At 32.9% G+C, this 576,716-nt stretch overlaps 23 protein-coding genes and 2 pseudogenes across 26 annotated transcripts; 13 read left to right on the top strand and 12 right to left on the bottom strand.

Moving 5' to 3' along the window:
• Nucleotides 1-40,015: 40,015 nt before the first annotated feature.
• Nucleotides 40,016-43,334, bottom strand: LOC133195002 (UDP-glucuronosyltransferase 2C1-like). The gene is made up of 3 exons (XM_061330890.1): nt 43,326-43,334; nt 41,785-41,887; nt 40,016-41,532 (listed from the first exon to the last, which is right to left on the bottom strand). Exons 1-3 carry the CDS (start codon nt 43,332-43,334, stop codon nt 40,016-40,018), a joined length of 1,629 nt encoding a protein of 542 aa, XP_061186874.1.
• Nucleotides 43,335-51,647: 8,313 nt separating this feature from the next.
• On the bottom strand, nt 51,648-53,299 carry LOC133194525 (UDP-glucuronosyltransferase 1-6-like). Its single transcript, XM_061330464.1, has one exon. It carries the CDS (start codon nt 53,224-53,226, stop codon nt 51,781-51,783), a length of 1,446 nt encoding a protein of 481 aa, XP_061186448.1. The 5' UTR covers nt 53,227-53,299; the 3' UTR covers nt 51,648-51,780.
• A 4,959-nt stretch (nt 53,300-58,258) lies between these two features.
• Nucleotides 58,259-70,848, top strand: LOC133194524 (ubiquitin-like modifier-activating enzyme ATG7). Its single transcript, XM_061330463.1, has 19 exons — nt 58,259-58,430; nt 59,965-60,019; nt 60,172-60,289; nt 60,559-60,636; nt 61,002-61,118; nt 62,197-62,337; nt 63,394-63,482; nt 64,374-64,495; nt 64,667-64,757; nt 64,887-65,031; nt 65,570-65,728; nt 66,079-66,130; nt 66,494-66,630; nt 66,937-67,101; nt 67,506-67,621; nt 67,709-67,793; nt 68,073-68,153; nt 69,190-69,309; nt 70,685-70,848. The coding sequence occupies exons 1-19, from the start codon at nt 58,268-58,270 to the stop codon at nt 70,733-70,735; spliced, it is 2,085 nt and encodes a 694-aa protein (XP_061186447.1). The 5' UTR covers nt 58,259-58,267; the 3' UTR covers nt 70,736-70,848.
• Nucleotides 70,849-83,464: 12,616 nt separating this feature from the next.
• LOC133194522 (uncharacterized) lies at nt 83,465-86,381 on the bottom strand. The gene has a single exon (XM_061330462.1). It carries the CDS (start codon nt 86,308-86,310, stop codon nt 83,536-83,538), a length of 2,775 nt encoding a protein of 924 aa, XP_061186446.1. The 5' UTR covers nt 86,311-86,381; the 3' UTR covers nt 83,465-83,535.
• Nucleotides 86,382-92,943: 6,562 nt separating this feature from the next.
• LOC133195623 (tetratricopeptide repeat protein 38-like) lies at nt 92,944-104,241 on the top strand. The gene is made up of 13 exons (XM_061331514.1): nt 92,944-93,189; nt 95,588-95,665; nt 95,940-96,021; nt 96,256-96,418; nt 96,778-96,951; nt 97,239-97,314; nt 101,451-101,570; nt 101,708-101,764; nt 102,150-102,188; nt 102,376-102,448; nt 102,785-102,950; nt 103,227-103,383; nt 103,832-104,241. Exons 1-13 carry the CDS (start codon nt 93,163-93,165, stop codon nt 103,994-103,996), a joined length of 1,377 nt encoding a protein of 458 aa, XP_061187498.1. The 5' UTR covers nt 92,944-93,162; the 3' UTR covers nt 103,997-104,241.
• An 11,419-nt stretch (nt 104,242-115,660) lies between these two features.
• On the top strand, nt 115,661-126,241 carry LOC133195622 (tetratricopeptide repeat protein 38-like). Its single transcript, XM_061331513.1, has 13 exons — nt 115,661-115,755; nt 119,933-120,010; nt 120,263-120,344; nt 120,598-120,760; nt 121,009-121,182; nt 122,261-122,336; nt 123,307-123,426; nt 123,558-123,614; nt 124,151-124,189; nt 124,442-124,514; nt 124,864-125,029; nt 125,449-125,605; nt 126,004-126,241. The coding sequence occupies exons 1-13, from the start codon at nt 115,729-115,731 to the stop codon at nt 126,172-126,174; spliced, it is 1,383 nt and encodes a 460-aa protein (XP_061187497.1). The 5' UTR covers nt 115,661-115,728; the 3' UTR covers nt 126,175-126,241.
• Nucleotides 126,242-128,450: 2,209 nt separating this feature from the next.
• On the bottom strand, nt 128,451-135,302 carry LOC133195000 (uncharacterized). Its single transcript, XM_061330889.1, has 3 exons — nt 135,278-135,302; nt 130,537-130,593; nt 128,451-129,919 (listed from the first exon to the last, which is right to left on the bottom strand). Exons 1-3 carry the CDS (start codon nt 135,300-135,302, stop codon nt 128,451-128,453), a joined length of 1,551 nt encoding a protein of 516 aa, XP_061186873.1.
• Nucleotides 135,303-136,645: 1,343 nt separating this feature from the next.
• Nucleotides 136,646-140,471, bottom strand: LOC133194999 (uncharacterized). The gene is made up of 4 exons (XM_061330888.1): nt 140,432-140,471; nt 139,614-139,722; nt 138,929-139,083; nt 136,646-136,795 (listed from the first exon to the last, which is right to left on the bottom strand). Exons 1-4 carry the CDS (start codon nt 140,469-140,471, stop codon nt 136,668-136,670), a joined length of 432 nt encoding a protein of 143 aa, XP_061186872.1. The 3' UTR covers nt 136,646-136,667.
• A 6,112-nt stretch (nt 140,472-146,583) lies between these two features.
• LOC133195620 (multiple epidermal growth factor-like domains protein 10) lies at nt 146,584-247,456 on the bottom strand. Of its 3 annotated transcripts, XM_061331508.1 has the most exons (28): nt 247,366-247,456; nt 245,220-245,441; nt 232,848-233,084; nt 212,422-212,565; nt 204,850-204,975; nt 202,287-202,424; nt 189,296-189,433; nt 188,127-188,264; nt 186,982-187,119; nt 186,367-186,504; nt 181,472-181,609; nt 176,822-176,959; nt 174,316-174,453; nt 172,746-172,883; nt 169,497-169,634; nt 168,515-168,652; nt 167,378-167,515; nt 166,141-166,278; nt 155,188-155,325; nt 154,637-154,774; nt 153,668-153,805; nt 152,749-152,910; nt 151,898-152,059; nt 150,894-151,200; nt 150,587-150,686; nt 148,646-148,739; nt 147,693-147,860; nt 146,584-146,843 (listed from the first exon to the last, which is right to left on the bottom strand). In XM_061331508.1, exons 1-28 carry the CDS (start codon nt 247,442-247,444, stop codon nt 146,830-146,832), a joined length of 4,023 nt encoding a protein of 1,340 aa, XP_061187492.1. In that variant the 5' UTR covers nt 247,445-247,456; the 3' UTR covers nt 146,584-146,829. The 3 variants fall into 3 exon arrangements, with proteins under 3 accessions (XP_061187492.1, XP_061187493.1, XP_061187495.1); XM_061331509.1 differs by lacking the exon at nt 167,378-167,515; XM_061331511.1 differs by lacking the exons at nt 166,141-166,278; nt 167,378-167,515.
• On the bottom strand, nt 225,142-463,772 carry LOC133195621 (uncharacterized). Its single transcript, XM_061331512.1, has 5 exons — nt 463,483-463,772; nt 462,212-462,325; nt 458,474-458,551; nt 456,974-457,744; nt 225,142-225,162 (listed from the first exon to the last, which is right to left on the bottom strand). Exons 1-4 carry the CDS (start codon nt 463,528-463,530, stop codon nt 457,112-457,114), a joined length of 873 nt encoding a protein of 290 aa, XP_061187496.1. The 5' UTR covers nt 463,531-463,772; the 3' UTR covers nt 225,142-225,162; nt 456,974-457,111.
• On the top strand, nt 227,143-230,355 carry LOC133194230 (uncharacterized; annotated as a pseudogene).
• LOC133194521 (uncharacterized) lies at nt 230,359-231,773 on the top strand. The gene is made up of 2 exons (XM_061330461.1): nt 230,359-230,400; nt 230,501-231,773. The coding sequence occupies exons 1-2, from the start codon at nt 230,370-230,372 to the stop codon at nt 231,268-231,270; spliced, it is 801 nt and encodes a 266-aa protein (XP_061186445.1). The 5' UTR covers nt 230,359-230,369; the 3' UTR covers nt 231,271-231,773.
• Nucleotides 240,154-241,500, bottom strand: LOC133194520 (uncharacterized; annotated as a pseudogene).
• On the top strand, nt 250,819-263,494 carry LOC133194998 (acetylcholine receptor subunit beta-type unc-29-like). Its single transcript, XM_061330887.1, has 6 exons — nt 250,819-250,861; nt 256,324-256,460; nt 257,076-257,120; nt 257,232-257,338; nt 262,364-262,896; nt 263,072-263,494. Exons 1-6 carry the CDS (start codon nt 250,819-250,821, stop codon nt 263,404-263,406), a joined length of 1,200 nt encoding a protein of 399 aa, XP_061186871.1. The 3' UTR covers nt 263,407-263,494.
• On the top strand, nt 371,425-381,474 carry LOC133194997 (heat shock 70 kDa protein 12A-like). The gene is made up of 4 exons (XM_061330886.1): nt 371,425-371,750; nt 377,383-377,601; nt 379,299-379,458; nt 380,429-381,474. Exons 1-4 carry the CDS (start codon nt 371,436-371,438, stop codon nt 381,472-381,474), a joined length of 1,740 nt encoding a protein of 579 aa, XP_061186870.1. The 5' UTR covers nt 371,425-371,435.
• LOC133194519 (heat shock 70 kDa protein 12A-like) lies at nt 391,799-394,171 on the top strand. Its single transcript, XM_061330460.1, has 4 exons — nt 391,799-392,113; nt 392,220-392,443; nt 392,662-392,814; nt 393,451-394,171. Exons 1-4 carry the CDS (start codon nt 391,799-391,801, stop codon nt 394,130-394,132), a joined length of 1,374 nt encoding a protein of 457 aa, XP_061186444.1. The 3' UTR covers nt 394,133-394,171.
• On the bottom strand, nt 431,602-452,518 carry LOC133195619 (microphthalmia-associated transcription factor-like). Of its 2 annotated transcripts, none has more exons than XM_061331507.1 (8): nt 451,988-452,518; nt 443,430-443,646; nt 439,617-439,862; nt 437,837-437,944; nt 435,643-435,823; nt 434,196-434,271; nt 432,680-432,827; nt 431,602-432,322 (listed from the first exon to the last, which is right to left on the bottom strand). In XM_061331507.1, exons 1-8 carry the CDS (start codon nt 452,473-452,475, stop codon nt 432,080-432,082), a joined length of 1,707 nt encoding a protein of 568 aa, XP_061187491.1. In that variant the 5' UTR covers nt 452,476-452,518; the 3' UTR covers nt 431,602-432,079. The 2 variants fall into 2 exon arrangements, with proteins under 2 accessions (XP_061187491.1, XP_061187490.1); XM_061331506.1 differs by lacking the exon at nt 451,988-452,518 and adding an exon at nt 447,238-447,447 and having other exon boundaries at nt 431,608-432,322.
• Nucleotides 463,773-464,278: 506 nt separating the features above from the next.
• On the top strand, nt 464,279-472,870 carry LOC133195616 (uncharacterized). The gene is made up of 11 exons (XM_061331504.1): nt 464,279-464,351; nt 464,724-464,823; nt 465,093-465,268; nt 465,686-465,734; nt 466,700-466,787; nt 468,880-468,974; nt 469,553-469,830; nt 470,085-471,279; nt 471,517-471,628; nt 471,775-471,857; nt 472,139-472,870. The coding sequence occupies exons 1-11, from the start codon at nt 464,284-464,286 to the stop codon at nt 472,244-472,246; spliced, it is 2,352 nt and encodes a 783-aa protein (XP_061187488.1). The 5' UTR covers nt 464,279-464,283; the 3' UTR covers nt 472,247-472,870.
• A 1,254-nt stretch (nt 472,871-474,124) lies between these two features.
• On the bottom strand, nt 474,125-492,868 carry LOC133195615 (G-patch domain and KOW motifs-containing protein-like). Its single transcript, XM_061331503.1, has 11 exons — nt 492,707-492,868; nt 481,351-481,481; nt 480,634-480,776; nt 480,175-480,278; nt 479,504-479,693; nt 478,427-478,559; nt 475,614-475,932; nt 475,219-475,333; nt 474,963-475,032; nt 474,626-474,711; nt 474,125-474,326 (listed from the first exon to the last, which is right to left on the bottom strand). The coding sequence occupies exons 1-11, from the start codon at nt 492,850-492,852 to the stop codon at nt 474,186-474,188; spliced, it is 1,578 nt and encodes a 525-aa protein (XP_061187487.1). The 5' UTR covers nt 492,853-492,868; the 3' UTR covers nt 474,125-474,185.
• LOC133194229 (uncharacterized) lies at nt 484,040-491,833 on the bottom strand. Its single transcript, XM_061330230.1, has 8 exons — nt 491,338-491,833; nt 490,154-490,405; nt 489,706-489,843; nt 488,048-488,450; nt 487,383-487,553; nt 487,046-487,130; nt 485,762-485,893; nt 484,040-484,957 (listed from the first exon to the last, which is right to left on the bottom strand). Exons 1-8 carry the CDS (start codon nt 491,831-491,833, stop codon nt 484,040-484,042), a joined length of 2,595 nt encoding a protein of 864 aa, XP_061186214.1.
• A 12,950-nt stretch (nt 492,869-505,818) lies between the features above and the next one.
• LOC133195617 (forkhead box protein I1c-like) lies at nt 505,819-506,793 on the top strand. The gene has a single exon (XM_061331505.1). It carries the CDS (start codon nt 505,819-505,821, stop codon nt 506,791-506,793), a length of 975 nt encoding a protein of 324 aa, XP_061187489.1.
• A 5,114-nt stretch (nt 506,794-511,907) lies between these two features.
• Nucleotides 511,908-546,576, top strand: LOC133195613 (deoxyribonuclease-1-like). The gene is made up of 9 exons (XM_061331501.1): nt 511,908-511,967; nt 513,651-513,825; nt 520,731-520,819; nt 521,048-521,125; nt 521,306-521,424; nt 544,804-544,913; nt 545,098-545,252; nt 546,142-546,238; nt 546,488-546,576. Exons 2-9 carry the CDS (start codon nt 513,652-513,654, stop codon nt 546,536-546,538), a joined length of 873 nt encoding a protein of 290 aa, XP_061187485.1. The 5' UTR covers nt 511,908-511,967; nt 513,651; the 3' UTR covers nt 546,539-546,576.
• LOC133195614 (uncharacterized) lies at nt 522,260-538,867 on the top strand. The gene is made up of 2 exons (XM_061331502.1): nt 522,260-522,408; nt 537,611-538,867. Exons 1-2 carry the CDS (start codon nt 522,260-522,262, stop codon nt 538,050-538,052), a joined length of 591 nt encoding a protein of 196 aa, XP_061187486.1. The 3' UTR covers nt 538,053-538,867.
• On the top strand, nt 539,036-543,929 carry LOC133195612 (uncharacterized). Its single transcript, XM_061331500.1, has one exon. It carries the CDS (start codon nt 539,486-539,488, stop codon nt 540,587-540,589), a length of 1,104 nt encoding a protein of 367 aa, XP_061187484.1. The 5' UTR covers nt 539,036-539,485; the 3' UTR covers nt 540,590-543,929.
• A 1,264-nt stretch (nt 546,577-547,840) lies between the features above and the next one.
• Nucleotides 547,841-571,855, bottom strand: LOC133194996 (ankyrin-1-like). The gene is made up of 2 exons (XM_061330885.1): nt 571,786-571,855; nt 547,841-549,699 (listed from the first exon to the last, which is right to left on the bottom strand). Exons 1-2 carry the CDS (start codon nt 571,853-571,855, stop codon nt 547,841-547,843), a joined length of 1,929 nt encoding a protein of 642 aa, XP_061186869.1.
• Between the last annotated feature and the right edge of the window lie 4,861 nt (nt 571,856-576,716).

Raw genomic sequence — 576,716 nt, 5'->3', positions numbered from 1 at the left:
CATTAAAATTTGAAAAGAACAAAAATTAATTATGCTGCACGATGATGTATAAAACAAAGGTTGCATGTATTTAGTTTTATCATATCAATTATTTATTAAAGAAGCGAAATTTCTCCATTTGATAACATCTAGAAACAAAACTTTTGTCATATATGATGTCATTCGTCCTTGACGAGACGCAGTAAAAGTAATCCAGGAGAGTGGATCTATTGGTTTAATAATTACAAAAATGCTTAATTAAATACAAAATCGTCATCAATTTTTAAAACTAATTAGTAAATCTTAATAGAATTTTTTTTTTATTCAAAACCATTGTGTACATAATTAATTTATCAAGACCTTACAAAGCTGTACAGCAATAGAGAAGGTGAAGGAAATCACTAATACGATAAGCGTATTCCAGGTAAAACCTCAAAAGTTCAAGGGGAAGTACGTTTAAGCTGAAATGTGGAATATCAATTACTTATATCATATTTAATAGAAAAAGTGTTGGGTGCTTTTCATGTCTGAAGAATATTTTTTTGAATTCATAACTGACATTGAGGCGAAGTGGAAATCATTTGGTATTACACTCGTTCTCGGCAAAATCACAAGTACTTCCCAAACAGCACTAACTAGATCCATCAGTTTTCAGATAAGGGATGTAAAATATTCTTTTAATATGTGGACAAAAACAACTGCATGGATGTTTTGGCACTAACCTCAATTTCTACAATCGGCCTAACAATTCTAGATTTATATCAGTCAAGTGACAAACAGCTGATACATGCGATGTACACGTAATTGTTACGAAGTAGGATACAAACCTATTCATTATTGGTAACTATATCACTTTTCCTACAATATATAGTTAATATTTTTACACTGATTATTAAATGTAATATATATATTTAGAGGGTATATTTAGATCACATTCTCCACTACCTTTCTTAACATAGATAAGTAGAAATCAATTTTCTCCATGATTTACATTACAAAAAGTGTAATTTGAAATAGAGAGTTATGAAGTAATATAAGCAATCCATGCTGTCCCTCAATTTGGTGACAAACGGGAAATTATTCTCGCTTAATTCACATATATTGAAAACCATTTATACTTCTAATCAGTATTTGTGAATCACTTTGAAAAAAGAACTTTGTTTCATCATTTAGTGAAATACTCCTCCCTGTAACATATGTAACATGTTTTTAAATTCTGGAAGCAAAATTTAAATGTATTGCAAGACAATTCAATTTTGTTGCTAGCCTTGTACATCGAGATTTGTGAATCTGCTGTCAATAAATAATTTATCTACAAAGTAGGAATCCTAGCCCACCAAAATAGGAACTTGTTGATATAAAAGTGAACAAAATCTGAAATACACAAGTAGCAAGTATTTCTACAGTTTTCTGCCTATTTTCTATCTCCATATATTTCATATATGAACTGCTCTGTTAAACTTAATTTTTTAATACAGAAGTCAACATTAATGATAACAAGATTCCTTTTAAATTTATCAGTTTGTAATTAAAGTATCGTATTAAGATTTTCCTTTTCTAGGTAGTAAATAGAGTGGCATGGTATAAAGTATTCATACGGATGACTAATGATAAGATCGGTCAAATACAATTTAACTAGATATCCACATTTTCAATTCATGGATTTCTCATAAAAGATAAACCTATTTCACATGGATTGAAAGATCTATTGATGTAGTCATATTCCTCAAGAAACCCATGGCCAGCATATTTGCCTTTTAGTACTTTATACCTTGTTTTATTATATACCCAACTGTTTGTCACTCAGTTTTACTGTTGAATTGATGCAATTTATGACGGTGTGATCCGACGTTCCGGATCACCACACTGTGGTTTTCTGAATCCATATCACCCCTCTCTGAAACTGATGACGTAGTACACAGATAAATGACGTTTTTATTCTCGCGCTTCAAAAAGTTCCTTGAAAAAATGGTTTGTTTAATGTATAAAAGTTATGTAATTTATCCAAAAAGTTACCTTTTATTACATTTTGCTAGTTGTAAAGGGGTATATAATAAATTTATCATTATAACAGTAACTTGATCCGAAGAGCCGTATCACGTCTCGTTGACAGGCGCGGATCATCAGATCAAACTCGACGCTTCGCGTCTCGTTTGATCTGATGATCCGCGCCTGTCAATTTGACGTGATACGGCTCTTCGGATCAAGTTACTGTTATAATAATATATATTTATATACTCATATAATTTATATAGTAATAAATATGACTGTCCAAGTGTAAGTAACATGTTTACATAATGTGGCTTATACTACACATTCTACAGAACCACACAAAACATTGCTGAATTTATTCAAATCCCTTCGAAGGAATTTCTAACAGGGATATTCCCATACACATAATGCGCTTGCTCATGTACTTTGCATTCGTTGTACATGTATATAAAAAATAAGATGCAATATAAACTGAAGGACAATGGTGAGTGCATTTTTCTTTATTTCCAAAAATAACCATTCTGGTTGTTTATGATCAATATATACCCAAATAAAATTTATACATAAAATGTGGTTTTATCTGCTAAATAAATCTTGGTATTCTAAATTGAGATAGGTCACTATACATGTTCCATGTACGTCTATATTCTACATACTGGCATCCCTTCATGTTTAGTATGGTGAAATGTTTCATTATAAATGTAAAAACACCTTAAGAAATGTAAAATAATGTTGTTTGGTGTTTGCCGATCCATCCCCCCCCTTGTTTGTAAAACCTATATTTTGAACATTTACTCTATGAAATAAATGACAAATTTCATTGAGTTCTCAGTTGAATTTGTCCTGTTGTATTCAAAGCAAAAATCAAGCTGCAGTAAGGTGCTTTTTAAGGAAAGAATGGGTAGAGCATAAAATGTTATATAATGAACGATAGAGTTTCAGTATTTTCCAGTTTTAAATAATTTTATAATATAAACATTATCCCAAGGAAAGTATGAATGTAGACGAAAGATTGATTCCTGTGAAAGAACTGGGGAAGCTATGGGTTCAGACACCTATACTGCCTAGTAAATGTTTTGTGGATTAATATTGACTATTTGACATTGAATCAAATATATTTAGATCAATACAGTAGCAGCTATAGGTCACAACTGTGTAACACAGTAACAACACAGACCCATTTTCCATTGAAACTTTTGTTTCCCAATTTAATCTCAAGTGGTTTTAATTTGAACAAACTTTACTCTTTAATGTATGAGGGTTTTCATCTATAACTACATGTATGTCTAAAATGCTGTTCTTGATTTTTTTTCTCGAAAATATCACCATCCAAAACTTTGAAGTTAATTTAATTATTCACCTACAAATCAAAAACTACAAAATTGCGGATAGTTGGATACCAAATTGAGTAATGGATCAATTGTTCATGACAAGAAGATTTTTAAAGATCTTTTGCTTACATCTGTTTTCGCAATTATTCCATTGTAAGCCTTTTCACATACAGTAGATGCATCCAACAGGAATAAATGGAAAGAACGAATATGCAGTACAAATGGATACAGAAATTTTATTTTGACATTTTAAACCTGCTGTTCCAGAGAACAAAATTTATTTAGATATTTCCCCCATATTCATTTATACAGTAAAACACGGTTGCAGAATATAAAATCATCTAAAGAAAGGAGAGATAGTTTTGTTTGCTTCTTTGCTCTGGAATTGAAACTATTTTTTATAACTCAGCTTCAATCAATCTAATTTATGTTCCCTTCTGATACAGCAATAAAAAATTACCCTGAAAATACGTACAATCAAATATGAAACTAATACACACAAAATAATTAACAAAAGAAAAATGTCTAGTCCGAAAAATTTATAGTCAGGTAACGTATGAGATTGTATCAGGAGGAGGTCAGGGGGCCTGCCACCTTTTCCCAAACATAACATTTTACTGTTGAAAATGTCCAATTAAAGGTTGGTTTCTCTACGTTTTGTTGGTGTACATGTATACCTAAATTCAGGTAATGTGCTAATGTATTAATAAACTAAAGTTTGAATGATATACATTGTAAATTAAGGTCGATTTCAGACATAAATTATGCATAAGAGCGTTTACTGATATGGGAGGTAAATTCGTTTGTTCACAATTTTTAAGCAGGCTGAGAGCTATTCTGAGGACATGACATCAGAAGCTTATTAATAACCAGGGGCTCCATCTTTCAACACCTAATTTTGAATATGAATGTTTATCTGACATATAACTCTATTATGCGCCTTTTAAGAAAATTTAAAAGGCAAGTGAAATACGTGTTTTTCATATTTAAGTCTATTTTTATAAACAGGAGTCTGTTAATTAATTAAGGAAAGCCATACACATGTTTATTCTTTTGTAAGCTCCAGGTACATAGTGTCAGACCCCCTCCCCCCTTTCCAAACAATGTTTCACTGTTAATTTAAATGTAGTATAGAAATGTTCTTTGAAATTCGGTTGTTCTCCTTTCGAAGTATAGCCAGTTTCCATGTTAATGTATCAAAAAAAGAAGATTTTCTGGTCAAAAAAGTTGGAACCAACGAACAAAAGAATGTTAAAGAAAAGGGTTTTTATCCCTATAAAAAAGAAAACTCTCCACTTCTCGCGAAGAAATGCATGGATCTTCTTTCATATGAAATCATAGCATGTCGCTAAAAATCAATTAACTTAGGTAAGGATTTTGCTTTAATTTGCACCAGAGAAAGAAGATTTCGCAAAGAACTTAAACTTACCCGAAAGTGACCATGAAACCTAATATCATCGATTCTACTTGCGAGTCCGATACTTAAGACCATTATATTTTCGACATAACAAAATGAATTAGACAAAAAACAGTTGTCTCTCTAAAAAATTAACATCCGTAACGGTAATTCAGGAATGTGTTTGCACTAAAGCTATAAAGGTTATATATATATATATATATATATATATATATATATATATATATATATATATATATATATATATATATATATATATATATATATATATATATATAAACTTCCGTAACGATTACCTTCCGTAACGATATTTTTCCAGAAATTTTAAATTAATATGGGATTCATGCGAGACTTTAAAAATCATGTGTATTACTTTACCGTTCTATATTGTACATCAAAAAACAAAACAATTGTCAAATTCGGGTCTATTTAAAGAATAATAAGGCCCGTTCAAGCATTATATTCCGTAGCATTACCTTAAAACCAATGGTGTATTGAAATTGTTGTAAAAAAAATTAACGATATCAGATTTGTGGATAATTATTCTTTTTTACTGCACTGTTATGTCTCTTAGTGAGCTATGTTGTTCAATTGGATAATTGAAACAATTTTTTTTTCATATTTTGTTCCCTGAATTGGTCCTTTTATTGTAGAATGACTGATTACTTCTAATCTGAAGATTTAAACGTAGGGTATACTGTATACTGTAAATCTAAAACATAATTTAAAATCTAAATTTACAAAATCAGTAGGATGCTGAAGATGTACAAAATTGGCTCAAGGCCTTGTTTAGGAGGACGGTGTTGGAGACCGACAAATACTTGAATGTCTCTCGTATATGGCGAGTGATAAGTGTCAAATTTCTTTACAAATGAATTTGAACCCCTTGCCTTGATATATACCCCCACGCCTTCATCTCTCGATAAAATGTCACTAATACTTAATAAAAATCAATGTAAAATGCATTTTTATGCTATAATAAAAGCAGATATAATATCAGAGCAACATAATGATTACAACAGAATCACAAAACATTTAAAAGAACCAGGACTTTTAATTTCAAAAGGACAACATATGATTTCAAAACCACGGCAAATTATAAAAAATTGATCCCTTATATCAAAAAAATAAATAAACCTCTGCTGCACGTTTAAAGAAAAAACACCAGGTTGTTCTGCAAAAGTACAATTATAAAAACTGGGGAACGTTCACTTAGAGACTACCATACATAACACAAACTTCAAAAATAAGTTTATTTTGGCATTTGGCTCAGGTGTGTTAAGAGCAATGTAAACAGCATGAACTCAAACTCTATTTTAATAGAGATTTTAGAATAAGAAAAAATATTACAAAGTTTGAAGGTATTGCTGAACATATGTTGGCAGTTCAATGGACGAATTACTTTTTTCTTGAATTTTTAGGTGAAACACGGTAAATCCGCCATAAGTTTCTCTAAATTCTGATCAAATGAGATAATGCATCAAATCTGTGCAGCAATTTCATCAATCTTTGAAATATATCTTCGTTTATTATACCATTGTTTGGTAAGATAAAATTGCATAAGAAATGCCCTTGCACCGAAGATGTTTGCTGATATTGTTTATTTTCTTATATTCCAACGTATTAGAAGTAAATAAGCTTCAACTTCTGAAAGTAAAACTATATAATGTTTTCAGACACCTCTTATCACCCTTTCTAGACTGTTGTTAGTTTATTTTGCAGTTTATCTTCTAAAAGTAAGAAATTGAAATTTTAGCCTTTAATTACATTTTACATTGGTAATATTTTTCATATCCATCTGTAAAAAGCACAAAAAATGTTTTATCTTAGGTACATGTAAAATTTCCTTAAAAATGTTTAAATATTTATGTGTTTCTGATTAGGGTATGTCTTACTTTCATTATGTTACCTACCTTTTCTTCTTCTTATTACTATTTAGTTTTTGAGCTATGATAGGACTCTGTGTCGTCTTCAACGAATAATTTAAAGTAAATTTATTAGTTACGTATTAATTGCCACTTAGACAAGCTGAAAAAAGATTATTTCTGTTAAATTTGTTAAACTTGTCATTTTCCTCTAATACTTTAAGTCTCTGTTGTAATCTAGAACGAGAACATTATCAAGTCACCTTTAACTATAATTAATAGGATAAAATGTCCATTTCCCATAGCAAATTTACAGGAATTTGCAGTGAAATATAAAAGTAATATATGAAATATAAAAGTAACTCATATATACAGGGTGTCCCAGAATATATGATACCATTTCAAGATTCTGTAAAACCTAATACAATGAATATTGAATTACAACAAATGCATTATAAACATTGCATATACTGTCCAATTTTATTAACCTAATTTGACAGTCATTGAAAAGAAAACAACAAAATGAGTTCACTTTCAAAAATGCTATGGTTTTTAAATGATGCCCTCTAAATGACGTTCTATCTGTGTAATGATAATGTCAAGTCATTGCACAAAATTCCTTAACTTGAGACAACAGTGCCTGTCTCGGTAGTAACTTTTAGATTTTCATCAGAGGTAAACCTTTTATAAATGTTAAGGACTCTGGTTTGGGTTTAGCAGCAGTAACCTAAGATTAGGATTGAAAATTACAGTTTCAAAATGAGGGTAGCTAGCTGTTTTTATAATCCATTTTGATTGAAATTGCAGTTTTTTGCAAAAGTTTGATGTAAATTTGCTACATTGCAATTTCATAGAGTTGAGATTTTTTTTTTGGGAATATTTTGTTCTATAAAATTGTACTTATTCAAATATTTTTTCGAGACATACAGGTGACTCTCGATCTCTCGAAGTTCAAGGGACCGCAAGAAAAGTTCGAGAGATCGAGGGGTTCGAGAGATAGAAAGTGAATAAAATCCGGAATTTTCAGTTCCGATCATCATTGTTCTATTATTATAAATACCAGAAGTATATGCTGATAATGACATTGCACGTTTTCATTCGTATCTTGCAGGTAATTCACTTGATTTCAACAACAATGATCGTATTTTGAAAAAATAAAACGATCTTTCTAAGTTTTAGTATTTATTTGTTCCCATTTCATGATTACATGAAACCTGAATAGCGATCGTCGGTGTGGCTACCCCCCAGGCTTGATCGGGTCCTTCACCAGATTTCTCGTATTAAATAGGTATTCAGTTCTTGAGATAGGATTTCTTGTGCAATGTTTGTCATACTGGGATTATGTAGACTCAAATAAAATTTCATAATCTATGGTAAATTATTGACACTCTCTTAAATTATTTTCTAAAAATTATTGTCTCGCTGTCAAGTCGAAATAAGTTGTGAAGCAATCCGTTTATAATTTACCAATTATAACCAATTAATTATATCAACACTCGGATCCTCACAGGTATAGTGTCATCTATGTAAACACCCAATTAACACCTCCATGCCAGCCCCAGGCGTTCACTGTTATCCAGGTAAGCCCAATTTTACGCTTGATTGGCTTGTACACACGCGCAATCAAAACTTCGAGAGATAGAGAGTAAAAACCAATGAAATGTGTGTAACGGGACTCAGGTCTTGGTTCGAGAGATAGAGAACTTCGAGAGATCTGAAGTTCGAGAGATCAGAAGTAAATTTGCTTAGTTATATAGAAGAAAAAAACGGGACCGGAGGTTCACTTCGAGAGATCGAGAACTTCGAGAGATCGGAGTTCGAGCCATCGAGAGTCACCTGTATATCAACGAAATTGGCCAAGGGATGTGTTTGTGGCAGGTATTTCAAATGGTATCATGTATTTTGGGATACTCTGTACAAGCTGGGTCAGTTTAGCCTAGAAAAATACAATTTATGACGATTTTAATTTGAGCAAAAGGAACCAGACATTTTCTTTACATTCTCAAGTAACATAAGAACATTCCTAAGTATGTTCATGCCCAAAAATAAATTAAATTATATGAAAATGTAGAAGTGAGCATCATTACATTACAATCATTACTCTCTTGAGAGAGAGAGAGAGAGAGAGAGAGAGAGAGAGAGAGAGAGAGAGAGAGAGAGAGAGAGAGAGAGAGAGAGAGAGATTAATTTTTTGTTTTTCTAATTTTTTTTTTATCTTCTTTCTATTGAAATATCAGCAACCCATTTGAACAATGAGTTCATCGTTTTGAATCTAAAGTTACTGTGAATTTTATTTATTTCCATAAGTTTTAAAAATGAAATGTAATTTTCCGACCAGTAGAAAAGATGGAAATAAATGATGAAAGAGTATAGATTTTAGAAAGATAAAATTAACAGCAATACCAAATTCATTTAAAATTTATTTTGCATGTTGTTCACACCCAGTTTACATAAAACAATTTCTTTATCAGAAATGTTTTAGTTTGATAAAGATTAATGTTGAAAAGTTCGATCACACAGATATTTTCCCTTTACTACTTAAACATTGGCATGAGTATAAATTCAAAAGATAATTTGTCTAAATGAAATAACCGAGTCCTAAAGCTATCGGGTAACAGTAGATATTTTGTCAATAGAATATCTATACTTTTTCTGAATTTGAATAAAGGAATTTAAAGAACATAATACCTAACCTTTTCTGCATATATCATTTCTTTATAAACGCTTTAAAGTCTCCAGTTACTTTATAACTATTATTAAAGCTGCAGTTTACATTAATGCAACTTTTTAGTCTTTTTCTCGGGCAGATTGTCCAGGATAAGCTGTTCCTTGGGGACCCTGATTGTTGGGAGGGTAGACAGGATCATACACTGCTGGCCCTGAAGGCGCCGATGTGGGAGGTCCTTGGTAAGGAGGGGGTAGGGTAGGGTTAGGCGCTGGGTGATAACCACCGGGTCCTCCGTAAGCGTTATGAGCTGAAATAAAGGATTGTAAAACATCGCAAAATTAATAAATTGTCATTTATTTAGTATTACATAACATCATGAACATTTTCAGATTGAATAAAATAAAATAACTAACGGTAAATTCTGAAAATCTTTGACTAAAATCTCTAGGAAATGAAAAAAGAATAAAAGAAAAAGTTAGGATTGGAATACTGGAATGGACGTGGGAAACCGTTGGTTGTGAGGGTTGGACAATCACTCGTCCGTGGTTAGTGGTCTTGCAGGCTTTAACACATACAATAACCACAATGGTTACAAGTATAATAAATCCCACAATTCCGCCGATTACGGCTCCGACGATTGTTCCTACTGATGAATAGCTGCTGTAGCTGATAAAAGTATAAGATATATGTATAGAGAATTACTCAGTACTACTATTAGCTATTATACTCTTCTTTACAAGTAGGATTATGTTGTTATCTATAGAATAACAATATTCTCATATGCTGCAGATAAAAAGAACCCTAAAATATAGTAGATAATGCAAGTTGACCCAAATCTTTTAAATTTGAAAGAGAAGTTTAACTTAATTACCTGTAGGAGTAGTAGTAATAATAGTAGTTGTAATAACAGTAATAGTATGTAAGTCCATAGGAGGCCCTGTACTGGTAATAACAGTAGCTTGCACACTGAATGGCTTTAAACACTGAAAAATATGCAGGGATTCGATGATAATTTATATAAAATGTGCATTTAAAGTTAAAACACAAATAATAACACATAAGAATATTACTTACAAAAACATGGGGGGGGGGTGAAAATTTATTTATAAAAGGAAATTTCTGATAGCATACAGTAATCACGCGACGGAAACTTTTCTTAAATCATTTGTTTTTTCCATGTCTATAGCGACAAACTATGAAAATTTAAAATATTGACTGCACGGCTAGGTGTGTTGATTTTTATTTCTGTAAAGCTTCATAAAGATTTTGTAAGCCATCTACGAAAACACTCGCAGACAAAACTAAGGTGAAACAAAAACAAGAAGTCGCCCCGACTTCGTTCCGGTGACCATCTCTTCCTTTTTTTTTTTTTCTTTTTTTTTTATTAGAAACCACTTTAATACAGGGGAAGAAATAAACCTTTAAAATTTCCAAAAGTTTGTTTGGGTAGTTACTGAGAAAAATAGAAATTAGATTGATTGATTGATTGTATGTTGTTTAACGTTCCTCTCGAGAATTTTTCACTCATATGGAGACGCCACCACTTGCCGGTGGAGAGCTGTAAATTTTGTCCTATGCTCGGCACTTACGGCCATTGAGCAGTGAGGGATCTTTTTCGTGCCAACACCTACTGCGACACGGGACCTCGATTTATACGGTCTCATACGAAGGACCGGTCTCCACGTCCCACAGTGTATAAAAATTACAGAATTATTACTTTTCATCCGTTTGCATGGCAAAGGTATGCATATAGAAAATTTTGAATGCTGGCTGCACAATTAAAGTTTCCTATCATAATTTCTTTAAAGTTAAATCAAGATTGCCAAAAACCCCTCTGAGAACATATGAACTCATATTTCCTTTTTTTCTGTTTCGTTTCTATGGCAACTAAGTGCGACCGATTCCATGTCTTTTTTTATAGAAATCACTTTGACACGTGCAAAGAAAGAATTCTTTAAAGTTTCAAAATGATTGCCTGAGCAGATACTGAGAAAAACCGTAGTTAAAGTATTCTCTCATTTTCCCCTGTTTCCAAGCCAAGGCAACGATGGTCAGTTTAAAAATTTTAAATGTTGACTGCACATCAAGAATTACTATTTATCATTTCTTTGAAGATTCGTGACGATTATTCTAGGGATCAGCGAGAACACTCATAAACAAAGTTCTTCACTTTTCGCACATTTTCCTGGCAACGGTAGCCATTTTGATACTAAACGTTCTTACTCCACAACTACATATTGTGATCATCTTTTGTGGAAAGTTTCAGCAAGAGTGTCCGAGCCATTTGCGAGAGCATCCGCAGACAAGTTATTGGGCGTACAATGTCGCCCCCACTATGTTCAGAATGACATGATTATTTGTTGAATTACATACATTTTAAAAAAAATATCAATGGAGATGAATATCTTTACAATGAAATACTTACAAAATGACAAAACAAACAGCCAAAATATTGTTATCTTGCTGTCCATGCTTGTTGACAAGTTTTAAGCTGTTTCTAACCGACTTGCAATTTGCAACTGAACACTCCTTGTTCGAAGCTTTAAATTATATTTTTGTTTATGAGTGACACCTTCTTTATACGAAAGTATTCCTGTCCTTTAATTTTCCAATCTCGTTTACTAATAAGTGTAATTTTAAAGGGAAATACAAGTCAACCACAAATGTCTTTTCATTGGAGAAGTTCTTGGAAACCATTACTACCTGGATATATTGCTTGGGGTTTCTTACCAACATTAGAATACACAATGTTCCGTTTTAATTAAGCATACATATTGAAAAGTCTAAGAATTCGTATACTCACCTTCGAGGATTGTTTTGTTTTAAAAGGCAAACAGACTCTGTCAAACAATATCCTTTTTTGCGGATTTTACTCATGAATATTTCTCGCAGCGATAAGTGAATTACTGCTCTCTTCAACTGAATAATTGCTATCATTCATTAGATAAATTGACACAATGATTCTTTTGGAGAGAGCATTTTTTATTCAATAAGTGATATCTTCAATTCAACATATCCATAATTCATATTATGATCTCTTTAATTGAAGTGATGCACTCATTATAATCCTTATATATCAAACCTGCTGCGAAATAAAGATTTATCCTAAGTTTTATTAATGAGATCAACATATTATTTCTACAAAACTTGAATTCAAGAATAAATAAGAAACATGAATCAAATCAATTATTCAACTGATGCGATCATTCAATGATCGAGCTGAATAATGTGATCGAATTATTCCTCGCCAAACTTAAGAACCCTCTCTACACTGCACACTAGAGTTCTGATTCTATGGTATTTTTCTGCAGTTAGAGTGATCTGCCCTTTGATCTAAATTCTAATAAATTGAAATTTATAGTATATTACTCTATCTTCAATCAATTCAAGTATTCTTAACATTTTAAAAGGCCAAAATAAATTAACTGAACACTTTATTTACATGTATTTTCTCCACGGAAGTAAACAACAGTGATTTCATTTTATTGATATTGGTTGTGTTTGAACATTTTTCCTGGGGGTAGATGCCACGTACCATATATTGAAATTTAAATAGATAAGCTCAAAATTTACACCTTTATTTAACATAATTTTCTCAATGTCCCAAAAATTAAACATTTTGCACTGGTGTATAGAGGGTCCTTAAGGAAGAACTTCGTATAAATGATTTGTCGATCTCTTTAAACTAATTGACAATATTTTCAATTTCACAACAATTTTGAAAGAATAATTAATGGATGCCCGCATCCGTTCATTAAAAGGAGCAAAAATTCATTTAAAGAGATATTCTAAATAATGGATGAAATTCAAGATATATCATGAAAGTTTTCAATTGGGAAAATTAAGTCAAAGATAAATGATCAAAGTTCTTGACTTTAATCTTCTGGAAATGATGTAAGGGGAAAAAACCCGACTTTGAAAACTTGTTTAGATGTAGGATAATGTTGATTGTGAGGGTTTGAATTTCTTAAGTCGTTTGCTGTTAGTTGCCTTGTAGGCTATAACACTTACAATGACCCCCCCCCCCCCCCGTTTCCCGCTACAATACCGCCAATTTTAGCTTCAACGAGCAGTCCTACTGATGAATAATGAAGATCATACTTCTTGGATAATAAGCGTTAAATAGTTGTTTTTCCTAAGATGTTCTCTCTGAGTTATCCCCGTTGGCCTTGTTTGATGTCCACCTGTGGGATTTCCGTCTTTGATTAATCATTTTTCAATTGCATGGCAGGAAATCTATGGGGGAAAACCTTACAATCTAAAAATTATAAATTAAAGGATGCTATAACAAGCTCACCGTGAAATCACTAATTTTTGTGGGGGTATAATTTTCGTTGTTTTCGAGGTATGAAGAGGCCCACAAATTCATGTCCACCATGAAATGTAATTATAAGTTTTATCTTATTTAAAATTTGTTTTAATTTTTGAATTTAAAAAACGCAACCTAAAGTAAACACATATAGTATTTCTCCCCGAATATGTTTATTTACCAATTATGTTGATAACTTAACCATACGTGCATTAGATTGACTTTTTTTAAAAAAAGTCATTTAAATGCAACCAAGAAGAAATACTTAAGTTTCCTTCATTTGTAATTTTATTGCCTTTTTAACTCTCCCCCTTTCCTCTTCTTTTTTTCACATAAAACAACGTTTTCTGTTAGACAAAATAACGATTGGAGAGAAAATTCTTTCATTATGTAAAGAGCATTAATTTTGAGAAACATATACAATATAAAGATCATTTCTTGATATTATCTAAACCTACTTCGACTTATAAAGTATCTTCGATATAATTAAAATTTCTATTTTTTGTGTTTTGATATGCCCCCTTCTCACTACAATAAAGGCTACTCCCACTTTTTTTTCATTTTCTAAATAAGAAATGGATATTGCATAATATATGTGAAAAGCAAAACATTTCAAAATTTTGGGGTTTTTTATTTATCAATTCCATTGTTTTTTATGTAGTTTTAGCATATAATTGTTTGTAAAACCACGAAAAATTGTCCATATTTTGAAATAGTCCCCATTCCACTACAATCAAGGCAAGGTAACAAAATCTCAATCTAGGTTTTCTAAGCATAGTACATACAAATATATATCAAAAATTTAAAAAATATTTGCCGCTATGTCTTCGTAATTTGCAACTAGATTTGGCCTCGTTAAATCGTAATAAAGGTTCCTTTTGTAATTAGAAAGGGAATGATTTTTTTTTTCAAATCTATTCTCTTGGAAGAAATCCAATGTTAAAATAGGGTAGGATTCTTCATAAAAACCAGTTGAACAAACTAGGCAGCGAAGAAGAATCCACTATAGTGGCTTAAAGATTTACATATGAATGAATATAGGAGACATATCTTAAAACGAATTTTCTTATAATGAACAGCAGAATTATAATTACTCATATCAATATGCATGCATCCCATACTAAAACTTTGTTCTTTCCAATTATTCCTGCCGTAATATGGATCCACAACGTGGGAAAAAGACCTTCGTAGGAGTAAACAAAAGATCATTAAAATCTCTTTTCATGAACAACGGACCCATTACGATTTAATTTAATTTTAATTTACATCTAATTTTCAACCATCTGTATTTATGAAAATTCAGATTTGTGGGATCAATAATCAAAGGTGGGTCAAGGATTTAGACAGGAATTTAATTGTGAGACCTCTCACATAATTATAGACTGAAGGTTGTTCAAATCAAAACCCAGTGAGGTTTAATTGGGGGCAAAGACAGGAATACAGAAATTGAAACAGAGGCAGAACTGGATTTGTGATGTCATGTGTGACCTAGCTGCTATGTTTTCATTTCTTAGTCAATATTACTCTACAGACAACGACAACATGTACCAAGAGGTAGGCGCTTGAACATTGATGTTCCCCAATCTTCCATAAAAAAAACTTTTTCCCTATCCTTTCATAGTTGTATTGGGCTACTTTATCTATTATGTATTTGACAAATGCCAACCATGGTTAAATATACAAACCGGCCTTGTTTGTATAACCCTTTTAAAACACGGTGCAAATGTTACAAATTTAGAAGTTTGGCGATAATAAGAAACTACACATGCAGAGTAAAAAATGGATTTTATTCTCAATCTGTTCAATGAACAAAAAGTGAACTGTGCACTCATATATCTTTTTCTAATAAAAAAATGTTTCAAAACTTGCGAAATCAGTTTTAAACATTTAAATACATGTCACTGTGAAATCTACACGGAAGTCAATGAAAAAATAAGCAATTACGCAGCAAGCAAAATAAAAACGTTGATAAGTGTTCGATACAATATCTGCACGTCTCCTTCAGAATGGATTTAATTACCTAGGTAAACCGATCCAACATATAATTTTGTTAATCTTTAACCTAACTGTCATACCTTGTCAAGTATTGATTTTTATCAATGGTTTTCTAGAGACCCTAACCAGAAAAAAAATATAATCCAAGGGGTTTTTTGCCCACTTCCATCATATTATGATAATGTAAGGGGGTCATAAATATAAAAAAAAATGTTGTATCAAACTGGGATGTTAATACTGTGGATTCGAGTCATACAAAATAACTCGTTAGACTACGTCTGTCTTTATTACAGTGTTTCTATTTAATTACTAATATTGTTTTATGAATGATTATAAGGTATACAGACAGCATATAGAATTTTTAAGTTTAAAATCTTAATGATACCGATTTGTCGATAAGATTTTTGCAGCATACAAATTATTTAAACGGTATAAACACTACTGTAGATTCCTTAAACACTACTGTAGATTCCTTATTTTATGCGAGTACTTAATATCGCGAAATGACTTATAGGCGTCATATCGCGAGAACAAAGTTAGCGGGTTGACTGTTGATCTGGAGTTTACATATGTATTTCAGCAATACAAACAAAAGCGAGTGAATTTATTTTGCGAGTAGTGCTTCTCTCGAAATTTCGCGTATATTCAGGAATCTACCGTATTTTAGACAAGAAACGAATTTTTACGTTGGTTACCAGTATCCTGCATTGAGATATCATGTAATCTTTAATGATTATCACACATGATAAATCAAAGTTACCATATGTTTCTAAGATTTTCAAAGAAGATCATGATAAGGACTTTAAGATTATGATCTAACTATGATGATACATAGGTTTAAGATCTATAGGTTTGCTTGATCTTTTCCTGTGCTTTTAATAATAACTTTTTGACAATTTATCCTCGAAGTCAGTTGTGAAAGTTGTAAAAGTAAAACTATAGAAATTTAAATGTTTTGCTGTTACATTTTACTTTGGTTTTATTATTAATGGCCATATGAAAAGCACTCAAAAATATATTGATATATTATTTTTTTTAAACATTTTTAAATAACTTTCATATCAATATGAATACAAATTTATCTTTATAGCATTCTGTGTCATCTTCAACGAATAAGGTATATTCATTAGTTACTGTAACAGTGCGACTTGGACAAGCTGAGAAAAGATTATTTCAATAAATCTTAAAAACATTGTAATTTTCATAATCTTAGAATTAAACCCATATGTATAAATCAATTTAATAGTTAAAGTTACAGTCACGGTGGTAATCTAGATGGAGAACATGCTCAAATTACTTTTTCACTATGATTAACAGGGTATAAGAATTGGGTTTCCGTATCATATTCAGAGTTAAATGCAGTGAAATATCACAGTGACTCATAAAATACACTTTGGATTGATCAGCATAACCGAGAAAATACAATATGTGACAAATATCATCAATTTTATCAGACATTCGGAGCAGAGTTTTCTTGTCATTCTCATTCAATACGATAAGAAAAAAAATATGTCCAGAACGTTTGGCCCTATTTCGGATTACTTACAGAACAATGCAGAACTTCAAAATCAAATACCATTAAACACATATGTTTTAAAATGAGTATTGATCTAAATGAATCATACTTAAAGTTTACATGAAGGTAATTTTTTTTTTTTACTTCTGATTTTTAAAAAAAAAAAATATATTGTTCTCATAGTAAATTGCAAGGTGAATTTTGCATGACATGCACAAAAAGAATTGTGTTTTTCTACGAAAATTATTCAATACATTAATTCAGAGGCATTTTGTGTACGAAGATCAAAGATATGCGCCCATTCGCAAAAAAATATCAAATTGTAGGAAAATGTATAAGTGAGAAACATCACTTACAGTATTGGATATTGAGAGAGAGAGAGAGAGAGAGAGAGAGAGAGAGAGATTAATGTTTTCTTTTCCAAACATATTTGTTGGTCTTCTTTCTGTTGAAATATCCGCAGTCCATTTCAACAAAGAGAACATCGCTTTAAATCCAGAATTACTGTGAAATTATTTATTTTCGCTAAGTTTTGAAATGAAATGTGAAATGCCATCTGATCTTCAAGGATCGACAACTAAAAAAGAAAGAAATCGTGAAGGAATTTTCGTTTTAGAAATATCAAATTCATTGCCATTCAAATTCATTTTTAATATTTTGTATGCAGTTCACAGGCAGATAACGAAAATCCATCTCTTCATCAGAAATATTTTGGATATAATAGACATATAAATGTTGAAGTTGAGAACTTAATCGCATTTTCCCTTTACAACTGAAGTACTTGAATGTAAATCCAAAAGATATTTTGTCTAATTCTCGGCAATTAAGTTAAATTAAATAACCGCGATTCAAAACTACAGTAGAGGTAACAGTAGAGCTATTGTAAATAAAATTTCTAAACTTGTTTTCAAATTAGGATAAAGAGATTTAAAGTACATTAGACCTAGTCTCTTTTTGCATATATTATCACTTTATCAACGCTATAAAGTTTCCAATTTTTTTTTTAATTCTTAAAGCAGCTTTCTTTTATAGTCTTTATTTTCTACACGCAGGCGGATTGTTCAGTATATGCTGTTTCTTGGGAACCCTGGTTGTTTGTCGGGTAGACAGGATCATACACTGCTGGCCCTGGAGGCGCCGATGTGGGCGGTTCTTTGTAAGGAGGGGGTAGGGTAGGGTTATATGGTGGGTAATAACCACCGGGTCCTCCATAAGCGCTTTGAGCTAAAATAGAGTATTGTAAAATATTGCAAATTGGTTTTCATTTCGGATTTAGTGTAACATAGATCATTAACTTTTTCTGACTATGTAAAGGAAAAAAAGACAACCCAATATGATTAAAATTTTGAAATTAAAACTGTAGGAAATGAAGAAAGAATTAAGAAAAAATACTTGAATGGACTTTGGAAACAGTTGGTTGTGAGGGTTGTGCAATCATTCGTCCGTGGTTAGTCGTGTTGCAGGCTTTAACACATACAAGGACCACAATGGTTAAAAGTATGTATAACAAATCCCACAATTCCGCCGATTACAGCTCCGACTATTGTTCCTACCGGTACAGAACTGCTGTAAATGAAAAAGAAGTACATATGTATAGAAAATTGTACAGTACCACCATTAGCTGCCTGTTCTATCACGTGATTACACAAAACCCTTCAACACATTTTCAATTTATTTGTAAAAGAAGTTTAACTTACCTGTTGTAGTAATTACAGTAGTACATGTAGTATGTATATGCAGTGGACCGATTGTCGTAGAAAGAACAGTAGCTTACACACTGAATGACTTTATACACTGAAAAACATTAGGGTGAGTTTGATGATAATTCATTTGAAATGTGCATTTGACGTTAAAACCAAAATTATTAATCGTTGAATTATTCGTAAAGAGAATTAAAAGAAATGTCAATAGCAATATCAAATTTACAATGAAATACTAGCGAAACGACTAAATAAAACACCAAAATATTGTTATCTTGTTATCCGTGTTTCTTAACAAGTTTCAAACTGCAAAAAAACACTTGTTTTCAACATTTCCTATTCAAAGTTTTGCTATATATCTAAATGAGTGACATCTACAGAAATGATACCTTAATTATATGTACATATTCCTGTCCTTTAATTTTTTCAGACCTTGTTGACATAATGGTGACTTTATTTAGGAAAACAGTTCTATCTGGAGTGTCTTTTAAATGGAAAATTTTTAGTAACCGTTATTACTTGGTTACAAAGTTTGGGGTTTCTGACCCACATTTAGAATACATAATGCCCTACATAATGTAAAGCAGAAACATTGAAAAGACTAAGAATTTGTAAACTTGTCTTCAGTCGTGTACTATTATCAAGCATTTTCATTTTCATGTTTCATTTCAAATGACAAACAGAGAATTAAAAAAATCGTCTACGGAAAATGTCAGCGATCTTTTACTTAATATGTACATTTTTCGCCAAATTCTCATCAATTGAATAAATAATATTGTTAATTCAATAAATCAATTTAGAGACCGTTATTTATTTGAATGCAATTTTTAAATACTTCAGTTGACATTCATGCAGTTTTTAAGTCTTTATTTCCTATATTTAAAATTTCTTCAAGCAGATTGTTCCAGATATGCATCTGAAGAATGGAAAGACTATGTTAAAGACTAGTCGCTCGTCGATGTGGATGCGTGTGTTCTTGGTAAGGAAGGGGAAGAAGGGGTTGTTGGGTGATAACCATCGAGTTCCTCTAAGCATTTCGAGTTACAACAAAGTGTTATAAAATATCAAAAATTAAGTTTTATTTCAAAATACACTTGTGTGTAAAAACAAGGTTCAGACCCAGAGGGATCCAAACAAGTCACACACTAATGGGAGATCAACAAAAAAGTTCATAAAAAAATATTACGAAATAGATATTCTTAAAACTATCTCCAAGTCTCCCTTACATGTTACGTACGTGGGTGTGGATTGTGAAAACTGCCTAAACGATCATGTGGTGGAACCCCCTCTTCCCTTTCACAGATACCTGGGTCCGCATCTATATATGAGAAACGTCATGAAAATTTCTCGATTGAGAAAAATGAGCCAACGATGAATGATCGAAATTATTGACATAAATTTTCAAAAGTTAAGAAATAAAAAAAAAGAAAAGCTGAGGTTAAAATACTTGTTCAGGAAACCATTGGTTTTGAGTGTTGAACAATCATTCAACCGTGTCTTGCAGTGTTTAACACATACAATGACCACACTGGTTGAAAGTTTATCAAATTCTAGAATATCACCAATTTAAGCTCCTACGATAACTTCTTCTGATTTATTATGAAGATCATGAATCTTGCATAATGAGCGTTATAAAGATACTTATCGTATGAATTATTTTCTCTTTGAATTATTCCACTTGACTCATGTTGGAGGTCAACCTTAGAAATTCATACTTTGAATAACCAAATTCTAAACATGCGTGGCTGGAATATATGGGGGAAAGTTTTACAATAGAAAGGTTATCAATAAAGGAGGCTTGAATAGAGGTATACACTTGTCAGATTTGGGTAACAGTTTATTTTTAAACACGTTACAGGGAGCTTTGGAAAAGTTTAGTCAGGGAGGGGGGCCTGTTTACCCGGATAGTTAGATAGGAGGTGGGCACAGGCTAATATAAGGTGCCACTTCCCCACTTAGGTGGCGGTGGACATCAAATAGTTTAGGTTTGATGTCCATGTGGCGGATTGCGTGGCACCTTTATTATTATCAAGAAAAGAAAATGAACATTTGCAAAAAACTCTATGACATTTATCAAACTTTGACCGCCGTTTCCCGGGGTCAAGGTAACTTAGAGTAATTTACGTGAAATTGTTAATCAGCGTCCGCCGTTTCCCGGGGTTACGCTGATTAAGGTTGCTTAGTTGTTGAATAATGTTGATGTTGACTGAACAGTTGAAGTTCAGATATGTGTTGAACAGTTGAAATACAAACGTGTTGAAGTTTGTAATTTGTATTGAACAGTTGAATTTGAACATTGAGTTGATGTTGTGATGTTGATATGTTGTGGCTTGCCCAAGTTGAAATGGCAGCCAAATTTAAATTTATAATACAATGCCGTGCCCACTTATACGCCACAGTTAGGGTATATATAATAAATTCAGTAAGTATACAATGTTTTGTGTTGTTGTCTTTTCTTCGATAATGGTTATTAATAAAGGAGGCTTGAATAGAGGTATATTCTCTAGAAAAAAAATTGCTTTCTGCACCACAATGGCCAGTTTTACAAGTTTAAATTGGTTAAATAATGAAAAAATATGCGCAATTTATTTTGACCTGCAATTCGGCGACCAACGGGAAATAATTCTTGCTAAATTCACCTCTATCGAATACAATCTATACTTATGATCAGTTTTGTGAACTGCATCGAACAAGAATTATCTTTTTAATTAAATTGTCCTCCCTTTTACATGTATAAGGTCATGCATTTCAATTCTGGAGACAAAATTCAAATATATTACAATGTAATGAAATTTAATTGCTAGCCACGTTTGTTTGTATGTTGTTTAACGTCCCTCTCGATAATTTTTCACTCATATGGAGACGCCATCACTTGCCGGTGGAGAGCTGCAAATTTTGTCCTATACTCGGCACTTAAGGCCATTGAGCAGTGAGGGATCTTTTTCGTGCCAGCACCTACTGCGACACCGGACCTCGGTTTATACGGTCTCATCCGAAGGACCGGTCTCCACGTCCGACGGTGGGATTCGAACCCGCGACGTAAGGATCAACTCCTTACTCCGCAACTCTAGAGCAGACGCTCTTACCACTGCGCCATGCGGTTTCGCCACGTACAATAAATCGAAATACATTATAGTCTAATGTCAAAAAAGTATGACTACTACATGTAAATAAGGTTTTATTCTATTATGAATAAGAATTTGCTCTACAGAAAGTAAAAATTTTAGATAAAGCTAGTGTTTTTAGAATAAGCTGGTGTTCCTAGAATTTCCTCTGATTAATTTCGACTATATATGAATTGCTTCTTTTAAGTTAATTCTTTTGATACAGAGGTCGACATTGATGATTACAGGATTCTTTTATGTCTTTAAAGTGTGAGGTTATAATTAAAGTATCTTATTTAGATTTCCTTCTCTAGCTAGTAAATAGATGGGTAAGTATCCATACGAATGACTACTGATAAGATCTGCCAATACAATTTTACTAGATATCCACAATTTAATTTAATTCATGGATTTCTCATAAAAGATAAACCTAATTCACAAGGATTGAAAGATCTACTGATGTAGTCGTATTCCTCAAGAAACCCATGGCCAGCATATTTGTCTTATAGTACTGTATACCTTGTTATACTCATATGATTTATATAGTAATAAATAGGACTGTCCACGTGTAAGTAACACGTTTACATAATGTGGCTTATACTACACGCTCTAGAGAAACACACAAAACATTGCTGAATTTATTCAAATCCCTTCAAAGGAATTTCTAACAGGGATATTCCCATACACATAATGCGCTTGTTCATGTATTTTAATTTCGTTGTACATGTATATCAAAAGTTAGATGTAATATAAATTAAATGACAATGGTGAGTGCATTTTTCTTTACTTCCAAAGAGTCCATTCGGGTTGTTTATGATCAATGGATACCCAAGTAAAATTTATGCATAAAATGTGGTTTTATCTGCTAACTAAATCTTGGTATTCAAAATTGAGGTAGGTCTGATAGTTGACTTGAGACACTACATTGTCGTTCCATGTATGTCTATATTCATGGTGACTTCATACTGGCATCCCTTTATTTTTTAGTATGTTGAAATGTTTTATGATTAATGTAAAAAAAAACCACCTTAAGAAATGTAAATGTCGTTTGGTGTTCGCCGATCTCCCTCCTCCCCTCCCCCCCCCCACCCCCCGTTTGTAAAACCTATTTTTTTTTTTTTTCGAAATTTACTCTATGAAATAAATGACAAATTTCATTCTCATTGAGATTTGTCCTGTCGTATTCAAAGCAAATATCAAGCTGCATTAAGGTGCTTTTTGTGTCGTTTGCAGAGCAGGCGGTACTTAGGGATCACTTTATCCGGCTATCTGTCTGCCCGTTTGTCCGTCTGTCCACAGTATCTAACCCACATGCTAAAAAAAACCGGAAGTTGTTGCGTTCCTTGGTTGACAACATAATGCAGTCATGGGGTTATGAAAATAAGACGGCAATTATTCGAAGACATGTTAAGTATATAAATGTGTTGTGCATTAAAACGCATGGATATATGATGAAACGTTCAGTAGGAAACACAATTTTTGTCAAAGTGCAGCTTTGTTTTTTAACACAATGCAAACCGCAGTGCAGTGTAGTTGCACAAAAACTTAAAAAAGATGTATTATGGCATTGACGTTCATCCCATATTCGGTAATAATTGTATCAAATAATAAGAAATATAAGTATTGGGGTATTGAAACGTAATTTATTCCTAATTATGATTAGATTATCCTTAATTTTACTGCTTTAATCAAAATGCGACTGTATCCGTCGTTCAATATTTACTGTATGTGTCGTTGTGCTGGACAGTATTTTCATCGTACGAACCGTTGGGAAATTAGGTGCGTTCTCAATTGAAAAGTTCTAGGATAAATTCTATTTTTTCTTCCAGTACTCGATAAATGATATAGTGCTTCCATACCTTCTTTTATGTGTTACTACTGCCACTTTGAAACAAGAAATTTCAACGAAATCATTGTCACAAAGTCATTCTCATTTGCATGACTCCATATTAAATATCATTGTCTCTTGTGTTTAGTTTGTTTTCTCTTGTGGAAATGGATAAAAATTAGACGTTTTGCGATTAGACCATTTTTTTTCATTATAGAAACTCTTAAAAGAAAAGTGAATACAAAAATCATTAGCATAATTCAACCCCATATTTACAGAGGCAAAAGGAAATATCAATTTTCAATTTCTTTCTTTTAAAAGATTGATCAAATCTTGTTGCTAAGATATCGATACATGTAGCATTACAAGAACTTATCCTTTGATAAGAATTTAGGTAGAAACGATAATTCATTAATTATAGTTTTCAATTTAACATTACTATATTAAAGTTATTATTCATTCTTTAACTGTATGGCTGTTTATTGTCCAAAAGGTGGTTTTCAATCTGACTCTTTTCACTGTCATAAGATTTATAATTAACAAGCGTTACCTTTTTTTCTATGTGCAAACAACATTTTAACTGAACCTTCCTATATGTCAGGCTGGATAGCTGTATGGCTCTGTGTGTAACTGATTTTCAAACTGAATAAATCCAAAATGTAGGGAAAAATAGGAAACAATCTGATATTTTGTTAACAAGCGTTACTTTTAACAAAAGTTATAATTAAACATCCCTTTCGTATATGCAATATTTGCTTCAATATAATATTATACTTACATATAATGCGTTGAACGTTATAAATCAAAAAAAAAAAAAATTGTCATAATTTGAACACTTTATAACGTCTATAATAAATTTATAACTAATGAACTTAGTACAGGGTTTATCTTACAATTATAAAGTTAAGTAAAATGACTTCGTCGGCAAATAGGTAGAGCGCTCGCTCCGTGATCTGGAGTTCGTTAAGTTCGAATCTCGGCCGCGACTGACCTAAGTCGATAAAAAAAAAAGGGCTCGGTGACTGTCCAGGGATCAGTTATTATCTGGAAAAATATTACCCACCAAAAAAAAAATATCACCCGTAACTCAATATATCTGGAATGGAATCTTTTTGAATTATATATTCCAAAAATATGTTTATTATTTTATATCCAAATCTCCGCTCTCTCTCTCTCTCTCGTAAACGTTCGCGCGCGTGTCCGGTACTAAAAAAAAACCTTTTTATTCCCTTGCGACGCTTATGCATGTATTTGTATATAGCCATGCACAAGTACTGATTTTTGATACCGACTGCAATGCATGGTTCTTTTGCACATGTCAATAAATTGTCCGAACATCATTTTATGATGCACACAATTTTTTCTCTCACTGCAATAATCCTTCTACTAAGCTTTTAAGTTGTGTGTCTCTGCTTTATTCGATTACGCTATGTAAACGAGCATCTTATACATGTGAATAGGGGTGAGAACTAAGAGAGAGAGAGAGAGAGAGAGAGAGAGAGAGAGAGAGAGAGAGAGAACGCTTGTACGTATTTCTTATGTCCCTCAAGCACATGTTTTCTTCGTTGTCATCAAATATGTGTCACGATAATCTTTCCACTGAACTGGCTTCGAAGGTCCTTGACAACATTTTCAAAAGGGAGGAGTCTATAAAAAGTGACAAGCTAAAAAAATCTAAACTCGAAAATCCTATTTCGAAGGGGGAGGAGTAGAAAGAGATCTTCCTCTTTACTTTTCGGTATTTTTTATTAATGCAAGAATTTGCAAGACCATACTGAAAAAATGAAGGAAACACCTAGGCTTGTACTACGATTATGCATTGTTTTCCTTCTACCTTCTAGTATATAGTAGTATATATTCAAACAGGGACGTACTATCGTTTTTGAAAGTGGGTGGGGAGGGCAGCCCAGAGAAAAAATAATTCAACATATCTGGAAAAAACTTGACAAGCAAAAAAAAAAAAAAAAAAAAAAAAAAAAAAAAAAAAAATGGACCATTACCTTTACTTGTTTACTGCCACAAGAAATGGACATTTTCTATAGTAAAAAGGTATGCCTGCAAAAGAAGTGGGGGAGGGGGACTTGATGCCTGCCAAATATTCAGGTATGCCTGCAAAAGAAGGGGGGGGGGCTTGATGCCTGCCAAATATTCATGTATATACATGTAAGAAAGTATGTACATGAAATATATGAAGATAACGAACAGTATTCAAGCTCAAAATCCATTAAACAATACAAAATAGGAGCAGAGCAAACACGGACCTCTAAACATCAGAGGTGGGATCAGGTGCCATGGAGGAGTGAGCATCCCCTGCCGACCGTTCACACCCGCGCGGGTATGTTAAGGCTACACCCAGAGATATCCTACTTGCCTTCACAATATGACGTCATAGTAAGCTGTATGACGTGAACTATAGAAATAATGATTTCTTAATATCTATCTTTAAAGTTTAATTTCAGGTCCAAGAAAAGAATGGAATCATTCAAAACATAACATAAACTAAATCTTGTCGTTTTTGGGTGGTATAAATAGCTAATTATTTAGCACGGGGGTTAAATACCAAACCCATGACGTCATAACTATTGATCAAATATTTGCCGAGTGAAATGAGAATTCATGTAAACAAATATATGAAATGGGAGTTTTAAGGCATATACCATGAATGTTATGTGTGATTCATAAGGAATTAAAGATTAAGAATCAGGTACGCTGATATATTCTTATCATGTTTTCTTATAATGAACATAGTCAGTGCTTTGAAATCCCGATCAGCCGTTCCTCTGTCGTTCTATAACAACAAAGATGCAAAAGTTCAACACTACGCCGCATAGTTTGAAATATAATTTTTGTTTGTATCGAAAGCTTGTATTCTATAGTACTTGGAAAGTGCTGCTAGAATCGTGTGGTTAACATGAATTGATAAAAATTCCTTGATCGTATGTATAAAATGTAAAAATTTTGGTAAGGTTTCATGCGAAACTTTGGAATATTTTTTTCTGTGTCAGGAGAGTAGGATTCTAGCAGCACTTTCCATGGCCCAGTGATGGTTTTACATAATTATTTTCACTAAAAGAAATGAATTATCTCCGGGGTAGTGTTGAACTTTTCACTTTTTCATTAAGGCAATTTTTCTATTTATAGACGTCACGTGATGACGTCGTAGTGGAGTGCTTCTTTTAGCCTAAGACTCAATGACGTCTATACAATGGATAATAATAGTAAATGTTTTATCTATGGTTTTTCCGATATATCAATGTTACATTTTACGAAAAAAGTCTAAATTCGCCGAAATATGATCTGGGTACTGCCTTAACATACCTGCGCGCCGTGTGCTCCTTGTCATGATAGGGAAATAACGGGAAAATCCGTCGACAATTCAGTGTGTAAATAAAAATAATGGCCTAACAATTAGTATAAAAAAAGTCAGTATTTGACTCAATGATAAATTGTATTTGCTGACAAGGTCATTGTATCGACCATAGAACTTACGAAATGATGACTTTAAACGAGACAGCTGATATTCTTGTTTCATCAACTTGTTTGTCAATAATTTACCTCGTTTTAGAAATTGTACATAAGTAGAGCATGCTCTTGCGCATCGAATCAACTGAGAGATATATACCCCGTATGCAGGTGATGAAGGTATATTGCTGCATAAGTAAAGGAAGTTGACGATTGAAAAGTTAAAGTCATCACGTTTATCATAAAGCTTGGTTGTTAGATTACCATTAACGTCTTTTTCAAGTAAAATATCCAAATATGAAACAGATGTGTCAGACTCTGTGGTATCTTTTATCTCAAGCTCACCAGGATATATCATATCGACATTAGAATGGAAATAGCTATTGTTAATTGACAATACATCGTCGATAGATCTAAATGTCGAGTGGAAGGCCACAGCAAGTGTTTTCTTCTTTTCACGTACAAGATTATGGACAAATTCTGCTTCATATGAATACAAAAAAAGGTCTGCTAATAACGGGGCGCAATTGGTACCCATGAGAATTCCAATAGATTATTGGAAGACCGGTCTCCAAAAACCACACAGATATTGTCAATCAGAAACTCAAACATCTTTTTAATGTCAACTTCAGAGAACTTGTGTGTACAATCAGAATGTTTTTTAACAAAATAATTTTGCAAATGACCAATGACAAGGTAAGTTTATTTACGAGTTCCATTTTTATTGAAAACGCAGCTGTCAATTATATCAAAAAGCCTGGACTTTAATTTATCGTGGGGAATGGTTGTGTATAAAGTAGAAAAGTCGTAAGTTTTTAAGCTGTTGATTCAAATTTTCCAAAAGGTCCTTGGAATTTTTAAATATCCACATCTGATATACACCACTTCTCGAATATATTGTTGTACTCTTGAAGTTTTTCCTTCACCACTGTTAATATCTTAGTGAGGATTAAAGAAAGAGGCTTGGTTGAACATTTACTGGAACCCGCTATGTATTTTTGTTTGTAAGGATTTTTATGAAGTTTCGAAGTTACATGTGTTTTTACGGTAAATCTCCACCTCCTCTTCCTGATAAAGAATTTATTTTACTGTATAGATAGATTAGGCAAATAATTGATTTGCTGTTTTAAATTATAGAATAAACAGAACATTATATTATATGCAGGTTCATTTTTTCTTGAGCTTTTGATGTGTTTTTTTCTTCTTTTTGTGTTTCATTTTTGTGTCTATAGTGTGTACATTCATGCTGTAAACGATCATCAGTTTACAATGAATTTTTGTAGATACACTGTATAACACTCAGATACGTAGAATAAAATAACAAGTTAAATTGATGCAAAGCATCAAATCAGCCACAAAAATATATCATTTTAGCAGATTAAAAATTTTTCTCAAAAACGAATCCAAAATAAAAATTCATAATAAAAAATTCAACTACCATGCATGGTACAATTTTTACAATCTAATTTTCGGTGTGATCAAACAGAGTAAACAAATTCAAGGATATAAAAATAGGATAGTATCATCACAAAACTGACACAAATATAAATGCAACACATATCTAAAATGACTAATTATGAATGCCTGAATGCTACAAAAAAGGATGTGCAAACTTCACGTGCTGATATCATTGGATCTCTGTCATATGATACATCCGATATTCTGTATCAAAATATACATGAAGTGCAGAAAAAAATCGTTGTATCATTTGCAACTGTAATTTATGTATTCAAAACACAATTCACTTCTTAAAAACTTTTCCAATTTATTAATTATCTTAGGCACTGCAATTCATATCCGGAAACTCAATACGTTTTGATTCTATATCTTATGCACGCCCATCTTTGGGAGCAGTTCATGCAACAACATTTTATAAAATCGTAAATTAATGAATATCTGAAATAAAAACAAATTCAAACCTAATAACAGCCATTAAGACAAAGTATAAATCAAATTTTTAAAACTTTTATTCATGACTTTTATGTTTCTTATAAACAAAGAATTATTTCATCGAGGCAGTGAAAAAATAACGCCTGAATTCACCATGTGCACATTCTAACACAACTACAAATTGATCGGCCGTTCCTGCGGCCGATAATAAAAGGTCTCGGGATGACACCGAAGTGTGAATAGATCCTATTTATAGAAAACTGGACAGTCGGGTTTGACAGCTCAGTTTTGTCTTCATTGTCGGGGTGTGTGCAGTAATGGAGAACGCCAAAGACAAATCTTTGGATAAATATTGCTATACTTTTATAACTTTTGTTTTACTTATCGTATGATCCATTCAACTGATCAAGCTTGTACTGTCAGCATCTGGTAAGCAATGTAAAAAAGCTTTTGCATAGGTTTTAGCTGAAATCTTACACTTTCATGCAATTTGAGTAATATCTTACTTTTTCCTAATTTATTTTATGTACTTACTTTGTGAAATATAATTTATTTTCATTATTTTGTTTCCATCATATTGTATTTAGTTTCTAAAATTTAGCGGAAGACAATACAAGTTTGAATTATATTTCGGGTTTAGTGTGCACACTCAGCCTTCTGGAAACGTGTGCAATGGCCCGTGACCGCGATTGATCACATATATTTGGAATTGTACCTATCGCAAAGTAAAGAAATATGGCGGACATCGCTTTGCTTGTTGCGTATAATAGGTTTATGACTTTGCACGATAGCTTTAATTATTCATTTGAGGGATGGGAAACCATTATATTTTCTTTGTCAGATTCTATCACAGTCTTATACTATCCATGGATGCCATTTTATCTTTGCAGTCAAATGCTGGCATGAACTATCATGCTTAGAGTAAATAATAATTTGACCACTCTTAGATTTATTTACGTCTTTAATGAAGCTACAAAGCAGGCGACACATGCGTTCCTTGGATTACTCCATTTTTAGGATGAAAGGGTAGGGCATAAAAATGTTATACATGCTACATGTTCCAATTTTATAAGTATGCAACAGATATTAACAATGAACGATAGACTATCAATTTTTTCCAGCTTTAAATAATTTTATAAGCTGTACATTATCCCAATGAAACTATGAATGGTGAAAGATGAAAGAGTGAATCCTGTGAAAGAACTGGGGAACCTATGGGTTCAGACACCAGTATTGCCTAGTATATGTTATGTGGATTAATATCGACTAGTTGCCATGAAATCAAATAAATTTAGATGAATTCAGTAGCAGCTATAGGTCACACCTGTAACACAGTAACACCACAGACCCCATTTTCCTTTGAAACTTTGCTTCCCCAATCTAATCTCAAGTGGTTTTTATTTGAACAAACTTTAATCTTTAATATATGAGGATTTTCATCTGTAACTACACGTATGTCTAATATGCTATTCTTGATATTTTTTTTCAAAAATATCACCATCTAAAACTTTGACGCTCTTTAATTATTCACATACAAATCAAAAGCTACAAAATTGCGGATAATTACATATTAAATTGAGTAATGGATCACTTGGTCATAATAAGAAGATTTTTTAAATATGTTTTCTTTACATTTATACGCATGTATTCCTTTAGTTGCATATTAAATTGAGTAATGGATCAATTGTTCATGACAGGAAGATTTTTAGATGTTTTCTTTACGTTTATACGCATGTATTCCTTTATTAGCCTTTTCCCATACTGTAGACGCATCCAACGGGAATAACTAGAAAGAATGGATATGAAGTACAAAGGGATAAAGAAATTTTAATTCGACATTTTAAACCTGCTGTTCCAGAGAACAAAATGTATTTAGATATTTCCCTCCCCCTCCCCCCCCCCCCCCCATATTCATTTATACAGTAAAACATGGTTACAGAATATAAAATCAGCTAAATAAAGGAGAGATAATTTTGTTTGCGCCATTGCTCTGGAATTAAAACAATTTTTTTTATAACTCATCTTCAATCAATCTAATTTATGTTTCCTTCTGATACAGCAGTAAAAGATCACCCTGAAAACAATCAAATATGAAACTAATACACACAAAATAAGAAACGAAAGAAAAATGTCTAATCCGAAATATTAATAGTCAGGTAAAGTATGGGATGATGACCGCAGATGGGTACTTCCATAGTGGTCATATGGTGCACCCAGTATGCAGCTCTCTGCGATGCATTCAGAGGTTTTGATCTATACATTTCTGAGGCGATCTTTATTTTTCTTGAGTATGTATCTTTATAAACAACTTCCCTTATAATCCTCCCTGACGCCTCGGGAGTTAACGTGCTGTGATCCAGTTTAACACCGAAAGACTTAGTTACTATTCTATCAGCATTATAACCTTGATCCCCGCATATCGGTATTGCAATCATTGGAACTCCATGATACAGTGCTTCAAACTGTCCACTGTTCCTTAGTGTGGTATGAATGCCTTGACTCTTTTGTTGGCAAGGAGATCGATCATTCTTGGGTAACCAAGGAACAGTTAGAATATTATTTTCCTTAAAATGGGTCTTATCTTTTTTTGCAATAAAATGTATTTCCGGAATCTTTTGAAATGCTTTAAATAGAGTATTTTGGAATTCTTGTGGCATTATTGAAAGACTCCCAAACGTTGCAACGACTATTCCGTCCTTTGCAGAATCAATATGGCGTTGAATCTGGTTAGGGACAGGGTTCATTGTATTTGATAATGACAATCCTCCTACAACAGCTATGTTTGGAAGTGAAGGTCTTGGATAATCTAGTATTTCGTCTTGATCTAGCAGATAAAAACTAAAAGAGTTTGTTTTCTTGTAAAATTCATTCAAACTCGTTGCTGAAAGATATTTACGAACAACATCGTCGGGAAAAAACAACGATTTGCCAAATATTCCCATCAAAATCATTCCCATGCGCACAAAAGTATTTTGTAAACGTGCCAATAATGAAACCGGATCGGGAATTGGTAACACAGGTAATTCAGGGATACTAAGATAATCCGATGGAATTCTGTAAATCGTTTTAAGTAGAAATCCTGCAGCACAATAAACAATCTCTGGAATAGATAATTTTTGTGCAATATTGAGAAATGGCAAAGATAGCATTGCATCAAAAATGACCGTCTTAAATTGTTGACCCTCCAATTTCTTGAAAATATCAGAATCTGTCATATTCAGGTGCGTTACATTGACAATTATGCTTTGCATTTTTCGACCAAGGTATAAAAATCCCTTGTTTTGGAAGCTTCGACCCCTCTACAGCAAGACTCACAAGTTTATGAACCTCTTTTGAAATTATTTCCTCTTTGTCGTGGTTAATTATTTGGCACGAGAGATCTCTTAAACCTTGGTGTCCTTGGAGCCTTTCTGTGACTAGAATCGTCACATTGCGATTATACTCATTGATAAGAAGGTCCATCATACTCTTCATTGGCCTCAAATGACCGGACCTGGTAGAACTAATGACTGTACCCCGGACCTGGTAGAACTTATGACTGTACCCCGGACCTGGTAGAACTAATGACTGTACCCCGGACCTGGTAGAACTAGGATGTTCTCCGATGACACATTCATTATGGTCACTGATAGGTAGAGGAAAAATGATACGTGTAAAACACAGGTCTTTCTCGCCATCTCTGAAAAATGAAATTTCTTCACGCATAATATCGAGAGATAAGCCAAAAATAATCAACGTATTTCAGAAGAAAATATCATGAAAAGTATCTGTTTTTGTATCAAAATGCATGAATATCTCAGAAAGGATGGGTCTGAATTTTCAATTTTCTCTCCCTAATTTTTTCATGATTAGTTTAAAGTACTCTTACTTATTGCAGGCACATTGTATCAGGAGGAGGTCGGGGGGGGGGGGTCCCTTTTTTCCAAGCATAACTTTTTACTGTTGAAAATGTCCAATTAAAGGCTGGTTCCTCTACGTTTTGTTTATGTATATATAGCTAAATCAAGTAAATGTTCTAATGTATTCTTAAACTAAAGTTTTCATGATAAACATCGTACATCAAGGTGGATTTCAGACATCAATTATGCATAGAAATGTGAACTGAAATGCTAGGTATATTTGTTAAGCAGGCTCATTGCTATTCTGAGGACATGACATCAGAAGCTTACATGTATAAGTAACCAGAAACTCTTTTGAACAACTTTTTTTGAATATGAATATTTATCTGACATCATATAACTCTATTTTGTGCTTTTTAGAAAAGTTAGAAGCCAAGTGAAACACATGGTTTTTTTTAATTTGTCTGTATTTTATAAACATTTGTCTGTTAATTAACTATGGAAAGCCACATGCATGTTTATGTATGATTTGATTTTCTTTTGTAGGCTTCAGTACATAGTATTAGAGCACCCCCTCCCCCTTTTCCAAACAATCTTTCATTGTTAATTTAAATGTAGTAAAATGAGGTTCATAGAAATCCGGTTGTCCCCCTCCTTCGTAGCATAGCCAGTTCCTCCCACGTTAATGTATCAAAAATATTTTCTGGTCAAAAACGTTTGAACCAACCATCCCCCTTTTCGAATTGGGGTCCAAATTTTTTGTCAAAAACTTTTTAAGATAGTATAGTCATTTTTTTCCGGCTCCCCATCCCTTTTCAAAGCGACACAACGTGCCGGGTGGCTATTTAGATATTTTTATGAATGCATTGCGTATGAATTAGTAGAATTTTATACGTGTACAAACTCTATATAGTTTTAAATTAAAAATATATGTGATTTAATTGATCTTCCTCTTTTATCTTCAAACATTCTTAACTGAAAAGATCGACCATTGCCTCATTTCTGAAATAAACGTTGTAAGATTCAAGATTTACAAACAACCCAAAAGAAGCTATGTCATCTTCACAGCGCTGAAAATTTTGTATCATTAGTGGAGGAAAAGGCAAATGCAATTCTGAAGCTAAGACAAACCTGATGTTACGGGGACACCTCAGTTTAATAGCAGTAACAAAAGCAGAGGATATTTGTAGGAATAAGTCAGTTCAGATTTCTATTTATTTGGATTCCATAAATACATATGTACTATTTTTTAATGGAAACTTTAGAGTGTTTCGATCCTGAACACCCCCCCCCCCTCCCCCGTATCATCTTATATTTGCCAACAGCCCTCGAGACTGTTAGAATTAATTGGTTCTTGTTAGGATGAGGCACAGGTGTTTGTGGAAAGGAACAACAATGTCTATTTTGTAACGACATGCTTTTTACCGTATGCATAGAGTTTAATTTGAATTGACCCTTACAAAAATTTACTATAGTTTACTGTAGTTAACTATAGTTTACTATATTGTTTTTTTGTTAGGGAATCTTTGATTAACAGATAATTATGCATAGCGATCATTATATTCCATTATATAATAAATTATTTCGTGCAATGATTTCAAGACCATTTTTGCTGTAAACAGCTGGAGTCATTATTGATTTTTAAACCCTCCTAACAAGCCAATCAAAGAATATTCACAATAGAAGTAAAATATTCCAAACATTAGTTGTGTCTAATATTGTTGACAAAAAAATGTACGGGAAAGGTTGAGCATTTTTTTTAATTTACTGTGCTATTAAATAGTCCAAAATATGCATAAATGCCATCTATGATATGCATGAAAACCGAAGTTGATAAAAAGTTGAATTACCAAGGCATTAATTAATTTTCTCTTTTGTTAATCTAATAAAACTACGAATTCCAAAAATTACTTAATTATTGATATGTCCATCCAATCCTAAAATTCTACAACAGAACGCCCACACACTTCTGAATACCAAGTTCCTTCCCTTTTAATTATTTAAAAATATTTGATTTCGAGAATAATTTTAATAGTCTTTCTAAAACACAGTTCTCAAAGCTAATTAAATTGTCTAATATACACCATATATCTTTATTTAAAAATAAATACAGCGAGGAAATGAGGCGATAAAAATTAGCTCTTGGTACATAAGACAGGAATAATTCCGGCATAATTCCAGTAAAAGCCATAATAGTTATAATATCTTCTATGTGTATTTTTTTCTTTTTTGAAAAAATCAATTGATCGAGTCATAGATTTACATTCGAATATAAACTCATCGAATGAACTTTCGATTATTCGTTGACATCCCCATAAAATATTTGAAACGAAAAAGGAATTTTGTTATACAATCTCTTTCTACCCGCCTTTGATTATTAACTGGTCATGTCGTCTGTAGCACTCATACATACAAACTGACGATAATGGTAGATATACATGTTCCTTTGTTCATAACCACATACCGTAAATCTGGAAATTTTTACTGTAGTTAAATTTTTAGCAAATTTGTGCATGCATTGCATTCGTAAAAATATTTTTCTTAAAAATAAATCTACAACAAAAAATGTAAACAAAATTTTTGCTGACAGCTGTTGTAAATTTTTAACCCGGTGAACAGGTGTTCGTAAGCAGTGGTCATTTTAAGAAACCTGTTTATATTTTATGTACATGCATGATTTAATAAAATGATACGAAAACTTTAAGCAGTTTGGATCTCTTCTAATATTTTATCTGATTATTGAACGTTGGCATCGATAAATATTGTATGTACATGCGTTATTTATTGTACATGTATTTATATGCGTAACTTATAAGCTATTATGAATATTTTAAGCGCTTTTTAATTTTAGCGCCAATGATAAATCGCAAAATTTTGAAACGTAAAAATTCATCAACAGCTTTTTGACCCATATTCGCAAAAATAAATCGACGTAAAAATTTCCATATTTACGGTAAGTCACATAAAACAACTGTTTTATTTTTACAAAATTTATCACCGTGTGTCTTCATGATCATCAGAAAATAAATACAACCAGAACGTCGATACTTCCTTGGATAAACGTGTTAAAAAATATATGAAATCAATAAGGTATTTCCATTCTCCTGTGATGTCATAGGTTTTTGCAAAAACTGTTATTAATTTAAATTCATACCCACTAGAAATATATCTTTTGAAAAAATACTTTCATATTGGTGTAATAAAAAATATCAGTTAGGAAAAATGTTTTTAAAATGTGTATTTTATTTATTTGATCAATTATTCAATCTTTAAAACTTTTTGCTAGGGGCAATAACTCCTTCTCAGGTATCTTCATTCTGGCATTTTCTTTATTGTACTTCTGATGTAAAATGGTTTCCCTGATATTCAAAATCCATGCATATTTATGAAGTAATAATTATTTCGGAACTTTCAATATCAGAATTATGTATTTGAATTAGTTATACTGTTTACTAAAACTCTTTATGTTGATAAATATTCCTGTTTATTTATGTCTCCTATCTTTAAAAATATGGCAACCTTTACAATTATTAGGTAAGTTAACTATATTTAGTGAAAATAGATGCAGTTTTTTCTACTTTGAACCATTGAAATTGTGACGGTGGAAATATCTTACATGATTTATCATTTATTTGCAATCCCTTTGCACGTTTTGAAAACAGGAAATTATAAATCTATAACAAGAAATTATTTAAAAAGATAATTGATAAAAGATCCAGTTAAAGAAAAGATAACTCTTTGATTAGATTTTCCTTTCATATATTTTTCTTATATTTTCAATTGCTTTCATTTTTTTTTCTCCTCATTTTTTGCCCTTCAATTTTACATCTATTTTTCAGTTTTCTTTTCACGGAATTAATCCAACCTTTTTTATGAAAATATAATCCTAAACTGTCCCTATTGTTCCTTTTGAAACAAAGGAAAATAAAGTGTACAGTTCATTTAATGGTGTCTTTCATTTTTAATTTAAGGTTTTTATTATATTATATAATCCACTAAAAATTTAAAGTATAAAGCGACGAAATATCAAAAAATGGTTATACAACATGAATTAAATATTTATAGAAAATTAAAAGTAAAATTTGTTACTTTGAAGCTTTATTGTATTGGATATCAAGTGATTGATACAAATGGATACATGAAAACTCAATCCCCCTTTATTGGTGTACAATTGTACCTTAATTTTTTTTTCGGATGTGGTGTTTCTATTAGTTTATTATTCACAAATACCTTAGGGAATAGATCTGAATGACTGGTTGTCTTTAGTAGGGAGATGTTTTATTCATAGGAAACTATCCAGGAACGAGTAGTAAAAGATCTGGACAAATGCACTGGATATTCCGCTACTGTATTATTCCAACTGAATTGAAAATTATACGTTTGTTCCAAAACAGAAATATCAAGTTCTTTAAAAAATCATCTATTTAACATTAAAAACATTGGCACGTACCTTTTTAATTTCTTTTCATCCAATTTTAAATGATATAAACAGAAAAACCAAAGTTGATTTGCTAAATCTGGGTTTTTATCTGTGGCCTGAATTTTGAAGCGTGTTTAAAGTTATTTTCTCAACATAATAGAAGGTCAAAATCTGTAACGTTGCCCTCTCCGTCTTCTATAATCGCCATAGAATGTATTAAGATTTACCTTTGGCTTGTAACGGTTGTTGGGTTCAAGTTCAAAATCGGTAGCGAAAACATTTTGTGTATGCAGTACCTAAATATCATAATATCACTTTATAAACATCTTGTACATGTAAATGTCGGTAATCTTGTGCATGTAAATAACGGTTATCTTTACTAGCTCTATTCTTTACAAGTAAGATTGCATTTTACTTATGCAAGAGTAGATCTACTTTTTATATTAAAAAAAAGTTGACATTAAAATACTTTTGGTTTGCCTTTCAATTGATGGCCCATGGGATAAAGTCTAAAAGAAGTGTGGGATGAAATTTGTATGAATGCAAAAAAGTAAAATTTATACTTTGCAAGGAACACGAGTCATTTGCGATACCTAAGGATTTAGCAATAACTTTAATAAAAGTAGGCACCTCAGACATTTTGACGAAGTTTTCCGTGAAGAATGGTTCACTAAATTTGATATATTATATCTCTAGCTTTCGTATTACATACTGTAAATCTAAAACATAAATTTACAATCTAAATTTGTGGATATCTCTATAAAATCATTAGGATGCTGAAGATATACAAAACTGGTTCAAGGCCCTGTTTAAAGGAGGATGGTGTTGGAGACCGACATATGTCTTTCCTGTAAGGGATTCTTAGAGAAATTCAAGTTTTTTTTTCATTACAAATCAAAGGTTTTTTTCCTGATTTTGAACCACTTGCATTGATATATAGCACCTCTCCCCCGCGCCTTCATCTCTCGAAATAATGACACTAATACTTAATAAAAATCAATGTAAAATGCATTTTCACGTTTCAATAAAAGCTAATTTTATACATATTTATTACAACAGAATCGCAACATATTAAAAAGAACCAGGACTTCTAATTATAAAAGGACAGCATATGATTTTAAAACCACGACAAATTTAGTACTTAAAAATATTTTTTTACAGCATTAATGCTGATTTTTTTTATGCCTTATTCCTATAAACAGCAAATGAGATTCAGCTTTCTCTGTACAATAGACAAACCTCTTATGTGTTTTTAATAGCCCATTTGATATAAACGCCCATACAAAACCTAGACGAGGCCAAATTTACTTGATATGCACATACGTTTTCACGCAGCATTGTTTCAGACGCGTCTCAGTACCCTTGATTGTCGTCACAATTGAATATAATAACGTCACTGTTGAAATGACGTCATATTGCGCTAAATATTTCGCTATTCTTGCATACCTGATACTAGTATAGGTCTGGCGTATATGTGTTGAAAACTCACACATTCCATTTCTATTATTTTGTAATAATTTAATTTTGTTTGTATTCTAGCCTCTGATTGGTTAATATCCAAAAAGGAACACAAATTATTTCTGTACAACCTGGTTTGGTTTGGGGACACCCCCCCCCCTCCCCCGACAACCATCTGAATCATCTGTATCCATACAATCCTCTCATTTCCAGTCCTCGGGATTCATGGAAAATTCCAGATTTAATAAATGTACCTTTAACTTAACAATAATTCGATCTTACCACATGTAAACAAACAACAAGACTGCCGCTAGGCCTATGCATCAGTTTTTACCTCCCCTCGCTTCCCATCACTTCCGTTACTTGCGTTACTACGGTTGTATTATTGAGCGGCAAATTTGAACTAATAAAAAGCAACGAAATTTTACTTCCTTAGTTATTTGACCCAAACCAGGTTATACTCGAATAATTTGGACAAGAATTAGAGTCATTCCTAAATTAATATATAAATATTTTAATTAATAAGCAATATTGTAACATAGTTCATTTTGTAGGTATTGCCAATTTCTAAGTAGAGTTTTATCAGTATTATCCTGTTTTATGTCAATAATTGAGTTTGAAAAGCCACGGCAACCAAAAGTAAATGAGCTTAGTCTTTCTCCCTGAAATGTGTATTAATCTTTTTTGTTGATAACTCAAATATGCATGCATTAAATTAATTTAAATGAAACCAAAAAGAAATATTTTAGTTTTCTATATATTACATGTTTTACTAAATTTCGTTCTTTTGTACCCCCTTTCACCCCCACCCTCTATTTTACGTAAACAACATTGTCAAACAAAGATAAAGAATATGAAAAAAGAATTTTTCTTAGCATAATACACACAAATAAATCAACAACAAAAAATTCCCGTAAAATCCAATTAGACTGGGCCTCGTTAATTCAGTTGCAGTGTTTTGCATTACTGACAATTAATTCAATAGATGATAAATAGATATGAAGTATTTATTACACGAAAAGAATAACTTCTTCATAGAGGTACAAGTTAGAATTATTTTCGATCTCTAAAAAACACAGGTCAGGTCTGTCTCAATGCATATCCAGTATAACTTTCATGTAAAAATATGGGAAAGAAAATGGATGATAAAATACGAACCTGGCAGGTATATGTATATACTTATTTTAGTAAAATTTGGATCAAATTTACAAATAGAGAGTCGTCTAATGGAGATATACAATATCAATCTGATTTAAGTTTCTTTTTCATACAGCAGTTACAAATCAACCTGAAAACATACACAATCAAACACACAACTGATAGAAATATAATAAACAACAAAAGAAAAATGTCTAGTCCGAAATATTTGTAGTCAGGTAAAATATGAGACGAAGACCGCAAATGGGAACTTCCATAGCTGGTCACGTGGTGTACCCAGTATGCAGCTCTCTGAGATGAATTCAGTGGTTTTGATCTGTACATTTCTGAGGCTATCTTTATTTTTCTTGAGTATTTTTCATTATAAACAACTTCCCTTATACTCCTCTCTAACCCCTCGGGAGTTAACGTGTTATGATCTAGTTTTACACCGAAGGACTTAATAACTATTCTATCAGCATTATAGTGTTGGTCCCCGAAGATTGGTATAGCAATCATTGGTACTCCATGATACAGTGCCTCATATTGTCCACTGTTTCCACAGTGTGTTATGAATGCCTTAATTCTTTTATTGGCGAGGAGGTCATTCTGAGGTAACCAAGGAACAGTTAGGATATTTTTTTCCTTAAAATGGGACTTATCTATTTTCGCAATAAAATGAATTTCTGGAATGTTTTGAAAAGCTTCGTATAAACTAGCTTTGAATTCTCCTGGCATGTTTGAATGACTTCCAAAGCTTGCAACAATGATTCCGTCTTTTGCAGATTCAATATGGCGTTGAATCTGGTTAGGAAGAGGATTTAGTGAATTTGATAATGACAATCCTCCTACATATGCTATGTTTGGAAGTGAAGGCCTTGGATAATCTAGTATTTCTTCTTGATCTAGCAGGTAAAAACTAAAGGTGTTTGTTTTCTTGTAAAATTCATCTAAACTCGATGTTGAAACATATTTGCTAACAACATCGTCGGGAAAAAACAGCGATTTTCCAAATGTTCCCAACAAAATTATTCCAATGCGCCCGCACAGGCTTTGAAAACGTGATATCAATGACGTCGGGTCAGGAATCAACAAACCAGGAAATTCAGGGATGCTAAGGTAATCCGAAGGAGTTCTGTAGATCATCTTAGGTAGCAATGATACAGCACAATAAACAACTTCTGGAATTGATAGTTTGTGTGCAAGAATGAGAAAGGGCAAAGATAGCAATCCATCGATGATAACCGTCTTAAAATGTTGACCTTCCAGTTTTTTAAAAATTTCAGAATCCGTCATGTACAAGTGTGTTATGTTTATAATTGTGCTTCGCATATTTCGTCCAAGAAACAAAATGCCTTTGTTTTGTAAGTTTCCTTCTACAACAAGATTTACAAGTTTGTCAGTTTCTTTTGAGATTTTTTCGTCCTTGTCATGAGTAATAATTTGAGCCGAAAGATCTCTTAAACCCTCGTGTCCTGAGAGTTCTTCTGTGACCAAAATCGTCACATTGTGGTCGTTTTGTTTAATTAAAAGATCCACCATACCCATTAGTGGTCTCACATGACTATACATTGGACCTGGTATGACTAAAATGTTTTCCGATGATGCACACATCATGTTTCCTGATAGATAGAGGATGAAAGATACGTATGAAAGGCAGATTTCCTTTTTTTTCATCTTCAAAAAAAAAAAAAAAAAAACTTTATTAAATTCTAATGATCACTCCTTCACATACTGCAAATTGATATTTAATTGTTTTCATGCATACTATACGTAAGTAAAATGATGAGAGTTTAAAGCCAATCTAGTACGAGTATTTCAAAGCAGCCTAAAGATACCTAATCACCTCAAAATATTCTGCTCTTAACATGCACTCAAAATGATTTCCGTCAAAATGTCAGATGACACCACCAGATGGAGACGAAAGACGTATGAAGATTGTTTAAAAGTTTTTGTTTTTAAGGTTATGTGTAATTCCTTTTATGTCTGTATCTTATCCTACCATTATCAAAAAGAATTTTTTTCAAAAATATTATGGGAAGTAATGTTCAAAATGATCAGGTTTCATGGATGAAATCTGCAGGGGTGGATCTAGCCTTCTATGCCCTCTTCCTTGGTTTCAATTTTTTGGATGCCTGGTTAAAAATTCGCTAAATGGGAAAGAAGATAATCCAATGAAAAATCAAGATTTTCTGCATCTGTTATTTTTTTCCCGCCATGTAAGTTGAATGCCTCTTTTTCTAATTAAAACTGTTAAATAATCACCCTCTAGATATTTCTTCACTTTCCCCCACCCCTCTTCTATTCTGATTTGACCGGTCAAGGTAGCCTAGTTGTAGGACGTTCGCTTCGTGATCGGGAGGCCCGGGTTTGATTCTCGTTCGCCAAGCCGCGTCAAACCTGCGACGTAAACATAGGCAGTGACTGTCCTTCGCCAAGCGGCCGGCATTAGAGGTGAAAGTCACGGGTCTTTCGGACATGACCTTAAAAACGTAGGTCTCGTGTCACGGTAGGCGGTGGCACGATAAAGAACCCTCACTGCGCAATGGCCCTGAGTGCCGAGTATAGGTCTAAATGTGAAGCCCTTCACCGGCATACGGTGACGTCTCTATATGAGTGAAAAATTCTCGAATGGGACGTTGAACAACATAAATCAATCCATCAATGTTCTGAATTGTTAAACAGAAACCGCCACTTTTCTTTAATTCTCGCTCTCACGACCCCGCGAATCCCATTTTATGCGTGTCTTACTGTGCTTGGTAAATGTTAACAAGACATTGTAAGATTCATAATCAATCGCTGATAATATTTGCAAAATTGCACGTACTGTTGTCAATTCCAAGCATCAATTCCATCACTTTTGCCTGTCGATGGCTGAAAATATGTAATGGTGAGGTCACTATGCTTTTTTGCGCAATATATAATGCACATCTACAATTTACATGTACATATCTGTGATATGCATGGACAGTTGAACAATTATAAAAGAATTACCACTGTCTCAATTTATTATCCACATAAAATCTGGTGCTTGTTTAAATCCCCCCCCCCCCCCCAGTGTGGAATTTACAAATCTGTACATTAATATACAAAAATCTTCAATAAGAACAAGGTAGAATTTCAATATAATAAGTTGTAGAAGACATCAATTTTCAGTGGAATTTCTTTCCAGATAATATAGACCACATGCATCACTCATTTTAAGATTTTAAGAAATGTGGATTTTACAAAGACCTTTACACAACACGTACGAAAATTGAAGTGGGCGACGGCTGTGAACACTATTATCTAAAGGGAAATTTCCCCTGAAATGAGACATTTTGAGTTTTTTCTCTTAAAACCTAGCAATTTTCCTAATTAATGACGTCATAATTCCAGATTGGCTTCCTTCATGCCATATTCTTTCACGATTTACCTTATTCATTTACTCAATTTATACTAAAGCCAATTTGAAAACTTTTGGAAAAAATAAAATTGTTAGGGCACAGTAGAGACAAAGCCATACCTACTTCTTTGTCACTTGCAAGCACGATTTGTTAAAAAGAACCAAATACACATTTTACACAATTTCTGTATGATTTCGTTTGCAATGATTATCAAACATTTGTTCTTTAACAGAAATTTCAAGCTCTTTCAAAATCATTTATTTTGTATTGAAGAAATGCCACTTACCTTTTAAATTTCTAAAAATTCAGTTTACGTGTGGTTTCAACGCTAAACAGAATTTGGCTGGTTAAAGTGTCGTGACCTCTGTCTTAAATCCTTTGAGGCGTGTTAAAATATTTTTCTCAAGGTGAAATGGGGTCAAATCTTTAGGCTGATTTTTTATAATAGTAAATAGCAAGTTCAAAATCTGTAACGAAATTTTTGACGGGTGCAGTACATAAAGAAACCATAATATTACTTTGTAAGGCATCTTGTGCATGTGTCGATAATCTTTACCTTAATTCTTCACAAGTACGACTGAATAAAACAAACATTGAGTGTACCTATTTTTATTGAAGACAAAAAGAGTTTGGAAATTTTTATTGTCTTGCCTGTTAACTGAGGAAATATGGGCACTCAAATGGATGTGAAGGGAGGAAACAACAAAAGTATACAGAGGAACTCTAGTTACTTGTGGTATTTAAGAAATATCAATAACTTCACACACCTTAGAGATTTCAGAGTTTTCGGGGAATAATGATTCATTATATGTGGTATATTGTATCTCTAGCTTTCACATTTACTTAATATCTACTTGGTATCTTGTAAGTCTAAATTAGATATGTCATCTGAAGGTTTTGTAGTTGGTATTATTATGGTAAATATATGATCTATGGGATTGGTCAATGTTCATTAACTTAACCTTTTCATATTCCTCATCTTATACACTGAACCAAACTTCTAAGTGTTCACCTAATATTTTTAAGTTATAAAGAACAAATGCATACAATAAATAATTTCTTTAATTCATGGTTGATGATGCATATTTCAGTTCGATGTTGCGTCAATTTCATGTAAGTATCTCGTCAGACTTTAAAGCAAAGTGTCAAGGACATGATGTACCCTCAAAATGAAAATTCACATAAAATAATCTCTATGGAGTAAGACCACCACTAGTTCAAATTATTGCAAGACATCCTTTTCTCGTGGATACCATGTACCCCTGAATAGGAGGTTGACCTATCTGCTGCCACACCTACTACATGGATCTTTCTAAACCGTTGAAATTGTGTGGAGTGGGGGGGGGGGGGGGGGGGGGGCTTGGACATTCCTTTTGAAAGTCCCAAATGTGTTCAATGGGATTCAGATCCGGGTATTTGGCAGGCTTGTGCAGCACACAGATGCCTTTTTGTCAACACTCAGACCCTCCTTGGGCGTTACGCACGTAAGTGTACCTCTTTAAGGATGATTCAGACTGCTTGAGATGATATTGGACTGCCACGGGCACCAATTTGTTGCCATTCTGTTACCATTGAAGTTGCTGATTTAAATGGTTCAGGAGCATGTAACAATTTTTTAACCTGGTTGTGACGCGAAACCTTGGCCTCAGACGAAGATCCAGATCACTTCCGGTTTCGTTAAATTTTGTCGAAAGCTTTCAAATTTGGATAAGTTGGCGATAAAAATGAGACATAACCTATAGAAAAATGTGTTTAAATGTATTTTATACTGGTTGTTAACTTTCAAAAATAAAATCAAGGACAAATAAACAGTAAAATAAAAGTTAGTAAAACGTATCCTAAGGATGATCCAGATATCAAAATTCCAACGGCTCTCCCTAATTCCTCAATGGTCATTTTGCTCATGTTTTGTGTTTTTTAGTTAAACCAGTTGTTAAAAATTGATAATGATCACAAAAAGAAGATAATTACGCAAAACCCGTGTCGAAAAGTACAGATTTATTGTTTTTAAGCTTCGTCACTGGACATTGGTTTTCAACGGTGATAAGTGATTTTCTTTCAACAATTGTTGAGAAGACTCATTGGTTATAATAAGTTGAAAATATCATACCATTCCATCATGTAGTTTTTAAATAAATACATTTATCAGAGTGAACACTTAGAAGTTTTGTTAAGTGTACAGTACAGTAGTTCAAATTGTTCTTTTTTGCTCAGTGGCGAAAGGAAGCACATATACCTGTATGTGACAAACGGAGGGCGTAAACATTCAGTTTTTTTTCCTGATTTACGTACATGTAGGTGCATATATAGGTAGAGGTAAATGTTTTAATTTTTTTTATCTCTTATATATATTGGAAAAGATAGATTTGAAATAAATGTGAATGGGAAAAATAAAATGAAATAATTAATTAACTAAAGATTGAAAGAATATTTGTTTCATAAGAAACGGGGTAAAAAATACAGAAAAAAGTTTAATTGGAAACCTTTCAGTTAATCTCGGGTTTTTGTTGTTGTTGTTGTTGTTGTTGTTTTTTTATTTAAAAAAAAATTGTTTATTCTTAAAACAGCCTGTCTGAAAAAATACGCAATGTATGATTAAAAATCGATACATGTTTAAATCGATTTTTATGATATAATTTATGAAAGTAAAGAAATAATTATGTAATTATCTGACAATTTCTCTTTTCTAGAGAAGTATAATTCATGAATATTAAGTACATGAATAAAAATAAATGTAAATTGTACATAAACATGCATTGCTCATATAATTGTACGTGTACAGTGCTTTTATACCGAAATGCCAACCGGCATGCTGACTGGTCGACGCGCTGATTGGTCAACGCTTTATCCTGATTGACAGCTCTGTTACGTGATAGGGAACGCCGCGCTGTAGCTTCTGAGCTGTAGAGACCCTCGGGGAGTAACCAGCAGAGGCCTCGACCCAGGGGTCATAATGTAAATCATATACGATTATTTCGACATAAGTGAGTGCAATTCTAAAATAGTGCAATTCCAAAAATAACACCAGTTTTCCTCCCTTAATTATGAATGTATGTGACTCTTGTAACACTTAGAAGTTTGGTTCAGTGTATATTTGGAATATACAAGGGGTGGGGCTTACAGGAGGTAGGATAAAACGGGGTCCTCTTCACGCTTGAGTGAAAGCGAAATCCGGGTTCGCTCCAGCGGACACAGAGCTGACCCCGAGCGAACGCGCAGCAAGCCCAGAGCGCACCCAAATTTTTAAGTAGCGGACCCCAAGCGAACCCGGGGTTCACATTTGGGGTTCGCTCTGGTGTTAAGTTGTGTCCGGTCGGTACTGTAAGTACTTCGGTACTAGCTTGAAAATACGGATATATATTTAATTGCTGTGGTAAAATACAGAATTTTTTTCAAACTTCAGGATTATCTTCCTCATGCATAGCTCTGATCCTTCGAGGTATTTGGCTCCAGTGTTTGGCACTCCATTTTATCAGCTCTCTAATTTTTTTTTTATAGAATATTTCGGATTTCCAACGTTTCGGCGTGAGCATCACTGAAGAGACATAATTTGTCGAAATGCACATCTGATGCATCAAAATTGGTACAGTATCAGATTTACGTTATGACCCCTGGGTCGTGGCCTCTTAATGGCTTCATCTAAGAACATCAGAACTTTGTAGCATCCCTGCAAGCTGGACTTGCTAATCTCAGGCTTTCTGTGTTATAAGCAGTTTAAGCTGTTCATGAAAACTGCACATAACATGAAAATAAGAAGTAGATGTCCTTTGATAAAAAATTGGTATCAAACTTTAAATATTTTTATTTGACAATATTAAAAGAAAAAATCTTTTTAAAAAACTAAATAATTATTTATAGATAACATGCTTTTAATATTATATGCTACGGATATATATATATATATATATATATATATATATATATATATATATATATATATATATATATATATATATATATATATATATATATATATATATATATATATATATATATATATATATATATATATATATATATATATATTGATTCTGTTACCGGGTATTATAAGCATTTTTAGGTCACCTGAGTCACTCAGATGACCTATTGCTATCCGTTTTTGTCCGTCGTCGTGCGTCGTGCGACGTGCGTCGTGCGATGTGCGTTAACATTTGAACATTTTCAGCTTCTTCTCTGAAACCGCTCAACCAATTTCAACCAAATTTGGCATATAGCATCTATGGTATTCTTTACTCCTGGACATCAACCAGTCAAACTGTTTGCATGATTGTAATAAGCATTGAGCCCTCTACCAAAATTGTGAAATTCATGGCCCCAGGGTTAGGGGTTCTGGTGTTAGGGCGGGACTCTATTGATTATATAGTGAAAATGCATTATTTCTTTGAAAGTATTCTTCTCTGCTCCTGGGCATTAACTAAACTAATTTAGTACATAGTTATGATGAGCAAGAATGCCTTTTCTAAAATTGTGAATTTCATGACCCCAGGGTCAGGGGTTCCTTGTAAGGGCGGGGCTATATAGATCATATAGTGAAAGTGCATTACTTCTTTGAAAATCTTCTTCTCTGCTCCTAGGTATTAAATAAACTAACTAAGTACATAGTTATGATGAGCAAGAATGCCTTTTCCAAAATTGTGAATTTCATGGCCCCAGGGTTAGGGGTTCTGGTTTAAGGTCTGGGCTATATAGATCATATAGTGAAAGTGCATTATTTCTTTGAAAATCTTCTTCTCTACTCCAGCTGGGTATTATTTAAACAAACTAAATACATAGTTATGATAAGCAATGATGCCTCTTCCAAAATTGTGAATTTCATGGCCCCTGGATTAGGGGTTCTGGTGTTAGGGTGGAGCTCTATTTATTATATAGTGAAAATGCATTATTTCTTTGCAAATCTTCTTTCTGCTCATGGGTTTTATTTAAACAAACTAAGTACATTGTTATGATAAGCAAGGATGCCTCTTCCAAAATTGTGAAATTCAGGGGTTCTGGTGCTAGGGCAGGGCTATATAGATCCTATATTGAAGGTGATTTATTTCTTTGAAAATCTTCTTCTCTGCCCCTGGGTATTATTTAAACAAACTAAGTACATTGTTATCATATGCAAGGATGCTTCTTCCAAAATTGTGAATTTCATGGCCCCTGGGTCAAGGGCTGGGGGGGGGGGGTCTCTATTGATTATATAGTGAAAAAGCAAAATTTCTTTGAAAATATTCCTTTCTGCTTCTTGTTAAAAAGCAAAGAAGCTATGTGTACAGTTACGATGAGCAAGAGTGCTTCTTCCAGAGTAGTGAATTGCATGAGCCCTGGGTCAGATGTGGTGGCGTAAGGGTGGGGCTCTTGATAATATAGTGAAAATGCATTAGCAGATAAACAAAGTGATTACTTATAATGAGCAAACTTCTGGTCCCAGGGTCAAAGACTCTGGTGTTTCTCGTTGGGGAGGGGGGCTCTATTGATAATATAAGTGAATCTGTATAGTAAATATGCATTATTTCTTTAAAAATCTTCTCTGCACCCGGGCATATCAGAGGCAAAAGGAGTAAATGTTTTAATAAGAAAGGGTATTTGTACCAGATTTTTGAACATCTGGACCATTTGGTCAAGTGTTCTGGTCCTGGCAAGGGCTCTATTAATTTGTATTCTTCTGAGAGGAGTTATTCCCCTTTGCCAATTACTTTTGATACATGTAATTAATCACTGTAAATAATGTACTTGAAAGGTTAATAGAATAAGAGAATTATGCAAGAATTGTTATTGTATAATACAAAAAGTACTTTCATAGTTTTAATGATCAGTTAGACTTTTAAGTAATAGATAAATAAAAATGAAACAAAAATAACTTGTCTTATTGAATGTTCATCGAAGACCAAGAGAGGCCAATGTAAGAGTTTTCAACAAAGAATTAAAATAGTATAGAAGCACTGATCGTTTGTTAATATACTGTATGGTGATGGTGATAAATGGGGAACAGTTTAGGACCTAATTTATGAACTGTTACTGAGTGCTAGACTAATTATTTTGTTGATCCTGATCATCCTATATTTCTTGCTTTTGGGCAACAAAGCTTCACCTTTCAGTTCATTTTATACTCTATGGATCCTCTAAATTGTTGTATTATACTCAGGTGACCGTTAAGGCCCTTGGGCCTCTTGTTATATATTATATGCAGTAGCTTTATATTTATATGCTGTGCTGTTGTTGGCACAAAATAAAAAGGCGTTGCGATCATCAATTGAAACTATTGAAACTATTTAGTTGATTTGAATTTACTTAAGTTTCTAAGGAATAGAAAGCTGGGGGGAAAACAACAGATATGGAATATAAATTATATTTTGTTTCATCTTTAAAAGTCCTTTTTTTCTTGATAAAGCAATTTTTATTGATAGGGAAGCGCTTGAGACCCCCTGCCTTCATCTCTTGAAACAATGACACAAAAAAGTATATAAAAAAATTGATATAAAATTGATATAAAAAGCATATTTAATGCACTTTTCAAAGCATATACATGTAAGTGTTAAACAACATAATGTCAGAACTGCAAAACCACGGCATTTTCTAACAGTAATCACATCATATAGCTACGAAAACACAGCGTATAATTAAGAAATAAAGCATATAGAGTGTAGAAAACTAATTTTATTACAGCATCGATGATTTTTTTTACCCTTTGCTTGCTGATTTGAATGGTTAATTTGCGTGCTGATTTGATTGGTTCCTTCGCTTGCTGATTCGAGGCTAGTAGTGCTACCAATGCTACCGTAAGAGCATGCTGTATCAAGCTAACGGAAGTATATAATTAAATTTCAGCATTTCAGTGTTAAACATTCAAAATACTCTATATATTTAGTTTATTATTATTACTACATTTTATTATGTTAATATTTTCAATGCTAGCTATGCCAATTTGGTTTTTTTGCCGGCTGACAATACTGGTGCTAATTTTAGTTGGATGCTGATGTTTATCTGGGAGAGTTGAAAGGATGGTAAATATTAATTAAGTCTTAAGGTAATAAATCAATTAGCTATTTCTTAGCTAACTTGAGAGCCATGCCAAAAAAGAAATGTACGTCCAATCAGACAAACAGATGTCTCTAGTAAAATATCCTGAGCTAGTGTTTCACCTGATTAAGCATTACACACATACAAGCTAAATTGAAAATTGATTTATGTTGATGTCCCTCACGTGTTTGAAAAACTTTTATATACGAGGTCTATTGCATGTAGTAAAGCATTTTACACAAATACACAAGACTTGCTGAATATATTCATATCCCTTCGAAAGATCTCCTACATACATGTAGCAATATATATTTACTAACCTTCAATAACATCTATAATGCATATATATCTTCATTTCATTGCCATTCTGCCTCCAAAGTTTAATGTAAAATCTTAGTAGAATGATTATGGGAAGTGCAGATTTAATATATAACTATATATTATGTAGATTGTTTATGATCAACGTTTACCCAAGTAATATTATGTTTCTTCAAATAAACGACTCCTGATTCCAAACATGAAGGACAGAATGATACACTAGTTATTTGACACACCAGACTTAATTGTTGTTTCATGTACATATATAAATTGTACCTTCGTAATGGCATTCTCCCGTCTTTCGACATGTTGAAAGTTTATAAATGTAAAAAAAAAACCGCTTTTTATGAAATATCAATGATTCCAAGAAAAACTTATGCATTCAATTTCAATTTTTACCCTTTAATTCAAGAAAATACTCAAAAGATATGAACTTTTATATTTTAAAAAATAAAGCAATTAGTAAATATTTCTTTCTAGTGGTGCAAAATTTAAGTTTTTGATAAAACTACATTATTAATTAATAAACAAATCATGTTGTTGAAAATAGTTATTCCATCGACTCTTATTGAACATTAAAATGAAAATGTTTTACATACTTCAAATTTCAAACGCATCCAACATTAACATACTAACCACAATGAACAACTGAATAGAGTTGTAATGCTTTCCAATTTTCATTTGGCATGTTATCATTCTTGGTTGACATTAGCAATAAACATACATAGTTATTAGAGCAGTGGAATAATGAAAAGACTGGGGGATGTCCCAAGCGACTATGCTCCACGGGGGGGGGGGGGGGGGGGTCTGAAGCATCGCCACGTTTTAGTGAAACAACTTAACTCTTCATATATATTTACAAATCTATAGTTTTAATTTGAACGTGGAAAACAATTTATTAATATACATGTACGTTGTAATTTACATTTAAGATCTCTATGTTACATAACTATGCTACATGAAATAACATTCATATAAAAACATTTCAGGAAAATAACTAAATGTATAATTCATTTATAATATTACAGCAAGTATATTTTTGTCACAATTTTGGATTTACTTTGAGTATTTTAGCAGAACACAAAATAATCCCTTATAAGGAGGGAGGCTAGCTTGCAGCTCTGCCTGAGGTATTAAAAAAGACATTAGACAACACTAGTTAAATCAATCTGATTTAAGTTTCTTTTTAATACAGCAGTTACGAATTATCCTGGAAATATATACCACCAAACACAGAACTGATAAAAATGAAATGAATAACAAAAGAAAACTGTCTAGTCCGAAGAATTTGAAGTCATGTAAAGTATGAGATGCAGACCGCAGATGGGAACTTCCATAGGTTGTCACGTGGTGTACCCAGTATGCTGCTCTCTGAGATGCGTTCAGAGGCTTTGATCTGTACATTTCTGAGGCTATCTTTATTTTTCTTGAGTAAGAATCATTATAAACAACTTCCCTTATACTCCTCTCTAACCCCTCGGGAGTTAACGTGTTGTGATTCAGTTTTACACCGAAGGACTTAATAACTATTCTATCAGCATTATAAATTTGATCCCCAGAGATTGGTATAGCAATCATTGGAACTCCGTGATACAGTGCCTCATATTGTCCACTGTTTCCGCAATGGGTTATGAATGCCTTGATTCTTTTGTTGGCAAGTAAATCATTCTGAGGTAACCAAGGAATGGTGAGGATATTTTTTCCCATAAAATAGGATTCATCTATGTTTGCAATAAAATGTATTTCTGGAATGTTCTGAAATGCTTCATAGAAAATAGTTTTGAATTTTACTGGCATGTTGGATTTGCTTCCAAAGGTTGCAACGACTATTCCGTCCTTTGCAGAATCGATATGGAGTTGAATCTGGTTGGGAAGAGGGTGCAGTGAATTTGATAGCGACAATCCTCCTACAAATGCTATGTTTGGAAGTGAAGGTCTTGGATAATCAAGTATTTCGTCTTGATCCATCAGGTAAAAACTAAAAGTGTTTGCTTTCTTGTAAAATTCATCCAAACTAGATGTTGACACATACTTACGAACAACATCGTCAGGAAAAATCAGTGATTTTCCAAAAATCCCCATTAAAATCATTCCTATTCGCTGGGACAGACTTTGAAAACGTGATGTTACTAAATTCGGGTCCGGAATTGGGAACAAAGGAAATTCGGGAATGCTAAGGTAATCCGAAGGAACTCTGTAAATCACGTGAGGTAAAAATGATGCAAAGCAATAAACAACTTCTGGAATTGATAGTTTATGTGCGAGAATGAGGGATGGTACATACATCAATCCATCAAAAATGACCGTTTGAAAATGTTGTCCCTCCAGTTTGTTGAAAATATCAGAATCCGTCAAGTATGTATGTGTTATGTTTAGCATTATGCTCTGCACCTTTGGTCCTAAGGATAAAAAGCTCTTATTTTGAAATCCTCTTTCTGCTGAAATAGTATGAAGTTTATCAGTTTCTTTTGTGATTTCCCCTTCCTTATCATGGGTAACTATATGGCCCGAAAGATCTCTCAAACCCTGGTGTCCTGCGAGTCTTTCTGGGACTAAAAACGTCACATTATGATTGTATTGGTTGATAAGCAGGTCCACTATACCTTTCATTGGTCTCAGATGACTATACCCAGGACCTGGTATAACTAGGATGTTTTCCGATGATACGCTTACAAAGTAAGGTAGGTAGAGGATAAATAAGATGGGCAAAAGATGGGCTCTTGTTGTCTCCATCTTCAAAATAAATAAATAAATAAATAAATAAATAAAATAAATAAATGAATAAATAAATAAATAAATGGTAATCTGATTTTAATAATCATGCAGTCCTTCAGATTTGCCTTTTATTTATGAAAAATTATTTAATATGCATTTGTTTGCGAAATTGTTTTCAACTCAAAAATAATTTTTTTTTAGCATTGATTATAGAAAACATAAATTTTCTTAAATGTTGGGACAATATAAAACTAAAACCTCATTACGATGCCTGCAAACTGGTGCATTTACTTAGATAACAAAAATGTAGCTTAGTACTAGTTACTATACTTTATGAAAAGAGGGGAGACTGTTTAGCAGTTTAGTTTTGTCATTCAAAGTTGCACGCTGCAATGCAAAGGACTTTAGTTATTTCATTTGGAGAAATCGTGTCTAGGAAATGTTTCCTTTTTATATGGAGATGGAGACTGATTCAAAATCAGTTTCCAATTTTAACAAAGAAAAAAATGACTGAACAAAACAGAGACATTTTTTTTGTTTAAAAAATGCGTACAAGTATATGGAAATTCAGGTAAAATACATGGTTCGTATCATATTAAGGAAAAAATCTTGGCAAAAAAATACATAATCGTTCTTTTTTCTACTATAGCAAATGTATATTTTATAATGCTGACATTACATTAAATTTTAAATCTCGGAGATCTCCAGAGAAGTGTGGGTAAATTTATTTCAATCCATACGCAAGACGTAGGTTATATTAGTGACACCATTAGCTATACCCTGTATATATAGAATTGAAACAAGGTGAAACCATGTTCAGATCAGTTCAATGTTTACATTTGAAAATCGATGTTTATGGTTAATAAAGTAAACAAACACCATGCAGAGACCCGTGGGTCTACTGTTTACTTCAGAGGAATGAGTTGTTTTGCTCGACTGCTCATATACTAAAAATACTATGAAAGGCTACGCCGTTGTTGTGTTATTCAATGCATTTAAAAATGATATTTAATTTGATCTTTGCCAGATGTATCAAACTCTCAAAAATAATACGTGCCACGTACCTTTTCAATTTCCTAAACATCCAGCTTACATAACCATGATGATAACAGAAGATGGCTTGTTAGATGTGCCATTCTCTTTGTGCTATACTTTTTCAAGCGTGTTAAAGTACTTTTCTCAATATGAAATAAGGTCAAAATCTGTGACGTTGCCCTATATGTCTTTAATAATCGCGATTTAAATTATGCATTAAGCTACTTACACCATTTGGACTAGCTTGTAAAGGTCGTTGGCATTAAGTTCAAGGTCTGTAACGAAATGGTTTAGAGTACCTCTTGTGCATGTGTCGATAATCTATGAAGCGCCGTTTAAGTATTTTTGAAATATTTTCTGATATAAAAAAAAAAGACGAATTCTTGATATCAATAATTTGAATTCTTCGTTTCAAAAAATAATTCTTGATATCAAAAAATAATTCCTGATTTCAAAAATTTGAACTGTGATATCAAAAAATAATTATTGATATCAAAAATATTTCTTGATTTCAAGAATTTCAATTATAATATCTAAAAATCATATTCTGATATCAAAATTTCAAATTTTTGATATCAAAAAATCATTTCTGATATAAAAATTTCGAATTCTTTATATCAGAAAGTAATGTAGATTTTTCTTATATCAAAAAATCGAACTTGATATATATATATATATATATATATATATATATATATATATATATATATATATATATATATATATATATATATATATATATATATATATATATATATATATAACATATATATATATATATATAAACATTTTCTGAGATCAGAAAATTGATATTTTATAACAGAAAATATTTCTTTGATTTCAAAAAATATATCGTTTGGTATCTGCAAAATCATTTTCTGTATCAGAAAATACATGTACCTTTTAATTTTTAAAACGGCGCCTCATGATAATCTAAGAAGGCTGTGTGGTCGATAGCCATGGCCAGCTATAGGCTAAATCTGGAAAAAGGGAGCTTTATGTGAAAATATGGTACATGTAATTTCATATAATATCAAAGAGCGGGTCCTGGCACTTTTTGTGTAATTATTCCCACGAATTTCGATAATATGTAATAACTGGTCAATTTTGAACATAAATAAATTTAATTTATAAGATGCAGATAAAAGTTATTATCATTATAAAAGATGCAGATAAAAGTGTGAAGTGTCAGTGTAGTAAAATGTGCTAGGACATCCTCTTTAAAGTTGGAGTATGATTTTTTTCTCTACTAAATAACAGTTTATGGCTAGGAAAATCAAATTTCATATTTTAAATGGATCTGTTGCATGGCTAGTATTGGGTAACAGCCTCTTTACAGTAGGCCTAGTTTTTAATTTTAAAAGAAAAAAAATGTCCTGAAATTATTATCGATCTTGCTCATTAATTGAGAGGCCATATGACAGGCATCCTAAAAAGAGAGATATGTAGGGTTGGGAGGGCACGACGGGAGAAAAAGTATTTATTCTCAATACCAAGAAGTATAAGTCCGTGTTGCATTCAGGATATAAATAACTACAGAGTGGGCACTTCGGATATCTTGATGAATTTTTCAGGGAATAATATAGAGTTCATTGAATTTGATTGTTTTATTGTATCTCTGACTTTCATATTTTTACTTCTTATCTAAAGATTTATATGCTGGGTACATTTTATTTACCGTAATTTTGAAATAGATATTTATTCTGAAGGTTTTGTAATAAGGAATTATCAAGCTAAATATACGATTTATGGGATTAATTACTATTATCTTAACCTTCTATAATCCCTATCTAATATGACTGAACAAAAATTGTACAGAATGTTTTATCGTTTAATCAATGATATTGACCTACGGAACCGTTTTGATGAGGGTCTGTCCCGAGATATTAGATCATTCTAATTTTTTTTTCTCCTGAAAGCTATTTTATTTATTTATTCATTGAAAATATATTATATACATATTTTAACCTTCAAGGAAAATGTATTCAATATTAAACCGCTTATAGATGATAAAAATATGAAGAAAGGAGTATTGATTATGGGCCACAACGTTGTCATGAGTTACCATGATTGTGTTGTTCTGACGATTATTTTCAGTATAGAATTTTTCCTCAACGTACATTAATTAATTAAAAATTTTGAACCCAATTTTCTGGTTCCATCGGCCCCTGTGCACGATTAAAGAAATAGAGGATATTCAATGTTTTGTTGATGAATATGGAATTTATTTCACAAGTGGGACAGGAATTTTTTTATATTTTCACGAGTGCGAAGCACGATCGAGTGAAAATATCAAAAAATCCTGTCTCACGAGTGAAATAAATTCCGCATTCATCTACAAAACATTGAATTTTCTGTTTATTACATTTTCTTTGATTTTCCCTTTGCCTCTGTCTTTTCTGAACACAGTGTCATAAGCTTGACGTCATAGTTGAGCGGTTGAGACGTCATAGCTTTAAGTTAGCAGTTGTGTGATTGAAAACATTACATAGCATGGATTTTAGCAACGTATTTGGGAAGAAATTTGCAGTTTTGGCTCTATCAAGATGCTTAGTTACTATCTCTATCTTATGACAGTCCAGATATTATTTTTTACTTACTTTGATATCCTTTCACACTGTGAGAGAATATCATTTTGGTATCCTTTCACACTGTGAGAGAATATCACTTTTATTCAATAAATAAATCACAGTATTTCACTGTTGAAAATATAATAAACTTTTATATTCACTATTAGAGGATGCTTGAATACTGATATGATTAATCATAGCCCTGAAGTTCTTCAAAAGACTTAATTTTTTCCCTTTATGTACATGTACCTTTATTTGTAAAACTTACATCCCTTAATTATTGTAGCCCCTTCCCTACCCCGAGGGCCATCGTTAATCTATTTAACTTGAATATACACAATACCTAATTAGCTACCTAGGTTGTTTGTATATAAAAATGTCTAATGATGCCCTTAGCGTTCTTGAGAAGAAAATACTTTTAAAAATAATTCTTCCTATACATGTACATTTCTATGAAAGCCTTGATCCTCTTTTGTATCCCCATCCTACCCTTTGGGATCATGCTGAACAAATTGAATCTGCATGCACGTTATAAGAAAAGGAGGTTCATTAATCTGTATTTGTAAGTCATCTAGCTGTGACGGCTTCTGTCGGATATTGTTCTGAGGAGCTCTAAACACTAAGAAATGAACAAGTTTTTTTTTTTTTTTTTTTTTCGACTTTGAGAGAATTATAACGTATAAATTAAGGTGTATATACTGAATTATCTATGTTATTTTCAACATAATATACAAGTCAATTTTCTTCAGGAAAAATGTTAAAAGTCAATTAAGTATTAGAGAATGGAAATCACTGTTGTTCATTTACATTGGGGAAATACATGCAAATAATATTTTCAATCACTTTATCCTGTAATACTATTTCAAGTCGTATCATTTACTAGTATAACGTTAGATTTCCATTCGTTAGAATTAAACTGCATGACTACCATATAATCGAATTTAAATCAATATTAGTTCAAATTGCAATTAATGCTTAACATTTTATGTCTGACATTACATATTTTGGGGGATACTGTTCAGTTCAGTGTAATGGATGTCCCTCCTCTTGTATAAGGAGCACCCGAGAAGGTGGTATACTAAAAAGAGGATTTTAAAAAAATACAAGGTTAGAGTAAAGTGTTAAAAAAGCAAGTAAAACCTAATATAACTGAGCAATAAAAAATAAAATTAAGCGTGATAAACAAACATGGACTAAAAAAGTTTATACAGTTTTTACATGAACTTATTTATATAAAAAATATATACATGTACATGTTTTAATTTCGCCGAAACTGCAGATGAATGAGTTGTCAAACGTGTACTGTGATTTTCAATCACGTGATATACAAAATGTCGGCGCCCACAGCTGACGTGAAAGATCAAAGGCAACTTCAATTTGTGTCATTTAATAGTTTCCTAGACTCGGGATTTTGGCACAAGCTCTCGGAAAACAAACTTAATGTTTATGGCTTGGACGAGAGCGAGAGGGCGATCAACGGATTTTACTTTAATGGTATATAGGGAACTTATTGCGTTGTTGTTATTCAAAATGTTTTTGAAGATTTGAATAGATTGCTTTCTTAGCTCGGTGTATAAGACCTTTCCTTTCTTAAATATTGGACTTGAATTGCTGTAAAATATAGCGGATGGGGATCAGGACACTGGATTTTTGTTTTTTATTTATTTTTCTTGGGAGGGAGCACTGGTTGTAACACCCCTTTTTATGATTTCCTTGAATTTCTTTGGGGAGAGAATTGCATGTATTTCATATTTTCATTTAGATATAATGCATTTGGCATTTATATCAAAGGTTGTCTTACAATGCAACATCAAAGAAAACATTCCATGGCCTTGTATATATAATTTTTGTTCTGCAGTCTGAGTCAACAAAATTTTAGTCTGACATCGTGGACTAAAAAATTCACATCACCTTTTACAAATGAATACTGTATGTGTACTTAAAAAAGCGGGCTTTATATTTTAGCGGCTTTGGCGCCGACAGCGATGCACTGATTCATGATTACCATTAATAAGTGAATACGATATGCTTGCTTCGATCTGCCATTTTATCAGGCCTCGAACATTGAGCCCGATTTAAATCGTTATCTATTTCACCAGGCAATAGGCCTATATAAATGTATGTAAATATATATTCATGTTTAATGTGATTTATTTTCAAATTCACTTTTAATTCAAATTCAATTTTAATATAAAATGTGTTATCGACATTTGTCACTTGGACCATTCAGTTCAACCGCATCGACCCGCATACTATATGTGTGAATCTCGACAATGTATAAACATGTACGTACAGTATTAGTCAGTTAGTTACACAATGCTATTTTAACATAATTAAACATTATTGATCCTCCTGGATTAAAACATCTTAAGTTAATTGTTTTTAATTACTAGTAATCGGTAATTAAATGCTCAACAACCAATCTACGACCACACAATAAATACCTTAAGGCTATTTTCAGCCAGGTGGACACAATAATCTAATACAATGTTTAAAAAAAATTTAGAGTAAGAAATTAAAATTTTACTTAAACCCCTAGACAATCAGTACAACTTTTTAATTTTTATTTTTTTGTGCTATATGTGTAGCGCTAATTTATGACTACGCCAACCACTCCATACCCGGTGATTTTGCTAAATTTTGAATACGTTAATTTATGTACACATACAGTAGTTTGGGGCTGTAAAAATCATTGATTAATATCTACATCTAGTTATACAAAATGTATAAAATGAAATAATTAATTTTCAAAAGGGCACAATTGTTATTTACATGCATTGCAGTATGTTGTCTGTTATTATCTGTTTACTATAATTTTACAGTTTTCAGTGTCAACTGTGAAATATGGAATTTTTGCAAAATTATTTTGGATATTCTTTTTCCTCATATGTTGTTTGCACCATTTTTTCTTAAAATGTTACTCAGTCAAGTGGGTTAGATCAGATCAAGTTTAATGTTGTGGGTAGCAATTTATCATTTGTCTTTGGGGATGGAAGATGCTCAGGGTATGATGTTTTATATTTTTCAGGGGACCCACCTGGAATGCCATGTCGAATGAATGTAGAGTTTACTGCATTTGATATGTAAGAATTTATACCCTGTCAAAATATTTCTAGCTCAAAAGTTGAATGAAATATTTCCTTTCAAACTTCAAACACTTTTTTTGAATCTGTGATCACTTTGTTATTTGATAATTTTCATTTGTCGATTCATATTCGTTTCTGCTACCTTTCAGAGATGCTAAGACACCCAATAGATGTTTTCCAATGCATGGAGTGTTACATAATACAAACACCATTGATAAATTTAAAGAATGTGATAAAAAACAGATAATAAGTGAAGCAGGCAAAAAGGTTTGTTACGTCTTATTTTTATTCATAATGTTGGGAGTCAAAAAAGGGGGTACATGCACTCATTATTAAAAAATCTTATCTTGCAGTGGTTGGTTAACATTTATCCCTAGGGTCATCTGTTAGTGTTTCCATTAAGATTTTTTTGAAAGTTACTTAAGTAACTTTTTCTTCAAGTGACTGGAAGATTTATCAAAAAGATATCAGTGTTTAAATTTCTTTTCTAATATTTATCTCTTAAGTTTCTTTTTCATACATGTTTTTCTCTGCAGATTTGGGAAGCAGTTGTGAATGGTGAAGCTTTAGAAAAGCCAGAACTTCTGTCCAGGTTTATTCTTCTCACATTCGCTGTATGCTCTGCTAATTCTTATTTATCTGTAACTTATTTGTCACTAAGTTTTATTTCACATAAAAAAGAAAGCTCTATATTAAAACATCTTTAAAAACTAAAAAAAAAAAACCCAAATTTTGAGAATATTTTTATAAATACATTCAATGATGAGACAATACAATTTAAAACCTTATTCTATACAAAGGGAAAAAGCAGATATTTTAATATTTATAGTGAGAAGTTGCAAAACATTGCCATACTATTGAATGTATCAAAAATGCACTATTCATGTACTGACACTGAGATCATTAGATTATAGATGTTTGTTTTAACCTTATTAAGTGAGGCATGTTACTAATCATTTCTTGATGAATTTTCCCCCAGGATTTAAAGAAGTACCATTATTACTACTGGTTCTGTTTTCCCTGCCTGAGTCCCCCCACAGAGGTCACCCTAAATCAGGAACCGGGCAAAATCAGGGAGAAATTTACCCAGGAACAAGTATGATTATTTTTACATTTATTAATAAGGTAAAAAAAAATCCTTTTTTCATGTCAAAAATTTCAAATATAATATATAAGTCTACTTATAAATTATTGTTAACTTATAACAAGAAATACATTGTGTATCTAAAAGAACAGCATAAGTGAAAAGGGAAATAACTCAATTTTCTTTCAACCTTTAAAAATAGAAAATTCAGAGAATTTCTCTTTTCAGAATAGTAATAAAATTGATCAATGCGGCATTGTTTGAGTTGATGCGGTGATGCCCAAGAAACTATAGACTATTTTTTTTTGTGTTAATTGTACATAACACTGGAATAATGATGATGTGAAGACTGATTCTTTTTTTTTTTTTAAATAGTGATGTATCACACTACATGTAGTACTGCATTTTAATCAACATTAGTTTGGCTTTTTACTGTGTTTAAAACATTAAATGATGCACAACATGAACTTTATGAAAGAAAACAAACAAATGAAGTGTTTTAGTATCTCAGAAGTAGATTTGATCAGATAAAGAGTGAGAATGTGAGAACACACATGTACTAATAATGTTGTGTTTGTAATGGTTTGGACTTCCTGGTCTCTGGATACATGTATCAATCTGGATAGCTAAGTAGTAAGAACACCCAACTGTCGATGCAAGGGTCCTAGGATAGATTCATTTTACATTTTGTGCTTTTGACCTGCACCCCTGAAATTCTTGCCAGTGGCTAAAGAATCTGGGTCGTGTGCCTTTGAGGGCAAAGACAGTTTGAGGAGGGACTATATGGACTGTGGATATTCGCTTTGATAGCTTAGTGGTCAGGGCTTCTGACAAATATAAATGCAGGTGTCCTAGGTTCCATTCCTGGTCCAGCCATAAGAAATCTCTCCTCGTGTCATGTTATGTCTAAGGAAATGGAAATTATTACGTTTAAAACTATAACTTTTTTTTGAAGTCCATGTTTGAAGCATGGACCTTTTACATGTATATGTACAATGTATATACATGTATTATTAATTTTTACTATATAACAGAATGGTATCAGCAAAGGTTTTCATTGATTTATAATTGAATTTACACTTTTGAACAGGTCGTTAATTTCTTACATTCCTATGATGAGTACCAAAGTAGACAACAAACTTATCAGGGATACTTCATTGTAGTACATTCCAAGGGAGAATTCATTGTAGATGACATGAAAAATTTGAACAAATATGGAAACACACAAGAGGTATTTGCATGCAAGGAAATTTTACTTTTTTATACAATTTTTTTGTGTGTGATAGCACAAGTATTCATTAATGTTAAGTTTTTATTTATGTTCTTGACAAATAGTTTGAGCAATACAGTATGAAAGCTTTCAGTAAATAAGCGAGTTTCAAGATTATAACTCTCCTACGATAGGGGCACAAAAAGTATCTGTATCTGCATGGAAGTGGGACAGGTTGTAAATGTATACAAACTTGCATAAATAAAAGAACGATGACTATAAGGAAATGAGTCATTCAGAATGCCGGCGTATAATGATCAGGTGATTGTGTAATTATTAGAGAGCTATTCCCTTGCTTGATGTTTTATCCAAGTGCTGATATTTTCTTTTGTTCCAATTTTTATTTTCCTTTGTTCCTTTTTTTTTTTTTTTTTTTTTTTTTTTTTTTTAAGAAAAAATTGATGCCTTTGCTTAAATTCTATAAGTACATCCTGTTGATCAGTTATGATAGACCGGTATATCGATGATGTAAGGTATCCAATATAAATAACTGTCCCACCTGCCTGCTTAAGCAGAAACAAAACTCCCCTCTGTAACGGAAGAGCGCACCAGGGGAGATAATCTCGAAAGTTGCCTATTAAGTTTCATCTTTTAAATGCATATTATATTCTTTAGAGTATCTTTGTTTTGTGTTGAATTATTATTGTTAACATTTCTAGTGAGCAGTACAAGCATTTTAAAAAATAAAGTACAGCATATCGTAAATGTGAACTGCTTTAATATTTTATACACATTTATATCAACAGTTTTGATTCATCATTATTTTTCATCCATTTTTTAAATTCATATTTTAAGAATCATAAATTTTGTTTAAATTTTGTTTTTTTATAAGACTTTTTTTTTTCATGTAATTTACTTTTACTTTGAATTCTACAAGTTTACTTTTTTGTTTGTGTATTTTATGCCTTCTATATATTCTTTAGGTATACTTATTTTGTTTTTGTACTTTATTTCTCCTTCATATTCCACAGGTATAATTTTAGTACGTTTACTTTAATTTGTCTTTATATTGTACAGGCATACTTTGGGGTATGTGATCCGAGCACCATTGAGAATTATCCTGGTTGGCCTCTCAGGAACCTCTTACTCCTAATATCATATCACTGGTAAGTCAAGGCCTAGTGTATAATATCACTGGTAAGCCAAGGCTTAGTGTATAGTCTAAGTATCATATCACTGGTAAGTCAAGGCCTACTGTATAATATCACTGGGGAGTCAAGGCCTAGTGGATACAATTAGTCCTAATATCATATCACTGGTAAGTCAACACTTGGTCCTAATATCATATCACTGGTAAGTCAACACTTAGTCCTGATATCATATCACTGGTAAGTCAACACTTAGTCCTAATATCATATCACTGGTAAGTCAACACTTAGTCCTGATATCATATCACTGGTAAGTCAACACTTAGTCCTAACATCATATCACTGGTAAGTCAACACTTAGTCCTAATATCATATCACTGGTAAGTCAACACTTAGTCCTGATATCATATCACTGGTAAGTCAAGGCCTAGTGTATACATTCAGAACACAAGAAATAGCTCAGATATGTACAGTAAGGCCTCTTTTTACATTTGTATAGAGAAATGGTGGGACAAAAAAAGAGATGTTCAAGTGTTTAAGATATTGAGGTAAAACTTCAAACTCACTTTGAAGTATCCATGATGATTATGCAGATAGTTGAGATATGGAAGTTCAACTGCATACATGTAACACTGTCAGAGAAAATATGATCACAATAGCATTGAAATGTTTATAAACATTTTAACTTACTCTCAGATTATAATTTCGTAATTCTTTTTGATGGAACAAAACTCAATGTAGAACTGTCTTGTTTGAAACATTAAAATTTTTTCTTCAAAGAATTATAACAACAATTTAAATACATATGTATGAAAACATGGCATGTATATATATATACCATATTTTTGTTGAAGTAATTATGTCTTTAACAATTTTTCATCCTTGTATATATATTATTTCAATTTGCAGGAAAGGTGATTTGAAGAATGTGAATATACTATGTCTTAGAGATAGAAGTCGAGATGGATCTCGAGATATCTCACATAGTCTCATACTGTCTGTTAGCCTTCCAGAGATGAAGGGCATCACAGGTAAAAAAAAAAAAAAAAATAATGTCAAAGATGAATGAAACATTTCACACAAGAACATCTGAATGCCTTGTATTTTTTTTCAGTAATGAAAGAAATCAAAAACCAGTTTTGTTTTATTTTGGACATTTTCATTCTAGTTTTTGTTGCATAATGTGTATCTGATTTTCACAGAATGTCCAAAATGTGTTGGATGGGAGAAAAATGAAAAACAGAAACTTGCTCCAAGATTTGTAAACCTCAGTGCCAGCATGGATCCCACTAGGTAAAATGAGTACCATGATTAAAAGCATTACATGTAATACTAATCTAAGCCATTTTTTAGCAAATCTATACATGTACATGTAAATGGAGATGAAAAGGGGAGTAACTCTTCCTTATCATTTTCTAACAGACTGGCCGCATCAGCAGTTGATCTCAATTTGAAGTTGATGAGATGGAGATTACTGCCAGAACTTGACCTAGACCTTGTATCAGGGACCAAATGTCTGCTGCTGGGTGCTGGGACTCTAGGATGCAATGTGGCAAGGTGTTTACTGGTAAGTATCAATTGAATTACATTGTAGCATTATATTTCAATGGAAAGCTTTACAAACACTTGTCTTTAAAACAGTAACTCTGTTGATTTTACAAAGTTTAACTTTTATTGCTCTGATCTTATATTTGGTGCATATTGCCCAAAATTTGTCTGTACAATGATCCAAGGTGATTTTGACAAGGTCTAAGTCTTTGTGATGACAGATATGAAAATTTTTTATCATGGTGTAGCAATGAGAGGATCACTGGTAAAAAACAAAATTTATAATTTTGTATGGGTTTTTGAGATGTTGCAAAATGACTCAAGTAACATCTATATGACATCAATGTTTTTATGTCAAAGAAAATAAATGAAAAGAAGTATAATAAATGTAACTCATATAACAATTAAGGCATACGAGTCTCTTGATTCAATATGTAAGGATCTTAAGAAGATCTGAAGGTGTAAAAATTCGTCCCCATTTACATGTAACATTGCTTTGTATGCTTAAATGTCAACAATTTCAATATAGTAATGAAGACATTTTCTTTAATGTGCAGGGTTGGGGAGTAAGAACCATAACTCTGGTAGACAATGGTAGGATCTCATACTCCAACCCAGTACGTCAGTCCTTGTTTGTATTTGACGATTGTTTAAAGGGAGGTAAGCCAAAGGCTGAGGCAGCAGCCGAGGCATTGAAGAGAATATTCCCGGGGGTGGTGAGTATGAAGATCATAAAGTTCTATAGAGTCATTAGTATAAAGATCAAAGAAATTAACAATTAAATATTTTTCCAGAAATGCTGTACTTTTAATTTTTAAAAAAAAATGCTGCAGCATAGCTATGAAATTGAAGAAATAAATTTTTTTGTTAAAGCTCTTTAAAAACTTGATGTTCAAGTACAGAAGAAATAAAGAGAGTGAAATTTTTCATAAAGAATTATACTTGCATTTTTAATGCTATCATTTAGCTATCATATGCTGTCCAAAATAAACTGTGCTAGGGCACTTTATATGAAAATGTTTCAAATTAATTTTCTTTTGAAGTATGTGAGTACCTGTAATTGCAGGATGCTAAGGGATTAAGTCTCTCCATACCAATGCCAGGGCATGCAGTACCAGGTAATTGATTGATCAATTAAAATACTAAGTAATATGATCAGTGATACAACTCTCTCCTATGGTGTACTGTCGAATTTCCATATCTTGAACACCAATATCTCGAATACCAAGGATAATTGAAGTGATTTGAAGTCCCAACCATGTATTCTTTAAGTATATCTATGACATAAATCCTCTGATATCTCAAAGTTTTTTCTCTGTCCCATCAATTTCGAGATACAAGTAACAAGTTTGACTGTATCGTTGTCATGCAAACATTTTGTGATTAAGAATTTTGGAATTAGAACATTTAAATACAGAAAAAGGAAAAGAGAAATCTAAATTAAGTATAATTATGGATCTAGTATGTTTTTGTTTGAACAGATAGTGCAATAGATGGTGTGCAGAAAGATGTACAAACATTACAGGATTTGGTGAATACCCATGATGCAATATTTTTATTGCTAGACACAAGAGAAAGCCGATGGCTTCCAACTTTAATGGCAGCTGAAAAGCAAAAGGCTTGTTCATTTAGTTCATTATATATGATATATAAATACAATAAAAAATGATATGAAACAGATAAAGACACAAAAAAACCAAAAGAAAATAAATAAATAAACCCTAGAAACTTCTCAACAAGCATAAATTATGCATGGAAAACAAATGTTAAGTTGTAAGTTGTAAAACTTATATGTGAAGTTTATGTCAGACAACAAATTACACTCGGATACTACATGCATCTCCTCTGTGAGGGTTATAAAAATGAATCTGTGTTATCATGAAGAATTATGTTCAGCTAAGAGTCTTCTAACTTTTCATTTCAGATTGTGATTTGTTCTGCACTGGGGTTTGACACATACCTAGTTATGAGGCACGGTGTGAAGTCAGACTTTGAGGGTGGGGAACCAGCCTCTCTGTCATCTTACAGCTCCATACCAGGGGACCAGCTAGGCTGCTATTTCTGTAATGATGTAGTAGCTCCAGGAAATGTGAGATTCTTTCTTGAAAATTTCATTTAAAATACTGAATGGTTGTTATTGATACCGGTACATTAAAATATTTATTCTTGTCTTGATCTTGTGAAAACAAATTTTTTAACTAAAAAATGATACTGACTGTTGTCTTTGTGATGTGCTTCAAAGCCAAAGTACATGTACCTTGTTTTAATCTTAGTAACATGAAACATTTTTAAAATTCATGGGAAATTTTTTTGAAATGAATGTGAAAAAATTATGTGTGACATTCTTGTAGAATTGAAACCTTGAAGAATTTTGTTGATAGATGTACTTTGTGTTCTTTTCATTTGAATTACAGGGGAACAGTTTTATGTCAAATTCATTTTAGGCACATTTGCTGGTGGGTTTGCAGTTTTTTGACAATTTTTTTTTGGCAGTCATTAAAGGATCGCACACTCGACCAGCAATGTACTGTTTCTAGACCAGGAATTTCTTACATGGCTTCCGCTCTAGCCGTAGAACTTCTGGTGTCTGTTCTTCAACATCCACAAAAGTATGTATGATGTCTGAAGATTTTCTAATAAAGTTTTGTTCCTGTTAAAAAATGAATGTTCTATATTTGATGTTTATTATTCTACAGGGGACACGCCTCTGCAGACACCAGTGCTAACGATGATCACCTGAGTAAGGATTTTGTGAGCGCCCTTGGGCTGGTCCCACATCAGGTAACAGTAAAATACACTCAGGTATCATGTTAAGAACACTTCTGTAAGTAGGGATTCATGGTACACGTATACACAATGACATTTAGTGATTCAAGTTCATCCTTCTTTCTATTTTTACTTTTATCTTTTGAAAGGAATTACATGTAGTATACAAGGATCTTTTAAGCATTGTTTAAAAATGTGATGGATGGCCATCCACCAGATTTTTTTCAGACCATTGAGCTTCAGATCAACAGCTTGTCAAGTACAAAAAAATTAAAAAGATGTGCTTTGTTTCAGATTCGCTGCTTTGTGTCCAGGTTTCAGCAAGTTCTTCCCGCCTGTAGAGCTTTTGATAAATGTACAGCATGTTCTAAAACTGTGAGTACTGCAGCAGGATTTGGTTTCTTCAATGGATTACATAATAATCTGTACTAACTTAAATGTACATTAATTAGCACACTCAAAATTTAGAACAATCCTCCATATCAATGGCTTAATGTAATGATTAATTAGTGTAATGATCAATTAGTGTAAGGATTAATATTGAATTCATTAATTAGTGCATGTTGAGCTATCTGAGCTGCTATATGTATTTGTTTCAATCGTATATTTGTGTGTACTTGAATAAGCATACAAGAAACAGAGTGACATATGCAAAAATATATTACCATTAAGTACATTTAGAGTATTTGAATGTTGTTTGTTTGTTTACCGTCCCTTTTGAGAATTTTTCACTCATATTGAGATGCCACCACTTGCCAGTGAAGGGCTGCAAATTTTAGAACAGTCCTACTCTCAGGGCCATTGAGCAGTGAGGGATCTTTTTCGTGCCAGCACCTACTGCAACACAGGACCTCGGTTTACATGGCCTCATCCGAAGGACCGTTCTCCACATCCCACAATAGGATTCGAACCCAGGATGTAAGGATCAACTCCTTACTCCACAACTCTAAAGCAAATGCTCTATCACTGTGCCACGTGGGCAACTAGTAGTTGAATAACTTTTAGTTCTAAAAATTCTCTTCTCTATTTAACCAGAGAAATTTTTGAGTACAATGTAATTTGAAGTGAAATTAAAAGTTGTCGAGAGAAAAAGAAATCATTTAGATATGTATTTGATATGCTCAATCCTTACATTTTTACCTGCTTCATCATTGTGCAGCCTCTCCAAACTTATGTATATATATATATGCAGTTGAGCTTCAGTATCACAAACTGCACATTTTGAACACCATGGATATATTAAAGGGATTGGGAAGTCCAAACCACTTATTCTTTAAGCATTTGACACAAAATATTTCTAATCCTTAGATAACGCGAAGTTTTTTCTTGGTCCAATAGAGTTTGAGAGAAAGAGGTTTGAATGTATGTGTATCAAATTTGTATGTCTGTAAAAACTGTAATATATCTGTAGGTGATACAACAATACAGAAAGGATGGATTTGACTTCTTGAGGAGGGCATTTAATGATCCGTCTTATTTAGAGGATTTAACAGGACTCACACAGATGCATCAGGAGACTCTTGATGCTGAGGTATATTAGAAGAATTAAGGAAAAACTATAAAAGATGGAAAGTACTACATTGTATTAGATTAATATTTTATATGTAAAATCATGGAAGAAAGAATTAAAATCCATTCTGTTATTGAACTCCTGATCTGTAGTTAACTAAAGCAAGACTTTAACCCTTTGGCTGTAACAGCCCTAAAAAAAATTGTGTCACTGCCAAAATTACTTCATAATGATTGTCTTGCATAATGTGCATTTAAGGAATGTTTTTTGTATTTTTGTTTGAGTTATTGGCATTTAAACCACTTAGACTTTTCATGTACATGTAGGCATATTTCATGAAACTCACTCAAAATATAAAAATTCCTTAAATTTTACATAATACATGTTTTAAAAGCAGCAAAAAAAAAACACTCAAGGTTTATTGCTGCCCTATATCATTACATTTTCAATAATGTCTCTTTTGTCTTATTGTGACATTACTTCAGTGCAAGTTTCTGTAACTGTATTTCCACACTTGAATGTGCATGAATTTGAAAATGCCATTCAAATAAATTGAGCCCTCCTATGGCCCTTAAGGTCATTAAAAATTTTTAAAAATTTATTATTGAAAATTTAAAAATTATCCAAATTTACTTTTCAATGGATTATGATAGACTATAGTGTAAAATAACCAAGTATAAAGTTTGATTCAAATACTCAGACTAATTACTGAGTTGCCGAAAATTTTTAAATGAGGTTTAAAATGACGTTCTAAATAATGCTTAATCATTGAAACAGGTTCCCGGATTGAAAGGCCTTACATTTTCACCAGAAAACACACAAAAAATTTAATGCATAAATCCCTTTCTTTTGTTTTATATGCAATATTTGATATAATTGTTTTTGTAAAATAATAAGTAAATCATACACTAGTAGCAAACCGTTTCAATGTTATACTGTAAATAAAAAAGTGGATATCTGCAGACAAGACTAGCAAGTACATTTAAAAAATGTCGACATTTTTGCATGTCACAGAAATATTGTCTTTTTGGTCATTTAAAACTCACATGATTTTAAAAATCTGAATAAAAAATATATGTCTTCATATAAGTTTTTAATGAAATAAACATAGATAATGGTACCGTATATGTTTTTTTTTTCTCAATAATATGCTCATTTGAACAATTGATAACAAGCAACCAAAATAAATTTAAGACAAGATAGGAAGCTTTCAAATGATATATACATTTATTATGTTATCTTTGATAAAAAAGGAGTTACATGCTATATAAATACTGACAATTCTGAAACCTTTGGTGTATTCTTAGATGATCTTATTTTAAGGAAAGTGTATGCCAAATATGTAAGGTTTTTTAATATTTTTGTAATGGTATATATCTTTCTTTTTTTTTTGAAGGTGTGGGGATTCAGTGAAGATGAAGAATGTAGCAGCATGGAGCTCTCTTAATATTAGTCCATTAAATAGAGTCTTTTTATTTATTTATTATTATATTGTTGTGATATTGTATTATACACTGTATATAGATAGAATAGACATCAGACATCAGCTATACTTATAATTATGGTCTTAAATAACATGTATGTTACTTTATGTTACTTTAAAGTTTGAAAAACACAGATATTTATGTAATATATCTGCATTTTACTGAGTGTTAAGAAAATGTATCATAATTATTATTATGCCGCCACAAAAGAAGTCGGGTGACAAATTCATATTGCTTGACCTGGGAAATGTACTATCTTAATGATTTTTTTTTTCAAAAATGATGATCAGCAACTCTAGTTATGCATAATTTTTTTTTCCAAATGGTCACCGTTGCCATGGAAACAAATAAAAAGTGTCAAATTTTGCCTGCGAATGTTCAAATAGATGGCTGGAGGATTCTTAATGAAACTTCACAGAAATGATAACCACCAACTCTAGATGTGCCATTTTATATGAAATTTTCAATGTTTCCATTGTGTCCATGGAAACGGACAAATATGCATTTTTATGAAGTTTTATTATATCCCCATTCCGAAGGAGAGGGATGTATACTGTTTTACCCTTGTGTGTCTGTCTGTGTGTCCGTCTGTCTAGCTGTCTGTCTGTGTGTCTGTCCATCACAAATTTTGGTTCCAGTTTTCTCAGCAACTTCTCATCGCAGATGCTTGAAATTTTTGGGCACGTCATATGGTGGGATTCATTTTTTCATTCATCTCTCAAAAACCGCATAGGCATTTTTTATCAGATTTGTCAGAGTATCGATAGACCAAGGGCTTTCATTGTTATGTATAATGAAGATGTGACTTTTAAACAACGAGATATAATCATACGTATAAACATAATGTTGATAAATTTGAAGAAGAAAAAACATCCCCTCAGAAACCATTGAGCAGCTTTATCGCCAACCTTATTCATAAATATGAAAACAGGATGTAAAGAATATTCAGGCAAATCATTCTAGGGCAAATTCGTTGTCTCACGATTAATTAAAAATTGACCATAAGTGATAGTTAAATCCTTCATATTTTGCCAGATATGGAAAAGGGATCATCATAAATTTTATTTGTTCTATCCTAGCTAGGACCTTCGGATAGGTTGACCCAAAAGTAGGTTACAGTGACCTACTTTATTTCAAAATTTTTGCTGCTTTGAATTTTCAAATTGGTTCAATTGCATATCGTTGACACTGTGAAGCCAAAGATTTTCAACTTTGTCAGTTAATGCATTTTAAAGTGTGTCGACTAAAATTTATGTCAACCAGTGATATACTTTGAAGGTTTTTTCGCTATGCATTTCAAAAAGATTTTTGCGAAATATTTTGGATACTTAGAGGCTCAGAATCATGTTACATTGTCCGTAGATGCTTCTAAAACTTATGTTGTGGCACAGGAATGTAGGACACAGTGACCATCATTTTATACACTTTATCATTATTTAAAATGAAATATTTTTAGCTTGGATACTTAAAGGCCTATTAGCTAGGATTATCAATCCCAGTTGATATGAATTTGTCTTTTGATATGTTGGTCCAAGCGTATAGTCTGGTCCGATTTATAGAAAAAAATACTTCTAACGGCAAATAATTATTATTTGGTCCAGCATAGTTTTTTAACCTATTTCAAGTATGCTGAATCCGGAAAAATATGCTGGCCTTCATGAAAATGGCGTTAAAAAGGTCAAAATGGCGGACATCCAATTTTTCTAATTTCTCTTAGTGTCGTCAAATAGGAGAAAGAATGTGTGAATATCTCACTGAGTGTAATGCAACTATAAAAATAAAAGAATGCCAACATTATTACTTTAATTCAGAAAAATTAGTCGTTTCTACACTTAATTCGAATTTTCTCTGATTTATTTGTCTATTGTTTCTATATACTGCTTTGTTCAGGGCTGTACATTTGCAAATATCCATACACTGCAGATTGTTTTTTTCCTCTGCATCTCACTATTCTACCACTGAATGATGGTACAGCTGTAAGTTATAATGTGAATTTCGGAAAAATCTCTGCAATGGCCATTCATATGTTTGCAGTAAACAACCAAGAACATCCATTCTATCTCATTGGACTTGGTAATGTGAGGTTACCACTACATCTGCCTATCTTTATATCACGTACTGCCTGGCATTGTGCTCGCTTTACATGCATATTAAAAGAATGGGAAGCGTAATTCCTAAATTATTTTCGATGCACGTTAGTGGACACTGTGTATTTGTTACGCAACTTAAAGACGATTTTTTGGAGTTTTTTTTTTATCAGTTAATTTTCCTTCTCCTCAACCTTCTATTGATATGTACTACAATGAGAGAATTGTATTAAATATATTTTTCTGAAGCTCTGGAAAAGACAGATTTATCGCCGAAACAATTTAAATGGAATAATTGCAGGCTTTCGAAAGGTTCCACTCGCATTTTACAGGTGTCTATTTCTGGAAAGAATGAGCAATGACACGTCCATATATGATATGCTAGTATGAGAACAGCTAAAGGTGCAAGAGGGCACTCAAGAACAGTACTAGAGCACTGCTTGAAGAACTACAAACTGCTTCTTCATTAGCGCAGAATGCTTTAACCAATATCATTCTCGCATTTCACTCAATATTCAACCATCCACTCACCTCTTCCCCCTCCCTCCCTCCCACATAGATAGCGAGCATTCACAATGTTTTTTTCATAATGAGTGATAGGAGGAGACAGGGTAATATGGTTTTTTCCCAAGGTATAGCAAAGTTAATAGGAAGAGGAATTTTTCTTGCTGTCCCTTTGTTCTGAGTGTTGCCGATTATATTGATCAGTCCATTTAATGATCAAACAAAAAATAATACTAGAAAAGTTTCATTTTTTAATTAAAACAAACTCGACTTGTTTTCCTCATATTTGACAGTGTTCCAAAGTTCTGAACCCCTTTCCCCCTTAAATCACTGCTGAATCGCTGTCATTATCAACTCGCACTTCCACTTCAACATCCCTCAGCACACCTTCAAATATAACTGAAGAAATTCTTGCCCGACTTCATTGAACCCTTTGCACTATCTTTTGAAATTAGCACTTGTAAGAGCTTAGTATTTTCCTCCAACATCCTCTATTCCAGCTTTAAATGCTATATGTTCAGTCAGTCTTCGGAATTTCGGTCTTCTCAACAGCTCAAGGACCAACACATTTATGTTCAAATGTTAAAAGACTACATGTATTTTGTTTTCCAAAACCTTATGCAAAATGGAAAAAAAATCTCTGATAAGACATGTAGCTTTCTCTTTTGTGAGCATATAGATTTGTTGTCTTTTTGGGTAGAAAAGTCATTCCATTAGCAAGAAAATTCTCAAACTTTATCATCTGATATCACATTGTGTGCATTTTTGGTGAGAAAAGTTGTATAATTGTGCGATCTAAGAGCACCTGCAGATTCCTTGTGATTTCTATCACGTACAAGCTTTCATACCAATAGGCCGAAGCCATTCTTGACTTTGATCTAGTCAACACTTTTCTTGACAACAAAATTTTCTTGAACACTCCAAGAACTTCACAAGGCAACTTGATCCACACTACTTTGTTAGGACAGTGTATGGTGTATCAAGAATCGAGGGGGAATTAAACACAAACATTTTCCTCTTTCCGATTTTGTAAATTTCCAGACAAGGCACCGAATTCCATCCGAGTATGACAAAAAAGTATGTTTGGATTATCGATTTTGATTTTGAACATATACAATATTCCTTAGAAAAAAGAGGATTGTAGTCGCTTAAATTTAAATCTAACAATACAAGATTATCCGTTCACAACATTAAATATTTGTGAACACAGTTGAATTTTGTTGGCTATGAATAACAAAATGCAAATGCAGGGACGCAGAATCAGAGCTAGACAATCAAGAATATTTATGGTTTACGTATATATTATACTGGTTTTGATAATTCTTTATAAATATGTTGATATATAGTATATTACATTCAAATTAATATGATTTAATAATTCCTAGCCTTCTGATTGGTTGTGGTCCATCATTTTAAAAAATCATACACTAAGTTATGTTGCACTAGACCTTCCACAGGAATAAAAACATTTATTTTTTTCTTCACTGCATGGACTAAAAGTAGATCAAAAATTTCCAACAACTGAGATTATTTAGCAACCCTCGAACTACAATGTTCACTCGCCTTTGGGCTCGGGGAATACTGTTCTTGGGGTAGCTTAATTGTCATATTGTCCTCCAAACAGCAATTATTGTGTGATATTAATAACTTTTTATATTAAGAAGCATGGTTAGATAGGTAATAGGTAAAAGTTCTTCGGAGATGTAGTGAAAATCTTATCTTAATAATAGAAGTAATAAAACAAAGATGAGTATTATAAAAATTATAATTCATTAACAACAATATCCTCAAAGTTTTATTGAATATTTAAACATTATTTTTTTACTCTAAAAATGCAAACTGTAATTATTTCCTTTTATTTTCTGCAAAACGACTCAGAATTAAGCAGTTTGGGTATTTTATGTAATTCTAGCGTTCGCCATTTTGAATCGCCATTTTGAGCTTATTAATACAACTTTCAAATTTAAACGACTAAATTTTCCGAATTAAAGTGATTAATATTAGTGTTCTATTATCATTTTCATAATTGCATTACGCTCAATAAGATATTAACACATCCATTCTCCTATTTGAACGACATTAAGAAATAATTAGATAAAATGGATATCCACCATTTTGAATCGCCATTTTGACTTATAAATTACAGCTTCACCATCATTCAGTGGTAGAATAGTGAGATGCGGAGGAAAAATTTCAATCTGCAGTGTATGGATATTTGCAAATGTAAAATTCTGAACAAAGCAGAATATAGAAACAATAGACAAATAAATCAGAGGAAATTCGAATTAAGTGTAGAAACGACTAAATTTTCTGTATTAAAGTAATTATAATGTTAGCATTCTTTTATCATTTTTATAGTTGCATTACACTCAGTGAGATATTCACACATTCTTTCTTCTATTTGAAAGACATTAAATTAGAGATATTGGATGTTCGCTATTTTGACCTTTCTAACGCCATTTTCAGAAAGACCAGCATATTTTTCGGATTCAGCATACTCGAAATGGGTAAAAAAAAAAAAAAAACTATGCTGGACCAAATAATAATTATTTGCCTTTAAAACGTATTTCTAGCCTTCTTTTCAAAAATCAGGACGAGACTAGTAGATCACAGTGACAGTGTTGTGCAAATTATAAAAAGCGATTCTAGACCCTTGAGCCTATTGTATTTTTTATTGCTTCATGAATAATTAAATAATTATTAGCTAATAAGATCAAGTAAGCATTTTCTGATCAACCGGTACAGTATACGGCGTCAATCCGTCTGTCTTTCTGTCCACTTGTAAACTTTACTGAATTTGACTTCTTCTCTATAACAACTAGGCTAATTACATGTACAACCAATTCCTAAAAACGCATTAATATGCAATAATTTTCATACTGTATTTTTGTATGGATTATGACCTTTTAAAATTTCTGGATGGATCCTGTGTTAGAATCTGAATTAGACTTCATTTGTGGATCATATTTTACGTAATGGATTAATGAAGAAAAAACACCTTTCTCTCTAGAACATCGAGGTCATGTAAAATTAGTTGTTGTTGAAGCATTCCAAGTCACATGACCACTTGGCGCTAAGTTGAGCCACGATTTGGACATTTTAATAAAGAAGGAAATAATATTCAAAAATTTAATTAAGAGCATGGCCAAAGCTACTAAGATGAGTGCTGTGGCCCATTGACCTCTTGTTTGTATTGTAGTATGGCTTTTGTTGTGAAAGGTAATCTAGAGTTTCTGTCATGTGAATACCCGTTAGCTTGTTTTTATGCTTTGTTATTTCTCGCAAAGATTTTTTTTTTCCTATATTAACAGGGAACCACGATTGAGTGACGGAGAAGGCTGACTTTGTTCCTTTTAAAGAGACATAAATCTACAAACTGGAATGAAACGTTTGTAATTCAGAACTAGGTAATGATATTGCATGAAAAGAAAGTGTTTTGAAAGATTGAATAATGCCTTAGCGGCTTAAGGAATCCCGATCTTGATGTAATGTCCAGAAACTTCCGTTCACGATTTGTGTGATGAAAATACGCTTTCTATGCTTTTGTCATGTTTGATTCGTATGCTTTGTATTATACATTTAGTTGTATTTTTAATTTAAAAAATATGATTGTTGTGATTGCATTGGTAAATCTCTGAAAATGCATGTAATTCCAAATTTACTCATCTGGATAATTTTTTTTATAAGAAAACACGAGCATTTGATCAAGGTACCGCAAACCAAAATTGTGCTTTGGTACATGTACTTGTATTTATGCATTTCCTCGATTATGGGACACAAAGGAGATGAGTGAACATGACAAGCTATAAGCCTATAGTGTGACAAACATGAAGATGAAAAATTAAATTTCAATTATATCAAAATTTTCCTTGATATTTCGTCTAACATTAAAATATATGTAAAATCTCTACAATTTGCAAAAATCCCTCAAAGATTGAAATTACATGTATTTGCCCGTGAAATATTAGACACACACTAAAGCGGGCAAAAGGAGTCATTTTCGCATACTATAACACTATTTTTCGATATGAGTGGGTCTTTGCTCCACCTTTTTGAGAGTTAATCCTCACAGTTTGCATAAAAATATACATTGTTTGGTTACCAAAAATATGGAGCAATGACCCACTATACCTTAAAAATATACTTTCATGACATAATATTCGCATCTTTTCGAGATACTTGAAGTCCATTAAATCAAGGGTCATATCACAAACATGATTTAAATTCCACCGTTCGTTAGGGCTTATGTAGTCTAGTGGTTAGAGTGCTAGTCTCGAAAGAAAATGATACTCAGGATTTTTATTGCTAGGGTTCGAACCCCACGAATACCACATTATTTTTTTTTTTTAATAAAAGAATAAATTTTGCCGAGAAAATTTTCCTTAGAAAAGTTTTGTTTATCAAAATTTCATAAATTTCAATATGAGAACTTTACTCCAAATATTAAATTCACAAACTGAACATGATTTTTATATTTCTGAAGCTGTAGGCTTTCTGCACGCTATGTTCGCCCATCTCCTTGAAAGAAAAAGTAAATTTAAAAACCTAGAGAAAATCCAGATCACTACTGACATTCTTTCATTTTTCATTATAATTTCAAAACTTTTGAATAATAGGATAGATTAATTGTTCTGTTAATCGATGAAGATGATTACGAGGGTCGTTCAATAAGTAATGCAAAAGGTCATCTAAAAACATGAAAAGCACGTAAAGCAAATTCTTAATACGTGTACTTTCAATCTCTCAAAAGTGTTTACGTTTACACATGTATAAAGTTTTTGTACCCATGACCAGAAAACTGCAGCATACTCATCTTTAGGGATGCCCTAAAACACTGATGAATAGCACTTTCTATGATATACCTGAAATTGTAAAGTTTCTTTGATTGCTTTCATATGTTTTTGGAAGAAAAAGATCTCACTATGGCTTAAAACTAGCGAATATGGGGGATGGCTAAGCTCTGTCAACTTTCCTTTCTTCAAAAATTTATTTTTTTTTCTCTATGCTTATTTGCAGCAGGGTTGTCAGGTACAGAAAAAATACTCTAGGGACCGGTATTTGGACTTGCTTTGCAGGAAATCTGCTTGATTTTCCTGTGTGAAATTTTAACATAAAAGTTACCACTGATAGTCTTTCCTTTGTAATTGGCTGTATGTACATGTTTTACTGGACCTATTGAATAAAAAGAAAATCAATAAAACATATTTGGAGCCCTTACTTCTCTTTGCAATAATAGGACGACGGCTTTCTTTTTGATTCCACATTCATTCTTAATCTTCCTTTTCGGCTATAAAAGGTACACCCATGTTTCGTCATCTAACACTCAAGTTTATCGAATATTCTTTTTTGTAAAAATGTTTATTTTGAAATACACCATTGGCACATTTAACGTGTGTGTCCCTGAGGCATTTGTAAGGAAATAAAGCACCCATCTGAGAGAATTATAGTTAGATTCAATTCATTTGTCAGAACTTTATAAACTATTGAAATGATGAAATGTTTAGTGTCTTAACAATGTGTATCAATGTAAATTAATCTGGCATTTTTAAGATATCATGTTGCTCACAGCATCGATATTTTTGGTGCCCCTACAGATTTCGATCGACCAGTTTGACTGCGATTTTTTCAATTTTAAAGTAGACTACACTAGGAAGCATAATTCTCTATACCAGTTTTGGATTTCAAGGAACAGTGTTGCCATGGTTATTAAAAATAGAAATTTTCTTGAAATACTTTCAAAACGCTACTCCTCCTACACTTTTTGTCTGATTTCAGTTAACTTGGCATACATGTAGACTACATTGAGCTACATAATTGTCGTTATTGTTTTTTGATTTTGCTGAATGATGTTGCCATGGTTACATAAATCGAAATTTCTGTAAATATGTTTTAAAAGGCTACTCCTCCTACAGTTTTAGTCTGATCGCAATAAATCTTGCCACAAAGAGACTAAACCAAGAATCATTATTCTATTTATTGCTGTTGCAAAGTTTCAAGTCCAAGTGCTACTTTTATCTTCCTTTATAAGTACAACCAGTAGAGCTACAGTCTCGTCAGAGACTTCTGGTTTATAAACTGACATGTAAATAGTATTGCCTGTTATAAGGTAAAAAAATGAGATTATCCTAAATGCTTTGTGGTACTTTCTTTGCAATTAGCTGCGTAGTTTTTTTTTTCTTAAATTGAAATGAAAATATGGGTTTTATGTTGTCCATTATTTTAAAACACGTGCATACTATTCTCGTATTATTTCAAATGTCAATGTCAAATGATGCATTTGTTGTACTTTGGAGAGTGATTTTCGCCTATAAATAAGTATTTCCATATAAAACTTTTCAGTTTTGACCCCATTGCCTACGTCTATAATTTAAACGAATTTGAATTTTTGCACTTCTTGAGAATGCTTGCATTTAATTTAAGGATTAATGACCCTCTGCTCTAAATTTCACGAATATTTTTTAAACTTCCCAACATTGATGTTCATCAAGAGCTATAGCATCAGATTCAAACGAAAAATAGTATGAGGTATGAAGCGTTGCTTATTTTTTCAGAAATTATTTTTATGTCATATCATAATATGAAGAAATTTTAATACAGAGAATAGAAAAGTAATAATTTATTATCACAACATAAAATTTAAAATATGAGGTGTATACTTAGTGTCATACCTATTAAATTCATATTAGAAAACATAATAAAGCACTGCTTCCTAAGCCAGAATATCGTAATGTTATATGTGGTTGTAAGAAAAGAATACATCTGTTATCAAGAGTTATCTTTCTAATAAATATTTTTTCATGGGAAAATATGTAATACTAATAAAAATTTAACATTTGGTGCTTGATACATTAAACCATTTTAAAAATTGTACTTAAAAAGGTAGAGCTTGTTTAATTTTGTAGGGGTTTTAAAACTGGATTTAAATGTTTTTTTGTCAAATATAATAAAACAATTTGAAAAAGTATAGGCAATGGAAATAAAAGGCAATGTTTCCATCATATGTAAGGATTGATCAAATTTACTGTAGTACTCAGATGTCTCATTTAGTGAACTCTGATAAAATAAACTATAAGTAATTTTTTGTATTTTTTACTTAGAAAGTTGTCTCTCTGATCAGAGGGTCGGTCCACCTTAAGCATGACAAATCACGGCATAGCTGTTGTTGAATATATTTTTAGAAAGAATTCAAAACTATTATCAACAAATGTTTTTTTTATAATAATTTTTAGTACCCAATTCTTGATTAATGACAATTTTCACTATACTAACATGTAACAAGTTTACAGCTATCAGTGACTGGGCCTTGACTAAACTCCATTAAATGTTGAACATTCATATTTCATATACTTACTAGTATGGTCTAGTAGAGAAGAATTCCATCACTCTCACAGTTTCATTAAAATCCCTATGTACCAATACAATACCCCAAAACGGAAACTTCTAACTTACGAAAATTAAAAAAAAAATATGCGAGCAATGCATTTTTCGAAAATATTTTTATTTTCTAAAACTAAACAAGAAATATAAAAAATATCATTGTTTGAGAGTTTTTTTTCTCCTGAAATGGAGAATGAGATTTATACATGTATATAACGCTCTTTTTTTAATTATAATGAATGTGCAATAAGCTGTTGATCACTATCTATAGTTTTTTTTTTTTAAATGCAATAGTATTTTAAGTTATGTTTGGTTATAAAACTGTATTTTTTTTAGTTAAGAAACTGCAATTTAACAAAAACATGCACTTCTTTCAAATTCAAATCAACCGGCATACTTTTTTTTTTATTCCAAGACACTTTTATCTGAAAATTTATTTACATTGTTGTATCGTTGTGCGTAATTTATATTTACTTAATCATTAAAATGGTTGTTCTATTTCTTGGACATTTTGACCGAAATTGGGAAACAATATCCTCGTATCTATGTTTTAGCTCACCCGAGCCGAAGGCTTAAGTGAGCTTTTCTGATCAAAATTTGTCCGTTGTCTGTCGTTGTCGTAGTTGTCTTAAACCTTTCACATGTTCATCATCTTCACCAGAACCAATGGACCAATTTCAATCTTACCCTGAGCCGAGTATCCTTGGGTAAAGGGGATTCAAGTTTGTTCAAATGAAGGGCAACATCCTTTTCTAAGGGGAGATATCTAAGAAATAGTGAAAATTGGGTAGGGGTATTAAAAAAAATTAAAAATCTTCTTCTCAAGAACAGTAAAGCCATGATTGGTGATATTTCTATTGAAGCATTCTTGGGTAGTGTAGATTCAAGTTTGTTCAAATCATGACCCCCTGGGCTAGGGTGGGGTCACAACGAGTAAACAAATTTTTACATAGAAATATTTAGGAAAAATCTTTAAAACTTTCCTTCCCAAGAAAAACAAAGCCGTGATTGGTAATATTTACATCATTGTCAGGTAGTGTTAATTCAAGTTTGTTGAAATCATGACCACTAGGGATTGGGAGGGGCCACAATGGACGATCAAATTTTTACGTATGTATACATATGAAAAACTTTATAAATCTTCTCAGGAACAGTAAAGCAGTGATTAAACATATTTATATGGAAGCATCCAAGATAGTTTACATCAAGATTGTTCAAATCATGACCACCAGGGGTAGGGATGGACTATAATTGGTGATCAAAGTTTAACACTAGAATACATAGGAGAAATCGTTAAAAATCTCCTTCCCAAGAATAGCAAATCCATGATAAGTCGTATTAATTCAGAAGCATCCTCAAGTAAGGTATAATCATATTTGTTCAAATCATGTCCCCTTTGGGTAGGGGGGGGGGGGGGGTCAGTAGAGGATCACACATAGAGAAAAAGGCTTCTAATGCCATAATTAGTCAAAGAAATATGAAAGCATCCTCAGTTAAGATTCAAGTGTGAATAAATCATGCCCCTTTTTATCTTGATTACCATGCCTCATCGTGTTAGTGACAAGATTGTTGGCCTGAATGGTTACTGTGTATATTGCCTATTGCACTTTCAGCAGGTTATGGTGTATTGCTTTCGATAGGATGCCGAAGTCTGCATTTGCTGCTTCTTATATACACATATCTGTAAGACGCACATTATATTAGTTTCATCTTGTTTCTTACTACCTAAACTTTCTCCTCTTTTTATTATGAAAGCTGATATTCAAAAGGCCAGACTATATGTACGTGACCATAAACTGAGAACAGAATTGAGTCTAAATTATCGATACATTTTTTTTTAAATAATGTTGATAATGAAACAAACTTGTATATGCATTTTCGTATTTTACAAAGTTGCAAATTTTTATGTACATTGTTTGTTTGTATATTGTTTATGTACATATGTAAATTATAACTCAAAGTCTTCAAAATCATAATTTTGATTTAAATCTGTTCCCAGTTTTTGGTCTTGAGGCCGGTTTATTTTCCAGTCTAGCAGATAGACGAGTTAAATCCGTTATTTGGATACTTTCAGAGACACCCTCCCTTAAAACTGAAATGAGACTTTCTGTCTTTTGCACAAAGTCTTTATAAGCCACTTATTGTGAAATCGTGATTTTTGAACGGATATGTATCTTGTGACCATTTAAATTATCACGTATTGGATGATGGCTTTGTTTCTCCAGATTGTTCAAACGATTTTTATTGAATAAATAGAGTTCACATTTTCGTCTGTGTGTTTAGTTTCCTTAACAATATCAATGACAATTTCTAAGCAAAGCCCGCATTTTGTTGTTAACGTTTTAAATGAGTTCAGATTTAAGTTCTTCAAGCTTTTCAAGTAAAACTCTGACTACTTTTTGTCAACCAACTCAATAAATAACTTTCATAGTTTGTCTCTAATTGAAAAGTGAATGCCTACAACAGAAACGTTCGTTCGTTGATTACTTCTGATGTTTGTAGCCATTATTGTATCTTTGAATTGAAATTCTGGATCAATATTTTCAGGCTGAGAAAAAACTCCCATGCAGTCGGCACTACTGACACTATTGCTTTTATCATTGTCCCTGACAGTTTGATTTATTTTTCTTTATTTTCCTTTATTTTTTCGAGCAATTTTGTACCAAAAGCATCATACAAAAGCATCATGAAATAGGTATTTCAGTAGCATAATTGATAATAATTAAAAAAAAAACTATATTGTCCTTTACCAAAGATTGCAGGTATGTTCTTTTTTTCTCTCATTACACTCAAACTTACATTCGGTGCAGAGGATTAGATAAACATTCGTACGGGAATTCGTAATTTAAAACACCTAAAATAGTCTTTATGCTTAACTCTCTTTTTAAACGGAGCAAGAGCTCCTTGTATGATGATAAGGTTTCATCTTTTTCGAACTCGAACACGTCCGAATAAGGAAGGAAAAACGGATTTAAATGACGAATGTTTGTGAATTTTATCAAGTATTGAAAGAGTCGACCAGCAATGTCCGTGCTGGTTAAATTCTCCTCCACGAATGTTGTGTGCAGTTCAAGCCAAAGATAAAATGTACAGTTCTTAAGCATGTAACTTTTGATGGCATGCGACGGGTTAATAGGAGGTGGCTTATGCAATTTATAGGCACTTTGATGCGTGTAAAGCGTTGATGGAAGCTCATCGACTTCAATTTTTGGACAAATTTCTTTACTTTTCATGATCTTAGCTAGAATATAAGCCAATCGAAATACTCTTGGTAGAGTTTTCATCAGTTCTATCTCTGCCGGTGCAGCAGATATGCAAAGCATCCTTCGGGTTTTTTCATCGCGATTGTTGTTACATGTCTCGAAAATATCATCTCCAGCTATAAGGTTGTTTCTATTAAAGTCATTTTTTCTCGTCTGAAGAATGAGAAAACATCCTGCCCTTCGAACATCTCCGTGCATTTCTGGAACCTCCGGAAAATAAACATTCTTTGGCCACCAACCTGGAGTGTTCACAACAGGAACCAGATCAATGCTGATTTTAAGCTGTTTGTAGACGCATCCTATCCAGTAAACCTCAAAGTTGAAAACAGGCTTTCCACTTATAACTTCCATCTTGTCCTCGTAATTGAAAAATAGGTGTCCATTGGTCCATGTTGATGTTTCATTCAGAGCTCTCTTTAGATAGGTTTTATAAAGGCTAAGATATGGAAATGCAAGGAAATATCCTTCGGAGTCTGAAAATTGCAAATAGTTTTCAGGTATTGGATTCTTTGAAAACTTAAGGCATGCAAACCCCTTTTCTTTGCATTCTTTTGTTATTACAATACATGTTATTTCTTTCAGTTCATTAATGCACAGAGCAAAATCAAATTCGTCTGGAGGGCCAACCTTGGTATTTTCCTCTGAAGATCCAGTGCGAAAAATAGACATGCTAAATCGTTTATCATATGATGCAACACTACTGCAGAGAGTTTTTACAAGCCCTACAACTTCTTGATGGATTTTGGAAATTTCGTTTGCATTTTCCGGTGTTCTCTCATGGTATGTTTTCATAAGAAATTCAAAGAGTTCGGATCGGTTTGTTGGAAGACCCATCGCATGTTCAATACTTTCCTTCGACTTGATCACTGAACTTTGAATGCATTTTGGCATTTCAAGCAGCATTTCTTCAAAAGATTTGACCCGAGAATAAAGAAGTTCAGTATTTTCCGTGTGAGAGAGAAGCTTGTGGCATCGGTAGCTGCAGTGACGTTTAACAATATCCAGAGGTCTTTCCTTTAAGTTATCTACAGCAAAGGCATTAGCGCCATGGTTAAGTAAAAGTTCTACTTGTTCTTCGAAGTTGTGAAATGATGCTATGTGAAGTGGCGTGGAACCCCATTTATCAGAAACATTGACATCTGCATTTCTTTCTAAAATCATCCTCCTGAGCAACTCAGGCCTTGGTCTATGCTTAAGTACTGACATCAGAGGAGTCCTACCCCACCGATCTTTTGCATTGAAATCCAAATCCGTATTCACTAAAACACTGAACACTTCTTCAAGAAAGATGACAAATGCAGGTGACTCTCCAAAGACATTTTTTGAATTCACATCAATTTTTCCATTTATAAGTATTTCCAATACCTCAAGGAAAGGAATTGCCCAACCCACTCCAGCTAACCTGTGCAAAGCTGTGTTTTTCATACTGTCTGTAGCCAGAACATCAGTGCCTAGTTCTAGAAACCTTATGATTGTATCCGCATCAACATTTCCAGTATCGATCATGTGTGCCCAAGGCGCTCTTCCATATATATCTTTGTCGTTGAGCAAAGTCTTAACAATCTCTTTGGGAAAATGTCTTGCGATAAATTCAATGTTTTCATGAACTTTTTCAAACACCTCACTTGTAACGTATACATGCAAGAAATTCTCTCCCATATTATTTTTTATATAAAGATTGAATCCTGGGTACTTTTCCAGGATAAATTTCAAAAGTGGTGTATTATCTTCTCTTCTGACAATAAGATGTAATATACTGTTTCCACATTTTGTAATAGCATTTAAATCTGCACCAGCAGATATAAGTTTCTCGGCAATGCCTAGAAAACTATCTTCTTCATTTATGAGGATTTTCTCTCTATCTTCCTCCTCTTCACCACCTAATTTATACCGAAAACAACAATGTAAGGGGGTGTAACCATTTACATCAGCAACATTCACATCAATATCTGTCTGTGCAAGTAGACAATTAACATTGGTCAAGGATTCCACAAAAACGGCATAATGCAGCGGGGTTTGGCCCCATTTGTTTCGGACATTAATGTCTGCTCCAGAAGAAATCAATGTCCTCATCAAATCTTCTCCTCTCTGCGTTATCCAGCGCACTGCTAAATGAAGAGCTGAATCACCTCTTACATCTCTTTTATTAACAAGCTCAACGTCTTGTACTTCTCTACGACATGCATCTACATCACCATTTAATATTGCAAGGTGAAGTGCCGTGCATAAATTTGGAGAGGGTCTTTCAATATCTTCTTCGTCTAAGTCATTCTTTATGGCAAGTTGATGCAGGTATATTGTTTCCATAGTTGGAGATGATTCAGAACACAATTACTTCAACAACATGAAACACGGTCGGATGAAGATTTTTTTCAAAACTGAAAAAATGAATTGTTGAGTATTAAATGATTTAAGGTTGTGGATCCCAATTAGGACACAATTTTTTCCCTGAAATATAAAGGATTATCCGAGAGAAATTTTCAAAAATATAATTACCTAAACAGTAATTAATCAACGACGATTGTATTGATGTCTATGGGGACATTGATTGATTGTATGTTGTACTTTTACGTCCCATTCTATAATTAATTACTCATAATGAGACGTCACGTGTACCGGTGAAGGGCTTTAATTTAGACCTATACTCAGCACTCAAGATCTTCGAGGAGTGACGGCTCTTTATCGTTTCAATATCTATTGACTCGGGTTTAAGGCTTTCACTTTTAGTGCTGGGAACCTGGCGAGGAAACAGTCACTACATGTACCTATGTTTACTCTTAGCTTTGACGCGGAAAATCAAACCCGGCCTCCAGATCACGAAGCGAACGACCTACCACTAGCTACTGTACAGGCTACCGTAATCGGTATGGGACAAGCGATTTTTTAAAACAACAATTCAAATGATTCAATACATGCTGTGGTGGGAATATGCATTAAATTATTAGAATTAGAATAACAATTGTTAAAAGATATAGCAACGCTATAGCTACATATAAGTCATGATATTATACAGAAAATTTGAGAAAATATAAACTTCAAATCTGTGCCTAGGCCCCTTTTACATGATTAAATAAACGATTTGCTTTGCATGGATTATATTGATTTTTTTTTTTTTTTTAAAAAAGCTATGCAATTCCTACAACTTTTACAGGTAATTCTAGATAAATTTTAAATCATACCTTAGGCCTTAGACATTTTTCCCTTCTATTCTTGTTTCACTTTCTGAAGCACGTGTACATGTAAGCATAAATAAAATGTCGAACCCGATTTAAAGAAACGAGTTGTACCGTCTGCATATGGTGGAGTAACCTTTGAGTAACTATGTAGTCGATTCAATCTTGACAAGTCATATATCAATGTATGTATAGTATAAACCATATAAACCTAGCTCTTCTCACTATAAAAAAAAATATTCAGGGTGTGGTTAAGCACCTAAAATAAAATCAAAATTTGGATCGCTCACTTGTGTCGCACAAGCTAATAATCAACAAACTTTTTTTTTTATATCTAAAACCTCTTCTATAGAGGGAACACTTGTGCATCAAATCATCGGATTTTTTAATTATTAAATTCACTATAATATGTACTTTCTATCGAAGCATGAGAAGTTGAAACTACCAAAAATCCCTGCACTATAATTCATGTTACAATAACACGGAAATTCCTTTGTTTTTGAAAATATACGAAAAAGAAGACTTTTCTCTATGCCTTATACATTATAAATACAGCCCTGTACTATAAGATCCGATCATTTTGCCAAAATATACTAGAAATAGAAAATAAAATAGAAATACTAGAAATAGAAAATTAAACAAAGCTAAATTACGGATGTGTCTCTAGATAAAAAATAATGTTTGGTGACTTTTTATGCTTCCCTAGGAATTTCTATTCGTTTAGTTTTAACCCCCCCCCCCCTCCCCCTTTGCCGTAATTGATTCCTACGCGCGGGCCTGTATTACATGTACATTTACTACCCCTTCTTTAATTTCTCTCTCAAAACTTATTTTACTCTTTTTTTCAGCTGTGATTTGAAAAAAAAACTACAATCTCAGAGTGACTCGGATTGATACGTAGAAATCCAGTAATCAATGAATCTACTTTTTATATGGCAGATTGAAAAAAAGTTCAAGTTTGCTATGGAATAAAATAATAACCTTTAAATACTTTATTTCTTTATTAAAGACACTGATTATGCAGGAACTATTCGTTAAAGGACTGCTGGACCGTCTGTCCCTTTTATGAACCCATTAGACACAGTTAGACGCAGGCAATATATACACTCTAAATGTTAAAAAATTACTACCGTAATACATGTACTCAAATGAAAACTCAAGTCTACAGCAGATTGCGTCCTACAATTAAATTGTTATTTAAGTTCGTTGGAAGAATATTTAACGGTAAATGACATGAATAAAGATTTTCCAAATGTTGATACATATACAATATCCTTTCATAATATTTCTACCTACTCCAGTAAAGAAAAATATTTTTTAAATTCTTTTTTAGAATATATATTTACTTACCTACATTGTACCTAGGACTGGTGTGAGGAATTGTTCACGTCAGTCATACGAAGAACGAGATCATTGTATGAATGTTGACTTTGTAGTCATAAATGTTTCTATACTGATATTTATTGTGCATTACGCTGCCCATTTCTTCCATTACTGGCTACGTTTATGATAAGTTTTATTTGAACAACCAACAAAAATAAAAGATGGTCGTAGTCTGCTCAAATATTTGGCAGTGATCTAACGCTATTGATCAAACGCAAAGATAAAAAAAAATATCTGGGAGTTTTACTAGGCAGTCTTAAGGTTAACATATCTACAATGTGTTTTTTGAGGGTAAGGACTAGCCTTCCATTCGCTTATGTAAAAGATATATGTCTAGTAGCTATGTTGCTTTAATGGATATATAAAATTAGGTTTGTTGGAGTCACAACATCCGTATCTTCTTGGGAAACATTGAGTGTACATCCCTATGCCTCATCCGTGCAAGTTTGGTCTAGGTAGGGCTTAAAGTTACTTAGGAATGGACATGCTCCTAGAGCTGATGTCTGCTCAATCATTAAGAAAATAAGACCAGGAAATTCAGCCCCAACTTCGATCGCTTGTCACGATTAAATACTTGTGTTTCACCTGTCCAGCTTCATTTTGTTTCCTCTAACATCCTTTTAATTTTTCTTTGCCATTCAATGTACATTTCTCGCCATTACATAAGGTTATTCCAACAATTTATCTAGTTGCTGTGTTATCTTCGATTCAAACCGCTTTTTTTTGGTACATTTTTTATATAAAAGAGTTCCAACAGAGTCATTTTGGAGTCATTACATCAACGCACATTTCTGCACTTATCTTCAAGCTTCCTGAAGATGATGAGCGAAAATGGCAACGGATTCAAAACAGATGCACTAGCTGTAAAAATTGTGGGAGAATATACTAAGTCAACTGGGCTGAATTTTCTGAATTATGAAGGACTCCCCCGAGCGTCAGTCAAAATATCTAGCCGAGCCGCCGAGATTATAAATATATTAAAAATTTACAAGGCAATTTTTAACACCTATCGCACTTAAAAATTCCGGAACATTTCCCTCGAACAGACTGCTGAGTATCTATTACATGGAAATGGGCGGAGATATTTTGATTAGATATCATAATAAGAAAATGCTTGAAAGTACAGTGCAGACACAAATAAAGTAATTTTACAATCAAAATAAGACAACTTTGTTTATAATTTTGAGGTTTTTAAAAATTTCAAAGATTTTCATTTCTTCATTGTATTTTTTTAATATCATATATGATTTACTTAGGTTAATTTTTTTTGTTAGAGGGGTTGTTGCACTGTTATTTATAAGTGATTTCGTACATGTTGATATTACATGTATATATGTACAATGTATGTTCTAGTGTTTTGGCATGATGAAATTAACAGTTATGAAATTAACACTATTCACTGGAACGGAAAATGCAAGGACTAATAAATTACTCGTGCGGCAAAAACAAACAAAGGACTTTTAATTAAGTCTGATGAAAAAAAGGGCTCATAGAAGAGGCATTTATGACATGTCAAACTTTGCAATATTCGATCTTTTCCATTTCTATTGTATAATTTTCCATTTACTGTAGATTCCTTATTTTACGGTATATTCTATAATTTTCTATTTGCATTGTATAATTTTCCATTTGTATTGTATAATGTTTATTTGTATTCTATAGTTTTCCATTTGTATTCTATAATTTCTCATTTGTATTGTATAACTTTTCATTTGTATTGTAAAATTTTCATTTGCATTCTATAATTTTGTATTGTATAATTTTCTATTTATATTGTGTAATGTTCATTTATATTCTGTAATTTTCCATTTGTATTCTATAATTTCTCATTTGGATTGTATAAATTTTCATTTGTATTGTAAAATTTTTATTTGTATAATTTTTCATTAATTTTTGTATTGTATAATTTTTCATTTGTATCGTATAATTTGTAATTGTATTCTATAAGTTTCCATTTGCATTCTATATTTTTTCATTTGTATTCTATATTTTTTCATTTGTATTGTATAATTTTCCATTTGTTTTGTATAATTTTCTATTTGGATTCTATAAATTTCCAATCGTTATGTATAATTTTATAATACTAATGGAATAGCATTCAATACAAAATTGAAATTATACAATACAAATGGAAAATTATACAATGCAAATGGAAAATTATTTATACAATACAAATGGAAAAATTATAGAATACAAATAAAAATATACAATACAAATGAAAAAAATATAGAAAATAAATAAAAATTTTACAATGCAAATGAAAAATTATAAAATACAAATGGAAAATTATAGAATACAAATGGAAAAGATCGAATATTGCAACGTCTGACATGCCATAGGCGTTAACAGAAATACATGTATTTTTGTATATATGGATGTTCAAGAATCACAATCAACTACAAATACAATTTTCCATTTACAAACTTTGTAAAATAAAAGCTAAAAGAAGAGTTTCAAAACACAATGTTTTAGTTAGAACACATAGAGCACAAGGTTGTTCAAGAAAAATATTTTCACAGTGACTCAACTTTTATACATATAATATACACATTACTAGTATATTTCACGCTCGACTCTGAACAAACCTGTGCTCGGTGTTTACATAAGCTTTGATGTGTACACCTGTCAGTGGTTTCTTTTCATTTTCATGAAAATCAGAGGATCCCACAACAGGCACTTGTTCCGTATACTGGGCACCCCCTACTTATGAATGATAAAACCAGAGACATATCGGAATGGAATGCTCTGAAGTTTCTGGTTTTATCCTACTTTCATAACCCCAACCGGAAGCTTTAATTTGTATCCCATCTATAGTCTTTTTATGTATTGAGGTAATTTTCGAGGAATAAATGAGTGGTTTACAATAAATAGGCTCCACCAGAGACGTCTGAAACAATCGATTTATTTGACAGGAAGAAAGTCTCTTGAAGCGAATGATGTCATTTTAAAGTAGGTTTATGATTGATATATTTAATAACAAAATACGAGCTTGAAGCGGGGGTGCCTAAAATTGAGTTAGGTACCTTGTGGTAAAAATAAGTAGAGGTGCCGCGTATACGAAACAAGTGCCTGTGGATCCCACCTTCAAAACGCAGCTTCGTATGTTGTCTTTATCTATACATGCACAGAAAACGCATCTCAGACTCAACCAATATCTTGAAAAGATTGAATTTACGAAATTATTCTACATGGAGAATTCTAGACTAACTTGATTCGAATCAACCTCTACGACACAAACGACATTCTGAACACAAATAATCCCTCGTTGACTGTTAGTTTTCACAGCATACATGTACATGTAAACTTAATATGCATGTAGTGTGATTTGAAATTTAATCTCAACTTTGTTATAAAATATCAAAGATTCATTGTTAGACCCTGCTCTGATTTATTTTGTTAGAGATAACACTATTTATAGCCCTAATACATAACCTTATTTTTTCATACCAGAATTGGAAGGCAAAATACATTGCACTTCGATCGCACACCCACTTGACCTTTACAGATTTTTTTTTCTTTTTAAAAGCTGCGTAGGTATTATATGCACTACGCATTTTAAAACCGAAAACCTTTAAACATGTATATTTAATTAATCGGTGAATATGTGGTAATTTATTTGTAAGAATGCGGAAAATGGTTTAGATAAATCACACAAAAATTTAAAAAAAAAAATGAAATTAGAAATCTTTGCTATCCAAGTGTTTTTGATTCGCTACTCTCCTCACAAACCTATAAGTAGCGGATCAGAAACACTTGGTAAAACAAGATGAATAAAGTGTATTAGGAGAAGTAAACAATGTTAGAATTCTACCCTTATAGATGAAATATTCAAGGCTGGTTAAAAATCATTAAAGTATGGAAAGTTATCAGGGATATGCATGTAATATAGTGTTCGTGTGTGTGTGTGCTGTGTGATTGTGTTTTGGAGGGGGGGGGGGGAGGGGGGCATTCATGACATTGATATATTGCTAATTATATTAACCTTGAGAAATGTCATTTCCTTATCCAAAAAAAAAAAAAAAACCAATATAAATAAATAAATATAAAAAGAACATGCATCTGAACAAATGAAATACTAAGGTCAGCGACTCAATAACATGTTTTCATTTATGATATCACGGTTCTTCTGATTTTACATACTTTTATTTGTTTTCAATAACGGAGAACTGTATCTAGTAAATATTATAATTACATGTTAAAGTCTATTGTCTACGTGTATACAAGTCGTATATAATGGGGAATTTCAACTCATTACTAAAGAAATCTTGGACCAAAGTCTACTATCGCTAGTAATACTTCATCCAATGTCACTCAAGCTGTTCCGATTTATTTTTTGTCCCAAGGTGTAACCCTATTTTTTTTTTACATACCTAAATCGATAGGCAGCGTACTGTAGGCCTATGTACTTCGATTAGAGTACATATGTTTATAGATGCGTAGTTGTCCACGTGATCGGTGTTTATATTTTTTTCGGCATAATTATCTTATATACACATTATATGGTTGTAAGTATTTAATTCCGCCATTCCGGTCGATTTATAATTAGGACGTGCATGTGACCATTATCAACACAGTAAACGGGTTGTAGAATACCACAAACAGAATGAAGAGATCGTGGAGGGATAGTCAGGTAAGAAACACAGAAATTAAAGAAAAATCATTAACTTAACGTGGGGAGAAAAAATGAAATGATTGTTTATACAAATATATGTATGGGGAGTCATCGGGGATATAATGAAATTTTAGTGATGGCTGATGGTTAGTTGATAATGCGTATGTTTATATTTACTCAGATTTCAGCCATTTGAGATACGGAAATTAAACGATGCGTAAGGATTGAAAGATTTTATGTGTTTATAGCGACAACCGTTGAACTTTACTTCTAAATGATAAGGAATACGACCTTGAACTATCGAATTTCTGAGCGTTGGATTTTTGAAGAATTGTGCAGGCGGTCTGACTCTTTCACGCTAGACCTGTTTAGATGTATCTCTCTTTACAATACTCCTTATTTCTTCCGAAAAGAAATCTGAATAGTTCATGTAATGGATTGTTTCATCGGAAGATAAAAGTTTTGTGTTTGAAATCAGAAATTGTTATAAAGTTTTGAAGGATTTCATACAACATAACTAATATTCACTGGCACTTGTTTCAGATCCCTCCATCCCCCCCCCCCCCCCCCCAGCATCGCAATCATTTACCTTTTCAGAGAAAATGCTCTGGCAAACTGTTTATTACCATTGTCTTCTATGATAATTTATCTATACAACCATATATGGCATGCTTGTCTTCATTTTCTTTTATCTCCGTGAACAGTGTCGAACTCTGCTCGACAACTGGAAAACTTGTCTCACACCATAAGTGGTTTGTACTAATCTCGGGCAGTAACCAAAATTTAAAAATTATTGGGTTTAAAAATTCAGTTTCAGTGTTTAAATATTGCAGTAAATAAATCAATTTTGTTTACGTTTTATTTTCCAAGAAAACATTATTATATTTTTCCGATGTAATTTTAGAAACAGATTTTTAGCCAATCAAAATCCAATATTCCGCCAATTTAAGGATTAGTGCATACCATTTTCATTGAATTTTCCAGTCGGCGAGCAGAGTTTTAACGGTGTTTACGGAGATAAAAGAAAATAAAGACAAGCATGCATACCATACATATATATGGTTGTGTAGATAAATTATCGTAGAAGAAAATGGTAATAAATGCATTTTCTCTGAAAGGGTAAGTATGATTGCGGTTCTGGGGAGGGGATACCCCTTGTTATTCGGAGTTATATACCTTGTGTTATTATACTATGGGTTAAAAATGTTGGAGAAACAAATGGCTATGTTATGACTCTATAATTATGCATTCATCAAAGAGATTGTAAGTCACCAAAAAGGAGATGGGTGAACATGACGAGCGATAAGCCTATAGTGTGACAAACATGAAGATGAAAAATTAAATTTCAATCATATCAAAATTTTCCTTGATATTTCGTCTAACATTAAAATATACTTTATGTAAAATCTCTACAATTTGCAAAAATCCCTCAAAGATTGAAATTATTTGCCTGTGAAATATTAGATACACACTAAAGCGGGCAAAACGAGTCGTTTTCTAATACTATAACACTATTTTTCGATATGAGTGGGTCTTCGCTCCATCTTTTTGAAAGTTAATCCTCAAAGTTTGCATAAAAATATACATTTTTGGGTTACCAAAAATATGGAGCAATGACCCACTATACCTTAAAAATATACTTTTATGACATAAAATTCGCATCTTTTCGAGAAATAGTTGAAGTCCATTAAGTCAAGGGTCATATCACAAACATGATTTAAATGCCATCGTTCGTTAGGACTTGTGTATTCTAGTGGTTAGCGTGCTAGTCTCGAAAGAAAATGATACTCAGGATTTTTATTGCTAGGGTTCGAACCCCACGAATACCACATTAATTTTTCATAATAAAAGAATAAATTTTGCCGAGAAAGTTTTCCTCAGAAAAGTTTTGTTTATCATAATTTCATAAATTTCAATAATGAGAACTTTACTCTAAATACTAAATGCACAAATTGAACATGAGTTTTATATATCTGAAGCTATAGGCTTTCTGCACGCTATGTTCGCCCATCTCCTTTTGAGGAAAAAAAAAAAACTATTCTACGATGTACAACATACATATACTTACATCTGGCGGCAAATATTCATTAGTAATACAACTAATATTCTGTATAAACGATGTTGAATTTTCATAGTAAATTTCATAGTAAATTTCTGGTAAACTTGAGAATATGTTTTAGTAGGGATTGGGGGGATTTGCCTGCAACCCAGAAAATAAGCGATGTACATTTTTGTGGCTGGTTAAAATATCCAACGTCCTGTTATTTTCATGTTGAAATACTGGATCCACCCATGAAAAGAGGTTTATACATGTAAATACTAGCATATAAAAGAAAAAAAGTCAAAAAAATGTGTTTCAGGAAAGAATTTCACGATTAACATGATTAATATATTAACTACACATGTTTATGGACAGGGATGGAGGGACTTCAATCTACCTCTCACATCCTCCAACGACGAAGCCTGCAGAATGTTCGATGCCGCCATTACTCAGGTACTCGTTCACCTTTTGACATATACTCAGCTATAAAATGCCATACAAAGGCTATTTATATTAACCATGATGGTTTGACCTTTATAAACGTTTCAAAATGACCTTATACTTTGAAAATAATATACATCTACATGTACTGTATAACAGTATTTCTCTACAAACCTTTATTCATTTTACACGTACACGAAGATTATTTATTAATTTTTTTGATCGTATGATTACATGACTTTACTACAATATGTATAATTATGTATTACGCGTATTTATTATATAGATAACGTCCATGTATGCAGACACCGAGATGGGAGGCATTGGTAACACTTTTAAAAAGATGATGGAAGCCGATCCTAATTTCGGTACGACCCTGATTAAATCATATTTGTTACAATATAATGATTGCAAATATTAGCACCAATTTCTTTTTTAGAAAAATGTCTAGATAGGATAGTTTATCTAACATTCTTTTAATCAACCCCATTGGTTGTTTATAAGGGTTTGAGTATTGTGAATGAACTGCTTTAAATGGGAGCTTCCCGATATTTCATTTCAACTTAATCATTTTTATACAAAAATGTTTTATTCTCAACCAGTTATGGGTCAGGTGTTGGTAAATACTATGAAATGTGGTGGATCCAAAAGCGATACAGAGGATGTAAGGAAAGTCGTAGTCGACATTTCAAATCAGGCTATAAAACAGAAAGTAACGGAAAGAGAAAGTAAACACGTGACAGCATTGAAACAAGTGGCGGAAGGGTACGAGATTAATATTTTATTTGTCTTTAATTTGCATGACATATTGTATTATATAATAAGGAGAGGAACTAGTAACTTATTTTAGAACTTGTTTCCAATCCTTTTGATTTAATCGGTAAAATATGTTTAAAACAAAACAATATTTTATTGCGCATTTCAGATTTACTTCTTTTATAATAGAATTTGCAATATGTTGATAAAAAAAAAAATAAATGAGGCGCATGCTTTGTGATATTACTACGAAGTCTGTCTTAATTTTTTTTTACTCATACGTACAGTATTGACATGATTTTTTACGGCGTAGAAATAATTTTGGGAAAAGATAAAAGAGATGCCAATCAAACTTTTTTCTATTGTAGGGACACTCTACAGGCTGCTGCTACATACAGGAGCATTTTAAATGATTCACCAACCGACTTACTAGCATGTCTACTAGCTTTCTTCAAATATTATGAACTAGGAATGTCTCAGGAGCTACTAGAAATGATGTCATTTGTGGCGGAGGCGTACCAGCCCGAGACTCCGGGATACAGGTAAGTTTAAAGTTCAACTTGGCTCAGTGAATTCTATAATGGTTTCTTTAAAATTTTCTGTATTCTGAATTCAAAAAGTTACAGTGTATGAAGTCCTTGCAAGTGTATTAGAAATCTATAGGAAGTCCCCTCTTTCTTTAAAGAAAAACAATTTCTGTAAAAGAAAAGCTGCAAGGTCAACAAGGAGAGAGTTTAAAAAGCTGAGAGGAAGAGTTCTAAAACTCTTTTAATATCTCTGTTTAGATCGAGCATTGTAATCAGTCGTCCTTTATATATTTTTTGCTTAGTACTATTCTTGGATGGAAAGCCTTTGCACACGAAGAAAACCTGCAGCTAGTAGAAGCTGAGCAGGACGTATACAAGGTGAATGATTTGCTATTTTACTTATGATTGGCAATGTTTAAAGCAAACACCTGAAATATTTTTAGCATTACATATATATGAAATCACAAGGTAATTTCAATTATCATTTATCCAATCTAACAAATCATGCATTGTCCAGGGAAGAGATAATCCCCCCTTTCAAAAAATATATGTTGCAATTTTTAATTTCTTCCTCTATTTCTGTCTCTTGCAACTACTTGTATTATTTAGCTATAGAGATCCACATTAAATATAATGGTTCTTCCAAATAGCATCTCTCATGCACTTTCAAGATATCCCTCATAATGCCTTTACACACTTTAATAAACCGTAGGTTCTTTCTCCAATATCTGTATTGATAACATTTCACTCATGACTCTTGCATTTCATTATGAAGATTTTCAGTCATAGACTAATCAGAATTCTGGAATCTTTCCTCACCACTCATGTTGTCATGTATGTCACATCCTGTAGATAGGCGAATCTGTAATTTTTCCTGTATATTCTTCTCTGCAAAATGAATTTAGTAGAACTGTGACGGTACATATTGTCGTTTTGTACATATTGTCGTCGTCGACAATATGTACCTACCCTCACTGCACATATTGTCGTTCATCGGTACATATTGTCGACGGCGACAATATGTACCGAGAGGAGCCTAATTTTCCTCCTGCATAATGGACGACAAAATGTACAGTCAAGCACCAGCACATACTGTCGTCGGCGACAATATGTACAGTCAAGGTCGGCATATATTGTCGTCGATATATTGTTTTGACGAATATTTACTTCAGAAAGGAAAGAGAGATTGAAAACACACACACACACACACACACACACACACAGGGAGAAGACAGACAGCATTTCTCGCAATACTGTAGGGAGAAAACTTTTTGGTCAGAAAAATGTGTCCAGGATTGATGTATATAACTATGATATGTCAAGATACCATTATTCTTGAGATATCTGATAAATCAGCCTATCTTTTTTTTCTTGTAATATATACTTGGTTGGAGATTAAATACGTGTTAGTTTTTTTTTTGTTTTTTGTTTTGTTTTCTGGGGTTTTTTTTTTTGTTGTGATTATTTGGAAATAATTATTTGCGTTATTCTTATATACAATCATATGCCGATATAATTGGTGTTGGGGTTGACATTTTTAAATCACCAGAACTGGAAGTTCAGGTGAGCTTTTCTGATCACATGTTGTCTGACCGTCCCTCTGTCTGTAAACCTTTCACAATATTGCTTCTTCTCAAGAACTACTTAGTCAATTTCAAGCAAACTTGACACAAAGCATCTGTGGATAAAGGGGATTCAAAATTATTCAAAATAAGGACCATGCCCTCTTTCGAGGGAAGTAGTTGAGAATTAGTGAAAATTTAGTGACATTCTTCAAAAATCTTCTCAAGAACCACTATGTCAGAAAAGTTGAAACTTATGTGAAAGCTTCACTATGAAGTGTAGATTATTCAGTTTTATTCAAATCATATCCCTCGGGGTAAGGGTGTGGCTACAGTAGGTGATATAAGTTTTTCATAGAATATTTAGAAAACATTCTTTCAATTTTTTTTTCAAGAAGTTCTGGGTCAGAAGAGATGATACTTATGTGAAAGCTTTGTTACATAGCGTACGTTCAATTTTGAGATGCTTGCACGAAAAAGATCCATCATGCTCAATTACCCTGACTGCCAAATATAGGTCTAAATTTGCAGCCCCCCACCGGCAAGTGGTGACGTCTACATACGAATGAAGAAATCTCGAGATGAACATAACAAACAAAAACGAAATCAATTTTGTTCAAATCATGACCCCAGGGGTAGGGCTGGGCCACAATGGGTGATCAAAGTTTTACATAGGAATATATACAGAAAATCTTTAAAAGTCTTCTCAAAAATCAGACAGATGCAGCACCAGCGCATACTCCCCCCCCAGGAATATATGGGAAAATTCTTTAAAATTATCTTCTCAAAAACAGAAAAGCAATGATTAGTCATATTTATATGGATTGATTGATTGATTATTATTGTTTAACGCCGAGTCGGCAATATTTCAGCCATATTTCGGCGATCAAATTAAGTGTATATGACAATTGTTTAAGTTTTTGGTTTCTCTGGCCATATTTATATGGAGCATTGCCTTGCATTGTCATCCGACATGTTCTGATGGACGACAATATTCGCAGTGAGGGTAGGTACACATTGTCGCCGGCGACAATATGAACAGGACGACAAAATGTACCGTCACAATCACTCTGCGTGAAATAGCATACGAGACAGGTCAGTGTGATTCACACACCAATTACATTCACAAAACTACCAAAAAACAAACAAAAGAAATCTTTAAGCAACAATATCTGTGGGGCGACAATATGTACAGTGAGGGTGAGGCACATAATGTCGCCAGCGACAATATGTACATGTGTAACTTTTCAGCCGGCGACAATATGTACCGATGGACGACAATATGTGCTGTGAGGGTAATTACATATTGTCGCCGACGACAATATGTACAAAACGACAATATGTACCGTCACAAGAACATATTAATATTTATTAATTTAGATCTGCCATGCCCTAAAGTATTCTTAATTGTACAAATATGTTACAATATGTTCAGTATGTTAAGCAGATAATCTAATTTAAAAAAGCAGTTTCAGTGCTTAAGAAAAGTAATTTGTTTTATCAAGAATGTTTTGAAATTTGAGTCACAGACTATGTATTGTTGTTTTCGTCCGTTTTCAGGCGTCGTCTATCGTCATTCATCCGCCACCAATTAACATTTGAACATCTTCAGCGTCTTTTCTGATAGCATATATGAGTGAAGGGGAACTAAAATTGTGAACTTCGTTGTCTCTGTCTCCATAGGACCCGAGGGATGGGGCCAAAACCATCAAAATTACTGCACTTCAATTTTTTTTTACTAATAGAATGAAGCAGTCAAACTGTTGGCATAATTATAATAAGCATTGAGCGCTATACCAAATTTGTCAAATTCATGGTCCCAAGTCAAGGGTCTGATGTTGAGGGGGTGTTCTTATAGTCGTATAGTGAATATGCATAAATTCTTTAAAAATCTTCTTTTCTTCCCCTGTATATTTAGCAGACAAAGGACGTCCCCAGATATTATGAGTAAGGGTGCTTTTTTTCCAAAATTGTGAAATTCATAGCCCAAGGGTCAGAGGTTCTGGTGTCAGGGGATCTATTTGGAATATGCGGGGATCTATTGATCATATAATGAAAATGAATTAATTCTTGGAAAATCTTCTCTGCTCCTGGGTATTAAGCAGAGAATATTGTCAAACTAAATGCACTGTTGTGACGAATAAGGGTCCCTCTTCCACAATTGTAAAAATTTATGGCCCATGGGACAGAGCATCTGGTGTTGGGCGGGGATCTATTGATCATATATTGAAAATGCATCCTTTTTCTTGACATATAGGGGGCAAACCGAGTACAGAATATAATGAGCAAGGGTGATTTTTCTTATTTTAGACTTATGAAATTTATGACCACTTAGTAAGGCATATTGGTGCTTGACAAGGCTCTATTGAACATGTAGAGGAATTTTGTACTCTACTTTGAGAAAAGTTATTCCTCTTTGTTATTCATTTGAAAGAATTGATCACTGAAATGATAGGAAATGAATGCGTCAATTGAATGAAAGAATCACATAAATTTTTTATAGATAATACAAAACTACTCTTATAGATTTTATAGTAAGGTAGACTTGTTAATAAAAGATAAATAAAAACGAGACAAAAATTCTTTATACACTGTATTTGTACATTTATTGTTATTCAAAGACCAAGAGAGGCTAGTGATATAGGGATTGTGCTGTTATATGTTATGCGCCCTATATGTTTAAAGTTTACAGTAAGCACTGGCACATATGTGCAAATCAGTAGAGAAAGCGAGGTACTTTCTGAGATGTTGTCGATTGCCAGATTACCGGTAACTAATTTATTAAGCCCTACTTGTCCTATTTCTTGAGCCCTACTTGTCCTATTTCTGTTTATTTTATTATTATTATTATTATTATTATTATTATTATTATTTGGTTTGTTTTTTGGCATTTGTTTCATCTATCAGTTTATTTATTATTTTGTTAAATGTTTTGTTGTATAATTATTCCAGAGTCTAGCTGTTTCTCCTGGCGAAGTTTTTGCGATCCACACGATGGCTCACATCCATCTAGAAAAAGGCATGCTAGATGCTGGTCTGGCCTTCCTTCAGAGTAAAGCCAAATACTGGGAGGTCAGGAAGTGATTGAGAAATAAACACATGTGACAAAATGGCTTAAAATTTATAAGAAGTAAATATTTTATAATTTTTCAAAATTGCTTTGAATGATACATGTAACTATATTAAATTTCATTCGTCATTGTTTTTAGTCAGCAAGCTTGGCCTGTCACATAGCTTGGCATGAAGCTCTGTTTTATGTAGAAAAGGTATGAGATTTAACGCTTTGATTCATTCGGCTAAAGTGGACATAGATTTGCATTACACTTTATGCACGAAAAATTATAATTGAAAAAAAAAAAGCTTCACAACCAGTATTTGCCTAATGATTTACATTGACGAGTATTGTATATTAAACCATAATATGCCCTTGTTATTGGTCAATTATTAATAATGATACAATCTTAATATTATTTCATCTTTTTTTTTTTTACCAATGCTTTGATTAATTTGTGCAATTGTTCAGCTACCTAAATTTTATGTTTAGATTTGCATTCAAAAATCTTATAATAATAAGATTGTATCATTATTAATAATTGACCAATAACAAGGGTATAAAATCAAAGTATTTTCACCAGAATTTATATATTCCAGGGACAGTTTGATGATGCAGTAAAGATTTTTGATGAAAAGGTAATAATCAAAAACATAACAGTGTTTTAAGAAAAATTCAATTTAATTTATAAGAACTATATACCGTATATTCTCCCTTTGCACAATGTACTACTGACGTTGAAAGCTGATGCCTTCAGCATAAGAATTCAGTATTCAGGCAATATAAAACTTTGTATTATTTTAATACTTTTCTTGATTTTTACAGATTATAACACGACTTGGAAGTCCAGGGAATTTTAATGATGCTTCTTCTTTATTGTACCGTTTGTCTTTTGAAGGTAGGGAATAAGGATTTAAAACAAAGATCAAAGATTTGTTTGTCTTGGAGAAAATGCTGTTGATATGGAAAAAAGCGAAATCCAAAGTCTCATTTTTAACGTAGTATAATGTTTGAAATGTTTTAGTAAAAAATAGATTTAAACAAATGATTTATTTCCTAATTCATTAAAATTGAATTAAGATGCCAAGAATAATGGGGATGAAATGCGAGTATTAGTGGAAAAAAAATATAGAAACAGAAATAAAGACCATGCTCTTACTTAATAAGATGTACAAAATGTTAAATGAATGAACGTAGTGAGATATATGATTGTAATCTTTGCACTGTTTTATAGACATCAATGCTCCACAAAGGTGGAAAAGCGTTCTTCAACATGTGGATAAGTTAGCTGGGCAGCACCTCTGGATGTATCTGGATGCTCACATTTTACTGTGTTTACATAGAAATGGAGAAAAAGAACGGGCACATGCAATGCTGGAGGAGTTAAAGGAGTATGTCAAGTAAGTTATGCAAAGTTTATGATGAATTTTATGGTACATGTATGTGGGGCTATTTTTTCACCAGCTTATGTGAACCTACTTGTTGCATATATATTTACCCAGATATTGTTGAAGATGAGGAATTGATTTACATGCCAAATTTTCCATTTCCATTTAAATGTGCCCCTACATTTTCTTCCAAAAACTTGCCCAGATAATAAAGCAGGAAAATGTATAAGTTTATACAAGGTTTGAAGTTAATAGCTAGTAATCCAAAAACATTTTGCTGCAATGTAGAGAAAACTCTGCCACAAACGCTCAGGTAACACATGACGTTGGAATACCACTCTGTGCTGGGATAACAGCATATGAAGAGGGGCACCTAGAAACAGCTGCAAATTGTCTCAACTCTGTACGTGGTTCACTTCATAGAATTGGAGGAAGCATTGCACAGGTATGCAAAAGACACAGATCAAGGTCGAATTTTAATGGGGCTAAATTTCGATAAACGAAGAGGATTCATTGTCTTATACATATATATTGTGTACTATGTTATAACGATGTTATGTAATCCTACTCTTTCTCTGAACAAATAACTTATTTTAAAACAACAAAGACTTGCAACCTATAAATATATATTGTGTTATATTGACATCTTCAGATTAACCGTGTTTTAGCATGTATTGACCCTTTTTATGAGTTCTATTACTCTCATTTACCATAAATATCTAGAGGATGTTAAAATTTTTGTTCAATATTGATTTATATTTTCTGATCAGTATATTATAAGCACTACCCGTAACATTTAAGAATACTTAGTTATGAAAGGTTAGCATAATACTAGTAAAACACAATATGAACATACATGGCACGAATCATACGGTAGTATTTATCTTTTTCAGAGGGACACATTCATACAACTTTTGCTGCATTCAGCGATAAAATCCCCTAACCCTGAGCACAACGCCCTAGCTAGAACACTTCTAATGGAGAGGAAAGCTAGACGTGCTGAGGATCCACTAGGGGATCGCCTAATGCTTCTCCTGGAGAATAAATCTTCTAAATAAATCACAGGCAATTAGCCAAGTGAAATTTGTATTTATCTTAGATGAGAAAGGGACAATACCTGAAAACAGTATACCTGGAGACTCTATATATTCAGATAACACAGCGTCTTTCTGTTGTTTCATACTTGAGAAGCAGCAGTTATATCTTACGCAACAGGGAGGTGAAAGATTCAATTTTCCTAGATCTTCAATGTATTCATACTTCAAGTATTAAAGGATGTCAAACATCTAAACGATGCAGCATAGTCACTTTGTTGAATTTCTTCATTTAATGTATATGTAACCTTGCAAAGTATTTTTTGACGAATGCATTCCATCCCATAAGATGAATTGAAAATGTAATATAATATTTTATTTTCAAGCCAGAGGAAGTCAGGCTTAGCATCGTTTTTATACACTGAAGGGGTGGGACCCAGAAAAAAATTTACAAATTACCATAAAAATATTTGTCACGTAAAAAAAAGTAGTACATGAACATTGGAGGATTTGGATTTACTTCAACAAAAAGTTAATCGGGAAGACGGCTTTTTCATTGAACATACTCATACTAAATTATTATAATAACTAAATTAAAGTAAAGGATTATATTCGAAAAAAACACTCACCCTGATACTACGTGCACGTGGTTTTTAAGCCTCATTCCTGTATGATAGAACTTGAATGAGAGCTAAGAAAGATAGATCTTAAAACGGCTTTCTTAGCGACAACCTTGCTCAAGGGAAAAAATCCAGTTAAAATGTCTAACTCATCACCGAAGTACTATATACTATTTACATTAAATCTGAGTAATTACTGTAATAAGGAAGTGACTGGGATCTAGGACCCGTTTTACAAAAGAACTTACGACTTTGACCAAAATTTAATTCTGCTAATAACTTTCTAATTCACATAAAATAGAAAATGGTTTTAATATTTTAAAAGGTATGTAGAAAGATACTTTTATGTTAGCAATTTAAAACAGAATAATTAATTTTGCAAAATTTTAGAATCAACTGACGTTTTTAGTCTTTCTCGTAAGTTCTTTTGTAAAACAGGCCCCTGGAATTTTGCTTCCTTAAAACCGTGATTATGTCCATCCATATAAGTAATATAATGAAGTCTTCAAGGGGTTCAGGAAAAAATAATTTCTCTATAACCGAGGTTTCTTTATAAGTGTGTTTTTATAACTGCGTTTTACTGTAAATGATTCTTTTTACTCAGACTGTTTCTTGTTTGATACTTTGTTTAAACGTGAATCTCTGCAGGGCTTTCGTTACCTCATTTGAAAAAAGTTAATTATGAATTTTTAAAAAATCTTAAAATTTTCTGTGAAATATATTTGAGATAATTCAGCTTACCTTACAAAAGACTGTGTACTGTCATTTTCCTCTGAGAAATTTCTTGTTTCTAGTGATATGCAATACCGCGATTCCATGGCTCTATTTATACTGAATAGTCGACGGGATATAGTTTTGTGGCCAATTTTAATGAATGCAATTAATACATTTTTAATAATTGTGGTTTTGCATATCACAAAAAAATGTTTTGTTTGTTTGGTTGGTTGTTGTTTAAATTACTTTCGAGATTTTTTCACTCATATTGAAATGCCACCACTTTCCGGTGGAGGGCTGCGAATTTAGACCTTTACTCGTCACTTACGGCCTTTGAGCAGTGAGGGATTTTTTCTCGAGCCAGAATCTAATGCGACATGGGACCTCGGTTTATGCGGCCTCCTCCGAAGGACCGGTCTCCATGTCGCACAGTGTATTCGAACCCGCGACGAAAGGATCAATTTCTTACTCTGGGACTCTAGAGCACACGCGGGCGACCATAATATACGCAATAAGATATACATGCATTTTAATGTGCGGTTGAGCAGGTAAACTAAATAAACTCTTTAACAAATTTTTTCTTTTGACATTGTATAAGCACAATATTAGCAAAGTAGAGAACGTTTAATGATAACAAAAGGAAACCTCTTGAGAGAAAATTAAAACGAACCATAATTAAAGTTACAGAAGATATGAAAAACGAAATAATGAACAATAAAAAAAAAACAAAAAAAACTAATAATTAAAATTTCAACAACAAAATAAATCGAACAAAATTATACAGTGCTTAATAGTAGAAACACATGTGCAATACTTTTAAATCTATCATCGTGTAAAGGTCACACAAAAAGCAGGGCATTCTTACTTATTTCAACATATTTACAATAAATTTAAAACGAAACACAATTTTCTTTTATTTTCAAATGAACAATATGCGTCATTTCATAAAAATGTCATAAGGACTTGTGTTTCTTTTGAGACCTTTTTTAATCCTCCTTTGCAAAAGGTAACCATAAATTCAGAATATCCATGATGAATGGAATAGATAAAAAAAATGGTCAAAGGTAAAATAATCTTCAATATCACATTCCACGACGGTCCAGTGTAATATTTCTGCTGTAAGTAGGAGAAGATCGGTTCGCGAATTTCTGCAATACTTCCATATGTCAACAATCCAAAGTTCATGACTGCAAGAGCGAGGCAGCTATGTTCAAGACAGGTACATCCACTGTCGCTGTTAGGACCTCTTTGGGTCTCATTTGTTACATCATATCTGTGGATCGATAATAGAAACCAAGTTTGTAGAAAAGCAAAGAATAGTCCTAGGATATTTTGCCCTAAGGCAAGAATAGAAAAGAAAAGAATGCCGTTTTCCGGCAAACGGGATATTTTATGCTCAGAGGATGTTCATGGTCCCGGATATAAAAGTACTTTTCATAAGTTGTCTTACCATCGCCTTGCCACCTACGCTTGGTCCGTAGGTCTGTCCGTTGACCTATGAACCCCAACATAGCACCACCCTCCAATCACGGTATACCTAGATTAGAATTTATGTGCTCAGTCCCCATCTCTGCACCACAGGAGTTCTAGCCCTAACATCCTTTACTTATCTACTTCAAGTTTCCAATTTTATTGCTCTAGGTCAAAAATCTTAAAAGTAACTTTGCATTTCCGTCCAAATTTTATTGCTTAGTATAGATGGGCTTGATTGGTCTATTCTGATCAATTCCATTGCAAAATGATTTACAAAACTATATATAGTTCATTGTACTAACATCAAAATCCAATTTGTTCTAACAAGATAATTTTAGTTTATGGAATTAAAGACCCTTTACCAATTATAAAGTCACTGCATGTAGTACACTATCAATGTCCATCCTTGTTTAATCAACTTTTATTTTATTATACTGTCACTAATAAGATCACTAGTAATAACTAAAATGATTATGTTACGAAAATATTCCAATTTTAAAATGTTCAAATAAAATGCCCGTTCTAAACCCTATAGGTTTACACCCCTCGTGATAAGAGAGAGGACCCTATCCCAACAAAATATGTTTTTCGAGTTTTGGAAGTTTTACTTTTTATGCCCTCGAAATCGAAGATTAGGGGGCATGTCCGTCCGTCTGTCTGTCTGTTCGTCTGTTTGTCCACAAAAACTTTAACCTTGCCAATAATTTCTGATTCGTTGGAGCTATATATAAGGCCTCCATATTTCACATGCGTATGCATTCCTTGTGTGAAGATCTTTCTTTGGGTACAAACATATTTGATTTTTTGACCTTGACCTTGGAGGCTGACTCACTTTAGCAATTTCTAAGGAGATTTCTAGTTTAGTAGCATGGTTCCTTTTTACACCTTTAGTTTACCAGTTAAATATTAGAATGCGATATTTTGTTTGTTTTCATTGTGTATAAAGAAGTATTTCTAAGCAAATCATTGTGTATTTAGCTAATCTTGGCAGAGATTCGGCTCAGCTTGATATTTGGACTGACGCCTTCACCGAATCTCGGGACAGTCATTCACAATACACGTTTGGAAATTCAGCCCCAACTTCGATCGCTTGTTGCGATTAAAATTGGGACATACATGCTTTCGCTTCATTTTGTCTCTTCGAACATCCTTTTAATTATTCATTGCCATTTAATGTGCATTTGTGTCCATTACATAAGGTTATTCCAACAACTTATCTAGCTGCTGTGTATGCTTCGATTCAAACCGCCATTTTTTTTTTTGGTACCTTTTTTAAATAAAAGAGTTCCAATAGAGTCATTTGGAGGCTTTACATCAATGCACATTTCTGCTTCCCGAGGATGCGAAAATGGCAACGGATTCAAAACAGATACACTAGCTGTAAAAATTGTGGGAGAAAAACTAAGTTAATAGGGCTCTGGTGTTTTGGCAAGATGAAATTAACATTTATGAAATTAACATTTATGAAATTAAACACTACTTACTGGAACGGAAAATGCAAGAATTAATGAATTACAATGGACTTCAAGTCTGGTAAAAAAAAAAATGGCTCAAAGAGGAGGCGTTAACAAAAAGGAACATTCTTGATATTTAAAGGTGTTTAGACACAGATATGAAGTTTATATTTTCTCAAATTTTCTGTATAATATCACAACTTATATATTGCTATAGCATTTCACACAAAAATAAAATTAAAAACCTATTTAATCTTGAAATTATTGAAACTATGAATTTCGGGAGGCGTTTGATTTACACATTCTTACACTATCACATTTTTTAACTTTATCCTTAATACTTAAGAAAAGTAACAATTTTGTTGTGTATTAATGAATAATATTACATCCATAATTCAGAAAATTCAGAGTAAAAATATGCGAAAGCAAAACCCACTCACTTAAGTATTGTCAGCCCGTGCTCAGTGTTGTGTAGTGTAGTTTTTGTAGTACAGAGTTTAACAAATTGAACACACCCGTGAAACGTAAACTGTTTTTGTAAATAGGGCACGGGCTCTGTTGTTGTTAATGTTTACGTTTCACCGGATGTGTACAATTGTTAAACTCTGCCCACACCACTGAGCACGGACTGACACTACTGGTGAGAGGATTTCGCTTTCTACATTTCTACTCTTAAATTTCTGCATTATAGTTTAAGTATTATTCGTTAATAAAAAATAAAATTGCTACTTTTCTAAAGTAATAAGGATAAAGTTAAAATTTGTGAAAGTGCAAGGATGTGTCTATCAAACGCGTCCAGAAATTGAAATGAAATGTTTTAGCAACATATAAGTCATGAAATTACACAGAAAATTTGAGTAAATATTAACTTCAAATCTGTGTCTAAGCACTTTTAACTTGCAAACACGAATTATATATGTTCAAGAATTACAATCAACTACAAATACAATTTTCTATTTACAGAACTTTGGCAATTGAAGGCTATAAGGTGAACCAAACAAGCTCATGCTGACCGATATAAAAAATGAGTACGCTTCAACTGAGAGCGAGCATTTTACGGGGGGGGGGGGGGGCATTTACCCGTGATGATACAAATCCACGTGTCATGTTATGATTCTAAACAGGTCATACGGAGGTTAGTCGCACGTAAATGAAGTCAGAGAAGAGATTCAAAATCACAATCACTTTAATTAGAACACATAGAGCACAAGGTTGTTCAAGAAAGATACTTTTACTCAACCTTTATACATATAATATACACATTATATTTCATGCTCGACTCTGAACAAACCCTGTGCTCGGTGTTTACATAAGCTTTGATGTGTGCACTTGTCAGTGAGTTCTTTTCATATTCATGAAAATCAGGGGATCCCACCTAGCTTCAAAACGCAGCTTCGTTATGCACTGAAAATGCATGTCAAACTTAACCAATATCTTTAGAAGATTTCATTTACGAAATTATTCTACATGGAGAATTCTACGCTGGCTTGACTGAAATCAATCATTGCGACACAAAACGACACTCTGAACCCAAATTATCCGTAGCTGACTGTTCGTTTTTACGGCATACATGTAAACTAAAGTTGCATGTAGTGTGATATGAAATATAATCCTAGATTTATTTTAAAATAACAAATATAGATAAAGGGATATTCATTCTTAGACCCTGCTCTGATTCATTTTGCTAGAGATAACACTGTTTGTAGCCCTAATACAAAACTTTATTTTTTCACTTCTAGAATTGCAAGGCAAAATACATGTACATTACAATTTGCACACCTACTTGACCTTTACAATTTTTTTTCTTTAAGCTGCGTACGAAAGATATGCACTGCGCATTTTAAAACCGAGAACCTTTATATATTAATCAGTGTATATGTGATAATTTATTTATAAGAATGCGGGAAAAGTTTAGATATATCACAAAAATAAAATCAAACAAACGAACAAATTAAAGAAATTACATCTTTGCTAGCCAAGTGATTTTGATCCGCTTAATACTCTCTTCACCAACCTACAATGTACGTAGCGGATCAGAAACACTTGGACAGAGAAGATGGATAAATTGCATTAATTAAGAGAAGTAAACAATTCTAGAATTCTACCCTCCACGGACAAAATATTCAAGGTTGAAAATCATAAGTATGGCAAGATATCAGGGATGTATAGCGTGTGTGTGTTTGGGGGGGGGGGGGGGTTACTGCGCAGAATCATCACGACATTGATATTTTGCTAGTCTTAAACCTGTGAAATGTATTTTCCTTATCCAAAAAAGCCAAAATATAAATATATACATAAATATATAAATAAATGATTTAAATAGAATAAAATAAATATATAAAAAGTACATGTATCTAAACAAAAGAATTACTAAGGTAATTACTAATTGCTAAGGTCAGTGACTCAGTAACACAGGGTACTTTTACGTTTATCATATCACAGTCAGTTATTCTAAATTTACATAGTTTTACGGAGAACTATATGTGTATATCTCGTAAATATTATAATTACAAGTTGTAATTTATTGTCTACTTGTATACAAGTCGTATATAATGGGGATTATTATCCCGTTACTAAAAAACAATCTTCAAACGTCTAGTCACTAGCATCATTTTTATTACAAATTTCTGTTAGCCTTGCACTTTCCGTAGGCCATGACATTCTACACGCTTGATAATTACCGTCAGTCAAATGGTGATCTAGATTCTCATTGGTTAAGAAATTAATAACATCTGCAACTTTAGACTGTTGTTGACAACGATGAGATGACTTAAGTCCCACTTCTTTACAGTAAGGTTCCCCGCTAGACTTGTTGAAATTCTATCCCAAGTCTATTTCTTCACCCGTGAATGAAAAACTGTGTAAATTTCAGATTATCGTCCTAGTACGTAATTTGACCGACTTTCAAACCAAATATAAAAAATGAGACCGCACTATTGCATTGTAATTAAAATAGAAATGTACAACTTAAGGAAAAGAAAGAAAAAGTTTTCGATAGTAAAAGATGCAGGGGGAGGGGGAGGGATGTATGGATGTGTATGCAGTTTGTATCGGGTATATAAGTGTAATTAGGACCGCAGTACAATTCAGGCTACAAAAAGGGGGCGGAGCCTAATTTGTAGGGGAAATCATACAATCATACATCATACAAAACCAACAATTCTTACCATAAAATGAAATGATTCACTATTTTAAACTGTAGAGACCATCAAACTTCATAAAAACTTACTATAACACGCTGTTTTGTCTTTAGTTGAATCATATATAGCATGATATAAACAAGTCACTATCGCGATGCACTTGTCGAAGTGACGTCATTTCGTAAAACTTGACGCAAGTAATATTTTCACAACGAAAATTTATTCTAAAATTAAATAAAATATTATTTGCAGATATTTAAGAGGTCATTAACTTGGACGCAGTGTCTTTTTTAGGATTTTATTCATATATTCATATATTTTTCGTAAATTTCCTATTTAATTGATACTGCCGTTTATTTGTATGCAAGTACATCGGAGGGTAATCTAAGGGTCTTAATAAATCGATCTAGTTTAAGGGCATACACTCAATGGATCATAGTTAGCTTTTACAGATAAACTCTAGAGTTATTAAGGTATCTGAAAAGTGCTGAATCTTGAAAATGAATTTATAATATCTATATTTAATGCCGTTAACCAGCAAAAAATACAGCAGGTGGTCATACAAATATGATTTTAACAATGAAATAGCAGAATCTATAGAGGATCGCAGCACTTTTCAGAAACTGCAGTTCATGTTGAAAATATGTAACTTGGTTATGCCCTTGCACTAGTGACATTTATAGGTGACCTCAATACTGCAAGTACATGTGTTAAAATCACGTTAATCATAATTATTAACCATAATTACATTTGTCCGATATAAATAAAGTGCTGAAAATAATCGCCAGTCTGATTAAGAATATATTTTTAATCACAAAAATTGCCGATATTTCCATTGCGCACCTTAACTGTACTGCTTCTAAGATTTATGCTGAAATTTAGAAACAGATTTTATTAATATTAACATTTATATCAAAAAATTATATTAAAAAAATTTGTCTCACGAGTGAAATAAATTCCATATTCATCTACAAACATTGTATTTTCTGTTTATTACATTTTCTTTGATTTTCCCTTTGCCTCTGCTATCTCTTAGGCTTGACGTCATAGTTGAGCGGTTGAGACGTCATAGTTGTGAGATTGAAAACATCACAGAACATGGATTTTAGCAACATTTTTGGGAAGAAATTTGCAGTTTTAGCTCTATCAAGATTGTTCGTTACTCTCTCTATCTTATGACAGGCCAGAAATTATTTTTTACTTACTTTGATATCCTTTCACACTGTGAGGGAATATCATTTTGGTATCCTATCACACTGTGAGAGAATATCACTTTTATTCAATAAATAAATTACAGTATTTTACTGTTGAAAAATGTAACAAACGTATATCTGATATAAATCTATTAATATATCCCGGTGACATAAAACAGTGCATGCGACATTGCAGGCGCGGATTTTATTTTCTACAACATTATTATAAGTAGCCTTTTAAGGAACATTTGCTTTAGTGAAAACACAGCAAATACTAGTATTTGAGACTTCTCTCTCCCTCTCAAATCCAAAGAAGGGTGTTGAAACCCCCACAATCCCCCTCTAGATTCACCATTTCTTCTCTTTCAGTTTCTTTGTTTTTGTTGTTGAGATTTTGCGGGAAAATGCTTGGCACAATGTGAAACGCGCTTTATCCTCGTCTACTGGAGCTAATTAAAATCTCGTAATAGTCTGTCTAATAAGGAAACTAAAAGTTTGTCATATTTTTCAAAATTTCCAATAGGAATTACATGTGTGTTTGTGTGTGTGTGTGTGTGTGTGTGTGTGTGTGTGTGTGTGTGTGTGTGTGTGTACGTCAATTTAACACAAATACAATAAATCCTGTTTAAATAGAGAAAGTACAGAAATTTTGATTAGATATAACTCGGTCTTTGCTTTAGATAATACCCAACACGTGTGCCAATATTCTCCGCACTTCAGAGTTCGTCAATCAGGATTCGATCAGATAAAACAATTACCCCATCATTTATTAAATTTTTCATTATAATTATTATACGTTTTTGTTAAACATTTAGACACTCTTTATTAATATTCTATATGAATGTTAAATACGTCTTTTCTTTTTAACTCCGCAGAAACGCACGACCACTTCAAACTTTCATATCAAACAAGTAGAGCTTTTTCAAAAAAGCTTACCGTCTCTAGCAACAACCTTAAAAAGTAAACTGACCTAAAGCTATCAGGCCGTATAATTCTTGAAAAATTCTTGGCTTTGTATTCCTTTATTAGTTTTTTTTTTCTTACATAACCCTACTAACCGAAAAGTTAACAGATGCTCGACTGTCTCCGTAAACTTCGACTCTGCTGCCGAGATCATTCGGCAAGCCTCAGCTGACCCCGTCATCTTTGTGACATGTAGATGAGATACGAATCGGTCGAGGTGTTGCCGAGTGCTGCCGAAATTAGAAACACAGTGAAAAACAAAGGGAAAATGAATACCTACAAGCTGTAAAGCTTGCATGCAATAAAGATCAATTCTATTAACAATGAAAATATAGAGACGTTTTTTGGTAATTGATATAAAAAAAACTAGCATGTTATTTCGAATGAATTACTGCAAATTTCTACTCTTTGTTTTGTCATATTTTTTTTTTTACGTTTTTTTTAATTCCTGTCAATTTTTGGAAGCCCTCACCCCCTTTACTTTGAAAAATGTTGCTATTGACCCGACTTCTATGCAACCTACATATTTTCCGTTTCCATCCAAATTTATATCTGCTATGCAGGATCCTAATAATGTTTCCATTTAAAGTGTTCCCAAGCGAGGAACTGTTTATCGCCACCGAAAAAAAACTATTCAAAATTAAATGCCCATTGACATACGTACACCTCTGCTAGATTTTGCAAACGAGATAACACGCGGAAAGAAATGATCAAAACTCCAGAATTTTGCGTTTTCTTTTCACTACCAGTATAAAATAACACAAAATAATTCAAATTGACATCATTCTTCTTGTTTGTGCTATGATAATATGTTATGAATAATTTTGAGGTATAGCAATCAGTGAGAATTTAGGTCACCAATTGAGAGACACTAATTATGCACAGTAAAGGATGCCATGCCCTACTGAAAGTCCAAGGTCAACAGAGATTTGTACTACTGAAGTACACAATCTGTTCCGATTTTCTTTTCGTATATTGTCCCAGGGTGTAACCTTATTTATTTTCATACCTTAATCGACAGAGAGCGCACTGTAGGCCTATGTACTTCGATAAGGCATAGAATTACTCCAGCATGCTAGAGGTTCACGGCGAGATACATTTGACTTGGAGCCGCGTAACCTCTAGCATCCATTGTAAAAATTCTCGCCGCTGAAACCCCAAGTGAAAATAAATTGTTTAATTAAAAATTCAGGCTTTAAACATCAACGAATGACACGAAGCAATAGAATACTCAGTATTTGCGATAAAACATACACATAAAACAATGTTAATCTCTGTATTAGCGATGAATCCATTATTTTTAAAATCGAAACAGAAATCAAAACAAGTCGTCTGTTTGAAATTCTGGAATGGAAAGCAGAAAATTTGACGAAACGAAACTAGTCTTCCGCTATGAAATAACTGAAATTTTCGTTTTCTGACTAGCAATCCGCAAAATTAACATGAAGTTAAATCGAAAGTAATTCCCGTGACAAATTGAAAAATGAATGATGAAATGTTTGGAGATAACGAACAGTATTCAAGCTCAAAATTCCATTAAACAATACAAATTTTGGAGCAGAGCACACACGGACCTCTAAAACATCAGAGATGGGATCAAGTGCCATGGAGGAATGAGCCATCCCCTGCAGACCGGTCACACCCGCCGTGTGCAACTTGTCATGATCGGGTAATAACGGAAAAATTTGTCGACAATAGTGTTGTGAATAATGCCCTAACAATTAGTATTAGCATTTGACTTAATGATAAATTCTTTAATGAACAATGATGCATACTGAATAAAATGGATTTTAAGATTTCTGGTGACTTTTATACCTCTTGCACGCACGTAGGTACTTGTTTACAGTAGGTACATGTTTACAGTTTATTTCACGCATAATATGTTCTGCCCAAAATCTCAGGCGGAACGAGCTCGTTAGAAAATGGTCTTCGGATGTAAGAGTCCGAGGTATATAAAGAGCGTAGGGACGTTAACCGAGGATCTTACTTGAACATGTAGGTATAGAAGGAGTACATGTGTTTATAGGTGCCTAGTTGTCCAAGTGATCGATGTTTATATTTTTTTAACATAAAAGTTTTATATACATATTATATAGTCGTATGTATTTAAAACACCGCCATTCTGGTCGATTTTATAATAAGGACGTGCTTGTGACCATAATCAACACAATTTGCGGATTGTAGAATACCACAAACAGAATGAAGAGATCGTGGAGAGATTGTCAGGTAGGAAAACAGAAATTTATAAGTGGGTATCCTTATGAAAAGTGAATTTCTTTGTGCTTTCTATATTAATATTTCTTCACTTAGAGCAGTTATGTTAGTTTAAGAGTTGTTGTAAAATGTGCTTTATAAATAAAAAATTAATTTCATTACATCATGTATTGGTAACGATCCTCTGATAAAACTAATGTCCAAATAACTGTATCTCACTTCCATTCTCAATGACCGTGTAGTGTAGGACAGCGCCGCAAGAATTCCTTCGGCATCGAAAGCAAGTTTTTTGACTTGCCTAGATAGCCGAGCGGTCTAGCGCGCTGTTCCTGTACTGCTAGGAGACAGATACCGTAGGTCGAGAGTTCAACCCCGGGCTGGGGCGCAAGTGGTTATCCTTATAAAAAGTGAATTTCTTTGTGCTTTCTATATATATATATATATATATATATATATATATATATATATATATATATATATATATATAGACCCTGAAACGTGCTACTACCCTAAAAAGCATGTAACTTTCGTGCGTTTTTTGTATAAACCGTGCAGCGTTTCGTGCAAACCGTGTAGCCTTTCGTGTAAACCTTGCAACCTTTCGTGTAAGCTCCAAAGCGTTTAGTGCAAACCGTGTAGCGAGTAGCGTGTGAGAAAGGTGCGACTTTCGTGTAAGAACCGTGTGAGAAACGTGCGACTTTCTTGCACGAATCATGTCAGAAACGTGTAGGATTCATTCAGAAGTCATTTCATTTTAAATATGACTAGCGATTGGTAAGGATGTCAAATAGTGCTCCTTATACCTCATATTATTTGGATATATTATTCTGGATGCATTTTGAGAGTGAAAATAAAAAAATACAAGAGAAACAAAATAAAATTACACGGTAATGTATATTTAGTTTGTTTTTCTTCTTTTCTAAAAATAAAGATACACCATGTCAGATTTACAGATACACCAGTAAAATCTCGGTAATCCCCTCTCCTCGCCCCCGACAAAAAAAAATGCATAATCATCCTCTTACCTGCAATGTACTTATTAACTTTGCATATTATAGAGGGAGCCTAATCGAATAAAATAAATTTATTGCTTAATCATAAACAAGAAAATCAATCCCAAACCGTTTACGGAAATAAATACAATATAAAAATTTATTACAATTAATAATTGATCATGAGGTTATATTTCAATAATAAACGAGTTTTAGTATAAAACTTGAATCGTAAGAACATTTAATGCTTTAAGAAATTATGAGTGACAAATATAAAATTAATGGGTTTTTTTTTCTTCTAGTGTATAATTTAGGCATGTGAGAAAAGGATTGTACACTGAAAATTACGAGCATTTCACTTTTAAACAAGCGGATTACAAACAGAACGGCAAGCATAAATTAATTACTACTAAACTTTGAATATTTTTATGTGAAAGATTGCACTAAGATAATCTGACTTGACTAAATCAGTGATACAATATGACGTCATAATAAGCAAGATGACGTCAAGTTAAGAGATATACTTTAACTCCTGAAAATGAATAGAAACTTGCAAATATTAACAAAAATAAAATGTTTTTATTTTGTTATGCTGTATCTGTCACCTGAATTAAAATCTCCGACCGATGACGTCATAACTGTTCAACAAGTAACTTGAGAATTGATCATGCTGTGTAACGAGAATTTGGCTAAGACGGTATGTTGAACGCAGGTACGTTAAGGCTTCCCAGAGAATATCGCAGTGTACTCTGTGCCTTCACTTTTCTGAAGTACAAATGTATGACGTCATAACTGAAAATGACGTCAAGTCACTGCAAACTTGAGCTGTTTGGATGGGGAGAGTGTCATAAACTTTACATCTTATTGTAATCTGCATATAAAGTGTCAGAGAACTAGTGTAAAATAAACGTGTTTTTATCTCCTTTTTTTGAAAAAAATCTTATATATCCGAATATTTTAGATAACTTTTCTTTATTACTTTGCTTATCATTATTGTTCAAAATATATACGAAAATATATGTTTGACATTTACCCTTTTTTATACCTGTGGATAGAAGTAGAATTTATAATATGTGTATAAAAGAGCCTGGCGCAGGTGATTAATGAGGATTTATTTGAGATCTTTTGTGCAAATGTGCAAGAAGAGTTTCTCCTCTAATTGGATCTTGCTTTGGTAAAATGTGTGATGGCTTTGTTTTAATATAGATGACGATATTGAGTGGAAAATACTCTCAAATTTGTCGGTAAGTTGAATTTATTGTGAAATATTTTGTACCAGAGTAATAGTATAACTTTTCCCAAGCACATTTCGGATTCAGAAGGATGTGAAGAGTTTATTTATGTGACAAAATGTTGATAATAATTGTGTTAATCAGCTGCACCGAAGCGATTTATGTGAAACACTTCAAATAAGTAGAAATGACCGTCACGTGATCAACGAGGTCATGTGATATCGTAACATACGTTTATATATAGCCTAGAGAACTCTCCATATACATCGACTTAAGTACATAACTTACAAATAAAAATCAAAATCGACCTTGCAATGCAGTGTTATGTTTTGAACGCATTTAAAGCTTCGGGAAGTCTTAACATTACTGCGAAAGATACATAAAAGGGGGTCTAGAAGGAAATACCGTGAATATTGTGTGCGATTCATGTAAAGTTAAAGTTTGTTAAACAGGTATACTAATTTATTTTCATCGATTATATCTTCTATTGAAAACAGTCAGCTATTTACGTATCCTGGTCGGCCTTTCCTCTGTCATTCGTGACAACAATAATGCAAAAGAACAACACTAAGCTGGAAACTTAAGAACATAAGATTTGTACATATCGAAAGCTTGTGTTCTATAATACTTTGAAAGTGCTGCTAGAATCGTGAGGTAAACATGGTATGAAAAAATGCCTCGGGTTATACATGTATGTATATAATACAAAATATCAGGGTAAGGTTTCGTGCGAATATGTGGTATAATTATTTTCCCGGCCGGACAGTGGGATTCTAGCAGCACTTTTAAGACATAAGAGAAGTTTTTCAACTATATTATTTACTCAAAGAAATTATTAAACCCCGAGGTAGTATTGTTCTGTTAACCTCTTTATTAAGAAAAAATTTTTGCTATAAACAGCAGTCACGTGATGACATCGTGGTGGTGCACTACTTGGCCTCAGACACTCTGTGTCTTTATGTAATAGATAATAATAGTTTGCGTTTTACCGACGACTTTGATATATAATCAATCTTAATTTTCTTAAAAAAGTCTAATTTTCCCGAGAAATGATTTATATGCTTCCTTAACATACCCGCGATGCAGTCAGACATGTGTATGGTTGTGTATATTGTTGTGTACATGTAAATAAATTATCGTAGAAGAGAATGGTAATAAACAGGTTGCCAGTACATTTTCTTTGAAAGGATAAATATGATTGCGATTCTGAGGAGGGGGTACTCCATGTTATTCGGAGTTATATACATTGTTATAATTTGGGTTTAAAATATTAGAGAAACAAGTGCCTATGCTATTATTCAATATGCATTCATCAAAGAAATTTATGAAATATATAGTAATGAAATATGTGGAGATAACGAACAGTATTCGAGCTCAAAATTAAAGTCCATTAAACATTACAAGATAGGAGCAGAGCAAACACGGGCCTCTAAGACATCAAAGGTGGGATCAGGTGCCACGGAGGAGTGAGCATCCCCTGCCGTCCGGTCACACCCGCCGTGTGCTCCTTGTCATGACCGGAGAATAACGGAAAAATCCGTCGACAATTCAGTGTGTAAATAATGGCCTAATTATTCTACGATGTACAGCATACTTACATCTGGTGAATATTTATCGATTTTGCAACTACATGTAATTATATAATACTGTATATTTTCGGAATCATTTCATACTAATGTATAATTTCTGGAAAACTGAAGAATAAGTTTTAGTAGGGAATGGGGGCTTTACATACATGTATATGTATGATTACAAACCATGAAAATTGAGAATGTACATTTTTGGGGTTAGTTAAAATATCCTACGTCCCGTTTTTTCATGTTAAAATTCTGGATCCACCTATGAAAAGAGGTTACCGGTAATAAATACTAGCAAATATACGAGAAGAAGTCATAAAAATGTGTTTCAGAGAAGGATAATACGATTAACAAGATTAATATGTTAACTAAACATGTTTCTGGACAGGGATGGAGGGACTCCAATTTACCTCTGACCTCCGCCAATGACGAAGCCTGCAGACTGTTCGATACCGCCATTACTCAGGTACTCGTTCACTTTTTGACATCCTCAGCCATAAAATGTAATATGATGGTCATTTATATTAACCATGATGGTTTTACCCTCATAAGCGTTTCAAAATGACATTATTCTTTCAAAATAACATACATCTACATGTACTTTATTAATTTTACGTGTAGATTATTTATTAATTGTTTTTTGATCGTTTTGATCGTATGATTACATGAATATTACTACAATGTGTATAATTATGTATTGCACGTCTTTATTACATAGGTGACGTCCATGTATGCAGACGCCGAGATGGGAGGCATTGGTAACACGTTTAAAAAGATGTTGGAAGCCGATCCTAATTTCGGTACGACCTTTATTAAGTCTACAAAACATCGTTGTTACAGTATAATTACTGCAAATATCAGCATTTTTTTTTATTTGTCATAAAAATTGTCTTGATAGGATAGTTTCTTCTAACATTCATTTTATCAACCCCATTGATGGTTTATGAAGGTTTTGAGTACTGTGAACGAACTGCTCTAAATGGAAGTTTCCCGATACAGTCATTCATTTCAACTTAATCATTCTAATACAATTTGTGTTTCATTCTTAATCAGTTATGGGTCAGGTGTTGGTAAATTCTATGAAATATGGGGAATCCAAGAGCGATACAGAGGATGTAAGGAAAGCCGTAGTCGACATTTCAAATCAGGCTATACAACAAGAAGTAACGGAAAGAGAAAGTAAATACGTGGCAGCATTGAAACAAGTGGCGGAAGGGTACAAGATTAATATTTTATTGTGCAATTTCAGATTTACTTCTTTTATAATAGAATTTGCAATATGTTGATAAAAGAATAATAAATGAGGCACATGCTTTGTAATAGTACTACAAAGGCTGTCTTAAACTTATTTTTTTTTCTCATATATACAATATTAACATGATTAATTCTTTACATTTTGCGCGTAGAATTAACTTTGGGAACAGATAAAAGAGATACAGATAGGACTTTTCTTTCTTATTGTAGGAACATTCTACAAGCTGCCGCTACAAACAGGAGCATTTTAAATGATTCACCAACCGACTTACTAGCATGCCTGCTGGCTTTCGTTAAATATTACGAACTAGGAATGTCTAAGGAGATACTAGAAATGATGTCATTCGTGTCGAAGGCGTACCAGCCGGAGACTCCGGGATACAGGTAAGTTTATAGTTCAACTTGACTTAGTCAAATCTGTAATTTTTTAAAAACATTTCTGTTTCCCGAATTTGAAAATAAAACATATTAAATTACAGTGTATGAAGTCATTGCAAGTGTATAAGGAATCTACAGGAAGTCCACTCTTTCTTTAAAGAAAAGCAATTTCTGTAAAAGAAAAGTTGCTAGGTTCGCAAGGAGGGAGTTTAAAAAGTTGGAAGGAAGAGTTCTTCTTAAACTCCTTTAATACATATGTTTTGGTCGAACATTGTAATCAGTCGTTCTTTATATCTTTTAGCTCATCTGAGCCGGAGGCTCAAGTGAGCTTTTCTGATCAAAATTTATCGGTTGTCTTTCGTTGTCGTCATCGTAAACTTTTCACATATTCATCTTCTTCTCAAGAACCACTGAGCCAATTTCAACCAAACTTGGCATGTATCCTTGGGTGAAGGGGATACAAGTTTGTTCAAATGAAGGGCCACTCCCTCTTACTAGGGGAGAAAATTCAAAAATAGTGAAGATTTGGTCATTTAAAAATCAATCTTCTTTTCAAGAACCACTGGGCCAAAAATGTTGAAACTTGTGTGAAACCTTCTTTACAGTAGATTCAAATTTGTTCAAATCATGATCCCGAGGGTTAGGTTGGGCCACAGTTTTACACAGGTATACACAGAAAAATATTTGAAAATCTTCTTCTCAAGAACAGCAAATTCATGTTTAGTCATATTTATATATTTGTAGATTCAAGTTTGTTCAAATCATGACCCCTCGGGGTAGGGTGAAGGGGATACAAGTGGGGCCACAATTGGTGATCACAGTTTAACATAGGAATATATAGGAAAAAATCTTGAAAATCTTTTTCTCAAGGACGGCAAAGTTTTGTGTAGTCATATTGATATGGAAGCATCCTCAGCTTGTGTGGATTTGTAAAACTTTGATCCCCCATTGTGACCGCACCCTACCCCTGGGGGCCACAATGGGGGACCATATTTATATTTAACCTTTCAATACTGAACTGATTTCTGCTTTGTCCTAGCCAAAGTGCTCAAAGTGTGGTCCATGGGCCTCTTGTTTTTCATAGTACTATTCTCGGATGGAAAGCCTATGCACATGAAGAAAACCTGCAGCTAGTAGAAGCTGAGCAGGACGTACACAAGGTGAATGATCTGCTTTTTTTCTTAGGATTGGCATATAAAAGCAAACACCTGAAATATTTTCAGCATTACATATATCTGCAATTACAAGTTAATTTCACCTATCATTTATGCAATCTTACAAATCATTCATTGTCCTGGGAACAGATAATGCTCCCCCCCCCCCCCCTTCAAAAAATATATGCAGCGATTGTTTACTTTTTTCTTCTTTTTCTGTCTCTTGCAACTACTTGTATTATTTAGCTGTAGAGATCCACATTAAATATAATGGTTCTTCCAACTAGCATCTCTTATGCACTTTCAAGATATCCTTTATAATGCCTTTACACATTTTAATAAACCATTCTTTCTCCAATATCTGTATTGATAATATTTCACTCGTGACTTTTACATTTCATTATGAAGATTTTCAGTTACAGTTAGGTGCTTGACAAGGTTCTATCGAACATGTAGTGAAATGTTGTACTCTACTTTGAGAGAAATTATTCCCGACCCGCTTGTTATTCATCTATGACAATTAATCACTAAAATGGTAGGAAATGATAGTTCAATTGAATGAAAGAATAATATAATTTTTTAAATAGATAATACAAAACTTACTCTTATAGATTTTAATGGTAAGGTAGACTTGTTAATAAAAATGAATAAAAACGAGACAAAAAACATTTATACATATATTTGTACATTTATTATTTGTTATTCAAAGATCAAGAGAGGCCAGTGATGCATGTATAGGGATTGTTCTGTGTTATATGTTATGGGTTATATGTGCCCTATATGTTTAAAGTACAGTGAGCACTGGCACATACTTGCAAGTCAGTAGAGGTAGTGAAGTACTCTCTGAGTTGTTGTAGATTGCCAGACTAACTATTTTGCTGATCCCTAATTGTCCTATTTCTCTTTTGTGCAAAATTTCTTCATCTATCAATTTATTTATTATTTTGTTAAATGTTTTGTTATATAATTATTCCAGAGTTTAGCTGTTTCTCCTGGCGAAGTTTTTGCAATCCACACGATGGCTCACATCCATCTAGAAAAAGGCATGCTAGATGATGGTCTGGCCTTCCTTCAGAGTAAAGCCAAATACTGGGAGGTCAGGAAGTGATTGAGAAATAAACACATGTGATAAAATTTATAAGAACTGAAATAAATGATTTGATAATTTTTTTCAAAATTGCTTTGAATCATATATGCGTATTAAATTTTGTTTATCATTCTTTTTAGTCATCAAGTTTGGCGTGTCACATAGCTTGGCATGAAGCTCTGTTTTATGTAGAAAAGGTATGGGTTTTAATACTTTGAATCATTCAGCTAAAGTAGACACAGGTTTGCATAACACCATATACATGTAACATTGCTTCACAACCAGTATTTGTTACACAATCAAGAACAAGCCAAGCTCCGAAAGCATAAACTGAGAACAGACGTAAGTAAATTCTGTATAACTTTTGAAATGGTGAAGAAAATTAAACAAAATTTTCATTGAGTGTTTGTATTTGAATATTGACAAAATTGCAACTTTTCAAGAATGTTTGTTGAACTAAAATCAAGATATTAAAAAACTGAATTTTGACTTAAGTCTGTTCTCAGTTTATGGTCTTGGGGCCAGATGATTGATATGGATGATAATTGAATATAAAATCATATTCCACTTCTTTTTGATTTGATAAATTTGTGCAATTATTAAGCTACTTAAATTTTATGTTTAGATTTGCAATTGAAAATTTTAATAATAATACAGTTGTATCATTATTAATATTTGACCCAAAACAATGGCATCAAATCAAAGTAATTACATCAGAATTCATACATTCTAGGGACAATTTGATGATGCAGTCACGACTTTTGATGAAAAGGTAATAAACCAAACGTTTGACAGTTTTGATGAAAAGGTAATAAACCAAATATTTGACAGTTTTGAAGAAAAGGTAATAAACCAAACGTTTGACAGTCTGTAATGATTATTCAATTTAATTTCTGTATGAGAAGTAGTAATTTACCGTATTTTCCCCCTTTGCACTACTGACGTTGAGAGCTGATGACTTCAACATAAGAATTCAGTATCCAGGTTACATTAAAAACTATAATAATTTTCTTGATTTTTACAGATAATAACACGACTTGCAAATCCAGGGAATTTTAACGATGCTTCTTCTTTATTGTACCGTTTGTCTTTTGAAGGTAGGGAATAATGATAAAAGAACAAAGATTTGTTTGTCTTGGAGGGAATGCTGTTGATTTAAAAAAAAAAAAAAGGATAGTTAAAATCATGAGTCCAAAGTCTCATTTTAATGTATTTTCATGTTTGAAATTCTTGGTAAAATAGATTTAAAATAATTTATTTGCATATTCATTACAAATGTATTGAGATGCCTAGAATAATGGAAATGAAATGCGAGTATTAGTGAAAAAATATAAGAACAGAAATAAAGACCATGCTCCTAGTTCATTAGGATGTACTAAAACTTGAATGGATGAACGTAGTAAGTAAATTGAGATACAAGATTGTAATCATTGCATTGTTTTATAGATATCCATGTTCCAGAAAGATGGAAAAGCGTACTTCAACATGTAGATATGTTAGCTGGGCAGTACATCTGGATGTATCTGGATGCTCACATTTTACTGTGTTTACATAGAAATGGAGAAAAAGAACGGGCACGTGCAATGTTGGAGGAGTTAAAGGAGTATGTCAAGTAAGTCAGGCAAATTTTATGATGAATTCTCATGGAATCCGTGGTTATTTTTTCAGGAGCTTAGACTTTTCTATTGCTTTTTGTTAATATTTGACTTTCGTGTTCGGAATCCAAACCATTTTTTGGCTGTAAAAAAGATATTTCATATATAATATATATATATATATATATATATATATATATATATATATATATATATATATATATATATATATATATATATATATATATATATATATATATATATAAACTGATTTACGCCCTAAATTTCCATTTCCATTTGATGTGCCTCCATATTTTCTTCCATACTTATTATACAGTACTTGCCAAGATATAATCTTAAAGCAGGAAAATTTATAAGTTCATAAAAGGTTTGAAGTAAATAGCTAGTATTTCAAAAACATTTTGCTGTAATGTAGAGAAAACTCTGCCACAAACGCTCAGGTGACACATGATGTTGGAATACCACTCTGTGCTGGGATAACGGCATATGAAGAGGGGGACCTAGAAACAGCTGTAAATTGTCTCAACTCTGTACGTGATTCACTTCATAGAATTGGAGGAAGCATTGCACAGGTATGCAAAGCACAAGGATCAAGGTCGAATTTTAATGGGGCTAAATTTCGATAAACATAAAAGATTGTCTCATACATGTATATGGTTGTGTAATCCTCTTTCTTATTTTAGTTAGAAGGCAACAAAGACTTGCAACCTATAAATATATATTGTGTTATATTGCCATTTTCAGATAAACTGCATTTTAGCATGCATTGACCCCTATATAACTAGCATTTTTTAAAAAAAAAAGTTTATAGGATTTTATTTCTTTTTTTTAATATTGATTTATTTTCTGATCAGCATATTGTGAGCACTACGGATACTTTTTAAGAATAAGTTATAAAAGATTTGCGTAATACTAGTGAAACACAATATTAACATGACACGAATTATACGGTAGTATTAATCTTTTCTAGAGGGACACATTCATACAACTTTTGTTGCATTCAGCGATAAAATCCCCTAACTCTAAGTACAGCCCCCTTGCTGGAACACTTCTAATGGAAAGGAAAGCCAGGCGTGCCGAGGATCCACTAGGGGATCGCCTCATGCTTCACGGAGGTGAAAGATACAATTTTGTTTCCTAGATGTATTCCTCAATGTATTCATACTTTAAGTATTAAATGATGTCAAACATCTACGCGGTGTTGCTTAGCCACTTTGTTGTATTTCTTCATTTATTCTGTGTGTTACCTTGCAAAGTGTAGGTACGATTTTGACGAATGCATTCCCTCCTGTAGGAATTGAAAATCTAAACTTAAAAAAATAAAAATTTCAAGCCTTAATCTCATTGAAAGAATATTTATTTTCCTCTCAAGAATATTGTAAATATTATTTGTTTTCTAGCCCCTAGTTATTTTGTATGATTACATAGTCATCGTACATTTGAATTGATTAAGGAACATGTCAGGTATAGCACCCTTTTTATACGCTGGAGGGGGCAGGACCCAGAAAGATAATTTAAAAATTACCATAAAATCTTTGTCAAGTAAAATATGAAATACATTAACATTGCAGGATTTGGCTTTACTTCAACAAAAAGTTGATCGGGGAGACGGCTTTTTCATTGAACATACTTGTACTAAATTGTAACTAAATTAACAGTAAAGGGTTATGTTCGAAAAAAAAAAAAACACTCACCCTGATACTACGTGGTTTTTAGGGCTCATTCCTGTATGATAGAACTTGCATTAAAACTAAGACAGACAGACCTTAAAATTGCAACCTTGATGAAGAAAAAAAATCCAATTAAAATGTCTAATTCATCATCGAATTCTACTACATAACTATTTACATGAAATCATTGAGTCTATTGCTGACTGATGTTTTTCATTCTAATTGTTAGGCCATTATTTACACACTGAATTGTCGACGGATTTTCCGTTATTCCTGATCATGACAAGGTGACCGGTCGGCAGGGGATGCTCACTCCTCCATGGCACCTGATCCCACCTCTGATGTTTTGGAGGTCCTTGTTTGCTCTGCACCTATTTTGTAATTATTAATGGACTTTGAGTTTGAATGCTGTTCGTTATCTCCATATATTCATCTGGGTAATAGAGAAGTCGCTGGACCTCGAATGTTGCTTCCTTAAAACCAAGATTATTTATTTCCACAGAAGTAACATACTGAAAATTCTTTTAAGGGATTCGTAACAAAAATCTTTATAACCGAGATTTCTTTATAAGTGTGTTTCTAATAACAGCGTTTTAATATATTTGATTCTTTTTACTCAGACTGTTTCTTGTTTGATACTTTGTTTAAACGTGAATCTTTACAGGGCTTTCCATAATTTATTTCAAAAAAGTAGATTATTAACTTTTTAAAATCTTAAAATTTTCTGTGAAATATATTTGAGATAATTCAGTTTACCTTACAAGAGAAAGAAAAACAATTATATTAATGATATGTACTCTCATTTTCGTCTGAAAATTTTCTTCTTTCTAGTGATATGCAATACCACGATTACATGACTGTATTTTTTGTACTGAATAGTCGACGGGATAGTTTTATGTCCAATTTTAATCAGTACGATTGACAAATTTTTAATTGTGGTATTGTATATCACAAGAAATTTTTTTATAATTTTTTTTTGTTTCGTTGTTGTTTTAACGTTCCTTCGAGAACTTTTCACTCATAGTGAGATACCAGCACTTGTCGGTGGAGAGCTGCAAATTTAAACCTGTCGTCGACATTCACAGCCATCGAGCAGTGAGGGATTTTTTTTTCGAGCCAGTACCTACAGCTACACTTGACCTAAGTTAATACGGTCTCGTCCGAAGGGGCGGTCACCACGTCGCACAGTGTATTCGAACCAGCGACGAAAGGATACATAATTAATCCGAGACTCTAGAGAAAACGCGGACGACCATATTATAAGCATAAGATGCAAGTAATTTCATGTGCGGATGAGCAGGTAAACTATATAAATTCTTTAACAAATTTTCCTTTGACATTGTATAAGTACAATATTAGCAAAGTAAAGGACGTTTAATGGTCACAAAGGAAAAATTCTAGAGAGATAATTAAAACGAACAAGAATTAAAATCACAGAAGATCATCAAAACAGAATGAATAACTATAACAAAAATAAAAAGAAATTAAGAATTAAAATTTCAACAACAAAATCAATCAAACAAAATGATACAGTGCTCTATAACAGATACACATGTGCAATACTTCAAAATCTATTTACATACAAATCGTGTAAAAGCCACACAAAAAGCAGGACATTTTAAGTTATGTCAGCATATTTACAATAAATTTAAAATGGAGCAAAAGTTCTTTTTTTAATTTTCAAATGTAAAATTTGCATCATTTCATAAAAATGTCAGAAGAATTTGTGTTTCTCTTGAGATCTTTTTTAATCCTCCTTTGCAAAATGTAACCATAAATTCAGAAAATCCATTGATGAATGGAATCGATAAAAAATCGTCAAAGGAAAAATAATCTTCAATATCACATTCCACGACGGTCCAGTGTAATATTTTTGCTGTAGGTAGGAGAAGATCGGTTCGCGAATTTCTGCAATACTTCCATAGGTCCACAATCCAAAGTTCATGACTGCAAGAGCGAGGCAGCTATGTTTAAGGCTGGTCTTCGCATGACAGGTACATCCACTGTCGCTGTTAGGACCTCTTTTGGTCTCGTTTGTTACATCATATCTGTGGATGGCTAAAAGAAACCAAGTTTGTAGAAAAGCAAGGATAAGTCCTAGGATGTTTTGTCCAAAAGCAATACTTTTGTATGCTACAGATATAGAATCCAGCTCCAAAACGGCAATGGAATTGAGAAGGTGGTACAAATTGTTTCCGAAAGCAGTTACCAATAATATGAAAGAACTCATGTGTAAATGGTGATCTTTAGACTTTCGAAGCTTGGACCTAGACTTTAGAATCACACACACTATGAGAAGAGCTATCATGGCTGTAAATAAAATAGCAATGAGAATGACATAAAATAAGAATTCTATAGGAATTCCTTTTGTTTCATCAATTTTTGTGCATTGCAAAACAACATACATGGAGAATCCAAATACACTTGCTTCGTAGATAATCAAGCAAACTATTATCAAGCAAGTCATTTTCCAACTCCTTTGGTATTTCACATCTTCTAACGCAGTCGGAAATAGAAATCCAATAGCCATCATTGTATACTCAATAGTTACTGGAGCAAATATGATTTCAGCAATTTCATGAATGCTTTCGAAGCATTGTTCATTTGTAGAATTGTATAACGTGGCGTTTGAAGTTGATTCATACTTGTTTTCAAATATTTCGGAAGACTCAAACAAGTAAGCGTTCATCCAGCTGCAGGCATTGGTTACAATTATAATCATTCGAAGAACCTTTGCTCCATTTGATATTTTCTTGTCGTAATATTGCAGAAATATAAGAACAATTACTTGAATCCAAATGAATGCAATGCAAACGACTGAATATGATGAGAGAAGGCGTTGGTCAACTTGGTCGGTATGTAAATGTTCTGCGTAAGTAAAGGTGTTAAATGTATATCCACAAGCAAAAAGAATAAATAATACGAACTGAATGACCATTCCTGCGTTTGTTTTAAGAAAATGCGTTTTCTTCATCTCTTTCCAGAAGTTCGAGATTTTCTGAAAATATGTTTGTTGAGTTTTCACAGTTAGTGCATTTAATAACAGTGATATAAAGAAGGCCACAACAGCAACTGCTCCAAAGGAGAAATAAACAACCATTGTGGCAACAACTTCAACCTTACTATGGAAGGCAATATTTGACCACTCGACCCCAAAGATGACGAAAGGAATGGCAACAAACCATATACTGACAGATATCAGAAGAGGTCCAGTTCCTGAATAATAAAATAGATCAATTTGGTAAAATTTTACTGAAATGTATTATTTGTTTAAAGCACGATCAATCATTTTCATTGAAACTGTAACTCTTTAACTTTGATTATTTATAATTTCACTTTTTGAAAAAAAAATTCACCTTCTTGAAATGAACATTGTACCTTAACACATATTTTCTTATCTTTCTCATAATTGGAACACAATTGTTGATGTACAAATTTCATAATAGTAAAGAAAAGCGTTAAGGGTCTCAGATACGTTTAAGTCCTATATACAAAAGGAATTGTTCTGAATACTATATAACATGGCAATGCTTAAGACCGTGTACTTAAGCAGATGCACAGAATCAAAAGCACATATGTTTGGCACATTTGAAGAATATCATTTCTTTCTGCCCTAAAAAAAAAAAATCAAATGCGTACTGCAAAGTGCAAACACGTCTTTTATCTTGCTTTTTCAACAAGAAACTATTTATGCATTACGAACTATTACGAATAGTAATATGAAGTACATATTATTACAAACTACAAATTGCAATATTGGGTATCATTAGATTGATTTTGTTTTTACTTTTTATCTAATCATATAACTAGAATGTGTAAATAAAGAAAATTACCGATTGAACGATCCTTGAATTCACTGTGGATGGTTTCTTCATCTTTTGACATACAATCTAAATAATGAATAAATATGGATTAATTTATTTAAATCTAGTTCTGCTTTATCGTACAAAGTAATTTTAAGAAAATATTCAAAATTAATATTTGAATACCAATGTACCAGAAAATGTTTTGCAAATTCAAGAAAATAAAACAGAATTGTTATTTTGAAGATTTCAATTAAGTAAAGCATGGAGTGCAAAACTGACTCTGATATCTGTTAATTAAGGTATGTCACTCGTCAGCTTTTAAGAAAAGTTCAGTCAGAACCTCTAACTTCAAAACCGTTTATTTTTATAACATATTTGAATTAAGCGATGCAAAGTCAACAACATTCAATTTAAAAACTGCTCAAAAAGTCATAAAGAAACAAGATTTATGGGTAACTTTTTCTTGTGACGGAAGGATAATTAGAAGAAAATTCTTTAAATCTACGCATTTGTTTGATTTAATATCTTGGAACTTTTGCCCCGCATATTTTTACTCATAGAATATTTTCCGTTATTATATATTTGCATTATTATTTATAGATCAATATTATTCAAACTATTTTACGTAAAATAAGATTATCTTTATTGGCATAATTACATCTGATTAAATATGATAAAGGTTAAAGTGATTAGCCTAAGAGTTAGAATTTAAGTACAAAAAGGTCAAGTTACATATAATTGTACCGTTGCTCAGTAGAATGCGCAATGACCCCCCCCCAATTTTCTTTTGCGATTTAAAGTCATGCTATATGAGTCTAAAATGTACTTCTCAAAATACCCTTGAAATAATTAATTTCATGAGTTATACACGAACATACACTAGTCTTTTTTCACATGAAAAGTGTTCAATTACAACTGAATGCATGAATGAACAGATATGATTGCATGCAAAAAATAAATAATAATTAATAATAATTCAAAAAAAAAAAAAAACAATTCTTGGTGATATATGTTAACAATTCTAAGATCTGTTTTGTTGCATATGCAGTAAAATTAAGATAAATTTACTTTTACATCCAAAGACAAAACCTCTTACTGCTAGAACGTCCCATGGGATTTAATCACTTCAAATTATTGTCCAGTGCTTAGAAGTTCCTTGATATTGTTTTAACACTTGTTTTCTACATCCCTACCTGTTTGCACGTTATTGTTTTTATTCGAATAAGTCCCTGTGGAAATGACGCCATCGATCTCAACATCAGACAAATGACTTGAAGACATACTTTTTCTTTTCTGTGACGACGTTTGGTTGTCTGGTTTAACTACGTTTTTTCCTCTTTCTATTAAGAGAATCCACTTACATATTTTATATAATTTCTCAATTTTTAAAAGGATTTATAATGCATATCTTTCTAGTTCAATGTGATAAGAGAAATAAGTATATTCTTACACTTGTACCCTTCCTAGCTATCTTCGTCATTATTCGTTTCAAACGAGTATAATAGTTGTATATATAACGGACCCTTCATAGATAAATTTTGCGGGATAAACATATCAATCTAATATTTAATCGGACTCAGCTTGTCGAAATCCATAATTACATATTTAATTCAATGCTCAACTTTTGTGCACTTGGGTCAAAACGTCTACTGTGAAAAGATAGTTATTGAAAAGATATTCCATATGTAACAACGGAATTACCTGTCACTTATTCACCGATTTTTGATGGAGCATTGTATACGCAAGGTTATGAAAATTATCTTAAGTAAGCAAATAAAGTATATAAAATCGGACACGAAAAACAGCTATAAAAGATATTTGCCTTTCATCAATAAACAATATTTATTTCAAATATTTGTCAAAGGAAGCATTTTTTCATAATGTAAATATTCTATTAAACGCGTGTGATATCAGGACTACTTCCCTTTACCTACCGAAAGGATTTCAACATTTAAATACTGTAATTTATTTTAATGGTTACAGTCCTTTTATTATAGAGTTCTACCGCACTAATTCTCAACAGATATTAATCAGTGACAGTTTCATTTTTATTTCCATTTTTAAGGAATGTGTACTTATTTCTTTCTCAATGTGTGGCCCATTTTGTATTCATTCTTTTATCCAAAACAACATCAACTATTGCTGATACGAATTTGAATGTAAAGAAAATTATGGAATTAGGATATGACTACAAATACATAGTTAACTATCGCACCATCACTCTATGTACACTCGATGACACGACAGAGTGATATCGTGATGACGATGATGCAATGGCACGGAAATGCAATGGTGCGTCTCTTCAACGTCATTGTGTTATTTCCATTATTTTCGCTTTATCGTGCCATCGCCATCGTATTATCGCATTTTCTTGTTACATCATATTTATCGCTCTATTGCATGATCGTCATCGCACTATTGAGTCATAGTCATTGACCTATTGCGTTATAGCGCCATCCACCCTTATGGTACAATGACAATGATAGTAAACTACGTGACTCTATAAAATTAATATAAATTCATCTCAACAACATATAAAACTTGAAATCACAAAAATATGCCCTTCAAATATGAATATTGATAAAAAATTCATGTATTTATCATTGAATGATACATGATCATAATTATGAAAAATAAATTACAGAAAAGGGCTTCATCTCTTGTTTAGAGGTATTTTTTTTTCTATATGATATGATTCATATACATATAAATTTTGGTGTAGGATTGATTTAATGATAAAAATCGTGATGAAATTTAGTAACAGCAATAATAAAGCAAGTTTTTTTTAAATATTTGATTACATTTACTTTGAGTATCATATCTCCTTAACAAGATTAAGAGGAAATTTAAAAGTATTTCAGTTTCAGCAAGCAGTAGACAGCAATTAAAGCTTGAGGGAAATAAATATATAATAAGCTAAATTTGTGAAACGTTGGTGCATCACTTTGAAACTTTGTGGTTGGATGTTTAAAATGTTTTTTGATATATATATATATATATATATATATATATATATATATATATATATATATATATATATATATATATATATATATATATATATATATATATATATATATATATATATATGATGTCAGAATAGCTTTGTAACTATATATATATATATATATATATATATATATGTATCAATATTAACGATACGAAGCTGGAAAGAATATGTTAATCATACTTATATCCATGAGAGTCTTTAATTTTCAAAGAACATTCACAATTACAAAAAGATATACATGAACATATTCACCTTTTTTCTGATCTGATGCAAAAGCTGATCGACCCTTTTTCATCATTAGGAACTTATTTATGAAAGTTTTTCTAATATTATGTTAAATAAGTTTGCCAACATGTACTTTGGGAACAGAGAGACAATCAAAAATAGCTGACAACATAACTTCTCGTACAATTCGTTGGCTGTGCTGAAATATAAAAGTGAATGAAATTGACAATGTACATTTATGTCGATACTTACTTGCAGAATCCATTACTAAGACACTATGCCTTTTCGAAGCTATGATACAGAATTTTCAAACCTCATTCCGTTTATATCTTTAAAAGTTATTGATGTTTGCTTTCCATATCATATGTAAAGAAGGGCAAGAAAAGGTGCAAATATTGCGTGACTTAGTGCAGAATATGCTTCGTGTACTTATTCCGATTTTGCATTAGAATAAACATTAAAATAAAATGTTTAATTACTTCTTATTCCATCGGCATAATTTTTAGTTGTTTTTTATTTATTTTTTTTTTTTTTCAATATTTTACAACTACATGGATTTGATCAAATATTGTACTAGGTGAGGGACTTTTGTTCACTTGGCATTATTCTAACGTTCAAGGCCTTAAAAAAATAAATAATCACAAATAGTGTTCGCTCTGAAATGCATGAGAATGTATTTTAATCATAGTAATCTTTTATGTGAATCATTGCTTATTTTCGTATCATGAATATTTTTTACAGCAAAGTAAAATAGGTATTTTTCGGCATAAAAGAAAAATGGTGTAAAATTAAACCTTGAGCAAACACAATTAAAAAAAAAACTTTTTGGCATTTGCTTTTTGAATTTTTTCGTGCCTGGGTATTAAATGTATGTTTTAAAGACGCTTCCCCTTAATACCCGGTTGCTTTATTTCAGGATAAATCACAATTCAATTGAGATAAATATCTGACACACATTTGACAAGATATGAATTACATGCACGTTTAATGATGTTACATTTTACATGTGTTAGTTGCAAATAGTTGCTAAAATGGTTGTTGGATTTTATAATAAAATAATGAAATAAAATTGTTACTTTTTTTATCATCTTATAATAGTTTTGTCAAGTCATCTCATCTGTTGTGTAAATTTAGGAAAATGAATACATAAGGTTTGGATATAATGTTCATTTCTTCGTACAATCAAGTAGATGGCGAAGAGTCTTATCGACTTTTATACCGCATGTATGGATGTTGCTTTAAACGTACGTTTTTACCTGTTTTTAAACGGTAGCTTGTGAATTTAATTAATTTTTCGACATCAGAGTAAAAGAGGCGTTAAAAATCCTCCTCCCACTGTGACAAACAAAAATAGGCATTTAAAAAGATCAAATATCAAAGGGAAGGGTTTTTTGTATTTTATAGGGAAATGAAGTCCAATAGTTTAAAGCCAAACATTTTCATTTATCAACATGGAATAAAAGCAGAAAAAAACAAAATTGCTAATTAAAAAAAAGAATTAAAAAGTACAGTAATGCATTTTCTTTGACATACCCGTAAGACTGTCTTTTCTAGCCATGTTGTCAAATTCATACTGCATTGAAAGCAATTTTTAGTAAATATTTACATTTTCAATGATTTTCTTTTTAAAATGTTCAAATGTGTGGACACATGTATGTTTATAAATAGACCGTGGTCCGAGTTAAAGCATTACTGGTGTTGCGTTAATGTAAAAATTTCATTAAAAAATATAATGTATAAACATTAATCTTAATTTACCATTATGTATATATTCTTACGAACTTTGTTAGAATATATCACATCACGGTAAATTAGGATTAATTCTGTGGTCTAATTAACCAGATAAATCGGATATATTTAGATTAATTCTGTGGTCTAATTAACCAGATAAATCGGATATATTTAGATTAATTCTGTGGTCTAATTTAACAGATAAATCTGATATATTTAGATTAATTCTGTGGTCTAATTTAACAGATAAATCTGATATATTTAGATTAATTCTGTGGTCTAATTTAACAGATAAATCGGATATATTTAGATTAATTCTGTGGTCTAATTAACCAGATAAATCGGATTTATTTAGATTAATTCTGTGGTCTAATTTAACAGATAAATCTGATTTATCTAAAACATCTCTGTAAAGATTAAACAATGTTTAATATAATTGAAAACGTTACTGTAACATTGCTAACTTTAATAATGCACCTTGTTTTCCCTTTTTTATTTTTTTTCAAACAGAACTACATAGATGTAATTCAACGTAAAGGAAAGATTACTCCTTAAGCCTTGCAAGTACTGTAAAGAGAATCAATACGTTTGAAAAAAATAATCTGAATAAACAGAAGCAAATTTTGAAATTTTATTTAATGACTTTAAAATGTTCATACAATATACGTTTTAACATGAAAATGTGTAAAATTCATACATGTTATTCTTTAGAAATAATATTATGCTAAAACTCTGAGCACAGAATATGATCGATAGGGAGTATCATTACATTTATAATGGAATCTACTAAAGGTTCATGCACTGCAAAACAGCTCACAAACACTGTTGTTTCCAAAAATTGAAATTTTCTAAACAAAATAAAAAAGTTACTTTCAACACCTAAAACTATAGATAGATATTATCATTATACATGTAATCCAGCTTTCCAACTAACAATATAACAATTCATTTTATATAATGGAATGAAATCGAAAATAATCTTTACATGTTCAAATTTATAGATACAGGTTTTTAAAAAAAATGATTATTGATAAAATTGTCATATATTCTCTTTTGTTTTTTAACGAAATATATGTATCACACAGATTGCAGTAACATTTTCCAGACATTACAGTCTTAAATAGATATCACGGAAATATCCACCCATTCCTTTTTTCTCCCCCTCCCTATCTCCCTTTTTGTGGATATATATCTACTCCTCATCTTGAAATCTCGAGTATACTGTACTTCCTAACACTGTAGCTTGTGATTCCTCGTAAGACGGTGGGTATCTTGACAATTTGAAGGCAGCTGATTGCATTGGAATTTGTTCCGATTGACCTGTATAAAATAATGAATTCAAACTTGTATTTCTTCAAATTAAAGATTATGATGACATAGTTCTGCCACCACTTGTCAAATAACTAACGACATTATCTCGACTTGCCAGATTTTTTGTCGATTTGTAAGACAGATCTCTTCGCCGATTTTTCATTTATTCAAGTTAAAAAATTCAACATGAAAACATAATCATTCCCAGTTTGTGTCATCCAATTGACAACATATTTCTCTTTCAAGTCGACATAAATACACAAGTCAACATAATTATCTGACAAGTTTACAACTTTTAAGACAAGTTGATATCATTAGTTGACAAGTCAACTTAACATCTGACAAGTCGACATCATTAACTAACAATTCGCTAAAACATCTGACATGTTGTCATGTCAGAAAATTATGTGGACTTGTCAGAAAATTATGACGACTTGTCAGATATTATGATGATAAGAAGATGTCAAAATAAGCTTTAATATCAAGATACCGAGTTCCTAGTCATGAGGATTAATTTCTGAAAAGTCGAAATAAATATTTGACAAGTTGACATAAAAGATCTGACATGTGGTTGTAGAAATATGGAAGAAACAACTAATGACTTAAATTCCATACATTTATATAATATTATGTAGCACTACAGGACAACTTTACATCTCAATGCAATGACACATCCCAATTTGCAATAATTCTTGGACGCAGTTGCTTTTTTTTTTAAATATTATTGATAAATGTAAAAGGATGACTGTGTTTTATATACCAAGTATCAAGATAATTAATGAACAGACTTAAGTCGAAATTTTAAATGTCTTCGTTTTTTTTTCTTGAAAATCAAACAAAATATTTATTATGTGTTATGTATTTGTTCTTCAAAATTGGACAAACTCCTTTTTTACACTCATATGTTAGTAATTGTGATATAAAAGCCAAGATATTAAAAATCAGACTTAAGTCTGTTCTCAGTTTATGGTCTTGAGGCCATGCAAGTATTGTTTGCACATTTTTTGTAGTTTGTCGGACTCAAACCTATCAACGAATATTTTTGTTATAGTATACATGAATACACTACGAAACTAAGGTAACACAGAGCTCACAAATGATACCCCATATGTGTATAATGGCAAAATCCATGTTTTGTTCTGGGAATGTCAAGAACATCTGTCTCGATCAAAATAGAAAATAAAAGATGCGCAATGCCTTTATGAAATAAAGATTCTAGGAAAGTCTCTCTCCTCTAAATTTTATTCATTGGTATGGGAGGAGTTGCTGATAAGAATAAGTAACCCCAATATTATAGAAACAATGACAGTGTCCAAAGTTTACTAAGGGAAACCGCAAATATCTGTCCGATCATAATACGTAATAAATATTCAGTTAAAGTCATCAAATTTTATTTAGTGGTATTGGAGGAGTTATAGATAAGAGATTGACAGATGGACGCATAACGGACACCCCCATTACCATAAACCTTCCGTTTTTCAGGCGGGGTATAATAGTTGGTTTTTTTTTTTTCATTTCGAAAGAAAAAAAAGGGGGATTGCGAAACTCAACGATATTCCTCGCATTCGAATGAAAGTTGATTTAAAATAATTGATAAATTATACAATTTGTGTCATCAGTGCACAGTACTTCACTGATGATTAACATATTTGTCATATCCATTAATTATATAAAATTCATAAAACTTTTGATTTCTTTAAGTTAAGCTAGGTTTACCATTTTGTATCATTAGTGAATGCCAATGAGCAACTCATCCACTAAATAAATGTTTTACGTATTAGACCATTTTCTCTTAAATATATTTTTTCAACAACTTTGTTCTAACTGTATCACCAGTGGTATGACATGGTGTCGATTAATAATAAATTTTCAAGTAGAAGTTACGTAATTATTAGTCAATCATCTGCTTCCTTAGTGATAAAATATTATCTTCAATGGTTATACATTCCTCTATTAAGGACGAATGATACCAAAAATGCCTATTTTGAATGTGAATGGTGCAAACATTAAATTTCTAAATTTTAAAGAAATTGTAAACTTTCTGTGATGTTCAAAATTTCTTCAATTCATTTGAAATACTTCATGAAATTTAAGTAGTTTGCCTAAGCAAACAGATACCAGATCTAGAACAAGAGACCTTACCGTTACTTATTATGGCAATCCTTGTAGCTGTAGACCCTGAATGAGGGGTGGGTCTCTTGAGGCAGAAATTTCTTACGATATATATCATAACTAGAACTAATATCGTCCCTCCTAAAAGCGTTCCAACGACAGCTCCTGCTACCTCATCACTGCTCCTGTAAATTCAAAATATTTAATTCAATTAATTATTCCAGATAAAGAGTACATCCAATCTTGCTATGCAAGATGAATTCAAATAATTTCATAAAATCAAGCTCGTCTAAACTGCTCGAGAAGCTATGAATGAAACTGAGCTTTCAACTAACTCAAAGACTGCTTGTGTAGGACAAACCGAGATTGCAAACAAGTAAATGAATGTCAGTACAATCTAGGCCTAGAAAACTTATGATTAGAGTCTACGCTCTCTACTTCATTGAAGTAGCTTTAATGTACCTGCATGTACATATGTATATACTAGCGCAAGGTCAAGCAACAATGTTTAAAACTTATTTAATAGTAGTCTCACTTATCCCTTACTTTAATATATGTGAGTTCTGTGTTACTGGGTGCATAAGAAAAACAATTGACGTTAACAACAATATAATATATGTAAATGTATTTGGCTGTTAAAGGTGATCGTGTGCAAGTTACTGCGTTTTTAAGGGATACATCCGTATAACATCCCCTTTATACTTATACGGGTTACCAATTTTTGTCGTCTTCATAAGCAACACAGCATTGGTAATCACAACATCGTGATTGGCAGTAAAATGTGTTCCCAGTAAGTCTGTTGAAGCAGAGATCACAACAAACACCTGAAATGTAAATATCAGACATCATTTAAATCTAATAGATGGAAAACATTCACCTGATGTTTTCATTGATATGGTTAAACCCGATTAGTTTTTAATATTCAACATCTTACATATATACCTGAACACTAAAGTTAGACATAAAATCACAAAATTTGGTGTATATTAATAATTCGTATATGTAACCAAAACATTTTAAAAAGTGAGGTTCAAAACAGAATTTACCTATTAAATATTTATGATTTAATTCTGTTTCTAATACTCTATTTGCTTGGATAGAAAAACTCGTTTATATCGTATAACCTATGTTGCCTATATCACAAGGACTTACATTGTACGTCAAAAATGTATTAATCCGCTTGACGTTACATTTAAAATCTGTACAATTAGAAGAAAATTTTGATGGGAAAATTATATTATTTTTACATTTAAGGACAGAAAATTAAATTATAAGGAATTCATTAAATATCTACTCAAGTAATACTATATAGCCGGGGTTGGGACATTTGATGTATTTTTTTTTATAAACCACTTCGCGTTTTATAAAGCGTAAACTGTCCCAACCCAGGGTTTAGAGTTTATCTTGGGTAGCTTTTAAATTCATTCCTTAATAATCTTATCAGTACCTCCATTCCCATGTTTAATTATTGTGTATTTATCGACACTCATGCATCAAACTTTTTTGGGCAACAGAAACTTTAAATCCACTTACTTTTTATATAAAATAAAAGAAAAATAGACGTCCTCATCATATTCAAGCATACTAAAATCCACAATCACATCATCCGGTCATCATACATGTACCACAAAAAGGACAGATAATATTTGACTTTATTGTGTGATGTGTTGTGTAGGTCCCAAGTATACAAATATGATAGCAAAAGATAACAGAAAAACAGTGTTGTAAACTTTATCAGCAGTTACAGGATTGTACCAGTTACCTGTCAACGAGCTATTTTTGTTTCATTTTCAATGATTGCAATGTTCAGTGTACATGTATGTGTATAATTATCACAATTTAAGAAACGCTCCGAGGCGATTTGTTTTGATTTAAATAAATAGATTGATCAGGTCATTTCTTAAGTAATGGGAAAAATGTCTAAATCAAATTTTCAATTCTGTAAACGCGCGCATTACTAGCATTAAAAGATGATAAATTATATGAAATATGTTTGTCTATTCGTGTATACTGACCAAAGCGGCTGAGCATTTTGGTTAAGAAATGTTGAAAATTGTTGGCGACACTTTTTCAGTGTAACACAACTTACTACATGTAGCCATTCCATTCAATATTTGTTTTATGTTCGAAAGTTCGGGAGAAAATGCAGGTCACTAAAACAAATTAAGTGATATACAAATTAACACAAACAAAACGCGAAGCATGTGATCAGCCTCTGCCATGTTGCAGGATGATTTGGTTTTTCGGATTTCTAATGTATGACGTTTTCAGGGATACATTCTACTTCAGTAAGAATGTTTTCGTTAAAGATCACCAAGTAATACTGCAATATTACAAAGGATGCCTCTTCAAATAAACATAGTGAAAGACTTACCTTGATCAGTTGTCAGAATTATATTCCCAAGCTCGACGGTAGACTCTATAACCCTCTACATGTCTATGTAAAATCTTGGAACCCTATTGTAATAACATCTAGGCTTCATGGACCATGGCTTAAACATGTTTGAATCTTCGGAAGTGTATGAATAAAGAAACCAACAAATATATTTTTCATTTCTTGGGTAGTGATTCTCGAGTATTCTTAATGTCTATTCCTTAGTTTTCACCTATTCTACAGCAGTTATTGCCGAGATTAAACAGTTCTTATCCTAAAGGGGTTGTTCCATGGACCTCCTCACAACAATGACAATTCGTAAATTTACAGTCAAAGCAAAATAATTTAATTTTGTTTGTATTCTAGCCTCTGATTGGTTAATATCCCAAAAGGAACACAAATTATTTCTGTATAACCTGGTTTGGTATGGGGACCCCCCCCCCCCCCCCGACAACCAGCTGAATCATCTGTATCCATACAATCCTCTTATTTCCAGTCCTCGGGATTCATGAAAAATTCCAGATTTAATAAATGTACCTTTAACTTCAAACAATAATTCGATCTTACCACATGTAAACAAACAACATGGCTGCTAGGTCTATGTATAAGTTTTTACCTCCCCTCGCTTCCCATCACTTCCGTTACTTCCGTTACTACGGTTGTATTATTGAGCGGCAAATTTGAACTAATAAAAAGCAAAGAAATTTTGCACCCATAGTTATTTAATGATTTTAAAATTAAATTATAAGGAATGACTCTAATTCTTGGCCAATTTATTCGAGTATAACGCTGCGTAAACTGACCCAAACTAGGTTAAACTCGAATAATTTGGCCAAGATTTAGAGTCATTCCTAAATTAATCGACAACAGATTTTGCTATTTCATAATAATAAAAAGTAAATGATATATACCGGAAACAAATTTATATATGATTAAATGATATATTTAATCCAACTAAAGCTCTAATCGTCTGCATTTCTTCAATCGATACACAAATATACAAAGAAGTGACCCTCTGATGTAACAAGGAATAGTCTAATCGCAATAAAGTGACCTAATTTGTTTCTCCATAGAGGAAACGATCAGCAGTATTTTAGAGCAGTTAGTAGAATAGAAATATGTTCTTGTTATCGTCGATGATGCAGGATAACCTCTTCGGTCTCAAAATATTGTTTGAGATATGATATCCTCGGCGTTATCGGCAAACGCCGAGACTTTTTTATTTCAAAACAATTTTGCAAGCTTCGAGGTTATCCTGCAAATCCGAGACAAGAATAACTTTATTTCTTTATTGGAAGGGGCATAAGTCATTTCCATGATTAAATCTGATTTTTTTTATCAGTGAAGGATGCTACAAAATATTACCACATTTAAACTCTTTTTAAAGAGATAAAGTAACATAAATAATTAATGTAAACAATTATGCCAAGCATGATTGATTTTTTTTCGGATCAGTATATGAAATATAAAGAAAACAAAGGAAGACAAAATATCCCTTTATAGCAAAAAATGGACCTACATGAAGCTCCATGCTGCAAAATTCCTCTTCGTCACTAAATCTCCAATATTGAATATAAGAAACCCAATTGAAATTGCTATATATATATATATATATATATATATATATATATATATATATATATATATATATATATATATATATATTAATTTATACCAATGTTCTGTAAAAAAAAAAAAATCATAAACGGATCAAGGATTCGGTAATAAAAAAAAAAAAAAAAAAAAAGGAGGGGGGGGGGTGATCACTTGAACATGTTGAAAGGGGAAGTCTACCATCCCCACCTAGGGCTTTTGGGCAGTTTTCACTGCACACCGAGTCCCGTTTACATCCCATTCTCACGTCTGTAAGATCTTAAGGAACCCTGAATTTTATTTTCAGATTCTTGTTGATCTTTCTTTGTATAGTTCTTCCGGGGGGGGGGGGGGGGTATTCCCGTCTGTTTTCCAGTATATTCTTTTCCCTTCTTTTTTTTTTTAATTTGATGAGTAAATCATAGGTTTGAAAGTTTTTTCCTCTTTTAATGGCTTTTTATCATGTCTTGGATTTGTGTTTTACTTGTAAATAATTGTTTTAAGAGATATAAAACTGCTGTACAAGTTTGGGTTGAGAAATTCATGTGTAAGACTTTTGCTTTGATGGGACACAAACATTTCATTTTTTTTTCTTTCAGTCCTTCAATTGACTTTATTTTATTTTGTGTTTTGTGAACAGTAGGCATGGCTTTATAATAAAGAGATGGGAGAGATGTCATGCAGAAATAGATTTAATTTCACAGCCAAACAATGATATAGATGTACCTTATAAATGAAGGGCATTCCAGCACCTCACAGGTTCCAGCAAATTTGAAGCGGCTGATGAATGTTAACACATGAAAATCAAATGCTACAGTACATTAACCATTCTCATCACACTTTAGAAAACTGCATTTTCAAGTTTTATTCAATAAATATCATTTGCATACAAAGATGTTTTGCCTTTTTTATCATATATATATATATATTTATGTAATAAATTCATTTTTAAAAATATCATATTTGTCTTTGGAATTGATTATTCCTAATTTGGAAAGCGCAAGATATTGTTTATTTAAGTGTTTGTCAATTTTCAATGAAAGATAATTTTGGAATAAAAAGACTATGAGATTGAACGCAATTTTAACATATTTCATTATACAAATATCTATTACATCAAATTGTACATTGTAGGGGTAATCAACTAAAAAGCTGCACCAATCTGTCAACTCAGAAGACCATCATAATCCAGGAGAGGACACTAATCAGGAAACCAACAAACACTCCAGGAGTCCAACACCACTCACAAAGACCAATATCACCCCCAGGTCTCCAACACCAGGACTCTAACACTAAGATTTAATTTAAAATGTATTTTTTAAAAGAAATATTTATCGGATTTCGGATTTCCAATATTTCGGCATGAGTATCACTTAATTTGTCGAAATACGCATCTGGTGCATCAAAATTGATACCGTACAAGATTTACATATTATCATGGAATGTTTTTATGTGTTGGACTATTTCATGAGCACATGTAAAAATACAAAACGTTTGCATAAAGTTCGGGTTTTGCACCATGATTAATTTATAAGATGTATTTTTGTGAAATTTATTATAACTGATCTATTGACGGGAAGTTAATTAAATGTTTACAATATAGATTCTATTTATAGACATTTTCCCTTATATAATTAAGACGGCATCTTAGACAATAAAACAAAATTTTAAATAAGTAATGACGCCCCCATCCCCCGGAAAAAAGAAGCGTTGAATTAACTTCTATTCAATGTCTAATCAACATTGATTTTCAACACTGAATCAACGTTAAGATTTCAACGTTGAATTCAATTTTCAAAATCTTACATAAACTAAACGTTGATTCAAAATTTTTTTCACAATGTTGTGTGCCTGCTGGGTATGGACTATTTATAAAATTGTCAGACTGATGGAATTCCTCTCCGCTAGAATAATGAAGTTTAGTCAAGACGCAATCCCTGACAGCTGCAGAATTGTTAAAATTGTGAAAATGTTCATGCAACAAGAATAGGGAATTAAATTATTCTTAGAATTAAAAAGTTTTTTTGTTGAGAATATATTGGAATTCTTTCTAAAAGATATTCAAATACAACTATGCCGAGATTGGCTATATTTAAATGCAAGTATCCTCAGATCATTCAAGAAGTGCCAATTCATATTCGTTCAAATTATGGCCCCAGACAAGGGGGTCACAATTGAAAAAAAAATATGGATAGAGGTGAAAATCTTTCTCCCAAGAACAAATGCATCATTTGACAGCGACATTTGAAAAGTCCGAGCACAGTAAACATATTTTTTAAATTAATGAAAACAGTAAAACTCATATTTTCAACTTATAGCAAAAAAAAAACTAATTTCAAAGAAATTATTACTAAGCATTTAGGTCAATTTCATTTTTTTTCCTTATTGCAACAAACACTACGTATACGTATCAGTTTACAAAAATAGTGTATACTCCATTTATTTAGAAGAGGGTTTTGAGTGGATAATATTTTGTATTGTGTGCTTTATTTTAGCTCATTAACAGATTTATTTGGAAAAAATTGTTTAAAAGGTGTCTTTCATCAGAAAAGATATTGAACTTGGAAACTTGGAAATTTCATTGAAATATTTTATGATACATGTGATACAAGACAAACGATGTTTTTGATATGAACATTTTTGACAGCTCTATACATGTAACTAACCTGACAAAAATACTATAGTAAACTATTTTTAACTATAGTTTACAATACTTAATCATAGTGATAACTTTGACACTATGAAAACTATAGTTACATGTAACTATAGTGATAACTTTGACACTTTGATTTACTAAAGTGATAACTATGATACTATAGTGATAACTATGAAAACTTTAAAATACTAAAGTGATCACCAAGAAAACTTTGATTTACTACGATGAAAACTTTGATTAACTATGGTGAAAACTTTGATTTACTTTGAAAACTTTGAATTACTTTAGTGATCACTATGACACTATAATGATCACTTTGAAAACTTCGATTTACTATAGTGATAACTTTGAAACTTTGATTTACTAAAGTTAACTATAGTAAACTATAAATAACTATAGTTAACTATAGTTCACTATAGTTTACTATAGTATCTTTTGTAAGGGGAAATATCCTATGGCTTTAACGTGTGGTAAGAGAGACAAACTTTCTCTTTTGAATAGGATGGATTGTAGTTGTTGAAATATGCATCATACTTAATGAAAAAAAAATGTATATCAATTAGCAACAAATAAATCTATAGCCTTAGAAGGCTTGACCCAATAATAGTGTATCAAATGTGCGAAAGATATTAGACTTCCTCTTTTATTCGATATTTAACAGCATTCCTTTTTATTACGGTAATAACTATTTTCAACGTGTAACAGAACAATAAATCTATCGTGGTATTTTAAATAAATTGTTTCAATATTTCCTTTTTAGCTAAACAACTAAATAATAATGAAAAATGAAAGAATGTCAGTAGTGATTTGGATTTTATCCAGGTTTAAAATTTACCCTTTCCTTCAAATGAGTGATTATTTGTGTCCCATGACCGAGGACATGCATAAATACATTTACGTGTCCAAGAAAACGTTTTGGTTTGGAGTATCTTAATCAAAAAGCACGTGTTTTCTTACAAAAAATTATCCTGATGAGTAAATCTAGAATTTTTTACACGCATTTTCAGAAATTAACCAATGCAATCACCACAATCATATTTTTTTTAATTTAAAATACGACAAAATTTATATTACAAAGTATACGAATTAAACCTGACAAAAGCACAAAAAGCAGATTTCATCACACAAACTGTAAACAGAAATTGCTGGACATTGCATCAAGGATAGGATTTCCTGAGGCATTCTTTAATCTTTCAAGACACTTTCTTTATATTCAATATCACTACCAAGTTCTGAATTACAAACGGTTCACTGCAGTTTGTAGTTTTATGTCTCTTTCTCAGGAAAAGGGTCGGCCTTCTCCGTCACTCAATCGTGGTTCCCTGTAAACAGAGAAAAGCATAAAAGCGAAGTTAACGAGTATTCACATGTCAGAAACTCCAGACTACATGTACCTCTCATCAAACAAACCACAATACAATAGAAGAAAAGAGGTCAATGCGCCACAGTACTCATGTTAGTAGCTTTTGCCATGCTGTAATTTAAAAGATTTTTAAAGAACATTACCCCAGGGGTAAAATGGGGGCCAAAAATGACGTTTATTCTACAAAAACGTAACGATGAAATATGGAGATAACAAACAATATTCAAGCTCATAATTTCATTTAAACAATACAAATCTGGAGCTGTGCAAACACGGATCTCTAAAACATCAGGTCACTGTGATCTACATGATGTTATTGACTTATGAAAACTTTGGAGATTTTCTAAAAGTTCTTTAGAGTTTTTGAGAATCCACATCTGATTTACATTTCTAGTAAAATATAAAGAATACAATAAACAGAACGTTCAAAATTAAATGAAAATATGTATTATTATGCAATCTTCAACTGTATGTTATGTATTTCAAATATGAAAACGTTTCATCGAAATAAACATACCTAAAAAAGACGTAACAAGTTTTATTCTCATCACAGAGTAAAGTGCAGGGAACTAATTTAGATACAAAAATCAGCAACAGCATAATCAAAATAATCATCAGCATCCAGCCAGCATTAGCATCAGCATCATTTGGAGATATTGCATTTCATTTGGTGATATTGGAGTTACAGCATCTCATTTGGAGAAAATTGGAGTACAGTTATGGAATTTCATGCAATGCAGCTCCAGGTAAAAAGATAAGGTGCAATCATGTTTAAAATACGATGTATGAAACGGTGATGAAAACTTACCCACACACTGGGTTTCTGATGTTGAACCCTCTGATAGAGTGTAAATATTTAAAGGACCGGGACATGCTTTACAGCTGGTCTGTCCTGTACTACTCTGATAGAAGTTTCTTGGACATTTCTTACACACATCCATTGTAGTGTCATGATATGTTCCTTCTTCACATGCCTCTGAAAAAGTTAAAATAAGTATGCAAAAACGTGTGATTGTATATAACATTCTTTGTATTCAGGTTATTTTCTATAGATTAAGTTGATTTGCGAGATATTTCATGTATGTAAGGAGCCATAAATTAGATGCCTCTAACATGATGTACATTTAACAAAATATTCTTTTCTTAAAATGATAATCAAGCTTACTATGCATGTTAATATTCGTATTTTTCAAAGTCAACGGATATAAATACATGTATGATGTTGATTTAATGATCCTGTATGTTACATAGTCCGTAGAAAAATATTGTACTTGTAAAGAACACAAATATTTAAAGCAATATAAGCTGAAACTTTGATGTCGGAAATTTTGTTGCAATATTGTAGTTAACTATTTCATTGACAGAAAAAAACTTAATCAACTTTATTTTTTATATTTGTGATGGGAGAATAGTTTTTAGCTTGATTGAAGCAAAATTACATTATTGTTGTCCTGTACTTCATTGATTTCTTATATAAAACTATACATTCCACTACATTGTACAGAAATTTTTCTTCTGAAACAATTTACCACTTCCTTTTAGTCTAATTTATCATAAAGATTTGAGTTACTTACAGATTTATGATAAAATCAAATTTTAACAGCAAAATAAAATTCTAAAAAAAAAAATGCAGCTCATATTGCTTTAAACATAAGACTGAAAATAAATCTTTTATTTTCAGTTCAGGAGCAAAAAATATTTCCACAAATCATTATAAATGATGAACCGAGCCAAAAATGACATGAAATATCATGTACATACCACACATCTCATTGTTGCCATTAGGAACAGTCCCACTTGCACATGTTAATTTCTTCCCAACATATGTAGAATTAAGTAAACGTAATGGCATCACCTGTCAGCAGAAGAGAAAAAAAGTGTATTCTAGTTTGTTTTTTTGTTTTTTTCATTGAAGCAATAACACACTTCAAAATGAACAACAAACGCCATACTTATATTATAGAACATTCTTCAAAACTTAAGTTAGCTTTAATTGTTTTCACCTTCTTTGTGGCTAACTTCTAAATTTGGTGTCTACACTATAAAGAAAAAATTCGACCATAGCGAAGTTCTGGGGACCTGGTAGCAGAATTTACTATACTATATTCATAATTTATTATATCTGTATAAGGAATTAAATTACTACCGACCATAGGTAACTATACATTTCTGCTTAAAAAATTTCAATTCAAAATATTCTTAAGAATAAAATGTATATATACATTTTTTTTTAAAAATTTGGACATCAGAAAATTCTTCATAGAAGTAAATTTTGCTATTTTTAACCTTTACGGGATTAAAAAAAAAAGCAATTCGCCATATTCATAAATTTCTTATATCAGAGTTCGTTAACTTTGTAACATTTTAAAAGTAACATGTAAGAATGTTACCGAGAGCAGACCTGGAGTTATGGTTATGTGTAATTGTAAGGAATTGTAATCATAACATTTTTCAAAGAAACGGTTTCTTATGTGTATTTAAAATCACAGTAAAACATCACCTAAATCAGCATGGATTTGAAACAAATGAAGATTTTTAAATGCCTATAGATACCCAAAATCCGGAAAAGTCGTACCGAACCTATTTGAGTTTCGTTTATTCAAATCAAGGGGAGAAGACATTTAAATCGGACACTTGAACAATCTGATGGTGGATCATTGACGGGCGCGTTTGCCGAATGATGCTTCTTGCGCTATTTTACCTGAGAAGAAATCGAATGGAGTTGTATTGATACCTGTAGCCATAGTGATCAAACTAAGAAATTTGCACGCTTGCATTTGAAATAATACAGTAAGTATGAACATTATTTATTTAAATTTTAAAATGAAAGAAGTGTATTTAGGTGGCTTTCAATACCGGTAGTATTGTGTTGCATGAATGTTAAAAATGTTTGACGCTTTTATGTATGATGACATTTAACGACACTAAACTTTCCTAACCATCCCGTGTTCCTAAAACCAAATACATAAAAACTTCTCTATTCGGCACGACTTCGATATAATGATAAAAAACGTGCATGGCTATCTTTTACAGTGAGCACCCTTGAGGAATGTTTACATGGGTAGAACTCACGTGTCTACCGGTATTTTAAATAATTTATTCCACGGGTGGGTTCAACATAGGTCATACAGGTAAATAGCTTTCGCTTGCTATAGGAAAAACATTGAACTTTTCATACATTTTTAATATTTTAAGTACAAGCCTAATCTTGTACAAATTTCCTACTTTCACACAAGTTTTATAAAATGTATAATGCGCTTTTTTTCATTCACACAAATTTGTACAACGTTAGGCTGACAGTAAACAAAAGCTTTGAAATGAATGACCGTCCTCGATTTACTATAGAAAATCACGAATGTTGGCTCACCCCTTCCACATTGTATGGCTTTGCTCTTTGTATATTCATGAATTTCAGCGATAAAATTTGTTGAATCTTATGGTTTAGATATCAATTAATGATCTGAGATGAAAAATTATGCTTAATTTGATTCTTCATTTTTTCACATTTTAGCGGGGTCCTTAAGTGCACTCGTTCTTTGCAATTTAATGAATGAATGTATGGTAATGGTATTGTAATGGGAAAATTCTAGAGTAATTGTAATCTAATACATTTACATTTCAAAGTTATTAAATTTTTTGTGACAATGTTTTGAATAACAGATTGTTTACGAATACATGACATTATTTCTGGGCTTAACGTACCTGTGGTGAATATTTTGTTTTCTGTGTGTCTATATCCTCTTGTAGAACAGCTTCAGTTCGAACATTTATTGCAGGCCCACTACTGTTTGTAACTGTTGGACTAAAAGAACAGCATTTTTTAACTGATAATTCAGTCAGTTGTACTGTTAAGGTCAGTTTTAATCAAATCAAAACCTTACAGAAGAAAAACCTCATTATAGCATTCCTTACAAGTTCTAAAATTGAAGTATTCTTTTTGTTTATAATACCTATTTTTTTATGAAATGAACGCTGCCAGATTACAGTAGTTTATAAAATTTAGTCATACCTTACAACTGGGATCTCTACTTTAATATCGACATCAAAGGCATCCGCAGATCTTTTTTTACGGCATGTTGTCCTACATGCTTTTAAATTTACCTTTACAGACTGAAAACACTCACTGACGTTTTCTTTGTTGCACATAGTGGGATATTTCTTTGCTAATTCAATAAGCCGACTTATTACTTTTATCCTAACTTGTGCCAGAAACGCATTTTTGGCCTCTTCATCCGAACAATTCACGCTCATCCTATACTTAAGATTAAATGAATATCTCTGCTCTTTTGGTGGTACAGACCTATCCACTACATTTTCTGGAAAAAAAATTGTATACATATACTTGTGCTACTGCAAAGCAGTTGAGGAGTTTATTAAATAAAACCAGGACTTAATATCTGTTGCAAACAGAAACGTCACAAGACCCTGTCCCAATTGAAAATTGACTATCCCCCATCTCCCATAAAGTAAAAATTCCCAAATTACAAGCACATTGAAATTGTCAGTGCATTTTACAAAGAAATCATTTATTCTGAGATTATGATGGTTCATGAACATGTAAACAAAGGAAAAGTCAATAATACAATTAATCGTGTTTATTCTACAGAAGAACATCGGGGAAAAAATCAATTTTTCCAGATTTTACCGCTTTATTCAATTTAAAATTCCCAATTGAAAGGGTTGCATTGATATGAAATTATTATAGATCTCAGGCTTGGGGTATTTTATAGATCTCTAGTGCAGATTATTATCTGTACAAAATACAAAGCAGAATGAGATCCTTCTTTGGTGTTGAACGTAAAAACGCATTATCTTATGTAAGTATTTGAGTTTTTGTTGCCATGTGCGCATAAAACCAGATTCCAAATTTCTTTCTTGACTTCTGATACGTTTGCAATGTATTCATTTCTAGATCACCCTCCTCTCTCTCCCTCTCAAAAAAACCAAGTTTTGCAAACTGTATGTTCTAAGAATTATAAAACTATAATTTTAAAAAGTTATATATATGACTACCTTGCCGCTTGAAACACGATGATGACTTGGTTCCATTTGTGATATACCCTTTGGGACACATGATGCAGTATTCCGAGATACTCCTATTGGTATAAAAGCCTTTTGGACACTCTTTACATGTACGAGAATTCCGATTAAACTCGGTGCCATCCTCACAAGATGCTGTATTAAGATAAGAACTAAATGTCCAACATCTGATGTTTAATTTTTTATAAACATAGTTAAAGTTCAATATATGTAACATAAAGAACTGTAGATAGTAAAACCTTTACCGTTTAGATTTAAATAACCTTAGTAAAATGTACGTTCATGCTGGTGAGATTTACTTCGAACTACCAGAACTTACATGTATTATTATATATAAAGCTTCATTCAAATCACACAGAAATGGTACGTAATTGTACAAAATAAATAAACGAATAAATATACAGCTTTCACAAGGAACTTCCTTCATCCAACCAAGCTGGCGTTTATTTTAATATCGGGTTATTATTTTTATTCTGAAGATAATCATACAATGAATTCTTTGGTGGATCAACATTTTGAAAAAGTACACATGGATCCATTCTTTTGTCTCTCAGTATGGTATACATGTATACAGGTCACAAAAACTACATAGATATAAACCGGTATGGCTGATACCATAATCAGGATAAAACACTACATGTACATTACGGACTGTGAAATAAACATGCATACTTCACTTATTTACCAAAACAGTAACTATCTGAAGCTGCCCCTGTAGTTTCTGTTTGTTCTTCCCCTTATCAATAAATCCTGTCCCACTCATGAAATAAATTCCATTTCCACAGCAAAACATTCAATATCCTTTATATATTTAACTTATTTACCTATACAGTAACTCTCAGAACGTGCTCCTGTGGTTTCTGTTGTGTTCCTTTCCGGAGGACATTTCTTACAGGAATTTTGCTCAATCTCGTCCTGGAACTCTCCAACAGGACATCTTCCACACACAGTATCTGTTATCACATATGTCCCTGGCAAACACACGGCTGCAAAACATTTTAATTACATTGAAACCGATTAACTCCATACTTTACCACGAGGGCTCTATAGACATTATAAAATAAGACATGTGAGTCACTTAATTATAAATCAAATCTAATCCATGATTTTTTTCGGTTGCTAATTATCCCGGTAAAATTAGAAAAAAAAAAATTTAAGCTGAATCCTTCCTGGACCAAAAAAATCTCATTTGTTTGTTGAATAAACCCATTTTTCTTTTACAAATGATATTTTCTCCCTCTCATTCTCTCTTTCCCCCATTCTCTCTCTCTCTCTCTTATTTTTGCAAGCCTAAAGAATTAAACATAAGAGATTTAAAGGATCACGTAACATACTTCTATGTGTATCACTGAAAACTTTGATATTTCTGCTTCAAAACCTGACACCTTTGATCTTTAGAAAACTATAACTTTATATATCTGATTTTTTTAATTCCTTACGATTCTAAATATCACTGGACATGATTTTCAAACAGTAATAAATACAAATAAGAGGCCAAAGGGCATTGTTTTCAACTTTTTTTTCATAGACACAACATTGATATCTGATCTTTCCCCTCAAATGGATATTTTCTCTATATTTATTTATTTTTCCCCTCCAATAATGTTATCAATTCGGTATAATTATGTTCTTGCACTTGTATAACTTGACCCCTGATTATACAATTTTATCTATTTTCTAAATTCCATGGAAAAAAACTCAAGTCAAAATTTAACTTAAAGGGGGGTCCATCTTCTCACTTACAAATGTTACACATCAGTCCTTTCCACAGATCAGAACAGTTCTTGCAGCTTCCATTAAAACGATCACAGGTTTCACCATTAAAACAGTTTCCACTACACCTCTCTAAGCAGTCTTTACCATATTCTCCGCTGCCACATGCTGTAAGAATACGTAATATTTATCCATTTATTCATTTGCTTAGTAACTTTCTTTTCATGAGAACCTAAACAAAGAGCGATGTTGAACTTAAAGCAAATAGGGCTTTTTCCCTATAAAGGTAATGACAAGAGTGTTCCAACACAGGCATTTGGCGATATATATTTTTTAAATTTAAAATGCATGTATAATTTATTACCTAATAATTCCCAAGGTGCACATTTCCGCCATCTTGAATTTTTCTTGATCAGTCACACAACTTGTTTTATCGTCTGAAACTCTGTGAAATTAATTCCCTGCAGCCATATTTATTCAGTGGTCAGTCTTTCGGGATATCAACTTACAGACACTGTAATGGCGCATCAGACGTGTAAATAGTAAAAAAAGTTTACTGAAAGGTAACTAAATGGAAAATCTCTGCGATTCAATCACCTTTCCAGACCTTTCAGTGACCATTCAATTGACTGAAAGGTGCTGTTTCATCCTGTGAGAATTAAGTTCACGGAGACGAAAAACAAGTTGATTTGAATGACATAGAAAGACTCAAGATGGCGGCGATGTGTACTTTTTGAATTTTTAGGTAGGAGTTATATTTTTTTAATAAGAAAATATGTGACGTCAAGTGCCTGTGTGTTCTGTTTCACCAGCTATGACATTATTAAAAGTAGGTGTACTCAACTATTTGTATACTTTACATGCATTTGTCCATAGAGAAAAATGTTCAAAAGAAATTTTGTTATGAAATGTTTCTAACAGAAAAACGTGATCCATATAGTATTTCTGACTATTCGTCCTACTCATTTTTTGAACGTTTTAGGATTTATTTATACTTACAAATATTACATAAAGGTCCTTTCCATCCGGCAGAACAATTACTACAGTTTCCAGAGAAACGATCACAAGTAACACCATTCAAACAGTTACCACTACACCTTTCTAAGCAGTCTTTTCCATATTCTCCATTTTCACAAGCTGAATTATATGAGATAGTATTTGTTATTTTTTAACAGATATTCTTTTTATTGCTTCTCCAGTTTCCTCTTTGATTATAGTGAAAAAAGAAAAACATCCATAAGTTATTTTTATCACAGCATGATAATCACATTCGGCATCATTTGAAGTTTAAATCTTCAGCTTTAAGGCAGAAACAAGTTAAAACACAGCTCTAGACATTCAGGAATGATGCAAGTTCATTGCTTAAAGATGTCCGAATCAAGGAATGCGTCCAATGCATGGTAAACTAACCTTATATTTGGAAACGTTTTATCGCAGAGATTATTTTGGAAAGGTTTTTAACACAAAGAGTCGCAACAGTTCTTTTTTTTTGGCCTTATGAATGAATGATATGAGTTATTCAAAAAAGAAAGGCTTTAGTTTTTACTTACAGACATTACACAAAGGACCTTTCCATCCAGTAGAACAGTAACTACAGTTTCCATAGAAACGATCACATGATTCACCATTCAAACAGTTTCCACTACACCTCTCTAAGCAGTCTTTTCCATATTCTCCGACATCACAGGCTGAAAGAATAAAATCATACAGTACTGTAAGCTCCCCCACGAATGGCAACCCTGGAATAGGGGCTATGCAATATACTGGTGCAGCATTTCTCTAGGTCACTCCGTAATAATTTAAATATATCTCTCAGTACGGACAGGTTTCGTTTTGTTTGGTGGGATCAACCGTGCATTCAAGGGTAAAAAAAAGACTTGGAAATAATATAAAATATGGATTCTGATTGCATCAGAAACGAACTGCATTGGTGCTTAGTGTATTTAAGGTCAAGAATTTTACTTGTGGATCAACTGCTTTGCAACCTTCGAAAGGTTCGTGCAAGCACGTTTTGATTTTAGGGGAAGATCTGTCTCCGTCTCAGTGTCGTTCCATGTTTCTTTTATTCGTTCATTGCTGCGTGCATTATTTCATTCACTCGTCCAAAAAAATGTTCACAACCGTTCTATTGCCAAGCGTTGGGTACTTTGAAGTGAAAGTAACGGGTCTTGCGGATGAGACCTTAAAAACCAAGGCCCTGTTTCGCGGCAGGCGTTTGCACGATAAAAGTGCTCAATGGTCCGAAGTGTTGAGTAAAAGGGTTAATTTGAAGTAATTCACTGGTAGATGGTGCCGTTTCATATGATTGATATAATCTTGCAACGGACAATAAACATCAATCAATCAATAGAATAAAATATATCATTTACTATTCCAATGAAATGCGTTCTAGTATTTTTATTTTAATCTGGTCCTATCCCAGTGACAATAATATACAAACAGTATATCTAGCCATCAACAGCTTTTCTGATACAGTAGTACACTGTAAATTGCAAATCAACTTAAAGTTCCCAGCACATCAGTAGTATCAGCTTTCTTATATTCAGTTTACTTTGCAAAGTATATGCTAAACCTTATCTTAACTAGTAAAGAAATACTGCTCTGTTACTACAAAGACAGGTAAATCAACAAATTTACATATGTAGCATATCAGAATTTTGTATATAACTTTAAAATTGTACGTGTTTTTATTTTTATGCACTTATAATTAAGAAATATAGGTAGGTAAATAAAAGTTTTACAAACATATTAAATTTCAAAGTTATTAAAAGTGTCTGTGTTAATTTATTTTACAATTTTGTTGACAATTATTTTCCCGCCAAAACTCCGTTGAGTGATTGGTGCAGACCTATCACATGACTGGTGACAATAGACAGGTTTTTGAATTTCTGTGGGGTGTTAGTTACTCTTGTCCCGTGCTGTGGTACCAGCAGGTTGTGTTTCTAAGTTATTTACTTTGGACTATTGGATTTTCAGTCATGGTATGTTTGACTTTTTATTTGGTATTTATCTTGGAAGTTTAAGTATTGTTTCAGGATGAGATTTCTGCATTTTTATGTTTTCAGTAGTTAAAAACTTGCATGTTTAATATTCTTTTAGAACAGCACAGCACTTAGTAAATTTATAGATATATATTGAAGAGCCTAAATTCCATAATTTTGGTAAGTCGTTTGTTAAATGTAATTTGTAAATGTAATTGTAAATAATATTAATTTTATTTCTAAACTTTCATAATTAAATAGGTTCAGTGGAGATCACTTTATAAATTAAATTTATGAGTAATATAAATATTAAGATATTGAGTTAATGCGGCATGATACGTATTAATTAGTGAGAGACTATTTTATGATTAGTGTTTTGTATCATTATATGAAAATGAGAGTATTGTATACATTGCTGAGGTTTTGTACATTTATTTTGCTGGGCCAGAGAGATAGATAGTTGGAAAGATAGAGATGTGTATTTATGTATTGGATAATATAACCTGCTGAACATTTACACCTGTGTTCTGGTTTATTTTTTTAAAAAATATTTCATACGCAACCAAGGTTTACATTTGGAGCCCCCCCCCCCCCCCCCCCCCCAGTTTGAGATCGAACGTGAAGAACCAGTTTGTGTTCCTTATTTCATTTTTTACTCACTGGATTTACATAGTACATTTGTGCGGTGAGAACTAATCAGGTTACACCTGAATGACGCGCACCTGTTGGCGGATCCTAGGTTAAGAATGGAAAAACCCGGGAAATAGTGACTTCCGGAAGTGAGAGCAAAACCCAGAGATGGATCCTAGCCTTACAGATTTACAATCAACAACATTTTCATTTTGATTTTTGCTTATTATTTGGACCCAGACAGTCCAATGATTATGAAAATTTCCTATCAGTGATATGTTTCGATTTACACCGAGAGACGAACATAGCCGTTGCCTTGTCGAATATTTTGTGTACGACTTCACCTATAACTGCGAACCGGAAACATGTGTTGCTGGATGTAAACAATGCAGTGTCAACCTCGATTACCTTGTGTGTGTTTTTTTTTCATTTTGTGACTTTAATTCATTTCAGTTTGGATTTATCGCATTTATTTATTTTCATTTGTATTATTTTCTTTTCATTTTAGATTTATATTTTGTATTCTTTGTGTTTGTGAGTTTATATTACGTTTTGTCTCCACTGAAGTTAAAGTGAAACCAAAGTTTACAGACAGCATTAAGTAAAGTATTGGTAAGCTAAACAAATTAAAATACTTAGACATTTATTTAAACATTTATAAATAATTGAAATACATAAGTCAGTAGGTAATTGCATGGCACTACTAACAATGCATAGTATCACTAACCTGTCAGTTGTAGTATAGGCCTAGTCAAAAACAAAGGTGTACATTGAGGTGTATAGTTAGTTGCACAGTCAGAGTAGTGTGTTGGAGAAATTGTGTGTATTTTGATTTGACATTATGGACAACGACCTGTTTACAGGTAAATGCTGATTGAGTTTGTCTGCGTCCAACGGGTACTGTCACTAATACTATTCAATAGATTAGATACAGTATTAGACATTTCAGATAAAAACATGATAAAGAGTGCGTGACAAACTTGCATTTCCTGATCAAAGTTTAATGTTGATCCTTTGTTCAATGTCGTCAAAAGGTCACCACTATTACTGTTGTTATTAAGCTAAAAGTTTTTGAAATGATCTTCGAATCATATTGTGAGAGTGTGGATGTAGAAACCGCTCAGTTGTTTATCATAAGTGCACTTTTTTGTGTTCGGTTTTGTCGTGTTTTTCGTAAACATTGATCATGGCGACCGAAGAAGAACAAAAGCTTTTACAGGCTTTTAAAGAGCTTGGTTTAAACCCAAAGTGTGATACATCAGCTGATCTTCAAAAATGGCTAGAGGATTTTTCAGCATCAGCCAATCCAGATAAAAAACCTGACATTTCAACAACCATAGTGCAGTCAAGCCACACAAACATGCCAGGGTTGTCATTTTTTTATGGAGAAAGTGCGACAAAAGGTGAGGCAGATTATGAGCAGTGGTGTTATGAGGTGGAGAGTTTGCTGCATGAGAAAACTTACAAAGAGGACATTATTATGCAAGCCATTAGGAGATCTGTCAGAGGTGAAGCTAGCAGAATACTGATGAGATTAGGACCAGGGATAAGTATTGGTGCTATATTGGAGAAATTTGAAAGTGTGTATGGGACAGTGGACACCAAAGAAGAATTACTAGCAAAATTTTACAGCGCCAAACAAGGAGAAAAAGAGGATATTACATCTTGGTCATGTAGGCTTGAGGACATATTAAACAGAATCATAGAGCAGGATCTAATCACACTCTATGACTCAAAGGAGATGTTAAGATCAAAGTTTTGGGCAGGCCTCAGACAGGATTTAAAAGATATCTCTGGATTTAAATTTGAAATGATTACAGATTTTGACAAACTTAGAGTGGAGTTGGGAAAAATTGAAAAAGAACATAAAATAACAGAAAAAGATACCAAGGAAACCAAGAAAACAACAAACTCAACACAACTTGTTTATGAAAATGTAGTGAATAGCCAAAAGGGTCAACAAGAGTCAGATATCAAGGAATTAAACTGTCCAAAAGGGACAAATACCCCCCGCTGGGTTTTTCAGAGAAGGTACCAAATCACTAATGTTTTCTAGATGTGAGAGGTGTTCACAATTTGCTTAAACATTTGGAGTGAAAATTTAATTACTCATTATTTTTTTTTATGAATGAAACTAAGGTGCAGCCTAATAAAACATCAATACTAGTCACATGCTAGTAATTACAGTGTTTTTTTTTATTATATTGAAAAAATAGTTTGCAACTATATGTCATCTTTGTGAGACATGACACTCTGCAAATTGATTGTTAAAAAAAAAATATCATGATTAATTATACAAAATAAAATTGATCTTAATACCTTTATATCAAACTCATTTTAAAAATAAAAGGCTGGTTCCAGTAACTATGCATTTTGACAGACATAAATTACAATTAAGAGACTTAGACAACTGAGATCTTTATTTCTTTCTGCCCAGTTCCCAGGAGATAAGATAAGACCTGCTTGATCAGAGATGCCCTAACAGCTTCCCACACTGAACTCATTAATTTATCTTTAACTGGATGCATGTCCACTCATTACTCCCAAGCTTAAGGGACAAATGGATAACACTATCTGCTGTGTAATGTAAAAACTGTTTTTAATACTTTGTGATTTTTTTTACTGCTAATGAGTAGTTTTAAGCTGTAGTTCACATTTTTGTACAGATGTTCTAGATTCTATGTCTCAAACCTTAGTCATGAACCCGAAATGACTAAGTCAATAAAAATGAAAAAAAAAACACCTGTAAAATGCAGAAAAATTATCAAATAATGTTGAAAATACCAGGTGCACATCTTCATATGGTAAATAATAAGTGCACAAATTCTCAAACAAATCTATGCAATAGTCTCTGGGAACAGATCTGGACAAAACCACATAATAAAAATGAAAAAAAAAAAAAAACACCTGTAAAATGCAAAAAAAATTATCCAATCATGATGAAAATACCAGGTGCATACCTTCATATGGCAAAGAATAAGTGTACAAATTTTCAGACAAATCCTTGCAACAGTTTCCAAGAAATGGTCCGGACAAAATCTCGTCTACAGACAGACGGACAGACAGACGGACAAGCTGATTCCAATATACCCCCCTAAACTTCGTTTGCGGGGGGTATAAAAAATTAGTTCAAGATATGTCAGTAAAAATGAACAACATGGGAAAGGAACTTTCAGATTTAAAGGAACAACATAGAACCAATGTGAGGAACAATCACATCATTCAATCAGGAAGAGGTCGTTCTAGGATAAGACAAAGCTATAACCCTACACTAAGATATCCCCGCAGCTCAAGTTATGGTAGGGGAAGAGGTTTCCAGTCTCGAGCCAACAGTGGACCTCAATGTTTCAGGTGTAAGCAGTACGGTCATTATCAATGGTAATGTAAGATTAGATCATTTTAAATCTTTAAACGAGAGACCACCTTGTACGAGAGGCGTGTACTAGGTGGGAAGGGGACACGCACAGAAGAAAACAACGTTGGAAGCAGCAATGAAGCTGAAGTAAAAATAGATGGAATAAAAGGTAAAGTTTTAGATACTGGTAGTGGTGTAAGTACCATCAGTGAAACATTTTATAGAGAAAATCTTAGTCAAAGAAGCTTACAGTCACTTGATGATATATTGCAAATAGAATGTGCCAATGGAGATAATCACCCATACCTAGGTTTTATTGAAGTGGACTTAGAGTCAGATGGTATTCCCATTAGAAGTTCTCAGGCTTGTATTTTTCTAGCTGTACCAACTACTGCTTATAGCCAGAAGACACCTATTCTGATAGGAAGAAATATTCTGTGACATCTGATAGACAACTGCAAAATGGATTTATGGAGAGAGGTTCTTACAAAATGCAGCTTTATATACTCATTGGTACTTGGCCTTTAGATCCATGACAATTCAAGAGAAAATGATGAGGAAAACAAACAACAGATTAGCTTTAGTAAGATCTGCAAAAAAGAATAAAATCATCATAAAGCCCAACAGTAACATCTGTGTTAAAGGATACATTGACAGTAGGAGTATGATACAACATCCAACAACATTAGCAATATTTGAACATACAGAAAAATCATGTTTAACAAAGGATTTAGATATATTTACTCCATAAACAGCAAGGAAGTGGACATCTATATCTCGAACGTGACAACTAGAATGGTTTCTGTCCAGCCCAGATCAATATTATGTGAGATCCAATCTGTAGAATTTAGCAACTTTTTGCCAAATATAGCACATCACCAAAATACAAGACCAGAGCATTTGAGGAGTATTTCATTAGAGAGTTCCTTATTATCCCAACAACAGACAGATCAATTATGGAGGTTATTGCAAGAATACAATGAAATATTTTCCAAAGGAGATACAGACATTGGGCATTTTACAGAGGTTAAACATCAGATAAACTTATCAGACGAGACTCCATTCAAACAAAGAAATAGAAGGATCCCCCATCAATGATTGATTATTGAGTAGTTGTTATCAGCAGGGATCATCAAAGTCACCTTTTGCGTCAAGCTTAATACTAGTGAAGAAAAAGATGGTAGCATCAGAATGTGTGTAGATTACAGAATGTTGAACAAGAGAACCATAAAAGATTCCTACGCATTACCAAGGATTGAGGATATGTTGGACACACTTTCAGGATCAAAATACTTTTCATTGTACATTATGGAATTCCTGCAAGATTGCATAGTGATCAAGGAGCCCAATTTGAAAGCCATCAGATTAAAGAATTATGTGACATTACAAAGATAGAAAAATCGAGAACCACACCATACCACCCTATGTCAAATGGAACGACAGAAAGATTCAACTGGACTTTGTTAAGTATGCTAGGAACATTAGAAAATAATGAAAAACAGGACTGAAAGAAGCGTATACCATCATTAGTGCATGCGTACATTTTCGTATCATTAATTTACTTTGCAGTCGAGTCTTTCATTTTCCTATGGACTTAGACACGATTGGTTTTCCTTCATATTGTCGATCTGGGGTCTAGAAAACGTTTAGTAGGTGTGAAACAGTGAAAACGGAAGTACTTAAAAGTAAAAGCAAACAAGTCAGGTACCAGAAATATTCCAATAAAATTCTTACTCGCTATGTGGGCAATAACATTTGAAGAGTTGGTTGGCCACTTACAAAATTGCTCGCTTTTGAGATTGAGCAACCGGTACTGCATCCCACCTGTATTTAGTAGCTACAGATTTCAGGGATATATTTCAATGATAAAACGGTTTTGATCACAATAATGCAGTTGTAATAAAATGCAATGATAAAATATGAAACATCGTAATTTTTTTTTCAGTGTGGATAAGATACGATATAAAAAAAAAAATAGATGATTAAAGCTTTAACCCTAAAATAAACGGATAAAAAAATAATTATCCATTACAGAATATACAGTTTATAAATATCGGACAGTACAAGTGAAGTGTAGAATGTATTGTAAAATATAGACCAAGCAAATGTTTGATATTCTACCGTTCTAATTAAGCCAATTAAATAATTTCCGATGGAATCTGAATTGAAATTGAGATCTATATAAAAGTGTATGATAGTTGTGTACAACGCGTGCGAGAACTGTAAATAAAACCCGTATGAGTAGGTTTTTGAGCCATCTGTGAAAATCGTCCCTTATAAACCGTGTAGCGTTTTAAGCAAACCTTATAGTGTGAGTGCAGAGTGTGACTATGATATTAGCACATTTAAGGGTCTGCATCACTGTTTGCATTTCTCCTTCATTAGTCAAAGGATTAACAATGAATTTGATTGTTACAGTCCCTGAAACGTTCTACTTTCCCACTTGAACGGTGAGCGAACGCTGAACGAACGCAGAGCGAACGGTGAGCGAACGCAGAACGAACGGTGAGTGAACGATGTGTGAATGCTGAACGCAACTTGGTGAACGGTAGGTGAACGCTGAACGGTGAGCGAACGGAGCGCGAATGCAAAGTGAACGGTGAACGCAAGATGAACGATTTATTCGGAATGCCTCTGATCTTTTCCATGCATTGTATCTATTCTATTGTATTCAATGTCAGGCGGAAAATAAATAACTAAATAAATAAATATATACTGTATACAGGGTTATTTTTGCCCAGTGTTATTTTCGCCCTTTCACAATTGCAAACAATTTTGTCCCGTTTTAAATTCGCCCAGTCACAATTTTGTTTAAGAAACTATACTGTTGTCTTTGAATTCCCCCCGTTTTAAATTCGCCCACATGTGAGTGGGGCGAAGGGGGCGGAAATAAAACGGGGAAAAAAATTTTCCTGTATATATATATATATATATATATATATATATATATATATATATATATATATATATATATATATATATATATATATATATATATATATATATATATTCCAAAACTGTCCTAAGAAAGACGAAACATGCACTTTCAGTAAAACTATTAATTAAGTTTCTTACAATATTTTCTGCACATATGTATGATGTTTAAATTCAGCTGTTTAATCACACGATTTTTATCGCTGTACAACATTGTCGTTGTTACAGATTGCTGTAGTTTAATTATTCTAGTTGTAAAATAAATATGTTTATTCTTATTTGATATATAAAATCCATTACAAATAATGATTTTCGAAGAGTACATTACTGACTTATAGATTGAATTACAACGGTTGTAACAACCATACATGTATTTCCGTGTCAAGGCAATTCCCTGTAAAATAATGAGAAAAAAATTAGAAAATATTTTGCTATTCTGTGGACGTATTGCATGTATACACTCGTATTTAAAAAAAATTAATGCAATAATATATTTATGTGTCTTTTCATTTTTTTAATGATGATTTATTCAGCAGACTTCTACATGTATCTGTAGGCAATTCCCCGTGATAATACTCAGACAAGGTGATACAAAGAAACATTCATATTATTTGTTATAGATCAAAATTTCAGAACTTGGTAATTAAGTAATACGTGTCATAGTTTTGATTAAACGGACAAATGAGAGAGAGAGAGAGAGAGAGAGAGAGAGAGAGAGAGAGAGAGAGAGACCATTTTAGCCCCCCTTTCCACAAATGCATGTACAAGTACATATGTACTTGTATAAACAAAAATTCTTAATTTTTATCTAAATATATCAGGCAGTGAAAGTAACCTTTTTTATTTATCAACAAATTCACTTTGTTTGACAGTCATAATCGGTTTTTATTTTCCTGCTTCAAGTTCACACGAAGTCCACGTGCTTGTCCTGTCAATCAAAATCATTCGACACTGTGCAGGTGTGAAAGTCTCGTCACACCAAAGGTGAAGTGCTACACTGTAGTATTTCCAAGAAGTTTTAACATTTTTTATCATTTCTAGATCTGATTCCAATTTTTCCAATAAATAAATAAAAAATAAATAAATTACATTGGGCATAAACACTTCGAATGAATTTGAAACATACTCCCTGGCCAATTTAAAATACCACCTTCGGCGCGTGTATATTTTGAACTACTATTGTTTAATGACTTTTTTAGATGCATGTTTGTTTTGAGACTGATATATTTGTGCTACAAAACGCGTTAACTTCTATTTAAATATTAATTTAAAATATACTTGAAATACTGACTAAGTAACGACAGTGAAGACTGAACGATAAGTGAACGCTGAACGCAAAGTGAACGAACGGAGAGCGAACGGTGAACGCTTTGTGAACGGTGAACGCTGAACGAACGGTGAACGAACGGTGAGCGAACGGAAAAATGGAAAAGTAGAACGTTTCAGGGACTGTACATTTCATCTCATTTTGAAAGGTGTCTTCTACAAGATGTCTTTTTGGACTAGCCTGCAATCTCAAGGCCTGCTCTAAATTGCAAAGAATTGCAAAAAGGGATAATGTCATCAAATGTTCCTTACAAAAACGATTATATTATAAAAAAAAATCTCTGCTTATTTTTCATTTTAATGCTTTAATCTAAAAGTAGTGTTGTCAACGAGTACTCGGTTAACCGGTTAACCGTCGAACGATGCGAGTATCGGTTAGTAAAACTGCTACTCGGTTACTCGGATAAAAAATACTTTTTACATAGTAAATACGTAGAAAATAAATGTTATATTGTTTATAAATGTATAATAACACATTTACCTAAAATTATTTACCGTTAGACTTGATATATTGGTTCACAAATAGGATTGATTTGTTTGGATTAGTTTTCACAGTTTATATAATTGATAGCTTTGATTGCCAGGAGTATAAAAGTTTTGAAGACCTGAAATATAATTACCTCATTTACACCTGTGCTAGTCAAAGGAACATAATTTATTAAGATGCCGATGCAGACATAAAGCTTGGAAGTATTTTAAACGAACAGCAGCTTCGAGATCTGTACTAAAATGTAAATTATGTGAATCGGAGTTATTGTATACGAATGGGACTACAAATATGTTAAATCACCTAATATTAAAACATTGCTCGGAAACAAGCCATTTACTGGGCAGTCTACAAATAAACCAGTAATTACGGGTATTTTAATTCTCCTTGATCGCGACATATATCAGGGGCTATAAAGGAACATAACGAGAGCCATTGTAAAAATGGTGATTGAAGATTATCTGTCTTCTTCGTGTGTCGTTAAAATTATTTTCTTAAACAAAAAACAAACTGACCGTTTCGAGTGATATCTAAAATCAAAATTTTTTGAAGATATTGTGTGTGTGCGTTTGAATTTGTAATTGTGAATATAGTTCATATACAGTACATTTGTTTTATTTCTACCGATAGGTAATTAAAGGATGAGGTATATAATAGATATGGTAACTGTAACGAAAAATCATCTGAGTAACGGGGTACTCGATCGGAAAAGTGAGCGAGTAACGGGTTACTAAAAATAGCCCGATTTGACAACACTATCTAAAAGAAAATTACTTTGTAAAGTACTTACAAATATTACACATAGGACCCTTCCAACCGGCAGAACAGTAGCTACAGTTTCCATGAAATCGGTCACAGGTTTCACCATTTAAACAGTTTCCACTACATATTCCCATACAGTCTTTTCCATATTCCCCGTTGTCACAAGCTAAATGATAAAATAGATATTATTTATAGTTACTTCATCCGATATTTTTTCAATTATTTCGTCAATTTTCTATTTGATAAAAACAAGAACAGGAAAAGGTCAATTAGAATCATGTAACACCTATCATCAAAAGTATATTTCACTTAATGAATATAAAACAAAAACTGTGTAACAAACGTTTTTATGCGATAAGTAAAATTAAATATTCTAAAAAAGGGACCTGTCGTTTTGTCGATAGTAAATGATAAGCAACTTTGTATATTACATATGAAAAACATATATTTTTAAAGATGTACTTCATGGAAGTAAATATATTGCGTATCTCGTAATTTATAAAGGGAAAGAACATTCTGATGTATAATCTTTTTAATGTATATTTTACCTTTAATTCTGAATAACTTCTCCCACCTCAATCCCATACACCAAAACTTAAACTTATATGTATAGAGCAGCCCGGTCCTTCCGGGCTGCAATAAAAAAAAACAACGATTCTCTATTGATATCGGAGAGTTCAGGAGAGGTGTAACACATATTGTAAAACACAGGTCTATTTCGTTATTCTACTTCAATCCTTAAAAAACCATGGAACTTCAATGTAAAATCGAGATCTATACTAAAGCGTATGATAATTGTGAACAACGCTACTGAAAACTGAATACAAACCTGTATGTACGTGTAGCTATTTTGTGCCATCATTATACACCGCTTTGTCTAAACCGTGAAGCAATTTTAGCAAATCTTGTAGTGAGCATGAAACGTATACTTGCAGGTGTGACTGTGATATTAGCACTTTAAGGGTCTGCATCATTGTTTGTGTATCTCCCTCATGTGTCTAAGTATAAACATTATAATAAATACAACTGAACACTACCTAGTTTTTGTCAAATTTCGTCTCAAGATGTCTTTTTGGGCAGGCCCGTCTCAAGGGCTGCTATAGAAAAGTTTGAATTCATAGGAAAGGTTCGCAAAAAGGATTATATCACAAAGTTCCTAAAAAAAATAATAAATGACTGTATTCTATGTAAACCTCTGCCTATTAATCCGTTAATGCGTCAACCTAAAAACTAAATAAAAAATATTTCGTTTATAAAGTACTTACAAGCGTTACACAAAGGGCCCTTCCAACCAGCAGAACAGAAGCTACAGTTTCCATAAAATCGGTCACAGGTTTCACCATTTAAACAGTTTCCACTACATATTTCCAGACAGTCTTTTCCATGTTCCCCACTGTCACAAGCTAATGATGAGATAAATATTATTTATATATAGCTAAACAATTTCTTTTCATCTTTTCGCTGATTTCCTGTTTGATTAAAACAAGAACAGAAAAATGTCAACAAGTCAATATGAACTTTTAATTTGTAGCTTACTTATTGTTATTAACACAATACCGGTACTATATATAGAGTAACAGAACATACCCTTACAAAGGATGACACACGATGATATCTGAACAATTAAATTCCACTTGATCTACTTCATCAGAGACTACTTAAATTTTCAGATTTATACTTCGTTTTAAAGTTAAGAATAATAGTTTGTAGATCTACTAAATGGTTGAGGGCTCTCAGATATTATGTATTAAAGCACCACCAGAATACGTTTTGTACATATGAAGACTGAGGTTTTCTGTGGAAATCGGATAGGGCCAGGTAGTTCACTATCGCACCATCGAGCATCAACTACAGGGCCGATGGCGCGATAATGCGATGGCGCGATGAAGACGAAGAGATGATGTGATGACGATGACGCGACGGTCCGATAGCACTGACGATGATGCGATAGCCCAACAATGCCATGACGATGGTGCGATAGTACGATAGTCGATAGTGAACATAGACATCGCTTCATCATTTTCGTACCATCGCTTTATTGTCATCGCACCATCATGTCATCGCTATCGCACCATCGACTCATCGCTTCATCAGGCTATCGCATCATCGACAACGCATTGTCGCGCCATCGCATCATCATTATCGCGCTTTCGCTCCAACACTTCATCGTCATTGTACCATGGCTTCCTTGTCATCGAATTTTCGCATCATCTCACTATTGGCCCAAACCTCGATGGTGCTTTAGAGAACTACAAGGCTCTATCCGGATTCCATAGGATTTTATCACAAACATTATGTTGGCAAACTTTCTAACAATTAAAATAGTTCTGGTCGATACAGACCTCTTATTATTCCTATGTCTTAAAGTTTATTGTTAGAATAGATGTTTTATGTATACTTACACACATTACACATGGGACCTTTCCATCCGGCAGAACAGTGACTACAATTTCCATAGAAACGATCACAGGTTTCGTCATTCAAACAGTGTTCACTACACCTCTCTGAGCAGTCTTTTCCATATTCATTGTTTTCACAAGCTGAAAAAAAGACATTGAAATTATTTGTACATGTTTCATTCATACTGACATACATGTACATGTACCTTCCATGATTAAGCTTAAAAAGGATATTCATCTACGTATTCGAGTGGTTCTTTTCCAATGAATAATAAGATCCGACTACATGTACCTGCGGCGAAGGAAAAAGTATTCCTTTTAAAGGAATGATCGGCATGGGATATCAATAGTCAGCATTATGAAATGTCTTGAAATAAGGTTTTTTTTTTTTAGGTTTTTAGTCAGTTAGATTATTGTAAAAATCACTGTTTTCTCAAATTTATTTCAAATGACTTAAAATTAATATTTGTTCTTTCAGTACATTTAGAACATTTACTACAGTTTCCATAGAAACGATCACATGATTCACAATTTAAACAGTTTCCACTTCACCTCTCTAAGCATTTTCCATATTCTCCGATATCACAAGCTGAAGTATATGAGAGATATCTATTTGTTATTTCAGACACATACTTCTTTTATTTTTTATCCTATTTCCTCTTTGATTGTAGTGAAAAAAGAAAAAAACATCCATAGATTAAACTGTTAACGTTTAATTTTTGCAATGTTATTGTCATTCACAATTTTGGAAAATTATTTTACCAAACTTTACAAGCATATTTACCAAGGTTTATTTATTTATAAACATTTAATTAACAAATAAAAAAGAGAAAGGAAGAATACGATTTCTGTCATATTTTTGGAAAAATTTATTATTCAAGATTATGTTGGCAAAGTTTATAAAAGAAAAAGAGACACCACAGTACTCTTCTTACCTTACCGCATTTATGAGTAAATCTAAAAAAAAATACTTTTTTTTACTTACAGACATTACACATGGGACCTTTCCATCCAGCAGAACAGTGACTACAGTTTCCATAGAAACGATCACATGATTCACCATTTAAACAGTTTCCACTACATCTCTCTAAGCAGTCTTTTCCATATTCTCCAACATCACAGGCTGAAAGAATACAAATAATAAGTTTGTAAACTCCCCATGGGTGGCCATCCTGGAATTGGGGCTATGCAATATACTAATGCAGCATTTCTTAGGTCAATCCTTAATTCTTAATTCATGTTTCTCAGTTAAGACAAGGCTTGGTATATTATCGGTTTATAAATTGGTCTTGCAACAGGAAATGAAAGTATGGTAAACAAACATCTATATTGGATTCATAGATATTTAGTATATTTGTTTTGGTCGTTTTCAACTGTATATTTAAGGGTAAAAAAGGTTGATTTGGAAATAACATAAAAACATGGTTTCGGGTTGCATTAGAGACAAACTTTATTAGTTTGCGATGTATTTGAGGTCAAGAATTTTACTTGTGGATCACTTGTTTTTGAAACTTTTCTCCATGGTTCTCGCAAGCTCACGTTTTGATCTTAGATGTTAGATCTGTCTCCGTCTTAGTCTCAATAAGGATCTACTTCATTCGTTTATTGCTACGTGCATTGTTTTGTTCAATCGTCCAAAAATGGTAGCAACTGTTCCTTTGCTAAGCGCTAGGCACTTTGAAGTGAAAGTTACGGGTCTTCCGGATGAGACCTTAAAAACCAAGGCCCCTATCGTCGCAGGTATTTGCACGATAAAAGTGCTCAATGACCCTAAGTGCTGAGTAAAAGGCTTAATTTGAAATCATTCACTATTATATGATGCCGTCTTATTCGAGTGATATAATCTTGCAACAGACGTAAAATATCAATTACATGTAATCAATAAAATAGAAAAATATCAATTACTATTCAAATGAAATGCATTCCAGAATTTATCTAAATTTGGTCCCATGCCAGAGACAATATTATATATTTAGTGTATCTAGTTATCTACAGCTTTACTGATACAGTAGTAAAATACAAATCAACCCATCATCAGCATCAGAATTCCAATATTAAATTTCCTTTGCAAAATATGCATTTAAATTTATTTTACTTGTAAAGAAATATTGTACCACTACTTCAAAGACAGGTAAATAAAGAAGTTTACTTGCATGTAATTCAAGAGTTTCAGAGTTTGAAAAAATAAATAAATAAATAAATAAATAAATAAATAAAAATAATAAAATAATAATAAAAATCATAAAACCTTAGGGGACCATATAAGGGGCCACATGGGCCTCCCAAGTTTAAGGCAATATTATATATTTAGTGTATCTAGTTATCTACAGCTTTACTGATACAGTAGTAAAATACAAATCAACCCATCATCAGCATCAGAATTCCAATATTAAATTTACTTTGCAAAATATGCATTTAACTTTATTTTACTTGTAAAGAAATATTGTACCACTACTTCAAAGACAGGTAAATAAAGAAGTTTACTTGCATGTAATTCAAGAGTTTCAGAGTTTGAAAAAATAAATAAATAAATAAATAAAAATAAAAAAAAATAATGAAAATCATAAAACCTTAGGGGACCATATAAGGGGCCACATGGGTCTCCCAAGTTTAAGGGTGTGAGTAGTCTACATTGATATTTTCGGGTACAAATTTTCTTTCCCCTTATGAAAAAAATCGATCTTTTCGTATCATAAGTATAATTTGCGGCCAGTCTATCATTTATCTTTGTATTTTGGCACCACTTGTTTCCCCTCACATAGATATTAAGTTAATTCGATTCAGAGTAAAGAAACCGTTTGTTTGTAGGGAACAGTGTAAAACGGAAGTATATTATATAGTAGAAGGAAGCCACAGTCAGATTTCAGATAAGTTCTTACTCATAAAATTTTTACTCGCCAAGTGGGCACTAAAATCCAGTATATTGCCCATAAACAAAATAATAGCATGTTTCACCAGCTATGACATTATTAAAACTTAGCGTACCCAAGTATTTGCATACTTCACATGCATTTGCCACCAGAGAGAAAAATCCTTCACCGATAGTAACATTGCAATATAATAGTATCATCATAAAAGTGACAACCATATGGAGATTTGATTCCTCAATTCTCAAAGCTGAAATGAATTAAAATTGTTAGAAATAATTATTTTTTGATTTATTCATTCGTGTTTATTTAAAAGATTCCTTAGATTGCCAACTAGAGATTTCATACAAACTTCGTTTTTACTGCAATATATTTACATCCACTGAATATTTTCTCCTTTATTTCTTAAGAAAACCGTTGTCGTTTATCAGTCAATAAACACCGCTAAGCATATCACCTCTACAAATTTCATGAGCAGTGTCTGCTCCATCAATGAAATGTACAATGACGTACATATCAATATTACACTATTTCATCTACTAAATCCTACTTTAAGTGATTATTTGTACATATATAAATGTAAACAATAAAATGTTTGTTTGTTTGTTTGTTTGTTTGTTAGTACTGGAATTAACAATGCAGCTAATGCAGAAAAAAAACACATAACCTGCTTACGCGTGTTTTGAATTTATTCTGCAACAGCTGCAACATGAATTCCCGTACTTACAACCCAAGAATGCATTTTACTGTTTAACTGTTAGCCCACAACAATACTTAAAGTACTCTCTCGACACAATTTTATAGTTCTCATGAGCAAAGACAATTGGGAATGGTTCCCTCTTTCCATTTTCCCCCTTTAAAATCAGGGATTGATATACTTGTTTTTTCCATTCGTGCATTTTGAGTAATATGCGTTACATATTACCGATAATGTAACCCTTTCATCTCTATAAGATATTTTTAAAATCCCATTTTCGACTGATAGTATACATTAAAAGAGAGAAGACTTGCAGATCTTTCCTCGTCGTCTGCCTCACCTCCCGCTAGACTTCACGTGACTATACATGAAGGTCTAAAACATGACAAAACATGGAATATGCATACATCGTAAAAAAATTGTTACACATTTTTCTTTTCCTTCATTCTTCCATGTTATTCCAAACTGCCACCCATTTGTAAATATTTCAGTTAAATCACTCACATCTAGGCTAAATTTTGTTGGTCTGCTGCACAGGAAAGTTTTTCCAAACAAAAATTTTGTTATGCGATGTTTCTAACGGAATTTAAAAATTAACTTGGTCCATGTAGTATTTCTGACTATTCATCCAATTCATTTTTTTAATGTTTTAGTATTTACTTATACTTACAAATATTACATACAGGCCCTTTCCATCCGGCAGAACAATTACTGCAGTTTCCAGAGAAACGATCACAGGTTTCACCATTTAAACAGTTTCCACTACACCTCTCTAAGCAGTCTTTGCCATATTCTCCGCTCTCACAAGCTGAAGTATATGAGAGATAATGTTTGTTATTTCAAACAGATATTCTTTTAATTTTTTTCTCCAACACTTTCCTCTTTAATTATTGTGAAAAAAGAAAAACACCCACAAGTTAAACTGTAAACCTTTAAAAGCATCTTTTACATGGTTTATTTTTTTAATTAACAAAGAAAGGAAGAAAACGACTTTCGTCAACTTAGGGCAGGCTTCCTCTTGTAAATGTTTGGTAGGGTGTTTGGTAGGGTGAATTCACCATGCATCGGACACCCTCGTACTTCAGGAAGTCCTAGCGACATCGCTACCGACCGAATATTATCAAAATGGACCTTAACATGTAGTATGTGATTAAAATATAACTTGTGACACAATTGCAATCTATTTATTGAGAAAATGTCATTAAAGAAGATTTTTTTTTAAATGAGTCCGAATTCACCATGGATCGGACAATATTCACTATGCATCGGACAAAAAGTATTTTGAACCAAAATAAAAAAGTCTTACCTTTACCTCGGTGGTTTCAAATAAGTGACATGATAATATTTTTATCTTTTATTTAAAAATCAACTTTTTAGTTTAATTTGATTGACTATATGAATCCACAAATGTGGAGTGATTTTAGTTGCATCCCTTTGCCTTAGATAGGCTCTATAATACTAGTTATATGGCAACTCGCGCTTTTTTTCTCCTGAGTTATCATCTTTTAGTTTGTAGAAATAAATTGAGTCCACTTCTAGTCGTCGTATATCAATGAATTGTATTTTCACTTAATATTTAGAGTTTTTTTTCTATTTTCGCAACAAATAAAAAAAAAAAACAGCCGTCAGTTGGGTTCTATACGAGATGGAAGATTTAGTGATTACACATGCATCGGAAAGTGTCCGATCCATGGTTAATTTTTGTCCGATGCACGGTGAATGAACATACTAGTAAAAATAACTCTAAGAAAATTTACACAGACTTCCTGAAAAATTATGTACAATTGTACAATTATCTATCATTGACACATTTCACCTAAAACCGACTTGTTCCCTCGAGTCTAATAAAGGGAAGACAACTCTAGAAATTTCCAAAATCGTAAAATTCTGGTTACTCCCCTTTAATGATGTCAAGTATGACAAACTTCAAGGCCATTCTCGTGGTATTTTTATCACAGCATGATAATAACATTCGGCATCATTAAAAAGTTTAAATCTTCAGCTTTAAGGCAGAATCAAGTGAAAACACAGAGACACTCAGGAATGATACAAGTTCATTGCTTAAAGTTGTCCGAAGCAAGGTATGTTTCCGATGCATGGTTAACTCACCCTCTATTTGCAAACATTTTATCGCAAAGATTATGTTGGCAAAATTTTTAACAGAAAGAGTCGCAATAATTCTCTTTTTGCCTTACGAATTAATGAGTTATTAAAAAAGGAAAGGCTTTGTTTTTACTTACAGACATTACACATAGGACCTTTCCATCCAGCAGAACAGAAACTACAGTTTCCATAGCAACGATCACATGATTCACCATTCAAACAGTTACCACTACACCTCTCTAAGCAGTCCTTACCATATTCTCCGATATCACAGGCTGAAATAATAAAATCATATAGTACTTCACCCTGGAATAGAGGCTATGCAATATACTTATACAGTATTTCTCTAGGTCACTCCGTAATTCTTTAAATATGTCTCTCAGTAAGGACAAGTTTCGTTTTGGTCGGTGGGATCAGCCGTGCATTCAAGGGTAAAAAAAAAGATTTGTAAATAACATAAAATATGGATTCTGATTGCATCAGAAACGAACTCCATTGGTGCTTAGTGTATTTAAGGTCAAGAATTTTACTTGTGGATCAATTGCTTTGAAACCTTCGAAAGGTTCATGCAAGCACGTTTTGATTTTAGGGGAAGATCTGTCTCCGTCTTAGTGTCGTTCAATGTTTCTTTTATTCGTTCATTGCTGCGTGCATTATTTCATTCACTCGTCAAAAAAAATGTTCGCAACTGTTCTTTTGCCAAGCGTTGGGTACTTTGAAATGAAAGTAACGGGTCTTGCGGATGAGACCTTAAAAACGCAGGCCCTTTTTCGCGGCAGGAGTTTGCACGATAAAAGTGATCAATGGCCCCAAGTGTTCAGTAAAAGGGTTAATTTGAAATCATTAACTGGTAGATGGTGCCGTCTCATATGATTGATATAATCTTGCAACGGACGATAAACATCAATCAAAAGAATAAAAAATATCATTTACTATTCCAATGAAATGCGTTCTATAGTATTTATTTTAATCTGGTCCCATGCCAGAGACAATAATATACATACAGTATATCTAGCCATCAACAGCTTTTCTGATACAGAGCACACTGCAAATTGTAAATCAACTTAAAGTTCCCAGCACATCAGTGGCATCAACTTTCTTATATTCAGTTTACTTTGCAAAGTATACGCTAAACCTTGTCTTAACTTGTAAAGAAATACTGTACTATTACTACAAAGACAGGTAAATCAACATACATGTAATTTAAGTGCAATTTACTAATATTTTTAGTTCAATTCTAGAACTTTTTGGTATCGTTTCAGAGTTGCAGATATATTCCCCCCTACAACTTTACAAGTTTGTGTAGCCTACATGGATCATCTCTGGCGCATTATTTTCTGTCCCCTTATCTGAAAAACTCGATCTTTTCGTATCATTAATTTACTTTGCATTCGAGTATTTCATTTTCCTATGGACTTAGACACGATTGGTTTTCCTTCACATTGTCTTAATATTAACTCGATCTGGGGTCTAGAAAACGTTTAGTAGGTGTGAAACAGTGAAAACGGAAGTACTTAAAAGTAAAAGCAAGCAAGTCAGATACCAGAAATATTCCAATAAAATTCTTATCGTATATACTCGCCTATAAGTCGGATTTTTGGGAGCTAAACTTTGGTCCAAAACTCTATGTCCGACTTATAGGCGAGTTATAAAAAGACTGGTATTTTAGAATGTCAACCCCTCTAATATAAGCTTCAAAAATACAACCGACTTATAGGCGGACCGACTTATAGGCGAGTATATACGGTACTCGCTATGTGGGCAATAACATTTGAAGAGTTGGTTGGCCACTTACAAAATTGCTCGCTTTTGAGATTGTGCAACCGGTACTGCATCCATCCCGCCTGTATTTAGTAGCTACAGATTTCAGGGATATATTTCAGTGATAAAACGGTTTTGATCGCAATAATACAGCTGTAATAAAATGCAATGATAAAATATTAAACATTGTAATTTTTTCAGTGTGGATAAGATACGATATAAAAGAAATAGATGATTAAACCTTTAACCCTAAAACAAGCGCCAGATAAAAAAATAATTATCCGTTACTGAATATACAATTTTTTAATATCGGATAGTACAAGTGAAGTGTAGAATGTATTGTAAAATATAGACCAAGCAAATGTTTGATATTCTACCGTTCTAATTAAGCCATTTAAATAATTTCCGATGGAATCTGAATTGAAAATTGAGATCTATATAAAAGTGTATGATAGTTGTGTACAATGCGTGCGAGAACTGTAAATAAACCCGTATGAGTAGGTTTTTGAGCCATCTGTGGAAACCGTTTCTTATAAACCGTGTAGAGTTTTAAGCAAACCTTATAGCGTGAGTGCAGCGTGTGACTATGATATTAGCAAATTTAAGGGTCTGCATCATTGTTTGAATTTCTCCTTCATTGGTCAAAGGATTAACAATGAATTTGACTGTTACATTTCATCTCATTTGGAAGGTGTCTTATACAAGATGTCTTTTTGGGCTGGCCTGCAGTCTCAAGGCCTGCTCAAAATTGCAAAGAATTGCAAAAAGGGATAATGTCGGCAAAGGTTCCTTACAAAAACGATTATATTATTAAAAAAAATCTCTTCTTATTTTTCATTTTAATGCGTTAATCTAAAAGAAAATTACTTACAAAGTACTTACAAATATTACACATAGGACCCTTCCAACCGGAAGAACAGTAGCTACAGTTTCCATAAAATCGGTCACAGGTTTCACCATTTAAACAGTTTCCACTACATATTCCCTGACAGTCTTTTCCATGTTCCCCGCTGTCACAAGCTAATGATGAGATAAATATTATTTATATATACTTAAACAATTTTTTATCGTTTCGCTGATTTCCTGTTTGATTGAACAAGAACAGAAAAATGTCAACAAGTCAATATGAACTTTTAATTTGTAGCTTACTTATTGTTATTCACACAATTTAAAAAAAAGTACCTTTATGGTACTAGTATTTTTAGTAGGAATTTTTAAATGGCAACGATTCGTTCACTCAATATTAACAGGACTATTGTTCTTGCAGATACTATATACAGAGTAACAGAACATACCCTTACAAATGATGACACACGATGATATCTGAACAGTTAAATTCCAAATGAACTACTTCATCAGAGACTACTTAAAATTTCAGCAGACTTTTTCAGAAAAAAAAATCTCACGATAAATTTCCGTCGTAAGAGAAATCTTTGGAGTTTTTCACAAAAAATCTTAGGAGATTCTTATGTGTAAAATTTGTCGGAACTTTACGATAGCCTTAACTCTCTCGTAAGTATTTTAAAACCGATTTGATTGTAAATATATAACTGATAAAACCAAAATACACGTTTAATTGAACATTTTAACACAACCTACAATAGCATTTGATATTTTTCGGTATTGTCGAAAATTTAAATGAAATATAGACAACTACAAAATTTTTATGATCGCAGTTTCAATTAAGATTTCCTAACCACCTACTTTTACGTCACACTTGTGATTGTGACATCAGATTTCAAACTTCCTTGCTTTACAATCGATTGCACTAGATATTTGTTGTCAATTTTGTTTGTTTCGCTGACGCGTGTTGAAAACATAGATTTTTTTCATTCTCATCCACTTTTTTAAGGATTATAAAGCATATCAAGATCGTTGCTAGGGATACGGAAGCGTATTCAAATTTTATCTTGGCTTTTCCAACTTTAAAGTTGGAAATTCCAACTTTAATCTTTGCTTTTCTAACTTTTAAGTTGGTAATTCCAACTTTAATCTTGGCTTTTCCAACTTTAAAGTTGGTAATTCCAACTTTAATCTTGGATTTTCCATCCTTGTACGGCTTTATGCGTTATATTCAGATACTTCGTAGCTGGACTCGTGTTTCAGTTTAATACTTGTTATGACAATGGAAGGAAACGATTTAATTATGAAATTATGATGAAGAAAGAAGGAATTATTTCATTGTGTTTTCATATTACAGTTATTGACTAGGTATGAGGGCAGCATATGATTTGTTGGACCTGAAGGTGAAAATGTTGCCCGAGGCCGCATGCCAAGGGCAACATTTTCATCTTCAGGTCCAACAAATCATATGTTGCCCTCATACCCAGTCTACAACTGTTTTGTTATACCCTTCACTTAAGATAGAACACTAAAATTAAAACCTTTAAACAGATTTACTTATATAATTAAACAATTTCTTTATAAGTAATATTTTGGCTTTTTAAATAAAAATGACAACAACAAAAAATGAAAAAAAAAATAAACATTAAATTGTTATAACACAGAAATTATTTATAACAAAACATTATTTTTCCAGTGACGCCATCTTTCAAATAGCATACGCGGTAACTCTTGAAACTTCGGCTATTTCCGTGTCGCCGATATTGAACGACGACTAATTACTTGTGACGTAGCAGTGACGTTGCAGTCTAACAATTCTTATGTTGGACTGACAGACCGGTCAACAATGAAATTGTTAGACCGATGAAAAAAAAAATTACTTTGTTGGACTTTTTATTTGTAATAAATATATAGAAAGATATTTATAAGGGTATAACAAACAGAATTTATACATTTAGTTCTGTTGTATTTGTAGCATGTACGGTAATATAGTGTTGATTCATCCTATATATCAAACACCTAATAATGATCTTTGTTTAAGCCTATTCCCTCATACAAAACAAAATATATGCCTGATCTCTTAAATAGGTTTGGTTGAAATCCTGTCATGTAAGGGGTTGTATGAAGTTATTCTCTATATACAGTGGCGCCTCGTTTATCCGGACGCCATTTATCCGGACGCTTCACCATCCGGACGATATTTTTTGGGAACCGATTTTTTCCACGTTATTTTGTCTCATTAATCCGGAAATTCGCGTTCCGTATCCGGACGGTCAATTTCTACTACAAAAACGTAATAGTTCATTGAAAAATGACTCGTTTATCCGGACGGTAATTTTTCAAGAAACGACTTTTTCACACTTCGCTTGCATTCGTGTTAATTGTTGTAAAAACATTGGCCATGCAGTCAGTTTGAAGACGGTTACCTGTGACCTACAAACAATATCGTCTATTATTAGCGTGTGTTTACCCTAATTCAATCACACGTTTATCTTTAATATTTAGCTTACACTGTGCATTAATTAAATAATAATCTGTTCAAAATCATATTGCTAACCGTATGTACATCGGTAAATTCATGAGAATTTTGGAGAGTTGTAAATAAAATGAACAATAATTAAATAACGAGCGATTTCGTAATGCTCTTTATCATGTTGATTGCGTTAGTTTAAAATACTGTTTTCCATCTCTAAAAACGTAAACATACGTACATAAGTAAAGAAATATCTCTATTTAATGTACTACCGTTTACAAACGTCCATTGCTTTAGAAAAGATACATAAAACTGGCGTTACGTACAGAAGTTGATTACGTTTATCAAGGTATTTTTAATGATCAAAATTCAAACTTAGCGTCTGTAGGAAAAAATATTGATAATCATGAAGATGGCTTGTGTTTACGAGTGTTTTTAATACTTTGTTTGAATAAGCTTGCAGTTAATTTTATAGTAACCCTGTGTAATGAATATACGGGGTTAGTTTATATTTGAACATTTTTAATGATGATGCTGAACAGTTCTGTCATATCATATGAGCTTCAATAATTATAATATATGGCTAAATAAAACAACTGTAGATCAAAATTTGCTCAGCCCATGAAGTCACAGGCCAAAGAGAAGGCGAATTAAAATAGGAGGTCTCAGCATAAAATTGCCCATCCATTTTTTTTTATTGTGTAAATTACATTTTAATATATTTTTTTCTTAAATCAATTACTGCTTTTAAAACAATAAACCAAAATATAATTTAAAAGTTTTTTTTCTTTGCTGTCACATTTGAAACAAGAATGTGCATATATACAATGTACATACTTAGAGAGTGCTTTTTGAGATGTGATTCAATTATCCGGACGATTCATTTATCCGGACGATTTCGTTGGGGACAGAGGCGTCCGGATAAACGAGGCGCCACTGTAATTATATTAGATGGACCAAAAGAAATATAAAGGTTTTTAATTAAAAGTTGGAAGTTATATGTAGGGTCATAGGGAAGGTCAAGGTAAAAAATAATTGATACATATTCATTGCTCACCAGTCTATTTGAGTGTATTAATTTTGCATTAATAAAGTTAGTAATAATTTAAAATAAAGGAAAAAAGCTAAGGAAAGGGGCAAGAAGAGCTCAAATTAAAGTTGGAAAAGCCAACTTTAAAGTTGGAAAAGCCAAGATTAAAGTTGGAATTACCAACTATAAAGTTGGAAAAGCCAAGATTAAAGTTGGAAAAGCCAACTTTAAAGTTGGAAAAGCCAAGATTAAAGTTGGAATTTCCAACTTTAAAGTTGGAATTACCAATTTAAAAAAAAATATATATATACGCTTCCGTATAGGGACGAAGTCTGTCGTAAGTAAAATCTTAAGTTTAATCTGCTACGAATGCTTTCATAAAAAGCACTTAAGATTTGTCGTAAGGGATTCTTAAGTTGAAGTCTTACGTAGAAACTTAAGATTTTTTGTGAAAAGGGCTACAGACTAACAGATTTATATTTCGTTTTAAAGTTAAGAATAAAAGTTTGTAGATCTCCTAAACGGTTGAGGGCTCTCAGATATTATGTATCAAATTATCACCAGAATGCGTTTTGTACATATAAAGAGGTTTTCTGTGGAAATCCGATAGGGCCAGGTAGTTCCCTATCGCACCATCGAGCTTCCACTAAAAGGCCGATGGAACGATTATGCGATTGCGCGTAGAAGATGAAGCGATGACATGATGACGATGACGCGATGGTCCGATAGCACTGACGATGATGCGATAGCCCAACAATGCGATGACGATGTGCGATGGAGCGATAGAGAACATCGACATCGCTTCATCATTTTCGTATCATCGCTTTATTGTCATCGCACCATCATGTCATCGCTATCGCACCATTGACTCATCGCTTCATCAGGCTATCGCATCATCGACATCGCATTGTCGCGTCATCGCATAACCATTATCGCACTTTCGCTCCGACACTTCATTGTACCATTGCTTCCTTGTCATCGAATTTTCGCATCATCTCACTATTGGCCCAAACCTCGATGGTGCTTTAGAGAACTACAAGGCCCTATCAAGATCCCATAGGATTTTATCACAAACTTTATGTTGGCAAACTCTCTAACAATTAAAATAGTTCTGGTCCATATAGACCTCTTTCTATTCCTATGTCTTAAAGTTTATTGTTAGAATAGATGTTTTATGTATACTTACACACATTACACATGGGACCTTTCCATCCGGCAGAACAGTGACTACAATTTCCATAGAAACGATCACATGTTTCATCATTCAAGCAGTTTTCACTACACCTCTCTGAGCAGTCTTTTCCATACTCATTGTTTTCACAAGCTTAAAAAGACATTGAAATTATTTGTACATGTGTCATTCATATTGACATACATGTACATGTGCCTTCCATGATTAAAAAGGATATTCATTTGCATATTCGAGTGGTTCTTTTCCAATGAATAATAAGATCCGCCTACCTGCGAAGAAGGAAAAAGTATTCCTTTTAAAGGAATGAGCGGCATGAGATATCAATAGTCAGCATCATGAAATTTCTTGAAATAAGTTTTTTTTTCTTTTTTAGTAGGTTAGATTATTGTAAAAATCACTGTTTTTTTTCAAATTTATTTCAAATGACTTAAAATTAATATTTGTTCTTTCAGTACGCAATTTTCTTTTCTTTTCTTTCTTTTTTTTTTGAATTTACAATCATAAAATGTGACAATAAAGTAGAGATTTGATTCCTCCACCCTCAAAGCCAAAATTAATTAATATTGTTCGAAATAATTAATTTTGATTTATTCATTCATGTTTATTTCAACAATTCCTCATATTCGAGAGATTTCATACTGAGTTTATTTTTACTGCAATATTGTCAGCCCACCGCTATACTTAAATTAGTCTCCCGACTCCCTATCCCGATTTATTGTCCTATGAATCACTGATACTCTTTTAAATTTCTATTTTTTGGTTAATGTGTATCAAACAATTTTATAGTAGTCACGAGCAAATTCTCTTTGGGTTGGAAATCCACCCTTTTTCCACCCCCCCCCCCTTTCTAAATCAGGGATCGACACACTTCTTTCTTTGAGTAAAATGCGTTACATATTACCGATAATATAACCCTTCTGTCTCTATAAGATGTTTTAAATATCCTGTTTTCGACTGATACATACATGAAAGGGTGAAGGTAACGAACAGTGATAGATCGCATAAAAACTAAAACCAATACAAACATATGAACAGGGCATAAACATGGACCCCATGGAAATTTCGGAGGTGGGATCAGGTGCCTAAGAGGAGTAAGCATACCATGTTAACCGGTCACACCCGCCGTGAGCTCTTTGTATTTACCAAATAGACGGAACATTTGGTAGTCAGATTTACTATAAAAACAAAGGCCTAACAATTGTAAGAATTGGTATGAAATAAGTATTTGATTATAGTGAAAAAAGAAAAAAAAAAACATACACAGGGTAAACTGTTCACTATTATTTTTGCAATGTTATCGTCATTCACAGTTTTGAAAAACAAGAGGTCCAAGGGCCTTATCGGTCACCTGAGTATAATACAACAATTTAGAAATTAAATACACTGATAGATGAAGCTTTGTTGCCCTAAAGCAAGAGAAGTAGGAAGATCAGGATCAACAAAATAATTAGTCTAGTATTCAGTATCAACTCATAAAGAAGAAGGTATGGTTTTGGCTTCATTGTGCCCTAAAAATTTAATGTTTTCAAAAAGTTTTGAAATTGACATAAATATAAGTTGAGTATATGAGTGTGATAATTCATGAAAGAATGTGGCATGAAGGAGGACCATTCTGCAAATATGACGTCATTAATTTTGAATTTTTCGAAGTTTTAAGCAGAAAAAGCCTCAAAATGACTCATTTCAGGGGGTATTTTCCTTGAGAAAATTGAGTCCACAGCCATCGCCCACTTCAACATTTGGATATGTTGTGTAAAATTCTTTGAAAAGTCATATTTCTCAAAATCTTTGTGGGCGATGCATGTGGTCTATATTATCTTAAAGAAAATTTCACTGAAAATTGATGTCTTCTGCAATTTTTAAAGAAATACGGGAAAAGGCACAAGTTTATGACGTCACAATTAGCATTTAGGAAGTCAAATGAGAAAAACGATTTGTTTGATCCTAGTGCATGGAGTTTCAACATTTCAGAAAGCATGAAATTTAATTTCTTTCGTCACTTTCATATTTTAGAAAAATACAGGGCCAGATTTGTATTGAAACTGTACCTTGTTCTTAAGTTCTAATCTGTCCCCCACTTAACACTATCACCATGCAGACTATTAACAAACTATTAGTGCTTCTGTACTATTTTTAAACCCATATTAAGACCTCTAGCATTGACCTCTCTTATGGTCTTTGAAGAACTTTTAATAAGATAAGTTAATTTTGTCTCATTTTTATTTATCTATTACTTACAGGTCTACCTGATTATTAAAACTAAGAAAATACTTTTTGAATTATACGATAAACATTCTTGCATAATTATCTTATTCTATTAACCTTTCAAGTATATTGTTTACAGTGATTAATTAGCAAAAGTAAACAGCAAAGGGGAATAACTCCTCTCAGTAGAATACAAATTAATAGAGCCCTGCCAAGGACCAGAATGCTTAGACAAATGGTCCAAATGTTCAAGAATCTGGTAGAAATAAGCTTACTTATATCATTTAAACTATTACTCAGTTTGCTTCCGATATGCCCAGAAGCAGAGAAGAATTTCACAGGTACAATGCATTTTCACTACAGATTCAACAAAGCCTTACCCTAACACCAGAACCCAAGACCAAGGGTCAAGAAATTTACAAATTTGGAAGAGTTACCCGCATCATCATAACTATGGACTTCAAAGAATTAACACTTTTCCACTATATTATCAACCCCCCCCCCCCCCCACCTCGTTATGCCAGAACCCCTGACCCTAGGACCACAAGATTTAAAAATTCTGTTCGAAGCTCCCATTTTCATCATAGCTAAGCAATTTATTTATCAGCTAAACACTAAGGAGCAGACAGGATTAATTAATGATTAATAGAATTAATGCTTTTTCACTATATATTCAATAGAGCCCCCCCCCCCCCTCCTCAAGAACCCCAAAAACTGAGGCCATATATTTAAAAATTTTGGAAGAGGCATCCTTGCCTATCATAATCATGCACTTAGTTTGTTTAAATAATCTCCAGTAGCAGAGAAGAAGATTTTCAAAGAATCAATGCATTTTCACTATATAATCAATATAGCCCCGCCCTAACACCAGAACCCCTGACCCTGGGGCCATGAAATTCAAAATTTTTGAAAAGGCATCCTTATGCATCATAACCATGCACTTAGTTTGTTTAAATAATACCCAGGAGCAGAGAAGACGATTTTCAAAGAATTAATGCATTTTCACTATATAATCAATAGAACCCCGCCCTAACACCAGAACCCCTGACTCTGGGGCCATGGCTTTCATAATTCTGGAAGAGGCCCACCTCCTCATCATAACTATGTACTTAGTTTATCACCTTAATGCCCAGGAGCAGAGGAGAAGATTTTCAAAGAATTAATACATTTTCACTATATAGTTGATAGAGCCCCTCTCTAACACCAGAACCCCTGACCCTGGGGCCATGAAATTCACAATTTTGGAAGAGGCACTCTTGCTCATCATAACTATGTTCTTAGTTACTTTATTAAATATCCAGGAGCAGAGAAGAAGATTTTCAAAGAATTAATACATTTTCACTATATAACCAACAGAGCCCCATCCTAACACCAGAACCCCTGACCCTGGGGCCATGAAATTCACAATTTTGGAAGAGGCTCTCTTGCTTATCATAACTATGTACGCAGTTACTTTATTTAATACCCAGGAGCAGAGAAGAAGATTTTCAAAGAAATAATGCACTTTCACTATATGATCTATATAGCCCCACCCTGGGGCCAGAACCCCTGACCCTGGGGCCATGAATTTCACAATTTTGGTAGAGGGCTCAATGCTTATTACATGTACAATGATGCCAACAGTTTGACTGCTTGATGTCCAGGAGTAAAGAAGAAGATTTTTAAAGATTGCATTATTTTTGGTGGTTTTAGCCCCACCCCTCAGGCCCCAGGGGGGCAGGGACATGAAATTCACAATTTTTGTTCCCCTTCACCCATAGATGCTATATGCCGAATTTGGTTGAAATTGGTTAAGCGGTTTTAGAGAAGAAGCTAAAAATGTTCAAATGTTAACGCACGACGCACGCCGACGGACGAGAACGGATAGCAATAGGTCACCTGAGTGACTCAGGTGACCTAAAAAGAGAAAGTTTGCCATTTCTCGTCGGCTTCCCCACCTCCCCTAGACTTAATCTGATTGTAAGTTTATAACAGTACAAAACATGGAATATGCATACATCTTAAAAGGTTGTTTCACATTATCTTTTCCTTCGTTCTTCCATTAAATTTCTAAATGTCACAGATTTGTAAGTATTTCAATTAAATCACTCACATCTAGAAAAAATTTTGTTGGTCTGCTGCAAAGAAAAGGTTTTTTAAACAAATTTTTCTAGGTTTCTAACAGAAACCAGTAGTCTGATGAGACTGTAGCTCTACTGGTCTGTAAATATAACAAAGGAAAAGTAGCACTTGGATTTGAAACTTTGCAAAATGCAACAATAAATAGAATTATGTATCTTAATGTTATCTACTTCCGTGCCAAGTTATATTGAAATCAAACGAAAACTGTTGGAGGAGTAGCGTTTTAAAGGAATTTCACAGAAATTTCTATTTTTAGTAACCATGGCAACACTGTTCATCGAAATCAAAAACCGATACTAAATTATGTATCTTAGTGTAGTTTACCTTTGTGCCAAGTTATATTGAAATCAGACCAAAACTGTAGGAGGAGTAGCGTTTTGAAAAATTATTTACAGACAGACGGACAGACAAACAGACAGACAGACAGGCGGACGGACGACGGACACCTTACTATCGCATAAGCTCTTCTGACCAGTAGAGCTAAAAAATGAACGTGGTCAATGTAGGATTTTTGTCTTCATTCCATTCATTTTTTGAATGTTTTAGGATTTAATTACACTCACAAATATTACACATAGGTCCTTTCCATCCGGCTGAACATTTACTACAGTTTCCATAGAAACGATCACAGGTTTCACCATTTAAACAGTTTCCACTACACCTCTCTAAGCAGTCTTTTCCATATTCTCCGATATCACAAGCTGAAGTATATGAGAGATATTAATTTGTTATTTCAGACACTTACTGTAGACACATATTTCTTTTATTGTTTATCCTATTTCCTCTTTCATTGTAGTGAAAAAAGAAAAACATCCACAGGCAAAACTGTTACCGTTTATTAATTTTTGCAATGTTATCGTTATTCACAATTTTGGAAAATTATTTTACCAAACTTTACAAGCATATTTACCAAGGTTTTTTTTTTATTTATATACATTTAATTAACAAATATAAAAGAAAAAGGAAGAATGCGACTTTTGTCATTTTTTTTTGGAAAACTTTATTATTCATTTATTCTTTGTGCAGGTATGTTCTTGTAAATTTTTGGTATTTTTGGTAAAGTTTCATCGGAAGATTATGTTGGCAAAGTTTATAAAAAAAAAGAGACACCACAGTACTCTTCTTACCTTACCGCATTTATGAGTTAATCTAGAAAAACAACTTTGTTTTTTACTTACATACATTACACAAAGGACCTTTCCATCCATTTGAACAGTAGCTACAGTTTCCATAGAAACGATCACATGATTCACCATTTAAACAGTTTCCACTACATCTCTCTAAGCAGTCTTTTCCATATTCTCCGACATCACAGGCTGAAAGAATACAAATAATAAGTTTAGTAAACTCCCCATGGGTGGCCATCCTGGAATTGGGCTATGCAATATACTTATGCAGCATTTCTTAGGTCAATCCTTAATTCTTAATTCATGTTTCTCAGTTAAGACAAGGCTTGGTAAAATATCGGTTTATAAATTGGTCTTGCAACAGGAGATGAAAGTATGGTAAACAAACATCTATATTGGATTTATAGATATTTAGTATATTTGTTTTGGTCGTTTACGTCAACTGTATATTTAAGGGTGAAAAAGGTTGATTTGGAAATAACATAAAAACATGGTTTCGGGTTGCATTAGCGACAAACTTTATAAGTTTGCGATGTATTTGAGGTCAAGAATTTTACTTGTAGATCAGTTGTTTTTGAAACCTTTCTCCATGGTTCTTGCAAGCTCACGTTTTGATATTAGATGGTAGATATGTCTCCGTCTCAGTCTCGAGAAGGTTCTATTTCATTCGTTTATTGCTACGTGCATTGATTTATTCACTCGTCCAAAATGGTAGCAACTGTTCCTTTGCTAAGCGCTAGGCACTTTGAAGTGAAAGGTACGGGTCTTCCGGATGAGACCTTAAAAACCAAGGCCCCTATCGCCGCAGGTTTTTGCACGATAAAAGTGCTCAATGACCCTAAGTGTACGGTATTTGAAGCAACTATTAATCCTCTAAAACAACTTAAATATTAAATGTGAGCATGGAACAGTGTCTTCGGAATATAATCTTTCATTTTCAGCCTTAATAAGTAAAAAAGAAGCTTGATGGTTTTTCCGGTGACCAAGTAAATATTTTGCAGTAAACCGACGAAAACCACATGTCGCTATTGAATCGTAAACACGTAGTGGACCGTCATGCTTTGCGACTCATTCAATTGATTGGAGAATGGGTTTGACGAAAACATCGTCACGTGTTGAAAAGTGCATTCCAGAAAAGATAGTGTAACCGACCTGTTAATCTAAAAGAAAAATACTTCGTTAATAAAACGACTTACAGATATTACACATAAGACCCTTCCAACCGACAGAACAGTAGCTACAGTTTCCATAAAATCGGTCACAGGTTTCACCATTAAAACAGTTTCCACTACATATTTCCAGACAGTCTTTTCCATACTCCCCGCTGTCACAAGCTGTATGATGAAATAGATATCTTTTATATTCACTTAAACAGATATTTCTTCCATTGTTTCGTTGATTTCCTGTTTGATTAAAACAAGATAAAAAATGTCAATATCAATATGAACTTTTAATTTGTAGCTCACTTATTGTTATTTACACGAGTCTGAAAACTATTTTATTCCAACCTCAATAATACTTTTAACATACTAATATTTTATATACCTTTTTATTAAATGGCAACAATTGTTTCACTCAATATTAACGTGACTATTGTTGTCGCCGATATTATTTTTATCCACAAATTTTCCCTGTAGTGAGAGGAGACAATTCTGGCTATTCGCAGCTTGTTTTTGCCTAACCTCTTGTATATAGTATTAAGAAAGAACTATTGAGTGAAAATGTCATATATTGAAACTAACAAATGACTAAAACTACATTTACATATTACATAGACTTATATAACAATTAATTGGTTGGGCTTAAAACAAAATATTTAGTAAATACAAATTGACTAGTTAAACATGCTGACTAGTCACACGACATAATTCTTACTAATCACACGACAAAAATAGCCCAGCCAATAGTACATGTATCAATGGTAAAAACACTTAAGAAGCAAAAAGGTGGTGCACAAAAAAGCCATAAAGAAAGGAAACATGCTGCCTTCAGATTGTGCTTTTCTGTGCCATCCAAGAATAGCCAGGTAAAGCGCAACAGAAAATGCACTACACACGATGACATGTGAATATTAAAATTCCACCTTAAATACTAAATCAGAGGTTACTTAAAGTTTCAGATTAATTTTATATTTCACTTTAAAAATAATCAAAGTTTGTTAATTTCCTAAGGGGTTGAAGGCTTACAAATATTATTTATTAACGCCAGAACTAGAAAAAGATTGGTACATTTAGAGAGGTTTTATCACAAACATTATGTTGGCCAACTTTCTGTAGAAAAAAAAATAGATGTGGTCCATATAGACCCCTTTCTATATTTCCGTGTTGAAGTTTATTGTCAGAAGAAACGCTTTGTTTTTACTTACTGACATTACACATAGGACCTTTCCATCCGGCTGAACATTTACTACAGTTTCCATAGAAACGATCACAGGTTTCACCATTCAAACAGTTACCACTACATCTCTCTAAGCAGTCTTTACCATATTCATTGTATTCACAGGCTGAAAGAAGACATTGAAATTATTTATACGTGTATTCATTCATATTGACATACATGTACATGTACCTTCCATCATTTAGTTTATAGAGGATATTCATTTGATATATTCGACTAGCTAGTCCTCTTCCAATGAATAAAAGAAAAATCAAACCACCTCCGCAGGAAAACAAGTATTTCTTTTAAAGAAATGATCGGCATAAAATATCAAAGTCAGCATCATGGATTCTTGAAAGAATTTTTTTTAAAAAGACATTTAAAGGCAATTGTAAAATCACTGCTTTTTTTTTTTTTTTTTTTTTTTTTTTTTTTTTTAAATTATTATTATTATTATTATTATTATTATTTCAAGTGACTTTGAATTAATATTTCTGCTATGAGTATGTAATTTGTTGTTTGTTTTGTTTGTTTGTTTGTTTTTTTCAATTTTACATTATTTCTTAATTTGCATAAACGAGAGCATTTATGCATAAAATTATCACGCAAGCAAACTGATGATCATCATCACAGAGACAAAAACCAGATATTATTTACTTACGTTTACATTTTCACCTGATTCTTGATTCAACTTTTTTTCAATAATACAAAATCTCTGCAGGGGGCTAAGTAACACACAGCGAGAAACCATGGTGTTCTGGCACGAGAAATCGCTTTATGAGGATATAAAGGTATTACCTTATTTGTACTTTATCTCGGGTAAAGACATTTGAAAATGTAAATTAATGTATTGTCTTTAAGATATCAATAATACATTAGAGGCAGAAGGTGATATCTAGAAACCTGTGGTGCTGATTTTTTTTTTTTTTTTTTTTTTTTTTTGGTCATGCTCTTACAACTCCAGAGATGTAGCAGTTTTCATTTAAAACAATTTTTAACTGGAGTTTCCGTCTAAAAGCAAAAAGGTGATAGAGCGTGTATTTGTATTTTATTAGAATTTACCACTGATAAAAAAGTTACTATTCTGTTGCGTTTAGGGACCAAATAATGATAACCCAGCCTGCTACATGTACACGAAATTGCGAGAATATATAGATGGTTTTCAAAATGAGAATGTTATAATATGAGGTCTCTCAAAGTTACAGAAAATAACCAAAGAAAGGTAATAGAAAATGTTTAAAACAAATATAGTACCAGTTTACAAATTTAAAAATTTTAGTTTAATTAATGATAAAGAATCACATTTACGATAAATGATCAATTAGTTCTGGAGACTCTTCTCATGAAAATTAGAGGTGACTGTATTTCATACTCCTCCTTAAAAAGAAATCTAGATCGAAAAAAGAAGAAATTGAAAATGTTGAGAGGTGTGAAGAAATGCAATAGATGCAGAAGCACTTGAAGGGAATATAAAAAAAAAAAAAAAAAAAAAAAAAAAAAAAAAAAAAAAAAAAAAAAAGAAGAAAATATAACAAAACATAAAAATGGCTGGTGTTTGTGTTCGATCTATAACAAGATTAGATGAAGAATGTGAAGCACCAACACATTATTTTTTGTAGCTTAGATCCAAAAAATTCCTATATAAAATAACCCAAAATGTAGAATTAGATAACTTGGCATCATTTTTAATCTGTTTGATATTCTGAAAGAAACAAAACATTTTTATGAAAATCTATATCGAAACATTGATGACTCTATACAAAGTAAAATATTGAAGGAGGAAATTATATATTCAAATATTGTTAAACTCTCATAGGAAGAATCAGGGTTTTTAGAGGGTCATATAACATATGAAAAAGCAGGGGAATCTTTGTATACTAGGGTTGTTAGAAAAGTTCGCGGAAAAGTTCTATTGTGAGCGCGCCATATACATGAAACCATTAAAACTCTGCAGACAAAATACTATACGTATTTTTCAATTAAAATGCAAAGATTTGGTGTTTTCCGATTATCTTTAAAAAATATACAGCTAAATTATGTAGATAAAACATGCTTCACGGAGCATGTTACTTATTCGCACCTTTACATTACAGAGACATTTTTTTAATTAAAAATTGCACTGTTGTAGCGCATAAATCTTATATTTCACGTATCGCTAAAATATTCATAAAACGTCATTTGGGGAAATTTTGAATTAAATTAGAGGAGTTATATGGCTGTTTTATCGCTAATTATAGATTATTAATGCGTAGAAACAAAGCAAGAATAGCTAGAAATCTGCTATTGCAAGCAATAGCGTATGTCACCCCGAAATGAACCATAAGCTAGTTTCAATACTTAAAGAAGAGTATTCGTAGAAAACGCCCCCCCCCCCCAACCTCCTTTTAAAAACAAACGAAAAATATTACGCTTGTTACCTTTGGTCGAACAAAAGTTACGGGAAGTGAAAGTAGAGCAAGGAACAAAAGTTACGAGAAGTGAAAGTAGAGCAAGGTTCACGTCAAAATATGGCTGAAACAAAATAATTCCTTAATTTTCCTCTTCAAATCAAAACATGGCTGAAATAATAATTCCTTAATTTTCCTCTTCAAATCGGGCATTTCTGCATTGGACGGGGCTTATGTATTTTATGAGATAATAAAGTATGTGTAAACTTTCTTAGTTTAGCAGAATAATGAACACTTCGGGCCTGCTAAATCTTTCGGGTACAATGGTGAATAGATTTTTACGGAACTGCGGGAGCGGATCCAAGGATTTTCAATGATTAAAAACGATGCAAAGGAGATGGGCGAACATAGCGTGCAGAAAGCCTATAGCTTCAGAAATATAAAAATCATGTTCAGTTCGTGAATTTGATATTTAGAGTGAAGTTCTCATTATTGAAATTTATGAGATTGTGATAAAGAAAACTTTTCTGAGGAAAATTTTCTAGGCAAAATTTATTCTTTTATTAAAAAAATTAATGTGGTATTCGTGGGGTTCGAACCCTAGCAATAAAAATCCTGAGTATCATTTTCTTTCGAGACTAGCACTCTAACCACTAGACTACACAAGTCCTGACGAACAGTGGCATTTAAATCATGTTTGTGATATGACCCTTGACTTAATGGACTTCAACTATTTCTCGAAAAGATGCGAATTTTATGTCATAAAAGTATATTTTTAAGGTATAGTGGGTCATTGCTCTATATTTTTGGTAACCAAAAAATGTGTATTTTTATGCAAACTTTGAGGATTAACTTTCAAAAAGGTGGAGCGAAGACCCACTCATATTGAAAAATAGTGTTATAGTATGAGAAAATGACTCTTTTAGCCCGCTTTAGTGTGTGTCTAATATTTCACAGGCAAATAATTTCAATCTTTGAGGGATTTTTGCAAATTGTAGAGATTTTACATAAAGTATATTTTAATGTTAGACGAAATATCAAGGAAAATGTTGATATAATTGAAATTTCATTTTTCATCACCATGTTTGTCACACTATAGGCTTATCGCTCGTCATATTCACCCATCTCCTTAAAATTAAATAATTCTCAATATCATTTAAAAAATTGTTCATATGCAAGTAATACATTCACTAGAAAACGCGAAATGCTACTGAATACAGCTAAAAATCGCTATTTTTTAAAGAAAAAAATTATTTTAAATATAAATATAATTTCTGTAGACAAAATAGATAAAGAATGGATGCTGGCAAAATATCAAATCACATAAGCGGAACTCAATTTTATTAATGAAACTCACAAGATCTCCTTTTCAGTTGTTGTAAATTTTATATCTTGCATATTTACTTCGCTGTTTCGGGGGGGGGGGGGGGGGGGGGGGTTAGGGAGTGAACTTGAAAAGAGACATGTAAATTAACCATTATTTGGTAGTAAGTATAAAGTCATAGCATTTTGAAAACTATATGAAGATTTTTTGTGATATGAAGGTCAAGGTCATTTTATTTGATCTAAGACATAAAACAAAACATAGAGCGAGAAGAAATGGGGGGATGTTAAATTATTACGTTGTCTTCTTTATTTCAAAAAAGGAAATAAAATATAAACAATCCTTCTATTTTACAATAAACTCTTTGTTATGGAATTAGAAAGGTTTTCCGTCTCTTCTCCAACACAAAAGAAAGTTTACCTCTACATAACGTACTTATGTGTATTACTCTACTAGCAAAATTACAATAAATGAAAATAAAATGAATACTTTGTAGTGTTTAAGAAACGTTGGTCCTACGTATTTTTGGAAAGCTAAGATATTTATTTTTTTCTTAATCATATCAAGAAACTGGTAATATATAAAAGCTTCGTAGAAAAACCTTTATGTACCCTAGGATTATTATGGAAAAAGAAATTAAATTATTTTTTTCTTTTCTAATGGCAACGTAAATGAAAATTTGAATTAAGATTTGCAAAACTACGAATAGTGATTATTATTTCTGTGGAAGGTTTCAATAATATTGTCAAACCCTTCAAGGAGAACATTCAAGGACAAACCCATGTGTGGAAATATCACAAAATTGGTCACTTGACATCAACTTTTTTAAAATTTATCGAATTTTCCGTCCATCCTTTTCCATTTTTTTTTGCCAAAATGTTTTTGACAGGAGGCAAGGAACACCTCTTTAAAGTTTCAAAAAGATTTGATTAAAAGCAACCGAGAAAGATGAATTAAGGAAAATACCACTTCTTATCAGTTTCCATGGCAACAGTGGCCATTTTGAAAAAAAATTAAAGAAAGATTGCACATCATTATGACAGTAGAGTTTCATCAAGATTGGCAAAGTCGTCTTTTAGAAACTGCGCGGACCGCAATATTTATTGGTCGAATAATAGCAATATATCTCCCCGACTTCGTCCGGGGTGACATAATAACGTCATTGAACGTCTTGGAGCACCGAGTTATTAAAAAATTATGTGTGCAGACAGGAAAATGGCCGAAAGAGAATAAAATGTTTTTAGATGCTGCTGGGGATTGCCTACACATACGTATCTACGTGTAAAACCAAAGTGTTCAAGTGGGAGCAACTTTATAAGAATGGAAGGACTGACATTTTTGATATCAACTCTTGCGATGCCCCAGTATCCTGCTTATCGCATGGACGTTGCGCCCATGGCTTTTGCATTGTTTCTGATTACTGATCGCTGAACTGTAATTACGCGATAAATAATTCCTCGCGTATATTTAGGAATCTACAGTAACGTGTCTTGATATGGTTATTCAATTTTTAAGTAAGAAAAGTCTATAGAAATCAAAGATATTTAGAACTGTGAAAAAGCTTAACTGGTCTGGAATCAGTTGGACATGTCACCTAACGTCATAAATCGTCAAGTGATTGCTCCGTGAATCCTATCACCGCACAGTAAAACTCATTGTATTTTTTTTAAATTTTAGTAAATGGACCTGATTCTTTACATACTAATAAACAAAAGATCAAAGTTTAATAAGACATACGTCATTCTTCAAAGTACAGAATATATTTTCCGTATATCTATGTGTCCTCGAACTTTTCTAACAGCCCTCGTAAAATGAAATATAATAAATCACTATGTTTAGCTTTTACTTCAGAATTTGTAAAAATGTTTTCGAAACTTCTTGATTTTTTGTTGTTAGGTCAATTAATTATTGTTACTCAGTTAACAATTTAAGTATAATACAAAACATGGTATTATTACATGTCAACCAAAGGGTGACAAACCAAATCAGTTTCTGATACATTGGAAACAAATTTCTTGATCCAATACAGTGTACTTAATATCAACTGGCATAATTGCAAATAAAAGTACAAGTTTTATAAAAAGCAGAAATAAATCAGAGAACATCTTAACCATTTATGACATTATGCAATATTCAGAAAAGGGAAATATTCCGGAACTTCTTTTATTTGACTTAGAGAAGGATTTCGATGTAATATCCTGGTCTTTCATTCTAAAATCACTCCAAATTTCAAATCTGGTAATTATATACAGAAGTCGGTTAAACTGTTTTACACAAATATTACAACAGCGGACAACAAAGTGTAAATATTTTTGGACTATCTGTTTATACTGTGGGTGTCACCAAGGTTATCCACTATCCTCTCATTTATTTTTGATATGAGCGTAAATATTGACAATTCTGATAATAAATAATTCAAATATCAAGAGGAAGAAAGTACATAGGGTATCAAGAATAGGAGTAAATATGTGGTTAATTATCGGATAAAATAGCATAAAAAATAGCATGAAATACAAAAAATAATACCCGAAGCGAGCAACAACAACAACAACCAAAAAAAAAAAAAAAAAAAAAAAAAAAAAAAAAAAAAAAAAAAAAAAAGCAGCGGCGTAAATCGAAGGTTTTTACAACGCTTGGATCTGTGGCTCTCTGCTTTGTCTGTCCGAATTTACTCAAGCAGAGAGCTACAGTTCTCCAGTTAGTGTGCCGCCATTCCTAAACCCCGAGAACTTGTGGATGCAGAAGTTGCAAAAGTTCGTGAATTGGCCGTCACTACTTTCTTCTTCCCTTTGCTGTTGTTTTTGAGACATCATTGCCATGTATCTTATCCACATTGCTGTCCACCAAGACGCACGTGATGACAATAGTTTACAAGTCTCTAAGTCTAACTTTAGACGTGCTCCGTAGGAATTTTCTTTGACCTCGTCAAGGACACAAAATATATCTGACCACGTCAGGAATTAAAGACAAAAAAATTACACATGCAGCAATTATATATCGTTGCGAGCGAAAAAGATCTGGGTCGTCCCGTTTCGTCTTTTCGCACTTCAATGATTTTGCACCTGCGCAGTTCTTTTCACATTATCTCGGAAGTGACGCTTACGAAAAAATAATTTATGTCATTCTTAGAGTAAAAAGACCAATTTCTTATATCAATATCAAGAACTCTGTCATACCATAGTGTTGCATGATATTCATGGTACACAAACATTACTATTATTTTATGACTCTAACCTACATGATCAACATCAAACATCGAAATAATATTTTAAATATCCCATATTTTTTTCCCTTTCCCATGAAAACTATAACTTGATACGGAGATTAGGGGTAGGTTAAGTGTGTATTACTTTTTTGCAAGAATTGAAATGATATAAAACGCACGGTCGTTTGGTGTTTATCAAACTACTAGAATTATATATACATGTAATAATAATAATAATAACTAGAAACTCATTGCGAGCAATGAGAGGTCTTCCGTCCAATTTTGAAAATAAAAACGTAAATTCAAGCTGAAAAGGTGATAAAAGAAATTCAGACACTCTGGAAATTTAACCCTGGTTGTCAGCGTGAAAATCCAATATGCTAACCATTAACCATTCACTTTTTTGCATCACTTCCTGTCACGACCGGAAGTAACGGCGATACAAGATTTCCTCGCGATTCAAATAAACTGATGTCTGACTATCAGTTCTGAAAGTTTTAGACTTTAGTCATTTACTGTTGCCGAGCAAAATTGTGAGAACAAATTCTAATTCTGAGGACAGGTAAACACGCGACCGGAAGTGAATTTTATAAAAAAAAAAAAAAAAACTCTGACGTTTCTCTATACATTTGCAGTATCTACAAAATGCATAAAAACATTTCAAGTACTTAATCGATAAGCAATATTTATGAGAAAGTTAAATATCGAAAAAACGTAGTTTATCACCGAAAACCGGAAGTTGCCGTTTTTGTTTCCGGTGGAATCTAATATATTTCAAAACAGCGAAAGAGATGCAATAAAGTGATGCAAACTTTAATTTCAAAAAGAAAAGTTAATTTTTTTGGTTTCTTGATCACTTCCTATGACGACCGGAAGTTACGACGGACGCGTTTAACCAAAATGGTTTCGCATACTCCTCAAGGTCTGCTACTCATAAAAATTTGGTGTTTTAATCTTTTACCTGTTTTGGAGATCTCGCTCAGACAATTTTTCATTTGAGGACAGAAAAACGCGTGACCGGAAGTGAATTTTTGAAAGATATTTGAGATTTCTCTTGACCTTTGCAGTCTGAATAACATATTTAAAATTCATTTCAAATACATTATCTATGAAGAATATTTATAGCAAAGTAAAATACTCAAATTTTGTAGTTTTTCTCTTATAACCGGAAGTTGTCCTTTTCGTTTCCGGTGGGACCAGCATCATTCGAATCTGAGAAAAAGATACAATAAAGTGATGCATTTTTTAATTAAAAAAAGAAAAGTTGAAATTTTCAATTTCTTTGATCACTTCCTGTGACGATCGGAAGTGACGGCTGACGCTCTGAACCCAAGTGGTTTTGGCTACTTCTTCAGGTCTGTTGCTCTTATAAGTCTGATGTCCTGATCTCTCACCGTTTCCGAGATCTTGCTCAGACAACTTCTCATTTTGAGGACAGAAAAACACGCGACCGGAAGTGAATTTTTGAAAGATATTTGAGGTTACACTAGACATTTGCTGTCTGAATAACATATTTAGAATTCATTCCAAACACTTTATCTACAAAAGATATTAATGGGAAAGAAAAATACTCATATTATGTAGTTTTTCTCTTATAACCGGAAGTTGACGTTTCTGTTTCCGGTGGGACCAACATATTTCGAAACTACAAAAGAGATGCAATAAAGTGATGTAAGAATTGATTTAAAAAAGGAAAGTTGAAATTTAACGATTTCTTTGATCACTTCCGTAAGCGACCGGAAGTGCCGACGACAGACGAAAAGGTGCCCTCTCCAATCTAAAAATCATGTTCTATCATCTCTAACAAGTCTCCAGTTAATATCTTAAGCCATTCTTGAGAACACTCGCGGACAAAATTGCATTTTAAAATCAGAAAATTGTCCATAACTTGGCACTGGAACCGAGTTTACCAAAAAACGGAATTTTATATAAAATTCATATAAGGACCTTTTATCCCTGAAAATTTCAAGGAAATTCATTGAATAGTTTTCGAGAAATCGCGTGCACAAAATTTTGTCTAAAAAAAAAGAATAATAATAATAATAATAATAATAATAAGAAACAATAGAATCACTATAAGGTCTTCCGTGGAGACGGAAGACCTTAACTAGAAACTCATTGCGAGCAATGAGAGGTCTTCCGTCCGATTTTGAAAGTGAAAACGTAAATTCAAGCTGAAAAGGTGATAAAAGAAATTCAGACACTCTGGAAATTTAACCCTGGTTGTCAGGGTGAAAATCCAACATGCTAATCATTAACCATTCACTTTTTTGCATCACTTCCTGTCACGACCGGAAGTAACGGCGATACAAGATTTCCTCGCGATTCAAATAAACTGATGACTGACTATCAGTTCTGAAAGTTTTAGACTTCAGTCGTTTACTCTTGCCGAGCAATATTGTGAGAACAAATTATAATTCTGAGGAGAGGTAAACACGCGACCGGAAGTGAATTTTATAAAAAATCTCTGACGTTTCTCTGTACATTTGCAGTATCTACAAAATGCATAAAAACATTTCAAGTACTTTATCGATGAGCAATATTTATGAGAAGGTTAAATATCGAAGTAACGTAGTTTATCACCTAAAACCGGAAGTTGACGTTTTTGTTTCCGGTGCAATCTAACATGTTTCAAAACAGCGAAAGAGATGCAATAAAGTGATGCAAACTTTAATTCAAAAAAGAAAAATTAAAATTTTTGATTTCTTTGATCACTTCCTGTGACGACCAGAAGTTACGACGGACGCGTTTAACCAAAATGGTTTTGCCTACTCCTCAAGGTCTGCTACTCATAAAAATTTGGTGCTTTAATCTTTTACCTGTTTTTGAGATCTCGCTCAGACAATTTTTCATTTTGAGGACAGAAAAACACGCGACCGGAAGTGAATTTGTGAAAGATATTTAAGGTTACTCTAGACCATTGCAGTCTGGATAACATATTTAAAATTCATTTCAAATACGTTATCTATAAAGAATATTTATAGGAAAGTAAAATACTCAAATTATGTAGTTTTTCTCTTATAACCGGAAGTTGTCGTATTTGTTTCCGGTGGGACGAACATCTTTCGAATCTGCGAAAAAGATGCAATAAAGTGATGCAATTTTTAATTAAAAAAGAAAAGTTGAAATTTTCGTTTTCTTTGATCACTTCCTGTGACGACCGGAAGTGACGACTGACGCTCTTAACCCAAATGGTTATGCCTACATTTTAAGATCTGTTGCTCATAACAGTTTGGTGTCATAATCTCTTACCGTTTCCGAGATCTTGCTCATACAACTTCTCATTTTGAGGACAGAAAAACACGCGACCGGAAGTGAATTTTACAAAGATATTTGAAGTTATCCTAGACATTTTTAGTCTGAATAACATATTAAAAATTCATTTCAAATACTTTATCTTCAAAAGATATTAATGGGAAAGAAAAATACTCAAATTATGCAGTTTTTCTCTTATAACCGGAAGTTGACGTTTTTGTTTCCGGTAGGACTAACATATTTCGAAACTACAAAAGAGATCCAATAATGTGATGTAAGTATTTATTTAAAAAAGGAAAGTTGAAATTCAACGATTTCTTTGATCACTTCCGTAAGCGACCGGAAGTGCCGACGACGAACGAAAAGTAGCGACCCGGCTAGTACCTATCACGAACTATAATCCCTGAAAGTTTCACATTGATATCTCTTGTAGTTCTTGAGATTATCCGCGGACAAAATGTCATTTTGAAATCAGAAAATGGTCTTTAACTTGGCACCAGAAGTGAATTTCCAAAAAATCTCTCAGATAGATGAAGTTCATGTTACAACACACTATTACTGTAAATTTCATGTAAATCCATCCAATAGTCTTCGAGAAATCGCGTGCCAAAAATTAGAAAGTCAAAAAAATAATAATAACTAGAAACTCATTGCGAGCAATGAGAGGTCTTCCGTCCGATTTTGAAAATAAAAACGTAAATTCAAGCTGAAAAGGTGATAAAAGAAATTCAGACACTCTGGAGATTTAACCCTGGTTGTCAGCGTGAAAATTCAACGTGCTAACCATTAACCATTCACTTTTTTGCATCACTTCCTGTCACGACCGGAAGTAACGGCGATATAAGATTTCCTCGCGATTCAAATAAACCGATGACTGACTATCAGTTCTGAAAGTTTTAGACTTCAGTCGTTTACTGTTGCCGAGCAATATTGTGAGAACAAATTATAATTCTGAGGACAGGTAAACACGCGACCGGAAGTGAATTTTATAAAAAAAAAAAAAATCTCTGACGTTTCTCTACACATTTGCAGTATCTACAAAATGCATAAAAACATTTCAAGTACTTTATCGATAAGCACTATTTATGGGAAAGTTAAATATCGAAATAACGTAGTTTATCACCTAAAACCGGAAGTTGACGTTTCCGTTTCCGGTGGAATCTAACCTATTTCAAAACAGCGAAAGAGATGCAATTAAGTGATGCAAACTTTAATTTAAAAAAGAAAAGTTAATTTTTTTTATTTCTTTGATCACTTCCTGTGACGACCGGAAGTTACGACGGACGCGTTTAACCAAAATGGTTTTGCTTACTCCTCAAGGTCTGCTACTGATAAAAATTTGGTGTTTTAATCTTTTACCTGTTTGTGAGATCTCGCTTAGACAATTTTTCATTTTGAGGACAGAAAAACACGCGGCCGGAAGTGAATTTTTGAAAGATATTTGAGGTTACATTGTACTTTAGACCTTTGCAGTCTGAATAACATATTTAGAATTCATTTCAAATACATTATCTATAAGGAAAATTTATAGGAAAGTAAAATACTAAAATTTTGTAGTTTTTCTCTTATAACCGGAAGTTGTCGTTTTTCTTTCCCGTGGGACCAACATCTTTCGAATCTGTGAAAAGGATGCAATAAAGTGATGCAATTTTTAAATAAAAAAAGAAAAGTTGAAATTTTCGATTTCTTTGATCACTTCCTATGACGACCGGAAGTGACGGCTGACGCTCTGAACCCAAGTGGTTTTTGCTACATCTTAAGGTCTGTTGCTCATATAAGTCTGGTGTCTTAATCTCTTACCGTTTCCGAGATCTTGCTCAGACAACTTCTCATTTTGAGGACAAAAAAACACGCGACCGGAAGTGGGTTTTTGAAAGATATCTGGGGTTACTCTAGACATTTGCTGTCTGAATAACATATTTTAAAATCATTCCAAATACTTTATCTACAAAAGATATTAATTGGAAAGAAAAATACTCAAATTATGTAGTTTTTCTCTTATAACCGGAAGTTGACGTTTCTGTTTCCGGTGGGACCAACATATTTCAAAACTACAAAAGAGATGCAATAATGTGATGTAAGAATTGATTTAAAAAAGGAAAGTTGAAATTCAACGATTTCTTTGATCACTTCCGTAAGCGACCGGAAGTGCCGACGACGAACGAAAAGGTGCCCTCTCCAATACAGAAATCATGTTCTATCATCTCTTACAAGTCTCCAGTTAATATCTTAAACCATTCTTGAGAACACTCGCGGACAAAATTTCATTTTAAAATCAGAAAATTGTCCATAACTTGGCACTGGAACCGAATTTACCAAAAAACGGAATTTTATATAAAATTCATATAAAGACCTTTTATCCCTGAAAATTTCAAGGAAATTCATTGAATAGTTTTCGAGAAATCGCGTGCACAAAATTTTGTCTAAAAAAAAAAGAATAATAATAATAATAATAAAAAGAAACAATAGAATCACTATAAGGTCTTCCGTGGAGACGGAAGACCTTAATAAGAAACAGTAGAATCACAATAGGTCTTCCGTTGAAAACGGAAGACCTAATAAGAAACAATAGAATCACTATAAGGTCTTCCGTGGAGACGGAAGACCTTAATAATAATAATAATAAATATATACCTCATTAGAAAGAAATATTTATTAACGATCAAAATCAAGAACTGACAAAATCTAATATCAAATAAACTTATTAAAACGTTCCTACTTTTAAGAAACAAAAAAAATATGTATGACATAAAACTTCTTCACTTTTCTCTAAAATGTAATTTAGAGGATTTGAATTACTAATACTTACAAATATTACAAAAGGAGCCTTTCCACCCAGTAGTACAACTGCTACAGCTTCCAAAGAAACGATCACAAGTTTCATTATTCCAACAATTTCCACTACACAATTGTGTGCATTCTTTTCCATACTCTCCTATGTCACAGGCTGAAAAGAAGACATTGATAAATCTATACTTAAGGAAGACAAAAATTGGGACGGATAGTCCTGTTCTCTGTCTAACCCATTTCTTAACCCTGAGCTCAAATGTTTTCCTTATAGCGAAATGATTTTCCATCTACTCCAATCAGAATCAATAAAGATCTGCCTTAGCAGTCCAAATTCGAAATACATTGCTACCTTGCTATGCTACACGTGTTCATAAATGTGATAGACATACTAACCAGAAGTTTCTAATGAGATTGTAGCTCTACTGGTTTGTATTTTCATATTAAAGGAAGAAAATGTTTTACCTAGACTTGAAACACTTACTTTTTAGATTTATATTTATTGTTTTATGTATTTTCCTTTTTCTAAATCGTACCAAGTTCTGTTGAAATAAAAAAAAAAACAATTGAAAAAACATTTGAAAGATTTACAATACTCTTTTAAGTAGCTATGGAAACACTGATTTTTTCATATACCACACTTGTGACGTCAAATGGGTTTTGCGTAATGAAGTAAAATAATATAGATTCATTTATAAAAAAATAAAAATTATAAAAATTTATAACTATGTGTAAAACAAGTGACAAAAAAATCTCCAATGATTTAAAGTTGGATATGATTTTTGTGCCACTCGTTTTGTGTTTTTACCCCAAAGGAAAAAAAAAACAAAAACAAAATCATATACAAGGACCAAATATGGGAGATTCTATCTATCTATCTATCTTTATATATATATATATATATATATATATATATATATATATATATATATATATATATATATATATATATATATATATATATATATATATATATATAAAGAGAGAGAGTTTTGCAAACAGAAAACAGACAAACAGACTTAAGGAGGAGAAGGACACATGGTCACATGATTCTGTTTAACTACGTCATAGTCTCCGTTTATATAAGTGCAAAACGTGTAAAGCATCAGTTCTTGTATAAATTTTTGACAATGTTTTAACTTTAATTACCATCTTATTTAAAAAAAGTAAAAAATTTCAACATTCTGGCAAACATTACCAAATTATGAAAAAGATTGATCCACTCCTCTTTTTCCTAAACTGCGCGTCCAACAAGTCGGTGACGTCATACACGATCTGTTAGTACGGCAAGATCATACTCGGTGAACACAGGGGCGGTATTATTATGTAAAAACAGGTCATAATCAGTATATGATGAAATATTTTGAGAAACGGGGAACACAAAAATTATTTTTGCATGGCTGATGACGGAAATCTTATGTAGGTATATCTTATTTCGCTTATTTAACTTACGTGTGACGTCACAGTTGGTTTTTCCCGTACTCGAGAAATGTAACTTGACACGTTTTTTGTCATGCTTATGTCCTCTTTAACGATGTCCTGTGAAATATTGAGGTCAGCTTCATCATTCGAAATTTTTACAGTTAATCAATAATTTGAAGGATTTGCATTTCAGCGTAAATAAAAAAATATTGAATGATAGAATTTTTGTAAATTACGTTTTTGTTGTTTAAGTTGTCTTAAAAAGTGCGTAATTTTACATATCCAGATGCAGTGTGATAGACAAAACTTGCTTTTTCGAATTTTCAATCTATTTATACTCTGTATTATTTTAAAAGATACATGTCCACTGTAATATATTTTTTTATGCTTAAAAAATCCCATTATGGACAGAGTGATGAGTCCGGAAACATGGAGAATTAAAACTCCACTTAGATACTGTAGGGCACAGTATTTGTCAATCAATATCTCCATAATAAGGTAAGAAACCTAATGATATAACTGCTTTAAAATATATGGGACATACTTAATTAGAAATATACAAAATATTAAAAAAATTGAATGACAAGTATTTTTTCAGCTCAAGGTCCTTCTCCTCCTTAATATAAAATACATAGTGATCATAAACCGTAGAGATATCTATTTCAAAATTTACATTTGAAAAAAAAAACATGATTTTTCGATCGTATACATATACATATATAACATATACATTTAAAAAAATCATTTTGATTTAATAGACGATCAAGAACGATACTTACTGTTTCAATATTCAGATCAATTCTGTTTGCTAAACATTACTTTTTCAACTGATATCTACTCGCGTTGTTTCATGCCCTGAATATTAAGGGCAAATATACAAGTACATGTACTAGTATTAAACAATAGGCAATACAAGAAATATTATTTAAAATTTTAATCCTCTCTTTAGGATTTTTATACTATTTAACTTGAAGAAATTAATTCAAAATTTTATTTAAATCAAGATGAACTTTTTCTTAAACTCACCTAGTACATTTTCCTGGCACAAGGCAACAGGAAATTTAAGACTGAATTTTAAGTACCTTCCTACATGTACAACACAGAGCATGTTACATTCATTTAAAACTAAAAACATATATTATTCAGCTATGTAAATTACATACATGTGTTGCACTGTGAACCTTTCCAACCCGCATCACAACTGCCAGTACAATTTCCTTCTTGACGATCACACTTGCAATGTCCGCAGATGAGTGTGCAGTTTTCCCCATAACGTCCATTAACACAATCTATACAATAAGAATTCAAAGAACAACATAAATAATAATCTAATATACGTATCTATTATATGTAATAATAAACAATAGATGTATACAAGTACATAAAACATATCTACAATGGCACCGATTCTTAAACGTCCTGCTACAAAGTATCAAAAAATTTAATTAATCAATTAATCAAATATCTCAGTGCAGGAAAGAATTTTGAACACTTTGTCCACACGTCCTATAATAACATAACAAACATGCATGGATGAAATTAAAAAAATGGCAGGACACATAATTGTCATCCTGCACTAAAACATCAGGCTATGCAAATAAATTTTTATAGCGTAGCATGACAGACAGACAGACAGCTAGACAGACGGATAGACGACGGACACCTAAGCTAAAAACTACAATTTCTTTTAAATATATATATCAGAAAGTCTTTCAGAATGTAGTAATATTTTCTTTTTTTCCCAAATGAAGTTCTAATAAAAATTCTGAAACTTTTTTATGCGTTTGTCAACTTATTGTCACTTCGGAAATTTTAACCTGAATGTATATATAATATGACAATATAATTGAAAAAAGGTTAATGCAAGTTAAATTTTTCAAAAAAATTTCAAATTTGTCGGTCATTTTTGAATTCACACATTCAGCGCACTATGAGAGGATGCCAAGCCCTATTGTTTTTACAGCAATAAACAAAGCAATATACTACATGTATCATAATGTATAGTGAACACACTCGCTGGCGACATTGAATTGAAGAAGCCCATGGGCCACATCGGTCATCTGAATACTTTAGCAAGTAAAAAAGCAGAAATCAGTTTAGTATTTAAAAGTTTAAATATGCAAGTGGTCGGGGGGGGGGGGGGATTTGAACAAACTTGAATGTACAGTCCTGAGGATGCTTCTGAATTAATATGACTAATAAATGCTTTGCTTTCTTGAGAAGAAATTTTTTATTGATATATCCTTTATATTCCTTTGTATAACTATGATTCCCTACCATGGCCTGTGACGGTACATATTGTCGTTTTGTACATATTGTCGTCCATCGGTTTATATTGTCGCCGGCTGAAATGTTACACATGTACATATTGTCGCTGGCGACATTATGTGCCCCACATTCACTGCACATTTTGTCGCCCCAGGGAAACTGTTGCTGAAAGATTTCTTTTGTTGTTTTTTGGTAGTTTGTGAATGCAATAGGTGTTAGAATCACACTGACGTGTCACGTATGCTATTTCATGCAGCGTGATTGTGACGGTACATTTTGTCGTTCTGTTCATATTGTCGCTAGTAACAATGTGTACCTACCCTCAGTGCGCATATTGTCGTCCATCATTGTCGCATGACAATGCACAGCAATGCCCCATATAAATATGACTAATTATTGTTTTGTTGTTTTTGAGAAGATGAGTTTTAAGAATTTTCCCCATATATTTCTATTGTCAAGGAGTGAATTTAAGTATTTTACTTCTACTCTGATGGTTCAGCATCTGTGTTATATTTATCAATTTGAGATCTCTCCCCCTCCTGTCCCACGGTATCAATGACAGCATTTTAAGTTTTACATTCAGCGTAGAGATAAAAGGTTAAACGTTTCCTGTCTTGAGAAGTCGGCCTAAATAAATGTCAACCATCTTTCTTTTGATGTTACAATTTCAGTTTTATTCCATTTCATTGGCTATCTTTAAAAATGAGGAAGGAGTTTGGGGGAAAGAGATGAAATTTGTGTCTGTAAGTTTAAAGTCTTAGAGTAGAGTTTTAGCGAGTTAAATGTAACATTTTGGAATTCATGAATAAAGAACAGTTAACATGTAGTGACGAGTGTTTTCTTGGAAAGCTTAATCATATCGTCACACTATGTAAAACTTTGATCGCCCTTTGTAACTACACCCTAGGCCCAGTTTGTTTTGAAGATGCTTGAATCTACGCTACCTGAGGATGCTTCCATATAAACATCACTAATCACGGGCCTACTGCTGTTCCTCAGTGGTGGATCCAGAAATTTCAGATCGGAAGGGAGGGGGGTCAGAATTTTTTTTGACAATCAAACAAAAAAGTCATTTTGTATGTAAACGTGTGTTACTGTATATGTTAAGTAAACCATTTAATTATGAAATTTTACCTGTGGACTAAATTGATAGTTAAAGAAACACAATTTACGAAAGCAATATATATATATATATATATATATATATATATATATATATATATATATATATATATATATATATATATATATATATATATATATATATATCAAACCACCGGTGGGGCGGGGGAGGGGGGGGGGCGTTGCTAAATGTCTGGTTTGATTCTGAGAAAATTTATAAAATTTTCTGTATATATTCCTATGTAAAACTTTAATCGCGCATTGTGGCCCACACCTATCCCTGGGATCATGATTTGAACAAAATTGATCAAGCTTCTGTTTCTTTGTTGTTATTATGTCCATCTCGAAAATTTTTCATTCGTATGTAGAAGACATCACCTACCGGTGGAGGGCTGCAAATTTTGACCTATATTTCGCACTCGGGGATCATTGAGCAGTGAGGGATCTTTTTCGTGCCAGCACCTCAAAATTGAACGTACGCTATGTAATGAAGCTTTCTCATAAGTATTATCTCTTTTGACCCAGTAGTTCTTGAAAAAAAAAGATTTTGAATGATTTTTTTTTCTAAATATTCTATGAAAAACTTTGATCACCTTTTGTAGCCATACCCTTCCCCCGAGGGACATGATTTGAATAAAACTGAATCTACACTTCATAATGAAGCTTTCAGATAATTTTCAACTTTTCTGACACAGTGGTTCTTGAGAAGATTTTTAAAAGATGTCACTGAATTTTCACTAATTCTTAACTACTTCCCTTGAAAGAGCGCATTGCCCTTCATTTGAACAAACTTGAATCCCCTTTATCCACGGATGCTTTGTGGCAAGTTTGGTTGAAATTGATCCAGTAGTTCTTGAGAAAAAGCGGAAATTGTGAAAAGTTTACAGACAGAGGGACGGTTAGACAAAATGTGATCAGAAAAAATCATTTGAACTTCCAGTTCAGGTGATCTAAAAATGTCAACCCCAACACCAATTACATCGACACATGATTGTATTTAAGAATAACGCAAAAAATAATCTCCAAAATAATCATTACTACTCATCAAAAAAACTAATACATGTATTCAATCTCCAAGTATATATTACAAGAAAAATATCAGATATCTCAAGAATTACGGTATCTTGACATATCATAGTGATGTACATCAATCCTGGACAGAATTTTCTGACCAAAAAGTTTTCTCTCTACAGTATTGCGAGTAATGCTGTCTGTCTCCCTCCGTGTGTGTGTGTGTTTGTCAATCTCTCTTTCCTTTCTCAAGTAAATATTAGTCAAAACAATAGATCGACGACAATATGTGCCCACCTTGACTGTACATATTGTCGCCGACGACAATATGTGCTGTTAGTGCTTGACTGCACATTTTTCCTCCATTATGCAGGGGAAAAATAAGGCTTGTCTCGGCACAAATTGTCGCCGGCGACAATATGTATCGATGGACGACAATATGTGCAGTGAGGGTATGTACATATTGTCGCCGACAACAATATGTACAAAACGACAATATGTACCGTCACATGGCCCCTCTATACTCCTGGTGGAAAGGGGGGGGGGGGGCATGATTTGAACAAAATTCAATCTACATTACCTGAGGATGCCTCTATATTATTATGACCAATCATGGCTTTGCTGTTGATTTTTAAAGATTTTTTTTCCCTATGTATTTCTATGTAAAACTTTGATCACCATTTGTTGCCCCATCCCAGCTCCTGGGGGTCATGATTTGAACAAACTTGATTTTACGCTACTGAGGATGCTTCCATATAAATATGACTAATCATGGATGGCTTTGCTTTTCTTGAGAAGAAATTTAGAAGATTTTTCCTATGTATTCTTATATAAAACTTTCATCCCCATCCAAACTCCTGGGGGTCATGATTTGAACAAACTTGATTCTACACTACTAAGGATGTTTCCATATAAATATGACTTATCATGGCTTTGCTGTTCTTGAGAAGAAATTTTTTAAAGATTCTCCCATGTATTCTAAAATAAAACTTTGATCGCCCATTGTGGCCCCACCCAACCCCCGGGGATCATGGTTTTAAGAAATATGATTCTACACTACATGAGGATGCTTGCATATAAATATGACCAATCATGGCTTTCCTGTAGTTGAGAAGAAGATTTTTAAAGATTTTTCCTACGTATTCCTTTGTAGAACTTGCCCATTGTGGCCCCACCCTACCCCTGGGGTCGATATTTTGAACAAACTTGAATTTACACTCCTAAGTCTACTTGAGGATGATTCCATATAAGTTTCATATTTTCTAGCACAGTTGTTCTTGTGAAGAAGATTTTTTAAAAGATACCATTAATTTTTCACAAATTCTTAATTATCTCCCCTTGGAATAAGGTGTGGCCCATCATTTGAAGAAATATGAATCCCTTTTACCTAAGGATACTTTGTGGCAAGTTTGGTTGAAATTAGCCCACTGGTTCTTGAGAAGAAGTCAAAAATGTGAAAAGTTAACAGATAGACGAACAGACGAACGGACGCCGGACAAAATGTGATCAGAAAAACTCAATTGAGCCTTCGGCTCAGGTGAGCTAAAAAACCTATGGAGACCTAGTCCACAGCAATTGCGAGGTAAACAAAATGAATGGCGGACTCATTCTCAAAACCTTACGTAACCTGTTCTTTATTATAATGTACAAAAATTTGTGTGAATTTTGTACAAAGAAATGAATGCTAGAAATCTCTGTTAACTCATTTGAACACATCATTGTCAAAGCATATTCCCTGGTACTACCCCTTACAAAAACTATAGTATCAAAGTTTTCACTATAGAAAATCAAAGTTTTTACTATAACAAATCAAAGTATTTTTACTATGGATTTCAGGTTGTTATTTTTTATGTTCTCTAATTCATACAAGCACAATTTTTACATTAAATTGAACTATTACCTTATATTCGCATGTTATTTCCAAATTTTACATCACTGTTATCGAATTTAAGAAGTTTTAAGCTTTGAAATCTCAAAAAAAAAATCTCTAAAGTTTTACAATAAATCAAAGTATCAAAGTTTTTACTTTTTACTTGTTAGGATAATGTTTTCTTGTCAAACTTCGTAATACGAGAATGTTTTAATCAGTCATTGCTCAATGAAACCAAGTTGTTCAATTCTTGGAACAAAAATTATTTTAACTTATCTATTTTATGTAACAAAGTACGGGTTGAAGGGTGGGTGTGAATGTGGCAAAGAAAAGCCTTCGAGTGCTTAAATTGAATATCTGTCCTCCTGGTATTCAACCTTTATATATTGACCAATAGCTACAGCCACTTTTAATACCTTAAATCATTAATTTTAAAAGGGCCAAAATTTAGGGAACCCCGATCTTTCAACTTGCGTCATAATTTCATAAATAGTGTTATGGATTTTGTGGAAGATTACACCAGACGGTGGGCCAGACATGGAAAAGAAGACCTTGACATGTTGTCAGAATTGATTAAATATACATGTATCCTATATATATTAAAATCTCGCATTAAGCTATTGAGGGGCAAAATGAAAACCAACTATCCTTCTGTGTTCAATAATTCAGAAGTGAAAAAAGAATTAGATTACACAATCAGTATGTAATGGCCCCTGCTTACAAAGCAGGTAACAGCATTGTCTTTGTTTGTTAGGCTCATTATTTAAATTGTATTTTAGAGGAACTTTCATTCTACAAGACTTAGTGGTAATCCAACTTATACCCATAGTTCCCTTTCTAAGGAGGACATTCTTCAAAATCATATGTCACTTTTGAATATATTTAATATTTCCAACAACTAACATTATTTTGAATTACCATATCTATATTGGATTCCGAAACTTCATAAAAATCCTTATAGACAAAGATACATAGCGGGGTCCAGTAAATGTTCTACCAAGCCTCTTTCTTTACTCCTCATTCAAATAATAACAATAGTGAAGGAGAAACTTTAGGAGCGCTGTGCAACAATATATTCGAGAAGTAGTGTAAATCAGATGTGGATACTTAAAAATTCTAAGGAACTTTTGGAAAATTTGAAATGACAAAACTTTACCAAAATCAACAACATAAAAAACTTACGACTTTTCAACTTTATATACAACCATTCCCCGCGATAAATTAAGTCCAGGCTTTTTGATATCAATGAGAGCTGCTTTTTCAATAAAAATGGAACTCGTAAATGTACTTACCTTGTCATTGGTTATTCGCTAAATTATTTTATTAAAAACATTCTGATTGTACACACAAGTACTATGAAGTTGATATTAAAAAGATGCTTGAGTTTCTGATCTGATTGACAATATCTACATGTATGTGGTTTTTGGAGACCAGGTCTTCCAGTAATCTATTGGTATTCCCATGGGTACCAATTGTGCCCCGTTATTAGCAGACCTATTTTTGTATTCATATGTATTCATATGAAGCAGAATTTGTTCAAAATCGTATACGTGAAAAGAAGAAAACACTTGTTGTGGCCTTCAACTCGACATTTAGATATACATTGATGTATTGTCAATTAACAATGGCTATTTCCATTTTTATGTCGATACGATATATCCTGGTGAGCTTGATATAAAAGATACCACATAGTCTGACACATCTGTTCATATTTGGATATTTTACTAGAAAAAGACGCTTATGGTAATCTAACACCCAAGCTTTATGATAAACGTGTTGACTTTAACTTTTCAATCGTCAACTTCCCTTAATGTAATGTACCTTCAGCACCTACATACGGGGTTTACACGCCTCAGTTGATTCGATACACAAGAGCATGATCTACGTTTGAACAATTTCTAAAACGAGATAAGCTATTGACAAACAAGTTGATGAAACAAGAATATCAGAGTCTCGTTTAAATTCGTCATTTCGTAAGTTTTATGGTCGATACAATGACCTTGTCAGCAAATACAATTTATCATTAAGTCAAATGCTGACTGTCGTTTTTCATACTAGTTGTTAGGCCATTATTTACACACTGAATTGTCGATAGATTTTCCCGTTATTTCTCGATCATGACAAGGAGCACAAGGCGGGTGTGACCGGTCGGCAGGGGATTCCCACTCCTTCATGGCACCTGATCCCACCTCTGATGTTTTAGAGCTCCGTGTTTGCTCTGCTCCAAAATTTGTATTGTTTAATGGACTTTTGAGCTTGAATACTGTCGTTATCTGCATATATTTCATTATAAACAATAACAGATAGAATGGAGCTCGGTTTGTGCATGCCCCTGCAACTTTTCCTTGGTCCATAAGTCTGGTGTTACACAAATTTCCTGGATGAAAACATAGTTAGGAGGACTTCAAAAGTATATCTGGACAAAAATGATTTCAGTATAATTTTGCTTTATGAATTTTTTTACCTTGTCTACAGTCTGGTGCTGCGAAATTTGGATCTGCACAGCCATCCCCATCACAAGTACCCATTTCTACGTCACAAGAGTCTTTGTTCATACAATGGTTGCATGTTTCGGTGCAATTTTCACCCCATCTTCCCACACTGCAACCTAGAGTATTAGAAAAATCATAGTTTTATAAATTTTTTAAAATAAATATTGGCAAATGCTTCAGCAGAGGTCATTGATAAACTCTCTGACGAGACTGTAGTTCTACCGGTTTGTACTTAACAGAGAAAAATTTAAAAAAAAAGAAGCACTTTGACTTTGCGAGAGCAGTAAACATAATAAAAATCCTTGGTTAAGATTTATTGCAAACAAACAAACTGTAGAAGGAGTAGTGTTTGAAAGCTTTTCACAGAAATAAAAAAAACTATCAAGAGAATTATGTATCTCAGTGTAGTCTACTTGCATGCAAATCTATATATTAAAATCAGACCAAAACTGAAGGAGAAACGCGGTTTTGAAAGTATTTCAAGGATATTTCAATTTTTACATGTAGTAACTATGGCGACGATATTCCTCGATATCAAAAAGCGTTACTGAGAATTTCGTATCTTAGTGTAGTCTATGTTCTCTTTGTTGAGAACAATATCACAAAACCTTGATACTGTGAAGATGCTGTGCCATTTAAGCATTGAATCATTATTTTTTGAAAGATATAGTCTCATAAATGCCTCGGTGTGTGCAAACAAATTGTGTAACACGCGTTAGCGGCCACTTGAAATCAACGGCCACTTTTAATTCCCCCCGACGATTTTTTAATATATATTTTAACTGGAATAAACGGCCTCCTGTGTAAGGAGGCAGCGGCAATTCAAATCTTCAACGCTATTTACACTGTAATAGGCGGTCATTTCGTCCATTGCTGCGATCATATCATGTTTTTGAAACATACTCGCATGGATAATTATATATACTTGTTGGTCTACCTTAACTAGATTCGCCGAACTCTGTTTTCAATGTATTTCATTCAATATTGATTGTGTTAAGGTATACCTTTACTCAGACTGAAAAAAAATTCCACTGATAGGAGGGACAAACCAACATATGTACATTAAAGAACCCAAATAGTAGTGTCATCTTCCACTTTGAAATATCTAGGTCAATGACCTACATGTACTTTTTGCTATTTGGCCTCCAAAGATTTCCCGGAAAATCCCTCCAAATTCTACCCTATGGCCATTTTTTCTTTTCAAGCAAAATATGAGTAGCATCAGAAATCTTTTGGCATATAAAATGTATTTTAATATAGTAGCTGGTGCTAAATACCAAATAATTTTCAGATTTGGGTCAACCAATTAAAAATTAATAAAGTACGAATTCCCACTAATATTTTCATCATTCCGGATTAGACAACATTTTAAATAATTGAAATTACCGAAAAGGACTTTAGGTTTACTAGGTGTAAAATACCTATTTCGTGGTGATGGTGGTGGGGTCCACGTTTTCTAGGGGGGTCCAAAGTCATTTTTTTTTTTTTGCTTTAGTATATACTTTTAATGACTTTGCAAATTCCAGGGGGAGTTCCTGTACCCCCCCCCCCTCTAGATCCGCGCATGTACCTGTAAGCTACTCTCAACAAATTCAATCCATTCAAAAATTTTACATATATGTATTACGTAACTATATTTAAACAGAGAATATTAACGCAAGAATACGGTGCCGCTTTTCTTCCAATAGACAAAGATTGCGCTTAAATACGTTACAGCTGTTCTTACTACTTTTTATAAGCGCACTGAAAGGTAATATAAGGGTGAATTAAAAAAAAATGACTGACAAACTGAATTTTTTTGGCAAAATTCAACTACTTATAACATATTTTTCACTTATATCATCATATTGCAAATGCATTCTAGTTTAAAATCCTGAAGTGGCAATAGAATAGACAATTGGATTAAAAAGTTTCAGAATTTTTATTAGTAAAATTTCTTTTGAAAAAAGAAAATATCATTACACCTTAAAAGACTTTCTAAAATACATAATCACAAGAAATTATAGTTTTTTATGCTTCAAAATGGTAAAAGGTGTATAAATGAATAAATCTAGACCTTAAATGAGTATCTTCTCTTGTACATGTGACAAAAAATTGGCTTTTTGATTGTTATTTTAGATTATTTTTTCAATTCTGGTTTGAAAAGTTTTAATATGAAAAAAATATGAAGCAATAAAATTCCCCAAGATTCATTTTTTTGTCCGTTCAAGTCAATTCTTTAAATCTAAGCCAAAAAAGAATTGTTATATACGAGTTCTCGTACAAAAAATACTAAATTTTGAAGTGACCCTATGTCACATTATTGTGTTGCACTCCTGACATCTGATACATGTATGTATTTTATTTAACATTGTTTTACAAATGATAACACACAATAACCCATTCTTTCTTTGTAAATCAATTTGTCGTGTTGATATTTTTCATCGTTTACAGCAGGTGTTTCATATTTTGAAGACCTTAAAACATGATTATTTGCAAAGTGTAATATATATAAATTGTATTTAAAATATATGTGAAATGATGAAAACTATTCCCTGAATTGACTGTAAAATTTCTGTAATTTGTTGATAGACATAGTGTTTTGAACATCAAATAGTATCAAGCAGTTTTTTTTCAACTTATTTTTTAGTAAAGATAGTTAAAAAGCATCGGTAATTATGAACCAGTTTTGTTGCACTCCTGACTGCAGTAAAGTTTAAAATTAAAACCATAGAACACAAAAATTCATAAAGTGTTGGCAACATCAAGTGGTAATGAAATTGTGCAATACTTATAGTCCGATACTTCATAATTAAAACAGATGAAAGTATTTGAAATTCGCATTTTATCTGGAATTATACCCCATTTTATGCCAAAAAACTAGTTTAAATGTATATTTAGAAGATAAAATATATTTTAAAGCATATTTTCCTTTAGAAGACAATCACAGTAACCCACCAGAAAAATTCTACTCATTTTTTCTTTATTTTTATTCTTATTGGATGATTTATAATTTTAACATATTTGTTGCACTCCTGACCAAAAGCATTGGGGCCTTTAAAGTAGAACTGTGAAGTGAAAGTTACACAAGAACTTGTTCTGTTGTTTCAGTGAAGTTGAGGAGGAATTACTTGAATTTTATGACAATGTTTTAGTGTGTTTATTTTTAACGTTCATTAAAAAAATCACAAAAAAAGATAAAAACACATCTGAATGGATAAAATTGAAAACGGAAGGATTTTAATAATAAAACTGTCAATAATTTAGCATTAAATTATACAAAAGATCATTATTAATTAATGAATACTTCTAAGCATTTTCTAATAGTTTTTTCATGCTTGGGAGCAAAACATCAAATGTTGCACTCCTGACATTTTTGGGTATGCACATATACTTGACTCTCATTAATGCTGTTTGTGATTTAAATAATATTTTTAAGTTTTAAAATGTATATCAGTTATTATTTTACACTTCCAAAATTCTTTTTTATCTTAATTTTCTATCAGAATTTTACAATTGATGTTTTTTTGGCAACACTACATTTTTTCTGTTGCACTCCTGACATGGTATAAATTTTTTTAAACCTCAGCCATGACCACAACTTGATTAAACAAAAGTTATGACAGTCCACATTTAAAGCTCAATACTTTGAATATTATCAGGAAAGTCTTTATTTTCAACATGAAGGATTATTTTTTATTTCACAGATCTCCACAAAATATTGAAACTTCAAAATGTCACAAAAAGGTGTTGCACTCCTGACAATTTTAGCATCATTTTTGGGCATAACTTTTTTGTTACATGTAATTGAGATATCAACGAGATATTTGGCAGGTATTTAGACACTATCTAAAGACATATGCTGAGACATAGGAATCTATTTTCATTGCCTGTATTTTTAGTGTGGGTTGATAAATATGCGTTTGGTCCTTTTTTTTTTTAAATTCACCCTTAAACAATAGTTGACTTGTGACTAATTTGAATACGTAAGGGCCGTTTTCACGACGTCACATATCTACCGGTTCACTGTTTAACGTAATCGTTATGAAAAGAAAATCTTTCTACTCTACTACAACCGTGCCGTATTAATGCGTCAGAGTATTATATTAGCATCTTCTGTTTCTGTCTCGTTGAAGCCGAAAATATGAAATTTGGAGGTGAAATCTAAAAAAAATCACTATAATTGAGTTCATTTTTAATTCCAAAAACATTTAAACTTGGAAATTTGAAGAAATTATTTGCTGACTTCTGGCTCTCCGCGCTCTCATATTTCATCTAACGTGTAAGAACAGAAGAAATTTGGAATGAAATCTGTACATACGTCAAGCAAAGAACAAAGTACGTTATTGACCATATTTGGCCGAGAAATTTAACGATTTTACAACTACGATATTTTGTGTTTATCTTCGATGTATTACACCTCTATTTACAATTGGACCAAAGCTAATATTTACTAGAATGAAAATGACGTAATAAGTCATTATGACGTCACAAAACCACGCCAAACACCAACTGCTTGGCAAAATCCCTTAGTTTTTGATGTAAATTCAAGACATTTTAATTAAATTAAACATTTTCCCACGCATTAACCACTTTTATATTTCGTATATAAAATTATTAGTTTAAAACCTCTTATCATTATCAAATTCGTGTTGGTTATTGTGTGGGAACAGTATGAATTTTTTTAAAAACAATTAGCCCGGAAATAGATATGCAACATAAGAGTCATTTACGCAATATTTACGTTGGGGACCAGTGTTGAACAACTGCATGTTGATGTAAATAAATTGAACTTGATGTAAGGGCAGAGAACATTTATAAAGGGTGAAATCCAAATCTGCAAATAAGGTAAGAATTAAGATGATGTCTGTGGTATATTTTAGTTGTATATATTTTAAAGAAACGAATTGAAAATCGAGAATGAACCATGCCCGTGTCGGGAATTTCACGGTAGGTCTAAGTGCATTATGTAAAGCGTTATACATTCCTCCATGTATTGAAAAGTGGGAGGGTATATAGTGATCGGGATGTCCGTCCGTCTGTCCGTCCGTCTAGCTGTACGTCCATTACGCTTTGGGGTACTCATCTCTTATGCACAACTCCTCTTATACCACTGAATGAAATTTAATGAGACTTTCACAGAATCTTTGTTACAAAGTGCCATTGTGCACCTCCTATTTTACTTTTTGATCGAACACATTATTTGGATTTCTCAGAGCAAAACATGGACACTGCCATTCGATCTTTCTATTATTTTGAAGGGTACCCATCTCTTATCCGCAACTCCTTCTATACCACTGAATAAAATTTAATGATACTTTCACAGAATCTTTATTATATAGTGCCATTGTGCACCTCTTATTCCACTTTTTGATCTGATACTTATTTTGGGTTTCCCAGAGCAAAACATGGACTTAGCCATTATAATCATGTGGGAGGCGGGGGGTATCATTTAGTGAGCTCATTGCACACAGTACTTCTAGTTTTTTCATGTATCCGAAAGCACAAAAAATAAACAAATAAATATAAAAATTTTAAAAAAGATATATAAAATTACGGTATGTGGTAGTAATATAATACAATGACTGCATGAGGTATATAAGCAAGCAATACATATTGCATGTACGTATATATATATAAATAAATAATGATTATCACAAAAAAATGTGTTTTTTTTTTTTGTTTGTAATCAGTATCACTCTATTATCTGCAAAAATAAAAACGTAATTTAACATTATATGTACAGTCACATGAATAATATAAATATATGGACTTTGTGTAGTGTGTGAAATTTCTACCGTCTGTCAAATATCTCGATTCTCATTTGTTAGGTCAAGTATATTTCACCTGTAAAAATAGTTTGTCGTTCTATGAAGTTTGTTTTACTTTGATATCAAAGTTTAAAAAATGATCATCAGACATTAAGTACATGTTGCATAATGTAGTTAAATAGTGGTGAACTACTTTAGGGGGAAATACGTTTTTGGTGGCGAGAGACGGGAAAGGGGAAGGGGGGTATAACATAAAGATTTTTTAATTAAAAGCCACACTAGTCTTTTTCGATGACCTGGTACATGTATGTATCTTTTAAAAATGTAAATATTGTACATATACTAAAGTGGCACTTAGGTCCAATGGGCCGGGTGTAATGTAAAAATGTTTCTATCATACATCTCTTATTGTATTTGGAAATATACACGTCACTATAATATAATATTTACTTACTTGTGTGACTCGCCTTACAGGCAGCTTTGCAATTATTGATAGCCACTCTTGTAAAAACAACTAATCATTTATATTAACGTCCTAATAAGTTTGCTGTAGAGATGTTATAAAAACTATTAATCGTGAAAGGCTTTTTTAAAAAATAATTTTCTGATTGAACATTCAAGACATTTACTCATTTGTTTGTTGAGAAAATTTAAGGAGCGAATATTGATTTATGATAACCAGAATTCTCGATTCGGGTTACGCTAAAATTACTTTAAAATAATTTAATCTATTTACTGAAATACGAAAAATGTCAAGTACTAGTATCTATATTGAAAACTTATCAGTCCAAAAATATGCCTTAGCTACTTTACTATTTAAATGAAACGAAAAACAAAAATAAAGCACTGAAATACAGAAGTGAAAATGTAACTGCTTTGAAGTATCATCATGATACGCACGTGCTAAGTAATTGTCATTGCCAAGTCCAGATAAATAATATTTCTAGTCATATTTTTGACAATTAAATTCCTTGAAACAAAGTGCTTCTGTATTTAAATAGTGATAATATTTTGTCGATTTTGTAGAACCTAACTCAGCAAGTTTTCCGAAGTACAGTTTTTTCATCTACTAAATAAAAACAAATATTTTCAAACATTAATTAGCAAACACATTTATATATATTCAATTCTAAAAATTATATATCACATTTTCAAATCCATTATAATTCAATTTTCTTTGTTTTCACACGTTTTACTACGTACAATTCTTAGGAAGCTATTTTTCTCTTCATTTTCCGATGAATAAATCCAGAACTACTTTTTTTTTACTTTTCTGTTGGGATTGCCTCCCTTTTATTTTTACACAGTATACCTGATATCGAGTTTTATATATGTACACCGGAAATGGTAACAAGCTTGAAAATGCTTACAAAATAAGCATAGAATCAAGTTTTTTCTGTTTAAAAACTTATTAACTTTAGTTTATTTAGTAGGTAATTTTTGAAATTTAATTCAATTTCACATTTCATTAATTCTTGTTAATTTTTTTTTCCTTTTTTATTTCCTTTTTTTTTTAAAAAATAGTTTAAATAATAAAAAAAAAACTTAAACTGTATCAAATAACGATAACTCTAAGAGAGAAAAAAAATTGCACACCGCACAGGATGTGAAATATACACTTCAATACCGAACGTCTGCTCAATGGAATCGAAAGACCAAGGAAATTTTCAAATAAAGCTGGAAATGGAGGAAAATTTAGAAAAATTAGATTTTTTAGATGGAATTGATGACGCTTTTTTTTCAAGAAGAGATGAACGATCCTTTTTCCACAAATAATGATGCTGCAGTGTCGGAAGATCCTGAAAAAATTAGTAGCTGAAATGACTAGAACCCTTGCTGAGGACAATTCCGAAAACACAATGTTATCCAAAAGATTTAAAACAGCCACGGAAGAGGAAATAAAAAAGCTATGGGATAGCCGACAATCGGATTCAACAAAACGCAACACAAAATGGGGTGTCAAAATCATACAAGGTAAATTAATATAAAATTTAGATAATAATGATCTTTTCAATCTTGACTTCAAATACATAGAGTAAACTGCCTGCATTTCATATAAAATTAGTTCCCTGAAAAATTATAGTGAATGTCAACAGTTTTCCAGCTTTTGATGTAGCGGTTTAAAAAAAAGGGGGGGGGGGGTGTACACGTTCGTTTCAACATTTGTATGATTTACAGTTCGATATACATTCTTAATTTTTTTGTGGGAAAAGTAAAAAAAACATATAGTTATTTGACTATTTTTAGCAAGGATTTATCGTTTATTTTATAGAATGGAGTTCAGAAACTTTTGGAGAGGAAATTGATTTCTCAACAATTAATCCTCTCGAGCTGAACACAAAACTGTGCAAATTTTATGCAGAGGCACAACCTAATATTACAAAATGTCCAACAGAAGGATTTAACGAATATCACAAAAATACTATGAAAAATATTAGAGCAACAATTAATAGGCACCTTAATGATTTAGGAAGATATATAAACATTGCAAAAGACAAAGAATTCAAATATGCAAATAATACTTTGGATGGAAAACTAAAACAGAATGTCAGGAGCGGACTCTCAAGACCAACTAAACATAAGGACATCATCACCCCAGAGGATTTGAGCAAAATCAGTGAATACTTGCATTCACATGATAACCCCATAATTCTGCGTTATCGCGTATGGTATGATCTCGCAATTCATTACGTTACTCGCGGACTTGAGTTTCACGAACAACTTAAACCAAATTCTTTTGAATTTCTCAGGGATGAAAACGACCGCGAATATGTTGTTCCTTCCCACGAAACAAAGCAAAAAACAATACAAGGAGGGTTGTCGAACGAAGAAGGATGTCAAGATAAAAGAATGTATGCAACAAATGAAAACAAATGCCCAGTAGCATCATTAAAATTGCTCCTAAGTAAAACAGACCCAAACACTAGCGCTTTGTTTAATCACTGCACAAAAGAAGCAATTAACAACCTAAACGAAAATATATGGTATTCAGAAACACCAGTGAAAAAATATCAATTTACAAAATTTATGAGCGACATTTCAAGAAATGCAAAATGTAAACAAAGGTATACAGCACATTGCCTGAGAGCCACTAGCATACAAGCTCTTAGTAATGCAGGGGTAGAGCTGCGTCACATAATGTTCATGAGCGGACATAAAAACGAAGGCTCCATTCGTAGCTATGCCAGGGAATGTGCAAGTAACCAAAAACTTCAAATCAGTAAAACTTTATCGAATCTGGCGTCGGCGAATGATGACAGCGCAGGACCTAGCGGCATTGATGTTATGCCACAAGCCCGTGACTTAAACATGTCAGCTACAAAAACGTACAGTCAACAAAGTACAAATGTGTCGGCAAACACAAGTTCAGGAGGATTTATTACAAATTCTGTTTTTCAGAATTGTGCTTTTAACGCTCATGTTTTGCCGAAAACAGGTGAATGATTTGTGAACAAACACGTTGCTATTAACAACGGCCAGCACTCCTCCCTGTGGATCACTCCGCGTGTTAATTTCCTGTTTATTTCGTGTTGATATCTTGTTATTCAGATTAAAATTGTCAAAAGTATACATGAATTGTATTTTAATTGAATTATAAGCATTGACTATATAAATTATTTTGTTCATCGAGAAATGAATCTAAAAAAACGAATCGCACACTTTTTTATGAAAGCCTTCGGCTTTCATAAAGTGTGCGATTCGTTTTTTAGATTCATTTCTCGATGAACAAAATAATTTATATAGTCAATCCTATAATATATTATTGAGAAATAATTGGTCAGTTATGGGGAGATAATTTGCTCTTGTTCGGAACCCGAGCGACCTACATGTAACAGCGATTTGCACCGGGGGAAAGGGGGTGTGTGTGAAAAAATACAGAAGACGGAAAATGCGGGATCTCCGCTGCCTCTACTGTTATTATATTAATGTGTTATTTACTGAATCCTTCCTTAAAGACAGATGTAACAATTGGATGCTGGGACTGATGTATATTTTTGGAATTATTTTAGTTTTGAGATATGCAAATAAATATCACATATATCCTAAAATATTCAGAAATTTACTCTTTTTGCCTTCATCCTTATAACACATTATTAAATCTTACAGTGGAAAATTAAACAGTATGCAGCTAAACTTATTAATTTTACCTGTTTTAACAAGAATTTTATTGATTATTACGTTATTTATTGAAAAAAGAAAATAATAAAGTCCACGAAAATTATTTTTTTAGGTTCTGAAATTTGTCGAAGTCCTCCAAGTATAAGTCATACTCGTGTATATAGCCTGCTGTAGGCGCAACAAGACTAGCGTACGAAGACCGCTTAATGGAAATCTTCGAAAATCCTTGTCAAAGAGATTCGTGAAAGATTTAGGTGAGAATGACGTAGTCTGTAACAAAAGCAGGCAACTCTACTACATGTACGTCTCCCTCAAACAAGAATCCAGAGTTCCAGAGTTCCATAATGTTGTAGACAAAGAAAATGCTGCCCCGCTTGAACATATAACACTATCCATTCTGTCCACTAGATATCGACATGACGCTTGTGGAATATGTGAAAAGAAGCCACGTAAACTAGTTGTCATTCCAGAACAGACTCGGCTTGAGATGTTTGTACAACTTGGTGTGTTCATGCAAGAGGGTTCCCGGTGTTGTCCTTCTCATATTTATGGCGAACATTTGACATCAGAGGCGTTGAGCTACGGAGTTTTTGAGAGAGTTAGAAAATGTACGTCATTCAGCAATGACAATATAAGGAATCTTCCTGACAGTTTAAGAAACTATGCGAAGAGAAAAGCATCCACTCGTCTGGATTCTGATAATGAGACTTCTCTTTCTGACGAGGATTATCGCAACCTGACAGGACTCACACGGACGCAGTTCGATGATCTAGTGGTTAATGTGGAGCAAATCAATACACCCAAATCCAGACGCATCCGCACTAGTGTTGCAATTTTGCTGATGAAACTGCGATGTGCTCTAGATAATAAAATGCTGGCTACCCTTTCCAATATGAAAAAAAGTGGCAGGTACGCTCTTAACGCTATAACATTGATCATTGGTGTTTTATTGTTCTTTTAATAAGATAATGATTTTTTCTTTTGAAATATTTTTTAAAAATTCATTAGGAAAAAATTCCGTGCGTTAATCTTTCTATTATTTTATCAAGGTACGCAGAGCCGTTTCCTTAGCAAGAGGCTCCCTTATGAAGGACTTTGTGCCACAAAACCTGGGTTTTGGACATATTTCTCGCGGCGAAATCATAACTAAGCATACGAGGCCCTAGCACAAGAACTGTTTTCCCCTGGTTTGACAGAGACGACCCCAGCTTTGCTAGTGTTAGACGGAACGTATATATACGAGGGGTGATCAAAAAGTTCGCGAACTAATTGAATAACTTCCTTAAAAGAAATAAAATGAGGTTTCAGAGCTTATTATTTTTTAAGTAGTCCTCTCCAATTATAATGCACATCTGCCCACTGTTCTGCCCATGCACGAATCACGTGATCAAGCGGTCACGTGACATGCTCTGTGGCGTTCTGTTCACAGAAGCTAAAAGATTTTTCCTAGTCTTATATTTCTTACCATGCAAGTTATTTTAAAAACAAGAACAGTCCATCTGTCAGAAATGGGAAAAAACTCTGCAATAAGATGGGTGGATAAGGACATCCCTTCCCAGAATTAGCATGGTGATCATCTAATTAAACCCGAGTCCTCTGTCTAGGGAGCGTCGTTTATCCAATGTGGATAAAGTATGGACGACCTCTTTTTATCATATCTCATACGTTTAAAGTCCAAAGTACACGATATTTTAGGGATTTAATAATTATATTATTGTTAAGATATTCAACTATTTTTCTAATTGTAACTTGGCGATCTTTCGTAACAAATTGCTCAACTAAGGACACATCTTTTCCCCGGCTTGCTTTTGCTGGGCAACGGAACAAACATAATTTTAACCATCTCCCTGCCTTCACTAAAACAATCAGTCCAATTAATGATTGAAGTTCTAGTAAGTTTTTGTCTTCATTAACCTTGTACAAATTATCATATTCTATTGCAAAGGAATTTCCAAGATATACGTTAAACTTTACAGCCGTGCGTTGCTCGAGTACGACTGCGTCAACCATTTTTTGTCACAAGTCACCTACATACTGACGTCATTTTCACATTGTGACGTCACAAACACTGAGCAAAACATTATATAACACCTGCTATTTATAGAATATGTGAATGACTATATGTGTGCCAAATTTCATTCTGATCTGAATTGCGGTTTTGTAAATATAGGGATAGTTTGCGAACTTTTTGATCACCCATCGTACATCCAGAAGTCTAACAATTTCAGTTTTTCCAGACGCTCTTATAGTCTACATAAACATAGACCTCTCGTTAAGCCAATGATGGTCGTCACGACATCTGGATACATTGTGTCCGTCCTCGGTCTACCCGATTCCAAAAACAACGACGCCGGTATTCTTAGCCACATGATTGAAAGAAATGCCAAAGAAATGCAGAGTTGGTTACAGGAAGGAGACACATTTATAGTCAATCGTGGCTTCAGAGACAGTGCCGACGTTAACGTTCTGGCTGACATCGGTATTCGGATGGAGATGCCAAGTTTTCTTGGGACAGGAGACCTTCCCAGTGGAACGCTCCTGATGCAGATAGTGTTGCCAAAGATTTTCCTGTTCTGTATGAAGATGAGATCCGCAATATCACATTAGAAACCTATCAGGTCAAGATGGCTAGAGCGTACACACATGAACATTTCCAAGTTGACAGTGCGTATGACATTCTTATTGCACAAGATAAACCAAACATAATTGGCGCAAAAGTCGTCACGTGTCGGCCAAAAACAATACCTTTGTTGGGGCTATTGTATTATGGTACTGTAAATGTAAATCTGGATCCCGTGTTGTCGGGTGTTGTTCACATGTTACCAGCGTACTTTGGTATCTTTCCTTTGCACGGCACCAGTCTAAACCTTTGAATGGCGTTTTAAACTGGGCGGATCACCTTGACGACGCTTCCCGTGTTGTTGATGAATCGGACAGTGGTGCAGAGAGTCCGACGGAGGAATGAATGTAGACTGCTTTTGAAGTTTTGTTATTTATATTATCTTTGATAAAATTTTCTTGGTGATAAACGTGAATTGAGTTCAAGAATTAGACAAACCATTATTGAATATTCTCTACATTTTCCTCACCTCATAATAACGTAAATAGCAAAAATATTTTATTTGTTAATATGAATAGTCTATTTTAAATGAGGAGATCATATTGAGTGAATAATTATTTTAACTGTTTAGTTGATTTGAAGAAATTTTTTTTTTACATTAAAAGAATATCTTTGCAGGGAGTACATTATTATACGGCGACATGCTTGAGAAAGAGAGAGAGAAAGAGAGCGATTGAAAATAATAGTTTTTGTTACCTTACATTCCACGCAGGAAATTTTATATTTTGCATGCTTTCAATATGAAAAAAAAAATCTTTTTCTACCCCACCCGTTTTATGAAAACTTAATCGCAAATGATTTTTTTTTTACAAAAAACTCTCCCATCGTTTATAAATATTAATGTTTGATCTTTATATGATGCAAATGAGATATAACGTCATTGACGTCGTCCAGATAAACGGACATCGGAACTAACGTCACGGTCATGAAGTACCACTTTTTAGAGTTATTTCCGATACATTCCACGTGATCAGATATTAGTGAATTGTATATCATTAGAAAGTTCAAATTCTAAACTTTATATACGATAAATCTCAATATTTTTAAGACTCGGCCAAATTCGCCCCAAAACGTACTTTGTTCTTTTCTTGTGCAACATTCCCAGAATTTCTTCGCTACCAGGGTTCCATGCGAAATTATAACAAAACATACAAAAGACCAAGGATAATTGTTTTTTTTTTACCAGAGATTCGTTTACTTTTATTTCTTTGCAGAAACCTTAAAGGAAGCAAAAAATAATTGCATCTACTCTACAACGTATTTCATTTATTATTGCACAAGACCCTGTAGTCTCGTTCAACCATAACGTTCGGCTGTCTCCGTAAATTCCGACGTCATGTGACGTCACAGTCTAGACTGTGTCTCGTGCGGTTTTAAGTTTGAAAAGGCAGTTCCATCAACGTTACAAGTGTAAGCTGTGTATAGGTTTTTGATGGTACAACTGTGCTCGCCCCAACGGTCACTCCGTAAAACATATTATTGGATACATAACACCATCGATTTGCCATATACCTAATTGTCGGGATGTACTCTTCAACTCGAAATTACCGAATTTAAGTAAAGGCCTCATTTTTTTCTACCAAAGAAATCGAAATAAAAGAAAATATCAGTGGATAGGACTTATCGGACGAGGGAAGAGATATGGATATCTAATACGCATCTGATCATTGCACGTCGGCATTCGGAATGACACATCGACTCTTCCCCTTATATTATTTTCAGAGAGCCCAATAGCTTTTTAGAAAGGTTTTTATAATCAAAGAATCGTCTTTTTCACAAAGACTATGCCGGTTCTTTTGTTTTAAAGTACACCCTAATTGTAAGTGAATTTTGTAAAACATGTATAGCAGAGCTCATCAAAATCATCATAATGATTGCTTGACATAATCATCTTTCTATAGCATAAGATGAATTTTAAAAACCCTAGCCATCATTCATTGATTTATGCACGTTTGTGTACATCAACATTCTGTCCCACTCCCATGCTGATATAGATATTTTAATTTGCACCTCTATCGCGGGAGAGCTACAATCTCGAAACAAATTTGTTTACCCTCTCATTTAAGGAAAGGCTATAGTTTTTCGCTTCCGGTTTTAAATTTTATACACCGACTGGAGACTTCCGGTTATGACTCGACTTTGGCGCAAAACATTCAGTCTGGTCATTTATCATAAATTTCGTGTGATTATATAAAAATACAAGAATGCCCCGGTCTAAAAAAGGAACGTTCGTGAAAACTTCGTTCCTCCGGAGACTTGAGGGTCTAAGGAGAGCAAGAGAAGCCCGTGCGTTAAAAGGTAAACAGGGTAAGTGTCTGTATTAATAATTATTGTGTAAGCGTTCTGCTATGGACTGTTGGAATATGTAGCAAAAGATTCAATCATTTATTGTGTAAATATTAAATGTTGAAAATGATGGCCTATGCTTGGAGAATGATTCTTCCCCTGTTCTACGAAGTGTTGAGTGTCAAAGTGCAGAAAGTTCATGGCGTGTTGGAAGACGAATTGTAGAACTTGGCACTCTTGTGGATAATCTGAAAAGAGGTTGCGCCATGTGTGGGAATGCACTTCAGCTTGTTAACACTATTGGTGAAAGGAAATTTGGACTAGGGCAGGTATTAATTATTTTTTATAACATTGTCAATGTATTTCAAAGATTTGTTTTTAAAGATGTTGTATACCCTTTACATTAATTTTTGACCAAATGCAGGTTCTTCAGATAAAATGCACACATTCCACCTGTGCCCATGTTAATGACATACCCACGGGCAGTAAGCATAGGGTTAAAGCAGATATGAAGCAATATGCTTGGGATGTCAACACAAAACTTGCTGCAGGTATAAATCAAAAATTTTATTTTGTAAATAAGCAGATAACAATAAATTATTTCCAGTTATACAAAAGTTTACATCTGAAAGAACTATTTTGTTTTCATTTTATTTCTGTGATATCTTAGGTATGCTAAATGGTGGTTATGGAATAACTCATGTAAATGCATTACTGGCTGCACTGAATATCCCAGGGATCACAAACAGGAGTCTAAAAAGCAGAGAAAGAGAGGTGGGGGAACACCTAGAGGAAATGGCAGGGCAGAGTTGTAATAAAGTTCTTCAAGAAGAAATGAAATAAATATTGATATTTAAATTTTGCTTTGTATTTATGTGTTATTTGTTAATATTTGCACATTTGTGTTAATTACTTTGTAGGAGTGATGGAGACATCACTGTGTCTTTTGATGGTGCCTGGCAGAAGAGAGGTACTGGTAGAGGATACAATAGTCTTACTGGTATGCCCTGGTGATAATGTTACATGTTTTGATTCTCACTCCTCAAGAAGTATTGAGATTTCTTATAGAGTAACATATTTTAATACACATACATGTAGTTATGTACTAGCAGTATTTATCTTGTTACAGGTCATGCATCTCTAGTAGGAGAAAAAACTAAAAAGATAGTAAGTTTCTCTTCGAAGAGTAAAAAATGCAGAATCTGCTCAGCTGCATCAGGTAAAGGAGTTCCACCCAGAAAACACAACTGCCAAAGGAATTGGCATGGATTGGCAAAGGCAATGGAGCCAGCCATGGCCTGTGAAATGCTGAGTGCAATCCAAGATGAAGGGTGCAAGGTAACTTTTTATTGAATGTTTGATTCTTATTAGAGCAATGCCAAATATGTCTGTAAAGTTGACTACATTATATATTAAAACTTTGCTGTTTTAACTAAAGTACATATTTCCAATGTATTTTACAGATAGGAACTTTAGTCATGGAAAATGACTCAACAACTATTGCCCATGTAAAAGCCACTGTGGACCCAACCATTAACAAAAGAGCTGACAAAAACCACACAAAAAAAGGTTTCACAGGAGCTTTGATTGAGCTTGCCAATACTCACAAAGTTTTGAAAAATCAAAAACTCAGAGGTCACATTGAAATGTTTGTGTTTTTGAAGTGTAATATTTCAGTAAAATATCCCTTGATCAACTGTGGTCCAACAAAAACCTTGTTAATTTTAAGTGCGATAGCTAATTATAAAAAAAGTATCTTTTCCTTCTTTGTTTTAGATGTTTTACATATTGTGTACAGCAAAACAGGGGCAAGGCTAAAGAGCTTGAAATTGAACTTGGCAAAATTGTTCCACATTTATATGGTAAGTGTATCAATAAAAAAGTCATTACAAAATTAGGAATGAAGAGTGAAAATATTTTAACTACTTTTTTTTTTAAGGTGAACACGAATACTGTGGAACTTGGTGCCAAAGTAAAAAGACTGACTATAAACCACGAAATTTGCCGTATGGAAAGCCTCTGTCCTGCACCTTACTTCGAGAAGCTTTAGAAGATCTATTCAAAAAGTATTGCTGTAAGGCAGAAGAGCTAACCATGATGGGGTCCACCCAAGTCAATGAGAATTTCAACCATATGGTCTCCACTAAAGCCCCCAAAAGATTGTATGTACTTTGGTTTATTTCTCTTTGTTTAAAACAAAAATTCTAGGTATAATCTTTTAAATTGAGTCTGAAATATGAGATTCAAATTGCAAAAAAATGTGTTGTTAGGTTTTATGGAGGTTCAGAAAGTCTACATGCTATACTCTCAGCCACTGTATGTCAAAAGAATATGGGTTATGGTTACATATCAGAGGTAGAAAAATGTGTTAAAAGTTTCAAGTTGATCATTTTTAAATTTGTTTTTCTCTACATTTATTGTTTGTTATGTTTTGTTTTCTTTCTTTTTTATGGCAAACCTAAGAAAGTTATGTTCACATGTGTTTAGTGTCCTAGAAGTTTATTTTGATTTTAATGGTTTTCCACAATAAATATTATAAACTATAAATACATGTAGCTTTTAAAAAAGATGTTTACAATCATGTTTATCTAAATAAACATGTACATAAAGTGCATAAAGATATGGATTTACTAAGAAATTCACATTCAAAACTATAATCCCTGTTCTTATAAACCATTTGATTTGAATATGGAACACTCACAAAATTAAAAATTTACTGAAACATGAATTATATTTTACAGTTGAACAAGAAAATGGCATTGTCACCAGGCAATTTCACAATGAAACATACCATTAGACTTACCAACAAGCTCAAACGGAAGCGTCTGATGCAGAGTTTACCCACCACAAAAAAAAACGTCGATTGGAATTAAAAGCTGCCAGGTTGGCTAAAGAAGCAGCGAGGTATGTACTAGAAGGTAGTGCTTCAGTTAAAACAGAATTGAATGTAATGTTTTACTTTGATTTATTGTGTATTGTTCACACCTTTAGAGAAGCCATTGCTAGTGGAATTTCAGAATTATTTACTTGATTTTTGTTTGTAACAGGTCAATCATATAAGTCAGATATTGGTCTTGAGGAGGATGTTGATCTTGATGACATTGATCCAGAGCCTCTTAGGATTTTTCCAGAGAGCAGCTGCTTGATGTATTTTGATTTAGAAACTACTGGACTTAGTAAGATTTTTTTCGAGTTTACCTTTTCTCTACTAACAAATATAAGTATTCTTTTATTTTTGAGTTTGGTATAAAATATAATTAATAATTTTGCTTTCAGGTAGAACATCTGACATCATACAGATTGCTGCAGTTTGTGAAGATAGGTCAATCAATGTTTATCTCAACCCCAGTGTACCAATCTGTAAAGAAGCATCGGCTGCAACAGGTCTCAGATATGACATGGGACAGCTCACTCTTCATGGAGAGCCTGTGCCTTCAACAGATCAAGTCAGTGGTTTGACCCAGTTTGCAGACTTTACAACAGATTGTGCTTCAAAACCAGTCATTGTGGACCATAATATTCAAAACTTTGATCTTCCAATTCTTCAATATCACTTGCAGCGACATGGTCTACTTAAACGATTTGATGAAAATGTTTTAGGTTTTTTGGATACATACAAACTTGCACAGAAAGTGTTTGACAAGAAAACAATGGGAAATTTTAAACAAGAAACATTGGTCAGATTGTGTTTAGGGAAAAGTTACGATGCACACAATGCTCTAGCTGATATTTGTAGTTTACGAGAACTGTTCGAGTCAAATTTAGCATTCAAATGTGAATCTTCAGATATATTTAATATGAATTATTATAATGTCAAGTCCTCACTAGTTCCATTGATACAAAGCAATGTAATTTCTACACTGATCTCTAAAAGGCTTACAGCTAACAATCTAAGCTTAAACAAGCTTAAACTCATACATAAGCGTGACCCCCATTGTGGGATTCAGACTGTCTTTAGTGAGGTTGTGTCTGGTTCAAAGACACCAAGAATTATGAAGTCTCAGAAGATCATTGGCAAAGTTGTGGAGTATTTGAACTCTTGTTAGTTCATCATAAGTATTTTCATTCAACAAAATTATTTGTTTATGAGCTATACTTGCTAGAATCTACATGTATGTTTGTTACACTACATTTATTCTCTTTATATGTATTAGATTATAAATTGTTAAGAATGTGTACTTGTATGTAAAAAAAAATTGTGAAAAAAGGAAGGGGTTGCCCCCCCCCCCCCCCACCACCACCCTACCCCTTATGTTCTAAGTGTCTAGAAGGACCAAAATTTCAGTACTAAGACTGTATTTGTTTGTTACATTTTGATATTTTTCACAGTGTGTAAAATATAACTGTAAAACATGCTATTACCAAAATGGGGGTAGGGGTATTCGAGATATGATTTAATAAAATATCTCTGGTCTTCTATGATAAAATATGTTTTTTTGTTAACCTTAGTTATAATTTTAGATATTTTTAAAGAAAAAATGGCATGTTAACAATATAAATTTAGGGACTTTTGAAAATAATGATATTTTGTGATTTTTTTTTCTGATGGATTTGAGCAGTATAAATGTTAAATGTGCATGTTTTCAATTGAATATCTCGAAAAATTCTCTTTGTAGTTAATTATCTATTAGATTTAATGAATTATAGCACAATACAGTGTGCTTTGGTGCATATTTGAATAAAATATGAAATTATACATCCTTGTGTTAAAATTTGGCTGTTGAAGTTGGGAGTATATGTGCTCTATAGCACATAGTATGAAAATAAGCGTGCAAAGGTATGTGTAATATGGGTTTTTTTGTTGGTTCAAGAGTTTTTTAAGATATTTAAATGAAAAAATAAATTGTTTGACAGAAAATTCTGATAGTATTTACCTACCTTAATACCAAAATAGAGTCATTTATAGACTTAAAATGTGTCATTTTTTCAGTATCGCACAGTCTTTTGTCGAGTAATGTATAATTGTTCTCAATCGTTGCTAATCTTAAGTTTATTTGTAGAAGTTCGTGAAGTGTCCCAAGAGAAATTTTTTTGTAGGTTGTTTGAGACCCACGTAACAATAGGCTGGGTACATAAAAGAATGTTTGTTTGTTGTTTGACGTCCCTCTTGAGAATTTTTCACTCATATTGAGACGCCACCATTTGCCGGTGGAGAGCTGCAAATTTTGACCTATGTTCGACACTTGAGGCCATTGAGCAGTGAGGGATCTTTTTCCTGCCAACACCTACTGCGACATGGGACCTCGGTTTATACGGTCTCATCCGTAGCACTCGCAGTTTCTGCAATCGATGTTTCTGACATGTTTCCATATATTATTTATACATCATCTATATCAGTCTCATCAGTTAGATCATACAAACTGTACACATGATACTGGTAGCCGCTTACCAAGTCGAAAAAACACCATTTCGACTAACCGATTACAGATTTCCTAACCAATGACCATCGTTTAACTGTTTACAAATTGTATATATATATATCACCTAATTCTTCTCAACCTTTACCATTCTGATTCAATTCAATCTTAAAACTAAAAATTTTTAATAAATTAAATCATTTTTAAGTATGGAGGATTGATGAGATTCATACCAAATTTCAAATAAGGTTTTTAATAAAACTTACCAAATATCTGCACTTCACAAATCTCCAGCATAGGTATATATTTGTAGTAGTCCCACATTGACCTTTTAGTCTGATGAATCCATACATATCTTGCTGTTTTTTTACAATCAACTTGTAGAATGAACGGCAGGGTGGTATTTCCCGAATCAGCATAACAAATCTGTTGCTCACTTGGTTCGTCAGTAGTATTTGTAACACGGATGGTGAAGCCACTTAACCGACTTATGCCTACAGAACCTACAAATGAAGATAATATTATCAGGATTCCAGTACAGGTACTATTTCCGCCAAAGCTATTGTACACTAGTTTCTAAACATATGATTCATACGCAGCTTGTTCCTTTGCAGTCATTCTTTAAACTAAATGGCAGGATGGTGTTTTCTAAATCAGCAAAATCAGATTTCTTGAACACTTGGTTCGTCAATTGTGTTTTAAACACATAGTGGGGCCATTTAACGGATCTGTCCATATGGGGATTTCTACACAATGATAAACAGCAAAGTTTACCAAAGGTCATATTATGCTTTATAAAATTATGAAAAACTAAAACTGTTCAGATTAAGTAGACATTGTGTTAAATATCCATAAGGCTCGTGTACGTACTCAGTCTTCACGCTTGTTAAATTGAATATGACGTTATGAATCGTGACATTATTACCAACTCATAATAAATACCTTCCAGAATTACAGCTGTCTTAAGGGTACAAGATATGCATCATAGTGTCAATTTTACATAACATTAAGTCTGTTCTTTATATCATTAAGTCCACTTTATATATTATGTAGTACAAAAGCTTTGATATGTTGTCAAATTTAAAATACTACAAAGTCGGATGCCTATAACATTAAGTCTATCTTTTATATCACTAAGTCCGCCTTATATATTATATAGTCTATCCTTTATATTATTAAGACCACTTTCTATATTATGTCTATGGAACACAATATACTGTCATAAGGGTGCAAAATATGCATCATATTGTCAATTTTACATAACATCAAGTCTATCCTTTATATTATTAAGTCCACTATATATAATATGTAGCCTATTCTTTATATCATTAAGTCCACAATATATAATATGTAGCCTACTCTTTATATCATTAAGTCCACTTTATATAATATGTAGCCTATTCTTTATATCATTAAGTCCACTTTATATAATATGTAGCCTATTCTTTATATCATAAGTCCACTTTATATAATATGTAGCCTATTCTTTATATCATTAAGTCCACAATATATAATATGTAGCCTATTCTTTATATCATTAAGTCCACTTTATATAATATGTAGCCTATTCTTTATATCATTAAGTCCACTTTATATAATATGTAGCCTATTCTTTATATCATTAAGTCCACTTCATGTAATATGTATCATTAAGTCCACTTTATATAATATGTAGTCTATTCTTTATATCATTAAGTCCACTTTATATTATATGCAGTCAATTCTTTATATCATTAAGTCCACTTTATATTATATGTAGTACAGAAGCTTTAATATGATGTCAAATTAAAATACTACATAGTCGGTTGCCTATAACATTAGGTCTTCCCTTTATATCATTAAGTCCACTTTATATGTTATGTAGTACAGAAGCTTTACTGTGTACCATAAAGTCGGATGCATACATGTGTAACATGCAGTCAAAAATACTACACTGAAGCTAGCAGCCAATACATGTAACAGCAGCCACTAAGAAATTCATCAAAGGACTTAGGGTACTTTGACGCAATAATGTTTTTATACTTTATTTTAGACAATTAATAATTAATACTTAGACAATTAATGGAACACTTAATTACTTAATACAACAAATACTCGAAGGCAGTTAAGCTCACCTGCATTAGGAAAATCATACGGTTTTGAAATAGAAAATTAAAAAAAAAAATCACCAAAGACAGTTATTAAAAGCATTTTTGGAAAGTGCATATGCGTCATTAGAAGGGCATTGTAGGTGGCGCATCGCGCTATCGTTTAGCGATCTTAGATTAGGACTTTAGGGGTAGATCAAATCGTCGTGTTTTGTTTGAGAGGCCGTTTTTAAGTATTTATTTCTTTGCAAACACCAGAACAAACCAACACAAGGGAATGATAAGGAATCATAGGGAGTATTCCTTTTCAGTTTTTAGAGGGGTCTTTAAAACCAGACGGGGCCAAGATTCTGAGAGAAACTCTATTTTTTTTCTTTGTCATTTTCCCAGAAAATTTAAATTTCGCTTATAACCCCTTTTCCTTGAAGTGCGCATGAAAACACAATTATTGTGGCAGAGTGGGAAGGGGGGGGGGGCTATAGGGTTATCAATTCCCGCTCTTCAGTGATGAAAGCACCTTTTTCTCCATCGTTTTTGAATGATGTAACAAACCAACACTAGGTAAGGGTAAGGGATCATAGGAAGTATCCCTTGTCACGTTTTAAAAGAGTCTTTGGGGCTGGACGGGGACAACTGAGCATTGTCACATTTTGACATTGCATAGGGAGATGAGGTTGCTCATTTACTCAGGTGACTTATTGCTATCTGTTTTCGTCTGTTGTCGTCGTGTGTTATATTTAAACACATTAAATCTCTTCTCTGTGACCTCTGTATCAAGTTCAATCAATTTTGGTGTCTCTTCTCTGTGACCTCTGTATCAAGTTCAATCAATTTTGGTGTATAGTATCTATGGGTAAAAGGAAAACAAAACTTGTGAATTTCAAGTTCCTCGCTCTTTGGAGCCTAAGGGGCTGGGTTCAAACCATCAAAATTAATGTAACTTTTAAAAGTCATCTTTATTCCTGGATATCAAACAATCAGACTTTTGCATTTAGAAAAAAAAGATAAAGAACAGTTATCACGCTCAAAGTCAAAGCAAACAATACAAATGTTAGCAGAGCCAACATGGACATCTGAAAACAGTGGTGGGATCAGGTGCCATGGATGAGTGGGCATCCACAATCGACTGGTCACACCCGCCGTGTGCTCTCTGTCATGGTCGGGTAACCGGAGAAATCAGTAGGCAATGCAGTGTGAAAATAATAGACTTAACGAGAGATTGAAGATGCAAACAAAACCATTGTTTCAACCTTAGAATTTGCGACATATTGTCTATTAACGAGATTCTTTTTATCCTTGAATCATCAACTTATTTGTCAACAGCTTGCCTCTTTTATGAATTCCAACATGCACTGATACCTCAAAAACAAATTGTGAAATTCGTGGCCCTTAGATGAGGAGTTTAAGTTTTCTCTCACAGCTGTATATTTAGGAGACAAACGAAGTGCACAGAAATGATAAGCAAACGTGTCTCTTCCAAAAGTATGAATTAAGGCCTCTTGTTCATGGGATATTGTGTTAGGGTGGGGCTTTATTGGTCATACATGTATAGTGAAATTGCTTCAATTCTTTGAAAATCTTCTCTGCTCCTGGATATTAAGCAGACAAACTAAGTGCCTGGTTATGAAAAGGAATAAGGAAGGGTGTCTTTTCCAGAATTTTGAAATTGAATAAATGAATCAAGTGTTCTGATCTGAGCATCCTTAATTTTGTAAGGAGAAGTTAGTTTCTTTTGTTATTCACTTACGATAATTAATCCCTGTAAATACTGTAACTGATAGATCAATTTAAATTAAAAAAAATATAAAAGAATTTTAAATTTATACTCAAAAAAGTGAAGGGTCATGGAATTAAGTCCACATTTATTCTTTTAATATTAAAGTTTTGTATGTAAGAATTGTATATGGCTGACGTACATTTTATTTTTTATCTGCATAACTTCGATTACCGATTGACCAAATCCACCTGCACATTTACAATATCCCCCTCTCAAAATGAGAAACAACCGTCAAAGTTTAATGTTATAAAATTTTGTGCAGGACTTTAATTTAAATATAAAATACAACAGGACTTTGCAATGGGGGAAGTTGCAACAAAAGACATCGTAGTGGCAGACCAAAATGTACGACAGCTCGTCAGGAGCATGAAATATACTCTTGGCAAAACACAATCGGCAATGTCGGCCGAAGTCTTGAATAGGAAATATAGGAATGATCATGGGTTGTAAATATCCACTCAGACTTTAAGAAATAGGATTCATGCAGTAAATTTGCATGTCTGTAAGCCAGCATACGTATTCGTCCACATTTGACTGTAAGACATTGCAATGCTCGTTATACAAAACCCTGAGAGGCCAATGTTAGAGGGTATGTGGTGGTTTACTACATTTGATCAAACACGATTGTGTGATGTATTTTGCTTAGAGTGACAAATACAATTTCAAATTAGGCACTGGCAAGTACCAACAATTAAAGACATCTACTTTACAATTCGTAGCTGAATACTACTCTTATCATTCTGTTGATCAATGATCATTCTTTTTCTCTTGCTTTTGGGCATCGTCGCAAACCACGGCCAAAATGTACAATCCTCTCCCATTCTGGCCACGGTTGAATGAGAAGAGAATGTTTCGTAGCTCATTAAAAAATTAACCGATGCGAGTAAAGCATAGTCGGAAAATGAACTTTGACGCGACCTTTCAACACCCAATCACAGTTTACGAAACATTTCTTTTACTGTTGATGTCAATTGTTGATATCAATTGCAATGAAAACAAATTCTGTCATTGGCTGAACATGACGTCACAACAAAGAGGTGTAAATATTCAAGATTACGATACTTTTTGAGATCAAGCAGCCACGGTAGGAGAGAGCTGTGTGCGGACTCCGGACCGTGGCTTGAGACGATGACTTTTGGGCAAAATATCTTCGTTTTTTCAGTTTATCTTGATTTATTTTACACTTCTATAGATGCTTCAAATTGTTGAATTATACTCAAGCGGCCCTTTAGGCCCTTGGACCTCTTGTCTTTGTAGTATGCATAAAGCATGACTGACGTAGATTGAAGACCTATATGAGTATCACTTCAGGATCTCAAATTGGGTCTTTAGAAAGTGTTGGTTTAGGTTACAGGCATATTTCATACTCCCTAATTTCCTTAGCCCTTGTTCGTGTGGCTAATGATGGATGTAAAATGCATGCTGGAAAAATGTCCTCCACTCTTGGCACCACGTAGTGGTACCACTAGAGCCCCATTCTGATAGCGGGAAATGATAGCACAAGGGACCATATACCTTGTCCCAGTAATAATTAAAAACACACTTCAAAGATAATGGGTATAATTACTGCTTGAAATATGTACCCTGCCCTTGGCACCACTTTGCCTAATACTGCAGTATATAATAGCCGTGTGGCCCCTTTACTTTGTACCAGTAATTCTTCGAAACACACTTCAACGAGAAGCTGGGTAATAGCTTACCTTCAAACCATATATCAGTCATCAATACTAAGAGTAAGGAAATTTCATGTTAGCTAATTGGTCCTGTCCTGTTCCTGAGACCCGTCAAAGAGCTTAAAAGGGATTCTCCTTGAAGTACTTAACCTATTTACTTTACTGCCTTCGAGTATTTGTCTTATTAAGTAATTAAGTGTTGCATTAATTGTCTAAGTATTAATTATTAATTGTCTAAAATAAGTATAAAAACAATATTGCATCAGAGTACTCTAAGTCGTTTGATGAATTTCGTTATTGGCTGCTAGCTTCTACGGGGTTGGTGGCTGCTGTCATTGGCTGCTAGCTTCAGCATGTTATATGCATCTGACTTAGTAGCACATTGATTTTGACAGACTGAGTTTTTTCCCCCTGAAAACTAGGCGTCTATAAAAACATTAAGACAAAAAAGTTCTTAGGTATGAAATTCTAGCACAGACAATTGCCTGTGCTAGAATTTCATACTGAAAATGCTACATATTTAGTTCCTTTCATATAAACTGGTCAGGACAATTATTCAAAATTAAGAAAATAATTTATTTAAAAATTTAAGAACTTTTTTTTTTATCACTTAGTGATTTACAGTACCCTCAAAAATTGAAATTATCTGCAATCTTACACTAAAATATCATAAACCTTTAAATTTATTTACGATTTTGAAAATTTTTGTACAGATTGTCAGAACGAAATTATTAAAAAAAATGGATACAAATTACTAGTACATAAAAACTTTCTTAAATGTGAAAAGTAATTATACTGTTCCTGTATTTTACATTTTACATTTTCTGTTTGAGGAAATTCTGAAAGAATTCCTAGGTCTCAGTCATGATTAAAAAATTAAGACTTTTCTTCGTAAGGTCTTAGATTACATTGGCCTAGATATACATATTTGCTGTTGTAGTAATCTTGACATAGCTTGTGAAGTGAAAGTGAATGTTTAAAAAAACATTTATTTTCCTGTTCGTCATTTTAGGTCGTAGATACCCGACGCTTGTCATGTGTCAATGAAGCCCCAAATTCTCAACAATCTTATCATCCCCTGTAAAGTTAAATCGCGATCGTTGAGTTGTGAATTTTATATGAGGGTTGGAATTATTCATAATAAATTTATTCTTTAAACTTTCCTCTCGCAAGATGTAGCTGTAGCCTTGTTCAGTAGTTGTACTACGTATTGGATCAAATCAAACTTCCATGAAAAAAAAGAGCGCACTCAAGGGAAGTTACTCTAAATCATGTAGAAAGTCGTGATAAAATCTACATATTTCACGTACCAACCCCTGCAAAATCCCAATGACGGAAATTTCATCGCCGGCAAAATTTCTTGTACAGGCGGTTAATTTTGCGGGCTGCCGACTCTTATTGAAAACACTGGACTTAATGATATAAAGGACAGACTAAATGTTATGTAAAATTGACACTGTGATGCATATTTTGTACCCTTAAGACAGCTGTGGCGTTCCATACAAAATGACCAACAATTCAGAGTTTCCGAAAACCAAATATTTCTATCAGTCATTCGGACTGATGACTTACATGTAATGAACATTATGTATTCTACCACTCCGAAGCAAATTCTATCAGTCCGAATAATTTTTAGTATATTTCTTGATGTAATTCAAAAGAAAATGGCATTGGTTTATACAGTAGTACTCAAACTGAGTGTGTAAATCTTTCCGCGGATCATTACAACACCGATTGTATCACGAACCTGTGTTTTCTTCCTTTACTGGTAGTAGTTCATTAATTCTTGATACACCAAGGGGGTGGAGCATCTAAATGTACAATAACTTCCAATATCAGGAAGTTATTGTACAGAAAAAGTACAAAACTGTACAATAACCTCTTACCACATCACAGGAAGCCCCACCTCCTTTTGAAGAAATGAAAACAATTTTAAAAACATTTTTATTACTTCTTGTAACAAAAAACTTAACCTTTATGGCCCATAAATGTTTTTTTGACATTTCACGTACTTTATTTTAGCAAGTCTTCATTCTTAAAAATTGAAAGAAATGTTACAATTATGAAAATGCTGTCCATTTGTTATGTCGGACAAACCTTCGGAAGCAAACAAACGGGGTATTTTCTTCTGAGGACCTTCATTTTCAGTTTCCATGTCTTTAGTCTCCTCGCGGCGCTTTCTTTTCTCATCCGACTGCGGCACTCCGGGATCGAGTACTTCCGACACCCTTCAGGAAATCTCGTCGCAAGGGTTTTTTTTTTTACATTTACGTACTGCCTTCTCAGAGATGGCCAGTCCTCCTCATTTTTTCTTGCTCGTCCACCCCTGCCATATACAACTGAGTGGCACACGTGCGTTTTCCTGAATGGTTGCTGTATTGTCCAGACAGTCCAGCTTTTGTACAGATCGTCCTCATCATGGTCTTCAGCTTGTTTACACCTACAACCTGGTTCCCGTATTTTGGCGGATGTCCCTGCAACGGGCGTCGATAAAACGGTCCCTCGTTACCTAGGCCAGCCAAACAAGTCTTGTAAAAGTCTACGATGCAACGTTCACCTATAATAATTATTAATAAAAAATAAATAGGGCGCATATGGGTTATGTTATTCATGAATTGAGCCGAGTCGTTACTTAACATTAATCATGTGTATATAATTATGAGATCGAAATTCGATTATATACCCAAGTAATTAAATCGTATCTTACCAGGTGATTGTAATGTCGAATCTGTTTGTTTGTCAGCTGCATTTGGGCCAACCATCCCTTGTAAATCTTACTGGCACGTCCAATGAATTCCACGTATTTTCCAGAGCTGTCCTCCCCAAGAACAAACTGACTACACTCAAGTTCGTGATGCTCGTCATGCTCCCTTAAACCGAAGAGTTTACAGTTATAGTAGAACATGGTATGTTGAAGACTTTCGGAACAGTCACCCCCAAATACACCTTTCTCCCACACGTTTTCCTCATCCTGTGGCATAATCGGCTCAGCTTGCTTAATCGCCGTCCCAAACCCGCGCTTCAGAGGGTCTTTCATTTTGCTGTCCAGAATTTTCCGGAATTCACTAAACCTTGGGTCATTACTGTCCAAAATGTTTTTGTCGAAGATGTTTTTATTTCTGAGGTGGCGCAATATCCCACACGATATGAGGTAGAAAGATCGGGGAGGGTTTTCAATGCCATCTTTTCTCCGAGTTTCCACAATAAAGCGCCCCAAATAGAAATTCAACTGCTCTGTCGTCATTAAATGTAAGAGTGGTATTTTATCAACGGAACTACCAGTACGTTTCTCCCGCCATTCCTCGAAGACCTTGAGAGCCCACGTGGTATTTTTCTTGGTGTTAGCATTCTCGTTCGACGCAATCAATTTTGAAATTTCATCATCCGTCACCGGTTTTTCAAACCGTTCACCATTATAAACGGGTTCCGATTTCACTGGTCGAGGCTTTGGATTGGAAATATCAGCTACTGGGTCCATTGTATCTAGGTTGAAAGAACCAAACTCGATACCAATTTCACTGTCCATATTTTCTGCACGGTTTAAATACAGCTTTTCACACAGACCCTCGGATATGGCATTTTCTTCTTCAATTTCATCAAATACCTGCGAGAGTTTAATATCTTCTTCGGTAACTCTGCATATGGTAAAAGAGTCTATATCACCTAAATCGCCAAGGTTAGTGGCCGACAAATCTTCTAATACGTCCATCCACCTCAACTTCATCGAAGTAAATGACAAGTGCGCAGAAATATCCCCAGAATATAAAGAGGAATTAGCGGAAAATTACTACGGAATGTCCCAATAGTCTATAGAACCAATAATACGCCGGTTGCAGAGCGGGAATATATAACGAAATCTATCAAATGCTGTCGATACTTTCGCGGCTGTATTACGAAAATCCTTGATATTTTCGAGGGTTATGTTACGGGAAAAAATGATACATTCCCACGCTGTTTTATGGAAAATTTTTCGCTCTAATGTTCCGAGCTTTCTGATTGGTTCGTTGATACAAACAGTCTTCGACAAATCCCGGGAGTCCGAAGCCCGGGACCTGGTAAAATTGGAAGCGGGCATGTGGATATTGCATACTTACATGTACAAGCCCGAAGGACATGTAAATTCTGAGGCCTAAGCATCCGTATTATCAAATTAGATAATACTAATAACATTAAATGTACTTAAAAGTCTGATTTTTCTTCTAAAGTGGAGTACCAAATAAAATTTTAACGATAGTTTATTCTACTGCAATTCCAAAGGAACTCTTTTGCAAAGGAGACACAAAATGTACAGGTTGAAAACAATACCAATGGCGAGACAATAGATCGATAGAAATGGATTTCAGATCATTTCCCTGGCATGAAAAGGCAAATAAGAAAAAAATTACTTGATAAAATTCTCGGCATGTAAATATTTGTTCGGGCTAGTGTAATAAGTGGTTAAACCTGCCCAAAGGGCATGTACTGAAAAAAAGGTTTGACGAAGGCTGTACGAGTCAGGATCTAGTAAATGACTTTAGACCGTCTTTTCGGTGCTAGATCCATTATGACGTCATAATCAATTTAAACTTTCCTTTTCCCGTACTTTACAGCTCCAATAGAATTATGTAGAAAATAAAGTATTTTCATGGCATTCAATTTGAAATCATGTGAAAAGTAATCCCGATACCTATATTCAATTTTACATTGTCTCAAAGAAGAGGCTAAGAACATACAAATTACCGTTTTCTGAGAGACTGTAGGCAATCTGAATACATTTCCTTCGTCTGATATGGAAAAAACTCCCATATTCGTGACTGGCTTTCTTAATTTTTCATTGAAAATGACAGTTTACAAGATGGTTTTTCGTCTTGTTTTCTTGCAAATTATGCCCCGATACACCTTATTTGACCGAGCTATAGTTATAAAGCATCATAAAAGGAATTTATTTCTCAAATTTGAGAAATCTGTAGGCTCTTTTCATTTACTAGATCTTGACCTTAAATTACATTTTATCTCGTGAATCATGGATAATCAAGGGGGCGGAGACTCGTTTGCTTCGCAAACTCGTCACCGCCCCCTTGATTATCTATGATACACTCGATAAAATGTACTTTAACTATAACTTGTGAGACAACGGGTATGCAATTAAGTTCAAGCACTAGCCCAAGGGCTAGTGGCAGCAATGAAGTCACTAGCCCCAAGTAAAAAGTTGCTAGCCGAAGTGGGGGGGGGGGGGATATAACAACTTATATGAAATAAAGTTTACTGTGGAAAAAGTCAGGGACTTAAGGTCATTCTTTTTAAAATTGAAAGTTTAATTCTCTATTGTAATAAAATTGAATCATATACAAATTAATAATTATGATAGAAAATAAAAATGAATTACCTTCCCTTTTTCTAGGCATTGCACTAGCTCGTCTAAAACTGAAGCAATTTTTTTTCATCTTTAATCCTTAAATACATTAGAACTATATTTTATGTAAATCACATAACACTCATCTTTCAGTTGACTGAGTGACCGTAAATAATTTAACGAGATATCTGCGTGTGTTTACCATAAACAGAGGAATGGAGGAAATTCGGATTAGGAAAAAAAGTACTTCAAAATGGATAAGATTATGGAGATTTACGAACAACAGGAGCATGCTGCCTGGATTTTTTTCATTTAGCGGGAATTTAATAGCAAAGAATGAGTGAAAATATCAGTAGTGCTTTCCATGTATCACAGTGCATTAGTAGTTTTGACTTTTACTACCCCCAGGGGTTAATATCTCGGCAAAAAAACTACTAGCCCGACCCCAAAAAATGCTAGCGATGCTAACTGCACACCCCTCGAGACATGGCAATAGATCAGAGTACAATTTATAAGAATAATGTAACTGTGTCTCAAGACAAGCCTTCGATCACAACAATCGGTCACCCGGACCGGATATATCAGAATATAGCGAATTGCCGGTATTTGCCGGTAGGCTACCGGTTTTGCCGGTAGGACCGATGGTTTTCGGAAACTCTGCAATTGACTTTGTTTTTTGCATTATTTACAGTATTCAAATATTTTTTTCCGGAAAAATTCAAGAACTTGCATTTTTCAAATCTCCTTTTTTTGTGGACGATGCGAAGGACCTATTATATATGAAAGTATAAAGTTAATATTTTAAATGACACTTGGAATGACAATTAATTTATGGGTCTGTTAACAGGGCCATTTATGCATATAGTAAGCCTAGTTTTCTGCATATAAAGCTAGAAATTCCTCCATAGGCAAAACAAGAGAAATAAAGACATTGACGGTCACTTGAGGACCGTGAAACTTCCTTTGACATTTGTATTTGAAACAGAGAAAAAACTGAAACGCAGTGAAAATTTTTAATTGACTTAATGTTAACTAATCGATTGTTCCCGTATATTATTATAAAACATTCCAAAACAACTTTAATTAAGCATTGTTGTAATAATAATTTGAATTCTATGATTTATTTAAAGGACCGGTATTAATGGGTAGGATAAATGAAAGTGAAAGTTCTTTTCAACTGACCTTTAAAGAAGGTTTGCTTATTAATGATAATGATTATACAAGTGCCTAATATTTTTTGAGAAGATCAATTTTTTTTCATATATATATATATATATATATATATATATATATATATATATATATATATATATATATATATATATATATATATAGGAAAGTAAAACTTTGATACCCTTTGGTGGCACGGCCCACCCTAATCCCTGTCAGGGCCATTATTTAGACAAACTTGATTCAAGACTCCAATGTAAAGAGAGCCTTCATATAAGTTAATTTTTACTCGCTGAGTGGTTCTTGAGAAGAATGTTTTTCAATGACATTTTCCCTATTTCTTATAATTATTTCCTTTGAAAGAGGGCTTGTTTCTTCATTGAACAAATTTGAATTCCCTATACACCAGTTATGTTTGTTTGAAGTTTGTCCGGTCTTTTTTAAGTAAAAAGATTCAAATTTAATGAAAAGTGTGCAGGTTACAGACAACACCTGGCTCGAGACAGACGGACGCCAGACAACTATAACAGAAAAGCTCGCCTGAACCCATGGCTCAGGGAGAGCTTAAAAAATAATACTCTGATCTAATTTTGACTTACTGTCATTTCTGTACCAAAATTTGACTGATTTAACACTGACGGTATTAACTAAATCTATCCATAGCCACGTCCGATTTACTAGAACACCATCAAAATAGTCACCACTATGGGAGCATTGCAAACCACTTAAGCTAAAGATTCCGTCCACTGCTCTCGAAGCATACAAGTAGCCATGATGTGATCTCAAATTTGCTTGAGTAACACCAGGAATGACGAATTGATCTGTAAAGTAAACACATTAAATTCTGATTCCTTGTTATTTTGATTGATGTTATTAAAAGTAAGATTGAAAATCAATTGTTACAAAATGAGTTTGCTGCCAACTGAACATAAAAACCACAAACAGGAATCTATTTCAAGCAAATTTACCACAGTAAGTATTGTCAAAGATTCCTCTCTTTTCAGGCCCGAAGGAAGCCCCCGGGGGAGGGGGGGGGGGTCCTCAGAACAAAACTACTCGATGGTCGTGTCCCATCAATAATAAAGCCCCCCCCCCATTTTTTTTTCTTGTAAAAGAATATTTCTTGTTCCGCTGTGCCCCCACCCACTGAAATTGTTAAGTTGTGCCCTTAAACTGAAATTGCTTTCCAAGTGCCTGCTTTCCTACATTAATTGTTTGTAGTAATATTGAGCTTTTGTAATTAAATTTATGAGTGTTGAGAACCCTTTTCATGTCTGCCATTCACTGTAAAATAATAAACAAGCTACAGATTAATATCTTGGTAAAAAAAAATGGTACTTTTGAAAAATCACCACCTACACTCATTATCAAAAAAACATGTTTTAGAATTTAATTCCAGATAACTTTCGCTACACATAAATAAATCAACCCCCCCCCCCCCCCCCCCCGTCCTGAAGAAAAAGTTAATACAGTGCTTGAACTCAGAAATGGAGATTTTAGATACTGCCGGGGTCATATTTTTATGTTTATAAAACTTAACAGAAATGACGATCGGTATTTCTAGCTGTGCAGACAGCATCAAAATTTTAAAATTGCCCATTGTTAGCATGGAAACAGAGGAAAGAGGAAAAAATTCTATAGGCCTAACTTTGGTTTTCTAATTTAATATCGGGTTTTTCAAGTTACACTAAATGTGCTTAGGTAATGCACACTGTGTTAAGAGTGCAGAATAAACCTCTTTGATGAGGTAAAAAAAAAGACTATTTTGATTTTATTTAGGTCGAAACTGTCGAATTAGTTAAAAGAAAATAAGAAAATTTAAAAAGAATCGTGGCATTGATGCCCCTCCATAGTTTCTCATGATCAAAATTCGACAAACATGTACACTTTACATTTGTAAACTTGTGAATTGTCTTTGTGTTTTATTCAGAGCGCGGCAATATAAAATCGGGAAAACATAGTTTACAGCATCAAAAATACACACATTCATAGTATAAACTCAAAGTCAACACAGTTGTATAATGCTAGGATGTCGGAATTACCTACTTATATATGTAGAATATGAAACTGATACGATTGCAACTTTGGATTACAAACTTACAAGTCTGGATTTTTTAACACGATTACCCCCCATGCTAAAACAGTTCACATGAAGAAGACTTTGAATGATTTTATTTTATTATTTAAGTAAGGGGCAAGAAAAGTGATTTTACGTCATAAGTATAAGGATATACATAATTATCTACATGTAGGTCGTAACTTTTCTAATGTTAAGCACAGGACCCCCCCCCCCCCGATATTCAACCCAGGGGCTTGTTGGACATTTTTTTTTCACAAATTATATTTATTACCCTTATTCATCATGTGTACCATAGGTAAAAATCGTGAAAACCCCAAAATAATCGTTGCACACAAAAATACCCCACTATACATTATAAGAGAGAAAGGTATGCCACTCCGGTTTGTTTACGTTGTACGCCACTGATCCTTCTGGGTTTAAAAACATGTATTTACATGTATTTTATTTTAACCTAAAATGTCGGTTCACACTGTCTCTGCATACATCCTGTCCACAAGTACCTGACAGTGTGTGAAAATCCAGGAAGGGGGATGGAGGTATTAGGCCCCCATTGAATACCAAGTCCCATCTTCCACCCTTGTGTATTCCCCCTTGTACAGCATACTAACCATAGTGATAAAATAAAATATTCAGTGTCAAGTACTTCGGAGTATACATGTACTTACCATAGGCTGATGTGAAGGGCGGACTCAGTAGCATTAGAAACAGGGTGACTCCAGTGTGAAGTACACCAACATCCATCATACATGAATGAGCCAAATCTGAAGTAGAATGGTAAGAATGGTTTACAGTGTACTTTCTTTTTGCCCCATGAGGGCCCTAAATTGGTAAATAAACAAATTAAATTGAATTGAATTGGTAAGCTAAATTATCTCTCTTTAATTTACCGATGGTTGATCATTGGAGTTTCATGTGGACAAAATAAAATAAGTACAGCAGAAATTTATATGATTTTTTTTTTTCAAGTCTTCATTTCTCTCTAGTAAATCTCTGAATAAAATATGCTATAGGGTTAATTATAATTTAAATTTCTCTTAAACAAGTGACAATGAAACTCAAAACTCTATTATAATAATAATCCATTAAAAATGCGGTTCTGAAATTTTTATCATGGAAAAAATGATGTTTTTTGGTGTATTTTTTTTCTTTTTAGATTTAGTTCAATTATCCAAAGAGTACTAGTACAGATGCATAATGATATTGGCGGGATCAAATATCCTATGTTGCAGAACTCCATATAAGGTGTATGTCATGTTTTAAATTTTGAATTTACCGGATGGCAGTAAATACAGAATTTACAACAGAACAAAGTGGCAGTAAATACAAATTTTACAACATGACCGAGTTGTCATGTTGTAAATTTTGTGATTTTCTGCCACCCGGTAAATTCAAAATTTACAACATGACATGTATATAAAAAAAATGCAGAAATATCCATTGAATTGTTCAAAATACGCATTAAAAATTAAAACCAGCCTTATTTTATACGACAAACGGTTGTGACCCCTGAATATTAACGTCTGACGGTTTGACGAAGAAGTTATGTTGTGTGCCCCCCCCCCCCCTTTCCTAAATGCAGTGATCGCGAAAAAAAAAATTTAATACCGGACATTCGGACCGACAGTCTGATGCATTTCGCAGGACCAAATGAAATATGTGCCTGCCAGTGAGCGAAACTTTATCAAGGAGGCCATTTTTTTTTTTTAAATTTGTTGTTTTAAAAGCTTTCAAACATTTAACGCTAGACTGAGTGAGTTGCGTCACTTGCAATGATTTATGATGTAGATAATAACAATTTATGACTTACCGTTTATAGAAGATAAGAGTTAGATCAATTATATTTGTAAAACTACAGTGATTCCCCAAACAGTCTGCATCAACGTTCCAATTAGGTACGAAAGAGTTCTAATGCCAAGAACGGTAACTGCATATTAAAGGGATTGTGGCGCGGGAAACACGACAAGCCAACTTGGACATCAAGTGGTGTCATAGAAAATGAATTCCTGGTTTAAAATTCAATTTTCATCAATATGACAAATTGATTTAAGCAAAATTTTTATTGGACAAACCAATAATCTCTTCAATAAACAGTTTTCTTTATAATTTCTTCGAGCAGTACTTAATTAGCATGAACAAGACTGAAAAGCTGAGACGAAATATCCATCACCCATTATGTATTATCTATCATGCAATACATGTAACCACATTTTCTTGTCCAGAAAACTTAATATTTTTTCCTATTTTCTCGACACCCTGCTCCTCCCCCTACCCCCCCCCCCCCGCCCACTATTCCTCTTTTCAGTTTTTTTTTCCGAAAAAAAAAACGGCATGCTTTTCTTCTAGATCTAGTCAGGATATTTTAAAAATGTACAATAATTATACTATTATGGCCAATATCGTGACTATCAATCTTACCTCACCTCTAAATAACAGTTTGTTATCTGATTCTGACAGACTGATACATGTATTGTGTTATATCACAGACTGATACATGTATTATGTTATATCCCCCCCCCCCCCCCCCCGAGAAAAAAAATATAATACCGAATAGGCGCGTAGCCAGAGTAGAAATGATGTGTACGCAGAGAACGGCAGGGGGTTGGGGGTCTTGAGCCCCCTCTCCCCAGTGTTTAAGGGCTCTGGTCAGGTACGTAACATAGTTTTTGCCAGCCAGGAAAAAATTACAACTTTATAAATTTTGACAAGCAAGGACGAAAAAGGAAGATTGTCAAAATTCGAATTCCTATTTCTTGTGCGTGTGTGTGTGTTTGATGAGGGGGGAGGGAGGGGTGTCCATCTTTCACAAACCAAATTCTTATTAATACATTATCAAATTACCATGATTTAGCAATGGTGCAACAAACAGTGGGGGTCCATCCTTTCAATGTACATTTTCAATAGTAAAAGGTTAAGTTTTGGGAATAAGTAGGGGGAGGCTCCCCTGATACTACGTGCCTGCTGGTGAGGGCCCCGAAGCTCCGGAGTTTTACCAAATATTTTATAAATTTTCTTGAAATATAAAAATTATGCCATTTAATTTTTGTTTAGGAAATAAAAGACATAGTAATATTTATTGTTTTAACGAAAATTAATATTCCATGGAAACTTATTGTACATGAAATAAATCTTGGGATAAATTAAGATAAATTCAAAATGTAACTTAATTGCAGTTCAGTTTCTGATCCCATTTAGGGTCTATCACCAAGATTTCACTCTTTGAATATCTAGGACAGATTTAGGTTTCTGAATTTAAATAACATTAATTTTCCCGTTATTAAAAGAAGAACGGCGAACAAGGCGTACAAAAATGCCTATAGCTTCAAATATATAAAAGTCATATTCAATTTATGAATTAAGTATATTTAGATTAAAGTTCTTATAGCTGAAAGGTTTGAAATTATGACGAACAAGATTTTTCTGCAAAAAATTCTTTCGGCAAAAATCATTATATGATTTAATATAATTTCCCTGTGTAGAACATGCACTGAATAATCAATATATTGAACAGTTATATTGATGTGTGTATAGAGAGAAAATCAAATAAAATTGTATTTGACAACTTGCAATACTGTAATCAATTAGTAAATATTACTTCTAAATGCAAGTGTCACGCTCCAGAGCCCACCTCTACCTGTGCATGCGTTTTATATGAGCACAAAATTTATAAATTAAAAATATTCCTTAGCAAACAAAGAAGGCATTTTATTGTTTATTAATTGAGCAATGTTGCCATCATCTGTCGACAGCGGTAGATATCACAACGAAATAATATCGATTTCTTTACTTGAACACTATGATCATAAATGTATGAGAGAAAAATTACTTCTTTATTCTCATTAAAAGGATACCATACCTTTCAAGTTAATTAAACATGTGCATCTGTTAAAAACCTTATTCAGTAAATGTTGCTCGAATTGAAGTGAATAATTACTAAATACACAGACATCACCATTTTATTTACTCTAATTCATCCTTAATGGGCTCAACAAAAGAGGCCTTAGAAAATGATTTAATCAAATCAATTTTTAGTTTAGAGTGGGTGACTCGCGGTACAGTTGTATTTCTGTCTTAATGATTATCAGGAACATGCAAAAGTAGAAAGAAAATTATAATCTAACATGGCATTACTGGTACTCTTAGGTTTACTTGGAACGCTAAGCAGTAAGTAAAGGTGTCTGAAAACTCTCTCTCTCTCTCTCTCTCTCTCTCTCTCTCTCTCTCGCAGTGTGTGTAAAATAATGAAATCAGTAGGGTTTTTTGACACTGAAAGGATCAGTTCACTTAAGCTATGAAAGTTGGGTCCCGATGCTTTGCCAAAAGTAAATTTCCGAAATGTTCACTTCTATATAAATATAAGGGATCTGACCTATAGGGCCGGGCTTGGTTTTTTTCTCTACAAAAAGCTTGTCGATTTCCGTTTCGGTTAATGACTAGAAGCTGAATACATGTAACAATTTGTTTTTCATAAATCTTTATTTCAGTAAGTAGAGTTAGTAGGAACACTTTCATTAATATTCTGAGTTTGTTATCTCCAAATGTAATAATTGATATTTTTCTTTACTTCTCATTGTACATAATGGCTATGTCTACTGTCTTTGGAATTCTATTCTTTATGTCCAGGCTATTTATTTTACAACACATTTCCGTTGGATATAATAAAAACATGCCATTAATGTGTGCAAATTATATAGGCCTAAATGAAATCCAAGGGAGTACAGTTACTGATACATGTAGCCCAACTGTTTCAAAACTTAAGATCTTAGAACATTGAAAACAAAAAATCATTTATGTTATTCTAAATATATTAATTTCAAATAATTCAAGCAATACGTAAAATACCACATGTAACCCAGACAAGCACTAGTAGCACAGACGGAATAAAAGCAATGTGATTTAATTCAAAGGAATATATTCTATTGAAATTCATCGCAGCTTAATGCTGCCGAGAATACCTGTATCGAGAACATGTAACACAGTGTGAGTTATTCTTGTCCTCGGAGAAAGTGTTCCGCTTGACTGACAACTGTACATTGGATTGCTACGATTTGATCTTTCTCTGGTGTTTTTATATCAAGAATGGGAATGAATCAAGGATAGATAATTGAAGGAAAATAAACAAGCCTATAAAAAAAAATTAAAATAGTCTTTGAAAACGTGAAAATTTAAAACTATAAAAGTGTGGCACCAGGTGGATTCGAACCCCCGACTTCACACATATATTAACTGAGCTATTCAGACTATAAAATTGCATTGTATAAATTTGAAGCAGATTGTCAAAATCAGGTTTCCTTATTTTTCGTAGTTTTTTTTGTGAATTTCGACCCTAGGGCAGGGGTGCCCCTAAAAAAAATCCGATCTAAAATAATTCCTTACATCCCAACCTATCAAAATATCACAATTTTATTTAGGGGCAGGCCTGCCCTGAAGGACTTCTAGGCCAAAATTCATGCAAAAATCAACGCTTTAACGGACATAGTGGTGTTTCGGCCCACTTTGGAGGTTTATTGTAAACTTGTAAATAATAAATTTTAGTTGTAAAATACAAATTTGAAAAATTTATATATATATACAGTAGAAAACAATGAATAAAGATTGATTTTTAAATGTAACTTTTTTCCGGGAAATTGTTCTCTCCTATAGGTCAATTCTTTTGTAATAGTGAATACATCTAAAGTTTATAAACTTTTTGAATCAGTATTATTAAACAATATCTTAAGAGCAGGATTTGATATATTATATCAAATGGAAATATTAAATAATGCCGAGCGACACTGGTTTTTGCGACGGGGTATAGGAGTTTTGTCACATTTCTATTGTTATTCATATGCATACCAGTTTTCAACGACATTGTTTGCATCGAGCCGCAGCTTGTCCATTCGTCTCATTTGCACAGAATGTGTATTTTGATTTAAACTTATACATATCCAAAGGGCAATGTTGGACAATTTGCGGCTCATATGTATTTTTTTTGAAAAATTCTCCAAACGTCAGTCAAGTTAGCTACTAAATTAACAGGTCACCGAGTGTCAACCTATTTTGACCCGTTTAATATTATAATCACTTTACTCACGTGATTCCACTGTTCGATATGCTTTCATTGTGTCTGTCAATCGACTTCATGGCTGTACACACGAATATGTATTTAAGTGCAAAATCTCACTATGGATAGACTTTTAATACAGTTAATCATAAGATTTTTTCGAATCTTATAAAACTATTAAGAAAAGGGCAATGCTCTATTTCTTATACAAGTCTTAACTTACCTTTCATTTTTAATACAATCAAAATTACTCACATTGGGGTCATCCTATTTTTATCATAACAAAAAAAGCACATGGTAAATAAAGGTCGACTTTAGCAGTAAACATATGATTTATGGGAAGGAGATCAAAAGGAGTAACTACATGTGATTAAATGTTGTAAAAGTTGCTCAAATGCTACACTATCTATTCTAAAGAAGTTTTTATAACTTCTGGGGCCTTCTCTTTGCACCTCATCTAGCGATACATTATGTGCACCAAGTACACGTACGAGTGTTCCGCCGCTGTTTCCATAATGGTGGTCTTTTCAGTTTTAATGCAGTGCAGAGAGAGAGAGAGAGAGAGATAATGCGAGGGAAACACGTAGAAATACCTAAAGTCTATTAACAATCTAATAAGACATGTATAAGCGTGTGTACAGGGAAGTATAATAATATAAATATAATACTTGTATTATATTACAACTCTCGCCGTGTGTACCGGCCTGAGCAACTTCAAAATATTGAAGAATTTTGCGAAAATTTTATTAAGGTCTTAAAGTTTACCTCATCTTCTTTCACTAAACTGTGTTTTTCGTTTGGAATTTTGAAAGAAATTCTGGTATTGCCAGTGCAAATCAGGTGCACAATTAGTAGGTACATGTAGCTGAGCTATCTCATGTCGCCTCTGTATTATGGTCTGTAAGCATCTACAGACACATCCCTAAACAATAGTATCATACGTGACAATATTTAGATTGCAGAAATGAAACAGATATTGAAGACATTTGCGAGTGATTATCGACATAGTAACGTTGTAGAATTTTCTTTGACCATGTTTTTTAATATCAAATACACTTGTTCCGTCAAAAAATGTTAATTTAAATTACATTTATAATTTCTTTATTGCAAAATAAAAAAAAACCCAGAGGACAATGAATAATATATAATAACAATAGGCACAATTTCAGTAATTTACTCAATATATGTTACACCGATGTGGACCTTTTATTTCTTAATTTTAATGATTGTTTTATAAAAGTGCAAACAGTCAGTATAACTTCACGAGTTGGACTAAGTATATATATTCAAGTTTCTGTATGGGTGATTCGAGATAGAATGAGGAACAATAATTATCTAGCATGGCTTTTATAAGTATATTCCTTGCTTGTATATTACAATGACATTGTAAAAAGAAATGAAATTCATCATCAATAGCATTACATGAAGTGCATAATCTTCACATATAGTTTGTATTTCTTAGAATTTTCATGTTAACCTAGCAACTCAAATTTTCAGTTAAAACTTTATATTTCATTTCCAAGTGTTATTTATCTATACATGCATATAATAAAATATGTATCACCGTGAGTACTACATACATGTAATACTTTAATTGTTTCACTACACGTTTGTATTACTACATACAACATGTACAGTGAATTACGATTAAATGTAGTGTGACATCGAAGCCATATAAATGTGAATCTTTCCTAAAAAATACAGATATATACGAAAACTTAAGATATTGAGCTGATTCGGTGCTAGGCAGCAAACATACGGATACGGATCATAAAAATTATCAATATGTACGTATAGTCTTGAATCATTTATTATTTGTGTGAATCATACACAATCTCTCTCTCCTCCATTTGTTTACGTTATGTGTCCACTTCATGCGATTTAAATATCATTTGCGGGTACCTTAAATTCGAAACTGGTCCGTTCAAAGGATGAGTGCACTTAAGCTATGAGAGTTGGGTCCCGGTTTTTTGCGCAAAATAAAATTCCGAAGTTCATAAACTTTATGTTTTATAGGTATTAAACAATGTCTTAAGAGCAGGTTTTGGTATATTATATTACATGAAAGTATTAAATAATGCCGAGCGACACTAGCTTTTGAGACGGGGGTCTAACAGTTTTGTCACATTTCTATTGTTATTCATATGCATACCAGTTTTCAAAGACATTGTTTACATCGAGCCGCAACCTGTCCATTGGTCTCATTTGCACAGAATGTGTATTTTAATTTAAACTTCAACATATCCAAAGGACAATGTTGGACAAATTGCGGCTCATATCTAATTTTTTGAAAAAGTCTCCAAACTATGGTCGAATTAGCCACTAAATTAACAGTTCACCGAGTGTCAACGATTGATATTATAATCACTTTACTCACGTGACATTCCACTGTTCGATACGCTAAGGCTTTCATTGAATATTTCATTGTGTTTGTCATTGAAAGTTTCTATTGTGACAGTATCTATCGTACTTCCAACTTCAAACTATGGAAGATATTTGCGCAAATTTTAATAGGGTTTGAAGATTATATGTCTCTTATTTTACTTTGTATTTTTTCATTAGGGGTGTTTTGAAAGAATTCTGGCATTGACAGTGTGATTAGTAAGTACGTTGTACATGTACAGGCTCATGTCGCCTCTGTATAATGGTCTGCAGGGCGAGACATCTTCCCCATCCCTAAACACTAGAATCTTTTATTATTTGTGCACCATGAAACTACACAATCTCTCTCTTCTCCATTTAAATTCGCAGTGCGAAAAAAAAATTATATGTGCTAATGTTTACATTCCACATCCATGCGATTTAAATGTCTCCGCCTATTTGCGGATACCTTAAATACGAAAGTGGTCCCGTTCAAATTTCCGGAATTTAAGGCTTCTACATGTTCTTTTCAATGACATTGTCTGTAATTATAGAAATATGTTTGACAAAAAATTCAAGGAATAAATATCAAAAGAATATACTTGCACAATAATCATAGATTAATTAAGTGATATATTGTAATGTAAAGCTTAAAATGGGTAGCCGAAAAGGTTCCAAATGACGTACTAAAGTGCACTCATTCTTTCCGGAATTTGAGGCCTATACATGTTCTTTTCAATGTCGTCGTGTGAAATTATAGAAATATGCTAAACAAAAAATTCGAAGTAAAAATATCAAAAGCATATGTATGCACAATAATCATAGATTAACTTAGCGATATAGTCTAATTCAAGGCTTAAAATGGGTGGCCGAAAAGGTTCCAAATGACGCTCTAAAGTGCACTCATTCTTTATTAAATACGTGTACTTGAAATGGTTTCCTTTTCGTTTAAAAATTCAGCAGACAGGCAAGACCATTATCAAAATATGGAAATAGAAATTATAAATTTGATGCAAAAAAAAAAAAAAAAAAAAAAAAAAAAAAAAAAAAAGAATCATAACATTAAGATACATATATAATTGAAATATATCTGTGATGTATGATTTTCAGATGAAATATATCTGTGATGTATGATTTTCAGATGAAATATATCTGTGATGTTTGATTTTCAAATGAAATATATCTGTGATGTTTGATTTTCAGATAAAATGTATCTTTGCAGGTATACTGTGTAATGAACAGGAACTAAGATCTGATCTCTTCAACACCACTAGGCACAACCCGTTAGCATTACCTAGGGACTCTTCTGAGCCTATAAATGTCACGCTGTCGTGGGTCACGGGGTTTGTTGTTGGATTGGTAAGAACTCGTTACGCCAACAGTCACTGCATTAACATTACATTGTCAGGGGTCAAAATGTTTCTGAAGTTGTTTGGTTGGGATCTAAAACTCACGAGAGCATGTAGACTAGAGATATAATCACGTCATGGATCTCATGATTTGTTGTTGAAAATGTTACTAAGTAAAGACTCGACAAAACATAGAGATGTCAACTTGTCATTGACGACATCGTTGGTAAGAAAAACCTCATCAGAGCTCATTACACCGTGTAAATGGCTGACATGTATCACTCGATTGGTTATTATAGGAACTTATCACAGTTTATTGCGTAGCAATCACATGGCTTTATTAGTCAAGTAAAAATTTGTTACAACTCTAAGATATCACTTATTCATCCGTGCATGGATCGCAAGGCTTTTTGCTGATTTCTCAGACCCTATAGATGTTTTAATTTATTTGTAGATTCAGAAGTTTAAATTAAGATCCTCTTATTTTGATTTCGATGCAGACACTGTAGACTTTACGTAATTTATTTGAATAATTTGTTTTCCTAATTTTGGATCAAAAACTTTTTTTTTCTCTTTGTAGAAAATTAATCTTCTCTTGAAATTATATAATTGTTTCTTTTTCCAGGATGAAATTGATGGAAAATTCACAATCATGGGAAATTTAGAAATGGTATTTAAAATTCTTTTAATTTTTTTTTTTTTGAAAATTCGGACGCTCGTTTTGTCAAATGCTATTTAATGTTTCTATTAAATCCAACAAACAATTCTTTCTTTCATGCAGAGCTGGAGAGACGAACTAATGAGGTGGAATAAAGAGAAGTACAATGTCAGCTCTATTGTAGTTATCGGTAAAGAAGCCTGGACCCCTCCTATTTATGTTCTTAACAAGTATGTTACATTAAATAACTATACACACTACCACAGGCACTTGGGGTATGAACGCCCCCCCCCCCCTTCCATTTTTTTTTCTTTTTAAATCTGGGGTCGAGTCACCTTCTATTTTTGTATTCTAATATGCACTGTATATGTTATCAATAATGTAACTCTATTGTCTTTTTTATATGCCCCCGATTTGTAAATATTTCGATTAAATCACCTGCATCTAGGGTAAATTCGAGCTAGGACGGAAGTGCCGGTATTTTCGGGTATCATCATTACGTGTAATGTCATTCGGAACATTAAATGCGAGAAGGAATAAATGCCGAATTTTCTCTTCATATAACATGTAACGGTAAGTTCTGTGAATAACAAGATTGAAGATAACTTTAACTAGCAAATTCAAATGGATGAAGATTAACTTTTAACAGACGACCTAGACAACCAAATTTCACAATACTGTTATTGCAAAGCCTGGGATTTTTTTTTAATGCAGAACATTTATAAAGTTAGAGTTACCGTTATTGAAGTTCCGTCCCAGCTGGTGCACATCAACAAAATTTACCCTAGATGCGGGTGATTTAATCGAAATATTTACAAGTCGGGGGCACATAAAAATTAAATGGAAATATGAAAAGGAAGAAGAATGTATAACGAATTTATTGATGTATGCATATTCCATGTTTTCTTATTCTTTCGATAAATAATCAGGCGAAGTTTAAGCGAGGTGAGGCAGACGATGAAAAAAGAGTTGCAAGCCTTCTCTCTTTTTATGTATCAGTCGAAAACGATATATTTAGAACAGCTTATGGAGACAAAAGAGTTACACCACGCTTAAAAGCAACAATATTCATTTACGAGAATGAAAAAAGGACGATCCTGAAATATTTATACAGCGAAGGTGGAGGAAGGATTATTTCCTCTTGAAAACATAACACAGAACCCTAAAATTTCCTGACAATAAACCAATAGCGATTTTTGACAAGGGGGGGATACATACTCATATAACTAAAATTGGGGGGGGGGATCTATTTCTCAATGTTTTTTTTTTTTACCTGTAGGGAAAACACTCTAAAAAAAGGGGGGGGCACATAAGATAAAATCACAATATAGTCTTATTATTACTACGGATAATTAAAATACTAGTAATTTGCCAAAGGGTAAGACGTCTTCTTTTACCTCTAAATTTTTATTTATTTATTTGTTTTTTATTTATTTATTTATTTATATTTTTTTTTTTGGGGGGGGGGTTCAAATTTACATGACTTTTGAAAAGAGTAAAATATCTTTTGATTTATGAAATACCATTTAAAAAAGAAAACGCTAAAAGATATCACTAGATACTTTATCCAAGGCATAAGAAAAAGGCTTTTAAGTTATTTCGAAAGAAAGGAAATTTTGAGTTTCTTTTTTTAAGACGAAAGAAGCCTTTTACATGTACTTGTCTTTCCTCTTGCTAAAATTTTTGATTTACCCACTTTTTAGCTCACCTGAGCTGAAAGCTCGTAAGCTTTTCTGATCACATTTTTTGGCGTCCATCCTTCTGTCTATCTGGCCGCTGTCTGTCCAACTTTTCAAATGTTCGCTTTCTTCTCAAGAATCACTTGGCCAATTTCAACCAAACTTGCCACAAAGTATCCTTGGGTGACGAGAGTTCTTTTTTTTCAAATTAAGGACCAAACTCCAAGACTTTTCTAAGGGAGATAATGACGAAATGGTGAAAATTTGGTAGCATCTTTTTAAAAATCTTCTCAGGAACCACAGTTTCGATTAAAATTTGTTCAAATCGTAACACTTCGGGCATAGATAGGGCCACATAAGCCGATCAGAGAATTACATAGATCTATAGAGTCAAAAGTCTTAACACAAAAAATTAGTCATGTACATGTAACCATTGATATGTATCCTCATGTAGTGTAGATTCAAGTTTGTTCAAATCAAGATTCCCGGAGGTAGGATTGGGTCACATTTAGTGATAAAAGTTGTACATAAGAATATATAGGGGAAAAAAATCTTTATTATAGACCTTAATTCTTCTCCAAAAAAGCAAAGCAGCCAAAGCTATGATAAGTCATAAATATATGGAAGCTTCTTCAGGTAGTGAAAATTCTTCGTTCAAAACATGACCATGGGGATAGGGTTGGGACCACATTAGGAGAAAAAAAATCTTCTTAGCTTCTCAAGAACAGCAGAGTCTTGGTTAGTTACTTTGAATATATATGGAAGCATCCTCAAGTAGTGTTGACTCAAATTTGTTCAAATCTTGCATGGCCCCTGGGGATAGGGTGGGGCCGAAATAGGAAGCTTTATACAGGAATATATATAAATCTTCGTCATATGAACAGCAAAGTCATTATTAGTCATACTGATAAGCAAGCATTCTCAGGTAGTTTAAAAGTTTTTTTTCAGATCAGGGCCCCCAGGAATAGGTTGAGATTACAACAGGGGGTCGGGGTTTTACATTAGAGAGAATATAGGAATAAGTATTTTCAAGGGTGGCAAGACCACATTAAATCATATTGATTAGAAAAACATACGTAAGTTGTGTGGAATAATTTTTTTTAATTACGAGCAATTACTTTAGGTTGGGCCGAAATAAGAGATCCAAACTTTACATAATGTATGCACATGTATGTACAGGAAAATTCTTCAGAACAGCAGAGTCATGTTGATCATATTGATATTGATGCATCCCAGTGTTGTGTAGATTCAATTTTGATTAAATCATAGCTCTCTTGGGGCTAGATTTGGGTACATACAATATAATATGGAGTCAAATTTCTTAGAGATTAAAGAGGGAAATTTAAAATAAAAATCCGATGATGAAGAACAGGCAGGGTCAAAGAGACTCACGTGATCTTTTTGGCCCATGGGCCTCTTGTTCGATTGTTGTAATATTAAATTTATGCTCTCATAGCATTAATTCAATTAAGTTTATTCTCTCAAACCAAAATCTTGGTACATTAGGTACAATATAACGTGTACATTATATTTATATAAACTATTCAGGTTTGCATACTTGATAACACAAATGACAATATCATATATCTATAACCAGTATCGGTAAGCTATTGGCAGAAATCAGGTGACTATATGCTATCATTATCATTTATTATTTGGTATCATATGTCATCATACATGAAACATATACACATAAATATACATATATCATTTAAAAGACCATATTTGGGAATCCATAAATTTTAAATAGATTTATAAATAAATATTCAGGAAACCATATTTTAGATAGTGACTAGTTGATACCAGGATAACCCATGAAAGCTGGAGAGCTTATTTCCAATGGGGTCCTACCCTAAATAAGATAAAAATATAATGTTTCATCATTAAAGCACTACAACAATTTTTGGCACTATAATTTTAGCACTGCGCTGCTTACACGTTAAATTTAATTTAAGTATGACAACATATAGGATCAATAAAATAATAAAATATGTTTATAAGTTAATGCTGAAACATATCACTTTCATGTTCTAAAATGCCATTTGTAAGATAAAACTCTTAACTTGTTTCTTAAAAGTACTCTTTCCTTTAGTACATTTAATAAAAGCTGGTAAAAAATTCCAGTCCTTAATGCCATTATAGTAAAAAAGTATCCGCTTTACATGCTTTCACATGAGGAATAAAAAAATCTTCATCAGTGGATGCTGTAGTGTTTCGTGAAGACACAGCTGACCTTAAAGTAAAATTTTCGCTTAGATAGGATGGCGCACAACCATGATATATGTTATACACATGGTTTAATCTGAGTTGTCGTACCCGGTCTTCTATATTTAAATAATTTTATGTACTAAGCACTTTGTAGTTTATGGAATGTAAAGGAGTTAAATTCAGAATAAATCTTACCATTTTGTTTTGACATACTTGTAATTTCTTTTTCAAACTCTTTGACAAACCTGCATACCATGCACAGCAAGCATAATCTAAATGACATTGTATAAAAGCAGAACATAATAACATTTTACTTCTTATTTCCAAAAAACGAGCTTGTCTGTATAAAAAAACGCAACCTGTTGTTGACCTTTTGTACAATGGACTCAACAATAAATTCACCACTCAAAAATTGATCAACAAAAACTCCTAAATATTTAACTTTTTCCATAGAATGTATTGTATGTCCATTACACTCAATGTGAAAATCTTGGACACTTGAAAGCTTCTTTCTTGATCCAAATAAAATACATTCAGTCTTCCCAAGGTGTAGAGAAAACTTATTATCTACTAGCCAATTTGAACATTGTTTTAAAACAGTACTAAGTTTTTCTGAAATAAAATCTACATTTTTATGAGAAAATAAGATTGCACTATCATCAGCATATAAAATAAGTTTGCAGTCAGGATCAATACTGGAAGCCATATCATTGACATAGATTAAAAATAGTAGAGGGCCTAAAATACTGCCTTGCGGTACACCACATTTTACTGTACCTGGGTCAGACATAATATTTTCTAATTGTACAAACTGTTTTCTATTTGATAGGTAAGATTTGAACCAATCAGTATTTCTTATTCCAATGGCATTAAGTTTTTTGCATAAAATTTCATGATCTACAGTATCAAAAGCCTTTTGAAGGTCCAACATGACCATACCTGTAAATAGACCCTTTGATGGAATTCCATAGCTTTTGTTTTGTTTGTTTTTTCTCTTTGAAAAAGAAATATACATAAATGCATATTTAATACTATGTGAAATTCCTTAGCATATTGTTATTTTTGTTTCAATTCTGATATATGGATACATAATTTACTATGATATTTTACGATCGGCGTACGCAAATTACAGGTGAATTGTACGGTTGATTTTCTTCAACCAAACAGATTTATTTTAACATTTCAAATATGATCTAGGGGTGGGAGGGAGGGGCAGGAATTAAATACAATATGTACTAATTACGCATGCTGATTACTAATGAATTTATAGTAAGGCACCTCAAATAGAAATGATCAGTAAAAGACAAACACTGCACAAACCTATATTTAAAAAAAAATCATTTATTGTCATTTTGCACTGAATTTTAGAATGGATTCAGGTTTCCTGAGCAACGGCTTAAAAGATGATTTATTGAGAATTCAGCACACAGGAGAAGTAAGTTGTACTCACGCCGGGGAAATGGCAGTCTCCTGTCCTCTAGACCCCAAAGATTTCCCCTTCGATGTACAAAGCTGTGTCATGATGTTTGGTCTAACAGTACACTCTTCCTTGGAGGTTCGATTAAAGTTTTCAGACACCCCAATACAATCTGTAACGGGGGCAGGCATTATGACCGTTGACCATCCGATCTGGACCATCACCGGCTTCAGGACCACGGCCCCAGAGTATTTGAACATTGCTTCCATTAAGTTCTGCTTGTTTAGAAAGTCACTATATTATACTTTTACCATGTTCGGTCCTTCTGCTTTGCTGAATTGTTTGACAATATTTGCGTTCCTCATCCCAAATGACCAAGGAGAGAAGATCTCCTGTGGAATGACCATATTCTTGGCTTTTGTTGTGTTTCTTGTACAAGTTGGAGACATCATTCCGAAAAACTCGAACGCAGTACCAGTGCTAGGTAACTGAACATTTTAGAGATTTTAAATTTTACACCGATTTTAACAAAGAAGTTTATTTCTAAGATTGTTTACTTTTTATTTTTGTTAACACCTCTTTCGTAACGAAGTTGATTATTTTTAAGATTGCTTAACTCTTTATAACACCTTTTTGTAATAAGGTTTATTTCTCTTCAGGTAAATATTATCTATATTCCATAATCGGAAGTGCAATTATGGTGATCAACACCGTGATTCACTCGTTTATTGCCAATAAACGATTAACAAATGGCGAAATCAAAGTTGAACCCATGAACAACGACTTGGAAAAACCGTCGACGTTTGATATGTATGATGACACTATCTCTGTATCAAGTAATGGAATCACTGGAAAAAAGAACGCTCTGGTCAAGTTTCTGAAAAAGTATGGACTGAAAATATTAGATGTCATTTGCTTTCTCACATCCGTGCTCCTCATTGGGATTTCTGTGTGTATGTTATTAACAACAAAGAGTAAATGTGATTCTGTTTAACCTTTTCTACTTATTTTGAGAAACGTTTGATAAATATACCTTGCAAAAGTTCAGAAATGATTTTAAAATAAAATAAGATATTTTTAAATCTGAATTCCAGTCAGGAATAACCTTTAGCTCTTCGTTCTCTACAAAAGAATGTTACTGAACTTTTTTTGTAGCAGGTTTTCAATGTACATGTTTACTTACGTTCTGTACTTCAATCTACAAAATACACTTCACACAAACTTGGCATTCTATACGTTGTTTGAATGTATATAAAAGCATTGAAAAGATTAAGATTACAGATCCTGACAGTTACAAATTCAATTTTTTGTCAAAAGATTTTGAAAAAATAATTTAGCACCCCTGAGGTAGAGGTTCAAAGGAGATTTTCGGGTTGAAATTTGTCGTAAACAGCTTGCGGACACTTAAGTTTTACATTGGAATATATAAGAAAAAAATCTTTAACATTTTCTAATCAAGAACAACAGGGTAATATTAATTATTCATATTAATATGCAAACATTTTCAAATTGTGCAGATTTGATTTTATTCAAATCATGTCCCTGAAGGTTAGGGTGGGCATTAGAAGGGGGTCCATATTTTACTTACGAATGTGTTGGGGAAAACAACTCTTTCAACAACAGCAGGGCCACTAAATTATGAAATATGTAACATTCCAAATTGTGTGGATTCAGTTTTTTTTTTTTTTCAAATTATGAATCCTGGGGTAAGGTTTGTATTAAATTTTATGCAGGAAAGAAAATCAATAAAAAATCTCTTCCAAAACATCAAGGTTATGTCGTTAATCATTCTGAAACTTAAGCTTCCCATGTTGTAGGGATTCAAGTTCCACAATGTCATGATCCTTTTGATACAGCCACACTGTGGGGTTAAAATATTGACATGTAGGTGGCAGTTAGTCTCTTGTTTAAATTATCTCAAAACTGCCAAACCATTGGGAAAAATTTAAATTTTATAATATAAAAACATGTAAAATTGTAATCTTGTTTATTTTTGACAAACATCCTCATAACGTTTGAGAACATTTATTTGTTGTTATGTTTTCCTGCATACATTGTAATATTAATTTTTTTTTTAAATAAATTTGTCAAAATTAAGCTGGTAGTCAAAATTGGTAATAGCAATTTAACTTACAGTTGCTTCTAATCCGTCTGTGTCGTTCCCCTTTGATAGGGCCACCTTGTGGGGTTAAAATATTATTTATATGTACATGTAGTTGACCAATTATCCTTTTGTTTAAATTATCTCAATGCTTTGACAAAAATTCCCCAAGAGCTGTTGGTGCTATTGACAAATAAGTTGATGATACAAGTACATCAGCAATCTCCTTTAAAGTTAACATTTTGCAATTCTATGGTCGATATAATGACCTTGTTTGATATGTTGTTAGATTGAATATTGATTAATATTTTTTTTTCAAACAAATTGTTAGGCAATAATTTTCACACTGAATTGTTTACAGATTTTCCGTTTACCCGATCATGACAAAGAGCACAAGGTAGGTATTACCGGTCAACAGGGGATGCTTACTCCTCCTTGGCACCTGATCTCATCTCTGTTTTAAGAGTTACGTGTTGGCTGTGCTCATTAAGTGTTTATATGGACTTTTAAGAATGATCATTGTTCTTTATCTTCAAATTTGATTCTATTTGATCCTTACCAAACGTGAACATTAGTTTCTTTTCCAATGTTTTCTTTCCCACATCTAAAGTACGAAAATGATATTCTGTCATAGTATGAGAGAATATCAACCGGAACTACTTTTCATATTCCTATGAATAAATGATATCCCTTGATTACTTTTCCAGTTTTATCAGAGTTTATTCATTAAGCCCCTTTTGTCTGAATGTGAAACAAATTCCAAAAATTGGAACTACATTTTATTTTAGAATTTCTACATTGAATTATGTCCCTTGATTCCTTTCTCTTATTTCTATCATCAACTCATCTCCCTTGGCTGAGCTCTTTTGTCGTATGTTTCAATATATATCAATTAAAAATGAAAACACTGACTCTAATGAAAATTTTAATGAGCTGGATTTGAAAACAATGACATTGATTCAAATTGACACTGACAATGACTTGAATGCAGAGTTGGACGAAGAAACATTAGCAGGAATCAGTTACAACATAAATGGGAAATTTTCTGTTAAGCTCTCACCATCTGGAGACCAAGTTTCAGAAAAGAAACTCTTTGCTAATGTCATATACGATGACATTGATTTGTTTCTTGCAACTACTTAGAACAAGAACACTTCAAAAAAAAAAATAAATAAATGTGATATGAATACATTCAAAATGTTCTTGCAGGCAAAGGGAAAATTCAGGGTTCCTGAAATAATACCCCCATTTGAGCTAAATTTGCTCATAACTTCATTCCTTCTCTCTGCCAAAAAGGATGTCCCAGAATATGAGCCAACCTCTTTGTTGGTTTACGTTTCAAGTATCATTCGATACTTGCATCAGAAGGAATCTGGGTACTATGGGTACTCATATTTACCTACCTCCATTGCAATTTCCATGTTTACAATTTGCACTAATCATTTAGGAATGAGCCCCGGCAGAGAAATTCATGACTTGACTTTGGGAGACATTCAATTATAATATGGCAGGAAATTTAGAATACACCGTTTCAATCAGGAGAGACAAACAAAAACAAGACCAGTTGCCAGTCCGCGAGATATAAGGAAATTAAATCCAAGGGCTTATGCAACACCAGATAAGCCCGAGAAAGATCATGTTTCTCTTTACAAAAAGTACAGTGATGTACGACCTGTTGATACCAAACCGGAAAAACTTACTATTTTCTTAGCAGTAAAATTTTGAAATTAAGTTGAAAAAACTAAAATTAATTTAGCTAAAGAAAGCAAACGTTATAATTGCAAAATAATTCATATTTAAGGAGATGCAACAATTTACTGGTACAAAAGAAATGTCATGGGTGTTATAAACTATTTGGACTGGTTAAGCAAATGCTATAAACTACCTGTATATGGACTGGTTAAGCCAATGCTATAAACTATATGGTCTGGTTAAGCAAATGAAGTCCTCTGCAGGGATTGAAAGTGACAGGAGATTTACTAATCATTGGTATGTTCAGTAGATGCAGATTGAACTAGGAGTAGTCTGACATTTCTTTTAAAGTTACATAATGAGTTAAAATCATGTGTGTGGTTTTTTTTTAAATATATCATAAAACAAAAGATTTATATGAAATATGAATATACCGAAGTTTTGACAACTCAACTACACTGTAAAGCAAGAAAAGAAGTGCAAAATGTAAGTGCCGGAAAAGCAAAGATTGTATCTATCGCTTAGTTGTTATCGTCAATGTCAACAATGTCAAGGTCACGCGTCTTTTATTCTTAGCGTGAAACTTGTAAACAACATTGAATTGGGGCAAGCAAAAGTGTGGAATAAGTTCTGATCATCTTTATTGAAGATTGTATTAAAATCCTCGGTCATCCGACATTTATGACAGCATGGTGAATTTTTCAACTTTTCTGCGCATGCGTAGAATAAAGAGGAAGAAGTGAAGCAATATTTTTGTGTTGGGGCAAACAAAAATTATTTTTACTTTCAGTAGATTTTTTTGGTTCTGAAACTTGTAATTTTCTGAAACCTAATATCTTCAAGAATTGAACAAAATTTGCATGTGTCATGCAAAAATTCTACTTTTGTCAATTTTCTCCTTTTTCCGTCACGGTGTCTCTTTGAAATATTCAAAGTAAAAAACAGAATGAAATTGATTTTTTTAAATAAGAGATAGTATTGAAAAAATGAAATGAACTAGAAAAAAACTTCTTTTGCTAGTATGAGATAACATTTAGTACAGAGGTTATCAGATGACGGTGTTCCAACCAACCAGATAACTCAAATATCAGGACATAAAAACACCAATGGCATCAACAACTACAGCAAATTTAACAAGGACCAAAACGGAAAATCTCTACAATTTTATCATCAACTGATAAACCAAAATTACTTAACAAGGAACATCATTCCGCCCCCTAAACGATTACCCAGACCTTTTCAAAAACTCCAAATCAGGTCAGTCCCTCATAGATTCCGAAGTCAGTTCCATGCTGTGTGGGAACAGTTTTTCAGGATAAGTTGTCTTTAATACATGTATACGTATATCCTACAGGAATAACAAGAACATTGATGACAAATCGTGCATGTCTAACCACCAACTTAGCGCAAATTATAACCTTCCAGCCGAAAAATTCAAACGAATCTTACCTTTAGGTAGCGACAGCGATTTAATTTTTCCCACATTCATTTAATAAAGCAGCTAAAATCAATTTATAGTATTTCTAAAATCGAAACCCTACTTCAATTTGTTTTCGTTAGAAATTCGTCCCTGAATATTTGATCTATTTATTTATTTTAGAAAAAGGAAAAATATTGTAACTTTCACATTTAAAAAAATAAAATTACACTAATGATTTATATTAAAGTTGTTTAATTGTTCAAATCTGTTGTGTTGATCAATTTTTGTATCATTCTTATGGACCTACATTCACCGCGCAATATTGTTTTCAATGGCTTCAACTGGAGACGACTGATATAAGCAAAACAGAAACCCTGGAAAATGTAATAAACAGTTTAGTCGATGTTTGGTAGTTGGATACAGAAGTTATTTCACTCTTGAGGCAGGCTTCGCACTCGTGAAAATATCAAAAAATCCTGTTTCACGAGTGAAATAACTTCCCTATCCAACTACGAAACGTTGAATATCATCTATATCATCAATTATGTAGGACTGATTTTTCGATAAAAAGAAAAATGGCATTAAAACATATTCAAAAGCAATGTTCCTAAGATTGAACCTTGGGGTACAGTTTTTTTGATAATTTCACATGTGCTAATAAAATCTTGCATTTTGACACATTTTTATCGATTTGTGTAATCCTATAGGGTTTAGAACGGACATTTTATTTGAACATTTTAAACTTGGAATATATTCATATCATAATCATTTTAGTTATTAACAGTGAACGTATTAGTGACAGTAAAATAACAAATCAAGCCCATCGATACTAAGTAATAAAATTTGAACGGAAATGCAAAGTTACTTTTAAGATTCTTGACTAAGAGCAATAAAATTGGGGACTTCGAAGTAATTAAGTAAAAGAGCTTAGGGCTAGAACTCCTGTGGTGCAGAGATGGGGACAGAGCCCATAAATGATACTAATGTAGGTTTACCTTGATTGAAGAGTGGTGCCATGTTGGGGTTCATAGGTCAACGAAATACCTACGGACCAAGCGTAGGTGGCAAGGCAATGGTAAGACAGCCAAAAAAGTACTCATATCCGGGACCATAAATACGCTCTGAGCATAAAATACCCTGTTTGCCGTAAAATGGCATATTCTTTTGACTATTCCTTGGAATAACTTCTTTTGTCACCCAACTTTCAGACTTTCATTGCTTTTGAGTACTAGTTCTCAGCTCTTCTTGAATATTTTGGACTAATCTAAAAGGCTTTTGCTATAACAAGTGCGTTGGTCTATTCTGATGACATTCGAGGAGCTATAATTAAAAATCTTTAAGATACGGTGTCTAAATAAACTTTGGAAAAAGATACAAACAACTTTATTATTGGCTTACATTTGTAAGATAATCTTTCACCACATACTGCAGCTTTATACAATAAATATCATCTGGTTTAACAATCAAATGCTTTGACAAATCCATTATCGCAAATCTCGCTTGAAAGTATACACTACGACCGTAATAGCATTGCGTTAAGTGACAGTTAAACAATTCATTTCGTCAGTATTTCAGTTACGAAAAGCAACAAAGAATCTGATTGGCGCTTTTTTATTGTTCCGCCCATATTAAAAAAACGTGTTGACAAAATGGCGCATAAAACGTGGAAACAATCAAGTTGCATTTGCAAGGTAAAAGCTACAGACCGATTGGAAAACAAACGGGACGATGCACGCGTACATGTACAAACATTGTTAGGGATTATGAGCAAAATCAGGTCGTCAAAACACAGAGAAAAAGTTCATATAGACCCCGAAATGTCACACAGGCTGTTCTTCATTTCATCGAATACCAGAAATGGAAGAAACCCTCAATTTACTGGAGAGAAGTCCGACAAAAATTATTGGATGAGCAAATATGTACCATTAATAATTTACCATCTGTGAAACGAATATCACATGTATTGAAATACGTACGAGCTACATTTTTCTCACACGAAGTTGACCATTATCCCACATGAGGCTTTACGACAAGGCCACAAGCAGAGCTAGGGTAGACGTTTTTCTAGGTACCCTTTTGAACTATAATTATAAACAGATACATTTTTTGATGGGGCATCTATTATCACAAAATCCGAAAATAGCTCTCATGGACATGCACACACAAATAAACGGGCTATTAAAGTGCAAAAATACGCAAGCTCTGTAACATTTACTGTCAATGTCTGCTGTGATTTCTTCCGAATGAATCATTTTAATATGATAAATGGAGCCTCAAATGCTTTAGAAATGATTGCAATTTTTAATGAAGCACTCGCCGAAAAAAAAATAATAGTGGGAGCCAATGTTCAAACGCGGTGATATGGTCATCATGGACAACTGCGGTTTCCACCATCAAAGACAAGGAGAACGTTTATTGAAAGAGTTACTGAATACCCTTGAGATTGACTTAGTTTTTCAGCCCCCATACAGTCCAGAGTTCAATGTTGCAGAATGTATTTTTGGTTAAATGAGAAAACGTTTACAAAATAATGAGAAAGGACGAGGGCGCTTTTGATTGACATTCGGCAGGAATTGGGGCGCACTTGAAAAGTGAAAACTTAATTGAACTGTAAAATTAAATTTTAACATTCTTTTGATGTATCATGTTCCTATGAAATAGGAAAGGAAAACATTTTCCCAATAGTGTGTTTTGATTTCCTTAAAAATAACTTCGTACAAAATGTTACATTTTTAAACACGTTTTTCTAAAAATTTGTTATCTCTGCGTCATCTCTCCACGATTTTAAAAAGGGCATTTGTGTGCATTTGTATTCAAAGAAACGAACAAACATTTCTAAAAAATGGAGAGAAGATCCAGAGACTATATGAAATGAAATTAAAAAAAAAAAAACAAAAACAAAAAAGAGGCCCACGGGCCTTATAGGTCACCTGAGTATCGTGTAATAACTTTCCAACGATTGAATTTGGTTTGTATTTTAAACCAGAGGCCATGTAATTCCCAATTTTGAAAGAGGCACTATTGCTCATCATAACTATACAGTTAGCATGCTTACTTTGATTACTTAATACCCAGAGGCAGAGCAGAGGAACAAAAACAAGAGAAGTAGGAAGATCAGGATCAACAAAATAATTAGTCTAGTATTCACTATCAACTCAGAAATTGAGTTCTAATCTGTCCCCCACTTAACACTATTACCATGCAGCCTATTAACAAACTATTAGTGCTTCTGTACTATTTTTAAACCCATATTAAGATCTCTAACATTGACCTCTCTTATGGTCTTTGAAGAACTTTTAATAAGATAAGTTATTTTTGTCTCATTTTTATTTATCTATTACTTACAGGTCTATCTGATTATTAAAACTAAGAAAGTACTTTTTTAATTTTACGATAAACATTCTTGCATAATTATCTTATTCTATTAACCTTTCAAATACATTATTTACAGTGATTAATTATCAAAGGTGAATGGAGAAGGGGAATAACTTCTCTCAGTAGAATACAAATTAATAGAGCCCTGCCCAGGACCAGAATGCTTAGACGAATGGTCCAGATGTTTAAAAATCTGGTAGAAATACGCTTACTCATATCATTTAAACTTTTACTCAGTTTGCTTCCGATATGCCCAGAAGCAGAGAAGAATTTCACAGGTACAATGCATTTTCACTACAGATTCAACAAAGCCTTACCCTTACACCAGAGCCCAAGACCAAGGGTCAAGAAATTTACAAATTTGGAAGAGTTACCCTCATCATCATTACTATGGACTTCAAAGAATTAACACTTTTCCACTATATTATCAAAAGCCCCCCCCCCCCCCCTCGTTATGCCAGAACCCCTGACCCTAGGACCACAAAGTTTAAAAATTCTGTTCGAAGCTCCCATTTTCATCATAGCTAAGCAATTTATTTATCAGCTCAACACTAAGGAGCCGACAGGATTAATTAATGATTAATTAATAGAATTAATGCTTTTTCACTATATAATCAATAGAGCCCCCCCCCCCCTTCGTCAAGAACCCCAAAAACTGAGACAATATATTTAAAAATTTTTGAAGAGGCATCCTTGTCTATCATAATCATGCACTGAGTTTGTTTAAATAATCTCCAGTAGCAGAGAAGAAGATTTTCAAAGAATCAATGCATTTTCACTATATAATCAATAGAGCCCCGCCCTAACACCAGAACCCCTAACCCTGGGGCCATGAAATTCACATTTTTGGAAGAGGCATCTTTATGCATCATAACCATGCACTTAGTTTGTTTAAATAGTCTCCAGTAGCAGAGAAGAAGATTTTCAAAGAATCAATGCATTTTCACTATATAATCAATAGAGCCCCGCCCTAACACCAGAACCCCTGACCCTGGGGCCATGAAATTCACAATTTTGGAAAAGGCATCCTTATGCATCATAACCATGCACTTAGTTTGTTTAAATAATACCCAGGAGCAGAGAAGAAGATTTTCAAAGAATTAATGCATTTTCACTATATGATCTATATAGCCCCGCCCTAGCACCAGAACCCCTGACCCTGGGGCCATGAATTTCACAATTTTGGTAGAGGACTCAATGCTCATTACAATGATGCCAACAGTTTGACTGCTTGATGTCCAGGAGTAAAGAAGAAGATTTTTAAAGATTGCATTAATTTTGGTGGTTTTAGCCCCACCCCTCAGACCCCAGGGGGGTAGGGACCATGAAATTCACAATTTTTGTTCCCCTTCACCCATAGATACTATATGCCAAATTTGGTTGAAATTGGTTGAGCGGTTCCAGAGAAGAAGCTAAAAATGTTCAAAAGTTTACGACCGACGAACGACGAACGACGTACGACGTACGACGACGGACGAAAACGGATAGCAATAGGTCACCTGAGTTTACTCAGGTGACCTAAAAACGTATAAATGCGTTGCTTATTTATCATTTTAAATTCCTGCATGTTTGTGTAGCGATGATAGCTCAGTAGTATGCGTTACCAGTCCAGCGCACTAAGGAGTCGAGAAGTTTTTGGTTCGATCCTCGGATGGAGCATTTTTTTTTCTTTTTTATTCAATCAAGTATTACTGTGTTATCGTAACTATTAAGATAAGTGGACTACAATATTTCAAATACGAAAGCTATTTCAATGTAAATCAACATTTTCCTATGTGCGTAACTTGGTAAAGTCTATCCACTTCTGGTCAGTCGACCAAATCGTGGACATTTAAACCATAAATTTTTCGTACACATGATTCCTGCAGATCGAACGTCAAGTATGCCCATCTTCTTTTTGTCGCAATTCCCAGAATTAGCTATTAGTAATGCACTTGAATATTCAGTTTTTAAACGTTAAATGTCATCTTTTTTTCAGAAGATGTGGTTATAAGTATTGTTACTTAGAAGTTTTATATTTTTGGTCAGTGGTTTGTTTCATGAATAAAATAAATTAAAATGTTATTAATTACATTTTTCTATTAGGCCTAGATAAATAAATTGTGTGTTTCCGGTTCCCCGACCGACCCTAAAATATATGATCCGACCCTGGAAAATTTATCCCCCGATATCTTTCCGGAAGTAAACAATTCCATAAGTAACGCATATTACTGAGCTATCATCGCTACACAAATGATATGGACTTTAAAACGATAATGAAGCACCGCATTTACACATTGGATTTTTTTCGAAATTTTTTTTATGGTCTCTGGGTCTTCTCTCCATTTTTTACAAATGTTTGATTGTTTTTTTTTTAAATTAAAATGCACACAAAGAACGTTTCAAAATCATGGAGAGATGACCCAGAGATAGCAAATATTTAGAAAAACATGTTTTAAAATGTAACATTTTGTACAAAATGACTCATCTAGCCAATTTTCAAGTTATTTTCTAGCAAATCAAAACACAATATCAGGAAAATAGTTCCCTTTCCTATTTTACAGGAACCCGATACATCAAAAGAATGCTAAAATTTCATGTGATAGATCGATGAAATTTTCACTTTTCAAGTACGCCCAAATTCCTGCCGAATGCCAATCTAAAGTGCCCTCATTCTTTGTGACTATTTGTGCCTCATGATCAAAGACATGCATATATACATGCACATGTAGCAGAGCACAGTTTTAGTGTGGGATATCCCGATAAAAAATGTTTTCTTAGAAAAAATGATCCAGATGATTTGATTTTGGAACGTTTTGTATGCATTTTTAGAGATTTGCTAATCACCACAATCATACATTTTTATTAAAAAAAACGACTAAATTTATCAAACAAAACTTTATGAGTTAAACATAATCATAGAAAGCAAATTTCATCATACAAATCGTAAACTGATATTTATGGACATAATTTCATCTTTCAAAACACTATTACGAATGCTTCATTCCTGTTCATAGATTTATGTCTCTAAGAAACAGAGTCAGGCTGCTCCGCTACTGAATCGTGGTCCTCTGCTAATAGAGAAAAAATCTGTGAGAGTAGTAATAAAACATTTAAGATATCCTAAAGGGCATTCATATGTCAGAAAATCCAGACTACCTCTCACCAAACAAACCACAATGCACCACAAACAAGAGGTCAGTGGGCCACAACAGCCATCTTAGTAGCCTTGGACCCTGCTGTTATTTAGAATTTTTTTTTAAGATTCTTTTTCTTTCTTTATTCATACATTATGTAAAATGTTAAATTAATCCCAATTCTTCCACGGGGTCTATCCCAAAAAAAATTTAAAGGACATGCATCCAATATGGAAATGATTGTAGATTAATGTGTTTGTACGATTTAGTTGTAATTAGCCTAGTTGTTCTAGAGAAAAAGTCAAAATTGTAAAGTTTACAAATGGACTGGAAGACAGACAGATTGACGCCGCATACCGGTTGATCAGAAAAAAAAACCTCACTTGATCTCATAACTCAGGTGAGCTAATAAATAACACAATAGGACCAGGGGCCAAGAATCGCTTCTTTGATAATTTGATACAAAGATACGGTATTTTTGTCCCATTTTAATTTATCTATCATTTTTAAGTCTATATGACCACTAAAACTATGAAAGTACATTTTTATTACATATTAAAAAGAATCTTGTATAATTCTGTATTCAATGTTATTCAATTGACCTTTTTAGTTACATTATTTACAGTGATTAACTATAACAGGTGAATAGCAAAGGGGAATTACTTCTTTCAGTAGAAATAAGTAAATTGACCAAAGGGAACAGAATATCAAAATCTGGTAAAAACACCAAACACTTGCTTATTAAAACTTTATATATTCTGCTTGCTTCCTAGATGCCCAGGAACAGAGAAAAAGACATTCAAAGAAATAATCCATTTTCACTATAGATTCGATATAGCCCTAACCTAGTACCAGAACCCCTGACAATGGTGCCAAGATAATCACAATTTCAAAGAGGCACCCTTGCTCATCATAACCGTGCATTTAGTATAATGTTTCCTTAATAACAATGGGCAGAGATTTTCAAAGAAATGACACATTTTTACTTTATATTCAAAAGAGCCTCACCCAACACCAAAACTCCTGACCCCGGGGTTATGAATTTCAAATTTTTTGAAAACGCATCCCTGCTCATCATAACCATGCAGTTAGTTTTTGTGTTAAATACCCAGGGGCAGAGAAGGAGATTTTCAAAAAAAATAATAAAAAAAATAATAATATTAATGCATTACCACTATATATTCAAAAGACCCCCCCCCCCCCATGAACCCCTGACCCTAGGGCCACAATTTTCTTAATTTTGGAAAAGGCATCCTTGCTCATCATAACTATATACTTGGTTTATCTGCTCAATACCTAGGAGCAGAGAAGAAGATTTTCAAAATCAGTTAATGAACCTTCACTATATAATCCATAGAGCCCTCTCCCGCAGAAACCCCCACCCTGGGGCAACAAATTTCACAGTTTTAGAAGAGGCACACGTGTTCATAATTTTTTTTAAGATTCTAGTTTATCTGCTTTATATAGAGGGGGAGAGAAGAAGATTTTTTAAGAATTTATGCATTTTCACTATATGATCAATAGAGCCCCGCCCAAACACCAGAACCCCTGACCCAGTGGCCAAGATATTCACAGTTTTGGAAGAGGTGCCCTTGCTCATCGCTCATCATAACTATATAATTGATTTATCTGCTTAATGCCTAGGAGCAGAGAAGAAGATTTTCAAAGAAATAATGCACTTTCACTGTAAAATCAATAGAGCCCCCCCCCCTCCTGCAGAACCCTTTACCTTTGGGCCACAAATTTCACAAGTTTGGAAGAGGCACCCTTGATCATCATAACCATGCACCTAGTTTTTCTGCTTTATATACAGAGGGAGAGAAGAGAGTTTTAAAGAATTTTTGCATTTTCACTATATGATTATTAGAGCCCCATCCTAACTCAGAATCCCTGACGCTCGGGCCATATGTGCATGTGTATTTCACAATCTTTATTACAACAGTTTGACTGCATGATGTCCAGGAGAAAAGAAGATTTTTAAAGATTGGACTCGTTTTGATGGTTTTGGCCCCACCCCTAAGACCCCATGGAAGCAGGGACTATGAAATTCACAAATTTTGTTTCCCTTCACTCACAGATGTTCTATCCCAAAAGTGGTTGAAATTAGTTCAGCGGTTGCAGAGAAAAAGCTGAAAATGTTCAAATGTTAACGCACGTCGATAGACGAAAACGGATAGCCATAGGTCATCTGAGTGACTCAGGTGACCTAACAATGGTAGATTCTATTGAAAGATATACAACCGGATCCTCCAAAATATTAAATCTAATGTTAATAATGCAAAGGTATGTTAAGTACAAGTTTTCTGAAAGTTTTATTGATAAAATATGATTCGTTTTCTTGTTTTAAGAAGTTAAAGAGAGAAAGATTACAAACAGGTAATTTTATACAAAAATCTAATGAAGTACATGTAAGCATGGTGTTCTTAATATAATGGACAGAAGAACTTATTCCTTTTCTTTTAAATATAAATTTTAATATAAAACATATAACCAACGCACCTGTCACCGATCCTGCTTCTAAACTGTCTTTCGTTGGAGTCTCTGTATAAAAATTATTTTAAAGAAAATATTTTATTTCAAATTTCTTACAATGGTCATCATAATACGAAGTTTGTAAACTTTCAACCAATACAATACGAATTTGGTATAGCCATATTTTTTTCAATGTTCCTTAACATAGTGAAATCTTTAAAAAATATCTTTCATAGTAATAATACTAAGACGATTTATAGGAAGGCGATATGGTCTGTCGGCGCACGAACAAAATCCGGAATAATATTTCTAAAACGAAGCAAGCTTTTGACAAACAAGTTGTTGAAACAAGGATATCAACATTTTCGTTTGAAGTCATCATTTCGCAAGTTTTACGGTCGATACAATGACCTTGTCAGCAAATACAACCTATCATTCAGTCAAATGCTGACTGACGTTTTTCATACTTATTGTTAGTTCATCATTTACACACTGAATTGTGTACGGATTTTTCGGCTATTCCCGATCAAGACAAGGAGTACACGAGGGGTGTGACAGGTCGGCAGGGGATGCTCACTCTTCCATGGCACCTGATCCCACCTCTGTCGTCTTTGGAAGTCCGTGTTTGTTCTGCTCCCAATTTGTATTGTCTAAATGGACTTGGATCTTGGATACTGCTCGTTATCCCATATTTCATTGAAGAAACAGTTATCTGCGATATCGAAAAGCCTAGTTTTTAATTTATCGTGAGGAATGGATCAATGATTTGCAGAAAAATCGTACGTTTTGATGTTACTGACTTTTGAAAAAAAATTGGTGATTTTAAAATTTCTAAAAGTGTTTCGGAGATTTTGAGATTCTACATCTGATTACACAGGTGGTAGAGTATAAAGAGTATATTTTACAGAAATTTCAAAATTAAATGAAAATACATGTTTGTATCATTATGCAATCTTCAACTGTATGTAATGTATTTCAAATGTGCAAAAGTTTAATATAGATAAACATACCTACATAATAGACGTAACAAGTTTTATTCTCATCAAAGTACAGCGCCAGGAACTAATTTTGATACATAAATCAGCATTAACATAATCAAGATAATCATATCTAGCTAGCATTAGCATCAGCATCCAGCTAGCATTAGCATCAGCATTCAGCTGGCATTAGCATCAGCATCCAGCTAGCATTAGCATCAGCATCCAGCTAGCATTAGCGTCAGCATCCAGCTAGCATTAGCATCAGCTTCCAGCTAGCATTAGCATCAGCATCCAGCTAGCATTAGCGTCAGCATCCAGCTAGCATTAGCGTCAGCATCCAGCTAGCATTAGCATTTGCATTCAAAACTAAGGATTGTCAGGATCAGAGTCAGCATAGTCAGCAAAGAAAAAAAAACCACTAGCGTTACTAGAATTTACCTGCATTAAATCAGCATCAGGAAATTTCTAGCAATGAAATGAGAAAAAAGGACAAAGAAAGTTAGTTTAGTAATTAAGAATATCAATGCTATAATTAAATATCTTAATAAAACTATGTATATAAAAATGTTAAGTGCTTAGAACTGTAATGACGAAATTCAATTATTCATTTCCGGCACGATGCTTCTTCGGGTAGCATTGGCCTAGTTTTGAAACATCAGGTGAGGATGAGAATCAGGATAAGAATAAATGGCATTACTAGCATTAAATCAGCAAGCAAAGGAAACATTAAAATCAAGAAGGCAAAGGATTTCAAATAAATTAGCATTGATACTTTAACAAAATTAATTCCCTGCACTGTACAAATCAGACATTTTGACACCAGAGGCATGTAAAAAGCGACACGTATCGTTTTTGAAAGTGGGGATAGGGGGCAGCCAGAAAACAAATTTGACAACTTATCTGAAAAAAAAAGTTTGACAAGCCAAAAAAAAGATCATACTCAAAAATCCTATTTTGGTGGTTGGGAATTGGGGGTGGTTTAGGTTCCAAATTCCTTTCACAAGCAAATTGTATTAATACATCACCAAATTGCCATAATTTAACTATATTACAACAAAAACTGGGAAGTTGAGCAACCATCCTTTCAATGAACATTTTCAATAGTAAAAGGTTATGTTTGGAAAATAGTGGGGTGGGGGTGGGGCGGTGCTCCCCTCCAAACTATGTGCCTGTTACAACTTATTCATGTCAGCATCATGCATGAAGGCATAAATTAGATGAGACCAACATGATTTATATTTAACACAATATTATTTTCTAATTGTCAAATTTACGATTCATTTTAACATTAGTTTGCAAGACAACGGATATAAATATGCTTATTGATATCATTTTCCTGTACGTTACAAAGTCCGTAGAAAAATATTATGCCAAGCAAAAAATGAAATATCATGTACGTACCACACATTTCATTGTTGCCATTAGGAACAGTCCCATTTGCACATGTTAATTTCTTCCCAACATATGTAGAATTAAGTAAACGTAATGGCATTCCCTGTCAGTAAAAAAAAACACGTTTTTTTTTTATTTCACTAAAGCAATATTACAATTCGAAATAAGCAATAAACAACATACCTAATTTATACAAAAATCTTTACAACTTTAAACATTTTCACCTTCTCAATAGCTCACTTCGAGCCCCATGGACATATCGGTAATACAAATACATTGAGATCTGCACCATAATGTAAAATTCGGCCATAGTGAAGTTCAGCCGATTTACTTTGCTAAAATCAGTTTTCATTATATCTGTATAACGAATTCGTAACCTATCGTGGAGAACAAGGAAAATGTCATTTTAATTTTTTTTTTTCAAATTAAGAACATTAGAAAATTCGTTATATAAAATGTAAATTTTGATATTTTTAACCCCAAAGAGACACAAAACGATTCGCCATATCCATTAATTTGTCAGAGTTCGTTACATCGTAACATTTTAAAAGGAATTGTTAAGAACCTTGCCGATGCCCGATCTAGGGTACTGGTAATGTGTAATGGCAATGCATTGTAATTATTACATTTTTTCAAAGTAAAGGAATGTAATTGTAATGTTTTTTTCTTTTTATTGAAAGAAATTGTAATGTTATGCATTCCTCTCTTTAAAAATTCAGTAATGACCATAACTTTTCGATTACTTTTGAACTACATTTAGTATTTTAATCTACTATAACTTTTATTCAATCTGAAACAAATCAAGGTCCGTGACAGGTAATTTTTATTAATATTACAATCTCTAAATTAAAATCTTATCATATTCGTATAACTTTTTTAAAAAAAGTTTATTCGTTGATTAATGGACATCCTAAATTACTGTTTAATTAGAAAACTTTTTAGAACATATTGAAAAAGAAAGGGATAAAGGAAACAAAAATCCAGACACATAATTAAATTTCAAAAACATTCCCCATAAAGTGGCATCAGTTCACTAGATTGAGCTCAAACAAACTAACAGTAAGCATTGATTTTTCAATTCACAAAACTCACAAGATGAAACACTTCATTTAAGCTTGGCTTAATAATGGCTTATAGGTCCTTAATGCTTAATGATGTCTTAATGGTCGTCTTTACGTCACCAAGCACCTTTTAGCTATCTTTAAGTAATAAACACACCATTACGTTACCATAATGGGTGCTTAATGATAGCTTAAAGGTAGCTTAAAGGTGGTTTATAGGTGCTTAATGGTAGGTTCTAGACAACCTTCAAGTCACCATTAAGACAAACTTATAGGTGCTTAATGTCCAAACTCCATTAACCTACCATTAAACCACCTTTAAGCCACCACTGTACCAGTGAAAACTGTCGCTAGTGCTCCGAGTCGCTCTAAAAATAGAATTACCTAGCGGTAGCTTGACAATTCGGCGCTCGCATAATCAGACCCATATATAGTCGTAAATACCTGAAATAAATATAATCTGTATTTTAATTGAAGAATACTGATGCTATGAAATTATTAGATAATCAAACAATACTGTATTATTGAATATTTATAAGAAAAATCCCGAAAATGCTGTATTAAGCACACTTACATTCGAAATGTAGAGATTGGCATATGGACTTCATTTATTTTCATTTTTCATCGGAGAATCAGCTCATTTTGTCCCTTTTGTTTTTGTTATTACATGATATATATAGTGCTCAATGTTTTATGTAAAAAGAAAATGGATAGAAATTTAATATGATTATATATTAGTTTTACACGCAAGAATCATCGAGATCGGCATGCCAGAGTGTCGTACGTTCGGTTGGTGTATCACTTATGATTCCACAGCTGTAAGTAAGAAAGTGTTGATAATAGAAAAATAATAAGAAATTAACGTTTTATCGTTGATAAGTAGAGTTAGGCATAAATAAATATAAATAATGATCTCTGTACCAGTCAAAGACTAATTCGACGAAGTTGTGACTCGAATTTCCTCTATCGTGTTTCTAATATATATCGATGCATTTTCATGTAAGCTAGGACCGTGAATAATTCTTTATATTGATGAAGAAAAGGTGAAGAAATGCTGTTTTTATTTTCTTTACATTTGGTTTTGAAATTCTATATAGTTCTGGGATAGATGAAGATTTATTTGTATTCTTAAATGAGCCCTGTACAGTGAGCCGAGTACGGGTCTGGTATAATCACTAGATTTAGCTAGATAGCCAAATTACCTACATAGCTTTACTTACCTACCTGAAGTAGCTTTATTCATCTATAAAATAGACTTATTTTTTAAATTAGCATTTTTCTCAGGCTGTGCAGAAAATCACACTTTGTACAGTTACTGAACAAGGGAAATACATCTTTTGCTTCAGCATGTTAAAAGTGTTTAAACGCAGCAATGTTTAAACAATCTCTGCTTTGGATTGCTTTTTAAATATCCTCTATATCTTATAAGATAAAAATTAGTCGAATAAATATTAGTCGACATGTTCTTGTGATTATTTATCTAATTTAAATAAAAAGCAAAGTTATGAAAAGTTGTAGTGAAATAGCTGAATAAAGCTACCTGAAGTAGCCTAAATAAAGCTACGATAGCTAAATCTAGCTACTTAGCTAAATGTACTGATTGTTCTGGACCTGCTATACTGTGTATACAACTTAATATCCAACTAAGAGGTCAATTGTGTTTTACGACCAAAGCAATTTTATACATAAGGTAGTTTTAATATCTATAGATATCGATCTGGTTATGTTCAATGAAGATGTTAGTCTAAGAGATATTTGGTATACTTAAATAAGTCATGTCTGTGGATACAACAAATTATGAATATTAATAGAGTGGAGATGGGGAGTGTGAAGTTTATGAAAGTCATATAGGTAATATAAAACTTAAGTTTATAATGCGTAATTAGGTGGACCTCAAGGTTAAACACGATGCTATGCATGTCTTCATAGTGCATGTGATTGAGTGCTAGGCAAGATTCAATGAATAATAATAGATTTGATAAATGTATGATATCCATTTGCCTCTGTTTTGCGTTGAAAACAACTAAAGTTCACACAGTGACATCTTGACTTAATTACGATGAAATATTTACATGCTTTTGCCATTATGGTAATGAAATCTATCTTATGATGTGTATTTTTCATTACCATGGTGATTTTCCATAATTTTTGTTAGAGTCAGGCTTTGGTCCACATATAAAAGTTCTTTTATAAGTACTGAAAACATATTTTGTTCAGTTACGTCTAAAGTGTAACCTACTTTCTTCATAGAAAATAAATCCTAGTAGTGTAAATTCCATTGAAATATATGATAGTTTCTTCATTTTTTTCTTTTTATCATTTTATGGAACTCAATGTGTCAGCTTACATCCTCTTATTACCAAGTCTAAATACAATATGAATAGCTGAGTAATGCACCTGTTATTTGTTATTTCAAGATCTAGTAAATGAAAGCCACCTTTCAAAGGTGCCTACTTACTCTGTTCTGTGTATTTACTTCAATCTTTCTTATTGGTACTATGAGCTAAGATGTACAACACTTATTTCTAAATATATATTTACTTACCTTTTGAGCGATGAAGGTGTAACTTTGAGGCCAGTAATAACGGTCACGAACGCGACTTATAGTTTTATCCCTACCAAGATGCGCGCCTGATGGACTAGAATGACACTCTTCGAAAACGCGCTGATACTGACTAGAATCGCGAATAACGATTAACTCCTTACCGTCGGACAGATAGTACAGAGTGTCATCCTCACCTAACTTAAACTTTTTGACACGCCTACGAAGCACGTCTTTTTGGTTTTTGGTGAAGGTCGGCGGAAACCGTTTATATTTCAAGAAATCGAACACGTCGCTGAATAAGTACGCGTCGGAATTAACAGCCATATTGCGAAAAAATAAAAAATAGAAAAAAAAATTGATCTATACACTATAGCGAAATGAATCACAAACTAAGAATCTAAACCTATACTATTAAAAAATTCTACGCTAGTCTAAATAAGTGCAAATTCAAAAAAAGGAAGCAAAAAATTACAATAAATCCCGAAATTCGAGTCTCTCTCGCGCTTTAGGCCTCTGAATGCTGCAGTGTTGGAATCGCGGGCTTATGTATGCGTTTCCGCGCAGGCGCAATCAGGTATTTCAAAACTAAGAAAATTGTTCTGATTCGTCAAATAAGATAAAACCCCGCCCTTTTCTTTTCATATTGAACTAATTAGCATAAATATTACTAAAATATATTTTCAAAATTAAAATGTATAAACTTAAGATTAACAAAATACATTTATATTTCGGCAATACATAATATGATTTTTAAAAATCTAAATTTCTGAGAATACTCTTAATAAATGAAGTTTCCTGAAAATAGTCATGCAGGTGTTCACTCAAAAAAAGTATCTTTTGTTATCTAGGAAATGAGTGATTTATAATGACTATACTCAGTAATTTAGAGACCCAAGATACTTCCCGAATTTTAGTTTCTTATTTCGTATGTATACATTAATCTTACAAAAAAATGAAGTCACTGTGTCAAAACAAGGTATATATTCATAAACAGACATTTTTCAACACGGTCTTGTAAAGAATTCCAGTTAAAATACATATATCTTAGAAATATATATATAATAATTATATTAAAAGAAGATAAAGTGCATATTTCTTACAAAGATTTATGCAGAATTTGAAGCATATGTATTAATTACAGAAATTGCATTTAATGTAATGAATATCTTACGTGTCTGGTGGCTTTGGAAATGATTTTATACCATGATGGTAACATTGCTTACATGCATAATATCAGAAATATAGTATACCACTTATAAATGGAACATGGATTATTTGCATCCTGATTTAAAGACATTGAAACAGAACCATGCAAATATTGTTCACAAATTCAATTTGTCTTAGTCTGCAATATAATTGTTAACTTTAAAGATATTAGACTTGCGTTTCGTTCATCTGCACATTGAAAACAAGACCTTGAAAGAAATCTGTATTTTCAAAGTTTTACATTAAAATGCATAACTTTCCATTACTGTTTTTGTTTTGATCCATGTAATGGTACATATATGCTCTTTAAATTAGCTAATACGATTATAATGAAAACAATAAGTGCTCATCGATAACCTCAAATTTGTCCAAAATATACTTATCATATGGAGAGAGATTTCACACAAGATTGAGTCAAAATTGTATTTTACATGTACGTATCAAGGATTTCAGTCTCTGACATTAAGAATTGATTCGTTACTGACAAATAATTGTATACTTGTATTAAGACAATATTATAAAAGTCTGAATAAGAAGAAGACCGCCTAAGTTGTAGAATTTATGTCTTATTAATTTTGACCTTTTCAAAAAAAATATGTTCATTTTAATTCTTAAATGAAAGAGCGAATTAATGTCCTGGGAAAAATCTAAATTTTCAAATGTGTATAATATACAACAAGAATTTCAAAATTTTCATTTCCTGTTTGATAGAAACCACATTAATTGTTGTAAAAACACTAGCGATCAATGTTAGTGTCTATGCAATATACAAAGGGAGATGAAGCATGTCATTTCCTGTTAAATGGTCCCACTTCTAATTGCTGTAAAAACACACACTGCACATCTAAAGATCTGTATGAGTGAAGCCATTGTAGACAAATAACACGAACACCTACATATTACATCATGAACTTTTCCCTTCTTTTTAAAATACAATTCAGATTTATACATTTATAAATGTTTTTCCTCCAACTAAAAAGATATTAGAAGATTATCCTGAGAAACAGCATGTTGATTTTTTATTATTATTAGTTTTAATTCAGCATATAAGATTTGAAGTCGAAATTCTTAAAGAACGCCTTCAGCCTTCGTGCCGAATTTAATTTTGCAGGGGGGGGGGTTCTAATATTATTTTCTTATAAGTCCTCTAGATGACGAAAATGTTCATTTATAGATGAAGAAAATATCAATTATCATTAGTGATTTTTAGTAAAGGAAATAGGCAACCAATATTTCATACAAGTGTATAATAATTTCCCTCTTAATTTCTATATAATAATGGCTTGTTTTAAATGTTACAAACATAATGTAGGGGTTTGTAAATTTTTTCAAGTAAAATAGGTTTATACAAATGAGCCGACAAATTATAAGTATTTTTGTTAACGCGACTAAACTAAAAAAAAAAAAATTGAGATTGAACATTTATGTATAGATCCATCATTTCATAAAAAAAAAGAGATTGTTGCAATTAGTTATTAAAAAAAACAATGAAAGCTATAATTGATATAATGAAAATTAAACATTTACATCTTAATTTGTTTCATACATATTCTTGGAATTTAATTTCAATTAACTTTATCACTTTAATCTGGGAAAATTCCACCATATGCTCTAGAAAAAAAATGTGCATGGTTATTATGAAAATTGATGCTGCTGTCTGTCCTCCTTAAATTATTTTTATATTTCTTTTAACTTACTGTCAAGATTTAATATTGTATATGTACCTCTGACTATTGTATATAAAGTATATATGTTATTATTATTGTACCCCATGTACAATTATTTGGTTTGAGAGAAATAAACTGAACTTGAAGACTCTTGGTGTCGAGGTAGGGAATCTGTCCCCATTTTCCTAGTATATGATTTAATTTTTTTTTTAATATGAAACTAAATGTTCATTATAAGGATACTTTCCCCTCCTAACTTTTCTTTTGCTGAATAGTCAATCTCCTGTTGAATTTTTATTTTAAAACTTCATTTCTTTCATGTTATAAAAATACAGAAGCTATTCCCTACTATCCAGACACAAACAACCTCCCCCACCCATCTCGACAATGGATTTTTGTGGGGGGGGGGGGGGGGGGGTTCCTGTGTTTCTGTGTTCATATCTTTTTCTCTGTTTATAAGATATTTTTAGGTATAATGTATTGAGTATTTTACTTTACACCCCTTTCCAAAAAGGGTCATAATTGCCTGCGACTCCATTTTTATATAATTATGCCATATTCTTTCATATTCCATTTTTCAAAAATACGCTTATGTTACAGTGATTATGCTTTATTTAATTTGGTGAAGCAAATAGTTTACTAGATAATATGACTATGGAGCGCTTTAATAATTATGGTTTTGATCGCTATAGGTATCCTTTAGGAAATATTTTATAAGATATGGCTATGGTTTAGATTATTTCCTTTAAATTCTCACTCTTTGGTTTGTTACGATTGTGATTTTTTTTAAAGGATAAACAATTTTTTTGCGTAAATGTCTGCCCATAAAACTGACAGGTTAATCATTTTGTTGATGTTTATATGTTTGAATGAATTGTGATTGAGTATGTGGTGTATGAATCAAAAAAGAGACTTTGTTTCTTCTGAATGTATGCTACTTGAGGCATCTTTTCGAAATATTTCTGTGGCCCTTAAAAGGGTCGGTTTTCGTTTTGAGCTTTACTCCGTTAGAAGAGCTCTCCTTAACTGTGCGCCATACTTCCAGAGGTTTCCCTCGGAAACATGAACACCATCGTCTGCAAAGTCCTGGGGATATTTCAGTCTAAAAAATTTGAACTCTCTTGTAGACTACAGCCTTTTTAAAGATTTTGCCTAAAATATTTTTGAATGCATGTTTCAATTGCTTTACATTGTATTAAGTCAATATTGCCATATTATCTTAAGTTCGTAATGTAACTTGTTCTAAGTATGTTATATATATATTTCTATGTTTGTTTTTATTAAGAAATAAAGGCCATCTAGTCCAGGTGATTTTTCTTTTTTCATGTTATCAACAGCTTCCTTACACTCCTCATATGTTGGAAATTCTTCTAGTAATATTTTATCTTCTTCACTTAATTTAGGGATATCTTCTATCTCTGATAAATATTTTTTCAATTTTTTCGTTTAAAATGTCTTTACTCGTGTAAAGATCACTATAGAAAGAGTACATTTCACCTAAAATGGCATTAGTTTTACTGATTTTATTCCCTTCTCTTGTTTTTATTTCTTGAATTATGTTTGAGGATTGGTTGCGCTTTTCTAAATTTATCCAGTTCCGCTTCTAAAGTTTTCAATCTTTTGTAAATAAAATTATCAACATTTCCTTCTTCTATATCTTCTATGTCGCGTTCTATTGATCTTATCTTTTGTTTAATTGATTTTTGTTCATTTTTTGCAAAATAAATAGAGAAATCTTTAACCTTACGTTTAATCAACTCCCATGTCATTATAGGGCTTAAAGAGGAATCTATACTATGAATAATATCTAAAATTCCTTTTTTGTATTTTTCATTATCGAGATAGGAAACATTAAGTTTCCAATATCCGGGACCTTTTTTCGTTTTATTAATATCAAAACTGAATTTTAAGTATCTATGGTCACTCATTCGACTTCCGTTTGAATGGGAACCTGGAATTTTTCTAACCTTAATATCTGCTATGCTACATATGTATAATAAAAAGAATCGTTTATAAAAACATAATCTATTCTACTTTTAGGGTCATTTTTTGCATCACACCAAGTGAAACCTGACATACCTGGATTTTGTTTTGCCCATATATCATCCATATTATAATGTCTTATCAAATCTTTTAAATAATTTACACTTTTGTCAGTATTATTGCTCACCTGGCAATTAAAGTCTCCACATAGTATAATATTTTCGTTGACACAACTTTTTGAAATAAAATATTTAAGTTTTTTTTTAAAAATTCACACCTCTTCTTAATTTCATTAGGAGCATATATATTTACTATTGTAAAAATATTACCGTTAGCTTCAAGATTTATCAAAATTTTCCTACCGTCAATAGACTTTTTGACATTTATTATGTTTACATCTAATTTTTCATTAAATAGAACAGACACGCCTCTACTAAATGATGAGTCGCTATATGCGTGAAATGTTTTTCCTTTCCAATTTAAATTATACATAGATTCATTTTTTTTCTACAAAATGCGTTTCTTGCAACAAAATAATATCTGTTACATTCTTTTTTCAGGAGTATTTAACCCCCTTACATTAAATGAGATAAATTCTAACTTTTCCATAAGAGATAGTCTTAAAATGCTTAAATTTGTTATAGAAAAAGATACCGTTATATTTCATTCCAGTCCGCTGATCGAGAATCAAAGTCCTGTGACATTCAAGCATTACACAGTTTTTGCTTTATTTGTCCTTCTTAGCCGGGTCGTCCGAATCAGAGTCCGATGATTCATAAAAACCCGAATTTACACATTTGTTAATTCGGCAAATAAAATTTAAAAGAAAGAAAAGTTACATATATCAAAAAAAGACGTCTCCGTGCTGGATTCGATCACACGACCTTCACAGAGGAGGGCGAATGCTTTATCCACTAGGCTATCCCGGTTGTTGATATTTTAATGGAAACATAAAGCCTTTATTGTTAATAAAATTAGTTTGAGACTTGGAGCTATAACTGGTACATGTATTTCTAAAATATAGATTATGTTATTATTTATTAAGCAATAATATTTATATATATATATATATATATATATATATATATATATATATATATATATATATATATATATATATATATATATATATATATATATATATATATATAAGATAACCTTTATATTACGCTACTATTACTTAACCGTGGGGCTTGGTGTGATGTTGTGTGAAACAACTTTTTGATTTAAATTATTCCTCCACTTTTATTCGCAGTTCTATGAGCATGATAAGATTGAAATTCAACAGATATAACAAGGTTTTGTTATTAAAACCGAATATATCGCCGAAAAGAGAAAGATGAAAAAAAATAAATTATAGTTCTTATAAATACTGCGGATATTAACGGTTTTTGTGTGCTAAATAGTTGCCAATCTTTGCGTAACGATTTTTAATGTTTCAGCGATTCAAAGTTTGAATTTCTCAAAATGCATATTTTGATCTGCAATTGCTCTGACGTCATAGATGTCAATCTTGGACAAGCGAAGTACTTACTGTGGTTATAAAACGGCTCATTTGTTGCGTCTATTAAACCTTTTAGATAATAAATAAGTGATATTTGGATAACTTTCAGCCAGTAAGGTATATTTTGCGGAGTTTGGTTGCACAAATCTGCACAAGAAATTATTTTGAAAGTTTTTTTTTTCACATTTCCTGGACTTGGTCGGGAGGTGAAAGGGGGCTTTTTTCACGCAAACGCGAGGGCTTTGTCCCCATTCAGAATAATCGTTTCTGCCCGATCACAATTTTTTTTGTACCTATTAATAATTATTTTTAGGAAAATGTCTAGTACATGATGTTCATTGCTTGAATGGATATACAGGGCTCCGTTTTACAAAAGAAATTCCGACTAAGATCAAAATGTTATCATGCAATTAACTTTCCTTTTTGCATTACTTTGACAATGGTTTTAATCTTTTTGAAAAGAATTTATAAAGATATTTTTATGCATACAATTTTAAACAGAAACATAAGTTTTGTAAGATTTCTCAATCAACTAAAGTTTTTAGTCTTAGTTGTAAGTTTCTTTGTAAAGGATTTATATAATTTATTAATAATATGTTAGTTAATGTGACAGTTAGTGAGGACGAAGCCATCAAGCGAACATTTCTATACTTTATTGTTTAATAATCAGCGTTAAAATCAAATGATAATCCGTGTCAGAAAATTATAACAAAGAACTCAGTCCTTTTAAAAAGAATTCCTTCTCTTACCTCAAATACTTTTCAATAAAATAATGAAATTTAAGGGTGTTTGGTTTAATAAAATTTTTTTACTAAGATATTTCATCCCGAGTTGCCTAGCTAGAGCGCTCAAAATCGATTCTCTACCCAAAGAAAGAAAGACTTAGGTAGCCCTACTAGGTAACCGAATTTTGACATTAAATTACATGTACTTTGTTTCGATATTAGCGCATACTGCTATTCTCCCTATCAAAAAAATACTATAGTAAACTAAAGTTAACTATAGTTTACTATAGTATCAAAGTAAAAACTTTGGAACTTTGATTTACTACAGTGAAAACTTTGGAACTTTGATTTACTACAGTAAAAACTTTGGAACTTTGATTAACCATAGTGAAAACTTTGGAACTTTGGTTAACTATAGTAAAAACTTTGAAACTTTGAATTACCATTTTTTAAATCTAATAATATTACTATTATTTGAATCGATATTAAGTATTTGAAAGATTATATTTGATAAGGGAACAATTACTATTATTTGAATCGATATTTAGTATTTGAAAGATTATATTTGATAAGGGAACAAATTTGTTTTCTTCGGCTCCTGATATAGCTATTTCTCCAAAAAAATTGTTTGTATCTTATCTCCCATGGGAAGAAGGAGGTGTTGAAGTGCAAGACTTTGAGCATTTTCTCTCTTTTTCCACTTAATGACTCCACTTCTTTTCAACTCTTCCCCTGAACAAATGTATGTTGTGTTACAGAATATTAGGTCCCCCTGTCCATTTTTGGGCTGATTTGTCACGGTATAATTATGCAAAAAGATTTAATTTAATATATATATTTCCTTTTTTCAACTTTTTTCTCTTAGTGTTGTCATTTCCACAGTCGCCAATTTGGAATTTCTTATCTGTCGAAAAATTCTTATTTAAAATTGCACAGTAACACGGACAACTAACGTGGAGCACTCATTCGCGAAGAAATAAAAAGAAAATAAGGCCTCTGTTAGATTGCTTGCCCCTCGAAGAAAATTATTGTTTTAAATTTATTCCATTTCCTAATTGAAACGATACTAGTAGAAAAATATATAGTAGGCGGAAAAAATAAACAATTGCATACCTCCGATACCTTATACAGAGCAAAATAAAAGGCAAACATATAATAGCACAAATATTATTTTTAAAAAATACGCGTCATGTGGCGGGGGGGGGGGGTATATATGTGTGAGGATGTGTGAGTGCTTAGTTTAAGTAGGAAACTTGTCAAGGATATACCATACTTCTGTCCAAGTCCTTTGAAAGTGGAGGGTAACCCCTAACCTCCAGATCCTCCCCTTTTCAAGCTGTTTTTTTTTACTTGAAAAAAAAAACCCGACTCAAACTAAAGATTTTTACTCATAATGACATCCTCCTAACAGTAAGAATTGTTGATAGAGTGGAGAAGTTATTTCATTAGTCCGTATAAGAAATGTCTTAGGATAAATTTAAGATAAGATTGTTTCGTGAAACAGATGTGACAAATCTTAGGAACTTCCTAAGTTATAACTTAGGCATATCTTAAGTTATGTCTTACGACATATCTTAGGAACCCTTTGTGAAACAGGCCCCTGTTGCTTAGTATTGCTTATAAAGGAAATTAACACTTAAGAAAAAGAACACTTTAAAAAAATCCTAATTTTGATAGTGTTTGAACACATCGATATCATGTCTATATTTTCATACGTAACAGACGTTTATTATCGATATTATCTATTAAACTTGCTTTAACCTAATAATTTCTATAAATATACATGACTTAATAAGAAAACCTCGAATGCGATCTTGATTCATTTTTTGTAAGATACATTGTACATGTAATAAGATTTAAAAAGAAATACGCCAACTGATTGGAATGATAAACTTAAAGAACCCTATTGTTTAACATAAGTAAGCATTAAACGGTGACCGTTCCTAGTTGGAAATTAAACTTCTGTCAATTGTCCAGAGTGGAATTTTTTTACAACTTCCTAGTCTATGGGATATTTTGTGTGTCGAATATTTAAATAGAATAGATCATTGGTCTTAAAAATGTATTTGGATTCTAATAATAGTTCAATCCGATTGAAAAAAAAAAAAACCACACAAAAGTTTGACAATTTCTTCTGTTTGTCTATTTGTTGTCATGGTTTAAATGATGTATATAAAGCAGACACTTAGACGATAAATTTTCAACTTAAGCTGGGATCTGATCACTAATAGATATACCAATTCATTTTAAGTTCATGCGATTTTTTTAATTTTCCTCAGGGGTTGTTTCGGAGAGTTCAAATCATTTTATTTTTTTTTTAATTTTATTTAATTTTATTTTTTTTATTTTTTTTATTTTTTTTTTTTTTTTGGTATAAGAAAAAGTCATGGAAGTAAATCTACATTGATTAGTTGACAAATAAGATACAGGTCATATTCATAACACCGTTATTTTAGCGACGTGCAAATTTAACGATTTTATCCTTTAGAAGGGTGTTTATTATTTGCGCAGTTCATTTTTAGCGATTATGGGGATATTCCTTTCTATTTTCTTAAACAATTTTTGTTTTTAAATTATTAGCGACATATTTTTTAGCGATACAACAGTCGCTAATAATGTCAAAATTAGACGGTCGCTAAAAATTCTTTTTAAACGGTATATGATCCTTTAAAAGGTTTCTTAAGAGGATTTAGATATTTTTAATCTCTCATAGATTCTATAGTTTGAATTTTATCTTCCAACGTTAAGGTTGCAATGGATAGACATTCTGGAGCTAAAAATGGAAGAACTTACGATGTTGATAGCTTTGGGGAAAGTAGGACATGTACAACAAACATTGGCGGTACCAAATGGGCCTGTGAATCAACAAGTACAGTAGGAAGTTACTCTCCCGGGACTACATGTACTTACAACAGAGGAACAGTTAATCCCACTGTTAGTGTGAGCTCGAATTCAGAGGGACACCAGGCAACCGCTGGGGTGTCTATCAAATGGTGACTAAGCGATGAGAAAGAGTCAGCAAGGAAGAAACAAAAACCATCTGACATTTGAAACGTTAAATATGATTATTTTTGGAAAATGAATAAAGAGTAATATCTTCAATATTCTTCCAGTTTTCTCATTTTATCTACACCCACATGTTGAGTTGTGAATGTAGAACAGGCACGGTGTAGAGCGGAATTCTGGTATTTTTAGGGAATTGATAAAAATATATATATTTCTAATAACTGAATAAGTCTCTTTGTGTTAGGAAGCTCTGAACACTGCTTTTAGAGGAGTTCTAATTGCATTGTAGCTTTATGTAGTTAGAATGATCTGCCCTTTGATAAGAAATGGAATAAGCGAAATCTACAGTAAATCCCGTACATTACTTACTGAAATAGCTTCAAGTTTTCCTAAGATCAAGATAATATATTTGAAAATAGTACCATTGTGTTTTCCAGTGTTAATAAATTTAGTAAATAACGTTGATTTGTGTTTACTAATCCTTCATTGTCTTTGAGTATTTTGCCAAAAGAAATATGTCAGGTACCTTTTGTTGATCATAAAGTAAATAAACTGAATATGAACACCTTTATATGATTATACGAAATAATTTAGAAGAGCTGCCTAGGAGTAGTGTTAATATAGCAAATCTCATTCTCGTTTAATTAATGGAAGACAAATAGATTTAAATTTTACTATTTATCAACATGTAAAGGAGAAAGGCCAAAAACTGTCCATTCTGTGAAAAAAAAAACCCAATCGAGGGCTGTAGGCCTTTCTCCTACTTAAAATATGATTTCCTTTCTTTAAAATCAGTTTATAGTTTGCTTTGTTAAGGCATACATGTTTTCAACCGATGGAGATAGTATATAACAGAATCAAAATCTAATGGACCAAAAGATGCAAAAATCAGTGAAATTTGGACTCGAGAACAGAAAATAGTAAGAGTAAAAAAAATATTAGTCAAACGTTGACCCAAAATGAACTTTTTCTTCGACAGATAGATACTTAAATTCGAATGCTTTATTTGAATTCAAATTTTGAGGATATTTTGACCGCAGCAGTGTATTGGTGAGATGCAAATTGTGCTCTGAGTGTTGGATTATCCATAAGCCAAACTTCGACCTGAAAATGTACTTCAAATCAAATCCGGAAACATTTCAATCTTAAAAAGAACGGACAGTTTTCCAAAAAGAATGGACACTCTGAAAAGATGTAAATAGTAACCTAGAAATAAAACTTTATAATGAACGTGATGACTTCAACTTTCCTATCGTCAACTTTTCTAATTTATGTAGCAATAAACCATTATATATCACCTGCATACGGTTTTTATGTCTCCCAGTTGATTCGATATGCAAGAACATGCTCTACGTACGAATAATTTCTTGAACGAGGCAAGCTATTGTCTAAAATAAATTGATGATACAAGAATATTAATGCTTTGTTTAAAGTCAACATTTCGCAAACTCTATGGTCGATACAATGACCATGTCAGCAAATACAATCTATTTTAAATCAAATGTTGTCTGACGTTTTTCATTCAAATCGTTAAGCCATTATTTTCTCACTGAATTGGCTACGGATTTTTCTTTGCCCGATCATGACCAGAAGCACACGGCAGATGTGATCGGTCGACAGGGAATGCTTAATTCTTCATGGCACCTGATCCCATATCTGATGTCTGTGTACATCCTTCTTTGCTCTGCTCCCAATATGTATTTTTCAATGGATTTTTGATCTTGATTTCTATTCGTTATCTTCATATTTTATACATGGTAATTATTTATAAAAAGAATCGAAACTAGCAGCAGTTAATTGTTCTAAAGCAAAAAGCAATCTGTTTTCAGTAGATATTGAAGTTCAGTCATGGAAAAGGAAACGTTTATATTTGTTATATAATGAAACCTTTTATGCTTCTTTTTTATCTATTTTCCAACTGAAGGGTTTTTTTTTTTTTTTTGAAGAACTAATTCCAAAGCTAAATAATAAAATAACCACCAGGTGTACTTCGGTTTACTTGTTTTTTCTGTTTTTTATTATCCTTTAGAAATAATGATTCTAAAATTAAACTACCGTTCACGTTAGCTCAGTCGGTAGAGCGCTCGCTCCGTGATCAGGAGGTCGTGAGTTCGAATCTCGGCCGCGACTGACCTAAATCGATAAAAAATGGGTAGCAACTGTTCTTTCGCCAAGCGCTCGGCACTGAAGTGAAAGTTGCGGGTCCTTCGGATAAGACCTGAAAAACCGAGGCCCCGTGCCACGGCAGGCGTTGGCACGATAAAGATCCCTCACTGCTCAATGGCCCTGAGTGCCGAGTAAAGGTCAAAATTTGAAGCCCTTCACCGGTATATGGTGACGTCTCTATATGAGTGAAAAATTCTCGAATGGGACGTTAAACAACAATCAATCAATCAATCTAAAATTAAACTAGATGCTGTCATAAGACAGTAATACCCGCACGCAAGTGTTTGGCTTTAAATATTTACTTGAATATACATGATTTAATTAGGCATGAAATGCTCAAATGAGAATGTAGCCAATGTGCATCTGAGGGAAATATGTTACTAATTACATCTTTTCATGACGATCTCAGATGTTTTACTGTACTTTATACATTTTCATGCACAAGATGGTAGCTATATATAACGAAAATGGCATTGCCTCATAAACGCATAGATGTAAATGTAGCGCTAATGTATACTATCTAGACGTGGTAATGAGTACATGTCGGTAATTTTGAAAAAGAAGCGCTAATTCAATGCTCCCAGGCTCAGATATTAGTATTTCATTTACATGTTATTAATTCTTTCTTAAGAAAGAATAAATTCTGTTTGAAATGGAGTTGTGGAAGGAATTCTTTAGGCAAGCACAGTGATATACATTTGATTATAATGGGCTTTACCAATATGAATTGGTATTCCTTGATTGTTATTAAATTAGAATGATGACGACCGTTTCGGGGAATCGAACCCAACTCAGAATAAGAATATAATGAGCCATCCTACAACCTTTTTTTTTGGGGGGGGGGGGTTGTTTTTGTTATTTTTTTTTAAAATTATGTTTGTGATCTTTATTTGGGTGGAAGAGGTATTATTTCTTTTCCTAAACTTGGTTATCATTATTTTATACCAATTGCAATATCTTAATATATGTTACTTATAAGCAAGGGTAAATTTTAAAGATATCAGGTCATTTAAATGTTTATCATTTAGTAAAGCAAATAAAAGCGAGAATAAGATGATCTCGCATAATTACGCAAAAATACAGATAGAGGGAATAAAAGTTAAGCAGTAAACAACTTTAAATATCCCAAGTACTGAGTAAGTGATATGAGAAATAATATTTAACTTTTCCAAGGTCTCTTGAGACACATGGACAAGATTAAATATTCATGAAAAAATGTAAATGTTTTCCTTTCAAAAGAGTAAGATGCACAAAAGGTAATAAAAGTAGAATTGTGATAGATATAAATCCTTATATCAGTAACTGAAATTTTTAACCTTACTCAAAATCATATAATTGTAATATTAACTTGTATGAAAAGAGAAAGCAGATACATACATGTATTCAAATAAAAGTTTTGCTTTGTTTGGACTTTCGTGAAAGAAAATTGTGGACTCATTTAAGTGATATTTCACAGCTAATTTCTGAGAGTTTTTAAGAGTGGAAACTTGTCATCTTTTTTTTTTATTATTATTATAATAGAGGTATTTATATAGATTAAGAAAAGATGTAAGGAGAAAAGCTAAAAAAAAAATCACTGCATCATATTAACCGGACCATAAATATGAGAACTGATTGATTGATTGTATGTTGTTTTAAGTGCCGTTCGAGAATTTTTCACTCAATATAGAGACGTTAACATATACCGGTGAAGGGCTTCAAATTTAGACTTTTACTCGCACTCAGGGCCACTGAACAGTGAGGGTTCTTTATCGTGACAACGCCTACAGTGACACTGGAGCTCGGTTTTTAAGATTTCACCTGCAACTTTCACTTCAAATGCCGAGCGCTTGAAGAAGGAACAGTTGCTACCTATATTTTATCGACTAAGGTCAGTCACGGCCGTGATTCAAACACACATCCTTTCGATCAGGGAGCAAGAGCTCTACCGACTGAGTTACCGTGACGTATATAAAAATGAGGAAGAGGGTCCTAATAATCTATGAAAATAAAGAACATGCAGTTTAAGAAAAGGGGCTGGTTAATTATAAAAGAGGAAATTATGAAATAAAAATAAAATTTCAGAAATGAGCTTTTAGATATATTTTCACAAGGGAGACACGCTGACAGACGGACGGATAAAGGAAATCTCACTCATTTAGCTTTTCTGATAGCTGTCCAGTAGAGGTTAAATTATAATAAAACAAATAAAAATAAAACAGGTTGTGAAAGTGTTCAATCAGATATTTAATAAATACAGAAGAGATTCTGAAACCGAACCTGAGCCTGTTTAAACCCTATTCTTTTTGTATTATCAAACACCAAGTCGTGCACTGAAAAATTCAATAGGTTAAAAAAGGGAAATATAAACCAAAAAAAGTGGTTGGCCTTTTTTCAAAGACTGGTAATTCGCAGTTCGTTTTTAGCTTAGTCGTATATATTATAAAATAGGAGAAACAACGTCATATGAGTGAATCATATAAATGACGAAAACAGACAAAATATATTAACACCTACAAATATTTAATTGGCTGGGATATAAAGTCAAGCAAACAATGTTTAAATCTGACTAGATTCAATTCGAAAATATGACGACTAGTCATATAATGAAAATCCCAGCCGACACTTCAAGAAAGCTAACTACAATAACTAACAATAAATCTTATAAATCATAATTGTCAACATTTGGAACAAAAGAAACGGTGGTGCACAAAAGAGCTGGGCATAATATGTTATCTCAGAAAGAATGTACAAGATTAACAGTTTCATTTCAAGAAAATTATATTAATAATAGATATGGAAACACCATTGAAAGGAGAAATAAATGAGCAAGATGTACCTTTGTATTATCTACTAAAATTGACGACTCCGTTTGTCGAAATAAAGAACTGACACAAAGAATTATGTATCTTGGTGCATGTGTTGTCTTATTGTGTTTCAGGTCTCATAGATTGCAACAAGATTGAGAGGTCGGCGGAGAGACTAGGGATAGCTTACTAATGAAACTCTTCTTGTCTCTGTTCAGTAGAGGTTAAATTTAAAAAAAATGTAGTGAAAGAAAAAAAGATATAGAATAATCAATCAGAAATTGGCCAAAGACGAAAAGAATTTCTTAGTTGAGTCTTTAAACCATATTCTTTTCGTATCATAAAGTATTATAAAAATATACATGTAGTGGCTTTGAAGGGATTGCCTTAATGGAGGTGAATAACCTTATCTCCAATTGAAATTATAAAATTCTCAGTTATCTCAGTCCATGCATTGATTCTTTCACTACGATGAGTTTACTGGAATACTTCGCTGCATGATGAGTAGTTTGATACAATAGACTTCTCATAAATTTTGAAATGGAGATTAAATTAAAGAAAATCACTCTTATTTTAAAAAAATACAAATATTGAGTGAACGTTGTTGTTTTAATTTAGTGAACAGGATATATCTAATTTGATTATTATTTTAATTCCTGTTCCTGGTTAAAATATGACATAAATATTTGAATAGAAATATCAATAGTTGTGGATTCTAATAATAAATCAAGCACATTGGAAAAACAAACTCAAAAGCTTGCCAATAAACACACGCAATAAAAAATCTTTTTGTGCTTGTTGCCATGGTTAAAATAATGTATATAAGACAGTTTTGATAAGTGTAACGCAAGAAAAAATTTCAACTTAAGCTAGAATTCGATCAGTTGGAAAATTTTCGTTTAATCTAAGTATACATGTATTTATTTCACTCATAAGATGTTTGAGCAGAGCAAACACGAGACTCCAAAAACAGAGGTTGGGTCAGGTACCATTGAATTCCTTTACTTGATCGAAGGATAAGATTTAAAGTTAAATTTTACGGTAGTACATACTTTATTACTTCACTTAAGATATCTAAGTCTATTTATCTGAATGTTTTGAAAAAATGAATGTTGAAAGTACGACATATGTTTAAGGTAGGGATTAACTCTCTCATCAAAAGCTAATTACTGCATGCATTTAGATATTTCATGTTTCTTCATAGAAAGTTACAAAAAAAAACAAACAAACAAAAAAAAAAAACAAAAACAAAAACAAAAAACAAAAAACAAAACAAAAAAAAAAAAACAAACAAAACAAAAAAAAAAAAAACAAAAAAAAAACAAAAAAACAAAAAAAACAAAAAAAAACGCAAATATCCCTCATAACTCTGAATCTAGGAAATAATAAATTTATTCTTTGTTCAATGTTCCCAGGTGGATAGATTTTTCAGAATTTTTTCAGTATAAACACACACACATACACAATATGGTCAGTTTTCAACTATTTTTCTTTCCAGATATATCAGAATTCTTCGATTTTTTGACTACACCTACTTTATGTTTCTTTTGGATCTATTGTCAAATAGTGGGATTTCCCCATATGAAACTTCCCCCAAAACTTTGGTGAGACTTCACTCTGTTGGGGAATAGTGGCTAGTATATAGTAATCTTTTCCCAAAAATAAGACATTGCATTCTTACTTGGTTCAATTTTTTTTATATTATTGAAATAAATACATTAAGATCGAATCATTTTATATAAATGTCAAAATTTGTTTACTTGTTGGTGGTTTTGGCAATCTTCAACGACAGTTACGCATGTTAGACCAAACTTATTTACTTTTTGGTGTGGCAAAGAATGCTTCAATAATATGATTAGTCAATAAATCTCTCAAAAGAGAGAATTCTCAAAATTTAAGAATAAAAACATATTTTTTAAATTGAATTTTACAGGAAGAACAAAAAACATTTATTTATGAGAAAAAAAAACTTAGCTGTGGAACAAAGGAAAAAGTTGATATATAAAAAACACTACGTTATTAATAGATTATTCATCATACTGCCTTTGAAAATCGTCAAATTTCTCATATAACAATACTTTTTATAATGATATTTTAAAGTGTATATTGTATAACTTCATAGTCCATCTCCAACTTATCGGTTTAAACACACTCATTGTATGAACCGATACGATCATATTTTTCTTTATACCATGATATATGGAGATAACAAACGGTATTCAAGCTCAAAGTCCATTAAAACAATACAAGTCGGGAGCAGAACAAACACGGACCTGAAAAAAAAAACAGAGGTGGGATCAAGTACACCCCATCTAATGTTATTGAGATTCAAATTCAAGACACGTGATGTAGATTACCCATTCAAAGGTTATAGGTAGAACCGGTTTTATAAATAAAATTGGCAGTAAACAGGAAATTGCTATAGTCTGTTTCTAATGAAAAATGTGTTTCCAGACCTCTCTGAGAGATTTTCATGATTTTAAATAGATAGGGGCGGGGGTGGAGGTGGGGGAGGGGGGATTATAATCACAATCTACTTAATCTTCGCTTTTGTGATAATTTACGGCGAAAATTGGAGCTCAGTAGTGACAATTTTTTTCAAAATGGCCCAATAAGCTGGTAAAAAAAATGTGTAATATCTTCTACAATGAACCTTTGTTTACCTTATATGGCTATTGTTATCAATGCGCACAGAGGATCTTACCACGAACAATTGACCAATCGTTGAATGAATAGCAACGTTTACTGGACAACTACATGTTCACATTTAACTTCGAACACGTGGTTCAGGTCAGTCTACGATCAATATTAAATAGACTGTAAAAAAACAATTAAAAAAAACTGTTTTTATAAAAAAAAAAAAAATACAATGATTAGAAACTATGAAAGATTTCACGGGCGTTTGCAATTTGTTGTTACGTTGTTAACTAGAAAATATATATAATAAAATGTAGTCTGTGCCACGTTCAGAACACCTGCACTTCAAGGTTAAGGAAAACGAGCAGCATCTCTTAGGCATCTAAATAGTTAAATGGACAACAAAGTCTTTTTTACATTACAATACCCGTGATCACATGTGTTTTTGGCCAGGGAACCCACCTGACAATTGCATTCACCGATAGTACAACAAAGGGATACAGACGCTTACAGTTTGGTTTTAAGAAAGCTAGAATTCTACATTTATTTAACAAATATTTGTAATTGTGAGCATGGGAATAATAGAATAAAAATGGACAGATTACTTTTCATCTATGAAATGCATGGTAAATTTCTTTTGTGTCTTTCCGATCGCCTGTTGATTTGGTTTATTTCCCAAGCGTAAAATTCCTGTTAGTATCCGTAGTAACCCACAATGCAATTCAACTCATTCAGTTGATTTTTCCGTTAAAGCCACGTTGGTACCTCATTTGTTAATGTGACGCCAAAAATATATAGTCCCAGTTTTCATGCAAGTATTTTTGTCCAAAAAGAAATTTTAATACATAACTGCAGAAAATAATTTCATTAAGAATACTTATTGAAGTTTGAATGTGTTCAAGAGAGACTGAAGTACATTACTACAGATATTATACAGTGGTGAACACTGGAACGCAACATAACTTTTCTGTTTACATGTCTCCATGTGGAAGTCACTTCCTAGCCACATTTCCGTGAATAATTTACCTCATCTCGCTGTAGTCTCTCTAAATCTCGCCAGAGCTACTTTCAGAGATATCCTGAACTCCTCGAGTTTTATAATTTGGAAAACATCGAAAAAATAAAAGGTTCCGAACACATTAGTAGGGGTGAGGTACATTGTACCATTGAATTCCTTTATTTGATCGAAGGATAAGATTTAATTGAAACAAACGAGTTGAGACCTCAAATACATTTAAATATACTATTCCAATTTAAAAAAAATGAAACTATGAAGCTCTATAGGGCTTGCATTATTTGCAAACATTTTTGCACAGTGCTTGGAGAATACTGAAAGAGATAAAGCATTACTAGTTTAAAATAAACATTGCAAACGTTACAGAAATGTGTAGATTATTCTGAACAATTTCATGCCATTATCACCGAGCACATAGCGTTTTAAGTAGGACGTTTCTTTACGATCGGAAGGCTCAGGTTCGATTCTTGTTTTCCGACTATTTGACTATTTTTCATCAAGCGCCTGACATTTTAAATTGGAATCCACGGGTCTTTCCAAATAGACCTTAAACACCAGGGTCCTGTATCACGATAAAGAACCCTTACTGCTCAATGGCTCTGAGTCTAAATTTGAAGCCTTTCAATGGTATATTATGACTTCTCTACATCTTGTATATTAGTGAAAAATTCTCGAATGGGACGTAAAATACATTTTTTTATGAAAACGTTTAAAAGACTTCTTCAATTCAGGATTTTGAAGGAAAAAATAATGATAATATACACCTGTAACTTTCCAGAACTCCCAAAATAATTTCAAAATGCCGTCCTTTAAAAAGGATTATGCTGTCCAAAATGAATACAATTGACATGGGTTTTCGGGCTCGGAATTTTATAGAGATAACAAACAGTTTTCAAGCTCTCAAATTGAATGTACTAAACTTAAAATTAAATAATGTAATTAAGAGCAATACAAACGCTGACCGCTAGAACACTAGAGATGGAATTATTTGCCATGGAGGAGTAAGGATCCCTTTCAACCTGTCAAAACGTCTTTCAATATTTTCTCTTGGTAAATTAGTTTGAGACAATTTGTTTGAGAACGTCAGCGATTATATTCGACCCAACGCCATATTATATTTGCAAACAAGGTTTTCAAAATTTTGCCTTTCATGAATATTGATGATACCCCCATTAAAATGAACTTACTTATCAGTAATTTACATCTGTTGAGAGAGATTAATTGTATGCGTTTGAGACAATTGGGGAAGATTAACACCATATGCAGGTATTAATAGTACACTGCTGAAATATCTAAGGCAATTTTGGCGTGAAAAAGCTAAATTCATCCTGTTAATCATGAAGGTGATACTAAGTAGTTTGTCACAATGTCTTTTTTAGTAAAAGTTCCAAATATGAAATAATTATGTCAAACACTGTGTTGTATTTTTGATGTAAAATATTGTAAATAATGTAATATTGTAAAAGATAAAAAATATAAAGAACAAAAAAGAATTTTATCAGTATTTTATAATATTTTATTATATACCCAACTGTTTGTCACTCAGTTTTACTGTTGAATTCACGCAATCACGTGACAATGTGATCCGACGTTCCGGATCACCACACTGTGGTTTTCTGAATCCATATCACCCCTCTCTGAAACTGATGACGTAGTACACAGATAAATGACGTTTTTATTCTCGTGCATCAAAATGTTCCTTGACGAAATGGTTTGTTTAATGGACTTAAGTTCTGTAATTGATCCAAAAAGTTTCCTTTTATCATATTTTGCTAGTTGTAAAGGGGTATATAATAAATTTATCATTATAACAGTAACTTGATCCGAAGAGCCGTATCACGTCAAGTTGACAGGCGCGGATCATTAGATCAAACGAGACGCGACGCGAAGCGTCTCGTTTGATCTGATGATCCGCGCCTGTCAACTTGACGTGATACGGCTCTTCGGATCAAGTTACTGTTATAATAATATATATATATCGACGTTGTTTTGTGGAACTTTAAACTGAAATTGCAGTATTCATTGACGAAATTTTGAGACTCTATTGTAAGGACGATGCGTAAAAGTCGGCAGAGAATTGGGTTCTATTGAATATATTATTCCTTTAGACAGTCTTTTAAGGTAAGGTTTGCGACCCCCTCCAAATTTTTTTTTTTTTTTTTTGAAATTGTACATATGTCATACATCAATTTGTTTGGGAAGAATAGCTTCATCATTTAACACCATCTTAAAAGATATTGCCCGTCCCGTTTTTTGAGTAAAAGACGCCAAATTTGAGGTATTTGACGCTTTACATGTTTAATTATTTTCAATGAAAAAAATTGATTAATTTTATATATTATCATTAAAATACTTAAAATGGCATGTATTATTTTATTTTATGCTTAATTTATCTTATTTTTTTATTTTTGTTACTGAAAATGTAAAAATTTGGGTTAAAAAAGAGGTTTTTTCAACTTTCCATAATAAAGTGAAACCGTTGCCATGGCAACAAACAAGTAAAAATCACCATTATCTATATCTACCGATTCCACAAAAATCCAAGAAATTGTTCAATGGATAATTTTCATTACAATGGACTAAAAAGATATACATGTCCCCAACACCGTTTCCATGGAAACAGAGGCTATATAATGGGTTTTGTACATGAAAATCAGACCTTTTTGCATTTTAAAGTAAACATTGATACAATTTTCAGAAAGTGTACTCATCAAACTAAATTTTATATGAAATTGTTTTTTGGGGCAGAAAATTGACCACAATAACACTCCTTCTATGCTACTAAATAGTAAATAATCAGTTCATGTGGAAAGACTCTTGGTATACATGTCCTACATAACGCACCTTTACAATATTATTGATGAAAAACTCAATGGAATTATGTTTCAACACCTTTTAGAAATACCTCTATCTATAAACATGCTTGAGGTGTATACATGTACATGCAATTGTTCATCATGGTTTCTTAGCATGCTGCTGTAACAGTTGGAAAACAAGTTTAAGTAAAACTTTTTGACCTTATGTTGATTTAATCATTTCAAAAGATTTCAACTACATGTATTAATTTCTATGCATCCTTAGCTAATGTCTTTACTCATTTACGACTGGGGAGGCTTTACATGCTATGACTTGAGTGAAATGTTGCAGGCATTTTATCCAGGTAGCTTTTATCTTAACAACAGTAACAAATATCTACATATCAATCATTTTAATAGTCTGTTTGTTTGTTTGCTTACCCTCCCTTCAAGATTATTTCACTCATATTGAGACGCCACCACTTGCCAGTGGAGGGCTGCAAATTTAGACCTGTACTCGACACTTATGGCCTTCTGAGCAATGAGGGATCTTTTCCGTGCCAGCAAATACTTGATACGGGACTTAGGTTTATATGGTTTCACCTGAAGGACTGGTCTCCAAGTCCCGCAGTGGGATTTGAGCCCGCAATGCAAGGATCAACTCCTTTCCCTGTGATTCTAGAGCAAAGCTCTAACCACTGCAACATGAGGGCGACTTTGATCAGTCCCAGATTCTGGATAAATGCAGCTGTATGTAAGAAGACAATAACATTGGATTTCAAGTTACAAATTCATAATTTAATGAGTTTACAGTGCAAGTACTTCCGATTTCAGTCAAATTGTAAAATTCTGCGAAGTTATTACACTGTCATGAATACTGGACAAGAACAGGAAAAATATAACAATGCCACAATGACACAGATACATATTCTGTCCATTATCTATGGATATTTTGCTACAACAATTTACATGAAATTTTACAAACACTTTTTGAATGCTACATAGAAACTTGTTAAGCAGACATATGCCACCTCCAATTAATACATCTGATGCATAAATTTATTTTACTGAATGCAAGTTCAAAGATGGAGAAGCAATGTACTATAATCATCTCAGACTCTTATTTTTTCTAAATATAAAGAAAACAGCTTATAGATAGAATGTTGTTGTGGAATCATTGTTTCCATGGATAACATTTATTGGGTAACCAGTCTCCTCCAAATCCTGGGCCACTGGTATTGGCATATCTGGTTCCACACCTTTGCTTGATCTTTCAACTTTCTTGAACATTCATGAGCTGAATACAATGGTCTTTACTATAATAGATGGCACTGATCTTCTAAGCAAGAACTGAAGTACTTTTTCAGTCTATGCGAAAGTCACCGGACCGTCGGTTTTTACCGGTAAAATTTGGTTCGGGTCGGTAAAAAAATTCAGGATACAGGACCAATTGTCCGATGAAAAATTAAGGCCTAAAAATCTGAATTTACATGTACATATGGTCTTATTGTCCACACATATCCTTTATTTGATCCATTTAGCAGTAATACATGTTTAATTTTAATCTAGAAGAATCCTGTCATGATCGTTTATTTTCTTACTCGAATTTCCTCTGTCATGGAATATAGATCCATAGATAGCTCATACGTAGATTCAGTTGAGCAAAATTATTTTCATTATTAAACAAGAGTAACCGCAATGAGTTACTTCAGGAAAGAAATAAATATATTTTAAAGTGCATTTTAAGTTTAAAAAAATCTTTGACAATGTGTATTTCGTTTGTATGTGTCAAATAACCAGAAAAAGGGAAAATTGTTTTGAATTGTACATTACCTTTTATAAAGGAAAATTACTAATGGTAAGCTTGTACATTTCACAAAATAATTTTTTTTATAATCTCAAATCTGGATTTATTTGAGGTTCAATTTAACAGTGAGAACCCCCCCCCCCCCCCTCCTTTTAACAATCTCTATCAGAATAATGTATGATTAAAGGATGACTGCACTTAAGGACATGCGAAAATTGCGACAAAATAAACTTTCAAAACAAGCATTTTTCTTTTCATTGCAAGAATGGCCAACATCCAATCTGCAACTTTATGTAATTACGTTTAATAAAAGTGTGTATTTACGAAGTTCGAATCTGTTTTCAAAGGCAGGGGTCATCACAATTTCTTGAATCTCCGTACGATAATGAGGACGCCCAGTTTTTTACTGACTTTATACATAGTCAGCGCATGTTTGTCTATTGTTCTCCGTTTCACAGCAGTTGTATATTTGCATAAATAATAATGTGTCAAAAGGAGATTAATAGACAAACATGCGCTCATGGTTAAAAAGAGAAAAAAACTGCTTCTTCTTACATTCGCTCTCTGTGTTGTAACCAAGGATTGTGACATGTTGAATATTATAATTAACCGCGTGATGTCCTACCTCAGGTAACTTTGTGAATACTAAATTCCGTCACGTGACTTGTAAGGTAGCATGTTTTGTGCTAGCTAAGACATTGTGTTCGAACACGTTAAGTCATCTGGCATGGATATACAATGCTTTAATTACATTGACGTGCTCATATTGTTAGTTTCGTTTTGAAACCTTTGTCAGAAGTCTATTTGTGCCATATGGAATGGAGAGGGAGATTGGAAAGAGTGATCACGTTCTTTTTTCAAACATGTCATTGTTATTTATCAAGTCTAATTTTAGACCCATATTTACAATGTTAGCTCCACCTCTCATGCATATCTAATGTTCAATCAAGGGCAGGTAAGTGTAAATTCACTATATTTGGAAAGCACTAAGGACAAAAAACATTGAATCATTTTATTGTATCACAGTCTAAAATCATTTTGAGATTTAAATTTGGTTCCAAATTGGCAGGATTCTTTCATAAACATACAAAAGTGAATTAAGGTTTAGATATAAAAGCAACAGAAGCAACCGAAAAAGACCCAAAAACAGGCGTTAAGTGCAGTCATCCTTTAAAGAAAAAAGGTCGGTCTGGTAAGTAAATGCTTGGTCTGGTAAAATATATATTTTTACCAGACATTATGTCCTGTAAAAATTTTAGACTTTCGCATAGACTGCTTTTTCTGATTTATTTCCAATTAATGATCCATAATCTGAAATTGTGTGTTCATTTTCATATAATGAAAGGAATGGAAAAAAAATGAAATGAATGAATTTCCAACATACTCACTTTATAACTAATAATGGTACAACTATTATCAAAAATAAATGTATACATTAATTTATATAGATTGAATTAGATGAATGCAATTATATAAGCTTGAAGAGCGAATTTTCTAAAACACAACCTAAGCAATGCTAAGATTAAATAGTCATGCATAATCTGGATCTCTTTTTATTTAAAAAATGAGATACTAATAAAAATAGAACTTCATTCACAGAAAGTATTTCCAGGCCCTCATTAAAACCATTCAATCTAAATTAAAACTATCCACATGGTCTTAGGAACTGGGGGGGGGGGGGGGGAGGCATCCCCCCCCTAAATTTGCTGATATATAGAACACTATACACTATCATAGAAAACATAACTAAATATATGCTTGTGCCACCAAAATAATAACGTCTGATGACCTTTCATTTTTGCTTGCCAAGGAATTTTAATATTATTGGTAGTGCCCCCCCCCCCGAACTGAAAATGGGTTTCGTTGTGCCCCCCCCCCCCAGCTGAAATTGCTTCTTACGGGCCTGATCCAGACTATACTAATGTACGTATCACTTGGTGAGGAAAAAATAAATACAAACTGTACTTTAGAAAAGCTCACCTGTATTATGTCATAATTCCAACCTGTGCCAGCTGTCTCTATAAGACCCCATCAAAGGTTACTTCAAACTTAAAAAAAATAATGAAAATAATAAAGTAAAAAGAAATAAATAAAATACTTATATTTACATGTACCAACTGACCATGTATCTATTTTGAGGGAACCAAACTTTACCATGTCAGAGTAGGACAATCAACTGAGCTTAGCAATCAGTAAACCATAATCAATACTGGAACATATATAGCCAGTGCATATAAGTAAAAATAGGAAAAGTATTGAAAATGTCTTGATACTGAGTCCCAGACTTTATAGCTTTATATTTACATTCCACATGTATTTTGCTTTAAAGTGTAAGGAAAGCTATGGCATTCAACACACCATAACACGGACAGGGGGTCAAAAGGTTAAAGTATGCTTTTTATTTTTACGTCATGCAACGTCATAAGCAAAAATCAAAATTCACGCTCACATTGAACAGAAGGCTGTTGCAACGGCTCTTCCATTCATTGTAACTTATCCGAAGGATAATACAGGGTTTTTGAAATATAAATCACATTTACAATCAAGGCAAGGAGTTAAAAAATGTAAATATAAGCACTGAATCATTATTTTTTGAAAGATATAGTCTCATAACTGCAACGGTGTGTGCCAACATATTTTCATAATGCGCTAACGCGCGTTACTCAATTAGTTTGCACACACTGTTGCAGTTATGAGACTATATCTTTCAAAAAATAATGATTCAATGCTTAAAAATCCCCCTCTTTTGATCCTACTTTTAAATCCTCTTTGAGATTATTAAATTAAAGTTTATGATAAAATTCATATTAAAATCTATCTAGGGAGAAAATCCATGTGCAACATATAAACTAGTATGTTTTGACTAGGAGTTAGAACATTTATTTGTTTACTGCATTCAAGATTGATACTTTTTAAATGGATTTGGACTTCAGATCTTTTTCAGAGAGAACTAATTTGCATTGAAAAATAATGTGTCAATCAATAATTCAAACAATTTCATAAAAAATAACTGATGAAAATGCTTTCCTGATTGTATTAAAAAAAATAGAGAGATGGAGAGAAAGAAAGAGAGAGAGAGATTTTAAAAAGTTGGATGAAAACTTTTTCTGCTTTGCGGGATTAAAGTCACATGCACCTTATCTGATATTCGCTGAACATGTCACAATATAAACAGATAAAAGCAGGGTTTACAGTCAGAGGAAACTCGCGGATTAACATGTACCCTGATCTGTTCATTCATTCCTGTTTAGGTCATTGACAAAGTTCTGTAATCCGTAGTTGTAATACGCGATTATGAACTACAAATACTTAAAATTAACAGTTAAATAATTACCTGTCTGATGCAACTATATCTAAGCTGTCAAATACTCCATGACTTCTCTTCCCTGTTCGGAGTGCATACTGCATACACCACTCAGAGTGTAACAGGATCCTGGATGTTTCTTTCTTTCGTTCGTGTTGTCATTTTAACATGATTAAGTGACGCGGTGAAGTGCATGATTTACAATACATCTGATTCTTTCAATTTCTTTGCTCCTGCTGACTTGAATAACCGTGCAACTTGCGCAGTTCCGTATTGAAAATAAACTAGTGCTCTTTTATTGCGTCATCAATCGTGCATCACGCTAAGCATTTGCCCGCTAAATTCTTCTGAGATTCCTTTACTTTAAATTGTTAGGCCTATACGATTTTCTACTGGAAATGTCCTTTGTTTGTGTTCATCATTTCATGTCATGGTGTTTCACAGCCGAAATTCATTAGCGATTGAATGCTTATTATCGCTGGTTTAAATTTCGCCGGTTTCAAACCCTTAAGTGATTCATAAGAGTTATCTCCCTGTAATCGCAAACCTTACCTTAAGTGAATTTGAATTGATCTGGGGTATGTTTTTAAAATACTTCGAGCACAAAATGTGTTTTATTCAAATTCAGAACCGCGGTACTCCTAATGTTTTATTTCAGATGAAATATTATTCCATTGAATAGTGGTAAGTTGTGGATTTTAAGCAGAGCGACCAGTTCAAATATAGACTGTCAGTGTGGAAAACGTATCGTGGAGAGAAAATGAAGGAAACTCATCATCGATTTTGTTCACAAATGTTTTTGATTCTTGTGGCAACTTTCTTTACGGCAGTAGCTAGTGTAAGTGCAACATGCGTATGTGTTCAATTCGTGTAATTATAGTTAATCTTTATGTATGGCGTTTTTGTATGTTTGTATGTTAGTTTATCTTTACTTCGAGGGTCTTTCAATCATTTTGAGACACCACCACTTGCCGGTAGAGGGCAGCAAAATTAGACCTGTACTCGGAACGTAGGACCTTTGAGCAGTGAGGTATCTTTTTTCGTGCCAGAACCAAGTGCGACACGGGACCTCGGTTTATACGGTCTTATCCGAAGGACCTGTATACAGGTCCCGTTGTGGGATTCGAACCCTCGACGTAAGGATAAACATCTTACTCCGCTACTGTGGAGCAAACGCTCTAACCTCTGCGCCACGCAGCCGACTGTGTATGTATTAAAAGTTCCTAAAATCTCCATTTCATGTATAAAACATTTATTTGAGTTTTTTATTTCCTTGTATTTCTTCATATGATTATGAAATTAATTTATAAAATTTATAATTTAAACCCCTTGGAATCATCTTGAATAACCAATCTATTATTTAAAGCATAATTGTTTGAATAGAAGGGAATAATTACTTAAATATGAAATATGCCTTTGCTAAAGGACTCCACGTTCACAGGTTTAAAATTGGTATTTTAATCATTTAAATGCTGTTCTTTGGAAACCCATCCAATTACAATGTTTCTTTGGTATTATTGATACTATCATGATAGTATGCCATTTTCTGGAGGTAAAAAGTTACATTGAGATAACTGGTACACATGCGCGCATTTTTGTGAATGTTGAACTCCATTTTCATGTTTAAGTAATGAAAAACCCACTAGTTTAAGGTCAAAGAACTTGGAGCAAATGTTATTGCCATAGATACAGATAAATGACTTGATATAAACACAGATGTGTCTCAAAAGCATTAACCATGTATACTTTTTGTGAATGAAAGTAGCAATGTAAATTTACAAACATTAACATCACTTGTTAATTTTGGAAGTAAAGAACAAATTATGACATTTTCTAGGGAATACAGCATTTTTTTTTATTAAGGAAGCACCTATTCCACATATAGTCAATTGTAGATAAACCCGCAGCCTTTTATACTAGCGATTAAATGATTTGCGTCTTGGAATCAAACATAATTTATGTTCTCTTAAGCTTGTACAAAAGATTTTAGAAATAGCTATTTTCTACAACACTGGATCTCAGGCAATCAGAGAGCTAGGAACTATTCAATTATATCACTTATAAAAATATTTGTTTATGACATTGTCATTGTCAGTTATTTAGCTTTCATAATAACGTATCGCTATTTTTCTTCAACATACTTTGTTCTGATGGTCGAGCCATACGCAGTCGGCAAACTTTACATGTAATAATCAAAGAACAGAATGCTCTTCTAGTAGTTACACTTGCTCCACGAATAGCATTGTTCTTGTCTGTATTCAAAGTTTTATTTATTAGTGTTGCAAATGTGTGTAAAGCAGCATTTGGGTTTGATTCCTTCATTCTACTATGCGATTATTTTCGACAACGAACTCTAGAGGAAATCCAGAAATAACTTACCTACACCGACCTAATAAGGAATTAGAAATAGATAAAACTAGAACAATATCTAGACACTTATAGAGACTTCTAGATAGAAAAATACAGCTACATGTAAAGTTTTACTTTCGTCTATCTTTGCAGAAGTAATGATGCAGTCAATACTGAAAACTGCCACATCGTATACGTAATATCAAAATTTGCTAAATACAAATTCTCTACTTTCTCAGATACCATTAAGTTAGTGCAATATCTCAGACATTTTGATTAATATTTCCAAAGAAACTTTGAAATATAAAATAATTAATTCAATAACCTTAAGCTTTTCCCTCATCGACTTTACTTCGAAGAAACTTTTTCTAATAAATTTTACTACGAAAAAATTGTTCATCTATATGAATATTATTTTATTTTATTTTTTGATATATCATCATAATTACCATTTGGATCAAACATTTCATAATTATGTTAATGCCGATATGCATCAATGTTATCCGAACCTTTGTGGATCTAATATGTTTAATTGTCTGGATCTGATTAATATTGTTACAAGGGGTGTACAGTAAAAATTGCATCGAATGTGCACGATAAGTATACGGAGAATAAATATATTAAATTAAAACATGATGATTTACATGCATAAAAGTTACGTCACCAGTATTTCAGACGAAGTACTCCCATATATAAAACTGTAAAAATTAGTTGATGCAGTTAGGTACATGTATGTGTCAGTGAATGTTTATTCTTACAAATACATATTGATCAATTTTGAAGTTTTTCTATGTCATTTTTTATGTGATTTATTTTAAGCAACACTATTTACATTAATAATTGTACATTGTGTATATCTTTAGAGAGGAATATTGAATTTGCAAGATGAGTTTGAAGTTTTTAACACAGCCGCATGCCCAGGAAATGAATCAGAATGGAGACGAGCTGCAACAAGATTGAACTGTTCACAAAATACAACAGATAACATTTATCTATGTTTACCAGACCGCAATTTGACAAAGTTATTAGAGTTCTGCTATCCCCATGGCACGATTCTGATACCATCGGGTAAGAAGAAAATTACTCCCTAATTCATAATATAAAATATCAAAGATTAATAACTCTCTGATTTTTGATATTCAGTTGTCTCGATGATTTTTTTTAAATGCCGTAATTTGCTTCTACTTAATTAATTTACACGGTATTAACAATACCAGTATTTTATCTTATTTTACTTTATTTTTTTATTTATTTATTTATTTATTATTTTTTTTTTTTTGCTAGAAAATCAATTTTCATATATGTAATGAAATATTTGGAGATAATGAACAGTATTCAAGCTCAAATGTCCATTAAACATTACAAAATAGGAGCAGAGCAAACACGGACCTCCAAAACATCAGAGGTGGGATCAGGTGCCATGGAGGAGTGAGCATCCCCTGCCGACCGGTCACACCCGTCGTGTGCTCCTTGTCATGATCGGGTTATAACGGAAAATCCGACGACAATTCAGTGTGTAAATAATGGTCTTATAATTAGTATGATAAACATCAGTCAGCATTTGACTCAATGATAAATTGTATTTGCTGACAAGGTCATTGTATCGACCATAGAACTTACGAAATGATGCCTTTAAGGAGGCTGCTGATATTCTTGTTTCATCAACTTGTTTGTCAATAATTTACCTCGTTTTAGAAATTGTACATACGTAGAGCATGCTCTTTCGTATCGAATCAACTGAGAGATATAAAACCCGTATGCAGGTAATGAAGGTATATTTGCTGCATAAGTAAGGGAAGTTGACGATTGGAAAGTTAAAGTCATCACCTTTATTATAAAGCTTGGTTGTTAGATTACCATTAACGTCTTTTTCAAGTTAAATATCAAAATATGAAACAGATATGTGAGACTCTGTGGTATCTTTTATCTCAAGCTCACCAGGATATATCGCATCGACATAAGAATGGAAAAAACCATTGTTAATTGACAATACGTCGTCGATATATCTAAATGTCGAGTTGAAGGCCACAACAAGTGTTTTCTTCTTTTCACGTATAAGTAACTATACCTTTATCTTTAATTTTATCGACAAGAAATATCTAAATTCAGTTGACAGCTTTTGTTCATATCATAATATATGTGCTTCTCATTAAGTAGTGAGGCAAGATTAAAGGAAGTCCACCCTCTCTCTAAAAGCAAAATAGTTCTAAAAGGAAATTCAGAAATACAAATAATCTTCTGAATTTCAACAATGAAAATATTAGTATCTTCGCGATTCGAGAAGGACAATTTTCTTAAATCATTACTTGATGAGGCTTAAAAAGCTTCTGATGTTAGATTTTTTCACATTTTTCTTTCAGGTCAATGTGTTATTTTTGATGAACCAAGTTTCCGTATAAATAACACGAATTGTTGAACATTTGGCAAAGGTTGCCCTTCAAATCAGTACAATACAGATGAGTTATACAAGTGTAAGAATTAATGAAAGTTATACTTCTCTTAAAATATTTACTCTATAAAGAAGTTACGCGCGATGTTGGTGCTATCATACAACTTAAGTATCAGACCTATAAAACCTATTGGTGATTTCTAAACAATGTCCGCAATATGGATGGTTTTGGTATGAATCAATAGGTTTTGAATAGAACTACTCGATTTCAGTCAAAAAATAACATTTGAATAAATTTCATGCAAATTATAAAATTTTACAGCGCAAATTACTGATATTTTAAGCGTGTAACGCGTTACAATTTTAAGCAAGGATCGTGCAATTTTCTTTGGAAGAGTGCTCAAAAATTAATCTACAGTTCTCATTTTTCTTACAAAACAAGAGCGATCCATGTCGTTTGTGACGTCATTAGCGGTTTTACATTCAATGGTAGCAAGAAAAAGAAAGCGACAGTTTTAACAGAAAAAGAATCTCTAACGCAAATGATTAAAAACGTCCATATGAATATACAAATTACACTAGTACCAGAAAGTTTAAATAGAAACGAATCATATCAAAATAATGTGTTTTTCTTTATATTTCATTTGAGTCGATCTCAAACTGCAAGTCTTGTGGCGAATAAACGGATTATATTTGCATTCTCTCTGTTTCCTCCCACTATGGACCTGCAATCAGCAATTGTGTTCATTTAAGAAATAAGATATCATTTTTAGAGTTTCATTGGAGTATGACATGAAGTCGGTCACGTGATAAAATCCTATAACGCCCGAAGGGCGTTAGAGTAGATTTGATCACGTACCGACTTCATGTCATAACTCAATGAAACTCTAAAACGTCATTTGACGCCATTTTCCATTATGACGTCATATTTTGGTAGTTCAGAGAAGTGAAGTCACAGAGTGCACTGTGATTTTCTATGGGAAGCCTTAACCCACCTGCGTTATATTTTACTTTTTATTCGTGAAATATAGGCATTATTTAGACTTTGCTATGGAAATGAATCATAACGTCAAATCGAAAGTGCCCTTCTTATTAATTTGTGAAAAACATGTAGTGTATGATTTTTTTAAACTTTTATTTCAAGTACAACAGCCACAGACACTATTTTCCTAAACCAACTTACTGCTTCCAAGACATTTATTTATAAGATCGCCATATTGCTTCACAATGTAAGATAACGCAATCTGCCAGTATTGCAGGTATCTCGTTAGGGTATTTGCTAGTTACACAGACACCTGAAAACTCGCAGCCTATCGCTCTAACACATTTGTCTCTGAGTATAATAAGTTTATTTTTGTGTTGTATGTTCAAATTATTTTAGGGCCCAAAATCAGCCAGTAAAAGAGGGTTTTTCCGATTTGACTATGCGTGTAAATGAAAATACTGATGAGCATGATCATATTAATTTCAAAAAGAAAGAAAATGGAAAAACTAGCTATGAAATTATCCTGAATATATAGGATGTAATGATTTTATTAACAACAATAACGAAAAAAGGTCATGTTGATATTACTTCTACAGTCTTACATGTTTAGCGCATGATATAAGCAGTTAATGGTATAAATTCCTAAATGTACACGTGTTTAATACAAGTACCATCTCTATCTATCATCGTTTATCATTCTAATATTTATATCAGATTTTATATATACAAAGGCATATTTTTTTTTTTTAAGAAACCAAAGACCATGATCGAATCTCGCAGAAAAATATAAACGCATTAGATCTAGCTACATGTAACTGGTAACGCAAATGCACGGGCTAATCGTGGACAATTAAGAAAGGATAGCATTTAAAAAAAAATCTAATGTTACTGTTATAAGGTGGATTATTTAGCAATTTCAAGATAATTTATAATTGAATTATTGATTTTAAATAAATAATACACAGTTAATAAGCTGATGATCATATTTCATCCAATTTTACCGCAAGTGCTGGCAATTATACATGTATGCCTTTTTTTAATTTGAGAAATAATAAATTTTGAGTGACTATTGATAAAAAAAAACATAGGAAATAAATAACTATTATACAATACTGAAAATTCAATAAAATTTTTTTTTAATGATATTCACGATATAATGTAGGCCATGATCTTTTATTAATAAATGATCCCCCCTTTTTTCGTCGCGATTAAAAATCGACAACACTTTCCAGGTAATAACTCTAAGCCGAAGAAAAACGGTAGCTGGCCCCGCCGCGGTGTAAACACGGTCGCAGGTAGTACCGCGATCAAAACCCGCGACGGTGTAACGCGGAAAGGATTAACACACCGCCGAGGGGACGCGGTCTAATACGGGATCCGCGTTGCCTGTACTGTATCTCAAAAAGTATCGAGAATTTGTATAGCTTCATAGAAGAAAAGTTGTTCAAAATGACAAGTAGCAGCTAAAGTGACCATTAAAAGTCGTCAAAATGACGTCACTTCCGGTCACACCGAGAGTAATGGTAAATGGCTCATTTTTGCACATATGACCGTAGAAGTCTCTCGATCTCAATCTCATCTCCTTGAGATTTAGACGGAAGACTTATTTGTTGCTTTGCAACAAGCTCGTCTAGTTATTATTATTATTCTTATTTTTTAGACAAATTTTGTGCATGCAATATCTCGAGAACTATTCAGTGCTTTTTCATCAAACTTTCAGGGGTAATGCGCTATTAAATGTCATTGTTACATTTGGAAGATTTTTTGAACAATTCGTTTCCGGTTCCAAGTTATGGACAGTTTTCTGATTTTAAAATGAAATTTTGTCGCCCCTTTTTTCAAAAATGGTAAAAGATATGAACTGGAGACTTGTTAGAGAGTAGAGGGCATGTCTTTTAGATATGCGGAATCTCCTTTTCGTGCGTCGTCATTACTTCCGGTCGCTACCGGAAGCGAATTTAAAAAAGTGATTTTTTTTCAACTTTTTTGTTTTTCAACTTTCTTTTTAAATTTATTAGTAAATTTATGAGAGACTCTTTTGTAAATGCTAAATATATAATTTGTTTTGAAATTGATAAATCCAAACTCTAGATATTAGCATTTTGAAATTTGAAGCGGGTCCAAAATGGCGGCTATCTCCGTAAACTCCGACGAGCAGGTCGGCACTCGGAGCTCCTCGGGTCGCTCGTACATCGCACAGTAACCTCGGACGTCAACGGTGTTCTTCCATGTTGCTGATGTGTTTGTATGTTCGTATGGAGCGTGGCGGAGTCAGCCGAGGATTGCCAATTGGCAGGTCGGATTTTGTGGAGACAACCGAGCGTCTTCTTGAAGGAAACTACCATAAGCATCAATGAATGTGGAGGAGTTGTTAGATCTGGATCATTTTAGAAATTGATAATTTGTCTTTGAAAACATAAATACTCTGACCTCCAAATGCAATTAGATAAGTAATATGTACGGTACATACAATGATATATATGAGAATCGAAACCATTTAATAGAACATACATTTCAAAGAAAAGGCGCGAAGATTTACTCGTGAGTTTGGCGCGAAATAATGTGACTCTCCTTTCAAAGTAAAAAACTAGTCTGATGCAGAAGTCCAGAAAAAGATTACGTGGACTAAAAAGTTGAATACATAAAGAATAAAGGAAGTAAACAGTATCATCAGTTCATCAGTAATAGGTTATCTGTTATTGTTTAAACTCAAGTAACGAATTCCGAGGTGAATCTGCTTGCACAAAATTTGGCTAGCTAGCTCTCATTCTATAATTCCGCACTATATAAAAAAAACTTTTAACCTCCCTGACGCTCGTTACTTCGGGCAATGATACAAAGTAAACATCGATGATGACTGGTAAAATTGCGCTGGTGTAGTGGCTTCCATATTGAATTTTCATGAAGGCGATCTGGGTTTAATCCCGAATTTGTTTGCTTAAATTTACCTTTTCAACTTTATAAATGATGTTGAGTGTTTTTCTTTTTGTTAGAGATGATAGAACATGATTTCTAGATTGGCGAAGGGACTATTTCATGCGTCGTCGTTAGTTCCGGTCGCTTGCAGAAGCCAACTTAACAAATCGATTTTTTCATCTTCAGTATTTTTCTGTATTATCTGTAGGGTAAAGAGAGCCTCTTTTCAAAATACTAAATATAAAATTTGTGTTCGAATTGATAAATCCGAACGTTTGATATTCGTCATTTTCAATTTGAAGCGGGAGTTGAAATGGCGTATAATGGTTAGCACGTTGGATTTTCACGCTGACGACCAGGGTTAAAACTCCAGAGTGCCTGAATTTTTTTTTCACTTTTTCAGCTTGAATTTACATTTTTAGTTTCAAAATTGGACGGAAGACCTCTCATTGCTCGCAATGAGTTTCTAGTTATTATTATTAAGGTCTTCCGTCTCCACGGAAGACCTTATAGTGATTCTATTGTTTCTTATTAGGGTCTTCCGTCTCCAACGGAAGACCCTTCTATTATTCTATTGTTTCTTTTTCACTTTTATTATTATTATTATTATTCTTTTTTTTTCTTTACAATTTTTGTGCAGAAGATTTCTCGGAGTTGGCTCGATCGATTTACTTGAAAATTTCAGGGAAGATGTATCTTTGTCTGAACCTTATACGTTTTTCTCATTTTTTTGAAATTCACTTCCGGTCGGAAGTTATCGCCCTTTAATCAAAATTCAGAGGACCTCCTTGTCTGCAATGGAACTCAAAAACGATTAAAGCTAGAGTGCTGAAATTTTCAGCGATGATAGAGGACATGTTGCCATTGATCACCTGGGTTTTCAAATCTTCCGGAAGTGCCTAGTATGGAAGCTCGGTAGGGGTCAAAATTTAGGACACGAATCATGAGTGAATTTTAGAGACATTTCTTACGATAACTTTTTAACTATGAGTATTTTGTTAAACCATATTGAACAGAAACTGTGTAGAATTACAAGATCTTTTATATGATATCAAAGAAAAAGGGCTGACTCATCACATTAGGGGCTGAGAAGGGCCAAAAGTCTTTAATCAATAACTCTTTAACGATCAATATTTTGTAATGCATTACTGAAGCAAAAATGTTTATCTCAACAATTTACAACTATATATTATGATATTCACATCATATGTTACATAATTAAGGGCCATAAGGGGCCAGAATGCTTAATCTTTGACGCTTTATATCTCAAAAGTGGGAAATATTTTGAAAAGCAATATTGAACAAAAGATGTCCAAAATAATGTTTTATACAAGATGCAACCTTTCATTTTTTGCTTAACGTCCCCATTAAGGAGTTGAAGGGCCGGCCCCTAAATACTTCTTTTGCAAATATCTCAGAAACGAAAAAGAATTTCTGAATAGTTGTTGAACAAAAAGTGTTCAAAATCATGAGGGCTTTAAAGAGATATGAAGAAAAAGGGGCTGGACCCTCACAATAGGGGCTGAGAGGGGCTGAAAGTCTTTGAACAATAACTCTTTAACGATCAATATTTTGTAATGCATTACTGAAGCAAAAATGTTTATCTCAACAATTTACAACTATATATTATGATATTCACATCATATGTTACATAATTAGGGGCCATAAGGGGCCAGAATGCGAAATCTTTGACGATTTATATCTCAAAAGTGGGAAATATTTTGATAAGCAATACTGAACAAAAGATGTCCAAAATAATGTTCTAAACAAGATGCAACCTTTCATATTTTGCTAAACGTCCCCATTAAGGAGTTGAAGGGCCAGCCCCTAAATACTTTTTGCAAATATCTCAGAAACGAAAAAGAATTTCTGAATAGTTGTTGAACAAAAAGTGTAAAAAATCAAGAGAGCTTTAAGGTGATATGAAGAAAAAGGGTCTGACCCCTTAAATTAGGGGCCGAGAGGGGCCGAAAGTATACAATCAATAACTCTTTAATGATCAATATTTTGTAATATATTACTGAAGCGAAATAGTTCTTCACACACTTTATCTAAATAACTTGATGTGGAAATCATATGATACGCAATAAGGGGTCTTTAGGGGGCCAAATTGCTTAATCTTTGGCGCAATATGTCTCGAAAAGGAAGAATATTTTGATAAACAGTATTGAACAAAAGACGTTCAAAATAATATTCTGAACAATACGCACTCTTTCAATTTTTGCTAGACGTCCCTATTTAGGACTTGAAGGGCCGGCCCTTAATATTTCTTTTGCATATATCCCGAAAACAAAAAAGAATTTCTGACTAGTTGTTGAACAAAAAGTGTTCAAAATCATGAGAGCTTATAGATGATATCAAGGAAAAGGGGCTGACCTCTCACATTAGGGGCCAAGAAGGGCCGAAAGTCTTTAATCTATAACCCTTTAATGATCAATATTTTGTTAAACATTATCAAAGCAAAATTGTTCGTCTTTACAATTTATTTATATCATTATATCAGTCAAATTCTTATTTCATCTTATCAAAAATCGGACGGAAGACCCACTCGTTGCTCGCAACGAGATCGCATCTAGTTATTATTCTTTTTTTTTTTAGACAAAATTTTGTGCACGCGATTTCTCGAAAACTATTCAATGAATTTCTTTGAAATTTTCAGGGATAAAAGGTCTTTATATGAATTTTATATAAAATTCCGTTTTTTGGTAAATTCGGTTCCAGTGCCAAGTTATGGACAATTTCCTGATTTTAAAATGAAATTTTGTCCTCGAAGGATCTAAGAAACGGCTAGAGATATGAACTGGAGACTTGTTAGAGATGATAGATCATGACTTTTAGATGTTCGAAATTACCTTGGTTTTCGTCGTCAGTACTTCCGGTCGTCACCGGAAGTGTTCAAAGAAATCGAAAAATTCAACTTTTCTTTTTTAAATCAAATTTTGCATCACATTATTGCAACTCTTTCGCAGTTTCGAAATATGTCGGTCCCACCGGAAACAAAAACGACAACTTCCGGTTATAAGAGAAAAACTACATAATTTGAGTAATTTACTTTCCCATAAATATCTTTTATAGGTAAAGTATTTGAGATGATTTTTAAATATGTTTTTGAGATTGCAAATGTCTAGAGTAACGTCAAATATCTTTGCAAAATTCACTTCCGGTCGCGTGTTTTTTTCTGTCCTCAAAAAGAGAAAATATCTGAGTGAGATCTCAGAAACGGTAAGAGATTAAGACAACAAACTTATATGAGTAATAGACCTTGAAGAGTAGGTAAAATCATTTTGGTTAAACTGTCAGTCGTCACTTCCGGTCGTCACAGGAAGTGATAAAAAAATCAAAAAATTCAACTTTTCTTGTTTAAATTAAAACTTGCATCACCTTATTGCATCTCTTTCGCTGTTCTAAAATATGTTAGACTCCTCCGGAAACAAAAAATTCAACTTCCGGTTTTAGGAGATAAAATACGTTATTTCGATATTTAACTTTCTCATAAATATCGCTTATAGAAAAAGAATTGAAATGTTTTGATACATGTTGTAGATACTGCAATGTCTAGAGACACGTGAGAGATTTTTTTTTTTATAAAATTCACTTCCGGTCGCGTGTTTTCCTGTCCTCAAAATTAGAATTTGTTCTCACAATTGCTCGGCAACAATAAACGACTGAAGTCTGAAACTTTCAGGACTGATAGTCCGTCACTAGTTTATTTGCATCGTATGAAAATCGTGTGTCGCCGTTACTTCCGGTCGTGACAGGAAGTGATGCAAAAAAGTGAATGGTTAATGGTTAGCACGTTGGATTTTCACGCTGACGACCAGGGTTAAATCTTCAGAGTGTCTGTATTTCTTTTATCACTTTTTCAGCTTGAATTTTCGATTTTATTTTCAGATTCGGACGGAAGACCTCTCATTGCTCGCAATGAGTTTCTAGTTATTATTATTATTCTTTTTTTTTTAGACAAAATTTGTGCACGCGATTTCTCGAAAACTATTCAATGAATTTCCTTGAAATTTTCAGGGATAAAAGGTCCTTATATGAATTTTATATAAAATTCCGTTTTTTGGTAAACTCGGTTCCAGTGCCAAGTTATAGACAATTTTCTGATTTTAAAATGCAATTTTGTCCGCAAGTGTTCTCAAGAATGGCTTAAGATATTAACTGGAGACTTGTTAGAGATGACAGAACATGATTTTTAGATTGGAGAGGGCACCTTTTCGTCTGTCGTCGGCACTTCCGGTCGCTTACGGAAGTGATCAAAGAAATCGTTAAATTCCAACTTTCCTTTTTAAAATCAATTCTTACATCACTTTATTGCATCTACTTTGTAGTTTTGAAATATGTTGGTCCCACCGGAAACAAATACGTCAACTTCCGGTTATAAGAGAAAAACTACATAATTTGAGTATTTTTCTTTCCCATTAATATCTATTGTAGATAAAGTATTTGAAATGAATTTTAAATATGTTATTCAGACAGCAAATGTCTAGAGTAACCTCAAATATCTTACAAAAATTCACTTCCGGTCGCGTGTTTTTCTGTCCTGAAAATGAGAAGTTGTCTGAGCAAGATCTCGGAAACGGTAAGAGATTAAGACACCAGACTTATATGAGCAACACACCTTAAGATGTAGCAAAAACCACTTGGGTTCAGAGCGTCAGCCGTCACTTCCGGTCGTCACAGGAAGTGATCAAAGAAATCGAAAATTTCAACTTTTCTTTTTTTATTTAAAAATTGCATCACTTAATTGCATCTTTTTCGCAGATTCGAAAGATGTTGGTCCCACCGGAAACGAAAACGACAACTTCCGGTTATAAGAGAAAAACTACAAAATTTGAGTATTTTACTTTGCTATAAAAATCCTTATAGATAATGTATTTGAAATGAATTTTAAATATGTTATTCAGACTGCAAAGGTCTAGAGTAACTTCAAATATCTTTCAAAAATTCACTTCCGGTCACGTGTTTTTCTGTCCTCAAAATGAAAAATTGTCTGAGCGAAATCTCCAAAACAGGTGAAAGATTAAAACACCAAATTTTTATGAGTAGCAGACCTTGAGGAGTACGCAAAACCATTTTGGTTTAACGCGTCCGTCGTAACTTCCGGTCGTCACAGGAAATGATCAAAGAAACCAAAAAATTTAACTTTTCTTTTCTAAATTAAAGTTTGCATCACTTTATTGCATCTCTTTCGCTGTTTTGAAATATGTTAGATTCCACCGGAAACAAAAACGGCAACTTCCGGTTTTAGGTGATAAACTACGTTTTTTCGATATTTAACTTTCTCATAAATTTTGCTTATCGATAAAGTACTTGAAATGTTTTTATGCATTTTGTAGATACTGCAAATGTATAGAGAAACGTCAGAGATTTTTTTTTTTTTTTTTTTTTTTTATATAAAATTCACTTCCAGGCACGTGTTTACCTGTCCTCAAAATTAGAATTTGTTCTCACAATATTGCTCGGCAACAGTAAATGACTGAAGTCTAAAACTTTCAGAACTGATAGTCAGACATCAGTTTATTTGAATCGCGAGGAAATCTTGTATCGCCGTTATTCCGGTCGTGACAGGAAGTGATGCAAAAAAGTGAATGGTTAATGGTTAGCACGTTGGATTTTCACGCTGACAACCAGGGTTAAATTTCCAGAGTGTCTGAATTTCTTTTATCACCTTTTCAGCTTGAATTTACGTTTTTATTTTCAAAATTGGACGGAAGACCTCTCATTGCTCGCAATGAGTTTCTAGTTATTATTATTATTTTTATTTCTTACCGATTTTGTGCAGACGATTTCTTGAGAACGCCTCGATAGATTTTCACGAAACTTTCAGAAATGATGGCAAATTATCTGAACTTTATGCGTTTTTTTTTAATTTTGTCGTCGTCACTTCCGGTCGCGAGATATGGCCAATTTTCCATTTTTAAAATGGCATTTTGTCCGCGAGTGTTCTCAAAAACGGTTTGAGATTGAGTCTTGAAACTTTCAGGGATTATAGATTGTGACTCGTACAATTGAGAAACCTGTATAGTTTTTGTTGCCGTGATGTCCGTTGTCCACCGGAAGTAGTTTAAAAATATACAAATTTTCATTTTTTTTCTTATTGAAATGTTTTTAATAGAGGCAAATAGACTGTTTCGAGTCATATTATTTCCACCGGAAGTTATTTCTTCCGAACCGGAAGTAGTCCAAAAAATGCTCATTTTTCCTCAAAACTTTGAGGGATGATTCCTCCACATTCAGTGAAGAGTTAAAAGTCATTTTGACTACTTCCGGTCATACCGGAAGTGAATAAAAAAGACCGGAAGTTGTTTGAAATGAATAGATTTCACTCTTTGATGAGTTGCTAAACAATTCTGAAGAATTGATAGAAATATTTTTTTACATTTAAAGTTGTTTTACTTTCTTCTATCAATCAAAATTTCCCAATTAAGATTTTATAAGAAATCTAACGGAAGACCTACTCGTTGCTCGCAACGAGATCTCATCTAGTTATTCTTTTTTTTTTCTCATTTCTTCTCCGGTACTTTTTTGTCCTCGAGTGTTCTCGGAAACTGCTCATCCAATTGAGTTAAGACCTTTTTAGAGTTAGTAGGCATGTTGTGTAGATGTGCTCGCCGAAGGTCATTTTGCGCGCACATGCATGCACGTGCGGGCGCGTGCAATGAGTGAAATGACTGATATACTTTATATAGCTGTAACTTTTATATTTTTTGATGAAATACTTTGAAACTCATTATATAAAGACACATTAGTAGTGTAGACAAGATGAGATGGTCAAATTTGCATAATCTCACGCGCATGCACGTGCGCTTTGCTCTGATTGGCTGAAACAAAAATTTCAATATCTTCTTTGTTTTTTAACAAAATACTTTGAAATTTAAGATATAGGCATATATTATAAGTTTCTACAATATAATTTATATAGAAATTCTTGAAAACACGCGCAAGCACGTGTGCTGCAATTTGATTGGCTGAAACTTTGAATGGCTATAACTTCCTAAGTTTTCAACAAAACAGGATGAAATTTAGAATATAAATAGGTATAATGAGTTTGTACATAACGGTACTATTAAAATTGAATGCAAGGACATGCATGCACGTGTTCTGAAATCTGATTGGCTGATAGTTTGTAGGCTGTATCTCTCTTACTATTCAATATGATTCTTTGAAATTTTAAACATAGTCATACATTAGGAGGTTCTACAATATGATATATATAAAATTTCGTGAAAACACGCGCATGTAGGTGTGCTGCAATCTGATTGGCTGAAACTATAAATGACCGTAACTTCCTTAGTTATCAACAATACAGGATGAAATTTATAACATTGACAGGCAAAATGGGTTCCAACATTATGCTATGATCAAAATTAAATGCAAGAGCATGCATGCACATGTACTGGATTCTGATTGGCTACTACTTATATTACTGTATCTCTCATAGTTTTCAATTAAAATCTTACAGATTTCACACGTAGATATTTATTGTGAGTTTCTTTACGAGAAAGACATGAGAAATATCTAGAAAACATGGGCAAGTACGTGCGCTGAAATCTGATTGGCTAATACTTAAAGACTATACTGGCGTTGTTTTTCGATGAAATACTTTTGAAAATGCAGTGTGGATTTATTAAAGAAAACAATTGCCTAAATTTAATGAAGCTTGTAGGGAATGAGGCCCAAAGGGGAGTAGGGGAGCGTTTGGGGAACATCTGTAACGGTTCCCGTTACATTTAGTACTAGTTTATGTTGTGGGGTTTATAATAGTGCTTTGCCACTCACAGGCGAGGATATTTTTGAAAGATTCCATTGTTAATGGAAAAAATCTGAAAGAAAATATTATTATAAATGATTCTTATGGTATTATGTCACCATTATAGAGGCCTGTGTTACCTCTAAAATCACTCAATGACCTAAAGCTTGCGAATATGTGAGATAAATTGTTCTAAGTAATGGAATACTTGAAATTGTCTTCTTTTTAGTTCCTGCGTGTTCAAATATAGATGCAAAGCATCACTGCTATTACGCTGAAGAAAGTTGTAGGAATCTTTCCAGGTAATACATTATTTTTTCCAATACCTACCTTTTTATGACATCATAAAGTTATTTCCATTTTAGCACAGTTGTTTCCTCGTTGGTCATGTATTATAAACTTTTCCGAAACTACCTGGCCAAAATACACCAAACCAAGAGACATGCTTGGGAAACAGGAATCGAATTTAGTACATCCGCATTGAGGAAGCTACTAATTTCAAAGGGAGATTACAAAGAAATAGCAAAACGCTGGGTGATTTAATTAAGAAAATCGAATCGAAACATGGGTAATATTCAAGGGTATTCATTTATCATTTATTAAAATCATAGGTATGGCAAAAAATAATTCATCAAATTTTTTGCTTCAATCAGATAATTTCAGTGCCCTTTCAGGAAGTGTATCATATATTTTGTTACTCACTGCACCCGGACTTAAAAACCAAAGAAAGAAAAATAAAAACATTTCTTTATAACTTATTTTTCATCAACGTGATTAGGTTTACTATAAGATAGATAAATGGATTGATTGTTTGTTGTTTACGACCTTTGCGAGAATTTTTAAATCATATGGAGACGTCACAATATACCGGTGAAGGGCTTCAGATTTAGACCATTACTCGACACTCAGGGACATTGAGCAGCGAGGGATCTTTAGCAAGACAACGTCTACCGTGACACTGGAGCTCTGTTTTTAAGATGTCATCCGAAAGATCCGTAACTTTCACTTCTTGTGCCGGGAGCTTGGCGAAGAAACAGTCACTGCCTATGTATACGTCTTTGGTTTGAAGCGGCTCGGCGAAAGATAATCGAACCTCCAGATCATGAAGCGAACGCCCTACCACTTAGCAACCGTGACCGGTAGGTCTAAGAAGCTAAGAGAAATGTTGCTCGAATTAAGGAGCGCTTTGAATCGGATCTGCCTTTAGCTTATTTTAGGTTTTACATATTTTGTTACAGTTTTTCAATACCTAGACACTGTGATCTAGGAATAACATTCTTGTAATAAAATTTCACATTCACATTAATGTATTAAAGAGAAAAAACTAAGCACAAAGGACTTTACCTTATAATCGCTATAATGGTTTCAAAGAATTATGGCCGTATATGTTTAACTTAACTAAACTAGTCATTTTCCTATTTATTTTTCTACATTTGATATCACATGCTTTACGAACACAATGTGCATGATTACCATCTGAATACATTGTATGTGTAACTTAATAATTCTCTGATGTGCATTATGTACAAAGAACAAGATAGGCTAAGACCCCTTTTTGGCCCCTTGTTTGGGGTGTCTATTAGAATGTTGTAACAGCTTATCAATAAAAACCTCTTGTCACCCCTGCCACAAAATAAGTATTGGTTCTAAGTTATGGGATACATAGAGGCCACAGGAAGGTCAGAAAATATGTCAGTTTCCGAATTTTCTCATTTTTATGCAAAATTTCATTAATTTTACAGCCTATTTTGTTTCAGAAAACATAGAGCACAAGCTTGCCTATCTACCAAATTTATATATTTCATATACTAGTATCAGATGCATCTTATGTATAAAAATCTCAGATAGGCAAGCTTGTGCTCTATGTTTCCCGAAGTGAAAAGTATCTCAAGTTTGCAGAAATTCCACCAGAATTGAAGAAATTCTAGAAAATGTCCTACTTATGCACTCTCTTGTGGCCTTCATGTAAGTTTGAATCTAAATTTGTGCTGGTTTCAAAACAAGCATCATATTAAGTTCCCAACTATAAACTATCATAATTTTAATTGTGTTCTGAATTTTACATCAACGCAGGTAGGTTAAGGCTTCCCGTAGAATATGACAGTGCACTCTGTGCCTTCACATCTCTGAACTACCAAAATATGACGTAATAATGGAAAATGACGTCAGGTCACTGCAAACTTGAGGTGTTATGACGGGGAGAGTGTCATGAACTTTACACTTTATTTCAAACTGCATGTAAAATGCTAGATAGCTATTGCAAAATTCACGGGTCGTTAAAGGTTTTTTAAGTCTTATATGTCCGAATATTTTAAAAATGGACCGCTTACCTACCCTTGATTGAAATTCATCATGTTCAAAATGCTTATGAAAAATATACTTTTGAAATGTACTCTGTTTTATACCCGTGGTTGGAGGTAGAATTTATTTTGTGTGTATAAAAGAGTCTGGCGCAGGTGATTAATGAGGATTAATCTGAGAATTTTTGTGGAAATCTGTAAGAAGAGGTTGTTCTCTATCTGAATCTTGCTTGGGAAAAATGTGTGTTGGTTTTGTTTTAATACAGATTACGATATTGTGTGGAAAATACCCTCAAATTTGTACGTATGTTGAATTTCTCAGGAAATATTTTGTACCCAAGTAATACTATAACTTTTCCCAAGCACATTTTGGATACACAAGGATACGATGAGTTTATTTATATAACAAAATGTTAATAATTATTGTGTTAATCAGCTGCGCCGAAGCGATTTATATGAAACATTTCAAAAAATTATAAATGACTGTCACGTGATCAACAAAGTCATGCGATATCATAACAAATATGGTAATATATAGCCGAGGAAACCCTTTATATAAATTGGAAGTACTAAAGTTCAATACTTATACATTAAAACCAAAACCGACCTCGCAATGACATATTATGTTTTGAGCGTATTTTAAAGCTTCGGGAAGCCTTAACATAGCTGCGAAATAAGGGGCCAGATCCGGCCGTTACGATACCTTGTCCTTTTAAGTAAAATAGGCAAGGCTTAAACACAGTTAAAGCAAAAAAAAAAAAAAAACAAAACAAAACAAAAAAACAAAAAAAACAAAAAAAAAAAAACAAAAAAAAAAAGTTCTTTTGAAATGTCGTGCACCTTAACAGAATATGCTTTTAAAAGTGATTTTTTTATACATAGACACATGCATACTTGGAATCCATCTCCAAAGGAGCTGGCTTCTACTAAAAAAAAATTAATGATCGATCTCAAAAATCCCAAAAATAAAATAAATTGTGCATTGAGCATATGAATTTTGAATATGAATTATGAATATGAATTTTGATGAATGTTTCCTCAGTTTATTTATTTATAACTTTATTCAAATTGATTAAATGATATTGAAAGGATCATGAAGCAGGTTGTGTATATCTTAATTCATTAAATTAATTGTCTAACTAATAAATTCAATATGATACATGTATATTTATAAATGTGTAATATTTTACCCTTTTTCAGAATAACTGAGGAAAACTATGTTTTGGTTGTTGGTTTTTGTAGCCAGACTCGACATTTTACAAACTCAATTCCATTTATACATGTAAAACTATAACTTTTAATGTCTTTGGATTTATTTTTTAAAATTATCCCTTAGACTGAACATAATTAAGTAAAAATACATTGAATTGTTTATAACCATGAAAAACTTAATAAACAAGAAACACTGTGTTTAATTTCAAATGTTTTTAAAAAAAAAAATAATCAGACATCAGGCAACAGATGCTTTTCTCACACGGAATGTGAATAATTATTTTATCAAATCGAAATACTTTGTCAAATATCCTGTGTCCTGGACCCTTTTTGCACGACTTTCTATTCATATTTTACGTATATGGGAATGTGATAACTATGAATACCGAAAATATACCCATGCAGTGTTTTAGCCGGTCAGGCTGTTTCGTTTAGTGAAATTTAAAACGCCATCAAATAACAAAAAAAAATTGTTCTTTAATATTATCAGCAAAACAACTACAAAGTCAACGCTGGATGATTTTTCAGCTCATTCCATTACTACTGTTGGTTTGGCTCTTGCAATTTCACTTCCGACGGTGCTGTTTGTATGCCTTATTGGTGGATGTATTTTCTGGAAAAGAAGACGAAAATTAGCTAGTAAAACGTTTGAAGTGACTAAGAGAGAGAGAGAGAGAGAGAGAGAGAGAGAGAGTTTTCTTAAATATTTAGCTCTCTGATGTAAATACTTGCCACGTTAGTGCTGACTAAGGTGCTCATTTAGGCAATATTTTAATAAGGAGCATAGTATTGATTGTACCAATGCTACCTGAAGTGAATATACTAAGTTTCATTAACAACTATATATTTTAGGCTTAAGAAGAGAACCGGAATGCATTTCACTGAAAGGTAAGTGCTTCTCCATATCATCTCTTGAACCCAAGAGAAATTGATGCTTTAGGCTCAAATACATTGTGTCATCTTTCATGTGGATCTTTTCTATTTGGAAATCTTTAGAAATTTTTCCTCATATAGTTGTGCATTTAAAATTGTCCAAATCACAGTCCTTTGTGTCACCTACGATGACCATAACAGGGGAAAAGTGGATTAATATGAGTCTTTGGACTTAATTTTGAACATTAAACGAAACACGATAAAGATTTCTTGATAATAACAGGAATACGATTTGTATTATTAAATGCAACCCTTTCAAAAATCATCGAAAAGATATCTATTAAGTTTATAACAACAGGAAAATTTCAATCACAAAATAACAGGAATAGAAATATGTCTAGAGCAATTTTACTCTTGTCTTTTCTATCTCTTTAAATTGTAATCGGTAAATACAAATACTTTCTTCATGTAAATTGTCATCCTTAATGTTGGTTGTTTATCACAATTTACAAAAGTTAAACTAATGAATTATATTTCAGATATAAAAAGTGAACTGGAATCAATTTCATTTGATGGTAACTGAATATAGTACTACACCAGGTCAACTCTTACGAATACATTATATATGCTCGGAAAAGAATTTTGCCCGAATGCAAAAGGAATAACGCTTTACGAAATAGAGGAAAAAAAAAAAATATATATATATATATATATATATATATATATATATATATATATATATATATATATATATATATATATATATATATATATATATATATATATATATATTATAAGCAAAAGAATTAAGTAGATAACAAAGTCTGCTGAATAAGTCAACTGAATAACTGACTAATAATTATAAATTATGTGACAATATTTGACGACACTTACGTGCCATGAGTTCAACACAAGCAAAAAACATTGTGTCAAAGATACATGTATTATAAGCATTTAACTAATAACTGTCATGTCAATAACGGTTTAACGAATGAACATCATACTAAAGAGTCCTTGCCATCTAATATTGCGATTGAGTCTAAATCCTTGAATCGTTTAACCTCTCCATTAGTTTGGGGCTAGTATAGTAATATATTTTGTGATGAATAATTCCGCTATGAAAGTTTCTAATTCATCAGAGATTAATCGTCATCCTTTTTCTGTCACAATTTCTTCCAGTAATTTATAGGATGCAAAAGTTTTCACTACTCGAAAAATAGTTTTAGCTTAGTTCATTATTTCTATTTCCGGGTATCTGGTATAGAAATCTACATCACTAACATTTGCTCCCCGGTCTGAAACGGTCTTTTAATTTATTCCATGATCCTTATTTTTGATGGTTATCGATCCTATACAAAATTTCACAATGCTTTAAATCTTTGTACACATAAAACAAAAATTAATAGTGTTGAAAATAAAAAGACGGCAAAATAACGTATGCTTTTGACAAAAAGAAACTTACAAAACCTTGTCTGAGAGATTTTGGTCGATTTTTTTTTATTTTAAATTTGATGAAAGCAACCTTACTAATACATGTATCGAAGTCAATAAATTAGCAGTTTAATATAAACTTTTGCGAACACTTTTGTTTCAATAAATCTGTGCAAAACGGAAAAAAATAGAATCAAATTAATCTCGAATGGAAAGCGTAATAAATCTTTGATTGAAGAAATGTCAATTCCATAAAATGATTATTATTGTATTGTGTGTATATTTTCAGTTTTTACCTTGCATTTCTTTTGGGCGGGGGTAGGGGGTGAAATTCACTCCAAGGTACTATTTAATTAAATAATTATAAACAGTGCACAATCACTTTCTCAACGTTATAAAGTTCTTCATGGTTAAAAAATTCTTGAGGTTAAAAATGATTCTTAACCAAAATTTTGAAATCAAATAACTTTTAAAAAAACTATGAAGTGTTCAAACTACTCAAAATTACTTCAACAGATTTCAAATTCCTTGCGTAACGTGAGCTGCAAGTCTCTTCTGCCTTTGCTTTCATCAACAAAACAGATCAGCCACATGTGTAGAAGTGTTTTCATGATGAAGTGGTTTATCGGATAATAAACATACGTTTGACACGCTGTCGTCGGTGCTGTTTTTCGATATTACCGACAACTGCATAACCAAATCTGAATTCCTACCTCAGTACAGTTTCTATTCTTAATTTAAATTTTGATCATGGGGATGTAAGTTATATCACAGGGGATATGACGAGCACTTGATTCCAGGGATGGGGTTATCGTAATCAGTAATCGTAATCCGCTGTAATCGATAACATTTTGTGGTGTAATCATGAAAAATCAGTAATCATCCGTTTTTCTGATTACAAGTAATCGTAATTTAACTGATTGCTCAAAAAAGTTTCATAATCAAGATTACATTTTTTATTACTTTATGATTACAATGAATAAAGAGAAGTTCATTAAATCATGGCCTTTGATGATGTTCAGTGTATATTTTTCAGTGTACAAATTTGTTTATAAGCAAAACTTATTATAAAATTTATAGACTATATATATAGGTATATCTTTTTCTATTGCCTTCAGGAATGTTTATAATCAGGTCATTAACCAATGTAATTGATTACTTTAAAGATGGCTGTAATCAGCTTGTAATCGATTCCATTAAATATCCAAAGTCATTGTTATCTCATCGATTACTTTTGAAAGTAATCGACCCCATCCCTGCTTGACATGTAAACCTAGTTTAGAAATCTAGGTATTATGCGTATGCATAACGTACGAAGCATGACTTACTGAGAGAAAAAAATAGGATATTGCTATGCAAATTAATAGTCCTTGATTGCCTATGCGCGAAAAATACTACATGCTAAATTTTCTCGTTTTACAATATTTTTGTTAAGAAAATACATCTACTGTTTCTCTTATTTTTCATCGTGCATAGATTTTTTATATGTAAGGAAAAAGAGGTAACTTAAAGATTAAAAAAAACATTCTTGATAATGTATTCTTTATAAAGAAAGCTTTAAACACTGCTAACTATATAAAGAGTTGTAGGTTATCTTAATGCACTGAGTAGCGTATTGAAATGGAGTTAGAGGGATCAGGGATACATTAGATACATAATCGGTAGACAAAGTATTCTTAACATTATACTAGAATCCACGATAAAGTCATTGAATACATTGTTTACATGTATTTCCCTATTGCAATTATAAACAACAGTGCTTTTATGTAAGAATACTTCATTGTCTGTGATCAGCTATCCTGGGGAAATATGAACTTATTAATAAAAAAAACTTGAGAAACACAAAGTGTTCACCTTTATATAATATAAGTTTCTATAAGTCCAATAAACATTTTATTAGTGTTTGGAGCTTCTACGTATATACCTAATGGACTTATTGATATGAAAAATGTACAAAATTGCGTCAAAGGACTCGCAGCGGATTTGACTGGAAATGCTTACTCCTCCATGACAATTGATCCCACCTCTGATTTTATCAGGGGTCGGTATTTGCTGAGATCTTACTTTATTGGATGTTGAACTTAACATGAATAATGTTCGCTATTTCACCTTCATATTGTTGTTTCACATCATAATATAAATGTATCAAGTACTATATACTTGCATTATGCATCAAATATATTTAATCTAATTTGTCCTCTGCGTCATAGGTGAGGAAGGCGAGATTATCTTAGATATATGGTTTTTGGATATTTTTTACAAAAGTGAATTCTGTTGGATGTTTGTAAATAAAAGATGGAAGAAAATAAAAAATATCAAAACGTTGTATCAATGAGAGCCATTTAAAAGTTGAGGTCCGTGGTCGTATTAAGTAAAATCATCTTCATGAATGCTATGTTGACGTTTGTAATATGAACAAACGGTATTTATCTACAATATATCGCCATTAAATTAAAAAAAAACAAGACTTGAAAACATTTATTATTATAAAAAAGAAAAACGTATATAAGCATAACTGCGAAAAGTAAGTTAAATATTTACTGTTTTAAATGACTGATTGATTTGGATGTTGTTTAACGTCCCATTCGAGAATATTTCACTCATAGTAGAAATATCACCTTGTTTAGGTGAATTTCAACAATGTTTAAACTAAGCATGGTGCTAACGGCCGTAGCAGTTTGGGATCTATCGTGCCAATGCCTACCGTGATTCAAGGACCTAGGGTTTTAAGGTCTCATCTGAAAGACCTGTGACTTAAATTCTGCTGTCGGCACTTGGCGAAAGAAGAGTCACTTATGTTGAAGTCGCTGGGAACGAGAATCGAACCGGGGCCTTCCGATCACGCAAAGAAAGCTTTACCATCAGACCACCGCTACCTGATCTGTTTTAAATGAAAATAATATGTGGTTATTAATAAATATTTTTTCCGGTAAAATATTAACATTTATACATTCTATTATCTATTTTTAGAAACAAATAAGAGAGATGTATATGGCAATGCAGTATCCCTTGAAGCTTTTGTGAAATTTTTTCTAGATGTTAAGTTAATGAAGTGGCAGAGATTATTTGTAAGCAAAACTGATGACAATAATCGACACATAAATGACACCGAGAATTCTACAGCTAATATTGAGATTGACGAAAAATGTGTATGTTGTTTTCTCCGGAAATGTGGGAAGACTTGGATATCTTTACAGAGAAATATATGAATAGTATATTACATGAAGAAATTTCAAAATTAATCATAAATGATTTTACATCCGAGGACCGTGGCAGATATAGAGTTCACTTAGAGTTTGTTTGTGACGCCATCAAACATTTTAACTTTACTGTTAAAGCTATTGGTTGTAAGTATTGTAGATAATAGAATGCAAAATATGCAGCATATAGAATATGCAGAATGTTTTATTAAACATGTGAAACATACATTTAAGCAGTTTTAAAGAGTTTAATTGATTTTAATTAAATTTATCAGAACATAAACGTCTCTGTTACTAAATTTTCCAAATCAAATCAGTCATTTAAAACAGTAAATACTGCGTATTTAACTTACTTTTCGCAGTTATGCTTATATATATACTTTTTTTCTTTTTTATGATTTAAAAATTATCTTTCAGAGAAATAGGAGTTAGTTATTCAAAAAATCTGCCCCAAATAAAAGCCCTGAGAAGAAATATTGGAGAAAGTTGTTTGCATTTATGATTTTCGGGGCTGATTAATATATGAGTATTTGGTGTATCTGATTTTTAATGCTCTGTAATCTTTGAAAATTAATTGAAAACTCTAGACGAGGTAGGAGATGCGCCATTTTCACTAGTTCAATCTGTAGAATGTTTATCGTATATAAATTTTGTCTAGCATTGTATTTTTTTTTTGTCAACAGGTGGATCGTCAAACCGAATTTTGGTAGTGGCTGTGGACATTTGAACGACCTACTCTTGTTATGCCTTCCAACTTCTGGAAGACTATAGATCAAACAAAACGAAAAATATTAGTGCAAGTTCTTGGGAAGCAGGTATTGGGAGTAGCAAGTGGTTATTTAAAACACCAAATACTTTACTTTTAACTCTTGACGACAAAACCAATTTCGAGAATTCCCTTGGTTATAAAGCAGAAGAGGGCTATCAGTCTTCAAAATAAAAAGGTAGTTAAATAGATATTATGTATTTTATGTCCAACATATGCTTATTGAATATAAGATGGTCTAAATGCTCAAACAAATCATTTTTTTCAGAAAATACGGAAATTAAATATACTCAAGACATGTAAATTAACGAAATTTAATGGCTACAATAAAGGGTTTGAAGAAAAGATAGATGCAGAGCTTCAATCTCCTTTGCAGAGTTGTCGTTCGTTCCTCTCTCAGACACCTCTGCAATGGGTTCGCGTCAAGATTATTGAATACATGATATTCCAAAGATTATTTCAAATTAGACTAATAGTTCTAAATTTATTCAGAAAATATCTATCTTAAAGGACAAACATTAGCGCAGACTTTTAATTAAAATGAATTAAAGAAAACGCACTTTTTCTCGTGCTTATCACTGTGATACATACGCGAGTCAGTGAATATATATGTGAATGGATGAGCCGATGGTAGAGAGTGGCAGTGGTTAAGCTCCGTCTTTTATTAAGGTCTTTCGTTTCCAACGGAAAACCTTCTACTGATTCCGTTGTTTCTTTTTCATTATTATTATTAAGGTCTTTCGTTTACACGGAAGACCTTATAGTGATTCTACTGTTTCTTATTGTTATTCTTATTTTTTCCTCCCATATTTTGTGCACGCGTTTTCTCAAAAACAATTCATTGGTTTTCAGTGTTTTTTTCAGGGATAATGGACATTATTATGAACTTTGGGCATTTGAGGAGAAAATTCAAAAAGCTAAAGATTTGAACTGGAAACATGTCAAAGATGATAGAGCATTACTTGTAGATGCTCTGACCAATTTTTTGTGCTTCGTCGATGCTTCCGGTCTCCGCCGGAAGCGAATTTCAAAAATGGATTTTTTCAACTTTTTTGTTTTTCAATATTTTTCTTTGATATAATTAAAGTTAATAGAAGCAGTTCTAAAAATACTTAATATACATTTTGTTTTAAAATTGATAAATTCAAACTCTAGATATTTGCATTTTAAAATTTGAAGCGAGGTCAAAATGGCGGCCGTCTCCGTAAATTCCGACAAGCTGGTCGGAGTTTACGGAGACAGCCGAACGTCTTGTTGAACGAAACTAGCGTAAGGATCAATGAAATGAAAAGGAATTATTGGATCTGGCAGATTTTGGAAATGGATAATCTGTCTTTGAAACACAAATGCTCTGACCTCCAAATGCAATAAAATGAGTAATTTGTACGGTACATACAATAATATATATGAGAATGGAGACCATTCAATAGACAACATACATTTCAAAGAAAAGGCGCGAAGATTTACTCGTGACTTTTGGTGCAAAATAATGTATCTTGACTCTTCTTTCATGTAGAAAAACGGTCTGATGCAGAAGTGCAGAAAAAGATTAAACGGACACGTTTTTATGAAATACAGATATATGGAATTGCATAGAATAAAAAGTTGAATACACAAAGAATAAAGGAAGTTAACAGTATCACCAGTTCATCAGTAATAGATTATTTGTTATTGTTTAAACTCAAGTAACGAATTTCGATGTGAATCTGCTTGCACAAAATTTGTCTAGCTAGCTCTCATTCTATAATTCCGCACTACATTAAAAACAAAAAACAACCTTTTAACCTTCCTGACACTCGTTACTTCAGGCAGTGATAGAAAGTAAACATCGATGATGGCTGGTAAAATTGAGCTGGTGTAGTGGCTTCCATATTGAATTTTCACGAAGGCGATCTGGGTTAATCCCGAATTTGTTTGCTTAAATTTACCTTTTCATCTTTATAAATGATGTTGAGTGTTTTTTTTTTTTTGGGGGGGGGGGTTAGAAATGATAGAACATGATTTCTAGATTGGCGAAGGGACCTTCTCATGCGTCGTCGTTAGTTCCGGTCGCTACCGGAAGCGAATTTAAAAAATCTATTGTTTCAAATTCAATTTTTTTCTGTAATATTTGTAGGGTTAAGAGAGCCTCTTTTCAAAATACTAAATATATAATTTGTTTTCGAATTGATAAATCCAAACTCTTAATTTTTTTCATTTTCACTTTGAAGCGGGAGTTGAAATGGCGTAATGGTTAGCGCGTTGGATTTTCAAGCTGACGACCAGGGTTTAATCTCCAGAGTGTCTGATTTTTTTTTTTTTTTTTTTTTTCATTTTTTCAGCTTGAATTTACATTTTTATTTTCAAAATCGGACGGAAGACCTCTCATTGCTCGCAATGAGTTTCTATTTATTATTATTTTTTTTCTTACCGATTTTGTGCAGGCGATTTCTCGAGAACACCCGATAGATTTTCATGAAACTTTCAGCAATGATGGCAAATTATCTGAACTTATTTTGCCGTCGTCACTTCCGGTCGCGAGATACGGCCAATTTTCTTTTTTTAAAGTTGCATTTTGTCCGCCAGTGTTCTAAAGAACCCTTTGAGATTGAGGCTTGAAACTTTCAAGGATGATAGATTGTGACTAGTAGATTTGAATTTCTTGTTTAATTTTTGTTGCCGTGACGTTCTTTGTCCACCGGAAGTAGTTTAAAAAATGCAAATTTTAATTTTTTTTCTTTTTTAAACGTTTATAATAGAGATAATAGAGGCAAATAGACTATTTCAAGTCATATTATTTCCACCGGAAGTTATTTCTTCCAAACCGGAAGTAGACGAGATAATGCTCATTTTTCCTCGGAACTTTGAGGGATGACTCCTCCACACTTAGTCATTTTGAGTACTTCAGGTCATACCGGAAGTGAATATAAAAAACCGGAAGTTGTTTGAAATCGATAGATTTCACTCTTTCATGTGTTGCTTAGCATATTTTGAAGAACTGATATGAATATTTTTTTTCATTTGAAGTTGTTTTACTTTCTTGTATTAACCCCTTCACTTCCACACCGGTGAATTTGACCGGTAGTGCGTTAAAACACGACTTCGCGAAAATAAGATCTCTGTATTTATTTCATGATAGCATAAAGGTATATAAACTATATATCATCTTTTTGGAAATTTTCTCTTCTTTAAAACTATGTAAAAATTTTATGTCTTCGTGTCGGTAATGAAAAGATTTTACGTTTTGAAGACATACACGACTTTTTGAAAATGGCGCAATTTTCCAAAGCAATTGACGATTTCCCCGACGATTGACATTTTTTTCCTGACTAACTTGATAAAGAAAGTATGATATATTCTTAAAGCATATTTTCTCTGCTTTTAAAATATGTAAAAAATATTGTTATTACTTTAAAATATTTTGTAAAAACAAGAATTTTCTTGCACTTATGTGTTTTTTCTCGTTTTTATTCGTAATATTTAAATAAAGCTCAGCTTTACGTGTATTTCTGTACTGAAATAGGGAAAACAAAATAAAGCTGGTAAAAGTAAAGAAAATATCCTTTTCAACAAGCCTTTATAGGTCTTTTTACTCTCAGTATTTATTTAATTACGATAGTTTGAATTTGTGACCTTCGCATAATTTTTGTAGAAAAATCGGGGGCGATCAATATTTGCCTTCAAGGTCGATTTTGTTGCGTACGTCTTACTAGGAACAACATATTATTTTATAAGTACTATTTATATATATGCTTTTAATGAAATAAATGCTTAATACAAAATAATTGGTGTAAAATATATATATATATATATTATCTTTCTATCTTTTGTAAAAAAAAAAAAATTAATATAATGAATTTATTTATCTACATTACATGTACAATAATGTTGATAAAAAATGTACATTCCCTAAACGTCTTTACGTCGAAAAAAAAATCAAAGTTAATATTGCTGTATGTTAATATATATATTCTTTAAAATATGAAATTTAATTAGATCTCTACTGACACGGAATTTAACAACTTGAAACAAGCACAAAAACTCGCATTTACACTACTCATCACTGTAAGAGTTATTGCATGTACGAATTGAGATTACCACGTGTCTCCGCTGTAGCAGTAAACAACAACATGATGATGATCTGAACGTCAATTTTCATGATTATTTTACGACGAGGAACATCACATCAAATATTACGGTCTTTCCTTTGGTATTAGAGGTGAGTGAGTATTGACTGAAGAGTATAAAGCTGTCTTTAAAACGCATTAATTCACGCTCAAATGAAAACAAAATGTACACACGTACTAGATTTTCAAGTACTGTACAGCAGGTTAAAATCGCGGTCGGAAAAGATCGCGATTTGTTCAACTTGCAGCAAATCGCGGTCGTTTGAATTCGCTGAAAGGAAAAATTATACAAAAACTTTTTCCGCACTGCAAGTTTTTTCCCTGCATATTGTGTCGATTCTGAACCCGATTAAATAGATTGAAACACCGTACTGATCCCGATTGGAAGACAAAATGTTGTACGATTTACAATGTTACGCATTCATATAAATTTTCTTCATTCTTTCCCTTGTTTTCTTCCTTTCTTTTTGTTAAATACTTTTGAAATACATATGAGTCTATACGCGAGTGATTTATTTAGATGATTTCCAGTCGTATCCCAAACAATGGCAAACATGTAAAAAAAAAAAAAAAAGCCCTTTGGCAGGTGTTCGTTCATGAATAGGTATGTTTTGAGTAGAGTACTGAGTAGTATTTACTGCAGGTCATTTTAATCCCTCTGAATCTAAATCAGTTGTCAGTACCGATAGTAAAAATGTTGAACTGTTCATAAAATTGAATTAATGTGTAACAGTGTTGTCTTTACTACGTAAGTGCCTTGATTAAAGATAATAAGACTGAGTGATACGCACGGGTGAATTCTAATAATACATGTTTTATAGATAATATTACATCGCACCTCTACTGGGTGGCAGAATTAAATGTTAGTTTTAGATGTTTATTTATCAATTAAGCTTTAAAAAAAAACAACTAAGTGTTAGTGATTGATCCGTACACCCGCTTAATTAGGAAGACAGTCTACATCTCTGCTATATTAATTACTGCTTTTTATGTTTACAAGGAAACGTAAATAGAGTTACCGAATCTAATCACAAATATCGGTAATATTTCAATTTATCCTTATCGATTTTTGAAGAATTATTCACTGTATGTTGAATTCGCGGAATTTTTATTTCCGCGAATATAGCGAATATTATCTCCGCGAGTTAATTTCCTGCTGTACAGTATAGGCGTTACCCTGTTTCAGTGTTTGTATCTCGTATTGTTCAGCCAATTTTGTGTTGCTTTTGAAGTGTATGCTTTTGACGACCACCCTTAAGTACCTTTCAAAATAAAATCAAGTTGGCATAATTATGGAGAGTTGTAAATTTTTTAGGGTGCTGCATGTACATGTAACACTATCACATTGAATTTTTTAGGGTGCTGCATGGTACCATAGGCTCCAGTACTTTCATCTGTGAAGACCTACTTGCTAACCCTACCATGCACTAGAAGGGCCATTAGGACACAGGTGCTTATTATGACCAATGAACAGGTAAATTTTTGTTTTGGTGAAAATTTCTATATCTATAAAAATTCTAAATAAAGTGAAATTTTAATTGCATTCTCTTGATATTGCATTCACACAAGTCCTTATAAGAATTTGAATTATATTTTGAAAAAAGTGTATGATACACATGATATTTATGATGCATGTTTCTACATATAAACACACTATTTAAACACACAATATTTATTCGAATTTATGCTCAGATATGGAACAAGCTGTCTTTTATAGACTGCTGTGGTATTTTCAATCTCGTGAAGTATGTGGTTAGAATTTCCATTTTCTCAATTTTTCAGTCATGCACATATATACATGGGTGGTCAAACTATATTCACTGGATGGCTATATATCAACACTCCCATGTACACAAACAGCCTTGCCCCAGGAATTTTGCCCTGAAGCAACAGTTTTCAGTCCATTACTGTGTCCTTTTTCTTAAGAGGGCTGGGTGGTTGTGGCCATTTCAAGACTATATTGATCTCCTTTAGAAGAAGAGCTCCATATAAAGATATACAAAAATGATCAAATTTTAAAACTAAAATGTATGAAATTTTTGTTTGCCAAATGATAGTTGACAGCTTAAGATATCATATCTAAAAAAATAAGTTATATCTGAATCAGATGGTTAATTTGTTGACCCCCCAGCCTCCTTAACAACCCTGACAGCCAAGTATGCTATTTCTTTTAGTTCAATAATTCAATAATGATGGTTAACTACTGGCTTAATTATTTTTCAGTCCTGATACATTGACTTAACCAAATCATTTAAATACATGAATCACATAATAAATATTCTTTTAATTTTAAAAGGAAAATTATATCAATGTATTAATTGTAGCTTTCTTAATTTTGTATATGTAAATTCACATAATCTGTTTCAAAATATTTAAATCTTTTACAGGGTAGAAACTGATTACATGTACATGACGGAAATTGATCATGTCATGGACAAGTCAAAGAAGTTCCTCCAGTCTTTCAGAGAAATGACAGTTAATGAAAGAATGGTGTCCACAAAGTAAAAGTGCTCTGGTCTTAAACATTTTGTGGAAGATTGAATCAGTTTGATTTAGAATTCAGCTTGCAATATTTCTGGATTTGTATATTTGGATAAAAACATCACATTTTCTACTTATTGACTAAACAGCTTTGCGTTAAATATTGCCAATGCCATCTATTATTATTTTTTCCCTCCAAGATGACGTCAAGTCTTTATTGTACCCCTTAAGCACTGTTACCAGAAAAATCTTGTAATGAAATCAATTAGTTTATTTTTTCTTGTTAAATTTAAAGTTGGGGGAAAAAGTCCAGGAAAATAAAGGTTATTTTTAATGGCATCAAGAAAATGGATTTGTTTTTGTTTAACAGAAAGATACTATACATGTTGTAGTTACTGTTATGTAATTTTTACTTCACTGTTCAGCCACACCTTTTTGTCATTTTTGCCACACCTTTATTAGCCACATCTTTCAGGAAATATATAGGACCTGTGGGTCTGTCCATTTAATTTGCTAGTAAATATGCATTATAAATTTGAACAAAATTGCACTGGTGGAAAGAAGTAAAGTACTGGGTTTTTTTTTAAATTTACTTGATATTGTGGTTGTGAATTTTTTTTAAAATTAGAACACAAGAAACCCTGTTTGCAAATTGTACTTCCAATTTTTGACAACATTTTCTTTTAATTACTGGCATTGTCAATTCATTATTGCCTTAAAAGACCAAGTCAAATGTTTCTCATCAAACATGGCTAGTGAATGCAGTCTTCACCAGCGAAGGGATTTGCTATTTTTCTCACAAACCCATGGTCTATCTTGCTATCAAAAGTCAGGGTTTTTTTTCACAAGTTGTGATTGGAGTTTATTGACATCATTTGACCAATCAGCAAGTGCTATAGTAAATGACGATATCTTCATTCAGGATATTTCTTGACTCTCTAGTCTCAGTAATAAAAACCCTTGTAAACAATGATTCATAAGATAACATTCCATTCTTGAAATTGCTATGGCATATCATCCAATGTGAAGATTATGTGCACATAATGTAATCTGGAACCTACATTTTGCATATTGCAGATAAAGACTTGCAACTTACTAACAAATAAACCTATCTGCTTGTTAGTTATTCTTCAGATATTTCACTTTTTATAAATGCTCTTTATTTCTATGAATGATGCAAGCTGTGATTCGAGATCAGGTGGTGTAAACAATCCTGACCTTTGATAGCATGATAGGCTAAGGGTTTGTGAGAAGAGTAGCAGACCAGAATCCTTTGCTTGCAATGATGAGCAAATGCATGTCACATTAATAAGATGAATGAAAGGATTGTAATGCAAAAGCCACTTATTTGAAAAAGAGATTCCAAGTTCCATCCATTGTCCATCTCATGAGGTTATTTCATGCTTATCATATTACCATATGATATTTACCATGTAATTTTAATAATGTGTGTCACTAAGGTTGAAAAACATGCAATCGCATCTTACGAATTTTATTTCAGTTCACATGTTTTAGATGTATTTTTGGACTGGCAACCAAGATATGCAAAATAAAAAAGATTAATTCATTTTATCAAATTTCTCTCAGGATTTTGTTGTTCACAACTTTTTACGTCAACTATTAGATGATATATCCATAATGATTGCAGCATTTCAGAATTGCTATATATACTTGCAATTTAAGGCAGAATTCTGTACTGATCTGACCTTGACCCCACTAAGAACAGAAGTGTCAAGGTCAATACTTAATTTTATAATGTTCTTTACATTATTTTGGCCCATACCTTACTTACAATATCATGGAATACAAGCAAAGTGTCTAGAATGAGCGATAACAAACATACGCAGCTAGGTTAAGGACGCCCATGAAATATACGCCTTAATATTTTCAGGGAAAATGAATACAATTTTAATATTTTTTTTAACAGCATTAGTTTTGATAAATGTGATATGTGGTGTTTGCACTTGTATATATCGGGTCTCTGCTGAGTTCGGCCAAAACGACATCGCTTACATCAGCTGTTTGTCACGTGACAGTTTTAAAATTAGAACATATATGTACTACTACAAAGATCGTAAAAGTTCAACGATATACGGGCATTTTTACGCTATAAAATTTATTCTGTTTTCTTTGAGACAAATTCCTTAACACGAAAAGTGCTGGGAGCGCGCAACTTCCTCATGCTCGGGAATTGTTTAAAATTTAGTCGTCTTCCTAAAAACTTCAGTCAAAAATGTAATTCGCATTGGAATAATGTTACATTATGGAATAAATCAACAATGCACAACCAGCTCCCAGCACTTTTCAGAATAGTAGGAATAATAGCTATACGTGTTTAAAAATTCAGAATTTTTAGTGAAGCGGATATCATTGAACTTTTGATATTTTCGAGGGGCTAGACCTGTCATTCTAGCACGTTACTGTACAAATGTGCTCCCTACGGCTTAATATAAAGTCTACACATTATCAATTTAGTTTGACAATAAAATGTGGATTAATATATTTCAGAATATTTCTCTCTTTTGTTCCGACTACGCGTGTTTCGTATTTATTTTTATTTTTACAAGCTACGATAAAAGCTTGATCCACGCCTCAAGTACAGAGAAACTGCGTGTCAAACTAAGAAATGACGTCATCTCAGTAAGTACAGCGAGATCAAGCTGGCTTTCATTCTACATACGCTAAGTGCTATTATGGCAAGATAAGTTGCACATCCATCTATCTTTATAATATTTATGATAAACGAAAGTATTTAATGTGTTTTAAAAAGAACATATAGTATTTATTCATCGAGATTCATTTGTATTGTTTTAACGTGACGTCATAATAGCTTTACCGAACCTCTGCATAGGCTGACGAATATATGGGAGTCCTTAACCTATCTGCGTACAACAATTGAAAATGTTGTTGCTTAGCAACCACTTAAAGGTCAATAAGCAAATATTTGAACTGAAGTGGCATATTGATATTGCAGTTCTGATGCCTTCTTAAGAATATATTCAGAATTTTCTATTTCCGCATCCATTGTGTAAAATTTTAGCAAGAACATTGAAAAGTGTCGAAAAAGTTGAAGAAATTTTTGCACTTATTTGACCTTTGACCTCCTAAAAATAGTTCTAATGAGGTCAAACTTTAAGACAATTTATCTGCTGTATGTCCCTTTTAATTTTATGACCTCATATTTGACTTTAGAATGTGCTGGAATGCATACATGTGTCTAGGATGAGCAAAAAACGAAAATTGCTGACCGAAAATTGAAAAATACCCCGTTGCTAAGCAACCTGTTTAAAGTCATTATATGCAGAATTGAAAAAAAGTTTATGTGATTCATGTAGTACAGTATAATGCTCTTTTGTGAGTATATTCCAAATTTCCTATTTCAACATACATCATTGTAAATTTTTAGCTTGAAGATTAAAATGTATCGAAAAATTCGATAAAATTTTGCACTTATTTGACCTTTGACCTCCATTACTACTAATAAGATCAGTCGTTGGGTATCTGAATAGTCATGAAATATCATTTCTATGAAATTCCCTACAAAATGGTATGCATTATGCCTAGCTTTCTCCTTGGATAAAAAGGTTAAAAATAATTTGATAATCTATGTCAAAAGGTCTCCAAAATCACGTAAAATGCGCCGGTAGAGAAAGGGTTAATCAAAATTTCCCGATCAAGATCTTATTAGAAATCTAACGGAAGACCTACTCGCTGCTCGCAACGAGATTTCATCTAGTTTTTATTTATTGTTGCAAATATCGGACCATATATATGTTAACTTTTGTTTCAACTTATTGAAGAGACTAAAATATTTAAGAATTGAATATCAAGTATACTTCTACGGAATTATATCTCACCTCCATATATAAACATGCCCTTTGCTTAGGACTTCAGCACTGTACCGACTATGTTTAAAAATAATGTTAGTTGTCTGGCAAAAATAATATACTTGACTGTAGAAAGGGTCTGTTTATCTTTTCATAACGTATGAAAACTATATTGCAGACAGTAAATAACAACAGTCCTGTTGAAGACACCGATGTATGCAAATTCCCACTTTGCCTAATATTGAAACGCTCCATTAAATACATCAAAAATCATTTTGAAAAAGAGTACATTAAAACTAAAATTGATGCTGATTGCATTCAATGGGTCATCACAGCTCCTACAACATGGAACGAGTCTGGAAAAAGTGTCTTGAGAAATGCTGCAAAGGAGGCAAGTTTTATTCTTTTGTGCTTTTACAAAAAATGACATGTTTTTATACATTTTAAAACTAACTATCAACATAAGATACCAGGGAGATAATCTGACAGTATTTTCTTACCTGTATAAAATTTTAATTATTACCAATATCTTAATCAAAAAATTGAATTAAATGGACATGCATAGGACTAGTATTGTGAAGACACTAACTTGAAATCTATTAAAACAGCATCAACGTAAAAATATCAGATTTAATGCATTTCATTTATTGGCGACAAAATAGGACACTTCACCAAAATTTTACTGAAAGCATCTTGGTATTTATTGTGAGTAGTGATTTTTTCACATGATACAAAGTATCAACAATATTTCACCTATTATACTGTAGCGTGTGACTTTCTGTACATGATGGAAACGGTAAATGACTGTGATTGTCAGATGAGTGCAATAATGTTTAGTGCAATATAATTATATATATAAAATCCGGAGCCTCATTTGAAAATCCAGTCTGGAAAACACTTTGAAAGTGTTTTAAAGTCCGAGAGGTGTATCCAGTGTTCCCCGTTTCTTGGAGAGCCGGGTTTTTATGTATCGTACGATTGTAGAGATACAGATAAATTTTAATTAGATATGATTAAATATCGTTCAATGCTTTAAAATCTCATATTCCCGGACGTTTATGTGCGTTTCGTACGTTGACCTACGAACCTTAATCAATACAATTTCTTCATAACGTTTTCTCATTGAGATCGAACAGTTTCATGAGACTGATCACCAGATCGACCATTTAGTCATTTGTAGGTGCCTTACCTATCGCACATGTTCTTATTGATTTAGTTCAATTTCATTACTGATCATTAACCCTTTCTCTACCGGCGCATTTTACGTGATTTTGGAGACCTTTTGACATAGATTATCAAATTATTTTTAACCTTTTTATCCAAGGAGAAAGCTAGGCATAATGCATACCATTTTGTAGGGAATTTCATAGAGATGATATTTCATGACTATTCAGATACCCAACGACTGATCTTATTAGTAGAAATGGAGGTCAAAGGTCAAATAAGTGCAATCTTCAAGCTAAAAATTTACAATGATGTATGTTGAAATAGGAAATTTGAAATATACTCACAAAAGGGCATTATAATGTACTACGTGAATCACATAAACTTTTTTTTTTCAGTTCTGCATATAATGACTTTAAACAGGTTGCTTAGCAACGGGGTATTTTTCAATTTTCGGTCAGCAATTTTCGTTTTTTGCTCATCCTAGACACATGTATGCATTCCAGCACATTTTAAAGTCAAATATGAGGTCATAAAATTAAAAGGGACATACAGCAGATAAATTGTCTTAAAGTTTGACCTCATTAGAACTATTTTTAGGAGGTCAAAGGTCAAATAAGTGCAAAAATTTCATCAACTTTTTCGACACTTTTCAATATTCTTGCTAAAATTTTACACAATGGATGCTGAAATAGAAAATACTGAATATACTCTCAAGAAGGCATCAGAACTGCAATATCAATATGCCATTTTAGTTCAAATACTTGTTTAATGACCTTTAAGTGGTTGCTAAGCAACAACATTTTCAATTTTTTGGCTGTATACATTGTATGTTTGTTCTCGCTCATTCTAGACACTTTGTGTGTATTCCATGAAATTGTAAGTAAGATATGGGCCAAAATAATGTAAAGAACATTATAAAATTAAGTATTGACCTTGACACTTCTGTTCTTAGTGGGGTCAAGGTCAGATCAGTACAGAATTCTGCCTTAAATTGCAAGTATATATCAATTTTGTAATGCTACAATCATTATGGATATATCATCTAATAGTTGACGTAAAAAGTTGTGAACAACAAAATCCTGAGAGAAATTTGAAAAAAATGAATTAATCTTTTTTATTTTGCATATCTTGGTTGCCAGTCCAAAAATACATCTAAAACATGTGAACTGAAATAAAATTCGTAAGATGCGATTGCATGTTTTTCAACCTTAGTGACACACATTATTAAAATAATATGGTAAATATCATATGGTAATATGATAAGCATGAAGAAACCTCATGAGATGGACAATGATGGAACTTAGAATCTCTTTTTCAAATAAGTGGCTTTAGCATTACAATCCTTTCATTCATCTTATTAATGTGACATGCATTTGCTCATCTTTGCAGGCAAAGGATTCTGGTCTGCTACTCTTCTCACAAACCCTAGCCTATCATGCTATCAGAGGTCAGGATTGTTTACGCCACCTGATCTCGAATCACAGCTTGCACCATTCATAGAAATAAAGAGCATTTATAAAAAGTGAAGTATCTGAAGAATAATTTACTATAGCACTTGCTGATTGGTCAAATGATGTCAATAAACTCCAATCACAACTTGTGAAAAAAAAATCCTGATTTTTGATAGCAAGATAGACCAAGGGTTTGTGAGAAAAATAGCAAATCCCTTCGCTGGTGAAGACTGCATTCACTAGCATATTTGATGAAAAACATTTGACTTGGTCTTTTAAGGCAATAATAAACTGACAATGCCAGTAATCAAAAAAAAAAAAATGTCAAAAATTTGAAGTACAATTTGCAAACAGGGTTTCTTGTGTTCTAATTTTAAAAGAAATTCACAACCACAATATCAAGTAAATTAAAAAAAAAACAGTACTTTACTACTTTCCACCAGTGCAATTTTGTTCAAATTTATAATGCATATTTACTAGCAAATTAAATGGACAGACCCACAGGTCCTATACATTTCCTGAAAGATGTGGCTAATAAAGGTGTGGCAAAAATGACAAAAAGGTGTGGCTGAACAGTGATGTAAAAATTACATAACAGTAGCTACAACATGTATAGTATCATTCTGTTAAACAAAAACAAATCCATTTTCTTACTGCCATTAAAAATAAGCTTTATTTTCTTGAATTTTTTCCCCGACTTTAAATTTAACAAAAAAAAATAAACTAATTGATTTCATTACAAGATTTTTCTAGTAACAGTGCTTAAGGGGTACAATAAAGACTTGACGTCATCTTGGAGGGAAAAAATAATAATAGATGGCATTGGCAATATTTAATGCAAAACGGTTTAGTCAATAAGTACATTGGTCATAATAAGCTCCTGTGTCCCCACATAATGGTCTTTCTAGTGCATGGTAGGGTTAGCAAGTGGGTCTTAACAGATGAAAGTACTGAAGCCTATGGTACCATGCAGCACCCTAAAAATTCAATGTGATAGTGTTACATGTACATGCCAGCTGCATTCAGCAACCTAAAATATTCAATGTGATAGTGTTACATGTACACAACAACAACTCTCCATAATTATGCCAACTTGATTTTATTTTGAAAGGTACTTTAGGGTGGTCGTCAAAAGCATACACTTCAAAAGCAACACAAAATTGGCTGAACAATACGAGATACAAACACTGAAACAGGGTAACGCCTATACATGAAGACCTAGTACGTGTGTACAGTTTGTTTTCATTTGAGCGTGAATTAATGCGTTTTAAAGACAGCTTTAAACTCTTCAGTCAATACTCACTCACCTCTAATACCAAAGGAAAGACCGTAATATTTGATGCATTGATGTGAGGTTCCTCGTCGTAAAATAATTATGAAAATTGACGTTCAGATCATCATCATGTTGTTGTTTACTGCCACAGCGGAAATACGTGGTAATCTCAACTCGTAATAACTCTTACAGTGATGAGTCATGTAAATGTGAGTTTTTGTGCTTGTTTCAAAGTTGTTAAATTCCGTGTCAGTAGAGATCTAATTAATTTCATATTTTAAAGAAAATATATATTAACATACAGCTACATTGTATATTTACTTTGATTTTCTTTCGACGTAAAGACGTTTAGGGAATGTACATTTTTATCAACATTATTGTACATGTAATATAGATAAATAAAATCATTATATATTTTTTTTTTTACAAAAGATAGAAAGATAGTATATATTTGTTTTTTAAACCAATTATTTTGTATTAAGCATTTATTTCATTAAAAGCATATATATAAATAGTACTTATAAAATAATATGTTGTTCCTTGTAAGGCGAACGCAACAAAATCGACCTTGACGTTAAATATTGATCGCCCCCGATTTTTCTACAAAAATTATGCGAAGATCACAAATTCAAACTATTGAAATTTAATAAATACTGAGAGTAAGAAGACCTATAAAGACTTGTTAAAAAGGAAATTTTCTCTACTTTTACCAGCTTTATTTTGTTTTTCCTATTTCAGTACAGAAATACACGTAAAGTTGAGCTTTATTTAAATATTACGAATAAAACGAGAAAAAACACATAAGTGCAAGAAAATTCTTGTTTTTACAAAATATTTTAAAGTAATAACAATATTTTTTACATATTTTAAAAGCAGAGAAAATATGCTTTAAGAATATATCATACTTTCTTTATTAAGTTAATCAGGAAAAAAATGTCAATCGTCGGGAAAATCGTCAATTGCTTTGGAAAATTGCGCCATTTTCAAAAAGTCGTGTATGTCTTCAAAACGTAAAATCTTTTCATTACCGACACGAAGACATAAAATTTTTACATAATTTCCAAAAAGATGATACATAGTTTATATATCTTTGTGCTATCTTGAAATAAATACAGAGACTGATCTTATTTTCGCGAAGTCGTGTTTTAACGCGCCATCGGTCAAATTGACCGGTGTGGAAGTGAAGGGGTTAAGATTGAAAACAAAGAAAATTATATTTTGCAAGATAACCAGCTTTCTGCATTTATCAATAATAATAATAAATTATTTTTTATTTATTTATTTATTATTTTATTGTAATTTCATATAATTTTTTTTTATTATTTATCTATTTATCTTATTTTTATTTTTTATCTACTTTTTCCTATTTTTTTACTTTTTTTCGGGGGGGGGGGGGGGGTGTTAAATATTTTGTTTTGTTTTCTATAGACATGCCCAAGAAGATGCGATTTAGGGGTAGAAAGGAAATTTGTCTTGCAGCACGATGAGAAAAGATGGAAAACTGTCAACCAGAGAGAAAAATAATATAGCTATTTTCATTTTGAATGACAACAGCATTCAGTTTTATCATTTTTTGCTGAATATTTTCGAAAATTCGAATTTTTATTATCCATTGTTTTTATGTCCGATAAAATATTAAGTATGTAAATGTGCTAAATGATTGATGCAAAAGAATTTCACTTGATGAACTTTTAATTTACATATAACAATAAAACACAATTTTATATTGTTTAAAACTTTGCTTTTAAGTAATATTGCGAGGTTCTTTCGACATGAAAAAAAAAAAATAAACTTCTCAGAAATAAAGCATTCTGATCCTGATTGTATAAATAGACGAATCGCAAAGAATGCCATTTTGGAAGCATAAAATTTAATTTAAAAAATGTAGGTTCACGCAATCAAAGTGTTTATAATAAAGATTTGAACACCTCTAGTCGACAAGAATGGACTTAAAGAAACCTTCAAGCAACACTCTTTCTTCTTCTTCATTTATTACTGTTTTTGGGTCCTAAAAGGTTCACTGGAACAAAGTCGGCCAAAATAAAAAAAAGTTACGGGGGGATTCGAGTTACACAGTCTTAATGTGTTTTCCCCTAAGAAAGCTAAAATCATGAAAAAAGGGTTCTTCCAGGAGCCATAACGTAACCATGTGGATCTTCTGCCAGAATTATTGCTCGGATTAAAAAGAAAAATATGAGAAGTAAGGTCATGAACATCCCTTGAATTATACAAAATATGGTGGGATAAGCCAGTTTATTCTTATTAATTACAGCTGTATTTATTATATAATGAACTAAAATCATCGTATACAAAGAGAATGTGTCAAGAATCCTACTTTCGGTTACCAACAATTCTTTTTGGTACGATTTGGGTGCTGTATAAAATTTAATTTAATCATTCGTGGATTTTTTACTTTCGTTTCTACAACTTTCAGAAGAGACTCAAACCTCCTAGTCCCAAACGAAAGGTAATTAAACTAGATTATTTTTCCCTATTTCCCAATTGTGATGTTTGCAACTTAAAAACCTCAGACAATATGGCAGGAAAGTGAACATAATTATTCAGAAGGAAACAGGCTGAAAATTGGTTTCATTTTAACTCAAGTTTAGAATAAATAAACTGTAAATTAACATACGACGTACAACAAAATGAGGAAAATATAATCTGCATACAGTAATTACAAGTCAGTGTATCGAGTGAGTTTACTGGAGTTATGGGGGAGGGGGGGGGGGGGTGGCAAGATTATCATTTTCAAGTTCGGTACTTCAAATCCGTAGTTCAATTAAAAGTTGTGTCAACTATATAATAAGAGTGGACACCTTACGATTTAAAGAACTTTTATGAAATTTAATGTAAGGGAGCCGACTGGGGTTTTATTGTGTGAAAACTATTATAGAGAAACTCTTTAGTTTTATACCATATGTACCTTACATTGACCTCAGTATACGTGCCAAGTTTCTACCGTCTGTTATTTTTTAGGGACCATCTCAAAATACAGGTACATTTACTATAGGATTATATAGGAAAATACCATTTTTTCGCACTTTGGAGCAAATTATACAATTGCTACTGTACAAATGCTACTGTAGACTTTTTGCTCAAATTATATTATTTGAAGATTAATACTATATTGTACATTTTATGCAAGAAACACAAAATTCTACTGTCTGGTTTCCAGAGGGGGCATCTCAAAATATCAAAATTCATGATGTTTTCCTGTTTTTATGGAGTTCTACAAAACATGACAGATACCAGAGATTTACATAAAAAATAATGATTGTGATATTCTCAATTTCTATTTCAAGAGCATCTATTTTATACTTTTTTATTTTATGACATAATCAATGATCCCTCTTAAAGAACTTCGGTTATTCATAACGTCAAAATCATACTATTACGACGTCTATCTACCCATCATTTGAAAAATTGTTTTAAAAAATCAGTTATTTAAATTCGTAATTAGAATTTTTAACCTTAGATTTCCTAAATTTGTTAAATTTTTATAAATTAATTGAAAATAGTTGCTTTAAAAGAGTAAATACGCTTCATTTTACTATGCCGCGCGAAGTATTGCGCAATGAAAAGCCCAGTCGGCCCCCTTAAGAGAATTAATCATTGATGTTTTTTAGCTCAATACGATGATTTAGTTACTCCAAAGAAAAAATATTCCCAGAGCCTGAAGGGCGAGATAAATGTTGTACTTCGAAGGCTGCTAACTTAACTAATTCTAATTGTAACGGAGACCGTCACAGATGTTCCCCAAACGCTCATTCTACTCTCTTTGGGGCCCTATTCCCTATATGCTTCGACAAATTAAACAAAACCTTTGTATTATAGACTTTAAAGGTGCTTAGACACAGCTTTGAAGTTTATACTTTCTCAAATTTTCTGTATAATATCACAACTTATATATTGCTATAGCTTTTCACACGAAAATAAAATTAAAAACTTTTTCTTTTTTTTTTATTTATTTTTTTTTTATTTACATTTTTCTCATATGAAACAAAGTGATGGTAAATAAGCATCTTTACATATATGAGATACTCACACACGGTACGCTCACTCACTCACACCATCCACATCCATTATTCACACTTCTTATATAGTCAAAAATACATGTAATAAATACAGTTTGTCACTTTTTCCTCTTTAACCTTGTACATATATTTTCCAAATTATTAGATATACATATTCTTTTAAAAGACAATTTAAGGATAAACAAAAAAAAAAAAAAAGAAGAAGAAGAGAGAAAAAAATAAGAAATATAATAATTTGAACTGTCACTCATCAAAAACTGGTTTCCATGAAGACCATATGGAATTAAAATCAAAAATTTTATTTTTTTGGATTGATACAAATTTTTCAACATTATATTTGACTCTTAGATGACACATGAGAGCACTGAAATCTGGCATTTTCTTCTGCATCAAACAAGTAAAAATATACTGTTTTGTGTATAATATAATACAGTTTACAATTCTGTTATTTTTTGACAAAGGAATCTCCCCTAATATGACATTGTTAATATTAAATCCAATCCTTTTTGAAGTAGTTCTGTATATATGTTGGCTAAGACTACTCCACAATGGCAAAATATCATTACAAAATAAAAATACATGTTGTATTGTTTCATTTTCATTCTTACAAAAGGCACAGCAATCTGTAGTTTTAATATTAATTTTTTTAAGATAATAACTTACAGGAAGAATCCTATGCAATATTCTAAACTGCAGCCACTGAACAGCTGTATCATTTGTTACCTTAAAACAAACTTTGAAAGCATCATGTAGTTCAAAATTACACTGCCCATAGATACCCAAAATGGAAATCCATTTTGATGCAGATGTAGGTTTAACACTATTTGTATTTAAAATGGAGTACAATGACTTAGTGCATTTTTCTGACTGAAGCAACAATTCAAAGTAAAAGGGCATAGGTGTATTGAAAGATTTTTTGGCTAAAGATTTGTCAATAGACATATATTTCAGGTATTTTGATACTGCAGTAAGAACACTGTTATATTGCATAATCTGTACATGCATATCTGTTTGTGGAAGGCAAAACCTTTGTTGTAAAGACTCATAGTTTAAAAAATTTCCATTGTCGTCTAAAAAATCCCCAATTACTCTGATACCTTTCTCATACCAAACTTTGATAAAAATATATTGATTTCCAACCAAGATATTAGAATTGTACCACAATGGGATATTTAGAAAATTATTTTTAACATTTTTACAATTATTTAAACATTTCATGACTTCAAGCCATGATTTTAATACCTCTTGCCAGAAAACATTGTTTTTAGGAAGTAGATGTTCTAAAATATACAGATCCCCAAAATGAAATAGCTTCTTAATAACATCTTTTCCATTCATTGCAAAAAAGATATCCATCCATGGCTTTTGTTTTTGAGTTAACCTTTTCATCCAGGAAGATTTTAAAGCAATTATAAAATTATCTATATTGACCATTTTTAGACCCCCAGAAAGATAATCTTGTGTTACAAGGGATCGCTTAATCTTATCTGATTTAGACTTCCAGATAAATTCAAAAATATTTTTTTGCAAATCAACTATAAGCTCTTTTCTAGGAGATGGCAAGGAAATAAATAAATGATTAAGCTTAGGCATAATAAGAGTCTTAACAACAGTTATGCGACCAATTGGAGTTAGGATTCTTCGCTTCCATTGTTTAATCAAAGCTTTTATTTTAGGTAGTTGTAAATTGTAATTAATATCAACAATGTCTTTAAGATCCACGGAGAACTGAATTCCTAGTAAGTTGAAAGTTGTAGCTCCCCATTCTAATTTCCACCTTGTGTGATGGAAAACTTCCCTAAAAACCTTTTTTGATCCAATCCATACTATTTTAGTTTTTGATATATTGATTTTCAATCCTGAAAATTTTGAATAGAAGTCTATGGTATCAAGAGCAGCGAAAAGAGATTTTTGTGAACCATCTAAAGCAAGAAAAGTATCATCAGCATACTGGGATAACTTATGTTCTTTATTATCTACCACAATACCTTTTATATCTTTATTCTGTTTAACTAAAATTGCCATAATTTCTGCACATAATATAAATAAATATGGAGAAACAGGATCGCCTTGTCTGCAACCTCTTTGTATATCAAACTGATCAGATAAAAATCCACTTTGTAAAACAGAAGCTTTAAAATTATAATTCAGAATCTTGACCCAGTTTATAATCATTGTACCAAAACCAAAATACTTCAAAACTTTATATATAAATGCCCATGAGATTGAATCAAAGGCCTTTTCAAAATCAATCAAAACTAATAAACCTGGAATGTTTTTAGAAGATGTATAGTGAATTAAATCATACATGAATCTTGTATTTTCACCTATATATCTGCCTTTCATAAATCCTGTTTGAGTATCTGAAATTAAATAATCTAATGTTGTCTTAATTCTCTGCGCAAGACATCCTGATATTATTTTATATAAAACATTTAAAAGTGTTATTGGGCGCCAATTTCTTAGGAACTGTCTTGGCTTATCACCTTTTGGAATACAAGAGATTATACCTAATCTCTGTGATATTGGGAGCTCATTATTGATAAAAATACACTTAATTGCCTTTAATAAATAAATTTTTAAATCATTCCAAAAGAATTTGAAAAATTCAACCGTGTAACCATCACTACCTGGAGATTTGTTATTTTTCATATTCTTAAGCACCTCGGCTATTTCTTTTTCACTTATATCATACTCAAGTTTCTCAGACGTATGTTTATCTAACCTTGGAATGTCTTGTCCTTGTATAATTTCTTCTAAATTAATATTAATATATTGAAATTAATATATTGAAAGACTATCTGAAATAAGAATATAATCAAGGCGGCCTTGTTTTAATGGATTTTTTTTCAACCAGGTGTATATTTTTTTATCTGGGTTTAGAATTCTATAGTAGTCAAGTAACTGAAGATCTTCCATAATCTCTAACAATTTTCCACGTGCTTTTGGGTTACTGACACCACAGTAATTAAAAGTATCTAAAGAGGGGTTTAAGGCAAGATTAAAGTCACCACAAAGTAACAAATATTCATTATCAAACACTGTAAAAGTTTCTCTAACCATGTCATAAAAATCTGGATCATCAGAATTAGGACCATATATGTTTATGATAGTAGTTCTATTATCTTCAATTGTAATGTCTAATGCCAGCAAATCGGTGCTAGGACTTTCAGGAATCCCGGGATTTCGGGAGAATCCCGCTACAGGAAGAAGAATCCCCCACAAAAAGGTAGAATCCCCCTAAAAATGAATTAGTTGGGATACATAAAGGGTTTAGGTGGTGATTACTAGAATGATATTGTTATCCGTACATTTTTATAGCCAATTTTACCTGAGAATAGACAAAAATCGGACGCCATTACTAGTTGTCGTGGTATACCGTATACCACGCCCGATCTAAAATCGCGATCGCTGACAACTACTAGTTCCAAGTTGTACGTGAAAAATATTAATGCTTATAAGAAGTGAATGATAGTATATAGGAATTTTATAATAAGAATTAACATGATTATAAATACATAAAAGGAAATAAAAAAATGAATAAAAATTAAATCTAATTAAAAATAATATAAATCAACATATTTCATGGCTTAATTGACTCCTTTTGTTCACAATAGTTTTGTACCCCTTCAAATGGGAGTTTTATATCGAAAATTATGCTGCAGAATTTGGAAAATATTTGTGAAATGTATGTGTTACTGTAATATAAAGACAATGAGATACTACATGTATGTTTATCCCCTAAGTACATTTCTACATAAGCCAAGAGACTCAATATGGTTGATAAAAAGCACAGTGAAAATATTTTGGTGAAATTTTAATTTAGAATTTATTTATGGATTTATATATTTTTATTTATTTATTTATTTTATATTTTAAAGTTATATATTTATTTATATATTTATTTTTCCTTTATTTCATTTATTCATTTCTATAATATTTATTTATTTATTTATTTTGTTTTCATGTGTTTTGTTTGATTTTGTCTGTATCTAAATATGATATTTACTTAATTTTTCATGTACTTTGTTGTTGTTGTTGATTCTTTTTTTTATTTTTATATTTATTTATTTATTTTATTTTTTTAATTTTTTTTTTTTGGCTTGTTTTGCATGTTTGAAAAGAAAATAAATACTCATTGATATTAGAAAGCAGTTAGTATTATCCAAGAATGAAATTATTTGAACACAGGTCTATTAAAAATAGAAAGTTCCATAAAAATTAATAATATGTGCATGTTGCATATGTGACCACATGTTGAGGGAGTATTGTGATAATACTATTTACACATCAGCCAGGTTTGTTGGTATGTACTGGGACAGGCAGCCACCCCCCTGTATGTATACATGCAATATATATACACAGCTGTTGACACCTGGTCCAGTGACACCTGGTCTAGTTGGTAATAAACACCTTTTGTTTAAACACCTGTTCTCTGTCCAACCAACCCCCTCGGGCACTGCATGTGTATACATTGGACCTTCACTATGCTCAATTAGTTCTTTATTTTCAATTCAATTTTGTATTTTAAAATGATTTTGTATTGTAATTGTACTGTCTTTTCATTCAACATATAATTATACCCTTACTGTCAGACATTTTATTTTTATTTTTTTATTAATATAATTGAACAAAATTGAAATAAAATGATGCTTTACAGATTTTCACATAAGGACGTTAGCCATAAGGAAAATATGAATTTATGAAAATAACTCCAACTCCATCTCCTGGCTCCGCTTCTGTTCCAACTCCATCTCCCACCTCTCTTATCTATTTCAAGGGAGAGCACCATATTCTTTCCAATTTCTACCCCTGTGTTTTAACTTTCCAGGGTCTTACGTTTCAGAGTTCGGAACATTTGTATCAGTACCTAAAAGCTGTCGAGCACTCTGACCCCTATTTGGCAAACCAAATTCACAATGCTCCGACAGCAAAAATAAGTAAAAAAATTTCAAAACTTGTCAATACCGGTTCCCATTGGCATTCAATCAAAAACAAAATTATGCTCAAAGTTTTGGCAATAAAATTTAACCAATGTGCTGAGTTTAAAAATTACCTGCTCAGCACAAAAAAAAGGTTACTGATACATAATGTTGCGGACTCGTACTGGGGCACTGGTTGCAATGGCAAAGGGAAAAATATTCAAGGTAAACTTTTAATGCAGTTTTGGCAAAAAATGGCCATTGCTGTCAGTGCTCCCTCAGTAAGTTCCCCTACAACCCTACCAGCACCTGCCCCTACCCAATCTCCTTCAGCAACTCCCTCAATCATTTCCCCTACAGTTCTTCCACCACCCGTCCTTATCCAAATCCAATCTCCTACACCAACTCTCTCAGTTACGGCAATCAGAAGTTAGAAGGTTATTCCCTATTCCCTATTGACTATTCGAATGGCGAACCGGATGCTGCTACTGGTTCCCTATTCAAATTACCGTAAGTGTCCTAATAATTTTTTTTTCAAAAAAACTTGAATAACTCATTATAATACATGTTAAAGAAGCAAATCAAAGACATCACTCAAAAAGGAAGAATGAGGAGCCCAAACCAATGTAGCTAGCCTGACCAAAATGATGACAATGGATAAAAAGGTAAACCTTGAACCAAGAGCTGGCTAACACCCTGAATCCCATATTTTAACATTTATCTTTTTACAGGGGAGGGGTCTGGGAGGGACCCCTTGACTGTCAAAAGGAATTGAGTTTACAAGAGCGGTAACCCATTTAGCTAGCCCGGTCAAAATTGGAAAAATCCCGTATAATACAGTAAAATAGTCCATAGTTCTAGGGGCTGGCTAACACCCTGGATCCCATATTTTGACCTTCATCTTTTTACAGGGGAGGGGTCTGGGAGGGACCCCTTGACTGTCAAAAGGAATTGAGTTTACAAGAGCGGTAACCCATTTAGCTAGCCCGGTCAAAATTGGAAAAATCCCGTATAATACAGTAAAATAGTCCATAGTTCTAGGGGCTGGCTAACACCCTGGATCCCATATTTTGACCTTCATCTTTTTACAGGGGAGGGGTCTGGGAGGGACCCCTTGACGGTCAAAAGGAATTGAGATTACAAGAGCGGTATCCCATTTAGCTAGCCCGGTCAAAATTGGAGAAAATCCTTTATAATGTAGTTATAAGAGTACATAGTTCTAGGTGCTGGCTAACACCCTGGTTCCCATATTTTGACCTTCATCTTTTCACAGGGGAGGGGTCTGGGAGGGACTCCTTGACTGTCAAAAGGAATTGAGTTTACAAGAGCGGTAACCCATTTAGCTAGCCCGGTCAAAATTGGAAAAATCCCGTATAATACAGTTATAATAGTCCATAGTTCTAGGGGCTGGCTAACACCCTGGATCCCATATTTTGACCTTCATCTTTTTACAGGGGAGGGGTCTGGGAGGGACCCCTTGACTGTCAAAAGGAATTGAGTTTACAAGAGCGGTAACCCATTTAGCTAGCCCGGTCAAAATTGGAAAAATCCCGTATAATATAGTTATGAGTACATAGTTCTAGGGGCTGGCTAACACCCTGGATCCCATATTCTGACCTTCATCTTTCTACAGGGGAGGGGTCTGGGAGGGACCCCTTGACTGTCAACAGGAATTGAGTTTACAAGAGCGGTAACCCATTTATCTAGCCCGGTCAATATTGGAAAAATCCCGTATAATACAGTTATAAGAGTACATAGTTCTGTATCCCATATTTTGACCTTCATCTTTTTTTTTTTACAGTGGAAGGGTTTGGGAAGTACCTTTTTTGACTGTCGAAAGGAATTAAGTTTACAAGATCAGTGACCTATTTTGCTCGCCCACTCAGAATTGGTAAGAACTCCCATTAAACTGTCATAAGAATAGATTGTTCCCGGATCTGGCTAACATTCTGGATCCCATATTTAGACCTTCATCTTTTTACAGTGGAGAGATCTGAGCGGGACACCTTGACTGTCAAAAAGAACTGAGTTTAAACGACCGTAACCTATATAGTTTGCCCGGTTAAAATTAGGAAGAACGCGTAAAATACTGTTTTAGTAGTACATAGCTCTATTTTAAAGAACTACGCACGCTAACTCTCGATTCCCGCCTACATTTTACACCCATTTAATTCAATACTAATGGCAATTTGGCCATACAATCTTTATTGAATACAAAGAAGAGTTCAATGGTAATTGATTAATAATTTAAATACCAGTATTAAATAGTTAATTACTCTTAATTCCAGCTCTTTTTATAAGGGGGGCAGACGATGTTTTCCATTGAAATCGGACTTGAAAGCATCAGCATATTTTAAAATATTTTTGGATATGGATAAATGTTCTTTAAATCTTTCCTTATGTCTTTCGCATATAAAATTAAACATATGTAATTAATAAAATACAACGTTTAAGTTGTAAACCCCTTCGAAATTGGTGAAAAAATGAGCATTTTTGTCGTTTTTTGTCTGTAAACATATGTCCCCCCCCCCCCCCCGTGAAACACAAAAACCTTTGGTGTGAATTTGTGAAATAACAATCCATATTACCTGTAAAAAGGAATTTTTGTTTCACGGGGGGAGGGGGGAAGATGTTTTAAAAATATTTTCCGTTTTCCGTTGATTTCTATAGTGAAAAACACCAGTTTTACCAAAATTATGGAGTTATCTCTCTTTGTTTTCCCAAATAAGTAATGTTTTATGAAAATTCATATAAATATCAATATAAATATGAAAAATCATTCAAATATGTTAACTTTTGAAAATTGACTTGGAGGTAGGCGGGAGAACAATACTATCGTTCGCAGTTCTTCTGGATAACATTCACGATCCTTTATCGTGTACTTTTCTTATATCTTTAAAACATTACATTTACCAACAGGAAAGGTCACCTAATGTTGCATATCAAAATGTGGTTCATCAATCCAGTGACAAGAGGACACCTAACGTTTTATATTAATACGGAAACTTAGCCCCCCCCCCCTCCCTGTTATATAACACATTCCTGAAGCAAGAGGCCCATGGACATTATAAGTCACCTGAGTATCATGTATCAACTTTCAAACAATTGAATTTGTTTCTTGTTTTAAACCAGAGGCCATGAAATTCACAATTTTGAAAGATGCACCATTGCTCATCATAACTATACACTTAGCATGCTTAGTTTTATTACGTAATACCCAGAGGCAAAGCAGAGGAACAAAGAGAAAAATGCATTTCTATTATATAATAAGTAGTGCCCCACCCCAAAGGAACCCCTGACCCTGCAGGGGCCACATATTTCACAATTTTGAAAAAGGCACCCTTGCTCATCATTAATGTTTGATTAATACCAAGGAGCAGATTTCAAAGCATTAATTCATTAATCATTAACCAACCAACCCCGGGTACCTCTGACCCCTTAAATTTCACAATTCTGGAAGAAGCACCCTTGTTCTTTATAACTATGTACTTAGATCATCGGCATACATCAACATAATACCCAGGAGCATAGGAGTTTCACAGAATTAATTAATGCATTTTCACTATAAAACAATAGAGCCCCACCCTTACACCAAAACCCCTGACCCAAGGGCAATGAAATTCACAATATGAAAGAAGCACCCTTCCTTATCATGTCTATGTACATAGTTTATTTATTTAATACCCAGGACCAGAGGAGAAGATTTTCAAAGAATTAATGCATTTTCACTATGTAATCAATAGAGCCCCGCCCTTACACCAGAATCCCCGACCCTGGGGCCATGAAAATCACAATTTTGGAAGAAGCATCCTTGCTTATCTTAACCAATCACTTAGTTTATTTCACTAATACCCAGGAGTAGAGAAGAAGATATTCAAAGAATTAGTGCGTTTTCACGATGTAATCGATAGAGCCCCACCCTAACACCAATAACCCTGACCCAGGGGCCACGGAATTCACAAATTTGGAAGAGTCACCTTTGCTTATCATAAATATGCATTTGGTTTGTTTGCTTAATACCCAGGAGCAGAGGAGAAGATTTTAAAAGCATTTCCATTATACGTTTATATTCAACATAGCCAACCCTAGCACCAGACTCCTAACATGGGGCCATGAATTTCATTTAGGTAGGGGGCTCAATGCTTATTACAATCATGCTAACAGTTTTACTGCTTATCTTGTTATTACAGCATGTTAAGGCCACTAACTGACATCTACTTTTCATCAAAATATCTGACAAGTCTATATAATATCTGATAAGTCTACTTAATATTCTGACAAGTCGACATCATTATCTGACAAGTCGACATAATTTTCTGACAGGTCGGCTTGTCAGATGTTATGTCGACTTGTCAGATAATGATGTTGATTTATAGAATTTTATGTTGTCGACTTGTCAGAAAATTTTGTTGACTTGTCAATAACATATCGACTTGTCAGATCTTTATATTGACTTGTCAGATCTCTATGTTGACTTTTCAGAGACTTATGTTGACTTGTCAGAAAAATATGTTGTCAACTGATGGCTTTATCTGGGCATGGACACATTTTTTATGTTGAATTTTTGAACTCGTGAATAAGTGACAAGTACACAAAACAAGAGGCCGAAGGGCCTTAACGGTCACCTGAGTACAATACAACAATTTAGATGATCCATAAACTGATAAATGAAGCTTTGTTGCCCAAAAGCAAGAAAAATAGTATGATTAGCATCAACAAAATAATTGGGCTAGTATCTATATGTCCTTAATTTATCACTATTACCATGCACACTATTAACAAAATGTCTATTTTTTAATCCCATATTATTACATGTACTTCTCACATTGGCCTCTCTTGGCCTTTGAAGAACATTTAAAAAGATAAGTTATTTTTGTCTCATTTTTATTCATCTATTACTTCCAAGTCTACCTGATCATTAAAACTATGAAAGTACTTTTTGTATCATACAATAAATATTCTTGCATAATTCTCGTATTTTATTGACCTTTCAAATACATTGTTTACAGTGATTAATAATCAAAGGTGAATGGCAAAGGGAAATAACTTTGCTTAGCAGAAAACAAGATAACAGAGCCTTGGCCATGTCCAGAACACTTGACTAAATGGTTCAGGTGTTCAATATTCTGGTAAAAATACCTTTGCATGTTAAAACTTTTACTCCCCCCTCTTCACCAGATCCCCTGACCAGCAAATTACCACTATTATCTCTTTTTACACTATGTATTTTAAATTCGAAGTTGTTATTAAACATTATAGCAACCCCTCTTGCATTTGATTTAAAAGAATTAAATATACATTTGTAACCCCACTGTGCTTTTACATATGGTTCAATTTCTGTTGTAAAATGGGTGTCTTGCAAACATACAATTGAATATCCCTTTTTTCTGTAAAAATTCAAAACATCGAGCCGTTTTGATGGTGTTGCAAGCCCCTGACAGTTCACTGTAACAACTTTTATGCTATCTGACATTAAATATTATAAGAAATGGCAAAGTAGGTATCAAACAGAGAGAAGGATACGGCCTGTAATACGTAGCTATTAGAGAAATAAAGTAACAAACAAATAAATGTGGATAAACATCATACACATACCAGACTGTCACACTCACTGTTCGCATTCTCTCTCACCTCAATCCCGATCACAAAGTCACAAAGAGTACAGTTTTTGTTTCCCGATCCCGATCTTAAAAGTTCGGAAAATACTACTCATTGCTCCAGCTGTTTAACAGGCTAATCATGATGTTTAAGTTTATTAGACACACTGTCCAAGATGTCAAATCGGTGTCTATATCCATCATAATCTAACGCAAAGACTTTGCCATTAAAATACCAGGCGCTTTGAATACGTTCGTCCTGATTCAAGTCCCTTTATCTGTTTATCAACTGGGCATTCATAGGAGTTACGTGGTCGTGCATCACGAAACGCTTCTTCACCTCCTCATTTGACCGATGTTTTATTACCATCACTTTCGTCTCGGTGTTCCGAAATTTGGCAATAACTGGCCGTGGTCCGACGTTTTCAGCTCCTGGCACTCTGTGGATGGCTAGTATATCCGAAGGATGTAGGTCAACGTTTACGGTCTCCTTCAAGATTGCACAGAGTTCTATACGTAGATTTTCGTCTTTTCTCTCCTTCCATTTGGTAAACTTAATATTGTCTTTTTGTGAATACTGCTGGTTGTTATTCGCTAACGTAACTGCTGTTTCAGTCAAAGATTGACAGCGTTTCAAATTTTCTTTTAGAGTCAGAGTTCTTTTGCTTGCTCATGAAATTTTTCTCTCAATGTTTCAAAATCCAAATTAAATCCATCTGAGATTTCTTTGGTCTGATCTTGAAACTCCTTTGCTTTTCTGTCTATCTTTTCACTGAATTCTTTCTTTACCTGTTCCGTCACGCTCTGCTTAACTTCAGGCATGATTGTCTCTTTAACCTCGGCGAGGATTTCTTTTTTGATTTCACACTTTAATTCGGTCAAAATCGAAGTAACAATCTCTTTCACATCATCTTTACTAACCATTGTGCGCCTTATATCTGAAATGCCTTCTTGTATCAGACTGAGTTCACTTAATGCACCATGTACGCTAACGGTAGACTCACAATCAGAACTGCTACTTCTTCGTTTTTTTTTGCGGCAATTTTCCTGACACCACCGTATTTTTGACTGAAGTAGGAATTGACTGGAGATTCAATTGTACTAACCTTCTATCTGGTGTTTTCTTGTCGCCTTTAGAAGATTTTTTCTCGCTAACCCCGCTCTCCAAATTTTTACTGTCTCTCTGCATTGTGAGCGACTACTCACGGTTAATGACACGAGAAAAAAATGACAATCTCCGTTTCTTCACAATAAAAAGTTTGGAAATCACACTTTTAGTTGCTTATAGTTATTTTTAACAAACTGGACAGTTTTTAACTGTTTTAAAAATCTCACAAAAACTTGAAAGGACAAATTTAAGAAACTAACAGCGGAGCTGGAAAAAAACACTTACACTCGGCTCATCACGTGACCGGAACCTCATAAAATTAAAAACTTATTTAATCTGGAAATTATTGAAACTAAAAATTTCGGGAGGCGTTTGGGTTAACACATCCTTGCACTTTCACAATTTTTAACTCTATCCTTAATACTTGAGAAAAGTAGCAATTTTGTTGTGTTTTAATGAATAGTATTACATCTATAATCCAAAAAAATTCAGAGTAAAAATGTGCGAAAGCAAAATCCACTCACTTAAGTATTGTCAGCCCGTGCTCAGTGTTGTGTAGTTGTGTACAGAGTTTAACAAATTGAATATCCGGTGAAACGTAAACTGCTTTTGTAAACAGGGCACGAGCTCTGTTGTTGTTAATTAATGTTTATGTTTCACCGGGTGTGTTCAGTTGTTAAACTCTGCACACACCACTGAGCACGGACCGACAATACTGGTGAGAGGATTTTGCTTTCTACATTTCAACTCTGGAATTTCTGCATTATAGTTTTAATTTTTTCATTAATAAACAACAAAATTTCTACTTTTCTAAAGTACTAAGGATAAAGTTAAAATTTGTGAAAGTGCAAGGATGTGTCTATCAAATGCGTCCAGAAATTCGAAGTTTCAATAACTTCCAGAAAAAATTAGATTTTTATCAAATTTTCGCATGAAATGCTATAGCAACATAAACTGAAACGCAAAAGAAACGCAACATCCTATTTTAGAGGGGAAAATCATATAAAGGATATAATTTTGTATCTAAAAAGTACGGATATCTTCAACATTGTAAGGATCGATAATTGAACGGTTGAATGATTTTCATGCCATAACCGGAAGTTAAGTTTGAGCCCGCTGAACAGAAATAAAAAATTGCATGTTTAACAAAAAATTTGACAAAAATTTAGGGTTTTAAGGGTTTGTATCTGTTAATCATAAGTAATGCAGCAATATTTTGTAAAATAAATTCTCCTTTCGTTTCCGTAAGAGATGCCAAGGCTTTCTGAAAATGACTTAAGTACGCATTTCAAATGCTCTAGCTGGAAAAGCTAAAAATAAAGGTGATGGAGAATTGCAGGTGCAAAAATGCCCGACAACACGCCTCAACAGGCTCATACGTATCATTAGCATGAATGATAGTCCGTGGACCGGAAGTCCAAGTGTTACTACACTGCGCTAGGTTAGAGAAAATTCGACTTCATCATCTGAAAAACGGACATTTAAAAATGGCAAAGAATATTTTTTTCGCTCAGATCCCGAGATTGATGAACTTACTGCATCGTGGAAATCAAGCTGCAATTGCTGTGCATGACAGTCTACCACGCTATAATTGAATGGCCGGGAAGGGGGGTGTTTTAACAGTCATGTGTTACTTTCTAAAGTTAAAAGGTAATCATTTAACATTGTTATCAAATCTTTGATGCTTTTAAATCGAGTTTAACTTAACTGTAACCAGTTTTGAAAATCATTAGTTAAAAGGTTCAAATATTTGTAGATTACTGCTAGTTGCGTTTCTTTTGCGTTTCAGTATATAAGTCATGAAATTATACAGAAAATTTGAGTAAATGTTAACTTCAAATCTGTGTCTAAGCACCTTTAAGAACTTATTTTCAAAAGTATTTTGAAGAAATAACAATGCAAATAGAGCAAAATGAACGTAAGCAAATCAGATACAAGTACAAGTGCAAGCACATGATTTCAAAAATTACCATTTACATGTACAAAATGCCATAATAAAAAGCTCCATTTCAAATTTCCAAGAATATCATTGAAAACAAAGAGATCTAGAGTTACAGAAACATGAATATTGAGCAATCAGAAATCAACACACGTGCAGTCCTATCCTCATATTCATTTCTGATGATTGAATAAAGTAGGAACTTGTGTTATCTACACATACTCAAAGTTTCATCTTCTTTCGTTAACAATTAAGAATATTATAAATACTAACAACCTTAGCCAATCAGATTTCAGCACTCGTGCTTGCGCTTATTATTTTCTCACAAAAATATTTTTATAGTGCTTTATAACATACGCCATTGTCTTAAATTTCACTGTTTATAGTAGCATAATGTAGGAACCCATTATAGCTATAAGAATTTTAAATTTTATTCTATTTTGTTGAAAACTTAAGGAATTACAGCTATTTAAAGTTTCAGCCAATCAAATTGCAGAAAACGTGCATGCTTTTAAGAATTTCTGTATATAACATGTAGTTGTTAAGAATTTCTGTATATAACATATTGTAGAATCTTATAATATATACCTATATTTTAAATTCCAAAATATTTTGTCAAAAGACAAGGAAGATATTGATATTTTGTCTCAGCCAATCAGAGCAAAGTACATGTGCATGCGCGTGAGTTCATGCTAATTTGACCATGTCATCTTGTCTACACTACTAATATATCTTTATGTTCTGAGTTTCACGGCATTCATAAAAATATAAAAGTTATGGCTGTATAAAGTAAATCAATCATTTCACTTGTTGCAGGTACACAAACGTGCATACATGTGCGCGCAAAATGACCTTTATTCCGCACATCTACACAACATTCCTGTTAACCCTAAAAGGTTTCATATCAGATGGTTGAGTAGTTTTTGAGAATACTCGCGGACAAAAAAGTACCGGAGAAGAAATTTTGAGAAAAGAAAGTAAAAAGACTAGAAACTTGTTGCCATGGCAACAAGAAGGTCTTCCGTCCCTTCTCCGTCATGAGAGAAGTTGATTCCTCACTCATAGCACTATCTGTATTACGTTGTGCATTCCTTTTAACTCCTTCATACATGAAATACTATAAAACGTAAATTGTAAAATACATCGCGTAATTCGAACGGAAAATTATACCAGATATCATTTCAAAGATACAGTATTATATTTCAGCTGAAAAAGGTACCAAAAAATCCAGATATTCTGGGGATTGAGTCCAGGTCGCCCGCGTGTTTAGTTTAGTCAATTATTACTCTAGTGGGACCATTTATCATAAGAGTCTCTATTATCCCTATTAAAATCATTAAAAGATATTAAGAGAAAAAAATGAAATATTCGACTTTTTTTAATTCGCTTCCGTTAGCGACCGGAACTATTAACGACACACAAAAAGGCGATTCCGCATACCTAGAAGTCATGTTCTATCATCTCTAATAAGTCTCCAGTTCATATCTTTAGCCATTCTTTAGAAATGCCACGGAAAAAAATTTCATTTGAAAATCAGGAAATTGCCCATTACATGGAACCGGAAGTAAATTTTCCAAAATTCTTTCAAATGTAACAATGGCTTTTTAAAGCACATTATCCCTGAAAGTTTGACGAAAAACCACTGAACAGTTCTCGAGTTATGGCGTGCATAATATTTGTCTAAAAATATTAATTAATAATTATGATATTTATTTTCAATTTTCAAACCAACAATATATTATGCATTCTGAAAAGAGTCTTTATTAACCCTACTAATATCACCAAAATATATTGAAAAACAAAAAGTTGAAAAATTCGACTTTTTAAATCCGCTTCCGGTAGCGACCGGAAGTAGTGACAACGCACGAAAAGGCGCTTCTGGAAATCTAGAAGACATGTTTTACAATCTCTAATAAGTCTCCAGTTCATACCTTTAATCGTTCTTTAGGTTTGCCGCGGACAACATTCCATTTAAAAGTCAGGAATCCATAATTTGGAACCGGAAGCTAATTTTCCAAATTTTACTAGTGATGAACAAAGATCATATAGTATCTTTCATTTTTTGTGAAAGTTTCATTGAAAACCAGTGAATAGTTTTTGAGAAATCGCGTGCACAAAATTTTGGTCAAAATAAATTTAAAGTTATAAGGTTTAATAGTAAGCGCAAAGTCGTTAAAGGGCAATAACTCATAAAAGGGGTCATCAGATCCTTTCGCACTGAATAGATTGAAATTGTGTCTAAAGACCCTGAAGACATTAGTGAAGGTTTCATGTCTCTGCGGTTTACGGTTTCGGAGAAGTAGCGATAACAAGGTTTTTCACACAAGGGGCTATAACTTTCAAAGGGGTTAAGTTTAGGGGACAAGAATGAAATCTTTGAAATAGATTTAAGAGTACATATTAATGATGCAAAGACAGATAGTATATGTTGAAAGACAAAAGAGTTGTAAAAAGAGCTTAATTTCTCATTTTTGGAATGACCTTGACCTTTGCATATATTTTAAGGTCAAAGGTCAATGAATCTTATGCAGATCGTTCCATGTCTCTACGACTTACCGTTTTGAAATTTTTTAATTATTTGTAAACATCAAAAACTTTCAGGGGCAATAACTCATAAAAGGGGTCGACGAATACTTTTGCAATGAAAAGATTAAAGAGTCCCCTCAATAAGTCGAAGACATTGGTGAAGGTTCCGTACCTCTACGGTTTATGGTTTCGAAGGAGTAGCGATAACAAGGTTTTTCGTACAAGGGGCAAGAACTCTGAAAGGGGTCATAGGTCATATTCGTTGGGTAGTTTTTCGAAATAACTTTTGATGTCGAGTATCATGAACTACAAAGTTTTTTGATACGTCCTTTGGTTCAAAAGGCCGTAACAGAAAAATAATAATAAACATAAGCATTTCAATAGGCCTTTCCACGGAAAGTGGAAAGACCTAATAATAATTATAAACAGAACAATTTCAGTAGGTCTTTCCACAGAAAGGTGGAAAGACCTAATAAGAAACAGTAGAATCACTATAAGGTCTTCCGTGAAGACGAAAGACCTTAAGTATGTTCCCAAACTTCGTTTGGGGAACATTATACTAGCGTGTTCCAAGGAACATATGTGTCAGCCTCCTTTATAGCATCATTAAAGATAACAATAAATCGAAGGATGGCCAGTTATTTATTTGCTACTGCCATTATCATGATTTATAATAGCAAAGAAAAAAATCACAAGTATTAAGACCGATGGAATAGCATTTATCATATAAAATCTCACACTCAAATAGAAATATGACTCCCTAACCTTCAAAGCTAGCTTGAATAATGAAATTGAAATTACATATTAGAAATATTTATTTTTCATTTTAAAACATGATAAAAACTCTCCTCCAAAAGAGAATTCAGTATTTCTTTACTTCAACGTTATTAGTTTACAATGATCCTTTTGGTTTACCGATCCCTATGTATGTTCATAGTATTTTTAAAATTTCAGTTTGTGTGGTAACTGTATAGCATACAGTGTCATGAGCTCAAAGTACAATGTCATGAGCTCACAGATATGAAATATAAATGCCAATATTATAACCCTGCCTCACAAAATCAAAAGAGACACAAATTAAATCAACTGTTTGGAGTATTTTTGCAAAGTAGGTCAAAGGTTAAGAGGTTTGTAACACTGGTAATTTCCATGATGTTTATGTCAAACAGTGTGCATGCTTAATAGCACAAATTTACCTCTTAAATGTCAAAAATATGCTGCATAACGGCATAATGAACTATTCTGAAAAGTAGGTCAAAGGTCAAGTTCAAAGGTAAAGAGGTCGATAACTATCATATTTTACAAAAGCCAAAGTGTCATGCAATATATGTGCAAAATATCAAATCCATATCTTTTACAGTTCTCAAGATATATGGTGGGACAGAAGTACTGATAGACAGACGCCGGATAAAGTGATCCCTAAATGTCGCTCTGCTCTGAAGGTGACACAAAACGATACAAATTATTTCGTTACATGATTAAGGGATTATTATTTTTTTTTTATTATTGTTTCCTTTTTTGAATTCCTAGTCGAATTCAGTGAGAGAAGAGGGATTAAATTAAACATTATATAGTTAAATTAGTAATGTTTGTTTTAGGTCAGTACGGTAATTTAGCTAACTGAGCAGTGCAAATACTGACAGGTGCAGATTTTAAAGAGATGACTTCCAGTGAACAGACAGACTACCTCTTGTGTGCTGCAATAGACCTTGGCACAACGTACTCCGGATATACCTTCTCAACGAGACACGATTTTAAAAGAGATCCAACAAAATCTGCAATGAAGCAATGGATTGATCCTATGACAACAATGACTTCCCATAAAACGTCGACATGCATCCTGTTTACAGAGGACAAACAATTTTCAAAGTTTGGCTTTGAAGCAGAAGAAAAGTACATGGAGCTTACTCTGGACGAAGAGCAGCATAACTGGTATATTTTCAGGCGATTCAAAATGTCTCTTTATGGCATAGAGGTAAGTGAAAAATACATGTAAAGTAAATATCATTATAAAAATGCTGATCCAGTCGAATTCCGCATCATATTTCCTTCATATTGTTCCACAGATTGATATGCACTAATGATAATTCTATGTACAAAGTAGAAAATATCAAAGCTAAACTTAGGCCAGTTTATTTCTATAGAAGATTTCTCGGGTTGAAAACAAACCGTGTAATCGCTTTTCAAAAGCTTGCCTGACTAAACCAATCAATATATAATAGTCGAACGTATAAGGAATCATGATTTTTGACGTTTAACTTATTTGCGACGCATCAGAAGAATGGAAAGGTGACCACAAAGCTGTGTGGTAGATGCATGGCAACATGCGTCACACTAAGAGAGTTATCATGACAAAAGATCATCATGATAACAAAGAAGTGTACACAGTTTCCTTTGTTGACGTGAATAGACATCCATATTTAAAAAATGTTGTGCGTCTGAAGACAAAATTTCCATCTACATGTATAATCTTGGAATAAAAACTTTAAAACAAAAGAATGCTTTATCTTTAAAGATGTATACGGAAATTCTTTACAAGAAATTGATATTTGTTATGATAGACATGCAGAATGTGTTTGCATAGAATATGCATCTCTACTTCATGGTAAGCAAAAGAGGATCAAAATTATCAGATATATTTGGTCACTTCTTCATCTTAAGAATTTTTTGTCTGTACCATCTAATCATTTTAAATTTTTATAAAGCATACGATTTGACCTTCTATTTTCTTTCCCTACATCACGTTGAATGACGTTTGTTATAATAGTTAAAACTAAAATAGGACAAGTCCTCTTTTGGAATAAACCGGTAAATAAAATAAGGAGGAAAAATTAGCAAATTCATTGCTTGTTGTTACCTGTCCATATACGACATGTTACTTTAAAAAGAAAATGAGAAAGTTAAAAAATAAAAGCTCGTGAATCAGGATAAAAGAACTAATTTTTTTTAATTCTATGGAAGTTATCACACCCATTCAATATAACATTCCGAGGAAAAGGCGCGAAGATTTGGCGCGAAATGATTGTGTCTCATCTCTCCTAGAAGATAAATGGACTGATCCAGTACTATAGAAACCCAGAAAAAAGGTTACACGGACATGTTCATATAGGGAATCGCGTTGCATAAAAAAAAACTCAAGGAAGTAAACAGATCAATATTTTGCATCAGTAACAAGATTGTTTCTTCTGCTAACTGTTGTTGTTAAAACGCAGGTAGCAAAATCCGATGTAAATCAGCTTGCACAAAATTTAGTTGATTAGCTGCCGATCTTTAGTTTCGCACCATGGAAAAAGTGATCCTTAACATGCCTGACACCGTGGTGTCAGGCAAAAAAAAAAAAAAAACGCTTTACATGTACATTATTGACAATTACATTTATCACATGCCAAGTAGAATGTCTCACTCATATATTTTAGATCATCTGAGCCAAAGGCTCAAGTGAGGTTTTCTGATCGAAATTTGTTCATTTTCTGACGTCGTCGTCCTTGTCCTTAACTTTTTAAATTTTAAACTTCTCCAATCTGAACCAAACTTGACACAAAGTAGCCGTCACACCCTCTTTCAAGGGGCACATCTCTTGGTTCCATCTTTTTCATCTGTTAACAAGGGGCCCAAAGGCCACAACGTTCACCTTTTTTCCCCCTTTCTGCTCTTCGTCAGCAGATTCTTGTTCCTATATAATCTTATGTAAAACTTTGATCACAGATTATGACCTACTCTAACCAAAAGGGGTCATGATTTGAACAAACTTAAACCTACACTACCTGCAGATGCTTCCATATAATTATGCATGACTTATCATGGCTTTTTTTTGTTCATGAGATGATTTTTAAAGATATTTCATATCTATTAGGGAGAGGGCTAAAATAGGCTATGCCTGCTGCCTAATCCCATTCACTTTATGCGAATAAAATTAATATGTATAAATAAAAATATGTATATTAGTATAATTCCGTTCCCCTGTTGTGGCCCCACCCTAAACCCAGGGGTCATGGTTTTAACAATCTTGAATGTACACTGCCTGAGGATACTTCTCTATTAATATGACTTATCGTGGCTTTGCTGTTCCTGAGAAGATTTTTAAAGATAGACTTCTCCTATTTATTCTTATGTAAAACTTTGATTCCATGTTATGATCCCACCCTCCATGATTTGAGAAATCTTGAATCTGTACTACCTGAGGATGCTCCTATATTGATATAATTAATCATGGCTTTGCTGTTCTTGAGAAGATTTTTCCTAAATATTCTCATGTAAACTGTGATTCCCTGTTGTGGCCCGCCCTAATCTGTTGGGTCATGATTTGAACAATCTTGAATCTAAACTGAGAATGTTTCTACATAAATATGACTAATTATCGCTTTGTTGTTCTAGAGAAGATATTTAAAAATATTTCTTTATATATCTATGTAAAATTTGATCACTTGTTTTGGCCCCATCCAAGCCCCAAGGGTCATGATTTGAACAATTTTGAATCTAAACTACCTGAGGATGCTTCTATATTAATATGATTAATCATGGCAACGCTGTTCTTGAGAAGAAGATCTTTAAAGATATCTCCTACAATTGTATATATACCAACGTAAAACTTTGATTCCCTGTTGTGGCCCCATACTACCCCCGGGGGTCATGATTTGAACAATTTTCAGTCTACACTACCTGGGGATGCTTCTGTATTAATATGACTAATCATACTGTTCTTAAGAAGATTTTTAAAGGTATCTCCTATATAAAACTTTTACATTTCGTCTTTTCTGGCCCAGAGGTTCTTGTGAAGAAGTTGAAAATGTGAAAAGTTTACAGAAGATACACGACAGACAACAGACCAACGCCGGGCACCCTTCGATTCAGGTGAGCTAAAAACCACTGGGCAAGAAAAGATAAAACTTAAAAGAAGGGTAGATCCAATTTTTAACAAACAATAGCCCCCCCCCCCCCCTACCTTCAGGGGAAGAATTGTGGCCATAATAGGATATCAAATTTTTACACTGAATAATATAAGAAAATTCTCTTAAATTATTCTTAAAAATAATAATTATACTTTATTTAGAGAAGGTAGCCCAGTTCTTCTCAAAAATAACAAGGACATGATAAGTCATATTTATATGCAAGTATCCTCATTTTGTGCAGATTGAAGTTTGCTCAAATTATGGCCCAGGGTTAGTGGGAGCCACAGTAGGGGATCAAAGTATATAATGGGAATAAATAGTTTGTTTTTTTTAAAGAAATCTTCTCAAGAATAACAAGGCTATGAATCGTTGAAATCAGGGTATTGCCACAATAGGGCAAATATATACTGTAAAGTAACTTATTTTCGTGGGGGTTTAATTTCCTTTTTCGTGGTTTGGAGAGATCCACGAATTCATCCCCCCCCCTCAATGTAACATCTGAACACTACAATTTAAATCCTCAGGAACCAAAAGATATTTCCCATAAACCAAGAAAATTTGACACCTCGAAAAAAAAAGTGATTTTACAGTACTCAATAGAACCCTGCCCTAACACCAGAACCCCTGACCAAAGAGCCATTAAATTCACAATTTTGGAAGAAGCATTCTTGCTCATTATAGACATGCACTTGGTTTATTTAATACTAAGGAGCAGAGTAGATGATTTTCATAGAAATAATAAATTTCACTGTTTAATCAATAGAGCCTTGTCCCAATATCCCTGACCCAGTGGCCAGGGAATTCACAATTTTTAAGAGCACGCTTTATCATCATATCTAAGCACTTTGTTTGTTTGTTTAATAGCCAAGGGCAGAGAAAAAGGTTTTCAAAGAAATAATGTACTTTCACTATGTAATAAATAGAGCCCCCTTCCCTCCAAAGAACCTCTGACCCTGGGGCCACAAAATTCACAATTTTCGAAGAGGCACTCTTGATAATCGTAATCATGCATTCAGTTTATCTGCTAAATACCCAAGAGAAGAGAAGAAGATTTTCAATGAATTGATGCATTTTCCCTATATAACCAACCGTGGAAATGTGGCTGAAATATTGCCGTCTGGGTTAACCTATAATCAATTAATCAATCTATTTACTCAGTAATCAATAGAGCCCTGAGCTAATACAATAACCCCTGACCCAGAGACCATGGAATTTACAATTTTGGAATAAGTATCCTTGTTCATTATAAGTATGCACTTGGTTTATTTAACACCCTGGAGCAGAGAAGAAGATTTTGAAATAAATAATGCACTTTCATTACAGCCCCCTCTTCTCTCTCAATGAACCCTTGATCCTGGGGCTACAAAGGAGAAGGTAGAGTTTGGGCTTTATTGTGCCCTTAGAATTTAATGTTTTTAAAAAGTTATGGAATTGGCTTAAATATGAGTTGAGTATATGAATGTAATAAATCATGAAAGAATACGGCACGAAGGAGGACCATTCTGGAAATATGACGTCATTAAATTGGTCCATTTCTAAGTTTTTAACATAAAAAGCCTCAAAATGACTCATTTCTGGGGTTCTTGTTCTTAAGAAAACAGTGTCTACAGCCTTCGCCCTCTGCAATTTTTGAATATTTTGTGTAAAATCCTTTGAAAAATCTGAAAATCTTTGTGGGCGATGCATGTGCTCTATATCTGAGAGAAATATTCACTGAAACTGATGTCTTCTGCAACTTTTAAAGATTGATTGATTAATTGTATGTTGTTTTACATCCAATTCGAGAATTTTTCACTCATATAGAGACGTCACCATATACCGGTGAAGGGATTCAAATTTTGACCTTTACTCGGCTCTCAGGGCCATTGAGCAGTGAGGGATCTTTATCGTGCCAACGCCTGCCGTGACACGGAGCCTCGGTTTTTAAGGTTTCATCCGAAGGACCCGCAACTTTCACTTCAAAGTGCTGAGCGCATGGCGAAGGAACAGTTGCTACCCATTTTTTATCGACTTAGGTCAGTCGCGGCCGATATTCGAACATATGACCTCCCGATCACGGAGCAAGCGCTCTACCGACTGAGCTACCGTGAACTGAACTTTCAAAGAAAATACGGGAAAATGCACACGTTTATGACGTTGCAATTAGCCTTTAAGAAGTCATATAAGAAAAACGATTTGTATATTCTTACTGCATGGAATTTCAACAACTCAGAGAGCATGAGTTTTAATTTCTTACATCACTTTCATATTTTTGAAAAAAATGGGCAAGATTTGTATTGAAACTGTACCTTGTTCTTTCACAATTTTGGAAGAGGTACTTTTGATTATTTTAACCATATGCATGCACCTAATTTATCTGCTTTATATACAGGAGGATAGACAATTTTTAAAGAATTAATGCATTTTCAATTTATAATCAATAGATAATTGACCTAACTCCAGACCCCTGACCCTTTTGCCCTTTGGCCATGAATTTCACAATTTTTGTAGAGGGCTAAATCCTTATTACAATCACGCCAACAGTTTGATTGCTTGATGTCCAGGAAAAAGAAAACGATTTTTAAAGATACCACCTATTTTGATATTTTTAGCCCCATCCCTAAGGCCATCAGTGGGTAGGGTGAGAGCATTGTTCTGAAAAAATAACATAATCAAGATGACTCATTTTGGCCCATAGGCCTTTTCTTTGATATACTCTTTATTTTCTTTTTGTTCCAGTCCAGTGATGAAGAAGTGTTAGTTGAGGACGTGAATGGAAAGACGCTTCCAGCAATGCTTGTATTTTCTGAGTCCATACGATATCTCAAGGATTCACTGTTAGAGGAATGTACGAAGCAAAACACGGAAATACAACTTGATGATATCAAATGGGTTCTTACTGTACCAGCAATCTGGTCTGATCCAGCAAAAACATTCATGAGAACAGCAGCTATAAAGGTAATATTATGTTTTATTATATACCCTACTATGTATCACTCTGTTGTACTACTTATTACACACATTAAAATGACGTTGTGATCCGACTTTCCGAATCACCCCACAGTGGTTTTCTGAATCCATATCAACCGTTCCTGAAACTGATGACTGAAATTGATGACATAGTACTCAGTATACAACACGTTTTTTAGCTCTACTGGTCAGACCAGAAGAGCTTATGTGATAGTAAGGTGTCCGTCGTCCGTCCGTCCGTCTGTCTGTCTGTCTGTCCGTCCGTCTGTAAACAATTTTTCAAAATGCTACTCCTCCTACAGTTTTGGTCTGATTTCAATATTACTTGGCACACAAGTAGACTACACTAAGATGCATAATTGTGTGTATCGGTTTTTGATTTCGATGAACGGTGTTGCCATGGTTACTAAAAATAGAAATTTCTCTGAAATACTTTCAAAATGGTACTCCTCCTACAGTTTTGGTCTGATTTCAATATTACTTGGCACACAAGTAGATTATACTAAGATACATAATTCTGTATATCGGTTTTTGATTTCGATGAACGGTGTTGCCATGGTTACTAAAAATAGAAATTTCTGTGAAAAACATTCAAAATGCTACTCCTCCTACAGTTTTGATCTGATTTCAGTATAACTCGGCAAACAAGTAGACTACACTAAGATACATAATTCTTTGTTTTGATTTTCTGATTTCGATGAACATTGTTGCCATGGTTACTAAAAATAGAAATTTCCTTGAAATACCTTCAAAATGCTACCCCTACAGTTTTGGTCTGATTTTAGTATTACTTAGCACACAAGTAAACTACACTAAGATACATAATTCTCTGTACCAGTTTCGGATTTCGATGAACAGTGTTGCCATGGTTACTAAAAATATAAATTTTCTTGAAATACTTTCAAAACGCTACACCTCCTACACTTTTTTGTCTGATTTCAGTATAATGTAGCATACAAGTAGACTACAGAGATACATAATTGGTGTTATTGTTTTTTGATTTTGTTGAATGATGTTGCCATGGTTACTTAAATCAAAATTTCTGTAAAATTGTTTTAAAAGGCTACTCCTCCTACAGTTTTAGTATGATATAATAATAAATCTTGCCACAAAAGAGACTAAACTAGGGATCATTATTCTATTATTGCTGTTGCAAAGTTTCAAGTCCAAGTGCAACTTTTATCTTCCTTTATAAATACAACCAGTAGAGCTACAGTCTCGTCAGAGACTTCTGGTTTCTTGCGTGTCAAAATATTTTTGAAAATGTATTCATATAATCGTATAATTGATCCCAAACGCTTTTCTTTTATTGTATTTACTAATGATAGAGGGGTATATAATAAATATATCATTATAATATGCAGTAACTTGATCAGAAGTGCCTTATCACGTTGAGTTGACAGGCGCAGATCATCAGATCAAACGAAACGGTTTGCGTCTCGATTGATCTGATGATCCGCGCCTGTCAACTCAACGTGATAAGGATGTATATACCAGGTTGATTTATAATCAATAATTAATAGTTTACGTGAAAAATTCCTTTTTTGTCGTACATTTCTTATTTATTTATGAATTTTTTTACACTCGGATGCAAGTCGCATTTTGCAATCCATACTCGAAGTTATTTTTGATTTATGCAACCTGTATGAATTAGTCTGCGATTTAAATGGCTCATGTTTCATTAGGCAGGAATAAGTTCTGATATGCTTACAATATCCCTTGAGCCAGAAGCTGCTGCTATCTTTGTGAAGTACTTACCAGTCGACAGAAAGGTTGGGGGAGAGATTGGAGAAACCTTCCAGACATTTTCAAAAGGATCAAAATACATAGTAGTTGATGCCGGCGGTAATTTTATTCATTTCATCATTAGATGTCAAATGTCATTTTCTTGTGTTTTATTTATGTCAACAGAGTAGTCGAGAATATTTGCAAAAGCATAAATCAAAGAAATAATTAGCTTACTCAAACTGGTAACTTTTTTGAGTGTTTATTTCCAAATCAATCTGTTTCATACAACTGACAAGGTATATATAGCCTGTCTTAATTTGATTCTCGAAAGGAGGAAAAAATCTAAAAACTTATTTGCAAATTTCCTTGTTGACATTATTGCGTCTGATGAACATGTTAAGCAAGTAATAAAGAGGGCTTAGGAACGTTGTTAACTTATTTAGAGTTACTCATTTAAAGTGCTCTTTTATGTGCTGACTTAATAAAAATATCTACCAGTCAGAAATTATCAAGTTGGGAAGATGTACTTAATGATAATGCATAAAATTTATTTAATATGCAAATATACAAGCAATGTTTGCTGAAATCCTGAAAATCATGAAAGCTACTAAAATTCAGAAAAAAAATAAATTAAAATACATGACTTGAGTATCTTTTTTCTTTTCTTCTGAAACATACTTATTTTTTTTTATATAGGCATCAGTAGAAATATTTTATCTTAAAATATCACGTATTGTTGTGAGGTCCATTCAAAAGGATGCTATATAAAACCCTTGCCATTCCTTGTTCTTTTTGGAAAATTAGGATCTAAAATTTGTTGAATTTGTAAATAGATATTTATGAAGAGAATTTAAATTGCTTGATTTTATGGTGGAGGATTTTTTGTATGAAATTAGTCATTTAATTCTTTTATTCATAATTATCTTTTTTACCGACTGGAGATTACAACATAATAATATTTTTCAAAAATATACCTTTCAGCATATCTCTAGAGCCCCGAATTTTTAGAAAATAATGTCCTTTTTAATTCTTTATGCCAATTAGAAATTTATCTAAATGTACAATTTTTTTTGTATATTTCATTCAGGTGGAACTATTGATATAACAGCACACGAGGTTTTAAAAAATGGAAAAGTGAAAGAAATTCTGAAAGCATCTGGTGGAAATTGGGGAGGCACAAAAGTTGATGAAAATTACATGGACTTTGTGAAAAGTATGGTTGGAGAAACTGTAATGAGAAAAATTAGGAAAGAAAGGCGAAGTTTGTTGTATGAAATATCTCGAGAATTTGAAATTGCAAAGCGTACAGTAAAACCTGGGTCCACTGTCAAAGTCAATGTTCGCATCCCATCCGATTTATCGGATATATATGAGTCTGTTTATCCTGGAAAATCCTTAAGGAAGGTCACTACTGTGGAGCTTTTGGAGGGAAAGTCAACAAAAGTTTCGTTTATGGGGGATAAACTACGATTAGAATCTAGCACAGTTGAGAGCTTTTTCGCTTCATCAATTAGTAACATTCTATGCCATATATCTACTCTTTTTCAAACAAAGGATGGAAAAGATATAGGAACTGTTTTGCTAGTCGGTGGTTTTGCAGAATCTCCAATGCTTTTCCAAGCGATCCGTGAAAAGTTTTCAGAGAAACGAATCATCATTCCTCAGGAAGCTGCCTGGTCCGTGTTAAGAGGAGCTGTTATCTTTGGTCATGATTCAAGTCTTATCGCAGAGAGAAAAAGCAAATATACCTACGGTATTGCAGTGGACGGGATATTTGATCCTCAAATCCATGATGAGAAACATAGGATACTGACAAAGGGGGTGGTTAGGTGTAAAGATTCCTTTAGCAGACATGTGGAAATAGATGAAACCATTACCGTGGGAAAGTATCAAAGTGACGAAGGTTACGTAACTGATGATGGAAACTTCAATATTCGCGTATTCACGTCGACTTTACTAAACCCCACGTATGTTGATGAGGATGACTGTTCCTTGATCGGAAAGATATCTTTTAATGGCGAGGAACACAAAGGAAATATAAGAGTTCAGATGATGTTCAGTGACACAGAGATTGAGGTCAATATTATTTTTTGTAATACTAAAAAGAGCAAGAAATTGTTTTTGAAGCAATAATTAATGTGCCTTTTCACAATGTGTTGTTGTTTCATGGAAAGATTGAGTATTTATAATATATATGTATATGAGTTTCTAATATCTTTCGAAAATGAAAAACTTGAATTTATAAAAGCCAATATTCTATATAGACCAGATGTGTTTTATGCTGCAATTTTGTGTTTATTAAAATATCATTATGAATTCTTTGCTGCTCCGAATGGTAAATATTTTACTTCTTCCAAGGCGCGAATTCAAAACTTGATATCTGTAGCATTGTTCAAATGATTGCTTATTAATTATCCGCAACACAAATGTTTCTTAACTGTAATTCTAAGAGAAGCCGTGCAAATTATCAAAAAGGGGTTCTGAGGGAGTATCAGATATTCTCATTAAATAACATTTTCGAAATTAAACTCATTAAAATTTCAAAACTATAATCATAGGACCACAGATTTATTCCATTTCTACACAGGCACCTGGTGTTATTTATTTTCCTTTTAATATATATATATATATATATATATATATATATATATATATATATATATATATATATATATATATATATATATATATATATATATATATAGACTAGTTGTAAAAGTTGTAAAATATTTAACCTACGCTATCACCATTATACAGCCAATTTCTGAATCGTAAACATTTACGTAGTACAATAAATACTGTACATCTACATTTATCCAATGTATTTGATATCAAAATTAATATAATAATTACCTCACATTTTATCTAAATGCAGGATATCAAACGCTCGCATTTGTCCTTTTTTTCATAACGATAGTACATGTACCCGTAAATTGTAGCCATTTTCTATGTGTCGTGTTAGTGATCTTTGACTGGTAAACAATTAAAGCATGCCTCTTATAAAAACAGAGAGAGAGCTTGCGATAAATTTTAATTATGACATTTTGTGCAAATAATCAATACAATCTTAAAAAGACTGCATGATATTAATATCAGAAAGAAACACCATTTAATTACGTTCATAATTGTCCCCCAATTTACATGTACTTACAATTTTGTAACAGCTGTTTAATTATTCTTTATGAACAGTTGCATTACGTCAGATGTTACGGAATTTCAGGTGAAACAAAGACTGTGTTTACTACATGTATGTTTGACGGATTCGGCATATGATACATCATATTTGATATTCCATTGCAGAATACAAGTTCAGTTTCATATAACCTTGATAACGTGCTTTTAACTATTTTTCCATCCTGACATCTTTTAAAGTATACAACTGTAGATTTTGGAGGCATATATGCCGAACATAATCGACATACAAATAATTTCCTTTGAACAGTTAAACCATATCCTGAGTTTTACTTACGAGAACATTGATCTGTAAATAAATGAAATGGGCGAATCCAAGTTTATTACCTTGAATTTAAAATTACTTTTAGGTAACACATTTCTAACGAATAACCGACTAAAGAAATTTTAGTCGATAGTCTGTATAATCGAACGATAGTCGAGTACTCGAATATTCGTTGACATATATATATATATATATATATATATATATATATATATATATATATATATATATATATATATATATATATATATATATATATATATAAAGCACTAAAAACCAACAACACTGTATATCCTAAGTGTCGGATCTACTAAGTAGATACAAGGTCACGGATGGAAATTTTTAAAAAGCACTAAAAATGACCAACGACACGAACAATAATAATGTCAAATTTGAACGAATTAATTATCGCTAATTAATTACGACCAAGATTAATTAGCGATAATTAATTCGTTCAATTATGTAAATCACACTTCACCAGAGTACATCCGATAGACCGGACGCAATTCATAGCGCTCCGGATTTCTTTGTTCACAACTGTTTATAAGCTTCAAATTAAACATGTAACAATGTAAAAATTTAGTGTTTAGTAGTTTAGTAGCAGTGCTATTTGTTTTTGTTTCTCTATTTCCTTTGTTTTTATGACTTCTTAACTTTCTTCTTTGTCCTGAGGAAGGGACAGGTCGTCCCGAAAATTTGATTATTATTGTTCGTGTCGTTGGTCATTTTTAGTGCTTTATATATATATTTATCCTGCAACTACCACTTCCATTGACCTAATAAAGGTAACCTAATTAACCAAAGCTTTATTCGGTCAATGCCCTAATAAAGCCTCGTGCATGTATTCCGACGTTCTAAAAGCACTGTGACGTCATGTATATTGCAATGTTTACGCCATGGCGTCTACGTTTCAACTGCAGAGATGTACCTAAATCAGTTGAAAATAGCTCGTTTTGGAGGTCAAGTAAAATATGTTGCAGGATAAACAAAATACATGGTTACTGTCTTGAAATATAAGCGATATTTGGGCTCGTGTCGAAAACGTGATCGAGGCCTCGGCCAGCCTCGCCCTCTATCACGTTTTCTTACCCTCGCACAAATATCGCTTATATTTCAAGACAGTAACCATGTATTTTATATAGATAGATAGATAGATAGATAGATAATGAATACAATATAACTGTCTATTTCCCCGATGAGATGATTCTACTTCCCCCGTCTGAGAACTACTCCGTGTAAAATTAGAGCTACTCCCTGGGACTACTCCTTCATTAATATTCATAAATAATTTAAACCAATTAAAATGCTCAGTGGGCGGAGCGTTTAAGTAGTCTATGACGTAATGTTATTAGCAAAGTAACTATGTCGTCAAAACATTTCACATGCAATGTCAAAATCATGCGAATTATTTAAGCATTAATTTATTCAAGCATTGAGTCATTATTTTCTGAAAGATGTAGTCTCATAACTGCAACTGTGCGGAATAAAGGAATTGAGACACGCGCTAACGCGCGCTATGAAGATTTGTTTGCGCCCACCGTTGCAGTTATGAGACTACATCTTTCAAACATTTAATGATTCAGTGCTTATATTAACATTTTTTTAACTCCTTGCCTTGACTACAAATGTGATTTATATTTCAAAATTCCCGTATTATCCTTCAAGTAAATTACAATTAATGGAAGAGCAATTGCAATAGCTTCTGTTCAATGTGAGTGTGAAGTTTTGATTTTCGCTTACGCTTTACACTTGCACAGCGTTCAACGTTTGAGAAGTCAAAATAGAATGCATACTCTAACCTTCTGATCCCCCGTTTGTGTCGAAGTGTCTTGAATGCCGTCGCTTTCTACACACTCCATAAACAAACTAACGTGGAATGTACATATAGCAAAATGATGAGCACGGCAAATCTTTAAAATATCTGTGAAATCAAATTATAATAGAGCCTCGGAAATAGTCTTGCTCTTGGGGAACTGGAACCTTGCTTAGTATCTCGATTATATACTTTAACTTTTTTTTATTGTACGGATACCAAAGTTAGACTATATCAAAAACCGTAACTGCAATTCTATTTTATATGCAGAGCAATTATAAGGTGCAAAATTGAAATCCTTGGGCCCGTTTTACAAACGAACTTACGGCTAAGACCCAAACTTAATTCTGTTTATTACTTTCAAATTTACATTGTATTGAAAATGGTTTTCATCTTTTTGAAAGGAATGTAGTAAGTTTTTTTTTATGGTGGAAATTTTAACCAGAATCATTATTTATGCAAAATTTTACAATCAACTAAAATTTTTTGGTCTTAGTCGTAAGTTCTTTTTGTAAAACGGGTCCCTGATTACTCAAAATTTAAAATAGATAAATAAATTCAATACGAGGTCTTTTCATTTGAATCAATCGTCTATAATACTGATGTATCTGCAAGCAACTTTATAAACAATTTACTTTGTGACAAAGTTACGTGATCTGTCTAGCTTTCAGTGAACATTAGTTGACCATGTTGATGTCACAGTTAACAAGAGTCAAAGTTTCCGTATGAATTAGGCCCCACCTCCTTATATGCTATATTAACAGAGCTGCGTTATGAAAATTCATGATTTTATTTGAGACATGGGAACATTTCGTATGCTTAAAAGAAATTGCTGGGTGTTCCGAATAGGTGTGTATCAGTTCATCAAACTGACACATCTTTTTGCAGGGAATCATTCTTTTTATAGTGATTTTCAGGAATTCAGCAAAATATATCGATTAATAATTATATACAGTAAAAAATTAGTAGAGGTATAATAATTCATTTTTAAACATGTTATTAATTATCTATGTATTGATGCATAAGATATTTAACAAAATTTTAGATACATGTATTTGTTCATTTGAATCCTCCGCTTCGGAGGAAATAAAGAAAGAATGCTATTTCCCTCATGCCCATTCCATAATTGTATAATATGAACAAGCATATTTCTAAACCAGAGCACTAGCGATAAAAACAGCCATTTTTGATGCTAGCGTTCTAGAGCATGGTCATTTGCCTGGTTTTACTGGAATATGCATAATAATTAATGGTTGGGTATTCTTGGAAAAAGATATAGCATGCCAATTTCGAATTAACATGTTAAAAAGAAGTATCTATAAAACTTTTATGTTTGAATTGATACCCCCCTTCTGGACCCAGTGCAATAGAGCATGTCTTCCTATTATACTATAATAATTAATCGATTCAATTCCCATCGACCAAGTCTATTTCCGTAAGTATCGCTTTTATTCTGAAAATACATTGGATATGCCAAAGAGAGATGAAAATTAGAAGAAAATTCACTCGAATCGAAATGTATAAGACCCACAGTATCCAGTTTTATCAGAAGGGGGAAGGGGTTTCTGATAAAATATCTCACCTGTAAAGATCTGTTAGAAATGAAGTATGCTAGATAAAAAAGAATAATTTTAAAAAATCACATATTCACACAAATGACAATTTTTTGCATGACAAGATCCGGATTGGGAGGGGGGGGGGTGTGATTTTTTTTTTATCATTAAAGGGTGCAACTGCAGCGCTTAATGATACACTACTTGTATCATTAGCCGTCGATTATGTAGATATTTGCTTGTTTCATTAAGCGTCAGTGTTACTCTGCATTTGTGATGCTTAATGATATAATTCTATCATTAAGCGGCGATTAAGCATTAGCGGTTGAGAATGTCTACTATTTATGCAATAATTTATGGCATTAAGTGTTGCAATTGCAACGCTTAATGATATTTGTATCATTAAGCGGCGTTTTATCATTAGAGGTTGCTACAACGAATGCAACCATAGGGGCTGTTGTGAAAAAGTCTTTGCATACTTCATCATCTTGTATGTAATCCCAATATTTCATAAGTCGTTTCCTTAACCTTTTTATACAAGGGTTAAACTTGGTGACCAAAACGTTGGGTACAGCCTTTTTATTTTTCTTCTTTGGTTTTTTGAGAAGATCCATTCTAATTGCAGACATAGTTTCTTGCATAATAGGTTCAATTTCTGAATGTTTATAACCTCTTTTTTCGAGATGAGTTTTGAAATCTTTAAAGATAGTTTGCAGTACAGCTTGATCACTAGTATTTCTCAGGAGTCTGGTACATTCTCCTTTATTTGGCCCTTAAAGCACTTTGCCTGTGCAAGTATTGGAAGCTGTTAGTAGGTTTGATATATGAGCGAATGTCTAAGCGCTGGTTATCTGAGAATCCTGTTCCTTTGTAAATGGTAGTGTCTAAGAAATTGACACTGGTGTGAGATATTTCGTAAGTAAATCTCAAATATTTATGACAAGAGTTTTCTATGTCAAAAAATTCTTTTATATCATCCAGGCTTCCATTAAATAAAATAAAGCCGTCATCCCTGAATCTACCACGATAAATAAGTTTGTTGGCATGTTGAAATTTAGATATTACATCATCAGTGATGTCTTTCATACGTATATCTGTAATTTCTGGTGACGGGAGTGTCCCAATCGCCGCGCCTATTATTTTTTTGTAGTATCGTCCGTTGAACTCGAAAAAAATATTTTCAAGTATACATCTGAGAATAAAGATAAGATCAGAACTTCAAGGTCGAGGTAATTCTAGATTAGAATTGTGTGCTAAAAATGCTTTCTCGACAGAATGTAGTAATTCATCAAATTCCATGTTGGTATACATGCTGGTCACATCATAAGTAACCAGAATGACATTTTCAGGTACAATAAGAGATTCGATTTTTTGTATAAAATCCGACGTGTCTTTGATGTATGATTTTTTTGTTTCTGAACAATGGGCACTAGGAAATGATCACAGTAATGACCTACATTTTCCGTTGGTGTGCAGCATTGAGAGATAATTGGCCGACCAGGTGGAATTTTCGGAGGCTGCATTGGCCTTTTAAAACTGCATCAAGCACTTGTTTGTTTATTTTATATGTATTTTAGGAAGCACATTTCAAATTGACATTTTTATTTGTGCTTGAAAACCGATAAATTTCCTTGTCTAAAGTTTTGTTTTGATACATCTAAAAAACTTCAGACTTGATGCTCTGATGTAGAGCTTCTAAATCAGGTTTTTCTGTCTCGACATAATAGGCAGAATCGAGTTGTCTCATACCTTCTGAGATATATTGATCTCTGTCCATTACAACAACTGTGTTGCTCTTGTCTGTCTTTTAAAATGCAATCCCAAGATTACTTTTTAATGGGACAAATGCTTCCCTCTCATGTTTAGTGAGATTGTCTTCAAGACGTTTGATTGGCATTGATGTTAATTCGAGTTTAGTCTTATCGATATACTTTTCTAATGCATCACAGGTGTGCTCTGGTTTGTAATCTGAGCGTTGTCTAAAAGGATGCAATAAGTTATCATCGGAATTGCTGAACAAATATTTGCACCTTAATTTTCGTACAAATTCGTCAAAATCTCTTAGTACAATGTTTTTGGAATTGTAAGACTTAGGACTTGGTATAAATTTTAGTTCTTCACTAAGAAGAGATTGTTCAGTACGTGCCAAACAATGTTTTGACAAGTTTAAAACTTGGATTCCAGTTTTCTCGAAATTATTCAGCTGCAAGTTACGAGCAGAGATAGATCGTACTCGTAAAAGAGCATTTTTAGATTTCTGTTCTCTTTTAAAATGTCTACCCATTTTGCTTGTCAGAAGGATAGAACACGTATGCGTTAGAAAAATTATCATCAATGCCAATTTGTTTGTAGCGCATGTGCAAGCTTGAACACGCCTACAATGTTTCAAACAAATATGATTGGTGGAGCAAATACAAAGTTTTAATCATGTTGAAAAACAGTATAAGCAAGGCAATATGATAAAATAAAGACATGAAAAAGGTTCAATTGGGAGTCCATATGAAACTTAAGCTATTTATCCCTCGGAAAATGGCCGAGTAGTTACGAATGACCGTGAAGTCGACATGCATATTCCAGTAAAGGTGGCAGAAGACAGTTTTTTTTTTTTTGGGGGGGGGGGGTTCAAACAAAACGTTTTTCTTAATATTGAACTGCTTGTAAAATGTGCATTGGAATACATGTATTTTAAATTCTCTCTATATGTAACAATAGCATGGTCTAGTCCCTTGCAGGATTTGAAGCATTAAGAAACAAAACACTTACAACTTACTCCAAAAAGCATTAAGAAACAAAACACTTACAACTTACTCCAAATCACAGAGACAATCACAGAGACAATCTCAAAATTTCACAAGTTTAACTTCCCAGAAAGCCTGAAATGTCATCCCTTGGGCTTCATTACTGTCACAGAATAAACAGTGGAATGTAAAATTTCTTCTCAGCTATTACAGGCAAAAGAATCGTTTTAAGGGGAGGTGGGTAGTCAAAAAAAAAATTACAACTTACATCTTACCTGAACAATCTTTGTCTAGGAAACAAGTTTGGCTTTCCAGAAAGCCTGAAATGTCATCTCTTTCGCGTCATTAATGTCACAAAATAAACAGTGGAATGAAACATTTTTTCACAGCTGAATCGTTTTTTTTTGGGGGGGGGGGGGTAGTCAAAAAAAAATACAACTTACTTGAACAATCTTTGTCCAGTAAGAAAAGGAGATTGTTCAAACTCGAAAATCCCATTTCAACAAAAAGAGTGGGGAAAAGGGGGGGCTTTCAGTTAGCAATTGAAAAAGGAAAAGATTGTTTAAATAAATTGGAATGGTGTGGCCCTTCTGAGGACACGTGCCTGTAATATTTAACCTGTGTGAAAATATTTTCAATTCATTTCAAATATTGTTTGGTACAATGTATTAAAAAATATAACCACTAACCAGTATTCGTAAAATTTGTAAACAATTGTTATACAAGCAGATGTATAAAACAGTAACCAAGAAGTTTTAAAGCGCTAACTTAAATTAGTCTGGCCCTCAATTGTTTTCCAAAGATTTTCCTTAGTCTCGTTCTCCTAAGTTAATTGGTCATCGAGTCACTTGGGATATAAAGGTGAAAATGAGCTACTCTTACATCAAAACCTTCTACTGTCCAGATTTAACCTTTAACGCTATATATAAGTACATGTACATGCTACTGAAAAAAAAAATAGAATAGAAAAGTGAAAAAAATGTCATCATGCAGTTTGATGTAACTTTTCTTGCAATACAAAAAAAAGCCTACTTTTAAACATATGGTTTTCTAAAGAAATAACTCTCAAATGAATTTAAATAGAGGTAAGTAATAAAATTTAAACGTTATCAGCTAAAATTAAGCATTTACAAATTATCTAAAAAGATTCAAATTTTTAAGCCGCTGTAGGACAGTCCAGGTAATAATATGTCTATTTACTAATGTTGGCTTTATTTCAAGAATAGGAGGTGATTTGTTATCTTTTCCCCCATTAACCAACAATGCAATTTAAAATGACATAAAGAATTCGAAAATGATTGCAGATGATTTAATTATAAATCTTTAAAATGCGAATCAGATGAAGAAATTGTATCTTTTATGCAGGGACAACAATATTGTGTTTCTGATATTTATTTTTAAAGAAACAAAGCAGAGAGCAGACATGCGTTAAAATGCTCACAATGATTCTTTATGATCATCCAATCCTGTGGTTTCTTAAATCACAGACATTTATGCATGTCTCTGCTAAACTTGTGCTTTTGATTTCTTTTTTTTTCCCCCTCGAAATAGCATTTGATGAATAGATTTGTGTTACTTCAAAAACGACAGCAAGTAATCGAATGACTAAAGTATACACAAAAGTAAAGTTTCGCCATCAATTCATACCAGCTGTATTTATGCATTTAATGCGAGTATTTGTGTAAATGTTTTCACTTTGATTTCGTTTTCTGTAAATTCATGGATCCACGCCTTGGCTGATCGTTTTCGATGCCATGTTCAGTACATTTTAATACACATGCGCCGCTCTGTCGATGCTTTACGCAATAGCCTAGATGACTACATGTATTTTGAAGACCCACCACTACCAAAGCGATTTTGTCTCTCTGACTTTTTATGATTCTTGTGTAGTTTTTTTTAGGATGGCCTGTTAATATTTTGTTTGATTATGAGACAGATCGCTCATTCTTTAAGCAGTTTTGTTTACATCTAACATACATGTATCTGTATTTAGAAATCGCGTCATTTGCCAGACCACCAGTTTATCAATGGCAGCTTACACTGGGACTTCACAGCCGGGTTTTAAACTTAATGTGTCATCTCTCGAGAGATATGAAAAATGAAAATTTAGCCTCTTTTCACTATTTCGCCAGATTCGTAACAACTTCCATGCCAGTGCTAATACCCTACGCTAACAAAATGCAGATTAATACCTGTACATACCACTGAACAGCAAGAGATATTGGATCAACTACTACTTTTCAAACTACTATTTTTTAACCCACCCCGCTTTCCTGAGGAAATCCCGGATGAGTAATTTTTTATTTTAGTTCCGTACTTGAATTTCCCCGTACTTCTATTCCATAAGTACATGTAGTGACACTAAGGTGTCATATATCAATAAGATATACAAAGCCACCAATTCCATCCAAATGCATACATGTACATAAAGTATCCAGCAATAAAATCACCTAATATATGCATTCAAAACTTAGGTTTTTCTATTTTTCTCATTTTTGAACGGTACTTAATCCGAAACTATCCTCTGCCACCTAAATAGACTAATGTAGTTGCTAGCACTTGAGAGCACTAGCAATAATTCAAAATTGTTCAGCAATTTTCTTCAGTATAATTTACAATGATTGATGTAAGATTTTATAGTTTGTTAAACATTATGCCATATTTAAAGTTTTTATAGAAAATAGCATCATTTTTTGTTTATAAAGAAGACTTTATTTAAGTATATTAATCACATTTAACACTTTTTTCAACAAAGAGCTTAAAATGCTCATTCCATCATAATCTAAAGTTAATCATTCTCAGCGAAGAATGTTTTCCCGTTTACATTCAGGAATGAAAGAAAACGATTTACTAGTAACCTTTTTTTCAGATGTATACATAAAAGTATCAAGATATCATGGCGACGGCTAAACAGGACGACTATCTTTTGGTGGCAGCAATAGACTTCGGCACAACATATTCTGGATATGCCTTTTCAACAAGGAACGATTTCACAAGAGATCCTACAAAGGCATATCTAAAGCAGTGGGTGGACCCTTCGAGTACAATGATGTACAACAAGACGTCAACATGCATTCTTTTCACCAAAGAAAAGAAATTTAGCAAATTTGGCTTTGAGGCTGAAGCAAAATACCTTGATCTGATTATTGACGATGAATATAGAGACTGGTATTTTTTCAAAAGATTTAAGATGTCACTTTACACATTAAAGGTATTTTTTCAACCAAGACTTTCAATTAGAATGATGGTTTCATATTGAGAGAAATATTAGATTTTAACCAAACTCATGTAACTATTTATTTACTTTATTCATCTAGTCCAGCGATCAAAACCTGGTTATTGAGGATGAAACTGGAAAATCCATGCCAGCTTTGACAGTCTTTTCTGAGTCAATTAAATATCTGAAGGATTCTTTAGTAGATGAGTGCCAGAAGCGGCACACAAGTCTTAAATTAAACGAAATCAAATGGATTGTTACGGTGCCTGCTATTTGGTCAGACCCGGCCAAAACCTTAATGCGTTCTGCGGCAATTACGGTATCGTTTATTCAAACTATGAGTTTTTGAAATAACTAGTAATATTATGAATACGTACAATTAATGTGCATTGATCTATCATTCAAATATTTCTGTTAAAAGAAATGTATTTTTTCTTATGTACATGTATATTAGAAAACCTATCAAATAATTTACTTATTTATTTACTTATTTAGTTGATAATACAGTGCATGTAAGTATAATACTATATGTTCTTGGTGTTGATTGACTCAGAAATGCTTACCATAGCTCTGGAACCAGAAGCCGCAGCATTGTTTGTGAAACATTTACCTGTGGAGAAGAAAATTGATGGCAAAGAGGGAGAAAGTTTTCAAACATTTGCTCCTGGATCAAAATATATTGTTGTGGACGCGGGGGTAATATTGTATTATTGAACAATCAATAAACATAAATGAAAATTGACGAAGGAGATAACATTGTTTGAGTCATGTGGTAATTTATTTTAAAAGTAGTTTATTAAATTAAAATTACTATGAAATTATTTGGTTTCAATCACAATTAAATTACTTTTTCTTGGATAGTTATTGCTTAAATAACAATTATTTTTTTTAAAAATATCATTTGTTTTGTAGTTTTTATAATAAGAAATTGTTTCCTTTTATTAACTTTTTTTGTAATTTATGAACTATGGATGATTCTGTGGTAATGTCATAAAGTTAATTATATACATTGTATAGTATAACGTCATGTCTCGTTTTGAAAGAGCACAATTTCTCATTTCTGACAGCTACTGCGATTCAGGTTTTCAATTTTTTCATTCATTCATTTACATTAGAAAAAATCTATCTCTCCATTTATTTATCTTCAAATGACATTTATACGAGTATTAAAAAAGTTTATTCACACCCATAAAATAATTTACCTTCATATCCATACCCAGATGAAATTTCGAGCTTCATATGAAGACTAGAATAAAAATAAAATAACAAGGTTAGAATACAATGTTCACAATATTGTATAAAATATGATATTATATCATTACATACTTTGTAGGAGGGACGATTGACATAACCGCTCATGAAGTGCTTGAGGATGGCACTGTAAAAGAACTTCTGAAGGCCACTGGTGGAAACTGGGGAGGCGTCGCTGTTGACGAAAGCTACATGAAGTTGATAAAGTGCCTCATTGGTGATGAAGTCACGAAAAAAATTGAAAAAGATCCACCAAGCATTTTCTTTGAAATATGCAGAGATTTCGAAATCGCCAAACGCACAATAAAACCCGACTCGGACATGAAATTTACTGCGAGGATCCCATCAGGACTTGCCGAAGAATATGCAAATGTCAATGTTGGAAAAAGCATGAAAACTCTAAAATCTGTTCAAATAAAAAGTAATCATGTGGTAGAAGTTTCATTTACAGGTGACAAAATAAGATTGGCGTCAAAAAATGCAGAAGAATTTTTCGCTGATTCCATATATAAGATATCCGAACATCTTTCAGAATTATTCAAACACGAATCAGGGAGAGAGATAACCACAATAATTTTGGTCGGTGGATATGCCGAATCTCCTGTCCTTATCAATGCAATTAAAGCGGAATTCTCTCACATGCGTATTATCATACCACAAGAAGCAGCCTGGTCTGTATTGCGTGGAGCAGTCATCTTTGGACATGACCCCCGTATCATCAAGCAGCGAAGAAGCAAGTTTTCCTATGGTATTAAAGTATGAGAAAATTTTAACCCTACCAAACACGATGAAAAATATAAATACGAAGACGGTGGGAGGGTACGGTGCAAAAACCTTTTTAATAAGCTAGTAGAGATCGACGAACTGGTGACCGTGGGTGAATACCAAAAGGAAAACAAATTCAATATTCATCAAGTTAGAAGTCAGGGAAACCTTTCTCTTTATTCCAGTACATCAAAGAATCCAATGTACGTTGATGAAACTGGGTGTTCGTTTATTGGCAACATCTTATCTCCAGGTCATGAATTTCTTCTACATAACACTATTCACGTAAGAATGTGCTTTGGGGAAACAGAGATAGAATTAAAAGCGTATCAGCCAAAGAGTCAGATAACGGCTACTTTTTATTTGGGACAATAAACCGATTTTAAATTATGTTTCAGTGAAATTTCTTTCAATTTTGTCAAAAATTTTTAATTAAAAACTTGATAGTTTAAAGTTTTGAATAGGTCAAGGAAAGTCCGTATTTGGATTCTTCGACACCAGAATACTGATGATTATTGAATACTGGTGAGTACTGTGATTATTGATCTTGCAAATCACATGCTCTTTAAACCGCCACGTTTGGCGGAAGAAAATACCGCTCAAACAACGCATTTGTTCCTTTAACTTCAATATACCAACAAGGGAATTAACGCAGTTAATATAAGTGATATTCTGCTGGTGGACTGTTGATACAAGCTTGAAAATACGGATATATGTATATTTAATTGCTGTGGTAAAATTAAGAAATTTATTTCAAAATAAAGGATTATCTCCTTTATGCATAGCTCTGATCCTTTGACGTATTTGATTCCAGTCTTTGGAATCCCTTTTTTTCAGTCTTTCAAAGTTTTTTAAATTTAAATATTTTGGATTTCCAACGTTTCGGCGTCAGCATCACTGAAGAGACAATTTGTCGAAATGCGCATCTGGTGCATCAGAATTGGTACCGTATAAGATTCATATTATGACCCCTGGGTCGAGACCTCTGCAGGCTATTTTTTTTATTCATATGAAGCAGGAGTTATTCAGAAATTTCTACACGAGAAGAAGAAACATTGCTGTGGAATTCAACTATACATTTAGATATATCGACGACGTATTATCAATTAGCAATAGTTACTTCAATTCATATGTCGACTCGATATATTTCAATGAGCTCGAAACAAAAAATACCACAGAGTCTAACACATCTGTTTCATATTTGGATATTTTACTAGGAAGTCATCATTTCGTAAGTTTTATAGTCAATGCAATGACCTTGTCAGCAAATACAACCAATCATTAAGTTAATGCTGACTGACGTTTTTCATACTAATTGTTAGGCCATTATTTACACACTGAATTGTCGACGGATTTTTCCGTTATTTTCCGATCATGACACGGAGCACACGGAGGGTGTGACCGTCGGCATGGGATGCTCACTCCTCCATGACACCTGATCCCACTTCTGATGTTTTAGAGGTCCGTGTTTGCTCTTCTTCCAATTTGTACTGTTTAAATGGACTTGATTATTGTTCGTTATCTCCATATGTCATAGTACATATTTCAATTATACTGTATTAGACTTCATGAAAGAAACTATTATTGTTGCGGCTTAACGGTTATGATATTGTAGGGTTATTATTTATGTAACTTTTTATTCGAAAGAACTCATGTCTATTTAAATGTAATTAAGCGACACTGCCTGCTAGCGAAAATTTAATTATCGCGTACATTTGAAGTAGTAAAGATTTTATTAAACAATGACCAAATTTTCTGAAAATTATGTCTCGATTATATATACCAAATGGTCATCCCGCAAAAATAAGGAATCGCGAGAACTTCTTGATCTACAGTACAAAATCTACATTATGTATGTTATTTCATGTATTTTATATCAAATAGCATAATTAAAGACCTATAGAACTCTTTGATAGGTTCACCACATATAAGAAGTGCAGGGTAAACTTTTTAGGTGAAATAAGGTTATATATTTCAGACGTATTTTCCAGTTATCGTATTTAACATCTAAAATCATCATTAATAAAAATGTAACCAAAATCTCATTTGATTTTCCCCAATAATTCATGAGTTATTGAAACTCATATGACGGTACCCCCGAAAGGTGAAAAATGAGAAGTCTCATTATCTCACATGTCTCCCTCGCGCATCTATCACAGCCTTGATTCTCCTACGCATGGAGTTCATCAGTGTGTTTATCCTTCTAATAGGGATATTTTTCAGCCCTTCCGAGAAGGCAGCCCATAGTTGATTGAGTCCAGCTTGGACATTTTAAACCCTATCGTCCACGTAGTCCCACAGACGTTTGATGCGAAAAAGATGTACTTGACAGAGACCAGTGAAGTGGATAAATGTGATTGTTTGCGAGAAACTCTTGACAAACCATGGTAGCATTGGGAGGGGGTTAACATGCCCAAAAATAGGCAAAAGAAGCACGCATGCGCGAGTTAGAGGAACACTTAGGTAAAGTTGACGAGCTCACAAACCAAAATCGCGCTATCGATTTCCTTCAGTTTTGGGGTGAATGTAACGATTATGATAGCTTGCTGTATTAATAGCAGTTTTGGGGTAATGTGATGGTGATTATACAAGTGGCAGGATGAATAGCCCGATCTTGACGTGGCGCTGTTACGCGTCAACGTCATCATCACGGTTGGTTGGAAACCTTTCTACGCCCTCTCTTAAGACGAGTAAGACGTTCTATTGTGGAAAAATTCACAACAAACTGCACAGAAACCTGTCGTTGCCTTTGTCCTTTCTTAGGCTATGTAATAGCCAGACCCCATGGTACTTCCGTCAACCGTACCTTGATTTAAAGAAATGCAAATCGACTGTTATTATCGAACGTCATCCCGCAAACTAAGGAATCGCGATAATTTCTTGATCTACAGTACAAAATCTACATATGTGTGTTATTTCATGTATTTTATATCAAATAGCATAATTAAAGACCTATAGAACTCTTTGATAGGAATTAATATTTTCTGATCATAGCAGTAAGACTGGAACTTTCCGGGCATTTAGGCTTGCTTTATAGTAGCCACTGATGACACATATTTCAATATGTATGTGAAATGACATTTTCAAATAATTCTGCATCCATTAGTCATATAATTGTTTAATTATATCACAAATGTATAAAAATTAATGTCCTGGACGCCACTTTTGGCAATCAATGGCATAATTTGTTTAATCTCTGGATATTGCATCAAAACTGTTTAAAATAGTAGTTACAGTAACTAATGATACTATTTTGTTTTAATTATTTATGCATTTGTCATTATTTTTTGCTTTATTATATATGTATCGTTTGAAAACTTTATATCATTTTTGGCTACTATAACATTACTTTTTTCTCTAACTTCAAACACATGCACTACGGTAATTTTATCTCACAAAAATATAAAACCTTAGCTAATAGATTACAAGTAACATATTGCCGCCAACTTGATTTTTTTAATTTGTGGACATTGGTGGCAGATTTATTTATTGTTGCCAACATGCAATATAAGCAGAGATATCTGGCACAAAACGTTGTCGGACTGGAATAAGGAATTTAAATTAATGACGAGTACTTCTTTTATTCCTGTATGATGGATGACCTTGCAATTTAGTCAACTGTAAAAAAAAAACTAGTATTAATTGTAACGGGGACCGTTACAGATGTTCCCCAAACGCTCCCCAACTTCCTTTTGGTGTCTTATTCCCTGTAAGCTTCATTAAAGAAGGCAATCAAGATATAGGTTTTTTTACGCATTATACGCGCGCGCACGGGCATGCATGTACAAAATGACCATGTCAACTTGTCTACACTTTTAATACATCTTTATATTCAAATTTCATCAAAAGATAAAAAAAATCGGCTATATGAAGTATATCTGTTATTTTACGCATTGCAAGCGCGCGCACGTGCATGCATGTCCATGATGACCGTGTCATCTTGTCTACATTATTAATATATCCTTATATTCTGAGTATCAAAGTATTTCATCAAAAGATATGAAAGTTATGGCTATATCAAGTATATTGGTCATTCTACTCATTGCACGCGCACGCACGTGCATGCAAGTGCATGCATGTGTGCGCTGATCATGTCATCTTGTGTACACTTCTAATATATATTTATATTCTGAGATTCAAAACAATTCATCAAAAAAAGTACAAGTTAAGTCTATATCATTTGTATTGGTTATTTCAATCATTGCGCATGCGCACACGTGCATTCATGTGTATTCTGACATGTCATCTTGTCTACACTATTAATATATCATGATATCCTGAGTATCAAAGCATTTCATCAAAAGATATGAAAGTTATGGCTATATCAAGTATATTTGTCATTTTACTCATTGCACGCGCACGCACGTGCATGCACGTGCGCGCAAAATGACCTTCCTTCCGCAAATCTACATAACATTCCTATTCACCCTAAAAAGGTTTCACCTCAATCGGATGTGTAGTTTCGGAGATCACTCACGGACAAAAAAGTACCCAGGAAGAAAAATAATAATAACTAGAAACTCATTGCGAGCAATGAGAGGTCTTCCGTCCGATTCTGAAAATAAAAACGAAAATTCAAGCTGAAAAAGTGATAAAAGAAATTGAGACACTCTGGAGATTGAACCCTCGTCGTCAGAGTGAAAATCCAACGTGCTAACCATTAACCATTCACTTTTTTGCATCACTTCCTGTCACCACCGGAAGTAACGGCGACACACGATTTTCATACGATGCAAATAAACTGATGACGGACTATCAGTCCTGAAATTTTCAGACTTCAGTCGTTTATTGTTGCCGAGCAATTGTGAGAAGAAATTCTAATTTTGAGGACAGGAAAACACGCGACCGGAAGTGAATCTTATAAAAAAAAATCTCCAACGTGTCTCCAGACATTTGCAATATCTACAACATGTATTTAAACATTTCAATTCCTTTTCTATAAGCGATATTTATGAGAAAGTTAAATATCGAAATAACGTATTTTATCTCCTAAAACCGGAAGTTGACGTTTTTTTTTCCGGAGGAGTCTAACATATTTCAAAACAGCGAAAGAGATGCAATAAGGTGATGCAAGTTTTAATTTAAACAAGAAAAGTTGAATTTTTGGATTTCTTTGATCACTTCCTGTGACGACCGGAAGTGACGGCTGACAGTTTAACCCAAAGGATTTTGCCTACTCTTCAAGGACTATTACTCATATAAGTTTGTTGTCTTAATCTCTTACCGTTTCTGAGATCTCGCTCAGATGTTTTCTCATTTTGAGGACAGAAAAACACGCGACCGGAAGTGAATTTTGCAAAGATATTGGACGTAACTCTAGACATTTGCAATCTGAATAACATATCTAAAAATCATTTCAAATACTTTACCTATAAAAGATATTTATGGGAAAGTAAAATACTCAAATTTTGTAGTTTTTCTCTTATAACCGGAAGTTGTCGTTTTTGTTTCCGGTGGGACCAACATATTTCGAAACTGCGAAAGAGTTGCAATAATGTGATGCAAGATTTGATTAAAAAAAGAAAAGTTGAAATTTTCGATTTCTTTGAACACTTCCGGTGACGACCGGAAGTACTGACGACGAAAACCAAAGTAATTTCGAACATCTAGAAGTCATGGTCTATCATCTCTAACAAGTCTCCAGTTCATATCTTTAGCCGTTTCTTAGATCCTTCGAGGACAAAATTTCATTTTAAAATCAGGAAATTGCCCATAACTTGGCACTGGAACCGAATTTACCAAAAAACGGAATTTTATATAAAATTCATATAAAGACCTTTTATCCCTGAAAATTTCAAAGAAATTCATTGAATAGTTTTCGAGAAATCGCGTGCACAAAATTTTGTCTAAAAAAAAAAGAATAATAATAATAATAAGAAACAATAGAATCACTATAAGGTCTTCCGTGGAGACGGAAGACCTTAACTAAATGCGTTTCTTGTTGCTAGGGCAACAAGTGGTCTTCCGACCGAACTTTTCTCCAGATCGCTGTGCTACCTCACTTCATTTAATACTTTATTGAAGGTATTTTTTGTTCGCGTTTATGTAACACAGTCTTTCAACATAGATCATGATTATTAAAGGATTTCTGTAGAATCTCTGTTAAAAAAGCTTTAAAAAATAAGCAAAAACTATCATACATGTCTTCACAGAGAAAAATATCATTTACAACTGAAAAAAGAGAGAAACAATCTCCCGCCCCAGCAGGATTCGAACCCGCAACAATACGAGAAAGTTTGGATCGGTCATATGAAAGATATGGAGATAACGAACAGTATTCAAGCTCAAAAGTCCATTAAACAATACAAAATAGGAGCAGAGCAAACACGGACCTCCAAACATCAGAGGTGGGATCAGGTGCCATGGAGGAGTGAGCATCCCCTGCCGACCGGTCACACCTGCCGTGTGCTCCTTGTCATGATTGGGAAATCACGGAAAAATCCGTCGACCATTCAGTGTGTAAATAATGGCCTAACAATTAGTATGAAAAACGTTAGTCAGCATTTGACTCAATGATAAACTGTATTTGCTGACAAGGCCATTGTATCGACCATAGAACTTACGAAATGATGACTTTAAAACGAGACAGCTGATATTCTTGTTTCATCAACTTATTTGTTAATAATTTACCTCGTTTTAGAAATTATACATACGTAGAGCATGCTCTTGCGTATCGAATCAACTGAGAGATATATACCCCGTATGCAGGTGATGAAGGCATATTGCTGCATAAGTAAGGGAAGTTGACGATTGAAAAGTTAAAGTCATCACGTTTACCATAAAGCTTGGTTGTTAGATTACCATTAACATCTTTTTCAAGTAAAATATCCAAATATGAAACAGATGTGTCAGACTCTGTGGTATCTTTTATCTCAAGTTCACCAGGACATATCGTATCGACATAAGAATGGAAATAGCCATTGTTAATTGACAATACGTCGTCGATATATCTAAATGTCGAGTTGAAGACCACAGCAAGTGTTTTCTTCTTTTCACGTACAAGATTTTGGACAAATTCTGCTTCATATGAATACAAAAAAAGGTCTGCTAATAACGGGGCGCAATTGGTACCCATGGGAATTCCAATAGATTGTTGGAAGACCTGGTCTCCAAAAACCACATAGATATTGTCAATCAGAAACTCAAGCATCTTTTTAATGTCAACTTCAGAGTACTTGTGTGTACAATCAGAATGTTTTTTAACAAAATAATTTTGCAAATGACCGATGACAAGGTAAGTATATTTACGAGTTCCATTTTTATTGAAAAAGCAGCTGTCAATGATATCAAAAAGCCTGGACTTTAATTTATCGTGGGGAATGGTTGTGTATAAAGTTGAAAAGTCGTAAGTTTTAAAGCTGTTGATTTTGGTAAAATCTTGTGATTTCAAATTTTCCAAAAGTTCCTTGGAATTTTTAAGTATCCACATCTGATTTACACCACTTCTCGAATATATTGTTGCACAGTACTCTTGAAGTTTCTCCTTCACCACTGTTAATTTCTTAGTGAGGAGTAAAGATAGAGGCTTGGTTGAACATATACTGGAACCCGCTATGTATCTTTGTTTGTAAGGATTTTTATGAAGTTTCGGAATCCAATATAAATATGGTAATTCGAATTCATTTTGGTTGTTTGGAATATTAAAAATATTCAAAACTGACATATGATTTTGAAGAAGTTCTTCCTTAGAAAGGGAACTATGAGTATAAGTTGGATTACCACTTGTAGAATTAAATCCAAGTTCCTCTAAAATACATTTAATATAATGAGTCTTACAAACAAAGACAATATTGTTACCTGCTTTGTCAGCAGGGACCAGTACGTACTGATAATGTAATCTATCTTTGTATTACATATCTTTGCAACAAATGCATCAATCAAAATGATAAAAACATACTTAGAACTCTTAGAAGACTCTCGATTAACCCTGTAAATCCCAGAGAAAAATATTGAAAAACAAAAAAGTTACAAATTTAACATTTTTTAATTCACTTCCGTTTGCGACCGGAAGTACGAACGATGGAAAATAATGGTCGATCAACATATCTACATTTGATGCTCTATCACCTCTGCAAGTTTCATATTCATATCTTATCATATATATCGAAAGACCTTAATAATAACAAGTAAACTAATTGTTCAGAGAAGAATTAGAGGCCTTTCCACCTTTTTAAGTGTTTTCGTGTCGTTTAGGCCGAAAAAAAGAAAAATGCCAAAAAAAAAAGCAAAAAAATCCAAAAAAAAAAAAAAAAAAAAAATCCTCCTCCAGCTGGGATCGAACTCAAAACCCTTGGTTTGAAAGGCAGGTGCTCTAACCACTGCGCTACACATTCCGATAAAATTGAGCAAGTTAATTGTTTAAGACTATAGAATAAATACAAGCGTATTTTTAGAATCGGTAGGGGAAGAAAGAAGTTCCGTAAAAGGAAATAGTTCCTGAACTTGCAAGCAGTATATAAAATAACAAGGGACGGGTGTGCGTGAGAAAACGTTAACACTGTTCCCTAATGAAAATGTATTAATGGACTGTAGCCCGATTCATCGATATTGTGAGCATGCTGAATTTTTTGAAAATAGCTTTGTTGTAAGCTTAAAAGATCGGGTTCGGATTTTAACATTTCTGACTGAATATCCTGAAATAAATAGGAAACATTTAAATAAGCATTTCTTTGGGTTAAATTAAATATATGTAGCACAAATTAAACTCCCAACATGCATTTTTAGAAGGGAAACACGACAATGAAAGCGAGAATTGTTTTTAATATACCGAAAATCGCTATTTCTGGAAACTGATTAATTCTAAATAAAAATCAAATAAATTCCAAATGTAAAAGAAAGAGAGAATGCTTGGTATTAAAATGTCGTATCATATCAGGAAAATCGAATGCTACTAACGACATCTGAAGAAATAGCCGATAAAAGGTTTAGATCATTTCTTCGTTCACCTGCACTTTAATTTCAAACACAACAGAACTTGTAGTTTTTGCCGTGAAACTTCATGACTTCTATAAACTTATAAGACTCATCGTAAAACTCTCAAGAAAGTTTCTCTGAGGTCTATACTACAAATGTACCAAATATGTTGTCGATCCGAGGTCTGGTTTGAATTTTACAGAAATATTCTACGTTGTTGTTGATGTGATTTTTTTTAAGAAGGGGGGGGGGAATGAATTATTTATTTTATGCCTCTTTTAAACTAAGAATTGTAACTACTTTCACATCTTTAAGCCTGATTGTGACCTTTGGGTCAAGATCAAAGGTCAAGATCAAAGGTCAAGGCCATTTCAAAAAAAAAAAAAAAAAAAAAAAACCAAAACAAAACAAGGAAATCTTTACTTTCTATGTTTTTACCTGATACTGGAGCTGGATGCATGTCCTTACTTTTCATTTGACCCAATGTCAAGGCCAAAGGTCAAGGTCAAAGTTCAAGGTCATTTGGTGAATTGCTATATTTCACACATATATAAGGAATTTCTTATGTTTTTAAATGACTTTGACCTTGACCTATATTTCAAGGTCAAAGTCAAACATGCCGATGCAGTTGGTCCCATGTCTCTAGGATACACCGTTTTAAAAAAGGTTCATTAAATGTAAGCAGCATAAACTTTCAGGGGCAGTAACTCATACAAGGGACCAAAGAATGCTTTTGCAATGATAGAATGAAGAGAGTATTAAATGAGTCGAAGACACTGCTGAAGGCTTGGAATCTCTACGTTTTACGGTTTCGGAGGAGTAGCGATAACAAGGTTTTATTGCAAAAGGGGTGACAACTTTTGAATGGGTCAAGCTTTGGGGACAAGAATGAAATCTTAAAATAGTTTTAGAAGGACATATCATAGATGCAAAGATATTCAGTATATGTCGAAAGGTTTTCTACAGAATCTCTGACAAAAAAGCTTTTAAAAATCAGCAAAAACTACCATACATGTTTTTAAAGAGAGAGAAGTCATTACCAACTGAAAAAAAGAGAAAAACAAAGAAAAAAAAATTAACTACCTCCAGCAGGATTCGAACCCCAGAGAGTGGGACAAAGTTTGGATCAGTCATATCTTTGCAATAAATGCACGCATCAAAATATTGAATACATATTTAGAATTCTTGTAAAACACTTTATAAACCCTGTAAATCCTAAAGAAAAATATTGAAAAACAAAAAAGTTGAAAAATTGGATTTTTTGAATTCACTTCCGTTTGCGACCGGAAGTGCCGACGACGAAAAATAAAGGTCGTTCCCCATATTGGAATTTGATGTTCTATTTATTCATTGAGTTTCAATTTCATATCTTTAGACGTTGTCGAGAAAAATTCTGGACAAAGTGCCATTTAAAAAATACAAATTTCCCCAAAAATCGCGAACGGAAGTGATTTTTGAAAAGATGAAAAACACGTCTGGAGATATTTGCATGATGCATCTTCTGCGAAAAAATCTCTGAAATCTGCTCACTCACAGCTGAGATATCGCCATAACTATGAAAAAAAGAATAATAATAATAATAATAATAATAATAATAATAATAATAGAAAACAGACGGAAAACAATAAGGTCTTCCGAAGGAAGTCGGAAGACCTTAATAATAGAAAACAGACGGAAAACAATAAGGTCTTCCGAAGGAAGTCGGAAGACCTTAACTAGAGCAAAGCTCGTTGCAAAGCAACGAGTAGGTCTTCCGTCGATTCTCAGTATCCCTGCTAGAAAGATGGGTAAAGGAAGATAAACCATGCGTTAAAAAGAAGGCCTCTAAACCAAAAATGATGTTGATCCGTATTTAGTATATCATTCAGATTGAAATCTAGGCTGAGTTTCGTAAAATAAAGCAATTTAAGACTACTTCCGGTTTGACCTGAAGTGATGTTAATCGACAGAAAATTAGGTCGGAAGTCTTGGTTGAAGTTAATCATTTGATTTCATGTAATACCTAAAAAAAATAAGTCATTTCTGGCTACTTTCGGTTGAACCGGAAGTGGTCGAAAGTGACGTTACTTGATCGGAAATACGGTCAGATGTCCTCTGTGATATGTATAATTCAATTTCATGCCAGTATCTGTGAAAATAAACAATTTTTGACTACTTCCTGTTTGGCCGGAAGTGACGTCATTGGACGTCTTTTGACGGTCTCACTAGCTCCTACTTGTCATTTTAGACAACTTTGCTTCTTTGATGTATTACAAATTCTCAATACTTTTTGAGATATTAAGAGAAAACTTTCGGCCCCTCTGGACCCCTTATTTTAGGGGCCAGCCCCTTTTCAATGATATTGTTGGAAAGATCTTGTAATTCTGCACATCTTTTGTTTTATATGTTTTAACAAAATGTTTACAGGTAAAGAGATATTGTTGAAAACGTGTTAGAAATTTGGAAATTCTCGATATGCTATTTTTCGGACCATAGCGAGCGTCGGCGTGCAGTACTACCGGTGAAAATGAAATACGTTTGTCACATCTACATATATTACCCTATCGTCGCTGAAAATTCCAAGTTTCTATTCTGAGCCATTTTTGAGAAAACTCGCGGACAAACTTACCCTCTAAAATTCACGAAAATGCGGAAATCTCCAAACCTGAAGTGACGTCATCAAAACAAAAAAAGATATATCTAGATCTTTTGATGCTCTATCAGACCTGATAGTTTCATGAAAATCGAGCGAGCGCAAAATCGGTAAGAAAAAGAATAATAAAAACTGTGGAAAAGAAACCTAAGAATAACAAGAAGGTCTTCCGCTGAAGACGGAAGACCTTAACTAGTGCTAATTGTAACGGGAACCGTTACAGATGTTCCCCAAACGGCTCCCCAATCCCTTTTGATGCCCCATTCCCTACAAGCTTCAATAAATTAGACAATACTTTTGTAATATAGATGGACACTTTATTTTTAAGGGTATTTCATTGGAAAACTACTCCGATATAGCCATATGGGTATTAGCCAATCAAATTTCAGCGCACATGCTTGCACATGTTTTCTACATTTTTCACATTAATTTTCTTATAGTGTCTCACAATACATACATTTGTGTTAAATATTAAGGAATTTCATTGAAAAATAGGAGAGATGTAACCCTTTAAGTATTAGCCAATCAGAATTCAGCGTACGCGCATGCATGGCCTTGCATTCAATTTTGATAGTATCATAATGTAGGAGCTCTATGTGCCTATCCATGTCATAAATTTCATCCTGTTTTGTTGAAAACCAAGGGAATTAGATATTTAAAGTTTCAACCAATCAGATTGCAGCACACCTGCATGCGCATGTTTTCAAGAAATTTCCTATATAACATGTTGTAGCACCTTAAAATATATACTTATATTCTAAATTTCAAAGTATTTTGTGAAAAAACAAGGAAATTATTGAGATTTTTGTATCAGCCAATCAGAGAAGAGCGCACGTGCATGCGCGTGAGTTCACGCTAATTTGACCTTGTAATCTTGTCTAGACTACTAATATATCTTTATATTTTGAGTTTCAAAGCAATTCATCAAGAAATATAAAAGTTACGCCTTCATCAAGAATATCAGTCATTTCACTCATTGCACGTGCGCGCACGTGCATGCATGTGCGCGCAAAATGACCTTCGTTCCGAACACCTACACAACATGCCTATTAACCCTAAAAAGGTTTCATGTCAATCGGATGATTGGTTCTATGAGAACACTCTCGGACAAAAAAGTACCGGAGAAGAAAGTAGAAAAAAAGAATAATAACTAGAAACTCATTGCGAGCAATGAGAGGTCTTCCGTCCGATTTTGAAAGTAAAAATGTAAATTCAAGCTGAAAAGGTGATAGAAGAAATTCAGACACTTTGGAGATTTAACCCTGGTTGTCAAGGTGAAAATCCAACGTGCTAACCATTAACCATTCACTTTTTTGCATCACTTCCTGTCACGACCAGAAGTAACGGCGATACAAGATTTCCTCGCGATTCAAATAAACTGATGAATGACTATCAGTTCTGAAAGTTTTAGACTTCAGTCGTTTACTGTTGCCGAGCAATTTCTAATTGTGAGGACAGGTAAACACGCGACCGGAAGTGAATTTTATAAAAAATCTCTGACGTTTTTCTATACATTTGCAGTATCTACAAAATGCATAAAAACATTTCAAGTACTTTATCGATAAGCAATATTTATGAGAAGGTTAAATATCGAAGTAACGTAGCTTATCACCTAAAACCGGAAGTTGACGTTTTTGTTTCCGGTGGAATCTAACATGTTTCAAAACAGCGAAAGAGATGCAATAAAGTGATGCAAACTTTAATTTAAAAAAGAAAAGTTAAAATTTTTGATTTCTTTGATCACTTCCTGTGACGACCGGAAGTTACGACGGACGCGTTTACCAAAATGGTTTTGCCTACTCTTCAAGGTCTGCTACTCATAAGAATTTGGTGTTTTAATCTTTTACCTGTTTTTGAGATCTCGCTCAGACAATTTTTCATTTTGAGGACAGAAAAACACGCGATTGGAAGTGAATTTCTGAAAGATATTTAAGTTTACTCTAGACCTTTGCAGTCTGAATAACATATTTAAAATTCATTTCCAATACGTTATCTATAAAGAATATTTATAGGAAAGTAAAATACTCAAACTTTGTAGTTTTTCTCTTATAACCGGAAGTTGTCGTTTTTGTTTCCGGTGGGACCAACATCTTTCGAATCTGCGAAAAAGATGCAATAAAGTGAGGCAATCTTTAAATAAAAAAGAAAAGTTGAAATTTTCGATTTCTTTAATCACTTCCTGTGACGACCGGAAGTGACGGTTGACGCTCTGAACCCAAATGGTTTTTGCTACATCTTAAGGTCTGTTACTCATATAAGTCTGGTGTCTTAATCTCTTACCGTTTCCGAGATCTTGCTCAGACAACTTCTCATTTTGAGGACAGAAAAACACGCGACCGGAAGTGAATTTTTGAAAGATATTTGAGGTTACTCTAGATATTATCTGTCTGAATAACATGTTTAAAATTAATTCCAAATACTTTATCTACAATAGATATTAATGGGAAAGAAAAATACTCAAATTATGTCGTTTTTCTCTTATAACCGGAAGTTGACGTTTTTGTTTCCGGTGGGACCAACATATTTCAGAACTACAAAAGAGATGCAATAAAATGATGTAAGAATTGATTTAAAAAAGGAAAGTTGAAATTTAACGATTTCTTTGATCACTTCCGTAAGCGACCGGAAGTGCCGACGACAGACGAAAAGGTGCCCTCTCCAATCTAAAAGTCAAGTTCTATCATCTCTAACAAGTCTCCAGTTAATATCTTAAGCCATTCTCGAGAACACTCGCGGACAAAATTGCATTTTAAAATCAGAAAATTGTCCATAAATTGGCACTGGAACCGAGTTTACCAAAAAACGGAATTTTATATAAAATTCATATAAAGACCTTTTATCCCTGAAAATTTCAAGGAAATTCATTGAATAGTTTTCGAGAAATCGCGTGCACAAAATTTTGTCTAAAAAAAAAAAGAATAATAATAATAATAACTAGAAACTCATTACTAGTAATGAGAAGGTCTTCCGTTATACTACTTCCTGTTTGCATGAACATGTCTTTTCCAACGTCGGTATAAGCCTAAAACTGATGTAGAAACAAAATAACTTAAAAAAAATACTTTTTGCTTCATTTCCTGTCACGACCGGAAGTAATGACGACAGACGATTTTTACACGATGCAAATGAACTGATGACTGACTATAAGTCCTGAAAGTTTTAGACTTCAGTCTTTTACTCTTACCGAGCAATTGTGAAAACACATTCTAATTTTGGGGACAGGAAAACACACGACCGGAAGTGAATTGAACAAAAATCTCTGAATTTTCTCATGACATTTTTTAGTATCTACAGCATATGTATAAAAAAAAATTTCAAATACTTATCTGTAAGTGATATTTATGAGAAAGCTAAACATCGAAATAACGTAGTTTATCTCAATAAACCGGAAGTTTACAGTTTCTGTTTCCGGTGGAATCTAACATATTTCAGAACACGAAAGAGATGCAACAAAGTGATGCAAGCTTTAATTTTATGAAGAAAAGTTGAAATTTTCGATTTTTTGATCACTTCCTGTGACGACCGGAAGTGACGGCTTACGCGTCTAACCCTATGTGTTTTGCCTACTCCTCAAGGTCTATTACTCATTTAAGTTTGGTGTCTTAATCTCATGCCGTTTCCGAGATCTCGCTCAGATAACTTTTCATTTTGAGGACAGGAAAAACACGCGACCGGAAGTGAATTTTACTAAGATTTTTGACGTTACCCTAGACATTTGCAGTCTGAATAACATATCTAGAAATCTTTTCAAATACTTTATCTATAAAAGATATTTAAGGGAAAGTAAAATACTCAAATTATGTAGTTTTCCTCTTATAACCGGAAGTTGTCGTTTTTGTTTCCGGTGGGACTGACATATTTCGAAACTACACATGAGATGCAATAATGTGATGCAAAAAAAAATTCAAAAAAGAAAAGTTGAAATTTTCGATTTCTTTGATCACTTCCTGTGACGACCGGAAGTGACGGCTGACACGCTTAACCCAAATGGGCTCGCCTACTCCTCATGATCTATTACTCGTATAAGTTTGGTGTCTTAATCTCTTACTGTTTCAGAGATCTCACTCGGAAAAAATATTTTTGAAAAAAACAAAAATCGGACGACCGGAAGTGAATTTTGAAAAAATGAAAAAAACGCCTCGGGGTATTTTCATTCTCTATCAACCCTGAAAATTTCAGGAAAATCCATCCTGTCATCTCTGAGAAATCCTGCCGACAAAAAAAAGGGGAAAAAATAATAATAATGATAATAACTAGAAACTCATTACTAGTAATGAGAAGGTCTTCCGTTATACTACTTCCTGTTTGCATAAACATGTCTTTTCCAACGTCGGTATAAGCCTAAAACTGATGTAGAAACAAAATAACTTAAAAAATTACTTTTTTCTTCATTTCCTGTCACGACCGGAAGTAATGACGACAGACGATTTTTACACGATGCAAATGAACTGATGACTGACTATAAGTCCTGAAAGTTTTAGACTTCAGTCTTTTACTCTTACCGAGCAATTGTGAGAACACATTCTAATTTTGGGACAGGAAAACACACGACCGGAAGTGAATTGAATAAAAATTTCTGAATTTTCTCATGACATTTGTAGTATCTACAGCATATGTAAAGAAAAAACATTTCAGATACTTATCTTTAAGTGATATTTATGAGAAAGCTAAACATCGAAATAACGTAGTTTATCTCTTTAAACCGGAAGTTTGCAGTTTTTGTTTCCGGTGGAATCTAACATATTTCAAAACACGAAAGAGATGCAACAAAGTGATGCAAGTTTTAATTTTATAAAGAAAAGTTGAAATTTTCGATTTTTTGATCACTTCCTGTGACGACCGGAAGTGACGGCTGACGCGTCTAACCCTATGTGTTTTGCCTACTCTTCAAGGTCTATTACTTATTTAAGTTTGGTGTCTTAATCTCATGCCGTTTCCGAGATCTCGCTGAGATAACTTTTCATTTTGAGGACAGGAAAAACACGCGACCGGAAGTGAATTTTACTAAGATTTTTGACGTTACTCTAGACATCTGCAGTCTGAATAACATATCTAAAAATCTTTTCAAATACTTTATCTACAAAAGATATTTAAGGGAAAGTAAATTACTCAAATTATGTAGTTTTCCTCTTCTAACCGGAAGTTGTCGTTTTTGTTTCCGGTGGGACTGACATATTTCGAAACTACACATAAGATGCAATAATGTGATGCAAAAAAAAATTCAAAAAAGAAAATTTGAAATTTTCGATTTCTTTGATCACTTCCTGTGACGACCGGAAGTGACGGCTGACACGCTTAACCCAAATGGGCTCGCCTACTCCTCATGATCTATTACTCGTATAAGTTTGGTGTCTTAATCTCTTACCGTTTCTGAGATCTCACTCGGAAAAAATATTTTTGAAAAAAACGGAAATCGGACATATCTGACGACCGGAAGTGAATTTTGACAAAATGAAAAAAAACGCCTCGGGGTATTTTCATTCTCTATCAACCCTGAAAATTTCAGGAAAATCCATCCAGTCATCTCTGAGAAATCCTGCCGACAAAAAAAGGGGAAAATAATAATAATAATAATAATAATAATAATAATAATAATAATAATAAACAGTACAATCACTATAAGGTCTTCCGTCTGGAACGGAAGACCTTAACTAGAAACTCATTACTAGTAATGAGAAGGTCTTCCGTTATACTACTTCCTGTTTGCATAAACATGTCTTTTCCAACGTCGGTATAAGCCTAAAACTGATGTAGAAACAAAATAACTTAAAAAAATTACTTTTTTCTTCATTTCCTGTCACGACCGGAAGTAATGACGACAGACGATTTTTACACGATGCAAATGAACTGATGACTGACTATAAGTCCTGAAAGTTTTAGACTTCAGTCTTTTACTCTTACCGAGCAATTGTGAGAACACATTCTAATTTTGGGGACAGGAAAACACACGACCGGAAGTGAATTGAATAAAAATCTCTGAATTTTCTCATGACATTTGTAGTATCTACAGCATATGTATAAAAAAAACATTTCAAATACTTATCTTTAAGTGATATTTATGAGAAAGCTAAACATCGAAATAACGTAGTTTATCCCTTTAAACCGGAAGTTTACAGTTTTTGTTTCCAGTGGAATCTAACATATTTCAAAACACGAAAGAGATGCAACAAAGTGATGCAAGTTATAATTTTATAAAGAAAAGTTGAAATTTTCGATTTTTTGATCACTTCCTGTGACGACCGGAAGTGACGGCTGACGCGTCTAACCCTATGTGTTTTGCCTACTCCTCAAGGTCTATTACTCATTTAAGTTTGGTGTCTTAATCTCATGCCGTTTCCGAGATCTCGCTGAGATAACTTTTCATTTTGAGGACAGGAAAAACACGCGACCGGAAGTGAATTTTACTAAGATTTTTGACGTTACTCTAGACATTTGCAGTCTGAATAACATATCTAGAAATCTTTTCAAATACTTTATCTACAAAAGATATTTAAGGGAAAGTAAAATACTCAAATTATGTAGTTTTCCTCTTCTAACCGGAAGTTGTCGTTTTTGTTTCCAGTGGGACTGACATATTTCGAAACTACACATGAAATGCAATAATGTGATGCAAAAAAAAATTCAAAAAAGAAAAGTTGAAATTTTCGATTTCTTTGATCACTTCCTGTGACGACCGGAAGTGACGGCTGACACGCTTAACCCAAATGGGCTCGCCTACTCCTCATGATCTATTACTCGTATAAGTTTGGTGTCTTAATCTCTTACCGTTTCTGAGATCTCACTCGGAAAAAATATTTTTGAAAAAAACGGAAATCGGACATATCTGACGACCGGAAGTGAATTTTGAAAAAATGAAAAAACGCCTCGGGGTATTTTCATTCTCTATCAACCCTGAAAATTTCAGGAAAATCCGTCCAGTCATCTCTGAGAAATCCTGCCGACAAAAAAAGGGGAAAAAAATAATAATAATAATAATAATAAACAGTACAATCACTATAAGGTCTTCCATCTGGAACGGAAGACCTTAATAATAATAAGAAACAATAGAATCACTATAAGGTCTTCCGTGGAGACGGAAGACCTTAATAATAATAAGAAGAAGAAGAAACAGAGTAAAAACAATATGTTCCCAAACTTCGTTTGGGGAACATAATAATAATAATAAGAAGAAGAAACAGAGTAAAAACAATATGTTCCCAAACTTCGTTTGGGGAACTTAATTAACAAGGTGCAGGGAAGAAAAAACTCAGTTTTACAGGTTACAAGTAATTAGTTGAAACACAATCATCACCATAAAAAAATCAATTTTGACATTCATAGCTTTTCGATCCTTCTACAAGGAGACGCAAAAGAAATCAAATACATTGCATTAAAAACTATCATGGTCTTGTCAAGAATTCTAAAAAAAAATTATACTTCTTAGTACATATTATCTTTTTTCTGAAGTTGTTAATGTTTATAATTAGAAATCATTCATTTGGTTTAAATCCATTTTGAGATCTGTAGAAAAGAAATTAGATAAATGAGATGAATCTTTAACTGTATTTTCAATTTATCTGCATACCCATTTTGAGAGAAGGGGGAGAGGTTGAATGTACATGCCCTTTTACGACAAACCCAGAATTTCTTTTGAGGGAAAACTGAATATGATTCGTGTATTCATGCATGTATTAACACTTGGCGAGTTACCTTCTATATGTACAAATGATACCTCCTCCTAAAAAGGCTGAATAAAAACAATTCTGAGAATTCCGGATAGATTAATAAAGACGTATATCTTAAAAGGTCCTAAATACAGGGAACATCGATCTTTCAACTGGCAACAGAATTTCTATTATGATTTCTGTTGAAGATTATGCCAGACGTTGGGCTAAATTTGAAAGAAAAGACCTGACCACTCTGTCAGTATGGATTAAGTGTTTTTGAATATATATTGAAGAACCGTGATAGAAGTTTAAAAGGCAATATGCAAACCATTTACTCTTCCGTTTTCACTATATCGGAGATGATTAAAAAATTAGAAAAAAAAATTCATGAACAATATGCTATGGTTTCAGCAGACAAGGCTTATAACAATATCGCCTTTGTTTATAAGGCTCATTATTATAACTGTATTTTAGAAGAACTTGATTTTGATTCTACGTATAGAAATCCAACTTATACTAACAGATCACTTTCTAAAGATGAAATTCTTCAAAATCACATTCTGTGTAAATACTTTTAAAATTCCAGTCAACCAAGATGAGTTCGATCTACCCTACCTTTACTAGATTCCTAAACTTCATAACAATCCTTACAAACAAAGATACATTGCCGCGTCCGGCAAAGCCCTACCAAGCCCCTTTACTCCTTACAAAAATATTAACAGCTGAAAAGGAGGAACTTCATATGTACTATGCTACAACATATTCTAGAAGAGGTGTAAATCAGATGTAGATTCTCAAAAACTCTAAAGAACTTTTAGAAAATTTAGAATCTCCACATTTCTTTCAAATCAATATCATGAAACCATACGACTTTTCTAAACTTTATACAACCATTCCTCACGATTAATTAAAAACTAGGCTTTTTCAAATCGTAGACAACTGCTTCTTCAATAAAATGAAACTCAGAAATTTCCGTATCTAGTAATTGGTTATCAACAAAAATACTTTGTTCTAAATCACTCTAATTCTACACAAAAATACTCTGAAGTAGATATTAAAATGATGCTGGAGTTCCTCTTTGACAATACATGTATTTATGCAGTCTTTGGAGACCAGGTCTTCCAACAATCTGTTGGGCACCTATTGTGCTCCTTTATTAGCCGACTTGGTTTTAGATTGTTATGAAGCAGACTTCTACAAGAAAAGAAAAAAACACTTGCTGTGGCCTTCAACTCGACATTCAGATATATCGATGACGCTTTATCAATTAACGATAATTACTTCCATTCATATGTCCATTCGATATATCCCAGTAAACTTAAGCTTGAAATAGAAGACATCACAGACTTTGCTACATCTGTTTCATATTTGGATGTTTTACTGACTAAACACGATAAGGGCTAACTAACATCTCAATTGTATGACAAACGAGATGACTTCATCTTTTCATCGTTACCTTTCCTTATACGAGGGTTGAAAGAAAAGTTTGCGCACACATTAAGAGGGCTGGGTTGTCGCTGCCATTTTAGAGTGTTATTATCTCTAAACAAAAAGGATTTTCACTTTGAAGTCTTGTAACTCTTCCATAGTCCTGGAAGAGTTAATGTTCTTTAAATGAACTCTTCATCCTAATAAGGTAATAATAGTCCTTAAAAACAATTGTAAAGATAAACTGTCAGAAATGTCAAAACAAATCTAGGCAGTTTATAGGAAAAACACCTACATAACCTTATACATGGGCGCAGACATTTTGGACACCCAAAGTTGTGCGGAGAAGAAAATGCTACACGGCACATGATTGGTCATTAAGAGAAAAGACTTGTTATGTATTTGACAAGTGAAATAAAGGTGATAAAAATCTCATATCAAGACTTAGGCTTCTTTGAGATATATAGGAGTTACAGGTAAAAATTTGAAGAGAGGGATGCACTTTGGTTAGCGATTTTCATTTGGTGCTGAACGCACCTAGTTGTAAACAAATTTGAATTTGAAAGTAAAAGTGCAATGGCACGGTATATTTTTTCTGGCATGTTTTGTTTTGCAAGATCTCGAACTTTCAAGGCAAGAAAGTCATTTGCCCAATATTGAATATATGAATCAGTGACAGGGGCTCAACTTTGTATGGAAGTCTATGGGAAAACATTTGGTGGTGTTTGTCCTTATAGGTGGTGGAAAAAGAAACAGACAAGATTTATCCGTTTATGTAAACAACAATAACAGCGACAGCAGTGATTTTTTTTTCTACGTACAGTCTGAAGTACATGTACTGCAAAACCATGCATACTTCTCCAAAGAGAAAACACGTGTCCTAGTATACTGAGTATTTCAGTGTTTGTCATCGGTATTGTTGCTTAAAAACTGGGCAATATTGACCAGTCTTCAGTTTCAGGTAATACGTTTGAGTGTTCTTTCTTTGTATTTTATCAATTATAAACATGTTTAAACAGACAAACATGACTTCCAAAACAGCTAAATGATATATGTACACTAGGCAATTTGCTTGAATATTGTATGAATTATTCAATGACAAATATAAAAAATAGGACTCGGGTATATTATAAATTGCTATTATTTATTCCATGAAAAAAATTTCAATAATCCTTAAGGCCCTGGACATATTACCTTACTAGAGTCAGATATGATATGTAATGTGCATAATATATGTCCTTGGTACAAAAAAGTTGTTAAATATTTTGACATTGTTAACTATGGAATGTAGATAAGACCCTAATTTTATAATTTAAGATACTTAGCGAATAATTAATTACATATGATATGACTTGAGATTTAAAATGCAGATTTAAAAAGAATATTGCACTTATTATCAATTTATAAGCATTTATGTGCAATTTTCAGAAAATTCTGGGAAAATTAACTGGAGCAAAGCTGACTTGTGCTTGAGGTAACATTACTATTTTTTGAGTAACAACTATGCTGAGGATGTAGTACATGCCATCAACCATTGCATCGAAAAGGTTATTTACCACTTTTTGAAGAATTATTTTTAAGGGAAAAAATTTCCCCCAAGGATAACTATTCATAAGTCTTCAGTACTTAATGGTACAGAACATCTAAAATTATAAATATCCTATCGCTTTCATATTTAGTTGCAGCAGAAATTTTGTCTCATTTGTGGCTTAGAAAATTGCAGATAGTTGGTTGTGGTCTGTTTTTAACATATGAAAATGTTGTGAGAAAGGAATGCCATTGGGTTTCACAATATTGAAACATTATTAAAGATCAAATTTATGAAAAGTAACTTATGAAGGTGTATAACTTATGAAGGTTACATAATTTTCAAAAAAAAAAATCAGTATTTTTTCTGAATCTGCAAAGGGAGGTAACGAGTGATATACCAAATATTTTGTTGGAATTTGACAGTTTTTATTTACATTTCTCAACATTCACCAGCAGAATTTTTTCTCTATGCTTGATTTATATTATACATATATTGATCATTATTATGTATCAAGTTGAACAAAATCCTGTGGTTACTTTTTTTTTAATTTGAATAATTGCATAAATGTGAATTGTATTTTCACTAGATTGTCATGTTTATCTAACATTTTCATTGTAATGAAGGTTTTTTTAATTGAATTTATTTTATCTGATGTAATTATTATGTTTTTAGTCACTTTCCGCTTTATATTTGTGTTTCATATTGTTTTTGTTGTGTTTTCATGTTGTCGTAATGTGCAGCATACCAAGATGTAATAAATTCGAAAATTAAGGTTGATTGTGATGTCTTTTATTCTTAAATGTAACTGATGATTATATCAAACATTTCTGCCAATTTGATCAATTTTGAAGAAATTTTTGTTTGGACCCCCAGCCTCCCTAAATTACATACAATTTATTGCGTACTTTGCAGAATGACGTATGTCTGATTAAGTTCTAATCTTTTGTTTATTATTATGTAAAAAAAATCAGGTCCATTCATAAAAATTTTGAAAAATACAATGATTTTTACTGTTCGGTCATAGGATTAACGGAGCAATCACGTGACGTTAGGTGACGTAACAACCCGATTCCAAACCTGTTAAACTTTTACACAGTTTTAAATTTCTTTCCGTTCTATAGACTTTTCATGTCTTTTTCCTATTTAAAAATTACATATTAACTATAGCAAGACATGTTACTTTTTCAAAAATGTCTTTTTTGGTGTATTGGACAATAGTGAGATCTTAAAAACAATGACTACTAAGTTATGTGACCAGATGATCAGGTATGGAAACAGTGCAAAATCCATACGTCCATGCAATAAGCAAGATATTGGGTATTGCAGGAGTTGATCATCAAAAACGGCAATCCTTTCATTCTTACAAAGTCACTACCATTTGAACACTTTGGTCCTAGAAACGTGTAGGAAGTCCCCAGCAGCATCCAAAAATATTTTAGTCACTTTCGGACATTTTCTTGTCTGCAGACATAATTTTTTAATAGCTCAGTGCTCCAAGAAAAATAAAATTAAATAATGTTGCCATTCTTGACTTTGTTTTTTCCGCTTTCATCATTTATAATTAGCGATAAAACAGTCAAATCCCCTCCAGTCTTTTTGCGCTTCAACATTGCAATTTTTAATTTCGCAAAAAATTCTATGTATATAAATGTGCGAAAAAGTGACATGCTCCGTGAAGTATGCTTTATCTAAAAAATATACCTGTATATTTTTAAAGATCATCGGAAAACACCAAATCTTTGCATATTTATTGGAAAATACGAAAAGTTTTTATCTGCAGAGATTTACAAGTTTCATACAAATAGCGCGCTCTCTATAGAATTTGTCCGCGAACTTTTCTAAAAACCCTCGTCTATGTAGTCATATTCTGCTATCACCAGCATATGGTATTTGCGTCTCCCAACTTATCGATATTCAGAACATGGTCTGAGTACGATCAATTCTTAGAGCAAGGCAAGCTCTTGACAGATTAGTTGATGTTACTGGGATTTCAACAATATCGTTTAAAGTCAGCATTTCGGAAGTTCTATGGTCGCTACAATGACCTTGTTATCAAATATAACCTATCACTGGGTCGTATTTTGGCTGACGTGTTTCATGCCAATAGTTAGGCCTTTGTTTTTATACTTAATTTGAATACGGAATGTTCGCGTACCTGATCAATATATAGGGCTCATGGCGGGTGTGATCTGTCAAGGGGATATTTACTCCTACTATGCACCTGATCCCACCTCTGCAATTTCCGGGAGTCCGTCTTTAAGCCCTGTTTAAAGACTTGTATTGTTTGTAGATTTTCCGAGATCGATCACTCTTCATTATCTTTATCTTTTCATTAAGGAAATCAAAAAAGTCATATGGTAAACTGTTCAAAAAATGGAATAAAATTTTCTTTGATTTTTTAGATTAAATACGAACATAACGAACAGTAATCAAGCTCAAAAGTCCATTGAGACAATAAAAATTATTAGGGATGGCAATCGATTACAGAATTGTTAATCGGTTAACCGCAAGATGTTCCGACCGATTAACCGGTTAATAGTATCAAAATGCACGTTTTCTTGACAATTGTTTTTCAAGTAGCTCTGTCCATATACACAAATAGACCCAAATAAAACGATAGAAGTTAAAACTCTCCATTAGTCTTGATTCTGGATCGGAAAAATACGGGTACATATTATTTTTTACTTAAATTTCAGTAGACAAAAAAATTGAGAAAACCATGAAAAAAGCTTAAGAAATCTTTGATAATTTTCCAGAGCAGATGTCACAAAAGATCTTTCTGCATTTTCACTACGAAAATCAAAACTACATGTGAACTCTATAGCCCTTAATTTACAATGTTTGTTTAATGAATAAATTGGATTGAAAACGACAAACACACCAATTCACAGTGCTCAATGATTCATTATTATTATCATTAAAGAATTACGTGACAGTCAGTAACTACATGGTGTTTTCACAGTAATTAACACTACATAAACTGACCAGTTACGCAAAGGTCTCAATCTGGAGATTCATAATTACATGTACGTCTAAATTAGATCCTTTTAATCCTAAATGATCATCCTTTGCGCAGAGATTTCTTTTTTTTTTTTTTAAATAAATTTTTAAAAAATGTGTTCAATTTAACAAATATTTTATTTTTTCCGATTAACCGATTACAGATTTTCTAATCGATTGCCATCGTTCCGACCGAGTAATCGGTTAACCGGTTACAAATTGCCACCCCTAAAAATATGTATAACATTGACCTCTACAAAACATCAGACTTGGGATCAGGTATGATGGATGAGTAGGCATCCCCTGTCGATCGGTCACAACCGTCATGTGCTCCTTGTTTTGAGCGCGTAAACGGAAAAAATCTGTAAACAATTCAGTGTGAAATTATTGCATATAGCTTGGAATACATAAGAAAGATGTCAGTCAACATTCAACTTAACGAAATATTGTATTTGAAAACAAGTGGTATCTAACATAGAATTTGCGAAAAGTTGACTTACACGAGACTGTTGATATCGTATCATAAACCTATCTGTCAATAGCTTGCCTCCTATTAGAAATTGTTCGCTGGTAGAACTTGCACTTGCGCATCGAATCTATAATTACAGTAAGTTAAAATTATTAGAATTTAGAAATATACAAATGACATCACTCATCTGCGGACATTTTTCAATTCTCTTATTAGTTTGTTCTGACATTTTTTGACCATACACATTCTAAACATTTCATTCTTTCTAATTATGCAATTGAGAATCTTTTTATTTGCAGAAGTATCTGATATGGATTTAAAAACATTCAATATGCTACGGAAGGATAATATAATGGATAACTAATTTTTAATAATCGAACGTAATTCTGAACATATATAACATAGAAGTTCACTTTTGTCTAACTAAACACAATTTTATTGTCTCGCAAATATAGAGTCATGCCAAAATATGTGATTTTTATTACATAGATGATATTCATAGTTAGTGACTGATCGACAAAAAGAATCATAAGAATGTTACAAGAACAAAATCGTACTTTCATATCATTGCAAAAAGTTACAGAACTGGAAGCTCGTTGCAATGCCAACAAAAAGGCCTTTCGTCCTTCATATATCACCAAAGAGGTTTATTCTACACCTGTTACACAACATCTTTTTTTCCGTAGCGATATCTATGTAACTCGACAGATCCAACATATATAAAGCAAAATAAGTTGAATATTTTGTAGTATTTAACAGAACTGAAACAAATGAATGCCCGAAGATTTTAAAAATTCTAAGAGACCAACACAATTATCTATAGGAACTGTGAAAATAATGCACAGATAATATCAGGAAACTGATAAAAAGATACTAGGCATCATGTTAAAGATAAAATGTTTTATGTTGTTTTACGTCCCATTCGAGAATTTTTCTTACATAGAGATGTCACTATACACCGGTCGAGGGCTTCAAAAGATGACTGCACTTAACAGTTTTGGGGTCTTTTTCGGTTGCTTCTGTTGATTTTATATCTTAACCTGATTACACCTTTGCATATTTATTTGGGAATCCTGTCAAGTTGGAACCAAATTAAATGTTATAATGATTTTAGACTGTAAAACAATAAAATACTTTCAATGTTTTTTGTCCTTACTGCTTCCAAATATAGAGAATTTACACTTACCCGTCCTTGATTGAATATTATGAGAGGTGGAGCTAACCTTGCAAGAATGGGTCTAATATTAGACTAGATAAATAACAATGACATGTATTTAAATAAAAATGTGATCACTCTTTCCCATCTTCCCCTCTGTTCTGTATGGCACAAGTACATTATTTACACAGGTTTCAAAACAAAATTAACAATAGGAAAATGTCCATGTGAGTAAAGAAGATTTCAAATAAACTTCAAACAATTTAGAGTGTTCGAACACATTGTCCTAGTCGGAAAACAAGCTACCTTACAAGTCACGTGACGGAATTTAGTATATACAGAATTACCTGAGGTAAGACATCACGTGGTGAATTATAATATTCAACAAGTCATAACCTTTAGTTACAGCACGGAAAGCGAATGTAAGAAGAAGCAGTTTTTTATCTTTTAAACTATGAGCGCATGTTTGCCTATTAATCTCCTTTTGACACGACATTAGTAATGCAAATATACAACCACTGTTAAACGAAGAACAATAGACAAACATGCGCTGACTGTGTATTAAGTCAGTAAAAAAGTGGGCGTCCTCATTATCGTATGGAGATTCAAGAAATTGTCAGGATCCCAGCCTTTGAAAACACATTTGTACTTTGTAAATACATACTTTTATTTAATGTAATTACGAAAAGTTGTAGATTGGATGTTGAGCATTCCTGCAATTAAAAGAAAAATGCGTGTTTTGAAACTTTATTTTACCGCAAATTTTGCAAGTCATTACGTGCAGTCATCTTTTAGACCTAAACTCGGCATTCTTTACTCGTGAAGGCGAAAGACCTTTGAAAAACAGGTGGGGACTACTTGCTCGTTGAGAAATTCCAATTGCAAGTGTTTCACCATTTTTTTCATAATTTTGATTGAAAATTTATTGTTCTTATGGCCAGGTTCGAACTCGCGACCCTTGGATTTTTTTGAGTAGGCAACGGTAGGGTTGATGGATGGAAGTAGACATGTTTGTTTTTATACAAAGTGTTGCAAGAAGAAAAGTTTTGAGAGATCCGTTTAGTGTATACTAAAAATGTCGATTTTCTGAGAAACATTATATTTGAATTAAATTTATAGTTATTTAGTGAATATTAAATACATTAAAAATGCAGAGGAGATACTGTTTGTAAATTAAAAAAAAAAAAAGCAGGACAGAGAAAGGGGGTCCTAGCGTTTCGTATCCGGAAAGAATAGGTAAGACTGAAATAAGCATCTGCTAGAGTTTTACTTAATGTATATATGATAAATAATTCTACAATGTATATATGCATTCTTTTTAAACAAGAAAACATGACATTTAAAGTGCGATTGTTTGTTTCTTTAATGTTTAACGACGAGTAGGCAGTACTTCAGCCACATTCCAATTGTAATGCTGTTTTAAGGAAAAAAAGGTTTTTATTCCAAAATGATAAATTCTACATAAAATAAAAATAATTTCCACCTTTAAAAAAAGAAATTATGCTAGGCATAATAAAAATAATATCATATCAAATCAGGAGGATTACTAGTTCGAGGAATTTTTTATATCTCCTTTTTAGCCACATTGGAAGGTGTTATTTTTTCCCTTAAAATTCTATGCAAGAGGAACAGTTATCTTAACTTTCCAAAACATTTTTCTGGGGCCTAGACTACGGTGCCCTGATTTTTTTGTGGATCTGAAGTATGGTTACAATGTATAATTTAAGAAAACAATTTTGCGTCAGCATTTTGTTTTTGAAAATGGAGTGGGAGGTTCTTTTTTATTACTTGAAATGTACCAACCAGACCCAAACTGGAACCCAAGCAGACCCTGGGACTGTTTATTCACCCATGAAAAAGATTTTGAGTAACAATGAAGCCCCGTCCTTTGTGCATTCCTAATTTGCAGGTTCCCTTTTGTGGCTTTGTTTACTTTCAGCAGAGAAATTGTCAAGCTAAAAACAACAAGGATTTCTCATAGAATTTTAATAAGTGCGATTATTTACTGATGAAAATGGGATATTACTGTAAGTAAACTGCCTATCTCGGAATTAATCTCTTTACACCATAGCAGTGTAATCTATAAGTGTTGTGATTGATTCCATTTAGCATGCAACCCTGTAAGCTGAATTTGATGGAACAGTTCTAGTTTTATCATTTGAACTTTTCTAGTGTTGTTGCTAAATCTTAAACTTAGCGAGTTCTTTAGGTAAGATCCAGAGAAGTTGTAGAATCTAACTCATTTGTATGAATGGACTAATTCTTTCTGTGTATATTTAATTTAAGAATGAGGACTAATTGCTGTTTTTATACAGTTTCCGCACTATATATCACCAGGACTTATGAGATAATTTTGCAGAGGCTGCCGTTTTGAATGTTAAAAAGTAGCAAACTTGAGTAATAAGCTATTAACAACTTTTTATTGATTGTTTTTATTAATTACATTTAGATTTCATTCAGATAAGATTGTGGATTAAATGCTCTTAAATACATTGCACTTAGAGCTCATTATAAGTATGCAACTTCCTACGACATAGTGTGACGTTCACAGTCTCGACATCCGAAATGTATCTTGTGGTGTGAACTGGCAGATCCAATTAAGTTAAAAATGAATAGCTATCCAGTGATGAATACACAACTGCGCTTGCCCCAACAGTCGCACCGTCTTTTTGTCGAGAAGCTGTGATAATGTGTACTGTTCTATTTCTTTTTGCTCACCTGAGCCGAGCTTTTCTGATCAAAATTTTCCGTTGTCTGTCGTCGTTGTTGTCATCGTTAACTTTTTTACAATTTCGCCTTCTTCCCCAGAACCACTTGGCCAATTTCAGCCAAACTTGCCACAAAGTATCCTTAACTAAAGGGGATTCATATTTGCTCAAATGAAGGGCTATGCCTTCTTCCAGGGGGAGATAATTACGAATTAGTGAAAATTTAATGGTATCGATTAAAAATCTTCTTCTTAAAAACCAGTGGGCCATAAAATATAAAACTTATTTGGAAGCATCCTCAGGTAGTGTAGATTCAAATTTGTTCAAATGATGACCCACGGGGTTGGGGGGACCTGTGATGGGCTTTGCTCCTGTTGTTTTTCATCAGCAGATTTTTAAAAGAAAATTCACTCTCATTTTGTAAAAATGTTGACTACATATTATGCAGCAAAATCTAGACCGTTGGGATCTATGATTCAAAGTTGAATCCACACAACACTCGGATGCTTCAATATCAATTTAATCAACAAGCTTAAGGCCCTGATGTTCTGGAGAAGATTGCTTTCCTATACATTATGTAAAATTTGGACCTCTGCTTTCGGCCCAACTCTACTCTCAGGGCTCATAATAAAAAAAAATTGGTATGTTTTGGAATATGATTAAGTATTGTCATACCACTCTAGAAACGATTTCTTTCTACATACTCCTGTGTAAAATTCTGATCTCTAATTGTACCCTCAATCAATTCCCGACTGCCCTGATTCTAAATTACCTGAGGCTGTTGGCATATCACATTGAAAAATAAAGACTTGGTGTTCGTTAGAAGAAGACTTTTAAAGAATTTCCCTATATACTACATGTAAGTATTCCAATTCCAACTTTGTTCTCCTATTGAGCAATGCCATGATTTGAACATCTACAGTGTCTGATGAGGCTTCCATATAAAAATGACTATTATTGGATATATCGTTCTTGAGAAGATTTTTTTTTTTAGATATTTTTATTTATTTTATATTCTATGTAAAACTCGCCTAGTGCTTTCCTTTAAGCAGAGGAAAAGAACAATAGAAGGCTCAGCCTTACTTGTATGCCTTAGGGCCATGATTTAAAAATATTGAACCTGCACTACTTAAAAAAGTACTTTACGATTCTCGCATGTTTCAATAGCCAGTTATGGTCCAGCTGTTTAGGAGAAGATTTTTCAATTTTTTTTTTCTGATATAGTCCTATGTTAATTTTTGATACCCTGTCTATGCCTCTTCCAATTCTCGTGCACTCTGATTTGAAAAAAGTATAATCTGCACAATGTCAAGAAATTTTCACAAGGTTCATCTTTCATTTGTTCAGTGATTCTTCTTACATATTCACAAGTAAATCTTTGACCCCCCAGTGTGACTCTACCCTATTCATGTTGGCCATGATTTGAATAATTTGAAATTAATATTATGTCTGGAAGTTTTCACATTTAAGATAAACCTTTTTCTGGCAAGTGGTGCTGAAGAAGAAGCTTCTATAATGCCCCCTCTATTTATATTTTATTTATCTCGCTGATTACAGTATTTCATACAATTTGCCATGGAGTGTTAACCAGTAAACTGAATTTGAAAAAGTGAAGATTGAAACGGGGTGGGGGTGGGGGGTGGGGGTGGGGGGATAAGGAAGACTACTTGACTGTTTATTTTGTTTATGTATAATTATATAAATTAATTATGTAATATATATATATATATATATATATATATATATATATATATATATATATATATATATATATATATATATATATATATATATATATATATATATATATATATATATATATATATATATATATATATATATATATATATATACAGTTACATTCTTCATTAGAAATGCTGGAAAGTTAAGTTATTCTGAATACCTATGTCACTTTAATTCGAAAATAATGACTCATGAATGAATACGAGGCTAATGTGTCGCAAAAATAAAATCATGCACTCAAAATATTAGTGATTATTTCATAAATATAGATTATTAATAATACATGTATATATAATTTTTTCTCAAAAACTCAAACATTAAAAGCCTTTTCTATGCCCCCGTAATCGAAGATTCGGGGGCATATTGTTTTTGTCCTGTTCGTCTATCTGTCTGTCCGTTTGGCTCTTTGTCTGCAAAAACTCTAACCTTGCCCATAACTAATGATTGGTTGGAGCTATGGCTTTCATCTTTTACATGTGTTTTCGTTGTGACAAGACCTTTCTCTGGGTACCATCAAATTTGACCTTCTGACCTTGGTCTTAGAGTTTGACCCACATTTGATAAATTTTATCAGCCTTATACCTTGGCCATAACTTTTGAAAAGTTGGTGCTAGGACTTTAAAACTTCACATGTATATACCTTGGGACAAGACCTTCCTTCGGATTCCAACAACTTTGACCATTTGACCTTGACCTTGGAGTTTGACAACTTTTGGAAAAAACGTTAACCTTCGCCACTTTTGAACAGTTGGTACTAGGGTTTCCATACTTCACATGTGTATTCCTTTTGACAAGTCCTTCTTATGGATACCAACAACTTTGACCCTTGACCTTGGAGTTTGACCTACCTTTGAAGAACTTTAACCTTGGTCATTACTTTTGAACAGTTGGTGCTAGGGCTGTCATTCTTCACATGTTTATTCCTTGTGACAAGACCTTCCTTTGGATACCAACAATTTTGATCCTTTTCCCTTGACCTTGGAGTTTGACCTACTTTTGAAAAACTTTAACCTTGGTCATAACTTTTGAACAATTGGCGCTAGGTCTTTCATACTTTACATGTGTATTCTTTATGACAAGACCTTCCTTTGGATAATAACAATTTTGGCCCGCTGACCTTGACCTTGGAGTTTGACCAACTTTAGAAAAAAATAACTTTGACCATAACATTTGAACATTTGGTTCTAGGGCTTTCATATTTCACGTACATGTGTATCACTTGTGACAAGACCTTCCCTTGGGCATCATATTTGACCTTGGTGTTTTATTTAGTTTTGAAAAACATTAACCTTCGCCATAACTTTTCAACGGTTTGTCTTAGAGCTTTCATATTTCACAGTTATATTCCTCGAGACAAGACCTTTCTTTGGGTACCAAAATTTTTGATCTTTTAACCTGGAGTTTGACTTGCATTTGAGAAACTTTAACCTTCGCCATAAACTGCCATACGGGGGCACCAGTGTTTCACAAACACATCTTGTTTTAGATATCGAAGAAAAGGAACAAAACTTCATGCAAGCTTAACATCTAAAATTGTTACATGAACTTGCCTTGACCTCTGGTACTTGAGATAGTCTTCGGCTTGGCCAAGATTAGGTGCCCATGTTGGTTGCAGATTAACAAAAAAATGAAGTCAAATGAAATGTATTACAAGTATATTCTATGTAACACTACATCCTTTTAGCAGACTGTCTGAAATTTCTGTCCATTTCTGTCAAGCGGTTAAAAAGATTTCACTCTTACTATAACAGAGACCCAAGTGGGCTACGGACTATACATATTCAGGCATAACATTTATCTTTATCATATTCAACTGAACAAAAAAAGTATAATTCAAATACAAACACTTCATATAATATTGTCGGAGCAGAAAAAATCACATAATTCATTTCTATTAAAATGTTACAGTATATAAAGGACATGGGTAAATTTGTTAATCTTGGAGAGTTTTTCTACTCTTAATATTTGGACATTTGAAGAATAAATACATTACAGTACTTTCAATTTTTCAACAGAAACTGTATATGGGGATGACAATTTCAAACTTATTTGTTAATACTCAAAGAAAAACTGCGTCAGATATTTTTTAATTGGCTATTTTGAGTCCTTGGGCTACGGACTATACATAGAGTATTTTTTTATTTAATGAGAGACCATAGAAAAATAGTTACTTGTATCAGTAAATATTTGTTAAAATTATCATCTTGGAGTTCACATGTGTTTAATAAATCCTTTCATTTGGATATTAAATCAATTTATACAAAAATCCTGTGAAATTTAACAAAATAAAACAAAAACTTCAAATAAATTCCAAATACGAGTAAAATGTGAACTATCAGAACAAAAAAAAAAAATACACGTCAGAGTCACTGTAATTGATGTTTTCATAACAAAATATAGTCTAAGACCATCTAAAGACCAAGAATGAGCTTTAATTTAGCATCTAAGAAGGATGAATTTCATGTGAGCACTGGGGCTACGGACTATGCCGTTTAAACATCTCTATTGTGGACAATCATCTTAAAGAAAATATAATTGTATAATAAAATCTTGGGCAATTTTTTTATTATTACTTTGGGTTTCTATAACAGTTCACACCACTTATTTTGAGTATTTATAATACCATGACTGAAGATCAATTGTCCTATGTACTGTGTATTTTCAATGCCAAATGAAATTCCAATTCAACTAATTAAAGCATCATATGTGTTCAAACTTAATAAAAGCAACAGGAGCTGTAATTAAATCAAGGCATAATTATTTTTTTGGAGAGGGGTTGGAGGATGGGGTTGTTATCATGGTTATGGACTATATTGCTTTATTATTAATTTATTTATCTTTTATTTTATTTTAATGTAATACATACAGCTCAAGATGGTCATTGGTGTATCAGTATATAATTTATGATCATAATCATATGGTGTAATTCATAAAAAAAAAATTACAAAACATGATTGACTATTTGAAGTAAAAAAAAAAAAAATAATAGTACAATGTTTATCAATAAAGAATCAATGCTTTTTTTTATTTTAAATTAACAATTCAGTGACAAGTTGATTAGGTGGCGCAATTATAAGAGTGAAGGTCACACTTCGTACTTATTTGCAAAATAAGGAGTCACTTGATCCTTATACTTTGGGATTAAATCCTACTATGGGATGTTACGACTGGTTGATGGGAACTAATAAACCATTGAAGCTCATTTTGCAGTAGATGCAGGCAGGAAAAAAAAATCTCTTGCTAATACAGAAGTGCGGTTATATGGTCTGTAAATTTGCTAAATTTATTTGTAGAGTCTGCAGCCCTTTTAAAAGTAGGATGTGTGTGGCCAAATATTCTTTTAAAAATATTCCAATGCTTATTATTCTAAATGGATTGATAGTATGTATCACAAGAAGGAAAACTTTATCATGTATGTTTAGAAATATGTTGTGACCACAAACATACATGTAACAGGACAGACTTCAGAAGCAAGCCTTTAGTTAAAAAATGTTAATTTTCAGACATTTTATCTTTAATTGGAGTGGTATTTGTATTTAAAAACATTGCATTTGTTCGAATAAACATATTATTGTATTGTAGTTACTGTAACATTAATGTATATGACTTTTTCTGGAAGTTGTAAAATTAGGACTACGGACTATACAGGGCTACGGACACCAATCATTCTTCTATAACTTCATTTGATGTTAGAGCAAAAGCTATTCACAACTGTTTTTTAACTTTACTGGTAACTGTGAAATTATTGAACAAGAGCAAGATAAATTATGCACTTTCTTGTAGAACACAAACTATAATAAAATATGGGGCTACGAATTATACAAAATATTAGATCAGTATAGGAAAAAAATACAAAATGTGCACACATTTTACCATATAGCCAATATATTTTTCTCATAGTACTTTTCTTCCAAAGTAAAATAAAAATTTTAAACACATTATATTTGCTCATCTTTGCTATAAATTATGCATTTATTCAAACATTGATGAAATCTTAAACTATATAACAAAGGTATATCTCCAAACATTTATTCATAATTTCCACAATATTTATCCTTTTTCTTTTCTGTAAACAATAAACTTTAGCCAGAATGATTTCTCTATAATGAAGTACATGTATATTTATTTTGGAATGTTTCATTCAAAATAATTTTAATTAACCATTTTTTATAATGTAAAATGTCAAGTGCAACAGCATAATGCTTCATAAATTATGAATCTTTGACTTATTTTTGTTGTTTTTTCAAAGATGCCGCTACTATATACATGTATATGACATCATATACCAATGGAAAGCTCTCATTCTGCTCTTTGCAATGCAACAAAAGAGATTTAGATTAAATGTAACTATAAAGAGTTACATCTATATAACATCATTCGGGTGGAAATGGCCACCTGATCTTGGCCAAGCCGTCTTGTGAAAAGGCAGTCCCATATCGTATGATTCTTAAAAGAATTTTTTTTAGATGGTCTTAAAATTTTTGTAAACTTTTAAATAAAATCCTCAAAGGTGTTGCCGCTATGAGGGTTTCGATTATTTAGGAGTTTTCTTTCCAAATTATTTTTAAATCACAGATGCAAGACATTTTTAGTAATAGAAAAATATTTTTTATACATGCACGTGATGGACGTTTTTTTTTTTCTTCAGAGGGGAGTACAAGTAACTAGGATGACCTTCCAATGTCCAAACGAAACCAATCTAACAAAATGATGAGCACTTAAATACAGAAATCTCTGTCAAAAAGAACTGCAAGTAAATATAGCAATTAATGGAACTCCAAGCAATCTCGTTTTAAAACCAAAGTAAAATGTTTGATGAATTAATGAAAATAAGAACTAATTTTTCTACATTTTTATATTCTAAGTAAATCCACAACCTGCGCTTCAATATTCATTAGGTCGTGGTAAGTAATAAGTTTGTTTTACATTTACTTTTAATATAATTAAAAATCTCCAAAGATACTTGTGGGCACTGGAATTCAATTTACACTCTAGAAAAACAAACATTAACCCCCACCACCACCACCACCACCACCCTCTCTCTCTTAAAAGAAAAACATTTCATTTCATTTTTCTATGTTTATTTTTCACAGAACTTTTGCAGAATAAGAATAATGCTTATGAGTTTAAAAAAACAACTTCTATTCTTTCTTAATAAAAAAAAATGTATACACAGTAACAATATACAAACAGGTAAACTTTCCTTTCCGACAAAGGGAAATTATCTTAAAGTCTTCAATTGCAATTAATCCAATCAAAGTTTATGTGGCAAATACATTTATACAGTAAAATCACCTTCCTGTGCTAAAATATCATCTATAAAATAATATGTTAAAAAACAACAGTTTTATTTACAATGTATTCATTCAAAATCCAGATATCTCAATTACACACTCTCAAACAACCTTTTATTGTATATATCCATATATGTTACACTCAAACACATAAGGAATGCTTCCAGTGATTCTCATATCGAATTTTTTTATTTTAAATATTGCAAAATTGCATTTATACACAGAGTACAAGTTTTGCATTGAACTTTATTGCTAAAAATGTTCTAGCAATAATTTTCAGGGCAAAAATTTCAATTTAGAGACATTTTTACTGAAAATTAAAATGACTCAAGATTCACTCTGCTAATTTAGGAATGATACATTATTTAATGTTACAATAACTCTGAGATCAAATTTAAATAACAGGTTACATGGTTTTACTTATACTGTCAATCTTTTATTAGAACAAGAAATATTCACATATGTTTACTGCTATCTGAGTCACTTTTTTTCCATGTGTATCATATTTTTAAAATTTATTTCATGTTAACGAATTAAGCATTTCATTCTTAACTGAACATTAAGATGCAAACCTGATTTTGAAGATGTTATCAACAACATAACTCGTATATGAAGACATAAGTGAAGCGAACCACAGTCTTCAACAAAATCTACTCCTCGAATCATTTTTCACATTTACATTCAACCAATTTTTCATCAACATTCATTTCCAAACAACTATATGTATGTACATAATATAGCACCATAAAGATAAAACTTGAACAGTTCATTTGTTTTCACATTTGGATGCATACACATCCATCATTTAACGTTTAAATAAAAAAAATAACTGAATTTCATGTGCGTACTTTGTTCTTTTAAATGGTTAAGAAAATTTAAAATTTTTATGAATGCTTTCATGTTATCAAAACAAACACTCTTTTTATAACATATGATTGTGTAAAACAATATGGAAAAGATAATAACCATGTATGATTTTGACCATATTATATGACAATAATGTGCCAGCACTATGAAATGATGAAAGAAAGATACATGTATATTTACAAGGTTTGATTCCATCACCAGTATTGAATTACCCTGGGAGTAAGACATTTGGTGTGGGGTTGGGGGTTGGGGAGGGGGGGGGGGGGTAAGAGAGAAAACAATCATAAAAATTTAATATCCAATCTATGCTAAAAGAGGATAAAGGGGAATTGCACTTTTTGAGAAACTTTGATCACAAATGAAGAACCTTGCTATCCTCTTCGAAAAATGTTAGCGAAGTCATCTTGATCATCCCTGCTCTGGGAACTGCGAAAAGTCTGTAGAGTTTCAGGAAATAGGCCTTCCTGCCACGCAGATACTCAGTATCTTAGGACGAAAGTCTTTTCGCTCAGACTTGCCGAGTGAATTCACATGACACATCCAGACAACACAATATTTCATAACATGTCTGACGAGTCGTCAAGGTTACTAGGACTGACTGGCTCTGAGGAAAGCATGGGATCGGCATTCACTGGTGAGCCGTCATCCATAAACACGTCCATGTTATTGGTGAGACCTGCGAGATCAGGTTGGAATTTGGTAGTCTGAAATGTAACAGGCTGCTGAGATAGTGTCAATTGTTCAATCTCGGTGTCCAGACCTGTCTGCATTCCCTGAGCTTTCATAAGCAACTCCATTTGCTGAAATATAGTTAAATTAAACATTAATTATACTATGATTATATATCAATATAGCCTATAAGGAATATCAGTACAATCAAACTTTGGGAATCTTAAGTATTTATTATGCAAAAATATCTTTTGTGTATTAATAGGACTTATATACTGTGAAAAAACTAACTTTTCGGTGGGGTAAGTTTAACTGGGTTTTTTTTTCTTTTGGTATGAAAAGATATATAATCCATATCCTCCACAAACTGTTAAAATTTCAAACAAATAACAACTCTACACTTTCTTCAACCACAAAACCCCAGTATGCAATATTTTTTCTCCAACCACAAAGATTAGACCCCACGAATGTAATTGAATTTACAGTACCTGCATTCGGAGGAGCATTTTTCTGTTGTTCATCTCCAGTTGCCTCTGTCTGGCCTCTAATGTCTTCATTTTGTCCTGATCTCTCTTTAATCTCCTGATGTAGTCTACAGAAGCCTTTAGGATCGTTCCTTTGTTCTGTCTCATATCTCTGTAAAATACAAAATGTTTTACATTATAATGAGATTGCCATCTATTGTGTAGTGGTTCTAATTCTGAATATCTCTTTGCAGCCTATGCATATCAGCTGCATGCAACCGAACTTCGTTTTCTAGAACACCAGTATCTCGGGGTATACCAGGGGCATGTCAAAGTGAGTTTGCAGTCCCAACTACTCACTCTTATGGTTTTTACCCTGGTTATCTTGAATCATTGGATATCTTTAAGTTTAATCTTGGACTGAGTTCAAGAAAATGAAGTTTGACACTGTACATGTATATGACGATACAGAAAGTAAATTTTCACAGTTCTGATCAAATTTTAATTTTTATATCTAAGCTACAGCTGCTGTGTGTGCTCCTTATCCAAGAAGCAGAGCCTATACCCTAAAGAATTTTCTCCCTTACAATATAAACCAGCATTTTTGTACAGGTCCTATATATTTTTTTCATTGGAGCATCACAAAGATCTGGGGGCAATCTAATTGAATAGTTCAGATCTGCACTTTTATGCAGATTACATACACTTAAAGTACATCAGTATTCTGTGTACTTGGTTACAAATATAAACACTTAACTTTAAATATGCTGCAAAGAGCAATTTCAACCTTTGAACATTTACAATCACACATAAGAAAAATAATGAATATTACATATACATATAATATGGACAATTTATTCAATGTGTGAGTCATCCTCTAGTAACACTAATATTGTGTTTGTTGAGGACTGACACTTACAAAACAATAACTCTGTAACATAGCTGATTCACTCCATACACTTACAGTTTCATCTATAAATAATGATGTAAATAATATACAGATCAGCTGTTCTGTGATCCCATGGTAACAGATGTTGACCTGGTTACCAGAGGTCACATGGTGACATCAGCAGCTGTGTTTATTTCTAGACTTTGCTATTGTTGTTGTTTTTCTCACTATTCTTATTATAATATATAAACAAACTAGGGGGATTTCTTTTATGTATGTATCATATTGAAAATAGATTTCTCTCCTTTTTTTTCTAGCACTATGTTTTAGGTGTAGCTAGATTCCTCCTTTTATTTATGTATTTCAAATACCTAGAAAGTACCACTAGTCTTTTTCTCTCTCTTTATATGTACAAGTGTGTGCACACCAAATTAAAAAAGATTTATTTTGGAAAATAAATTTTAAAAAAAAAGTTCAGGATTTATTTTTTTCTGATTGATAAAAAAAATATTGTTAGTTAAACTGAATTTTAGCAATCTCTTCATGAAAAATACATATTATACACACCTACTTTAATGCTTGAATAACACATGAATGTATTTATTAATTAAATCAAACTTTTAACAAACTAAAATTAAAAATAAAACTTACGGATCTGTGGATTTTGGGAGGAGTGTCCCTAACTCTTTGATTCGGTCATTAATATTGAATCTTCTTCTTCTCTCAACTGTAAAAGGAGAAACAGAAACAAAATAAGTGATATCTGCTATTAGTGTTAATTGTTACAAAGATTTTATAATTATTTCTTTGTGGAATTGATTCATTTTTGAAGATAATTCGATCTCTAGGATTTATATGTAGACATTAATAAATGCAATCTCACTATATACTAAAATCTAGCAAAGTCACGTAATGGTGTTTAGGTAAACTTTCTTTTTAAAACCACATATATGTAAATTAAAGCACACACAATTCAATTTCAGGAAGTATGAATTTTCTATTGGTCAGGTAAGTTGTACACTGACACTGAAAATTTATGATATTGCCTTATATCAGGGGGGAAAAAAACTAGCAATGTACTTTGGAACATGTAAATGAAAGTTTATATCCTTGTTTTCTAAAAATTGGATATAGAACAATGTTTATCATACACATTCTGATACTAAAGTATATACACCAGGAACAAAACCCCTTTATACATCATTTTTATCTAAATACCACTTTATTTTCCATAAATTTGTGGCTGAAGTAAAATAATCCACTTAAGTCTGAGATCAAAAACATATTTTACGACAAGCCTGCCTGGTACTTCACATCAAAGTGTACCGAGATAATGGGAGACAGTTGACATAGTATGTATCTAAACATAGAGGTGCTGAATGCCGTCTTCCTCCCATAATTCAATACACTTCACATTGGGGAATCTGTGCAGTGCAAAGCAGATAAAATTTGTCTGATCAACTTTTGAGAGTGTACTTCAATATGAACTTGAGAGCACTTCATTTTGTAGAAAAACATTGGGGTCTGCAAATTATTAGGTAATGATTTGGTGTTTTATAACCTCAGTGTTTGGTACCATAATGATGTAAAATTGCATCAATACATTTTTTTTCTGTAATTGATGTTATTTATGAATAATAATTTGCTCTTTTGCATTACTTACAAATTGGTAATTATAATCTACAAGGGGAAAAATATGCTAGAAACTTTAACATTATGCAAAAAGTTAAAATTTATTTCAAGTATTAAGGTAGAACTCAATACCCACTCCTCAATCTGACTGGGTTCCCCTACTGAGGACTCAGCCCCAACACCTCAATCTAACTGAATCCATAACAGAGTACTTAATCCCCCATTCCCTAGTCTTACTGGATCCACCACTGAGAACTCAGTCCCCCTCCTCAATCTTACTGGATCCAACACTGAGAACTCAATCCCCACTTTTCAATCTTACTGGACTCAACCCCCAACACCCCAATCTAACTGGATCCATAACTGAGGACTCAGTTACCCCACTCCTTGATCTTACTGGATCCACCTCTGAGGACTCAACACCCCCCCCCCCCCACTCCTGATTCTTACTGAATCCAACACTTACTCATGTTATGGTTGTCCTTCTTCTGTCTGTCTTTCGCCCACATCCTTTGCTCCTCCTCAGACAGGAACTCAGGCATTGGAATGTTGGTGAATTTAGCCGGACACGAGCTTGCTGTATTACTACTTTCTGGGTCGTTTGATGATTCATTGTAAAGACCCAAGATATTGTTGGAATGAGGCAGCTAAAATATGAAAAATTAATTTGTAATCATAATATTTTGAAATGCATGATTATGGAGTGATAAATTATACTAATAATAAATCTTTTACTCCCCCCCCCCCCCCTTTTAAAAAAATGAAGGAAAAAACAATCAGTCAACAACAATGATAAAGAAAAAAAACATAAAATTGAAATTATTCCCAAAAAACAACTTATTCTGTAAATTTACATATTTCTATATTTGAAAGATATTAAATTGGGCAGCTGGAATACAAGCATGATAAGTTTTGATGATGGGTAGAATGTGGGGAGAAAAAGCATGATCAATCTTAATAAATAACCAATTATATTGATTGGGAAAGTTCTGTACTCAAATCAAGAAATCTGTCCAAAAAATCTTATCAAACCTTTTTTTCACAAGTCTGTAATTGACAAAAAATTATTGAACTAATTCAAATATACACAATTAGCTATTTGCCTTTACTTTCTTACAAGTGATTTAAACCTAAGAGAAGAAAAATGTTATACATGTACCTTATATATTACTTTATAAATCCTCATGATGCATACTCCAATACCAGAAATATTTTATAAGATAAGACTTCCTTTTCAAAAACATTTATCTTAAATTAAGTAGATTCAGCTGATACAATGAATGCTTGAAAGACAGGTAGATCTTTTGAATTTGTAGTGTGTCACATGATTAAACCTTGGTTCACACAACCTTAGTGTAGAAAGAGTAATGACCTTGAGAAATAAACCCTTGATACTCCTCAGAATTATAAATAAAAAATTGTGTCCAAGGTATAAATGATGACCATAGGTCCCTGAGTCATTCATGCAAGACTCCGGAAAAGGTAAAATTTAAAAACATTTAATGTAAAGATTACTATACCGATTAATATTCTCTAAACACAACATCACATGAGACAACTTTGACTGTTCCAAAGAAATGACCCAAGTACATCCCTTAATATATTATACGTTATCTTAACATACCTGCATCTTATCGAAAAATAGAACCTCGTGCCACATGATAGAGTTCATGGCTGGAGACAAGTGTCGCGAGAATACAGAAGTGAAAGTGACAGTAAAAACACAATGAACGGAACAAAAAAAACCAATCGTAACTAATTATCACACTTGTTTTAGTGAGTCAAGATCCTTCAATATAGAAAAAAATAGCACAGAATACAGAAGTGTCCCTGAAGAGCCTAAGTGTGGCTAAGCTAAGGGTGTGAAGTGGGCCTCTAAAACCTCCGGCCTGTTAAGCCATATTTCTAGCTATTCCCCTTCGCTACGAAGTTCAAATGTCGGGGAGCATAAGCCACTGATGACCTCATTGGTAAAACACAGACTAATTAACTAAGGATTTAGATCTTGCAAGGTCAGGAAAGAGGGGACAAGATTCGTCAAGAGCCGACAAATAAGGACATTGTTTGGGGGAGGTTAATTAAATGATTGTGGAAGTGTTTGTTTACCTGAAGCTTGTTTGTTTCATTGAAACAAGGACATATTTTTAATAATTAATGCATGTACTTTTAATTAACAATGAAGGGCCTTATCAGCAGTTCTTAGGACGTACAGAAAACACAATACCACCTGTACAGTCTGATTTATGATTTATGTACTTATCAGTTACTAATGACACAAAAGTCGTGTGCACAAATGGAAAATCAAGATTGCAGTGAAAATTTTTAATTTTATTTGTAAAAAACAATATCAACAAATTGCTTTGCAGTACTTTGTTCTCTGTTTAGTATATTAATTATAAACATCCACATCTATGATCTAACATCATCTTGTGGATTACTGGTTGAGGGTAGGTTCTATGAGATAACATCACCTTGTGGATAACTAGTTGAGGGAAGGTTATACAACAGATAACATCACCTTGCGGATAACTAGTTGAGGGAAGGTTATAAAAGAGATATTATCACCAATGTGGATTGCTGGTTGAGAAAATTTTCGAAGAGATATAACTTTTTCTGGTACACCATTGGTGATTACTAGGTTCTAGCCATTGGACACTTACTGTTGAGGACATTTGGTTGAGAGACGACATGTCCAGAAGATTTAGATCCTGGTCAACATTAGGATCTACAGACTCTAGACTGATGAGATCATTCAAAAGGTTGTCAACCTGACAAAGAAAAAAAAATCATTAGGACCTATTCATTATCACACCTATGAGTGTACAGGAGCATGGGTATTACATGTTCAAGGATGTAGTTAAGTAGTCAAATGATTCAAATGTATAAAACAAAGGAAATTGATTTTCAAACTTATAGGTACATTTCATCAATCTTATCAGCATTATTTTTACACCTCTATTTATAAGCCAAAAATAAAAAGTAATAGATTAATTATAGAAAATGAAGTGTGGCTATTTCAAAGTTGGATTTTTATAAAAAAATGTAAAATTATATAAATGTCATATTTCCTTCTTTTGTTTATAAAAGAACCTATTTCCTGTTCAAAAAAAAATTAAATGCAGCAGCATGTTTACTTTACTATGAAATCAAAAGAAATAGATCAAATTTCAAAGGCAAAATTAATCATTTTTTTTCCTTTTCTTTCCGTAGATTCTCTTTCTATGAATTCACAACTATGATACAGACTATAGCAATTAAGTAATTATCTTACCTGGACAAATTTCCGTTTTGCACACATTTTTTCAATGCCTGAAATTCTAATGTGTGCAAAACGGGAACAAACCCTATCTTGATTTCCATTGAATAATTGTACAGTATTATGTTATCGTTGCTGACTGTGGGTTTTTACATGTATCGTATAAATGTGCATTATGATTTATGCACATGATATTCATTTTGGATATGAGAGAGATGCTATTTATTAACTATTATTTCTAATTTGTCTTGCACTAAGTTTACATAAGGAAACTTGTGTCTATGAAAAAATGAGAATTTTTACAAAATACATTGACAACTAATGACACTCTACAATTCTCCAATCAACGTGAAATAGCTTCATCTGCATAGATCTCTATTGAGGAAGTCTGGCTAAATCGGATAAACCAGTATGTAATTGATCAAGGAAGTCATAATTTGATTTGTTAAATTTTAATTGATTTTAGCAGTAGTTTAAGCATGTGTTCACTTGTCTTTACTTTCAATAAGCATATTAGATAATTAAAGATTGTGTACAAGGCCTGTACAGGGTACCGTACTTGTACAAAGATTAAATTTTCTAGAAAATGGAGTATCTTAATTATATACTGTATGTGTACTTGTAAACAGGTTTTGTGTTTAGGTGCAGCAACTAAGATTGATACTTCAAAATCAGACAAATATGAAGAGTTTACAAAATTTACAAACAACGTAATTGTTAAATCATGATTAATTAAGTGAACAAGTTTGTCGAGGGCATTTGAAACACTCAGTTGTACTTAACTATATCATTTAAATAAATAATGCTTTAAAAAAAAAAGCACAGATAGAGAATTCTAAATTGAAAATGTGACGTATACAAATCTAATCTACATGTAACTATTTAGAACAACTGTTAAACTAATTGCTGAGAGATGTTTTTTGATAAAATATCCAACAATTTCAAGTATGTACAGAGTTTCATAAAGGCCATTAAAAGGTTTTTTGAACATTCACTTTAAAGGTATACAATATATCCTCAAGTCTTATGAGTATATTAGCCAACAAATTAACATAAATTTAATGACAGAAACCCTAATGAATTTGAATGAGGTTGAAGGTTTCAGAGCAACAAAAAATTTTTGTTTACTCGTCAATAAAACCACAAACCGACAGTATAATCAAGGGTGATAACTCCTGGCTTACCTCATTAAAATCGGAGACACTGTTAGTAGCACTACTAAAGCCCATGGAGAGTGGGCTGTCGGGATCCACCGTGGGCGCACTCCCACTGACTGTGGTGGGCATGTTAGCTGCGGGCATCTGAGTGGTAAGAGCGGGCATAGACTGGGCCGTGCTCACCTTGCCCGTATTGTGAAGGAAGAGGTGAATTTGTCGTTTCTGGTTTTCACTTACGTGGAACTGTGTTGGGTTTTGGAGTGGTGTTTTGACCTGCAGATAGAAGAAGTATACAACATGTACATCTGCTAAACTCTCCCATAATTAACTGATACAATGAAAACTGATCATAATTTCTTTCCTCAATGGTCACTGACAAGTAATTTACAAGTATAATACTTGTATTCCCTTCCTGCAAAGAAGAATAAACAGGAAAAATTTTCAAGCATTGTTAAACATCTGTACTTAGATTATATATTTTAAATTAAAAAAAATCATTCGAAACCAGTGGTTTAGTTAGATCATACCTTCCATTGCTTCCTTAATATGAAAAATGTACACATTTCAGAGTTCGTATTTTTAAAAAGGACTACAGATTGTTGATAGTCTATGGATTTTACCAATTAGTTTTAGGTCGTTGACAGGGTTAAGGCCATTATCTGAGGTCCCGTATCTTCTCGGACAATGCCACCAATTACCCAAAATAAACGCGATAATCCCCCCTCTCAGTACTAGTTTCCTGCTCTCAATAATCTAGATTTTACAATAGAATCCTATTAATGTAACACTTTCTTAAAACATGCTAAATGTTGATGTTTTTGTTTTGATTATAAATTAAATAAACAGATTAAGAATTTGCATATTCCTTGTAATGCTTAATAAACATTTTCCATTAATCCGCAGAGGAAACATATCTATATAAATATAAAAATTAAAAACAAAATCAACATTTCACTGATATGAGCAAAGAGGCTGGAGATTTGGGAGATAACTTATCTCTACATTATAATTCTGTCCATCAACCCACATACAAAACTTCTTTAATTAGCCTGCAATCAAATATGACCTTCAACTTTAGAGGGGGTGGGGCCAATCAATTGAGAGTTAATATGATATATAATAAACAGTCAGCCAAAAAGCACAAAACATGAAAACAAATACTCGTATAAAGGGAAAAAAAACTAAAAACAGAAGTTATAATCCACAAGGTAACAAATCCAGAACCCACCGACCTCCCCCCATCTCACCCCCAACCCCTCCTTCCCAATAAACAAGCAAAACAAAATAAATTCAGGAAAGAAAACAAGAGACAATATTTTTCCAATTCTATACAAATTCATTATCTTAAGCAACTGGTTATAACCATATAAACCTTTACGTTTCAAAAAAAAACAATCAATTAAGTGAGATCAATTTATCCTTGAAAATTACATTATTAATTTATTTTAAATTGAATATTGAAAACAAATCTTGATATCAAAATTGGAAACACTTAGTTAAATTAAAGCAAAATAAATGGAAGATTTCAATGGTTTATCAAAAAAAAAGTTATAATATAATTGTTCACTATGTCACGTAATTTTCTAACAAAAAATATTTACAGAGAAACTCAGAAATTACGTATTTATCTATGTGTATACATGTTTACATGTAAATACAAAAATAGCTGGTTTCCTCCTTATTTACCTTAATTATTTTCATGACAAAAGATGTCTTCGAACTTCCTTCATGGCTTTAACTTATACATATCTATGTAATTTCACAATGTTGTAACAAATGTTCCCTTCATGTTGACAGTGATCAAAATCTTGTCATTATTTATCTCCAAGTTCAAAGGTGGACATTGTAAACAATTTGACATTCCTGTACTTCAATGCATGTTCAGGTTTACAATTTCAGTAATGCTAGTTTGATCTTGTCCATTGTTCATGTTTGCAGGTATTTACAGAATGCAATAAAATCCCTAATTATGCTGCATTGTCAACTACTGATGAAATATGCATTAGAAATTTTTTTTCAAAGCAAGTACATTTCCATATCTTATATATGAAATAGAAGTTCTATTATAATAGATAACACCCGATTATCCTCTATTGCACCCAAAATGACACCTACATATATACAATATTACATGAACATTGCACACAGAATTGGGTTATCTTTGTTGTAGCCATGTAAACACAAGTCACTGTTTGTACACTGTATCTGTCAACAGAGGCTGGTTTGTGGTATCTTAATCTCTGTTTAAATATTACCACAACCTACCGCAATATCAAACTTCAATATTTAATGAACAGATGAACATCTACTGAATCGAATAGCGAGATGCATCAATTACAGAGGTCCATGCATGCATTCACAAATCCTGCAGTTTCTCAAGCTATTGTTCAAAAAGAATTATTTTTTGAATTTCAAAAGGCCTTAATTAACATTAATAAGGAGCTATAATACAAATGGAGTACTTAGAATGAATACAGAGAATCTCTGACCAAACAAATCCTTATAGATCTACATGTACATCATTATTCTTGTACTGCGCCATTCCATGTTCAAAACTATGTTAGAGCTCAACTATTGAGCTTTCAAGCAATTCAGTCCCCTTCAGTGACAAATTTATTTAGCGAGATTTTATTACTGTTTCTCTGAACAAGGTGGAAAAAAATATCAAAAGTTAAAATTTTGTGAAGAAAATAATTTCCTTACCTACCCATAAATTGACAAATAGAAACCACGTACACAACAAAACTCTAATTTCAATTTAAGCCTTCTAAACTTTAAATTTTAGAGGGATCGAGACAAATTCTGAGTATTCAAATTTAAATCCTCTTTTATTTTTTCTGAATCTAATAGAAGTACATACAAAACATTATAATAGCTACTTTTAGAGAAGATCCGATATTTATACCCTTAGTACATGTAGAACTATTTTTTCATTACAAAATCCCATTGTAAGTACTGGGTATGTGAAATATAACTACACATCCCTTGAGCATATTGTTTTGCAAATAAACAACTTAAATGAAATAGATATATAAGCTTTACATTCTATAACATTTCTGAGAGCTAATATGTCCTAAGCATAGATTCTTTTTTACCACAAAGCATTTATCTTAATCTTGAAAAACTTGTATGCAAATATTGCTACTGAAATCTTGTGAATACATACAAAATAACCATGTATGATTTACCCAAAGATTGAAGAAAAAATTATAATCCCAATCATAATCCCAATCTCAAGTAGCATGCCTTTTTTCATTTGGATAATCTTAAATTAAAGTGACCAAAAAAAAAAAAAGGAATAGAATGAAAGGATCATTATCCTACTAAAACTGGTTAGAACTAGCTTTATTACTTTATTTAAATTGCCATTTTTAATTTAATTTATATATATATATATATATATATATATATATATATATATATATATATATATATATATATATATATATATATATATATATATATATATATATATATATATATATTTTTTTTTTTTTTTTTTTTTTTTTTTTTTTTTTTTTTTTGAAAACGACTTTTCATAATACAATTCTTGAAATAGGAGACAACATGCAATATCTTGGTAAATATATAGCCATATAGGTGCAAAGATCTGTTATACAAGACTTATTTATTTAATAGTTACATGTACCCATGTACCTGTAATTCCAAAGATGTCTGGCTTACTGATTTTGCCATAGGACATCATATACTCTAGCTCGTTAAACATGCTATTGCAATGGTATACACTGGTATAAGGTGTACAACCTTGTTGGTACCTTTTTTTTATGTACTAATGTACCTGTCCTAATTCATACATAAAATGATAAAGTTTGTCCTTACTGTGAGTATACTGGAGGGGACCTGTGTGTCTGCGTGAGCCGTGGCGGCGGGGATCTGTATGGTCTGGGGCTGGGACTGAGTGACGGGTTTATACGACTGGGAGTAGGTCATCTGCTCTTTCTTCTGATCTTCCTGTGCGGCCTGCATCTTCATCAACTGCAGGCGAAGGTTGGCTCGGAGGTTTCCCCTCGGAACATCCAGTTTTGTCATGTTGGGACTGAAAATAAATTTGACAAAATATTACATTGACTGTTTATAGTTGTTATAGTTGCCCTATGGCAGGAAAAAAAATAAAGTTTAAAAAATTGAAGAAAAAAATTTTTCTCAATTTTCATGCATACATAAACATGGATGAACACAGCATGACAACAAATTCCTGACAGATTTATTCCAAAGTCAAAGTTTGTCTGTGCGAAATGCCACAAATCACTGGCATTTATTGTATGGTAAAGTTGTCAATACAGAGGACGTTGTCTGTTGACATTTATTCAAGGAAATAAATCTTCGTAAATATTTTCAAGACAAATTATATAAGACGGCATTATATAATCATGAAAGAAAGACTTGTCTACCTTTCCAAATTAAACTCCCTTCTGTATAGGTAACTTCCATAAGATGCTAAGGCATTCATCTTTTTTTTAGTGTATGTTTTATCACTTTTAAATATGTACTTAAAGTTAGGGTTTAAGTCCAATCCAAAAAAAACTACTTCAATTCAATTTCTAAAATATCTTTATATATTTTAGCTAAAGAGCATGACCTGGTCATCCCGTGGTTCAAATGTGATGTTCTATAAATAGTATCTGTCAAATCCCCCCCAAATGTCTTAAAATGGAGGTGCATTTATTTTGAAATATAATGTCATAATGTGTGTCGGAACAGGATATACAAAATTAACTTTTAATCAATGCAAAGGTCATGACCTCAACATTTACTAGTGATCTACATGACTGCATAAAAACAGAACATCATAATTATACAGCCACTATCAAAACAATAGCACTTAATGGGCAGTCTATTTTTATATAAGTACTTCCGAAATGTGTCAGAAATTTAGACTAAATGTGAGTAAAATTCGATTGAATCATCAGAGAGGTTTTTACATACAGTTTCATTAGTAAACCATGGATCACTAGAGATTAAGCTAAATTCTAAATCACAAGATATTCGTGGGAGGAAAAACATACATATTCTTTCATTTCTTTCATCTTCTAAATCGCAGATCTTGAAAATTTGATGCGTGGGTGACCACACTACTGACAAAAAAAATCCTGACCAGTGACACATATTTTAATCAATTAATCAATTACATGTCTCTGAACTTAAAACATTCCTATTTTTTTTGTTAACTTCATTTCATAAATCAACAAGATGGGATTCCTCCACAAAAAGCAAGATCTAAACCAGTGACAAAGCCTAATGTGACCTGATTGCAAGGTACCACTGACCTTGACCTTCAAATTACCCAACAGAAATGTGAAATCTCTGCCTTATTCACTTAAGGTTCATAAACCCTCTACTTACTCATATAAAATGTTTCTTTAACTCTTGTAATTTTCAAAAAGAAATGTATTTTTAAAGTAAAATACAAACAATTATAGCATAGCTTGCGTGGCAAAACTGGACAAAAAGAACACTTCAATTTGACAAATTTATAAAGGAATAATAGACATTTCTGTCATTAAGAGTTATCTCTCTTATCAGAGTACCCATGAACCTTAAGTTTCTGAGTTATGACAAAAGACAGAAATTGTGTCATGGATCATGTGGATAGATAGAAAAGCAGACAGACAGGAATCTCCAATACAATGTCTGATCATAGTGATAGAAAAATATCCTTGCAATCAAAATATTTTGCCCCCAACTGTGAAGTGATAATAACACGTGAATAACATTTGAACATACGCTTTGACATAAAAGGCTATGCAGACATTTGTCTCTCACTTTAAACAAAAATATAATTATTCTCTCTTTTTATAAGTTCAATACTTCCAGTTAAATCATTTTCTTTGACATGTAGCTTTTTCCCAATTAGTTGTGCTGATTTGCAAATAGCGCAAATAGATCCCCCCCTCCCCCTTTTCAAAAAAAAAAATTTAAAAACATATAGTTGCATACATAATAAATTAACTTGCTACTCATATTAATTGCTGTGTACTGCAAAACAGAAATTTAGTTGATAACATACACCAGAAACACAATTTTAATGATTTTAATTAATGCATATGATTATAATCCTAAAATTCCCAAAAAGGTCGCTAATTTTCCTAAATTTTATGGCCCCAGCCTCAGTCTTAGAAAGTTGTGTAAGAGGCCTGTAATTAACATTTAAAATCAATTAAAATTTGATTCCAATGCATTCCACATATTATGAGCAAAAAACGTCCATACACATTTATTCAGCATCTTTAGGAATATATGGGATGATTAATGTTTCAACAGTCAAGTAATTATAATAATTAATTATGAAGTTAATCAAAGTGAGTAAAGATATTGTTTAGTGATACACCTGCATGGCAAGGGACATTTGCAGAAATGTCACGTTTTAAGTGCAGCAAATAGCTTTTTTTTGTGACAATCATTTATCACCCACAAGAAAAGTCTGGAAGCTTTTACATTCATCATATATATGCATTACACACAACTTGTGTCATGTTAATTTAATGCAGCAATTAAAGGATATATCTTTAAAAAAAATATTGTTTTTGAGGTGCACTTGTGCTATTTCTTATTAGTAAATATCAATATACTACTCTTGGCAGATATATATTAGTATTAACACGAAATAGATTAAAATAGATTTATAACTCTTTTCATGGGAGTTTTGAAAATTTTTAAAAATTGATAAAAGGCATATGCTCTAGTGTTTATAACAAATGTACCATTATTATCTTTTTAGAAATTAACAAATCTGCATGATTTTAAGCCCCACTGATTCTGTGACTTTACAAATCAGGTAAGCCTGTAACGGTTTCAAAAGGACGGGTGGGGGGGGGGGGCTTCAAAAAAATCTGACAAGCAAATCGTCGCTGAAATATTTAATTGTTGCAAGTCGAAAATCCAAACTTTTCAGGAGAGACAAACATGTTTTTATTCCTTAACCAGAACACCAGAAACGGCCTGCATAAGAAGAAACAAATTAAGCATACAAAACATATTTTAAATAATTTTTTTTCTTATGCAGGCCGTTTCTGGTGTTTTGGAGTTTTTAAAAAAAATATTTATTAGTACAAGTGTACTCAAGAGCACCTCACCCCTTTATCCAAACTTCTTTATTGTATCTTCTAATCAAGTTAACTTTATAATAGTAAGAAATCACATGTTTTCTTTTATAAATAAAAGTATTCAACCTACACATTTTTTTGCAATATGGACTTCGACCGACATCAGGAAATATTCCCTCTCATAATATCCGGCCTAATTTAACATTGTCAAATGATATTGTTTAGTAACTCAGTACTATCATATGAAATTGTAATAGAAAATGGATACATGTATCTAATTATCATAATAAATAAATTTGTCTGGCACTGATAATGTTCAACGAGCGACTCCGGACAAAGTCTTAATCGCTTGGCCTTTGACACGCCCCCTTCTCTGACCTCTTTTCGTTGTTTACTGTGTTTACAGATAAATCCGCGAAATGTGCGACACAAAGAGTATCAGTTTAAAAAGCCTAGTGACATATTTAACAAAAAATAGAGGTTTGATTCCTTTAAACACAAAGCCAAAAATAATAAAATGACTTTTGAGACACGTTGTTTACATAAGTTCTGAATCAAATGTTCTGAATATTGTCAATACCGACCTTTGTGAGACGGTTTTGCTTTTCAGTTGATAGAAATTCTTTTCTTCTTTCAAAACTTGATCGGCATCCGAAATTGAAGACATGTCGAATTCTATTCCAGAATCCTGCATCTTAAAAGTTGTGTCACAGTCCGACTTTGAATGAAAACTTAACAGATTTTATCTAGGGTGTCCTTGCTTTCGGAAACCAATATGGCTTTTTCTGACGTACCTCTCGTTCTACTTCAGACAACCAATCAAAACTGAGGAAACGGTCACTTACAGTTATTTATAGATCATGTTGTCATGTCATTGGAAAAACCCACTTTAGAGGCAATTTTATTTGCATCGCTTCATTTTCTCCTGTTTATTAATTTGTGAACGCTTTAAACATGCAAAACAAAAAAAAAAAAAAAAACAAAAAAAAAAAATTAGGAAGAAAGTAATGAAATATTCAAAACAGGGGAAAATATTAAGAAAATTAATTAAATTTTTTTTCTTTGAATGGAGCTATATATGATACCCGAAAATTATACGCGTATACCTGGTTTATTCTTTAAAATAGAAAATTAAGAGAGAGAAAGAGAAACAACCAATATTATAGAACATAAAAAAGGGTTTGTTTTTTTTTTTAATTATAAGAAATAAACAAAAACATTTTCCCTCGAAAATATGCATTGTGCCAATAAAATCACCGAATTTGAAGATGACACAAAGGTTCGGAAATTCAAATGGTAACATTGATATAGATCTAATAATTAGTGGTTGGGAAGGAGAGGGGGAGGAATTCTTTATTTATTGCGAGCTCTAAGTTAGAATTAAGATTTTTCATTATTGAAAAAAAAAATTCCAGAAGAAATATCTAAAAATTTGATGCGATTGACAAATTTGAATGAATGAAATACGTCCATTGTTGAACATAAAAGAAAGCAAGAAACTTGTGAGAACGTGCATGAAGAAATAAATATATGAAACAGAAAGAAAGAATCCATCACTGTGTATACATGTAGGTTAAATCCGTATCGTTTTGTTTAATTAACAAACTGCACTTAATTTATAAGGAAAATAATATAAATGCAAAAATGCATAAACACATATATATCCTGTTTCAATGATATTAATATATTACATACAATATTCCTTTGAACTTGAAAGAACTTTCAGTTTCTGTTGACGAAAAGGCGGATCCAAAAATTTCATACTGGGAAAGGAGGATTATAGACAAGGATCCATTTATACACATTTACATTGAAAGCCGCGGTAACAAAGAAACTAGGAAATCGAAAGTAATAAATATTGATGTGAGTGTTTGTTTGTTTGTTTGTTTTTTTAATTTTCAAACTTTAAATTTTTTAGCTTTTTGGGGAGGGGGGGTGAGGGGGGGTATGATACAAATTGAAAAATTGAATTACGGAAGCTCTAAACACTGCTCACTGAAGAGTTCAAATTCCATGGTAGTTTTATGCAGTTAGAGTGAACTGCCCTTTCATGAAATGGAATAAACGGAAATCTACAGTAATTGACACACTTTGAAAGCGATTTAAGTATTCTCAGTATTACATAAGACAAGATTAAGTCATTGAAAACATTATTTGCATATGTTTTCTTAATGAAAGTAATTGAAAGTTATTCCTTTAATGTCTTTGAACTTTCTTCCTGGAGAACATTTGCAGGTACCCTTTGTTGAAAATGAAATAGAAAACTTCTGTCCATCTGTTTATGATACAATTTTCTCAAAGTCCAAATAAAATTTTTCATAATTATTTAAAGCTTCCTTAAGGCTGAAAAATAAATGCACATGTTTATTTGAACCAAATATAGAAATGAATTGCGCAATACATCGTTGTGGGTCAATATTTAGAAATGTTTGTCGTCTACCTTACTATTCAGCCTTTTCTAAATTTAACAAATTACTACGCGGTACGTAATCAGGAATATATAAACAGTTCTTGCCAGAGGTCTATATTGAATTCTTACATTACAATAGGGAAGGAAAATAGATCCTTTTCGATTTTTTATCATTTAGTTCAAATTTTACTTTTCATGTGAAACATTTAATAGTTCAACAAAATTTATTATCTCTTGTAAAATATTTAATATCACTTGTACAATATGTCTTAGCATTAAACACCCAGTGTGACATTTGATCCCGGCTGATATAGAGGCATGTCCTGATCATGTATAATGCATTTATATTTTACTCTCTTTTTTTTTTTGGGGGGGGGGGGGTAGGAGGTGCAGATACACATGCCACATCATTATATCACTTATAGTCATAAATCTATGATTTTTCATATGCTAGTACTATACAATATGAAATTGGACAGGAGAATGCTACATTTAAAAAAAAATTAAGTCTTTGATTGTTTAAAAAAAAACTAAATATATTGTTCTGTAAGTAATTTTGATAGGCAGAAAAGGACATATTTTCATACGCCGCAGTTGCACAAAGAATATATAGTCCCTGCTGGATTTCAATCTCAGTTTACCATTTCTATCTAAAGTTGTACAGTTATGATAAGTAAAGAAAAGAAAAATATGATCTTTTAAATACAGCTAAGTATATAAGACATACAAGCAAATATACTTGGAATATTTCGTGTAGTCAGAAACCAGACAGGAATCCCTCCTTAACAACACCTTGCTCATTTATAATATATGATCCTCAGACCATTAAAGGTCCCGAGTCCAGTCATGACCGTGGGACACGAGTGTACTCGAGTGAACTCAGCTGGACTTTTCTGATTCTGATTAAACTGAAAATATTAACTTCAAATCTGTGTCCAAGCCCCTTTAAGAGACTTGCCAGTCAGTGGGTCAATCGATCTTTTTAAAATTTGTATAGGTTTCAAAAAATATGAAAAATTCAAAATTATAATTACATGTACCGGTATATAATTATCCATAGAGTTATAGTAATGTTGATCAAACTGGATTTTCAAAACCAAAATAAAAGTATATATTAAAGTCCATGGTCAATTAAATGGATTCTAAAAATTAAAAATCCTCTTAATAGATGAAAGAGAGAGATTAATTTTGATTTGCAGGATAATACTCTAATGCCGGCCTATTCAAAGGCACTTTCTTTTTGTAATAAAATTACCGGTAACCCCATATTACATGTATAAGAACAACGCTAAATATATACATGTAATAACATTATTACGGTATGCAATGGGGGTAGACATTAATAGTGGAAACGGTTCAATGCTTCTAACCTAATCATATGTACGATGATCTACATCATAGATCATGCACTAAAAATGACCAAAGACAAGAACAATGAAAAATTGTTAAATTTTCGGGACCTCCTGTCCTATAGGACATAGAAGGGCTTAAAATGTCATAAAAAACAGAACAGATGAAAACAAAAACATTTAGCACTACAGCTAAGCTACTATACTCTATTTACTCTATTCATTTGCACTCGGTTTTACTTTTTGATTTTTAATGTTGATAGCTAATTGAAATGAATCCGGACAACCGCGAGGCACGTCCGGTATGTCTTGTCTCCTGTGCTGATGTCCAGACTTTTTTAAAAGCTCTTCTATGTCCTGAGGAAGGGACAAAACAAAAGCTCATCACATGTTATTATTGAGGGGGCACAGGCTTAATGTAGATATGTTTTTTATATATCGGCAAATTTATTTGGGGCCGGGGCACCCAATCTCCGGGTTCTACGGCCATGTTCTGTGTTAATTTTAAAAGCATTAACTTGCGTACGTCCAAGTGCACATCTTAAATTGTAGGAGGAAGGACAGTGCTTATTTTTAATGTCAAAGGTCCAGGTCATTATAGCAGAGATATTATAGGTATTGTCGAAGTAATATATTTACCGACATTTAATTTCGGTTAATTCTTATATTTCTCTCTTTACGCAAACACTATCATTTTAAAAGCATATCTTAAAGCTAAGAACTGAACCGATTTTTTTTAAAATTTAAATCATCATGGTGCACTATAAAAAAGACGTATTACAAAAACACAACGCTCCCTACGGTGGCAAATGCAATTGGAGGCCAAATGCCAAATGGTCTTGATCGGTAATGGCCCTTGACGATCGAAACTGGAAGACTCGCTCTCACCTAGTTCAAAAATAAAGTTTAAATTGGGAAACGGGTGGACAAAAACAATTTCCCCCGATCGATACAAGGATATTCAATTCAGATTTAATATTTTAATACTTTATCGTATTCCTGTTTAGTCAATGTTTCCAGGGTTTGCTAAATCCACGAAGTATATCAGTGAAAGTGAAAATTAATAAAACCAGTGCTTTCAATGAAAATCAGATCTTGGAATGAGATTATTTGTTGATTTTTAAGGTTCTTAGGTAAATACAACGTTTACACAAGCATTTTGATCAAAATGTAACTCCTTAAGATGTACATGACCTTGAAGAGATATTATAGTTGTGAGGTTACATGTACAGGTGATACTTCGTTAAGTATATGTACTGAAGATGAAATGCAAAAACTACAGTGTAGTGTTTCATAATTTCTCCTAAGTTCTATAAGGAGGGCCGATTCATTTAGCATTAGGTCATGCATTTGAAATCAGCCATGTATGTGCATGCATGACTCTGAAACCACTCTTGATTGACAAAAATATCAATGATCGTACGTCCAATAAACTGTAAATGCAGATTTACCCCCCCCCCTTCCCATTAATTGCGGATCAATGCAATAATCCATGGAAATTTTGATGTTCTCAAAACAATTTTTTTTTATAAAAAATACGTTGAACACTTTGCAAATAAATCGCCTTTCTTTTACCTTTTGATGACACGGACCTTTTCGATCTTCCCCCCTCTGCTAACCCGTGTGTCCAGTAAACTCCTCAACTGGATTCTTTTCCCACCCTCTCCACTTTGTCTACGGCCACTAATAACCACCACTGACTTATCGTTGTTTGTCGTCGCAAAGTCATCATATTTCTCAGACTCTTCGGAAACATCGTCACTTTCATTATTATGAGCATCTAATCTGTACAATTCAGTGTTAGGATAGCACACTTTTATATCGATATCAGCATCAGAGACTTCATCGATGTGTTGATTATCGTACATTCCAGGATTGTCAGATTCCGTATCGCTTTCACTTCTTTCTAATTTGATCGGACTTCCGTCCACTAGAAACCTGCCAACTTGCTCTGCATCCGATTCCGTCCGACTATCACACTGCTCCAAATCATCCGACTCCGGTGACATCTTGGGAACCCTCAAATCCAGCCCGATGTCGTCATAGTCCCCCATCGTGCCCATGCTTATATATCAAAACAACGCCATGCGGGAAACGCCCCCTTTGTACAACGTGTAGATTACACCTCTATTTACATCGGTAGATCCATGAACTACATGTTCATATCGGTCATCTTTATCAAGTGATTATATTATAGTAACTGAAGATAACAAATGCAATGCTCAGTTATTTTGCAATTTACATTTGCATGTCTACTCAATGAGCAAAAAGATAGTAATATTGCACATACATATATAGCAGAGTACCTTACTATATAGTATCGAGTGTAAGCAGGGAGATAAAGTGCTCTTTCAGAATTGAGTTAAGAATATCCGGAGTACATCTTCCATCGCATCCGATTCACTATTCTGTCCGGGTTAGGAAATACTTATTCAACCTATCCTTGCGCTAAGGAGAGTCGTAAAATTATCAATTAGGATTTGACATGTTATAGAGACGAGAAGGAAACGTCGAGCCACCGCGACGTTGTTACCTATAATGGTCAACCGGTCAGAGTGTCTTAACATTCAAGGACAGCGGACATGTATGTATAGTCATGTAGTATAGACACGTGTGTGACATAGTTTGCAGAAATACATGCGTTTAATTAACATTAACTGATTAACACACACACCTAACACCCCCCTTACAAACACACTCCTTATTAATAGTAACAGATTACATACAATTCGCCCATTATCAGATTATAAGATGTCCTTTGATATATGTAGGGAACAGTATTAATATTTTTAAAAAGTTCAATCCCTATAAAAAATGAACTACTTTTTTTTTCTTTTTTCTTTTTTTTTTTTTTTTGACTTCGTATGACAATATATTAGAGCTATCAACTATGGACTGCACACGAAACGATGATCGTCTCACAACAATTAGGAAAATTGTATCAAGGGTTATACACTCAGTATGTCTATTTGTTTTATTATATGGCGCAGCAGCTAGCGAAATCATTAATGAATCTAAAAAAAAAAGTTTGTTCTTCAAGCTTTCGGTTATGAATTTTAACCAAGTGTTATACACTGTTATACACTGTTGCATCGAATATGAACTTTTTATATACATGAAAATGCACTTACACTTTAAATAAAAACTTATAATATTTATTATAAAGATTGATTTAAAAATCCTGTTTGTCCAACTTCCGTTAGCTTGTAAAATGACTTAGCATAAACTGTTAAAACAAAAGTACTAACTGCTTGAATGCATATGAATTTAAGCTGTAAGAAGTGCAAAATGATGTCACCATCAGCTATAGAGGGTATATTTTCAAGTACAATTTCCTTTAGAGAGATAACAATACAATACAATCTAAACATTTAAGCTCTAATTTTAATAATCTCTCCTATATTGCTTAAATTCTTACATAAACATACAAATCATTCTTGATACAAAATTCAAAATAATACAAAAAATAAAATTTTCATATTTCAAACTTGTTTTCCTTTTATTGTACTTGAATAATCATTGTTATTTTTTTTTTTTTAAAGAAAGCATTAAAGATAAATTTTCCAAAACAATAAAATACACAATTTGATTTATTTATTACAGATATTACATGATTTGTAAATTTCTAACAATTTTCAGACATTTTTTTTTTTTGGTAGGAAAGATGGGGTTTTCTAATCTATAAATAAATATCAAAATGTCACCCACAACCCAGCAGAGTGTTTGATTACATATACATATATATATATAAACCTCTGGATATATCTTATATAAATATATCACCATGAAAATGTGAGACTTCATAAAATATTCTACAATGTTAAAAATCTATAACTCATCACAGCCATGCTTTATTACAGCAAACGTCACATCAGACAAAAAAAAAATGAAAAAAAAAGTAAAGAAAAATAAAATAAATGCAAAAATCATTTGTTATTTGTACATAACATGACATTTCTACAACTGAGTTTCCGATGGATAAGAATCATGCATTTCTTGTTCTATGTCAGTTCAAATATTTTCAAGCTGAAACTGATTTCTACCTTATTTGTTTGGAATATTACAGAACTCACAAAAGTTATCTCCCTGTCAAAATGATTCGAATGACAGTACATTTATCTGAGGTTATAAAAAAGATTAAAAAAAAACCCAAAAGCAATACTCTCCTTTTTTAATACTGCAATACATGTAATACTAAAGTGCACCAAAGTCTTAGAATTGGATTTATATTCTGAATTTAAAATAATGTCAGATCTCTCTTCTATTTAAACACATGTATACATGCGCTTTGATGACAGTAAATGTCTTTGCAGTATCAATAACTGATAAATTACTAGAACAAATAGAAAAAAAACAAATAGAAAAAAACAGCAATTCATGAAATACATACTAGTAATTACTTTCTGGACGGAATTGAATGAAAAGCAGTAAATAAATTTTAATAAAAGCTTTCGTACTGTACAACAACAAAATGAGTATATAAACAGTTTACAATGTATAATTCATAAGCTCTCTATAGCTAAGATGTGAATTAAATCTAATTAATATATTTAATACTTTTTAGTAGAGTTGAGCAAATCATTTAAAAAGAACTGAAGTACTTGCTAATTATTACATACATGTAACAACTGATAGTTGGACTTTCCATAGATTTACATGTTTAGATCACATGTTTAAATTTATGTCACATCGGAAAGTGACACAAACTGTATAATTCACATCAAAGGAAGCAACAAGTAGAGAAAAATTCAGTTCAAACACTGTTTCTAGGATCAAGAGCTTGAGTTTATGTCATATTATTTTTTGTCAGCAAAACAGGAAAATACACATTATCAGTAAAATTGTCCTAATTACGTCATATTCTTATTTTTTTATGTTATACTGTGGAATCTTCATTGTTCGTCGGGGATAACTGTTCGTGGATTTCATGGGTAGCCCTTACCCATGATTTAACATTCTCACAAACATTGAAACACAAACATTGAGCACAGTTGATTTATTTATCTTAATAAAATATGCAAGTTACCCAAGTAATTATGTCCCCACGAACCAGTCAAATATTTGGTTACCCACGAACACTGACTCCCACGAACAATGATGATTCCACAATATAGCATAAAAGATTTCCTAAGTCAATTGTCTTTTATCAATTGTTCCCTTTCTCTGTTCTTAAATCACAATGACTTCTGTGTTACTTTTATCTTTTGTGACATCAAATCTATAAACGTTCATGCTGATTTAGCAAAAAAAAAAATTCTGCATATACACTTTGTTAAATGTTAAGCACACTAAGATTTCTGTATTATTTAAGAATGAAATGCTACAAACAGATTTAAACATGCAGCTGAATGAATCTACAATGATGTACACAAAGACCTATAGAACACATGAAGAGAACAGACCACTAAGTAGCTACATTGTTCATTGTTGAACAACATATTACAAAATACAAAAGATGTTCAAAGGATACATCTTCAAGAAAAATTGTTGCTACTTTTTTTTTAATTGTTCATTCATTTTTCAACACTGCAACACAATAACTTAAAAAAATAAATAAATAAAACACTGTTAACTTATGGTATCTAAGGTAAGGGAGATAATCCTTATAAGAAATTTAGTACTCTTTCCTCAAAGTAATTTGTAATTTCTATAATAGCTGGTGACCAGTATTCCATATAATTTAAATGAATTCAGAATTAAGGTCAAATTGAAACCTAATTATATATAACTAATATATATATAAAAAAAAAAACATTGATAAAATAACAAAATATTTCAGATCATTCAAGACATAGTGTAACATTTCTTTAAAAAATTACATCAAGTCCTAAAATATATCACATATATCCAAATCACTTTGAACATGATATAAAATTTTCACAAAAAGCTTCAGCAGTCTTGTTGAATTTGCATATTAGCCTCCAACAGGATGAGGTAACTCCACATAATGGGGCAAAAAAAGTTAACATAAACCAATGAATTTACATCTGAGTAATGAGTTTACATGTGTACAGTATTCTAGACTTGTAAAATTTTAAAAAAAGAAATGCTCATGAATATACCTTTTAAGGTCAAGATCTAGTGAGTTTTGACTGTCTTTTTGGTGTTAGATTCACTATCATGTCAAAATCAATTTAAACCTACTTTTTTGTGTACTTTACCACCATAATTGAATTATGAAGAAAGGGAAGCATTTTCATGGAATTAAATTTGATATCATATCAAAACCAATGATTTTAAAGAAGAGGTCAAGAACATATAAATGACCATTTTCTGATAGATTGTAGAAATCTGGATACATTTCCTTTGTCTTATATTAGAAAAATCTCCCATATTTATTTTATGTGGATTTCTTCAGCTATCATTGAAAATGACAGTTTAAAAAAATTATTCGTTGTGTTGGTGAAAAATTATGTTCCTTGACACATTATTTTACTATGGTGTTATAGCTATGAAGCATCACTTTAAAGAGAATTAATTTCTCAAATTTAAGAAATCTGTAGGCAACCTTATTTACTAGATCTTGACCTTAAGTCATTTTTTCCTGAAACTACAGTGTACTTTGGTATAGTACAGACATAAGCTACCACACTTAACATCTGATTAGATAAAAACAACATTCATTCTGTCCAATAAACATTTACAGGGACTGCTCTTAGTGTAAGTGTGCAGTCTACTATACAGCCCTAATCAGTTGTTTTACGCACACGCCACTTCTACAGCGGCTGGCTGTGGTGGTGCCCATGCAATAGTCGGTTGAGGTTGTCGGTTAACAGGCTCTGGTAGAACCATGGTGGCCTCTCTAGACGGTGCCATTGTTTCCTGCCTTTCTGGTGCTGCCGGTGGGGCTGTTTCTACCCTGTGAGGGGCTGGTTCAGAGGGAGGGTGGGGTTGTAACATTGTCGTCTGAGTTGCTGCCGACATGGATTCATTTTGAAACGCGGTTTTCGGTCGATCTCTTGCTGGGTTGTACCAGTTCATGCAGGAGGCCACGGTTTCACGAACTGTACCTCTTGCAGACATGGCACGATTTTTCCTATTTAACAAACTAAGTTTAAGGGCCTCATTGTTCATACAGTTGATCATTTTTTTGTTTGGGTCGGCCGTCTCACTACCGTGTGCATATCTGTATGATGTTGTTACCCCTTCAAAAGAGGACGGGGGTTTCTTCACATAGATTTGAGGTACATTTTTTCCAGTTTTGAAGTCCATTTTGTACGTTGACACCAAAGGCCGCATCGTTCGCTGAACATATTCCCTTTCTGGCATCCATGTTATAAAGTCCTGCTTGAAGCTATATGCCCTGTTTGGTGCCCTCTTACGTCCTAAACCCTGAATTCAGAGAAAAAAATTCAGTCTTGGCAATTTTGGCATCCATTGGTTAATGAGATATATACTGTATCATAAGCAACGTTTCATGAGAGATGTTTACATTTATTTATCAAATAAATAATTCATTTCTCAAACAGTACCAAAAAGATTGATACAGGTGAACAAAGTTATCTCGAACACTGATATTCGAATACCATGGATATGAGATAAGTGATTTGAAAGTCCCATTCCCTTATTCTTTAAGTATTTTACCCTTGAAAACATGAATTCATGGATATCTCCAAGTTTTTTTTCAGTCCCATCAAGTTCCAGATAACAAGGTTTGACTGTTTTTTGAAATAACGATGCCATTTAGTAAATCTGCATATGATATTTCAAAATTAAAAAGTCATATGCATTTTGTACAATGTATACTTGCAATGTTCTTTAATACCGTCAATACAAAATTCTACATGTATTAACAGGACTATATTTTTTTTTTAACTGTTAGATGAAATTATATCACGAAATTTCAAAATGATGATGAGGCCTTCATTATATGTTCATGAGGGATATGAACTTTGACATATCTCACAAAGTGACATATTTTACATGAAGTGCTAAAGATTGACCTTCATGAAAATAAGCCTGCCTGAGAACTCTTGAGCTAATATGTTCATACCCTTGGAAATTTTAAAACAATTAAATCAAAAACACTTCTTAATTGACTGTAAACTTTATATTTCTTACTTGTTCAAAGTACAGGGCATCATTTAGGAAAGATTCTCTGTTGTCGTGGTTAGAAAACACATGTTTCGCTGTAGGTTGCTGAAGCAGAAAAATTACTGTATTATATAAATGAATGCTTCTGATGAACAACTCAAATATATAAATAGTTCAGTGGTGTGTTAACGGGAAATGCAGCAAGCAAAGTTTTTAGACAGTCAAATAAAATTAAGTTTTAATCAGAAGAAACAGAGATTGTTCAGTGTTTTGTTTTCTTCTGTGATACTAATGTTTAAAATTTGTCTATATTAACAAAATATTAAATCATTTATACTGAAATTAAACATTCAGTTTAACCTTGCTGTGTTCTTTTTCCATTTAAAGGGTACCCCAAGTAAAGAAGATGATTGTGATTCTAGCCTCTCATCATTACATTTATCTAATTTTAGGGTAGAGAGTTATGTCCCTTCCTTTTAATTTCATGCTGAATGGAAATACATGACTGTATAATATGATTTATTTCGTGAACTTTTCCACTTAATATATTTCATGTTTTTTTCCCTATCTAATAAACACATGTTACAAACAACATGTTTTGAAAAATTGATAAAATTTATCATTATGATTATGTAAGTTCACTCATTTAAAACTGATTGGTAAAGAGAAGTTCTTCACTGCAAATGCTTTCATGCAGGAGGGTAAAATTCAAATTAGCTAAATATTAATGCACCCAACTATTGTCAGACTATACATGTACACATCAACTGTTTTTTTTTGTCTGTGCATCCAAAAACTGTTTCAGAAGACTACTCGGTATTATTCACAAGACATTTAAAGTCGATAACCACGTCACACAAACAATTATTGAATTAAGACTGTCTATGTCTGAAACAACAATTAACTTGTTTTTATTAAACAAATAAAATGTTCAGTGCACAAATATATTGTGCAATTTAAAACCTTAACAAACAAAATAGATAGAACCTTCAAGCATATAATCTCAATTCAAAAAAGCTTATATCAACCTCTTTTCTGTCGCTATTAGCAGTATATACTTGTAATGTAATTTGTACCTATGTCTGATTAGCCTCTAATAAAACCCCACACATAGCACACACATATACCAAGTAAATACGGGGGCAAATCTATTATAAAAGTTGTCCTAATCAAATACTGAACACTCGGATAACAAGTAAAAAGGAGCCTGTCCTAGTGCTTTGTAAAGAAAGTAAACTTCAACGTTACAGAGCTATTCTAATACGCTTTATTGATTGGTAATCTTTGGGTCTAGGAGATAGGTTCTCAACTTCATAATGCCATATATCTAGGTGCTAGTTTTAAGCTCAGTACACTTGAAAATGCAAATGACAATCCTATGTAGTTTGTCAGATCCCTTTATTTTTCAATAAACACATTTTTCCTTCTCACAATCAAAGTGATATTTAAAAAGATAAACATTACTTTCATAATATTAATGTTTAATTTTTAACCTTGTCAATAGAGAGAGATTTAAATTTCATTTTATCATTCTCTATCAAGTCATTTTGATTGGATTTTATTAAACTATATAAAGTCAATGACATATTCACAGGACACAATTCACTAGATCTATGGTATAAGGCAATTAGAAAGCACAAACAATAATTCTGTTTTAATAAACAGGTGCAGATCCAGCATTTCTAGTTAAGGGGGGGGGGGGGGGAGCAACCCTTTAAAAAATGAAATGACAACTGACACACACATTTTTTTTTTCTTATGGGGGAGAGAGGCTGACCCCTTATGAACATTTTTACACTACCCAGAATGGCCCTCACCCCAGTTAAAATGCCTCCCATATACCCCAAATGTAGCAGAAAATTGCAGCATTGCTCCAAAACAATTTTGGAGAAATAAATGAAGGTGCATTCAATCGAGTCTGTAGGACATCATTTAAAAGATTGAACATTCTGTTTACACTGACATCTGTCCCACCTTCATTTGGTAGGTCACATTTGTCATAGAGAAAAAAAATGATATTCTCAGGGCTTTCAAAAAGATTAGAAAATAGGAGGTACCTTGTGGAAGCAATTTTAATTAAATGTGTTATTAAATTTTTCTCCAACGAATATTTTAGCCGGTACATTTATGATTTCAGTCGGGAAAAGTACCGGGTACTGGCACATTTTGAAAGGCCTGTATTCTATTTTGAATTCAATGACTACAAAGTTTTTAGCTACAATTAGACCTGCTTCTTCTGTACATGTACAATTCATTAATTATAAGTTACGGAAATTGATAGTACCACTTCTAAATATCTTTTCAAACAAAAATGACTCTCTGTCAACAAGAGATAAATTATTCACAACCTCAAAAACAAACATTTCAAATCAATATTTCAATATGATGTTACTGGCATCTATTATTTAACAATGTATATTGATGAAATAGGCCTTTGGTCATTAACTCTTCAATAACCCCTCTCTGAGTATTGATTTTATAGTAATTCCTATTGGCCTGACATATTGTGATCTTATTGGTCCTGAATTTCCTGCTTTTTCAATACAATGACATGAAAGTTTCCTTTCAATTTTTTGTGTCTCTGGGTATACTTTGTTTATTTATCATTCTTTTATCCAAATACAAGTGTACATACAGGTACATCACTGGGTTACAGTGTTTACTGTATAAATATCAAACTAACAAATGCGGATCAGTTTTCAACATGTTGAAGTTTAAATCCCTGGAACAAATGAATCTGTCTAAATGATCAAAATGTAGGTATTGTATACTCAGATGTGCAGCAATGTAATAATCATGGCATTCCCACAAAAACCAAGACAAATTTTCTGAGAGTAAACTTGTACAACTCAATCAAGATGCTCCTATATTATAATAAAAGTTTATACGTGTAATTAATTTTGAATTTTTGACAGTTTCTATTAATGCACAAACAGTACAGTAATATACATTATGCCATTTTTGTAAGACTGCTGCCTTTAAAAGTTTTGAAACGATCTGTTCTTTTTCACTGTGAACACTATTATTTTCTGGCCAGATTTTGTAATATACCAGAGGCTTTTTATATTGAATTTATTTATTTTATCTAATTGAAGGTAAAGTCAAAGAACCTATTGAACTGAATTTTACACAAACATTTTCAGCTCTTTTTACATCACAATGCTTGTTTTCACATTTAGACAGTGATTGGATACATTCTTATTTATTACAAAGATTACAATATTCTGAAGGTAATTTGTCTATCTGTCCCCCCAGAGAGCAGAAAATAATATGGTTATGTACACATTGCTATAAATCACACAAAGAAAACTCTACATGGTTGCTACCGAACCAAACTATATATTTACTTTAAAATTCGCTCTTTTAAAAGTTGTAAATCAGACCACTTTGACAAGTTAACAGTGCATTCTTTAATAATTAATATGAAATTCTGCAGCGATATTCAAATGTAGACAGCTAAAACGTAAATTACTTTTAATTTCTTGCATTTTTTAGTGGTCAAAAAATGTTGGTTCCCCTTTAAAAATAAAATTAGATATTTGTGTAACAAAAATTTAGACTGAATCAATTGTCTATAACAATGTATAAGGCTATTAGTATATGCTTCTGGAAAATGATACCCCCTGGGGAAATATCAGGAATGTATTCAAATTTTGGAAAATAAAACCTTGTTCTAAAAAAAAATGCCCTGAAAATGAGCAACAATAAAGCCACTTAACCCAATCAATGGCGAATGCTACAAAAGTACACTGAAAACATTTATACCTTTGACCTATTGAAGAACTTTTTTGGAGGCTGTGGCTTTGCTACCTGTCTGTATTCACATACAAAATCATTTCTTGTCTTACTCCGGAAATGCCCATAGTAACCAGTTGGAAACTGAAATGTAGGAAAATGAAAAACAACTTAAAAATGCGAAGTTATTTATAACCAAAAAATAAAAAAAAAAAGAAAAATGATAAGAATTTAAGCAAAACAGTACATGCAGTTTTGCTCAAAATTTGTATTAATATTCATCTTTGAAAAATCCCTCTTTTATTAATAAAGGGCAAGTTGGGTACCAGGCTATTCATTTCTGGGGACAGAAGTGTTATCAATACCCTTGTACATCTCAATAAGGTGTAGTACTCTTTCAAATTTTTTCTGAAGTTTTCCATGCTTTTTTCATGCTTTTAATATTTCACATGGTTTTCCTGGCACGTCAAATATCAAAACTGTGGGGGGAAAAAGCCTGGAATACCTTCAGATATTTGGGATGTACATGTATTAACATACAGTACTCTCAACGTGACCCATGTGGTCTGTACTGGAATTCCGCTATGTTATATCAAATACTTATCCTTCCTGTTTGCCCACCATTCATATCATTCAACCAGCATTGGAACTCTGGCATGATTGAACAGTTAATCCATCATAAATACAAATTATTAATGTTATTAATCGTACAATATATAATAAAATAATATAAAATGATTACGAGTTTTTTTTTTCTTTCAAATTCAGACTAATACATCTCACATCCTGCAGTTTAATATACTTCTATTGCCAATGCTGTCTCCACTTAACATGCTTAAGTTATTTCAAACCATAAATATGATTTTCGAGACACTATAATTGGTACAACATCACAAAATGAGACACTAATTGGTACAACATCACAAAATGAGACACAAGAGACAAAAGATGCAAGTAAATTAATCCTCTTTGTAGTTCTTTGATGTCCTAAGGCTACAAGACAAATTATCAGCTGATTTGTTTCATACTAAATACAGACTGACCCTATCCCCCCTTCCCTCCCACCCACACACTCTTTTTCCACGTGGGGCGCATTATGTACCTGACTACCATTGGCATTGCCATTGACGGATAAAGGAAGCTATACCGAGTAACTTTATCACTCATGATGAGGATAAAATTTAAGAAAAAATGGACTAATAAACCAATGACAACATAAACATCAAATGACTTTATCAATGAATTGACACTCAAGTCTGTAACGAAGAGTTTTATCTTACTAATTAGGGTAATTAACTTACCCAGCTGCCTACAACTTCTGTGGCGCAGGTCATGTCTGATTTCACCATACACCCAGCCTTTTACGTTAAATGCATAGCATTAAGCCTTGAATACACCTAATATTTCTTTGCTTTCAATTATTACACTTCAGCCTTTTTTCATCGGCAAAATATCGAGTATCCAAGTGCACCGACTACTGCAATGGCGATGTAAACACATCCAGTTGGCCGTAGCTACTCATCGTTATTGTCCAATGAAATTCGTCCTTACAATGGGCACAAGGTGCTTGTCACACATCACTTCCGGTTACAGTTCGTCTGCTGGAGAAGTGATACGTTGTGCTGTCTGCATAATTTAACGAACTCACAAAAGAAAAGTTAGTGATTACAAAAGGAGTAAATTTTTTTAACTGAAAAAAAGAATTTGACCAAGTATTTTATTTGAATGTAAACGTCACTGTTTAAAAAAAAGGGGGGGGGGTGTTCGGGAAAAAATATTTTTATGTCATGAAAAAAGTTATGATGACGAAATCTTGTTCGTATAATCTTATAATTTTATTTTCATACCTCCAAGTTTTTAATTGTCCCATAACAATATATATAATAGATTCCTTAGTACAAAATTTCATTGTTATCTAGATCCTTTGATCCGCTCAGATCTAAATATATACATATTGAGATGTGTAAGTAACGATCAATGTGAGCGGATCCGTTGGTTTTAATTACATTGTAATTTTCATTAAATTTATTTCATTCAAATTTTAATTTGGCCTACTTATTTTTGCTATTTTCTTTTTTTCACACCAGCATTGGAAAAAAAATATGAAGAAAAGCATTTTTTCGAACCATGTTTCAAGAAGAGACCTTTTTCTATATGGTGGACACAAAAGGTATATAACTGTTTTTTAGCTATTATATTGTCAATGCATGCCATGCCAACTGCTTGGTTCTTGCACATTCTGTAAATCTAAGATAATGCTCATCAACTAGATAGTGTAAATCTTGTCATTTTTATTAGTTTATCACATTATGTCTAGAATATAGAACCTTAAACGATGATAAATTACTAATACATATTTTCAATTCACATTTCTGAAATTTTGTATTGCATAATATAATTTGTCAAGAAATCAAGCCTTATTTGGAACCATTCTCTGATTTTTGTATTGCAGTGATATTAATTTTTGCACTGACTTGAAATGCTTTAATATTGATAAATTACTTATGAATTATAAAGATAGTATATTTTTAATTGTAAACAGTCAGAAGAATGACAAGTCCAGCTTTCAACAGATCTCCACTCAATCACAAGAATTTTCACAGGGTCTAGATGGATTCAACTTGAGCAGTGGTTCATCAGAGGTGTATTTAAAATTAAAATAAAAATGAAAAAAAAAATGAAGTTTCAATTTGAATAAAATGAGAAGCCTTTGAGCTTGAGGAAAAATAGATTGTTGACCAAAAAAAGAAAAAGTAAAAAGAAAAAAAGTGATATTTTTGAAAGGACACCATCACAAATTACCTTTATTTTCTTTTGAATAGCACATGTATGTATTGGCAAAAATGAAATTTTTGATGGGGCAGGAGGCTCAGTCCCTGCAGCAAGTAATTAAATGAAATATTATATATAGCAGTTGTCCCAAGGAAGGAAAATGTTTGACAGTTACAACACACCGCAGAGTAGCGGTAACAAAAATCTTGCATCTCTGATGAAGCCTATGTCCAGTGTGTCTTCAGCCCCAGGGCGCCCAAAGTTCCAGCAACAGTATCAGAACAACAGACTCAAAGCAAAGGAAAATGAAGAAAGGTATATAAAGAGGGAATAGGGGTTTAAGTAGATCCTAAAGGCTCAGTATTTTTATTGTGCTTAATTAAAATTCAGATAAGACACAATGATCTTGAATGTTAAATTAATAGAACATATTATCTTATAAATCAATGACATTTTTTTTACTGAATCAAAATGTTTTTTTTTTCTTTTTTAACTATTCCTGGAAAATTGTTTATCTAAAAATCATCTGTCATTTTTTTTTTTAATATGAAAAAAAAAATTATTTAAGTTTTCTTTATCAAAATATGCTTCTTAAATTACCATTTTGTTTGAAATTCAAACATCCTCGTTTTTGGAAAACAGCTAGAATACAAATATGGAGCTTTAATTAAATTTCAGTATATTTGATCCTCTTGATGAGATCAAATAATTGCTGACCAGTTTTATTTTCAGGGAGCTGATGCAGACAATATCACAGACTGTAAAAGAATGTTCAGAAGAGGTTAGTAAATGATTTATATTTGGATGTGTTGGTGGTATAATAGCACCTGGTCATACCAACAAATTAAAACCATTTGCATGTCAATTTTTAGGTCACCTGAGTCACTCAGGCGACCTATTGCTATCTGTTTTTGTCTGCCGCCATGCATCGTACGTCATGCAATATGTGTTAACATTTAAACAATATCAGCTTCTTCTCTGGAACCACTGAACCAATTTCAACCAATTTTGGCAAATAGCCAAATTGAAAGGGAACAAAAATTGTGAATTTCATGGTCCCTGGGGCCTGAGGGGTGGGGCTAAAACCACCAAAATTAATGCAATCTTTAAAAATCTTCTTAAACTGTTAATTGGCATGATTGTAATAAGCATTGAGTCCTTTACCAAAATTATGGCTCCAGGGTCAGGGGTTCTGGGGTTAGGGTGGGGCTTTATTGATTATGTAGGGAAAATGCATTAATTCTTTGAACATCTCCTCTGCTCCTGGGTATTATGCAAACAAACTAAATGCATAGTTATGATGAGGAAGGTTGCTTCTTCCAGAATTGTGAATTTCAAGGCCCTTGGGGGTGTGTGTGTAATGATTATATACTGAAAATGAATTAATGCTTTGAAATCTGCTCTTTGGTATTAATCAAACATTTATGATGAGCAAGGGTGCCTTTTCCGAAATTGTGAAATGTGTGGCCCCAGGGTCAGGGGTTCCTGTTGGATGGGGCACTACTGATTATATAGCGGAAATGCATATTTTCTTTATTCCTCTGCTCTGTCTCTGGGTATTAAGTAATCAAAGTAAGCATGCTAAGTGTATATTTATGCCTCTTTCAAAATTTTGAATTTCATGGCCTATGGTTTAAAACCAAATTCAATTGTTGGAAAGTTGTTACATGATACTCAGGTGACCTATAAGGCCCTTGGACCTCTTGTTTTTATTATTATATATATGACACAGAAATTATGATTTAGGTTCAAAATGCCATGAAAGTCATGCCAGATTACTTGGGAGAACACATGCAGATGTTTGGAGATTCCATTACAAAACTGATTAATGACAGTGAGTATAAAAATAAAAATTCATCTGTATCATAAATGAAGATACAACGAATATCTACCAGGGTCATCTCAGTTCCAAAATTTTTCAGGTCTGGTAGGTTCAATAAATTTTCGGTTCAATTTCGGTTTTTCAGATTGGTTCTTTAAATGTAATTTAAACTTCAATTTCATAAATTAAACTTGAAAAATCTTTGTTACGTTTAATTCACCTTAAAAAAAAGAAAAGTCATGAGCATGTAAATGTCATGTGATTGGTGTTTTAGGACTACTAGGCCGACTATTATAAGTGCAGACAATATATGACCACTCTTGCTCCTTTCAATAATTATCCAATCTTTCATTGACAAATGTTTTGTCATGGATGAAGTAGATTTAAGTTGTGATGTTTATTTTTCCCTATTATCGTCATTATTCTTTCGCATTTTTCTTATAAAGCAGATTTTAATAAACAAACCAAACCCGAAACAAAATCCAGAAAATGGAACCAAACAACTTGGAATGCTGTTTTTGGTTAATTTGGGAAACCATGACAGGAAATTAAATGTCTTCATTGAGCCTTAACTTTAGATATCTTAAGCTAGCTTTTTTTTAAAACTTTGATAAATTCTCTTTCTGTATGAGGTCTTTGCGGCATTGTCTGTTCATAATGATTCTAGCACACTGGGAGGGGTTTGGAGAAGGCCCTGGGAGAGCTTGCAGTGGACTAGGTCCCATATATTTAATTATGACGTTCATGACTAGGGATATATGTCTATCACCTGATTCCATACTTTTTATAAGTAATTTATATATAATTACAGAGTATTGTAGCAAATTATCCTAATCAAATAAAAGATGCAGATATGTTAGCTCACTGATCTATAAAATTGGTATGCTAGCTCGACATCCATTTTCTCAGAGCATTCAGGAACCAGTGTGCACCAAAAGCACTAGCCAATGAACGAACACTAGTAAAAATTTGGTCAGGCTAGTAGAATGTAGGTAGTGTGTAGTCAACACTAGCCCAATCGACTAGTGGAATTTTCAGTAATATTCATTATACCTGGACTATAATAGGAGTAATTCCATATAATTTTTGCGAATTCCTTGAAAATCATGGGTAAAAAATGATTCTCTCCAAAGAGGTGCATCAGTTAAATGAATTGATACACATCTATTCAGGACACCTAGCAATTCTTTTTAAATCTTGTGAAAAGTTCCAATATGTTTCAAATAAAATCAATATTCATTACACAGCTCAGTTTAAGTTAGATGTACATATAAGGAGGCAGGCATAATTTATATGGGAAATGAGTAATTTGTCATTGTGACATCATTATGGTAAAATTTGATGCATTTAATGTGCAGTGAGAGGCAGATCATTTGCTTTCTTTGGTAGGGAAAGAATTTTTTTTAGCTCACCTGAGCTGAAAGCTCAAGTGAGCTTTTCTGATCACATTTTGTCTGTAGTCCGTCTTCTAGCTGTCTGTCCGTCCATCTGTAAACTTTTAATATTTTCGACTTCTTCTCCAGAACCACCGGGCCAATTTCAACCAAACTTGCCACAAAGCATCCTTGGGTAAAGGGGGTTCAAGTTTGTTCAAATGAAGTTGGGTAAAGGGGGTTCAAGTTTGTTCAAATAAAGGGCAACACCCTCTGCAAAGAGGAGATAATTAAGAATTGGTGAAAATTTGGTGTCGTCATTTAAAAATCTTCTCAAGAACCATTGGGCCAGAAAAGTTGAAACTTATGTGAAACCTTCATTACATAGTGTAGATTCAAGTTTGTTCAAATCATGACACCCGGGTGTAGGGTGGGGCTACAATGGGGGATCAAAGTTTACATAAGAATATATAGGAAAAATCTTTAAAACTCTTCTTCTCAAGAACAACAGAGCCACAATTGGTTATACTGATATGGAATCATCCTCAGGTAGTGTAGATTCAAGTTTGTTCAAATCATGACAGGTGATCAAAGCTTTACATATGATACAGGAGAAGAAATCTGCTGATGAAGAACAACAGGGCCATATTGACTCATAGCGCTGTGGCCCATAGGCCTCTTGTTTCATTTAAATCCTCATTTTCACGTATTATTTTTTTTTTTTCAAACAGATCTGCAAGAGCAATTTGAAAATATTCTTCTGACTTTTCAAGACCAGAAAGATGCTAGACACCAGATTGGTGAAATGAAAGGAATCATAGATGAGGTACATTTGTCTTTTTGGGGGGAGCTAGGATGGGTGAGGGGTTTCAAAGGTGTTAAATGCAAAACATGTACAGCAAAATGTCAAGTGAACATGAAAATATTAACTGTAATGTCAAATTCAGTTTTTCACTAAATGCAAAAAATATATGAAATACTGTCTTAATAACATCTTTTTGTTGGGGATTGGCTATGACTGTGCAGGCTTTTTTCCCCTAATAGAATGAATAGTCAGAAAGAGTTGGAAAAATTTAATTGAGACTGTTGCTTATGGTTGCACTTACCCGTATTTTAATAGCAGGATTCACATTAAGATTTTTTCAACACACTTGACAGACAATATATAGAATTCATGACTATACAGCTGAAATATGATTGCATGAACACTGATAGAACTTGATTTTTGGACAAAACCAATTCATGACCTGTATTTTTGCCAGAATTTTGAATACACAGAAATATATCCTAAAATACAGAAATGAGTATTTAATATCATTGACAAATACATGTAGATATGTATCTTAGTGCATCAAAAAAGAAAAAAAAAGGAACATTTTATCATCTAAATTTTTTTTTGATTAGAAACAAGCCAGGATAGCTGACCTCCAGAAGCAGTTGGAGCAACATCAAAAAGCAGGGTGTCAGCAGTCGATGGAGAAAGTGACCGATGTCATTCACAAGAACAGAGAACACATGGACAAACAGCTACTGACTCTGATAGACAGCAACCAGACCATCACAGAGAACCAGCAGAGGATACTAGAGGGGCAAGAGAAGCAACTTAATGTCGGGAACCAGAACCATAGCGAACTGCAACAGAGGCTGGATAACATGCCAAAGAAAATGGGGAAAAACAACAGGTATACAATAAATGTCAAATGAATAAAACTAATGAAGTCATTGTAAGTGAAGATCATTATGTTGAAATAAATGAATGTGACTGTAGGTGCAAAAACTTTTTCAAGATATTAAACAGACTGGATATACAACATGTACAATTAATGAAAAGATTGAAGTACTTCAGTACTAAATGATACCTGATTATGAAGAAACCTTTAGGAGTTAAGTTGGTGTTTGAATGAGATGAAAGAAAAGTTATTTTTTTTAGTTGCAGTTTTGCAGAAGAAATAAAATGTATAAGAAGAGAACTGGAAATCCAGAAAATGGAGGCTCTAGAATTCTTTCAAGGATTGTTAACAAAGAGTAGTGATGAGCAAACCGAAGACATTACCAAACAAATAGAGAGTGAAGTGAGCCGATCAACCAAAACCATCTGTAATACCTCAAGCAGTGTGGCCAACATCCAAAAAGATTTCCTTCATGATACAATGAAAGAGCAGCAAGAAGAGTTGAAAGCATTCCTGAAAGCTGAACTACAGAAAGCACATAGAAACCAGTCCAGTCAGGAATCTCTCGACTCCTTCACCATAAAGCACAAAGATTATACACAGTCATATAATGATAGGAAATGTAGATCTGCAGTTCCAATACAAACAGAAAGAGAGGCAGTAGGTTTTGTTAAACATCAGAAAGAGAATGATGAGATCAGGAAGATGGATCCTCAACAACTACAGTTTTATGAAAATCCATCCAGGGGAAATAGTAATGTATTAACGTCTGATGTAAAGCAGAAATCTACCCAACAAGATTTTATGTCCCCTGACACCAATGCAAACCAGAGTCATTGCAAAACTTTCTTCCAGAGGCCAAACCCTTCTCCTGTTGCTACAGTTCTACCACAACCTCAGGGGAGAGGCCAGTCCAGAGCTGGGAAGGAATCCCAGGAAGACTACGAGGCAGTAAATGGAGCACAAATGACTCAAGGAAGAGCAGAGAGGAAAAACGACAAGTTCAGAAACATTGTGCCCAAAAGAAGATCTCAGAGAATTGCAGGATTTTCACAGAATTCAGAGAACAGTTCAGAAAATGGCCATGTCAGCAGTGTTCCTGCATATGCCTCTCAGAACTTTTTTGATAGTCAACAATTAACTTGCTCTTCAAATGAATCTCAGCGTGACATTGTTCCGTCATATGCCAAGAAACCCAGGTATAATACACAAGACCATGAAAGTCACACTAGTTTGTCAAAGAATTTTGTTCCATCAGCTGACTGTCATGTTCCAAGGCAACCTGCTTATAACTATGGAACTGTAAGGCCAAATGTCAGAACCCCATCTAAGAAATTTGGCAAAGGTACTGATGTTTTCCAATTTTCTGAGGAGAATTCAAACTTCCTTAAAACTGTACATGGAAATCCCATCTCCAGAATTAATAAAAGAGAAAAACTGGTGGAAAATGACAAAGAAGTGGTGAGTTGACTGCTAAGATCACAATTTATATATTAAAAAAATAAATAATGGTTTCTATGTAACCTCACATGAAATAAACAGAATTGATACCATAGTTGGTCTTCGCCATTTTCAGAGAGGTACATTATACTTTTCTTCAGATTGATGAACAGCTGCAGTTGGATGATTATTATAATCAATGGCATGTACTCATCTTGTACTTGGTATAATAAGTGCCATTTTTGTGATTTTTTTCAGTCTGAAGAGAGCAGAGACTCCTCTCCTTCTGTGTCCATCACCAAAATCATGATCAAGAGAAAATTCCGTCGAGATTCACCTGCCTCATCTGTCTTCAGCAACTTTAGAACGTGTATGTTTATATTTATACTTCAATATGTCATATACTACAATATGTTGTCATATATTACAATATGTTGTATAAAGTATAAAATTTGATGACTTATTAGTAGAAAAAACATGGAAAATAAAGTATTACCTAAAAAATATCTTTTGTAGACTCCCATCCCAAGACAAAACCTGTAGTCACTTCTACTCCTGGATACCAGCCATCTGAAAGTGGATGGAAAGTGAATAGAGGGGTAAAAGCCATGGTTGTTTCTTTTGAGAATAGTCCTTCAACCAAGATAATTTTCTTATGATAATGCACATTTAGAAATCATGAATCCATTTACTTAACATCCTTATGGATTAAAAACTCTCAGCAAATGATTCTCTATAAAACATTAACTGGTATACTCTTCTTATTATACAATCACTTTTATAAATATGGAGTATCTTACTTAAGCCATTGGCTAAAAATCTTTCACAAAATGATTTTAATATATTCTGTGTTTTAACTCTGGTACATTTGGTAACACAGGATGTTCTGACAAAGAGACATGAGAGCTATAAGAGGAACCTAATGCAGGTAGATGATGATCTCCTAGAGTTGTCCCACAGAATACAGAACCAGCTTAAAAGGAGGTGATGTACTGGAATATAGTCAGTCCAACAGGTGCTAAAATCAGCTCAGAAATAGATGATGAAAATACTGACAACATTTAAGCTTTACCTTTACATGTATTAAAAATCATATATTGTATATGAGCAACCAGTAAACTGAAAATTTGCAATATTTTGTTGTTTTTTTTAAAAAATACATTGTGCTGCCATACATTTATGAAGAAGGACTGTGATAATTCAGCAGATGAAAAAAATATAACACTTGGTTGTTCTTGTTCAAGGAGGGCTTAAGCATCTTGATAAATAGTAAGAGTAAAAGACATGTACGTGCTACATGTACATTTTGAAATGATCGATGCAATTGTGTTTGTAATATAATACTCCACATCTGGTTTTTTACATGATTTGATCATTTTTCACTATTTTTTCATCGTTAATTTTTTTTTAATTGATGGTGGATCCATTATCATCAAAGCTGATGTCTGTGATATGTTTAATGACATGTAAATAACATGTTGCTGGAACTGTGATAGTTTAGAAACATGCCAAGAACATGATGTTTTTCTTGTTGATTATACACATGTAGATACCAGGTAAAGAACAAGATGTTAACATTGTTATATTATTGTTTTGGTTGTATTTCATTAAAAGTTACTGCTAAATGTTTAAATAAGTGTTTGTTTTTAACCTTTCCATTGAGAAGACATAAAATACGGGTATGTGCTGTAGCGATACATATAGTTTCAGCAATATCAGAACTTGTGGTATGTGTAACAATGTTGATAGAAGGTCAAAATACTTATGACTTGAGAATATTTAGATGATGATATTGTGAACTGGTAACTTGTAAAGGCCAGATATTATAAGTTGAATATCTCACCCTGATACATAAACATGCTGTATATATAAGAAGGAAATGATGATTGTAGGTCATCAAATTTCATTTTCTCATTTTAAGTCAAAGGTCCAGTAATCGACTTGATAAGGAGAGTGTTATGTCTTTAGAACTTGTGCCCAACCCAAATTACGATATGAAATATATTCATATCAAACAATATTTTTCCACTATTAGAGAAACTGCAAAATTGGGGTAAAAGATTTGTGCCACCAAATAATTCTGTTCTTTATAGTGTAAAGACTTGAATTTGGTCAACAATTTTGGTTTACAGCATGATAAATAGTAAAATAAAATAGGATTCATCATTCTCCTTAAACATATAATACCAACATGAAGTGAATAAAAGTCTTAGTAAAGAAATTCTTCATTTGAAGATGATGTGCAAAATTTCAGTTAAATACAGTATATGCCTATATATGAAATATTGATTTTTGTTGTAGCATGAATTTTTTTTTTTCAACCCAGAATAATGCTGAATCGAATGCAAAGCATCTGATGCTAATTTTAGCTTCAAACAAGAATTTGAGACAAAGGGCCAGAAGATGTTAAATAATATTGGCCATTGAAAATTATATGGTACTTGCAACCACAGAAGTTCCTAGTGAACACTGAATGTTAAAAAAAAAAAAACAAACTCTGGAAACATTCAAAGATGAACGAATTTCTTCATGTAATCAATGTTTTCATTCTTAAAGACTAATAAATACTGCTAACATACTTTATATTTCAGTGGCATCTTCTGCTATGCTTTTCCATTAATTCAAGTACTCACTTATATATGATTTATTGTGTCTGTTATTAATATTTCTGGATTTAAAAGAAATGCATCAATTCAGTTATTTTACATGTAATACAAGAAACTTCTATAGAGTAATCGGACTTCGAATGGATTACTCGATAAACTACAACAGATGACCTTTTGCCTCCATTTTTCATGAAATGGCAATCCTGTGACATTTTAAACCAAAACTTCTTCCTTTCATCAACAAAAATGATCTCATTAACTTTTAGTATAAAAATTTATTATAAAAATTTATGAGTGACATGACTTTTTGAAATGACAATATCAATAATCAAACTCTTCCTGAATATCTCCCACAAATTCACATATATGATCATAGCTAATGTTTAGAACACTGTCCCGGTCTTGTAATAACTGCACTGCAGCTGTAGATTTCTTCTTGTTCCTTGACATAACTTCTCCTAACTGGAAAAGAATGTAAATAAAGCTTTTAACTGCAAACACAACTGCATAAATGACCAAATCAAGTACATGTATTAACTTGTCTCACATGAGAAGACAAATTTCAAGTGTACATGCATTGTTTTAAAATTTAAACAGAATGTTTCAGATTGAAATTTAGGAAGAGAAAGAAATTTCTTTCCAAGAAGTAGTATATAAAATAAATTTCAAAAAAATGAAATAAGTTGTTCCTAATTTAGCAACTTGAATGACAAATTTCTTCTACAAATCACATTTTAAGGGAGATAACTCTGGGAATCTACCTGTCCTCGAAATTTCCCTGACACAATCAATACAAATGCCCTGTCTGATTTAGGAATGACTGTTTCCAACTGCAGCTGAGAGAGACCTGAAAGCAAGAAATTAAATATCAAATCTGTAAAAAGAAACTGCCTGTATAATTTATAATCACTCAATCAAGATTAAGAAACATTGAAGTAATTACATGTATATATTGAAAAGATATTATCCCAGTTTTAATTAAAATTGGATCTTTTTGTTAAAATTATACAACCAAACAGAAAGGCAAATATATCAGTGTAAAAATGTCAGTGTTACACAGTACCCCTTAATATGCTGTATTTGTTTTAATTTACTTACCTTCCAAAACTTTTCCATCCTCTGTTTTACATATACAGTTTTCTGGCCCAGGCACATCTAAGACTGTCACCTATGAAAAATAATAATGCACCTGAATTTACACAATTAAATAATGACCAATTACATTTTTTTTTTTGTCTAACAAAGAAATACAGTAGGGTGGTTTTATGTGCCACAGAAGACTTGTTCATACAGTTGATAATGCCTTTTCACATTAAAAATCAGAATGTAATGAAATGAGCATTCCGAAATGTACCTTGTTTTTATAATAATTTCCTTTCTTGTAATTCTTGTCAATTATTCGGACCCTGATCTGTGGACGCGCCCAAATTTCTGAAAATGTCTGCACACGCCTGGAAACTTGCTCCTCTCTGGAAAAAAAAATAACACAATTATTTGGATATCTACTTCATTTCAATTTACATCATTTACAACATTAACTAATCTATCAATAGAATTCTAATCAGACAGTGTTAACATACAGGTACTTGTTCAATATAAACTATTTATAACAGAGGCAACTTATAACAAATAAATTGGGTTAAAAAAAATCCCTCTCATATTTGGCTATACAAAATCTACATGGAAAGGAGTTAAACATAAACATACATGCACTAAAGAATAGTACAGAAACATCACAGTTTTTCATACCTGTCCTCATAATCTTGTGTCCTCCTGTCCTCCCGATGAGATTTCTCCTCCTCATGTAATCTCCTCTCTCCATTCCTCTCCTCCCTCTCATTAGATCTGCCTCTTTCTCTGTTTTCTTTCCTTCTGTCCCCCTTCACATGTCTGTGTGACCTTTCCTTTGACCTCGACCTTGACCTTTGTCTGTGTGACCTGTCTTTTGACCTTGACCTATGTCTGTGTGACTTTTTGTGAGATCTTTCTCTTGACCTTGACCTGGATCGTTTCCTTGAGCCATTCTTTTGACTTTCTTTTTCTTTGTACTCATCAGATTTTCCTTTGTCTGAAGTGAGACAGAAAAAATAATCACACTTGAGCTACTTCTTGATTATTTCCACAAAACACACTGGATATCTGCACGACCTTTGTCTGAACTAATTTTCTTGTAATAAAATATATACTCAAACCCCTGACTACAATTAGAAAATGAAAAATCTTTAATTCCCTAGTAGATGTAACCATTTTTTGTTTCATGAAAATTAATGTAAAAGTAATCAGTAGCTCTTTTCACAGGGGAAAAGATAAGCACTACATTTGGGCATGAGATGCATGCAATTTTAAATTCAGAAAAGAGTGTTAAACATTATAATTACTTACTGAGGTACTTGTTATATATAATATTGACTTACTGAGGTACTTGCTATATATAATATTAACTTACTGAGGTACTTGCCATATATAATATTGAGATACTGAGGTACTTGCTACATATAATATTGACTTACTGAGGTATTTGCTATATATAATATTGACTTACTGAGGTTCTTGCTATATATCATATTGACTTACTGAGGTACTTGTTTATATCATTTTGACTTACTGAGGTACTTGCCATATACAAGAGGCCCATGGGCCACATCGCTCACCTGAGTAACTTTGGCCATGCTGTTCATTACCAGACTCCCCCCTTGTAATACCTATTGTGGCCCCACCCTCCCCCCAGGGGCCATGATTTGAACAATTTAGAATCTACACTACCCCAGGATGCTTCCACATAAGTTTCAGCTTTTCTGGTCCAGTGGTTCTTGAGAAGAAGATTTTTAAAGATTTTTCCTATATATTTCAATGTAAAACTTGGATTCCCTATTGTGGCCCCGCCCTACCCCCGGGGGTCATGATTTTTACAATTTAGAATCTACACTATCCCAGGATGCTTCCACGTAAGTTTCAGTTTTTCTGGTCCAGTGGTTCTTGAGAAGAAGATTTTTAAAGATTTTTCCTATATATTTCAATGTAAAACTTGGATTCCCTATTGTGGCCCCGCCCTACCCCCGGGGGTCATGATTTTTACAATTTAGAATCTACACTACCCCAGGATGCTTCCACATATGTTTCAGCTTTTCTGGTCCAGTGGTTCTTGAGAAGAAGATTTTAAAAGATTTTTGCTATATATATTTCAATGTAAAACTTGGATTCCCTATTGTGGCCCCGCCCTACCCCCGGGGGTCATGATTTTTACAATTTAGAATCTACACTATCCCAGGATGCTTCCACGTAAGTTTCAGCTTTTCTGGTCCAGTGGTTCTTGAGAAGAAGATTTTTAAAGATTTTTCCTATATATTTCAATGTAAAACTTGGATTCCCTATTGTGGCCCCACCCTACCCCCGGGGGTCATGATTTGAACAATTTAAAATCTACACTACCCCAGGATGCTTCCAAATAAGTTTCAGCTTTTCTGGCTCAGTGGTTCTTGAGAAGAAGATTTTTAAAGATTTTTCCTATATATTTCAATGTAAAACTTGGATTCCCTATTGTGGCCCCGCCCTACCCCCGGGGGTCATGATTTTTACAATTTAGAATCTACACTACCCCAGGATGCTTCCACATAAGTTTCAGCTTTTCTGGTCCAGTGGTTCTTGAGAAGAAGATTTTAAAAGATTTTTCCTATATATTTCAATGTAAAACTTGGATTCCCTATTGTGGCCCCGCCCTACCCCCGGGGGTCATGATTTTTATAATTTAGAATCTACACTATCCCAGGATGCTTCCACATAAGTTTCAGCTTTTCTGGTCCAGTGGTTCTTGAGAAGAAGATTTTTAAAGATTTTTCCTATATATTTCAATGTAAAACTTGGATTCCCTATTATGGCCCCGCCCTACCCCCGGGGGTCATGATTTTTACAATTTAGAATCTACACTATCCCAGGATGCTTCCACGTAAGTTTCAGCTTTTCTGGCCCAGTGGTTCTTGAGAAGAAGATTTTTAAAGATTTTTCCTATATATTTCTATGTAAAACATTGATTCCACATTGTGGCCCCGCCCTACCCCCGGGGGTCATGATTTGAACAATTTAGAATCTACACTACCCCAGAATGCTTCCATATAAGTTTCAGCTTTACTGGCCCTGTGGTTCTTGAGAAGAAGATTTTTTAATGACCCCACCCTATTTTTGTCTTCTCTTGATTATCTCCCCTTGTGAGGGGACTTGGCCCTTCATTTTAACAATTTAAATTCCCCTTTACCCAAGGATGCTTTGTACCAAGTTTGGTCAAAATTGGCCCAGTGGTTCTTGAGAAGAAGTCAAAAATGTGAAAAGTTTACAGACGGACGGACAGACAGATGGACAGACGGACGGACGACGGACAAAATGTGATCAGAAAAGCTCACTTGAGCCTTCGGCTCAGGTGAGCTAATAATATTGACTTACTGAGGTACTTGCTATATATAATATTGACTTACTGAGGTACTCGTTATATATCATATTGACTTACTGAGGTACTTGATATATATCATATTGACTTACTGAGGTACTTGTTATATATCATATTGACTTACTGAGGTACTTGGAGTACTTTACGTACTCTTTCTTCCTGACAAGCCTGATACCATACTGACTCTGGGTGACAATTTTACCAGACAATGTCAGCTTCACCATCACTCGCGCATTGTCCTCATCCAGGCCCTCAATCTACAAATCAATCACATACAATATACTTATAACTAAAATCTTTGTCATTTGACTCAAAGTATATCCATCTTAGGCCATAAAATATTAATTAACAGTTTCTCAGGCCAAAAATTTCAAAATTCAATGCAGCAAGCAAGTTCTTTTTTTTTTTTTTTTTTTTTTGGAAGCAGGTGTTATACCTTTTTTTCATGTCAGTCATTCAACAAAATGATATCAACTGATTTTTACTTATTTTTGTTCTCTCATTAATTCTAATATGCATTCAACTTTAAATAATGCTATTCCAAAGTTAATCTATAAAATACTGTATTAACTAGAAATGTATTGTTTATCTAATAAAAATTTCTATTAGCATTTATGAAAAGGGGAATAACTCAATTTTCTTTTTCAACTTCGAAAAATAGAAAATTGACTTATTTCCCTTTTCAATATGTCAATAAAATTGATCAATGCAGCAGTGTTTGACCTCATGCGGCGGTGCCTGAGAAACTATTAATTTTTTTTGGCCTAAATCTGCTCTTACAATTTAAGACCTATATTTTTCAATTTCATATCGCAAGCATAAATAAAATACAGATAAAGTTCTTTAAGTATTAAAACTTGTAGAAATGATTATTACAATACATTCTTTGATTCCCACATGATTATAAGGACAACATTTTAAACCAATCTTCAAGTAAATTGCATTATACCTTACAGACTGTAAAATTTATCAAATTGCATTTAATGTTTTTAAATTGCAACAGGAATTTGAATTCTGGGGGAAAAAAACAATGAATATGGTCAAAGAAAAAAAGTGTGTAAATATTATAAGAGTACTTCAGCCAATGCAGGATTTTGTTTTACTACGGGTACACAGTACTGATTATAAGAGTACTTCAGTCAATATAGGGTTTCGTTTTTCTACACAGTACTAATAATAAGTATACTGATTGATTACTTACCACACCATACAAGTCTTTATTAGCTCCCTTGGTGAGGACACAGTAAGCTCCCTTCTTTACAGTGAGGATTTCCTCCTCCTTGTCCTTGCCTTTGTCCTCTCCATTCCACTTAGCCTGTTTGGCCTCGGAGATGTCAGCACCCAACCCTAGACCCTTGGGGCGAAGTGTCGCGACAACAGGTGTAAAATTTCTACAATAATAATCATTGATACTTTCAGAAAAGTTACCAGGAATTTAGTTCTCTTTCATTTTAAAGGGAATTAAGATAAAATAAAATAAAGCACACCACACTGACATCACAAATAATATGCACATGGTATAGTTATTAAGAGTAAGACATTCTCATTTCCTACTTGGTTGGATTCACTATGTTCTTGGATACATTATCTGACAAGGATTTACATTCTATTCCCTACATTTTGCAAAGAATGACTTATATTTTTACTATGCAAAGCAATAAATAATTTAATAGCCATATTATCTGCATTATTGCAATGGTATTCCCCCCCCCCCCCCCCCCATTTCAGTCAATCTTGCAGAGAAATGAATCTTTCCACATTTCTCAAGTACAAAGTTTAGATGCAGACAGCTAAACAGATAGATGGACCCAACACAGCGATTCCTTTATATACCGGTACTCGATATACTTTTCAGAGTAAATAATAACTTACTTTTTATTTTTTCCAATTCCATCTCCTTCTTTCCATCCCATTCCTTTTAACATGGCCACACCAAAGCTTTCTATAGGAATCTCCTCATAATCTGCCTCTTCTGGCTGTAAACAAAATCAAAAGTTCATTAGATTATTTCAGATTAAAGCATATAAATTTGCATGGAAATTCTACAATTTGGAAACAACAAATATCTGCTTGATTCAAACTGGGTGAAAATGAAGAAATTTAAAAATATGTCCAATGCAAGCACATCAAGTTAAAGTCAATTTTCAAAAAGTATTTTCATGTATATAATATTCTAAAACCACATCCTATTTGGATAACTACATGTATTTCCCATCTACAACTTGTATTAAATTATGGAACAATTTTTCATATCATATTAGAAATCACCAACTCTCTCTTCTTTTACAAATGTCATTAAATAAAACTTACCACTGAGTTTTAATAACTTACTTCATCTGGTCGTAATGAGACATCTAGTTTCTCATCCGTTTCAAATCCCTCTGGGACTTTATTCTGCATCAACAAAGGAATGGCTAGATCAGTGTTGTCTACCTTTCCCTGCTCCTTCCAAGCTTCATTCTTTCTGGCAGCATCTAAAAATAGACCAAATCACCATGTAACTGCTAGCATCAGTCTACATTAAGTAATTAATTTAACATTTAGTAAAAAAGGATTAATATAATTTTGATCTTTATTTAAAAATCAAATAGTGAAAAAAAATATATGTACTATGATTTTATAATTTTAATTTCTTATTTTTGTGGTTTAGCTACAATAAGTAGGTAGACCACAAAATAAGGTGAACAATGAAATGCATTTTTTTTTTCAAATTATACCTCAGGAAAAGGTAGCTGCCTATGAATTTACATATCAATGAAATTGTAATTTTTTTGCCAATGCATCAAAATTTGATCCCTATGAAAATTAATGATATCACAGTAATTCTAATATGTAGTATTATCATGATTATAATAATGCTATACAAAATCAGTCACCAGCATAGATGATTAAGATTCAACAAAAGTTAAATAATGACTACAAAAAGACTAATTAAAAGTATATTATGTATTATTGTATAATTGCAACACCATTTACTATTACATGTATCAAAATCATTCACAGTACAAGAAACATTAATTTTTTCAATTGTTAATATATGGGAAATACCCTCTATGATTTCTTTGACGGCTTCATCCTCTGCCTCGTCTCTCTGTTTATCCGATTTCAATCCCGATCTCCAATCGTTCTTCTTAATTAGAGGGATCACATACTCCTTCTTCTCTTTTTCTGGCTTTGATCTGAAACAGGAAAAAAATAAAATGAGAGAAATATAATCAGAATACATCAATAAATCAGAATTATAATCACCTTTTAATATGTTGACGGTGCGACCGTTGGGGCGAGCGCATTGTTCACTTAATTTTAAGATCCGCCTCTTCAAACCGCATGAGACATTTGCAACGTCTAGACTGTGACGTCACATGACGTCGTATGTTAGCTGCATTTCCATAAACGAAGTTTGAAAAGTGCAAAAATTTTAACAAAGAACGTTTAATCTACTATCTGTTTGCAATATCCATTAAATTAAGGTGAGTTTATTTTTTGTGAATTTTTAGTTGTTGTTACCGCACGAACGAAGTTAGCAGCGAGAACAACAAGCGATGCATTGTGGGTCCAGAATTATTGCGGAAAAAAATTCTATTGAATGAATGTGCAGTAGTCCGAATTTTCTCTTCGCCCAGGCGTTGTCGTTAGAGCTCGCAGTGACAAGGGGCGCTTTGCGCCGCTCGCTGCGCTCGCTATTACCTGATTTATGTTCAGTGTCTGTCTACCCAGAATTTGTTGTGTCAGACAAACTTAACTTTAACCTACCAGTACAACTTAAGGTAGCTAAGGACACCTGACCCAAAAAAAACCTTCCAATAGATTTTGCTGAAATTTTCACATGGCATAAAGGAATATGTAATGGACATTTAGTGGAAATATGAACATAGCATTGAGGGTAAATTATCGAGCTACGGGGTGATGAGTTACCTCCCCTTTCCCCTCAATCTAAAATTCAGTATCCAACATAAAAAGACCCATAAAAAATTTATTATACAATATGCAAGCATAATTTAAAATTATTTCCAAAGCAAAAGTGATATTATAAACTTATTTCAACAATAGATTGCTTGAACAGAAATATAATAAGAGAACGGTGCACATTATAATGTTTAGATTGAACAAATCCGACTATTTTCATCCATACAAATTATACCATTTTTCAGATATAAAAAAATATCTGTCCAATAGATTTTTAATTTTTTATTATTATATGAAAGATAAGTCCAATACAGTTCCTCACTCAAAAAATCTTGACCACATTGAGGGCAAATAAAGACAGCACATGGTCCACTGACCCCCCCCCCCCTTCCTTGTTTTCCAGTCTTGAAAAAGAAGAATAATGATTGACTTGCTATTTATCACAAATCAAAGTGATTTTATGAAAAATATAATTGATGGAAGTAATTATTAGTTCAAAGCAATGTGTTATAATGATAAGTGAAAATATGAACTTGGCAATGATGATTACCAGGTAATTATCAAGCCATGGGGTGAAGAGTTACCTCCCCTTTCCTCTCAATCTAAAATTTATTTTCCAACATAAAATGTACTCAATAAAAATTTATCATTATTCATTACATTTCCTTGGTTGTTAATTAAGAGAAAACATTAGTATGCAATGGAAAATTTCACTTTATTTGATTTTTTTCCACATTGAGGGCAAATAAAGACAGCACATTGTCCCCCAACCCACCCATCCACCAATTCCTTGTTTTTCACTCCTGAAGATACAAATAATGATTAAACTCTAAATACCCACATTTTCAACATTTATCTTATTTTATTGCCACATAAAAAAATAATTATTATGTAAAAATATATTAAATATATGTGCTCGTTTCTTAGTCAAAACAAAAGCAAGCTATTTGACATATCATTGAACAATACACATACTTAATTCTGTTGCATGAATATCATTGAGAAATCTTTTAAATTGAACAAAAGTAATTCAAATGTAATTTTACTATTATACGCATTACTGAGCTGGTTTGATAACAATATAAAGTCAAGGTAACTCACACAGGAAATGAAACATGAAATTTAAAAAAAAAAAATTTATACATTTCTACATGTGGAGCGGCCCATTGCAGCATCCGACTGAACACTCACACAACAATATAAACATGAAATTTGAAAAAAATAATGGCTACATGTGGAGCGGCCCATTGCCGCATCCGACTGAAAACTCACACAACAAATTAAACATGACATTTGATAAAAGAAAATAAGGTCTACATGTGGAGCAGCCCATTGCCTCATCCGACTAAACACCCACAAAAAATTAAACATGAAATTAGAAAAAAAAATAACAAAGTTCTACATGTGGAGAGGCCCAATGACGCATCTGACTGAACACTAGCACATCAAATTAAACATGAAATTTGAAAAAATAAGGTCTACATGTGGAGCGGCCCATTGCCGCACCCGACTTAACACTCACACAGCACAAAAAAAACAAAACAAAAAAAAAATGGAAAAAACAAAATTTGTTTAAACAGTTATAATCTATTGAAGTAACAATCACAAATATCTTTATACACCTGATTTGATCTGGGTAGCTATGTATTTACATGTTAATAATCAGAAAAATTTATGGATTATACATGCAAATTTTCTCTCACAGTTTTAAATATTACATTTTCCATGAGGAAACAAAGAATTGCAAATTGCATGAGGTTCCAATTAGACTAGTTTCACAATATTATACCACTGAACTTTTTGTCAAACCTCTGAACACTTTTTCACTGTGTTACTCTTCCTGTTTCTCAAAGTATGCATTAATGCGTTTTGACGTTTTTGCATTAAAACCATGTTCTGATAACACAGACTTTACTCCTGTATCATTGTCTCTGTGGTATGCCAGGTAGAGGTGTCCAAGTCCAAGACCAGAATTGGCAAGTTTTCTAGAATTGGCATTTGAAATCAGCTTTCTTTCAACAACTGGCCCAAATGATTTCTGCAGAGCATGGAAATTGAAAGGAAAGGCATCTGTTTCTCTGAATGTAAACTTGGATACAAAAAGCTCATGAAGAGTTTTAACATCAGCAAGAGCATCATGCGCTTGATAGGATTTCCCTAAAAGAACCTGCACCAGGGTCTGCTGTTTGTAATTTCCCACAGTCTCCTTACTGAACAATTTACGTGCAAGTCTAAGTGTGTCTAAACAGGCATCGACATGGAGAAGAAATTCCTGCAAAAGACTGTGAACTTGGAGTGTCTTGCAGAGAATTGGAATGTCAAATGACAATATGTTATGTCCCACAAGAATTGTTTTCTCACGCTTACTGAGATACTCTATCATTTTTAGGAGACCAAGTCTAATATCTACGCATTCTACTTCTCTTCCTAAGGAGAACATGCATCCAAGGTCAAAGTCATACTTCAGTCCTGTGATTTCACTTGCTTTCTTTGTAATTTGCTGAGAAGGAGAAATATAAATATTGAACTCTTCTTTCCCATCAAAAGCTGCTAGCTGGATAATATCACTGCTGCGAGACAGTCCTGTAGTTTCCAGATCAAAGGCCACAATATTTTCTTCACCATTGAATTCACGCTTACCGGGTATAGTTTCAAGGTCACAAGAGTTGACTTCTGATGTACTGATGCATGGCTCATATGTTTTTCCTTCCTTCAGGCAATTTGTTGATTCTCTCTCGTGTTTTCTTTTCTTAAAGAGGAAAAAAAAGTATACAAGAAATGATTCTAGAAGATATGTCCTTTTCCCCCTTTGAAAAAACCCGACTGTGATCTTGAACATATATACACTTATTTGCAAACATTAAGGATTATCTGATGTTGATGTGTACATTTATGATCATAACTATACATATCATTGATTTGATGACCATCTCAAAAAGAACAACTTTTATTCAAGATAATTACCATGACTTTATTTGGAGTTTGACCTTTCAATTGCACTCTAATTAATGTACACACTTTGGGTAAAGTATGAACCAGATTGGGCCATGGGAAAAGAAGATAAGTAAATAAATAGATATAGAGAGATCTGCTTTGACCTTGACATTTAAACATGGTTCAAGATCTAGAGTGTGGCACACCCATAATACATGAGCTCTCTATTGGAGACAAGCTGAAGGCTGATCCACATTTGACAAAGGGGAGATAAAAATTCTCTGAAATGCGACACAAGAGAGACAGGAGGAAAGACAGTGATTATCATTAGGGCACCAGCAGACCATAAAAAGTTATATAACAGTATATGAAATTACATGTTATATATTGACATTCTATGCATAATCCAGTATAAACAAGCTTTGGTCTAAAGTCATGGCATAAAAAGATTGTTGCTTCTTGAAAAGTTGAAAAATAATGCATTACTTTTGAAAACTATAATATATGGCAAACATATTTTGAAGATAAAGACTCACTACAGCTTAAAAATTAGGTGTCAGAACTAAACACACAAGCAACCATCTCCTACTCTTTGAATAAATTGTACACAAAGACATACCTTTAATGACAGGCGTTTTCTTTTGAATGAGATAGATGCATGTCTTTTTTTGTGCCACAACTTCTTTTTATCCATAGTAATCCCATGTCTCTTAGAAACTTTTCCTGGAGACAATAAACTTTGTCTGTTTACCTGAAACAAGATTGTAATTACACTTTAGAGAAAATTCAGTAAACTAGATCAATAACTTTTAAACTGACAGTCCTGTGCAGGGCTGCTCATCGTAGAAAAGTGACAACTTTAAACATTTTACGATAATGTTTGGAATAAATAAACAGTGCACAAGGAGGTTGACACAAAAGTATAATTAAGCTATTTCTGTACAAAATTTAAGGAAGCTATGATGCAACTTGTTTCAGTTTAATATTTATGTATTTGTGTTTATCAATACATGCATTTGCCAAGGCCAAAATAAAAAATATCTTTTTTTTTCCCCTAACGCGACCGACCCAATAAAAACGCGCCGACTGGAAAGTTTTTTTCATAAGATTATTCCAATATTTATTTTTATTTTATATTTTTGATAATTACTGGAACAATAACATTTATTTGAACATTTGTCTGGTAAAGGGCTCCAATTTAGACTTGTACACAACACTTTAGGCCATTGAGCAGTAAAGAATCTTTGTCGTGCCAGTATCTACTGCGACACTGGACTGAAGTTTTTTTGGTCTCAATAGAAGAGCGTCTCGCATTGGGATTTGAACCTGCAACTTAGAAATAGCTCCGTACTTCGAGACTCCAAAATGAAATGCTCTAGAACCACTGCCTTGAAAAAGGACACTGCATATGTAAGCACTGGAAGCCGACCGTAGACCTGTATGAAAAATACTAGTATACTCTGATGTCCAGTCTTTGTATACTGATACTTTTAAACAGATGTACAATGTATTCAATTTCAACAAATTTACTCTGGTATGAGATATTTCACAAGGTCGATTGAATAATAGTTGTGAATTAATTTACCTTAAATGTTGAGTCTAAACGGCATTTGTATGGTATTCTAGCCGTTTACAAATTGCTTTCTTTTGTACTTAACTTATTTATAAATGTATCATTCCATTTAATTTTAGAAATGTATTTTCAAAACTGCTGTCAAAAAGAATTACTAGTACGGTATTTGCCTACCTATCTACCCAACTTGAGATTTTGTGGGTCAGGTTACGAGAAACAAGTATATTTTTAATGACAGCCCAATAATTAAAACTTTAGACACATTCTTGCTTTTTTGTAAAAAGAAAAAAAACTGAATCTCTCAGAGGACTTTTAACATAAAACAATTACCTCCTCAATGTATCTGTACCCGATATTCTTCTGTAAAACTGCTGCAGAGACTCTAGTAGCCAGTGATGCTGTGCCTCCATATGATCTTTATTTTCAAATATGAACTAAAACTATTAAAATTTAATAGCTTTGGGATCCAGGTCTTTGACCTCTTTTACTTGATATAATATGTCACAAGTCAATATTGTATATATATATTATATGCATGTGTTTGGCAATTTGCTAATACAATGTATTAACATTATTATACGGTAATTATTTTTAATGTAAATTTAAGCTTTATTGTAATGGATATTACACTTAAAAAAACAAAAACAAAAAGATAACTACAAGATACCTATTTTTTGGTGCCTTGCTTGCCACAACATTGTTAAAGTTTTCATTACTTTGTGTTGATCCCAGCTTCAGCAGCTGTGAGGCCATCTTTTTATAGTTTTCAGTAATGTTATCCAGTTCAGTTCTAAGCTGGTCACCAGACAGTGGTTGGCCTTTAGATAGGTGCTTGAAACTAAAATATTTTGATAGAAAATAATGCATAATATTTCAACATAGGTCTATATTATCTGGTTTCTCCTTAGATTCTGCGATGATAAATATTTTGCATTAGATCTACACCCTAGTACTGTGCAGTATTTACTAGCTGACCTCCAGCATAGCCACATTTTCCTTAAAACTAAGAAATATGAGCCATGCTAGTACTGGGTTGACCCCTTGTTTTTATTTATCATAACTCATGCCATACCCCATTTAAATTCAATAAATTTCACTTTGCATGCCCTCTTGGATTGAGTTTTTATTACAAGCAATGCAAGTTATACTGTATAATATCCTGGGTTCCAACATTCACACTTCATGGTTTATAGAGCTTAACTACCCCACTCCAGGTTATACAGTATAAATTAGACAGCTATATGTATTAAATCCAAAACATACCCCAGTCTGTGTTAATTAATAAAAACTATCCATATTATAAGTAACATTTACAGGAAATTTCAGAATTACCTAAATGTCAATGGATTTTTGTGATATGTACACCATGTAGCCCCTTCACATAGACTATGGTCTCCAAACATATGAGGAACAACCATCTCCAATTTTGACATCAGTTCTTCTTCAGATGTATGTTTGGTGGATATGGCATACATAAAGCATCTGACCACATAGGAAATTGTACCAGCCGGTTTGAGTTGTTTATAAAGCTTGGCGAGCTTATAAAGCTGTTTGGTCAAGTTTTTCTTTAAGTGATTCTTATCCTGCTTTTTTTGAAGAGATGGGAACATATTCTTTAACCGAGCAGCAGTCGTCGAATCATTGTCTGCGTGGATTGTCTGGACCTCACATCCGTCTTCCCTCATCCTATTTAACATTGCTGAGGCCATATCTGGTTCCATTGCCTTACTAGAACCTATAAATCAAGAAACATCAATCAAATCAAATGCAAATTTTGTTCAATTCTCAGAAAATTACAGGTTCGAGTAACCTGTTAACCGATTAGAAATTGCCATTCCTAATATATATATAGAGACAGACACATGGATAAACAGGAAGTTGATATCAGACTCGTACAAATATGAATCCCACCATATAACATGCCTAAACAAAGAATGTGCTAAAATTTCAAGTGTTATAAGAAGTTTCTGAGAAAACAGTGACAAAAATTTGCTACGGACAGAAACACAGACACAGACACACAAGGGTAAAACAGTACACCCCCCTATCTTTCGGAGCGGGGGTATAATGAGTTAAGGCAGGTTTGTTCATTATAAAAATTTGTTTGCATGCACTGAAGCAGTTTTGAGACTTATACATCTATCAAAGACTAATTCAATGCTTATATTTACATTTTTTTCACTCATTGCCTTATCTGCAAAATGTTATATATACATGTACATTGTATTTCAAAATACCCCATTATCTTTCGGGTAAGTTATTATTAATGGAAAAGCCGTTCAAACAGCTACTTACTCTTAAACTGTTCAATGTGAGAGTGAAATTTGGTTTTTGCTTCTTAAGAAGGTGAACTAGCTTGCCCAACTTTCAATGTTTGTGTCGATCATCAATATGATTAATAAAAACTAAGAGACAGATAACTGGTGATTCCTATAAATATTACAGTGGATAGCTCATTTTATCTCATACGTGTGGTGGATACTACCCATAAGATAAACCTATGCTTTATCAATAGCACTTCCGGTTTTGACATAATCCCTCAGCCTCGCTTCAAGATGTAAATTTATCAAAACTTCTAATTGTGAAAGTTCTGTTATCAAATGAATGCTAATAAGCAAAAGTTTTCGTTAAAAACAAGAAAAAAACTCGTAACACTTCAGTGAAATGTCAAAATTTATCAATGTACAGGCTACAGCGATGGATGATATTAACACCCCCCCCCCTCCCCAATAGATTCACAGGGATTATCTCAAAGTTTGTTAAAAACAAAAATTGTATGAGATAAATAGAACATCTATAATTGTGTGTTTTGATATTTGCCTTATCCAACTCGTTGAAATGGTGAATATTCACTCGGCAAGCCTCGCGAATAAACACCATTCAACAAGTTGTATAAAGCAAATTATCAAAACACACTATATAGATATCCTCTATTGATAAATATATCATACAAGACATTTACATACAAAAATGTTTCAAAACATACAAACCTGACCAATTACTGCTGCAGTCATGATTTGGAACCGTTTCATTCCTACCAAAATGGTATTGACAGACTCGACATATCTTTGATCTCACATCATATTCAAGAACTTTTCCACTGTGAACACCAATAAGGCTCGCATGACCTGTTATATTAATTAATGAGATTAATTTCTAAACTGATCGATACAATGGAATAGGGGAACAACGTCATTACACAATTAATCACTGTACCTATACATGATGAAATATATTATCTAACATATAATATCAAAAAATATTACTGGAGTCCATGGATATCAAAATATGTTTTCCAAAGTGTGTATTTTAATTAAAATATTGCATAAATTTATGTGTGTATAGCTTGGGTAGTTTACACTCCATAAATTGCTAATTTTTATTTTTTTTTTTTACACTTTTCAACATTAATCAGCATAATTTAGATGATGACATTACCAGTATTACTATTATACTGACAGCCAGACCCCCTGGTCTGCCAACCAGCATCAAAGCTACATTCCAGTTGGTCTGCTGTAGCATTCATTTCTTCTTCTCTTGCTCTTTGACACGACTCCTTGGCCTGGCAAACAATAGAAGCTGAGATCTCTTTTTCCTTCTTCCTCAAAGTGGTGGCATCAATAGGTGGAATGTTGCAGGTGCTAAGAAAATTTACAACATGGGTTGGTCCCATACCAGAATGTATCATGGCTGAAAAAAAATAGGCAAAACCAAATTTATAGCTGATTGAAAAATCTAATTTTTACCAGCTTTTCATATATAAAGACCCAATATATACGGTTTGAACAGCTCAACAATTTTACTTTTTAATTATCTTTACAGCACTTTTAAGGTCATATAAAGGATTGATATCCATAGGATCATTGTTTAAACCTTGCATGCAGATTCAATCCATACCAACTTTAAATTTCAATTGTATGAGCAACACTAAATAACATTTTTCGTAAATTTTGGTATGGCCCATACTTGGAGTTGAACGCTGCCATTTATTACTCCTGACTAACCCTAATGGACCTTTGAAAGTGCTCTATTCATATTATTAATAAATGGCATAAAGAAATCTGTAGGAAGACAGCTGGGGCCATAACTCACTTATCCTGAGTTTGTAGTACTTTGTACCATCCTTCCAATCTAGATCTATCGAATTATTCCCCAATTTAAGGTGCACATCTTTGATTGTGCCTGTACAGTTAACTAATGATATATATTACCTATCAGTTGCATTGTTGCATAAATTACATGAAAAATAGATAAGCAATACTGGATATTAACTACTTGCTGCCCCTCCCCCAAAATGCTGGAGTATTGACACTCAATTTGAGTAACACTCCACAAAGGGAAGAAGAAGAAAATACATGTATACATGCAATCAATTTATAATACAGATAGCAAAAAATGGAGGGTATTTCTCTATAATAATTACTTTTTTTTTTTAAATTTGTAATTAAATAAATTGAATATAATCAGAGACATTAAAACATATCTATGATATAATTTAGAAAACATGTATAATCAATATTTTAAAAAAACTCGAATTTATGAAAATTGCAATTATGATGGAATAAGTTTGAAATATTCATGTCAAGTGATAAACAAGTACATCATGTTACAATTTGACTTACCCAGAGCTCCTTTTGAGTTGATGTCAAAGGTACCTTTTTCGTTCCTCTTTCCTGTACACACTGTGTTGGTAAATTCACAAATACTACTGTCGCACTTGATGTAAAGTAAACTGCCGAGCCCATACCGCTTTTCATTTACGATGTTACATAAATGCAAACGATTGTTACACCGTTTACATACCAGCTGGTCTGCCAAGAACTTGAGCTCCACAATCCGCCGCCCCTCGTTCCATCTGACGTCTTCCTCCGTTCCACGCGTTTCGATGCATAGGCCAACACCAAGATCATCTCTAGCTATGTCGTCTGCTTCAGGATTAGAGGTTAAGTTGTTTGCCATGTAGGAATGGTCAACTTCGTAAGAAACTATCTCATTGTCCTGTTTGCTAACACTGTTTAATTGTCTCATATGCGCTGATTTCCTTGATCTGCCTTTGCTGCAAAACTTCCCTTTAACTTTTCCTGGCAACCTGTCTTGACGTTGTTTACAGTCCGCCATGTTGAACGACGCACTTCCGGAATAAACAGACCGAATATTTTTTAATTTTAGAATTCACGTGTTATGTCACGTGATCACTATCCGTAGCTACGTTAAGCAGTTCTTTTAATTACAACTACTAGCCCAGTTTTGACTAGAAAAATTCACTTTAACAGAAACACAATATGCAAGTAAATTTTTAACACTCATGGTGACTGATTATTTTTGAGATGTTGTTTATTAAACGTTAGATTTAAGGGTTGCGTACGGCAATTGAGAGGGCAATTGGACCAGAAATCAGGTTTGAAACATCGACTGACATGAATTATACTGTGTGTCATTGTTTGTTTTATTAAATAAAGCGCCAAAGCAAAATTAACCAAAAACATGTTGCACTCCTATCGCTTCGCTGCCAAGCTCACTGGTTATTGTTTACATTGCTTTATGGATAAAACTGCCTACTCCTGTGAATTTTCTCAACCAGAGAGCCACAGATCTGCAGCTAGAGCCTATGTTGATAACTTATAAAAAATATGGAAATATAATAGAATATTTTCACTAGAAGGGCAATTAATATAAACAGTAAACAAAGTGATAAGAATTCAGATCCCTGTGATACGTTCAGTTCAGACAGAGACATATAAAAACCAATAATGGTTAAAACCGTTTTTATTTGTCTCTGGTTCAGTAAAAAAAAAATAATAATAAAAAAAAAAAATCACAGGTACTTGGTTCTTGAATTACAAATTATAATATGTATACCAATTGTTGTGTAAAAAGAGCACTCACTTTATATATCAATGGATATACATATTTATAAACGAAGACCCAAGTGTACCTGAAAAAAAAGGAGAGAAAAAAAAAAAAACGCTTGAAAACTGACTGAACACTTACCCTTTTATGGTTTTATTATCAACTGAGGTTACGTAGTCAATTGAATCGTCTTCCTTCTTTTCATTTTCTGCCGCCACTGATTTACTTAGGTCTTTTTTCTCAAATTTCTTTGAAAATCCAAAAGAAAGGGGTTTCATCTCAGCCATGTTTATTTTCACCGGAAATAGTCGCATTGACGTTAGGAGACAAAAGAGTTTCACTAAGGGCAGACCACTCCATTTAGGAATATTCCTTTTTTATTCCTTTAAGCAAAGAGAAAGAATCATTTATAAACTGGATCAGGACATCTTCGCGCCCTTTCCTCTTTTTTTTCACATGTGAATTATATAGTGATATGAGTTGATTGTCTTCCATAAATAAAATTTTGGAAATAAATCAACAATTAACTATATAGTAATATATATATACACGTTACATCAAAAGTTTAAATCTAGATAGTTAAAGATAATTTTAAACTTTAGATTTACACTGTTAATGTAACACGCAAACAAAGTAAATGCAAACATTACTTGGAATTATAAAGTTTATTATTTATGCATGAATCAGGAAAAATGATTTCAAGTGATACTTTTTTTTTACTTCTTGAATTTTATTCAAATAAATAAACCAAAAGTAATTTAAAATGATTAATAAATTAACGAAGAAAAAATAGAAAGATCAAGTAGCAAGCAAGGATAATTACTCTACAAATAACCTCCTATGTAATATTCTACGTGTACATTACACGCATTTAGTATTGTGTGTGTGTGTGTGTGTGTGTGTGTGGTGGGGTTGTCCCCACTTTTTTGTCAAACATACATACTTGTACATGTTATGTTTTACATTTACTTTAGTATGAAACGATTGCCCCCTTTTTTGAAGTAATAACTTCTCATCGAAAAGGTTGGAACCATGCATATCCTCCTTCACCCCACACTGACGAAATCGGATTTTCGAGTTTGAACAATTTCCTTTTTTTAGTTAAGTTTTCAATCATCCCCCTCCCTTTGGGGAAAAAACGATATTGCGCCTAGCTGTACAATATAATTACAAAATATAATTTGCAATACCTTTGATAAATAATATAATATGAATGAAAGTTAAACGTTATATCTAGGAATAATATTTTGTATAAATATTGCAATTTTAATTTTCCCCTCCATTTAATAAGCAATGACTTATCAGATCTGTATAGAAACTATATCACATGCACATGAATAAAAGAAAAAAAAAACAAGATTGAAATTTTTGCTGAAAGAATATATTGTATTTTATTATTTTCTCGGAGAATATTGCTTTCATATTTATTGATAGCTGAATCTGAAACAAATACACAGCTTTGGAAAAGTCAGCTGTTTTTAATAACTTCGATTAATTTTATTAATCTTAAACGTGAGTTACATGTATGAAATCGACGTTTAAGTTCTTGAACTGCGCATTTATTTTGCAAAAACAATATTTTAACATGTATATAAAAAAAATTATGAACAAATTCCTGCATATATGGTAATATTCTATTATCGATAAAATGATGAAATAGAATTAAATAAAATGGAATTAGAAATTAAAAAGGGGGAATGCTTTGTCGCTACGCATCAAAATCAAATTAATTAAATAGTAATATTTATTCATTTAAACGTAAATTGATAATTGTGCCCGAATGATTGCGTGAAATAAGTAATGAGTAAATATAGATATTAGTAAATAAATAATATAAATAAATAAATAATACAAACAAATAAAACATTAAACAAATAAGAAAAATGTTTCAGAATGAAAAATATTATATTTATTAGTTTTAATAAATGATGGATGTTTGTTTTAATCTATTTATTGAATGAATCAAAAGGATTGGAAGCGAGTTCTACTGGTCCCTCTCCATAAATATTACAATATGTAATGCAAAATAATACATAAAAATATATATTTAACAATTAATATAATTGAAAATTCTGTTCAATTACATAATTTAAAATTTACAGGTTTCATCAATAAATTTATGGATAGCAGAAAAATATTGTAATTAGTTTGTAAAGGCTATAAAATGAGTGAATGTTCTATTAACAAAATTTGAACTGTACTAACATTTTTTTAAATTATTATTTCAAGATGCAAGAAATAAATTCATCAAATAAAATACTTTATTCGTTTTTTTTTCTTTCATTCTTTTTTAAAATAAAATAGTTGTCATATGACACAAAGACAATGCATGCACCATGTATTTATTTAACAAGAAAACCTAAATCGTGACACGGCCCCTTAAATCCCTAGTTGACAATTTTCACAAATCGTTATAAAAACTCCGTACAGTGAGGTGCAGACTTTGGGGTCTTGTCAAATGCTGGTTTCATAGCCCGGGTCGTTACATTTCAAACAGGGGTGTTTCTTAACAAGTCAATGGGACAGAGTTAAGAAATCGCCCCAAAACTTCCCTACGGGTCTTAGAAATAAATTCTTCCAGACTTATATATAGGAGAAAATAATTAATTTTAATTTATCTGAATCTTCCATCGTTGTTCAAAAAAGAGTTCAAAGTCTACAAATTGGTAAGTCTTTGTTTTGTCTATTGTGAACATAAACAAATTGCTGTGTTAAATATTACTACAAGTATTTGACCAGGAAAATCAATATATAAAAGCATTGATAAACATTAAAATTTTATTAAGCTCTCAAGAAAAAAAAGTAACAAATATAAATTATGATAAAACTGAACCAGAATATAATCAAAAGATAGATGAATTATTCAACACCGTAAGTAAAAAAAAATACAATGTACGTAATTATAGTTCATATATAGTATCTTATTCCGTTCTCATTATATTTTTATAACAGAGAGTAGGAAAATGTGGTCTCCTAATCACCATCATACATTACAATTATTATTTTTATATTATTATCATGTATTGACAGGGAAATAGCATAAATATATGCCTGGATTTTGATCATTATTGATCTTATTTCATTGGTCGATTTTTTTTTTTTGAATTTTGAAGATTTAGTCATATATTTAAAATATTAACATTTTTTTTTTAAAAAGTTTTATTCTTTTATATGTACATTGTAATTAACTTTTATTATATAAAAATGTCGTTTACTGCAATTTACTGTTTTTGAAACGATGTTTTCATTTTACAGTGTTACAGTGTAAGCATTAATTTACTGAAAATTTAAAAAATTATCAAAAGTGACCTGTTTCAACTTTTTTTATAACGTCTTTTCTGGAATCCCCCCCCCCCTTTTAAGTTAACAACTAAAAAGGTCGATGTTTCAATTATCAAATAGTATCCAATTCAAAATATTTTCACCTTTTTATTAAACATAGAGTTATGGATAGTTTTTATTCCAAGAGTTTTGAACAAATAAATTGTTCATCCAAATGCAAAACATTTAAGCATATCATTGATAATTTTACTTTAAAAAAACTATAATTCAAACCAAAGAATGTAAGCAGATATGTATTGTGTCATCTCATGTAATCTTGCTATTGTATATGGTCATCAAAATAATAAATAAACGTGTAGTATAACATGCCATTCAGATAAAGAGTGTAAATTTCATCTTATTTTAAAATGCCCTCAATTTAGTTATATTGGTTAATTATCAAACCGGTAGTTTTCAAGTTCATTGCTGTTGAGTGTAAATAATTTTCAGAAATTTTGTATTATCCAAATGTTGGTATTTACCTTCAAAGTGCTTTTGAATTACGTGAAAATGTCACAATTTCTGATCAGATTATATATTATTAAATTGACACTTTTGTATGTAAGTTATATTGTATCAGTGTTAATTTAAACAAATATTTATTATGTATAATCATAAAAGGATTGGACAGCAGGCACTGCCAATATAAAGTCTTGTCCATAATACAAGGTCAAAGTCATACATGTACAAATAAATATAAGTTACATATCATTGAGAAAAAAATAAATATATACATGTGTATATTCAAAAGAAACTTATGAAAAAAGACAAAATAAATAGTAAAAAATTAATTATAAGTGAGCTGATGATACAATATATGTTTGTAGTTTAACATACATGTATATGACTGATAACAATAATACGGGTATAATTGTGAAAATTAATAAGAACACATAAATAGATGTTGGTTCTGCGGTTTGACAATTAAAAAAAAAAAAAAAAACAAGAAGAGAAACAATATCATGCAAATCTCTTTGTAGATGCAATAAATTCATGAACAAGTTTAAATACTGCAATATTTTGGTTGTAATTAAGGTTACTGTCTCCATTCAAAAAATTGAATCAGTGTTATAGTAATGTGCAAAAGAAGATAGAAAAAAAAAAGAAAAAGAAAAAAAGACAATTAAATTCTGAAATCATATTTCAAAAGAAATGTTTTAAATAAATTCTGGTGCGGTTAACTTCTATTACCCACGTTTGGTACTTGCTATTCTAAGAATTGTAGATTATTGTGATTTAAAATTTAATTTCATAGAAAATATACATGTAACTTTATAACTTTACCTTGAACGATTGAAGTTAATCAAATCTACATGTAATAAACAATATGAAACAAAAAGAATGAAGGAGTAAATAAATAAATAAATAAATAAATAAATAAATAAATAAATAAATAAATAAATAAATAAATAAATAAATAAATTAACGTGACTGTTTAATAGGTTTTATGTTGTTTAATAAGAAATACATTCGATTTGTCTTTCTTGTTTCAAAACTACGGAAGAATCAAAAAATACGGTAAAAAATATTTCAAGCAATAAAACTTTTAGAAATTTTGAAGAGTTGTGTATTTTTTTTCTATAATCTTAAAAGTGTACATTCAATTTGATTTCGCCCATTAAATATTAAACTGAAAAGGCACCTTAAAATATAGAAAGTGATATAAATCCGTCTTATGAATGTTATATGAGAATAATTTAACATGTGTTTTATTTTACAAAAATATTTTTACATGTAGAAAATGCACACACCCTACTCTTTAAACATGTAGGAACAATAGATATAGATATATTAGGATTTAAACTTGGATGAAAAATCGAATTCCTTTAAAAACGCCATTTGTTCTCCATTCTCGATACCCCCCCCCCCTCTTCAAATTATTCTCGATTTTCTTTATTCATCAATTGTTCTTGTTAGACTTTTATAAAGTATCTAGTGATTCGAGGTTTAACGTCAAAAAAGCCATAGAGCAACAAAAAATAAAATATTTAACGGATAGAAATACGAATAAGTAAAAAAGACCTGATACATGTAACACAATGACACGGTATGCATGTACTGATAAATAAAATTGCATGTATTTACATATAATATGGATGCTAGTAAAGACCCCCCCCCGTTCAACCCCCCTCCCCCCCCCCCCCAGAAAGCATAATTTTGTCGAAAGTAGCTCTTGTCTTTTATTATCTTTGTGATATGAAACGTGATCTAACGAACATTGTTTTGTATTTCTTGTTGATTTGAACATGTATTTTATTGTAATTTATAAATACAAAGTGATTGAAGTTCTGAAAACTTATTACATGTACGCCCTCTCCCTAGAATATTGTTTGAATAGCATGGCCCTGTTTTGTAATAGTTATTATAGACACCTCCTTTTGGTTGGTACCCAATGATAATAACAACGTACACGTAGATTATCTGGAATGTTCGGAACTGTAATAGATTTAATTAATATTTCAGAAAAATGAAAAAAAAATCACATTTTTTGTTTTACAAGTAAACATAAGCGAGACGTTAATTTCTTCTACATTGTTTTATTCAATAAGCAGCAAAGAATGACATTAATTTATTTATTTGCAATGTTCTACATGTATATCCACAAAGAAATATTGGTTTATAAATAGACCAATTACTGTAAAGCAAATATGATCAGTAAACAATTGTAGGAAGTCTTCGTTGAAACAGATGTAGAAATTTCAGATCATTTGATTGACGAAAAAAGTTCTTCTAAGAAAATTATTCATCATTAAGTCATTGGGATACTCCAACCTGGATTCTTTTTTTCCCGATCCGCGGTTTCTGCACTCGATTTTTCTTTCATATTTAATATTTCGACCCCCCCCCCCCCCGTCCCCTTTCATAAAGACGAAACAAAACAAAAGGCACTCTCTATTTCTCTTTATATGTAAGATTTGATTATGTGAGATTTAGAGTGTTCCCTTTTGCTGCAATGAAAAATAGATCTCATACGTTTATTAATCTTTTAATTAATTGGAAAATACTACGTGGGTGCATAGTTCTGACCCTTGCGATCAAATTTATTTTAATTTAATTTTTGCTCTGCTTTGTATATTTATGTTTATTTGTGTATCTATTTTTAGTAAAAAATATAAACTACGTAAATGTACTACGTAAATGATTACGATTCAGAAATTCGTCGTATAATGGTGATAGCGTAGGTTGAATATTGTACAACTAGTCTATAAAAGACAAACAGTGAAAATGACATGAAAAATTAATTTAAATTTCAACGAATATTCGACTATCGTTCGACTAAAGCCTCCGACTATTCGACTAAGCTGTCCGAATAAAATTGACATTCCTAATTTTTATATGCTAGTACGTTTATTGACATTTCACATTTTTCGTTTTGTTCACGTACTTAATGACATTACCATGTATTCAAGTAAATCATGTATATTGATAGTCAAGGTTGTTGTGCTGTTGAGTGCATGAAGAATTTTGTTCTGCAAATGAAATAACTTGGAATTTTACGCACTTTAATTGTACATGTACATACCTTACAAGGCGTTAATTATCATTATTGAATAATATCTCAAAGTTCAATTTCCCTTACATGCTTTACATCAGAGGTCTTTGTAACCTTTATAATATTAAACCAAAAATGACAGCGGCATTGCTCCACACAAAAGTTAATTAAATGTATTAGTAGTTTGATTTTCTCCTCCGTAGGCTATCTGTTCACATTTAAGCAAGAAAATGGGCGAACAAGGCGAGCGAAGTGCCTAAAGTGCGACAAACATGAAGGTGAAAAATTAAATCTCATTTATAACTAAATGTCTTTGTATTTCATCTAACATTAAAGTATACTTTATGTAAAATCTCCACAATTTGCAAAAATCTCACAAAGAATGAAATTATTTGCCTATGAAATAGCATACACACACTAAAGAGGACAAAAGGATCATTTTCTTATACTATAACACAATTTTTCGATATGAGTGGGTCTTTGCTCCATTTTTTTTTTTTTTTGAAAGTTTATCCTGAAAGTTTGCGTAAAATTATACATTTATTGGTTAACAAAAACATGGAGCAAAGACCCACTATACCTTATAAATACACTTTTATGACACAACATTCGAACATTTCCGAGAAATACTTAAGTTCATTTAGTCAAGGGTCATATCATAAACATTTAAATGCCGATATTCATGAGCAACTGTGTAGCATAGTGGTTAGCGCGTTAGTCTCAAATGAAAACTCAGGATTTTTATTGCTAGGGTTCGAACCCCACGAATACCATATAATTTTCTAATAACAGAATAATTTTTTCCAAGAAAAATTTCCTCAAAAATGCTTTGTTTATCATAATTTCATAAATTTCAATGATGAGAACTTTACTCTAAATACTAAATTCACGAATTGAATAAGATTTCTTACTTATCTGAAGCTATAGGCATTCTGCACGCCTCCTTCACCCATCTCCTTTATAATAGCGTTATATTCTATTACATTATGATTCTTATATCCTCCTCTTTATACAAAAAGGTGAAGCTGTGGATCCCCCCCCCCTTCCCCCATATCAGACTCCTTTAGAGGTTATTGTACATATGTATCATATATGAGGTTATTGTACATACATGTATATATCATGTATGAGGTTATTGTATATATATATATATTATATATGTTATATATATAATGCCTCAAGTTGTATTGATTAAATAATCATTGATATTTAATATATAATATAAATATATATGTAGAGGTCAACTAAATTCTCAAACTAAATAAGTATTATCCATGTACTAAAATCATAAATGACAAGGACACTTCATTAAAGACAAGCTTCATGTTGAGTTAAGATTACTGTGAGATGGATATCATTGAAAATACCGATCATGACACTGATCTGATAATTATATTTTCTATAGAAATGTTATTTTTTATTTATTGTCATGTATAAAAGGTCAGTCGTGATACGAGTTACGTTGAGCTCAAGGGCGGATTCAGTTGGGGGTGGGGGTCCATACCCTTAAAAATACGTGTATATCTCATTAGACAGACTTAACGCACGTACATAAAACCTTTTTCGTTGGTGGGTGGGGTAGGGGTGCACTCCCATGGAGAATTTCTCTTTTGCTGCAATGAAAATGGGAATTTGCCAACTGTTTTCTAGAAGAGGTACAAGGCCTTTTTAACGTTAGTTTAGAAAGGGGGGGGGGTCTCGATACCCTGATTATTATCTTTTGATAATTCAGGTTTAATTTAACTGGACGACCAGGCATATGATATTTGTTTATCCTTCGTCATTTCCTGCATTTAAATTGTTTTGGGTATCGGGCAACAGTCCTTGTCGCTGCTATTAACTTGAAAGATTCTTCAATGTTGTGTTTTCTGATTTTGAATTCTTCTCAAGAACCACTCGGCCAATTTCAACTAAACTTGCCACAAGGTATTCTAGGGTAAAGAGAATTGAAGTTTCATTTTTTCAAATGAAGAGCCACGCCCTCTTCCAAGGGGAGATAATTAAGAATTAGTGAAATTTTAATGTAATCTTTAAAAAAAATTATTAAGAACCACTGGGCCAGAAAAGATGAAACTTATGTGAAAGCATCCTCAGGAAGTGTAGATTTAATTCTATTCAAATCATGAGGGGGTAGGATGGGGTCACATTAGGGGATTACAATTTTTACATATGAATATATAGGGAAAAAACTTTAAAAATCATCACAGGAACCAATGGGCCAGAACTCGAAGAGTTGAAACTTTGAAAGATTCCTTACATAGCGTAAATCAGGTTTGTTCAAATCATGTGGGTGGGGCCATAATAGGCAATCAAAAATCTTTAAGAATCTTCTTCCAAGGAACCAATGGGCCAGATGAGTATGTGAAACCTATGTGAAAGTTTCATTTCATATCGTAGTTTTGAATTTGTTCAAATCGTGACCTCCCGGGTAGGGTGGGACCACAATGGGCGATAAAAGTTTAACATAAGAATATATAAGAAAAAGACCTTCTCAAGAACTGCAAAGGCAGGAGTAGTCATATTTAGTATCTGAAAACATCCTCAGGTAGTGTAGATTCAAGTTTATTCAAATTCTAATCCCTCGGGGTAGGGTGCGGCCATATTAGGGGATTAAAATTTATTATATATAATAATATATAAGAAAAATACTTTTTTTCAAGAATGACAAAGGCATGATTAAATATAGTTGGATAGAAGCAACCTCATTTAAAAAAAAAAAAATAAATCATAATTCCCAGGTGGAAGGGGGGGGGGTAGGGTAGTCTAGAGCTACAATAGACGTTCAAAGTTCTACATGGGAGAAATCTACTGATGAAGAACAGTAGAGCCGTAGCTACTCAGGTGAACATTGTGACCCATGCGCCTCTTGTTTTTCTTTTGGGGCAGATTGGAAGTCGAAAAACATTTTTCTATAAACCCAAAACCAGGCCCCAGGACCATGTATAAACTGAAAAGCTATTTAAGGCAAAATTTAGATTTTGTATATCTTGATTCTTATACAACAAATCTAAAAGTTGGAGGTCTGTATAATATTCAAGTGTAAATACAAATTTCAAGTTGCTTTGTTTCCTTGAGCCCCCTGACTCATCAGAAATAACAAATGAATATGTTATGAGGTAAAAAAAAACAATTATATACCAGCATACTGAGAGAGTGAATGTAAAAATACATGAAAGAAAATAGTGTCTTATATCAGTTTGACAGCTTTCATAAACCCAAATTTAAAAGATTTTTAATTTGATAAGTGTTTAGGAATTAAATTCATTTTAAAAAGACTCGGCTTAATATATTAGAAATTTCATTATACAAAGGGTATTTCAAAATAAAATAAAATTTAATTGTGTTCTGTATCATGAAGGTTACATTATATACATATACTCTATTAATCTTGGTGTCTACATATATCTGTTTCAATATTCAAATTTGATTTGAAAACCTAAATTTTGTTAATAATCTTTTATATCCTTTGTCAATAGGTTTTATTAAGCAAAAATTGTCAATTACCCTTACCGACAAGTGTAATCTGCTTCCCCTTCAAAATTAAAAAAAGGCCGTAATTCCATAAAGAAAAATCATTGAAGCAAAATGAAATGCAAACTCATTAAGGTAGACTCACATACCAAAAAATCAACACAGTATCCGCAAAAAGCGTTCAGAAAAAACTACGGGAAATCATGTTAGAAATCTGGTTCCCCTTAAACATTTAAAATGGTTGCAATTGGAAACATCTGAGGGTCTTTGCTTTGATAATGATCTATCATCTATATGTACTTGGTTTTCCGTCTAAATCTGACATAGTTCTAAGAAAGCCAACTCAATTTATAAAATTCATTTGTCATTTAGTAACACGATATTTTACAACAATATTTACAATTTGCTGTTGCTCTTTCTATATATTCTATGTTCCATTGTAACAGGTACTGGAAAACGCAAATTTGGACATGGGCGGTTAATTAATTAATTTTTTTTTGCTTGTCAGATTATTTTGGGAAGTTGGCCCACTCACTTTTTGTTTGGTCGATTAAGGTTTTTTTTTTTGGCTTGACAGATTTTTTTGGAAGTTGCCTCCCCCCCCCCCCTAAACACACCCTTGAAACATGCCTAAAGAAATATTTTTTGCCATATTTTTAATTTTTTTCTCGACAGAATCGAACAATAGAACCTTTATGTCTGTAGGAACTGCACCGTCAAAATTGACGTCAAATATTTTTTTACTCTCGAGTTTTGATAGCGCATACTCTTTTCATATTGAGATCCACTGTACAGTAATAATCGAATAAACTATTTACTAGCTCTACTATATCTCTACCTGTAAGTCTTCCATATCATTTACATGTGTACTGTATCGCGTACGAAGTTATCAACGGTCGATCATCTTGATAGTTTCTTTTGATAGCTCGTTACGACACTATCCCGTTTAGTCGTTTAGATATGTCTTTTAAGGACACCTGTCTCTTAATAACTAACAGTCCGAACGACTTTTAAAATTATGGCATCATTTCATCGTTGAACATACATGTAATACATACTAGTAAATGGGATTATATTTAGCGCCATAAAAAATATGCCTATCAATTTGACCTTTTAACTTTTACAGAATTGCATTTTATTTACTGTGCCACAAAGAGTCATAACTGAGAATTACTTAAATGATATTTTATTTAGATTTTATTTCAAACATTTTATATATATTGTACATATTGATGATTACAATTGTCCTTAAGAATTCATTGATGGAATATTGAAAAGGTGTTTTTACGCAATCTACATATATCGCGATCGTCTACAAATTTAACAGCCCTAGTAAATCAGAATAAAATATTGTTAAAAAGTTTGTGGGAGAGTGGAAGCCATATACATTCGGCATTTAATGAACAATTCATTAACAATACAGTATTCTCTACAACTTTTTCTAATTGCTGCACGTATTTTTTCGAAACTGATCCCAGAGTGTAACTCATCGTACACAACATCCTTCATAAAACATTCACCTTTCATGCTTTTGTCAGAGTAAGAAGAAAGATTTGTTTTAAATTTCTAAAGTTTATCACGGTTTGTTTTCTTTATGGTTTGAGTAGTTTAAAGAATTGTTATGAATTCTGCCCCCCCCCCCCCCGAAATATCAGCATATCGCCCTCACTACGTTTGTACTGATCATTCAAGTTATTTTGTCAACTTACTAATACTGAATACTGAAAAAAAAGTTTTTTTTCAATCAATATGTAATCAATCAAACTAAAACCTCTTACTGTAAAAAGTAAAATTACCCAGAAATCTGACAATGTAAGCAGAGTCCACTTTAAAGTATATGATTGGATTGCACCAGATGTGCAAGAAGGCTTAGGAACTATGGTTTACATCATTTGGATCAACTAGGTGCCAACAATTTATAATGTCCAAAAAAAATGACCCTCTTTTTAAAATGTAACTTGTGTTTCATTAAATCTGGGACTGGTGATGAATTTACGACAATTGTACAATTGAAATGCACTTATTACATGTACTATCTTATATCTAAAATATTCTTCGTAGCAAGTTTTAGAAGAGTGCGGCAGCCAGGAAAATAATTGACAACTAACATGAAAATATTTGAAAAGCAAAATTATCCAAACTCGTCATGAGGGGGGGGGGGGGGGGCATGAGCATAATTGACAAAACTTCAACAAAGGAAGAGCGGGGATGGGGGAGGGTGGGGGGGGGGGAGATGGGAGGTGGGGGGGGATTGGGTTGGCTTCTGGCCTTTCAATGAACATTTTCATACCGAAGTAATAGTAAAAAGTTTATTATGTTTAGAAAAAAGTGGTACTCCTGGCCCTCTTGATACCATGTGCCTGCAGAAAATGTTAAATAAATCAAAGTTTTCCCGAGCTCTTTCAGCACAATGCTTTATATCAATGTACTAGTATTGAAGCTGCGCTTCAGGAAAAAAAGAGTACATTTCGAATTCGATAGAGAGCACAGTAAAATATAGATTTCAACCGAAATAAGAAAGAAAATATTAATGACGTTATATATATCAGCCTTTATATAAATCAAGTGTTCACATTTCTCTTTATGATTTTTTTCACTTAATTTATTCATTTAATCATTATTCTGAAATCTTTATTTACATGTAATAAAGAAATTCATATTTACAAAAAATAAATAAATAAATAAATAAATAAATAAAAATGTTTTAGAAAATATCAATGTATAAAATAAGAGTTTCGCAGAAACGCGTAGCATTTCTAGTTTTATGTAATTATACATGTACATTTTTATTCCACCACAATATTTGGAAGTGCAATTTTTATTTTTAGAAGAGAAATGAAAGAATATTCATATTACATGTATAATAACGAATCACTCAGCAATACCTTTAAAGATTTACATGTAATTGTTGTAAATAATAACATATTCCAAATAGTGTATTAACTTTCCATTATTTGATTTTCAGAAAATGTCTAGCAGAGGAAGCACATCTCCTCCCTACACCATGTCCTCCATGATCATCTACGCCATCTGGTCCTCCCCCGAGAAGGCCTTGACCTTGCCAGAGATCTGCTGCACCCTGGAGTCCATGTTCCACTTGTATGACGGCAACGACAGAGTTTGGTACGACAAAGTCCGCAACGCCCTCTCCAAGTACTCCCACTTCATAAAGATGGACCACTCCAGAAGCGCCAGGGGAAAGCTTTGGACTGTCGATCTCGCTTTGGTTCCTCTTACTTCATTCCGGAAGCAGACAACACGGAAGGATTCCTTCAGCGACTGGCCGAATCTCCTTCATCAGTATCTGGGTGTTCCGGAGATCGAGCTTCGTGGAGTCGTGTCTACCAGTGCCACCTCAGCCAGTGTTCAGCCTTCCCGTGTCGTAACTTCCGGACTTAGTTTTGGCATCGACCGCATTCTCAACATGTCTCCTAGATCCACCAAACATTCACCTAGTCCCATTGTGTCAGTTCCATGCGAAGATTTCAACACCAGCTGCGACTCTTTCTGTAGTGTATTCGATTCCACATTTGAGGACAGTGATATTCTTTCACGTGATTCAGTTCATGAACTTTCCTACTCATCCATAGAACGGTGCCGAGGATATTCCGATGTGTCATCATCTCAAGACGTACAAGACTTTGGCCACTCAACACGGATCCACTCCGACACAAGCATCGTCTCTCTGGAAGTTCCCTGCTCACCTATTGAACCTGAACTCTCCCAAGACGACATCTTCGCAGGCGTTGACGAACTGCAGTCCATGTTGGAACCAGATGACGTCATAGATTTTGCGCCATCCGGGGACTTTGGAGTTGTCTCACCAGCTGAGAGTCACAGTCTGTCAGCTTTAGAGTCGATTATGGACTTTGTTATTCCCACTCAGTGCTCCGGGGATCTCTTCTCGGAATTTGAGCCTTACCTACGTGATTTCAGCGACTAAGTGACTTGTTGTGTATGTGGATTTGACAACAACCTTATTTTGATTGTTAGATATTTCAAAGAGAGAACGAGACTTGTTAATTTGTTATGTTATTTGTTATGCAAATGTATTTTTGTAAATATTTATTACATATAAATTACATTACACAAAAATCTTGCACCTGTTGTTCACTTACTCGGAGTATTTTTAAAATGCTTATTGCAACAAAACAAAAGGGAAAAATGTCAAACACAAAGCTAACTCGAGACACATTGCTTCTAAACTGATGCAGTTCAATTTTCTTTAAATTACACGTCGTATCAGACTTATAGTCTTATTATAAATCACTATTTCATAATCATTCATACATGTACACTGTACTCACAACGTATGGTATTGCTCTTATTAGAAAAGCATTTCAAGAGTTTTTTACTTCAAATTTATAATGCTCTATTATTGTGGACATACTACCCATTTTGAAATTTGCTTTAAGAAAAAATCTACAAAACATGGTGATGCTTCCATATGAGACTAAAGGACTACTATACTACATTTTTTTCTGAATTATGTGTAACTTTCTCTCCCTCTTGACCTTACTGTGTCTACACACACACTCAGGAGTCATGCATATGATCGATTTGAACCATTTTAATTTACGTTACAAAAGAATTTTTCCTCAGAAATCTCATTCAGTTTTTATTGTAACTGAAAACATCGTCCTATATAAAACTATAAATCTTTATTTTATACACCTCTCATCCTCTCGAGACGCAGAGGTTATGCATATTGCATGAACAAAAATCATTTAAATGTTTTTTCCCCAATAGTAGTCGTGTAATTTGGATCCCTTCTCCCTACACTAACTCATGGAGCCATGATTAGAACAATTTGAATGTAAAGCCAATGTGCACCATCATAACATTTAGAGATTTGACTAAAAATTGTGTCTCTGTTTTATCATTTGTTTAAAAAAAGAATATCCTTCACTTCCCACTGATGCCAAACTACAACCCCCTCCCATGCCCCTGTCCTCAAAATAGACCAAAATCCAAAAATCGAAAAAAAAAATGAATTCATGTACAGTGTATACACATGCAATAACGGAGAACTTTCTCCCCTACCATTGTCTTCAGTTTTTGGGAATATCATAAGACCTAACGATATTTTATTTTAAACTATTAAAATTAATGGACCTTGACACTAAACTTCAAACTCTACCAGAGGGCGCACTACTTTTAAGCTTCGCCCCTGCTCCCGCCTCAAATGTAGTCCTTATCCTCATATTGCAATATATATAAGCAAGTGCAGAATAGTTGCGCAATAAACAGTGATATACTCGTGAATACTGATATTTATTGGAATAGGAAATGTATAAGTTTTTGATATTGGAATACTACTGGCTACCGACTATTTATCAAATAACAATTCACATTCTTGGGTATGCTAAAAAGGTCATTAAATATTTTAATTTAAAAAGTTTTTTTTTTCCTGCAAAAACATGTAGAACTGAAGTATGACAATTCTGTGAGGATCATTCCAGAAAAAAAGCGGAATTTTTCAATATTTTTCCGTTTCACTAACATTGTAAAGTTAAAAATTGGCATCAACATTTTTTAAATACTGCTTGTGTAATTATACAAATTTTAACAAAATGTCTCTATAAATAACATTCTTTTCGAACGAAACGAATCCTCCCCCCCCCCCCCCGAAAAAAAAGAAGGGATATCAGTGCGACAGTACCAACGTCGAAACGTAGCCCATGTGTATTTTGGTTACATGTAGGAATAGTGCGTCCTTAAAAATTCATTTGAAGAGTAAATGCGACATTGCATTTGATTTACCGTTAGTTACCGAGTTATCCATCTCAAACTTACAAGAGTCATCAAAAAATCTTGTACTCAGTTCCATGAATAGACAATTTCCGGGAAAAAAGGGGTGTCGCGAAAAAATTGGTGATCTACTGTTATTTAGGATTCTTTTAGTTCTAAATCAATTTGGAATCAAGGGCGTAAAAGTTGCGATAGAGCCATTATGATAGCCTTCCAACCTTTTTAAGGAGGTTGGATCCTGCCATCAAAAGTAATGAGAATTTTTTATCAAGTATATTTTTAGAATTTATACACATAGCTTTATTAAAAATCAAAACAAAAAATGGGGGTCAATGCGCTTCTTTTGGCGCTACAGAGCATTTAGTTTGACCTTTTTGCACTGTAAATACGTCTTACACATAAATCAATTTTTAAAGTTTTTCCTTCAATATTTTTTGTTCAAATAAATTATGGTGAACAAACACAGTCTTATTTCATCTTAAATAGACACATTAAAATTTGTAACAACGAAGAAATTTTTGAATTACTCCGCATGTTCAATTATTTGACCTTTTTGCACTCAAACATTTTCATTTTTCTGGTATTAAAAATTTAACAAGCAAAAAAAAATCATTTGAAAGTAATGACATTTTACTGAATTTAAGAAGAATGATTAAAAGTATCGTATATATTCAGAAAAGAAAATTAAAAGTGGGGGTCTGTGATGTTAATTTTTAGATATTACTAAAATAGTGCTAATTTTAAGCTTAAATTAGGGCTATTTTTTTTCTTCATTTCCACAATATATTTGCTATATTTATCAAATATGATGATAGAATTCATGACAGTTTTTTTAATAGATAATTTAGGACCAGTATAAAACAGTCCACTGCACAAAAGAACTATGTGTGCAGACTACATGTAAAGATAGGAATCCAAACTTAACATACTTTTAATTCTTCGAAAGAGAAAAAATGATCATTTTCTTCTAAAAAACCTTCCGCCACAAAATATAGTTCCTCACTTAATGCTTTTGGTATGGAATTTAATCATGGAGTTTTAACTGAATATATTTAAATTGGCATTGTAGAATCCAAATTTATTGTAAGAATTAAAACATTATGCAGAATTTTTAAATATAGGTTAAGATAAGAATCTGCTCAAAAGCTCAGGAGCGAACCTCGTTAAAAAAAATTCACGAAATTATTTTTCTACTGTCAGCATCAAGACCTCCCCTCTTCCTCATGTAGATCACCAAATTTTTCGCGACACCCCCTTTTTTTAAGCGATAAAGTTATTTGTTACTTATAATTATAAGCAGGACAAAATTTTCACTATTTGTCCATTGATTCATACAATCTTTTTAAATAAAAAATAGAATCAAATTTTTGAAAGCAGGCAGCCTTGCGTAATTATACGCGAAAACAAAGTTCTCTCGAGTAAAAAGTGATTTACAGCACATTGATCTTCTGACCTCCAGCTCCGGACTTTCAGTTTATCGTCATTTTTTGCTACCTTTTCCACCGGATAACCAGTCCAGTCATCCTTCGTTGAGCCTTTTTGCTAGGTATAAACCAGTGTCCGAGACATGTGTTTGTGTCGTTCCATCGTTACCAGCTCTTTTCCGTATAGACAGCGAGTCATACCTCGCTCAAAACAGTACTGAATGATAATTTGGTGCGCCGCATTATATCTAAAGGAAAGTTTTTGTGTACATATATTTGTCATTATGAAGTCAAATTAAGGAATTTTCTTCCATAAGTCCTCAAGATCATAGGTTTTAAGAATATATTTCTTTTCACATTATATTGATTTTCCCATAAAGCTTGGTAATAACGAAAATATTGCTGACAGTTCTATTTTATTTTCAAAAGTAAAACAATTGCTATAATGATATTTAAAACCCTTAAAATGCTGTTTTCATATGCAAATGGCACTACAAACTTATAATATTTTGTCAAAATGACGAAAATATCATGTCCCAGCAATATGCAAAAAATTTATAATTTTGGTCAGTTTATGAAATATTAAAAAAGTGTTTTTTTGGGACAACCCCTGTTACATGTATGTCATAAAAACAATTTTATTCCAGTAGTATTTCTCTTCTTCTAAAGATTGTTGGGATACTCCCACTTTCTTATTTATTAATTTTTTATTTATTTATTTAGCTTTCTCTTTCATCCAAGTAAAGCAATATCAATAATTTCCATGTTCAGAGTAACTTACAAATATATCATAAAAAGATATACTATCTAAAATTGAAATTGGTATTGTACCCTAAATGTATGGAAATTACTCTGGATATTACACTTGTGAACATGCTCAAAATAATTAAAATATTTGAAGAATAAATGCACTTTTCATAACGAGATGGAGTTTGAGCGATTTCTGCCACACTCATAGCAAAACCAGTGTTAAGCTAAATCCGTACCATTTACCCAATTTACAAAATTTCTGTAGCTTTGACGAGAACAGGGGCATTTTGAAACCTGACGGAATGCCCCCCCCCCCCCTCCCGGCGGAGAGATTATGTAGCATTCTGTAACGACCTCTGGCGGAGAGATTTTGAAGCATTGGGTAACGCCCTCTGCAGGTGAAAGATTGATAGATGTCAGACGGACAATACACAGACGGATGAGGGACAATTTATTTTAAAAAAAATCATTCAGGTGAGCTAATAGCTCACACGTGCCAGCAATGTGTATAACATTTTAAAATTAATGCCATCATCTTTGTTTCACATCACGTTTGAATACAAGCGTATTTGCAAGACATGTTTCAAGTATTTACATTCTCAACACTGTAATTATTTTATTGCTCGTCATATCGTGAAACATTTGATCATTACCAACTTACACTTTAGTGAAGAAATTAATGTGCATGTGTGTTATAAATGATATATGCTAAATGTTATTCAAAATAAGGATATGGACGGTTCAAAAAAGTTTGGATTCTGTTATTGAATTAGGTGAATAAACGCTAGTTTCAATCTCATTTAAGGGAAAAAATTCGATCCAGTCCTGTACATGTATCTAATGCTAATTCTAATCTAAGTAAGAATCTTTTGAGTCTGTTTCAATAAGAATACCTGCATTTTGCGAAAAAAATTCTCCATTGATAAACAAATACTTTGTTTTTTTTTTTTTTTTTTTTTTTTTTTTTTTGACTTTTTAATTTCAGTTGTAAGAATATGGGGCATGAGATGTTTGACATTGTTCTAGATCACACATTGATTTACAATTCCACAAGTGAGGTCAGAGTTAAATAAGTTGTAAATTTAATGTATTGAGAACTTAACATGTGGGAAGTTATAAATCGTTGGTTGAAGACGAAAGGACCAAAGGAATACAGAAACAGCTCCCTTCAACATCAAGTAAGCTGATATAGGTATGTAATACATATTTACTTAGTACTTACCTATATCTATACCATGTACATCATGATGATTTTTTTTTTTAATTAAAAGATATTTGTTTATGTGCATATTCATAAGTAGTGATTTCGGTGTTTACTTAAATTTGTTTCTGCATAAAAATGAACCTTGAAAAAAGTAATTCAGGTCAAATTAAATAGTTACCTTACAGGAATATAAATCAATTGACTACAAAACCACTGATCTTCAGACGATAATCATAGACAGACTGCATTATGTATTTATCAGGTGTTCTTTTCGCACAACTTAGTTGATGTTTTAATTCCCATTATTCCGTGCAAGACATCATACATGTAGATGTAGGAAACAAAAATATTCAGAATGGATTAAGAGCAAAATTTAACACAAGCGTACATATAGACGATGATGTATCATTTACTAGTATATTAACACTGGTTCAAATTTTATGAGTTTTAATGTAATTTTTTTTTTATATTTTAAAGCTACTGAAAGCCCCCCCCCCCCCCCCCGAAAACCAAATATCCTGCATGACAGACAAGAAATAAATAAATAAAATCAGAGATCAACATTTATACATATAAACTGGATAATGTGAAATGAGATTATATGCATAGAAAAGGAGTATTCTACTTAAGTATAGTAGTGTGGTCCCTTTTTACACCCTTGGTTTACCGGTTAAATATTAGCATACGGTATTTTGTTTGTTTTCATTGTGTATAACGAAGTATTTCTAATTAAAACATTGTGTATTTATAATGAATAATTGAACATATCAAAAAATACAAGCCTATTTTTAACACCTACCACACTAAAAAATGCCGGAACATTTTCCCCCGATCAGACTACTGTTTCTCTATTACATGGAAATGGGCGGAGACATTTAGATTAGATACTATAAAAAGAAGATCTAGATATGATATTTTTCTTTCAAAAACGTATTATATGTCCAAGATTCACAATCAATTACAAATATGATTTTCTATTTACAAAAATTTGTCAATAAAAGCTATAACAAGATGAACCAAACAAGTCCATGCTGATCGATATAAAACTGAGTACGTTTTAAATGAGAACTAGCCCGTTTACTGGGGGCATTTACCCGTAACGATACAAATCCACGTGGCTTGTTCCGATTCTAAACAGGTCATAAAGAGGTTAATCGCATGTAAATGAAGTCGGCGAAGAGATTCAAAATCACAATACTTTTAATTAGAAAACATAGAGCACAAGGTTGTTCAACAAAGATATTTTCACTCAACCTTTACAAATATAATATATACATTATATTTCAAACTCGACTCTGAACAAACCTGTGCTCGGTGTTTACAAAAGCTTTGAAGTGTGTACCTGTCACTGATTTCTTTTCATATTCATGAAAATCAAAGAACCCTACCTTCAACGCGCAGCTTTGTATGCTGCCTATAACCATTGTTTGACATTTTTAGATGATGATTCAAATAATAAAGACATTAGTTAATAATAAAAATCAATTTTAAAAAATTTGATAAATGTTCGAAATTTGACGAGTAACCGGGGACCAGAGATAAACCTTATTGAGACTTGTTCTTTGCCATGATTTAAGTCGCTGGCACTTAGCCTGCCAGAAGTCACTGAAATGTTCCTTAATTCAGAGTTGCATCGCTAGAAATATGTGTTAAGATATTTCTTATATTCAGGATGAAGTCGTTGGTGTTGTTGGCCTTATTCGCCCTGACGGCTGTTTATTCGGCCTCCGTGTTGTCCAGGATTCCCGCCAAAGCCACCAGTGAGTTGTTGATCTGCGCTTTCAACATCAAAACCTTTGGAAAAGCCAAAATGGCTGACGCAGAGCTGGCAGAATACATTAAACAGGTCAGCCTTACTATCCTTCGAGGAGCCTTCTAACTTAGAAATACAGTACATCATGTTGACAATTTTGAATTCACCGGTTGATGGCAGTAAATGCAAAATTTACAACATACAACATGACAACTTGTAAATTTTGTATTTAATGCCATCCGCTGAATTAAATTTTTTCAACAAGACAAATACTTAAAGCTTTCAGGTTCATGTTAACAATGCATACTGCATGTACGAACTATCGACGGTGCTTTTTAATTTCTTGTTCTCCCTCACTGTCCTACACGTGCAATTTTTTATCCTTAACACAACAGCTACACTGTAAATGTGAAATTTCAAGCAGATTTAAAACGGGATATAATCGTATTTGAACATAATTTTAGTATGTAATTTTGTTTTTAATCTATTCCTTTGCCCCCCCCCCCCCCAAGCACCAATAGCTTTCCCGCGGCTTCTGGATCCCTTGTCACAGCTTTTAATCGGGGTTTCTATCGAAAAAATCCGGAAATTGAAATGGTAAAAATGCCGTATTGGAGACTGCCAACAAGGTACATCATTTGTCTGGATAACTCCTGCAGTTTCCAAGATAGGAAGTTAATTTATTTTGCTATCAAGTGTACATATATCAGGGATATGTACATGGTACATGGATTTTGATTTTTGATAATTTTAGATGAGAAAAATACCAGTTGTTAAACAGTCATTTTTTAGGTAAAATACTCCATATAGGCGGTACATCGTTTGTCCGGATAACTCCTCCTAAAGTTTGCAAGATAGGGCCATCATTAAAAATATCTTTGGTTCCCCTAACCCGACCCTTAAATTTCAAGTTGGGTAGGTAGGTAGGTAAATTATTTTTTTTTTCTGACAGCAGTTTTGGAAATACATTCTGAAAAATTAAATGGTATCTTTATAAATAAGAAAGAACAAAAGAAACCAATTTTTTAACCGAATATCATACAAATGAAATTTAAAAGCAACATGTGTGGTAAATTAATTCACAAATATTATTCATTTGAACTTGTGAAATATCTCAGGTCAGCATAAATTTATTAAAATTGAATTTTTACAAAAAGACAAGATTCGCAAATACTCAACCATCTGCCATCCGAGTATATTTTTTCAAACCTACTATCATCTTCGAGTGCTTACACAGACAAAATGTCAAGGGTCTGGCGCAGTAATTGTAGTGTTTCGTTTTGGAGTCAAGACATAAATCAGGAGCTTTTTTTCTAAGTCACATGTCCCGCCGAGGGACGTGGAGACTGGTCAGTGGAATGAAACCGTAAAAAACGTAGTTCCATGCAGTGTTGCAGTATACATGTAGATGTTGGCACGGAAAAGATCCCTTATTGATGCTTCATGATCAATGGCCATAAGTGCCGAGAAAAAGTCTAAATTAGGAGCCCTCCAACAGGCAGGTGTTCAAATGTTGTCGATCCAACAATTTTTAAAGGTATTTTAAAGCAAAGAAACAACCTATTTTCAAGGGCCTAACTAAAGTAAAATACACTGGACGTCTCAGGAAGCCGTACCATAAGCCAATTTTAAAGATTTCAACACTATTTGAGAAGAGTGTACATGTACCTGTATATAAACAATATTTAATTCAACCAAATCATATCTAAAATGATTAAAGTTTCATATATCTAATGTTATAGTCACGAAGTTTACCCCATAAATAAAAGAAATGAAGAAACGACATCTGAATTATATTCATCAAGATAAAATAATTATACAAAAACATATTTACAACTCCTATGGTCCTATATTGTAAAAATAGAATCATACATGAAGTGATAATTAGATCGAAACGAATGAAATGCAGTGAAATTTATTGATATGCATCAGTGCAAACACAAAGTGGGCCCCTCATTTGCTCATGAGACAGGCTTTTCCATGCTTATTACGTACGTTAATTTTAGAAGACACATTTGCAAATACCATCTTAACACTCCTTAGTCATGGTATATTTAATTCACAAAATGTTTCAAGAGTTTAGGATTCTAATAAGTTAAAGACATATATTAAGACTGATACATCGCCGTTGTTTTATAACACGAACTAACCCTGTGTGGCCACATGTTGTGGGCGCCAAATGAGAGTAAAACAAAAGCCACCGTTCTGATAAAAACGGATTTTGATGAAATTGTATTTTATAAAGTTGATAAACAATAAAAAAAAAATATTCGAAAAATTTTATTAAAAAAAACTTTTCAGTCGGCACGATTTAAGTGGGTCGGTCGCGTTAGGGGAAACAAAGGTACTTTTTATTTTGTCCTAGGAGGTTTTTATTTTGCAGATCAGCTGTGCATATATAAGAGATGTACATGATTGTGTTCTCTTGGATTTTAATTTTTGATAATTTATGTAGAAAATACCTTTTTTTTTTTTTTTATCTAGGTTCGGTCATTTTTATGATTTGGAGAGATGAGCCTCAAATCGAAGAAAATGTATCCGTTTTATGTTGATTAAACGCGTATTGACGACTGACAAACACATCAACATTTAGGGAAATCATCACTGTAGGGGACAGAACTATGGCAACAAAATAAATTAATGCTTTAGAGTCCAGAAATAGGCGCTGAATTGGGTTGGGGTATTTTTTCCAAGACAAGAGCTTTTGTCCCTTGTAGAGTTTATGTATAGGTGTGGTACGTTTTTTCAAACATGTTATTTCTTGTCTGAAAGTGTCAGAATCTTTATTGTAACAAATTTTTAAGTGTATTTAAAGTAGATTCATTTTTTTTACAAAAATTATTTTACATTTAACAATCCGGAAGACAAGCCCCTATGATTGTGAACTGTAAAGTTCTGTAACAAGAATAATAGAGATAAATGCATTATATCATGACAATTATATAACTAATGTAAACAAAAACAAGCAGGCCTTGAAATATTGAATTTTGTATTTTTTTTATTTTTTTTTTTTTTTACTCTGCAAGTAAATCATTTTTCCCCTTCTCTCGGCTATTGATAACAAAAGTCATACATATTTATTTATAAATTTTGATTTAAAATTATCAAAAAAATTAAAGCAAATGACACCCAGGCAGACAATACATGTACGTGACCTGTGTAAAAAACATCACAGACTATTAATAATTATTCTGCTAGAGAAAAAGACCTTAATAAGAAACCTTGAATGATTTAGTGTTATGAATCTGCTCTACATTAGGTTTATTTCCTATCAGTTCTTACTTTGAATACACTTCCAATTGAATATTTCCGCAAGTCTCTCCCCTTTCTAACGATTATCAAAGTATAGAAGGTTAATTACAGTGCGTTTAAAATCCTTTAAACATAAGATAATACGAAAAGTGTTAGTCTCAATCTACTCCTTAACTTTAGTAGTAATCAAATGCCTTGAGGTTTGGTGAACGTTACAATTGATTGGTCCAATAATTAACCAATTTACACCCCATTCTAAAAGATCCGTACAGGCATCAGGCTTATAATAGGGTCTATTAAGTGGAAACCAATGATTAGTAGCGTACAACATTGTAAACAAATAATACAATACTCAGATTGTGTGTAACCAAGGGCTTAACGATTATAAAATGATTAAGAATCATATACGAAGAAGTTATGATTTTTTTCTCACATTCATACATGTATATTTGGAGCAATTTGAGAATAAAAGAGCTCGTTCAATCTGCAAATGTACCTTTGTGTGAAAAAAACTCAAGTAGGATTAGATGATGTCTTTATTCTTAATAACATTAAAATGAAAATTTTAAGACATGATTTTTATTTACATTGTAAAGCGGGGCGCTCAACATTTTAGTAGAAATTGTGACGGGAAGTATTATATCGTCGGTTGTTTAGTGGTTCTATTCTGGGCGTCAACGTTTTATATACGTTGCGCATTTCCATGGTTTATCCCATGATTGCAAGTAAACAGAAATATTTATTTAGCAAATCTATTGTTCAAGAATACTCATTAATTCCATTATAAATCATTGGTTGTGATTTGATGTGTATAAATTCAATCATTTTTGAAATTTTTGGCGATAATAATAAAGCACAGACCTAAAACACTAATACTTTTGAATTATATTTTCATATAATTGGTATTTTTTGAGATATGGCATATTAGTTATCTTAAACTGTACCCCCCCCCCCGCAAATCACATTTATGCACACTCGCACACACAAACACACACACATACACGCAGAGAGAGAGGGAGAGAATGTGTGTGAGAGAGAGAGAGGAGAGGGGAGGGGATGTGATAGAGGGGAGGGGATGTGAGATGTGAGAGAGAGGAGAGGAAGTGTGAGAGAGGGGAGGGGATTTGAGAGAGGGGAGGGAGTGTGAGAGAGAGAGGGGAGAAAGTGTGTGTGAGAGGGGAGGATGTGTGTGAGGAGGGGGTGAGAGATAGGAAAGGGTGAGAGAGAGAAAGAAAGATTGAAAGAGGACAGCGTATATTAAAGGGAGAGAGAAGAGAGAGAGAGAGAGACTATTAATAATACATATATATGAAAATGAGAAAAAAGGAAGACATGAATTGATTCATTTCATTTCAAAGTACTAGTATTCCTCGAAACAAGATGCCCATGGGCTACAACGCTCACTTTAGTTATTATTCTCTTATTATAAAAAATAATTTTACTCCGGTAGAAAAATATAACCCTTTAACATGGTCTCCAAAATCTCTATTATTTCATTAATTTTAATTTTTAGTATACTTAAAATTGCAGCTATGTATCTTGTGAATTTCAATGTATTCTTTATAAAGAATTGCCTCCTATAGTGGTTCATTACTTGCTCAAAAACAAATATGCATCTACATGGCATGTAGATGCTCAAGAATATGACTAAGTATGACCTTGCAGTTCTTTAGAAGATATTTTAGCTAGATTTACATGTATGATTTCGTGTTTTCCGCATGTTTAATGTTGACACTTATTGTGGCTAATTAAGAAGTAAGGGGGCATACCTCTAAACTTATTTTTACTTAATTAACACCTATGCTCTTTTAAATATGATTAATTGCGGTCTTACTGCTATTGAGATAAGGCTTTTCCGTCGTATGACGTTTTTAACCTTTGATCTATTTTAACCTTTTGCGGCCTCAACCTAGCTCATTTGTCACAATTAATTCAAAGTTGGATGTATACTTCAGTCAAGCAAATTCAGAGAATTGTGCTCCCTACATTCGGGGTCCTTTTAGCTTGTCTTTCCATCATAATCGAAAAAATTTAAATCTTTGAATTTATAAAAGGTACAGGACAGAAGGTTCCGATAAAAGGCAAAATTTTGTTTGTAGAAACAGTTTTAACCTCGACCAAATTTTGCTAATGATTATAATTATTGTGGCCGGAGATTTGCACCCCTGCAAACCATAGTTATGAGATGAAGTTGTTTGTACCTATTAACAAATCAAAATTAACTTCGCGATAACCGAATTTAAAAAAAAAGTCTACATGTAGCCCTTTTATCAACGGGTATTCAGCTGCAAAATGATAATCAAATTAATTATCGCATGTTTAGGTACACGCTATCATTCAAACTATTTGCTATAGGACTAGTAATAATATTTATATATGTAAGCACAAAAATTTACGAATGGCCGCCTCTTTTCAGTGATGATCAAATAAGATTATTTACTTCTTTATCAAAATATGAGAATTATAACTACGTTAAAATTTATGGAAAGTAGGTCAAACTTCAAGGCAAGAACAAATCATTTATCACCAACTTTTACAAACTTTTTTTTACACTTGAGTTGCCTTTCTTTAAAACACATCGCACAGATCATTTAACGAGGATTGAATTTTTAAATGATTGCATTAATTCTAAGTGTAGAATAAACTCAAAATGCCCATAAACATACGAATATCTATCGATTTTGTTTGGTACCATGATTAAATTTGAAAAATATTTGAAAGTCCTTCTAATTGTGAACTAGCTGTTTTTTAAGTTGCAACACGTCTACATCTATATTTACTACCTCTATCGCTAAAAAATACCATCGTGGGCATTTAAATAATAAACAAAATGCTTTCTTTGTTACTACAGGGATTATAACGGTTGCAACACTGCACAAAACACAACCATCCTAGGTTTTGTTTACAAGAATCAAGCAGCTTTTTATATGTATGTAACACACTCACATAAAAAAGCGTTAATAAAAAGGCAACAGTACCATCAAAAGTTTTATGACCTTTAATCATTTGTAAATATATATAAAATCTCTAATTCTCATGCCAATTTTCAACTGGACCTATGCTCGAGAGATGGGTTTCTCCATGTGAGTGCCTTAAATTTGAATCAAGCCTCTTTCCAGATTTACTAGTATTTGATTTGATCTAAGAAGGAAAGGAAAGAGAGAAGGCGTCTGTGCACAAAGCCGAAAGAAGAATTTAGGGAGTAAAAATTAAGATAGAAATACACATATCTATTCGTGTATCTTACAGTAGTACAGGTAGTTTTTGCGGGTCCATTTTACTTTCATCTTGCTTCCTGTCTCTCTACAAGTATAAAAAAATTTGACCATTACTCTTGAACAAGACATTGACATATAATGACATATAAAATGGCTATAAAAAGGGTTATGGCTCATAAAAATTACATCAGCACGTGTGTCAGGACTCATATAATATATAAAGCGGTAAAATGAGCTTACAGGACAATGGAATCTAATCACTTTTAGAAACTTACATATGATCGTTTTCTCTATGTTGTTGATGATGTCCTTTTGAAGGGGATGAATAATCTTCGCTAAAGGTCATATTTCAAAAGCCAAGGTTATAATAGTAAGAATTAGTCTAAGAATTATGTCAACGTCATGTTTTTAAAAAAGATGTCTGGAATAGAATCAAACTTTAGCATGTCAATGATTTAATATAAGACACAACTTAAGTAACATCACATTTCTTAAGGTAACTTACACCTGTTTTATTTACAATTCTAGATTGTTCTGCGCTATGACCTCATACTGATTCAAGAGATTCGTGACGTCAGCGGAGAGTCAATTCAACAGCTGTGGCAGATGGTCAATGCGTTAGTTGCTACATTCAGAAATTCTCAATTTACTGTATCGAATATAGAAAATGTAAAATATTCAGCTTTTGTAATATATCTTTTCGCTGAACAAGAAAATTGTTGCATTCAACAAATTTGAATCGCTGTTTCTGAAACTTCTTTCACTGATTCTTCAATTAAATTCTTCATTCAGAAATGAGACAATCATTTAACATTTATTCAGTATTTTTCATCCTGTGTCCTCAGCTCTAGGCCCTATGGAATGACCATCAGTGAACGACTAGGACGGTCTTCTTATAAAGAGCAATATGCCTATTTCTACAGGTACAATGTATATGTGCATACACATTTTAAAAAGTTGACAGTCAATACTCATTATATAACGCTCATACATATAATTTAAAAACTCATTACAACTGTAGGTCCATTTCCTTGTTATACTACATTTGTATGATATTGGTTTCATGAATTTCTTTAGTGAATGGCTAACTATTGCTTTTACAGACTGTCTAGCCTTCAGTTAGTGGGAACCTACCAGTACGATGATGGACCAGATGACTACACGGACATTTTTGAGAGGGAACCGTATAGTGCTCTCTTTCTACCTGTCGGAAGATCAGCAGGTAATTTTATTGACCTACAGTGTTACCATGGTCATACAAACTCTTCTACTTCAAACAAACCCCTTTTCTCAGAAATCGAAATTACATGTAGCTACATGTGAACAATTTTATTCCTTTTAAGATCAAAGACCAGTTTATTCTTCGTATTATATTTTTTTTTTATGTAAATAAAATCAATGTCATATTTATGCAGATGATGTGCAATTTCTTTTGACCAAGGTCATTTGAAAAAAAATAAGGTAACAAGGATTGGAAGATTAACATTCTTCTCTGATGCTTTGTAACGGAAAAACCCTCTGAAACCTTAACTTGGTTGGATGTAGCTTAAACAACAATTATGTAAATAATTTCATTTATGTGTTGAATGCTGTTTAGTTCTCTATTGTTTAAATGTAAGTAAGTAAATATTGTATTTTGTATTGTTTTAAATCTCAATATCTTGATTTTTCTTCATCGGCTTGAATTCTCCCATGCCTTGCAGGTGTCAGGTGCACGTTATGCAATTTTCCCCATTTCTTCAGTTTCGGCTCCTTGTTACACAACTCCAAAATTTTCCATGGTCAAACCTTACCCCTATGTAAGCTAATAGCCAATCAGAAATGACCATCATGGTCACGTGTTTTGATGCTGTCGGTAGCTGACCAGTCAGCGTTGGGTCATTCTCGCCTCATCTATGCTACTGATAACAACAAAATATTTGGCACAGTAAGAAGAAAGATTCCTGCTTTTATCCTGAGTAGAAGGTGTGTTGCAACGCATTTTTGTTGTTTTTAGTGAATGCGATTGTCTATCATTTTGAGCTGGTTCCGGTTGGGGTACAGTGTGTTTTGTAAACATGACCGCAATGAACGTTTTTGTTATCGGACACTCTTACATCAGAAGACTAAAAGAATATTGTGTTCAAAAGGGGACAGAAAATTTGGGTTTGGATCCAAAAGAATATCATGTCACTTTCAGAGGGAAAGGAGGACTGAAATTGAGTAAATGTGATTCCCGCTGTACCAGTGAAAACTGTCGCTAGTGCTCAGAGTCGCTCTAAAAATAGAAATCCCAAGCGGTAGCCTTGCAATTCGCCACTCGTATAATTATACCCAAAGATAGTTATAACCACGTAATATAGATGTTATTGGTGTTTAAAATGAAACATTTTGAAGCAAAAAAAGTTATAACACTCTGGAACAATTCTGTTTATTCAATATTTACTTCAAAAATCCTGAAAATAAGTGTATGGTCATTTCTTAATTGACATCGCGATCGGCATGTGGGCTTCGTTTATCTTCATCTCTTACGTGAGAAGTTGGACAATTTGACTAATTAAATTAAATATTTAGACAGTTTATAACCTCTTATTGAAAAAAGGCAACAACAGAATCATACGAGGAATTATATTTTGAATCGTCGAGATCGGCATCCAACTTTTATTAGGCAATAGGCAACCGCATAAGAATCGGCATGTATTATGATTTGTAAAGTCGATTTATTGTAAGTAAGACAGTGTTTTAAAAGATAAAATAAGAATAATTATCTTATTTTATTAGCGATAAGTTCATTGTAAGCACGAATAAATTTAAATCTTGATCACACAAGTCTAATGCTAATTCGAAACAAAGTTGTGACGCGAATTTCCTCTATTGTGTTTATAACACTAAAAAGCACTGACTTTTTTCATATAATTTAGGACTACTGGTGATTTTTTCCAAATAAGTGCTTAAGTGTTTATTAAATTAAAATTCTCTGCAATTAATTATGAATTTAAAGCAGTTTTTCATCATATTTTGTGGTTATAGAAGGATTCCCTTCGACTAATTTTCATTAATATATCCCAACTCAGTATCTACATGTATGATAACTGATGATGAATCATTAGATGACCACTTTGTACAAGTATAATAATAACTATCCATCAAAGTTATGTATGTAAGTTGATAATATGTGTTTTGACTGAATTCATTTTACATTTCTAAGTATGGTCATCATGTCTATAGATATCTGGCTTTGTTCAGTTATGATGTAGGCATTGGAGACATTCATTAAACTAAATAAGTAGATACAATGTCAGTGAATTATTGTTAGGGTGGGGATGGGGAGTTTAACCTTCTTTACAGTCAATTATTAAACTTCAGTCTGAAGTTTATGAACCTCAGGGTCCACACTGAATATATAAGCTAAGGAAATATATAACCAGATAATATGTTGTAAAATCAGCTTGCACGTGCACTACAATGCTGGACAAGTCACCCCTAAGACAGCTCTCCTGTAGAACAATTCACATTGACAATCACCTTTGATTCAAAGAACTTGGCCACTGTTTGGACAATTTACCACCTTCTCAGACAACTCGAGCGCTTTGTAGCTATTTTATGCTACACTTAAAGCAAAATAGATTACATCATTTTATTGTGATTCATGGATGACCTCCTTTTCATTCTGAAGTTATATGTCAAGACTACATACTATGAATAATGGATTTGATGAACATTTGATATCCAGACCAATATTGTTTATTTAAAACAGCTTAATTTAACAAAGCGACATTTTGATTGTAAAATTTCTGTTAGAAACATGGTGCTTAAGATGATAATTTATTACAACCAATGTCTTAAAAGTAGAAATCAAAAGCAGGGAAAAAAAGTAAAAGAAAGGGCACAAAAAGAATACAGATACAATAAATAAATTTTCCCTGAAAATGTAAAATGTTAATAATTAAATGGTTCGATGCAGTCTCTTCTCCCATAAATTGTTAAATCTGATGCACTTAATCAAACTGATGATGGGAGTCATTATCCAGTAGTTTAACTGTAGTGTTATTCCTAATTTAATAATTAAATTACTTTTTTTTCACAACATTTGTTTGTATTCTTAGTACCTGTATTTAAGATTACAGGGGTATATTGATTAAAATGAGTTTATCTTTATGAGGTAGTAACATTTTTGAAAATTCTCTCCTCATATCAATCCCTACTTTAGATGAATGCAAGAGTATTTTATATCAGATCGATATTTAAAGATAGAGAATTTTGTCCAATTAGGAATTGAACATCTTGATTAATTAAAGCTTCTTATGTCTTATTTGTCTCAGTTCACCCAGCTGAAAATGAGTACCAGTATACTGAAAGTTGGAAGTAATAGACCTCTGATGATCTATGTCCCTTCCATAGGGATTCTCTAACTCTATGATCTTCATCTGCTTAGCACAAAAGAAACTGGTTATGAATCACCAGCCCTATGTCAGCCCCTTACCTTGAAAAAATTTAAACTGTTGAAAACATCCAAAAGAATATTTTTATTTTAATTCAATAGTAGAAATATTTGTGGAGGTCAGGTGGGTTTGATAGCTCAGTTGGTAAAACTTCTGACTGGAGATTCAGGGGGCCCGGGTTTGAATCCCTGTCTGGTCTGTCAGATTTTTCTCCTTTCCTGTTACATATTTAAGAAAAAAATATATCAAGAAATAGCAGAGCAACAGTTAGTCATACTGATTTGCAAACATCATCAGGTACCACTACCAGTAGTATGGATTCAACTCTGTTCAGATCATGCCCAGGATGGTAGGTGCATATGAAAGATCTCATAGAGGAATATACAGGAAAATTCAGGATTTTTTTTTTTTTGAATATTCTTATCATATTGGGTGCCAAATGTAACAGGTGGTGAAAAATCAAGTTTCAAGAGGGACTCAAACCAGGGTCTTTGGCATACATGTACCGTGGCTCTAACCACTGAGCAAGTGAGACCCCATATATTGACCAACTTTCACACATCTTTTAAACCGAGACATTATTAACATCAGGACTATAAGTGATATTAAATAATATGCAAGCATCCTCAAGTAGGGCAGTTTGAATATATCTCCAGGGTAGAGTTGGAGTGGCAATATTCTTGAAGAATAAAAGCTTTATTCAGGAATATGTCAGAAAAATCTTCTCTCAAACTGAAAAGCAGGGCCATGATAAGTGGTAACAATATGAGAGCATTCTCAGACAATGCAGATTCAATTCTTTTCAAATTATGGCCCATGGGGATTGTAGGGCTACAATAAGGGATCGTTCATCTAATGTGAAGATAGGATATAAAGTAATGAGGTAAAGGATAATTTTAGATCTCTTTTATATGGACAAGTATTTGCTAGGAAGATAACCTATAACCTTAACCTTCCTAGCAAGTGTTTGTTAGGAAGATAACCTTACATCTTGTTTGCAAGTATCCTTATATAATGCAGATTAAAGTTTGCTCAAATCATGACCCCCAGGGATAGACTGGGAGCCCAATAAAGGATCAAAGTTTATATCAGCACTGGTGTATTTTGGAAAGTAGGTCAAAGTTCAAAGGTCTCGAGATCAGTAAACCAGGTATTCTACAAAAGCCATTCTCCCAAGTAATATGTAAGCCTAATATCAAGTCAGCCAGTAACACTTCTCAAGTTCTCTCAGTTCTGAGGCTTATGTATTATTATGGCGTAGGCATCCCAGGTTAAAGTTTTTGGAGCAGATTTCTTTTCAAGTACCTCTATGCCGTATATTGATCAGAGATGCAGGGAAGATGCTTGTAGTATATTTCATTGTACCAGTCAAGTTTCAGATGCTGCAATTTCAGCTGAAGAATGACAAGGTTAATGTTTTTGGAGCAGGCTTAAGTTTTTAAAGCAGGTCTCATTTCCAAGTAACACTAATTTTAAGACCTATATTGACAAAACTTGCATGGATGATACATTTATTGATGCACACTACCAGATGAGCGACTAGGTTAAAGTTTTTGGAGCAGTTTCTTTCTAAAGTGACTTTAAGCCCTATGCTAACCAACTTTGCACTGAAGATACATTTATTGATGCACACTACCAGAGTTGCTTCAGATGCTGAATTTGACCTACATTTTCCAGATGAGTAATTAGGTTAAAGTTTATTTAGCAGGTCCATTACCAAGAAACTATAAGGCCTATCTGAACCTAACTTGCATGGATGATGCATCAAGGGATGAACACCCTCAAACTTCTAGATGACCATTCCCCAGATCTTGTTTTCAAAATGAATTTGGTATGAAATTATTAAAATCAATTTGCTATTGTATGAAATATTTTAATTAATTTTTTTTTTCGTATTTCGATCAACAACCACAGTGTAGAATGTCTGTCTTACTAAGATAAAAGATGGTTGCAATTTTAAAGTTTTCACTCTAAAATACATGCTAATAAATATTTAGATGTTTTAATAGGCTAGGTGGAGCAGAGTTCAGCATTCATAAAACATAAAATGCAATTTAAGAAGATGAGCGAGCAAAATGACGATGGTGTGACAAATACGAAGGTGAAAAATTAAATCTCAATTATAACAAAATTCTCCTTGATATTTCATCAAACATTAACATATACTATATGTAAAATCTCCAAAATTTACAGAAAATCTCACAAAGATTGTAATTATTTGTCTAGAAGTAGCAAACACATACCATAGAGGGCAAAAATGCTGATCATTTCTTCATACTCTAACACAATTTTTTCATATGAGTGGGTCTTCACTCCTTTGTAGCTCACCTGAGCTGAAGGATCAAGTGAGCTTTTCTGATCTAATTAAGAGTGTTTGGTGTTTGTTGTTTAACATCCCTCTTGAGAATTTCTCACTCATATTGAGAAGCCACCACTTGCTGATGGGGGGCTGCAAATTTATACCTATACTAGGCACTCAGGGCCATTGAGCATGGAGGGATCTTTTTCGTGCCAACACCTACTGTGACACAGGACCTCGGTTTATATGGTCTCGTCCGAAGGACTGGTCTCCACATCCCGCAGTGGATTTGAACCCGTGACCCTTATACTGTGACTCTGGAGCAAGCACTCTAACCACTAGGCCATGCGGGCGACCCAGTGTTTGTCGTCTGGTGTCTGTAAACTTTTCACATTTTCGACTTATTCTCCAGAACCACTGGACCAATTTCAACCAAACTTGCCACAAAGCATCCTTGGGTAAAGGATATTCAAGTTTTTTCAGAAGAAGTGCCATGCTTTCTTTCAAGGAGAGATAGTTAAGAATTCATGAAAATTTGGTGCCATTTTTTAAAAAATCTTCTCAAGAACCACTTGGCCAGAAAAGTTGAAACTTATGTGAGAGCTTCATTACAAAGTGTACTAGATTCAAGTTTGTTCATATCATTTGCCCCTCAAGGGTAGGACGGGACCACAACAGGCTAGGGGTCAAAGTTTTACATAGGAATATGTAGGAAATATCTAAGAAATCTTCTTAAGAACAGCAAAGCCATGATAAGTCATATTAATATACTGTAGACTCAAGTTTATTCATATCATGACCCTCAAGGGTAGGGCGGGGCCACAACAGGGGGTCAAAGTTTTACATAGAATATATAGAAAATATCTAAAGAAGTCTTCTCAAGAACAGCAAAGCCATGATCAGTCATATTAATATAGAAGCATCCTCAGGTAGTGTAGATTCAAGTCTGTTCATATCATGCCCCGTGGGGGTAGGGTGGGGCCACAACAGGGTGTCAAAGTTTTACATAGGAAGATACAGGAAATATCTTTATAAAATCATCTCTCACGATCTGCAAAGCCATTGTTAGTCATATTAATACAGAAGCATTCTCAGGTAGTGTAGATTCACATTTGTTTTGAACATTTTCAGCTCCTTCTTTTGTACCCCAAAACCTATTTCATCCAGATTTCAATGGGTGAAGGGGTACAAAAATAGTGAATTTCAGTGTCCCTGCTCTGGGGGGAGGAGGGGGGGGGGCAAAATTAGTGCTATCTTTAAAAATTATCCTTTTTCACTCCCAGACAGCAAGCAGTCAAACTGTTGGCATAATTGTAATAAGCATTGAGCCCCTACTAAAATTTTCAATTTCTTGGCCCCTAGATCAGGAGTTCTATTGTTTGGGCAGGGCTCTATAGATATTGAAAATGCGTAAATTCCCTAAATGTTTTCTCTGCCCCTTAGAGAATCAGTGGAAGCTCAGAACTGGTACAAAAATTGTTTATGACCTGAGGGTGTGTCATGACCTTGACCAAGTGCCATTCCTGCAAGTTCAAGGTCACTGGCAGAAAAAGCATAAAATTCTTGTTTAGACTATAACTTTGGACTGGCAAATCATTAGAAGCTCATACATTGTACACAGATTAGTTATGACCTGAGTGTGTGCCATAACCTTGACCCAAGCTCATTGTGGCAAATTCTAGGTCACTGGTATAAAAAAGTATAAAATTCATGACAGATCTATAATTAATTTGATTAATTTATAATAATTAACAGAGAAATATTTAATGTCCATATTTCAATAGAAGATTACTTATGATCAGAAGATGTGTTTCTTTTTATAATCAAGTTTTTTAGCAAGTTCAAGGTCACATTTACAAACTTATAATTGTATACTTGTATTATACTGTATTTCCGAGAATTATTCGGAGTCCATTAAGTCAAATGTCATGCATGATTTAAGGATATAGGCAACGTGCCTTACCTACTGATAATTTTTCAAGATGTTCTTAATATAAGATTATAGTGCCATCAGATGTTCGTAGACAAAAAATTAGCATGTATTACCAAGGGTCTTGAAAAGATATCAATTGATGAAAATTCTTGTATAATTTAAAGAAAAATATACAAAAATTACTAAACATATATTCTATATGTTTTGTTTATCCAAACTTGTTTTAGAAGAAGTACAACAGCATATATAGATATTAAATTGTAGCACACCGTTCCTTCAAGTGTTGGAACTCTTCAACTCCAGGGAAAAAGACAATGAAGTTCGAACTACGTTGCTTATGTCCTTAAATTAATTGCCACAATTTGTCACAAGTTGTAGCGTGGTGGTTAACGTGTTAGTCTTAATAAAAAAAAAATTAAATTGGTGTCCCAGCAGTTATTTCAACGTTGAACCAACGTACGTTGCTCTTCAACGTTGAATTTTGGTTGCATATTAAAGTTGAGGCAATGTTGAGACCTCAACCATTGTTTCAACGTCAAATATCAACGTGGAATAGACGTTGAAAATGGCTTGAACTTAGGTTGATTTATGGTTGACTTTGCTTGCAGATGAAAGTTGAGGCAATTTTACTCAGAACCAGATTCGAGCCAGATTGTTGTAATAATTATAATGCACGACAGCCTGATTTTGATGTATTAAGTTGAGAGAAATGCACGGAAATTGTAGGGCACCTTAACAAATAGCTTGCAGCCACAACCGTTAGCATTATTTACGAGTAAATAATTTTAAAACCAGAAAAAAAGATGGGCGTATTTGGCGTGTGATCTGCAGGAACATTTATTGTTTAAATGCCTACGATTTGGTCGGCTGACCACAGCTGGACATACTTTACAAAGTTAAGCACATGGGAAAATGTTACATTTAGTTTGAAATACTTTGTCAAATTTAATATTTAAGTCCGCTTATCTTAATAATTACTACATATATATCTTAGTAACGCTTCACATAAATAATAAAATGGAATTACAAGTACATGTGTATATTAAAGTTAGTATCAGTAGGTTGGAAGAATTACTGTCGCTCTCGGTGCAACAGAACCAGAATTTATCTATTTGAAAATAAATCAGTACATGAATTTAAACGGATAAAAAAAAATGATTGATTGTACTTCAAAAAAGATATTAACGCTCCGTGTGGGGATCGAACCAAAATTTTTCTCTTTTTCATTGCACTGGACGGATAACGCATACTACTGAGCTATCACCGCTATAGCAACTATACGGGTTTTCTAAAACGAGGACCGCATTTATATGTTGGATTTTTTTTTAAACAAATGCTTGTTAGTTTCTTTGAATTAAAATGCACTCAAATAACGTTTCAAAATCATGGAGAGATAACCCAGAGATAACAAGTTTTTAGGGAAAAATGTTTAAAAATGTAGCATTTTGTATCAAATGACGCATCTAGTTAATTTTCAAGTTCTTTTTTAGCAAATCAAAATACAATATCGGGAAAATATTCCCCTTTCCCTATTTTGCAGGAATCCGATACATCAAAAGAATGCTAAAATTTCATGTGACAGATAAATGGAATTTTCACTTTCAAGTACGCCCAGATTCCTGCGGAATGCCAGCCAAAAGCGCCCTCGTTCTTTGATAACAGAATAAATAAAATAAAAATCCTGAATACTTGTGGTTGTAACAGGAATCAGATTCTTAGGCACCATATATACATGTACCTGAAACAGGTGCATTTTATTAAGGACCCAAGTATTGGTAAAAGGTACCCGGTATATTGGTTCGGACCATGATATCGGCACGGATAGCTCAGTTGGTAGAATGCCCTGACTATTGATGCAAGGGTTTGGGGTTCAATTACCAGTCCAGTCATACCTTTTCTGTTACATAATTTGGTGCCTTTGATCATCTCTGGAGTTGCAGGTGAAAGTCCTGCAAGAGGCAATAAGAATTTGGGTTGTGTCTTCCAGGACGAAGACAATGTAAGGAGGAAGGAATGTAGTGGTTTGTGGATAGCTCAGTTGGTAGAATACTTATTCATCCTATTGATAAAGCTGAAGAATTTAATACTTATTTTGTAAACATCTCACATATAATCTTCCTGAACACGGACCCGGTCCACCAATTAATTGCTTTGATGGTTTTGAAATAACTGAACAGGGTGTTCTTGATCAACTAGAAATCTTGGATACCTCAAAACCACCAGGGCCAGACGGATTATCTCCAAGAATCCTATAAGAAATACGATTCTCAATTTATAAACCACTAACAAGATTCTTCAATATGTCACTCAGTAATAAATGTCTACCTTATATATGGAAACAAGCACATGTTTCTCCAATCTTTAAAAACAAAGGAACCCCCGAAAATACTAACAATTATAGGCCTATATATTTGCTAGCTATGTCTGCAAAGTATGAGGCGCCGTTTTGGTATGTATTGCCATTTAGTGATATCACCTATTCAAATGGGTGATATCACCTATACGAATAGGTGATATCACCTATTCGAATAAGTGATATCACTCATTCAAATTGAATAGGTGATATCACTTATTTGAATAGGTGATATCACTTATTTCAATAGGTGATATCACCTATTGGAAATGAATAGGTTATATCACCTATTCGTGCTGAATAGGTGATATCACCTATTCGAATAAGTGATATCACCTATTCAAATAAGTGATATCACCTATTCGAATAGGTAATACAGTACAATTCGTTTTTTATCATACCGGTTTTATATCATACTTTTTTTTTTTTTAGATATTTGAAACACAAAACCATTTCTTAATAATTCATTTTAAATTCAGAAGCTGAATAGATGATATCACTTATTCAAATAGGTGATATCACCAACTGAATAGGTGATATCACCTATTCCAATAGGCAATATCACTTTTTGGCAGTTAATACCAAAACGGCGCCTCATAGCAAAGTTATGGTAAAATACTTTTCAAGTATATGTTTAATTATATAAAAGACTACGAATTATTATCAAAAAACCAATATGGGATTCAACCTGGTGACTCTACTGTAAATCAACTAGTTGAAATATATGATAAAATCATTTCAAATCTTGATAAAGGCCGGGAAGTTAGATTTATATTCTGTGATACATGTATTTCAAAGGCCTTTGACAGGGTTTGGCATAAAGGACTTATCTTTAAACTTGAGAAAAATAGGCTTCCAAAGTAATATTTTGGGCTGGATTAAAGATTTTCTTACTGACAGGCAACAAAAAGTAAATATTGAAGGTTTTTCATCAACATTTAGAGACGTCACCATATACAGGTGAAGGGCTTCAAATTTTGACCTTTACTCGGCACTCAGGGCCATTGAGCAGTGAGGGATCTTTATCGTGCCAACGCCTGCCGTGACACGGGGCCTCGGTTTTTAACGTTTCATCCGAAGGACCCGCAACTTTCACTTCAAAGTGCCGAGCGCATGGCGAAGGAACAGTTGCTACCCATTTTTTATCGACTTGGGTCTGTCGCGGCCGAGATTCGAACTCACGACCTCCCGATCACGGAGCGAGCGCTCTACCGACTGAGCTACCGTGAACGGTGACTGATCACTATAGGGCGCCCGCAGAGCGGGGCCCTAGTAACCATATCTCTGCTATTTACGAAAAAACTTGTAACAGATTAAATATTTTGAGATTATTAAAGCACACACTTCATAGAAATTCCTTAATACGATATATCTTGCTTTCATTAAACCGGTCCTAGAATACGCATATGTGGTATTGGATAACTGGTCTCAGGAAAATACAGAATTGTTAGAAAAGGTCCAAGTAGAAGCTGCAAGAAATATTACTGGTCTAAGGGTAAATTCTTCAAGATCAATTCTATACGCTGAACTCTTTTGGGAGCCATTACATCAGAAAAGAATAAATCATAAACTAATATTATTTAATTACATTTTCAACAGTGAAATACTTTGATTTATTTATTGAATAAAAGTGATATTCTCTCACAGTGTGAAAAGATACCAAAATGATATTCTCTCACAGTGTGAAAGGATATCGAAGTAAGTAAAAAATAATTTCTGGCCTGTCATAACATAGAAATAGTAACTAAGCATCTTGATAGAGCTAAAACTGCAAATTTCTTCCCAAATATGTTGCTGAAATCCATGCTATATAATGTTTTCAATCACACAACTGCTAAGCTATGACGTCTCAACCTCTCAACTATGACGTCAAGCCTATGACGCTGTGTTAAGAAAAGATAGAGGCAAAGGGAAAACCAAAGAAAATGTAATAAACAGAAAATTCAATGTTTTGTAGATGAATATGGAATTTATTTCACTCGTGAGACAGGATTTTTTGATATTTTCACTCGTGCTTCGCACTCGTGAAAATATCAAAAAATCCTGTCCCACTCGTGAAATAAATTCCATATTCATCTACAAAACATTGAATATCCTCTATTTATTACATTTTCAACAGTGAAATACTGTGATTTATTCATTGAATAAAAGTGATATTCTCTCGCATTGTGAAAGGATACCAAAGTGGTATTCTCTCACAGTGTGAAAGGATATCAAAGTAAGTAAAATATAATTTCTGGTCTGTAATAAGATTGAAATGGTAACTAAACCATCTTGACAGAGACTAAAACTGCCAATTTCTTCCCAAATATGTTGCTAAAATCCAAGTTACAATGTCTTGTCATCTTACAACTGCTAAGCCATGACGTCTCAACTGCTCAACTATGACGTCACACAATTACGTTGTGTTAAGAAAAGACAGAGGCAAAGGGAAAATCAAAGAAAATGTAATAAATAGAAAATTCAATGTTTTTTAGTTGGATATGGAATTTATTTCACTCGTGAGACAGGATTTTTTGATATTTTCACTCGTGCTTCGCACTCGTGAAAATATCAAAAAATCCTGTCCCACTCGTGAAATAAATTCCATATCCAACTACAAAACATTGAATATCCTCTATTTATAAAATTGTCCACGGTATTGCCCCATATTTATCTTAGCTATTTATTACAGCCTTTCCAACCAGCGCATCATTCTTACAGATTGAGATCAGACAGAAGTAATCTTTCTCTATCCATAATGTAGAACTGTATCTTACTACAAGTTTTATTCCTTCAACTATAAAACTGTGGAAGAATCTTAGCTCTGATGTAAAAATGTCACCTTCTTTATTAATTTTTCAGTCAAAAATAAAAATTAAACGACCATTTAGCAGTTGTAAATATTTTAACAATGGTAACAGAAAAGAGAATATACTTCACTGTCAATTTCGCAATAAAGCTAATAACCTTAATGCACACTTAAACAATCATTATATAATAGCTGATGCATCTTGTCCTAGGTGTGATTACCATAATGAGCACTATTTTATTAATTGTCCAGCATATAGCATACAAAGAATAAACTAATAAAAGACCTACAACCTGAGCTAGGTGTACCGTATGAGCTAAAGATTTTTTTACATGGGTGTTCGGAGTTTTCGTATCAAAGGAACATCCACATACAAATTATGTACAAGAATATATCCCTCCTCGTAAGCCAGGGGTCCTGAGTCAATACGTTGCCATTGGACGGCAACGTGTTGACTCAGGACCCCTGGCTTGCGAGGATGGAATATATATGGTTAACAAAACGTTTTTAAATACATTTCATTTTAATATATTCTTTTCACTATATGTTATTAATACAATTCTGTCATCAAATTCCACTTTTTACTGGTTTTACAGGCGACAAATATGTTAGTTCTGATAAATTCTGAAATCGCCATTTTGAAGAGCGACTCAAATCACTGATGCTCATAACTAATTCAAAATAATTATTTTCCCGAATATTTTCATGTAGAATTATTAAACTACACTTACATTATCTATTTCAAATCAATGCGGCATCAAATTTCACTTTTTACTGGTTTTACAGGCGATAAATAAGTCAGTCTTGATAAATTCTGAAATCGCCATTTTGAAGAGCGACTCAAATCACTGATGCTCATAACTAATTCAAAATAATTATTTTCCCGAATATTTTCATGTAGAATTTAAACTACACTTAGATAATCTATTTCAAATCAATGCGGCATCAAATTCCACTTTTTACTGGTTTTACAGGCGATAAATAAGTCAGTCTTGATAAATTCTGAAATCGCCATTTTGAAGAGCGACTCAAATCACTGATGCTCATAACTAATTCAAAATAATTATTTTTCCGAATATTTTCATGTAGAATAGTTAAACTACACTTAGATTATCTATTTCAAATGAAACCGGCATCAAATTTCACTTTTTACTGGTTTTACAGGCGATAAATAAGTCAGTTCTGATAAATTCTGAAATCGCCATTTTGAAGAGCGACTCAAATCACTGATGCTCATAACTAATTCAAAATAATTATTTTTCCGAATATTTTCATGTAGAATAGTTAAACTACACTTAGATTATCTATTTCAAATGAAACCGGCATCAAATTCCACTTTTTACTGGTTTTACAGGCGATAAATATGTTAGTTCTGATAAATTCTGAAATCGCCATTTTGAAGAGCGACTCAAATCACTGATGCTCATAACTAATTCAAAATAATTATTTTTCCGAATATTTTCAGGTAGAATAGTTAAACTACACTTAGATTATCTATTTCAAATGAAACCGGCATCAAATTTCACTTTTTACTGGTTTTACAGGCGATAAATATGTTAGTTCTGATAAATTCTGAAATCGCCATTTTGAAGAGCGACTCAAATCACTGATGCTCATAACTAATTCAAAATAATTATTTTCCCGAATATTTTCATGTAGAATTATTAAACTACACTTACATTATCTATTTCAAATCAATGCGGCATCAAATTTCACTTTTTACTGGTTTTACAGGCGATAAATAAGTCAGTCTTGATAAATTCTGAAATCGCCATTTTGAAGAGCGACTCAAATCACTGATGCTCATAACTAATTCAAAATAATTATTTTTCCGAATATTTTCATGTAGAATTATTAAACTACACTTACATTATCTATTTCAAATCAATGCGGCATCAAATTCCACTTTTTACTGGTTTTACAGGCGATAAATAAGTCAGTCTGGATAAATTCTGAAATCGCCATTTTGAAGAGCGACTCAAATCACTGATGCTCATAACTAATTCAAAATAATTATTTTCCCGAATATTTTCATGTAGAATAGTTAAACTACACTTAGATTATCTATTTCAAATGAAACCGGCATCAAATTCCACTTTTTACTGGTTTTACAGGCGATAAATATGTTAGTTCTGATAAATTCTGAAATCGCCATTTTGAAGAGCGACTCAAATCACTGATGTTCATGACTAATTCAAAATAATTATTTTCCCCAAATATTTCTATCTAGAATTATTAAACTACACTTCGATTTTCTTTTTGAAGCTAAACCTGCATCCATTTTAATTTCCTTAAGTTGGTACAGACCGTGAACTAGTAGCTTCTGATGGATTTCTGACGAGCGACAGAAATCACCGATGCTCATAATTTATTCATAATAATTATTATTCGAATTTTTTTCTCTAGAATTATTAAACTAACCTTTTATCATCTACTCTTTGTCATAACTGCATCCAATTTTTTAAGTTGTTAGAGATGGAAATATAATTCTGGTAGGTTATGAAACCCCCTTTTGAAGAGCGACCGAATAACTAAATAAATTTAAAAAAACGTTTTCCGATTTTTTCCCTAGAAATATTGAACTACACTCAGATAATCTACTTTAAATCAAAACTGCATCCCGTTTTACTATTTAATGTTGTAACAGAAGGCATACTAGTCGGTTCGTTTAAAACAATTGAACATGAAACCGTAATTTTGAAGAGCGACTGGAATCACCGACGGTCTTGATTTGTTTAAGATAATGTTTCTTCAATTCTTCATATTCAGATTTATTAAACTCAAAATTTATATCAGCTACATAAAATTAAAACCACATCCATTTTTTTTTTTCACTTTTTCTTATCATTTCGCCGGACAAGTGGCCAACCACCCTAAACGTATTTAAAATTATTATGTCGTCATTATTTATTTGTTCAGAATTATTTTCCCGTCATTTAATTTATCTGTTAAATAAAAAATAGGTCGAAATGAGATAAGAATTATCACTTTATATTCTGGTGAAATACAGGTATTTATGGTTCATTGAAGACAAAATATAAGTGTATATAATGACACACTTATTGGATAAAAACACACTTCACACCTTTGGTAAAAATTGACCACGGGGAGCTGTGTTTGTGAGTTATTAACATACAGGTAATTGTTGACACCTGTCTAAGAAAACACCCTGGGCATGGTTCACACCTGTTGAAACAAATGACTGAGAGATTGTTAACCGTAGCATGTTCCCCCCCCCCTTCTTTTCCTTTTAAATATATATTCAATTTACAAAATTTTTAATTAAATTTGAAGTCGTTTATTTTCTTTTAGAAAATAAATAGATTTTAGAAATCTCAAACATCATTTATTAATCCTATACGAAGAAAATTCAATATTAAGTTTTAAATAACATATATAATTGTTTTGCATACTTTTAGGATTAAAATAAATAAATAAAACACTAAAAGCCAAGACTGCGGATACTATTACCGTGGATTTAAAACCAGTAGAGCACCGCTTTGATTTGAAGCGACTAAAATCCCCAGGCATGCGCAGAGGCCAGTGATTTGAGTCGCTCTTTTCCCTATATATTCTATTAAGAGCGACCCTGAGCACTAGCGACAGAAATCACGGTTACACCGCTCCGAGTTTCTGTGTTTTGACACTGTCCCGGATGTTGTGTTTTTACAAATCGGCGAGAATGATATTTCCACTTCCACGAATAGCAGAAAATTAGCCATGGATATTATTTCCGTTGCACAATATCTTCGTGACGGAGTAGGTGTGAAATTAATTATTATAGGTCAATTAATTCGCCGTATGCAGTTCGCATCATGCAGAAATTTCAATGCCACAGTGGTTGAAATCAATTTACATGTGAAACAGATGAGCGACCCCCTATGTGGTATTCATTATTGGGGACATAGAGGGTTCTGGAATGACCTGCAATACCTAGGACCAGATGGTGTCCATCTGCTCTGTACCCCTACTGAGGACCAGCCTATGAGGAAATATCGCCGCAGTGTCAGGAATGCGGTGATCCTGCTTTCTAAATTACTAAGGCCAGTATAATTTTTGCCTTGCATATTGTTCATTATTTTATGAGCACTAAAGTATTTCTATGTCACAATTTTTACAACAAACATACACGATAATATTGTGTTGGAATGAGTCATGCTCTCAATGTGACATTTGAAGATCAAGAGTTAAATATCAATTGTGCCTAATTAAAAGACAGATACCTCAGTTTGCACACAAAAGGCAGGTATGATAGGTAGTCGAATATATAATGATGAAGTATGACACATGTTTTAATTTTTGTTGTTGTTATTGCCCTGTAAAACCAGTTAGATATTTCTTGATGCCTTCTAGGTCAGAATCAGAGAATTACACATACTATTCATAAAATGATCTGAGTTCATTATGTAATTAGGAGTCAGTGTATCTCTTTTATTTACATGTTGGGGCAGTTTTAGTAAAACCCGATAAATATTTAGTCTCATGTCAACAGGTGTTTAGGAGTCAGTGTGTTGGTGGTATTTACATGTCCGTGTGGGTCAGAGTTTACCCATTTATTTTGTTTGAATAAAGTCAACATGTAATTAGGAGTCTAAGCTACTCTGTTATTTACAGGTTTGTGTGGGTCGGAGTTACCCATATATTTATTGATTAATGTAACATGTAATTAGGAGTCTGAGTTACTCTGTTATTTACATGTTTGTGTGGGTCGGAGTTACCCATATATTTTTTGATTAATGTAACATGTAATTAGGAGTCTGAGTTACTCTGTTATTTACATGTTTGTGTGGGTCGGAGTTACCCATATATTTCTTGATTAATGTAACATGTAATTAGGAGTCTGAGTTACTCTGTTATTTACATGTTTGTGTGGGTCGGAGTTACCCATATAGTTTTTGATTAATGTAACATGTAATTAGGAGTCTGAGTTACTCTGTTATTTACATGTTTGTGTGGGTCGGAGTTACCCATATATTTTTTGATTATGTAACATGTAGTTAGGAGTCTGAGTTACTCTGTTATTTACATGTTTGTGTGGGTTAGAGTTCCCCAGATATTTTGGGGTCAGATTTCTTTACATAATTTTATTTACTTTAATTTAAATATGTAATTAGGAGTCAGAGTTACTCTATTATTTACATAGTTTTGGTTATAGGAGTTATTCAATTCAGGGATTTTGTGGGGAGTTAAACTATAGACATTTGGTAAAAGATTTTCATCATATATAGAGTACAGCTGTTAGCTAGGTACTCAGATGTTGTCAATTAGACTCTCTGTCATTGTGCCATAATGTGTCTAACCTGTATTGGATAACTATTTTGTCTTCACTTAGGAATCAGTATTCCCCATTCTATTAAAAAAATTGCAAGTTCACAATCTCACAGCTGGCATTCATATACTTGAAATATGTATTGCCATTATCGTTGTGAGATGAACCTAAATCTGTAGAGTTTTGTTTTTTAATAATTATCTCTTCTTCAGAAGCAATGCCACCAAAGAAAAGAAGCAAAAAAGGGGAACTCACAGCAGATGAGCAGCCCAATTCCTCCAGCACAGGGAGAAAGCGAAAGCGAGGGACTCCCACTCAACAGACAGAGAATGTGATGCCGAGTGCTCTGCCAACCATTGACTACACACTACTGGCAAAACACATATTAACTGAACAACAGAAATTAACATCCAGTGAGAATGGACTTGCTGAGGCAACCGTGAGCCAACATGGGGAGGCATCCACATCGGTTATCCAAAACAAGGAGCCACAGTCCAGCAGTGAGCTAGTTAACCCTGCAGCAACTACGAGTGTTACAGATGGTACCCCACAAGCTAGTGCCATGGTCCCAGCCTCTGCACTTGGTGCACTTCTGGACAATGTTTTTACAGGTGAGCCAGCAGGCAGTAATTCTGACACTAATCCACAAATTCAATTAACAGATTGCGTGCCTCTTGGGGCTACAGTTTCATCCAAATTAAAACTTAAAATTTGGAATAATGAATTTGTTGACCTGAAACTTCTTTTACCCAACTCAAATGAAGAGCCCCTTTCAATTATGGTAAAAGCTGGTAAAATTGAACTGCAGCAAACATCATCAAATAAAAATCCAATAACAATCCATCAATGGACAGATGCATTTTTGATATTTAGTACCATATATCTACAGAAGTTCCCTCAGGAGGCAAGCAATCTGTTGAAATATATGTTTACTATTCGTGACATAAGCAAGCTCCATGGTGAGCAAGCATGGAGGACTTATGATGAGTCTTTTAGGAAAATTAGGGAGACATCCCTCTTACCATGGGAAAAAGTAGTAACAGAGTTACGGTTAAAGGCAGCCTCTGTGGGAATTAGGTCTCCTAACAAATTGCAAGGGAGTAGTGGCAAACGACAGCCTTTTCGTCCCAAATACTGCTTTGCGTATAACAAAGGGCAAAAGTGTAACTCCCACCCATGTAGATTTTCCCATACCTGCCAAGACTGCCATGGTCCCCACCCCCGAGTTCAATGTACAGGCATACGGTCCAACTCATCCTCCTCAATTAGAAATGGCAGTAGCCCTTCCAACTCCAGTAAACCCAGTACAACTCAAAAGTGAGTTAGAAGGTTATGAAAAAGAAAAACTGAATTTTCTAGTTTCAGGGTTCACATTTGGTTTCCGTTTAGGGTGTGTCAAGACCCCTTCCATTCACCCTCCTCATAATCACAAATCAACCTATGAACACCCAGATATTGTAGATGACTATATTAATGCAGGTTTAAGTAGGCAAAGAATTTCAGGCCCATTTACACATCCACCCCTACCACTTTTTAAAACTTCTCCATTGGGGGTTGTCCCTAAATCTGAACCAAATAAATACCGAATCATTCATGATCTTTCTTTTCCAGCCCAGGATTCAGTCAATTCAAATATTCCTAAAGAATGTTCTGAAGTTCATTATGATTCAGTTGACACTGTTGTAGCACTGGTACGTCAGTTTGGTAAAGGTTCTCTTATGGCTAAATCAGATATTAAAGATGCCTTTCGAATTATACCAGTACATCCGTCTGATTATCATCTTTTGGGTTTCACATGGCAAGGTCAATTTTATTATGAGCGTTGTCTGCCAATGGGGGCAAGCAGTTCTTGTCAAATATTTGAGCAGTTAAGTACAGCTCTTCAATGGGTAATGTTAAACAAACTGAAGGCTTCAGGCATGTCTCATATTTTGGATGATTTCTTTTTCATTGGGCCTCCCAACTCACAGAAATGCAAACATGATTTGAACAACTTTTTGTCGTTATGTGGAAGAATTAACATTCCAATGAATATGGAAAAAACTTTCGGGCCAGTGACATGCATTACTATTTATGGTATTGAGGTAGATTCCATTGATATGGTGAGCCGCCTTCCACTTGACAAACTCGAGAAATGTAGAAATTTAGTGCGTCAGTTTAGAAACAGGAAGAAGGTTGCATTACGGGAACTTCAATCATTAATTGGAGTGTTAAACTTTGCATGTTTGGTAGTGGTTCCTGGTAGGGCTTTTTTGCGTCGTTTAATTGATTTGACAATAGGGATTGTGAAACCTCATTACCTTATCCGTTTTAATAAGGAGGTAAGAGCAGATTTGGCAATGTGGCTGCACTTCCTAGAAAATTTTAATGGAAAATCAGTTCTTTTTCCAGAGGAATGGGAATCATCAGATATCACCCGATTATTTACAGATGCTTCTGGTTTATTAGGGTTTGCTGCTGTGTTTGGATGTAAATGGTTTGCAGCTGAATGGACAGAGTCTCTTTTTCCCATGCAAATTGCAGTGAAGGAGTTGTTTCCAATTGTATTAGCTCTAGAAATTTGGGGGTCAGAAATGGCAAATAGAAAAATTCTTTTTATGTCAGACAATATGGCTGTGGTGGAGGTGATAAATAAACAGTCCAGTAAAGAGAAAAATCTTATGCATCTTCTTCGCCGTTTGGTATTGGTTTGTCTTTCAAATAATATCTTCTTTAAAGCTAAGCATATTCCAGGCAAATACAATGTGGTAGCTGACAGTTTGTCACGTTTGCAATTTCAGAAAGCACGGGAGGTAGCACCATACTTAGAACAACAGGCAACTGTCATTCCGGCACACCTATTACAGATTTGACCTCTTCAACTCGTTCAGTCCTTGTGGCAGCTTTATCACCTCCTGCACGATATGCTTATAGACATTCTTGGCAACTTTTCCTCAATTACAGAAAAGATCCAGTATCTCTACCATTGCCTATTACAGACATTTGTAACTTCATTGGTTTTCTTTTTGAGAAACAATACAGTTCTAGCAGCATTGCCTCACATATATCGGCATTAGGTTATGTTCACAAAATTACCAATTTGCCAGATCCAACTCAAACTTTTATTGTGCGCAAACTACTGAAAGGTTGTCACAAGCTACTACCCGCTCAGGATGCTAGATTGCCAATAACGAAAAATATCATGCACAAAATTTTGGCTGCACTAGTCTTTACTGTTCCACAAGCTTTAAATCAGGTTCTTTTGCAAGCCCTTTTCCTTTTATGTTTTAATGCATTTCTGCGTTTAGGGGAAGTTATCTCAAAAACTCTAGCAGATAAGGACAAAGTTCTGCAAATACAAGACATTACATTCAGTGGAGAAAAATGCAGTCCTTCAGCAGTTCAAATTGTTCTTAGGCACCATAAATCTCAACAGAAAAATGAGCCCATCATTATATCTATTCAAGCCAACCCTAGTTCACAATTTTGTCCAGTGCATAATCTTTATAAGTATAAATCATTATTTCCACATGTGTCAGGCCCCTTCTTCCAGTTTGTCAATGGCACTCCAGTCACATATTCTTAAGTCAGTAGTGAACTTTCAAAAGCAATAGCATTTGCAGGTCTGGATCCCAAACGTTATAAGGGGCACAGTTTTCGAATAGGTGCAGCAACGCATGCTGCACAGTTAGGGTATTCTGAGACTTTCATTCAACATTTAGGCAGATGGAACTCGAATGTTTTGCACAGATATATTAGAATTAAATCTTTTCAGTTGTAATAAAATATAGGATTCCCTCCTCCCTCCCCCCTTTTTTCTATATCAGTCCATCCCAGGGCAGGTCAGTGTCTAACTGCTGCTACTACTGGTTACGTGTAAAGTTTGCAGGTCAGTGTTTAACAGCTGCTATTAAGTTCTTTGCAGGCCAGTGTTTAACTGCTGCTATTGAGTTAGGTTGCAGGTCAGTGTGTAACTGCTGCTTAAATTTTATTTAAGAGATATTGCAAGTATTAAGGAGGGATGTCTCTCTCTTTTGATCTCAGTACCTGGCTTATAGGGTGTATATATGTAGATGTAGTTACATTTCCACAGTACAGGTCAGTGTTTAACTGCTGTATTGTTAAGTTGTTTTAATTATTTGTCATTGCGAAATGATTCTTTTCATTATTTGTATATGTAAACTGTTAGGTGCATGTTGACAATCATTTTCTTTTTGAATTAATATAACCACTGCCTGCTGGTTACATCCACCGGATGACTTTCAAGTTTATATGTATTTCATATGCACAATCTTTCTGTGTAAAGCAATTCTTGCAGAAACAGATGCCAGGTCAGTGTTTAACTGCTGGTATAGCTTAATGTGCATTTTCATCATGTATAAACCAGGGAAATATTGTTTACAATGTAATTTTGTGCGCAACCTCACCTTGAATGGCACAATGCGATTGCCAATTATGTTCGGCAATCACATTTGGTGGCATATTTATTTTTGATGTGCCATCTTTTTGCTGTATACTTACTGTTTTTTATATTTTTTGCAAATATTGTTTATCGGTAAATTTAGGGGATCAGCATATTGATATGTATTGTGTGAATACCTTTTGGTCTGATCCCCTATCATGTTTATGTATATATATTTCTTATTTTCGTCATTTTTAATAAATGACATATTTCATCTCAACATTGGTGTTGATTTCATTGATTATAACTCAGCAAAAACAGAGCTGCGGTGAGTTTGTGCAGCATGAGGAAACATAAAACAACAATTATGTAAATAATTTCATTTATGTGTTGAATGCTGTTTAGTTCTCTATTGTTTAAATGTAAGTAAGTAAATATTGTATTTTGTATTGTTTTAAATCTCAATATCTTGATTTTTCTTCATCGGCTTGAATTCTCCCATGCCTTGCAGGTGTCAGGTGCACGTTATGCAATTTTCCCCATTTCTTCAGAGTGCATTTTGTATTCTCTTAAGAAATAATCACTGCTAATAATCACTGCTACTTGTCAGTACATATACTTAAACCTGGTACGTACATACCTGTCGCCCGCGTGGCACAGTGATCAGAGCGTCTGCTCTAGAGCCGCGGAGTAAGGAGTTGATCCTTACGTCGCGGGTTCGAATCCCACTGTGGGACGTGGAGACCGGTCCTTCGGATGAGACCGTATAAACCGAGGTCCCGTGTCGCAGTAGGTGCTGGCACGAAAAAGATCCCTCACTGCTCAATGGCCGTAAGTGCCGAGTATAGGACAAAAATTTGCAGCTCTCCACCGGCAAGTGGTGGCGTCTCCATATGAGTGAAAAATTCTCGAGAGGGACGCTAAACAACATACAAACAAACAAACAAACGTACATACCTAATATTTGTCTTAAGCGATAACCCCCAAATCACATACATGTAAGCACACAAAACTAAAAAAAATACTTTGGCAGGTATAAGAAGTGGTACAAGTCAATTTCTTTGCCCCAAAACTGGTTAAATGATATAACATTGCGTTTATATTCTACGAAAAATTCTTTACATCTGTTTTAAATATTGTGCTTTATTTCAAAGGTGACGCGTTTGCAGTGACTGGTATTCATGCTAAACCTGCAGATGCCGTTTCTGAAATTGGTCACCTGGAGACTGTGTACTACGACGTCTATAATCACTGGAGGACACCGGTAATTCTCTAAATTAATCACTAATACGCAGATACTGATGGGGGATTTCACTGTTATCTTTCAGAATATAAAATACTGATGGGGGATTTCACTGTTATCTTTCAGAATATAATGGTGATGGGGGGATTTCACTGTTATCTTTTAGAATATAATAGTGATGGGGGATTTCACTGTTATCTTTCAGAATATAATGGTGATGGGGGATTTCAATGCTGACTGTTCCTATGCCTCTGAGGAGGAACTCTCCAGTAAGGCGTTCTACACAGACCCCCTGTTCCAGTGGCTGATTGATTGGGACGTCGACACCACAACCTCTACTACAGATTGTGCCTATGACAGGTCTGGTTTTTAAATATTTTTTGAATTAAAAGAAATATTGTATATTGTTGTGTCTTTTTGAAGATTAGGTCATTTTTATTTGTTAGTTGTTAAAAATGTTTATTTCGGTTCAGACGAAGTGTTTTCAAACTTATCTGAATTTATGTTGTTTATTTATATGATTGTATGGTCTATTTTGTGTTTTCTCGCATTAAAAGCTACTACTCTTCTGACACACAACAGAAATCGCATTATCTGAGATGTAATTCTATCTCAATCAGTACTTAAAAACGTCCATATATAATATCATGATACATGTACATCTACATGTATTCGTGATCTAGATTATCCTTTATAAAATACATAATTATTTAAAATTTCAGCGGTCCCTTTTAGCCCAAAATGATTCATAAACTTAAGATAAAGTTTTAGCAACAATTCATGAATTTAAACCGCTAAGACAATTATTACATTTAGAAGACTACAGGTCATTGCTTAAACGACCGCCTATGTGAGATCATGCCTTTGAAAAGTCTATACATGTATATAACAATCATTGCCAAAATGATACCATTTAAGAAAGCAGACTTGTGAAATTAAGAATTCTAACCCAATCTATCGGAGGTTCTGAGTATACGACATTGCAAATTAGAAAAATTGCATTATGACTTTGGAATGCATATGTACTTTCAAAACACGACCTGCCACAAAGAAGAATACTTATTTTCATATTTATACTAACCAGACCAGAAGTAATAAATGCGCGGCAAACACTCATAATTTTACATTTATGATAGAGGTCCTTTAAAATCTAGTATAACTATTTCTGAAAAAATATCTAATCTCTTTGTGGTAGGTCGTGTTTTGTAAGCACATTTTACACCATATTTGCATCGATTTTTTTTTTTAGAATCGTAGTATCAGGTAGCAGAATGGTGACTTCTGTAATTCCGGCCACAGCGGAAGTCTATCGCTTTGATCAGGCATTCAGTCTCAGCTATGACCGTGTAAGTGTATATCACAAATTCATATTTGCTTTAATTATGCGATAATGTGTACCGGATAGTTTCTAATTGGTTCAATGAACCCGCATCTTGTGTATTGATTTTCATGCAGCATCAGTTGGATTCATTTTTTTAAATGCTGTTTAGTTTACGCCTTAACAATGAGTAAGTCTTTTGTCTTGAAGACTCAGCAGAATGTTTCATAGATGTCAGTGATAAATAAATCGTGGCTTATTATCATTTGTTTTACAGGCCTACGATCTCAGTGACCACTATCCCGTGGAAGTTAGACTGAGTTGGTAAATGTAAAAGTTCTCAATCAATAAATTCAATAGATATAACTTACAGTTTTTCATGGCTCGAACAAAGGTGTCTGAAAGTCATTTGGTAAGAGTTTTTGGAAGCCAAAAATTTATAAACATTTGAGAACAACGCAATATCACTGTTTCTTACATATAAAAACGTTAAAACCTACCAGCCAGTAACTGCAATCTGCAGTTGTCAGTGGCCTGAAAATTTGGTTAAATGACCAGCTGCAGAAAGCTATAGATGCATGCATTCATAATGCATATTTGTCGCACACTATCACAAAAATAGAGTTATACCTCCATATACCTTTAACTGTGTGTCCCTTACAAATTCTTCTTGGCTTCTACAATAAAACAGTCCAAATAATTCTCCTGGGCTTGAGGATGAGAGCATTGAATCTTTTGGTGTTCTGATAGAAGTAACTCACAAACACTCTAGATATTTGATTACCAGTATATATTAACATATTATCTATAAATAGAATAAGGCATTATACAATTATAGCTGCTTCAAAGGTTAGACGTAAAATGATTTAGCCACTGAAGAGTACAATATTCACTTGTTTTTTTATATGGTTTAATTATTAAATGATATAATGATACAAACTCATTAAGCAAATCATGACATCTATCTAGTTTACATTTGCTGAAATCCAAGTCAAACGTAGAAGCCGGATTAAAATGAACATTACTATTTGTACTAATTTGGAATTTCTTAATTCTATTTGCTGCGATGTAGAAAAATAAATGTGAATATGTAATGTGAAAAGGGAAGAGGATATTATAAGGAAAAATAAACTATGCCCCCTGTTCTTTGTGCTTGAATGTTATAATCACCTGAGGGGAAGTCGGATGCAGCTGAAATAACTTTTCAGAAGTAATTGAATTGTATCAATTTGGAAGAAAATATAGAAAAAATCCTTATTTTTACCTGGAAGGTCACGTACAAGTGAACATAACGTAATACTTTTTCTACAATGTTGGACCTCAGCCAATCTGAGAGCAAGGAATTATTCAAACATTTAATAAAACTTATAAGTGAATAATGCAAAATTCAATAACGTAAATTTCACTTTACAAAATATGTTATACAAATATATCAATATTTATCCAGGGTGTTAAATGATGTAACACAAATCAGCACGCTTTTAAAGCTAATGAAAAAGGTGAACATAATGGTGATCGATCTAAAAGAAAAAACCTGACAAACAATAAAAATCTGTGAACAGGGCATAAAACAAGGACCCCGGAAATTCCAGAGGTGGGATCAGGTGCCAAGGGCGATTAAGCTCCTTTTTTACTGTCCTTTAAGCAAGTCTTTTATTTCCTGATTTTGAGTCAGTTCTTCTGCGGTTTTTCCGTTTTTATCTCTTGCGGAAACGTCTGCATTCCTTTGAACGAGGCATTCTACAATACAAATATTCCCTCCAAGGGCTGCATGATGTAGCGGGGTTCTTTTATCCTTATCAGCAGCATTTTCGTTTGCTTCATAATCAAGAAGCAACTTCACGATTGAAAGATTTCCTTTCATAACAGCTTCATGAAGAGGGGTTCTTTCATATTCATCAGGAACATTAATATCAATTACACAGTTATAATCATCAATCAATGTTTTTACTACTTCGAAATTGCCCCCTTCTGTGGCTGCGTGCAGCGGTGTTCTTAAATGCACATCCTTTGCATTTATATCTGCTTGTTTTTCGGCAATGAGATACTTGACCACTGCAACGTCTTTCGTTTGACAAGCTTCATGTAATGGAGTCCAAAGAGCTATAGTGGTAGCCCTCACATTGGCGCCACTTTCGCAAAGATATTTGGTTATTCCTATTATTGAAGCCTCGAATAAAGGTGTTCTATTTGTATTGTCTACCGCATTGACGATTGCTCCTTTCTTTACGAGTTCTTTTACAATACTCAAAGTCTTTGCGTAATGTAATGGGGTTTTTCCATCAGGATCTTTGACATTAACATCAACATCTCTTCTTATCAAAAGATACACAATCTTTTCGTGACTTCTTTTTACCGCCGCATGAAGAGGTGTTTCATCAGAATATTTAGAATATTTTCCGCTATTAATATCTTTTGCAAGTGGAAGTAAAAACTTCACATTCTGAACGAATCCGTGCCTTGCACCTCTGACTAATGCTTGACCAATCTCTTCAGTATTTAATGTCGCCCCTCTAAATACTAAATATATTCGAATGTCATTTCCTTCCTGTCTCAATGCAGAAAAGAGTGGCGACACGATTTGGTTACAACCATCAGCATTAACCTTTACACCATGTTTATTAACCAAACTCTTAACAATATCCAAGGCTGTATCACCTTTTGAACAAGCTATATTTAAAGGGGTTTCTTTATCCTTGTTAACAATTCTTGGATTTGCACCGCATTTCAGTAATTTTTCTGCAATTTTAAAATGATTATTTCTCAGTGCAACATGCAGTGCAGAATCACCTTTTTTACATGTAGATACTTCATTAATTTTTGCATGCCTTTTTAACAACATGTTTACAACTGTCCTATTCCCGAAACACGATGCAACAAAAAGGGGTGACCTATTCTGTTTGTCACAGAGATTAATATTTGTTATATCAATAAAACGTTCAATGCATCTTTCGTTATTGTTCCTTATAGCAATATGCAAGATAGTCTCTCCGGCTTCATTGCATACATTTGCACTATTCCTGTACAAAATTTCAACAATATCTTGCTTTTTCCCGTCGCCCGGAGATAATGATACAGCCTCCAAAATTGGACTCGATCCCCTCTTTTGCAGATAGATATTTGCACCTTTCAAAGACAACATCTCAACTATGTCCTTAAACTGCCCCTGTACAGCTTTGAAAAGAGGTGATACAACACCCTCGCCACATGAGTCGACTTCAATATTGTCACATTTAAGAAGTTGTTCTACAATGTTTGAGTTGTTTGACTCGACTGCATAGTAGAGGGGAGTTTTACCTTCTTTATCTAGAAGATTAACAAATGCATCATCTTCAACTAATAAGGCAACCACATCGATATGTCCATTTCTTGATGCAAGATGCAGGGCTGTCTGATTTTTGGAATTAACAACATTAGTATCAAGATTTCTGTCTCTATAAGATTGAACGTTTTTGATTTCCCCATCCTCTGCAGACTTAAGAAATGAATCTACAATGGATAATTATCACGCCAATAAAAATTTTTAAGTACAAGTGATAGAACTTTAAAAAAAACTTTGATTCCATTGCGTTAGCAAATGAAATCCAACGCTGATTGAAACAAATCACACTTTATATATATCAAAACAAAATAATTCTTCTTCGTTAACACCACATTTTTATTCATGCAATTCTTTAATAATTTAAAGGGGTATTCTCAGTATTTTATAAGTGAGTTGAATAAAAAATGAAAAATTACGTTTTATGTACTACTGTACAACAGTTTATTCTGAAGAAGTGATTTGTGGCGAACTGCAACACCAAATGGTATGGCTATTCATAATTAAAAAGCTAATATACCACATAGGTTGATTTTAAAGGAAAAGACCCCCCCCCCCCCAATTTAATTGGAAATATTTTTTTTCTACTTTTCAGAATATATTGAAAACTGTAAATGAACAAAATAAAGAACTATTTTAGCATCAGTATTTACAATTCACATATATTTTGCTGATAAAGTGTGTGGAAACTATTGTTTTTTCAAAACACCATAGCATGGATGGGGAGATCAAAGAGTTAAAGTATGGTTTTTATTTTGACGTCACAAACGTTGAACACCGTGCAAATGCAACATCATCAGCGAAATTCAAAATTCACGCTCACATTGAACAATTTAACGGTAGTAGTTGTTGCAATGACTCTTCCGTTAAATGAAACTTATCCGAAGGGAAATATAAAAATCACATTATAAATCACAAAATATAAATCAAATTTACAGACAAGGCAGGGTGCTAAATGTAAATATAAGCATTTACATTTGTAAGTGTTGATATTTGAGAGATATCACGGTATGTGCCAATGAATTTTCATGACTCACTAACGCGCGTTACTCAATTTATTTGCACACATCGTTGCAATTAATAGACTTACATAATTCAATGCCTTAGTATCTTTAGCCGTTTAGCCTTAAAAAATCTATTTTCTATTTTTCCTTTACTAAAATTTACTTATTACCCTGTTAGTTCATAAAATCGGTAAATAAATGGTGGGGATTTCTAGTGAATAGACAAACCGACAGACAAACAGATAAAGACATGTAGATATACAAAAAAAAAAAAAAAAAAAAAAAAAAAAAAAAAAAAAAAAAAAGAAAACCTAAGGGAGATGTATAATAAATTCAAATTTTACTTTTCATCAATCATACATTTTCACATATTTACGTTTCAAAAAAATATTTAAATAATCTATCTGTTGGTTAAAGAAATTTGATGATATATGCTGAATTTTATATTAACCAGAAATAATATTACGCAAAATAATATAAAATAGCACAAAAAATTCCCTGATCATTATTTGTTAACATGCCTACCTTTTTCGGAATCAGAGGGGGTATCTAAAATAAAAGCATCAAAGTAAGATTAATTCTCTCTCTCTCTATTTATATGTGGCGTTCATCAGTACAACGAAAAATACACGTCTGGTAAATTTTTAAAAATCAAACAATGTTAACCATTTGCAGCGAATCAGAAATTTCATCAAGACAAAAACATTATTTATTAAAAAAGGATAAACAATGTAGAGAACGCAAAATGTTTCCAGATTCTGTTTAGTGACATTTAAATGCTTTCTTAGAAAAGTGGTACATCCAAAATGTTATCTGGAATAACAAAGTTTGTTTATGGTTATTGATAATTCAGTTTATCTACCTTTTTGTAATGAATCAGGTCGAAGGAAGGGGGTACCTAGAGTAAATAAACAAAATCGATATAATTAGATTTGATAATACAAATAATTTACTCTTAATTAAGTGCAGACCTCTGTCAGATGAGTTAGTTCTTTGGTAGCACTGCAATGAATTAATTTTGTCAACAACGAGAAAGAACACATTCCTCTGATCTGTCTTGTAAATAAATGATATGGCTCGCATTTATAAACAACAACTATGTTTTGAATAGTATAATGGAAAGGGGATCCTATAAATCTCCCTATCTTCAAATTTTAGCACATGCATAAGCATAGCTTTATCTTTTTGTTCGATGCAGAGAAATCTACACTTGCCCTGAAAAAAAGGCTAAATGTATAGTATACAAATAAAAGAAAGAATTTCAAATTATTTCGAAACACAATTGGATCCTCTTTGGCTTTTTCCTTTCAATGCCTTCAACAATTTGAGATACATTGTTTACTATCGGAAGGACAGAATAACAAGGATAGACTTTATGATTTTATTTTGAGTGGGTGGATGGGTAAAAACCAAAATTATTAACGTCCTCTAATATAATCTTTCAACATACTCGTATTGTGCAATCACTGGCACTCTTTAAATTCTCTTACTAATGTTGTCCAGATACGGTTGCTTTTTGACCATTGTTTAAGATAATATAAATCATATATGGTACCAATTTTAATGCACCAGATGCGCATTTCGACAAAGTATGTCTCTTCAGTGATGCTCAAGCCGAAACGTTGGAAATCCAAAATATTTAAATTAAAAAAGACTTGGAAGAGCTGATTAAAAAAGGTGCCAAAGACTGGAGCCAAATACCTCGAAGATATCATTATTTGTGACGTCATAACCTGCAGCAGTTAAAGTGCTCAAAGAAAATATCGTCGATTTAAAAAAAAATAAGAAATGTGTTCTTTTCAAGGATGTGTGATTCATATTTTAAGTACTTTACTAATATCGGACAAATGTAATATACGAGGAGTGTTCCAAAAATACTGTGTGAAAATCGTGTAAATATCTCACTGAAACCACTTTGACACGTTAGATTGATCACTGAACCGTAGCGGGAGAAAATTTCATGTTCACAATTTCACTGACTTAGCTACAGTGTATATTGCTTTATAGCGTATTCATTACAATATACTCAAAATGACTGGAAAAAGAACAATGCACTTGAAATTAGGCCTATGTAAACCCGTAGATATTCATCGTGAGGCCTGTGATATCTATGGGAATGGTCAAATGTCTCATAGGTTTGTTTGTAGGTGAGTTGCTAAATTTAAAACATGTTACGAACACCTCAAAGACGCTTCTCGTCAAGGTCTGCAACAGTTACATCCAATAATAACATCGTAAAAATCCACCAAATCTTACAGAAAGACGCAAGATATACCGTGAGGCAATTGGCTCGGATGTCAAACTTGTCGTTAGCCCGTGTTCATAATATTTCGAAAAAAAATCTGAAGCTTAAAAAGATAAACGCTAGATAGCGATGAACAAAATGCAAAATGTTGAAAATTCAAAGAAATTATTAAAATTGTATTCAAAATATACCAAAAAGACATTTGATTTATTTTGTTACAGGTAAGGAGATCTGGTTATATTATTTTGAGCCAAAACATAAGAGTTCTAACAGAATCTTGATATCAAAGAATGCAAAACGTCCTAGTGTTGCTAAAAGAAGGTTTACATGTACATTTATTTTCTTTGACAATAAAGGCCCTGTCATGCAAATTCCTGTGCCAAAGGGCAAAACAGTCACCGGTAACTTCTATAAAAATGCTGTTATTAAACTGAAGTAATATTACATAAAGGTCGTCGCCCCAAAACGGGTATGAAGATTCTCCTACTTGTGCACGACAATGCACCTGCACACGAAGCACGCATTATGACCGAGTATTTGGAGGCGGAAAAGGTTACTGTCCTACCGCACCCCCCCCCCCCCCCCCCGTTTTCTCCATATTTAGCCCTGTGCGACTTCTTTCTGTTTCCCAAACTTAAATTCCACCTATCTGGAAATTAACGGGCCTTGCCTGTCTGATATGCGCAATATTTTAATAGTTTCGTATGATAGTGACAGGCAATACCAGTCTAATATGGATAAAGATACAAATCACGAAATGCCCTTGGGTCTGCAATTTTTCAGTATATGATAAGTGCCCCTATTGAGGAGTGTGGAAAATGTTTCCAGAAGTGGATTGTTCGTCTTAAAAAAGTGTATCCAGGTCAAGGGTGAGTGCTTAGAAGGGCAGGGACGAATAAAAGGATCAAAGATTAATAAATGTGGGTGAAAACAGCCAAGTGTCATTATTTTTGGAACATCCCTCGTATATTGTATATTGTATCGTATAAAGTAAATGTTGAGGACAATTAGATGGTTTATTTAGACTTGTTACTTGATTTCAGCATATATACGTGTAGTATTGTGGCCATCTATAAATTATATTGCAATTTAAGGTCATAACAAATTTAAAAATCTAAGTTAATTTATATTTTCAAAATTTTTATAGTTTGTAAAATGTGCTTTCCGTATAGATTTTTACGGAAGCCCGTTGAGGCCACTTCAGAGAAAGAAATATTTTTTATTGCGTTTAAAAGCAAAAAGTATTGCGTTTTATCGTAATAATCATTGCGTTTAAACGCAAAGTGTTTTGCATTTAAACGCAATATACATTGCGATTAATCGCAATCTTTTGTGTTTAAACGCAATGATTATTGCGATTAAACGCAATGTTTTGCGTTTAAACGCAATACTTATTGCGTTTAATGCAATAAAAATATTTCTTTCTCTGAACTGACCTCAACGGGCTTCCGTAGATTTTACTACCTAATTGCTAAAATAACAAATGTTAAACCCCATATTTAATATTTTGTTGGTCAACTGCATTAAATATAGAAATAATTAATTCTTTTGCAAGATTTCACCAGATTTGCAGCACCTTTCAAATACCTTATTACTTCTTGAGTGAAATTGTAAAAGCTTGATCCATTGAGGATATGCCTTTGCAATTTATCGATTTATTAAATCCCTATTATTATCCTTCAATGAATCTGCAAACAAATATATCAATTGGCTTAGAATAAAAATCCTAAAACAGGCATTGCATCCAAGTAAATAGTTTGTTACATTTCTACGAATAATATTCTATTTGACAAAAAAGTATATGATATTACTAGATATTCCTCTCACTGATTACAAACTGTGTCAAATTTTTCGATATGACCTCATATTGACAAGTACATTGCTATCAGTGATCATGAACTGTCTTACCTAGCTGTGTAGGAATTTCTTAACTATAAAACTCCATGTAATAGTAAATTTTGATGTAGGTTTAAGCTCTCCAAAAGTTAAAAAATCATTTGAAACATTGTTGTTTTAGTGTGATGTTATATTCAATATTTCCCGTATAAATAAGGCCCCTTCTCCTTTTTGTAGCCTTAACTGTGCTACGCTTGGTGAAACAAGGGAGACATATTTTCTCTCTTTTGACACAGACCTGAAAACAAACTGAAAGATATATGTAGGTGTTTCAAACCACCAGAAAATACTTTAGGATAATACATTCTTAAATTATACTGTTTATGTTTAGAAGAAAACTTTTCTTAAGATACATGTATAATGAACAAAGCTTTGTTAATAAAATTACTGATTATCCTTTATCGAAAAGCATACCTGTCTGTGACCCAGAGAAGACCGAGATGGACTCTAAAAGTAAAATAATATCATTAAAAGATCTCTCTAAAGTCATAGTTAAGAGAAATACACAGTTTTTAAAAGAAAAAAAATGATAAAAAGAAATAGTATAAAGATACTTCTATTCAAAATTAATGTTAGTGGTAACAGACATTTTCTAATCAATCAGTCAAAATCACCCTGGTGTAAGCCAGATAAATTACGCTGTTTTATTTCTGCATTATCTATCCATATCTTCGCAAGCTTTTCCGAGCGAATAGACATTATTTCATGGCGTTGGATTTAGCAAAGTCATACAGTGCAGATCAATATCGATAACATGTTTTGATTTTAAGGAATATCACTCCTGACACGGGTTATATCAAAGATTTTTTAGAAGTATACATGCATCTTCTCAGATAGAATGACTCAAAATCATGAAGAAAATTGGAAGTCAGTGTGCATCTGACTTATCAATTTGACATTTTCACCCTTAAGCTTAACTTTAAGGTTAATCATTTTAATTTTTGAAATACACATGATATGGAGATAACGAACAGTATTCAAGCTCAAAAGTCCATTGAACAAAATAAGAGTAGATATAAGTTTAAACCAGATATAATCATGGTAATACGTGTAATCTTATTTTGTGTGAAATAGTTAATATTATAATTATAAATGAAAAACACTGCAAATTATAGCCTGTTAATTATTGTGTGACCGTTTTGCAATAATACAATATCCATTTGGGGTATCATATAACTAAACAGGCAATACAATATTTTCTTATTTCAAACCTTTTATAAACTGAGTGTTGATTTGATCGATTGAAAATATCGTGCAATAAAAAAAAAGAAAAAAAATGTTGGATCCTGTGATGTATATGTATACGTAAGTGTTGAGATGTTTCTTGCCTTGTTCAAGAGATCTTCAATTTGTGGCGAAGTATGATTAATAAATGTATAAGAATTTCTCCGAGTAAAAATAAATAGAACAAAAGTCCCAAGACATTGAATAAAATAAATGAGTAGATTTTGATAATTTTCATCTTTTTGTCCTTTCACCAAAAGAAATGTCCTCCATAAATCTTATTTCTTATCGATTTTGTGATCAGTTTTTAAAGCGAATTTTGTAGTTTTCATTGTTTAATTTAAAATATATTATAAAAATGAAATTGTTATTGATAATTAAGGTGGTATGGGATACCAAACGAAACTTCTCCTACATATTTATGTACCCAAATTAGAAGGATTTGAAATACCCCCACCTTTCAGTATATGAAAGTGTAATTTTAATAATTTTTTTATTATTTTAATGAGAAATACAAAAACGATTTTTTTTCTTGCATAATTCTTTTTTCATAAGCTTAATATTATAGGCAGGTGTTTCCTAATATAAAGTGTTTATAAAAACAAAAATGACAAGAAATATGTCTTAGTATTTTTTTAATTTTCAACAAAAATAAGCGTAAAAAACTGGGAAAACTTTATTTCGTGAAAACAGACGGATAACATTTCATGAAAGTCTACAATAAGAATGTATCTTAATATGTTAGCAAAGTGAAATAAACAAATTGAAAATATATATATATATATAAATGGAAAATATAAAATGCATTTAAATTTTTTTGAATTAAAAGATCCGAGCGGAAGAGTTATCCTTCTTTATTTTCTAAGGGTTGAAAAAACCTGGGTGCTATTTTAGAAATGATGAGCATTTTTTCCCAACCATAAAAAAATCGCACTTTGTAGTTTTCAACTTTGAGCGGTTTTGAAAACAATGCATGGACAATCACTTTCCAGGACGTGTCTTGTTCAGAGCAATTGCATTCATCTGAACGTTTTGGGACTATATACAACAGCTAGCTGATTTGTGACCAAACAGTTACTTCTTGAATTAAATAACAAAAAAGTCCAGCTCTGGTTAACGTGATAATTGATTGGTGATAATTCAGCACAATGTGAAGTAATCGCACTTATCCATGCCTCACCGCACACAAGGTGCTGTACAGTTACTCAAACAATTGAAATACAGCTTTTGCTTAAAAGTGTTCAAAAGCAGCAATGTTGAAACTACCTTTTACAGGGGTTTGCTTTTTTAAATGTCCGTTGTACAATTATAAGTAAATTTATATACTTGCGATTTTTTTTGTCTGTTTTTACTTAAAATGCCGACTTGTGAGAACTTGCATTGAAATAGGCTTCAGAGTGTACTTTTCAACGGTGTATCTACAAATTTTGACCCGGTAATAAGCACTCATGCAAATCAAAACAATACTTCAAACGGAAATACGTCATAATGTGGAGGTATCCCATACTACCTTAAGATATAAGACGTTCTGACCAAACTTTTCTCAAAAGTTGACGATTGACATACTTTACAAAAAATATTGCGAATATTAATTTTAGAAGGCAAGACTTTTAAAAAAAGAATAGTCTACAGAAATGTTCAACTTTTAAGTGTTGAAGCTTTTGACCGTGTCAAAAGTAGTTGGAAAAAGTAATGAAATAAATACTAGTATATCATTGATTATAATCAATGATTATTTTTATACACGTACATATGATAGGAGTAAATGAATAGAAATCAAAGATGTACTCATTGTTTGGAAAAAAATTAACTTGTGAATTAGATGGTCTCTATTTTCAGGATTCTTACCCCTCGGTGATTCGGGTAGCAGCTCCGTCTTCTCTGAAAGAAAAAAAACCTGGTGAATATTTTAAAGTAAAAATTCAAAACAGTATATTTCTTATTCTGCATATTTGGATTCCATTAAACGCCATGTATTGCAACTGTAAAGACGAACAAATGACCTCAATAATACTAATGACCGGGGGTCATTTTTCGACGTCGAAAAATGACCCTTTTGACTGTAGGAAAAGTATCATCAGCCTTGAAATCCGCATACCGTACGTGAAGAAAAATGACCCCCGTAGAATAATGACCCCTGGTAGACTTTATTAGGAATATACTTTTTGGATAAAAAAAAAAGAGACTTAATAAATCAAAAGAGCGGTGGATCAAAATGCTCACCTGAGGTAAATTGAAGATATAGCGATGATCTGTTGTCCTCATCAAATATTTCATATGGCTTTTATGATAAACTGACAACTTTAATCGACATCAATGTACACTATGTGGAAATGCTTTTATTCTGATATGACTTATGTATCATTGTTTAAAAAAATCTTTTATTTTTGCTAATACTATCCAGAGAGAGAAAGAGAGAATTGTTTACAATGTCTAACGGTTAATTAAGTGGCGTTCGAATGCCAATGCTTTAAATAGTGTACATACACGTAATTTTCGGACATACAGCACAAGTGCCTTACAATTTCAATAAGAAGAATTAATTACTTGACGTATTAGAGACACTTCTAAATCTGCACTTTTGTTAATTGGTCGTATGCGTCTATAATAAGTAAAATATCGAAATATAAATGATAAAAAGGATCAAGACTAGAATGTATGCTATTGCAAACAATAGTATGAAGGGCCGTTTTCGTATTTACCGCCATTAAGTGATACCACCTATTCAAGAAGGTGATATATCCTATTTACTTGGTGATATCACCTTTTCGAATTCGTGATATCACTTTTTCAACTTTTGAATTGGTAATATCTCCTTTTTGAAAATGTGATATCAACTATTCAAATTAAGTATGAAATAACAACTGCTCCCAAGACTATAGTGCTGCAGTGCCTACATTTACTCTATACAGGAAGTAAATTAAAGCGTTCAGTCTCTTTTCAAACAGATATTGACAACAGAGAGAAAGTATCGATAAATATAGCAAAACTGACTGTAAATGAGATTTTCTGAGCAGAAATTTCTTCAAAATCTTATGTCAGTTTTGAATATTTTTAATATTCCCAACAACCAAAATGAATTTGAATTACCATATTTATATTGGATTCCGAAACTTCATAAAAATCCCTACAAACAAAGATACATAGCGGGACCTAGTAAAAGCTCTACCTTGTCTCTTTCTTTACTTTTCACTAAAATTTTAAGAGCAGTGAAGGAGAAACTTCAAGAGCACTGTATAACAATATGTTCGAGAAGTGGTGTAAATAGATGTGGATACTTAAAAATTTAACTTAAAACCCTTTTCAAACAGGTAGCATTACCTACTCGAATGGCGCCTCATACAATACACGATGATCCATACATATTGATCATATAACGGCTGTTTCTACCTGTGCACGTTAGTTCATTCATTTGTTATGAGAAAAAAATGTCCAATCGTTTCCATGGCAATAGATCGGTTTGTTTGTTTGTTGTTTAACGTCCCTCTCGAGAATTTTTCACTCATATGGAGACGCCACCACTTGCCAATGGAGAGCTGTAAATTTTGACCTATGCTCGGCACTTAGGGCCATTGAGCAGTGAGGGATCTTTTTTGTGCCAGGATGTACTGCGACACGGGACCTCGGTTTAAACGATCTCATCACCGTTCACGGTAGCTCGGTCGGTAGAGCGCTCGCTCCGGGATCGGGAGGTCGTGAGTTCGAATCTCGGCCTCGACTGCTTGGGTCGATAAAAAAAAATGGGTAGCAACTGTTCCTTCGCCATGCGCTCGGCACTTTGAAGTGAAAGTTGCGGGTCCTTCGGATGAGACCTTAAAAACCGAGGCCCCGTGTCACGGCAGGCGTTGGCACGATAAAGATCCCTCACTGCTCAATGGTCCTGAGTGCCGAGTATAGGTCAAAATTTGAAGCACTTCACCGGTATATGGTGACATCTCTATATGAGTGAAACATTTTCGAATGGAACGTAAAACAACATACAATCAATCAATAAACGGTCTCATCCGAAGGACCGATCTCCACGTCCCACAGTGGGATTAGAACCCGCGACGTAAGGACCAACTCCTTACTCCGCAACTCTATAGCAAACGCTCTAACCACTGCGCCACGCGGGCGACTCCACGGCAATAGAAACAGTTTTAAAAATCTTAATTGTAAATGCATTTGTGAAGTTTCAAACAGATTGTACAAGCAACCCGTGAGAATATTAGTTGACAATTTTTTCCATAACAAAGGTGGTCAGTTTTCAAAATCAAATTATTTAATGAACATCTAGATTTGCTGATCGTCATTCCTGAAACTTTTTTTAAGTATCCAAGTCATGTCCGAGAAAATATTTGTACGGAATGATAGGTCTAGCGATAACAATATATCGTCGTGATTACCTTTTACCAGTAGCCACTATGACGTATCTATTGTCACAGCGCAACTTTAATTTTGATCTGAGAACACAATCAGTCTAATAAAAAGAAACACTAGTAAAGTTTTAAACAATTTTTAATTACGTGTTCGTCTAGTGTTAATCAGAAAAAGGCAAGAGAATTACCAATCTGAGATTTGAGATCCAAATCTTGGCATCAATTATCTCTTTTGAACTTTGTATCACTCTGTTGGGATGGGTGTCATTTTTCAACGGGGATCAAATTCTTAAAGGTTGCACAGTCATGTAGAAAACGGATACCTAGGGTTCTTTTTCTACAAAAAAATATCTTTTTTCTACGGCTATGGGGTCATTTCTTGATGACTTCCGGGTCATTTTTCTACAGGGGCCATTATTCGTCTTTACACAGGCATCCGATGAAATACTACACTGTATGACTCAATCAAACATATTTTATTCACCTCTTAGGTAGTTATGATTACTTAAAATCACTCTATGTTTGCTTAAAACGCAATAATTTGCAATAAATGTGCAGCATCTTGTACCCACACACAGTGGTTATAAAAATTATCATTGAACATATTGAACTAAGACCTCTGAAGTTTGCACTGTTTTTTAAATATTTTAAAATGTATCAAAATATAGGGTAACATGATTAAATATGTAAAATTAAACACGTTGTTTTGGTACTAATTGATTTAATGAAAAATTACCTTCATTTTCTTTACTCCGATCTGAATTGAAAAAAAAAAAATGGATATTGAATTTTCATATAGATAGGCATTAAGTTAAAATAAATACATATATAAATATAATGCTTTCAATAATCACCAATATTAATTTGCACTTCTAACTCTGATCTAAATTTTAACATAAAGTGGATATTGAATTTAAGCTTCCATTCGCATATATATACTTTCATTATGTTTAAATGAACAAATAAAATATACCTTTTGATTACACATGTTGAATAAATTTATACAGAAATGAGTTCTTGCCTGATGATGAAGATTTTCTTCTATAAAGATAGACGATGAATGCAGCTAATATCAGCAAATATAAACATGATGTAATCACTGCTAGTAGAACGGTTCCAATTTCTAATCCATCTTTCCCGTTAACTAAAGTTTCGCTTGAAACTGTTATGCTCTCTAGGGTACTAGAATCAACAAAACCGTTTTTTGGTTATGAAATAGACAGCAGGTATTAAAAATAATCAATAAAATATGGAGATAACGAACAGTATTCAAGCTCAAAGTCCATTAAACAATACAAATCGGGAGCAGAGCAAACAAGGACCTCTAAAACATCAGAGGTGGGATCAGGTGCCATGGAGGAGTATAAGCATTTCCTGCCGACCGGTCACACCCACCGTGTGCTCCTTGTCATGATCGGGAAAAACGGAAAAATCCATAGACAATACAGTGTGTAAATAATGGCCTAACAATTAGTATGAAAAACGTCAGTCAGCATTTGATTTAATGATAGGCTGCATTTGCTGACAATTTCAATTTCAATTCAATTTCAGTTTATTTATTGCGGAAGACATACGCAGGTGAGTTAATGCAACGTATAGGCATTTCTATGCAAATAATCTAATTAAAATGCCTAAGGACTGTATCTTTTTTACAGAGAAAGTTAAAACTTATTGTCCGGTATCACTTCATTTAGTACTTTTATGTGAATTCTAGACAATTAAAATCTTCCATTTTAAATTATTCTACACCTTAACATATATATACATGAAATAAGTTGAATCTCTTGACGTACACTTATAATTAGAATCCATGCAAATACTTAAAAAACTGCTTGTTCATATTATGGATAAGATTGGGGTGTTTACGCGGCGTCAAGTCCAACGTATCTCGCCGTAAACCCCTAACATGCTGGAGTACTGATATGCTATGTACCACTGATCTTAATTTACAGCAACATATAAGCACATGAAACATCTAATTTTAATTAGATTTATAAACATTCATGCTGGTTTTAAAAGCAATAGCTAAAACTTCTTCTTCTTTTTTCTTTTTAGATAAATGCGATGATTTGAATCAAGCTATATTTATGATATTCAAAAAAATTAATCTTTAATCATAAATGGCATTCTATAAACACATGAATCTCCGTGCTCCGCAAACTATGGTGAAATAATAGTTCATGACTTGTATGCTTTATATAATTACTCATTTGTACCCAGTAATTGCCATTTACTGGGTATTCTTATATTTTTTCAATTAATACAATTTTTACGTTCATTGTAGATGACAAAAATAACGACCATTCATTTTGCGTCGCGGGAAATGTCATTGTGACGTCACGATTTTCACTGGAAGGTCGATTGAAAATCGGACGCCATCCGATTTCCAATCGACTTTCGACTTGGGTGGTCACACGGTACGATTTTAGTCGAAAGCAAATCGAATGGAAAAATCGGATGGAAAATCGAATGAAAAATCGCATCGTCTGACCGCACCGTAATATATACTTGATACCTACGACGTGAGATAGCCAGTAAACATTATGACGTCATATTATGACGTCATTGTTCTTTACTACACAAGATTGTAATGGATATCAACAAAAATGTTTTGGCGCAAGGGCATGCTCTATTTTATTTAACTGAAACAAGGCAAAAAATTCCAAAGTTTGCTAGTATTGCTGCACAAATATCAACAACACAGTTGTATAATTTCAGTTTGTAAAGTTTTAAGTTCAATAAAGGTTAAAATGTACAGTCCGGTATAAGTTTCCTCAAATTCCGATCAAATGAGAAAATGCCTAGGATTTGTGCAGCAGTTTAATTAATCTATAGAATATTCCTCTTAGCATTATACAATTTTTATGTAAAAATAAATAGGGTAATCCCTTGCGCCGAAGCTGTTTTGTTGATGTGTTTTATTACATCCAGTATTTAAGATCAGTGACGTCATAATGTGTACTGGCTATAACATATCGTGGGTACTAAATATGCATAAGAAAATAAATCAATATTTTCTCTGAATAATAAATATACCTCTTATGCTTTTTTTTATTAGCTCATTTGCATAGAAACGCCTATACCTAGCCTTAACTCACATGTGTACGTCTTGTAGTAGTATTACAAAATTACATGTTCGCCATAAAAGAACTTACACATATGTCATTGATTACCTATTGCTTGCATTTTGTAATGTTGTCAGACAGTTTCTTTCATTCAAGAAACACCGCTGATAAATGTCTACTTCTAGGCAAGCAGGATCTGAATATAAGATATATTTTAATGATTTTGAAGATTTGCAGCATAGATTTACAGATAGAGTGAATTGTAATTTAAATTAAATTTTTGAAAATTCCTCCATAGATGACTCGATTATATGATTCTTCATTACCGTGAATTTCATTATTATGAAGTGCTTTTTTATGAGTTCTATATTTGCACCAATAGATAAACCTTCAAAGTATATTTTTCCTTCATTTTCTTTTTTTCAAAATTTGTCCAACGAAAATATTTTGATAATGTTTATTCTTCATTTTTTAATATTTTTTGTTTTTCAGTTTCAATTTTGTTGTGTGTGAAATAATTAACACACTAGTTAAAATTAAGAAAAAACATTGAAAAAATTGAATTTTGATTTTTATACGTCTATAGCTTACATTTATATACTTCGTTGCTAAAGTAAAAAGAACCAGGACATCCAATTTGGAAACCACCACAATTGATTGGATTAAGTATTCCATTATTTGTCAGCTCAACACAGTTTCCTGTAAAGATACCATGAAAAAGTTTACAAAATTGATTATCATATGCTTGTTTATTTTTAAAAATATCTGCTACATAATATTATACTCTCGTAGGATAAATATTTTTATCTACTATGTGTTCATTACAAGCGGAAGGTAAAATAAAATAATGTGTGTGTAATCTTATCTTCTTCCATTTAAAACACACGTATCAAATGCACATCCTATAACAATTGTAAAATGACATTTATATAACATTTTAACAAACTATTTAGGAAGATTTGTCGCATATGTGTCATGTTTCTTATACTGTCAAGTTTGATCCTAAATGTTGCTACAAAACGTCACATATAGAATGCTTGTTAGACATGACCAGAAAACAAATGTAACCTATTTCCAGGAGAATCCAAATCCCCCTCCCCCCAAAAGTAATTTAAAAAATGTTGGTTTCATTTATAGGCAAAATAAATATTCTATCAACTTAATATGTATTCAATATAGGATATCAATATAATTATCACAGACCTCCTAGAACACCTATCCGCTTTGAATCAAAGCAGAATTCCAGTAGCGCGGAACGGTCTTGACTAGGAACACAATGATACAAGTTGGTATTATCTGGCGAATTAATACTGCAGTTTAACCTCTTAGCTGCTTTTAGCCAATCAACTTTGTTCTGAGGACATCTCTGAACTAAAACAACCATCAAGGGTAAATACGTCATTGGATCTGGCATCTAAAAATAGATAATCCTTTTGATATTTACCTGTAACACCAAAGGCCATGGAATCAATACAGAAAGTACCCAAAGAGCGAATGACTCGACTAATAATCAAGTACCGTCTTAAGTGCTGCAAAATTCACACAAAAAATCTCCTTTTCGGTATTAATTTGGATGTTTCAAAAAATGAAAATTGTTCTTTCTGCCCTCAAAATTATTCTCCTAAAAATAATTCAATGATTTGATTTCAATATTTTTACTAAAAGTGAAGGGAAAGTAAAAATAGAGGAGGCTTGTAATTTTCTTAATCCGAGTCCATCTCAAATTTTACCACTCTATTAAGCGTAGATAATTTTATAAATTTCAAATGAAACTCACCTTATGGAAGGACAAGTGGACAGAAAAAAATGCATCAATGTTATTTTAGTATTGTATACTTTTTGACATTTATCAGGAAACTTAGAATGAAAACGAAAGTAAAGATCCAATATGAAAGATTATATCGAATTCAAAATTTACTGAAATATACGTACCCCTATGATTTCAGGTAAAGTCTTTTAAGTATTTCACACATGCATTTTAAATTTTAAGACTAGACTTGAATTAGAACCATAATCATGCACCATATTTACACGTCCACGGGACGTAAAAGTGTAGAGTTTTTTTTAACAAGATACATGCAGTAACGACAACTCATGAAATTAAAAGTCCCATTATATATTGGGGTGATTTAGATATACCGGTACATGAAAAACCTATTTATAAAAAAATGTTCTTATTTTAATTTGCACACAGGATTTTATTTTTCTGAATATCCTATTCAGATATTATATTAACGCTATGGTACGAGCCTTTGGATTAAAAAATGATTAATAATTTTATTTATTTGTAAAACAAATCTAAGGTTTGCTTTTGGGACTCGGTATTCAACTGGAAATATTTTGATTGGGTATTTATAAATATTCCCATTCTTGAATATATGTAACATTTTTTTTTTGACTTGGTCACAGGACGAAAGACCATCTTTAAGCAATCGCTTAATGGTGGCTTAATGGTAGTTTAATGGTGGCTTAATTATAGAAGTTAATTCCTTTAAGCCACCATTAAGCCACCATTAAGCTGCAGCTTCTAGGTGCTTAACGTCCAAACTTCATTAAGCTACCATTAAGCCACCTTTAAGCTGCAGCTTGATGGTGGCTTAATGTCCAAACTTAATTAAACCACCTTAACGCATCCAGTATCAAGTCTTAAAACTAACTTGTTAAATTTGAAGTTGTTTCAGAATCATTTACGCAACTACTTATTCAATTCATAATTTTTTTCTCTCGCTATTTCTAACATTTTCGTCATTGCGTATAACCTCGAGAACTGAGAACAGCTTCACCAAATGCCTTAAAATTTTCGCTCCCTAAAATCAGCTTGTTTGAATACTTGTATTAAAATTATTTTTATCCATAAATACATAGTACGAGTATATATTAATTTTTTTTTTAAAAATCACATATTTTTGTTTCGTGTTTGGAGAGCCACGTTCCGCTGCCGAATTCATAGGGAATGTTGTAATTAGAGTCATTTTCTACTGAAATATCTCTAAGTCTCTTAATTTTGGGGGAGTAGAGAAATGTTTAAGATATAAAAAAAATATAGGTATAGATTATATTGCCAATCATTGAATTACTTCATGAATAATTTGAATTAATTCGTGGTTAAGTGCCATTATTTTTTCCTTTCTTTTAAAATACTGCAGAAGTAAGAATTTATTTAAAATAATGCAGAAGTAAGAATTTATTTAAAATAATGCAGCAGTAAGAATTGATAAAAATATAGTCAGTCTTCAACGATTGTTATTTCAAAATCAATTTCAGAAGAACAGCCGATCAGATTAAACAGGGCATCCGACCAGATTTATACACATTGAGAAGCGGGGTAAAATAATCAGTGTACAATATATCGACTAGTTAGACAATAGACCTTAATTAGGTGTCCCCACCAGTCCCCGGTCAATTAACAGGAAACTATACACGGGAACGTACAGTGACAGACTTTGATGATAATAATGTAATATATTATATTATTTTTACAAAACTTAAAATTTACGCAAGCATATAACAAATTAGAAATTATGATTGTACACAAAAAGACAATTATTTTGATACCCATAATGATATAAAAAGAATTACAACTGAAGATGATATGTTACAAAAATATTTTATAACTTGATTGTTACCCAAAGATTGTCAAAAATCGTAAATATACGCAACATATTTATAAGAACTATAATCTGTTTTTCCCCCCATCGTTCTCTTTCGATGATATTTTCCTTTTTAATAACGAAATTTTGTTATATCTGTTGAATTTCAATCTTTTCATGCTTATAAATCTGCGAATAACAGAACGAGGAATTCAGTTACTTAAAATCAAAAAGTCAAAAAGTTGTTTCAAAGGATCACACCGAACTCCGGTCCACGGTTAAGAATATTAACTTAATCTAAAACTTTATAAAAATTTCTTTTTTAAAATATATATATAAATATAATTATTTGTATTATTGATTAATAAATATAAACATCAGAAAAAAAAACCCTGTAACCATTCCAAACAAGTTTTGTTAAAAATAAAGTTTTTATATTTCACATCATTTTTCAACAGTCTCGATAGCTCAGTGGTTAAAGCGTTCGCCCTGCAATCTAAAGGTCGTAGGATCGAATCCTGTTGAGAATGCTTTTTTTTTCATTTAATTTTTTTTTTAATTTTCTTTCTTTTACATTATTTTCGCCGAATTAACAAATGACATTGTATAAACTCGACATTTATAATTTTTGTGAAGAAATCATTATAAAAATAATATTTAACCCATAAAAGCAGTTTTATCGACTGCGTAATGGTGACTTAATGGTGGCTTAAAGGTGGTTTAATGGTAGCTTAATGGAGTTTGGACATTAAGCACCTATAAGTCTGGCTTAATGGTGGCTTAATGGTGACTTAATGATTGTCTAGAAGCTACCATTAAGCACCTATAAGCTAGCTGCAATAATGTAGCCCTCTCCGATTTTTTTTAATCTTATATTTTCAGGAGAGGGCTACAATTCCACTGCATCTCCGTAATGGTGCAAATATATTTTTTAGATACAGGCGACTGCAGGCAAAATAAATTGTTTTTGCATTCAACTTACTTCCAATAAGACGGAATTTTTATTCACTATCAACATCATATCCCTTTATACGCGAAAACCAAGTAAAATAAATCTGCGTGTTTTCCAGTCGTTCACATCAGCAGCCATGACAGTTCTCGCGTGATGTACTGAGACTTGCACTTGAAATTTAGAATCACTTGATAATGTAAATGTCGGTGTTAATAAATGTTTGTGTTGTATGGTATCACTAAACATCGATAAATAAAAGCATTCCATGTGATATTTTTATCATAAACAGTGATATTTATGCTTATAATAAGAGAAATCCATACAGATCCGCTCCCCTAGATCCCAAATTCTCATTGGTTGTCCCAAAATAAAATCGATCAAGATCAGTAAACATGGCGGATAAATTCAAGTTGTGATGTTGACATACACGAAAAATAACCGATATACGGATTGTTCTGTGTATTTTTGGATCAATTCATGCCCTGCATAACTACATTTTATGAGTTCAGGTAAGATATGTTAACAAAATACCCACTTACTGATAATTTGAGCCGAAATCTGTGCGGTAGTGAATCACTCCCGCACTTGCATCATTACGGAGATTCTAAGGAGTTGTAGCCACTACTGGCCTAAATAATTACTGATAGTGCCACTTTTTACTGAAACTGCTTTCAACAGAACTTTTTTAAAAGTGTAACAACTACTGTATTGAAAAATAATGCGGACAAGCTTTAAAGGATTATTTTTAAATAATTACTATTATTGAAACAGCTAGAGTTTAAAAAGTCTTTGAAAAAAAGCTTCATCTACCATTTATTTTTCTTTTTTCTGAAATCATTTTTTAAAATAAGAACGATTCTTAACGATTTTAAACAAATTTTCTTTCCTCAGTCTTCCTTTCAACCAATTCCTCTCCCTTTACAGTCAATGTTAGGCTTGTTTTAACATCTTTTGGAGAGAAATAATCTCAGTAATTATCAGCAATTCTCAGTACCAACAGTAACTCTCAGCAAATATCAGTAACTATCAGAACCCACAGTAAAAACGACAGTAAATATCAGTAATTATCAGAACCAACAGCAATTATCAGTAACAACAGTAAAAATATCAGCAAATATCAGAAATTCTCAGTACCAACAGTATAATATCAGTAAATATCAGAAATTATCAGTAAAAAGTGGCACTATCAGTAATTATTTAGGCCAGTAGTGAGCCCTCTCCCAAAAAAAAAAAAAAAAAAAAAAATGGAGAGGGCTACATTATTGCAGCTACCTATAAGCCACCATTAAGCTACCTTTAAGCATCCATTAAGGACTTTGAGATGGCTTATTGGTAACTTAATGGTGGTGAATTTATTACTTAAATGTGGCTTAAAGGTGCTTAATGGTGACTTAAAGACAACCATTAAACTATCATTAAGGACCTATAAGCCACCATTAAGCCAAACTTAAAGGAAGTGTTTCATCTTGTGGGTGCTGAAAATTGACAAGACGCATAAATATGAAATAGTGTGGTTTATAGTTTCAACTTAATTTGCCTTACTACTGGTGTATTTCTAATGAGATTTAAAGATCCACAGGAATATTTCCCTTATTTTTGCTCTAATTTTGTTTTATAATTTTGTTAAAATTTATATATAAATAAATTCTATTTAGTTTTAACTGTACTGTTCATTAATTTTTTAAAAAATAATTTTGCATTTTGTAATCAAGGTTACCAACATAAAGATTTTGAAAAAGATTACATTAATGTTAATGTCGCTGTTTTCGTGTTGACGGATATTATCTTCTACTTTATTATTTGTTTTTTTTAAAAATGCATATATTTATAATCTTGCTGTGCCAATGGAATTCATATTATACATTATGACACATAAAGAAAATTGTTTGTTAAAGACCTGTTTATTTCTTCTAATAACCGAATATTGGCTACCTTTGTTTTGTCATGTAATATTTTTTTTAAATTACCTGTTGGCAGTAAATAAAAAAAAAAATACATGACTGAACCTGTAACTCTATACAATCTGTTGTTTGATATCAATGGTTCTTTAGTAACAACACAGAACAACGTAGACTGATCTGTTCTAAAACATGAAGAAACGTTTTAGCATTCAAATGAAAGATACTTAATAATGGAAATCTAATGACAGAACTATTTCCTAAATATTCTACAATAAATTTATTTACTTCAAGATTAAAAAAAATCTGATTTAGAATCAAAAGCATTCTAAAACACAAAAAGGGAAATTATGTTATGAAGCAAAAAACAAAATATTATATTGCAACTGATTGCAGTGACTGAAAAGTAGAAATATTGTGATATGAATGTTCAAGAAAAGGGTTTTGCTGAAACCTAAGGCGACATTGAGTCGTTTTTGGTTTTGAAATTCCGATACATTTCGCAAACATAATACGATACATAATGCAAACAACATCTGCAGAAAGGAGGGGGTGTATAAAAATCAATAAAGGATTTTTTAAAGAATTGAATTCCACCCAGTTTGTAACAGAAGATACAATCAATGTTAAACAGAGCGGCGAGACCGAGTGCCCAGACAGTTCAGCCACAGCATATTTTGCCCATTTGACACTCACAACAGGTTTTAGTATGGACTACAGTTTGAATAATTTGGCACCTGTGGGGAGAACTTGCGCAAATTGGCCAATAAATCAGAAAAAAGAATTTTCGCTAAGGTCATTAAATTACACTTTTCTTTTGGTGCATTGATTTCATTTTGAGTATGCCTTGCAGGTAGGGTTTTCCTACTTTTGTTTTTGACAGTTGTAACATAGCAAGGCTAGAATCAGGACAAGATAATGAAAATTAAAAGAGTTTTTATTAAGTTACATGAAGTTACAACTCATTCCAATATATAATTAAAGTTCACAACGTAATGAAATGATTGTATTGATTTGTTTATATAGTATCTAAAATTCCCAAAATAGTCCAAAATGTTAAAGTCATTTATCCAGTTCAGGGCAGTTCTCGTCTCTCTCTCTCTCTTCTGGTTTCAAGCTGAGTCTGTTCTTTTGCTCCAGTTTGTACCTATATCCAGTTCCTAAGGTATTGGTATAGCAACATCCGTGTCCAAAAATACTGCTGGTCAGAGTTTACATCTTATTAGTCCTATTTGACCACCTGGGTTCTAGATCAAAGCTACATTTGTCAGTGAAAGGCATGATAAGTTAATAATCCTCCTTCGGCCACTTATTGACTTATGATGATTGCCTTTAGGCCAGGAATAGAAGGGTATCCCTCGAGGTGAATATATGAAATAAGTCGATCCGATAATCCAGTCTTGTTTTGTACTGCTTTGACTTTAATTTGTTATTAGGAATCAATTTCATAATCCGACTTAAGAAAGAAGTATCACATTTAAGTGCATTTTTTAAGATTATATTATTATAAAAGAACTAAAATATAGAGACATCAATTAAACATTAATAGATAATTCATATAAAATATATGAAAGATAATGCATATATAAACATATTAAATAAACATTAATGCACATGTTAATGGTGTTTTATTCCTCCTATACTTGAGATGAATTAACGTTTAATTCACACTCGTGTCAAATATTTACTTTAATCATAACACATTTTTTATTAATATATTATTTGAACGGTAGGCACACAATTAAATTCACATCCAGGAAATCTCTTTTCGGAAAATTCACATCTAAAAATTTTCACTGAAATTCACATCTAGAAAAATTCACGTTTAAGAAATTTCACTTCAATTCAAATGCACGTCTATGAAAATACACATCTAGTAGAATCTCAATAAACAAATATGATTTGAACTGTCCATATTCACGATCCTCGGCTCCATATTAGAGGTATCAACTTGTTTATGATTCATTGAAATTTTCTGATGCGGTGATGTTAGGTAGGGTAAGGTTTCTTGATGGTGTCCTTACCTACACCAAATCTATTACTATCAGTCATCAATGGTGCAGAGGGTTTGAGATCTCTGCCCAAATCACTCATGTTGGACGAGTTAATCGTCACCAATAGAAAGTCCTCAGCTGTGACCCCTGATCTTTTAATGCTCTTTATACCCTGTCATAGTTTCGCCGACCGACGTCCCTTACAATAAATAAATATACCTAATCTGAATATTAAAGCTACCCGAAGTCCCAATCAAGCATAAACCCAATTTGACGAATCTTCAAAAACTGAGGTGGATCCAACATTTTTATTTTCTGTTAGTTCCTTAACAAGTCTGTCCATAGGTACAGTCTCAAAGTCTTGTAGAATTGTTGGTAAAGTTTAAAAAAAATGTTTATTTTAGAATGTAATGGTTTCCCTATTGTAACTGAGGAATAATTGTAAGTAGATATTAATTTCAGCAGAACATGAAATGAGAGATGGCTTAGTCTTACTAGAAACTATTCAATTTCGGATCCGTTAATTAAATATTTTGCCATTGGTAAGATAAATTTAACAATAAAACATACCTTGGTAAATAAGACAGTGAACTAGAGCAGAGCTCGTTGCAAAGCAACGAGTAGGTCTTCCGTTGGAGCTGCGAACAGGAAGAAGTGACCTTGAGTCAAGGTCATGCCACATTCTAAGGTTATAAGCAATCTTGTAAGGGGTATCAACTTGCAATGTCTCACCAGTAGAAAGACAGTTAAAGAATGTTGTTTCTTCGTTGATGACCTTGAACTCGTTCAAATGACCTTGCATCAAACCATGACACACTCTGGTTATAAGAAAACCCCATCTATGTGTTACCGACTCGACAAGTTAACACATGTTCTTTCAGACCATTCATCCAGTCAAAACATTCTTTCCTTAGTGACCCTAAATTTAATCAACATGGCCGTAGGAACCGAGGGGGGCGTGCCCCCCAATAATTTTGCCGATATATAGATTACTATAGTAGACATAGATACTATAGCTTGTGCCACCTCAATAAAAACGTCTGATAACCTTCTTTTTTTTTTTGCTTGTCAAGGAATTTTTGGTAGTTGGTGACCTTTTTTTTTTTTTTTTTTTTTGCTTGTCAGGAAATTTATGGTAGTAGTGCCCCCTCAACTGTCAACTGAAAATGTGTGGCTCCCCCCCCCCCCAAAAAAAAAAAAAAAAAAAACTGAATTTGCTTCCTATGGGCCTGATCAAGGCAATGATACACTCTGTATGATATCAGCGATACCCTTTTGTGTGTTTCGGACTTGACAAGTTCACAGTTTGCATTTATTGCATGATAGTGAGGGAGACATGAAGATTTCTTCGCCCATAAAAAATCATATTCCGCGAGGGCAACATGAAGATTTCTTCGCCCATGAAAAATCATACTCCCCGAAGGCAACGCCCGAGGGAAATATGATTTTTCATTTGCGAAGAAATCTTTATGTCTCTATTATGCAATAAATTGTTTATAATACCGAATTAACCAAAATGCAGGAATTACAAAGGAGATCCAATGAATAAAGCAAACATGCATTTGATGAGAACGATATGAAAGAGATGTAAGTTACAGGTACACCAACAGCCTCGTTTCATTAAAAAAAAATCCTACGTGACAAGTTTGTGTGATCACACCAGTAACATTCAAACACCATTACATTTTTACACATTTAAATCGACACAATCAATCAACGATAATATGTTGACGGTGCGACCGTTGGGCGAGTGCATTGTTCACTTAATTTTAAGATCCGCCTCTTCAAACAGCATTCTTCAGACATTTGGAACGTCTAGACTGTGACGTCTCATGACGTATGTTAGCTGTACTTCCATAAACGAATTTTGAAAAGTGCAAACATTTTAACAAAGAATGTTTAATGTACTATCTGTATGCAATTCCATTAATTAAGGTGATTTTTTGGGGTGAATTTTTAGTTGTTGTTACCGCGCGAACGAAGTTAGCAGCGTCGCTATAAACAATCTAACTCCTCACTCGTTTAATTGTGACGTCACAATCGTGAAACACGACGTTTTGTTGTAGGGCAAACATGATGGACACGTGACTTTCTCGGCCAATCAAATTCTATTTTACTAGTGATTTTTCACTTGTAAGCTAGTTTTCACAGAGGTATAATAAACGTTTTTTTAGACCATACATCGAAATAAATTATCATTATTTCTATAGTCGTAATTTATTAGGTTCAACTCACTGCTTTAAAGGATCATTGTAAATGTTTTATGCCCGATTTGGATACTGAACAACGTGTGATTTTTGAAACACTGATGCCCCCATATGGCATCTTATGGCAAAAGTTAAAGTTTCTCAAATGCAAGTCAAACTCCATGGTCAAGATCAAAAGATAAAAAAAATGTTATTACCCAAATAAAGGTCTTGAACAAAGAATATACTGTGAAATATATACTAGTATGAAAGCCACAGCAGCAACAGTTTAAAAGTTATGGCCAAGGTTAATTTCTTTAAAAGGTCAAACTCCAAGGTCAAGGGATCATAATTGTTTGTACTTGAGGGAAGGTCTTAATTGTTACAAGGAATACACATATGGTTTTAAAAAAGCCTTAGCACCAATTGTTCAAAAGTTAAAACCAAGGTTAAAGTTTTTCAAAAGTAGGACATACTCAAAGGTCAAGGTAAAATGGTCAAAATTAAAGGTATACAATGACAGGCCTTGTCACAAGAAAATTACCTATGTAATATAAAAGCCCTAGTACTAGTCATTCAAAAGTTATTGTCAAGGCTAAAGTTGTTTAAAAGTTGGTCAAACTCCAAGATCAAGGTCAAATGGTCAAACATATTTATACCCAAGGAGGAGACTTATCACAAGGGATACAGATGTGAAGTATAAAAGCCATAGCACCAACTGTTCAAAAGTTTTGGCCAAGGTTATAGTTTGGTAAAATTTTACGAAAGAGGATCAAACTCCAAGTTCAAGGTCAAGAGGTCAAATATGTTGGTACCTGAAGGAAGTCCTTGTTACTAGGAATACACATAAGAAATATGAAAGCAGTAGTTCCAACCAATCAAATATTATGGGCATAGTTTTTTGCGGACAAAGAGGCTTACACAGTCTAACAGACAAATAGACAGGTGGACAGGACAAAAACTGTATGCCCCCCCTGATCTTCGATTACAGTAGCATAAAAAAAATGTCGGCGTCTTTGGGTTTTCGGATTGGCCTTAAATCTGAAAATCCAAAGGATTACAAGGTGCATTACGATACGCTTTCACATCATGTTCTATAACCCAGAGCATATTGTCTGCAAAGATAAATATTTAATTCAGTATTTAATTAGCTATGCATAATTATCTATGTTGTTTTAAAAAGAAAATATAAAAAAATATTTGTTTTATATTTTTCGATGTAGAGATATGCAGAAAATGTTTTCCTATTTTAAGTCCTATCGCAATACATATTTAAAAGAAAGTGTGTGTTGGAGGGGGGGGGGTCATTACATTTTTGCTGGGATTCGCCTATGTATGACCGTAGAGAAACAAAGAGTGGGGAGGGTGCAAGCAGCAACTAAATCAAAATTTACATATTAAAACTACAGCAAAAGACTATTTTCAGAAGGTCTGCCCCCCCCCCCCCCCCCCCGTACAATGCGTACAACGGACCTGTGAAAAAAATACTGATCCTACATTCAGAGTCCCAGGGCACCAGGAAAGAGTGGCAAAAAGAGAATATCAGTTTATTTCAGTCTATAAGTCGAATCAAAATATCTTTTCCTCAAGAGTCTTCTTTCTTTGAGTTCATCCCAGTGATCGTGTGATTTATTTCATTTATTTTACGTTCTGTACTGGACTTGGAAAATGAGGACATCTTTAGGTTCCTGAGCTGGCCTTGAAGCCCGCAGAACAGATTTTCTGCTTTATGATAAATTCAAGTGATATGTAATCCGGTATTAATTTTGTGTTGCTTTTTTTTCATGTTAATTTCATCAAGAAATATGAAAAATTAATGTTTTAACTATATACAGTGAGGCATTTTTTGTGTGGAACGATTATCAAATGGGGTTTTCACGATTTTTTCATATGGTACACATGATGAGTAAGTGCAATAAATTTAATTTGTGGAAAAAATGTCCAACAAGCCCCGGGGTTGAATATCGGGGGGGGGGGGGTCTGTCCACAAGTACCTTTTGTCAAGCCCGTGGAAAGCAATTTCAGTTTTTTTGGAGGGAGGGGGGCAAATAGAAATTTCCACAGGTACTTGTACTCGATTTTTTCCTATGGTACACATGATGAATAAGTGAAATAAATATAATTTGTGGAAAAAAATGTCCAACAAGCATCGGGGTTGAATGTGGGGGGGGGGGGGGGTCCTGTCCACAAGTACCTGTGGAAATTTCTTGATACATAAACAGAATTTAAAAGCATGTATAAGACATCAATTGAAGGGGAGAGGGCACGGCCGTAATTAAAAGTTATATAGAGACTAGGAAGGAATGAACTATCATTAAATTTTGGTTAAGAACTATTACCTAAACTCTTCACTTTCACATTTTCAATTACAGATTCTTGTTTTTAAAAAGCTACACATGTACATTGATATGTATCTATTAGATGCATAAATTATGTTATTAATCATTTTATCTTAAAGGAAAATTAAAAATCTCAATCAAACTTGTTCCGCATATTATGCTCTCTGATTCATTACTCAACAGATGCTTCATATACATAGACTGCAGACTGCAGGTGTGATAAATTCACAGCATGCAGCTCCAGCCTTAATTCCAACTTTGTTCCAAAATATTATTATTCAACGCGAAAAATTAGAATTAGCCGATAGAATATTTTGAATCACTTCGGAAATGCTGCCGTAACACCAGACTGAGTTCACAATATCGAGTGATTTTGATTGACAGGTGTAGCGCCGTTGTGCATGGATTTCGTGTAACTGCAGATTGTGGTTGAAAA

Source organism: Saccostrea echinata, unplaced genomic scaffold (assembly GCF_033153115.1).
Source record: "Saccostrea echinata isolate AGI-Se365-2 ecotype Australia unplaced genomic scaffold, CSIRO_AGI_Sech_v1 ptg000029l, whole genome shotgun sequence".
Lineage (NCBI taxonomy): Eukaryota > Metazoa > Mollusca > Bivalvia > Ostreida > Ostreidae > Saccostrea > Saccostrea echinata.
The sequence above is the reverse complement of the archived record's forward strand: the minus strand, read 5'-3'. Positions and strand labels throughout refer to the sequence as shown.

What these genes read in the sequence shown, in the direction of transcription:
- LOC133194997 (XM_061330886.1), top strand. Translation starts at nt 371,436, where the DNA reads ATGACTTCCAGTGAACAGACAGACTACCTCTTGTGTGCTGCAATAGAC. An exon ending in TGTCTCTTTATGGCATAGAG is followed by an intron (nt 371,751 to 377,382) that starts GTAAGTGAAAAA and finishes TTTTTGTTCCAG; the next exon opens with TCCAGTGATGAAGAAGTGTT. An exon ending in CATAGTAGTTGATGCCGGCG is followed by an intron (nt 379,459 to 380,428) that starts GTAATTTTATTC and finishes TATTTCATTCAG; the next exon opens with GTGGAACTATTGATATAACA.
- LOC133195621 (XM_061331512.1), bottom strand. Translation starts at nt 463,530, where the DNA reads ATGGTGAAATCAGACATGACCTGCGCCACAGAAGTTGTAGGCAGCTGG. An exon ending in AGTTCTTCAATAGGTCAAAG is followed by an intron (nt 458,552 to 462,211) that starts GTATAAATGTTT and finishes TTTCTGCTTCAG; the next exon opens with CAACCTACAGCGAAACATGT. An exon ending in ATGCCCTGTACTTTGAACAA is followed by an intron (nt 457,745 to 458,473) that starts GTAAGAAATATA and finishes CTCTGAATTCAG; the next exon opens with GGTTTAGGACGTAAGAGGGC.
- LOC133195619 (XM_061331507.1), bottom strand. Translation starts at nt 452,475, where the DNA reads ATGGGCACGATGGGGGACTATGACGACATCGGGCTGGATTTGAGGGTT. An exon ending in GAAGGACAACCATAACATGA is followed by an intron (nt 434,272 to 435,642) that starts GTAAGTGTTGGA and finishes CTCCTTTTACAG; the next exon opens with TTGAGAGAAGAAGAAGATTC. An exon ending in CTCCCAAAATCCACAGATCC is followed by an intron (nt 432,828 to 434,195) that starts GTAAGTTTTATT and finishes TGTATTTTACAG; the next exon opens with AGATATGAGACAGAACAAAG.
- LOC133195613 (XM_061331501.1), top strand. Translation starts at nt 513,652, where the DNA reads ATGAAGTCGTTGGTGTTGTTGGCCTTATTCGCCCTGACGGCTGTTTAT. An exon ending in CAATATGCCTATTTCTACAG is followed by an intron (nt 521,126 to 521,305) that starts GTACAATGTATA and finishes TTGCTTTTACAG; the next exon opens with ACTGTCTAGCCTTCAGTTAG. An exon ending in ACAGATTGTGCCTATGACAG is followed by an intron (nt 545,253 to 546,141) that starts GTCTGGTTTTTA and finishes TTTTTTTTTTAG; the next exon opens with AATCGTAGTATCAGGTAGCA.
- LOC133194998 (XM_061330887.1), top strand. Translation starts at nt 250,819, where the DNA reads ATGGCATTACTGGTACTCTTAGGTTTACTTGGAACGCTAAGCA. An exon ending in TCATGGGAAATTTAGAAATG is followed by an intron (nt 257,121 to 257,231) that starts GTATTTAAAATT and finishes TCTTTCATGCAG; the next exon opens with AGCTGGAGAGACGAACTAAT. An exon ending in CCTATTTATGTTCTTAACAA is followed by an intron (nt 257,339 to 262,363) that starts GTATGTTACATT and finishes ACTGAATTTTAG; the next exon opens with AATGGATTCAGGTTTCCTGA.
- LOC133194522 (XM_061330462.1), bottom strand. Translation starts at nt 86,310, where the DNA reads ATGGAAACAATATACCTGCATCAACTTGCCATAAAGAATGACTTAGAC.
- LOC133194229 (XM_061330230.1), bottom strand. Translation starts at nt 491,833, where the DNA reads ATGGCGGACTGTAAACAACGTCAAGACAGGTTGCCAGGAAAAGTTAAA. An exon ending in AAAAATCCATTGACATTTAG is followed by an intron (nt 487,554 to 488,047) that starts GTAATTCTGAAA and finishes AAAATATTTTAG; the next exon opens with TTTCAAGCACCTATCTAAAG. An exon ending in GGTACAGATACATTGAGGAG is followed by an intron (nt 485,894 to 487,045) that starts GTAATTGTTTTA and finishes ATCTTGTTTCAG; the next exon opens with GTAAACAGACAAAGTTTATT.
- LOC133195623 (XM_061331514.1), top strand. Translation starts at nt 93,163, where the DNA reads ATGAAGAGATCGTGGAGGGATAGTCAG. An exon ending in GTAAAGCCAAATACTGGGAG is followed by an intron (nt 101,571 to 101,707) that starts GTCAGGAAGTGA and finishes CATTGTTTTTAG; the next exon opens with TCAGCAAGCTTGGCCTGTCA. An exon ending in GTACCGTTTGTCTTTTGAAG is followed by an intron (nt 102,449 to 102,784) that starts GTAGGGAATAAG and finishes ACTGTTTTATAG; the next exon opens with ACATCAATGCTCCACAAAGG.
- LOC133195620 (XM_061331508.1), bottom strand. Translation starts at nt 247,444, where the DNA reads ATGATGGATGTTGGTGTACTTCACACTGGAGTCACCCTGTTTCTAATG. An exon ending in AGGTCCCATGTGTAATGTGT is followed by an intron (nt 176,960 to 181,471) that starts GTAAGTATACAT and finishes TCTCATCATTAG; the next exon opens with CTTGTGACAGCGGGGAACAT. An exon ending in AGGACCTTTATGTAATATTT is followed by an intron (nt 153,806 to 154,636) that starts GTAAGTATAAAT and finishes GTATTCTTACAG; the next exon opens with CATGTGGCAGCGGAGAATAT.
- LOC133194996 (XM_061330885.1), bottom strand. Translation starts at nt 571,855, where the DNA reads ATGAGTGATTTGGGCAGAGATCTCAAACCCTCTGCACCATTGATGACT. An exon ending in TAGTAATAGATTTGGTGTAG is followed by an intron (nt 549,700 to 571,785) that starts GTAAGGACACCA and finishes TATCCATTGTAG; the next exon opens with ATTCATTTCTTAAGTCTGCA.
- LOC133194999 (XM_061330888.1), bottom strand. Translation starts at nt 140,471, where the DNA reads ATGATGAGGACGTCTATTTTTCTTTTATTTTATATAAAAA. An exon ending in TCTTTTATTTTATATAAAAA is followed by an intron (nt 139,723 to 140,431) that starts GTAAGTGGATTT and finishes TTTACATTTCAG; the next exon opens with GTGTTTGTTGTGATCTCTGC. An exon ending in GATTGCCATAATAAGTAACG is followed by an intron (nt 136,796 to 138,928) that starts GTAAGGTCTCTT and finishes TATTTTATACAG; the next exon opens with GTCAATCGGAACAAATTCCA.
- LOC133195617 (XM_061331505.1), top strand. Translation starts at nt 505,819, where the DNA reads ATGTCTAGCAGAGGAAGCACATCTCCTCCCTACACCATGTCCTCCATG.
- LOC133195002 (XM_061330890.1), bottom strand. An exon ending in TTTGACGGAAATCATTTTGA is followed by an intron (nt 41,533 to 41,784) that starts GTGCATGTTAAG and finishes TCTATCTATCAG; the next exon opens with GAAACATGATGTGTGCATCA.
- LOC133195622 (XM_061331513.1), top strand. Translation starts at nt 115,729, where the DNA reads ATGAAGAGATCGTGGAGAGATTGTCAG. An exon ending in GTAAAGCCAAATACTGGGAG is followed by an intron (nt 123,427 to 123,557) that starts GTCAGGAAGTGA and finishes CATTCTTTTTAG; the next exon opens with TCATCAAGTTTGGCGTGTCA. An exon ending in TTGGAGGAAGCATTGCACAG is followed by an intron (nt 125,606 to 126,003) that starts GTATGCAAAGCA and finishes AATCTTTTCTAG; the next exon opens with AGGGACACATTCATACAACT.
- LOC133195612 (XM_061331500.1), top strand. Translation starts at nt 539,486, where the DNA reads ATGCCACCAAAGAAAAGAAGCAAAAAAGGGGAACTCACAGCAGATGAG.
- LOC133195616 (XM_061331504.1), top strand. Translation starts at nt 464,284, where the DNA reads ATGAAGAAAAGCATTTTTTCGAACCATGTTTCAAGAAGAGACCTTTTT. An exon ending in CTATATGGTGGACACAAAAG is followed by an intron (nt 464,352 to 464,723) that starts GTATATAACTGT and finishes AATTGTAAACAG; the next exon opens with TCAGAAGAATGACAAGTCCA. An exon ending in GCAAAGGAAAATGAAGAAAG is followed by an intron (nt 465,269 to 465,685) that starts GTATATAAAGAG and finishes TTTTATTTTCAG; the next exon opens with GGAGCTGATGCAGACAATAT.
- LOC133194519 (XM_061330460.1), top strand. Translation starts at nt 391,799, where the DNA reads ATGGCGACGGCTAAACAGGACGACTATCTTTTGGTGGCAGCAATAGAC. An exon ending in TCTGCGGCAATTACGGTATC is followed by an intron (nt 392,444 to 392,661) that starts GTTTATTCAAAC and finishes GTTCTTGGTGTT; the next exon opens with GATTGACTCAGAAATGCTTA. An exon ending in TATATTGTTGTGGACGCGGG is followed by an intron (nt 392,815 to 393,450) that starts GGTAATATTGTA and finishes TACATACTTTGT; the next exon opens with AGGAGGGACGATTGACATAA.
- LOC133195614 (XM_061331502.1), top strand. Translation starts at nt 522,260, where the DNA reads ATGACCGCAATGAACGTTTTTGTTATCGGACACTCTTACATCAGAAGA. An exon ending in GGAGGACTGAAATTGAGTAA is followed by an intron (nt 522,409 to 537,610) that starts ATGTGATTCCCG and finishes GCGACAGAAATC; the next exon opens with ACGGTTACACCGCTCCGAGT.
- LOC133195615 (XM_061331503.1), bottom strand. Translation starts at nt 492,852, where the DNA reads ATGGCTGAGATGAAACCCCTTTCTTTTGGATTTTCAAAGAAATTTGAG. An exon ending in GATAATAAAACCATAAAAGG is followed by an intron (nt 481,482 to 492,706) that starts GTAAGTGTTCAG and finishes TTCCTGTTTCAG; the next exon opens with ATCAAAGCCAGAAAAAGAGA. An exon ending in ACACAAGATTATGAGGACAG is followed by an intron (nt 475,334 to 475,613) that starts GTATGAAAAACT and finishes TTTTTTTTCCAG; the next exon opens with AGAGGAGCAAGTTTCCAGGC.
- LOC133195000 (XM_061330889.1), bottom strand. Translation starts at nt 135,302, where the DNA reads ATGGCTAGAAAAGACAGTCTTACGG. An exon ending in TAGAAAAGACAGTCTTACGG is followed by an intron (nt 130,594 to 135,277) that starts GTATGTCAAAGA and finishes TTCATTATTTAG; the next exon opens with ATTGTATGTCAAAAGATGAA. An exon ending in ATTCAAGGATCGTTCAATCG is followed by an intron (nt 129,920 to 130,536) that starts GTAATTTTCTTT and finishes TTTATTATTCAG; the next exon opens with GAACTGGACCTCTTCTGATA.
- LOC133194521 (XM_061330461.1), top strand. Translation starts at nt 230,370, where the DNA reads ATGTATTTTGATTTAGAAACTACTGGACTTA. An exon ending in TTTAGAAACTACTGGACTTA is followed by an intron (nt 230,401 to 230,500) that starts GTAAGATTTTTT and finishes TTTTGCTTTCAG; the next exon opens with GTAGAACATCTGACATCATA.
- LOC133194524 (XM_061330463.1), top strand. Translation starts at nt 58,268, where the DNA reads ATGTCGGCGCCCACAGCTGACGTGAAAGATCAAAGGCAACTTCAATTT. An exon ending in TTATTCTTCTCACATTCGCT is followed by an intron (nt 60,637 to 61,001) that starts GTATGCTCTGCT and finishes ATTTTCCCCCAG; the next exon opens with GATTTAAAGAAGTACCATTA. An exon ending in AGAGATGAAGGGCATCACAG is followed by an intron (nt 64,496 to 64,666) that starts GTAAAAAAAAAA and finishes TGATTTTCACAG; the next exon opens with AATGTCCAAAATGTGTTGGA.
- LOC133194525 (XM_061330464.1), bottom strand. Translation starts at nt 53,226, where the DNA reads ATGAAAGGTATAGTGGACCTGCTTATCAACCAATACAATCATAATGTG.